The sequence below is a fragment of the Rattus norvegicus genome, chromosome 20 (genome assembly GCF_036323735.1).
Source record: "Rattus norvegicus strain BN/NHsdMcwi chromosome 20, GRCr8, whole genome shotgun sequence".
Classification (NCBI taxonomy): domain Eukaryota; kingdom Metazoa; phylum Chordata; class Mammalia; order Rodentia; family Muridae; genus Rattus; species Rattus norvegicus.
In genome coordinates this window covers 3,610,508-4,076,983 of record NC_086038.1, presented here as the reverse complement: position 1 = coordinate 4,076,983, position 466,476 = coordinate 3,610,508, and the positions used below count along the sequence as shown (strand labels likewise).

The 466,476-nt window shown below is 52.2% G+C and overlaps 42 protein-coding genes, 5 long non-coding RNA genes, 4 other non-coding genes and 3 pseudogenes across 175 annotated transcripts; 25 read left to right on the top strand and 29 right to left on the bottom strand.

The window, feature by feature from the left end:
• Positions 1-8,208: 8,208 nt before the first annotated feature.
• Positions 8,209-9,977, bottom strand: LOC134483856 (uncharacterized). The gene is made up of 2 exons (XR_010060970.1): positions 9,837-9,977; positions 8,209-8,544 (listed from the first exon to the last, which is right to left on the bottom strand). It is a non-coding gene; the product is annotated as an uncharacterized LOC134483856 (long non-coding RNA).
• Positions 9,978-44,537: 34,560 nt separating this feature from the next.
• Tnxa-ps1 (tenascin XA, pseudogene 1) lies at positions 44,538-45,893 on the top strand (annotated as a pseudogene). The gene is given in 5 exon segments (NR_024118.1): positions 44,538-44,627; positions 44,717-44,813; positions 44,905-45,066; positions 45,139-45,302; positions 45,614-45,893. The product of NR_024118.1 is annotated as a tenascin XA, pseudogene 1 (transcript).
• Positions 45,435-48,661, bottom strand: Cyp21a1 (cytochrome P450, family 21, subfamily a, polypeptide 1). Of its 4 annotated transcripts, none has more exons than XM_063278952.1 (10): positions 48,378-48,661; positions 48,224-48,313; positions 47,707-47,849; positions 47,509-47,604; positions 47,300-47,404; positions 47,113-47,199; positions 46,788-46,988; positions 46,450-46,619; positions 46,276-46,354; positions 45,435-46,191 (listed from the first exon to the last, which is right to left on the bottom strand). In XM_063278952.1, the coding sequence occupies exons 1-10, from the start codon at positions 48,583-48,585 to the stop codon at positions 45,991-45,993; spliced, it is 1,380 nt and encodes a 459-aa protein (XP_063135022.1). In that variant the 5' UTR covers positions 48,586-48,661; the 3' UTR covers positions 45,435-45,990. The 4 variants fall into 4 exon arrangements, with proteins under 4 accessions (XP_063135022.1, XP_006255969.1, XP_063135021.1 ...); XM_006255907.4 differs by having other exon boundaries at positions 46,276-46,379; positions 47,300-47,401; positions 48,378-48,650; NM_057101.2 differs by having other exon boundaries at positions 45,441-46,191; positions 46,276-46,379; positions 48,378-48,593.
• A 3,615-nt stretch (positions 48,662-52,276) lies between these two features.
• On the bottom strand, positions 52,277-66,678 carry C4a (complement C4A). Of its 2 annotated transcripts, NM_031504.3 has the most exons (41): positions 66,521-66,627; positions 66,223-66,415; positions 65,498-65,699; positions 65,224-65,294; positions 65,056-65,144; positions 64,759-64,841; positions 64,547-64,643; positions 63,902-64,007; positions 63,676-63,808; positions 63,244-63,359; positions 62,981-63,157; positions 62,658-62,843; positions 62,375-62,560; positions 61,649-61,807; positions 61,222-61,348; positions 60,714-60,788; positions 60,279-60,473; positions 60,067-60,178; positions 59,905-59,975; positions 59,579-59,718; positions 59,251-59,454; positions 58,692-58,743; positions 58,517-58,606; positions 58,194-58,403; positions 57,963-58,038; positions 57,700-57,856; positions 57,483-57,599; positions 57,219-57,390; positions 56,802-57,034; positions 56,558-56,725; positions 55,971-56,030; positions 54,958-55,051; positions 54,695-54,875; positions 54,474-54,564; positions 54,276-54,350; positions 53,613-53,715; positions 53,409-53,498; positions 53,235-53,333; positions 53,062-53,145; positions 52,656-52,788; positions 52,277-52,521 (listed from the first exon to the last, which is right to left on the bottom strand). In NM_031504.3, exons 1-41 carry the CDS (start codon positions 66,583-66,585, stop codon positions 52,380-52,382), a joined length of 5,214 nt encoding a protein of 1,737 aa, NP_113692.2. In that variant the 5' UTR covers positions 66,586-66,627; the 3' UTR covers positions 52,277-52,379. The 2 variants fall into 2 exon arrangements, 1 of the variants encoding a protein (NP_113692.2); XR_010060628.1 differs by lacking the exons at positions 52,277-52,521; positions 53,613-53,715 and having other exon boundaries at positions 52,733-52,788; positions 66,521-66,678.
• A 562-nt stretch (positions 66,679-67,240) lies between these two features.
• Stk19 (serine/threonine kinase 19) lies at positions 67,241-76,768 on the bottom strand. Its single transcript, NM_001013197.2, has 7 exons — positions 76,622-76,768; positions 76,314-76,450; positions 70,069-70,164; positions 69,674-69,813; positions 68,048-68,145; positions 67,793-67,940; positions 67,241-67,606 (listed from the first exon to the last, which is right to left on the bottom strand). The coding sequence occupies exons 1-7, from the start codon at positions 76,719-76,721 to the stop codon at positions 67,561-67,563; spliced, it is 765 nt and encodes a 254-aa protein (NP_001013215.2). The 5' UTR covers positions 76,722-76,768; the 3' UTR covers positions 67,241-67,560.
• A 100-nt stretch (positions 76,769-76,868) lies between these two features.
• Dxo (decapping exoribonuclease) lies at positions 76,869-79,031 on the top strand. Of its 2 annotated transcripts, NM_212497.2 has the most exons (7): positions 76,947-77,065; positions 77,243-77,604; positions 77,757-77,992; positions 78,082-78,301; positions 78,412-78,547; positions 78,656-78,750; positions 78,835-79,031. In NM_212497.2, exons 2-7 carry the CDS (start codon positions 77,249-77,251, stop codon positions 78,983-78,985), a joined length of 1,194 nt encoding a protein of 397 aa, NP_997662.1. In that variant the 5' UTR covers positions 76,947-77,065; positions 77,243-77,248; the 3' UTR covers positions 78,986-79,031. The 2 variants fall into 2 exon arrangements, with proteins under 2 accessions (XP_038954737.1, NP_997662.1); XM_039098809.2 differs by lacking the exons at positions 78,082-78,301; positions 78,656-78,750; positions 78,835-79,031 and having other exon boundaries at positions 76,869-77,065.
• A 65-nt stretch (positions 79,032-79,096) lies between these two features.
• On the bottom strand, positions 79,097-89,854 carry Skic2 (SKI2 subunit of superkiller complex). Of its 2 annotated transcripts, none has more exons than XM_006255923.4 (28): positions 89,707-89,854; positions 89,521-89,624; positions 88,218-88,327; positions 88,000-88,117; positions 87,797-87,911; positions 87,643-87,717; positions 87,338-87,391; positions 87,077-87,258; positions 86,815-86,943; positions 86,451-86,596; positions 85,954-86,100; positions 85,777-85,861; positions 85,572-85,678; positions 85,073-85,219; positions 84,904-85,000; positions 84,513-84,725; positions 84,288-84,398; positions 82,546-82,776; positions 81,836-81,973; positions 81,560-81,697; positions 81,333-81,437; positions 80,917-81,067; positions 80,712-80,838; positions 80,345-80,555; positions 80,091-80,201; positions 79,799-80,017; positions 79,533-79,673; positions 79,097-79,453 (listed from the first exon to the last, which is right to left on the bottom strand). In XM_006255923.4, the coding sequence occupies exons 1-28, from the start codon at positions 89,726-89,728 to the stop codon at positions 79,253-79,255; spliced, it is 3,735 nt and encodes a 1,244-aa protein (XP_006255985.1). In that variant the 5' UTR covers positions 89,729-89,854; the 3' UTR covers positions 79,097-79,252. The 2 variants fall into 2 exon arrangements, with proteins under 2 accessions (XP_006255985.1, NP_998724.1); NM_213559.2 differs by having other exon boundaries at positions 87,077-87,249; positions 89,707-89,758.
• Positions 89,855-89,967: 113 nt separating this feature from the next.
• Positions 89,968-95,725, top strand: Nelfe (negative elongation factor complex member E). Of its 3 annotated transcripts, none has more exons than NM_001165901.1 (11): positions 89,968-90,036; positions 90,485-90,567; positions 92,090-92,159; positions 92,257-92,402; positions 93,053-93,127; positions 93,238-93,275; positions 93,434-93,765; positions 93,853-93,997; positions 94,103-94,157; positions 94,356-94,458; positions 95,556-95,723. In NM_001165901.1, exons 2-11 carry the CDS (start codon positions 90,493-90,495, stop codon positions 95,624-95,626), a joined length of 1,110 nt encoding a protein of 369 aa, NP_001159373.1. In that variant the 5' UTR covers positions 89,968-90,036; positions 90,485-90,492; the 3' UTR covers positions 95,627-95,723. The 3 variants fall into 3 exon arrangements, with proteins under 3 accessions (NP_001159373.1, XP_006255984.1, NP_997713.1); XM_006255922.5 differs by having other exon boundaries at positions 89,987-90,248; positions 95,556-95,725; NM_212548.2 differs by lacking the exon at positions 89,968-90,036 and adding an exon at positions 90,062-90,162.
• Positions 95,726-95,845: 120 nt separating this feature from the next.
• Positions 95,846-101,713, bottom strand: Cfb (complement factor B). The gene is made up of 18 exons (NM_212466.3): positions 101,442-101,713; positions 101,121-101,354; positions 100,420-100,605; positions 100,154-100,327; positions 99,916-100,017; positions 99,678-99,814; positions 99,347-99,485; positions 98,845-98,976; positions 98,636-98,737; positions 98,423-98,560; positions 97,918-98,015; positions 97,438-97,555; positions 97,094-97,247; positions 96,920-96,996; positions 96,649-96,749; positions 96,432-96,564; positions 96,308-96,357; positions 95,846-96,058 (listed from the first exon to the last, which is right to left on the bottom strand). Exons 1-18 carry the CDS (start codon positions 101,500-101,502, stop codon positions 95,903-95,905), a joined length of 2,292 nt encoding a protein of 763 aa, NP_997631.2. The 5' UTR covers positions 101,503-101,713; the 3' UTR covers positions 95,846-95,902.
• A 264-nt stretch (positions 101,714-101,977) lies between these two features.
• C2 (complement C2) lies at positions 101,978-132,262 on the bottom strand. 2 transcript variants are annotated; one of them, XM_063278949.1, is made up of 19 exons: positions 132,194-132,262; positions 120,744-121,266; positions 120,382-120,606; positions 118,960-119,145; positions 115,403-115,579; positions 115,232-115,330; positions 114,965-115,098; positions 113,156-113,294; positions 111,858-111,998; positions 105,999-106,088; positions 104,112-104,252; positions 103,887-103,981; positions 103,681-103,798; positions 103,413-103,578; positions 103,228-103,304; positions 102,983-103,074; positions 102,710-102,836; positions 102,540-102,589; positions 101,978-102,390 (listed from the first exon to the last, which is right to left on the bottom strand). In XM_063278949.1, the coding sequence occupies exons 2-19, from the start codon at positions 120,835-120,837 to the stop codon at positions 102,217-102,219; spliced, it is 2,325 nt and encodes a 774-aa protein (XP_063135019.1). In that variant the 5' UTR covers positions 120,838-121,266; positions 132,194-132,262; the 3' UTR covers positions 101,978-102,216. The 2 variants fall into 2 exon arrangements, with proteins under 2 accessions (XP_063135019.1, NP_757376.2); NM_172222.2 differs by lacking the exon at positions 132,194-132,262 and having other exon boundaries at positions 101,980-102,390; positions 120,744-120,879.
• Positions 131,836-134,682, top strand: Zbtb12 (zinc finger and BTB domain containing 12). The gene is made up of 2 exons (NM_001134991.2): positions 131,836-132,068; positions 132,518-134,682. The coding sequence occupies exon 2, from the start codon at positions 132,538-132,540 to the stop codon at positions 133,915-133,917; it is 1,380 nt and encodes a 459-aa protein (NP_001128463.1). The 5' UTR covers positions 131,836-132,068; positions 132,518-132,537; the 3' UTR covers positions 133,918-134,682.
• Positions 134,683-135,745: 1,063 nt separating this feature from the next.
• On the top strand, positions 135,746-152,721 carry Ehmt2 (euchromatic histone lysine methyltransferase 2). 11 transcript variants are annotated; one of them, XM_006255958.4, is made up of 28 exons: positions 135,746-135,840; positions 136,487-136,553; positions 136,661-136,867; positions 136,969-137,225; positions 140,695-140,776; positions 140,873-140,910; positions 140,999-141,154; positions 143,375-143,512; positions 143,597-143,711; positions 143,862-143,963; positions 144,162-144,310; positions 144,403-144,546; positions 144,624-144,859; positions 144,935-145,117; positions 145,223-145,305; positions 145,583-145,689; positions 145,782-145,904; positions 146,010-146,111; positions 146,432-146,536; positions 146,633-146,787; positions 146,884-147,051; positions 149,434-149,578; positions 149,762-149,839; positions 150,154-150,269; positions 150,370-150,456; positions 151,301-151,379; positions 151,548-151,723; positions 152,310-152,721. In XM_006255958.4, the coding sequence occupies exons 1-28, from the start codon at positions 135,799-135,801 to the stop codon at positions 152,488-152,490; spliced, it is 3,621 nt and encodes a 1,206-aa protein (XP_006256020.1). In that variant the 5' UTR covers positions 135,746-135,798; the 3' UTR covers positions 152,491-152,721. The 11 variants fall into 11 exon arrangements, with proteins under 11 accessions (XP_006256020.1, XP_006256019.1, XP_006256021.1 ...); XM_006255957.4 differs by having other exon boundaries at positions 145,193-145,305; XM_006255959.4 differs by lacking the exon at positions 143,862-143,963.
• A 351-nt stretch (positions 152,722-153,072) lies between these two features.
• On the top strand, positions 153,073-169,247 carry Slc44a4 (solute carrier family 44, member 4). 2 transcript variants are annotated; one of them, XM_063279012.1, is made up of 21 exons: positions 153,073-153,170; positions 155,335-155,383; positions 156,296-156,369; positions 156,495-156,573; positions 157,233-157,332; positions 157,414-157,536; positions 157,948-158,008; positions 160,011-160,101; positions 160,184-160,267; positions 160,472-160,707; positions 160,802-160,901; positions 162,325-162,420; positions 162,641-162,740; positions 166,164-166,414; positions 166,504-166,598; positions 166,693-166,796; positions 166,907-166,980; positions 167,276-167,346; positions 167,450-167,544; positions 167,621-167,705; positions 169,003-169,235. In XM_063279012.1, exons 1-21 carry the CDS (start codon positions 153,137-153,139, stop codon positions 169,122-169,124), a joined length of 2,124 nt encoding a protein of 707 aa, XP_063135082.1. In that variant the 5' UTR covers positions 153,073-153,136; the 3' UTR covers positions 169,125-169,235. The 2 variants fall into 2 exon arrangements, with proteins under 2 accessions (XP_063135082.1, NP_997706.1); NM_212541.1 differs by having other exon boundaries at positions 153,130-153,170; positions 162,325-162,417; positions 162,638-162,740; positions 169,003-169,247.
• On the bottom strand, positions 158,997-171,377 carry LOC120098979 (uncharacterized). The gene is made up of 6 exons (XR_005497808.2): positions 171,243-171,377; positions 168,991-169,095; positions 168,124-168,258; positions 167,250-167,501; positions 166,872-166,957; positions 158,997-166,090 (listed from the first exon to the last, which is right to left on the bottom strand). It is a non-coding gene; the product is annotated as an uncharacterized LOC120098979 (long non-coding RNA).
• Neu1 (neuraminidase 1) lies at positions 170,601-174,864 on the top strand. The gene is made up of 6 exons (NM_031522.3): positions 170,601-170,924; positions 171,290-171,482; positions 171,821-172,083; positions 173,494-173,676; positions 173,801-174,023; positions 174,120-174,864. Exons 1-6 carry the CDS (start codon positions 170,784-170,786, stop codon positions 174,344-174,346), a joined length of 1,230 nt encoding a protein of 409 aa, NP_113710.2. The 5' UTR covers positions 170,601-170,783; the 3' UTR covers positions 174,347-174,864.
• An 18,193-nt stretch (positions 174,865-193,057) lies between these two features.
• On the bottom strand, positions 193,058-195,776 carry LOC102549726 (uncharacterized). The gene is made up of 6 exons (NR_110713.1): positions 195,660-195,776; positions 195,343-195,473; positions 195,118-195,159; positions 194,865-194,905; positions 193,591-193,740; positions 193,058-193,343 (listed from the first exon to the last, which is right to left on the bottom strand). It is a non-coding gene; the product is annotated as an uncharacterized LOC102549726 (long non-coding RNA).
• On the bottom strand, positions 193,862-193,927 carry Snord52 (small nucleolar RNA, C/D box 52). The gene has a single exon (XR_005497883.1). It is a non-coding gene; the product is annotated as a small nucleolar RNA SNORD52 (small nucleolar RNA).
• Positions 194,993-195,056, bottom strand: Snord48 (small nucleolar RNA, C/D box 48). The gene has a single exon (XR_005497884.1). It is a non-coding gene; the product is annotated as a small nucleolar RNA SNORD48 (small nucleolar RNA).
• Positions 195,777-199,117: 3,341 nt separating the features above from the next.
• Hspa1b (heat shock protein family A (Hsp70) member 1B) lies at positions 199,118-201,573 on the bottom strand. Its single transcript, NM_001329896.1, is given in 1 exon segment — positions 199,118-201,573. A coding segment is annotated over 1 exon segment (1,926 nt). The 5' UTR covers positions 201,396-201,573; the 3' UTR covers positions 199,118-199,469.
• Positions 201,574-213,183: 11,610 nt separating this feature from the next.
• On the bottom strand, positions 213,184-217,228 carry Hspa1a (heat shock protein family A (Hsp70) member 1A). The gene has a single exon (NM_031971.2). It carries the CDS (start codon positions 215,979-215,981, stop codon positions 214,056-214,058), a length of 1,926 nt encoding a protein of 641 aa, NP_114177.2. The 5' UTR covers positions 215,982-217,228; the 3' UTR covers positions 213,184-214,055.
• Hspa1l (heat shock protein family A (Hsp70) member 1 like) lies at positions 216,761-223,488 on the top strand. Its single transcript, NM_212546.4, has 2 exons — positions 216,761-216,908; positions 221,005-223,488. The coding sequence occupies exon 2, from the start codon at positions 221,018-221,020 to the stop codon at positions 222,941-222,943; it is 1,926 nt and encodes a 641-aa protein (NP_997711.1). The 5' UTR covers positions 216,761-216,908; positions 221,005-221,017; the 3' UTR covers positions 222,944-223,488.
• Positions 223,489-223,685: 197 nt separating this feature from the next.
• Lsm2 (LSM2 homolog, U6 small nuclear RNA and mRNA degradation associated) lies at positions 223,686-228,864 on the top strand. Of its 3 annotated transcripts, none has more exons than NM_001165922.1 (5): positions 225,114-225,321; positions 225,852-225,919; positions 228,123-228,153; positions 228,238-228,297; positions 228,398-228,864. In NM_001165922.1, exons 1-5 carry the CDS (start codon positions 225,319-225,321, stop codon positions 228,521-228,523), a joined length of 288 nt encoding a protein of 95 aa, NP_001159394.1. In that variant the 5' UTR covers positions 225,114-225,318; the 3' UTR covers positions 228,524-228,864. The 3 variants fall into 3 exon arrangements, with proteins under 3 accessions (XP_063135576.1, NP_001159394.1, NP_001004073.1); NM_001004073.1 differs by lacking the exon at positions 225,114-225,321 and adding an exon at positions 225,491-225,601; XM_063279506.1 differs by lacking the exons at positions 225,852-225,919; positions 228,398-228,864 and having other exon boundaries at positions 223,686-225,321.
• Positions 232,629-232,871, bottom strand: Rpl13-ps1 (ribosomal protein L13, pseudogene 1; annotated as a pseudogene).
• LOC108349032 (uncharacterized) lies at positions 241,463-251,777 on the bottom strand. 5 transcript variants are annotated; one of them, XR_010060960.1, is made up of 3 exons: positions 251,639-251,777; positions 243,076-251,470; positions 241,463-242,404 (listed from the first exon to the last, which is right to left on the bottom strand). It is a non-coding gene; the product is annotated as an uncharacterized LOC108349032 (long non-coding RNA). The 5 variants fall into 5 exon arrangements; XR_010060961.1 differs by having other exon boundaries at positions 243,076-251,111; positions 251,639-251,761; XR_001842562.3 differs by having other exon boundaries at positions 243,076-251,111; positions 251,340-251,647.
• A 13-nt stretch (positions 251,778-251,790) lies between these two features.
• Vars1 (valyl-tRNA synthetase 1) lies at positions 251,791-266,557 on the top strand. Of its 3 annotated transcripts, none has more exons than XM_006256047.5 (30): positions 251,791-252,138; positions 252,321-252,739; positions 254,675-254,809; positions 254,904-255,042; positions 255,241-255,365; positions 255,453-255,537; positions 255,708-255,808; positions 255,944-256,071; positions 260,302-260,466; positions 260,565-260,646; positions 260,975-261,094; positions 261,205-261,313; positions 261,395-261,489; positions 261,581-261,671; positions 261,879-262,003; positions 262,086-262,189; positions 262,284-262,442; positions 262,522-262,612; positions 262,721-262,826; positions 262,912-262,982; positions 263,063-263,188; positions 263,433-263,537; positions 263,618-263,686; positions 263,880-263,958; positions 264,086-264,213; positions 264,388-264,543; positions 264,689-264,895; positions 265,346-265,457; positions 265,576-265,901; positions 266,422-266,557. In XM_006256047.5, the coding sequence occupies exons 2-30, from the start codon at positions 252,353-252,355 to the stop codon at positions 266,488-266,490; spliced, it is 3,795 nt and encodes a 1,264-aa protein (XP_006256109.1). In that variant the 5' UTR covers positions 251,791-252,138; positions 252,321-252,352; the 3' UTR covers positions 266,491-266,557. The 3 variants fall into 3 exon arrangements, with proteins under 3 accessions (XP_006256109.1, NP_445744.1, XP_038954359.1); NM_053292.1 differs by having other exon boundaries at positions 252,033-252,120; positions 266,422-266,555; XM_039098431.2 differs by lacking the exons at positions 251,791-252,138; positions 252,321-252,739; positions 254,675-254,809; ... (2 more) ...; positions 255,453-255,537; positions 255,708-255,808 and having other exon boundaries at positions 256,014-256,224.
• Positions 266,558-266,694: 137 nt separating this feature from the next.
• Vwa7 (von Willebrand factor A domain containing 7) lies at positions 266,695-277,338 on the top strand. Of its 6 annotated transcripts, NM_212499.2 has the most exons (17): positions 266,806-266,993; positions 267,282-267,527; positions 267,951-268,232; positions 268,639-268,735; positions 269,274-269,384; positions 269,675-269,870; positions 269,991-270,160; positions 271,337-271,449; positions 271,689-271,805; positions 273,029-273,214; positions 273,942-274,074; positions 274,192-274,344; positions 274,431-274,523; positions 274,752-275,053; positions 275,121-275,260; positions 275,435-275,615; positions 275,700-277,338. In NM_212499.2, the coding sequence occupies exons 2-17, from the start codon at positions 267,297-267,299 to the stop codon at positions 275,871-275,873; spliced, it is 2,679 nt and encodes an 892-aa protein (NP_997664.1). In that variant the 5' UTR covers positions 266,806-266,993; positions 267,282-267,296; the 3' UTR covers positions 275,874-277,338. The 6 variants fall into 6 exon arrangements, 5 of the variants coding, with proteins under 5 accessions (XP_038954603.1, XP_038954602.1, XP_063135188.1 ...); XM_039098675.2 differs by having other exon boundaries at positions 266,695-266,993; positions 275,435-277,303; XM_039098674.2 differs by having other exon boundaries at positions 266,695-267,094; positions 275,435-277,303.
• On the bottom strand, positions 276,562-278,860 carry Sapcd1 (suppressor APC domain containing 1). 3 transcript variants are annotated; one of them, NM_001004069.2, is made up of 4 exons: positions 278,229-278,349; positions 277,862-278,002; positions 277,291-277,383; positions 276,562-277,058 (listed from the first exon to the last, which is right to left on the bottom strand). In NM_001004069.2, the coding sequence occupies exons 1-4, from the start codon at positions 278,340-278,342 to the stop codon at positions 276,963-276,965; spliced, it is 444 nt and encodes a 147-aa protein (NP_001004069.1). In that variant the 5' UTR covers positions 278,343-278,349; the 3' UTR covers positions 276,562-276,962. The 3 variants fall into 3 exon arrangements, with proteins under 3 accessions (NP_001004069.1, XP_063135430.1, XP_063135431.1); XM_063279360.1 differs by lacking the exon at positions 277,291-277,383 and adding an exon at positions 277,139-277,264 and having other exon boundaries at positions 276,843-277,058; positions 277,867-278,002; positions 278,229-278,860; XM_063279361.1 differs by having other exon boundaries at positions 276,878-277,058; positions 277,867-278,002; positions 278,229-278,383.
• Positions 278,861-278,987: 127 nt separating this feature from the next.
• On the bottom strand, positions 278,988-297,804 carry Msh5 (mutS homolog 5). Of its 11 annotated transcripts, none has more exons than XM_063279006.1 (25): positions 295,361-297,503; positions 294,927-295,077; positions 294,632-294,755; positions 293,994-294,074; positions 293,811-293,873; positions 293,022-293,143; positions 292,758-292,867; positions 292,324-292,359; positions 291,113-291,195; positions 290,515-290,560; positions 288,689-288,827; positions 287,913-287,975; positions 283,999-284,127; positions 283,585-283,657; positions 283,114-283,223; positions 282,683-282,763; positions 282,087-282,174; positions 281,756-281,945; positions 281,541-281,667; positions 281,040-281,189; positions 280,527-280,601; positions 280,240-280,371; positions 280,005-280,142; positions 279,533-279,606; positions 278,988-279,225 (listed from the first exon to the last, which is right to left on the bottom strand). In XM_063279006.1, the coding sequence occupies exons 2-25, from the start codon at positions 295,062-295,064 to the stop codon at positions 279,114-279,116; spliced, it is 2,484 nt and encodes an 827-aa protein (XP_063135076.1). In that variant the 5' UTR covers positions 295,065-295,077; positions 295,361-297,503; the 3' UTR covers positions 278,988-279,113. The 11 variants fall into 11 exon arrangements, 9 of the variants coding, with proteins under 9 accessions (XP_063135076.1, XP_063135074.1, XP_063135075.1 ...); XM_063279004.1 differs by having other exon boundaries at positions 280,228-280,371; positions 295,361-297,494; XM_063279005.1 differs by having other exon boundaries at positions 280,228-280,371; positions 295,319-295,421.
• On the top strand, positions 297,651-297,756 carry LOC120099048 (U6 spliceosomal RNA). Its single transcript, XR_005497873.1, has one exon. It is a non-coding gene; the product is annotated as a U6 spliceosomal RNA (small nuclear RNA).
• Positions 297,805-298,616: 812 nt separating the features above from the next.
• On the top strand, positions 298,617-307,462 carry Clic1 (chloride intracellular channel 1). Its single transcript, NM_001002807.2, has 6 exons — positions 298,617-298,887; positions 300,678-300,787; positions 300,976-301,101; positions 301,237-301,343; positions 303,571-303,752; positions 307,069-307,462. The coding sequence occupies exons 1-6, from the start codon at positions 298,849-298,851 to the stop codon at positions 307,228-307,230; spliced, it is 726 nt and encodes a 241-aa protein (NP_001002807.1). The 5' UTR covers positions 298,617-298,848; the 3' UTR covers positions 307,231-307,462.
• A 360-nt stretch (positions 307,463-307,822) lies between these two features.
• Positions 307,823-310,869, top strand: Ddah2 (DDAH family member 2, ADMA-independent). Of its 4 annotated transcripts, none has more exons than NM_212532.2 (7): positions 307,823-308,006; positions 308,846-309,205; positions 309,342-309,441; positions 309,562-309,635; positions 309,734-309,853; positions 310,214-310,363; positions 310,564-310,869. In NM_212532.2, the coding sequence occupies exons 2-7, from the start codon at positions 308,909-308,911 to the stop codon at positions 310,678-310,680; spliced, it is 858 nt and encodes a 285-aa protein (NP_997697.1). In that variant the 5' UTR covers positions 307,823-308,006; positions 308,846-308,908; the 3' UTR covers positions 310,681-310,869. The 4 variants fall into 4 exon arrangements, with proteins under 4 accessions (NP_997697.1, NP_001159408.1, XP_008770937.1 ...); NM_001165936.1 differs by lacking the exon at positions 307,823-308,006 and adding an exon at positions 308,571-308,707; XM_008772715.4 differs by lacking the exon at positions 307,823-308,006 and having other exon boundaries at positions 308,909-309,205; positions 310,263-310,363; positions 310,564-310,868.
• Positions 310,870-311,304: 435 nt separating this feature from the next.
• On the bottom strand, positions 311,305-315,152 carry Mpig6b (megakaryocyte and platelet inhibitory receptor G6b). 5 transcript variants are annotated; one of them, NM_001412137.1, is given in 6 exon segments: positions 311,305-313,055; positions 313,310-313,386; positions 313,529-313,587; positions 313,940-314,030; positions 314,184-314,525; positions 314,710-314,802. In NM_001412137.1, coding segments are annotated over 6 exon segments (735 nt in total). In that variant the 5' UTR covers positions 314,771-314,802; the 3' UTR covers positions 311,305-312,950.
• An 844-nt stretch (positions 315,153-315,996) lies between these two features.
• Positions 315,997-318,694, top strand: Ly6g6c (lymphocyte antigen 6 family member G6C). Its single transcript, NM_001001969.1, has 3 exons — positions 315,997-316,051; positions 317,563-317,673; positions 318,015-318,694. The coding sequence occupies exons 1-3, from the start codon at positions 315,997-315,999 to the stop codon at positions 318,227-318,229; spliced, it is 381 nt and encodes a 126-aa protein (NP_001001969.1). The 3' UTR covers positions 318,230-318,694.
• A 1,253-nt stretch (positions 318,695-319,947) lies between these two features.
• On the bottom strand, positions 319,948-330,354 carry Ly6g6d (lymphocyte antigen 6 family member G6D). Of its 2 annotated transcripts, NM_001412147.1 has the most exons (5): positions 330,216-330,354; positions 330,004-330,070; positions 329,618-329,847; positions 322,440-322,577; positions 319,948-320,356 (listed from the first exon to the last, which is right to left on the bottom strand). In NM_001412147.1, exons 4-5 carry the CDS (start codon positions 322,567-322,569, stop codon positions 320,145-320,147), a joined length of 342 nt encoding a protein of 113 aa, NP_001399076.1. In that variant the 5' UTR covers positions 322,570-322,577; positions 329,618-329,847; positions 330,004-330,070; positions 330,216-330,354; the 3' UTR covers positions 319,948-320,144. The 2 variants fall into 2 exon arrangements, with proteins under 2 accessions (NP_001399076.1, NP_001001970.1); NM_001001970.2 differs by lacking the exons at positions 329,618-329,847; positions 330,004-330,070; positions 330,216-330,354 and adding an exon at positions 322,674-322,756.
• On the top strand, positions 324,406-327,632 carry Ly6g6e (lymphocyte antigen 6 family member G6E). Of its 3 annotated transcripts, XM_039098955.2 has the most exons (4): positions 324,406-324,532; positions 325,603-325,705; positions 326,388-326,513; positions 326,610-327,632. In XM_039098955.2, the coding sequence occupies exons 1-4, from the start codon at positions 324,530-324,532 to the stop codon at positions 326,831-326,833; spliced, it is 456 nt and encodes a 151-aa protein (XP_038954883.1). In that variant the 5' UTR covers positions 324,406-324,529; the 3' UTR covers positions 326,834-327,632. The 3 variants fall into 3 exon arrangements, with proteins under 3 accessions (XP_038954883.1, XP_038954881.1, NP_001001972.1); XM_039098953.2 differs by having other exon boundaries at positions 326,388-327,632; NM_001001972.1 differs by lacking the exon at positions 324,406-324,532 and having other exon boundaries at positions 325,592-325,705; positions 326,610-327,328.
• On the bottom strand, positions 330,000-334,868 carry Ly6g6f (lymphocyte antigen 6 family member G6F). Its single transcript, NM_001003691.1, has 5 exons — positions 334,778-334,868; positions 332,700-333,029; positions 332,346-332,609; positions 330,216-330,374; positions 330,000-330,070 (listed from the first exon to the last, which is right to left on the bottom strand). Exons 1-5 carry the CDS (start codon positions 334,833-334,835, stop codon positions 330,000-330,002), a joined length of 882 nt encoding a protein of 293 aa, NP_001003691.1. The 5' UTR covers positions 334,836-334,868.
• Positions 336,522-336,976, top strand: Rps25-ps2 (ribosomal protein S25, pseudogene 2; annotated as a pseudogene).
• Positions 338,367-353,228, top strand: Abhd16a (abhydrolase domain containing 16A, phospholipase). 5 transcript variants are annotated; one of them, NM_212531.2, is made up of 20 exons: positions 338,367-338,594; positions 339,467-339,523; positions 340,129-340,195; positions 340,641-340,727; positions 343,945-344,030; positions 345,664-345,737; positions 345,835-345,957; positions 348,794-348,908; positions 348,997-349,098; positions 350,607-350,670; positions 350,879-350,928; positions 351,182-351,305; positions 351,454-351,558; positions 351,756-351,819; positions 352,107-352,163; positions 352,248-352,310; positions 352,420-352,496; positions 352,573-352,671; positions 352,753-352,799; positions 352,920-353,228. In NM_212531.2, the coding sequence occupies exons 1-20, from the start codon at positions 338,463-338,465 to the stop codon at positions 353,001-353,003; spliced, it is 1,677 nt and encodes a 558-aa protein (NP_997696.1). In that variant the 5' UTR covers positions 338,367-338,462; the 3' UTR covers positions 353,004-353,228. The 5 variants fall into 5 exon arrangements, 3 of the variants coding, with proteins under 3 accessions (NP_997696.1, XP_063135278.1, XP_038954730.1); XM_039098802.2 differs by having other exon boundaries at positions 338,377-338,625; XR_010060714.1 differs by lacking the exons at positions 352,420-352,496; positions 352,573-352,671; positions 352,753-352,799; positions 352,920-353,228 and having other exon boundaries at positions 338,372-338,594; positions 352,058-352,163; positions 352,248-352,264.
• Positions 353,229-358,122: 4,894 nt separating this feature from the next.
• On the top strand, positions 358,123-362,890 carry Ly6g5c (lymphocyte antigen 6 family member G5C). Of its 2 annotated transcripts, none has more exons than XM_008772716.4 (3): positions 358,123-358,863; positions 360,665-360,802; positions 362,390-362,890. In XM_008772716.4, the coding sequence occupies exons 1-3, from the start codon at positions 358,713-358,715 to the stop codon at positions 362,551-362,553; spliced, it is 453 nt and encodes a 150-aa protein (XP_008770938.1). In that variant the 5' UTR covers positions 358,123-358,712; the 3' UTR covers positions 362,554-362,890. The 2 variants fall into 2 exon arrangements, with proteins under 2 accessions (XP_008770938.1, NP_942034.3); NM_198739.3 differs by having other exon boundaries at positions 358,708-358,833; positions 360,641-360,802; positions 362,390-362,787.
• A 1,900-nt stretch (positions 362,891-364,790) lies between these two features.
• Positions 364,791-366,852, bottom strand: Ly6g5b (lymphocyte antigen 6 family member G5B). Of its 2 annotated transcripts, NM_001001934.2 has the most exons (3): positions 366,095-366,274; positions 365,870-365,998; positions 364,792-365,613 (listed from the first exon to the last, which is right to left on the bottom strand). In NM_001001934.2, exons 1-3 carry the CDS (start codon positions 366,150-366,152, stop codon positions 365,216-365,218), a joined length of 585 nt encoding a protein of 194 aa, NP_001001934.1. In that variant the 5' UTR covers positions 366,153-366,274; the 3' UTR covers positions 364,792-365,215. The 2 variants fall into 2 exon arrangements, with proteins under 2 accessions (XP_017457211.1, NP_001001934.1); XM_017601722.3 differs by having other exon boundaries at positions 364,791-365,613; positions 365,870-366,852.
• Positions 366,853-366,984: 132 nt separating this feature from the next.
• Csnk2b (casein kinase 2 beta) lies at positions 366,985-372,151 on the bottom strand. 3 transcript variants are annotated; one of them, NM_001035238.2, is made up of 7 exons: positions 371,338-371,405; positions 370,466-370,548; positions 369,783-369,885; positions 368,832-368,947; positions 368,410-368,485; positions 368,084-368,273; positions 366,985-367,212 (listed from the first exon to the last, which is right to left on the bottom strand). In NM_001035238.2, the coding sequence occupies exons 2-7, from the start codon at positions 370,535-370,537 to the stop codon at positions 367,122-367,124; spliced, it is 648 nt and encodes a 215-aa protein (NP_001030315.1). In that variant the 5' UTR covers positions 370,538-370,548; positions 371,338-371,405; the 3' UTR covers positions 366,985-367,121. The 3 variants fall into 3 exon arrangements, with proteins under 3 accessions (NP_001030315.1, NP_112283.1, XP_006256143.1); NM_031021.3 differs by lacking the exon at positions 371,338-371,405 and adding an exon at positions 371,143-371,261; XM_006256081.4 differs by lacking the exon at positions 371,338-371,405 and adding an exon at positions 371,814-372,151 and having other exon boundaries at positions 366,988-367,212.
• Gpank1 (G patch domain and ankyrin repeats 1) lies at positions 371,508-374,675 on the top strand. Of its 4 annotated transcripts, XM_039098997.2 has the most exons (4): positions 372,077-372,216; positions 372,901-373,510; positions 373,684-373,766; positions 374,066-374,201. In XM_039098997.2, exons 1-3 carry the CDS (start codon positions 372,180-372,182, stop codon positions 373,724-373,726), a joined length of 690 nt encoding a protein of 229 aa, XP_038954925.1. In that variant the 5' UTR covers positions 372,077-372,179; the 3' UTR covers positions 373,727-373,766; positions 374,066-374,201. The 4 variants fall into 4 exon arrangements, with proteins under 4 accessions (XP_006256138.1, NP_001029329.1, XP_038954925.1 ...); XM_006256076.5 differs by lacking the exons at positions 372,077-372,216; positions 373,684-373,766 and adding an exon at positions 371,508-371,726 and having other exon boundaries at positions 374,066-374,670; NM_001034157.2 differs by lacking the exons at positions 372,077-372,216; positions 373,684-373,766 and adding an exon at positions 371,632-371,818 and having other exon boundaries at positions 374,066-374,675.
• A 1,272-nt stretch (positions 374,676-375,947) lies between these two features.
• On the top strand, positions 375,948-378,625 carry G4 (protein). 2 transcript variants are annotated; one of them, NM_001003975.3, is made up of 3 exons: positions 376,299-376,385; positions 376,582-376,722; positions 376,860-378,625. In NM_001003975.3, exon 3 carries the CDS (start codon positions 377,058-377,060, stop codon positions 377,937-377,939), a length of 882 nt encoding a protein of 293 aa, NP_001003975.1. In that variant the 5' UTR covers positions 376,299-376,385; positions 376,582-376,722; positions 376,860-377,057; the 3' UTR covers positions 377,940-378,625. The 2 variants fall into 2 exon arrangements, with proteins under 2 accessions (XP_063135453.1, NP_001003975.1); XM_063279383.1 differs by having other exon boundaries at positions 375,948-376,385; positions 376,582-378,618.
• A 140-nt stretch (positions 378,626-378,765) lies between these two features.
• On the bottom strand, positions 378,766-381,366 carry Apom (apolipoprotein M). Its single transcript, NM_019373.2, has 6 exons — positions 381,175-381,366; positions 380,754-380,908; positions 380,408-380,487; positions 380,007-380,105; positions 379,723-379,821; positions 378,766-378,901 (listed from the first exon to the last, which is right to left on the bottom strand). Exons 1-6 carry the CDS (start codon positions 381,286-381,288, stop codon positions 378,876-378,878), a joined length of 573 nt encoding a protein of 190 aa, NP_062246.1. The 5' UTR covers positions 381,289-381,366; the 3' UTR covers positions 378,766-378,875.
• Positions 381,367-383,654: 2,288 nt separating this feature from the next.
• On the top strand, positions 383,655-396,377 carry Bag6 (BAG cochaperone 6). 39 transcript variants are annotated; one of them, NM_001414741.1, is made up of 26 exons: positions 383,655-383,903; positions 384,556-384,676; positions 386,765-386,882; positions 387,326-387,522; positions 387,762-387,815; positions 387,977-388,051; positions 388,947-389,185; positions 389,572-389,701; positions 390,418-390,615; positions 390,841-391,093; positions 391,334-391,411; positions 391,525-391,632; positions 391,754-391,866; positions 391,950-392,037; positions 392,372-392,715; positions 393,221-393,512; positions 393,657-393,826; positions 393,997-394,050; positions 394,171-394,273; positions 394,361-394,485; positions 394,638-394,784; positions 394,891-394,950; positions 395,054-395,197; positions 395,274-395,381; positions 395,787-395,933; positions 396,211-396,377. In NM_001414741.1, the coding sequence occupies exons 2-26, from the start codon at positions 384,569-384,571 to the stop codon at positions 396,304-396,306; spliced, it is 3,549 nt and encodes a 1,182-aa protein (NP_001401670.1). In that variant the 5' UTR covers positions 383,655-383,903; positions 384,556-384,568; the 3' UTR covers positions 396,307-396,377. The 39 variants fall into 39 exon arrangements, with proteins under 39 accessions (NP_001401670.1, NP_446061.2, XP_038955061.1 ...); XM_039099133.2 differs by having other exon boundaries at positions 383,747-383,880; XM_063279583.1 differs by having other exon boundaries at positions 383,763-383,903; positions 391,953-392,037.
• Prrc2a (proline-rich coiled-coil 2A) lies at positions 390,269-416,003 on the bottom strand. Of its 10 annotated transcripts, none has more exons than XM_039098488.2 (32): positions 413,805-416,003; positions 411,581-411,755; positions 410,959-411,136; positions 410,556-410,655; positions 410,396-410,468; positions 410,089-410,232; positions 409,785-409,936; positions 409,525-409,604; positions 409,243-409,385; positions 408,900-408,990; positions 408,583-408,796; positions 407,742-408,216; positions 407,211-407,401; positions 406,696-406,999; positions 406,161-406,371; positions 404,167-406,017; positions 403,459-403,727; positions 403,123-403,253; positions 402,767-402,896; positions 402,585-402,670; positions 402,235-402,468; positions 401,953-402,093; positions 401,777-401,848; positions 401,293-401,460; positions 401,064-401,111; positions 399,881-399,969; positions 399,556-399,766; positions 399,285-399,383; positions 398,974-399,186; positions 398,765-398,859; positions 398,590-398,680; positions 390,269-398,493 (listed from the first exon to the last, which is right to left on the bottom strand). In XM_039098488.2, exons 2-32 carry the CDS (start codon positions 411,690-411,692, stop codon positions 398,353-398,355), a joined length of 6,537 nt encoding a protein of 2,178 aa, XP_038954416.1. In that variant the 5' UTR covers positions 411,693-411,755; positions 413,805-416,003; the 3' UTR covers positions 390,269-398,352. The 10 variants fall into 10 exon arrangements, with proteins under 10 accessions (XP_038954416.1, XP_006256110.1, XP_006256112.1 ...); XM_006256048.5 differs by lacking the exon at positions 413,805-416,003 and adding an exon at positions 413,468-413,668; XM_006256050.5 differs by lacking the exon at positions 413,805-416,003 and adding an exon at positions 413,468-413,668 and having other exon boundaries at positions 399,881-399,966.
• LOC134478792 (small nucleolar RNA SNORA38) lies at positions 411,280-411,413 on the bottom strand. The gene has a single exon (XR_005497892.1). It is a non-coding gene; the product is annotated as a small nucleolar RNA SNORA38 (small nucleolar RNA).
• E230034O05Rik (E230034O05Rik gene) lies at positions 413,850-416,007 on the top strand. The gene is made up of 3 exons (NR_002154.1): positions 413,850-414,107; positions 414,722-415,442; positions 415,517-416,007. It is a non-coding gene; the product is annotated as an E230034O05Rik gene (long non-coding RNA).
• A 3,635-nt stretch (positions 416,008-419,642) lies between these two features.
• Positions 419,643-425,549, bottom strand: Aif1 (allograft inflammatory factor 1). Of its 4 annotated transcripts, XM_006256065.3 has the most exons (8): positions 424,659-424,783; positions 424,488-424,547; positions 422,023-422,157; positions 421,201-421,262; positions 421,028-421,094; positions 420,707-420,748; positions 420,365-420,527; positions 419,643-419,842 (listed from the first exon to the last, which is right to left on the bottom strand). In XM_006256065.3, the coding sequence occupies exons 3-8, from the start codon at positions 422,042-422,044 to the stop codon at positions 419,758-419,760; spliced, it is 441 nt and encodes a 146-aa protein (XP_006256127.1). In that variant the 5' UTR covers positions 422,045-422,157; positions 424,488-424,547; positions 424,659-424,783; the 3' UTR covers positions 419,643-419,757. The 4 variants fall into 4 exon arrangements, with proteins under 4 accessions (XP_006256127.1, XP_063135085.1, XP_038954423.1 ...); XM_063279015.1 differs by lacking the exons at positions 424,488-424,547; positions 424,659-424,783 and adding an exon at positions 425,451-425,549; XM_039098495.1 differs by lacking the exon at positions 424,659-424,783 and having other exon boundaries at positions 424,488-424,562.
• Positions 425,550-428,558: 3,009 nt separating this feature from the next.
• On the top strand, positions 428,559-434,072 carry Ncr3 (natural cytotoxicity triggering receptor 3). 3 transcript variants are annotated; one of them, NM_181822.2, is made up of 4 exons: positions 428,635-428,859; positions 433,268-433,612; positions 433,716-433,847; positions 433,958-434,072. In NM_181822.2, exons 1-4 carry the CDS (start codon positions 428,808-428,810, stop codon positions 434,014-434,016), a joined length of 588 nt encoding a protein of 195 aa, NP_861543.2. In that variant the 5' UTR covers positions 428,635-428,807; the 3' UTR covers positions 434,017-434,072. The 3 variants fall into 3 exon arrangements, with proteins under 3 accessions (XP_017457062.1, XP_006256116.3, NP_861543.2); XM_017601573.3 differs by having other exon boundaries at positions 428,559-428,814; positions 433,716-434,072; XM_006256054.5 differs by having other exon boundaries at positions 428,559-428,859; positions 433,716-434,072.
• On the bottom strand, positions 432,585-437,631 carry Lst1 (leukocyte specific transcript 1). 4 transcript variants are annotated; one of them, XM_006256078.5, is made up of 6 exons: positions 437,477-437,629; positions 436,637-436,690; positions 436,231-436,332; positions 435,827-435,846; positions 434,365-434,542; positions 432,585-433,596 (listed from the first exon to the last, which is right to left on the bottom strand). In XM_006256078.5, exons 1-5 carry the CDS (start codon positions 437,508-437,510, stop codon positions 434,393-434,395), a joined length of 360 nt encoding a protein of 119 aa, XP_006256140.1. In that variant the 5' UTR covers positions 437,511-437,629; the 3' UTR covers positions 432,585-433,596; positions 434,365-434,392. The 4 variants fall into 4 exon arrangements, with proteins under 4 accessions (XP_006256140.1, XP_063135566.1, NP_072156.2 ...); XM_063279496.1 differs by lacking the exon at positions 436,637-436,690 and having other exon boundaries at positions 437,477-437,631; NM_022634.2 differs by lacking the exon at positions 432,585-433,596 and having other exon boundaries at positions 434,315-434,542; positions 437,477-437,510.
• Positions 437,632-442,929: 5,298 nt separating this feature from the next.
• Ltb (lymphotoxin beta) lies at positions 442,930-444,775 on the top strand. The gene is made up of 3 exons (NM_212507.2): positions 442,930-443,174; positions 443,499-443,814; positions 444,169-444,775. Exons 1-3 carry the CDS (start codon positions 443,013-443,015, stop codon positions 444,609-444,611), a joined length of 921 nt encoding a protein of 306 aa, NP_997672.1. The 5' UTR covers positions 442,930-443,012; the 3' UTR covers positions 444,612-444,775.
• A 2,905-nt stretch (positions 444,776-447,680) lies between these two features.
• Tnf (tumor necrosis factor) lies at positions 447,681-450,299 on the bottom strand. Its single transcript, NM_012675.3, has 4 exons — positions 449,970-450,299; positions 449,416-449,470; positions 449,220-449,267; positions 447,681-448,934 (listed from the first exon to the last, which is right to left on the bottom strand). The coding sequence occupies exons 1-4, from the start codon at positions 450,153-450,155 to the stop codon at positions 448,516-448,518; spliced, it is 708 nt and encodes a 235-aa protein (NP_036807.1). The 5' UTR covers positions 450,156-450,299; the 3' UTR covers positions 447,681-448,515.
• Positions 450,300-451,131: 832 nt separating this feature from the next.
• Positions 451,132-454,693, bottom strand: Lta (lymphotoxin alpha). Of its 2 annotated transcripts, NM_080769.2 has the most exons (4): positions 453,316-453,457; positions 452,848-452,952; positions 452,666-452,765; positions 451,451-452,444 (listed from the first exon to the last, which is right to left on the bottom strand). In NM_080769.2, exons 2-4 carry the CDS (start codon positions 452,941-452,943, stop codon positions 452,032-452,034), a joined length of 609 nt encoding a protein of 202 aa, NP_542947.1. In that variant the 5' UTR covers positions 452,944-452,952; positions 453,316-453,457; the 3' UTR covers positions 451,451-452,031. The 2 variants fall into 2 exon arrangements, with proteins under 2 accessions (XP_038954358.1, NP_542947.1); XM_039098430.2 differs by having other exon boundaries at positions 451,132-452,444; positions 452,848-454,693.
• Between the last annotated feature and the right edge of the window lie 11,783 nt (positions 454,694-466,476).

Sequence of the window (466,476 nt, the reverse complement as noted above, 5' to 3'; positions counted from 1 at the left end):
CCTCCGTGCTGGGGCAGAGAGGAAAAGGCCAAGGTGTTGGCTGCCTTTCCTTACCCCAGGGCAGATCCCACCCGAACGTCTCCAGCTGTATCCCAAGCTCCAGTCCCTATTTGGTGGCACAACCAAGATAGCCCCCCTTCTCCTGTTTAAATCTTTTTATATAAAAATAATTTAATCGGGAGACAAGAATTTGGCAAGGGGAGAAGAGAAATCTGGTAGCTGGCCTCGTGACAGGAAAGCAAGTGCTTCTAACACCATGAAGTGTTCTTCAACTCCGGGGTACACGCTCATACATTATTTACACAGCTCTAATCTGGAGGGTGGGACTTTCAGAAGGAATTTTCCTTTGAACCTTCAGGGAAAGGAGAAATAAACAGTTGAGATAAGAGAAGCCCTCAGGCACTGTTGTCTCCTACTCCAAATACACAGGGCCCCATCTTTGGGTGTTGTCAAGGGGTGCGGCAGCTTTCGACTTTCCTCTGAATAGGGTGGTGTACGGTGTTCTGCACCCCCACCCCCACCTCTGCTCTCACTCAACCCTTCATCTCTGCTCTATGAAGAGACCCTTCCAGGTCTGCTGTGAGGTCTGCTGTTACTCAGACACCTAGCCCATCCATGCTCAGTCCTCAGCCCTGCTCTATTAGTTCTGTGGTGACTCTTGGTTGAGCCCGAGGCTTCCGATATGGAGCCTACAGTTCATCGTCATCCCCTGCCTTCTTCCTCTAAGCCAGTCTCCCGCTCCCTTGTTCCTACCAGCTCCACCCCATTCCCGACCTTTGGAAACACTTCTCTCTCAGAACCAGACTATTCCTGGCCGAGGGCACACTTTTCAGAACTTAGGACTAGCCCTCCCCTCCTGTGTGTGTGTGTGGATTGTCACGGTGACTCGGTGGCTCTCAAATGCTTCCTCCACCTCAAGATCTGAGTGAGGGCTGTGGGGGTGGGGGTGGGGGTGGGGCAGGGACCCTTTGGGACAAAAATTCATGCTCATGGCCTTAAGCTGCAACTGCTCCCTCTCTTCTACAAGATATGAGAGAGTCTGTGACCCGAGGAGCCTGAACACTGAATTAGAGACCCTTGGGTAGCCTAGAAGTGAGCTGTACCAAGTGCTCACCGGAACACAGACCTGGACCCTGGAGGGCTATTTCTTGGGTCTCCTGTGAGAGGGAAGATGAAAACACGGCCCTCGCTGGGGACCATCCAAGAGGGCTTTGCCTGAGGGAATATGAGGCTGATGTTGAGAAGCAAGTTAAAGGTTGCCCAACCAATAACAATCAGAGAGGAGGCCAAACTTTACCAGGGAACGGTGCCAGCCGCCAGTATCTGGCCAGAGCTCCTGCTTCACACCGGCACGATGGGGCTGGGCATTGTGGGTGAGGCTGGCAGAGGGACTTCCAAGGCTCTGCCTGTTGTGGGAGGAACCAAGATATAGAGATACAAAGAAAGAACTCAGGATGGGTTTGTCAAGGTGAAAGGTCTAGACTTTGTGGTCATAGAATAGGACGCAGATTGGAGGTGATGGCCAGGCAGGTTCCAGGAGGTGGGAGGTTGTGCTGTGAGAAGGCCTTCCCAAGGCCTTGTGGAGAAGACAGGATTCTCTGTACCCAGGGGAACTTTTCCACCCAGAAAACAGTGACAGAGCTTTAGTTCATCCTCACCCAAAAACCTCCACGTGGCTTCTCATCTGGTTTTGCGCTTTGGTATTTACTATGCTTTCTCGGTTTAGGACAGAGCCTTTCAGATTTTCCAATCCCATCTGGCTGAATGGAGGTGTCCCTAACCATGGCCAACATAGCTAGGCAGTACAGAGTGTCCTCAGGGCTTCCCTTGCTAAGCAGCCCCATTCGGAGTAGGGTTGCTAGAATGCTCCCAGGCAGCCAGCTCCCACCCCCCACCGCCCCCAGCTGCCTCTGGGAGCCTGCAGGGCCATCCTACATACTCTCAAAACTTAGAGATTTATTTATTTTATGTACATGAGTACACTGTAGCCAGAAAAGGGCATCAGGTCCCCTGGTGCTAGAGTTAAAGGCAGTTGTGAGAAAACCTCCTGTGGGTGCTGGTGGTAGTGGTAGTAATTGCTGCTGCTGCTGCTGCTGCTGCTGGTGCTGCTGCTGCTCCTCCCCCTCCCCCTCCCCCTCTCCCCCTCCCTCTTTCCTCCCTCTCCCCCTCCCTTTTCCCCTCCCTCTCTCCTCTCCCTCCCTCTTCCCCTCTCCCCCTCCCCCGCCCTGTTTCCTCTCCCTCCCCCTTCCCCCTCCCTTTTCCCCTCCCTCCCTCTTCCCCTCCCCTTCCCTCTCTCCTCCCCCTCCTCCTCCCCCTCCTCCTCCTCCTCCTCCTCTTTTTCTGTTTTTGTTTTGTTTTGTTTTTAAGACAGGATTTCTCTGTGTAGCCCTCTGTCCTGGAACTCACTCTGTAAACCAAGCTGGCCTCAGACTCAGAGATCCACCTGCCTCTGCCTCCCGAGTACTCGGGATTAAAGGTGTGAGCCCCAGCTTTCTCAAGAAAATTGTTTTATGTGTAACCGTGTGTCTGTGTCTGCACCATGCCCATGAGTACAGGAATCTGAGGAGTCCAGTGGTGTGGAAGCTAGAGTTACGCATGGTTCCGAGCTGCGCCGTGTGGGTGCTGGGAGCTTAGGTCCTTTGCAAGAGCAGCCAGTCTTCCGTCTCCTGCTGTGCACCCTGCCCCGGCAGGCAGGTTCCTTCTGAGTCCCCATCTGTCCAGTGAACTCACAGACATAAACCACAGGGAAGAGCTACTGGCCAGAGTGAGGCTCTAGCCATCCTTGCTCCCCTGCACAGTCCTCTGTTGACCCCATTTGGAACTGTTAAAAAAAAGAGACTGAGGAGCAAGGAACGGAGGGCCCAGCTCTGACCCATCTGCTACTCTCTTGCAGACTGAGGGGGTGAGCCCACCATTCACAGCTCGGGTGCCCAGCTCTGCCTCGGCCTATGACCAGCGAGGACTGGCGCCCGGTCAGGACTACCAGGTCACTGTCCGGGCTCTACGAGGGACCAGCTGGGGTCCTCCTACCTCTAAGACCATCACTACCAGTGAGAGCCGGGGCTGTGGGGACAAGATTTCTGGATTTGACAGGCTGCTGGCAATCGGCGTGGGGTGGGGTCTATACCAGAGCAGAGCAGAGAGGATTCGCTCCTGAGCCCTCTTCTGTCTGACCCCGCTAGTGATCGATGGTCCTCAGGACCTCCAAGTGGTAGCTGTGACCCCGACCACACTGGATCTCAGCTGGCTGCGCCCCCAGGCTGAGGTGGACCGATTTGTGGTGTCCTATGTCAGTGCTGGCAACCAAAGGGTGCGACTGGAAGTTCCTCCTGAGGCAGACAGAACTCAACTAACTGACCTGATGCCAGGTGTGGAGTACGTGGTGACTGTCACTGCAGAAAGAGGCCATGCTGTCAGCTACCCAGCTTCTGTCAGGGCGAATACAGGTACGGTGGTCCTGGCATTCCGGGTGTTAGGGAAGAACCCATTTTCTGAGGCTGGGGGAAAGGGTCCTTTCCTTGGGCACCCAGGCTGCAGGGTCAGAGATGGCTGGGGCAATCCTAGAACACCTGTTTCAGTCTTGATCGGTTCTGAAGGCACCCGGGAGACAGCCCCGAGATGCTTGGAGTCCAATATAGGAAGCTTGCAGGTTACACTGTGGGAGGGCCCGCCCCCTGGGAGGGAAGCAGGATATAGTAAATGCTGTGATCCACCCAGGGGACGGCGGCTCTTATCCTAATTTAGGTACTAATTGGGCAGTTTGATGTGGGTACTAGAGGAAGTCATAGGCCATGGTCCTGCTGACTTTTGGACCGGGGTTGCCTGGGGTTGGGTCTCATAGTAATCTTTTTCCACCAACACTCAAGGTTCCTTAACAGACACCCAGATGGATCTTTCTTTGCTTTTCCTGGGACAAGGCGACACCCTCTTCGGAGTAGCTCACGTTTTCACTCCCTTCTCCTGTTCTCTCCGGCAGATGCACATCCCACCTGCTACCTTTCTTTTTTTCTTTCTAGGGCACCAACGGTGGAGGGCTTGGAAGGCTATGCAGTGGGTGGGGCTTGGGGACACTAATTTCTCTTTCTAGGTGGGACTGAGGCTCAGGGAAGAGGCCTCGTCCCAGGTTGGGGGAGCAGAGCTGTGCGGTGGGGGAACCTGACACTGACCTGCTGTCCCCTCCTCCTTTCTCGCTTGGCAGCACCAGGCCACTACAGTTACCCGGAGGTGCGCCCCCCAGTCCCGCCCCCCAATCCCCGTCCCCGGCCTCCGCGGCCCTCCCGGCCCTTGCTGCCCCCAGAGGGGGGCGAGAAGGAGTGGCATCTCCGGCCGAGCCTGCCCCAGCCTCCCCGACGGCCGTGGGGTAACCTGACGGCTGAACTGGGCCGCTTCCGTGGCACAGTACAGGACCTGGAGCGTCACTTGCGAACCCACGGCTACCCACTGCGCGCCAACCAGACTTACGCGTCGGTGGCGCGCCACATCCATGAGTTCCTGAAGCGCCATCAAACAGCGGGTGCCCCAGCATCCCAGCCACGTCACCCCCACCCCACCACTAGTCCCACCCAGAGCACCAGGAAGCGGGACTCGGACCAGGGTGCTGTGGGCCCAGCATCCTATGGTGCACACCCGGTGACTGCAACGCGCCACCCGAAACCGGAGGTGCTGGGCAGTGCAGCCGACGGCTCGCTGATTGTGTCCCTGGACGGGCTCCGGGGTCAGTTCGAACGAGTGGTGTTGCGCTGGCGGCCACTGCCTCCAGCCAAGGGCCCCAGCGGGGAGCTGACTGTGGACGGTTCGGAACGCACTGTCCGCTTGCCCAACCTCAGGCCCGGCACTACTTACCACGTGGAGGTCCATGGGGTACGGGCAGGGCAGACTTCCAAGTCCTACGCCTTCATCACCACCACCGCCACCACCACAGGTAGTGTGGGCTGGGGCTCTGGACTGCCCACCCTCTGTTAAGCGTCACCTGCCTCCAGGATTGTACCTGCTTATTCCTGCTACCTCACCGCTTAGGCCTCCACCCCTCACCATACCCTTTGGATTCTACCACAGAAAGCTGCTCTACACTGACCCAAAAACACCCTATCCCAGGGTCCCGGCATCCTTCTGAGGATAGTCAAAACCAGATAGACCGGGCTTAGGAGGTCCCCCAGCAGACACCTGGGTTCCTAAGCTTTTGGCAACGCCTGCTGTTGCCAGGGGAATCCCAACATTTTGACATAGCGACACAATATTGTCTGCAAAGTTCATACTCAAGAACCTTGCACTTGAGGTCTTTTTTCTTTTTTTCCAATTTGAAAATCCCCCCCCAAAACAAACAAACCCTAAAACCACAAAAGCACCATCTCATAATGTTTAGAGCAAGTTTCGAGTTTTGTGTATGGCTGCACTGGAAGCTGGCCTGCAATTAGAACTAGCCTCCCGTGCAGCCTGTGGAAGGCTGCTGTGGCGGCTGCAGTTTCTGCGGGTGGGATCGGAACCAGAGATTCCCACTCTGACTCACTGCGGGGAGGGTGCCTGATGCCTGTGGTCTGCGGTTATGTCCCACAAGTTGACCTTGACGGGATGCAGCAGACCCGCTTGAGGGTGGCCTCGAAAGCCAATCGGGCTGCTTGTGGATGGTGGGAGGTGAAACCACGGTTTCCTGAACCTCTTTCCCAGACTTGGCTCCCCTCCAGCTGGTTTCTCCCACAGGACTGATGCCCGGCCCAGGGACAGGGTGCTTTGTGGCTGCAGGGTCGGGGTGGACCCATTCTTCCTCCATAGGGCCCAGATGCCACAGGAACTGGACCTCCGTCCACCCTCGCACCCCGTTTGCGCTCCACCCCTTTCCTAACAACACGCCCCGCCCCCTTTCTTCCAGGCTTCTCACTACAGCACTAATGGAAGGTGGAGAGACACCAGTGGGGGCGGGGCGGGGCGGGGCGGGGCGGGGCGGGGCGGGGCGGGCGGGGCGGCGTGGACGTTTGGAGCCCTAGGTGGTGGAAGCCTCTAGCAAGGAGGGATAGCAGGTTTTATCTTTCACTGCCTGCCCTAACTAAGCCAGGCCCAGCTGCTTCAGAAGGCGCTCCCTTTGGAGGACCCGGCCAAATATGGGAAGATGAAGGCCGAGGAGCAGCTTTGGGAAAGGGGAAGGAAGCCCTTCTAGTCCTCAGAGGCTGGAGGGCACACTTGGGAACTTGGGGGTGCCCTTCCTGGTCTCATGTTCCACTCTCCTGTTTTTTTTCTTATCCGCCCTGCTCCTTCCCAGGGTCCTTACCCTCTGGCCTCTTGGAGGCTACTGATGAGCCTCCTCCCTCGGGCCCCTCTACGACCCAAGGGGCTCAGGCCCCTATCCTGATCCTGGAGCACCACCCGCTGGGAGAGTTGAAGGTGCTGGGCAGAGACAAGGCAGGGCGCCTCCGTGTGGCCTGGACTGCCCAGCCTGACAGCTTTGCCCACTTCCAGCTGCGCATGCAGGTGGCCGAGGGGCCCTGGGCTCACGAAGAACTGCTACCGGGACACGTCCACCAGGCTCTGGTGCCCCCACCCCCTCCCGGATCCCCCTACAAGCTATTCCTCCAAGGGATCACCCCTGGGGGCGAGCCCTCTGTTCCTATCACCTACCAAGGCATTATGGGTACATTCTGGACTGTGCTTGGAGCTGTGCCCTGGGACTGGGGGAGGAGCTGGGGCCATCTCAGGGCTCTAGGACAGGACTTAGGGACCCAGTGAAGGGCAGGCCTGACTGGAAGAGAAAGCAAAAGCTATGAGAGTTCAGAGGGGAGGCAGACAGAGGAGGCATTGCAATTACCTCTGCAGTGAAGAGCCAGAGGTGGGATGGTGAGCCTCACTTCCTGGTTGTCCCTCTGCTCTGCCCTGGGCTGTAGAGTCTATGGTGGATGAAGCTCTGGTCCCAGCATGGGGCCCTCAGGTGTATTTCTCCTAAGGACCACACCTGTGGTTGCATTGGTCGGTTGTTTCCTTTTTCATTGCCTGGGGATAAAGTCCTCGTGTGTGTGTGTGTGTGTGTGTGTGTGTGTGTGTGTGTGTGTGTGTGTGTCCAGCATATTCCACTGCCATCAAGACTTTAGAGATGGGTAGGAAAGGACCAGGTCTGGGGTGTCTAACCATTACACCCCGCCTTGGTTCTGTCTGTGGGCCGAAGAAAGTTGACTCTTGGCCCAGTTCTAGAACAAGTTGACCACTGAGCGACAGCAGCAAGGGAGAGAGCAGCTCAGGGGGCTGGGGAGCCTGAAGACTGCTCTGCGGCAGCAGTGGGGAGTCTAGAAACTCTCAAGGAGTACCACAGGGGACTCGAACAGCTCCTTAAAGTCTTAGGGTACCGGGATAGGGACGTGAAGAGGGGACAGAGACTTTGAGAGAACGTCTCCTTTCCAGGAGGGTCAGGGACAGGAAGAATGAGGCAGGGCAGAGGGTAGACACAGGTGAAGGGGGTTGGTGGGTCCAGCATATTTTGTTTTCATTCCCAAACCCCAGACAGGGCTGAGGTGCAGCCTGGGAAGTCATCGGTCCTGCCACGCCTGGGTGAGCTGACAGTGACAGGCCTGACCTCTGACTCCCTGCTCCTGCACTGGACCGTCCCAGAGGGGGAGTTTGACTCCTTCCTGATCCAGTACAAGGACAAAGACGGGCCCCGGGCAATACCCGTGGAGGGACCCCAGCGTTCGGCACCTGTCACAGCCTTGGAACCAGGACGCAAGTACAAATTTATCCTGTATGGACTCATCGGCAAGAAGAGGCACGGTCCCCTGATCGCTGAAGCCAAGATCCGTGAGTGACATCAGGCACCCCGGCCAGCCCCGCACTCCATACCAGGGAAAGCAGTGGAAGGCAGGAGAGGCAAGGGAGTAGGTGAAGTAGAGTGGGTGGATCCCCAGAGAATGCACAGTACTCTTTGGGCTCGACAGCAGGACATGTGGGGTGCTGAGGGGCTCAGTTCTCGGGGTTCTGTGTGAGAAACCTCTGAGAGCCTTTAAGTGCAATACCGAAACGATGACCTCACAAACAAGGGTCTGCCGCAGGAGCATGCTCGGGAAGAGAGTCCACAGCTGGTGAGACTGATGGCTGATGCTGGTCTGGAGATCCAGGCAAGCCCCATGTCCCTGGGCCATCCACTTCTGTCCCCTAAGCAGCAGCAGGTGGGGAGCAATGGAGGCTGAGTCACATTCGTGCTCAGACACAGTGCACTCAGACCTGTGCTCACAGCATTTTTAAAAAAAGATTTATTTATTTTATGCATAAGAGTACACTGTCGCTGTCTTCAGACACACCAGAAGAGGGCATCAGATCCCATTACAGATGGTTGCGAGCCACCATGTGGTTGCTGGGAATTAAACTCAGGACCTCTGGAAGAGCAGTCAGTGAGCCATCTCTCTGAGCCATCTCTCCAGCCCCCACTCAGAGCATCCTTGAACCAACACAGGTCCTTATGGCAGCCGTGAGTGGTGCCGCTAGGTCGCAGGCGAGAAGAGCTGAAGGACAGACAGAAGGTGTCTGGTAGAGTCTGGCAGACCTCAGGGTTACCTGGAGTCCTGGTAGCTGTGGGGAGGAGAGAACACGTGAGGGGAGGGGAGGTGGAGAAACAGCAGGGGAGTGTGCCAAATGCTAGGAGACAGGGTGTGGCCCGGGAGCCGGAGTCCGCAGGAGTGAGTTAGAACTCTCAAGTGTTCACAGGACTTAGCAAGTGGCAGGTCACCTGGAGCTGCCTGGTGGAGGTTATGGGGTACAGAAAAGTATGGAGTCCTCTGGGGACTGTGCCAACATGGGAGATGGAGACGGATACACTCAGAAAATGGGTACAGCCAGGGACAGAGCAGCAAGTGGGTGGGTACCCAAAGAGGAGGACCCAGTGTGGGACTCTTTTCCATATTGACACACCCCAAGGATGTTCTGTCTTGGAGGAGAAACTGGCTAGAAGTTAAGTTGGAAGCAGAGCGCCTGCCTCCGGGAGATTTCTCTGGCTGCACAGTTGTGGAAAGGGGGGCCTGGGGGGATACCCCTCCCCTTTTGGAGCCTCTTTCCCTTGGCTGGGAGTAGCCACTGCAACACTGGGCCATTTAAAAGGCATCACTACTTCCTGTCACCAGGCACGGCCTCTGATAGAGCTCACAGGACTGCACCGGCTGCACAGGACTTCTTCCTCACAACCCCCCTTTTTCTGCCCCTCTTCCTAGTGCTTCAGAGTGACCCTGACTCAGGGTCCCCACCCCGTCTGGGAGAGCTATGGGTGACAGACCCCACCCCACACTCACTGCACCTCTCCTGGACTGTTCTCGGAGGCCAGTTTGACTCCTTCATGGTCCAGTACAGAGACAAGGAAGGCCAGCCCCATGTGGTGCCTGTGGAGGGGCCTGAGCGCTCAGTGGTGATCTCCCCACTGGACCCCAATCACAAGTATAGGTTCACTCTGTTTGGGGTTGCCAATAAGAAGCGGTATGGGCCCCTTACTGCTGATGGCACTACTGGTGAGTGACTGCTGCCTTAAGTTCTCTCTCTCATGTGACCTCTTCTTGCTCTCCACATACTCTCACACTCACACACTCACACACTCACACACACACACCACCCTCAGCCAGGAGGCAGCTGAGCCTCCCAACAAAATGGCCGATCCCAACACCTTGGCCCCGTTCCCAGGCTGAGGGGTAGCCAGTTTTCCCTGCACAGCGAGGCCCCTTCCATCCCATTCAGTGTGCTCTCTAAAGCCCAGAAGGTGTGTCATAGTCTGGCTGTGCCCCACTTCCCAGGGCTTTAGTGCTGACCCCAGGTCCAAATCCAAACCCCGATCCTAGGTTCCGGGTTCCGCACCTGACTCACGCTTCTCCGTTACTTACAGCCTCAGAGCCGAAAGAGGAGTCCTCGGAGCCGCCCCGCCTCGGCGAACTGACTGTAACTGGTGTGACCCCAGACTCCCTGCGCCTGTCCTGGACAGTGGCCCGGGGTCCCTTCGACTCCTTTGTGATCCTTTACAAGGATGCACAGGGCCAGCCCCAGAGCGTGCCCATCGAGGGGGATGAGAATGAGGTCACTGTCCCCGGCCTGGAATCCAACAGGAAGTATAAGATGAACCTCTACGGGCTTCGTGGCAGGCAGCGTGTGGGGCCGGTGTCTGTAGTGGCCAAAACGGGTGAGTCAGAACCCCACATGGCTCCCTTCGCTGCTGGCCCCAAGCCTCACGTAGGACCTGCTCCAGCCCCACCTTCCCTTTCTGCGGAGGCCTCTGCCTCCTTCCTCCCGGCAGTTCTTCTCTCCCCACATCCCAGGATTCCACACCCAGGCCTCCCCAGATGGCTTCCAAGTTCATTTCCCCCATTCTGAACGGCTGGACCCCTCTTCTACGCTACACCCTCCCAGGCGCCCTCTCCTTCGGTCACCGTTTACTGAAGTCCTGCGCCTGAATCAGTTCCCGGGGTTCCCGCTACCCACCCCTGCGCCCTCACCTAAGTGCACGGGCAGCGGGTGCAGGGGCCCAGGGTGCCAGGTTGCTCTGGTTTCTTCACACATAGAAAGGGCTCCGTTTATTCCCTATTTCCACAGCCCCAGTCAGGCTGGCCCCAGGTCTCATGTATCTCCATGTGCCCAGCCCCTCCCTTTCAGCACCGTTGCTCTCTGCTCTGCGCAGAGCGAGAACTTTGGAGGCAACTGGCTGGCTCTCAGTGCTGCCTTCATAACTCACCGCCCATAGGACCTTGGGACAGTCACTTAACCCCACTGTTCCCACCTTCCCTTCTGCCAAGTCGGGGTCCTGATGGCCACACCCCATAGGACTGTTAGTATACTCAAGTTCAACACAGGTATGGTAAGAAAACGCCCATAACGACAGCCGAGGCAGGAGGATTGTTGAGTCCCAAGACAGCCTGGGCAGCACAGCCTTGCCTACAGCTCAGAGCACTCGTGGGCAAACTCCAGGGGTGGGGGTGGGTGGGCAGCGGCCCTGCCATTGTCACAGGTTACTTCTTGCCTGCTCCCTCTCCAACCCCCAGGATCTCCGGTCCCAGTCCCTTGTCACAGTCCTTCCGTGGGGACTGCAGACACCAGGGGCTCTGCCTCGGTGATGCATTCATTCCTTAGATAATGATGGGCTTGGTACGCAGAGGGAGCAGGCTACCTGAAGGGCTCCAGGAGTTTATTTACTTTTTACTGTGCTATTACTGCTTCTCATTTATTCTCATGAGTTACATCCGGACCACACTTTTCCCCTCCCTCCACTTCTCCCAGCAGCCCCTGGCCCCACCCCCCACCCCCCACATCCACTCCTCCTCCGACTCCCTCCAGCAAAGAGCAGGTTTTCCTGGGATCTCAAACAGACACGGCTTAACAAGTTACACTAAGGCCAGGCACAAGGCTGGATGAGGCAACCCGATAGGAAGAAAAGGGTACCAAAGGCCGGCAAAAACGTCTTAGATACCCCTGCTCCCACCATAAGGAGTCCCGCAAAAACACCAAGCTGAGCAGCCACAACATACATGCAGAGAACCTAAGGCAGACGCATGTAGTCTCCGTGTTCACCGCTCTGTGAGCCCCTACAAGCCCTGCTTTGTGGGTTCCGTGGGCTATGTTCTCTGGGTGTCCTCTACCCCTCTGGCAGCAGTAGCTCAGTTTATGACATGTCAGGGACTGGATGGTGAATGCAGAGGCCACAGGAGCTCTAAGCCTTCAATGGAGGAACACGTATAGTGATGTGCTTTGGTATTGATTAGCTAGTCACTGTTAATGCCTGAGACTCTGATCTTCTCTCTCAGCCCCACCAGAGATTGTGGACCAGACCTCCAGCCCCACAGAGCCCAGCACACAGGCCCCAGAGCCCCCCAAGAAGCCACTGCTGGGAGAGCTAACTGTGACAGACACCACGCCCAACTCCCTGAGCCTCTCCTGGACAGTCCCCGAGGGACAGTTTGACCAGTTCGTGATCCAGTACAAGAACGGGGATGGGCAGCCCAAGGTGGTGCGGGTGCCAGGGTACGAGGACCAGGTCACCATCTCCGGCCTGGAGCCAGACCACAAGTACAAGATGAACCTGTATGGCATCCACAGCGGTCAGCGTGTGGGCCCCGTGTCTGTCACAGGCGTGACGGGTGAGTGGACTCTGGGAGCCCAGGGTGGGACCCATAAGGAAGTAGAACCTACTGTTCTTTGGAGACTCGTGACTGGGAATAGTGGCCAAGGACTGGCCAGACTCACAGGTCTATTTTGGCTTAAGCTATGGCCGACTACTATGTGCAATGCCCCCACCCCCTGAGCTGACCTGTCTTTCTGGGCAGAAGGGCTACAGAGTCCTTGGCTATGTTGGTGGCTGTCTAAGTCCCCTCAGCTGACCCAGGAGCTTGAGCATGTCAGACAGCTGTCAGATGATCAGGGCCACTGGTCCTCATGGAGCACCTCTAAACTGAGCCCAGGGTCCCTGGTAGCTACTGCTTCTGCCTCCTTCCCAAGGCCTGAAGGACACCTGCTCATCTCTTGGTCTCTTTTTCAGATGCAGAGGAAGAGCCCCCCAGCCCCACAGAGCTCAGCATAGAAGCTCCAGAGCCCACAGAGACCCCAGAGCCCACCGAGGAGGAGGAGCCGCTCCTGGGAGAGCTGACAGTGACAGGATCCTCCCCAGACTCCCTGAGCCTCTCCTGGACCGTCCCCCAGGGACACTTTGACTCCTTCACTGTCCAGTACAAGGACAGCAATGGGCGGCCCCAGGTGATGCGTGTGGGGGGCCAGGAGAGGGAGGCCATCGTGAGAGACCTGGATCCTGGGCGCAAGTACAAGATGAACCTGTATGGATTCCATGAGGGGCGTCGTGTGGGCCCCGTGTCCACCGTGGGAGTGACCGGTGAGTGTGGTTGGGATCTGTTTCTGTTCCTCCTTCCTGCTGAGTCCTGTGTCCCACCACCAGGGGCTATCTGGCTGTGGAATTGTCATGGGATGGCCTTGCTTCCTTGGGAAGGGCTAGACAGAGCAAGTCACCAAGGACTAGGGCTTCTACCAGCTTTCTGGTAAACCTCTTCCCGGTAAGCCCAGCCTGACAGCTGGCCCAGACTTGGTGAACCCAGTTATGTATATCCACTGCTGCTACGGCGTTTGATGTGTGTGTCATGGCCCATGTATGTGTGCACAGGGCAGCCCTGAGGGTCTGGTTCTCTCTTTCCATGACTTCTGGGGATGGAACTTGGGTTCTCGGTCTTGCTTGGAAGACTTTACCAGCTGAGCCATCTGGCCACAATCCACGTTCACCAGATTGCTGGTGAACCCTCTTGGTGGATGAGTGTGGCTGATTGATGCAGTTTTGTGCACAGCACTCCCAGGACACTTTCTCTAGCAGACCATTTCTGTCTCAGACCCACAACCAGAAGAAAAGACCCCCCGTGAGCCCCACCTGGAGGAGTTGGCAGTGACTGGTGTAACCCCCAATTCCGTGAGCCTCTCATGGGTGGTTCCTGAGGGACAGTTTGATTCCTTCGTGGTCCAGTACCAGGACGGGGATGGGCAGCCCCAGGAGGTACCTGTGACAGCGGAGCAGCGTGAGGTCACCATCCTTGACCTGGACCCTGAAAGAGTATACAAGATGAACTTGTATGGTCTATATGGTAGACAACGTGTGGGCCCTCTCTCTGTGTCAGCAGTGACAGGTGAGTGATGGAGCCAGGCAGTCCTCATCCCTGGGTACCCATAGCCCTTCCTCAAAACCCTTGTCCAGGCCTTGCCTGGAACTCCTATCTGTCACCCCTCAGTCTCCATATCAATGGCCCTACAGGCCTCACTCCAGACTCACAGACGTCCAAGTTCTCAAACCTTTGGCTTCTCCCCAAGGTTGGAACCTTCCCACCCTCAGTGGCTTCTTTATCTGCCCTCCAGCCCTGACCCTGCCTCCCATTCAGCCTCCCTCCCTTCATTCCTCCCCTCCTTCTCCCTCCTCTCTTTGACTGGGCTCAGCTGTTTCCTTTTCCCTCCCCTTCCCTTGACAGCCCAACTGTGGTTTGAGCACAATCATCCTCCCATTCCTGTCCTTCAGTGGGAGCAGCAGAGCCCCTCCATGGTCCTGGGTGCCTGTCCAAGTCACAGCCCCTTCCAGTCTCTCCCACTGCTCCCCTCGGGGAAGCCACCCCTCCCCGAGCTCCTGCCTTGGTCTCCCTCTTCCGCTTATTTCCTCCTTGCATCTGGAGGAACCCCTAACCTCTCTCAGAACACTGCTGCTTTAACACCTAGAAAACAGAATTTCTATGATCGTGAAGGACCCTGTTCTTATGGATATAGCCAGCTTTCCACACCGTCAGGGTTCACATGTTGCTGTAGGTAGAAGATATACAAAAATTATAACCTTTTACATGTGTGCGTGTGTGTGAGTTCATATGCATAGATGCTCACAGGTCACAGCATGACTGAAAGTCAGAGAATAGCATGATGGTAGTCAGTTCCCACCTACCATGTGAGTCTCAGGGATTGAAGTCAGATTGTCACGTTCAGTGGCTTGTGCCTTCACCCACTGAGCCATTTCTCCAAACCCAGAAAAAAATCCTTTCTCAGGACCAGGGAGATAGCTCGATTGATATCGGAACCAACACAAGGGCCTGAGGTCAGACCCTCAGAACCCATAGAAGGTGCTGGGCAAGGTGAATAGCACGTGTAATCCCAGCACTGGATGGGGTGGGGTGAGGTGGGGGCAGACATCAGAGAATCCTCAGGCCTCGGGTGAACCAGCCTTGCCTAAACAGCAAACTCCAGAACGTAGTGAGGAATTGTGTCACAAAAGAAGCTGCTCAGAACAGAACCAAAGGCCTCTGCATGTACATGCAACATGCATGCTCACCTGCACGCACATGAACATACACACATATGTGTTCACCCATGTACCCATGAACACTGACACATGAACACACACATGCATGCATGCTCACCTGCACACACATGAACATACACACATACATGTTCACTCATGTACCCATGAACACTGACACATACATGTAGGCTTACCTGCACACACAGGAACACACACACACACACACACACACACACACATATATATATTTGCATGGTCATCTGTACACATGATCATACACATGCATGCTCACTTGTAACACATGAACACACATACATGCATGCTTACTTGCACACACACATGAACATGAATACATCTGTGCAGGCTTACCTGCCCACACATGAACACACACACACACACGCATGCTTATTTGCACATACGTGAACACACACACATGCATGCTCACCTGCACATACATGAACATGAATACATATGTGCAGGCTTACCTGCCCACACATGACCACATGGACATACCCTTACATGCTTATCTATGCATGGGTGAACATGTGCACATATGCTCATCTGTAGTTATCAACCGATTTCATAGTATTTGCCTTGCACTGGGAATGGTAAGTTATTTGGAGAGAACATAAAGTCTTCGGGATATGAAGAGTCCATCGTCCTATATGACAGGGCTGAGCATCTTGGGCTTGGGGTCCTTGGAGGCATTATCAGGAATACCGAGAGCCCAACGTGTCTGATTTCTGACTTGGCAATGCCTGGACTTCTTTGTCAACTCACATAAAGGTGCTGAGTGCAAACAATGCTTTGATGTTTCTGAATAACTCTGAGGCCGTGGGAAAGCATGACTTTCTCTGGATGAGAGTCCCCATCAGAGTGCTGCTGATACCATGCTGATCATGGAAGACCAGGCTCCCCTACTTCAGTGGTAGCCCCCCATACAGGCAGAGCCAGATCTCCCTTTCAGGAGCTCGGACATGATCTCTTTTCTCATTCTAGACCCCCTCCCAGAAGCACCAGCCCCAGTCACTGAAGCCTCCAAGTTGGTCCCAGAGCCACGCCTGGGGGAACTGGCAGTGACGGATGTAACCCCAGACTCTGTGGGCCTCTTGTGGACTGTCCCTGAGGGTGAATTCGACTCCTTCATGGTCCAGTACAAGGACAGGGATGGCCAGCCCCACGTAGAGTCTGTGGCAGCAGACCTACGGGAGGTCACCGTCCCAGGCCTGGAGCCCTCCCGCAAGTACAAGTTCCTGCTCTTTGGGGTCCGAGATGGGAAACGACACAGCCAGGTCTCTGTAGAGGCAAAGACAGGTGAGGACTGCTTAAGGTCTGGCTCGAGGCCCACCTGCGGCCCCGGCCTTTCCTGAAGGGTTTGAACTTCCTGCTGGCCACCTTCTGTTTGCCCACTCCAGTCCAAAGCAGTTGGAGACCCAGCAAGGGCGGGTTCTCCAATCTTCTCTCTTCCCTCTGTTTATTCTGCATACTGGTCCTTCACTGGGATGGGCTGTGGGGACCTGGGACCTCTTGAGGGAGGAATGAAACTAACCAGGAGCCCCTCCTACCGCCCGAGATGATGTTGCTTGTCTTTCTAGCTCTCACCCTGACTCCCATCCCTCTGCTCTCATCCACTTCTTGTAGAGGCTGACCTTCCTCTCTTGACTTCTTAGAGTCTGGGAAAATGGAAACCAGAGAAAGTTACCCAGCTGGGCCCTATCTTGGGGTTTGGTCCAGGCCCTCCTCTGCCCCCCTGGGGCTCCCCATTGCCAGAAGTCTCTCGCAATAACAATTCCGTCAGTGTCTTTGCTGTCCAGGACGGCAGCAGGCCAGCGCCTTCCTAAGTTGGCTCCTAAGTTTGGCAGTCATGGGATTCCTTCTCTGTTGAGTTTTCTTGTGTGTTACCCCCCCCCCAAACACTGGTCCCCACAGCGTGTAACAGTGTAGTCTGCCCCATGACTCCTCCAAGCCCTGTGGAGTCAGTGTTCTGAGTCAGATGAGAAAGAAAACAGGAAGCTGGGCTACACTTAATCCCGTAGCATCCCACCTCCCCCATATTGCTCATCTCCCATGAGCCTCTATCCTCTAGGAATTCCCCAGGGGCCATTCAGGCTAATTGACTGGGGCTTCTGAGAAGAAAACTAGACAGAGAGAATCATCACAAGGAGAAAGAGAAGTCATTAAGGGAAAGAGAGAGGCTCTTGTCAGCGAGGATAAGATGAGGGAAGTTGCAGTGTGCGTTGACAGGGTTGAGTCAGGACAGAAGATCCATCCCCACAGGGGTCAAGTGAAGGAGACTAGATGAGGGAGTGGACAGGAGGCTGATGGAAATATCTGGGGTGGCACTGACCATTTGGGCCCCTGAATTTTTCCGGAACTGGTGGGAGGTGGTCAAAGAATTGTTTTTTTTGTTTTTTTTTGTTTTTGTTTTTGTTTTTTGTTTTGGAAAAAAAATAAACACAAGAACGTTTCTCTGTGTCAGCTGCCCGAGAGGACACCAGCCCAGAGGCCCCTCCCCGCCTTGGGGAGCTGTGGGTGACGGAGCCTACCACGGACTCCCTGCGCCTGTCCTGGACAGTCCCTGAGGGCCATTTTGACTCTTTCGTGGTCCAGTTCAAGGACAAAAGTGGGCCCCGGGTGGTGCCAGTAAACGGCCAAGAGCTCACAACCACCATCACAGCCCTGGATGCTGGCCGCAAATACAGATTCCTCCTCTATGGGCTTCTGGGAAAGAAACGCTTTGGCCCCCTCACCGCAGAGGGTAACACAGGTGAGGTCTTCCTAGCAGGGGAAGGGCAGAAGGAAGGCCATTGCTTCGGCTACAACCTTTCCTTTCCCTGCCCTGCCCTGCCCTTCAAGGTCACGACCGTGACCAGCTGAGCTATATCTTGCCTTTGTCTCCATCTCAGAGTCGATGAATGCTGTGGACCACACTAGAGAAAAGCACCCCACAAAACCTCGACTGGGAGAGGAGCTACGGGTGACTAGTGTGACCCAAAACTCCGTGGACCTCTCCTGGACAGTCTCCGAGGGCCAGTTTGACTCCTTTGTGGTCCAGTACAAGAACAGGGATGGGCAGTCCCAAGTGGTGCCTGTGGACGGCAGCCACAGAGAGGTTAGAGTCTCTGGTCTAGACCCAGGACGCAGGTACAAGCTGCTACTCTATGGCCTTCGAGACGGCAAGCGCGTGGGTCCCCTTTCCGTCATTGCTGTGACTGGTGAGTGTGACAGGCCACCCAACAGATCCACTTCTTTCTAAGGAGGCTTTACTGATGCATAATTTTTAAAAAAATATGTATTTATTTAATGTATATGAGCATTCTATTGCTGACACACCAGAAGAGGGCATCAGATCCCATTACAGATGGTTGTGGGATTTGAACTTGGGACCTCTGGAAGAGCAGTCAGTGTTCTTAACCACTGAGCCATCTCTCCAGCCCTTTTTTTTTCCCCCTGAGGCATAATTTACATATAGTACCAAATGGCTTTGGCAAATGTGTAAGTCACAGAACAAATGCTCAGGGAGGCGCGAAGACCCTCCCACACCCCTGTATCCGTGATCGGTTAGGGGCCTGGCTACCTCAGTAGGCCAAAGAAACAGACAAGTCACAAAGAAGAGATTTTATTCACTGTGGTCACATTGAGAAGAGGAGCAAAGAGTGAACCCCTCAAGTCCATCTTTGAAGTCTTGGGGTGAGGTTTAGGTTTAAATGGAGAGTGGCCCTAGGCAAGAGACCCGTACCAAGCTTTAGGCCTTCCCCTCACCCAGCATGGAGAGCAGCTGAGTGGGCTGAGTGGAGTTTGTTTCAGTGGTCTGAAGGTCCATGGGACAGGAACAAGGTCCTACTGGGATAGCTTCATCCCTGCTAGGAACTTGCGTGGTCCTCTTTGCCCTCCCCTCCTCAGGCCCTGGCAGCCACCGAGCGAGGCCTCAAATGCTTTGACCAACCCTCCAGCCTTTCTCCCTCCTTCCCAGAACCCTTCCTCCCTCCACCTGCCCACCCCTCTTCAACATATGAGTTCAGCCACAGAGCAGCCATCTTCTCTCCATGTCTTTCTGAACCAGACCCTAGAGAAACAACAGAAGCCTGGACAGAGGTCCCCACGACTTCAACCCCTGCCACTGTGCCCCGCCTCGGGGAGCTGAGAGTGGAGGAAGCCACACCTCACAGCCTGCACCTCTCCTGGGTGGTGTCTGAGGGAGAATTTAACTCCTTCGAGGTCCAGTACACTGACAGAGATGGGCAACTCAGAGTGGTCAGTACAGAGGGTGACCAGAGTGACATCACCCTTACTGGCCTGGACTCTGACCACAGATACCTGATAACCCTGTATGGCTTCCACGACGGGCAGCGTGTAGGCCCTGCTCAAATTGAGGCCCTGACAGGTAAGTGGGAGAAGCTTTTGACTCTGACCTTCTAAACAGCTGCAGAGGTCCAGAGGGTGGAGATGTCTCCATGGGCGTGTTGCTCTTTCCACATGCAGTGCCAAGGGAGGAAGAAGAGGATGAAGAGGAGGAGCCCACAGAGTCACCCACCACGACTCCTGAGCCCAAGCCCCGCCTGGGAGAGCTGACTGTGACGGACACCACGCCCAACTCCCTGAGCCTCTCCTGGACAGTCCCCGAGGGACAGTTTGACCAGTTCGTGATCCAGTACAAGAACGGGGATGGGCAGCCCAAGGTGGTGCGGGTGCCAGGGTATGAGGACCAGGTCACCATCTCCGGCCTGGAGCCAGACCACAAGTACAAGATGAACCTGTATGGCATCCACAGCGGTCAGCGTGTGGGCCCCGTGTCTACTGTTGGGGTGACGGGTGAGCGGATGTGGAGTCCTCTCGGGGGAGGGGATTCACTGGGGATTGACCTTCAGGTTAGATGAACTGGACTTGGTAGGTCAATAGTGATTGACTGCTATAGCTGAGCCCGTAGCCTGTGTGTCCCTCCTCCGGTGGGCCTATCTCCCTGGGCAAGGGGTTCCCCAGAAACCTTTGCTGTGCTGCTAGCAGCTCAGGACGCACTGGGTCACCCCCAAAACTTGACCATATTATTTAGCTAAACAGGACCACCAGACTCTGAGAGGGTTTCTCTGAAATGACATCAGGACCAGTCTGGTAGCCTTAGCATCTTTCTCCTTCACCAGAGTCAGGGACACCTGCTGGGGACCCTTTTCACCTCTCTGTCTCCTTCTCAGCTGCAGAGGAAGAGCTCCCCAGCCCCACAGAGCCCAGCACAGAGGCCCCAGAGCCCACTGAGGAGGAGGAGCCGCTCTTGGGAGAGCTGACAGTGACAGGATCCTCCCCAGACTCCCTGAGCCTCTCCTGGACCGTCCCCCAGGGACACTTTGACTCCTTCACTGTCCAGTACAAGGACAGCAATGGGCGGCCCCAGGTGGTGCGTGTCGGGGGCCAGGAGAGGGAGGCCATCGTGAGAGACCTGGATCCTGGTCGCAAGTACAAGATGAACCTGTATGGATTCCATGAGGGGCATCGTGTGGGCCCCGTGTCCACCGTGGGCGTGACCAGTGAGTGTATGCGTGTGCCTTCTCAGGCAGCTAGAGCCCTCAATATTTCCTACAGCAGAGACTCAGGACTCCAAAACTCTTCAGACACTAACTCATCCCCTGACCTCCAATGTCTAAGTAGTAGATGGAATCTGGGGTCAGCACCGCCTTTTAGGATTAGGTCAGGCCTTGAGGGGGCTGCTGGGTACTGATCGACACCTCTGAAGCATGTTCTAGACTGTGCTTTCCCACGGGGACTCTAGGGAAAACAAATTCCACGAAATATCAGCCAATCCCAACCTCAAATAATTGTATGAGATTCCAAAGGTTGGGGCTAAAGAGGGCTCAGCGGGTTAGAATATTAGTTGCTCTTGCAGAGGATCCAGGCTCAGTATGTGGTGGCTGAAGGATCCAGGTTCAGTTCTTAGCATCAAGTGGTGGCTCCCAATCATCTGTAACTCCAGTTCCAGGGGGTCCGACACCCTCTTCTGGCCTCCAGGGGTCTGTCTGTGCACCACGTGTGTGCACGGACAGACAGACATACAGGTGAAACATTCACATAAGACAAAACGAGTAAATCTAATAGAAAGCTTTTTTTTTTTAAAGTTCAGAGATATATACAAGAGAGACAATATAATGAGGCCTCTGTGTCCATGACTACTTCAGTCAGGGACTCACTGACCTGTGTCCAACCTCCCCCCACCCGCTGAAGGCAAGTGCTTCATTGACAGCTGTGTTTTAGACCCTACTCAGATACCATAAAAGTGGCCTGTGTGGGGCTGGAGAGATGGCTCAGCGGTTAAGAGCAGTGACTGCTCTTCCAGAGGTCCTGAGTTCAAATCCCAGCAACCACATGGTGGCTCACAACCATCTGTAATGAGATCTGATGCCCTCTTCTGGTGTGTCTGAAGACAACTACAGTGTACTTATATATAATAAATAAATTAAAAAAAAAACATTAAAAAAAAAGTGGCCTGTGTGAGGTACACCAGTAACACACTCCATAATTACCTAGCATGGACCTCCACAGTCTAATTTCAGGACTTTTTTTGGACATCCCCAAAAGGGGATTTGGGTCTGGCCAGGCGTGGCGACACACGCCCATAATCCTTGCCCTCAGACGGCAGAGAGAGGCAGGAGGATTGGGAGTTAGGCCTATCCTGTATCTCTTCTGTATCTCTTCAGCTCAAGACCACCTTGGCTCATAGGCAGCCCAGTCTTTTAAAAAAAATAAAAATAAAAAGGCTTTAAGGAAGCGTGAGCTACGATGTGCCAAGGTCCGGAGACAGAAGGTGGCCTGACCTGTCTGATTCCCAGGAAGAGAATGGAGAGGCTTTGGTGATGATGAACACAAGGAATGCTTGACCCGGCCTAGATTCAGCCTCCTTCTGACCCGTGTTTAAGAGAGTTAGGACTTGGGAACTCCACAAACAGCAAAGATTCTGTTCTATGTCTTCCCCAGACCCCGAAGAGGAGCCTACTGATGCCCCTTCCCCGAAACCCCGCCTGGGAGAGCTGACCGTGACAGATGCCACCCCTGACTCCCTGAGCCTCTCCTGGACAGTCCCCGAGGGACAGTTTGACCAGTTCGTGATCCAGTACAAGAACGGGGACGGGCAGCCCAAGGTGGTGCGGGTGCCAGGGTACGAGGACCAGGTCACCATCTCCGGCCTGGAGCCAGACCACAAGTACAAGATGAACCTGTATGGCATCCACAGCGGTCAGCGTGTGGGCCCCGTGTCTGTCACAGGCGTGACGGGTGAGTGGACAATGGATAACTCAGGTGACCGTCAGCTCCTTGGTGACGTGAGTGGGAATGGGGGCCCTGGATTGGTCAGTACTATTGTCCTGCCATGGACAAGCCTGTGGCCCTCTTCCTTTCCCCTAGAGCTGGTCCACTCTCCTAGGCAACAGGGCCATGGCCATAGAGGGTTTTATTGTGCTGATGTCCGTCCAGATCCCGTGGTAGCTAGAGTTTCTGCCTCCTTCCCAAGAGACTTAAGGACACAGAACCCTGCTCACCCCTCTGTCTCCTTCTCAGCTGCAGACGAAGAGCCTCCCAGCCCAGAGCCCAGCACAGAGGCCCCAGAGCCCACAGAAGCCCCAGAGCCCACTGAGGAGGAGCCACTCCTGGGAGAGCTGACAGTGACAGGATCCTCCCCAGACTCCCTGAGCCTCTCCTGGACCGTCCCCCAGGGACACTTTGACTCCTTCACTGTCCAGTACAAGGACAGCAATGGGCGGCCCCAGGTGGTGCGTGTCGGGGGCCAGGAGAGGGAGGCCATCGTGAGAGACCTGGATCCTGGTCGCAAGTACAAGATGAACCTGTATGGATTCTATGAGGGGAGTCGTGTGGGCCCCGTGTCCACTGTGGGCGTGACCGGTGAGTGTGAACTGGGGCTTTAGTGTGTCTCCTTTTAGAGTGTGTGGTCACCTTCTCCTGTCACCACAAGGCTAAGATTGGGTTCCCCTTCCACATCCTTCCAGAACAGTCTTGACCTTTGTTCACTGGCTGCCTCTGCCTCACTCTGTTGTGAACACAGACACACATGCATACACACTAACACACACATTTACAAACATGTTCATATACATGCAAACATGCACAGACACTCACACACAAGTACATACATATGCACATACACACACATAGACACTCACACACATGCACACACAGTCACGTGTACACATACAGACATGTACACACACAGTCACATACATATATATGCATACATGCACACATATGCAGACACACATATGCAGATACATGTACATGTGCACACAGACACAGTCATACACATATGCAGATGCGCATGCACAAGTACACACAGACTCACACATGTGCACACACATATGTGCATACACGCACATGTGCTTACACACACATACACACACACACACCACATCCCACTTCAGTGCCTGGATGGACTGGTGCTCTCTGGCATTGTTAGGTGCTGAAGGGAGGTAGAATGGGCACTTGGTAGGGAAAGTAGCTCGCTGGGGACATTTTCTTGGACCTGTCTCTTGGCCTGGACCCTCCTGGATTTCTTTTCTCTCCTTCCTGGGCACTGTGATGTGAGTTGCTCTGTTCTACCACACCCTCCTCCTCGCCCTCCTCCCCACCACAGTGGACCAGCACTTCTGAAAGTGTGAGTCAAAAAGTAAAAAAACAAGACAAGAAAGAGAAGAGGGACCACAGGCCCAGAGAGTCCTGTTAGGGTGCTAATCACAACCAGCCGGCAAGCACGGCACGGCACAGCACGGCATGGCCCGGCTGGGGAGCCGGAGGAAGTGCGGCCCACAGTGCCCACAGCAGTGCTTTGTGAGACAGAAGGCAGTGTTGTTCTGGGCACTGCTGGGTTGCCTTTTTCTGTTTTCGTCTGTTCTGCACTGTGCAAATGTTCCAACGCGGCAAGCATTTGTCCTTCCCCTCCACACATTCCTTTTATAATCACAGAAAAAAACAGAAAAATGCAGTGTGTCTCTTCCTTACCACCCCATCTGTCTTCCTGTCACCCTGGCAACGCAGCTCATTTCTAATTATGAGGAAATTAAATTTGCTAGTCCCTAAGCAGCGAGGGAACAAATCACATGCACACTTGGGTCCCTGGGTCTTGGTCACACGGCCTGCTTCCCGGGGATGTCAAGAACAGACCAGAGGAGGGCAGGCCCGTCCTCAGGATCACCGTGTGGGGCAGGCCATGCCTCTCAGCCACAGTGTGGGCAGCCTGTGGGTCTCCTGTGCCTGGTGACCATCTAGGTGGAGGAATCCTGTCTCTGTCCCTGGCTCGGCAGGTCTTGTTTTGGCCCCTGTTTTCAGCAGACTGCAGGCTTGAGGGGCGTGGGGAGAATCGGGGAGAAGTTAGAGTTTGCAGCCGGGGGGGGGGGGTGTAAACTGTTACTTCTCACCCGTGGCTCAGTTTCCTGTCTCTTCAACTCTTGTCATTCCTCATAACAGCCATTCTCAATGCACAGCCCATAAGGGACCCATGTCCCCTGCTTTCCCGTATCCCCGCCCCCATGTCCCATCTCCCTCGCTGTCCATTCCCACCCCCTCCCTCTCACTGATAATATGATTCAACGATCTCCTTTCAAGCTTGTATTTCTGTAGTGTGAGGGACATAAGGACCAGGCAAAGCTTGAAAACCAGCAAGTGAGACGCTCGCTCTAGCAATTGAGCAATAAGCACCGTTAGCAACTGTGAGTGCCTGACTATCCCATGTGGGCTCCATTCCTGGCACCCACATTACCACCGCCAAACCCAAAGAAGCTGAGGTGTAAGCTATAGGCGAGCTTCCTGCTCTGCACTCTCGGGCCGCAACTTTAAGTCTGCAGCCTTAATCCTGGGTGCTCCCATGAATCCTGGGTGCTCCCATGAATCCTGGGTGCTCCCATGCAGCCTGAGTGCTCCCATGCAGCCTGAGTGCTCCCATGCAGCTAGCTGCGCTCCCATGCAGCTGGGAGCCAGTTGGATGCTAGTCATTTACCCTGTGACCACACAGTTTGCACTAAGCGTCCTTTCAATGGCTACTTGATGCTCTCTGGTGAAAGGCCTGTAGGAAAACCAATCATCCATTGTGGGTCATTTGGGTCCTGACACATTTTTTGCCATCATGAATAATCTTATTATGAATTCTTCCGTGCTGTAACTTTCCCTCTGTCTTTAATAATTTTCTTAGGATAAATGCCCAGAAGTGAGACTATTGGGTCAAAGGAAGTGAGCAGAGCTTTGGCTCCTGACGCACATGCTCCAGTTGCCTCCTGAAGATGTGGGGCAGGGCAGTCTGACTATCAGACAGGACAGTGAGGCTGGCTCAGTCCTCTCCAGCCTCCAGTGGCCTGATGGCCACTGTGAGGCCACCTGAGTCTCCAAGGCTTCTGCTTAAGGATCTTTAGCTACTGGGTGTCCTTTGGGGTTCCAATTCTCTCCAGTCAGGGGACCCTGAGGAGGAGATCCCTGAAAACCCTGCGGAGCCACTCCTGGAGGATCCAATAACGACAGGATCCCCCCCCCCCCATACTTCCCAGACTCCCGAGGGCCATTTTGACCCTACAAGACTAGGGCTGGGCAGCCCCAGTGGAGCAAGCTAGAGGCCAGGAGGAGGACTATGGGGGAAGTGGAGCACCAGTCACAAGTTCAGACTGTGCCTGTTTGGGTCTATTTGGGACCTTGAACCGCCTGTGTCCACCATGGGGATATCCAACCTGGATTCAGAGGCTGTCCCTTGTAACCAGCTACCTGGAGGAACTTGTTCTTAGCCAGCAAGCACTTCCTGGTGCCTGGGTCACACCACAGAGCAGGTCAGGATGTCATAGGTCCATCTAGAGTCTATCTGCATTCCTATCAAGCTATGACGTCAGCCTCACTCTGGTGATAAGCACTGGATATAATCACCGATCAAAGTTTTGCCTTGGCTCGGGTTTCTGTGGGCTGGCCCCGCTTCTTCAGAAACTGTTATGAATTAGCAAATGCCTCAAAAGCAGACCAGAGGAAAAGGGGAAGCCCAGTCTCCCTGTCCTTTTCAACGGCACACCCTAAATGACTTGGGGAACCAGGCTACCAGGCCATACCTCTTAAGGGGTCCTACTCCCGCCCTAGTCATTCTGGGAACCAATCATTTAACAAGTAGGCATATGAAGGACAGGTGATCCTGACTGTGAGGCCAGTGCCCAGCTGAGCCTTGAATAGCACAGCTCCTGACGACAGAGATGTTGGCACTCAATGGGAATAGGTGACCCATGAGTCGTCACAGAGGCTCTGTGACCATGGAAACAGTGAAAGGGGTGCCAGGATACAGTTTTACTTAACTGCACACCCCTCCAGTGTATCAGCAAGTTGCACGTGCTGGATCCAGGAGCAGACTGCATCTGAGCCTTGAGCCTGGAAGACTGCCAAGCTCCTGAGCGATGGGTCATGAGCCTGTGACAGAGAAGCCGGGGACAAGAAAGGACCTGAAAGGGTCACCCAGAGCCAGCCAGCAAAAGTCTGGGGCATTCCGAGTCTGGTGGCAGCTAAGTTGGGGCGGGTCCACTTTCAGAATGGAGACAAAGACCGGAGCCTAGTGAGGACAGAGATGGTAGGGAGAGCCATCTCAGGACAGCTCAGAGGGACCATGTGGGGCCATGAAGAGGCTGATGCTGACATAGTGGGTGTTGGCAGATGGAGGGACAGCAGTGTGGGAGAACAGGGAGCTGTGGTAGCCACCCTGATCAGGTTTTCCCTGCTTTCCACGGCCTTGATAGCTTTTAGTTTGTTTTCTTTTAAATTTTTATTTTGTTAATTACTATTTTTTTGAGTCAGGGCGACGCTCTGTAACCCTGCCTAGCCTGAAACTCCTTACGCAGACCAGGTTGGCCTTGAATTCACAAAGATCTGCCTGCTTCTGCCTAGCGCTGGGCTTAAAAGCCTGTGGTGCCACACCCACAAGGCTCTGTTTTTATAAATGTCCTTTATGTGGGGACAGAGGACAGGAAAGACCTAACTCATCCCTCTGTGTGTCCAGATTCAGAGGAGGAAGCTCCGACCACACAGGCGGTGCCCACCACGACTCCTGAGCCCCCTCCTAAGAAGCCCCTCCTGGGAGAGCTGACCGTGACAGATGCCACCCCTGACTCCCTGAGCCTCTCCTGGACAGTCCCTGAGGGACAGTTTGACCAGTTTGTGATCCAGTACAAGAACGGGGATGGGCAGCCCAAGGTGGTGCGGGTGCCAGGGTATGAGGACCAGGTCACCATCTCCGGCCTGGAGCCAGACCACAAGTACAAGATGAACCTGTATGGCATCCACAGCGGTCAGCGTGTGGGCCCCGTGTCTGTCACAGGCGTGACGGGTGAGTGGACTCTGGGAGCCCAGGGTGGGACCCCTCAGTTAGTGGAACCTGCTGTTCTTTGGTGACTAAGGGGTAAAGAATCAGTGGCCAAGGACTATTCAATACCACAAGCCTGCTGTGACTAACGCTGTGATAGCTTGTGTGTGCTCCCCTGGTGCTGGCCAGTTTCCCTGGGCAGCAGGGCCATACAGACCCTTGCTGGTCACTGTCCAGGTGCCCTCGGCAGGGACATAGGAGCTTGGGAATACCCTGCCTCACCCTCTCTGTCTCCTTCTCAGCTGCAGAGGAAGAGCCCCCCAGCCCCACAGAGCCCAGCACAGAGGCCCCAGAGCCCACAGAGGCCCCAGAGCCCACCGAGGAGGAGCTACTTCTGGGAGAGCTGACAGTGACAGGAACCTCCCCAGACTCCCTGAGCCTCTCCTGGACCGTCCCCCAGGGACACTTTGACTCCTTCACTGTCCAGTACAAGGACAGCAGTGGGCGGCCCCAGGTGATGCGCATCGGGGGCCAGGAGAGGGAGGCCATTGTGACAGACCTGGATCCTGGTCGCAAGTACAAGATGAACCTGTATGGATTCCATGAGGGGCGTCGTGTGGGCCCCGTGTCCACCGTGGGCGTGACTGGTGAGTGAATGTGTCAGATAGGTCTGTTTGGAATGACAGGATTGCTTTTATTCATATGGGCTTTGCCTACACATATGTCTGTGTACCTCATGTATGCTTGAGGAAGTGGTGAGTCTCCACGTCCCTTGCAAGACCAACAACTGCTCTTAACCCTTGAGCCAATCTTCATAGATGACCCACTTTTATTCCTTTTTCTACTATCTTTGTAGTAACACTTATTCTCATAGCAACAAGATTGTATGAGCATTTCACTTTTCCTAGGGATATATATCTAGATAGGACACTGACAACAAACAAGTTGTTTCACACAAGTCTGGCATCTGAATCAGTAGGCTACTTATAAGAGTATGGGTGAGGGGTTACATGCAGAGATATGGGTGGCCCAAATGTAGGTGTATTACACAAAACCCAACCTCCACATGGATAATCATTCACAAACGATCCATCCTTGGTGCTTTCTCTAGCTCTCCTGAAATTAATTGCTACTGTTTAGCTAATGTTGGGACAGACTGTGAGTTTTGTAAGTTTCAGGAGCTTCCTGAGACTTGTGAGTTTTCTTTACTTCTTGAGTAAGCTTTTGTTTACTTTCTGGATGTTTTTGCTTTGGTTTATTTTGAAAAAAAAATGTCTCTCTGCATAGCCATGACTGTCCTGGAACTCACTATGTAGACAGACTTTACTTGAAACTCACAGAGATCTGACTGCCTCTGCCTTTCAAGTGCTAGAATTAAAGGCACACCCCACCACAACTGGCTACTTCCTGACTTCTAATGACTTCTCCTCTGATAGGGAATGCTTCAGTTCTGAAAAAATAGCTACACAATGCTGTGTTCCTTCCTCTGTCTCCCCCACCCCCTCACTTTTCTGCAGTGTTCCCTGAGCCTTGGGAGTAGGGGATAGAAATGCTTCATTTTCTTCCATCTATTGCTGATTATGACACCGTTCCTGTCATTTTGCTTCAGTAATTTCACCAGTTGTGTCTCTACAATCTACCTGTAATTACAAGAAATAAGTTTCCTTCCATGATTAATTGGCATTGCTAGCAGCTGTAATCCATGGATGCAGACAGATTTTATAGGTATATCATATCAGTTGAATTGGCATATTATATCCATTTAACAAAGCAGCAGCTGCCTCCCCTTCAGGGCCTATGTCTTCTCCAGCCACAGGCTTCTCCCGTAGTTTACAGTACAAGATGTAAATTCCTTCTCGTGGAGCAGACCTTAAGTCTAATTATGTTGTCCCCATAACAGCCGTGCCTCTGTTATGCCAGTGGGCCTGCATGGGTGGCTCTGCAGTATTCAGGGTTCACAGCCAAGCAGGACTGCTTGTAACAATTTTCCCACAGTGCCCTTCATGGTGCCTGTCCATAATATAAATGCAGACCAGTAAGAAGGGACCTTCCAATCCAGTCCAAATCAAGTAAACAGTGTCTCCGGCCATAGGGATTTACTGTCTAATTTACTGTTGCAGTCAACGGCCTTAGTTTTGGGACCCCCTTAACCTCAGCCTCATAGGAAGGTAGCCTGGCCCTCCTTTCAGATTCTCATTCACCAACCTTACGGCTTCTGGACGTCCCCTCTCCCACTGATGGGGGGCATCGTCCTTAGGTTCTTTAACTTACAACTTCCCTGTTCTTCAGATGACTTTCTAGATTTTAGAAAATATTCAGAGATCGGTGTGATGCCATCTACATAACCCAGCACATACACACGAACTGTCCCCCTCCTCTCAGGAGACTGCTGCCTTAAGACCACTGTGTATCTCTTTGCGTTTGGTGGCCTTGTAGGACCAACTCAGGCCCTAGCTCTACTCTAACCTCCCATGCCTGCCGGTGGCACTGGGTCCCCAGGTCTGACAAGCTCCTGGCCATCAGCAACATGGGATGGTGTGATGGCTGTGGGTGGGTGGAACCCAGGTGTGATGGCTGTGGGTGGGTGGATCCCAGGTGTGATGGCTGTGGGTGGGTGGAACCCAGGTGTGATGGCTGTGGGTGGGTGGATCCCAGGTGTGATGGCTGTGGGTGGATGGATCCCAGGCTACTAAAGCAATCTCTGTCTCCAGCTAGGGCCAGACTCTCTTGCAGGGGAGAAATGTTTACTGCGTACTCTGGAGGGGTAGCTGTCTAACCTTTTAAATCTGCGCTGTCCCATCACTTCTGCCTTCTGTGGGCTGCTGCTTGGGAATACAACCTATCAGGAGCGTTTGGCATTCTGCTAATTTTTCCTGTAGGAATTGTCTGCACACTGATATCAGTGTATTTTCCTTTGCGCAACCAGAAAAGATTCTTTGGTCTGCCTTGCCTTTCTCATTCCCTCTCAACTGCTTCTGCGTTTTTGTTTTTGTTTTAAATTTATTTATATAAGTACACTGTAGCTCTCTTCAGACACACCAGAAGAAGGCATCAGATCCCCATTATAGACCGTTGTGATCCGCCATGTGGTTGTTGGGATTTGAACTCAGGACCTCTGGAAGAGCAGTCAGTGCTCTTAACCTCTGAGCCATCTCTCCAGGCCCTGCTTCTGCGTTTTATAAAAGTAGTTTATGTGCTGTTCAGAGCCATTCAAGACATCTGCCTGCAGATCTTTTAGCTTCCCCGGGAATACACTTTTATCTGACTTGATGAACTGGGCAACAGTGTTGCCTCTCTTACTCCCGGTTCCTTCCAGCAACACCTTCTCCATCCTGTTGCCTCTAAGGCCTTTGTATTTATGGGGACTAAGTGTCCCTGTTGGCTCACACGAGCCACCTCATCGGGGATTGATTTTCCCCGTTCTGCCTTCAGTTAGGAAGCGTTTGTCTCGGCGAGGGATGGGCTGCTGGGATACTGTTTCTCCATCTCTGCTCAGATTAATCCCATCTGCCCCTACTCCACAGCCACACAAAGCGAGGCGGTTGGAAGCTCTCAGTCGAAAAGTCTTTCCCAAGCTGCTCACATGCCGACTGTCCCGTGGGCGCCATAACTTCCTATACTCAGTCATTGCTAATGCCCTGTCTGCGTGCTGAATCACGGATTCTCTCTCCCTCTCTTCAGGGTCGGACCACTCCCGAAGGTCAGACCTGAGATCTGTTGTCTTCTACCCAACCCGCACTCTCTTTGTCCCGCACGCTGCCAGCTTAAGAAACAGCCAGCCAGTACCGCCATCTTGTCTTCTTTCTCTACTACCCCCGTCCCACACCAGAGACGGATGAGCAGAGAGAGTGTCCTGACTACATCCCCCCACTGCAACTCCTCCCCTGTGTGGGCGCTTTCTCTCTGAGAAGGCAGCCAGCTGCAGTTTCACATCTTTGCCTACAAAGAGGTCACGCAGCTGTCACCGTATCTTGTCCTATGTGTTACTTTTAGGCATTACAGTACACCCTCCAGAGTCCGTTGACTATTATGGAGACATATAACCCATTTATCAACCCCATCCAGTTTAGGAAAATGGACCTCCCAAGTTTCTCCCTTGGATGCTCTCCGGTGTCCTGGCTTGGGTTACATGCCCTATCTCCTGTAGCAGGGAGCATGTGAGAAGGTGGCCATGTTGCGGTTATCCCTGCAGATCCTAGTTGCCTGCCTCAGCACGTTACAGTGGCCACACACCCACGCCTCCCTAAAGCACCTCTGGCTCTGTTAGTCGATACACCAGCACTGATTATGTTGGTTGACTTTCCTGAGGAGACCTGGACATCTGTTCATGCCAGAAACAGACCCAAGAAACAATTCCAACCGTGTCTAGTGTGGCGAACCGAAGTGTTCAGTGGGGTCAAATGTAGGGATATGGTGATATCAGACTGCAAACCTAACTCCAACATAGGTTAGAGCCCACGCAAGCACTTCCCTGGAATTCCTGCACGGTTTGCACCTGTTGGACAACCTTTCCTTTCTACAATTGTTATGCTTCTGTAACCATGCTGAGGCCTTGTGAACCCTGTAAGCTTCAGGAACTTCCTGAGAGAGACTCAGAGGGGATGTTTAGTTAGGAGGAAACAACTACACCAACTTCCATGAATCCCACTCAGTCCCAGCAGTGCATCCAGAGCCTGCTATCCTGTCAGGATCCTGAGGAGCAGGCTGCTGGGAAAGGCCCATGGCAGAGGCAGCAGCCTAGGAATTGTTGCTGAGCATGCACTGGCCTAGGATGCTTTACAGAGACTCTGTCCTTGTCAGGTGCACCCAGCCCACGAGGGAATAGCAGACAGCCTAGCATTTCATTGTGTGCCTATAAACACACTTCATTGACTTGATTTTTTTTTTTCTTTTGGATTTCAAGACAGGGTTTCTCTGTGTAGCTCAGGCTATCCAAGAATTCACTCTGTAGACCAGGCTGGCCTTAAACTCAGAGACCTGCTTTGCCTCTGCCTCCCAAGTGCTAGGATTAAAGGCGTGTGCTGTCACCCCCAGCTTATTTCTTTTGCTTTTATTTATTTTTTTGATGGAATTTTAGACCTTTATTCCCATGCATCAGTTCATTCGTTCCACAAAGACCTCCTTGCCCTGACCTGGATGCTCTGGAACCAAGAGCCAGTTGTCCCCAGCCAGAGCCCTCCAACTAACTCACCGGGAAGGACTGTGTCCATGAGGAGGAGATCAGATTGCTAACAGGTCCAACCCTGTTTGGAGCAAAGCTCTGAATCCAGGAGGAAGGGAATGGCAAAGAAAGTCAGAGCAGGGAGGCCCAGGGAGGTGGCCTCATGGGGCACCGATCACACGAGTCAAGTCAGGTGCTAGAGACAGGGGAGAAATCATGTGGGTGTCGGTGGATGGAACAGGAGGGAAAAGCTTTAATTAGGGATGGTAATGTAGATGGCACAGAAAAGAAAGGTCGTAGTCTCTGCGGCCAGTGTGATTCTGCTCTTGGGAGCTTTGATTTCATAAATGTCCTTTACATGGGAACTGAGATATAACTCATCCCCATATGTATCTATAACCAGAGGAGGAAGCTATGACCACACAGGCAGTGCCCACTGTGACCACCGAGCCTCCTCCAGAGAAGCCCCGCCTGGGAGAGCTGACCGTGACAGATGCCACCCCTGACTCCCTGAGCCTCTCCTGGACAGTTCCCGAGGGACAGTTTGACCAGTTCGTGATCCAGTACAAGAACGGGGATGGGCAGCCCAAGGTGGTGCAGGTGCCAGGGTACGAGGACCAGGTCACCATCTCCGGCCTGGAGCCAGACCACAAGTACAAGATGAACCTGTATGGCATCCACAGCGGCCAGCGTGTGGGCCCCATGTCTGTCACAGGCGTGACGGGTGAGTGGACTCTGGGAGTCCAGGATGGGGTCCATTAGAAGGGGACATCAGGGGTTGGGGATTTAGCTCAGTGGTAGAGCGCTTGCCTAGCAAGCGCAAGGCCCTGGGTTCAGTCCCCAGCTCCGAAAAAAAAAAGGGGGGGGGGACATCAGCTCTGTGTAGGGACCAGTGATCTGCTGTGGCTGAGGCTAAATATGACCTATGTGCCTATCCTTGGAGTTGGCCTATCTTCTCTGTGGTTGGGGTGGGGACATCATGACCTTTGTTGTGCCAGCACTGTCCAGGTTCCCTCAGCTAACCCAGAAACTTGGGCATATTGGCCAGCTGTCAGATGACCAGGGACATCAGACCCCAAGAGGGGGACATCCCTGGTAGCCATAACTTATACATCTTCTGCCTCAAAAGCCAAGGACACCTGCTGGTGAGCCTGCTCACCTCTGTCTCCTTCTCAGCTGCAGAGGAAGAGCCCCTCAGCCCCACAGAGCCCAGCACAGAGGCCCCAGAGCCCACCGAGGAGGAGGAGCCGCTCCTGGGAGAGCTGACAGTGACAGGATCCTCCCCAGACTCCCTGAGCCTCTCCTGGACCGTCCCCCAGGGACACTTTGACTCCTTCACTGTCCAGTACAAGGACAGCAATGGGCGGCCCCAGGTGGTGCATGTCGGGGGCCAGGAGAGGGAGGCCATCGTGAGAGACCTGGATCCTGGTCGCAAGTACAAGATGAACCTGTATGGATTCCATGAGGGGCGTCGTGTGGGCCCCGTGTCCACCGTGGGCGTGACCGGTGAGTAAGGCAATCAGTCCTAACTCAATCCCTTTCCAACCTTCTTCATATAAACACTCGTGAGGTGCATGGAGCCCCCTGGCACTGCTGACATTTCCACGAGTCAGGCTCAGGCCCAGCAGTGCGTCCAGAGCCTGCTCTTCTGTGTTTATTAGAGGATCCTGAAAAACAAGTTGCTAATTGGTGGCTCAGCCCCTAAGCAGCAAAACCCCACAGCAGAAGGGTCAGTCGTCTCTTGGGATGTGCTGACTTGGCTGGTCACATAAAGGCTCTGTCTCTGTGAAGATCTCCGAGGGAACAGGGAGGCGGGGTGGGGATATAGAATTAGTTTGTGTATGAGCAAGCTCTCTCCCTTTGTTTCCTTCCTTCCTTCCACTTAACACTTTTATTTGCACGCATCCAGTCCCTGATCTGGGTACTATGGGGCTGAGTGTCGGTCGTCCCTAGCCAAGAGCTCTCCAAGATTCACCTGCAATGAACCGTGGACTGACACTCCGAGAGGGCAGGACTGTGGGTGACCCTGGGGTTTACAGAGAAGGTGGACTTGAGTTAACTGATGTGCAAAAGTAGGATGTGGGGTTTGGCACTGAATGAACCCCCTGGTAGGTTCTCCATCACCTGGTGAGGTCACTGAGGTCCTCCTGAGGAAGGTGTCTAGAGGGACTGCCATAATGGTTTGAAGGGCAGAAGTACCTTATTACCTGATGAGGACTGTTCGGTCACATTACAGCACATGTTCAAGTGTGTCTACATGCAAATAGAATTCTTTTTTTTTAAAGATTTATTTATTTATGTTATGTGAGCACACTGTGGCTGTCTTCAGACACACCAGAAGAGGGCATCAGATCCCCATTACAGATGGTTGTGAGCCACCATGTGGTTGCTGGGATTTGAACTCAGGACGTCTGGAAGAGCAGTCAGCGCTCTTAACCGCTGAGCCGTCTCTCCAGCCCTGCAAATGGAATTCTAAGCTTGCCATCATGGTTCCAGATGTGTGATGTCCAGGTTCCGTGCTCAGCGTGGTTACAAGACAGAGCTGTGCCGTGTGGGCTCTCAGCTGACAGAGCCTGACAGAGCAGAGTCATGGATGTTTGTCTATGTCAGGCTGAAGCTTTGAAAAAAGCCACATGTGTTAACTTGGGTTGCATAGTCAAGGGGGCAGGCAGAAGGTCCAAGTACAGCAAGGGGCACAAAACACAAAACAGGAGCATCCTGGGGGGCCAGAACAAGCCATAAGGACACCTAAACCAGTCTGCTCGTAGGACCACAGAGACCAATAGGCATTGTCTGGGTGACAGGTTAGAATGCAGCGTCCCCACTGGGCAAAGAGCGGAAGGCTAAAAACAACCTGGTCCACGGGGAACAGACATTCTGTGTGATGTCCTCTGAGGTTCCTGACGGGCTCCAGAGGTTATAGAGAGGTGGGAAAAGCTCAGAAATCCGGGGTTCCATCCACAACTGGACACCCAGCTCCATGCTAGCATATGCCATTAGAAGTCCTCATTCAAAGTGTTGACTAAGGAGGGAGAGGCGGAGTGAGCCTGAAGTCAGGGGGGTCAGAAGCCAGGTGAGGGCAGGTGGTGGCCCAGACGTGGTTCTGGGATAGAAGAGGTGGAGAGAGGAGGTGAGGTAACCAAGACTCTGACAGCAGACAGGACTCAGCCTCGGGAAGGGGGTTTCCAAACTTGGTCAAGGCAAAGATCTGAGCCCAGCAAGAGAGCAGATAACCAGGAGAGCCAGTTCAGGGCAGCCCAGGGTAGTGGCTATGTGGGGCATGTTCAATGGGAGGTGAGGGAGAGAGAGAGAGAGAGAGAGGAGAAGTCACGTGGGCGTTGGCAGACATCTGGGTGGGGTCTAGGAATGGCGGTGTGGAAAGAACAGAGGTGTAGTGGAGCCACTGCGGCTCGTAACTGTTCATAAATGCGTCTTCATGTTCTAACTGAGAATAGAGAAGAGCTAATGCGGTCTGTGGTTTGGTGTGGTGTGTGTCTGTCTGTCTGTCCATCTGTTTTTCCGTCTGTCTGTCCATCCAGCTCCAGAGGAGGAAGCTCCGACCACACAGGCAGTGCCCACCACGACTCCTGAGCCCCCTCCTAAGAAACCCCTCCTGGGAGAGCTGACCGTGACAGATGCCACCCCTGACTCCCTGAGCCTCTCCTGGACAGTCCCTGAGGGACAGTTTGACCAGTTCGTGATCCAGTACAAGAACGGGGATGGGCAGCCCAAGGTGGTGCGGGTGCCAGGGTACGAAGACCAGGTCACCATCTCCGGCCTGGAGCCAGACCACAAGTACAAGATGAACCTGTATGGCATCCACAGCGGCCAGCGTGTGGGCCCCGTGTCTGTCATAGGCGTGACAGGTGAGTGGACTCTGGGAGCCCAGGGTGGGACCCCTCAGTTAGTGGAACCTGCTGTTCTTTGGTGACTAAGGGGTAAAGAATCAGTGGCCAAGGACTATTCAATACCACAAGCCTGCTGTGACTAACGCTGTGATAGCTTGTGTGTGCTCCCCTGGTGCTGGCCAGTTTCCCTGGGCAGCAGGGCCATACAGACCCTTGCTGGTCACTGTCCAGGTGCCCTCGGCAGGGACATAGGAGCTTGGGAATGCTAGGGACCCTGCCTCACCCTCTCTGTCTCCTTCTCAGCTGCAGAGGAAGAGCCCCCCAGCCCCACAGAGCCCAGCACAGAGGCCCCAGAGCCCACAGAGGAGGAGCCGCTCCTGGGAGAGCTGACAGTGACAGGATCCTCTCCAGACTCCCTGAGCCTCTCCTGGACCGTCCCCCAGGGAGACTTTGACTCCTTCACGGTCCAGTACAAGGACAGCAGTGGGCGGCCCCAGGTGGTGCGTGTCGGGGGCCAGGAGAGGGAGGCCATCGTGAGAGACCTGGATCCTGGTCGCAAGTACAAGATGAACCTGTATGGCATCCACAGCGGTCAGCGTGTGGGTCCCGTGTCTGCCGTTGGAGTGACGGGTGAGTGGATGCTGGGAGACCCCAGGTTGGACACATCAGAAAGTGAACCCTCAAAAAAGAGGTGTCACCTTTTTGGTGACAAACTGGTAGGGATAGGTCGCTGGGTGTTATTAGTACCCTGGATCTGCTTAGCACAACAGACCTGCTTTACCGGTGCCATGGTGTGCTTCTGTGTGTCTTTGTGTACCTTCTCCTGGGGCTCGCTAGTTTCCCTGGGCAGCAGGACCATAGAGACCTTTGCTGTGCTGTCCCCTCAGCTGACCCAGGAACTTGAACATGGAGGTCAGCCATCACCTGAACAGGACCACCAGGCGGGGCGGGGGGTGTCTCTGAACTGAGCTCAGGACCCCTTGGTAATTTTGGTTTCTCTATCATTCTCATCTCCTGAGGGACCCTGCTCACTTCTCTGTCTCCACAGCTGCAGAGGAAGAGCCCCCCAGCCCCACAGAGCCCAGCACAGAGGCCCCAGAGCCCACAGAGGCCCCAGAGCCCACCGAGGAGGAGGAGCCGCTCCTGGGAGAGCTGACAGTGACAGGATCCTCCCCAGACTCCCTGAGCCTCTCCTGGACTGTCCCCCAGGGAGACTTTGACTCCTTCACTGTCCAGTACAAGGACAGCAGTGGGCGGCCCCAGGTGGTGCGTGTTGGGAGCCAGGAGAGGGAGGCCATTGTGACAGACCTGGATCCTGGACGCAAGTACAAGATGAACCTGTATGGATTCCATGAGGGGCGTCGTGTGGGCCCCGTGTCCACTGTGGGCGTGACTGGTGAGTAAGAACTGGCCTCTCAGTTTACTCTTCCCTTCTCCCTATCCGCCCTGTCCTTCCTTCTCTCGTTCTTCCAGGCTGTACCTTTAGCCCCATTCACTGAGCCTCTGATCCCCTCACCTAGAATAGAGTTCAGCCGTCCTCATAGCTGTGATTGCAGTCTGTTCTTCCCCACACTGCCCTCCTCCCTCACTAGAGAGCCCCACTCAGTCCTACATTCCTTCAACCCTGGCTGCTTCTCTGGATATCTGGTGACTCATAAAATGCTCCGGATTTGGGCTACCTGGTGTGGATGTGCCTCCAACTGAGCTATGTGGGTTTTTTTTTATTATTACTTTTTTTATTAACTTAAGTATTTCTTATTTACATTTCAAGTGTTATTCCCTTTCCCGGTTTCCGGGCCAACATCCCCCTTACCCCCCCCTCCCCTTCTTTATGGCTGTTCCCCTCCCCATCCTCCCCCCATTGCCGCCCTCCCCCCAACAATCACGTTCACTGGGGGTTTGTGGGGTTTTTTATTTTCTTTTTCTTTTTTTTTTTCCGGGGCTGGGGATCGAACCCAGGACCTTGCGCTTCCTAGGCAAGCGTTCTACCACTGAGCCAAATCCCCAACCCCTGTGGGGTTTTTTAAAAGCATTTTTGAGTGCAGTGGTAGCTCCTGCAGCAGAGGGGCATCCATGATGGCATCTGATAAACCTAGGTTCTCAACCTTCCTAATGCTGCAACCCTTTTAACCTCTCTTTAAGAAGAACTTATATTTTAAAAAATATTTATTTACTTTACGTATATGAGTACACTATAGCTATCTTCAGACACACAGAAGAGGGCATCGGATCTCATTACAGATGGTTGTGAGCCACCATGTGGTTGCTGGGATTTGAACTCAGGACCTCTGGAAGAGCAGTCAGTGCTCTAACCACCGAGCCACCTCTCCAGCCCGGAACTTACTTATTTATGTATTTTATGTATACAAAGGCTCTATTTGCGTGTATGCCTATAGGCCAGAAGAGGGCATCAGACCCCATTGCAGATGGCGGTTGCACGGAATTGAACTCAGTTCCTCTGGAAGAGCAGACAGCCACTGAGCCATCTCTCCAGCCCCTTTGGGACCCTTTAATATAGTTCTTCATGTCGCAGTGATCCCAACCATAATTTATTTTTTCTACTGTTTTGTTTGTTTGTTTGCTTGTTTGTTTTTGAGACAAGGTTTTCTGTGTAGCTATGTTGCAGTATCCTCTCCAACCCGAATCCGCCCGTACAAAGAAAACGCAACTCAATTAATATGAAAACAATCTAGCGTCTAGATTGGGCAGATCCACCCTACACTGTCCTATTCCTAGCTCCCAAATCCCTCATCCCTTGACCTTTTATTTGCCAGGTCTCCAGCTTCTCCTTCTCCCAGGACACCCTAACTCTCTCCTTGCTTCTTTCCTTTCTCCTCCCCTGACTCCTCCCCCTCCTGACTCCTCCCCTCTCCTGACTCCTCCCCTCTCGCTCCCGACTCCTCCCTCTGCCCAAGTCTCGCGCTCTTGCCTTTATTTTACAAATTCAGAGAGAACTCCAAGGCAAACCACAACATAGCTATGGCTGTCCTGGGACTCTTTCTCTTTTTAGACCAGGCTGGTCTTGAACTCGCAGAGATCCTCCTGCCTCTGCCTCCTGAGTGCTGGGATTAAAGGCATGGGCCACCACCACCTGGCTAATTTCGCTACTGTCATGAATTATGATGTAAAAAAATTTTTTTTGAGGTTTGATATTTTAAAACAAAGATATTTTGGAGGTTTAATATTTTAGAGTGTCGGGTTGGGGATTTAGCTCAGTGGTAGAGCGCTTGCCTAGGAAGCGCAAGGCCCTGGGTTCGGTCCCCAACTCCGGGAAAAAAAAAAAAAAAAGAACCAAAAAAAAAAATATATTTTAGAGTATCAAAGAACCTCTGGCTAAACGCAGTTGGGAGGGGCTCCTAGGTGTGAGCCAGCCATTTGTACAGTTGCCTGTGGCTGGGGTTGGTGTTGGGTGGAGAGTTAGAAGAGGCTCTGAGAAGCAGCTCTGCGGCCTGGGGACTGCCTGGTCTCCTAGGCAGGTTCTGCCTGCATTCCTCAGCCATCTTTGCTCTCTTGCAGCCTCTCTGACCACAGAGCCCCCCATCCAGCCCCGCCTGGGAGAGCTGGCTGCGGTAGAAGTGACTCCCAGTGCTGTGCACCTGTCCTGGACTGTGGCCCAGGGCCCCTTCGACTCCTTCCTGGTCCAGTACAGGGACGCACAGGGACAGCCCCAGATGGTGCCTGTGAGCGGAGACCTGAGTGAGGTCACCGTCTCAGGTCTGGAGCCATCCCGCAAGTACAAGTTTCTCCTCTTTGGACTCCTGGGTGGGAAGCGCCATGGCCCTGTCTCCACAGAAGCAAAGACTGGTGAGTGAGGGCCGGGCAGCAGCCCCCATCAGATGCTGCCCCCTTGTGGCAACTGTTGGAACTTCACGTTTCAGTGTCCCTCATTCCAAACCTTGGAGTTTGGTGACCCATTTCTTGGTCAGATCTACCCAAATTCATACCTTCACTCCAGTCCGTTCCTTCTCCGTGCTGCTGGAGGCTCTTTTATCCCTAGCCCTGCCCAATGACCTGCTTAAGACCACCAAAACCAGAGCCCTGCAAAGATAAATCTCTTGGGCCGGGCAGGATCTCACATTGTTTTCCTTCCTTTCTTGACTACTGCCAAAGGAACACAGCTTTTAGGCTTGGCTAACCTGGGTTCAAAGACCAGGCCCAGTCCTTGGCAGCCACATGGTATGGGCAGGCGACCTCTACAACTACCTCCTCGCCTGCCCACTCTTCACCTTTGTGACAAGCACCCCACTGTCTTCCTTCCTCCCAACGCTAAGCCAGGAGATTGAAGGGAGAACTTGGCCGCGGAAAGACTATGGAAAAATCTGGTGGTTTTGTGCCCATGACTCAGCCCTAAGGAAGGGGTGTGGTGGGTCCATGACCCTTACCCCACTCCCAGGTCCATGACTCAACCCCAGGCCTGGAGCCCTAGGATACCATAATTCTGCCCCACCAAACCCTCATTACACTGGCCTGTTCAAGCATTGTCTGTCATCTAGTGCCTTCAGGCTCCCCCAGCAGGACCAGAAGGCCTGACTGTGTCCTCGGGTGTCTGTCCCTGAGGTCACACATGGACCCTTGCGTTCCCCTGAAGCCTCTTAACCTGAATCTTCCTCTCCTCCCCTCCCCTCAGCCGCCCTGGAGAAGACACCGCAGCCCCGTCTCGGTGAACTGTCAGTGGCAGGGGAGACCTCTGACTCCGTGCACCTCTCATGGACTGTGGTCCAGGGTCCCTTTGACTCCTTCCTGGTCCAGTACAAAGACAAGGATGGGCAGCTCCAGACAGTTCCTGTGGCTGCAGACCAGCAGGAGGTCACCATAGAGGGTCTGCAGCCAGGCAGGAAATACAAATTCTTGCTCTTTGGGCTCACTGGAGAAAAGCGCCTGGGACCCATCTCTGCCTTGGGAGTGACAGGTGAGGCAGTCATACCTGGTCTGAAGACAAAGGAATTGACCGGAGTGGACAGGAGGGAGGGGGGGAGGCCTGCTCGGAGCAGAGAAGAGAGAGTTTGTGCCCACCCCACCCCACCCCAGGTGTTGATCAGTGGTTTGAAAGAACAGGAGCCAAGCCAAGCAGGAAGGAAAGGCCTTGAGGTTCTCTCTCTCTCTCTCTCTCTCTCTCTCTCTCTCAGTCATCCCCATCAAGTGGTGCTTCCCCCTATCCTGTTGGAACAGCTTTATCTCCTCGAAGAGTAGGCTTGCTGCATAAGTGCCCACCTCCTGTCCTAGGGAACCAGAGATGTTTTCTCAAATGGAAAACCACTGGGAAGTCCAATGGGCAGAGACCACTGGCAGGCACTCTAGAAGGGCACACGGCTAGTGTGACTTGCTAGGCACTCACACCAGCCTGCGCCGCCTTCCCCTGCTCTCAAAGGGCTCTAAGGGTGGGGTGAGGGCAGAGCTTGAGGGGCCACTGCTGAGGGGGGCTTGCGGTGCCAAGGGTTAGGAGAGGGGAAGTGAGTCCCTGGTCCAGATATAGCGGAAGGACCAACAGTTATCCAGGCAGGAGATCCTGGGGCTAGTCTCAGGAAGGCCTTCTGGGACACGCTGCTAAAACGAGTTCAAGAACTAGAAGGTTCTAGAAGATCTCCCTCTCCCTTCCTTTCCTCTCATGGGTTACTGTGCCAGGACTGTGAGGTGTCACCAGTCCCAAGCCGACCTTGTCATCCTTCCTCTGAAGGGCAAGATGGGAAGAGCAGGGCCCCGTGGACCCCCACAAAGGTTCTGCTCTGGTTTCTCCCATGCAGCCTCAGAAGTGGACACATCAACCCCAAACCCCACTGAGCACCCTGAGACACCCCACCTGGGGACGCTGGCAGTGACTGAGGCAACCCCAAACTCCCTGCGCCTCTCCTGGGGTGTGGCCCGCGGCCCCTTTGACTCCTTTGTGGTCCAGTACCAGGACACAGAGGGGCAACCCCAGGCCCTGCTTGTTGATGGGAACCAGGACAAAGTCCTCATCTCAGACCTGAAACCCAGCACTTCCTACAAATTCTTCCTCTATGGCCTCAGTCAAGGGACACGCCACGGACCTGTCTCTGCAGAGGGCACCACAGGTAGGGCCGGGTTAAGAAGGGTGGAAGGTGGCATCAGAAGTGGCTGCCACAGGGAAGGCATGAGGAAACACTGGGAAAGAGTTGAGGTCACGTGCCCCCCACTGCCCCTGCCCCTGCCCCTGCCTCAGGCCACTGAACATCCCCCTGTGGCTCCGTGCCTCACTACCCCGACTTTACCGACCAATGGGATCAGGATAAGATGACAAAGGGACGTGCTCTAAGTCTCAGAACCAGTATGCATCCGTCTCCAAATCCTTTTCTCCTACCCACTTCCCACAGATCCAGTTCCTGCTGGTCAGGGCCCAGGGGACCCCGGGCCCCGCCTGTCTCAGCTCTCAGTGTCAGACGTGACCACCAGTTCGCTGCGGCTAAACTGGGAAGCCCCGCTTGGGTCCTTTGACTCTTTCCTACTACGCTTTGGGGTTCCTTTACCAAGTACCCTGGAGCCGCATCCTCGCCCTCTGCTCCAGCGAGAGCTTATGGTGCCAGGGACGCGGCGCTCGGCCGTGCTTCGAGACCTGCGTCCCGGAACCCTGTACAGCCTTACTCTGTATGGGCTGCGTGGGCCGCACAAGGCAGACAGCATCCAGACCACTGCCCGCACGCTCAGCCCAGGTGAGGACCCACAGGGGCACCAAAGGGCTTTGTACTTTGCAGGGTGGGACCCAGGAAGTGAAGTTTGTGTGGTGAGCGCGGGGGGGGGGGGCGCGGGGGCATGGAGGGCGGGAGGGGGAGGGGTTGAAGACACCTGAGGAACCTACTGAGAGGGATAACAGGAAAAGGAAGGAACCTGCCTATCCGTGCCCTTAGCCACTGTACCCATCCCTATGCCCTCAGTTCTGGAGAGCCCTCGGGACCTGCAATTCAGTGACATCGGGGAAACGTCAGCCAAAGTCACCTGGGTGCCGCCATCATCCAGGGTGGACAGCTTCAAAATCTCCTACCAGCTAGCAGATGGAGGTGAAGACCCCCTCCTCCCCCATGTCCTCCTTCACTCTCCTCTCCTGCCCCACCTCCACCCCTGCACACTGCCGGCTCTCCAGCTGTTCTCAGACTTTCACTTCATGTTTGCAGGAGAGCCACAAAGTGTGCAGGTGGATGGCCGGACCCACACCCAGATCCTCCAGGGGCTCATTCCGGACACTCGCTATGAGGTGACTGTGGTCTCAGTCCGTGGCTTTGAGGAGAGTGAGCCTCTCACAGGTTTCCTCACCACAGGTAAGAGAGATTTCCCCCAGCCCCAGGATAAGCAAGAATGGGGTTGGGTGGGGTTGGGGATTTAGCTCAGTGGTAGAGCGCTTGCCTAGCAAGTGCAAGGACCTGGGTTCGTTCCTCAGCTCCGGGGATGGGGGGGTGGGGGGGTGGGGGTGGGGGGGTGGGGGTGGGGAATGGGGTTGGGAGAATTAAGGCTACGGATACCTCTGAGCTCCCTGTTCTTGCCCAGTTCCTGATGGTCCCACCCAGCTACGGGCATTAAACTTGACTGACAGATCTGCCCTTCTGCACTGGAAACCTCCCCACAAGCCGGTGGACAAATACAACGTCCAGGTCGCATCCCCTGGGGGTGAGTGAGATGGAGAAGTGTGAGGCAGGGAGGGGGAACAGGGCACAGCACCGGTGAATAGGAGCTGATGCCCCTCCCACCCCCCAGCCCCACCCCTTCAGGCCTCGGCACCTGGCAGCGCTGTGGACTACCCGCTGACGGACCTGTCACTGGACACCAATTACACAGCCACCGTGCGTGGTCTCCGGGGTCCTAACTTCACCTCCCCAGCCAGCATTAACTTCACCACAGGTATAGTCAGGGGTGCGTGTGGGTCACAGGAGATTTAAGGGAATAGATAGGGGCCTCATCTCAGTCTCTTTTTATCCTTCTCCTTCCAGGGTTAAAGCCCCCCCAGGACTTGGAGGCCAAGGAAGTGACTCCTCGAACGGCCCTGCTCACTTGGACCGCGCCTAAGGTTCCACCCACAGGCTACCTGCTCAGCTTTGACACCCCCGGAGGACAGATTCAGGTACCCCGACTTCACTGAACCTCGGCTAGATTTGGAGGTACCCACTCGGGCTCTCCCCGAGAGTCCCCATGTCACGCTCCACTGACCTGTCCCTTGTCTGTCTCCAGGAAATCCTGCTTCCAGCAGGGACCACCTCACACAGGCTTCTCCGCCTCTTCCCCTCCACCTTCTACAGCGCCCAGCTCCGGGCTATTTGGGGCGAGAGCCTCACACCTCCTGTGTCCACTTCCTTTACTACTGGTACGAGCTCTGGGGTCTGAGTTTCAGGGGCAGCAGGGGGTCTGAGGTTTGGGGACGAGGACAGACAGACTCTCCACCTCCCCTCCACAGGTGGGCTGCGGATCCCCTTCCCCAGGGACTGTGGGGAGGAGCTGAAAAATGGGGCCAGCGCCTCAAAGACCACCACCATCTTCCTCAATGGCAACCGCGAGCGGCCCTTGGATGTGTTTTGTGACATGCAGACTGACGGAGGAGGTTGGCTGGTGGGTTACATTCACCCGTGGATCACTGTGCGGCACAAGGGGCTGATGCCAGGGGCCAGAGGCTGATGCTGGCCCCACCTGCTTTCCAGGTGTTCCAGCGCCGCATGGACGGACAGACAGACTTCTGGAGAGACTGGGAGGAGTACGCCCATGGTTTCGGGAACATCTCCAGGGAATTCTGGCTGGGTCCGTGCCTCATAGGGCTGGGGAGCCAGGGGAGGGATGGCATGGCAGTCCAGTGGACCCCAGTACCCTGATGAAGCTTACTCCACCTCAGGCAATGAGGCCCTTCACAGCCTCACGCAGGCTGGAGACTACTCTATGCGTGTGGACCTGCGGGCCGGAAAGGAAGCCGTGTTCGCCCAGTATGACTTCTTCCGAGTAGACTCAGCGAAGGAGAACTATCGTCTACACCTAGGGGGCTACCATGGGACCGCGGGTAAGTGTGGGTCCGGATGGGGTGGGGGGCGGCACGAGGGTGATCCTCACCACGCCGTCCCACGCCCTGCAGGTGACTCTATGAGCTACCACAGCGGCAGTGTCTTTTCGGCCCGTGATCGAGACCCCAATAACTTGCTCATCTCCTGCGCTGTCTCCTACCGTGGCGCTTGGTGGTACAAGAACTGTCACTACGCCAACCTCAACGGGCTCTATGGAAGCACAGTGGATCACCAGGTGGGAGCTGTGGAGGCGACGGGGCTCCAGGTTGGGATCTGGGTGACCTGGGAATGGAGTACTCACACATGGATGGCTGAACTTCTTATTGCCTCAGAGGCCCATCTGTGAAAGGAGACAGTTACACCAACCTTGCTTGGGAATCTTGAAAAGACCGTTTATTAGCGGGTGGGAGAGGACATCACTTCAGGGATCATGGGGGGAGATGGCTGCACTCTGGGAGTCACCTAGAGGAGCCAGGGTTGGGATGGATAAGGTGGCATAGATGTGGCGTTGTCTTGACTCTCCTCCCTTGACAACCCTTCCCTCAGGGAGTGAGCTGGTACCACTGGAAGGGCTTCGAGTTCTCGGTGCCCTTCACGGAAATGAAGCTGAGACCCAGAAACTTCCAGGCCCCCACCAGGGGCACCTGAGCCTGCTGCCCACCTCACTCACACCCTGGTATGACTGCCGAGCACTGAGGGGTTGTGCCCAGAGAAGAGCCAGTGTGTCTCTACTGTGCCTAGCTCACCGAGGAAGCCTTCTCTGCCACAGTCTCACAGCACCATGTTTACAGGGGGGAGGGGAGGGGAATGGAGCAATAAAGGAGAAACTGAGGCACAAGGCTCGTCCTATCCTGTCGAGGATTTCTGGCCCTGGTCTTGGGGTGCCAGGTTCCTGGGCTGCAGCCGCACCTGGAAGGGAGGAATTAAGAGATTGATGCCAGTATACGGCAGGGGCTGCAGGGAGGGCAGGGTACCATCTGGTGGCGGCAGCAGCGTGAAGGTCTGGAGCAGGCGAGCCAGCACCACGAAGAGCTCCAGCCGCGCCAGAGGCTCGCCCAGGCACACGCGTGCCCCACAGCCAAAGGTCGGTATTCTGGGACTCTTGCCGGATTCCAGGAAGCGATCTGTGGGTAGTAGACAGATAACTAGAGAAGTTTGTCCCAGCAGAGGCTGGGTCTCTCCCACTCCCTTTCCCTTCTGCTTCATACCAGGCCAGAACTTGCTGGGCAGTTCCCAAACCATCTCATCCAGGTTGGCGCCTTGGATGTTGGGGATGATGATCGTATCCTTGGGGATATCATAGCCAGAGATGCTGAGGAAGGCATGGAGTCAGGAGTGCCCAGCGAGGCCTTCCTTTCTCAACCCTTACCCTGGGGAATCACCTGCTAGCCTTAGTTGCACGATGGGGCAAGGCCATGGGCACCACGGGCCGCAAACGCAGCACTTCAGCAATGGTGGCCATGAGCAGAGGTAGCTGCATTCGGTTCTTGTACAGGAGCTGGGAGCTGGGGGCCAGCTTGAGGTCTAATTCTTCCTGCAGCCGCTTCTGGATCTGAGAAGGAAGGGCAAGGCCGGACTTAGGGACCAGACTTTGCCCAGGTGGCTCCAACTGTCCAGCCGGCGGCCTCTCCCTCCAGCCATGTAGCCAAGCCTAGAGCCCCCTCTGTGAGCATAGCCCAGGCCAAGGGTCAAGAGCAGGTGCCAGATGAGCCTTGCGCACCTCAGGGTGGTGAAGCAGGAAAGCCACAGCCCAGGAGAGCGTGGCAGCCGTGGTCTCCGTGCCACCGACAAAAAGGTCCACCACCGACATATGCACGTGCCGCTCGTGGAGCTGCCCTGGGTCTCTGGCATCTCTTTGCTTCTCCACACCCTGGAGCATGTAGTCAATCATGTCTTTCCACTGCCCTGCCACCAGGCTGTCCTGCAGAGGCAGGGGAAGCTGGGTGTCAAGCTTGGGGAGGGACCGCTGCCCAGCAGTGATAGGGGAGGGGGCTGGGGGCGGCAGGCACATCACTGGATGAGGCCAGGGGAGCTTCAGTGCTCACCTTGTGCCTCTTCAGCTCCTGCATTACGATATGGTCCCTACTCTCCTGGAACTGCTTCAGTTTCCAGAGGCCTGGATTGGGGAAGAACTGGGGCAGGAAGGGGAGTCAGCCGCAAGATGGAGACCAGTGGGGTCCCCCCTTCCCCCCTCCCCCGCAACCCAGGGGAGTCCGGGTTGCAACTCCTCACCCTGAGAAAGGGAATTATATCCAAGATTTGGACGGACCAGTGATTCCAGGCTTTCAGCAAGTCCCGGACACAGCTGTGAGTGGCATTCAGCAAAGTGCTGTCCTGCTGGAATAAGAGGGCATGCTCTGAGTTAGTTCAAGACCTGCAGAGGGTCAGGAGGGGAGCTGAGGGATGGGCCTGGGGGGGGGGGGCAAGGAGACAATATGGACCTTGTCTCCGAAAGTGAGACAGCTGATGATACTGCAGGTGAGTAAGGAGAATTCCTTATGGATGGCCACAGAGGCACCGGCCTGGGCTCTCATGCGCTGTGGAGGAGAGACAAGCTGTAGAGGCTGTGGAGACAGAGGGGGACTGGGGGAGAGGGAAGCTGACCCCAAGAGGGTCAGGCCACAAGAGCCCAGCCTCACCTCACAGAATTCCTGGGTCAGCTGCTCTACCAGAGGTTCCATGGAGTCTCTCATGCCCAGCACCAGGGCCGAACGAGAGAGTTTCTTGTGGGCTTTCCATGTTAGAGAATAATCCCCCATGGAGAGGTCAAAGTTCATCTTTCCTGCAGGAGGGATGGTAGAAAGGCATCTTAACAGCCAGCCGAGTAAACCAAAGACCTGCCTCGCAGAGTCCAGGAACTACACTTAGCTCAGGGCAGTGGCTATACCAGGTGGATCTCTGTGAGTTTGAGACCAGCCTGGTCTACATAGTGATGTTCAGTTCAGCAAGGGCTACATAATGAGACACAATCTTGAAGAAGAGGAAGAGAGGGAGTGATAAAAAGAAGAGGAGGAGGAAGAAGGGGTAGGGGAAGAAGAAGAAGAAGAAGAGGAGGAGGAGGAAGAGGAAGAGGAGGAGGAGGAGGAGGAGGAGGAGGAGGAGGAGGAGGAGGAGGAGGAGGAGGAATTAGAAGAAAACTATGTCCCAACCCCTTACCATCTAGTATCTGGGGTCGGCCAGCAAAGTCCACCCACTTTTGGATCAAGGCCTCCTCAATGGTTTTGTTAGAGTTCAACACCACCACATCTAAGGGGAAACCGCAATGTCAGCAGGGAAGAAGGGCTCACACAAAGACAGAAGACTGGCTTACCTTGTAGCCCCAAGCGGATCCTGTAGATGGGCCCAAGTTTCTGAGCCAGGCCAAACAGGTAGACCGGAAGGTTGGGCTGTAGAAAGTGCAGAAACCCCGGGGCCAGAGGCGGGAGGCGGAGTTTCCAGAGCTTCCACTGACCCCACAGCCAGCGGGTGCCAGCTAGCAGCAGCAGCAGCAGCAGCAACAGCAGCCCAGGTAGCAGCATGGCCCAACGCTTGTGCAGGGCACTGGTATGGCCTTTTATAGCCCCAGCTCCAGCCCTCTCTTCTCTTGTGGCTCTGACCCTTAGCTTCAGGTCCCTTCCCACTTGTCCCACACACGGAGCAGTGTGTTTTCAAATTGGCACAGCCCCATCGGCCTTGGAAAGTCCATGGATCAAAGATGGGACCATCCATCAAGAAGAAGGAAGGGATGCAAAACCCTGACCTTTCCCTATCACGATCCACTTCCTAACTCCATGTTAGCCATCAGCCATGTGAGCCAAGAGGTCCACCCGCGTCGACCCCTCCCGCCGTACCTCACCTTGGACCAGCTGAGTGGAGTGGATTTGTTCTAGAGAAAAGAAATGAATGGCTGTCTCTGCCCAACACACCTTTTGGGTTTACCTATAGTCCCTGCAAGTATCATATTGCTAACTGTTACCACTAGTTACTTTATTTTTGTGAGGCTAGGCCGGCCCTCCACTGCCAGCTGCACTCACAGCCCTGTGCCCTCTTTTGTTAGCTTTGATACAGAAAGTCACTAAGTTGCCCAGGGTGCCTTGAACTCACCGTGTAGCTCAGGCAGGCTGAAACTTTGAATCTTCCTTTAGAGCCGGGTAGCTCAGGCAGGCTGAAACTTTGAAACTTCCTTCAGCCGCTCTAATGGCCCAGAAGGCAGACATGAGTCACGTGTGTAATTCCCTGTGTAATTCTTTGTTGTTCTTCCCTTTGGTTTGAGGCTTTGGATGGGGATGGGGTGGGGGTGGGGACAGCACAGGGTGTTACATGTGCGTACATATGTGTGCACGTGTGTGGAAATCAAAGGTCAACCTCAGGTGGTTTGTCCAAGGGAAAATACCCCTGAGCTTTCATTTTCCTGAGCGTCCCGGATTCAGTCAGGCAGGCTGGCCACTGAGCCCCCAGGGATCCTCCTGCCTTTCCCTTACTATTTCTGGAATGATAAAAATGTACCATGGGACTAGAGAGGTAGCTCAGTGGCTAAGAGCACTGGCTGTTCTTGCTGAGGATCTGGGTTCAGTTCCCAGCTACTTGGCAGCTCACTACTGTTTCTAACGCCAGTTCTGAGGTTCCAGTGCCCTCTTCTGGCTGCAGAGGGGTACTGCATGTATATGGTGCACAGACACCCATGCAGACAAAACACAGGGGCGGGGGGGGGGGGGTTCTTTGGTTGTTTAGTTTTACATTCACTTATTATATTTCATGTTGTATGTATGTGCAAAAGTAAACAAACAAACAAAAATTTATGTTCCACCACAACCACAGCCAGAGTTTCATCGTCTTTGTCCTCTCCTCTTCCTCCTCCTCCTCCTCCTCCTCCTCCTCCTTCTCTCTCTCTCTCTCTTTCTCTCTCTCTCTCCCTCTCTCTCTCTCTGATATAGGTCTCACTATATAACCCCGACTGGTCTTGATGTAACCAAGGGTGACCTTAATGTGACCCCTCAGTTTCCAACTCCAAGTGCTGGGATGACAGACCTATACTACAATGCCTGGCCTAGTGCCATTACCTATATGGCCTCTTTTGGTGTCAGAAACGTGGACAGTTAGGTGTGGTGGCGCTTGCCTATAATCTCAGCACTTTGAGGCAGTAGCAGGAGGGTTGAGTCTGAGGTCAGCTTGGGCTGCACAGCAAGACCATATCTCAGAAGAAACAAGGCTCTGTGTTAGTATTTGCCTCACATTGAGAGGCCCTGGGCTGGGTTCTACCCCAGCACCACACAAAAAGCATTCATAAGACAAGGCGCCCCATTTTGGAACAAACCACAGGCTACAACATTCACCATAGCCCCTGTCCTTTAATGGAGATGCTTGGGTCAAGGCTGAATGACTAGTGCATGTGTAGAGCGGCAGAGAGGCACAACCAGCCTTCGGCAGGCACCCAGGGGTCCACAGGTTACCAGTTCAGGGAGAAGATGGCTCCCATCGTGATAAAGGCAGTCTCCCAACCCAGGCCTCCCCAGGAGGGAGCTGGGCAGACACAGTTGGTTCAGAAGTTAGAACTCTTAGAGATGGGGTTTCCCCAGGACCAGATCAGGGGCCCTTGATAAGGGGGCAGTTGGAAGTCTCCTGGAGTATCCAGGGAGAGACTATTCCAAATAGAGTGGCAGAACTTAAGGAGATGGGTGAGAAGTCCCCCAACTTCCCATCCCCAACTTCATAGACAGACCCCAGGATCAGGGGGCCCTCTCTACTCCAAAACTCACGCAAAGCACAGCAGTACAGCTGGAGGCTCAAGATGAGAATCCAGCTGTGCTAGCCACAGTCGGGTGAGCAGAAAGTTGACAGACCCTTGTGGCAGAGGCTCAGGCCCAGCCTGGGTCCCAGCCTTGCCAAGCAGGACATAAAAAGGAGGTATTTCTAGGGTGGGGCAGTAACAGCAGCACCCTCTTTATGGGTGACCTTCCAGACCCAGGCTACAGCTGAATCCCTGCTCTGGTGACTGGTTCGGGGGAGGCAAGTGTAAGTCTCAGGACCTTGAAAGCAGGGGACCTGAGGTTCTGAAATACCCAGGAAGTCTAGAACTCCCCACAGTTCCCCGCATGAGGGGCTCTGTTTGATGGGGTGACCTAGAAAGCTGGTGTTTGTGGGAGTCCCTCCAAAAACGCGTCTGCTTGCCTCACCGTGCCCCCCACGCCTCCAGCAGTACATCCTAAATATGCTCTGTCCTGTCCCCACCCTTGTACATTTCCCTTTCTCTGCTTCCAACGACCTTCCAAACATCCTTGCCCTCTTTGCCCAACTATTCCACTTTCCAAACACAGGCCACACGTGCTCTCGGTGTACCTGTAATTCCAGGGAACCTGAGGATCAGGAGTTCAAGGCCAGGTTTGGCTATGTAAGACCTGTCTCAAAAAGTCAAAACAAACAAACAAACCAGGGATATGATGCGGTTGGCAGAGTGCTTGCCTGGTGTGCACAAAGCCCTGGGTTCAATTCCTAGCACTGCAAAAACCCTTGGTGTGGTGATGTTTGCTACAATCTAAGCACTCAGATGTGGAGGCTCCACACCAAGTCTGAGGCCAGCCTGGGATGCATGAGACCCTGCTTCAACAAAACAATTCGCACTCCTCTGGTCCTCTCCTCACTGATGTCCTACCTCCCCAGGGCACAGGAACTACCTGGTCCCATTCTGTTGCCCAGTGATGGGCTTCTGGGATAAGAGGCTATGGTTCTGGTTCCTTGGTAGAACGAGGTCACCCTTGAATAACCAAAGGGGCCACCAAGGTCGGGGAAGGTAGGCAGACAGGGTGGGGAGGGTTGGCCCTGTGAGCTGTGTTCCCCTTCAATATTCAGGAACAACACAGTCAACCTTTGTCCTGTTTAAATCACCATCAGACCTGAAGGTTGCACAACTCCAGAAAAATTGCCTAATGGCACTGTTAACAATGTCACTAAGCTTCTTGCATCAGGCCTTGACACAGTTCAAGCCACCGGACCCCAGGACTCCGATGACACGAGTCACAGACAACAGTGGGCTAAAGATGAGAGGTGCCCCTGAGGTGAGGTTCACTGACTGTGACACCCAAAACAGGCCTCTGTGGCACTGGCTACTGGGCCCCAAGATTGCCTGAGTCCCAGGAAGACCTTAGGGAGGGTTCAGGCTTCACAGCCCAAGGCTCAGGCCTGCAACTCCTGGGTGGGTGGCAGGCTGCGGCGCCGACAGACACCCGGGGACACTTTACTGTCAAAAGTTTTATTTTATTTACCCTGTTAAGCAGGCCCTGCATCGTGAGAGGCCCTGACCCTGGGGCTGAGCTCAGGGATCCAGAGTCCGACGCCCTCACACCTGGCACCCCTGGCTGCTGTACTCCTGCAGAAAGTCATTGAGCTGGCCACAGGCTGCCCGCTGACGGGTGCTCCTGCACAGGCGCTCAGATGGCATCTCCTCGATCCAAGTATTTGAGTCCAGCAAGTACTGGGGGCTGCAGGTGACATGGCAGGGTCAGGACAGGTACTCAAGGCCTTGGCTTTGGACAGGCAGAGCTGGGTGCCTAGGATTCGTTCCCAAAGGAAGGCCATAGTTAAGGGAGGGGAAGGGATGGATTGGGTAACTCACTCTCCCTTGAGGTCACTGGTGACTCCGTCCATCCCCATGATTAAGTACTCTTTGCTAGGCTCCAAACGAAGGCGGCAAGAGGCCCGGACCAGAAAGTTGCGGGTCTGACCTATGGAGGCCTTGGCATCCTTTGCTGAGGGAACAAAGAGACAGAGCCATCAGAGGAGAAGAAACTCAGGGCTGGGAGAAACCCAGGGTGGGACTCTGTAGATCCTGTGGTTTAACCCACTCTGCTCACAACAGCATTTGTTCTGAGCAAGCCCAGGTTCCCAAAGACCAGGGACTGGGGAAACGGGAGGATGGGGGTTCATATTCAGATTTTGAATTTTCCCAATTCCAAGAGGCCCCACACCCAGTCCTCAGCCTCTACCACTCCCCAGTCTGCCCGCCCACTTCTCCTTCCTACTGAAATGCAGGACTTGGGTGATCTTGGTCTCAAAGAGGCGGAAGGCAGCTCTGCTGTCTTCTCGGAGAACCTTAACCTGGAAGCCTGGGAGGGACAGGGAAGGGGAAGGCAGTCAGGGCAAAGCAGGGAGGCCACAGGTGGGCCTGAAGAGAACGGAGGCCAAGGGGACTGACCATACTCCACTCGGGGATAATAGCAGGCGAACTTCATCCGGTAACCATCCTTGTCCTCCACCCCTCGCTCCAGTGACCTTCGCTGTCGAGGACACTTCCCTGCAGTCAAATGTCAGATGAGAGCAGCTCGACCACCCTGCCCTTTCCCTCAGCCCCACCCGGGTCTCATCTCACCTTCAGCGCACTGGCAGACGTCTGCAGAGCACAAGGTGGAGAGGAGCTTGCTCTTGGTGGGTGCAGCATAGAACACAGAGCACTTGTGATCTAGACAAGGCAGCAAGAGATGAGGGCCTTGTGGAGCCCAGGCCTCCCCTGCCCGCCCCACCATTTCCCTGATGAGAGGACTGACCCCCACCATCTTGCTTCCCAAGTGCTCACCAGGGCTGTAGTAGTCATATAGGACAGCACTGGCTGGCTGCACCAGCCCCACGGCCACCTCCTGCAAGGCTCCAAAGCCCACACACTCCCGGGTGGTCGGGACCTGGCGCCAGGATGGAAGGCTGCTCAGGGCCACAGGGCTGGCTGCCATCACCTGCCTTGCCTCAGCTTGCTTACCATGACCTTATCTCTTGCACCCTTCATGTTCTGTCATCTTCCTGCCACTGGACTCTAAAACCTGGTCCCCAAGGTCTCTGGTGACTTCACTGTCAATCCGGTGACCTTGTCCCAGTCCTTCACTACTGGAGGACCTCTGTGGAGCCTCACTACGGGTACACATTCCTATGGGATCCTCCTTTGAATCAACCCTGCCTCCCTGGCTCCCCCTCGTTCCCCAGCAGCACAGGCCTGTGCAGGCCCTTGTTCCCCTGCCAGTGTCCACGGTGGTCTCTAGTTCCCCATGGCTCCCCATAAACCCTGCAAAGCTAAGCTCACAGCCCCAGCCTTGAATGGGAGGACCTGTGAGTTCTCTAAGGCTCTCGGCCTCCCAGCCACCTCCTAATGCCTCACCCTCCTCACCTTCTATAACCTCTGACCCCTATCACATAGACCCAAGAACCCAGTGCCATGGTGTCCCCTCCTGTAGAACTTCTCTCCACTCACCGAGTCAAAGTATAGTAGGACGTGGGGCCCGTCGGTCTCAAAGTGACTCACGTAACGGTCAGAGAGGGAGGTCAGCTACAGGGACAGAGAGGGAGTCACGGGTCAGGGACTCTGGTCATTGTATGACTGGGTTCGACACTTGTAGTCGCTACAAAGTGGGAGCAGGGCTCCTAAGGAGGAGGCCGTGGGTGGCTGTACCTTCTCCAGGTCGGCCCTCAGGGCTTGGAATCCACTCAGGAGGGTGATGTCAGCAATGGCCATCCCAGACAGCCCCAGGTTACCGTTCCGCCTATAGGGAGGGAAGAGGGGCTGGCTATACAGACTCTCTGACTGCCACGCCTCCAAACCTGGCCCTGCTTCTTCCCAACACCCTTCTGCCCCAGAGCTCCTGGCACCCACCACATGCACTTGGCACCCACCAGATGCACACGGTGTACTGCACTCTGGACTCCTGCTCATCCGCAGCCTTGGGGGCCTCCCTCCTGCGGCGGCTCCGACGACCCTCAAACAGCTGCAGGGGTGTCACAGGCTGCGAGTGGACACTGGGGTCATCTGCGGCTGGCATATCATAGTCGTATTCATAGTCTTCGTTGGCCTCCCCTGTGCAGAGCAGTGGTGAGGAGGTGGCTGGCCCATGTCAGCCCTGCAGGGGTCGGTCAAGGGTCCCTGACCCTGGCCTTACTTGTATATTCCACATAGCCTGTGACCGTCACTTCTATCCGAAGGTCTTGGCATGTTGTGTTCTTCATGTCCAGGACGTTGTAGGTACGAAGGATCTGACTCAGTCGGAGACCGGGCAAGAACACACGACGTATATGTCACAGGCTTGAGGGGGTCTCCTGGGATTTACTTCTCCCTTCCCCCATCCCCAGCCCCAGTGAACAGCCCAGCACATCTGCAGCGCTGGGTAAGGTGCCCCAGCGAGGAGGCGGGGTGGCCCGAGAGCCCAGCCTGCCAGAAGCCGCAGTGCTCCTGGCCTCTCTCACAGCCTGGGCTCACACTGATCCTCTGGACTCCACTTCATGCTGGGAGGGATACATTTCCCCAGGCTGCCGGCCTCACAGCCATGGGGGCAGTGATCAGAAGGTTAGCGTGACAGAAGGCAAGAGTCACCTGGGCCAGAGGAGGGAGGCTACCAAGGCATCTCTAGAGAGACAGCCTCATAGGTAGAGCTGGCTCCCTGGTCAAATGAGGCATATAGGAAGAAACGGGGCATGGGGACCCATGTCTGAGGTACTCGGGATGAGAGACAGCCTGGGCTGAGAACTGGGCTGTGAAGCTGAAGGTGACAGCAGATATCCAGAAATGGAGGAAAACCAGCCCAGAGCAAAGATGGCGGCTCAGGAAAGGCACAGGGGACAGCAAGGCAGAGAGGGCCTCCTCCTCCCTAACACAAAGCTCCACCCACAAAGTCCCAGTCAAGGCCCAGATCCCTACCCCACCTCACCCACCCCTGCACTCCACACACCCCCACTCCACCCCGTCACACCCTACCATACACACCCCAGGTATTCCAGGTCCAGCACCCCATCCCCACACCAGCACCCTTTACCCCTTACACGCACTGCCCACTGCACCCTGCTGCCCTCCGCATCACCCCTACCCTGCTGCTCCACCCTCTGTTCCCACCCCACCCCATCACCTTCTCCCACCCAGCCCTGTACCCCACTTCCCCCTGTACCCCACTCCCCTCACCTTTAAGGTGCCTTTGCTGTTTCCTCCCACTTTCACATTGATGGTGCTGCCCAGGGAGAACTTCCAGGAGGGAGAGGAAAGCAGGTCAGAGGGCACGGAAGGGGGGCCCGGAGGGAGGGGGGAGCAGGCCAGGTGCCACCGCCACCATCTGTCCCAGAACCTTGTACTTGGCTACAGTATCAATTTTGATGCCTAGACAAGTGGTTCTCAACCTGTGGGTCGCGACCCCCTTTAGGAGTCATCTATCAGATATCCTGCATATCAGATGTTTATATTACAATTCATACAGTAGCAGAATTGCAGTTATCAAGTAGCAGTGACATACTTTCACGGTAGGGCATCACCACAACATGAACTATATTAAAGGGTACAGCATTAGGGAAGGTGAGAACCAGTGCCCTGTGTGGACTCTAGAGACACACTGTTGTATGAGTGAGGGAACACAACCCTGGAGGTTTGACCACACGACCAGAAGAAAGGCAGTCTTCCCACGGCACCCTCAATGCTGGACTGGGCGTTGGAAAGAGGCTTCTGACCTGGCCCCGATAACCCCAGCCACCCCACGAGGGAGGGAAGGAGGAGGTCACCTTCAGCTCCTCCTCCAGGCCCTTGACTTGGTGGTTGTTCAGCTGTAGCAGGTGGGACTTGTACCCATTGCGGCCCATGGAGCTGAGAGTCACATTGAGTGCCTTCTCCTCGGTGGTGTGTGAAGCGATCCAGTATGCAGACAGGGCATCCAGGGTGACCACAGTGTCCTAAGGAGGTCAGGGCGAGAGTCGGGCACTTGGTCTAGGAACCACCTACCTGGAGCTGCCCTGTGGCTGCCCCTACCTGGGTACTGCGGAATCCCCCTTGGAAGCTTCCCTGGTGTGTGAGCCAGGTTGCCACCTTGTCAGCCATTTCTCCCTTCCCCTCCCGCAGCAGCAGATGTAGCAGGCCGTAGGCTGTGGTTTCGATCCACAGGGCTGGGGCCTGGGGCACAGGTTCTGAGGGATTACGAGGGGCTGGGGTGGACGACACAACGTTGTCCTGAGAGCCAATGGCTGAGCCCCAGTAGAGGTTTTCTGGAAGGGAGGGAAATGCAACAAGGATTGCATGAGGAGACTGCAGCTGAGCCGCCAGGCTCTCTGGCGCCCCCTGTCAGCGCCCCGCTCCCACACCCTTTCTCTTCAGGCCTTTTCAGTCTCTGCTCAGGAATCCCAAGGGCCCCAAATCCCTGGTGCTCTGCCAGGGCGCCCTCGCCCTTACCCCCTGTTTCCTCAGCCATGGCCATCAGGCTGTTGTGGGCAACATTCCGCAGGTCCTCCGAGGCCTTGGTCAGTGTCAGGGCATAGGCTGTGATGGCGGATGCGTGTGCACCCAGGAGCCCAGCACTTGCCTTCTGCCCCAAGAACGAGTTCGCCTTCGTGATGGAGGCTTCCTAGAACAGAGCAGAGGCCTGAGCCTGTGTGCCTGGGCTCCCAGAGCGAGGACAGTCGGGCAGGAAGGGCAGACAGACCCGGGCTTCCTTACCACCCTCTTCTTCAGCTGCTGTGAGTTCTCGTCCTGGAAGACGGCCAGCCCGTGGTGAAGGGCGATGACCACAAAGGCGGTCAGTGCCACGGTCTCATCGGTTCCCACCAAGCCCCCCTAGTGAGTGGGGGGGAGAGAAAGAGAGAGAGACTGTCAGGCCAGAGTTGTGAGTCCATCTCACTGCTGACATCCTCAAGGTGTCTCTGGCGTGTTCTACCTGCATGCCTCTGTGGATGACTGGACACGGGTCGTGGAATGAGCCATCGTCCAGCTGCTGGCCCAGCAGCCACCCAGCGGTCTCTTGCAGCTTCTCGGGGGAGTCACCAATCTGTTCCTGGGCCAGACTCAGAATCTTCAGCACAAAAGCCGTGAGCCTGGAGCAGGGGGGGGCGGGGGGGGGGAGACAATGCTAGTCTCTCAGGAGACCTGGCTTGTGGCCTTTTATTCTCTGGCTGCCCTGTACAGGGTCCCTGGCCTTACCAGGTGCTGCTGTCCCGGTGTAACCATGCCCCAAAGGAGCCATCTTTCTTCCGAAACTGCTGGATCCGCATGTGGCCTGAGAAAGAGGACAGTCAAGGTTCTGACTCTCCTGCTGTCTGTTTCCTGGCTGCACTCCCAGCGCCCCACCACCACTCCTATCCCAGCTTCACTCACTAGGCTCCTGCCTGCCCTTCTTGCCCTCCCTGGCTCTGATGCTGGCTTTCCCTTAACCTTTCTGAATCAGATCCACAGCATGGTCCTTTGTCTCAGGGGGCAGTTTGCTCCACTGCTCCGTCCTGTCCAGGTAGTGGGAAGCAGTCAGGGTAGGGGCCAAATAGATCATGGTTTGTTCTGCACAGCCTCTAGGGAGCCTCAGGAGGGAGGCCACTCCGCCTGGGGACAAGGCGCCTTCGGAGCCCAAAGTCTCCAAGGGTTCGGAGGCTAAAGGACAGAGAAGTTGAAGATGAGACTGAGTCTAAAGACTCAGATGACTAGAAGAGGGCTCCACGGGCTTCAGGTGAACACAGGCGCTCAGGTGTGGACCGGACACCCACCTGTAACCCTGACGAAGCTGCTGAAATCTCCATCAGGAATGACGTTGGGGTCTGAGCTGCCAGGGATTTCCAAACTCCGACCAAGGTTATCTGGGGTGAGGAGAGGAGCTTGTGGTCCAGCCCTTGTGCCCCATAACTCCCTTAGTATATAGGTGGTGGGGCACGGGGCACTCACTTAGGGGGTCGAGGTTGTAGACTATCTCTTCTCTGTGGATGGCCCCTTCCTTCTGTCTCAATTGAAAAATGGAGTGGGGGATTAGCCAGGGCTACACCCTCCTATCCTGGGTAGACCCCCCTGGAACTTGGTGTATGAACTTCATAGCTGTAAACAGGGACAAAGCTCACTTCTCTACCTCATACAACGTCCTGGACTTAACCCCCATGACCACCAAAATAAAATAAAACAGAGTAAACAGTTTCAGAGACAGCTGGGTGTGACAGCGAGTGCCTGTAGCACCAGTCATTCAGAAGGCAAAGGCAGGGGGATTACTGGTATTCAAGGTCAGCCTGGACTGCAGAATGAGTTTGAGGCAAGCCTGGGCTACTTAGGCAAGCTCTGTCTCAATATAAGTAAACAATTTCTGGGACACGAGCTTATCAATGCACTAGGTTTGAGCACTGATCCAAGGCCTGGCCAACGGAATGCTAAGTGGCAGGGAGCCAGGAGAGGGGCTGTTGAGGGGGAAGGGGTGTTGAGAAGGAGGGGAATGCTAGATTACCCAACAGTCACTCACCTCAATTTGGAGAATCTTAGACACAGCATCCCCTATAGTAAAAGACCCCCGAGCCACCACTTTCAGGGGTATGCTGGCAGCAGCTGTGGGTACCACAGAGAAGGCCACAGGCCGGGCGGAGCCTGCAGGCACTGATACTTGCTGGGCCAGCAATCCACCACCAGCCAGGCACAGCCCCTCCACTGGGGACACATGGACACTTACCTGGGGACAGGAAAACAGGGATGGCTACGGAGCCCTAATGGGATCAGGACCACTGCCTGACCTGCTCCTGGCTGCAACCCCTCCCTACCCCCTCCACCCTGGATACTCCCCCGTGGGGTCTTACAGTCACGTCCTCACTCAGATAGTTGTAGAGAACGGGCCGTAATTCAAGCTGCTCGAAGCGCCGGACAGAGATGGGCAGGCGCAGGTGCAGGTGGAATTCTCGGAACACTCGCACGCGAGTTGGCTTGGCTACACACAAGCCTGTGGACAGGGAGATGGGGCACAGGGACAGAGATGGAAGGGCCATGGAGAGGAAGGACCAGTGAAGATTTTCCCAGATCCAAGGGCTTCGCGCCCCCCCCTCTACCCCCGTCCCCCCCGCACAGGGAGCAGAAGGCTGAGCAGGGTCACCGGGAATGAGAAGATGTCTGGACAGTGCCACCTCACCTTTGCTTTTGGACAGGCTCACACCATGAATCTCCCATGTGGTCAGAGAGTCAGGGAGCCACACAGTCAACCTGTGGAGGGGAAATGCAGAGTCACCCTGTCACCCCCAGGACTGTCCTCAGACCCAGTCCAGAGGCAAGATCGGGCACGCCAGGCCCTCACAGTTTGGAGCGGTCCACAGGTTCCACTCTCCAGAGCCAGTTCTCTGGGAAGAAGCTGCGCACGAGAATGTCATCTTCATCTATCAGATCCTCCTCCTGCAGCATGTCCTGGGCTGGGGACAGTGGGGACGGACAGACGGACAGACGGTGAGGAGGGAAAGTTTTGCCCTCTCAGGCATCAGCACCCATCCCTCAGCTTCAGCGGCTGCTCACCTCGGGCGAGGCCCGCCTGGCTCCTGGTCTGGTTCCTGCGGAGGTCCTCAGCAAACTTGCAACAGGACAAGAAGGGCTCCCGGCAGGCTGGCTGAGGCACGCGGGCTGCCCTCTGCTCGCAGGTGCGTGCCATGGGCAGCTTGGTCATCCCATCCTGGCAGCAGCGCTTGGTGTCTGGAGAGGAATACTGGCCCACTGCCAGCCAGCGTAGGCTAGGCAAGTGGCAGGGACTGAAACCTCAGCCCCACCAACCCCTAGAGCCATGCTTGGAGAGCAGTCAGCAACAGCCATGCAACAGCCACCCTCCTCCTCCAGCCCTAGGCTTCCTCACCCTGAACACCACAACTGGCTGAGAGGGCTGCAGAGGACAGAGAAGCAGATCCCACCCTTGCCCCAGACATGGTTCCCAGTGTTCCATGGGCACCCACAACATACACTTCTCGCTAATAGCCTTCTGGAAGTTAACATTTCGCTTTTGCCGACTTTTCTTCTCCTTGGGACAGCTCAGGTCTGGTAGAGGGCAAGAAAGTAGTCAAGCTACAGGGAGTACATCTTGCCTCCTTCCCCATCCCTCAGCCCAGCCTTTTGCCCTGGAGTCTGCCACACACACACATAAACACACTCAGATACTCACAGATACACATACACATTCAGATACTCACAGGCAGACACACTCAGATACTCACAGACACACACACACTTACATACAGAGACACACAGACATACATACACACACTCAGAGACACACAGACATACAATACGTCCACTCAGATACTCACAGACACATATACAGACACACAGGCATGCACACACAGACATACAGAGACACACACAGAGATACACACAGAGACACACAGACACAGACACAGACACACACACACACACACACACACACACACACGGCCTTTCCTCCTTTGTCTGTCCCCACTCACTCCGTCCTTACTCTCTTTGGTCTGAGTTAGTCGATCACCGTCAGAAAAGGCCAGACCAGCAGTCTGGAACACCTGAAGGGCATCGTCCCCGCCTCCGGGACCACAGCCAAGGTTGTAGCTGTTCATTACTTCAAAGACCTAGCAGGATAAGGCAAGAGATGCTGGGAGATGTGAGCAACTGAAAAGCAGGATCTGCCGCTCGCTTGGCTGAGGGAATTAGGGTAGGGCCCAAAGATGAGAGATGGGAGTGGAGAGACCAGGGAGTCTAGGGCCCAGGGGAAGACTGGGGAAAGCCTATAGGGACTGAGACCAGAGAACTAAGCCCCAGAGCTTAAGCTCAGAGGAGAGGGAGGGGAGGGGGAGGGGGAGAGAGAGGGGAAGACAGAGAGGAGGGAGAGAGGTGGGAGGAGAGGGATGCATGATGAAGGTTTGACAAACCTTGCTCATGTCGAGGGGTTTGTGAGACCGGCCACCCACAGCATACAGAGCTGTGTCCACAGCTCCCAGTGCCACCAGGGCTTCAGAGTCAGTTTGAAGTTGGAGCTTCATGCTGTCTCCATTGCGATACTCCTTGGCACCATCCACCTTCAATTCCAGCTGGCAGAGATGGGGAGAAACAGCCAATCAGCACATGGGGAGTGGGCTGGGGACATGGGTCGGTAGTTGAAGTATGCGCCATCCAAGCACGAGGATTGAACCCCCAGAAGCCAGGTGGGCATGAGGGTATGCCTGTACTTCCAGCCTGGAAAGGTGGAGACAGGGGGATCCTGACAGCAAGGTGGTCAGCAAGACGAGGCTTATCAGTGAGCATTAGGCTTGATTGACAAAAACTGACCCAATGACTAACGCTGAAGAGAGAGCCAGATGATCCCCAGCTCACTACAAGGATATGCATGTGTGCATGTGAATGCATGCTGTATGCAGAATATGCATGCAAACATGTCCACCTCACACGCAGGAAAATGAAAAACAGTCAACTCTCACTTCCAGCCCCATGCACACTCAGTGGCTAAACCAATCATCCTGTCCTTTTCTCAACCCCCGGATGCATGATGCATATGCACACTGGGACATGCATGCACACACACACACACACACACACACACATGCACACACGCACACACGCACACACATACACACACAGCCCACACCACCTCTCCATACCTTGCCCTCACAGTCCCCGGGCTGGACGTTGATGAGCAGGGAGTTGGCCACTGGGAGTCCTTGGTGATAGAAGTAGGCCACAAAGTAGAAAGAGGGAGCCAGGTGATGGTCCACCAAGACAGAGATGGAGGTCAGGGCCCTCCTGGGCTCCCGACTCATGGCCATGATCTGGCCTCTGGAGATGATCTGAGCAGGAGGCAGGGGCAGTGAGTAGCTTCCTGTTTGGTATACACCCTGCCCCCAATCCTACACCTAGAGCTCCTATACCCCAAGTCCCACATACCATGTAGTAGTAATGAGAGAAGGTAGGCATAGGGATGCCCACGGTTCGAAGGCTCAGGACGAAGGTGTCCCCCACACGAGGGGACCGAAGGTCTAATGGCTCAATGGACAGAAAGCCGGGGCCTCTTGAAGGTGGGGCTTGCACGGTGAGCTTGGCTACAGCTGGGTAGAGGGAACCGGCAGATACCTGGCAAGAAAGGCATGAAGACCTATGACCAAGGACCCAGATACGTCATCCCTTCTCCCGAGCTCGGCCAGAGGCACCCAGGAAACAACTCGCATGCCCTCCCTGTCCCCAAGCCCATCTACACAGAGAAGCACTACCAAGAGTCGAAGTTCGGTGATGGTTGGCGGGACATGGATGGAAAAGCTGACTTGGCCAATCCCATTGGTGTTCTGTTGAAAGTCAAGGACTTTCGAGTCGGACCCAGACAACAATGTGGCAGAGACTTTGACAGGAACATCAGAGGCTTCAGAGCCTGACATTTCTCGAACCAGGGCCTAGAGGAGTCAGTCAAAAAGAGTCAGTCATTAAGACTGTGTGGCCCACACGCTCTCCCCTCCAGCCACGCCCTTCCAAGAAGAACCTGCAGCAGGAAGGGGGCCCCGGGCACAAGATGCTGCTTGGTGTGGCTGAGATCCAAGGAGAAGGCAGATGACACGAAGGGCCAGGATGTGAGCTCCGCCTCCTCCATCTCTCCTCCTGAAAGACAGAGAAGGCAGGGAGGTGGAGGGCGTGGCCCAGGGAAAAGGAGACAAGAGCCGTTCATCTCCATCATGTCTATCTGATAGTGAACCCGAGAAGAGTGACTGGGAACAGTTAAGTAAAGGGAGACAGGAAATGACAGGACCCTTTCCTGGGTCTGTGTTAGTTGTGAGCCTGAGAGGAGGTGGCAGAGGTCAGTGCACGGGCAGTGAGGATGGGAGGAGCAGGCTGATGGTGTCATTTGTATCTTTAAGCTGCCCCCTCACGTCCTCAAGAGCAAGGGTTGAGGTGCCAGCAGAGGGAAGCCACCCACCTGGAGACTCAATGACAGCTACGGCAGCGTAGAGCCGCAGCCCCTCCAGGTCTCCGATCTCAGTATTCACTTTACCCAGGGCAGCCTGGAACTGGTCCCTTGAGATGGAGATGTGAGTCTGGCCTTCCACCAACTAAGATGAAGGAAAAAGGCCGTGAGTGGGGCCGGCATCTCACCTGTCTCCCCCTCTGTCACCCCCTCGCCACACCCCTCATCACTACTCTACCTTGGTCTGGGTCTCTAGGCCCCGGAGGAAAGACTTCTTCCCCTGCTCATCCATGAGTGCGAAGCGGGTATATGCCACGCCCTGCACGGGCTTCCCGTAGACGTATCTGTTGCCACAGGGGTTGGAGGGGAAGAGAGGGAGAGCTGAGGGCTGGGGCGATAACTCAGTTGCTAAAGTGTTGCCATGCAAGCACAAAGACCTGAATTCGATGCCCCAGGATCCCTGTGGAAATGCCCGGAGGTGTGGCAGCATCCGCTTGTAATCCCAGCAGTGGGAGCACAGAGACAGGAGGGTTCTGAGGGCTACCTGGCCAGCCAACTTAACCACTTAGTGAGTTCCACAGCAGTGAGAGACTGTGTCCCAAAGGAGGACACCTAAGGTCATCCTCTGGCCTCCACATACACACTCGTGGCCCTGCACACACAGACACATGTGTGCACACCTTTAATCCCAGCACTCAGGAGGCAGAGGCAGATGGATCTCTGTGAGTTCAAGGCCAGACAGGACTACATGATGAGTATACAGTGGGCGTGAGACTGTCTCAAGAAAACAAAACCCTCAAATAAAAGAGGAAGAAAGAGAAGGAAAGCTAGAGGTCGGAGGAAGCTGGGCTTTGCAAAGGACGGGGGGGGGGGGGGGTGTTACCTGGCCTGGACGTCTAATTGTATTTCTTCACGGTAGCTAGGCACTGTCAGGATATATGGCTTCCAAGGAGTAAGCTTCACCTCAAAGTTGGGAAGGACTGAATAAGGGTGAAGAGATGGATGGGCCAGGTACTAGAGACCAGGTTGTCCAAATCGTCCACTCGCAGGCCTACCCACCTCACCCTCTCCCTACCCCATGCTTTCAGCACTAACCATATTTCTTCACTTCGAAGTGGGTGCTTCTGTTGGACTCGAGGCCATCTGAGAACCTAGCTGAGATCTTCCAGGTCCCCGGCCTGAGAATGGACAAGGTAGAGAGTTGAGCTACCCACCCATAGACAGCTATGGCCTGAGTCCTCCAGAAGAAAGCTGTGCTTTGAACAGAGGTTTGGGGGGTGGGTCAGAACATCTGGAATGTGTCTCTGTCTGTCAGAGGTGGTGGACAGTGCCAAGGGAAGCAGGACTTGGGGTGCTGCAGATAAAGGGGTACCCTGAGGTGGGGGAGCTCACTCTGAGATGTCTGGAATTATGAAGTCATCTTGGAAGATGGATGTGGGGGCAAATACCTCCTTCTTGCGTACACGGAGGCCATGGGAGTTCTGCAAGGGGAGTCGGTGTGGTCAGGGAGGAGGTCACATCCGTGCACAGGGCTGGGAGGGTCAGAGGTCAGACACTCACCTCCACTGTGACCGTGAGGGTGTCAGTAGATGGACGCATCTTTTGATCCAGTGCAAAGACCCGATAACGAACTACAAGGAGGATGGGGAGGGGGGTCAGAGGTGAATGGGCAAAGGGACTGGGACAGCTGCAGGGAGACAATGGGGACTAAACTGCTAAGCAAGCCTTCAGGGTGGCCCTGTCTGTGAAGTCACCTTACATAGAGGCAACCAAACATGCTCTGAGCAGCCTGAGAGCTACAGAGCAAAGGCCCCTCCCGAGGCTGATGGCTCACCCCGCTGCCCAGGGTTATAGATAGGCTGATCGGTCTGCACAAAGATGTGGCCTCGTCGGGAAGAGAAAAGCAGGTTGACCCCCTGAGTCTCGGTGGCTTTGGATGCTGTGTTCTTTAGCCACGGAGAGTGAGCCACCAGCTGGATGTGGGGGGCTCTGCGCAGGCCAAAGAGGCCACAACTCCTCACATCTTTCAGTGGGACCTGTCAAGAGAGAAGGAAAGATCAGCCAGCAAAGGGAACCTGATACAGAGCCCCAGGTAGGGACAGCAAGGTCATAGTGCTGGAAAAGAGAGGCAGGAGGTCACTGAGGGAGATAGGGGCCTGGGGATTTAGCTCAGTGGTAGAGCGCTTACCTAGGAAGCGCAAGGCCCTGGGTTCGGTCCCCAGCTCCGAAAAAAAAGAACCAAAAAAAAAAAAAAAAGAAAACACAACAGAAGGGCCAGGCTCGATGGCGCATGGGCGTAATCCCAACTCTTGGGAGGCCACAGTAGGGTCACTGAGCGAACCCTGTCTCAAAAGCAAAACTAAACAATAAAATAAAAGACAACAGGCAAACCAGGTGTACTTGTAAATCTTAGCACTTCAGAGGCTGAGGCAAGAGGACAGCCATGAGTTCAAAGCCAGCCTATGTCGCATAGCAAGCTCTTGTCTGTAACTAAGGAAACAGCCAATGGGGTGTAGCAGAGAGGACTGAGGAAACAGCAGGGGTGTGGGCACTGGTTACCTCAAGTCTGAGAAGCACAAAGTCATTTCCCGAGCTGAGCTTAAAGTCCTTCTTTGGGGAGCAGGGACCGCTTGTTGGGTTTCTGAGGTACACTGAGCCTTTCACCTCCTGTCCTGCAGGGGCATCCAGGAGCTGCACCCCTACTGACAGGGGGGTCCCCAAATTAACCACAGAAGGGGAGAACAGGAGCAACCTATGAGAGCAGTGAGGTGCATCTTCAGACCCAGTCTAATCCTAACCCTGCCACCCTCCTCTCCCTCACTCCTGACCCCCCAAATGCCACTTCCTTCCCCAGGACCTGGGCTTCTGCAGAGAGGAGGCGAAGAAGCTGAATGCCCAGGCCAGGCCCCAGAGGAGCCGCATGGTTGGAGGATCCAGGAGAGGTCAGCCCGTCTAGTCTGACAGTCTGCTCCCTTCTGGTCAACCTAGGGTTGGGGCAGAGTTTGACTCTGGACCTTGCCCCTCCCCTCGCCCCATGAGCCGGGAAACCACGTGATGGCCAAGAATCGCAACTGGCCCCAGGCCCAGAGCTGGGGAGGCAACCCAAACATCAGGGTCTCTGAAGAAATCTTGGCCCCAAAATGCATTTTGTGCTTCCTTGTTTATTCCCAGTACCAGGTACCTCCCTCCCTCAAGTATGTGTGTGTGTGTGCGTGTGTGTGTGTGCGTGTGTGTACACGTGTGCATGTGCTTGCCCATGTGCAAGTGTATACAGCTCCAACATGGCACACGGATAGGACAGGACAGGGCAGGACAGGACAGGGCAGGCAGGTAAAGTTCCTAACAAAACTAGAATGGACTCCGGACCCTTGCCTCATAGTCAAGACAGTCTGCTTCGTATAGGCTCTAACAGGAAGCCTGTAGTTCAGAAGTGGGGTACACTTTCACCCCACAGGGAAATTGGCCTTAGTAAGCCTTGTTCTCTCTGTAAACTATGAGGAAACTCAGGCCTAAGTTGGGCTTCACCCTCTCCACAGGCATCGGCACACACCACACTGAACAAAGCACCGGGAAGAAGTGCAGGCACAAGTATTTATTTGGCAATTTCAGTCTGACGTGAAGGGCAGAGTTTTCTGCTTCCTTCTCCAGTGTCTCCAGCCATCTTCTTATCCCCTTGGCTCGGCTCCTGGCTCCTGGTCCCACGGAAGGAACCAAGGGCTGCAGTGCCCACAGCCCAGCTCAGGTGGGAGCCTCAGCTTGCAGCAGCAGAGCCTTGCGCCCTCTGTGGTGACTTGTCCAGCCACCCTGGGGTGGCACGTCCGGGAACCTCGCTCAGTCCCTGGGGCGGCACGTCCGGGAACCTCGCTCAGTGAGCTGAAGAATCCAAGAGCTGACTCCTCACGTATCTGGCAGGCGAAGGAGGGTTCCAGAAGTGGTGGGGACACTGTATAACAGAAAGACAAGACTGGAGCCAGCTGCCTCAGCCCGAGGATGAAAACTCAGAATTTAATTTAGTACAGTGTCGTCCTGAGTCACACAAAGACTGAGAGAAACTGGGCTTCACTGAAGCATGACTTAGGGAAGCCAACCCTGGTCCCTGCAGTTTCCCAGGTCTCAGGACTAGACTCACCAGTCCACCAGCTGTGCCCCAATGAGGTCATGCACATGGTAGGCAAGACCTAGCCGCACTGCTGAAGGGACTCTGCGGCCCAGGAGCTCCGACAGGGGAAGCTCCCGGTACTTGGCCTTCCGCACCATGCTCAGTACAGCCTGGCGTCCTGGAGGAGAGGATCCAGGAAAAGGAAGAGGTGAGTCAAACATGGAGACCTAAGGACACCCCTAAAAACCCCCTCCAAAGGGCGTTGTTCAACCTGAAGTACCTTACCTTTAACAAAGCACTTAATGAATCTCCCAGCTCCGGGCACAGCCAGCCACCAGCTTCCAGCATCACGGACAGTGAGGACTCCAGCATTCACCAGGTGCCTGCAGGTGGTAGGCAGCCATGATGATGCCGCCTGGGCTTGGAGAACCCTCCCTTCCCAACCGCTGATGCGTGGACACTGAGCTTCCAGAAACACAAGCAACCCAAGCAGGGATCCACTTACCCTTCTGGTGCCACCACTGCTGCCTGGGTGTCCTTCTGTACGCGCGCGCGTGTGTGTGTGTGTGTGTACATGTGTGCGCTCATATGTGTGCATACATGTATGTGTGTGCATGCATGTGTGTGTGCATGCATGTGTGTATGTGTGTGCGGGCATGTGTGGTCGTGTGAGTGTATGTGCCGGCATGTGTTTATGTGCACGTGTGCGTACATGTGCGTGCGTGTGCGTGCATGTGTGCACATGTGCATATATGGGTGTGTGCAGGCACATGTGTGCATGTACACACGCGTGTGTAGAGTATATTGTTCGAGCAGGTAAAGAAGCATGTAGAAGCTACAAGTTTACATTACGTATATGCAATAACTGTTGACTTTTTTAAAGACATTTTTACATGTATTCGTGCTTGACTACATGTTTACCACATGCATACAGTACAGTGTCTGTGATGGCCAGCGAGGGTACTGGGTCCCCTGAAGTTGGAGTTATAGACTGTTAAGAGCCATTTTGTGGGTGCTGGGAATTGAACTTGGGTCCTCTAGAAGAGCAGCCAGTGCTCTTAAACACCGCGCTATTTTTCCCTTTTATTTTTCAAGACAGGGTTTCTCTGTATAGCCCCGGCTGTCCTGGACCTTGCTCTGTAGACCAGGCTAACCCCAAACTCTGAGATTCATCTGCCTTTGCTCTGGAGCACTGGGATGAAAGGTGTGCGCCACGCCTAGCTTGACCATATGCTGTGCTACCATCTCTCACTGACCATGAAGCTCATTGGTTTGCATACACCCCGCTAGCCAGTGAGCATCAGGGATCCTCCTGCCTCTGCCCCGACTTCCAGCACTGGGGTCCCAGACACCTCGCTATGCTCAGCTATCGGGTGCTGGGACTGGAGCTCACTCAGGCCCCTGTGCTCACACAACAGACTTTCCCAAGCAAGCCGGCTCCCCAGTCCTCTTGGTAAAGACTGCTTGCTAATAAAACAGCATCCTTGGGAAACCCTCCCTGAGTGCAGCCCCCAAAATGTGCCTGAGGAGTGGGGGTCATCTCTGGGCTCACCATGACCTGTGAACGCTCCCCACTCGGCCCCCACTACTTCCTGGGGAGTTAGAAAGCAGGAGGCCAGCCGGGTGTGGCACTAACATCCTTCTGTCCTGAGACCTTGCCTAGTACCTTCTCTTTAGAGGAGACCCTGCAGCCTTTGCCATTTTCTACCCTCAGAGCATCATCAGGCATGGCTCTGGCTAGGCCTCATGTTGGGCAAGCCTCTGGTTCTTCTGATTTCTAGTCCAAGGCTCTCCCCAAGGCCTGCTCTCCTGCAGGGTGGAGTGCACTTCACTTTACTAAACAGAAACGCAGCTCACTCAGAAGAAAAAGCCCTGCCAGAGGCCTAACTGACTGACCCCACCACATCTCACGTGATCTCCGAGTCCCTGAAGCCGTAAGTCTGTGTCATCTGGTCCTGCTGGAAACTAAGGTCCCCACAGGCTGGGAGCACCGAGGCCAGGAACTTCTGCACCGCCCCAGCGCATGGTCGGCCATCGCAGGCCTTGAGGACCTAGAACCAGGGTTGATGTCGGTGGCCAGCATGAGCCCATCCCCCACTGCGGCTCTCTTATCTCTGCCTCCCCTCTCCCTGGGTCCTTCTACTTCCCTCTTCCCTCCCCCATACCCCCCACACCTCACTCATTACCAGAGCTCTGTGCTCTCTATGAGGACGCGGGCTAGGGATAACGTTTCTGTCGTCAGTTATTTCTATGCCCAACTTCCCTCCTGAGACCACCACACTCATGCCCCACCCTCTCTCACATACCCTGGTCCTGTAGTCTTCAGTGAAGACAATTCCGTGGGCATCCAAGTCAAAGCCTAGCTGGATGACTTGGATCTCTCCCCGATCTTGAAGCTCCTTCTGTCTCCACAGAGATGAGAGCAGAAAGAGAAAGACAGGGTAAGCCAAGCAGCCGTGTTCTGAGCCCTGGGGCAGAGAGTTTGGTTGTGTGTGTGTGTGTGTGTGTGTGTGTGTGTGTGTGTGTGTGTGTGTGTGTATGTGTGTGTGTATGTGTGTGTGTATGAGTGTGTGTATGTGTGTGTGCATGTTTGTGTGTGTCTGTGCATGAGTGTGTGCGCGTTTGTGTGTATGAAAGTGTGTATCTGTGTATGAGTGTGGGTGCGTGTGTGCATGTGTGTTTGTCTGTGCGTGTTTGTGTGTGTGTGAGTGTGTGTGTGTGGACACTCAGGTGACCATCAAGCAGCTGTTTCTGACCAGTCACCTACCCACCTCATGGCAGCCCAGCCTCATGAGCTGCTAACCGATCAATTGACATGTTTTCTAAGAGCAGACCCTTACCAGTCACTACAGTAAATAGTGATGCAGGGCCTGCCTTTAATCCCTGCACTCGTGGGGCAGAAGCAGCCTGGTCTACTGGCTAGCCAGGGCTATGCAGCGAGAGCTTGTTTCGAAAGGAAAAAACAAATAGTGATAAAGTCAGGTCCTGACCCGAAGACTCATCAGTCTAGACTTTGGGTGGAGGCGTGGGAGAAGCACTGGATAAAATCCTTCAATAAAATGGTGCCGGCCATGATGGCACATGCTTGTACGTGGTACTGGATGGGGGAAGGCAGAACTTTGAGTCTGTAGCCAGCCTAGGGTATAAGATCCTGCCTGGGGCTGGGGATTTAGCTCAGTGGTAGAGCGCTTGCCTAGGAAGCACAAGGCCCTGGGTTCGGTCCCCAGCTCCAAAAAAAAAAAGACCAAAAAAAAAAAAAAAAAAAAAAGATCCTGCCTAAAAGCCAAGCAGACAAACAAGTAAATAAAAACAACAAACACGAACAAACAAACAAACAAGCCAGGACTTCTGTGGGCAGCAAAACAACAAAGGCCAGAGTGATAAAGGCAGTTCACCAAGTCTGATGACCTTGGCTCGGGTCCCGGGACACACATGCACTGCAGCATGTCTGCATGCTCCCACACACATAAAACACGGGTCCTGGAACATACATGCACTGCAGCATGTCTGCATGCTCCCACACACATAAAACACATCTGTAAAAAAAAATCTTTTAAGGGGCTGGAGAGATGGCTCAGCAGTTAAGAGACTGCTGCTCTTCCAGAGGATGCTGGTTCGATTCCTGGCATCCACATGACAGCTCACAACTGCCCGTAACTGCAGTTTCAGATCTGACCCTGTTCTGGTCTCTGAAGGCATTGAGCACACATGGGGACATGGACATATTTGTAAGCAGAACATCTGCTCACATGAAAAAAAAAGTTGTCTTTTTAAAAAAAAAAAGTTTCTCTTGTTCCCTTACCCTCTTCTCCCTCTCTCTCTCCATTCCCCTCCCGCCTCTCTCCACATGCTCATGGCCAGCCTCTACTGCTCTTCTCTCCTCTCCTCTCCTCTCCTCTCCTCCTCTCCCCCCCCAGCCTTTCTCTTTCTCTACTCTCTCAATTCCCCTCCCCATGCCCTGAATAAACTCTATTCTATACTAAAAAAAAAAAAAAAAGTTTTAATTGTGCAAATAGCTGGGCATAGTGGCTTCCACCTTTGGTCCCAGCACTCAGGAGGCAGAGGCAGACAGATCTGTGAGTTCAAGGCCAGCCTGGTCTACAGAGTGAGTTCCAGGGCAGCCAGAGTTACAAAATGAGACCTTGTCTCAAAACAACAAAACATTTTTTTTTTTTTTTGCTCAAACATTAAAAAGCTCACAGGATCACAAGAATTACCAGAGAGATCTATTACAGCAAGCAAAGGTGTAGAGAGAAAGGAAACAGGGAGGGACATCTGCTGATCTGAGCAAATCTGCCCAGCACATGGCCAAAAATAACAGGGCACACAGGAAGCAAAACTCAGAAGACATGCGGCCTAGGACTGGATCTGTAATCAGACCAGAATGGCCACCAAAGGGAAGTGCTCCTCCTCAGGAAGAGCGGAGGGCGCATACACAGCACAGAACTGTGGGCTCTATGTTTTGTTGTGCTTTTTGAGACACGGTTTCTCTATCTCCCACACCGGACTCTAACTTGCAGGATCCGTCTGACTCCAAGAGTCCCAGAGTTACAGGTCCGGGGCACGAAGCCTGGTCAATTACAGTTTACTCATTAGGCATTTTAGGAAGAACTAGAAGACAGGTGTTTTAAGGTTCTTGACATGGGTGGATGATAAATGGAGGTACAGACACTGACTTCTTTACCCTGGTCATTACATGTTGTAAGCACAGATGAATGACCCCACCACACCCTAGCAAGACATACGACTACGTCGAGCTCAGAGGACTTAAAGCTTTTGAAAAACAAAGCCATAATGCTGCTAATGGTCAAAACCAAGATGAGGAGCTCCCGCTAGGAAGTTCTGAAAGGACACAGCAGGCTTAGGGCTGATGGGACATTTCAGTGGGTCGGGTGGCCTGCTGCTGATCCCAAATGCCTGAGTCAGCCCCTGGGATCACGTGACGGGAGGAGAGATCTCAACCCCACAGTACCCCCTGACTTCTACGCACGCATATAAATATAATTAATACAAATAGAATATTAGCTTGTGGCCCAAGCTGGCCTTAAGCTCACAGAGATCTGCCAGCCTTTACCTCTAGAGGGCTGGGGTTAAAGACTTATGGCACCACACATGGCCAAAAACAATAATAAAATAAAAAAAATAACCATAAAAAAAGATAAGAGGCTTAAATACGTCCCAGTCAGTCACGGTGGAGCACTTAGGAGGCAGAGGCAGAGGCAGGTGGGTCTCTGTGAGATCAAGGGTAGCCTGGTCTACCGAGTGAGTTCCAGGCCATCTACTGCTACATAATAAGACCCTGTTTCAGAACCAAAACAAAACAAAAAGTCCCGGTAGAAGAGCTGAAACTGAGAAATGAAGTCAATGAACCAAGACTCCGGTGAGTGCGGGATGCATTAGTGCACTGAACGGAAGGCTTAATCTGGGGCTGGGGGGTCTGGGGGGCTGGGGGCTGGGGGGCTGGGGCGCTGGCTGAGTAATTCCCGCTCTTGCAGAGCACCCATGTTCAGCCCCCGCATCTGGTGGCTCACAACCACCTGAAACGAGTAATTCCCCAGCTCCAGGGCCAAATCCCTTCTGGCATCTGAGGCTGTACACACTCATGCACACATGCACATAGCCGCGACAATAAAATCACTTTTTCTAAACCGATTATTAATCTAAGACAATTATAAACCAATCAATACAGTAATAAAAGAGAGGCAAAAACTATTGAACACGGAAGTGTTGAAGGGTTCCAAAGAGAAGACCCAACGTCTACTTGATTTGTGAGCTGGGAGAAGGCAAAGAGAGATAGAGAAATTTTTAAGAGCTGGGGACAGGGCTGAGGAGGTGACTCTGCTGACCCAAGTTCAACCCTACCCTTTCCACAGAAAGAACAGACTCCCTCCTCCCTCTAGCAGTCTTCTTACACACTTACACACACACACACACACACACACACACACACACACACACACACACACACACACGAATAGCCAATAAAAATCCAAAAAGTGAGCTGAAAGCGATGGCGCATGCCTTTCATCTCAGCACTTGGGAGGTGGACTCGGGTGGATCTCTGTGAGTTCGAGGCCAGCCTGGTCTATGGAGTGAGTTTCAGGAAACAACAAACAAAATAAATAAATAAAATACCCCCACCTCAGGAGTATATAAATCCAATTCTCATAAATTCACAGAACAAGGGACTAAATAATCAGCAGAGAGAGAGAGGGAGAGAGAGAGAGAGAAAGAGAGAGATTGATTGATTCAATTACAGCCTCGGCTACAGAGAGATCAGTAAGGAAATAACGTATTTTCACGTACACGTATATAACGTTTAGCAAAATAGGCCACATAATGCAAAACAAGCCTTTTATCGATTTCAAATGTGTGGGGTCATCTTGTGTATTCTCTGGCCACCGTGTCATGTGAGCTGGAAATTCAGTCAGAGCTCAGTGACAGGAGACTGGGAAGTGTGATCCACAGTTCTTACCAACCCCCACCCAAGGAGCACAGAGGAGGTGTGAGGGCGCTTCTAACTGACCACTGATGAAAATGCAATTAGGAAGCTAAGGTGAATTCATAAGCCATCAAAAATACGTTTGTCTCACAGGGATGAGTAAATTGGAACAGGCTCCTAACATAGGAACCTAGAGAAATGGGTAACTATTGTTACAGACAACTTGGAATGATCTTTCAAACACCCAGCTAACTCAACAAGAAGCGAATGGTGTCGTAGTGTGTTCTCCGGATGCTGGAACCAGGTAAGTGATGCACGACACGGCAGGAAGCCTCGCTTGCCCAACATGCATAGGGCTCTGGGTTCGATGCCCGGCACCACCATCGACTACAAAGTGACAGCACAAAGCAGCAGGTCACTGTGCCTTGAGAGCCACATGGGACCAATGCCCTTATGGCCAGTCCTCCGTCTCTTCTGCCGTTGAGAACACAGTAACAAGTCAGAGCCAACCCTCACCAGATGCTGAGCCAGCTGAGGCTTTGGTCTTAGGTTCCCAGCTTCTACAGCTTTAAGAAATGAACTCGGGCTTGTCTAGCAAGCGCAAGGCCCTGGGTTCGGTCCCCAGCTCCGACAAAAAAGAAAAAAGAAAAAAAAAAAAAAAGAAATGAACTCTGTTCTTTCTGATGTAGACTAAACAGCCTCTGGCATTTTCTTATAGGGACATGGACAGACTGTAAGGCAAGCAGTATGATCTCACTGTCAAGGTAAAAAGGAATCATAAAATCAAGCTGTTCCTGGTGAAAATACGCATATATTGTTGGGAACGTGCCAAAGAAACTTAACTCTGAGTACTACCACTTCATTTGCAGGCCCCAGTTAATCATAGAGATAAAGTAAATCCAAGGTCCCGGGCCCTAGGAGAGTTGGGGATTTCATAATAGTTGGCCGGCTTCTGTTGTAAACGGCTGTCTGAGTCCAGACATCTCAGAGACAACTTCTTCATCTTGCTGGCAGGGTCAAACTAAGATCATGTTCCCAGGCCCCGGGACCAACTCCTATCCTGACTGACGAGAATTCCCTTGCTCAATTCCTTCTGTCAAAATATGATTACACGATGCTACAGCCCACGATGCTCCCCCTCTCTTCACGGTTTCATCCCTTAAATAAATACGCAATACGACGCCCCTTCAGGGTTATACCTACTTCAGCTTCCAACTCTGTTCTGTATGGCTCAGAGACTGTTGTCCTGCTCTCAGTAATCAATAAACATTTTAATTATAATTGGGTTGAGTCTGCAGTCTTTGCCCTGGGGTCAGAAACAACATAACAATATAAGCAAGATGGACGCTGAGAAGGAACTGCCAGAGTTAAAAGGAGCAGGGAGAGGCATTCACAGTGTTACAACCTTTCACTCAGGCAGTGGTCGGAGAGTTCCTGTGAAACAGAGACTGAAATCTGCCCAGTGGATTTGACTGGAAGGTGGATGTGATCCTTAGGCCTCATTGCCTAGGATCCTGTGAGGCACTCCTTCACAGATATTAAACACTGTACAACGTACACCACGGCCCTGGCTTTCAATCACCCTCTAAACTTGGTCACAAGGTTACAACACTCCTCTAGTCTCCCCAAGGATCTCATTTAGCCCCTTATGCCTTCCCCTTGTGTACCACAGGGCCTAGAATGATCTGCAGCGTCAGAGCCCACTGTCTCGTCCGTCTATTACCCGCCACTCAGTGTGCGCATCAGGCAAGTGGTTACTCGGTGCCTTGCTCCTCTATTCAATCCACTAATCACTAACCGACCGTTAGGAAAATCTGGGAGTTGACACTAGACTCATCTCTCTCCCTCAAGCTCTTTCACCGATGACCTTCCGCACACCTTTGCTTCTCTAACAGCCATAACATGTCAGACGAAAGCCTGTGGGATGTGACATCTGCCTGCAGTTCCGAACAAAGCCCTGGGATTTGCTCTGCATCTGCTTTGGTCTAATGCCTGCTGATGGGCTGGCGGCTCCACTGAGGGTCTGAGTGACAGGGACTTGGCGAGTGCCCTTGAGGCTGAGGGTTGGGGAGATGAAGAGACACCGAAGGTCTCCAGGGCGCTCCTCACCAGCTGCAGGTCGGCCACCGTCCTGTCCGGCACCAGACTGTACACTTGAGTCCTCAGCGCGATGGGCGGCAGCGCGTCCTCGAACAGCCCCCGTGGGAACAGCTGCACGAGCTCTTCGATGGCCTCGCGTGCCGAACCTGTCGGGGAGCGAGCGCGGGGTCAGGTCCGGGTGGAGAGCACTCAGAGAATCTGACGCCCGAGCCCCACGCCTGGGTTGTCATGGTTACTCACCCCAGGACCTTTTCCTCCTCCCCCTCCTCTAAGGGTGGGTACCCTATGGCCCGCCACGCCCGGGTTGCCATGGTTACCTGCTTCCGCCCTTAGAGGATCCGCTCTCACGGGCCCCGGCACCCGCCGTCGCTTCACTCCAAAAACCTCAGACGCCAGGAGACGTCTCTTACGATTCATAGCCCGAATTTCAGGGTTCCGGGAAAGAACTCCTGAACATAGCGTCTTCCGGTGCAGAATGATGACGACGGGGCCTCTGGCTGGTCGTCTGAGTTTGATGACGAAGACAGCCTCACTTCCGGCGCCCGGGCCGCTGCTGATTGGCTGCGGTCCGGAGCTCTCTGGGGCGCGCGGCGGCGCGAGTCGGCGCCTGGGATCCTGCTCAGGTGCGGACCGACCTCGCCCCCTCCGGCCCTGAGGGCGGATGGTTGCGTCATCAGGAGCAACAACTCTACGTTTGCATCCCTGTCCGGCTTCTGAGGTGCTGCCCTGATGCTATAGCCTCGGGGAGGTGGAGCTTTGAGGTAACCTGGTCTTTGCTCCAAACCCCAAACTCCTCGACCTCACCGCGTTTGGGTGTCTGTGGGTGGGAACGAGACACCCGGCTCCTGACTGGGAAGGGGGAGTTGCTACACTCACACCCCGGACCTGGAAGCTCGCTCGGTCCTGGTCGGCTCTAAAACGGAAACGCTTCCTCTCAGGACCCCATGGAGCCCAGAGGGACCAAGAGAAAAGCTGAGAAGACAGAGGTGGCAAAGACTTGGAACAAATTACCGCGGTCGCTACCCTCACTGCGCACACAGCCTTCTCTGTACTCCGGACCCTTCCCTTTCTACCGGCGCCCTTCCGAACTGGGCTGCTTCTCCCTGGACGCACAGCGCCAGTACCACGGAGATGCCCGAGCCCTCCGCTACTACAGCCCACCACCCATCAACGGCCCAGGCCCAGACTTTGACCTCAGAGATGGATACCCTGACCGATACCAGCCCCGGGATGAGGAGGTCCGAGAGAGGTTGGACCATTTGCTGCGCTGGGTCCTGGAACACCGAAACCAGCTGGAGGGGTGAGCAAAGCGCAGCGCAGCGCAGAAGCTGACCTGGTGACCCGTTTTTCTTTTCTGAAGTTGGGAGAGCCAAAGGGTCTTTAGTGGGGAGTTTTGAGTCAACAGAGCTAAAGCTCGAGTTCGACCGTAAACCCCGAATTCTTCCCTCCCAGGGGTCCAGGCTGGCTGGCAGGGGCCACAGTGACATGGCGAGGGCACCTGACAAAATTGCTGACCACACCGTATGAGAGGCAAGAGGGCTGGCAGCTGGCAGCCTCCCGGTTCCAAGGGACACTGTATCTAAGTGAGGTGGAGACCCCGGCTGCTCGGGCCCAGAGGCTTGCAAGGCCCCCCCTCCTCCGGGAGCTCATGTACATGGGCTACAAGTTTGAGCAGTACATGTGTGCAGGTGAGAGTTGTCGCTGCCGTGCGGCCCGTCTCCCCTTCCGCAGAGGTCGAGAGCCCCTTCCCCTGCTGCTGGCTTCTCTTCTTGTGCAGACAAACCTGGAGGCTCCCCAGACCCTTCTGGGGAAGTTAACACCAACGTGGCCTTCTGCTCTGTGCTACGCAGCCGCCTGGGGAACCACCCTCTCCTATTCTCCGGGGAGGTAGACTGCCTAAACCCCCAGGCCCCTTGCACCCAGCCTCCCTCCTGCTACGTGGAGCTCAAGACGTCCAAGGAGATGCACAGCCCTGGCCAGTGGAGGAGCTTCTACAGGTTCTGGCCAGGGAGGACAGGAGGAGCCTAGACTGGAGGAGTCTGGAGGATAGACGCTGCCTGAAGGGGAGGGTAGAGGGTCCTGCTGACCCTTTTGCATCTCCTGTTAGGCACAAGCTGCTGAAATGGTGGGCTCAGTCGTTCCTCCCGGGGGTCCCGTATGTTGTTGCCGGCTTCCGGAACCCAGAAGGTTTCGTCTGTTCCTTAAAGACCTTTCCTACCATGGAGATGTTTGAAAATGTCAGGGTAAGTAAGGCAAGGTTGTCAGAGCGGCCATGTTTCCCCACCCCGTGCCCCTTTACCACCTGCCTTCCCCTCCTGCCACCCCATCTCCTGCCCCTTTGCCCCCTGCAGAATGACCAAGAAGGCTGGAATCCCTCCGTGTGCATGAACTTCTGTGCTGCCTTCCTTAGCTTTGCCCAGAGCACAGTCGTCCAGGACGATCCCAGGTAAGGCCTTCATGTTTGTGCACCACCCCCCTCTGGGTCCCAGCTCAGCCTCTGGCTTCACCCCACACCTCCATCTTCCCCCAGGCTTGTCCACCTCTTCTCCTGGGAGCCTGGTGGCCCTGTCACTGTGTCTGTCCATCGGGATGCACCCTATGCCTTCCTGCCCTCCTGGTATGTGGAAGCTATGACCCAAGACCTCCCGTCACTCTCAAAGACTCCCTCCCCCAAGGACTGAGGACACAAATCTGGGTTCCGTGCAGACAATAAAGTCGTGTTTCTAAGTGGGTCTCTTGCTGCGTCTGAATGGCGTCACCTGGCTCCAAGTCACCATACTCCAAGCACTCTGTTTGCTCTGTAGTTTTTGTTTTTTATTTTTATAGTTTTAAGTTTTTCAAAACATAGTTTCTTCATGTAGCCCTGGCTGTCCCGGAGCTAAGCTCTGTAGAGCAGGCTGGCCTCCGTCTCAGGTCTGCCGGCTGTTATGCTTTTATCCACACATCCTTTACTGGGTATAGAGGCTGGCTGCGAAGACGATGTCCCTCCGGAGCAAGGTGGCTGCCGTCTCCATCTTGGCCCCTAACACAGGCTCTCCTACCAAACGGGCCGCCCCTCGAAGTGAGCGGCACATCTCAGCCAGGCGCTGGATACAGCGGACAACCAAGCCTTCGGGGGTCCCCGAGAGCCCTGCCAACTCGGAGAAGGGCTGTGGGGAGCACAGTGAAGACAAATGTGCCTGGGCCGGGTGACCTCCCAGCCAGCCCCCTGCCAACCCAGGCACTTACCATACCCCGAGCCCACTCATAAACAACTTCCACCAGCCCAAAATTCAGCTCCCCCACAAATTCCTCCACCGTCTGGTTCAGGCCGCAGGCCACCTGAACCTCACCAATCCGCTTGGCCACAGCTTTGACGCGTTCTACCCCCTGCAGAGGAGGAAAGGACGGTCAAGACCTCCAGTTTCAGGACCAGGAAGTCCCTGTTCTGAAGGAAGCCATGCACAGTGTGGGAGGCATTTACCAGGACTCAGGAGAGGGGTGGTGGCCCCTACCTGTTTGAGGGTGCTTGGCAGCTGATCCCCAGGGTCTCCGGGGCTCTGGCACACCAGACCAGAGAGCAGAGCTGCTATTTCCTCTGGTCGCAGAGCACTCAGTGCATTGTCAAACATGAGTTCAGTGAGGAGCAGCTCATGGCTGCTCATGGCACAGGCCACCCGGCCCGCCAGCTTCACTGTGCCAGCCTCATCCACATAGCCCAGGGTCCGAAGCACCTGCATGGAATGGGGAGGGTTGGGGGACCTGCTGTCTCTGAGCTTTCCTCACACCCCCAGCCTGCCCTTTTACCTCTACACGCTGGTGGTACTCGGGGAGCAGCAACAGCGACTGGTCAGACAGGAGGAAGCGCAGCCTCTCCATTTCCTTCTGAATCTGCATTCGCTCCTGTAGCTTCACATACTGAGAAAAGCCACAGCAGTCACCGTTGACCACCCTCACCCTCACCCTCACCCTCACCCTCACCCTCACCCTCACCCTCACCCTCACCCTCAGCAGGAATGCACTGGGCTGAGGAAGGAGGAGCTGCCTCTCTTAGGAGCTACCTGGGCAGGAAACCGGGGGCTGTGTACACACTGAGCGCCTCGGATCAGCTCCTCCAGCTTCCGGGCCCGGAGCCCACCTTCTACCACTGCCACATCCTTCAGTTGCAGGTCGTTGATAGGGTCGAGGGTTGGGGGTCCTGCTGGATAGGCCTGGGCCAGACGCAGCAGCTCCTGAACAGCAGTGGTCACGGCCGCGAGGGGAGGGTCCTTCCTGAAGGGGACAGACTTTGTGAACTGAGCCAAGAGGCTTTCCCAGAGGAGCCTCCCTCAGGCTGAGGAAGTCCCTCCAACACCCCACTTCATGGTCCCTTTCTACGCTCTCATGGTACATTTCCCTTCCCTGGAGAAGTCCCCCTAAGTCTCTGACCTGAATTTCGGTTGCTGCCTCTTGCTGAAGTCCTCAGAAATCTTCTCCCCATTCACCCGGAGCACCTTGGTAGAGATGGCAGCCACATCCCCTGGCTGGAGCTTGGCCACAGTGTGCTCGCAGGGCCCTGGAAAGCCAATTAGGTCAGGCTCCACCATGGATCTTGTTCACCAAGAAGCCGGGCACTGCCTGGCTCTCACCTCACCTTCAGGCAGGAACAACTTGAAGCCTACAAGGTCATCTGGGTGGGGCACATCTGGAGTGGCTGGCCCCTTGTCCCTTGGGTTCTCAGACACAGCAGGTTTATCACACAAGACCAAGGTTGTAAATACTCGGCTAGTGGAGTTTGAGGAGACCTATAGGAGGCAGAAAGTCCAGGACAAGCTTTGGGACACACACACACACACACACACACACACACACACACACACACACACACACACAAAGCCCTTGAGCTGTGAAGGGGTGACTATGCCAAACAACAAAAGCAGCTTCTTGGGGGACAGGAACAGGGACAAAGTGGAAACAAGCAAAATTGAGCACACCAGAGTCACCGCAAGCCTGAGCCGACGGAGAGACAGTGCCAGGCCTCCCACTCTGGTGCGGACCCCTCGTCCTCACCTGCAGGATCACACCCAGCGCATTGTGATGCTCTTCATTCTTCACAACCACCACCCTTCCCACTGACAGAGATTTCAGCCCGTTCACAGACTCCATGATGCGTCGCTGGAGAACAGGACAGGCACGGGGAGACGGGAGGATGTGACACCAGGACACTCGGACTAAGTTTAGGAGCACCAGTGTGACCCACTGTCCCTTCTCCCGCCTCTACATCCCCACTCACTCACCTGGATCATGTTCCGGGTCTCTGTCAGCTCCTCCGCCCAGCTGTAATACTCAGGCAGGTCAGCCAACTGACCAGTCACATCAGGCTCCTCCAAAGCCCCCAGCCTCTTGGTGAGGTCAGCCAGAGCCTGCTCATGGGCCTGAGTAGAAGTAGAGGTTGTGACAAGTCTGCCAGCCCAGCCTCTACATCCTCCCCGACCCACTGGCCTTTGCATGCCTACCCTGTCCCAGCCTGCCTCTGTCTCACCAGCTTGCTATGGGGCTCACCCTATCCTCACCTTGCTGTCCTTGCGGGAGGGGAACTCTGAGAAGCTCCTCTTCATCATGTCTTCCACTCTGAGGGCGTCCACCCGCAGCAGGTTGAGGATCATGGTATATGTGAGGCGGAACTGGGACTGAAGCTGTGATGGTTTCCCCTGGAAACAAGTCAGAAAGTCAGTGAGACCAAGTGAGAGACCTGTGCTCCCCAGCCTGTCCTCTATGCTCCCCAGCCTGTCCTCTGTGCTCCCCAGCCTGTCCTCTGTGCTCCCCAGCCTGTCCTTTGCGCTCACCCACCCCCAGACTGTGCTCCCCAGCCTGTTCTCTGGTCCCAGCTCTGCAGCCATGGAGCCTCAGCCAACACCCTGCTCACCTCTTCAGTGACTTAAGGGAATAAGATGAAAGACATGGGCTCTTAAGGTCCTCATCAGGCACTGTACCCACAGTGGCAATGGAAAAAAGGAGGTGGTCTCCTTCCCGGACTTGCTCACTTTTTTTTGTTTTTGTTTTTGTTTCTCAAGACAGTTTCTCTGGGTAGTCCTGGCTGTCCTGGAACCTCGCTCTGTAGACCAAGCTGTCCTCAAACTCACAGATCTTCCAAGTTCTGAGACTAAAGGCGTGTGCCACCACCGCGCAGTTGGACTTGCTCACTTCTAACCTGACTTCTCCCAGGTAAAATGGAGACATCAGAAGAGAGGAGAGACAGCTAGGCTGAAGGACTTCCACTCACCATCATCATGCGGTGTAGATCTGCCATCTCAGGCACTCGGCCCTTACAGAGAAGGATGACGGTGCCCGTGGGGTCCAGGCCCCTCCGGCCCGCCCGGCCTGCCATCTGCACGTACTCTCCAGGCAGCAGGTCCCGGAAGGTGGAGCCATCATGTTTGCGCATGGAGTCAAACACCACTGTCCTGGCTGGCATGTTTACCCCCATGGCAAAAGTCTCGGTGGCAAACAGGACCTGGGGCAGAGTTGGGAGAGACTGGATGAGCAAAGCACTTCTGTAGCCCAGCTCTGGCAGAGCTCACACGGCTGTAGCTGTGGGTTCTCTCTTCCACCCTCCCAAGAGAAGGGCAGGGGAAAGGAAAGAGATCCCCCAGTAAAGTAAAGTCAGGGGTCGGAGAGGGGTGATGTTATCCTCAGACTGCTTCCTGCTGATCAGGGGCATTGAGTTCCTTGGGACCAGTTTGGTCTCCGCCGTCAGAATATCTAATTTCTTCATGTTGTTTCTTTGCGCACAACCACTTAACAAATGGCAACCAACAACCACCGCCTCTCTCAGGGCCGAGCATTTGTCCACCCTCTGAAAAGACCCCAGAATTCCAACCTCACACAACCACTTAAACTGTCTGCAGCTAGCAAAACCATGCCTCTGGTGGAACACGAGGCAAACCATAGTCAGCTGCTGCGGACAGTCCGAAGCAGCCCCACATCCCACACCTGGGATTAAAATAAAAATACATTTTTATAATTCTGTGTTGTTTTTTGTTTTTTTTTTCTTTTTTTTTTTCTTTTTTTTTTTTTTTTTTTTTTGGAGCTGGGGACTGAACCCAGGGCCTTGTGCTTGCTAGGCAAGCGCTCTACCACTGAGCTAAATCCCCAACCCCAATTCTGTGTTTTGTTTTTTTTTTTTGTTTTTTTTTTTTTTTTCTTTTTTTCGGAGCTGGGGACCGAACCCAGGGCCTTCCGCTTGCTAGGCAAGCGCTCTACCACTGAGCTAAATCCCCAACCCCTGTGTTTTTTAAAGAAACCAAAATTCTAAAATTTTCACTACACGCCACTCTGGAGCCCGGACTCAGATCACTGTCTGCAGGACTTTGTTTACCCTCCAGGAAGACGCACTTCCTCATTCCTGTTATCAATCACTGATTGCCAGAGAGGCAGGCGATGTGTCTCTCTGTAAGGGGCGCCCCCAACATGTGCCTAGCCACTGTCCCAGTGAACACCCTGCCCCTCGACCAGCCTTTCACCCCTGGTGGAGGCTCGAGGTCTAAGCCCCATCATCATAAACAGGACCGCAGAGAACAAGACGAATGCATGTGTCCCCTCACAAAGGTAGGATTCCTTTGTGTACTATACTAATCTGCATAAACAGTGCCAGGGCAGAACAGCAACAGTACTCAGATGCCAAACAGTGGTGAGCTGGCAACAGCCTACATCTGGCCACATGTGCAGTTAAATGCAGCCATCCTGAGCGCAGCTGTTTCCTGCCAGCATCTCTAACTATTCGTACTCTTCCTATGCTTGCCAGCTGTGGAGGTTTCTCCTCTCAGGTCCAGAGTTGTGTTGCATTATATACGTACATCCCTGTTAAAGGTTGAGGTGAGAAACCTAGAGTTCAAGCAGGGTTATGGAGCTGGGATTTGAACTCAGGTAGCCTGGATCCAGAACCCAGGTTGTTAAACACTGCACTGCACTGCCCTGCCTAAGTCCTGACCCTTCTACCAAGGGCCTCTTGCCCACCCCGCTCACCTTGACTAGGCCCCGGCTGAAAAGCATCTCCACAATCTCCTTAAGGATGGGCAGGATGCCGCTGTGGTGCACACCCAGGCCTCGGCGGAGGAGCTCCGACATGTGCAGGACCTGCGGGGGAGGAGGGAGGAGAGGGCAGTGATCAGAGAAGGTGTAGAAGGAAGTCTCAACAGGAAGGACGGGTCTCAGATCACCACGTCCCTACCTATACCTACACAGACATACCTGGGGGAGCTGTCGGTCAGAGCCTCGGAGCCGGGCAAGACAGCGCTGCAGGAAGAGGTGGATCTCACTCTTCTCTGAGCTTGTTGTGAGGTCTAGGGAGGTGAGACCTGAAGCCTGTTCATCACAGCGGCCTCGGGAGAAGGTGAACACTACCACAGGCAACTGAGCCCGGGTCCGGAGGGAAGCCAGCAAGGCCAGGTACACCCCACGGTCCTGAGGGAGGTGGGCAGGAGATAGGGCTTATGGGGAGCTGGTGAAGTCATGTTCTAGTCAGGTTTACCTGGAGTAGGACACAGGCCTCAAGCCCAGCCTTTCCCCTCCCCGCAGGACCAGGGCTGAGAGAAGGGGATGGGATGCAGCCTTTGGCAGACTGGGTGCTCCCAGCCCTCACCTGCGCAGGCCCACCCTGGTGTGTGGGCTGCTTGGCCCCGAAGGTCTGGGCGTGTTTGCTCATCCTCTCTTTCTTGGCCTCCACGGCAGCGTAGTACCTGAGCATAGGCAGGCTGGCGTGAGACCCCGCAGCCCGCACAGGCCCAGCCAGCACTCCCAGCCGTGCTTACCCCTTGGTGTGGAAGGCCCCTCGGGAGTCCAGCAGAAGGAAGAGTTCGCCCTGTGTCTTGGGGCTGTTTCCTGTGAAGAGATAGTGCTCCAAGGGGACGGGACGGGCCACCGTGCTGATCACATAGATCTGCCGCCGCTTCAGCCTCCTAGACAGACGACGGACGGGGGGAGAGGGCAGTTTCTTCTGAGGCCCAGAGTGAGGGGTCATGAGCTGCAACTCCATCCCCACTTCTGTTCCCACTGGTTCAAGGCCCGACCTCTGCCCTGCCCGTTCCTCACTCAGGACCATGAGCGTGTTTGTCCTTGCCCAGAAGAACGGCTCCCACCATCCCATCTCAGCAAACAAAAAATGTTCTGGGCCCGAAGGGGACTCAACAGCCATCCAGGTGGGGCTGTTTCTGGCTCCATACCCTGACCCCTCTCCTCACTGAGCTCCCCAACCCCAAGTGAGGAACATCACAGTCCTCATCCCTTGAGCACCCAGGATACAGGTCTCACCCGATCCAGTCAGCAAACTCCAGGGCGTTGGGGACGGTGGCACTCAGCAGGATGATGGAGACGTGCTCAGGGAGCATAATGAGCACCTCCTCCCACACGACCCCACGCTGCACACATGGGAGGCAGGTCAGTCGGGGGAAGAGCCTCACATGGGGGCAGACAGTAAGGCAAGGCCCACAGAAGACCATGTTCACCCAGCGCTCACCTCAGCATCATTGATATAGTGGACTTCATCAAAAATGACCCACTCCAGGTCTCGGATGACGTCTGAGCCACTGTACAGCATGGAGCTGGGGAGGGGAAGCTCAGACTGAGCCCCAGGCTTCTGCAGGGAGGCTCACTCCCCACCCAAAGCCCCCAGGGAGACAGAGCCCTCGCTCACCGAAGGATCTCCGTGGTCATGATGAGGCAGGAGGCCTCTGGGTGCAGCTGCACATCCCCCGTGAGCAGTCCCACATCCCCGAATGTGTTTCGGAAGTCCCGAAACTTCTGGTTGCTCAGGGCTTTGATAGGAGAAGTGTAGATGGTACTAGAGATGGGGTGTAAAGTCAGCAGTCTTTCCTCACAGACTCACAGGTGGGGTGCCCTGCCTTCCACGTGGAGCCCTCCCAAGGCTCATGTCCTGTAACACTAATGAACCTCAAATCCTCCTTCATGACACCATCCCTTCCTAAATTAGCCCAGGTCTCCTCTCCGCCCCTCTTCTCTGCTAGACTTTTCACTTCTCTTGGAACCCCATCTCAGCCTCTCCTGAACCTCACGGCCTCAGGGTAAGGCAAGGGTGGCAGGAAAGGCGAGGCGCAGGAAGGATGCAGGAGGAAGGCGGGCAGACTGATGGCGGGCAGACTGATGGCGGGCAGGCCGAGGAGGCGTATGTACCGGGTCATGTGTTTCTGGGCCAGGGCAATGGCATACTCGGCCACCACCGTCTTCCCAGCGGATGTGTGAGCTGCAACAAAGACAGAGTCGTGCTGCTCCAAGTGCAGGATGGCCTGCTTCTGAAACACATCTGGCTCGAACGCCCACTGTGGGAAAGAAACGGACAAGGCTGGAGGGAGACAGCCTCTCTGCCCCCTGGTAGGCATGCAGGGTAAAGAGGAAAAGGCCAGTGTAGGGCTGGGACCAAGGGGCGAGACAGGCCTGGCAGGTATGTGACCTCGGGCAGAGAGAGAGGGCAAGGCAGGGCTCAGCTGAGGGGCATGGCCAGGTCCACCCAGAGGTGGATGAAGCCTGGGCACAGTACCTGGAAGGCCGGCTGAGGGATGAGACGGTAAAAATCACCCACGGGGGAGGTGACGTCCACAGGCACAGCCCACTGTTCCTGAGGTGGAGGTTTGAGGGGCTCCAGGGTGGATACGACTGTGGAAGCTTCCTGGAGAGGTCGGGTAGGAGGGACAGAGGTAGAGCCAGAGAGCTCACCTGCCTCTCACGCCCCAGAGAGATCTCACTGTCACCTCCAACCCAACCTGGACACCAGAGCCCCTCCACCACTGGTAACTACCAACCTTCAACACTAGGTCCTCCAAGCTGCTTGCCCGGATCAGGGGAGTGCTGGAGGGAGAGGCTGAGGCCGCATCCCCTCTAGGACCTCCTGCTGCCTCTCCCTCACCCTCATCACCTCCACTCAGATCCAGAGGCTCCAGCAGACGGCTGAGGCTGAGCAAACCTGGCACAGGAGCTGGGTGATCTGAGGAACAGTAGTCACCCTGTTACAATTCACACATCTGCGGGAGCAGGGCACCCCTACAAACCCTTCCCCGCCTCACCTTTGGGGGCAAAATCCACCCCTTTCTTGAAGCCGGGTGGAACGGTGAGAAGATCTGAAGGATGAGAACAGAGAGGCGGCATTGGCCACTGCAGCAGCATGGGTCGCTCGCTGGCCAGCCACTTTGTAAACTATACACCATGTGACACAGACATTCACAGTACTCTGCCCGTGTGCATGGCGGCGTGGCCGTTTTTTTTTAAAGAGCTACTAGGGAGGACACCTTTTTCCTTGGGGGTAAGAAGGATCCTCTCCCCTATTTGGAAAAGTATAGGAAGCCCAGCAGCAGTCTGTGGGCCACTTCACCTTTCTCAAAGTCTATCTCCTCCTCGGCTTCCTCCCGAGTACTCAGATCAGTTATGCTGGGCTCGTCCATCCCACCTGGGGAAATAAGAGGCTTCTGTATCAGCAGGGGCCCATTCCCTAGACACAGAGGTTCCCCCTTGTACCGCCGACTTACCCGGCCAGAAAGGGTACTGTGTCGGATTGCCCCATAGCGACTGGGAGGCTGGCCCTGGAGGCCGGCGAAGGGACAAGGAGGTGGTGGCCGACAGGTTCGTGTTCTCCAGCAGGACCTGAGACAAGCGGTTGGACAACCAGTGAGACCAAGACCTGACCCTTTTTCCCAATTCCATTTCTTGTGGTCTCTGACCTCTCTCTCACCTCCTTATAGCCCAGTATATGGCCTGTGGTTGGGTGTCTCTGGGCCTGAAGGTCGGATGGGACTGGAGTCCCCAGAGCAGCCAGAAGCGACCAGGGATCTGTCTTCCTCTGCCATTTTCTGCAGAGAAGGAAAGGAATTTTGGAGTCGCCTTTCTCCCTATCCCCTGCTTCCTTCCATTCGTCGATCTCCCCGGTCTGGGCCACCGCAGGCTTCTCACCGAGCTGAGTGCTCCACACCGTGTAGAGGAAGCCAGGCCGGAGACGACAGAAACAACTGCTCTGCTTCCTGGCACAGATCTGGGGCACAGGGAGGGAGGCCATGGGGAAGCTGGGACAAGGGAGAGTTGAGAAGTGTTAGGTTAGGAAAGGATAAAGGGTAGACAAAAGAGGTGATGGAATTTGTATTTAGATCCAACGGTAGATGTCCCTAGCTGAAGCACCTGGCTTACCAACTAATGTAAATTGTGAATTTCAGACACACACAGGCCAGACACAGCGATATGCATTCTCATTTTGAGTGAGGCAGGATCTCATGAAACCCGGGAACTCATGAAACCCTCTCAAGAGAGGGGGTGATAAGCATGTGCTACCATACTCGACTGTCGTGCAGGCTGGGGATCAAACCCAGGGCTTTGTGTATGCTGAGTGAGGGCTATATGCTCAGCTGAGGACTCGTGCTTTAGAAACCTTATTATGTGTATGTGTTGCTATGCGTAGATATGTGTGTAATGTGTGGATATGGGTACACACACGCACACGGGGCAGTCAGAAGACAACATTGCGAAGTTGGGGAGTTGGTCCCGTTTCGTCAAGATTGCATGGGTAAGCGTTTTAATCTGCTAAGCCAGTGGGTCTCACCCTTCGTAATGCTGCTACCTTTTAATGCACCAGTTCTTCCTGTTGTGGTGACTCCAAACCATAAAATAATTTCGTTGCTACTTATTAACTGTAATTTTGCTACTTTTGTGAACCGTAATGTACCTGATGTACCGGATTATCTGATGTGACCCCTGGGAAAGGGTCATCCCACCCCCAAATGGGTTGAGAATCTCTGGGCTAAGTCACCCAGCCGGTCTTAAATTCTCTGCTTCTTCTCTTTCTGTTTTTGGAGATGAGGTCCCACTACGTAGCCCTGGCTGGCCTGGAACTTGGTATGTAGATCAAACTGGCCTCCAGTTCAAGAGATGTGCCTGCCTCTGCTCCCATGTGCTGGGATTAAAGGTGTTAGCCACATCCTTCAGATTCAGGAGCTTAAAAGCCGAGGTGTGTAGACAGAAGCGACCTCCAAGGAGGAAAGATACACGTGAAGGGGGCAGCCCTGAGAGCTGGTGTCTCCAGCACTCCCTGGAGCACGCCCTACAGGAGCTCCAGTAGGGTGTGATCTGTCCGGCATGAGCCAGAGGCGTGGGAGGGGGCAGAGAGGAGATGACAGTGTCCAAGTGTCAAGCTACATCCTCCTGTGAGCAGGGTGGAGTTTCTTCTAGGCCCGCAGGTCAAAGGTGAGAGTCAAAAGTCACTCACAGTACTCTCTGGAGGCCCTGGCACGTTTAGCAGCTCCCAACGGCCAGTGCACCCCACTTCCAGAGCTCGAAGGGGCAGGTTCAGGGGGTCTGGGGGAGGCAGCACTACGAAGGAAAGGTCACAGGTTAAAAGCCAAAAGTCACTCCTGTCAACTATTCCGTTCTGCTCTCCTCCCCTCCCCCTCACCGAGTCGCTCGGTCTCCATCATCCTGGAGCCGCGGCAGCTGCTGGGGAGCCCGGAAACTCAAGAGTAACCGCGGAGTCGGCCCCGCCCCGAGAAGGGCGGAAGTTGAAATGACTTCCGACACGCCCCCTCCTCCACCACTCCCCGCCGGGAGCGTGGGCGAGCGCGGCGCCGAAGCCGGACTCGGAGCCGGGCAAGGCCGGGCGGAAGTCGCTGCGCCTCGCCGCCTTGGTTACCGCGTGTCCCGCCCCCTTACGTCATCGCCGCGAGCCCGCGCGCAGCAGCCCGCGCGGCGGCGCCGGAGACCGCGGGCCCGGGCGCCGCCCCCTCAGGTGAGGGCTTCGTCTCACATCCTTCGCGCCTTCCCCGCGCGGCCCCTGGTTCTTCTTCCTCCTCCTCTGGTTGCCCAGATAGCGCTGCGCGGGCCCGGCCGCCTTCTCTGCCCACCGGACCCCGAGGTTGGCTGACCTAACCCCATTGGGCATGGGGGTCGGGAGCCATCGCCTTGGCGTCGCAGGGAGTGCTTTTCCTTCTCCGGGCTGAGGTACCCCGAGGCTCTAGTGTCTGGACCTTGGACATAGGCGGGAATGCCGGTTGATTACAATGAACAGGAGGCTGGACAAGCAGCCTCGGAGAAACAAGGGGTTAGGAAAAGGCCAGAGGCTGGAGGAGGCGGGCCTGGAGGTTGGGGTGCATTCATGATGGACGCAAGTTGGACGACGTGTGAATTTTGAATGGTGACAGTAGAGAATGATGTCTTGGGTTCTGCCCTTGAACCAGGAGCCAACATGTTGGTGATACCTCCGGGGCTGAGTGAAGAGGAAGAGGCACTACAGAAGAAATTCAACAAACTCAAGAAAAAGGTAAGGGAGTAGAGCATGGTGGCCCAGCTTCTCCAGACCCTGAGGACACCTGGGGTGAGTGTGAGGCATGGGGGTTCTGCCTCTTACCCAAAGCGGACCTCTCAGTGGAGTGCAGTCTTGGTTTGAACCCTCCCTCTTTTCTGGTCATCCCCTGTGGAATTATCCTTCCTGTGGCTTTAGAACCACCCAAGCGCTGGAGAGTGTTACATTTGGATTACCGGTTCCATCCAGAGCCTTGTGAACCACCATCGGATGCCGTTATGCCATCTTCCTGTGCTTTTAGATAGGACCAACCACACTTAATAGGCCTTAAAATTTCACCTCTGATACCCCACCCCACCCAACCCCTGCCTCAGGCAGGGTCTCACACTTAGCCCAGGCTGGATTGAAAATATGTGGCCTTGGGTAGCCTGGACTAGTTCTGCCTCCACACTGGCTTCTGTACTATTTACACAGCAAAACATCTGTCAAGTCTGTCAATGGTTTCTTCCTTCCTCTCTCTTCCACTGTGTCCCCCACCCCCACACCCCAGCGGGATCTCAGTATGTTACCAGGTTGGGTGTTTTTTCCCACTCCTGAGCTCTTGTGATCTTCCTCCGTCAGCTTCTCTCAGGAAATGGAACTATAGGTGTCCTCAGCCTCACTAGTGAAACCTCCCAGTGATTTCTCATACCAACGCCTCCAAACAGGGTTTTGCTTTGCTGTTTTGGGGGCTCGCCTGATCGGTTGAAAGCACTAAGGAGGTTTCACATTGTGTATAGAACAGAGCCCTGAAGTATCAGCTCAAGAAGTATCTGTCTCAAAAGCGACAGAATCATTTTCTCTTAAAACATGCCTTCCAAGGCCTCCTCTGCATTTTCACCACCCTGATTTCGTTTCGTTGTCTGAAGTATCTTTTCTGTCTGTTGGGCAGTCCTACCAGGTCTCAGTTTAGTAGTCACTTAACCATCTGAAAGTGTTGTTTGTACTCAGCCGTGAGTGATTAGTGCCTTTGATTATTCTTGGCTGTCAGTCTAGCCGTTACGTTCCCTGGATTCTGAGTTTCTTTCTTTTTTTTTTTTTTTTTTTTTTTCCCCTTTTTTTTCCGGAGCTGAGGACCGAACCCAGGGCCTTGCGCTTGCTAGGCAAGTGCTCTACCACTGAGCTAAATCCCCAACCCCATGGATTCTGAGTTTCTTATAGGTGGGAACTATGTGTTTTGATTCTGTGTGGCCTCATTAAATATGCAGAAGATGGGAGATGGGTGGATAAAACCCCCAAGGATGGCATTCAGGGCTTATTTGCAGCTTATGTGATATGGCTTAGTTGTTTTTGGTTTTCAGTTCCCAAAATGGGAGACTGGAAAGCCTTTGAACACCATGGTTTGGTTAGATTAAGTACTGTGGGCTTTGTGATTACGTGAAGGCAGGACGAACCACTCCAGGCCCAGGATGCCACAGGCACAGGCCCTGGGATCACGTACCTAAGAGACCAGTGCCTTGGATGACAGACCTCTCTTCTCACCGACCTCTCTCCTTTCCAGAAAAAGGCGTTGCTGGCTCTGAAGAAGCAAAGCAGCAGTGGTACAGCGAGCCAGGGCGGTGTCAAGCGCTGTAAGTGATAGAGACAGAGTCCAGGGGGCAGCAGCACAGGGCCTCCCTCCACAGCCAGCCTAATGCCTCTGTCCCCTCCCCGTCCCTCTCTCCTCAGCACTGTCAGAGCAGCCTGTGGTGGATACTGCCACAGCAACAGAACAGGCCAAACAGCTGGTGAAGTCAGGAGCTATCAGTGCCATCAAGGCTGAAACTAAGAACTCAGGCTTCAAACGTTCTCGGACCCTGGAAGGGAAGTTAAAGGTGAGCGCACAGGAAGATTGTCTGGGGCGTCCTGGCGTCAGCCGGAAGGGGGTCAGTGGGAGAAATCATGCATGTTCACATAGGAGCAAGCTGTGCTTGTCCTGAGGTTTAGGGTGTTTCTCTACTTCTAGTCCTTCTTGCTCCTCAAGACAGGGTCTGACTGTACTCATGAGCTCAACTGATGCTCTGGCCTAGGCCTTGAAAAAAAGGTAGTGTTTGCCACCACAGCCCACTGGAGCCCTAGGTTTCTGACTATTACAGAGAAACCTGGGTGATGCCTTCGTCTCTTTTCCATATTTGTGCTTCTTGGATTGAAGGGAGGTTTGAGTAGACCAAGCCTCTTCCTCAAAAATCAGCACATCAGTAGACATGGTGGCGCACGCCTTTAATACCAGCGCCTGGACCAGACAGTCCGAGAGCTCTAACTTCAAGGACAGCCTGGTCTACAGAGCAAGTTCAGGATAGCCAGGGCTACACAGAAAAGCTTTAACTCAAAAAACAAAAAACAAAAAAAAAACAAAAAACAAAAACAAAAAAACATATCAATCAAAAAGACCAACACATCACCATAAGAAGTCTAACAGAGAAGCCGAGGAGAGGGGGAAGAGTTCTCCTGGTCCACAATAACATGGGTGTCTACCACTTTCCAGGACCCAGAGAAGGGGCCTGTCCCCACCTTCCAGCCGTTCCAGAGGAGCATGTCTGCTGACGAGGACCTACAGGAGGTAATGGTTTCTGTGGGGCTGGGATCGGGGGCAAGAGACCCACATATTGTGCACCCACTCCGGTGCCTGGGAGTTATTTTAATTGTTCTCTGTCCTTTCTTTTCCCCCAGCCATCCAGACGGCCCCAAAGGAAATCTCTGTATGAAAGGTTAGAGAGCATCGTTTGGTATGGGGCCAAAGGCCAGCGTGACTGGAAAGTTCAGGGCTAGAGTGGAAGGGGCCAGCTGCAGAGACATGGTTGACTACGCAAGGTCTGGAGGAAGGTGGAATCCCCTTTGATCCTCACCGTAATCTTCCTCTCCCCAGCTTTGTGTCTTCTAGTGATCGGCTTCGGGAACTGGGACAAGATGGAGAAGAAGCAGAGGCCCCTGGGGCTGGTGAAGGCCCACCTCGAGGTTTTGACTGGAGCTATGAAGAACACAGCGGTGCCCGATCCTCAGCCTCCCCTCCCCGAAGCCGCAGCCGGGACAGAAGTCATGATCGGAGCCGAGATAGGGACCGGGACAAAGAACGAGACAGAGACCGGGATCGAGACAGAGAACGGGACAAAGACAAAGACAGAGACCGGGACCGGGACAGAGACAAAGAGCGGGACAGAGACAGGGACCGGGAGCGAGACCGAGAGGGCCCTTTCCGTAGTGAGTGGTCTTGGCCAGGGTTTAGGTGGGTCACGCTAAGTAGAAGGTGATGTGGACTCGGTAATGACTATGGTTCCTAACCCACAGGGTCAGACTCATTCCCCGAACGGAGGGCCCCTCGAAAGGGGAACACTCTGTATGTGTATGGAGAGGACATGACGCCCACCCTCCTCCGAGGGGCCTTCTCTCCCTTTGGAAATATCATCGACCTCTCCATGGACCCACCCAGAAAGTAAGGATTGAGCATCCTGGGAAGGAGCCGCTTGGTGTGCAGCATGGGGGTCACTGGGTCCGTGGAGCCCCATGGAGCCCCCTGACTCTGCCTTCTCTCACCCAGCTGTGCCTTCGTCACCTACGAGAAGATGGAGTCAGCAGATCAGGCTGTTGCTGAGGTTGGGACTTCTCAGACCGCTCCTCCCACCCTCCTGTCATCCTCCTGCTTCTTCCTAACAATGCCTGCTCCTAGAGGAAACTTTCCTCCTGACCAAGAAAACCTGCATCCTCACATGCCTGTTTGGTCTCCTCCCAGGGTGGCAGCAACTGGCTCCATGTAATACCCATCCTCTGTCCCCTCCCCTCTTGTCCCACAGCTCAATGGGACCCAGGTGGAATCTGTGCAGCTCAAAGTCAACATAGCCCGAAAACAGCCCATGCTGGACGCTGCTACTGGCAAATCTGTCTGGGGCTCCCTTGGTAAGGATGAGGCCCTCCCTCCCCCTCCTGCAGCACAGCTTTTCCTGTTCCCTCTACAGCTTTGAGTGGCCTAAAGTGCCAAAGGTCAGGGTCTTCACATAGGCAGAGGATGGAGAATTGCCAGGGTATCTGTCAGGTGAGGGAAGGAGAACAGCGTTAAAAGGTTCCCTTTTCAGTTCAGGACAGCCAGGGTTGCACAGAGAAATCTTGTTTTGAAAAGCCATTTATTTAAGGGGCTGGGGATTTATCTCAGTGGTAGAGCGCTTGCCTAGCAACCGCAAGGCCCTGGGTTCGGTCCCCAGCTCCGAAAAGAAAAAAAAAACAAAAAACAAAAACAAAAACCAGGGTCCCCCAGTAGTGAGCGTCACAGACAGGAAAGTAGGAGCCAGTGTGTCCTCTGAGCTGGAGCACTGTCTGGACCTGGTACTGTGGGTCTGGACCTCAGGTGGAAGCCAGGCATGGAGGTGTAGATCAGTTCTGTTGCATCTGGACCCATCAGAGATGGGATTTTGGAGAAATAAAAGTGACCCGTGGTGGGTTTAGAGAACCAAAAACGCTAGGAAGCCGGGCTCTGCTGTCTGCCGAGCATACCTCCAGCTTGCTAGGCCCAGTGGAGCCTGCGGCAAGGGAACCGTGAGAAGGGTCCAAGCCAAGAGCAGCCCCAGAAGCTTTGGGCTCTGAGAAGGATGTAAGACCAAAGAGGAGGCTGCCTCTCAGCCCCACAGGGAGTCCTGGGGCAGGAGAGGAGGACGAGGAAAGAAACGCTGAGCACTCTGGTTCACAGAGGTCCCCATGGGTGGGATTTCTCAGTGTGGGGAGCCCATTCTGCCTGAAACAGATTTTTCTGGAGAAGAAGTAAGCACAGTAGACACCAGGAGGAGCCAGCGTTGCCCAGCGGGCAAGGCCACAGGCGTTCTGATCTTTTCATTTGCACAGATCTCAGGGTTTAACTCTCTGGGTTTTCTAAGCCAGGGTGAGACTGTGGCCACCAGAGGGCAGAGTAAGCCCTGGTGGACCAGGGCCAGGGCTCTGGACCCCAGGTCTAATGGAAGCGGCCACTGCTTCAGACCTTAACTGTCACTTTCCTCCCTCCTTAGCTGTCCAGAACAGCCCCAAGGGTTGCCACCGGGACAAGAGGACCCAGATTGTGTACAGTGACGATCTATAGGAAACCTTGTGGATGGCTTCTAGGACATGAAGCTGGATTCCTTGTGCCTCATATGCCCCCAAGCTGGTCTCAGTAAAATCCTGGGGTAGAAGCTTTTCACCTCTGTCAGCCTCTAGTCTTTGAGCACTTGGGATTGGAGTTGAGCCTTCAAAAGCAGCTGTCAGTGTTGTTAACCAGTGCACGCCCCACTCCCTTACCCCAAAAAGATGTGGAACACACTTTGTATTTGTATTGTAGCTGCTTTAATCTGCCCTCACCCTCCCAGCAGGAAGCTCCTTATAAGAAACCCAAGTCCTCGTCTTTGAGCTTCTCCTTTAGCCAGGGCAGCACCTGGAAGAGATTGATGTGGAAGTCCCGGGCATAGGAGGGCACCAACTGTTGCCGCCTCGGGTCTTTGCAGACATCCACTACTCCCCAGCTGATCACACCAACCTGTGTAGATAAGGAGGGCCATGGTCACTTGACACTTCATAACCCCAGAAAGCTTCTGAGCTGGCCTAAAGAAGTGCACTGGGAGCCAGCTCCTCTCTCTTCTATGGTGCACATAACCTGGCTTTCACTGGCCAGTTAAGAACAGATGAGGTGGGCCCGTTCTGCCACCTTTATCAGCCGTGCACATCAAGCTTCCTTTTTTGTGACACCTGAGCATCTCCCCAATGGACTGGAAAAGGGACCACTCACTTGAATGAAGCGGCTTCTCTTGTGAACAATGAGAGGGCCCCCGGAGTCTCCTGTAGAAGAGAGAGGCTGTAGGGGAGACTGCTGGGCTGTGTGGGCTTGCCGCATAGCCAGAGAGCCACCTCACCTTTGCATGTGTTGGGGTCAGCATAGGGATCTACCCCTCCGGTGCACAGGAACCTGGGGGTGACCACCTCAGAGGCAACTTTGACCTTCTCATAGCCTTGGGCCTTTGTAGCATCTCTCTCACAACTGGCTTTCTGTAGGCGACAAAGGTGTGGTAAACAAAACTAGCTCAGGAAAGAATGAGGCCTATGTGACCCTCTCCAGAAACTTCTTATCACCTTTTCCCCATTCTTGATGTACACCTCCTTCCGGGTCAGCTTCTTCCCTTCCTCGGATACAAACAGAGCTTTGACGTCCTTCATAGGGAGCAACTCTTCCTCTGGAAAAGTAAAAGGGCCATGCCAGCTGTCCCCTTGCTTCTCATCTAGCAGGTGTCCCTTGGGCCCTTAGGTGCTAGGCCCTGAACTGAGCAGTTTACACTTGCAGCTCCCTCCTCTGCCCCTTTGTCTCGGGAGTCTCCTCCTTGTCTTAGCCCAGACTATGCCTTACTGTGCTGTTTGCAGGTGGCTGTCTGAGGAAGCCGCAAGGCTCGGGTGGTTCCCTCTGTGCAGGGGAGACAGATGGGCCTATGGAGACAGGTAGAGTGAGGGACCACAGACAGCCTGTTGTGTCCTATGCTCCAGCCCACCTTCCCTAGTTCCTCTGGGACCCAGCCCCACTCACCTGAGAGTCTGGCTGTACTTCAGCTTGGTCTTGAGCTTGATGAGGGCAACATCATAGTCATAGAACTCAGAGATTCCTTCTGCCTTTTTCCCATTGATGTCGTAATTAGGGTGGAACAGGACCTCTTCAATCTCCAGGTCCCGCCTTTTCCCCTCTGAGTGAAGGAGAATGGGAACCATGTTTATGTGAGCAGCCTCCTTCCTCTGGCCCCATCTTATCTCTTGGATTCTGTTTCCCCATCCTTGATTGGTCAGGGTTTAAGGGAGGGGCATGCTGAGAATGGGTGAGCTACAGGTCATAACGTCAGTGCTTCCTGAGGATGGGCCTGGAGGTCAGAGTCTTACCCACGTTGACCTTGATGGAGTGTTTCTGATCTTCCACTGTGAAGCAATGCGCTGCTGTCAGCACGAAGTACTCGGACACCACGGCCCCCATACAGTTCTCATGTCCTTTCAGAGGACGCTAGGAAGCCAGTGCAGACTAACCTTGGTGTGTGCGCTGGAGACAAGCTTCGTACAAGCTAGGTGAACACTAGCCCCAGCTTTCTTCTCTTCATTACATCTACACAGCTTTACTGTGTAGCCCAGACTAACCTGAGACTCAAGGCAGTGCTGTGCTCACTTCCAAATGCCAGGTTACCAGCACGGATGTGTCCCATGCCCAGCTTCCTTTCCCACTTTCAGTCAGTTTTGAATTGATTGACCTTGAACTCACTGTAGCCCAAGCAGGCCATGAATCTACCCTGCCTCAGCTTCCTGAACAGCCAGGATTACAGCTAGTGTGGACATCTCACCTCCCCAAGTCCCCAGTGCTGGGAAGCTTACAGTGACTGAGATCTTGGCTTGCCATGGTTGCTTGTAATAATCACCGCCTTTCTGATGCTCCCACACCATGCCACAGAGACCCAGAGATTTGGTTTCATCTGTCAGGGAAAGAACACTGAAGGCTTGTCATTGCTGCCACTTTTGTTGGATCCCTTCATGTCTGTAGACAGCAGAGGCACAGAAGAGGGAAGGAAAGCAGGAGAGAGGGCTCTTGTGTGTTAAATGAGGAACCCCCATGGCGTAGTGAGAAAGATTGACCAGGCAATCTGAGGACTGAGCATTTTTAGCTACAGTCTGGGTGCTGACTTGCTGTGCTTGGCCTCAGTTTCCACATCTGTAAAGTAGGCTATCAGTTCTGTGATTGTGAGAAGTCAGGAAGTGAATGTCAGAAGTAAGAATAGGCATGGGGTGAGCCTTCCAGGTTTTAAGGGCTATAGGGTGAGAGGAGTTGGCGACCTCAGCCTGCAGCTTCCCCTTCCACACCCTTGAGCCTGAGCTTTCCTACCGATCATTTTGTAGAAGACGTTCTCCAGATCCTCCATGTCCTTGACCTTGAACACATGCTGCTCATTGTTCTTTTTGGAAGCCAAGGCATTGATGTTCACAGGGTCCACCAGAGGCCCGACCCCAAACACATACACATCTGAAGGAGAGAAGGAGAGGGTAAGGGTCCAGGCCCTGAGGAGTGAGGGTGCTGGATCCCAAGTGAGCCACTCACCCAAATAATCCTCCCGGGGATTTTTGCGATCCCTGCCAATATCCAGCAAGTCTCGGATGTCCTCAATGACAGTGACAGGGTCTCCACCCATGTTGTGCAAGCCTGTGGAAACAGGAGGATTGTGAAAGTGGGTCAAGGAAGATACACCGGCTGGAGACAAACACTTGTGCAGGACTTGAGAGGACGGTGGGGTAGGAGAAAGGCCTTACCATCAGTCATGATGATGATGACGTGGCGGGTTCGATTCCAGCCTTCAGGCGGAGCATCCCCTGGCCAGCTCATCATGCTGTATACAGCCTGGAGAGCCTTCTTGGTGTTGGTCCCTGACTTCAGCTTGTGGTCTATAGAGAAAGGGAGGTTATTGACCTTATCTTCCAAGCCACTATTACCCCTCAGAAGTCTATGACAACTAAGATCCCACATTCTTTAACATTTACTATGTAGACCATGCTGGCCTTGAACTCTCAGAGATCCACCTGCCTTTTGCATGTTGGGATTAAAGGCTTGTTCCACCAAGTCCAGGCAATATTTAACTTTTAGGTGATCACCTGCTTGCCCTTGGCTCTCCCAGCACTCTCTATTGCTCAAGGACACTTTCGTTCAACCTCTAACTAGTAGTAGTCTGTCTACTTTCTCCAGAAGAACCCTGAGCCTCTTGACCACCACAGCCCCAAGGTGCACCTCCCGGCTTTCCCTTCCCTGACCTCTGACCTTCATAACTGATTTGGTTGAGCTTCTCTGTGACCCAGTCGGCATCACTACTCCTCTCCTCAGACACTCTGACCAAGACTTTGGGGACTGTGGCATATGTCACTAGACCGTATCTTGGCTTCACCCCATAACTCGCCACCTGTGCATGAGCAAGAGGCCATTGTGTTAAAACTATGGTGGGTAGTCAGCACTCCTACTGAGACAGGGAGAAGGCTGGAGGACAACAGGACTCGGACCCAGAGAATCTGGAGACACAGGAAACCAGTCTTGTAAGAGCAGTGGAGTCCACACAAGCTCCCCTTATTCCAAAGGGATGGAAGCTGTGATCTACCTTCTCAATCAAGTTGGCGAGACACCGCTTGGCCCCTGTGAAGTTGCTGGCCCCGATGCTGTCGGATCCATCCAGCACCATGTAGATATTCATGGAGCCCGAGGGGTCCAGGATAATCTTCCTCTTCTGCTGTTCCCCTAGGTACCAGCAGAGTCTCAGTCTCTGGCATGTGCAGTACCTGGCAGGCCACCCACCCTTCCCTGAGCTTCCTGCTCAACCTCCCTCCTTGTATTCAAACCTGGGCTGTGCCCATCCTCCGCATCTGCTCCTTCGATGGTCTCTGTCAGGGAGGATAGAAATGCTTCGGCCACCTCTTGAGGGCTGTCGTACATGAAGGAATCTAGGGATGATCAGAGTAGATCAGATGTCTGGAGTACTGAGGACGTACTGACAGGGTGATGGGATTTCAGGACCAGAGACTTCTAGTGTGGAGCCAACAGGGCAAGAGCCAACCCAGGAAGCAGGTCAAGGGTCACCTTGGCAGGAAGGCTCTGTCCCACTCCACGAGCCACCTTCCTGGCACCTTCGCTGCTGGGAGCCACGTAGGACAAGTCCCCGACTACAGTGGTAAGTGACAGTGTCTTCAAGACGGTACTGGCTTCCCACCTTCCTTGTCCCAATAGGAATACCCGGGTTGGGACAGTATCCCGCTGCAGAGACATGAAGACAATTTGAGTGCTCGTGCATTCCCACGGTGAAGCCCTCCAGCAGGGAGTAAAATCAGGGGTGACCTGGTTCTCACCTCCATCATCACAGATTGCTGTTTGCCCATCCCACCGGCCATTCTCTTGGCAGGTGCGATTAGCAGAGCCCCGGAGAGTGTAGCCATCATAGCATTGAAAAGAAATCTGATCACTCAGGTTGTAGTAGGGGGACCGGGGCCAGAACTCCCCATTTTCAAAGTCCTGTGGTCGTGGGCAGCGTATTGCTTTAGGGGAGACAGGTAAAAGTCACCAAGAGCTGTTTCTAGGTCCTTCCTGCTCTTAGAAATCCTGTCACTGAGAAACAGTACCTGCCCAGTCCCCTCAACCCTGCTGTCCCCTCCTCTTGTGTTGTGGGATTATTTTGTTTTGTTCTGAGACACGGGCTCATGTAACCCAGGCTGGCTTCAAACTGGCTATGGAGCTGAAGATGACTGAATTTGTCCCCCTCCTGGCCCCATGTCCTGAGCGTTAGGATTGCGGGCGCCACCCCTGCTCCTGCTTCGCACAGCATTGCTTTATGCACGGCAGGCGAGCACTCTCCCAGCTGATCTACATCTCCAGACTCCCTTGCCCTGTTTCCCAGTATTGTTTTCACTGCCTGAGGAAAGCCTTCGTACACGCACCCCCAACCCCCGAGGTGTTTCCACGCTCAGCCGGCCCACAGGTCAGACTGCCAGGCACTGAACAGCCTCCATCAGCTCTGACCAGCCACCCACCGCCACACTCCCAAACCCCCAACCTCTGCATTCTGCCTTCTTGACAATCTTTTGGTCCCGGGTCTGGAGGACACTCCAGGAGCCTGTGGATTTGCAGGTTCGAGTCTGCACAGGGTATGGGTAGAAGCCAGAGGGACACAGGTACTCCAGGGCCTGACCGTCTTGGAGAAGTTGGAAGGAGCCGCCTTTGATCTCTACTCCCTCCAGAGAGCAAGAGACCTGGGGCCGGGCCTCAAGCACTGGAGTTGCGCTCACACCTGAGGAGAAAGGCTGGTGAAGCCTGGCCCCAGAAGACCAAAGACAGCTGATGAGGACAAAAAGAGGATGGAGTGTCCTTTGCTTACCTCCGGAGGAGAGGCCTAAGACCAAGAGGACTAAGCAGAGCTGGGGACCCTCCATTGTCATGGAAAGCCCGTGGCCAAAAGCCCTTTCCAGTTCACTCTGGGTGGCTACTTGACTTGCTGTCCAGACTGAAACTCCAGTGCTGGATCTGGCTACACCCCTTTCCCACCGGCCCCTAACCTTTTATGCAATCTGCTCTGGCACCTGCAGCCTGGCCAACCTACCCTGCACAGACGCTGCTTCCCGGAACATTCATGAAGGAGGGCCCCTGCTGAGCTGCCAACTGAGGAAACAGAAACTATGCGAGCGCCCCACCCTTTACTGACCAAGGGCCAGAACTTCCCTTTCAGAGCTCCCTCTTAGCCCCCAGACCCTAGTAACAAGCCCAGACCACCCCCACCGCCACCCCCCACTTAGAGACCAGTTTTCCCCGGGCTGTGTGATGGGGCAGAGTCCAGCCACTGTTTGTGCAGCAGGGTCTCTGACCTTCCTGGAACCTTCCTGGCCTCCCCACCCCCAAGACATAAGACAGACCGGATGTGGAAATCATTGATTTTTATTAATTTCATAACTGGGAAATTCTGTGTGAAAGCAAAAGGAGCACGGGTCATCCACACTAGAGAGACACTTGCTTCTCGGGAGGGCACAGTGGTTCTGGCACAACCCTGGGGATTCCTAGCTTTTGTCTCTGCGTTCCAGGATTTATGTACCTGGGAGCAAGAACACTCAGAGGCAGAAGACAGGAGGGACAGACCAGCAAAGGAGTCGGTGACCGTGTTAAAGGGGCAAAAAGTCGAGGACACCATCCAGGTGCTGCCTCAACCAGGGCTGCAGCCGGAAGAGACTGATGTGGAAGTCCCTAGGCACAACGCCATGCGGAGGCTTCCTGCGCAAGTTTTTGTTGGAGGAACCGTGACAAGGGTCAAAAAGACCCCAACTCACCAGGCCCACCTGGAGGGAAGAGACAACATGAGGAGATAAAGGCAGCCCCACTCCAAGCCTCCACCTCTCTGGTTCCCCTCAAAGGCCTCCCACCTGCTGCCAGCAAGAAAGCACTTGTATCCTGGCAGTGAGTCCCCTCTCCAGATCCTGCTTCTCACCTGGAAAAACCTGTACCTCCGCTCAAGGAAAACGGCTCCCCCGGATTCTCCTGCAGAGAAAGAAAGGGCGGCATTGTCCAGGACAGCACACTAGTTAGTATTCAGAGTGAGTGCTGACCACGGGGACACCACAGCCTTCTTTCTCCCTGGAAGTCCGGGACCAGACTAACCTTTGCAAGGACTGTCATCTCCCTCCATCCCGCTACATAGGAACTGGTCTGTCACCACCTCACTGACGTTTGTCAAGCCGGGGAAGCTGCCCTTGTTTTGGGAGACAGCCTCGATACAGCTTGTCCTCTGCAGCGTGGGGCACAGGAGAGAAGAATGGGGACGTGCCAGGAGACATTAGGCAGACCAGCGAGGTCCGACTCCAAACAGGGCCGGACACTCTAGGAGCTGCCCCCCCCCCCAGAGTATCCCAGCATCCCTCACTGAGCTCTCACCTCAGGTCCTGTCCTGAGGTTGATGTTCATTCTGTTCCCGTTCAGAGCTACGAAATGCGCAGGAACCTTCTGCTGTGACAGAAGTTCTGTCTCTGCCGTCGGGGAGAAGGGGGATGTCGATACAGGTCTCTTTACCCAGAGCTGATGTGTCCAGCTCGAGGACTGCAGCCCCCCCCACCCCTGCTGGCACCCCGCAAGCAAGCTCTGGCGCAACCCACCAAGGACCTCAAGCCTCCAGCACTCACCATGGTCTTTACAGGTACTACCTGGGGATCTCCGCAGAGCCATGTTGGCCCCCACTGTGCAAGGAAGGCAGATGGGCCTGGGAGAAAGGCGAGCGAGCGTCAGACAGGCCCATCCTCCCTGTGCCCTCTGGTGCTTTCCAGAGCACTGCCCTCTCTAGGGTACCCTCCCACCTAGGTCCACGCACCTGGCGTGGCTGGACATTTTCACTCTCTGAGACAGCTTCAGCAGGGCAATGTCATCAGCGTAGAACTCCGAGATGCCCTGGCTCTGCTTTGCGTGGACATTAAACCCAGGGGCAACTAACACCTCCTCCACATGGAATTCTTTGCCGTGATGAGAGGTGGGATCCCCTGAGAACAGCAGTGGGTTAGACCGGACCAAAGGCTGAGGAGAGACAGTGGTGACTCTGGCCTTGCGGGTGAGGGGTCGGTCCCCTGCAGCCCCTGACTTACCCACGATGACCCTCCACAGGTGGCGGTCCTCCATCTGAGCGTCATGGAAGCAGTGAGCCGCAGTCAGCACCCACTGGTCAGAGATAAGCGACCCCTGGCAAGTCTCCTTACTCTTGGGCTGCAGGGAAGAGACAGCAGTCCGGGTTTGCCGTGCCTGGCTGCTTTTAAACCTCTGTGACCCGAACCCTGCCCCTCCTTCCTGATACCTTAAAGGTGACTTGCCAAGGTGTCCTCTCCTGGTCAGAGGCATTGACGGACATGTTCCCCACCCCACAGATGGTGTCTGTGAGCTTAGAGACATCTATGGGCGAAGACCAGATGGGAGGGGACGGGGGTGAGGGCCACCGATCCAGGCTTCGTGGTGAGCCCCCCCCCCACCCGTCTGAGTGCCCACTGTGCTGTCCCCCGCAGGGGACACGAAGCTCACTCACCCAGAATGTGCTCAAAGACCTGCTGCACAGCTTTTGCGTCCTGCAAGATGAAGGCGTGCCTCTCGCCGTCCTTCTTGGACCCCAGCTCGTTCAGTTCCTTCCAGTCCACATCCAGCTTACCCACCCCAATCGCATAGATGTCTGGCAGGCAGGAGGGAAATCACCAGAGCCTGAGACTCAAGGGGCCACCCAAGACATGAGGCAGGTGTTTGAACTCTCAAAGCCGACAAAGGCCTGAGTTAGATGGGCTCCATCTCCTTCACACACACACACACACACACACACACATACACACACACACACACACACACACACACACACACACACACACACACACACGTTCACTTCCTCTCCTACTGCCACCCAGCCCCCCACAGCCTCCTAGATTCCCTCCTCAGGCCTCAGCTCCAGCTGCACCTCTGGCTGGGGCGCTCTCCTCCAGATGCCCACACAGGTCTTCCTCAGCAATGTCTTCTGAACCTACAATGCCCAGTACCCTCCCACGCCACCCCCTCTTGGCTTCACATCATGTCACCACTTGAATGCTGAAGGGCTACCTTGTTTCTATCCTGTGTATAGCACCGTGTGTTCCCAAAGGAATGTTTCCAAGTTCAATTCTATTGTGGATGTGATCTGAATCAGAAGTAGGGCTCACTCTCTGTAGACTAGGCTGGCCTCGAACTCACAGAGACCTGCCTGCCTCTGCCTCCCAAGTGCTGGGGTTAAAGGTGTGCACCACCAGGGTCCTTCACGTTGTGTTACTGGCACTCAGGAGATGGAGTCAGTAAGATCAGCCTAAGCTACCTAGTGAGTTGGAGGTCAGCCTGGGCCCATCCCAAAAATAACAGAAAAGAAGGTTGGGATGCTCAGTGGTCTGGAGCACTTGCTACTCTTCCAGAAGACCAGAGTTCAGTCTCCGGCACCCATTGCTTGTATGTCCAGCTCTGGGGAGAGGTGACATCCTCTTCCACCCTCCAAAGGTACTCACACAGACACACACATACACATAGATCAAAAGTAAGTGTCTAGAACAAAAGTAAACAGAGGCCTGGGGTTATAGCTCAGTGGCAGAGTACTTACCTGGCAGACAAAACAAAAAAAAAAATAAATAAAACAAAACAAAGCAAAAAAAAAAAACCTACATTCAGTCCCCAACACTGCACTAAATACATAGGAAATTTGAACCCAGATGTAGCTAGCTGGACGCTGTAGAAACCGAACAGAAATTGGGGAGACCACAGAGGGGAAGATTGAGGTTTTGTACCTACAAGCCAAGGACACCTGCGGCCACCAGGCCTCTACGAACAAGACCTTGTCTCAAAAATAAACCAAGAAAAAACTTAAGTTGTTTCCTGGTCATTGGTCAGCATGGTTTTCGGTCACCCTAACCCTGAGGAATTATTTGTTCCTTCAGCAGCTTTGCCTGCCAACACTTCGCCTAGCTGCCCTACAGCTGAAGGGATACCAGAGGGACAGTCCCTACCAGGAACCCAGGCCAGTTCTTCCTGCAGTTTTCCTGAAATGTGAGGTGCTGTTGACATGGTGACGGTGGCAATGGTGACGGCGGCGGCAGACAGTACTGAGCAGATCTCTGCAACAGCTCACATTTCCTTAGCTTCCTCCCCTACCCACCTGTGAGGCAGGCCCACGGCTGACTGTTTCTCACAGAGGAAGAAGCGGTCCACAGCCCCAGCCCTCTGGAGATGGAGCCAGCGTAGGGACAGACCATGGACAGTTTGGTACCCGGCTCTTCGAGGTGATACAATCGCGCAGAACCACAGGGAAACCCTCAGGGCTCAGGGCCACAGCTAGGTCCTATTGAACCCTGTCACAGAGGGTCCCATTCCTATTCCCTACTGATAGGGCTTGGGCAGGGCAGAGCCTCACCCAGGTAGTCGTTTCTGTTCCGACTGATGCCCAGGATCTCTCTGATGTTGTCGACTGCCGGCTTGGGAGAGCCACCCATGTTGGACTTTCCTAGAACAGAGAAGGAAAATAATGATCCGTCTGGGTTGACTTCAGAATCCCGCACACCCCTGGAAGCATGCAGAACACTCGGTCATTTCAAAACGCACTGCTTCAGGCTGGAGGGGTGACTCGGTGGGTAAGAGCACCTGTTGCTCTTCCAGAGGACCTGGGTTCAGTTCCCAGCACTTACATGGTGGCTCCCAACTGTCTAGAACTCCATTCCCAAGACATCCAAGGCCCTGTCCTGACCTCCAAGGTCACTAGACTCACGTGTAATACACACACACACACACACACACACACACACACACACACACATGCAGGCAGAACAAAACGAACACACGAGAGAGAACAAAATGTTTCTGTACAGCTAAGGAAGCAGTCAGCAGAGTGCACACACAGTGTGCTCACAGAGTGGAGAAAGCCCTTATCGGACAGACAACAGACAAGATGCTCACATGCCGGGTTTACGGTGAATTAGAGAAATTAAATACTGAAGAAATAAATCTTCCAGTCAGTAAGTTAACTGGATAGACAGTTTTCAGAAAGAAACACAAACAGCCGATAACTATTTGTAAACATGTTCTCTATCCCTACTCATCCGGGAAATGCAAATTAAAACTACTCCAAGATGGCACCCACCCCAGTCAGAATGTCCATCATCAATAAATCTGACAACAGATGATGGGGAGGACACGGACAGAGAGGACCCTATTCACTGTTGGGGGCTGTGATTTAATAGAGCCATTGTGGAAACCATCACTCGGCAAATTAGAAATACAAAGACCACATGACTCATCTAATTCATTCCCGGGCATATACCAAGACGTCTGCACACCCTACCATAGAGGTGTGTGCACCCAGTACCCAGTGGTTATTGCTGCTTTATTCTCTAGAGCTAAGAACTGGAATCAACATTCTTGTCCATCAGGAGATGAGTGGATAATGAAAATCTGGAGTGTGTGCATAGGTGTGTGCCTCTGTGTGTGTGTGCCTCTGTGTGTGTGTGCCTCTGTGTGTGTGTGTGTGTGCCTGTGTGTGTGTGCCTGTGTGTGTGCCTGTGTGTGTGTGCCTGTGTGTGTGCCTGTGTGTGTGTGTGTGCTTTCACGTCTGTGGTGTGTGTGCCTGTGTGTGTGCTTGAACATCTGTGGTGTGTGTGTGTGTAATTTCAGAGTATACACACACACACACACACACACACACACACACACACACGCTAGTGACCTTCCCAACATCTATAGGGTTTCCAGGTCTAGAAGGCAGCAATGGGGGAATTGGCAGCTGTGGTGGCAGAAGTTGTAGTTGCTGGAGTAAAAGTAGCTCACTTGGGGTTGGGGATTTAGCTCAGTGGTAGAGCGCTTGCCTAGCAAGCACAAGGCCCTGGGTTCAGTCCCCAGCTCTGAAAAAAAAAAAAAAAAGTAGCTCACTTTCGTAATGTTTACCTTTTTTAAACCTTTGGCATTCCAAGAACAAAGCCTCTGATTTCTGGTAGTTAACTCTTTCTGTATATCGGGGGGCGGGGCTAGGTAAAGGACTTATTGCTATGCTCCCTTCTGTGGCCTCTCTTTAGCCAGGTTCAGTAACTCTTTGTGAACCAGAGAGAAAAGAAAAGGAAAGAAAGATTCACTTACACAGACAATGCACACAGAGGCATAAACATTCATATACACATCTCGGCCGGGCTCAACCACCTGTCGCATCACCTCTGTGAGTATTCTCGCACACCTACACACAAACCAGCAGACATACATATGGCGGATCGATGGGTAGGAGAGCCCCCCCCCCACACACACACACAAAGCCAACAACTTTCTTTTTTCTAGCCTTTTCTACACTTGATCTTAGCCAAAAGGCCGAGAAGCGATTTTTCTAGCCTTTTCATACCTTCTTAGACAAAAGTTGTTTAGAAAAGTACCTCACAGACGAAATGTTACACAGAAGGAGAGCTACAGAAGGACGTCTACAGTAAGTTCAAAGCAGTGCTCCATTCTGTTAGCTCAGTATAAGTTCAAAGCCACAGTTTCACACGGCCTCGCTCTAGCATGGCGCACGCCTGTGGCCTCATCCTTGGACCTAACCTAGAATGAATTGTTTTCCTTGATCACAGATCTGTACCAAGTCTGTTTCTCTTCACGTGCAGTTATGAAAGCTCATCGTGTTCCCTATTATGCAGCCTTTACTCACTATTAAGAGGAGGGGAACATCCTATTCTTTTTTTTTTTTAATTTTATTTATTTTATATGAGTGAGTACCCTGTCACTCTCTTCAGACACACCCACCAGAAGAGGGCATCAGATCCCATTACAGATGGTTGTGAGCCACCATGTGGTTGCTGGGAATTGAACTCGGGACTCTGGAAGAGCAGTCAGTGCTCTTAACTGCTGAGCCACCGCTTCAGCCCACATCCTATTCTTGATTCTAACTTTGTTACCTCCTTTTTAGCAAAGCAACTAAGACCAGCTCTTAAAACGTTCTTCCTAAGATGATCTGAGTCAGATCAGGAATTCCTCTAGATCGTTAACTCCTCTAGACAGTGTTCATTCACGGAAGCTCATCTTTATGTTACTCTATGGGGTGGGCTGGTGCCCAGGGGTCCTTAGGCTATGTGATAGCAGCAGGAAAGGGGTGTCAGCTGCAAGGAGCAATCCTGAGATGGAGTCTCATGGGCACTTGCCTCTCAGAGCTCATCCATCTCAGGCCAGGCAAAAAGGTGAGTCACCTCCAAGGTAATCACCTGCTAGCCTTGTCTTTACTAGATGACTCCTGACATATATGTGTGTGTGTATGTGTGTATGTATGTATATATGTATGTATGTATGTATGTATATATGTGTGTACGTGTATATTAGTATGTATGTATATATGTGTGTATGTATATATGTATATATATGTGTGTATGTGTACATTCGTATGTATGTATGTATATATGTGTGTATGTGTATATTAGTATGTATGTATGTATATATGTGTGTGTGTATATATGTGTATATGTGTGTATGTATATATTAGTATGTATGTATATATGTGTATATGTGTATATTCATATGTATGTATATATGTGTGTATGTATATGTGTGTATGTATATGTGTGTATGTATGTATACATGTATGTATAATATCTGTATGTGTATATATTAAATAAATGTAAAAGTACTTTAAATAAAATAAAATAAAAATACAATTACTGAAACATTCTGTGTTCCAGACATTGGACCAGGAGCTTCGTAGGGAAGAGGAGGATTTGGTTTGTTTACTTATTTATTTATCTATTTATTTAGGTTTAGGTTTTTTAAAAGAATAATTATTTATTTATTTATCATATATAAGTACACTGTTGCTGTCTTCAGACACACCAAAAGAGGGCATCGGATCCCATTACAGATGGTTGTGAGCCACCATGTGGTTGCTGGGATTTGAACTCAGGACCTCTGGAAGAGCAGTCAGTGCTCTAACCACTGAGCCACCTCTCCACCCCCTAGGTTTAGTTTTTGAGACAAGGTCTCACTATGTAACCTTGACTGGCCTAGGACTTGGTATATAGACCAGGCTGCCCTTTTACTGGTAGAAATCTGCCTCTCTGCTTCCACAGTGCTGAAATTAAATGCAAGTGTCATCGTACCAGACAGGGTCTTTTATAATTGAGGCTGCCCTCCAACTTGCCATGTAGTCAGTGCTGTCCTTGAATTCCCCATCCTCCCTCCCCACTTCCCTCCCCTGCTGCTAGGATTACAGGTGTGTGCACCACATCAGGATGCAGGCTTCCCATGCTTTCCCTTGTTTAACTCCCAGAAACCCCCAGCAAGTGTGGCCACCCTTATTTTAAAACCGAGAGAGAGCTGGAGAGATGGCTCAGTGGTTAAGAGCACTGGCTGCTCTTCCAGAGGTCCTGAGTTCAAATCCCAGCAACCACATGGTGGCTCACAACCATCTGTAATGGGATCCAGTGCCCTCTTCTGTGTGTCTAAGACAGCTACAGTGTACTCATATACAAAATAAATAAATAAATCTTTAAAAACAAAACAAAACAAAACAAAACAAAAAAAAAACAAAACAAAAAAAAAAAAAAAAAAAACGAGAGAGCTGCACCCTGCAGGGTCCACGTCATTTGAACCAAATCAAGGAAGTCAGAGCCACTCCAGACGGCCCTTTCCACCCACGCCCAGGGCAGCTGCATCTCCAAGGTTACCAGGCAAGAGTAGACATTTTAAAAACACAGAACAACTCTGCGCAATTGTTCACTTCATAAAACCTGTGTAAGGCAGCCTGGCGGTGGTGGTGGTGTGTGCCTTTACCCCCAGCATTTAGGAGGCAGAGGTAGGTGGATCTCTGAGTTCGAGGCCAGCCTGGTCTACATATACTGTTTTGAAAAACAAACACCTCCCCACCCCCACTCCCAAAAAACCTATAAGGCAAGAAAGCAACCGTCCCCACTGTCATTAAAGCCATCATCAACCCAAGCTCCACTTAAGTAGGAAACAGAAATATGGGGCTGGGGAGGGGTGAGGATAGGTGGGAGGGGGAGGTCAGGAGTTCAAAGCCAGTATGGGGGTACTAGGGTACTGGATGAGATAGTATCAAAACAACCCTGGGTGGGGTGGAGGAGAGAGAGAAAAAGAAAGAAACTGAGGCTTGCCTCCACTGCACACACGCTAAAAATTAGGAAAACACAGAAAAGGGTCAGAAGACCCTGCACCAGGACGACAACACAGCTTCTAAGTATATATACTGCAGTGTTCCAACGTGACACAGCGCAGCACAACAGCCACGGTGAGTAACAGGTAGCCGGCTACTTCAGAATCACGCTTAGAGAGTTCTAAGTGCTTCCAGCACAAAGAATCCTGAATGACTGAAGTGACAGACCTGTCAATACCCAGGCCCCAGGCTACTCCACACAGATCATTGCACTGTGTGCATACCTATGACTGTGAAAGAACAGAATACGTGTGTGAGTGTGTGTGTGTGAGTGTGTGAGAGAGTGTGTGAGTGTGAGTGCATGTATGTGTGAATGTGTGTGAGTGTATGTATGAATGTGTGAGTGTAGTGTATGTATGTGTGAATATGCGTGTGTGAGTGTATGTATGTGTGAGCATGTGTGAGTATGTGAGTGTATGTGCAAGTGTATGTGTGTGTGTGAGTGTAAGTGTAAGTGTATGTGTATGTGTGAATGTTGGTAAAAGAGTGTGAATGTCAGCGTATGTATGTGAGTATGTGCAAGTGCATGCATGCATGTGTGTAAGTGTATATGTGAGTGAGTGTGTGTACATGTATGTGAGTGCATGTGTGTGAGCATGTGTATGCGTGTGTGCGTATGTGAGGATATGTGTGAAACTGAATGTGTGTTTATCAGTGTGTGTGTGTGTGTGAGAGAGAGAGAGAGAGAAAGAAAGAGAGAGAGAGAAAGAGAGAGAGAGAGAGAGAGAGAGAGAGAGAGAGAGAGAGAGAGAGCGTGAGCGAGCGCATGCTTGTAATCCAGCCTCTGAGCATACTGGAGCAGAAAGACCATGAGTTCAAAGTCAGCCTGGGCTACAGAGCACAGTGCACACATCTTTAATCCCAGCACTCAGGAGGCAGAGGCAGGGGGATCTCTGAGTTTGAGGCTGGGTTGGTCTACAGAGTGAGTTTCAGCAGAGAAACCCTGTCTCAAAAACAAACAAGCAAAGATTAAGAGAGTGAGTCTCACAACTGCAGAGGGACAACCAGAAACACCCGACTTCAGAACCCATCCCGGCGCTCTGCCCACTGTTGCCAACCTCTCCAGCAGGAGAGGGAGACACCCACCGTCAGTCAACAGGATGATGGCATGGCGGATTTCCTGCCAGGCAGAGGTCTCCATGCCGAGGCGATCCATCTGGTTATTCATCATGAGGTAGACGCTGTTGAGAGCCTCGTAAGTGTTAGTGCCAGTGGCATTTTCGTGATCTGGAATGTGCCAGAAGAAAAATCTCCTCAAAACAAAAACACAGGCTGGAGAGATGGCTCAGAGGTTAAGAACACTGACTGCTCTGCTCTTCTTGAGGTCCTGAGTTAAATTCCCAGCACCCACATGGCGGCTCACAACCATCTGTAATGGGATCTGACACCCGCTTCTGGTGTGTCTGAAGGCAACTTTGAAAAACAAAAACCCTCTGCCTACCACCCGGGAATAGGGAACTCTCTGAGAGCCCACTGGAAGTGCAAGCTATCTGAGTTTCTAACAAACTCTGACATTTTGCATGTCTTTTCAAACATTTTGGTTTTTCCACCTTAGAATGTTCACTGCAGAACCAGATAGGAGGGAGCCCATCTGTGATCTCAGCACTCAGAAGGCAGAGGCAGGAGGATCTCTGTGAGTCTGAGGTCAACTTGGTCTACAGAGCAAGTTACGGTCCAGCCAGGGCTACACACTACGACTCTGTCTCAAGAATTAGTTAATTAAATGGTAACGCTCCTTGCATAGACGTGCACCTCAGGCCACTACACGTTCCCAAGATTTAAACATGGAGTGTTGGAAGAGTTTGTGGACTTCAGTTCTTCACTGGCACCCAGACAGGTTTTACACAGCGGGCAGGTGGCTAATGAGTGTGGGGGGGGGGGTTCGCTGTTGAGCCTCGAGAAGCCTGCGCTAGGGGACTGCAGGGAACTTAAGACCTGCAGGTACATTTGAACGTGGACTTGCAGTGAGTTGTGGAAACCTATGAACGATGGAAACCGGAATCCTACCATTGCCCCTAAGAACAAATGAATGAGCTCTCTCCCTCCCTCACTCCCTCTCTTCCTGATAAAGGGTCTCATGTAGTCCAGGCTGGCCTCAATGTTCATAGTCAAGGATGACCTGGGACATGGGAGCGGGGGTGGGGGGGTGGGTAGGGAGGATTATGGTGTGCTGTGGGTGGAAACTAGAGCCTCAGATGCGCTAGGCAAACCCTCTACCAATTGAGCTACATCTTCAGGCCCCTCCCCTCCTCAGGCCCCTCCCCTCTTTAAGCCCCTCCCCTTCAGGCCCCGCCCCTCATCAGGATCCTCCCCTCTGGGATCGCTCTACAGCTGCTTGCTTCACCCTCTACTGCCCACCTCACCCAGTGTGGGGACAGGCAAACCTTTGTAGCAGACAGAGTCTAGACTGTCCATCACCTCCATCACATTCTGGGATCTCTCATTCAGGACGGACATGATGATTTTGGGCCGTGAGGCGAAGGTGATGATAGCTACGCTGACCTTTATCTCGAAGCTGAAGATCTGTGGAGGGCAGAAGAGAAGCGGTATGGGGCGGGTGCTGCAAAAAAAGAGCAGGTCTAAAGGACTAAAGACCCCTCCTCATTTCACCCGCACTTCAGCTCAGCGAGGGGCGTGATGAGCCTTGCGGCTTCAGCCTGAACCACACTCCTGACGAGAGGTGCAGGTAGCACTGAAGTTACTTGATTTTAAGCCCTAAAACAGTCTTCAGAATACACATACAAATCCTCTTTAAAATACAAATTGGCGGGGTTGGGGATTTAGCTCAGTGGTAGAGCGCTTGCCTAGCAAGCGCAAGGCTCTGGGTTCGGTCCCAAGCTCAAAAAAAAAAAAAAAAAGAGGGGTTGGGGATTTAGCTCAGCGGTAGAGCGCTTGCGGCCCTGGGTTCGGTCCCCAGCTCCGAAAAACAGAAAAAAGAAAAAAAAAAAAAGAAAGAAAGAAAAAAAGAAAGGTGTGAATACCACCTGTATAAAAAAATACAAATTGGCTATCCCCCACTCCCCGCCAGGAGGGTTGGGGAAGGGACTGTGGAAGGAAGTAACTGGGTGTAGGGCAGTGAGTGGGATGAAAAGTGAAGAAGTAAAAAAATAAAATTAAATTAAAATACAAATTGGGACAAGGCTGAAGCCTTATGATATATATATTATATATACATATAATATATATATCATAAGGGGTGGCCCACCCCTTTAATCCCAGCCCTTTGGAAAAGCAGGCAGATCTCTGAGTTCGAGAACAGCCCGGTCTACATAGAGTTCCAAGAGAGCCAAGGCTATGTAGACAGAACCTTTTTCTTTCTTTTCTTTTTTTTGTTTTTTTTAAAAGATATATTTATTATATATGAGTACACTGTAGCTGTCTTCAGACACACCAGAAGAGGGCATCAGATCCCATTACAGATGGTTGTGAGCCACCATGTGGTTGCTAGGATTTGAACTCAGGACCTCTGGAAGAGCAGTGTTCCCCAGAACCTTTTTCAAAACAATTTTGTTTTTGTTTTTTTGTTGGCCCTTTCTCTCTTCCCCTTCCCGTGTGTGTGTGTGTGTGTGTGTGTGTGTGTGTGTGTGTGTGTGTGTGTGTGTGTGTTATGAGAACTCAAGGAAGCTGCTCCCACAGCCCTGGGATCACAAACACCCACGTGGCTTCTGACATTTAATTCAGAGTCCAGAGATCTGAACTGAGCCTGTGCCGTGCATGCCTTACGCACTGAGTCACTTCCCCAGGTTCCTCAGTCCTTTAGTCCTTCCTTGGCCTCATGCGGTCCGAGGCTAGCCTTGAACTCCTAAAATCCTCCTGCCTCTGCCATACCTGGCTTGAAACATGAAATTATTGGCTTGATAAAAACCACAGTTATTGAACAGGAGTGTCAGATTCTTCTGGCACACGCCATAGGTCATCCCGGTGACTTTGGAGACCACAGCGGTAGATGAGGATCCGCTGAGAACACACGGCTGAGCTTGGCTCCTGTGCGGGGTCTCCTGGCACCCGGCCCAGGGCCTCCTACACAGTAGGTGTCCCGAAACATTTATAGACCAGAGATAGGATCCTATGCACTGAACTCATGGTTCTGGTGCCCTGGGGGAAACTTCTAGAAGGAAGAAGACTGACTGGGGCTCTGAGCAAGGGAGAAGAGTCAACGGGGCTGAGAAGCCACGTTCCTCTTGGTCTCTGACCCTGTCCACCATGAGGAAGGCGCTCTCCTTGAAGATGTTAAAGTCTTTTTCCGATACGCTCTGAGAGGCATCAAGCAGCAGATAGAGGTTCAGGTGGCCCGAGCGCTGGATTTGGATTTTACGGCCCAGGTTTTCTGAAGCAAACAAGGAACAAGGCTTTCAGATGCCCACCCCCAACCTGTGTTCCACCAAGGGCCCTCTGGCCTCCCAGCACGTGAGTATCTTGCCTCTCTCCTGCTCCATCCGGGACCCTTCTCCGATCCTTACCTGTCCTCTTCTGGATGGGATTGGTGGCTCCAAGCAGGTGGGTGAAGGAGGTGCCTAGGGCAGATGCTACATCCTCAGGGAAGTCGTAAGAGTATGGCTCTGTGGGAAAATGACAGTCAGCCGGGACCAGAGCTGGGCACGGAGACCTGGGAGTACCTTGAGGATACTCACGTCGGCAGATGGGCTCCGACCCACTCCACACTCCGTTACTCAGACACTCCCGCTCTACAGAGCCGGTCAATACCAGATTCGTGGAGGAACAGCGGTAACTGACCTTGTCTCCAAGGTCAAAGCTCGAGCCTGTCCGCATTGTGCCCACTGAGATGCCTGGGTTGGGGCAGTGGCTAGCTGCAAAGGAAGAGAGATGGATAAACGGAACCTGGAAATGTCTGCTGCCCTTGTTCTTCAGGCCACACTCTTCCTTCTTCTAGGCCCCCTTAAGCCACCAGAACCATCAGACTGGAGTATGGCTGGAGACCTTATATATAACCCACAGCACTTAAGAGTTCAGGTCCTTGGGTTCGGTCCCCAGCTCTGAAAAAAAGAAAAAAGAAAAAGAAAAAGAGGAAGAAGAAGAGGAGGAAGAAGAGGAAGAGGAGGAGGAAGAAGAGGAAGATGAGGAGGAGGAGGTGGAGGAGGAAGAGGAGGAGGAGGAGGAGGAGGTAGAGGAGGAAGAGGAAGAGGAGGAAGAGGAAGAGGAGGAAGAGGAAGAGGAGGAGGAGGAGGAGGAGGAGGAGGAGGAGGAGGAGGAGGAGGAGGAGGAGGAGGAGGAGGAGGAGGAGGAGGAGGAGGAGGAGGAGGAAAAAGAGTTCAGGTCCTCAGCCTCCCACTGAGTGCCCCCCTCTCCCGGCCGCATGTGCATTTTATCAACCACTAGGCAATCGCATATGCTGTAAGAAAAGTCAAGTCTCCACCTAGAGGTGATTCCAGATATGAGGGGAGATGTGGAGCAGGGAGAACTCTGCTAAAACAGCCAGAACACCCACTGTGGAGACCCTGAATAAAGTTGAGGTTGGCCAACAGATCACTCCGGAGGATGAAGCCGGGTGAGAGACCATCCCTGAAGCCTCACTCTCCACAGACCCAAACCAGACATCACTCAAATACCCAAACAAGTCGAGGAGAATGAGTAATACTTTATATAAAACATTCATAAGAGAATACTATGCAGGAAAGAAAAAGGACCCTCGCGACAACATTCACAAGTTCCAAAAGGAACGTGCAGAGCAAAGGAAAACGAGGTGAGGCTAGGAGCATTCGCTGCTCTTCCAGAGGACCTGAGTTCAGTTCCCGGTTTCCACACAGTAGTTCACAGTAATATGTAACTGCAGCTCTAAGGCATTCAGGATCTTCTTATGGCCTCTATGGAAGTGCACGCGTGCAGCATACATTCACACACACATATATACGCACATAAATAAAAACATTTTCTTAGGGGCTGGAGAGGCAGCTCAGAGGTTCTGAGTTCAAATCCCAGCAACCACATGGTGGCTCACAACCATCTGTAATGGGATCTGATGCCTCTTCTTTTTTTTTTTTCTCGGAGCTGGGGACGGAACCCAGGGCCTTGCGCTTGCTAGGCAAGAGCTCTACCACTGAACTAAATCCCCAGCCCCCTGATGCCCTCTTCTGGTGTGTCTGAAGACAGCTACAGCGTTCTGATCATATGTAAAAAAATAAAAAAATTTAAGTTTAAAAAAAAAAAGTTATCCTCAGACCTCCATGCTGTGCATGTGTGTGTGTGTGTGCGTGCGCGCGCACACACACACACACACACACACACACACACACACATACACACACACCCCACGCGTACTAGTAAATAAATGTTTTGAAGCAGGATCTCATTGTGTAGCCCTGGTAGTTGGCTTAGAATTCTCTACACAGACCAGGCTGGCCTCAGAGATCCACCTGCCTCTGCCTCCTGAGCGCTGGCACTAAAGGTGTGTGCAGCTGGAGGAATATATGTTGTTTTTTAATATTCCTACTATGAAGTTTGGAGTATAGCTCAGTGGTAGAGTGTTCGCTTGGCATTCCAGAAACCCTGGGTCCCATCCCCAGTCTCGCACACAAATTGCATGCTTTAATACTGGGAGACTATACGTCAGATGTAAAACAAATTATATTCATGTTTGAATAAACAGCAGTTTGAGAAAGACGCAGGGAATGAGTAAAGCACCCCCGTCCAGGTAACCGGGTGAGTCGGTGGCCCTGCTCCCCAGGGTACACTGCTTTCTGTGTGATGGCAAAGTTGGGCCTGGTGATGTGCACTACACTGGCTACGGCATAGAGCCAGGAGGAATTCAAGGTCAGCCTGCGTTCGAAGCTAGCCTGGGCTGCTTGAGACACTGCGTTTATAAAACAAAGTGGCTCCAGGGGGTCCTAGGAGGCCCATTTCTCCCCAGACACCACTCACAGGGCTGGAAAGAACTTAAGGCTCACCAGGTTCCAGCAGCTGTTCAGGGAAGCCATGAAGGAGTGACTCTGTGGGAAGAACTACACATGGCTAAGCCAGGCCAGGGGTCTCAGGGGACAGCATGGCCACCAGCCCACTGCAGCCTCCCCTGTTTCCTTGAAATGTTGCTTTGTAACTTAAGCTCTATTAGCTCACTAGGCACTCCCTTTTTAGTTCTTTTTTTTTTTTTTTTTTCGGTTTCTTTCTTTCTTTTTTTTTCTTTTTGAGACAGGGTTTCTCTGGGTAGCCCTGGCTGTCTTGGAACTGGCTTTGCAGACCAGTCTGGCTTTGAACTCAGAGATGCCTGCCTCTACCTCCTGAGTGCTGGAGTTAAAGGTGTCTGCTACCGCTGCCTAGCTATTCTATTATTATTATTATTATTATTATTATTATTATTATTATTATTATTAATGTGTTTTTCTCTGTGAAGGCCAGACAAGAACATTGGGTCCCCAGCCGCTGGAGTTGCTGGAGGGTGTGAGCCCCGTGGGCTCGCTGGGAACCAAACTCTGGTCCTCCAGAAGAGCACCAAGTGCTGTAACAACTGAGGCATCTTGACAGCCACACTATTCCCATTTTGCAGATGTAAAAACTGAGGCACCGGAAGGTTAAGCAGAGGCTAACTCAAAGCAGCTGGAGCCACACCAAGCTCCAGAGGCTGCACCGAGCCCAACACGCAGCCGTGGGTCTCGATACTTCATGGAGTTAAACACAGTGTTGCTGGGAGCATTTGGAAAAGCTGACTGACCAGGTTTCGTAGTTCATGCCTGATGATCTGAGCACTCCAGAGACTGAGACTGAGGTGAGTCCCAGGACATCCTGGGCTCCAGAATGAACTCTTAGAAGTGGCTTCCTTGGGGTTGGGGATTTAGCTCAGTGGTAGAGCGCTTGCCTAGCAAGCGCAAGGCCCTGGGTTCGGTCCCCAGCTCCGGAAAAAAAAAAAAGTTATAAAAAAAAAAAAAAAAGAAGTGGCTTCCTCCCAGGATTCCCCTGGGGCCTGGGTCTCAAGTAGCCCAGTTCAGCTTCAAAGGAAGGAAAGAGAGAGAGAGAGGGGAGGAAAGGAGAAAACAAAACTGAAAGGTTTGTCAGCCCCTGAGTCAGATCTGAAACCTAGACAGACTCCCAGCCGGACAGGGATGTGTAGCCCACAGACCTCAACTTCCCCTAATCTAGGAATATTACTGAACCGCCGAGAACACCAGGCTCTGTCACCACAAAAGCTTCTGGGGCTGCAAGCCCTCCCCCCATGTCCCCCAACGGTCAGAATGCTTACCGCCATTGTCACACACAGCCGTCTCTCCATCCCACACGCCGTTGGGGCGACAGTACCTCACGGGCGAGCCCCGCAAGGTGAAACCATGCTCACACTCGAAGCTCAGGTTGCCACCCACGGGGTAGGACCCCAGCCGAGGGATATAGATGCCATTCTCAAAGGACGTGGGAGCTGGACATCGAACAGCTGGGGTGGGGGGAGAGAATAGATATCTGGGCAAGAGGCGAAGGTGGCTGTGGGGGAGGGGGTCTTTTGTTAGGACCCAAGCCGGTCAGCTGGGTGTATAAACATGGAAAGGGCCTGATGTGACAGCCCATAATACTAGCACTTGGACAGCTGTGGCAGTTGGGTCCTAGATGTTCAAAGCCCTCTCTTGGCTCTATAGTGAATTTGAGGCCAACGTAGACTGTATAGCTAGACCCTGTCTCAAAAACCACCAGTGAGGGAGGTTGAATGTGGTGGAGCACACTTGTCAACCTGGTGCTCGAGAGGCAGAGGCTGGTGCATCCGTCCCTGAAAGTTTGGGTTAGCCTGGGCTGTAGCATGATCCCGTCTCGAAGAACCCAAAAGAAGAGGTGGGAGGGGCAGAAGCGGTGTTAAGCTCACCCTCAGCCTCACAGTAAGTTCAAAGCTCACCTTTGAAGGCGGGGGTCTAAGTTAGCAGTTGATTTAAATCAATTAATCAAAAAGGGCTAGGAAAAAGCGCTACAAAGTAGGGAGGTGGGCCAGGAAGACGAAGACCCTAATTCCTGCTCCCAGCAGTAAGGAAATCCCCAAAGAAGACTGAAACATAGGATTACGGCTTTAGGCAGTTGATTGAATCCCGGCAACTTAAAACAGTTCACCACCCCGCCCCCCAAAGGCCGAGGTCACTCCAGACTCTCACGGACCACACTTGTGTGTTTAACGTGTGTATTGGGACATTCGTCACCCACTTAGAATGCTCAAATAATCCTACGGTTAATTTTAGCTAAAAAAAAAAAAAAAAGTGTCCTCAGTAGACAGTGGGCTTTTCCTGGTTTCGTTTGTTTGGTGGATTGTTCTGGTTTTGGGGGGTCTTCTGGGGGCCTTTGTTGGTGTGGGTTGTTTGGGTTTTTTTTGTTTTTTGGTTTTTTTTTTTTTTGCAGATAGGGTCTCACTTTATAGTCCTGGATGGCCTAGAACTCACTATGTAGACCAGGTTGCCTCCCTTTCTTTCTTCCCCCCCTTTGCCTCCCAAGTACCAGAATTTAAGGCGTGAGTCACCACACCAGGCTTTTTGCAGTATTTTGACTGTCTGTCTGTCTCTGTTTGTCTCTGTCTCTCTCTGTCTCTCTCCCTCTCCCTCTCCCCCCCCACCCCCCTCCCTGGAGAAGCCGCTGTTAGTAGAAGCTCGGTGCTGACACTGGTGGGCTCTCGAGCCCAAAGCCCCAGGGGACTCACGTTTGCAGACGGCTTTAGCCAACCGAGAGGATCTCAGGGTGGGAAGTGAGCTAGCTCTTGGTGTCTGCCACTGCCCGTTGCTCTGGCATTCCCGCCAGGCTGGGGACGGGTACCTGCCCAGGGGGCAGGAGTAGATGAGGACGCTCCCAGGAGCCCAGCCACGGCTGAGAGTGAAATTCCCCCCGACAATATTGACATTCTGAGGGCAGGAAAGAGCAGCCAGGCCTGCGGGTGTGGGCAAAAGGAAGGAGAGGCCAGATGAGAGAGGGGTAAGAAAAGGCTGTCCCTTTGACTTGTGGACTGAACCTGGCAGCACCTGCCACGCCCACAGGGCCCCAATAACCCCTTTCCCAACCTCCTACCTGGGCCCAGCTGCAGCAGGGCGAGGAGAGCCAGCAGAGGGGCCATGGTTTCCAGAACAGTAGAACGGGAGAGCCAGGGGAGAGAAAAGGTCATCTGACTTCCCCGAAATCACTGCGGGTTGAGTAGGCTCCGCTGCCACGGACTGAAAAGGCTCGGGGAGTGGCGAGGGGATGGTACTAGGGGAGAAAAAGAGAAATAGCCAGGGATTCCGGATTCAGCTTTGGGGCACGACCTTTGTCCCAACACACACACACACACACACACACACACACACACACACACACACACACACACACACTGAAGCACATTTGGTCTGTGTGGGATTGTGTTAAGCACACAAAACCACAAGCCCTGCAAAATGTTATATTTATTTTGTTTTGCTTCTTTTCAGAGTTTGCAACACGGATCTGACTCCCTGGGGCGCGTTGGGTCTTCCCCAGGATAGCATCCGAGGAATCGAAACTGATCTTTTCAGAACTTCTTGGCATATAGGAAGGTTCACATTCTTTCCTGGGTCCTTCCCTGAAAGTAAGGTAAAAAGAAAGCCAGCAGTTACTTGGAGAGTTGGGAAGAATGCTTAAGGGAAAAAAAATTTTTTTTTATGGGAACATCCAGCAGATAAAATTCCCCAGTTGCAAAAAGTAAAAATAAAAAAAAAAATCGGGGGTGGTATTCAAAAGAATAAACAGCATTTTGAAGTTCAATATATACTTTTATTTAATGAGAAAAAATAACTTTTTTCATACAATATATTTTGATCATTTTTTCCCCCTCAGACAGGGTCTCATGTAACCCAGACTGACTTAGAATTTCTAAGTAGCTGAAACTGGCCTCCAATCCTGATCCTTCCTGCCGCACTGGGCTCCCAGCTAAGGAGATTGTTCGTTTCTTCGTTTGTTTGTTTCTTTAAAGACAAGGTCTTACTATGTAGCTCTGGCTGTCCTGGGACTTCTCTGTAGCTCAGGCTGGCCTCTGCCTCCCAAGTGCACATGGCTGACCCAGCCCTGGAGAACTTAACCTGATGCGTCAGCCTCTGTCCCTCCCAAGCCTCTGGAGGAAGTTGCTTTCTTTGTTACTATAACACGATCAAGGGGAGCACCCTCCTAGGCTCACCGCCACCCCAGGAAAACCTGTCAGATGAGCAACAAAAATACCATTGGTGGGCTGGAGAGATGGCTCAGCGGTTAAGAGCACCCGACTGCTCTTCCAGAGGTCATGAGTTCAATTCCCAGCAACCACATGGTGGCTCACAACCATCTGTAAAGAGATCCGATGCCTGCTTCTGGTGTGTCTGAAGACAGCTACAGTGTACTTATATATAATAAATAAATAAATCTTTAAAAAAAATACCATTGGTTTCTGTTTCTGGTGTGTGTGTGTGTGTGTGTGTGTGTGTGTGTGTGTGTGTGTGTATACAGATGCACATCTGTTTGTGCCTCTGGAGGTCAGAGGACAATCATGGGTGTAACTTCTCAGGTCCCTTTCACCTTTCGTGTGACACAGAGTCTCTCACTGGTCCAGAACGTTGCCAAGTGAACAGTCTAACCAACCCATGAGCTTCAGGGACCCCTGCCTGTCTCTGCTCCCTAACGATCCCTGCGATTACAAGAGAGCGATACGGCGCCCGGACTTTTTAACGTGGGTTCTGAGGAGTCCACATGGAGGTCTCACACTCGTACAGGCATTTTGCCAACGCAGTTGTCTGTCCAGCCCCCATCTCCTTGAGACTGAGTTTGAGGCCAGTGCTAGCCTCAAACCTGCTGTTTAGCAGAGGATCTCCCCCCTCCCCCTTCCAACCGCTACTTTACTGCCACCGTGAGGAGGCTTTTCACACACTGCTCTCGGAGCTTTGGAAAAGGACTATGTCTGGCTTCTGGTTCCTCCAAGCCGCCTTCCCCAGAGGCTGCCTTGTAAGCCCAGACACTAGGTTCTACACTGAACCTCCTGACATTGTACCAGCTCCCCAAGACGCAAACAGAAAGCTGAGAAGTTGGTTCTTGGGCCTCCCTAGAACTAGATGGTCTGTCCTTGACCTCCTGTGAGGAGACACATCCCTCTCAGACAACGGCTAAACCCCTGGAGACCCCAAACACTATGAGTGCACATAACCATCTATGGGTGTATGTCTGCACACCCACAGCTCTTCTTACTGCAGCCACTCTATCCCCCAGGATCTCCACATTCCTGAAGGCTGTTGGGGCTCTCCTGAGGGATAGAGGGAAGGCTGCCGGGTCTGACATAGGTGACATAGGGTGGTGACCATGGGCAAGGAAAAGTGTTACAACTGCCCACCTCTTACACCTCTGTTCTGTTCTGGATCTACCCTTTCTTTTTTTTATTATTATTCACTACTATTTATTCAAAGATTTATTTATTTTATGTAAATTCTCTCTCTATCTTTTATTTATTTCATGTATGTGGTTACACTGTCGCTCTCTTCAGACACACCAGAAGAGGGCATCAGATCTCATTACAGATGGCTGTGAGCCACCATGTGGTTGCTGGGAATTGAACTCAGGACCTCTGGAAGAGCAGTCGGTGCTCTAACCACTGAGCCATCTCTCCAGCCCCCTGCTCTACCCTTTCAATGATAAACCTTCCTAAGTGTGGAGCACAGGTGCTCCGCCTTCTCCTGTCCTCAGAAATCACTCTGCAGCTCCCTTCCCTGTCAGCTCCGCCTGGCTTAGACGCGCTCGGACTCAGCTTGGCACGTTAGCCGTTAGGTTAGCCGTTAGCCGGTTTGTCACTGTCACACATGGGCCCACAAGAGAACAAAACAACAGAGGATAAAATAGCACCCAAAGGGAGAGAATCAGCCCGCATGGGGGCGCACATCTGCCATCCCAGCACTCAGGAAACCGAAGCAAGAGGATTGCGAGTTTGAGGTCAGCTTGAGTTGCGTGGTCCTCCGGCCGAAAAAAGGGGAGAAGACCCACCGTATCGCCCCATAGATATGAAAGTACTGAGTTTGAGAAGAACCTCTCGCAGAGGACCAGCAGGCGAGCATGGTACACGTGGACAGTGGAATAACCAGGCAGCTTCTCTATCTTGAGGTTCATCTCTACAGAGCAGAACACCTCAAGACCGATAAAAGTATAGACTATCGACAACGGACTGGTATGTACGGGATGCCGTCGTTTGCAGAAAAAATAAAGATTAAAAACAAAAACCCAGCATGGGAGATGTAACTGTGTCTGCCCCCCCCCCTCCCCGCTGCCTCCCGCCCCTTTGGTGTGCTGTGGCTTCTTCTGTGTGCCAGGCAAGCACTTATCTATCTCCCACCCCACCCCACTGCTCTGTATAGGTGCAGAGTTTCTCGGGAAACTGACCAAGTGAGCCACCTCGGGGAGAGCTGGGGCCGAAAGATGGGCCCAGGAGGGATCATTCCATAACACAAATCGTCTGTATTCCTGCCTGTGACGTTTGTTAGAGACAAGGTCTCTCGCAGCCCAGATCCTCTACGTATCCCTGCATGCTGGGATTATAGACATGTCGCCACGCCTGATGCATAGGACTTCCTGCACACTAGGCCAGCACTCTACCCACTGAGCTTCCCTCTCAAGCCTATGGAAACTTTTCGTTGACTTACTTTTTGTTTTTTGAGACGAGATCTCACTTGGGTAGCGCTAGCTAGCCTGGAATTAGCCACGTCGACCAGGCTGGCCTCTAACTCACAGAGATCTATCTCCTGAATGCTAGGATTAAAGGCATTAGCCACCAGGCCCAGCTGGTGTTTTGTCTTGGCTTTGAGATTTACTCTTGTTGGATGGGCCTGGTGGCGAACACCTTTGATCCCGGCGCTCAGGTGGATCTGAGTTCAGCGTTAGCCTGGTCTTTATAATGCGTTGCCAGCCAGCCAGGCTTGCATATGTGCAGTGAAACCCTGTCTCAAAGGCAAATAAATCAATAAAATTGTGAAAGAATAACTTTCTAAAAAAAAAAAATGAACAAAGGATGAAGTTGAGGGGTACATTGAATCACACCGGAGTTAAGTCATCGGCGGAGACCATGAGCTGTCTCCTGACTTCAGTTACCTTGGAGTCAGTTCCTGGGAGCCAATCTGAATTTTTAAAATTCCAACTTCTGAGATCAAAAGGCTTGGAGTGGTGACTCATGGGTGTAATTCTAGCACTTAGAAGGCTGAGTCAGGAGGATCAGGAAGGAGCTCAAGGTCATCCTTCCCTTCAGAACAAATTCCAGGACAGGCTCAGCTAGGAGAGATCCTGTCTCAACACCCCGCCCTCCACACACACACACAAAACCAGGTGTGTGGAGGAAGGGGGTCGGAGAGGCTGACACAATGGCTCAGTGGGTATCGGAGTTGCTGACAAGTATGACAGGCAAGCCTGTGTTCAACTTTCTGGATTCACATAGTGGGAGGAGAGAGCCAGCTTCTCAATAGTTGTCTTCTCTCTCTCTCTCTCTTTCTCTCTCTCTCTCTCTCTCTCTCTCTCTCTCTCACACACACACACACACACAAACACACACACACGCTGCGCATATTCATGCATATACACACATACACACACGTACATATACATGCATACATATGTGTGCACTCTCACATGTATGCGCACACATACACACTGAAGTGGAAACTTCTAGTCCTTTGGGAAGTCAGTCATGTCAAATGAGGTTTTGCTGGGGCACACAGGTGAAAGGAAGTCTCGCTAAAGCAGACACGTGAAGCTCTGTTTTCCTGCAGCAGACACAGCTGAAAGGATGTTTGGACACAGCAGACACGGGGAAGGACCCGTGATGAAGGAGCATGAATATGACCTCACAGACAGTGGAAGACGAACGCTGAGCTTCGGTTTGGCTTGCTCCTCCTCGCTATTCTTCGATAACGACACGCATGTATCGGTTTGCCTTACTTAAGAGTTGTCGAGCTCGACTTGTGGTAATGCCGCCGTTGAGAGAAACTCGCCCAAGAACTGTGAGGTTCCTGTGGCAGCTTGGCCTTTCTGCAGCCTCGTATCAGGCTAGTCAGTGAGCCTGGCGGTTTCATCAGGATTGGACTGCAGCTGCCGGTGTCTGCTTGCTGAAAGGACCGGACGGCAGCTGCTGGTTCGTGAGTGCTGCCTGCCTAGAGGGCCGGTCTGCACCTGCTGAGTCATATTTGGTGGTTGCTACAGGACTGAAGATCTAACTCACCCCCAAAGAACTATTGCTTAACAGACCCACTTCCCCCACATCCTAATATCTTTTCTCTTCCACTGCCTCTGCTGGGTGGTGGGCTTGAGGAGAGGTTGAACCCTCCTCAAGCTGGTGGTCACAAGTAATTTTTTTTTTTTTTTGGTTTTTTTTTTTTTTTTTTGGAGCTGGGGACCAGACCCAGGGCCTTGTGCTTCCTAGGCAAGCGCTCTACCACTGAGCTAAATCCCCAACCCCCACAAGTAATTTTTTAAGGGATGGGAGGGGCCTGGTGACACATAGTTTTAGTCACTGGGAAAGCAGATTTCCCAGAGTTCAAACTCATGGAGACAGTAGAATCAAGGAGTTCAACTGGCTGCCAGGCAGGGGTGGGTGCACGTGCACCCTGGTTCTCAGGGCACCCAGCTGCCGGAACCGTGCGGGCTGCTTGTCAATACTCCCAGTTTCTGCCTCCCAGGCACGCGACAGAACCAAATGTCTGAGCCTTGCTGAAGTTACAGCCAAGTGATTTTACACAGTGAGCAGGGGTCCCACACATCAGAAGTCCTCAACTGAAGGAGCCTCGCAGTGCACTCAGGAGACAGAGGGCAGGAAGATTGCATAAATTCCAGGCCTTTCTAACCTGCATTTACCAGGCCAGTCAGGGCTGCATAGTGAGACCTTGCCTCAAAAGGGCGAACAGATGTGCGAATCCCCAAGGTAATGTTGCTGGAGGTCTTTTCTCCTTCCTTTTGTATCGCTAAATCGGGAAACGAACCCAGGGCTTCTTGTGTGATACTCAGCCTGCTACCACCGAGCCACCCCCAGCCAACCAGCAATGTTTGTTTACATATTGCTTGTTTTTGGCTGTTTGAGACAGGGTTTCTCTGTGTAGCCCCCTGGCTGTCCTGGAACTTGCTCTGTAGACCAGACTGGCCTCGAACTCAGAGACCTGCCTGCCTCTGCCTCCCAAGTGTTGGAATTTAAGACCTGTGCCACCAGACCTGGCTTACATATTGGCTGTTTGACACCAGGTCTCAAGAGATCTGGCAGCAGGATATAAGTCAAAGATGGCCTTGAGGTGAGCCCTCCTCATCCTCCTGCCTGAGCCTCCCAAGTGCTGGAACGGCAGGCATGCTGCGTTAGGCCAAGTGCGTGTAAATTTCTTAAAATTATTGGTTTGAGATTACAACTACATAATTTCTCTCCTTCCTGTTTCTGTACTCCAAACCCTCACGTATTCCAACTTCATTGGTCTCTTCCAAGTTCATGATCTCTTTTTTTTCATTAGTTGTCATTACATACATCCAACACACACGTGTTATATATGTTCACACATACATGTATGTATATGAACACCATATATATGCATATATACCATGTGTATATACGTATGTCTATATATGTACAGATAAACAATATAATCCATATATATATATGTGATCTATGCATACCTAAATACATAAGTACGTTCAGTTTGTGTAACGTTACTTCTATGTACGTTTTCACAGCTGACATTTTGGCACAGGATGACCGACTGATGTGCTCTTTCCTGGGTTAGGCTACTTCTGCTCTCAGCTTCTCTTTTTTTTTTTTTTTTGTGGTTCTTTTTTTCGGAGCTGGGGACCGAACCCAGGGCCTTGCGCTTCCTAGGCAAGGGCTGTACCACTGAGCTAAATCCCCAGCCCTCAGCTTCTCTTAATTGCCTGTCATTCTTTGTGTATGGCCGAGGCCTTGTGGGCTTTCCCCAACCACTCTGGCAGGTCCGTCCGGGTTGTCTTTGTCCAGCTCGTGTTTGGTGGTCATGTTGGGGAGACTTTAACGGAAGGAAGAAGTGTCTGACATTCCTAGAAAACGCAGTCTCGTCGAAAGCTCTCGGTTTCTCTGGCTTCTGCAGTCTTTCCACCCCTCTTCCTCGATGACCCCTGGGCCTCAGGCACAGGAGCCGAACTGTAGTCGTATCTGTCAGGAGTGGGCTCCACAAGTCTACATGTTGATGGGTGGTGGCTTTCTGTGATTGTATGTCTGCTTCCAAGAGAACTTTCATGGATGAGGGGTGAGGACTCCCCTCGTCTGTGGGTATAAAGACAATCTTTAGGATATAGTTAGGGGTAATTTTGTAAAGGGGTGGTTGTGGGTTTTCCTCCAAGATGCATGACTTCACTAGCTGTGTGTGGTTGGCGCCATTTCCCTCTCACTGAGCCCGACTTTAATATCATCTTCTTTCCGTTGCATTTCCTTATTTTATGTATTTTTTATTCACTTTTTCTTTTTTCTTTTTTCTTTTTCCGGAGCTGAGGACCGAACCCAGGGTTTTGAGCTTGCTAGGCAAGCGCTCTACCACTGAGCTAAATCCCCAACCCCATTTTATGTATTTTTTAAGGGGGGAGCATACACCATGATATACATGTGGAGGTCATAGGACTTATGGACATCTGTTCTCTCCTTCCTCCGTGTGGAGCCCAGGGTTTGAACTCAGGCTGGATGGAAAGGCCTCTACCCCCAATCCCTAGTAACCCTGTCTAATGATTTTTGATGTGTTAAACTTTATAACGAATTTAAAAGGACTTTTATCATGTTTTATGTCACGTGTGTGAGTGTTTTGCCTGCATGTATGTATGTGTGTCATGTGCGTGTCTGATGCCCACGGGGGGGGGGGGGGGCGGGGCAGCAGAAAATGCCAGATTCCCCTGGGACTGGAGTTAAAGACAGTTGTAAGTGCCATGTGAGTGCTGGGAACCGAACCTACACCAGTGCAGGTGAGTGCAGCTGGGCACAGTGGCGCAGGCCTTTGGCCTTTGATCCAGCGCTCGCTCGGAGGCAGAAGTTGGTGGATCTCAGAGTTCGAGGCCAGCCTGGTCTACAGAGAGAGTTCCAAGACAGCCAGAGCTACACAGAGAAACCCTGTCTTACAAAACAAAACAAGACAAAAAAAAAAAAAAACAACAAAAAAAAAAAAAAACCCACCAACAACAAAAGAATAGCAAGTGCCCTTAACCTTTAATTGCTGAGCCATCTCTCCAGTCAAAAATAATGGTGGTGGGCTGGAGAGATGGTTCAGTGGTTAGAGCGCTGACTGCTCTTCCAGAGGTCCTGAGTTCAATTCCCAGCCACCACATGGTGGCTCACCACCATCTGTAATGGGATCTTCTGGTAATGTAATGCCCTCTTCTGGTGTGTCTGAAGACAGCTACAGTGTACTTATATATAATAGATGAATAAATCTAAAAAAAAAAAAAAATGGTGGTGATTGTGTTTTCCCAATGAAAACTTGGGCCCAGATGCTTCGGTGAAAGCACCCAGCTGACCAACATCCCAGAAGCAATGCCCTTCTCTCCGACCTTCTCACACTCAATGTCCCTCCCTTCTACTTCCTGACCAAGCTCTTGGATTAAAGGTATGAGCCACACCAGCACCAAAAACAGGTTTTTCCAGTAACGGACACAATGTCAGGGCTCACAGTGTGATCAAATGTCCTGCAGCAGTGGTGGGGGTGGGGTGGGGTGGGGGAGGTATACATTCCCGGGCAGGAGTGTGGAGGTCAACTTTCAGGAGATTGGTTTCTCCTCCCATCCATCCCTCTTCCACACTGAGCCATCTCCTAGCACCCTCTTTGAAGCCTTTTGGCACTGGATCCCCCAACTGACAGTAGTGATCGGTGACTGGCTGTGGGGTTGGGGATTTAGCTCAGTGGTAGAGCGCTTGCCTAGCAAGCACAAGGCCCTGGGTTCGGTCCCCAGCTCCGAAAAAAAGAAAAGAAAAAATATATATTTTCTTTTAAGTTACATATATTTGTGTGTGAGGGGGGAGGAGGGAGAGGTACCTGTGAGTGCAGTACCTGCAGAGGCCAGAAGAGGGCGCTGCGCTGGATCCCCTGGAGCTGAAGTTACAAGCAGTTGAGAAGCCCCCACAAGGGTGCTAAGAGAGGGAACTGTTCTTTTCACCAAGAGCGACCTCCAATCCCCAAACTCTTCCGGCTTGTTTGTTTGTTTTGAGATAAGGTCTCTATTTAACCCTGGCTGTCCAGAAACTATGTAGAACAGGCTGGCCTCAAACTCACAGAGATCCATCCACCTGCCTCTGCCTCCTGAGTGCTGGGATTAAAAGCCTGGGTCATCCCTCCTAGTTCCAACCTCGCTCCAAACTTCCCCCCACCCACCACCTTTTGATGGGGTGGGATTTTAAGACAGGGTCTCTCTGTGTAGCCCTGACTCTCCTGGAACTCGCTCTGTAGACCAGGCTGGCCTTGAACTCAGAGAATCTGTTTGCTTTGGTCTCTCCAGCGCTGGGGTTAACCGTGTGCATCCCCGCAGCCAACCTGGCCAAACTCACCTGGTGGTGGCACAGGTCTTTAATCCCAGCGCTTGGGATTAAATCCCAAGATGACTGAGTTCAAGGCCAGCAGAGTCTACAGAGCGAGTTTCAGTATAGCCACGGTAATACAGAGAAACTGTCTTGAGAAAAGAAAGTAAAGAAAGAAAGAAGAAAACAAAGAAACTGCTACAGTCTATTTTTCATAAAAGCACAAACACACACACACACACACACACAAAACACAAAACAAAACGTTACCACAGATTCATCCAGGGTGTATCTGTTCAGTGTATGTGAGGCTCCCTAGAAACCTCCATCAGCCTGGTAAGCACTCAGGACCTTGAGTTCAAAGGTAAAGACACCAAGATTCAGAGAATTGACTCACCCAAGGTCTCTCTCCCTTGTGCATTAGACATTGAATATGGCTTTAAACAAGGCACACCAAAGGCCTATGCTCCCCCTAAAATCCACAGCTAAGGTATGGCCTTCCCGCTCTCTCCCTGCGCCTCCTCCGGGAACGGGGTATCCCCATTCAATCAGGAATGGACTTTGTACGGGTGGATGCTGGTCCAGCTGAAAGCTAATGACTTTAACACTCAGCCATTTATTGTCTGGCTTTTTATTTGCAAAACACAGCCCATAACTTAACTCCTGTATTCAAGAAGTAACAATCTTTAAGGGGAAACCAGTTATTGACTACATTGGGTAACAAGCTGCATAGCATCCTCTTAGGAGTTACAATGAAAGCCAGGCGCAGAGTATCGTGGATATCTAGGGCTGGGGAGCGACTTTCTGGATAAGATGCTGTGGAACGGAAGGAAGGAGTGGGTGCAGGGAAAATTATAGCTGGTACATTAATACCAATATAAATAATTGCACAATTTGCAGGGTTAGTCCCAGGGTTAATTACACAGCGGAGGTGAAATGCCTAATCGTCTGCTTTATGAGCGGAGTTCTTGGCCTTGGCAAGAAGTCGGAATGGATGAAATAGAAGGATGATTTAAGTAACTGTGTGCTCTAAGCCGGGCAAGCTGGGAACGCTGGTTCACCAGGCTTTGTGGAAAGTGAAATTCTCTTTTAGATCAGTAGGATGACAGTGGACACTAGCTTCAGAAGACTTGGAAAAGTCTGGAAGTGTGTCCTGAGGAACTGTGCACATATTCAACAGAGGATGCACCCGAGGGCAGCAGTGATCCAAAGATCCGTAGGCCACCAGCAGGTCCGAGGCTCTGGGAGGTGGCCCGAGCCCACGCAGCTGGGCGGGAGCGACGCCTCGCGGGAGAGCAGGTGGCCGCGCAGATTGCGCAGCTCCCAGAGCGCGCGCGCTGGCGGGGGGTGGGGGAGCGCGGGGCAGGCGGGGCTAGCGGGGACGCGCTGGGGCGCGGGAGGGGGGGCGCCAGGAGCCGGGGGCGGGGCCGGGCGCGCGGGCCTTGGCGCGCACGCGCAGACGGGCCGCGGGACCCAGAGGCAAAGAGGAGGGGGAGCGTGAAATAGGGGGGGGTGTGGAGCGTATTTCCGCTCTGGCGGACAAATAATCCTGGCCAAAGGGGAGGCACGACTGTCCAGCCCTTTAACCGCGTGGGGGTGTCGGGGGAGAAAAGGGGGGTCGGGGAGGGGGAATCCTGCTCCTTTAATTCCCTCCCCTCTTCCTCCGCCCCGAGTCCGCGAGGACGCAGCGCTGCGCGGGGCCTTGGAACACTCGGCACGAACTGCCCCCGCCCCTCCCCCTCCCGCCCACGCGGAGCCGGCCCGCGCGCGCGCCCCGTGCACCCCCGCGCCTGCGCGCTGCCCCGGCCCTGCCCGAGTGTGGGGGGCGTCGCTGGCCCCGGGGGGGTGGGGGACCAGGGGGGAAAAATCAGCACGCGGAACCGGGCCAGGTGAGAGGCGCGTGCACCCAGGGTCGTGAGTCTGGGTGGGGGGGCGTGCCACGGAGATCTGCGCGTGGGAGGGGGGCGTGCACGACCTGTCCGGGCGGTGGGAGGACGTGAAAAGGGGGACTCACAGCAGCGCGGCCCAGGCTAGAGCGAGGCGGGTGAGGAGAGCCTGCAACCAGGGGCCACCCCAGAGTTGCAATCCTCTGGTTTTCCCCCCACCCACCCCTTTATCCATTCTCCCATGGGCGCGCGGGCCGCGGGACTGGGGGGTGTGGACGCCGCTGCCCCGCCCCCGGGAACCACGCCTCCCTCCTCGGAGGGACCGCGCCTCCTTGGAATTGGGGAAACTGAGGGAGGCGCGCCAAGACTAGGGAGGTAGGGATGAGGGATCTGGAGCCTTGGCCTCCGACAGCCAGAGACCTTTGTCTCTGACCCGTTTCCTTCCCACCCAGGGCAGTCCACTCCCGCCACAATGGCCTCTGGGGTGGAAGTCCTGCGCTTCCAGCTGCCTGGCCACGAGGCCGCAACGTTGCGGAACATGAACCAGCTCCGTGCAGAGGAGCGGTTCTGCGATGTGACCATCGTGGCTGACAGCCTCAAATTCCGTGGCCACAAGGTCATCCTGGCCGCCTGCTCACCGTTCCTCCGGGACCAGTTCTTGCTGAACCCCAGTTCTGAGCTGCAGGTCTCACTGATGCACAGCGCGCGTATTGTGGCGGACTTGCTCCTCTCTTGCTACACGGGCGCCCTGGAGTTCGCAGTCAGGGACATCGTGAACTACCTGACAGCAGCCTCCTACCTGCAAATGGAGCATGTGGTGGAGAAGTGCAGGAATGCCCTCAGCCAGTTCATTGAGCCCAAAATAGGCCTTAAAGAAGATGGGATCAGCGAGGCTAGCCTCATGAGCAGTGTCAGTGCCACCAAGTCCCTCCTCCCTCCAGCCAGGACCCCAAAGCCAGCTCCAAAACCCCCGCCGCCACCTCCTCTACCCCCTCCGCTCCTGCGACCGGTGAAGCTGGAGTTTCCTCTGGACGAGGACCTAGAGCTGAAGGCGGAAGAGGAGGATGAGGATGAGGACGAGGATGTTTCTGACATCTGCATCGTCAAGGTGGAGTCTGCCCTCGAAGTGGCACACAGGCTCAAACCCCCAGGAGGCCTAGCAGGGGGTCTGGGTATCGGGGCCTCTGTGGGCAGCCACCTGGGAGAGCTGGCCCAGAGTAGTGTGGCCCCCAACACCGTCGCCCCACCGCAAGGTGTGGTGAAGGCCTGCTACAGCCTGTCAGAGGACGCAGAAGGGGAAGGCCTGTTGTTGATCCCAGGAGGCCGGGCCAGTGTGGGGGCCACCTCAGGCCTAGTGGAAGCAGCAGCGGTGGCCATGGCTGCCCGGGGGGCGGGGGGCAGTCTGGGGGCAGGGGGGAGCCGGGGACCTCTGCCTGGGGGCTTTTCAAGTGGAAACCCCTTAAAGAACATAAAGTGCACCAAATGCCCGGAAGTGTTCCAGGGCGTGGAGAAGCTGGTCTTCCACATGCGCGCACAACACTTCATCTTTATGTGCCCGCGCTGCGGCAAGCAGTTCAACCACAGCAGCAACCTCAACCGCCACATGAACGTCCACCGTGGCGTTAAGTCACATTCCTGTGGCATCTGCGGCAAGTGCTTCACTCAGAAGTCCACGCTGCACGATCACCTCAACCTGCACTCGGGAGCGCGGCCCTACCGCTGCTCCTACTGTGATGTGCGCTTTGCCCACAAGCCCGCCATCAGGCGGCACCTCAAGGAGCAGCATGGCAAAACCACAGCCGAGAACGTGCTGGAAGCTGGTGTGGCCGAGATCAATGTCCTCATCCGCTGAAGGGCCAAGAGGCTGGGGGGGTTCCTGGGCCCGGCAGAATTGGGGAGGGGAGGGGCTTCTGGGGCAGGCATACATTTTGAGGGAGGAGGATTGGAGAGAGACCTTGCCTCAAAGAGCAGAAGAAAAAGATGGAGCCGGAGACAGGGTTGACATGGCTGAGGGAATATGGGGTCCCAAAGAAAGATTTCTTTTATTGAAGAGGTGCATAAACGATGAGGAGGAAGGGGGGAAAAACAAGCAATGATGAAAGTTTTGGAGTACAGCACTTCCCTGGGTAAAGCTTAAAGCTGCCTCGGGGGGAGGAGTCTAGCGTTTCTTGAGGTGGGTGGGGGTGGGAGTTGTAGGGGGATTGCCTGGGTGCAGCTTACTTGTTCCTGGTTAGAATAGATCACAGGGAGAAGGGAGAGGAGGGTGACCCAAGTATGATGTCCCAGAAAAAGGAGGGGAGGCGAATCTTGCATGCTGGGGAAGTGGGACAGTACAAAGCTCACTGGAAATGAAAGGAAAGTGATATATGTGTCAGGTAAGAGAACAGGGTGGGCAACCTGGGTAGATAATGAGACATTGGGGTACAGTAGGGAGAGCAGTGAGTAGCGGAGGGGTGGGGGGCAGGGCACTTAGGAAAAAGGACACGAGGGGGCTGTTGGGGGAGGGAGAGGAGTAGAGACTTATACAGTATTTTTTAAGAAAACGTATTTTTTAGGATTTTTTCTGGAGTCTGGGGTTTTAGTTTTTCTTTGTTTTCCACAAAAATAAAAAAAAAAAAACCAAAAACACATTTTTTTCCTTTATATTCTGGCAACTGCATGTGTGTGACTACTCACCATAGATTCTCCCAGCGCTAACAACTGCAGTCTGGTGCCAAAAGGAGTCCAGCTCTCAAGCAGAGACTAGGAACACGCCCTAAACACCTTGGCAGAAACTTTATCACACGAGTGATTGGCAGCCCCAGTGCTGGAGTAGACCTTGTGGGGTTTGGTAGCAGTGCAAGCCATGGACCACAGGTGGCCAATGAACCCACAGAGATGGCAAGCAGGCATCAGTTCGAATTTTAAGGAAAGTCGAAATACCAGCTCAACTTACAGTCCATTACCTAGAAGACTACATTTCCCAGAAAGCTCTGAAAAGTTTTTTAAATCCAAAGAGAACTACAGTTCCCAGAAGACGCCGAATTGGCCTCGGGCCCAGTAACATAACTACCTGCTTGTCTAATACTGTGTGTAAAACCAATGCAGGCATTTTCCAACTTTGCTCAGGACTTAATGCCTGGACAGGGATGGTGCCCTCGATAGTGTTCAGGGCTTGTATACTTGCCGTGTCCACCATTCACGCTTAGCTGTCAGCTGGACCATGAGCCCCCGATGGTATTTGGGCAGAAATAGTTACTGTCAATAGACTGTAGTCGCCCTCGAGGCCTCCGCTGCGTTCAGTTGTCATCTCTAGTGCAACAGAAGACATTTCCCCTCCCAGATTTTCAAAAGCACACTGACCCAGAAGTAAAGGTGTCTTCCGAGAGTCTCTGTCGCCCCTTCTTGTGCACTAGAGTCTAAAACTAAGAGCCAGCCTTCAATCTGGCGGCTCAGAACCAGAAAGACACACGCGGCAGCTGCAGAGGCTCAGGCTACACGTGTTACCCAAACCGGGCGGGGACAGGGAAGCCACAGCCCAGTCGGGCCTCACCCTTGTCTCCCGGCGGAGCCGAGGCTAGGAACGAACGCCCTCTCCCCTACAACCCCAGTTCTGGACCTCCAGGGCCATTTTGGGGGGCAAAAATGTCCAAAAGGCCCGCAGCGGCTCCTTTAAGGCGTCTTCTCGCCCTCCCTCCCTGTCCACGTGACCCGGGGCGGCCGCGCGCCGGCTCGGCCCCCCGCGCAAGCGGCGATGGCGGCGGCGGCGGGAGCTGCTGCGGCGGCGGCCGCCGAGGTGCGGAAGGGGAGGGGGAGAGGCGGGTGCATGCCCGCGCGCGCGCCCGGGGGAAGCGCGCGCTCGTGCAATGCTCCGGGGGTGCAACGGGGCCGGGGGGCCCGAGCCGAACTTGCAGCAAACCAGGGGGCCAACACCGGGGGCGGATGAGGGGACCAGGGGGTGGGAGGTGGGGGGAGTGGGCGCCGAGTCGCACGTGCCGCCGCCCGCTGCCCCTGCGTGGGCGGTGGGCACCGCGACCCCGGGAGCACGCGCGAGGGGCGCGAGGGGCCGTCCGCCGGGCTGGGGCGCAGCGGGCGTTGCAGGGGTTGGTGGCCGGGGTCCCCGCGGCCTGGGGGACAAAGGGGGAGCGGCGCGTGCAGCCGGGAGGAGGGGGCGGGGCCGGGGCGCCGAGGCCCCGCCCCCTCCCCCTCCTCTGCTCCCGGCCCCAGAGATGCGGGGTCTGCCGAGAGGGAGGGGGCTGATGCGGGCCCGGGGGCGGGGGCGTGCGGCCCCCACGGGCGGCCGCGGCCGGGGTCGCGGGGGCGCCCACCGTGGACGAGGTAGGCCCCGAAGCCTGCTCTCGCTGCCCAGGGCCCAGGCGTCTTGGGCCCCCCAGCTGCCTGCCGGGCTGACCGGCCCTCCGGTCCCTTGTCTCCCCTCCCAGGGGGAGGCCCCCGCTGAGATGGGGGCGCTGCTGCTGGAGAAGGAGCCCCGAGGAGCCGCCGAGAGAGGTGAGTGCGGCCCGGGCAGGCCCGACCGGACCTCCACCCTCCCCACCCCCAACACGGGATCCGGGCAGCCTGGAGCCCTGAACTTTTTCTTTTCCCCTCCCCGACAGTTCATGGCTCTTTGGGGGACACCTCTCATAGTGAGGAGACCCTTCCCAAGGCCAACCCCGACTCCTTGGAGCCTACCGGCCCCTCCTCTCCGGCCTCTGTCACTGTCACCGTCGGCGATGAGGGGGCTGACACCCCTGTCGGGGCCACACCGCTCATCGGGGAGGAACCCGAGAACCTGGAGGGAGATGGGGGTCGAATCCTGCTGGGTGAGAGGCTGGGGAGCGAGGGAGAGGGGGTGTAAAGGGGGCTTTCTGCATTTCTGCTTACCCTGCACCCCCCCACCCCCGTCTGCCTGCCTCTTTTCTAGGCCATGCCACAAAGTCATTCCCCTCTTCCCCCAGCAAGGGGGGTGCCTGTCCCAGTCGGGCCAAAATGTCAATGACAGGGGCAGGAAAGTCGCCCCCCTCGGTCCAGAGTTTGGCCATGAGGCTGTTGAGCATGCCTGGGGCCCAGGGAGCTGCAACTGCTGGGCCTGAGCCCCCTCCGGCAACAACTGCCGGCCAGGAGGGGCAGCCCAAAGTACACCGAGCTCGGAAAACCATGTCCAAGCCTAGCAACGGACAGGTGAGAGTGTGGAAGTCGGGTGGAAAAACTGGGGGAGTCTGGCTGGGAATTTGTTTTGTTTTTGTTGGTGGTTTTGGGTTTTTTTGGTGGTTTTTTTTTCTTCCGGGATTTAGCCTCCGGACCTCTTGTATTCAGATTTTTTTTTTTTTTTTTCGAATTTACCAATAGGCTACCAAGTGTCAGCCTCTGGGCTGGGCTTCTGTGAGCGGAGTAATTGTCGGCTTCCTGGAGTTTGTGTTCTTGGGGGAGGGGTGGTCAGCAGCGGAGACTGACAGATGTAGAGTTAATTATGTAGTTATTGTCCTATAATTACACTTATACAAATGACCGGGCTGATCAGCCTTCCCGGTTTGTGTGTGTGTGTGTGTGTGTGTGTGTGTGTGTGTGTGTGTGTGTGTGTTTTGTTTTGTTTTGTTTTTGTTTTGCCTTTGAGCAAGCGCCTAGGGAAGGGTTTTTGTTTGTTTGTTTGTTTTGTTTTGTTTTTAAATCCCTACTTTGAGACCATTTTCAAACCAGATAAAGTTCTTACTGGGAACTCTTCCTTGGGGGGTGACAAGAACCCCAGAGTCAAAATTATGCAAAGTTTTAAAAGCTCCTGACTCACCTTAAGTGTGGCTTGGGCTGGGTCTTGTTTGCTTTGCTGTTGTTTGTTTTGAGGGGCTTATTTTGTTTGGGGGGAGGGTGTGTGTGTGTGTGTAAGTAATAAGATCTCGCTGTGTAGCCCTAGGTGGCTGGCTCTGTAGACTAGGTTGGGTTAGCTCACAGAGGTCCACCTTGCTCTGTCCCCCACTTCCTGGGGTTGCAGGTGCCACACACCTGCCTTTTATTTATTTTATTTTTGTTTTTGAGACGGTCTCATGTAGCTCGGGCTGACTGAACTTGCTATAATACCAAGGATTTCGTCTTGAGCCAGCCTCTGCATTTAATTTTTTTCCTTTTTTTTTTTTTTTTTTAAAAAACATATGCTTTATGCTTGTGGGTGGTTAATCTGCATGTATGTCTGAGAACCACCGTGTGTGTCTGGGGTGCCCTTCAAGGCAAGAGGGTGGTGGATCCCCTGGAGCTTGAGTTTGAAGGAGTTGTGAGTCAGTGCTGGGAACCCAACCTGGGTCTCCCCCTTGCTCTTAACCACTGAGCCACCTCTCCAACTGCTCTCATTGCTGTGCTTCTGGGAAAGGGATTACCTCATCATGGTGGGACTGTATTCCTCTGGTACAGAAGGCCGTGTGTGAGGCTCAGACCCCTCATAAAATTATGAGAGCAGCCAAGAGGCAGAGGCCAGCTAAGCTATCAACATTTGCGTGTGACTTAGGCGTCTCTTCCTTACAGAGACGTTGTAGATGACTAGTGGATGTCCGTATCGGTAGTTTAAGACTGATTACAGACTTCTAGAGTTTTATCTATTGCTGGGTGTTGGTGGCACACGACTTTAGTGCCATTACTTGAGAGGCAGAGGCCGGCAGTTGAAGGCCAGCCTGGTTTCTTGGACAGTCAAGGCTACACAGGAAAACCCTGTCTTGAAAGAACACTTATTTTAAGTGTGCTTGTGGAACGGGGGAGGGGCACAGAAGAGGACATGTTTGCGGAGCCTGGTCTCTGCCTTTTCATGGTATCCAGGGAGTCAGACTCAGGTTTAGGTTTGCACAGCAAGCACGCCTACCCGCTGAGCCATCTTGCTGGCCCGATGTTCTCTCTTTAATTGGCTTGTTTTGTTTTCTTTTCTAAGGTTTGTTTTATGTGAGTACACTGTAGCTGTTTGTTTTTAAGATTTACTTATTATATATGAGTACACTGTCTTCAGATTCACCAGCAGAGGGCAGTAGATCCCATTACAGATGGCTGTGAGCCACCATGTGGTTGCTGGGAATTGAACTCAGGACCTCTGGAAGAGCAGTCAGTGCTCTTAACCGCTGAGCCATCGCTCCAGCCCCGGGTTTTGGTTTTTCGTGATGGTTTTGATGGTTTTGAAATGGTTGAGCCCTGTGGCGGGAGGGATGACTGGTGGTCAGGTGTGCTTATGAATGTCAACATCGGCAGTTTAAAGACTGCCTTGCTTAGGCACGTCTTTTTTTTTTTTTTTTTTTTTTTTTTTTTTGGTTCTTTTTTTCCGGAGCTGGGGACCGAACCCAGGGCCTTGCGCTTCCTAGGTAAGCGCTCTACCACTGAGCTAAATTCCCCAGCCCCCTTTTTTTTTTTTTTTTTTTTTTTTTTTTAAAGATATCTCGATTCTATTTGTTTTATTTATTTATTTGTATATGAGTACACTGTAGCTGTCTTCAGAAGCACCAGAAGAGGGCGTCAGATCCCATTACAGATGGTTGTGAGCCACCATGTAGTTGCTGGGAATTGAACCTGGGACCTCTAGAAGAGCAGTCTGTGCTCTTAACCACTAAGCGATTTCCCCAGTCCCCAGGCACATCTTTTAAAGGTGGTCCTGTGTAAGACTCTGGTTCAGATCCCGGCATCACATGGCCGCTCACAGCCACAGTGTCAAGGGGTCTTGTGGCTCCTCCCGGCCTCCTTCCAGCCCCTGCACACATGGAGTGCACAAATTCAGGAAGACCCGTGGATAAGCAGCCAATGCATATGGCTCCACGTCAGAGACCTGTGGGTTTCTTTTTTTTTTTTTTTAAAGATTTATTCATTTATTATATATAAGTACACTGTAGCTGTCTTCAGATACACCAGAAGAGGGCATTGGATCTCTTTACAGATGGTTGTGAGCCACCATGTGGTTGCTGGGAATTGAACTCAGGACCTCTGGAAAAGTAGTTGGGTGCTCTTAACCGCTGAGCCATCTCTCCAGCCCCCGACCTGTGGGTTTCTGTTCATGCTTTTTCCTATATCCCTCTGTCCAGGGATTTTCTTTTCTTTTTTTTTCTTTTCTTTTTTTTTTTTTAATTTATCTATTTTATGTATATGAGTTCAATGTCACTGTCTTTAGACACATCAGAAGAGGGCGTCAGATCCCATTACATAGGGTTGTGAGCCACCATGTGGTTGCTGGGAATTGAACTCAGGACCTCTGGAAGAGCAGTCAGTGCTCTAACCACTGAGCCACCTCTCCAGCCCTTCGGGTAGCATTTTCATTTATTTATTTTTTCTGTTGGGTAGCATTTTTGAGGTACAGCCAGACACAACACTCGCACCTGGGCCCCAGGCTGAGGGAGCAGACTGGTAACTTTAATTTGGTAGCTTGCTTCTTTCGCTTAGCACAGTGTCCTTGTGGTGTCCGTCTGTCTGTTCCACCCTACCACCACCACCTCCACCGTTTGTGTCCAGGTCCCCTTTCTGTCGCTGGGTGTTCTGTGTGTTCTCGAGACAGGGTCTCCCTCTGTAGCCCTAGCTGGCCTGGGACTCAGATCTGCCTGCCTCCCAGGGTGCTGAGGTGAACGGTGCTGAGGTAGACCACCATACCTAGCCTGGGTGAGTAAATCCTCTGACCGAGAGTTGTTCCTTCACGCTCCAGCCTCCAGTCCCTGAGAAGCGGCCCCCTGAAGTCCAGCATTTCCGCATGAGTGACGACATGCATCTGGGAAAGGTGACTTCAGGTCAGTCGACTCCACTCCCCCCACACACACTCCAGGAGGCTTGGTGTATTCTGTCCCAGGAGTTAGAGTTCAGTCCTCACTTTTCTGTCTTTCCAGATGTGGCCAAACGGAGGAAGTTGACCTCGGGCAGCCTGGTGAGCTGGAGAGGAAGACCCGTCCGGGCCGGGAAGGGGGTTGGTGGGTCAACGCCAGGAGCCTCAGACTTTGTGATCTTTTCTCTAGTCAGAGGACTTGGGCTCTGCTGGGGGCTCAGGAGAAGTGATCCTGGAGAAGGGAGAGCCCAGGCCTCTGGAGGAGTGGGAGACGGTGGTGGGCGATGACTTCAGCCTGTACTATGACGCGTACTCTGTGGATGAGCGGGTGGACTCTGACAGCAAGGTGTGCTGGTGTGCTGTTCTCACGTCTCCCTTTCTAATCTGTTCTTCCCCTTTAATACGAACCCTCTAGTTCAGTGCCCCACCATGTCTGCAACCATTTCTTTTTTTTTTTTTGGGTTCTTTTTTTTTTTTCCGGAGCTGGGGACCGAACCCAGGGCCTTGCGCTTCCTAGGCAAGCGCTCTACCACTGAGCTAAATCCCCAACCCCTGCAACCATTTCTTGTATTCCTTCTCTCATCTCTGCTCCTCTCCTTCCAAGACGGTCTCCTCCCTGCTTCTGACGGCTTGTTTGCTCCCTTCGTATTGTTCGTTCGCTTTTGGCCAGTTTAGTTTGTTTGACAGGGTCTTACTAGTAGACCAAGCCCGCCTCAAATTCTTAGAAATCTGTCTGCCTCTGCCTCTTTAGTGTTGGGATGAAAGGCATATACTGCATACACCATGTGCGCGTGTGCGTGCGTGCATGTATGTGCATGCGCACACATGTGCACATGTGTGTGTGAGCATGTATTCCGGGCATGAGTGCGCCAGTGTGGTGTACGTGCATGTGTGTGTGCATGTGTGTGTGTGTGTGCGCGCACGTGTGGCGTGCGTGCATGCGGGTACTCATCTGGGGTTAGAGGACGGCATCTCTGGCTTGGCTCTCTTTCGATGTAGACTCTGGGGATTTTAATCTACAATGTATGGGGTTCAGTTTTCAGAATGCTTCCCCCAGTGTTTGAGGTTGAACCTGGAGCTCGCTTGGCAAGCACAGTAGTCAGGTGTGTGTTGCCAGGCAGGCTATGTTGGTGAGCACCTGGCTTTTTTCTGTGACCTCTGAGGAGTCTGAAGATCACTCAGATCTCACCCCAGAGCGGCAGGCACTTTCCCACTCAGCCATCCCCCCATCCCTCGGGTTCCTGTTTCATTTATTTAACACTCCGCTGTGGAAACTTTCCACTGATCAGAAAAGGGAAGAACGGTGAGCCCCAACACACAGCCAGCCACCCGCACACACGCGGACAGAGCGAGTCGTAGGGCTTTGCTTGTGTGGAAGCGACTTCTCTTTGCACTTCCAAACAGGCCTCTGCTTTATTTTTGCTGACTTTGGGGTTAAACTCAAGGCCTCTCATGGCGAGCACTGAGCTGCTACTTAAATAATTTGAGGCCTCATCATTTACCGAGTGGCCTTGGAGTGGCCACACCTTCACTCACTCCTCATGGTCCGCCTGCCCCGGCCTTCCAGGGGGCTGGGATTAAAGGCAAGCTTTAATGGAGGATGGGGCTTGACACAGAGCCTCACTTTGTAGCCTTGGTTGGCCTTGAGCCTCTGCAGCACCTGCTTCTTCCTCCTATTTGCTTGTGAGCTGATGAAGCTGTTCACAGTTCTAGAGGTGAGATTCCCTTCGAGTGCCTAATACGCCGCTTGTCTCGGGGTGCGGTCGTGTAACCCAGGCTGTCCTCAGACTTGATATGTAGCCAGGGATGACCCTGAGCGTCTGGGTTGCTTTTTAGCGTGTATGAGTGGTTTTCCCTGCGTGTATATTGTACCAAGTGTGTGCCTCGGGCCCTTGGGAGTCAGAAGAGCCTTGGTACTCTGGGACCGGAGTAACGGACAGGTACGAGCCACCGTGTGGGTGCTGGGAGTTGAACCCAGGCCCTTTGCAAGAGCCACAGTGTTCTTAACCGCTGAGCCGTCTCTCCAGCCCCAGCTCCTGAGCTTCTGGTCCTCCTCCCCGCTCTGTCTCCCACATGTTTGGGCTGTAGGCGTGTCTGGTGCTTTCTTCTAGTTTTTGGGAAGAAGACGTGGAAGTGGGTACAGGTGTTTCCTTCCTGTTGCCTGTCGCTGGAACCTGTGTGGGTTGTGCGGTCATTTCTTTTACTGGTAAATGTTGACACGCTCCAGAGGCAGAGGTGTGGGATCTCTGTGAGTTCTAGGTAGTGGCCAGGACTACCCTCCTGAGTGAGGCCTTGTCACCACCTCCTCCACACCTCATGAGCTTTTCATAGAGTGGTTTGGTTGCCGTGGGTAGTCGTGTCTGTGTGTTTCCTAAACCCAGCCCTTTTCACTGCTGTGTCACGCTCTGCACCTCGGTCCCTATCCAGCCCTTCCCTGCCCAGATCCACCCCCTGGAGTTTCCCTGGTGGGGTGGCAATGACTGGGGACCTCAGGATTCACCATGTCTTGCTCTTGAAGGAGATGGCTGCCGTTTGCTGGTTTCCCAGCCTAATTTTTCTCTTTCAGTCTGAAGTCGAAGCTCTAGCTGAACAGTTGAGTGAAGAGGAGGAGGAGGAAGAGGAGGAAGAAGAAGAGGAAGAGGAGGAAGAGGAGGAGGAGGAAGAGGAGGAGGAGGATGAGGAGTCGGGCAACCAGTCAGACAGGGTAAGAGGAGGGACTGGCCTACCTAGAGGAGTCGGGGACTGTTCTGGGCCTGGAGCAGAGCTCTCGAATCTTCCTCTTCCACAGAGTGGCTCTAGCGGCCGACGCAAGGCCAAGAAGAAATGGCGGAAAGACAGCCCATGGGTGAAGCCATCCAGGAAACGGCGGAAGCGAGAGCCTCCGAGGGCCAAGGAGCCCAGAGGTAAGAAGGCCCCTCTGCTCCCGGGTCCCCTCCTCTGGCCCCAGAGAGCACACACTCGGATGCTCGAGCATGTTGACTGTGTAGACCGCATGTGCGCACGCGCCCAGGCCCCGTGAGCCCCCACTCTCACTCTCTCTGTCTCTGTGTCAGGAGTGAATGGTGTGGGTTCCTCAGGGCCCAGTGAGTACATGGAGGTTCCTCTGGGGTCCCTGGAGCTGCCCAGCGAGGGGACCCTCTCCCCCAACCACGCTGGTAATTAATTACCAACTTCCGGGATAGGGAGCCATCGGGGTGCCCACGGGGGTGGAGGGAAATCCTGCCAGAGCCGGGGTGTCCTGTGCCAGGCTTTGGGGTTCTAGAATGTGAAAGGGTGGCGGGGCGGGAAGGAGGGGACCCTTCCAGTGGGTGAGGGGCAAGGTCCCCCATCGTCTCTGTCTCTTCCTGTCTAAGGGGTCTCCAATGACACGTCTTCGCTGGAGACGGAGCGTGGGTTTGAGGAGCTGCCCCTCTGCAGCTGCCGCATGGAGGCGCCCAAGATTGACCGCATCAGCGAGAGAGCAGGACACAAGTGTATGGCCACCGAAAGTGTGGACGGAGAGGTGAGTCTGGGTACTGTTGGCTTAGGAGGCCCAGGGTGAACTAGCCTGGGCCCGTGCCTCACCCTCATACCCCCACCTTCCTCTACCGCTAGCTGCTGGGTTGCAATGCCGCCATCTTGAAGCGGGAGACCATGCGGCCGTCTAGCCGTGTGGCGCTGATGGTACTGTGTGAGGCCCATCGAGCCCGCATGGTCAAGCACCATTGCTGCCCAGGCTGTGGCTACTTCTGCACGGCGGTGAGTGGCCACTGGGGTAGATGGGCGGCCTGAGCAGCAAGAGAGAGCTTGGAGTGACTGCTGTCTCCCTTTCCCAGGGCACCTTCCTGGAGTGTCACCCCGACTTCCGTGTAGCTCACCGCTTCCATAAGGCCTGCGTGTCCCAGCTCAATGGGATGGTTTTCTGTCCCCACTGTGGGGAGGACGCCTCAGAGGCCCAGGAGGTGACCATCCCTCGGGGCGATGGGGGAACACCCCCGGTTGGCACTGTGGCGCCTGCCCCGCCACCCCTGGCACACGACGCCCCAGGGCGAGCGGATACCTCCCAGCCCAGGTACTGGCCTCCCCGGCCCGCCCCTTCCCCATCTTAATTCCCTTGCCCCCCAGACCTCAGACCCTTTTCCCACAGTGCCCGAATGCGAGGACACGGAGAGCCAAGGCGCCCACCCTGTGATCCCCTGGCCGACACCATTGACAGCTCGGGGCCTTCTCTGACTCTGCCTAATGGCGGCTGCCTCTCAGCTGTGGGTCTGCCCCCAGGGCCAGGCCGGGAAGCCCTGGAAAAAGCCTTGGTCATCCAGGAGTCCGAGAGGTGAGTTGGTGCTGTTTTCAGGGTACGACTGGTCCGGAACCGCAGGTGCTGCTATCGGTACTTAAATCTGAGCAGCCTACCTTCTCCCCCTCCGTCCCCGGGCAGGAGGAAGAAGCTGCGGTTCCACCCGCGGCAGCTCTACCTGTCGGTGAAGCAGGGGGAGCTGCAGAAGGTGATCCTCATGCTGCGTGAGTGTCCCTCCCACCCGGGGAACTGAGGCCTTGTATAGCGAGGAAGGTCACGTGGCCCTCTCGCTGATGGCAGTGGTGGTGTCCTGTGGGTGATGGGCATTGTTCCAGTGCGCAGCTCACAAGCTTTCGCAGAACCGCAGAACCGAGGCTGAGTGCTCCTCTAGTCCTGAGGGGCTGGCGCAGCTGCGTACCGGGCGGTCCTGGGACGCCTCCCTAGATGTAGGGCTGTCCCGTCCCCAGCCCTCTTACTGCTTTGTCTCCTCTCGGCCTGCAGTCGACAACCTGGACCCCAACTTCCAGAGCGACCAGCAGAGCAAGCGCACGCCCCTGCACGCAGCCGCCCAGAAGGGGTCCGTGGAGATCTGTCACGTGCTGCTACAGGTCGGTCGTGGGGACCCTTCCCCGCCTCGCTGTCCAGCCCCCTCCGCAGCATGCCCTGTCCCTGGTGCCAGCCTTCCTGCTCCTCCTCACAGGCAGGAGCCAACATCAACGCCGTGGATAAGCAGCAGCGCACCCCGCTGATGGAGGCCGTGGTGAACAACCACCTGGAGGTGGCTCGCTACATGGTGCAGCTGGGCGGCTGTGTGTACAGCAAGGTGTGGGGCGGAGCCGTGCGGGGCGGGGCCCGGCGGTGGGAGGGAGGACGGATGCCTGGGCACCAAGTGCCAGCCGAAGGGCTCACTGGCTCCTGTCTCCCTCAGGAAGAGGATGGCTCTACCTGTCTCCATCATGCGGCCAAAATTGGGAACTTGGAAATGGTCAGCCTGCTGCTGAGCACAGGGCAGGTGGACGTCAATGCCCAGGTCGGTGGCCTGGCCGCTGCTCCTGTACATAGGCCCCTTGGCCGTCCCTTGGGCTTCAGTCCTCACTTCTTCCTCAGCTGCTCTGACCCTCTCCCACCGCTCACATTGCTTCCCTCGTTTCTTTGGTTCATGGAACTTGAGTCCCTCCTCTTAACCTCTGAGCTCATCCAGCGAGGACCCCGCTGAGCCTGGGTGGGGAGGGTGTGCATCTGTGGAATGCCCCATGCTCTGGCTTTGGCTGTTCCCAGAGGTGCCCCTCAGCTTCCGTTTTCTGGCCAGCAAGTCTGGGCCCTGATTCCATTCCTCCTTCCGTCCCTCAGGACAGTGGGGGCTGGACACCCATCATCTGGGCAGCCGAGCACAAGCACATCGACGTGATCCGTATGCTGCTGACCCGGGGCGCCGACGTCACCCTTACCGACAACGTGAGGGGCACTCAAGGGAGCTGGGGGGACTGGTGGGGAGCAGGGGGACCCCGATCCTGTCACCTGCAACCCGATCTCTGCCCCTCACCTCCACAGGAGGAAAACATCTGCCTGCACTGGGCTTCCTTCACGGGTAGTGCCGCTATTGCCGAGGTCCTCCTGAATGCCCAGTGCGACCTCCATGCTGTCAACTACCACGGGGACACGCCCCTGCACATAGCCGCCAGGGAGAGCTACCATGACTGCGTTCTGTAAGCCCCAGCTTCCGGACCCACCTCCCCACACCCCACTCCCGGCACCCACACCCCACTGTCCAGTCTCTGACTCAGGTTTTCTATCCCTCTCAGGTTGTTCCTGTCCCGTGGAGCCAACCCTGAGCTTCGGAACAAAGAAGGGGACACGGCGTGGGATCTGACCCCAGAGCGCTCCGATGTGTGGTTTGCACTGCAGCTCAATCGCAAGCTTAGGCTCGGGGTAGGGAACCGGGCTGTCCGCACCGAGAAGATCATCTGCCGGTGAGTGCAGCCCAGATGCCACAGCTCCTCCACGTCTTCAGTCTCAGGCCCCTTGCCAGACGCAGGACGTCCCAGTAGCTCCTACAATCATCTTGCCTCTAAGGGAGGTGGAAATAAGGGGCCCTCAGTGGGCAAGGGAACCTGCAACCAAGCCTGACAAACTGAGTGCAGTCCCTGGAGAGCCATGTTTTTCTCTGGCTTACGAACACACAGCATGGCACAGTCGCACACCTGAAAAAAGCTAAAGGCAGGGTGTGGTGGCCACCCCTGTAATCTCAGCACGCAGGAGGCAGACGGTTGGTTGTTTTGAACCTGAGGCCAGCTTGGTTTGTATGTATTAGTGAGTTCCAGGCCAAGGAGGGCCACATGGTGAGACCTTATCTTTCTTAAAATAAATGAAAAATAAATAAATATGTAAGAAAAATAAAGAAAAGGACATGTTTTCCAAGCCTTAGAGGTAGCTGAGGCAGGAGGATTGTGAGTTTGAGGCAGATACCCAAATAAGAGTTTCAGACAGGCTGGAGAGATGGCTCAGAGGCTAAGAACACTGACTGCTCTTCCAGAGGTCCTGAGTTCAATTCCCAGCAACCACATGGTGACTCACAGCCATCTGAAAGGGGATCTTCCGCCCTCTTCTGGCCTGCAGGTGTACATGCAGATAGAGCGCTCATAAACATAAGATAAATAAAGCTTTTTAAAAAAAAAAAAAAAAAGAATTTCAGACAGGAGCTGGGTGTCACCTGTGACCCCCTCCTATTCTGAAGGCTGGAGGAAGACCTGCCTCTTGAGCCCACGGGTTGGAGATCAGTATTTGTTATTATTGAGACTCAGACCTTAAAAAGGAAAATCAAACCAAACCAAAAAACCCCGCAAGGCTAGTGTGAGGCAACCCAACTACTGAATGTGCATTCTGAGTTCAAGCCAAGAACCCACCAGGAGAGAGCTGCCTCCTGAAGGTTGCCCTCTGACCTTAATTCCACACTGTATCCTGTGTGAGCGCGAAAGGTCCTCAAGCCAGGCGTGGTGGTTTAGACCTTTAATCCACTACTCTGGAGGGAGGCGAAGGCAGATCTCTGGGCTCTAGGGCTACACAGTGAGATGCTGTCTCAAGAAGGGAGCGGTTGGAGGCCACCAGGAATGTTCACTGTCTTTGAGGAGAGGTTTTTTTTTTTTTTTTTTTTTTTAAGACAGGGTTTCTCTGTGTAGCCCCGGCTGTCCTGGAAGTCACTCTGTAGACCAGGCTGGCCTTGAACTCACAGAGATCCCTGTGCCTCTGCCTCCCTAGTGCTGGGATTAAAAGGAGTGCATCACTCTGCCAGAAAGGACTGTGACCTCTAATGTTAGCACTGGGGAGGAGTAGCAGATGGATCTGAGTTCTAGGATAGCCAGAGCTACAGAATGAGAGTGTCTCAAAGAAAGGAAGGAAGAGGCAACACGTTAAAAAGTTAAAAAAGGGGGTCGGGGATTTAGCTCAGTGGTAGAGCACTTGCCTAGCAAGGGCAAGGCCCTGGGTTCGGTCCTCAGCTCCGGGGGGGGGGGGGGGGGGTAAAAAAGGGATCTGGAGAGATGGCTCAGCGGTTAAGAGCACTGGCTGCTCTTCCAGAGGTCCTGAGTTCAATTCCCAGCACCCACAGGGTGGCTCACAGCCATCTGTAACTTCAGATCCATGACCCAGAGGATCCATGCCTCCTTCTGACCTCTGCGGGCAGCAGGCGTGCATGTGGGGTGCATACAGAAGTGCAGGCAAAGTATTCTTAACACGTAAAATGAGAAAATGTTTTTTCAGGTGAGCAGGAATACTAGTGCGTCCTGTGCTAGCTGGGTGCTTGCAGTCTGTGTCAGTGCTACACTAAGGAAGCGGGAAGGCCATGGTCTCACTTTTAAGGCCAGCCAAGCGAGGCATTATACCAAGGCTCAGCCTCCAACTAAAATTTAAAAGTCCAGAGTCCAGCAGGGTGATGACATATACCTCTAATCCTAGCCACTTGGGAGCTAGGGCAGGAGAGTCAAGAGTCCAAGTCATTCTTGGCTATCTCGCTATTTGGGGCCAGCAGGCTATATGATGCTGTATCTCACAGAGGAATATAAGGGGCCGGGGCCGGGGCCGGGGCTGGAGTAGAGTGTTTATTGGCCTCACATGCACAATGTTGTTGGGCCTCACCAAGAAACAAAGATAACCTGTGCGATGTTGAGGACATAATTATTTCTAAGCTGAGATTGTTTCCCTGGTGTCTTAACTTCCCTTTTTTTGTTTTCAAGAATGTCTCACCGCATGCACTGGGATTAAAGGTGCCACCACCCCAGCACCCTTATACGGAGGAATCCTTGAGCTTCCCCTCAGGAATGCTCCGGCCCCTACCTAACTTTACTGCCCTTCTGTAGGGATGTAGCCCGAGGCTATGAGAATGTGCCCATTCCCTGTGTCAATGGCGTGGATGGGGAGCCATGCCCAGAGGACTATAAGTACATCTCCGAGAACTGTGAAACGTCCACCATGAACATCGACCGAAACATCACTCACCTGCAGGTGAGACACAGGCCCCACCGGGCTCGAGGGAGCAGGGGCTGAAGGAGCCTGATGTGGGAGTCCCTCCACACTGGGGCACATGAAGACTCCCCCTCTCGCTGGGACCGTCACCAGCCAGCGTCCTGAAACGAACCCATGCTCCAGGGGAGAGCCCTCTCACTCACACCACTCCTTCCCGCCCAGCACTGCACGTGTGTTGACGACTGCTCCAGCTCCAACTGCCTGTGTGGCCAGCTAAGCATCCGATGCTGGTATGATAAGGTGCGTGTCCCTCACCTGGCCACTCCCACCAAGGAGCCAGGACCCTGCTCTGTTGGGGAAGAGATACAGGGTGTAGCAGGAAGTCCTGGTGCCCTGCCAGGAATGCAATGGGCCTCTCTGCTCACGTATATGCAAATGGACGCTGGTGCCCGCCTGCACACTTCCTGGTCTCTGACCTCAGCCTGCAGACTCTGCACCGTCCTCTCCTGCTCTGGGCTGGGGTCAGAGTGGAGTTTCCTGTGGAGTCCTCTGGGTCCTGGGCAGCTGAAATGGGCCCCACAGAGAAACCACTGTCCCCTCCCTCCGCACCCCAGGACGGGCGGCTGCTCCAGGAGTTTAACAAGATCGAGCCCCCCCTGATCTTTGAGTGTAACCAGGCATGCTCCTGCTGGAGAAGCTGCAAGAACCGCGTGGTGCAGAGCGGCATCAAGTGAGGCGCGCGCCCCGGCACCCTGCCTCGCCTCCGCCTCCCCTTCCCTGGGGCCCTCCCAGGCGTCCCACACTCAGTGTGACTCCCTCTCCACCTCCAGGGTGCGGCTGCAGCTCTACCGGACGGCCAAGATGGGCTGGGGGGTCCGTGCCTTGCAGACCATTCCCCAGGGCACGTTCATCTGCGAGTAAGTTCACGCTAAGGCCGTGGCTGACACCTGCTGACACCCAGGCCCCACTCTGACCTGCCTGCTGCTCCTCCTGCACTGAGGACAGAGATGGGGCCCGCTCTGCCTGAACCCCTGATCTCCCTGTCACCATGCACGTCTCCACCCACCCAGTGCGTGTATTCCAGACATCATGTCCCCCCTTTTTATTGCACACTGCCTAGATGTGGCCTGTGGCAGACGACCCGGGTTTGAGTTGTGCACTGTTGTGTGTGAGCTGTGCACTGTTGTATGTCCCCGGCCACTTTATTTAACCTCTTTCAGCCTTAATCGTCTTTGTCGAGCAGAGAATAGCTTCTTCCTGTGAATTTCCTCCCCGTGGCCATTAGACTCCCCTAGGTCTCCTGTGGCCTTCAGAGCAGAGAAACCCTCTCACCTGCTCCCTCCAAGGTTTCTTTCTCTGCTCCCTGAATTTTTCAGACACCCATGTCTGTCTTTGCGTTGTGCAGTTTCTCTGCCAGCCACACGGGGCATCCTCACGGCTGATGTAGCTGTGCCTGGGCCCACCACCTGTGTGATTCTGTGTTCTGACACCTCCCCATGTCTAAACCTGGAACTTTCCACCCAGCCTGCCACCAGGGATGCTAATCCCCAGAACACGGGCCTACGCCCTCCCCCAACATCTCCTGCCATGCCTTTGCAGGTCTTGCAGGCTCTTTCCTCCCAACCCCCACCTCCTGCCTACCTGCTGTTCCAGCTGCACAGGGGGACCCCCAGTGGCTGGACTGTGTCCTGCTCCCTCCCCCTGGGTGGGAGGTGGGACCCGGAGCCCCGCTCACACGCAGAACCAGTTTCTGTCCAATAGGTACGTCGGGGAGCTGATCTCCGACGCCGAGGCAGACGTGAGAGAGGATGATTCTTACCTCTTCGACTTAGACAACAAGGTGGGAAGGCAGCACCTTTGTCCTCACTACCAAAGGCTGCTTTCTGGAGCCACCTGGGACATCTGGGAGTGGAGACCTGGGTGGAGGGACTGGGTGTCGCTGAAGGAAAACTAGCTGGTCAAGTGGGTAGAGGTGGGCATTAAGAGCACTGTGTGCCCCACTCCCCAGGATGGTGAGGTCTACTGCATTGATGCCCGTTACTATGGCAACATCAGCCGCTTCATTAACCACCTGTGCGACCCCAACATCATCCCTGTTCGGGTCTTCATGCTGCATCAAGACCTACGGTTCCCTCGCATCGCCTTCTTCAGCTCCAGGGACATCCGGACCGGGGAGGAGCTGGGGTGAGCAGTCTCAGCAGTCCTGGGCAGCCATTGGTGATCTTGTGTCCCCTGGGAGGGCTTGTCAAACAGTGCAAGGCAGGTGTCGGGGATAACACGTTCATGATCACAGCACTCAGGTGGCTGAGGCAAGAGGATCACAGAGAGTCCAGGCTACAGAGTGAGACCCTGTGTCAAAGAAAACGACAAAAAGAGGAGTCCAGTCTGCCCTGTTATCACTTGGCCACAAAATTCAAGGCCACCCAGGGGCATAGAGAGAGACCCTATCTTAAAAACAAACAACAAGGAAGGGGGTGGGGGCTAGGATGGTTGAATACTTGGAGAGTGTACTAGACCCTGGGCTGCATCCCACCTCCCACAGAGCCTCTGGAGATTCTGGTCACACGGCTGGTAGGCCAGAAGCCTGCATTTATGACAGTTCTCTGGGAGTGTGAGTCAACAGACCCAACAAGGGCTTGGAGACCATCTGGAGGAGAGGTTGGGCGGGAGGAAGTGGCTCCCTCCTAGAGAGGGGGCTCCCGTGGCTCTTTGAGATGGGCTTTGAGTGTCTGGATCCGTGCTCCAAGAGGTCCTGTGTTTCCTCTGCCAGGTTTGACTACGGCGACCGGTTCTGGGATATCAAGAGCAAGTATTTCACCTGCCAGTGTGGCTCTGAGAAGTGCAAGCATTCAGCTGAGGCCATCGCCCTGGAGCAGAGCCGCCTGGCCCGTCTGGACCCCCACCCGGAGCTGCTCCCTGACCTCAGCTCCCTGCCCCCCATCAACACCTGAGGACTGTTAAAATCCAGGCCGGGGCACTGCCCCTCAGACATTCCCCCATCGGAGGACCCCAGTAAGGCCTGGAAGGTTTACAGCCCCTCTCCCAGAGCTGGTTTCTCACTGGGAGTGAGTGACTTCAGGGCTGGCCTACCCCACTGAGCCTGGCCTCAGTTCGCTCATTGAAGTTGGGCCTCTGCCAACTGATTTTCTGTGCTCTCAATAAATGTTGGGTTTGGTAATAAACCATCCGGTGATTGTTTTTGAAGACTGTGGGGCTGAGGGAACAGAAGTGGATGGAAAGCAAACTGTGTGTGGGCTGCCACCTGGTGGGAGAACAGCTTTGGGGCACCCACTGGCCACAGGGGTCTAAGGAAAGAAAAATCACAACCTAGAGGTTTGGCTGTGCCACAGTTGAAGTACTAGGAATAATTAATGCAGTGTTTTCTTATCAAAGTACTCCAGTTTCTTCCTGCTGCAAGCAGCTCCTGTGGGCCCAGTCCCTGGGCTGGTTAGGAGTTGAGATCTGAAAAAGGAACCGCGGAGGACCACAGGCAGGGGCGGGGCTATGACGTCTGGGAGGGGAGGGGCGGGAGGGGAGGGGCGGGCGGCAGGTGAGCGGCTAGGTCTCCCTGGCTCCAATCACTCCGGAGACTGAGCCATGGGGAAAAAGCAGAAGGAGAACGAGGCTTACGGTAAGGCTGGGGTTAGAGGCCTGGGCTCTGGAGAGAGGTTGTGGTGCTCTGCCATGGCGGCTGAGGTTGGAACCTGACAGAAGAATGGAGTCCTGGGTCCCTGAGGAGAGGCTACAGGAAAACGGGAGTCGAGGAAAAGAGAATCAGGTCTCTCTGGGAGGATGGTCTGAACCACTGGAAAGGTCTTGCATACTTAATGGAATCTGGATAAGCAGGAGTTGGGGCTGGCGTCTGTGTGTGGCCGGAGGAGGGAGGAGGTCAGGCCTGGAGTATAGGTCCCTGAGGGCAAACAAAGCCTGTATGTTAGGAGGCAGGTTAAGGTCTTGAAGTTCTGGACATAGACTCCAGCAGTGTCCGGTGCTGTAGAACCTCCAAGAGTTGAGGCTGGGGGCTCCTGTGAGTCGGGGAGTTTGTTTAGACTTTGGATCTCGCAGGAGCACAGGTTGCTGGGGAGGGGTCTGTCAACCTATACCCTGTGAAGAGGTAGGGTCTGAGACTCCGGGGGTCTATGTGAAGAGTTGGGGAGATGGGCCTCTCTAAAGTCCTTTGAGGAGTAGGGGGCTGGAACCCCAAACGTCTACGGTCAGCCTGCCAGGATTCCTGTGAAAGTGGGAGACCTAGGACCCTGAGCTGCTGGGGTCTGCCTGCTAGCCCCCTGGGGTCTGTGAGGAGTAAGGACTGTGGTGGAGAAACAGCTGACACTGCCTTAAGGTTTCAGTTGGGAAAGTGTGTGTGTCGTGTATCTGCAGCTCTTTAAGTAATAGGGGCCAGGGCTGTGGAGGGTGAGGCCTGAGGCGAGAGAAAGCAGGGGAGGCCTCTGTTTGCAAAAGTGAAAGGGCTGGAAATCTTTCCCCCAAATCCTGAGAAGCATGAGACTGGACCGGGAAGAGAGGACTGAAAGGGTTGGGCCTCCTCTAGGTGGGGCTGGTGTCCCCTAGGAGACAGAGTAATGGCCACAGAAACTTCCTGGAACAGCCTTGGGTCAATCATTGACCCTGTGTCTGTGAGCCCGGGTGGGACAGAGTACAGAATGCCCAAGAAAGAAGATACCTGCCTCAGGCTAGCCCAGCCCTCAGCTGTCCCTCAGTGTCCACCAGGACCCTGGCAGCCTGGCCCCACCTCCTCCCCTGTGTACTCAAGGAGGACCAGGAACAGGACGTGGCTACAACCACAGCAGTTGGCTCAGGTGTCAATCTGGCTGGCTACCCAGAGCTGTGTGGTAGCCTGGGGGGCGGGAAGAGGGGGGGTCCTACGGAGCTCCCGTTGTCCTGCAGGGTTTCATAGCTCCGACCATCCTATCTTTGTCATATCCTTCGGCCAGAGGGCTGAGATGAGTGACTGTCCCCTGAGGGGGCTCCCAAACTGGATGTTCCAGACACGACTTAGAACGGGCGGTAGAACAGAGACAGAACTGGGGTCTGAGAGCGGCTAAGAGGGAGTCCCAGAAGTTGGGTCTCATTCTACTCAGATGCCCCGAGGTGTGAGTCAAAAACCTTTAAGAGCCCCTTTCAGAAGCGTATCATAAAAACCAATCAGGGTGGGATTGGGGATTTAGCTCAGCGGTAGAGCGCTTGCCTAGCAAGCACAAGGCCCTGGGTTCAGTCCCCAGCTCCGGAAAAAAAGAAAAAAAAAAAAAAAAAAAAACAATCAGGGGGCTGAAGCGGGTTCCAGGCCAGCTTGGGGAACTCAGCAAGAGCTTGTCTGAGATGCAAAGTATAATTACAAAATAAATGGCTATGGTCTGGAGGTGGTGGCGCATGCCTTTAATCCCAGCACTTGGGAGGCAGAGGCAGGAGGATCTCTGAGTTCAAGGCCAGCCTGGTCTACAGAGATAGTTCCAAGAAGTCAAAACTTCACAAAGAAACCCTGTCTCAAAAAAAAAAAAAAAAAAGGAAATAAAATAATTGTCTGTGGCTACAGTTTAGTGGCAGAGCCCTTGCCTCACAAGTAAGAAACCATAGACTTGATATCACCTCCCACTTGTTATAGGGTAGTAGCCACAGTAGGCAACCATTGGGCTGCTCTCTGGCCAGGATACTGCTGACCCAGGTCCCTGGTGTCCTATTAGTCAGCTAGACGGACGCCTGAGACTAAGGAGTGTCTGAGAGGGACCCAATGAGGGCAGAGAGACCCCTAATGCCTCATTCTCCACTCCCCCCTCCAGGGAATTCAGCCAAATACGACCCCTCCTTTCGAGGACCCATCAAAAACAGGTGAGTTGTGGGCAATGCCCCGAGGGATGTGGGGAGGATTTGGTTTGTCTTTGATGCAGGAACCTGGCCCACTGAGGCATCTGTGTTGTCTAGAAGGACTTGAGGGAACTCAGGGTACTGGGCCATCCTACTTCTTGACTTGGGTGCCAGCTACTCAGGTCTGTATACATTTGAAGAAAAGTCACCCAGAGAAGCAACTGCACAGGCTCTGTGTGTGTGTGTGTGTGTGTGCGTGTGTGTGCGTGTGTGTGTGTGTGTGTGTGTGTGCCTGTGTATGTGTGTGTCTGTCTCTGTCTCTTTCTCTCTGCCTGTGTGTGTGTGTGTCTGTGCATGCGTGTATATGTGTGTGCGCGTGTGTATGTGTGTGTCTCTGTCTCTCTTTCTCTGCCTGCCTCTCTGTGTCTATGTGTGTGTGTGTGTGTGCGCGCGTGCGTGTATATGTGTGTGTGCGTGTGTATGTGTGTGTCTCTGTCTCTCTTTCTCTCTGCCTGTCTATATGTGTGTGTGTGTCTGTGTGTGTGTGTGTTATTATCTGTGCTGTATTTCAGCAGGAGACTCTCCATCCTAAGAAAAGCTTCCTTAAAGTAGATAAAGAATGCCAATCTTGCCAGACAGTGGTGGCAGGCATCTCTAATTCCAGCGCTCAGGAGGCAAAAGCAGGTAGATCTCTGAGTTCAAGGCCAGCCTGGTCTACAGAGCGAGTTCCAGAGAAACCAGAGCGACACAGAGAAACCTATTCTGGAAAAACAAACAAACTGAACTAAACTGAAGAAAAGAAGGCCAATCTTCCTAGCATTCTACAGTCTTCTAAACCATAACCCACCCCCAACCATGCCCCACACTTACACCTCCAAACTCCCCACCCCATGGTTACACACACCCCAGCTCAGACAGACGTCCGTCTCTCCCCAGGGGCTGCACAGACATCATCTGCTGTGTTCTCTTCCTGGTCTTCATCTTGGGTTACATCGTAGTGGGGCTTGTGGGTAAGTTTCTAGCTGCCCAGCGCTGGGGCCGAGGGTGAGGACAGAAACCCAGGGAGAGATTACCCCATAGCTGCCTGCCCCCAAGTCTCCACCTTCCTGTGATCCCTTTGTGTCCTTGTCTCCAGCCTGGGTGTACGGAGACCCTCGGCAAGTGCTTTACCCCAGAAACTCCACAGGAGCCTACTGCGGCGTGGGCGACAACAAGTGAGTAGGCACTAACAGGATGAGGAGCGGGAGACAACCCCAAGGCACACAGCAGGGCCTGGCTGGCTCCAGCCCCAGCCTCTGTCTCCCTGAACTCAAGCATTTCTGCGTCACACCAAGAGCCCTTCCTTGTCCAGCCTTCCCAGGACTGGGGCCGGTGCAGAGCCCGTTTTAAGTGCATAAGCTTAGAGTTCAGACATCGCTGTGAGTCTCCACAGGATACTGTGTGACCTTCAGTAACTTACGCAGCCTCTCTGAGCTTAAACTTCCTCAGCCAAACAGCTGAGTCCCCCCCAGAAGGCATGCAGGAAACGCAGGGTAAATAATAAGGCAGTTACAACGCTCTGGGAAGGCGGGGTGCTTCACACCCAAACTGCTAAGCCTCCTGAGGTGGATTCTGTCATTTCCTACGAGGAACGTGAGGCCTCGTTAAAGGCCATAAAGCTACCTTACTAGGGGGTTGTACCTCAGAACCAGTACGGCCAGCCACACATTGTATTGTGAGTACCTAGTTGTTCTAAGTCTTCCTTATCTTCCCGGAGAAGCTGGGCCAGGAGCTGGATTTAATGAGGTTGGTCCCCAGTGCTATCTCTGTGCTAGGAGAATGACACTCTGTCCCTGCCCGGGCCCTTAGGCACACACAGCCTCTCTTCCTCTAGGGATAAACCCTACGTCCTGTACTTCAACATCTTAAGCTGTGCGGCGGCCATCAACGTCATCTCCATTGCTGAGAATGGCCTACAGTGCCCCACACCCCAGGTCAGAAGCCAGAGCCTGCCTGAGCCCCACCTGTCCCCAAGGCCCTGGGGACCAGTCCCTTAGCACATTCTCTATCCACAGGTGTGCGTCTCTTCCTGCCCACAGACCCCGTGGGTTGTGGAGGGGTTCCAGCTCTCAAACACAGTCGGTGACGTTTATAAAGAATACAGGAACTTCTGTGTACCAGCGGTGTCCCCAGATATGGTAAATGCTGGTGCCCATGGCATCACCAGGCCAGAGAGAACCCATAATGATAGTAGAGGTAGAGGTCGGTCTCCAAGGAGGGATGGGCCGGTCTGAGTCTTGAAGTGGTAGAAGTTGTGGAAGATGAGGTAGTGGTGATGGTGGTGATGGTGGTGGTGATGGTGGTGATGGTGGAGTTGATGGTGGTGTTGGTGATGGTGGTGGTGTTGGTGATGGTGTTGGTGATGGTGATGGTGGTGGAGTTGATGGTAGTGGTGGTGGTAGTGGTGGTGATGAAGGTGATGGTGGTGGAGTTGATGGTGATGATGGTGGTTGTGGTGGTGGTGGTGATGGTGGTCGTAGTTATGATGCTGGGAGTCACAGCTCCCTCATTCTGTTCTGTATCTGAGCCTCTGTCTGTCCTCTCTCCAGGTAGTGATGGACAGCCTGCAAAAGGGACTCTGTCCCAGTTTCCTCCTTCCTTCTACTCCAGGTAAGGACCAGGTACTCCCCCCCCCCCACACACACACCCAGGCCTCAATCCACCCAATATTTTCATTTCTCAAACGAGGAAAGCAGGCCCAGAAGCAGAGAAGCCACTCAGCATATCAGTGTAGCTCAGAAGTGAGCAGTAGGCCTTCATCCCCCTGTCTCGGGACCCTAGAGTCAGACCCTTGGTGCCTAAGTGAGGCTGTGCACCAGGTGCTGGGGACAGATGCAGGGACGATAGAAACCACGCCCTGCTCGAGCTGCACTCTAGGTGGAGAGATCAGAGATACAAGAGGCTGATATGGCATGTTCCCATAATTCCAGCTAATCGGGCCGCTGAGGCAGGAGGAAAGATGTCAAAGACAAGCCTGGGACACTTAGCAAGATCCTATCTCAAAACAACAATAAAGCAGGGCCAATGAGGTGGCATTGGTGTCAGGTAAAGGTGCCTGCCGCCAGGTCTGAGGATCTGAGTTCGAACCCTGGGACCTGTATGGTGGGAGAGACCGCACTCCTAAGACAAGCTCTCTAAGCACCGCAGGCTTCACACGACCCACACGCGTTCACACCCAATAAATAGATGTCATAGTGTTTCATTTCTTAAGGAAGGTGAGTGGCGGGCGTGCAGAGCACCGTCCTAGCTTGTGCAACGCTGTCAGCAGAGACGGATCAGAACAAAAACGACAAGGAACGTCCGTGCGAAGCTATCAGGAAAGTGTGCGTGGAGGAGCCGGAGAGGCCCTCAGCACTTAGGAGCTGCTGGTTGCTCCTATATGGGTTCTGGGCACCCACAGAGCGGCTGGAAAATATCCGTAACCACGCAGACGCTCTGACACGCTCTCCTGGCCTCCACAAACACAAGTTACACTGTCACTCAGATGCTCAGACCCACGTGCCGGCAGAGCATTCAGATTCCTGGAAGGAAAGGGGCTGGACAGCCAAGGCGCTACATAGTAAATACCCTGCCTCAAAAACAAAGCAAAATAGATACATCTTTTAAAAGTTTTTCTTTTTTAAACAAAATCCATAGGGATGAATGAAACTGAGGAAAATATAGCAAACAGATACCTTTCCAAACATTACAGGTGTACCTGGCTGCTTAAGCCAATCACCATGGGTTTTTCTGAGGCACACACTTTTTCCCCTCTGCCAGGGTGACTGGTTTGGTTTATTTAAAGATAGAACATACTCTGTAACCCAGCTGGCTCCACACTGGTGATTTTCCTGCCTCAGCCTGACCCCACGCTGAGATGACAGATAGGAATAGCCATGTCACCCAGGCACCATCATGTCACCTCCCTTTATCTTTCCTATTTGTCTTCTCTTTTTCTTTCTTTCTCTCTCTCTCTCTCTCTCTCTCTCTCTCTCTCTCTCTCTCTCTCTCTCACTTTTAGTAGAAGATATTTTTAAATTTTGGTATGAGAAAGGATAAGTTTTCAAGGCAAGTATGATAGAAAGGGCAGCTTCAAAACTGACAGATGTGGTTTTTAAACTCAAGCGCTTTCCAGTGGACAGGTCTCAGGCCAGTTACTCTCTGTGTTTTCTTGACATTGGGATGTCAGTGATAAAATAAACCTGCCCGGCTACATGTGGTTCCAGAGCCCCATAACAGACCCAGCTAGAGATGCAGATACAGAGATGGGACGGGGGCTGCCCTGAGACTGAGGGGGAAGTTTCTGAAGAGGCTACTTAGAGGCCCCTCGAGAGCAGAGGTGTAGAATGTACAGAGAATCCTGGACCTGGAAGCATGGCCCAGGGACATGCAGAGCAGAGGGACTGAGGAGAGGAACAGTGGAATGAGGAAACCATAAGTGTCCTGATCTCACCGGCACAGCGAGGTCAGGGCTGGAAAGAATTGCAGGGGCCCCGGTAATGGGGTGCGAGGACATCTGACCAGTGCTGGGGAGGGGAAACAGGCTGCAGCACCCCATCCACCCTTACTCCCTGTCCCCTCAGACAGAGGATCAAAGAGACTCCTACCCAGCAGCCCCTGTTCTCTCTTCCAGCTCTGGGACGTTGTTTTCCGCTCCCCAACATCAACTTCACATTACCTGAACAGTTACAGATCAATAACACCACTGTCTCTAAAGGAATCAGGTAGATGGTACCCTCCGTATCACCTGTGTCCCCGTGTCCCTTCTTACCCTCAGCCCAATCTGACACCATCCCTCCCCGACAGTGGCCTCCTGGACAGCATCAATGCCCGGGATGTCTCTGTGAAGATCTTTGAAGATTTTGCCCAGTCCTGGTACTGGATTCTCGTGTGAGTCCACAGTTTCCCCACCCTTCCTGATACTCTTTCCCCAAGTCTACATGTAAAGTGGTCAGGGAGTGGAGCTCAGAGTGGACCCTGAGGCCTCTCAGAAGACGGATCAAATCTATGGATACCAGGGGTTGCAAGGAAAGAACCCTGGGGAACTATGAAGGGCTTGGGAGGCCACCTCTCATGTATGTTCCTTCCCTGCAGGGCGCTGGGTGTGGCCCTGGTGCTAAGTCTGCTGTTCATCCTGCTCCTGCGCCTGGTGGCGGCCCCCCTGGTGCTGCTGCTGATTGTGGGGGTGCTGGCCGTGCTGGCCTATGGTATCTACCACTGCTGGCAACAGTACCGAGAGCTGCGGGACCAGGGTGTCTCCATCACCCAGCTAGGCTTCACTGCCAACCTCAGTGCCTACCAGAATGTGAAGGAGACATGGCTGGCTGCTCGTGAGTCCCCTGACCATCTCCTCCGTGTGCTGGACGCCCAGGGTTGGGTGGCCCTGGCCCTGACCCAGGACTACCACCCGCTGTCTCCCTGCAGTGATTATCCTGGCTGTCCTGGAGGGCGTCTTGTTGCTCATGCTCATTTTCCTGCGCCAGCGGATCCGGATTGCCATTGCTCTGCTGAAAGAAGCTAGCAGGTCAGAGCCTGCCTGTGAGGGAGAGGGGACTCAAGCAGGGGTGCTGGCCTGAGTGGGGTAACAGGAACCCCAGAGGAGAAAGATGGGTAGCACTGCTGAATTTCAGCCTCTGTGTGGGTGTGTGTGGGTGTGTGTGGGTGTGTGTGGGTGTGGGTGGAAGGATTGGTGGGTTGAAACAGGGTCTCTCTGTGCAGCCCTGGATGTCCTGGAACTCACTCTGTAGACCAGGCTTGGCCTCGAACTCACAGAGACCTGCCTTCCTGTGCCTCCCGAGTGCTGGGATTAAAGGCATGCACTACCACTGCCCGGAGAGTTCCAGCCTTTTAGGACCTCAGTTTCCTTGTCTAGTTTGTTTTGTTGTCCTTGGGAGGGGGGAGGTTTATTTATTTGTGTTTTACGTATGGGCGTTTTCCTAGAATGCATGTCCGTGCACATGTCTGGTCCCTGTGGAGGACAGGAGAGGGCGCTGGATCCTCTGGAACTGGAGTTACAGACAGTTCTGAGCAGCCATGTGGATTCTGGGAACTGAGCTCAAGTCCTCTGGGAGAGCAGCCAGTGCTCTTAACTATGGAGCCATCTCTCCAGCCCCAAGGGCTTTTTGTTTATTTATTTTGTCTTTGAGACAAGAACTCATACAGCTTAAACTAATAGCATGGAGCAACTGTGTAACTGAGGCTGACTGCAAACTCTGGGTCTTCCTTCCCCACAAGAGGGTCTCGGGAAGCATAGGCTGACCTCAAACTCACATAGTTGAAGATGACCTGGAACCCATCCTTCTATACCTGCCTCCAGAATGCTAGGGTTTTAGGCAATGCTGGGATGGGGGAGTCTAGCTCAGGATCGCCTCCTCTGTCATCATGCCCCACCCCTGTCACTTTTGCAACGGTAACCCAGACCGGCCTCAGAGCGGCAACCCAGCTTTCTCAGCCTCTCGGGTACTGGAATTGGATGAATGTCCCACCACCCTCAGGCCCCTATAACAGCAGTCTAAACCTTGCATGGTGAGGACTGGAAGCGTGGTGTGGACTAAGGGTGCAGGACTCTGGAGGCACTGGGAGCTAAGGTGCTTGCTGGGTGAAATAGCTGGGGTAGTGGAGATAGGAGAAGCAGGGGCTGCCAAAGCCACGAGGGGGCACACCTTTTGGGGTTCTCTTCCCTTATATTCCCTGAGCGTCCCAGGTGTCTTCTGTGACTCCAGTCTCCCTATGGGTCCCTTGAGCCTTATTCGGTTCACCCGGCAAGTCTACAGCGTTCCGCTCCCAGAACGAGGCGCTGGCTGGGTTTATGGATGTGGAAGAAAGCTGCAGTTCTGTTTCTGGTCTGGGAAACAAACAGACTCGAGGAAGGGTCCAGCCAGGGTCAGGCCTGGGAGCGGATGCACAGGGCTGAGGTCCAAGAGGACTCTACTCTTGTCTTCCTACAGAGCTGTGGGACAGATGATGTCAACTATGTTCTATCCTCTGGTCACCTTCGTCCTCCTGGTCATTTGCATTGGTTACTGGGCCGTGACAGCTCTGTATCCTTTATGAAACCCCCGCAGGAGAGCTTGGGAGTGGGGTGTGGCACAGGACATGTCCCATGAGGGACTGTGAGGTGACTGTATTGTAAGGGTGAGCTTGGGCTGAATGCCAACCCTCTGTGGGGGGCGAATAATCTGCATTAACCCCAGGAGCAGCTATTTAGGGGTGTCCTCCAATTGACAGCTGGCATCGAGCTTTTTCTTGACTCACCTCTGGGTACCTGGCTACATCCGGGCAACCCCAGTACGTCTATTGGGTGCATAACACCAGTACACCGGGCTGTGAGAAAGTTCTTGTGAACGTGTCCTGTGACCCCATGGTGAGAGGGAATAGGGTGGGTGCTGAGGGGACCTTGGGGGTCAATTAGCACAGATTTCCACTAGTGCACTAATACCTAAGAGGGTGCGGACTCTCACATGGATGGATGGGATCTCCCTTAATTTGGAGTCCACTTTCCACTGTGGAAAGTGAGGTGGACACCGGAAACCCAAAGAAAAGGTGGGGCAGCCTTTGCCTCTAAGGCCGTTAAATGGCTCCTCCTTCTCTTCCTGTGGCTCCACCTCCTGGCTTCTCCTCCTCTTCCTGTGACTCCTCCTCCTTTTCCTGTGGCTCCACCTCCTGACTCCTCCTCTTCCTGTGGTTCCTCCTCTTCCCGTGGCTCCTCCCCCTGTGCCTCCTCCCCCTGTTCTATACATTGGAACTGATCCTACCCCTGTTTCAGGGGCAATTTAGGAGTTGTAATGGCATTGGGTATGTCTAGTGCTGTGCCCAATGCCTGCCCACTGATAGCCCAGCGGGCTGGACGCTTCCGTTTCCCTCTTCACGTCCTGGGAACGGAGCCCCAGACAGTGGCACTAGGAAGTCCACAGGAGGGCCTCCTGGAGGAACTGGGAGGCCTGTTGGTACTTCCCGGAACTTGAGAGATGGAGGTGAAAGATCAGACTTTCAGCTCCAGTCTGAGGCCAGTCTGAGCTACGTGAAGCCGTCTCTAAGAAGCATAGGAAGAAAAAACAAACAAACAAAACAAGCCACTAATCCCAGCATCCTGAAGGTTAAGAGTGGGGATTTTAGGGGCTGGGGATTTAGCTCAGTGGTAGAGCGCTTACCTAGGAAGCGCAAGGCCCTGGGTTCGGTCCCCAGCTCTGAAAAAAAGAACAAAAAAAAAAAAAATGGGGATTTTAAATTCAAGGCCATCCTGGACTACATAGGGAGACAGACCCTTATATATGTCAAGAACCCTTACATACTAAAAGAGGAGGAAGGCCTATTTAGATCTGTAAAAGACCCCACTGCGTTCTGTGCTCAGGAGGACCTGGTTTTCTTTCATAGCTCACCCTCTACAATCCCACAGTGGTCTGCTAAGGGCAAGTGGATTTTTATTTCCTTTTTCTTATATGAATCAGGGTCTCACTCTATAGCCCTGCCTGTCCTGGAACTTAATATGTAGGCCGGGCTGGTCTCAAACTCACACAAATCTACCAGTCTCTGCCTCCTGAGTGTTGAGATTAAAGGCGTGTACCACCATACCCAGCTTTACTTCAAACATAGCCTCTCACACTCAGAAACCATGAAGCTCGTATAGTCATATTTTCTGCATTTATCTAGTTTTTTTTTAATTATTAACTTATTTTATTTATATGAGTACACTGTAGCTGTCTTCAGATATACCAGAAGAGGGCATTGGATTCCATTCCAGATGATTGTGAGCCACCATGTGGTTGCTGGGATTTGAACTCAGGACCTCTGGAAGAGCAGTCAGTGCTCTTAACCACTGAGCCATCTCTCCAGCCCTAGTTTTTAATTGCTCCTTTTCTGCGTGTGATTACGGGCAGTTCTGAACATACGCAGGAGTGACAGAAGGTGGTGAGTTCCTGCAGCCCTCAGTTTCCTCTAAGAACTCCTCCTCCTTCCCTTCCTCCTCTTTGCAAAGCTAGAATTTGAGCCCAGGGCCTCAGGCATGAGCTACATCCCTAACCTTCCTCAGGGCTCAACTTTTACCCCCTTGTCTTCATCTATAACTTTTGTTCTGGAGTTCTGGTGAGTCCTAGATAAGTTCCCCATCGTTAAGATACAACCCCAGCTTCTGGGTGTTAAAAATGTTTTCTCTTCCCTCTCCCCCTTTTTAAAATTACTATATCTTTTTTATTACTTCCCACATGTTATTATTATTTCATTTCGTGCACACGGTGTCTGGCCCACATGTATGTCTATGCTCAGCATTGTACTTGCTGTCCAAAGAGGCCAGAAGGGGGCATCAGATCTCCTGGAACGAGAGTTATAGATGGTGGTGAACCATCTGTGTGGACGCTAGGAACAGAACTCTGGTTCTCTCGCAGGAGCAGCCAGAGGCATGACATGGCTAGCTTGCCTTATCTTTGTTCTTTCATCTCTTCCTTCTTTCTTTCTTTTTTTCCAGGCTGACCTGAAATGTACTCTGTAGCCCATGCTGGCTTCATATTCATGGTGATCCCCCTGCCTCAGCTTCCTTGAGTATAGGGGTAAAGTACCACATAGGTCAGGTAGTTTGAATACAAACTCCACCCTGCCACTTTACATGTAAATAAGGTGGATCTCAAACAGCGTTTTCTTGCTTGCTTGCTTGTTTATTCATAGACAGGGTCGGGTGTAGCCCAGGCTGGTCTGAAACATGCTATGTAGCCAAGGACGATCTTGAACTTCTGATCCTCCTGTCTCTACCTCCCATCTGCTGTGACTACAGGTGTGCCCAAATATGCAGTTTTTAAAAACTGATCTGTATACATTGGTGTTGTGCCTGTATGCATGTCAGTGTGAGGGCGTCAGACGCCGTGGGACTGGAATTACAGTCAGTTGTAGGCTGCCATGTGGGTGCTGGGAATTGAACCTGGTTTGCTCTGGAAGAATAGTCCGTGCTCTTAACTGCTGAGCCATCTCTCCAGCCCTCATTCAGGGTTTTATGTGGTGGCTTTGTGCATGCTGGGCAAGCACTCTATCAGCTGATATAATTCCCCAGTCCCTCAACAGAGAGCTCAGAAAGCGGGGCAGTGGTAAAAAGTTGTCTTCTGTTCCTGAAGCCCCAGGTTCCACACTAGAAATAATAGGGAAGAAAGGGGTTGCGGGGGTGGATATTAATAACAAAAGCAGGGCATGAAGCTCAATTTTGTGTGTGGGTTTTTTAGGACGTGTGAGAATTGGTGTTCAGTCCCAGCTGCATACACACACATACCTCACACTCACACATAGTCTACACACTTACATACACATACCACACACACATGCATGTACCACACATATATACACACACATGCATATACCACACATACACACATATATAACACACACACAACACACACATATACCACACACATACACACATACCTCACACACATACAACACACACATGCACCACACACACATGCACATACCACACACACATACACACTGTAATTGTTTCGTCATTACAGAGAACAAAGTCACTTTAGTATGGCTAAATCCCCACAGTATGTTCAGTCCCTACAGAGCCTTCTCCAGAAGCAGGCTGCTGGGAAAGCAAGAAGGAGAGAGCAGGTTGAAACCACCCACCCCTGGTGCTTGCCTTGTGGGTAGCTCTTGTGCCAGTCTGGAAGCCAGGAAGCTGCTTAGACACACCACGACGATGGCGGCACTGAGGTGGTCTGAGTCTGGAGGCCACTAGGAACAGGGAAGGTCAAAGATTTGCCTGCAGCTCCCGGGCATGAACTTGCTGTGTCCTTGTCACCTCCAGGCCCCATTGAACTCCTCGTGCCCAGAGCTCAAGTGCACCTTCACAGGCTACTCGTCCTCAGGCTTAGCCCAACGTTCTCTCTTCAACCTGCAAATCTATGGAATCCTGGGGCTCTTCTGGACTGTTAACTGGGTACTGGCCCTGGGCCAGTGTGTCCTCGCTGGGGCCTTTGCCTCCTTCTACTGGGCCTTTCACAAGCCTCGAGACATCCCTACTTTCCCCTTGAGCTCAGCCTTCATCCGCACACTCCGGTAAGCCAGGGGCAGCCCCCTAAGGAAACGTTAGTTCTAGGAATACCAGGGGTGCTGGGGCACCTCGACTCACCTAACTCCCTCTGCAGTTATCACACTGGCTCACTGGCGTTTGGAGCCCTCATCCTGACCCTTGTGCAAATAGCCCGGGTTATCCTGGAATACATTGACCACAAGCTAAGAGGTGAGCATGGGGGAGGCTGACAGCCAGAGCCTTGGAAGGGCAGGCGGACAGGCAGAAGCCGGGGCAGCTAAGCGTGAGCTTCCTTTGTCCCCAGGATCCCAGAATCCTGTGGCCCGCTGCATCATCTGCTGCTTCAAGTGTTGTCTCTGGTGTCTGGAGAAGTTTATTAAGTTCCTCAACCGTAATGCCTACATCATGGTGAGCACAGCCTCAAGCAGCCCCTTGCCCTGTGCCCCTCCGCCCCGGGTCCCGCCAACACTCGGGCAAGCTCACCAAAGGTGTGGCTCAGACCTTCCTGCTCCTCTCAGATCGCCATCTATGGGAAGAATTTCTGTGTCTCCGCCAAAAACGCCTTCATGCTGCTCATGAGGAACGTTGTCAGGTCAGGCTGCTGTGCCCCGGTGGGGTCCCCTACCCATTTCTCCCACCCTGTGCCTGGTCCAATCCCGTTCCGTCACCGTGTTAAAATGGGAAGGGGGGGGGTGGGGATTTGGCTCAGTGGTAGAGCGCTTGCCTAGCAAGCGCAAGAGCGCAAGGCCCTGGGTTCGGTCCCCAGCTCCGAAAAAAAGAAAAGAAAAAGAAAAAAAAAAAAGTAAAGAAAAGAAAATGGGAAGGGGGTCTCACTGCTCCCAGCCCTGCCAGGTCCCTCACCCCACTCTGTCCTGACTTCCATGTAGGGTAGTCGTCCTGGATAAAGTCACTGATTTACTGCTCTTCTTTGGGAAGCTGCTGGTGGTCGGAGGTGTCGGTAAGGGTCAAGACCCGGGCTTACAGCGTCAGGCGCCCCCTAGGGGTGCAGGAAGGGGGGTCCTCAGCAAGAACAGCACTGACCGCAGGACTCTTTCCCACAGGTGTTCTGTCCTTCTTCTTTTTCTCCGGTCGTATCAAGGGACTGGGGAAAGACTTTAAGAACCCCGACCTCAACTATTACTGGCTGCCCATCATGGTGAGTGACACCTCTCTCTGTCCCACCCACATCCCCAGAGGAGCCTAGGGGTCCCAATCGGTCTTGTCTCTTGCAGACCTCCATCATGGGAGCCTATGTCATTGCCAGTGGCTTCTTCAGCGTTTTTGGAATGTGTGTAGACACGCTCTTCCTCTGCTTCCGTGAGTGTCCCTCAACCCCCCACCCACCCTCAAGCTCTTGGTCCCCCGGCTTCTCTTGGGGACCAGTTGCTTGTAGCTTTGTGAACTAAAAGAGCCAGAGGGAATATCTTCAGACGTTCTAAGGCTAGAGGTTTAGGGAAGAAAGAAGGGAACACACCCTGGGCATTCTGAGATGGGGGAGGAAACCTCAGACGGAGGCCTGACTAGGAAATGTAAGTAGAGGTTAGCCACAAAACACTTCCTAGGAGGTAGTCACAGTGTGTGTGGGGGTGGGGTGGGTGTTTCTTCCTTCTTTTATTTTGATTTTTTTTGGGGGGGGAGGCATGCATAGAGGTGAATAAGATCATACTATATAGCACAGGCTGACCCAGAACTAAGTCTATAGCTAAGGCTGTCTCAAAGTCATGATCTTCCTTACCTCAGGCCCCAAGTGCTGGAATTATGGTGATTTTTTTTTGTCCTGGTGATGATGGTGGCTGTGATATAGAAGCCAAAGCCTTGTGCCTGCGAAGCAGGGACTCCCCCACCACAGTGCTGGTCCCCAAGCTGTGCACTGCGCAATGGACATGAATATTTTATTGTTTTATGGTTTTTGTTTGTTGGTTAAATTTTATTTATTTACGTCCAGTCTCTCTATGTATCCTTGCCTGGCTCCTGCTTGCTATATAGATTAGGCCGGATCTGACTCAAAACAATCTCCTGGCCTCTGCCTCCCAAGCGTTAGAATCATGGGTATGCACAACCGTTCTCAAGACAGAGTTTTGCTGTGGAGAACTCAGGGGCCCGTGTATTCTAAGCCATCCCGTGTCCGCCTCCTAAATGTCGGGATTACAAACAAAAGCCACCATGATGGACTAGCATGCAATTTTTTAAATTTATCACCATATGACATATACAATTTTCCTATGACATATACAATTATTTTTTTAAGATTATTTATTTCATGTATGTGCGTATACTATAGCTGTCCTCAGACACACCAGAAGAGGGCATCAGATCCCATTACAGATGGTTGTGAGCCACCATGTGGTTGCCAGGAATTGAACTCAGGACCTCTGGAAGAGCTGACAGTGCTCTTAACCACTGAGCCATCTCTCCAGCCCTGACAGACACAATTATTTGTCCTACTTTATGTGAGGAAACAGGTTATGCAGCGTGCCAGGGAGAGTACATCAAACTGCCTTAAGTGGCCAGACAGGAAACCAGACTGTTTGGTTTACACATCCTGGATTATTTTGCGGGCAAAATGGGGTGCCATTATCATGATCCACCCTCACCAATCTACCTTGCCTCTCAGTTGAGGACCTGGAGAGGAATGACGGTTCCCAAGAGCGGCCATACTACATGCCCAAGGCACTCCTGAAGATTCTGGGCAAGAAGAATGAGGTACCTACGGGGGGAAAAAACAGGAAGAAGTGAGAGACTCATCGTGACCCACGACTGCAGCCCTCCTGTACAGAAACCCTGCCATTGATGCCTTGAGAATCATAATTTTGTAGAAAACAGATTTTATTAAAGATTAATATTTTATATTCTTGATAAGTCCTGACTTTATTTCCAGTCCAAACTCACTTCCTTTTTTATTAAAGTCCAGATTGCCATCGCATGGTTTGATACCCAGGGAGAAAAATGTGTTCAGTGACTAAGGCTAGGAGACTGGGGGCGTACGTAACTCAGCTGATAGAGTGTTTGCCTAGCATGGAGGGGGTCCCCAGATTCAGACACGACTGGGACTCTCATGCCTGTAATCCCCACACTTGGGAGGGAGAGGCAGGGGCATTGGGATTTCCAAGTCATTCTCTGTTTTGAGACAGAATTTCTCTGTGTTGTCCTGGCTGTCCTAGAACTTACTCTGCAGACCAGGCTGGCCTAGAACTCACAAAGATCCACCTGCCCCTGCCCCTGCCCCTGCCCCTGCCCCTGCCCCTGCCCCTGCCCCTGCCCCTGCCCCTGCCCCTGCCCCTGCCCCTGCCCCTGCCCCTGCCTCTGCCTCTGCCTCATAGGTGCTGGGATCAAAGGTGTGTACCACCACTGCCCAGCTAATATTACACTTACAATTTTTTGTGTGTGGCTCTATTTTCACTCATTCATTCATTCATTCATTCATTCATTCATCAGTTGCTTATTAGTTTTAACCTAGTGATTCTAATAAGTGTTACTCATGTGCATTGGGCATTGGGGTCATCATGGGCATTGGGGTCATCCACTGGGATGTAGGGTACCTACCTACCACAGTCACACTCCTGAAGAAAAGTGCCTTTTCCTCCCCTAGCAGCCATCAACTGCCAAGAGCTCCTCAGCTAGGAGCAGGGATTCCTAACCCATTACAGGGGTGTGTGTGTGCGTGTATGTGCGCCTGTGTGTGTAACCCAGGGGCTATTGTATGCTAGCCAAGCATTACCACTGAGCTGTATGCTCTATGTTATGACTAATGTCTGGCTTATAAACTGACTGTGTGTGACTAGCCCTGTCAGCCCCACCGGGCAAGATGGCTGTGAGAGGCTGGTGCGAGTTTTTGTGTCCACGTCTGTGGCATGTGTACGTGCGCGTGCGTGAGCGTGTGCGTGCTCATCTGTGGTGTGTGTGGGGTCCCCTAACCCAGTCTGGCCTTGAGACCCTATTTGTTGAATTTCTGATCCTCCGGCCCCCATCTCCTGAATGTTGGGATTACGGGAGTGCACCATCACACCTGATTTAGGACTGAACCCAGGGCTTCATACAAACTAGGAAGGCGCTCTACCAACTGAGTCACATGCCACCCCTAATCTGTCTCTTCCACAAGGTAAAGAAAGGTTCGTGCCTTAGTAGCCGCCGGTTGCTTTAAAACATGCCCCGCCCCTTCGTCGCGTCGCTGGTGTCAGAGCCAGTCAAAAGGCTCACACAGACTGGGGCCGCCTCTGGGTCACATGCGGATGTCGGACAGCTGGGTGGACTAATTGGAGTCGCGGCAGCGTGGACCAAGGCCCCCTCCAAGGGGAGGGTTCGGAGTGACGTGCGCGCTTTTAAAGGGTCGAGGTCAGCTGACCGCTTGCCACCGGTGACCACTTCGTGGACGGGGATTGGGGATTGCGGGGAGCCATGGTGGGGGCAGAGCCAAGCAGACCCCCGGGACCACCGAGCTACTGGACAGGCCGGCGGGGTCAGGGGCTCGCAGCGATCTTCCTGCTCCTGGTGTCCGCGGCGGGATCAGAGGCCAGGACAGAGGATGACTTCAGCCTGGTGAGCCCTGCTGCACCTGCAGAGGTGGCCACTGCCCAGCTCGGCCACTCCTCCGCACGGCACTCCTGCCCCTCCATCCTCTCCGAACCCCTTTTCATCCTTTGACCCCTTGGCTCGTTATGGGGTCCTCTCCCATCCCTGAGGGTTCGTTCCTTCTCTCCTCGCAGCCTTTTCTTCCTTAGGAGCTTCCAGGTTCCGCCCATACTCTTGGGTTCCGGGCTCCCATCTCTTGTTCTAGGACACCACCACCCCTGCTCAGGCTCCCCATTACCCTCTCTTACGGGAGCCCTGGCTGGAGCCCACCCCGGTCTTAGGTACCTTAAACCTCACTAAGCTTGCGTTCATTGAGGTGTCCTTCTGCGCAGGTGCAGCCGCTGGTGACCATGGAGCAATTGCTGTGGGTGAGCGGGAAGCAGATCGGCTCCGTAGACACTTTTCGAATCCCGCTCATCACAGCCACCCCTCGGGGCACGCTCCTGGCCTTCGCTGAGGCTAGGAAAAAGTCTGCATCCGATGAGGGGGCCAAGTTCATCGCTATGAGGAGGTCCACAGACCAGGGTACAAAGGTGCCCCGGGTGGGTGGAAAGAGCGGATGTTGGGTTGTATGGGTGGCTGGGGTAGGGAGTTGGGGGTTCCCTTCACCAGTCCAACCGCCCAGAGATAGAACTTTGAGGCCTGAGTCCCTAAGGAGTTAGGGCAACCAGAGGGGGGAAAGTTGTCTGGAGCACAAACTGTAACCACCAAGGTATTGACAACGAGAATTAGGTCGCTGGGGGAATTAGTAGGAAATAATGTTAGAGAAAGAAGAAAACATGGTTCTGAGGCCACCCTGAGGTCCCTGGGGAGAGGCAGGAAGTAAACAGAAAACGGTACGATTTTCTTTTTTTATCTTCTAGGTAGCACGTGGTCCTCTACGGCTTTCATTGTAGACGACGGGGAGGCCTCCGATGGGCTGAACCTGGGGGCTGTGGTGAACGACGTAGACACAGGAGTGGTGTTCCTCATCTATACCCTCTGTGCTCACAAGGTCAACTGCCAGGTGGCCTCTACCATGCTGGTTTGGAGTAAGGATGACGGCGTTTCCTGGAGCCCACCGCGGAATCTCTCCGTGGATATTGGCACAGAGATGTTTGCCCCTGGACCCGGCTCTGGCATTCAGGTTTCACCCTAGGGATAGGAAGAGGGCACGATCCCGCGAATCAGATTTTTTTTTTTTCATAAATGAGAGAAAGTCCTTGGAGGAGGGCGTTCTGCAAGTTTCCATCTCCACTGTGGAGATGAAACTACCATTGACATCTCACATGGAGACTGTCTGTTGACGCTCTGTCCTTAGCCTGTGCAGGGTAGAATTGGGTGCTATTGGGCAGACACCAACCTGTATCCCAATACCCAGGGCTCGACAGAGTCCATGAGTGCAGGTTAGCCTGAAGTTCCCAAGGCTAGCTGGGCACTTGTACACTTGTCCAGTGATGCGTTCCACATGTCCTGGGGGACTTCCAGGGAAGGGCAGTGGGAGGGTGAGAGAGCCAAGCATGACACGTGTGTGTGTGTGTGTGTGTGTGTGTGTGTGGTGTGTGTGTGTGTGTGTGTGTGTGTGAAAATGTCAAGGTGAAGCCCATTTCTTGCATGATAATCAACAATTTACTTAAGAACAAAGACCTAAGGCATAAGACAATAGACATCTCTATGAGTTAAAGGCTAGCCTGGGCTACATTGTAAGTTCAAAGTCAGGTTACAGAGAGAGACAATCTCAAAACGGGGTGGAGGATGGAAAAAGATAGTATTGAAATTGGGGACATTTCCAGCCCTCGGGAGGCAAGGGCAGGCAGATCTCTGAGTTCAAGGCCAGCCTGGTCTACAAAAGAGCGTTCCAGGCTACACGGAGAAACCCTGTCTTAAGGAGAGAAAGAAAAGCCTACACGTCTAGCATCAGGCAGTAGAATGAGGAAGACTGGGAGCCAAATAGTCAGCCTTGGCTATACAGTGAGTTGGAGGCCAGCGTGGGCTCCCTTTTTATTCAAGTAAATAAATATTTTGAATTTAGAGAGATTTTTTTTTCTTCTTTCTTTTTTTTTCGGAGCTGGGGACCGAACCCAGTGCCTTGAGTTTTTTTTTTTTTTTTCCAGAGCTGAGGACCGAACCCAGGGCCTTGCGCTAGCTAGGCAAGCTCTCTACCACTGAGCTAAATCCCCAACCCCTTAAGAGAGATTTTTTTTTTCAAGTTTAAAAAACATTTTTTAAAGGAGTTTCATTAACAGAGAGCTATGAACTCTTACCACTGAGCTGACGTATACTCTCAGCTCTTTTACTATACTTTTTATTTTGAGACAGAGTCTCGCTAAGTTCCCCAGGCTAGCCCCGAAGTGACCCTGTGGCCCAGGCAAACCATCTTCAGTCCTCAGCACCCTAAGTAGCTGAGATTACAGACCTGGCACGACAAAGCTTCTAAATTTGGGCAGTGTCTGCAGGAGAACAAAAGGGCCCAGCGTGTCCTCACTCTTGGAGCTGCCAGCCCTCTGCCTGAGCTCCACAGGAGCGCCTCTGTGACACCCACGTCCTCTTCTTACAGAAACAGCGGGAGCCTTGGAAGGGCCGGCTCATTGTGTGTGGACACGGGACGCTGGAGCGAGATGGGGTCTTCTGTCTCCTCAGTGATGACCACGGTGCCTCCTGGCACTATGGGACTGGAGTGAGCGGCATTCCCTTCGGCCAGCCCAAACACGATCACGATTTCAACCCCGACGAGTGCCAGGTCAGGAGTCCACGGACTGTACCCGCCCACACCACGGCCTTCCCCGGAGAGCCATGTCACGCCAAGACCCAGCTCTGGCCTCCTCAGCCTCCCCAGGTTCTCCTCTCCTCTCCCCCCACCACAGCCCTACGAGCTTCCAGACGGCTCAGTCATCATCAACGCCCGGAACCAGAATAACTACCACTGCCGCTGCAGGATCGTCCTCCGCAGCTATGACGCCTGTGACACCCTCAGGCCCCGGGATGTGACCTTCGACCCTGAGCTCGTGGACCCTGTGGTAGCTGCAGGAGCGCTAGCCACCAGCTCCGGCATTGTCTTCTTCTCCAATCCAGCCCATCCCGAGTACCGTGAGTGACTGAGGGTGGAGTGGGTGGAGGGCGCCCCGTCTAAACAAGGCTTGGCCAGAGTGGAGACCCACCTCCCTTTGACTGTTGCTCTCTCAGGAGTGAACCTGACCCTGCGCTGGAGCTTCAGCAATGGCACATCCTGGCAGAAGGAGAGGGTCCAGTTGTGGCCGGGACCCAGCGGCTACTCATCCCTGACAGCCCTGGAAAACAGCACGGACGGGAAGAAGCAGCCCCCGCAGCTGTTCGTTCTGTACGAGAAAGGACTGAACCGGTACACGGAGAGCATCTCCATGGTCAAAATCAGCGTCTACGGCACGCTCTGAGCCGCGCGCCTAAGGACACCAAGTCCTGGACCCTGACTTCACAGCTCTCTGGACCGTGTGCAGAGGGTGCCTGAAACACAGCTCTTCCTCCGAATTCCCCTTCAACGGGGAAGTCACTCCGTTATGACTTAACGCCCAGCTTCCTCTTCCCAGAGAGGAAGTCCCTCCCTCACCAGGAACACTGTTTTTCCAGAATGTTGGGGATGGTCCCTGTCCATTCTCCTCCAGGACAGCGGAGCTGTTCCTTTCTGGGACAGGATGGGGGAGGGGCTCCCCCTGGAGAGGTGAATAGATATGAACTCAGGGAACTGGGAAGGCCTGGTGTCCTAGGGTATTGGAGGCAGGTACTAGATGTGATTGCTGAAAGTCCCCGGGGCAGAGTGTCCTTTCAGTGCAAGGATAAACACACACACACACACACACACACACACACACACACATGTGCACCCCCTGATTATTTATGAATCGAAATATTTGTGACTTAAAATTTTTAATGCAAAAAAAAAAGTGTTTGTGGAGTCTGTGCTTCTGTCCATTCACACTTTCCAGATTGCCTCATGGACACTGGAGAGACAGGGTGGCAGTTGGAAGAGGAACTGATCCTCGCCGCTGCTGTTCACAAGTATCAGGGAGCTGTTTATATATATATATATATATTTTTTTAAAGATTTATTTATGTGAGTACATTGTCTTCAGACACACCAGAAGAGGGCATCAGATCCCATTACAGATGGTTGTGAGTCACCATGTGGTTGCTGGGAATTGAACTCAGGACCCCTGGAAGAGCAGTCAGTGCTCTTAATCACTGAGCCATCTCTCCAGTCCCGATATTTTCTAAGCTGGGGTGGCATAGGAAATAGGAAACAGCTGTGTAACACCAGACAGGAAGCCTCGTCAGCCCAGCCTATGAGGAAGACAGTCTGTAAGAAAGTAGCAGGCAGATGCTGCCCGTGTCGGGAGAGAAGAACCCTTCTCCATGTGGGAAGGAAAGGTGGGCGCTAAGCACGTCGGCTGCCTATGATCCTGCACTACTGGCTTGCCAGTGTAGCTCATTGGTAGAGCTAGTTGGAATGCCTAAGACTCTGGGTTCAGCCCTTGAGGGGGGTATGTGTTCATTGAGAGGAAAGGTGACATGTTCTGTAGAGGCCAGAAGACAGCCTACTGGAGCTGTCTCCTCCACGATGTGAGTCCTACGGAATGACCTCATCATCAGAGCTGGGGGCCAGTGCCTTTGCCGGCTGAACCATCTCTGCTTTAATTTTTTTTAAGACTATTAAGGACTGGGGGGTTCGGGTTATGATCATTTCAATTGGAGGGCCATTTTTCTTTTGACGTCTCTTCCCTAAGAAAGGTTGAGATCATGTGTTCTGTGTGATAGAGGTATAACGTCAGCAGGGAGGGATTGAGTGCACTGTATCCAGAGTTTTTACTGGGTATAGGGGGTGATAGTACAGCCCGGTGCTTAGCACTTCAGCATGCACAAGGCCTCAGTCAGTGCATGCATGTGCGTGCACACACACTGGCACACAGGTACACACACACATACTGGCACATGTGCATACACACTGGCACATGTGTATACACTGATGCACAGGTACACAGACACACTGGCACACACAGGTACAGACATACACACTGGCACAGGTGTACACACACTGGCACACATGTATACACACACTGGCATACATGTACACACACACACACTGGCACACATGTACACAGATACATACTAGCACACATGGGTACAGATATATACACTGGCACACATGTACACAGACACATACTAGCACACACAGGTACAGACATACACTGGCACACATGTACACACACTGGCACATGTGTACACACTGACACACAGGTACACACACACAGGCACACAAACACAGACACACTGGCACATATAGATACAGACATACACACTGGCACACAGATACACAGACACACAGTGGCACACATATATACAGACACACTTACACACAGGTACACACACTGGCACACACAGGTACAGACATGCACACTGATACATGTGTACACACTGACACACAGGTACACAGACACACTTTGACATACATGTACATACACACACTGACACATATGTACACACACACACTGGCATACACACAAATACAAATGTTCAGGTTTTCTAAACAAATTGATAGACGTGTTGACTTTCAGTCACTTCATTTTCGCAAAAATCTTGTCGTGTATCTTAAAATGGATTGAACCCAACCCACCAACTAAGCAACCCAGACTGGCCTCCAAATGGCCATCCTCCTGCCTCAGTCTCCCAAGGGCTAGGATAACAGGAGTGCGCTACCAAACCTGGCTAATAGATGTTTTCAAAACTCAGAAGGAAGGAAAGAGAGTCGCACGTCTTCAACACTCACACATCCAGGTTAGGTTAGGTTTTGCTTGTTTGTTTAAAGGTGGATCCTACATACTGCTCAGCTGGTCTCTCCAGTTCCTGACATCCTCCTGCCTCAGAACTAGGACTGCCAGTATAACCCACCAAGACAGGCCAGCCTCCACCATTGATTGTTTATTTGCGGTTTGAACCAAGGGCTCACAATGTATCCCAGGCTAGCCCAGAATGCTCAACGTCTCTAGCTTCAGACCCTCTGACTGCAGACTGGATGCTACCATGTTTTCTTCTTTTACCCATTCTTTTCCCTCATGCTGAGGAGAGCCCTTGTGCTCTCGACTTGGGGAGACAGTGTGGAGGGTAGCTGCATCTGTAACCCCAGTTCCAGGGAGACCTGACACCCTCTGGTCTCCACAAGCATCAGGCACGTGTGTGGTGCACAGGCATACAAGCAGACAAAATATCCATACCCATAACATAGAATATTTTAAAACAAAAGCAAAAATCGGGACCCAAGGAAAATCTGTTCCTGATTCTTTTAGGGTTTGTTTGATTGTATTTTATCAAGACAGGGTCTCTCTGTGTAGCCCTGGCTGTCTTGGAACTCACTCTGTAGGCCAGGCTGGCCCCAAACTCAGAGATCCCCCTGCCTCTGCCTCCCTAGTGCTGGGATTTAAGACATGCGCCACCACCTCCCAGTTCTGACTGCTGATTCTCTTTTAATCTTTGTAGCCTAACTTTTCTGTTTGTTCAGCAGGTTGCCTGATTTTTGTGTCATCTAAACAAAACAGCAGGCTGTCCCGTGGGATGGCCCTGGACAGACTCATCGTACATCTCCCTCCACCTCTGAAGGTTTGGCTGGATTCAGACCCCCATGTTTTCCATGCGCCGCCCACTGCTCCCCCATGCTCACACAGCCTCTTCATCCCTCTGGGTAGAGACTGAGCACAGGGTTGAGGTGGCCCAGACATCTTTGTAAGGTTTGCTGGTAACCCAAGCAACAAACCCATCTTGGATGCATTGTCTGCTACCGTTGCAAATGAGTGGTTTTTATTTTTTTCTTATTTCTTCCTCATTTATTACCTGAAATTCAGTTAAAAGTCACACACACGGGGGTTGGGGATTTAGCTCAGCAGTAGAGCGCTTGCCTAGCAAGCGCAAGGCCCTGGGTTTGGTCCCCAGCTCCGGAAAAAAAAAAAAAAAAAGAATACTCTCCTGTTGGAAAGAATCTGGGTTTGACTCCTAGCACCCACCAACCATGTGTGATTTCTGTTCCAGAGGTTTTGATGCCCTCTTCTGACCTCTGTGGGCACCAGGCACATACATACATACATACGTACATACTTGCAGGCAAAACATTTCTACACGTAAAACTAAAATAAATCTAAAACAAAAGTAAAGACTTTAAGAAAAAAGAGAGAGCCTTCCCTCCTCTGTTTGTTAACTGACACATGGCCGGTACAGGAACTGCAGGCTGTGTGGTCTCACTCTCCCTTAAATGAGCAGTTCTGAGTCAGTTGATGTAACTGGTTGCTCTAGTCAGTAAACCACAGTGTTGCCCCATGGGGTAGGTACAGAGGCCCTTCTACTGGTCTGCAGGGGCAGAGAGAGAGGGAATGAGGAAACATTGTGGCTTGCAGGGCAGAGAGAGAGGGAATGAGGAAACATTGTGGCCTGCAGGGCAGAGAGAGAGGGAATGAGGAAACATGCTTGACAGTAAGACACCCAGTGGGCTGACGGGTTAGCTCAGTACGATGCCTGCTTAGCATGCATGAGGCCTGGGTACAATGCCCAGTCCCTGGTTTGGTTGTGATCACTGAACAAGGAAGAATGGAGGCAGGACCACAGCAGTTGGGACACCAGTCCCATGACTATCACCACCAGAACTTGCACTCCTGCCTGCCAGTCCTTTGCTTTTTGGTGTTTGACCCAAGCCTTGCTCCTCAGCCTGGGACTCCTGCAGTCCTTCCTGCTCCACTCCTTGACCTGAGATCACAGGCCCGGACCCAGCAGTGGAAGAGGGGAGAGCAAGATGGCCCAGTGGATTCTTGTCAGCAAGGCCGATGACCTGAGTTCGAAGCTCTGAGTCCACGGGGTGGAAGGAGAGAACTGGCTCTGGCAAGGTGTCCTGTGACACACCAAACATGGCACGGCACGTATGAACCCACCACCCCCACCAAACGCATAAACCAGTAAGTGTAAAACTGAGTCAGAAGAGGTAGTGGGAGAGAGAGAGAGACGAGGTGGTGCCCGCCTGGAACCCCAGCACGCAGAGGGCAGAGGAGGAGGATCCTGAAAACTTGAGGCCAGCCTTGTGTACGGAGCAAGTTCCAGGCCAGTTCATAGAAAGACAGACAGATGGACAGATAGAGTGGTCAAACTTGGGCTGGAGAGGTGGCTCAGCAGTTAAAAGTGCTGACTGCTTTTCTAATGGTCCTGAGTTCAAATCCCAGCAACCACATGGTGGCTCACAACCATCTGTAATGGGATCCAAAACACACACACACACACACACACACACACACACACACACACACACATACATGCGTTCATGCTCACACACACATACAAACACAGAGGTAAGCATACAGGCACAAACACACCAGTGGGCATTGGAAATGATACTCACTGTGCCTGCCTATGAACTGGTGAAGTAGAAGCAGCACCATCTTCTGGTCTCTGTGGGCACCAGGTACTCGGGTGGTACATTTAGATACAGGCAGACAAAACACCCACAGATACAAAAGAGTTTAAAAACAAAAACCAGGGGTTGGGGATTTAGCTCAGTGGTAGAGCCCTTGCCTAGCAAGCACAAAGCCCTGGGTTTGGTCCTCAGCTCAAAAACAAAACAAAACAAAACAAAACAAAACAAAACAAAACAAAACAAAACAAAACAGCACCTGTGCTGGGTAAACATCTCGGTTTTTTTTATTTCCTTGGCTTTGTTTTGTGTGCTGGGAAAGGAAGCAGAGGCCACAGGCAAGCTAGTCAATGGCTGCACCACTGATCGTCACTGGGTAAACTGCTCTTCATCTCTGTTCCCGTGTAATGGAAGAGGCTAAAGGAAGTTCACACCTGTATGAGGTGGAGGACAGAAGTCACATTTCCCATGACCCTGAATTTGTAAGCAAAGAGTCTAGCAGTGTGACAGAGCTTCAGACTTAGTTTGAAGTCTGTTGAGTCCAGTGCAGGAATTCTGTCCAAACTCTGAGCTGGTAAAAGTTACAGAGTAGCAGTCCGGCGAGCGGGCTGGATGATGGTCCCTGGAGATGCTGAGCTGCCCCAGCATTGGGAGGCAGAGGGGAAAGCACCACAGTGTGCCCTAGGCACTGACCTGGTCCAAGCATGGGTCTCTGAGGATGTGGTGCCAAGGTTAGCGCCAGCCCCCTCTCCCCCCGCTGTGCTGAAACAGGAGTCAGAGGCCTGCACCTCAGCTCATCTGGATTTCAGCATGGCATTTGGCCAACCAGATTAGGAGAAAGGCCCTGGGCCGTGTACTCCCAAGGGTGGGGGAAGGGGAGGCAGGTCAACTGAGGCTGGGGAGATGGCTCAGCAGCAAGGAGCTTGAATAGGAGAAGGGCGAGGCAGTTGAAAGAGGGTGTGAATTTTCCAGAGAGGCAGGTGCTGTCTTCATTTTGATTTGAGGTTAGTTGTTAACATTTCCTCTCTCTCTCTCTCTCTCTCTCTCTCTCTCTCTCTCTCTCTCTCTCTCTCCTTCCTTCCTTCCTTCCTTCCTTCTTGGGAAAGAGTTTAGATAAAATCTAAACCTAAAACCTAGCTTCAAACCTCGAATTCCCTATATAGCTGAGGCTGGCCTTGAACTCCTGATCTTCCTATGCACAGGGCATACCATACCCGCACCCGGGCACTGTCCTGTTCTGAAGATTAGATAGGGCCCACACTATATTACTGAGTTATACCTCAAGTCCCTTTGTGTATTTTGAGACAGGATCTAGGTAAGTTTCCCAAGCTTTGATCACACTTCTGTAGCCCAGGCTAGCCTTTTGTTTGCAATACCACAGGCCTCTTGGATAGCCGGCATAGTCCCGTTGTATTTACTGTTCATGGTAAAGAAAAGGCTAGACGGGGGCTTGTGGTCAGTGGCACACCTATGCTCAGGGCCCTGGATTCAACCTCAGCTGGTGAAAAATGTCTAAAGTCTTCTTTTATAGCAGTTGTTCAGTCCTCTCAGAGGGTTCTCTGTGTGGAAGATGCCTCACCCAACCCAGCATCAACCGTCACAAGGCCCCATGAAGTTCCCTCACCAGTGTGTTTCCCCATGAGGTTTAACTGGGGAGTGTTGGCAAACACCTCTGTCTCAGGCCTATTTTTAGATTTTAATGATTTAATGACAGGCAATAGGCATTCTAGAATGTGGTCATTTCCACTTGAGGGTCACTTGGCCAGGGACAATGACATCTAACTTGTTAAGAGTCAGCATGTACTTTGGACTAACTGGGAACAACTCATTTCCTTGTTCTTGGGGAAATAACACAGCAATCAAAAGATAACCAGCCCTGTGGGAGGCAGAGGACCTCACTGGCCAGTCTGAGACCAGCTCCAGTTATCTAAGATCTTTCCTCAAAAACAATGAATAAAGATTAGTTATGGGAGGGCTGGAGAAGTGGCTCAGTGGTTAGAGCACTGACTGCTCTTCCAGAGGACCTGAGTTCAATTCCCAGCAACCACATGGTGGCTCACAGCCATCTGTAATGAGATCTGATGCCCTCTTCTGGTGTGTCTGAAGACAGCAACAGTGTACTCATAAATAAAATAATCTTAAAAAAAAAAAGATAGTTATGGGAAGGTCTGGTCTGGCCTGCTGAGAGACGCTGTCCACCTCCTTGGGCAGAGCAAAGGACACCACCTGTGCCTGTTGGGGTGGCAGCATCGTGATAAACCTGCATGGCCAGGACAGCTCCCAACAAGCCCTGACTTGGCACAACTTCAGGACTCGACGCTTCTCCTAATGTTTTTAAGGGTAATTTCCCTTCCGAGACATTAATGTGGCATTTAGTCCGTCTTCTAGTTAAAGCTCTTCACTGTGCGCTTACTTTAAGTATAATACTTTCCATTTATCCTTAGAGAAGTTCACACATGTAAGCAATACAGTTTGATCCTATCTACTGCCTGACCCAACTCGGCCCAGATCGCCCCCACGGCATAATAGGTGTTTTGTCTGTGTGTGGGTTTGTGTGCCATGGGCGTGTCTGGTACCCTCAGAGACCAGAAGAGGGGATAGGACCCCCTTCAAATTGACAGTGGAGAATCAGCCATGTGGGTGGTGGGAATCGAACCTGGGTCGTCTGTGGAAGAGCAGCCAGTGCTCTTAGCCACTGAACCATCTTTTAAGCTAACCCCTTTTTGTAAACCGATGAGTCCAGTCAATGCATCCAGACACCCATGCTTGCAGGGCCATCTACTTGAACATGGGAAATCTACCAGGGGCGACACTTTTAGGGGCAACATCTTTTGGGTAGGTGAGATGGCTCAGCCGGTAAAGGCGTTTGCCTCCATACCTGAGACCCAAGTTTAATCCCCAAATCTGACTGCTAATTTGTCCTGACTTCCACAAGTGTGCACATGCAGACACACACACACACACACACACACACACACACACACATTTGTAGACCTGATTCTCCACACCCTAGCAGCCTTCCATAACTAATAGCTCCTCAGCTAGGAGTCTTGTGAGCCACTCCCCTGTGTACTTATTTATACTCTAGAATTTCTATTCACTTTCTTGTCCCTCCCAACCCCCACCGCTGGGAATTGAGCCAGGACCTCCCACATAAACTACACCTCTGTCTCCTGATAGCAGTTTTAAAAGTCGTTTTATTTTTTAGATTATGTGTATATGTGTATGTGGTGTGATCGGTGTGTGCAGGTGAATTCCGGTGCCCAGGGAGGCTGGAGGCATCAACTCATCCTTTAAGAAAAGGTCTCTTGGGCCGGAGAGATGGCTCAGCGGTTAAGAGCGCTGACTGCTCTTCCAGAGGTCCTGAGTTCAATTCCCAGCAACCACATGGTGGCTCACAGCCATCTGTAATGGGATCCGGTGCCCTTTTCTGGTGTGTCTGAAGACAGCGACAGTGTACTCATATACATAAAATAAATAATTCTATATATTAAAAAAAAGGTCTCTTATAACCCAGGCTGGCACAAAACTTATATAGCCCAGGCTAGCCTTGAATAAAGACAATCCCCGGGGTTGGGGATTTAGCTCAGTGGTAGAGCACTTGCCTAGCAAGTGCGAGGCCCTGGGTTTGGTCCCCAGCTCCGAAAAAAAGAAGAAGGAGAAGGAGAAGGAGAAGGAGAAGGAGAAGGAGAAGGAGAAGGAGAAGGAGAAGAAGAAGAAGAAGAAGAAGAAGAAGAAGAAGAAGAAGAAGAAGAAGAAGAAGAAGAAGAAGAAGAAGAAGAAGAAGAAAGACAATCCTCCTGCCTCAATCTCCCAAGTGCCCAAGTGCAGGGGTACAGGTGAGGACCAGCATACCCGACTGCAGTGTGAGTTTCTTAACTGTAAAGTCATCTTTTACTGTGCCTGCTGCCCAGCACCCCTGAGACAGGCTTCCCCAGTGTGCTGTACTTTGGCTGGGCTCAAAGCAATTGTTTTCCAAGACAGCAGCCCTTTGAGAATCGCCAGCCAAAGCTATGCCTTTAAGCAGGGCGTGGTGACAAATGCCTGGACTCCCAGTTCTCTGAAAGTAGAGGCAGAAGGACCAGGCATTTGTGGACACTGTACCTCATATAGTGAGGGGCTGGAGAGCGGCTCAGTGAGCCTCAGCTGCTCTTGCAGAGAACCTTGGTTCCTTCCCCATCGCCACAGCAACATGCTCACAACTACCTGTTCCAGGGATCCACTCCCTCTTCTGGCCTCCACAGGCACTATACTTGTGTGGTGTACATAAAAAGACACAAGCACACACACACATACATACACATAAGACTAGGACTGGAGAGATGGCTCAGCGGTTAAGAGCACTGACTGCTCTTCCAGAGGTCCTGAGTTCAGTTCCCAGCAACCGCATGGTGGCTCACGACCATCTGTAATGAGATCTGATGCTCTCTTCTGGTGTGTCTGAAGACAGCTATGGTGTACTCATACACATAAAACGAGTAAATAATTTTTTTTTCCTTTTCTTTTCTTTTTTTCGGAGCTGGGGACCGATCCCAGGGCCTTGCGCTTGCTAGGCAAGCGCTCTACCACTGAGCTAAACCCCCAACCCCATAAATAATTCTTTTTAAAAATGTCTGCCAAAGGACTGCACAGAGCCACAGACCCACAAACAACATCAAAACCAGCTTTCTTGTCTTGGCACCAGGGTTTCTTCCCAACCCGAATGAAATGACTCAAAGACCACCACACTCATGTGCTCAGTGGTGCCCTCAGACGGGAGCATGCTGCCATGACCTCAGCCGGGAATCATAAACTTTTCTCAACACTGACTTAGTAAAGCCCTGACTGCCTTCCTGCTCAGTGCCTGGAACAGCCTGGCAGGTGAGCGGCAGGTGACAAAGCCCGCCCTGCCTGCCTGGCCTCCTCAGAATGAGCCATGGAGGATGGATGTAAGCTACACAGAGAGCAGTGGTCTAACCAAGAACAGGGAAGATGGCTTGGTAGAACCGACTAAATGGAGATCTGCCAAGAGTGAAACGGGTAATTGCCAGCCAACCGAAGTGAGGGAGCAAAGATGCCCAGAGCCACAGGAAAAGGAAGTGGGGTTTGTGTTTGCCCATCACAGGGAGGAGTTTGTCCTGAGGTCTGGAAGGGCGGTCAGAAGATCTTTCCATAGAATGTGCTTCCTGACCTGACTGGAGGACCACGGGCTTCCGGGGCTCTCCGAGCTTCCGGGAGGGGCTTCGCGGTGGCTGTAGGTATTGGCAATTTGGAAAGTCACTTGTGTTCCAGATGTGGTCAAGTTGACCGCCACAGTCCCCAAACCCTCTTTTTTTTTTTTTTTTTTTTTTTTTTCTCTCGGAACTGGGCGAACCCAGGGCCTTGCCTTGCGCTCGCTAGGCAAGCGCTCTACCGCTGAGCTATATCCCCAACCCCCAACCCTCTTATACACTCTTTTGATATCACCTTTCGTGTACACATGGGACCTGGCACCATAGAACCCTATCTTCTTAGTTTTGTGATGTTTATCTTTTGCGTAATTTTAGGTCCTGTTCAGAGGCGCTGCATGAGCCTCAGAGGGGAAGTCTTACTCTACTCTGGGGTCTTCTCAGGCTCTGCCTCGGCTCTTCTTTTCTTATATCTTTTATGCAGGGGCCGTTACTAATTACAAAAGGCTTGTACCCTGGGACTGCTGTCATGGAGCAGCTAGATCTGGCCCTTTTGCTCCGCACAGATAGAAACCCTGAGTGGGCAAGCTCTACACTGCTCCGGTGTAGGCCTAGAGCTTAGATTCCTCAGTTCTCAGCTGTGGCTGACATTGCAGTTTCTCAGCAGGGTTTTGTATCCCCAGATCCCGACCAGAGCTGGGGTTAAAGCCGGCCTGGGATCCTTGACTCCGGAGACTTAACATGGCGCTGGAACCCTCTGGTTACCGCAGTGTCTCTCCGTTGGCTCTTTGGTGGTTCCAGCCTCTTCAGCCGCAGCTCTCAGCTTCTTCCCACCATGGCTATTCTCCTGTCTCCGACGTCTTTCTTTCTTTCTTTTTTCTTTTCTTTTTTTTTTTTTTAAGGTTATTTATTTATTTTATGTATGAATACAGTGTTGCTGTCTTCTGACTCACCAGAAGAGGGCGCCAGATCCCATTACAGATGGCCGTGAGCCACTATGTGATTGCTGTGTTTGAACTCAGGACCTCTGGGAGAGCAGTCAGTACTCTTAACCGCTTTTGTGCGTGAGTGCTCTTGTGTACATGTGATGGTCAGAGGACAACTTTTGGGAGTCAGTTCTCTCCTTCCCACATCTGGGTCCGCGGGATCTAACTCAGGTTGTCGGGTTTGCGGGCAAGTGCCTTAACCCCTGAGCCATCTTGCCCACCGGAGAGAAGCGTTTTATTAGGTTTTTATGCAGCAACAAGGGAGGCCAAACAGGAGAGTTTCTCCCAGCTCACTCACTGAGAACCTGAAAGAGCCTGAGAGTCCAACCCTACCTCTGCAGGCAGATAAGAACTTAATAAAAGTGGAACAGACTGTTTCAAACAGCCCCGGCTGGGAACATGCCTTCAGGGTCGGTCGGGAGCGATCAGCTGGGATTGTGAAGCCCTCTCGAGGCTCTCTGGCGCTGGTAGGCTGTTTTCCGGCTGAGAGTGCCTTTGCTTCAGGCTCCCAGAGTCCTGTATCTGTGGTTTATGGAGTCAGACTGTCCTGCACAGTCTTTGATTACTTACAGGAAAATGAGCACCAGATAAGCTTGAGGTCGGAATGTAAAAATATCATTTTTATTAATAGTCATTCCTAAGGTTTTAGCTGGATGTCAGGGCAGTTAGACCATGCCTGGCCATGGTGACTCACCGTTCTCTATCCCTAGGGAGGCACCGTGTGGAAATTACTGGATAGCATGAGGGGTCGAGGGATGAGGTTGGGGAAGCTCAGTGTCTGCCTGGCTTCCAGCCTGCTCCAGCAGATTTCCTTTGAGGGGAAGTAGGCTGGAAGGACGGTCGTTCCTGTGGTTGCTCCACTTCTGGTGTGAGGCTGATGGAGATAATGAAGATAGTGTATTGGAGGAGAAAGTCTTTTATTTGTTTTGTCTGTCTGTCCTTGAGACAGGGTTTCCCTGTGTAACAGCCTTGGCTGTGGTCTGGCTGCTGGAACTCCCTATGTAGAGCAGGCTGGTCTTGAACTCACAGAAATCAGCATCCCAGTGCTGATCGAAGGCGTGTGACACCACACCAGGCCTTTTGTGTAAAAATCTGGACAAGGGGGTTGGGGATTTAGCTCAGTGGTAGAGCGCTTCCCTAGGAAGTGCAAGGCCCTGGGTTTGGTCCTCAGCTCCGGAAAAAAAAAAAAAAAAACTGGACAAGATCTTGCCTGGCTCAGAACTCCATACACAGCTGAAGATGACCTTGGACTTTGACCTTCCCACCTGTCCCTCCCGAGTGCTGAGATTGCAGGCGCGCCCAGGGCCATGGTGAGCAGTCCCGGGACTGCGCATGCTCGGTAAGTACTCTGCCAACTGAACTACATCCCGAACCCCATGTGACTCTGACCCTGACCGTGGTTCAAGCTCATACTTTCAACCTGGACTGGCACCAGAAAAGAGGCCTGACCACCCCGGGGTGGGGGAAGTTTGTTTGGACCATGGAAGGGAGAAGGAATGAAAACAAGACCTTTGGATGAATGGATAGTTGACCATTTACAGGAATGATTGATCATTTAGGAAGAGATGCCAATGGTTAGGGAAGGGCAGGTGAGGCTTTGTGAGTGACTGGGCAGACTGTCACTCATACCTATGTACAGTCTATGTGCTAAGCCTTTGGAAGGTGTGTGTGTGTGTGTGTGTGTGTGTGTGTGTATGTGTGTGTATGTGTATGTGTGTATGTGTGTATGTATGTGTATACGTATATGTGTCTATGTATGTGTGTATGTGTGTATGTATGTGTGTATGTGTATGTGTATGTATATGTGTCTATGTATGTGTGTGTATGTGTGTATGTATGTGTGTATGTGTGTCTGTCTGTGTGTATGTGTGTATGTATGTGTGTATGTGTGTATGTGTATGTGTGTGTATGTATGTGTGTATGTGTGTGTATGTGTGTCTATGTATGTGTGTATGTGTGTATGTATGTATGTGTATGTGTATGTATGTATGTGTGTATGTGTATGTATGTGTGTGCATGTGTGTGTCTGTGTGTCTTCATGTGTGTCTGTCTGTGTGTGTGTGAATATTACATATTAGATCTTATTCTCAGAGAGTAATGAGTACTCTTTTTTCTTTTTTTTAAAGATTTATTTATTTATTTCTTATATGTGAGTACACTGTCACTGTCTTCAGATGCACCAGAGGAGGTCATTGGATCCCCATTACAGATGGTTGTGAGCCACCATGTGGTTGCTGGGAATTGAACTCAGGACCTCTGGAAGAGCAGTCTGTGCTCTTAACCACTGAGCCATCTCTCCAGCCCATGAGTACTCTTATTTGCCTGTACTTGAGTGGAGTGACAAAATTTGTTGTCTTAGTCAGGGTTTCCATTCCTGCACAAACCACCATGACCAAGAACCAAGTTGTGGAGGAAGGAGTTTATTCAGCTTACACTTCCTCATTGCTGCTCATCACCAAAGGGAGTCAGGACTAGAACTAAAGCAGGTCAGGAAGCAGGAGCTGATACAAAGGCCATGGAGGGATGTTACTTCCTGGCTTGCTTTCCCTAGCTTGCTCAGCTTACTTTCTTATAGAACCCAGGACAACCAGCCTAGGGACGGCACCACCCACAATGGGCTGGGTCTTCCTCCCTTGATCACTAATTGAGAAAATGCCTTACAGCTGGGTCTCATGGAGGCATTTCCACAACGGAGTCTCCTTTCTCTGTGATAACTCCAGCTTGTGTCAAGTTGACACACAAAAAACCAGCCAGTACAACTGACCCCTTGTCAACTTGACACAAAAACACATCACTATTAAGCCCCAACCCTTACTTTCTTATTCATCCCTAAGATCTAACTAACTTTAAGAGTCACATAGTATGGGGCTGGGGATTTAGCTCAGTGGTAGAGCGCTTACCTAGGAAGCACAAGGCCCTGGGTTCGGTCCCCAGCTCCGAAAAAAAGAACCAAAAAAAAAAAAAAAAAAAAAAAAAGAGTCACATAGTCTTTACATATTAGAATTTCAATCCATTTAAAGTATCCAATATCTTTTAAAATTCCCTTAACTGTGGACTCCACTAAAATACTTTCTTTCTTCAAGAGGGAAAAATGTCAGGGCACAATCACAATCAAAAGCAAAATCAAACTAACGTCTAATGTCTGGGATCCACTCATGATCTTCTAGGCTCCTCCAAGGGCTTGGGTCACTTCTCCAGCTCTGCCCTTTGTAGCACACACCTTGTCTTCTAGGCTCCAGATGCCTGATCCCCACTGCTGCTGCTGTTCTTGGTGGTCAACCGTGGTACTGGCATCAACTGTACCTGAGGCTGCACCTTCACCAATGGCCTCCCATGGCCTCTCACAGGGCCCAGCCTCAGCTGCTCTTCATGACCCCTTCATGCCTTCAAAACCAATACCACCTGGGTGACTCTTAGACATTACCAAGTCCAGCCATGGCACAAGGTACACCTTGGCTATCTCTGGAACACAGCCTCTTTGTGATCTCAGAAAACACCTCCCAGAAGATTTCACCTCAATGATGCTGGTCTCTTCTTCTTTTTTTTTTTTTTTTCTTTTTCTTTCTTTTTTTTTTTTAGGAGCTGGGGACCGAACCCAGGGCCTTGCACTTGCTAGGCAAGCGCTCTACCACTGAGCTAAATCCCCAACCCGATTCTGGTCTCTTCTTAATCACCACTAATTTCTTAGCTCCGGCTGACCAGCATCAATAGTCCCAGTAATGCAAAGGTTTCGCTTTAGTAGTTCTGGTATCTTCTTAATCACATCTGATTCTTCAGCTCCAGCTAACCAAAACCACAGAATCTTCACAATCAAAATAGCAAGATCCCTGATAAGACTCTTTAACCTTCCCTCTGAAATTTCACAAGCCAGGCCTCCATCTTCTGCACTGTTCTCAACATTATCTTCCAAGCTCCTACAGAACATCCCACAGAGCTCTTAACATCCCAATGGCTCTTCTTCAGGTGCTCACAGGAATCCCCCACTATCCTGGTACCAATTTGTCTTAGTCAGGGTTTCTGTTCCTGCACTAACATCAGGACCAAGAAGCAAGTTGGGGAGGAAAGGGTTTATTCAGCTTACACTTCCACATGGCTGTTCATCACCAAAGGAAGTCAGGACTGGAACTCACACAGGGCAGGAAGCAGGAGCTGATACAGAGGCCATGGAGGGATATTTTTTACTGGCTTGCTTCCCCTGGCTTTCTCAGCTTGCTTTTTTTATTATTATTAAAGTTACTTATTTATTGTGTACACTGTAGCTGTCTTCAGCCACACCAGAAGAGGGCATCGGATCCCATTACAGATGGTTGTGGGCCACCATGTGGTTGCTGGGATTTGAACTCAGGACCTCTGGAAAAACAGTCAGTGCTCTTAACCGCTGAGCCATCTCTCCAGCCCTCAGCTTGCTTTCTTAAAGAACCCAGGACACCAGCCTAGGGACGGCACCACCCACAATGGATTGGTCCCTACCCCCATTGATCACTGAGAAAATACCTTACAGCTGGAGCGCATGGAGACATTTCCACAACTGAGGCCCCTTTCTCTGTGATAACTCCAGCTTGTGTCAAGTTGACACACAAAACCAGCCAGTACACTGGTCAAAGTTAACTTTAAGTATTCTGTCTGCCTTTAGAAACTTTTTTCTACTGTTTAAAGTTTGGTTTTTTTTTTTTTTTTGTTTTTTTTTTTTGGTTCTTTTTTTTCCGGAGCTGGGGACCGAACCCAGGGCCTTGAGCTTCCTAGGTAAGCGCTCTACCACTGAGCTAAATCCCCAGCCCCTAAAGTTTGTTTTAAAGGTGTGTGTTGCCACCACCTGGCACCTCCAGAATCTTAATCAGCCCTATCCCCAGGATATGGTATCCCCAGTCAAATATTGTAAGTGATTACAGCATACACACCCATCAGAGTAAGAAGTTCAAAGTTTTGGCAGGGTGCCGTTTGAAAAACCTTCAGGGGCAGAGATCTCTGGGAGCTCAAGACCAGTCTTGTTAAACAGTTCTTTCGGGCCAGCCAGTCTAATCCGGCCAGTGAGATCCTGTCTAAATAGATAAACCGAACAAAGCGTGCAGGCACGCATGCATGCCCTGGCTGGACTTCCAGGTTTAATCTGCAACTGTCTAGGAAGCCAGTTCTAGGGGATCTGACGCCCTCTTCTGGCCTCTGTGGGTTTTGCATCGCCCATTTTTTCCTGGTGTGTGAGGTGAGAAGGTGTGGACCAAAGATGTCTACCTCATCATGTTTGGTGCCAGTGTGACTGGCAGACCCCCAACCCTTGTTTACTTTCCTAATGTTTACGTCATTCCTTCCCGGTTCTCCCATCTTGTTAGAGATGGGAAAGCATCAAAGAAGCCAATCCAGTGATTAAGGAGAATGGGGGTTGGGAAAAAACAGCTTTCCCCTTAGAGGGACTTGGTGCTAGCAATGTCCCCTAGCAATGTAAGAAATAGATCTCCTTGGGGTTGGGGATTTAGCTCAGTGGTAGAGCGCTTGCCTAGCAAGCCAAACGCTCTGGCTTCGGTCCCCAGATCTGAAAAAAAGAAAAAAGAAAAAAAAAAAGAAAAGAAAAGAAATAGATCTCCTCTGTTGGTAATCACCTGTGGCTAAGTAATCTGGCTTAAAACTTACAACTTGGGGCTGGGGATTTAGCTCAGTGGTAGAGCGCTTACCTAGGAAGCGTAAGGCCCTGGGTTCGGTCCCCAGGTCCGAAAAAAAGAACCAAAAAAAAAACAAAACAAAACAAAAAACAACTTACAACTTATTTATTTTATGCATATGAGCATTTCGTCTGCATGCGCACCACGTGTGCCCAGGCAAACAAGGCGATAAAACACCCATACACATAAAACTGAAACTTGGTGTCCCCAGCAACCACGAACTGCCAGTTCTTCAGGGGAAATAGGGCCTCCTAAGCCCTCTCACCCCAGGCCAATTCTTGTGCTGCCAACGACAGCCTCTGTGAATTCAGAACAGCAGCTCTGTCCTGTCCAGGAGAAATTTAAATGTAATTTTTTTTTTCAGATAGACTATCTTGTGTCCCATGTTGGTCTCCAACTGAGGATAACCCTGATCCTCCTGCCTCTACTTCCCAAATGCTGGGCTATAGGCACGCATCACCACACCTGTCACCCTGGTGTTGGGCACTGAGCCAGACACAAAGACATTTGAGACAAGAGTTCACAGTTTAGGCTGTCCTCAAACACTCCCTGCAGGAGTGCCGGAATGACGAGTGTACCAACTGTACGCCACTGGCTTCAGCTCCCTGAAAACACTTCCTCTGCGTGTGCTTATAGGCCAGGGACCCATAGCTGGCACCTTCCTCGTCTACTTATATTTTTTTTAAAGGTTTATTTTATTTATATGAGTACACTATAGCTGCTTTTGGACACACCAGAAGGAGGCCAGTACATTGGTCAAAGTTAACTTTAAGTATTCTGTCTGCCTTTAGAAACTTTTTTCTACTGTTTAAAGTTTGTTTTGTTCAGGGTTGGATCCCCTGTAAGAGCAGCCAGATGGTTGTGAGCCACCATGTGGTTGCTGGGATTTGAACTCAGGACCTCTGGAAGAGCAGTCAGTGCTCCTAACCCCAGAGCCATCTCTCCAGACCCTGCATATCTTTTTAACCCCTTGAGAGATTGTGTGTGGCCCTGGCTGTCCTGAAACTCTGTGTAAACCAAGCTGGTCTCAATCTTGGAAATCCACCTGCCTCTGCTTCCCAGGTGCTAGGATTAAAGGCATGGCCACTACAGCTGGGCCTACTGAGCACCATCTTTAAAACACACAAAAAAAGCTTCTTTGTAAGTTTAATTACTCCACTTTCAAACTTCAGTCCCTACAAGTCTTCCCCATGTTCCTATTTTATTAACTCAATGGTTGTGTGTGGCCATTGAATTAACTACCCATTATAGCTTCAAAATCTACTTTTCTTGGCTGTTTTTCCCCCAAGTGCTCCTACTGCCGGAAGCCCTCTATGCAGTAGCAACCTTCTGATCCTTCTACCTCCATCTCCCCAAGTGTAGGTTGCAGTCATTATGTGCCCATGTGGTTAGATTCAAGAGTGCACGCCAAGTACTCGAACAACCATACCCCAATCTTCCTAGAAGTTGTGGCTCTGGGGCACTCCTGGGTGCTGGAGTTAACTCACCAGGTAGACACACCTGGGATGTTTACTGGTGGGGTCTCCAGAAGGCTAGGGTTTAATACCCAGGGTCTAAATGCCCAGGGGGACTTGATGCTGTCCTTTACCCTTGGCAGAAAAGCTTAGGGTATGCACAGAAGAGGCTGACTCATTCCTAGCAGGAAGATCTGAGAGATCCAGACTGCAATCTTGGGCTAAAACTGAAGTCAGCCTGACAAGTTTACTAAACCACACTGTTCAGCTTCCAGGACAGCAGGTAACAGGGCTAAGTTAAGGGAGCCTGACCCAGACACCATGAAGTGACAGATCAACAGCTGCTCCTGCAGAGGTCTTAGCTCCTGGGCATTTGATGTACGCAGGCAGTGGGGGAACAGACCAGACCCTTCTGTGGCAGTTAAAATCTTTTCATATCCCCCCAAAGAGTGACACCAACAGTCAAATTAAGTGCTTTTAAAGGATTTTATTAGAAGCAGGAAACCATGCACTTCCATTGCAAGCCATTGTAAGCAGAAAAACAGATACACTTCAGGCAAGGTAGGCTTTTATTACATTGGCTAATGCTCATGTTCAAGTGAGGCTCTGGTTCAGTCTGGGCTGCCACCTGCCATGCCTGTGATGTGGGACAGCCAGCACCCACGGCTTTGCGGCCTTTCACGCTCGGATAGCTGGCAACAAGGCAGTAGTAAAAAGGAGTCCAACTTGTCAGTTTTGAGTAGCAGCTAAGGCCTGAAAATTAAGAAGAATGTATTTCAGGACCACACAAAGCTGGGCTATGTGCTTCAAATCCAGGACATTTTAACAAGGTCAGCAACAGTCAGCATTACAACCCGCAAGTGATGACTTCATTGTGCTTGTTAACTTTACAGGCCCCAGTGACTGGCATCTCATAAGACAAAGCCTTCAACAGCCCCCTCCTCCCCCAGGCTCTTAGTCACGCTTTATTACAGTGAATTAACCACAGCACAGCACTCACCTTCCCAGCACAGAGGACAAAGGGCTTGTTAGACAATGAGATGATCATGACATTCTAGTCACTTGTAGGAACTCCACCTTAGTCTGGGTCCTAGGTTAGCCCACATCTAGGTGAGGGGATGGGGCCCCTGGGCGGCCTTCAGACATCGCCCTGGAAGAGTTAATTAAGACAATCGATGAGAAGCAGGAACAGGGCATGTACCTCAATAGAGCCAGTGCTGGAACATGGTTCCATCTCAAGGAAGAGGAGTAAGAATTCAGGTTCCCCAAATGAGTCAGATTTATAGTTGACATCAAGGGCAGAGTCAGAGACTCTAGTCTGTGAAATCATCATTCTCAATTGAGGGAGACCCAAACCAAGGGCAGCATCCAGGGATGTTAATCCAGAGAGACAGTAAGAACAGGGTGTGGTAGCCCGTGTCTGTACTGTTAGGTTTAGACTGTTACAGAGCTGCAAAAACCCAAAACCACTCTGGAGACTGAAATAGAACCTAAAATCATAACGAAAAAGTGACACAACCCCAAGCCAAGCACTAGGACTAAAGCCATCCTGGACTGAATGAGCCCGTCTGAATACCCCAAAACATGGTCTAGAGCAGTGGCTCTCCACCCTTAGTCACCAAGGGAGCTTTACACAGGGCTCCCAGATAGGACACCCTGCATATCGCATCAGCACCAAAGACTAGATATGAAGAAGCAACGAAATAACTTTGATGGTTGGGAACATAACACGAGGAACTGTATTAAAGGTTTGCAGGGGGGGCTGGGGATTTAGCTCAGTGGTAGAGCGCTTACCTAGGAAGCGCAAGGCCCTGGGTTCGGTCCCCAGCTCCGAAAAAAGAACCAAAAAAAAAAAAAAAAAGGTTTGCAGGGTCAGGAAGGCTGAGAACTACTGTTTAGTGCCACTCTATTGGCATACAAAGATTAAAAGGACAAGAAAATGACCAAGGTGGCTCGTGGATATTAACTTACCACCCTAGTTTAGTTAACTAGATTCGTTAACTAGTTTAGATTAGTTGCTATCTAAAAAAGCAAGATGGGCGCCATGGTGGCTTGCCTGGAGACTGGCTAAGGCCTGCCCTATCTTAAGGACAAAGCCATGGGCAGGGCGGGGTGGGGTGGGGGGTGCACGCCAGTCGAAAGCACAGACAAGTGGATGAAGGATCAGGGCAACCAGGGCTACATGGAAAACCCTGTCTGCAACCCCTCCCCCACAACAAGTCAAGTAAGGGAGCAGAAACCCAAGAAAAACGTCTTTTGGACACTAATACTAACCTTCCTTCGAGCATAGGCAGCCAGCGAGTGTCGGCAAAGCCCTAATGGAAAGACACAGAAGCCCATCACTATTAACTCCAGGGGACGAAAGCTCAAACCCCAATACTGCAGATTTTGGACGCGGGGACGGTCAGCGCGCTGCGGTGATGGCGTCAGCGAAGACACTCAGAATCACCAGAAGTCATCATTACCGTCCTTTTTCCCCGGTGCCAGCCCCTCCTCACACCGCCCACCACTCGTGCCATCCGCTTACCATTCATTGTGCTCCTGGGTCCCGCAGGCGAAGGTCAGGCGCCTGGAAGAGACCACTGAGTGAGCCCACATCCAAGAGACTGGGTCCAGCAGCCCCCCACCCCGGGCTGGGTCAGTTAGAAGGGGTGGCGTCACGTGGACATCAGAAACTCTAGTCTGTAAATGTGGGTCATCCTACCCGGCCCCACACCGCAGAGACAACCCCCCCCCCAGGACCCCAGGATACCTGCTGTACCAGGCCGACCCGCGTCTCGCCTTCCGGAGTCCACAGACGCCGGAGAGATCGGGGGTGGGGGGGAGCAGTGGAGGAGAGAAGACCAGGGAGCCAGGTCCTGCTGGTTGGCGAAGGTCAGGAGCCTGGAAGAGACCACTGAGTGAGCACAGATCCGAGAGAATCGGGCCAGCACTCCCCCACCCTGGGCTGGGTCAGTTACAAGGGGTGGCGTCACGTGGACATCAGAAACTCTAGTCTGTAAATGTGAGTCATCCTACCCGGCCCCACACCGCAGAGACACCCCCACCCCAGACAGGGCACCAGGATACCTGCTGCACTAGGGCGACCCGCGTCTTGTCCCCCAGAGTCCATAGACTCCGCAGAGATCGGTGGGGAACAGCAGAGAGGGGAAGAAAAAGAAGCCATGAGAGCAGGCGCACAAAGAGACCAGCAGCCGCCCGCCTCCGTCCTTTATACCCGCGCGGGGGTCCTGACGGACATAGTCGTCTTCTCCTATGCCTGACTTGCTCGCGCTGACGAATGCGAAGGGAACAAAGAGGAATTATGTTTCTCACTGTCCTGGGTGGAGAATCGTGTATGTGACGACAATTTGATAAACGACCAAGCCAAAGTAAAGGAAAAAAAAATAAACAAGCGAAACAGGCAGCCTAAACACCAAGGTTGGGTAAAGACCCTGGAGATCCTGCAGGGTAGATTCGCTCTTTGGTCTCCTACAGGCTTGTGGCTTTAGGGATTCTGTACTCTTGCTTGGATCCAGTCTACCCGAGAGGACTCATATTGCCTCCACAGCCAGAAAAATGTCAGTTTGCACCTTAGCTTCTGCTCTGCGTTAAATATATATATATGTTTATATATATTTATATATGTATAAATTTATATAAATATATATATATATTTATATTTAACGAGTGCTCTGTTGCATGTACACCCGCATGCCAGAAGAGGGCATCAGATTCCGTTATACATGGTCATGGACATTTGATTGCTGGGAATTGAACTCAGGACCTCAGGAAAAGCAGCCAGTGTGCTCTTAACTGATGGGCCATCTCACCAGCCCCTACATTTTTATTTAAAGGGAAATAAAGACACACACACACACACACACACACACACACACACACACACACACACCTGCTCATATATAGTCTAAGATGGGTTTTCAAACATGCCTAGAATTATAGGCACGACACACTACTCACTACTGTGCTGGGACACTTTTGTCATTAAAAAAAAAAGATTGGGGTGGGGGGGATGGTATTGGTTGACGATACGGTTTCTCTGTGTAACCGTGTCTGTCCTGGAACTTGCTCTGTAGACTAGGCTAGCCTCGAACTCACAGACATCTACTTGCCTCTGTCTCCTGAGTGCTGGGATTAAAAGCATACACCACCACTGGCCAACTTTTAAGAAATATTTTTTAAAGATTTATTTATTGGGGCTGGGGATTTAGCTCAGTGGTAGAGCGCTTACCTAGGAAGCGCAAGGCCCTGGGTTCGGTCCCCAGCTCCGAAAAAAAGAAACCAAAAAAAAAAAAAAAAGATTTATTTATTATATACAGTGTAGCTGTTTTCAGATACACCAAAGAAAGCAACAGATCTCATTACAGATGGTTGTGAGCCACCATGTGGTTGCTGGGAATTAAACTCAGGACCTCTAGGAAGAGCAGTCTGCTCTTAACCACTGAGCCATCTCTCCAGCCCAAGAAATATTTTTAAATTGACCTTATTTGTGTCTATGTGTGTTACATCAAGTTGTAAGCTGCCTGGCGATGGGTGCGGGGAACTGAACCCGGGACCTCAGAAAGATGGGTAAGTGCTCCTGACCATTGAGCCATTGTTCCAGCACTTTGTCATTTTTTTGAGACAGCAATTCTGTACTACAACAGTCAACGCTACTGATTCCTTTTCCTAAATGCTGGAATTGCATGTGGGAGCCACTATAGGCTGCTCTCTTCATGTCAAAATACATTTTGTCTGGGAAGCACTGATGCCCACTTTAATCCCAGCACTCAAGGTCAGGGGCAGGTAGATCTCTGTGAGGTGGAGGCCAGCCAGGGCTGCACAGAGAGACATTGGCCCAGAACATAACAACGTTTTTAAAAACCTAAGGATCCTACAGTAATTATGTATTTGTAAGTTTCTCAGTTCCTAGAGGCCCAGGTTCCATCTGGAAGACTTACAGGAAGACTCTTCAGTTCCAAACTGTGTGCAGGTGCAGGCCAGAAACGACTTCTAACAGTCTTAAATGGCTGACGAATTAACCACTTCTCTAACAAGGAATTCATGAGCATAATTGCCTCAATTAAACTATTGCTGAAGACTTCTTTACCCTAGGATGTCCTTAACGTGTCTGTTTGGACATGCTAAAATTACATGTGGTTTACACCTCACCCAACTGATTGGTTCGTTCTCCATGGAGCCAGGGACTGAATTGCGGGCCTCATGCACACATAGCAACCGATCTCTGTTGACCCACACCCCCCAGCTCTCAAAGGATGGCATTACCCCACTAGAATGAACACCCATGGATCCAAAGGCTTGAGGTGAAAGCAACTCTTTCCCCTACGTTCTGCCTGCTTCTTTGAGCCATGGACATGGTAAGTGGTCTTCTCCATCACCAGACCTACTGCCTGGGAAGAGGGAGGGGGATCCTGGGGATAAAGTGAGTGGGTGAGGTGGCAGGTGCCCATAATCCATTGGAGAGGCAGATACAGGAGTCAGGGCAGCCTGGTCTAAATAATGACTTCCGACTCAGTTAGGGCTACATGGGAAGGATGTCTCTGCCTCTGTCTCTCACACACACAACACACAGACCATCCCTGCCCCAAAAAGGAAAGAAAAAGATAGCAAGACATGTTGTCTTCAGCTGGTGGGTTCAGGGGTGTGGTCTGGAACTGGTGAATTGAAAGCTCAGCAGAGCTAAAGAGAAAGTGTAAGTACAGCCAGGGCAACCTGGTAAGAAATCTCTAAAAGTAATAAAGGGCTGGAGAGAGGGCTCAGAAGTTAAGAGCACTGACTGCTCTTGAAGAGGTCCTGAGTTCAAATCCCAGCAACCACATGGTGGCTCACAGCCATCTGTAATGGGATCTGATGCCCTCTTCTGGTGTCTCTGAAGACAGCTACATTGTACTTATATATAATAAGTAAATAAATCTTAAAAAAAAAAAAAAAAGTAATAAGGAAGCCAGGTTTGGGAAAGGCATGTGGATCCGAAATCGAGGCCAGCCAGGGCTACACAGAGAGACCCTGTCTTGAAAAACAAAACAAGACAAAACAAAAACCCAACCGACAACCAACAACCCCTGCAATTTTCAATGTCCGAGGCTACCACTGTGGAAAGGTCGTCTGACTCCAACAGAGGTCTCGACCCATAAGTTGGGAAACAGTTCTGGTTCAGCCCTGGAGGGCTAAGAGAACTGAGTCATCATAGCCCTAAGAGTCCCTCTTCCACTGACCCCCAACTACAGCACCACCCTACTGTTCCCCCCAATGAGTCCTACCCTCAAACCGAATACCTGCATTTTCTGCATAACTGCGCTGAAAACCCACACTTTTTTTTTTTTTGGTTCTTTTTTCGGAGCTGGGGACCGAACCCAGGGCCTTGCGCTTCCTAGGCAAGCGCTCTACCACTGAGCTCAATCCCCAACCCCAAAACCCACACTTCTAACCAAAGTACCCAAACCCCATTTCCCCGTCATCGCAAAGCTAAGAAATCCACATGAACCCAGAATCCATTAGCCCTCCCAACATACACACGGACAAAACATACTTGTAACATTTTATTTTGAATGTTTAAGTTACAAAAGATAACTTTTTTTCTCAGTTTGTAGGGATGCAAGGAAAAAACTGTACACAGGGTGGCAGTGCTGAGGTGTTCGCAGGAAGGAAACACCATTTTTACACAGCTACTTAGATTAAACGCAAAGAACATGCAACCTTAATTTGAATATATAAAAAACCCACGAGCATACAAAATGTAACAAACTCAAATCAATTACCGTATAAAAGGCTGTAACTTTAAACTGAACTCCGGAGAGAAGGAGTAACTTGATAAGAATCGTGCACCAGCAGCCATCAAGAGTCTGTCTCTAGCCAACACCCTGAGAGCCAGAAAAGCCTCTAATCCACCTCCTCGATGGTGGGCCCCGACCCAGAGCCTCCCTTGGGCGCCTGGGCCCCGAAGCCCCCAGCCCCGGGAGCACCCGCACCCTGATACAGCCCGCTGATGATCGGGTTGCACACCCGCTCCAGCTCCTCCCGCTTGTGCACGAACTCCTCTTTCTCAGCCAGCGTGTTAGAGTCCAGCCAGGAGATGACCTCCTGGCACTTGTCCAGCACCTTCTTCTTGTCAGCCTCGCTGATCTTGCCCTTGAGACCCTCGTCCTCCACGGCGCTCTTCATGTTGAAGGCATAGGACTCGAGCGCATTCTTGGCAGCCACCCTCTCGCGCTGCACCTCGTCCTCCGCCTTGTAGCGCTCGGCCTCCTGCACCATGCGCTCGATCTCCTCCTTGCTCAGGCGGCCCTTGTCGTTGGTGATGGTGATCTTGTTGGCCTTGCCGGTGCTCTTGTCAGTGGCCGTGACGTTCAGGATGCCGTTGGCGTCGATGTCGAAGGTCACCTCGATCTGGGGCACGCCCCTGGGAGCCGGCGGGATGCCGCTCAACTCGAAGCGCCCCAGCAGGTTGTTGTCGCGCGTCATGGCCCTCTCGCCCTCGTACACCTGGATCAGCACCCCGGGCTGGTTGTCCGAGTAGGTGGTGAAGGTCTGCGTCTGCTTGGTGGGGATGGTGGAGTTGCGCTTGATGAGCGCCGTCATCACGCCGCCCGCGGTCTCCAGACCCAGCGACAGCGGCGCCACGTCCAGCAGCAGCAGGTCCTGCACGTTCTCCGACTTGTCCCCCATCAGGATGGCCGCCTGCACCGCCGCCCCGTAGGCCACCGCCTCGTCCGGATTGATGCTCTTGTTCAGGTCGCGCCCGTTGAAGAAGTCCTGCAGCAGCTTCTGCACCTTGGGGATGCGCGTCGAGCCGCCCACCAGCACCAGGTCGTGGATCTGCGCCTTGTCCAGCTTGGCGTCGCGCAGGGCCTTCTCCACGGGCTCCAGCGTGCCGCGGAACAGGTCCGAGCACAGCTCCTCGAACCGCGCCCGCGTGATGGACGTGTAGAAGTCGATGCCCTCGAACAGAGAGTCGATCTCCAGGCTGGCCTGGGTGCTGGACGACAGCGTCCTCTTGGCCCTCTCGCACGCCGTGCGCAGTCGCCGCACCGCGCGCTTGTTCTGGCTGATGTCCTTCTTGTGCTTCCTCTTGAACTCCTCCACGAAGTGGCTCACCAGCCGGTTGTCGAAGTCCTCCCCGCCCAGGTGCGTGTCGCCCGCCGTGGCCTTCACCTCGAAGATGCCGTCGTCGATCGTCAGGATGGACACGTCGAACGTGCCGCCCCCCAGGTCGAAGATGAGCACGTTGCGCTCGCCCTTGCCGGTCCGGTCCAGCCCGTAGGCGATGGCGGCCGCCGTGGGCTCGTTGATGATCCGCAGCACGTTCAGACCCGCGATCACGCCCGCGTCCTTGGTGGCCTGCCGCTGCGAGTCGTTGAAGTAGGCGGGCACGGTGATCACCGCGTTGGTCACCGGGTGGCCCAGGTACGCCTCGGCGATCTCCTTCATCTTGGTCAGCACCATGGACGAGATCTCCTCCGGGTAGAACGACCGGTTCTCGCCCTTGTAGTTCACCTGCACCTTGGGCTTGTCGCCGTCGTTCACCACCTGGAAGGGCCAGTGCTTCATGTCCGACTGCACCACCGGGTCGCCGAACTTGCGGCCGATCAGCCGCTTCGCGTCGAACACGGTGTTCTGCGGGTTCAGCGCCACCTGGTTCTTGGCGGCGTCCCCGATGAGCCGCTCGGTGTCGGTGAAGGCCACGTAGCTGGGGGTCGTGCGGTTGCCCTGGTCGTTGGCGATGATCTCCACCTTGCCGTGCTGGAACACGCCCACGCACGAGTAGGTGGTGCCCAGGTCGATGCCGATCGCTGTTTTCTTGGCCATGTCGCCGCTCTCTGCTTCTGGAAGGTTGCGCTTGGCGGCGGGGATGCTCTGGGGAAGGGTGCGCTCCGCTGGGGGATGCTCTGGAGAAGGTTGCGCTTCGCGGTGGGGATGCTCTGGGAGAGGCTGGTCTTGCCCGAGGTTCTGGAACGCGCCGCTTGCTCCGCTTCTCTGCTTCTCTGCGAGTGGAACCAGAAACTGGTTCTGTCAGATTAGGAGGAGGAATCTGGTGTCCTGCGCGCCGCCCTGCGCCTTTAAGGAGCCTCCTCCGGCCCCGCCCACCCTCCCATGGGCCAATCAGCGAGCGGGAGGAGGCCTTGGGGCCAGGAATCTTCCAGCAGTTTCGGGTCTGTTAGAGCTTCTCCGCCTCCCATGAGTAATCCATGTTGAGGGTACCGCCCTTGTCCAGAACTCTCCAGACGGATCTGGGCTTCGCTGGACAGATTGGATTCCTGAGGCGGGGGGTGGTAGGAAGTGCTTGTTCCGGTTGTGACAGTGTTGCCATGGCGACGCAAGGTAGCGGTCTCTGTATGTGAAGCTGAGAAGGGTCAGCTCCTGAAAGTGCTGGGCGGTGAGAGACATTTGGGAATCAGACCAGGGAGGGAGTTTAAGGTGTACAAATTCTTCCTACAGGATGGCGGACGCAGAAAGTTTCTCAAAACGGGAGGGATAACGCTTGGCTAAGAAGTCTGTGATTGGGTCCTGCCTGGAAGTGACAGCGTGGGGGGGGCGCCTGTGGAATGCTCGCCTGTCTGTGTCTGCCCCCCACTCCCTCCATTTTAGGTTTAAATAGGGAAAGAGAAGAGATCTTGCAGTATAGTTTATTCGCTTTGCTGTCTTTATGTCACGCTTAACGTACAAGTACATCGCCTGTGGAGTTTTCACGGTTTTCAAAAGAACATCATTGTGTAAACACTCGGTTCTCATGTTAGGAGGACCTGTGACCCAAAAAAGGAAAGTGTCCCAGGACGGGGAGAGCAAGGTTTAATCGACCGACCGTGCCAGGCTGCAAGCCGCTCCCTTTGCCTCAGGCGGCAGCCTGGCATTAGAAAGGAGAAAAAAAAAAACTTTCGGTAGAGGGTGGGGCAGAGGGACTGCAGCGAGTCAAGGTCAGCCTAGGTTACAGAGGCAGACCCTGTCCCAAAAGATTAATAGAAGAAGAATGCTGAGGATGGCTGCTTGGCTTCTCCTTCACACAGCTGCTCCTTGCCAGGCACTGTTCTATTCTGTGCTGTAGTAACCTCAGGGTTGACTTAAGAGTTTGCTGATTCTTCTGTGTCTGCTGCCCCTGTCAGTTCACCTTTCCTAGGTGGAGAGATGGTGTGTCCTGTCCTCTGATAGCATCTGGCCTCACAGTGCTGTTAACTCCGACTTTTGGGTGAGACCCTAAGCAGAGGTGTCGGGACCCACCTACTAGTTTATGTGGTTAGCTTTTTGTCCTAGACATCACCTTTCCGTCCCTTGTCTGTCCCCTACCTCCTCTCATTATAAATATGTTTAGCTGTCAGTGATGTCCCTTTTTCTTCTTCCGGGCTCCTCCTTCCGTGTACGAATTAAAGACCCCCTAGTTAGATGTCTTGAAACAGTATGAGGTTACTGGGTATGGTGGCCCACCTCTGTAGTCCTCATGCTTTGGAGGGGGAGGCAGGAGGATGAAGAGTTTGAGGCTAGCCCAATCTACATTAGAGCCTGTTTTGTTTTGTTTTTTTTTGTTTTTTTTTTTTGTTTTTGGTTTTTTTTTTTTTTTGGTTCTTTTTTTCGGAGCTGGGGACCGAACCCAGGGCCTTGCGCTTCCTAGGTAAGCGCTCTACCACTGAGCTAAATCCCCAGCCCCGAGCCTGTTTTTTAAAAAAAGAATAGATTGCATTAGAGTCTTAGTTCTGAGGTAACAGTCCACAGCAGGGAGTAATTGTCTCACACACACACATACACAGAGAGAGAGAGAGAGAGAGAGAGAGAGAGAGAGAGAGAGAGAGAGAGAGAGACTGTCTCTCTCTCTCACACACATACACACGCACACATCTTTTGTTTTCATTTTTTCTTTTTTCTAACTTTTTTATTTCTTGTTTTCTTTTTCAAAATAGGGGCTCATGTAGCCCAGGCTAGCCTTAAACTCTTGCTCCTCCAGCCTTGACACCCAAGTGCTGGAATTCCAGACTCCCACAAGCACTATAAGCTACCCACACAGGTCCCTGAGTGTAAATTGGAGGAAGCATTTTTCTGGAGGGGACCCTGCTTATAAACATCACTCCGTGTGTGTGTGTGTGTGTGTGTGTGTGTGTGTGTGTGTATGTGTGTGTGTATGTATGTGTATGTGTGTGACAGAGTGTGTCTGTGTCTGTGTGTCTGTATGTCTGTGTGACAGAGTGTGTGTGACAGAATATGTGTGTCTGTATGTGTGTGTGACAGAGTATGTGTGTGTCTGTGTGTATGTATGTGACAGAGTGTGTCTGTGTCTGTGTGTCTGTATGTATGTGTGACAGAGTGTGTGTGTGTCTGTGTGTGTCTGTGTGTCTGTGTCTGTATGTGTGTGTGATAGAGTGTGTGTGTGTTTGTGTGTGTGTGTGTGTGTGCATGTGTGTGTGACAGAGAGTGTGTGTCTGTATGTGTCTATGTGTGTATGTGTGTGTGTGACAGAGAGTGTGTATGTGTCTGTGTGTCTGTGTGTGTATGTATGTGTGTGTCTGTGTGTGTGTGTGACAGAGTGTATGTGTGTGTATGTGTGTGTGACAGAGTGTGTCTGTGTCTGTGTGTGATAGAGTGTGTGTGTCTGTATGTGTGCATGTGTGTGTGACAGAGTGTGTGTGTCTGTGTGTGTGTATGTGTGCATGTGTGTGACAGAGTGTGTGTGTCAGTGTGTGTGTGTATGTGTGCATGTGTGTGTGACAGAGAGTGTGTGTGTGTCTGTATGTGTCTGTGTATGTATGTATGTGTGTGTCTGTATGTGTGTGTGACAGAGTGTGTGTCTGTGTGTCTGTGTGTGTGACAGAGTGTGTGTATCTGTGTGTGCATGTGTGTGACAGAGTGTGTGTGTGTGTGTGTGCGCACGCGTGTGCGCGAGAGCATATCTCTTCTGGGAATCCAAGGGCATTGCATTGTTTGTGCTGTAGTTTGCTGACCTCAGCCAGTGTTTGGAAGATGCTGCTTCATAGATGCTCTGTTTGTGTGGGCAGATCTGGCCTGCAGCAGCTTGTTCCATAGTTAGACCTAATGAATTCAGTTCTAATGAATCACCATCCTGATCTAGTCAAACTGGTTAAACCTCAAGAATTTTTCCATGACTCTCTGCACCTCTGGCTGGGGATTCCTCCGAGAGTCCATGTTAGTTAGCTACCCAGAGACCAGCAAACGCCATTCCCTTAGAGGCCTGCTCACCCCCACCCTTGGCCACTAACAGTCTTGGGGTTCACTCTTGCCCTGTGAACCAGCAATTCTTAGAGCACGCTTTCAAAGAGAATGTGAGTCAGGGTCTCATTCTGCAGCAAAGGAGTTCTGGGACTCTGTGCCTAGAAGCTGGACTTGAGCTAAGTGAGATCCTCTTGTCTGGCCACACTAGTGCCAGGATTAACAGAAACAGCCACTGTACCTGTGTCCATTTCTCCACAAGAAAGTATTTGAAATTTTGTCTGTCCCCTTAGCCTGGGTACTTCTGAGGCAAAAGCACAGTGGTAGGTTTAATTGTGGAAGGCTGGAGGGTCTGAAAAAAAACCCAAGCCACTGGGGCTGTTGCTCATTGGTAGAAAACATGCGTAGTATCCAAGATGCCCTGGATTTAATTCCCAGCACCGCTCCCCCACCCCCAACATAAACACACACACACACACACACACACATATACACACACACACACAAACACACAGAGAGACACATACACCTACACACACACAAACACAGAGAGACACATACACATACACACACACACAAACACACAGAGACACATACACACACACAGACACACGTGCACAGAGACACACATACACAAACACAAACACACACATACAAACACATACACATACATACACACACAAACATACACACACACAAACACACACACACACAAACACACACACAGACACACACGTGCACAGAGACACACATACACAAACACACACAAACACACACACACAAACACATACACACACAGACACAGACACAGACACACACACACACAGACACACACACACACACACACACACACACACACACACACACACACAGACCAAGACAAGTTTGGTAGTTTGGTTCATTCAGGAATTAGGCTTTTATTGAGTTCCATATTTGGAAGCAACAGTGTTCAGAGTTCTGAAGCTGGGAGGACGTCGAAGGACTTTCAAGGGGCAGGGAGTGTCAGGGGCAGGAGAAGAAGCCAAGAACACTTGAGGAGAGAGATCCTTCCTCAGCCAGAGGCTCCAGCAACCCTCCCACCCCGCTACCCCGGCTTTATAATGCTTCTCAAAACAGCCCTGTTTTCCCCTCAGTCCCCTTGTTTTTAAAAGTTGGTATAATTCTAAGCCTACCTAGGGGAAACCAAAAGGAAAAGCATCATGAACTCCAGAGGCTGGCTTTCTGTTGGGTTTTTTATTTGGTGTGTGTGTGTGTGTGTGTGTGTGTGTGTGTGTGTGTGTGTGTGTGTTTGTCTGTGAGAGAGAGAGAGAGAGAGAGAGAGAGAGAGAGAGAGAGAGAGAGAGAGAGAGAGATCTAGTTCTAGCTGGCTGAAACTCACACTGGTTCTTCTGCCTCCTCTGCTCAAGTGCAGGTTTCACCAGGATAGGCACCCGCCTTGCTGAGACAGGCATTTCTTAAGCAAATTTCAATGGCTTAGGTGACGAGATGATTCCAGAAACTTCTGGTGAGGTGACTTGTAAGAACACTCTTGGTTGGTGGGAGACCAGGTGTCTGGAATCTACCCCTTGGCCAAGGGTGGGTTGTTGTGGTTTGTTTTGTCCTTTACTTTTTAACAGTGAAGTACACGTGTGCTACGAAACTACCCACGTCTCTGTATGATCATCTCAAAATAGAGCTAAGGATATCCACTTCAGGCTGGTGTGACATGTGCTGAGAGGCCGAGGCAAGAGGATGCCCTGAGACCTTAACCAACCTGGGTCACAGGAAGAAACCCTGCCTGGAACAGCAAATCTGGTGCCTGCTGGCACTGTAGCCCAGCTTTTTTTTTTTTCTTTTAAGATTTATTTATTGTATATGAGTACACCATAGCTGTCTTCAGACACACCAGGAGAGGGCATTAGATCTCATTACAGGTGGTTGTGAGCCACCACATGGTTGCTGGGATTTGAACTCAGGACCTCTGGAAGAGCAGTCAGTGCTCCTAATCCATCTCTCTAGCTCCATAGTCCAGCCGTTGCTCTGTTTGCCTGGTGTGTGCCACGCCCAGGGTTAAGTCCCTGGCACCACAAAACCGGGTCTGGTATCACATATCCGTAATGCCATCGGTAGGGTAGAGGCAGGGGGATCAGAAGTCTAAGGCTATCCTGGGCTACTCAGTGAGCTTGTAGGCAACCTGGAATACAGGAGACCGTGTCTCAGGAAATAAACACCCCCAAACTCAGACAAGTGTGCCCGAGGCGGTGGGTTCCCCTTCTTTCCTGGCTGGTCCCACCCACTCAGATCCAGCGACTAACTCACCCTTGGTGAGGCACTCACGAAGCTAGGACCCATTCCCAGGCATGTGGAATTACTTTGAATTTAGCATGAAAGCTGTGGTAAAGCCAGGGATGGTGGCTTCTTCTGTAGCCCCAGGCCTTGAGAGGTAGCAACACAGGGGTTACAAGTTTGAAGCAGCCTGGTCTCCATAGCCAGTTCCAGGCCAGCCAGGGCTACAGAGTGAGACCCTGATGCAAAACCAAACCAAACCAGCAGACGGTAGCTCCCTCTGTTCTGTTCATCTACAAGGAGGAAGGCTTCAGTTTTAGTTTCCTTGCACCCCAAAACAGTGACAGAAGGCAGGAGTGGCTTTAGTATTTTTGAGACACAAAGCTGGAGAGTGTTTTGTTTTGTTTTTTCAAGCTTTATTTTTTTTTAATGCATATGTGTATGAGTCTGTGTGTGCGTATTTGAGTATGGTTCTCTTGGAGACCAAGATAGTGTTGGGTCCCCTGGAGCTGGAGTTACATGTGGGTGCTGGAAACCCTAGGGTCCTCTGGTACCCTCTTTTTTTTTAATATTTTATTTATTTATTATATAGGAGTACACTGTAGCTGTCTTCAGACACACCAGAAGAGGGCATCAGATCTCATTACAGATGGTTGTGAGCCACCATGTGGTTGCTGGGATTTGAACTCAGGACCTTGGGAAGAGCAGTCGGTGCTCTTAACCACTGAGCCATCTCTCCAGCCCTCAAGCTTTATTTTTAACAATGTGTGTGTGCACCGTAGTGCAGGAGCTCACAGAGGACAGATAAAGGCATCGAATCCCCTGGAACCGGAATGACACGTGATCGCAAGTTCTAAACCACGGGGCCTGGGAACCAAACGCAAATCCTCTGAGGAGCCACGGCATGAACCTGCCATCTCTCCAGCCCTCGGTTAGAGGTTGTTGATTTATTTACTCATTTATTTTGGTTTTCTGCGTAGACCTGGCCTTGCTGTCCTGGAACTGTACACAGACTGACCTCAAACTCAGAGATCCATCTGCCTCAGCCCCCACAGTGCTAACAACGCCCCAACTGATTCGTGGTTTATTAAAAGACATTTTTTAAAGATTTATTCATTTATTATATATAAGTACACTGTAGCTGTCTTCACACCAGAAGAGGGCATCAGATCTCTTTACAGATGGTTGTGAGCCACCATGTGATTGCTGGGAATTGAACTCAGGACCTCTGGAAGAGCAGTCGGGGGTCTTAACCACTGAGCCATCTCTCCAGACCTTAAAGACATTTTTAAACAGAGGTTTTGAGTGGAAGCCTTGAGACTGGGAGGCACTTGGGAGTGAAGTGAGAGGCACCTGAGGCTTTTGAAAGAACAGTGGCAGACACAAATCAATTTAGTCAACACCAAGGAACCCCGACAAGCCACCGTCCCCGACCTGCACAGCCAAGAGCAGACACATATGGCCCATATTACACAGGGGCTTCACAGGAGCTCCGAAATACTGGGAAAGCCAGCACCTGTGTGTCTGGGACCCACACAACCTCCCACTTTGTTAGGCCCTACCTTGGGGTGTTTCCCTTCCCCCTCCCTGAGCCTTTCAGCCTGTTATGGCAAAAAGTTGTTTACACCCTTGGCAGCTGTTCTTGGCCCCTGTTTTGGGGCAGGGAATTTTCATGGTGTTATTTCCTGGTTCCTGGTTGGGGTCTTCCACCTGCTCTAGTACTTTTCCACTGCTTTTGCCTCTTGTATAAAAGGAGATCTCAGTAAAGGCCAGACGACATTCTTTTAACGCAAATGAACCGAGGATGTGTTTCTTCTTAAATCTCACAGGCCTACGCCCGGTTCACCACTTTTTCACAGAACCCCACGAAAAATCAGGATGAGGAAGAAGGCAGTAGGCATAAGGCAGACCTTTCTGCCCTGAGATTGCCTCTGCACTGACAGAAGGGCAGCCCTGTGAAGGTCAGGCCTCTGTAAGCTTTAAATCCAGGTGGATTAAGTGACCACCCAGGAATTCCCCTTCTGCTCCACCCTCTCAAGGCCCTGCCCCTAAGCTTCTGTCTGACCAAGCTTCCAGCTTCTCCTTGTCCGCCAGACACCAGGGAAAGAAGTCAGGCCCCTTAACCATGGCGGGGCTGGTACACAGATCTTAGGATCTTGGGATATTAAATTCAGAGCCTGACTAAACTTGCCGTTCCAGAGCAGGCTATCGGGGAGGGAAGAGAGCCAAGGGAATAGTTTGTTTGTTAAGCAGTGTTCCTGAGAATGACAGGGCAGTTCCTTCCAGGCCAAACAATTCCTCCAGGACAAAGCCAGCACAAAACCAAAGATGCAGAAGTCTGACTGACAGACTCAGTCAGGAAAGAGTGGGCCATGCCCCTAACTCCCTCTTCTCGGTATTTTTTAGGGAGTTTTAGTCTCTCTCTCACTCTGTTTCTGTCTCTCTATTTGTCTCTGTCTGTTTCTGTGTCTCTGTCTCTGTCTCTCTTGTGATTACTCAAGACAGGCTGTCCTCTGTGTAGCCCTGGCTGTCCTGAAACTTGCTTTGTAAACCAAGCTGGCCTTGAACTCAGAGATCAACCTTGCCTTTGCCTCCTTTTTTTTTTTTCTTTTCTTTTTTTCGGAGCTGGGGACCGAACCCAGGGCCTTGCGCTTGCTAGGCAAGCGCTCTACCACTGAGCTAAACCCCCAACCCCCTGCCTTTACCTCCTAAGTGCTGGGATTAAAGACATATTCCACACCCCCACCCCCACACCCATACCCACCCTGCCTCTGGCCCTTACTGTTTTTTAAATTTCTTTATAAAGTTTTTATTTTGTGTGTATGAGTGTTTTTGCATGTTTGTCTTTGCACAACCCCTGTGCCTGGTGCCTGTGGAGGCCAGATGGTTGTGAGCCAGCATTTGGGTGCTGGGAATCAAACTTGGGTCCACTGGGAAAGCAGCCAGTGCTGAGCCACCTCTTCCAGACTCTTCCCTCACTGTTTAAAGTTGCTTCTGGCTTTGTTTGTTTGCTAGACAGGGTCTTAATCTGCAAACCATGTGAGTCTTAAACTCCCAGCAATCCTCCTGACTTAGCCCTGCAAGTGCTGGGATTACTATGTCATCTCTGAGGTACTCTGAAGCTTCCTCTTCTTCCCTCTCCCCCTTGTTTCCCCCTCTCCCCCTCTCCCCCTCCTTGTCCTCTTCTCCTCCTCCCCCCTCCTCTCCTCTCTCCATTATCATGCAAGGGGGTTTATCTATGAAGCCCAGACTTCCACTCTTCCAGTACAAGTTCAGGCATGTACCACACCCCGCTCTGATTCACCATATGGAAAACATTGGAAATTTTTGTGACTTTTACGATACTGACATAAACAAATCTGGCTGCAGGAGGTGAGAAGAGAGTTTTCAGAACTGAAAATAGCCAAGCTTCTGGGTAGCCGCCCCTCCCACCTGACCCCAGCTCTGCATCCAGCTCGCTGGCTGACTGTCAGAGAGAATGCAGGTGTGTGGAGATCACGATCAATCACGATCACGATCACGGCTGTCCTGCTAAGACTAACTGCTATAATGAGTTGAGAGGGGAGGATTCATTTGGCTTACACTTCCACACTGTAGTCCATCACTGAAGGAAGTCAGGACAGGCACTCGGGAAGAAACCTGGAGGTAGAAACTGATGCAGAGGCCGTGGAGGAGAGCTGCTACTGGCTTGCTCAGCCTGCTTTTTTTTTTTCTTTCTTTCTTTTTTTAAAGAAAGATTTTATTTATTTACTTATTATATATAAGTACACTGTACCTGGTTTCAGACACACGAGAAGAGGACATCGGATCCCATTACAGATGGTTGTGAGCCACCATGTGGTTGCTGGGAGTTGAACTCAGAACCTCTTTTTTTCTTTTCTTTTCTTTTTTTTTTTTTTTTTTTTTTTTCGGAGCTGGGGACAGAACCCAGGGCCTTGCGCTTGCTAGGCAAGCGCTCTACCACTGAGCTAAATCCCCAACCCCTAACTCAGAACCTCTTAACCACTGAGCCACTTCTCCAGCCCTTATAGAGCCCAGCATCACCAGCCCAGTAGAATCATCGGCAATGGGCTGGTCCCTCCCCTATCAATCTAAGAAAATGCTCTACAGCAGATCCCACGGAGGAACTCACTCAGTTGAGGTTCCCTCCTCTCAGATGGCTCTAGCCTGTGTCAAGTTGCCCTACAACTGTCTAGCACTATGTTGTCAGGGGACACCCCTAAGAGGAGTGTTTCCTGGAATACTTAAAACAGGCAACAAGAACTGCGAAGAACGTGGGGTTGGGGATTTGGCTCAGTAGTAGAGCACTTGCCTAGCAACCGCAAGGCCCTGGGTTCGGTCCCCAGCTCCGAAAAAAAGAAAAAAAAAAAAAAAAAAAAAGCAGAAGAACTGCAAGCGTGGCCCAGCAAGAATCAATGGTCAAAGTGTTTGCATGCAAGCCCAACTTCCCGAGTTCGATACTCCAGAGCCCTCAATGGAAGAAAACTGACTCCCAAAGTAATTCTCTAACCTGTATATGAACACATATAGAGGTTTCTCTCTCTCTCTCTCTCTCTCTCTCTCTCTCTCTCTCTCTCACACACACACACACACACACTTTTAACAGTGTGATTTCTGTTCCAGCCTCCTTCCAGTTTTTTAAGATTTATTTATTTATTATGTATAAGTACACTGTAGCTGTCTTCAGACACACCAGAAGAGGGCACTTGATCCCATTACAGATGGCTGTGAGCCACCATGTGGTTGCTGGGATTTGAACTCAGGACCTCTGGAAGAGCAGTCAGTGCTCTTGACTGCTGAGCCATCTCTCCAGCCCCCAGACATAGTGTTGAGGCCTGAACCCAGAGCTCGTTGGTGAACATGAGGTTCTCACAAAGCAGCTACGTCTCCAGCCCTTAACTTTAAACGAACTCAGACGAGGGGCGGTGAGTTGGCCCAGCCTGAGATGTGAGAGAACCCATCTCAAAAAACCTAGCAACAAAACCAGGAACCCGGGCTTAGGATGTTCGACAGTGAAACAGTTGCCGAGCATCTGCAGGCTCTACGCTCGATTCCCAGCATAGTAAACCACATGAAGTAAACCTGCTGGGCTAAGTGTTAGAGTTGGCCTCAAGTCCCACACCACGTACAAAGCAGAAACCCAGCCAACCAAACTTTATAAGGCAGGTGTGGCATAGTAATCCACACCTAGAATCCAATACTTGGGAGGCTTAAGGCAGTGAGACTCCCAAACTCAAGCCCAGACTGGTCTACAAGAGACCTTGTTTCAAGCAGGTTGAAAAAAAATTAAATTAGAAATCTTGCACGTAATCTCATGGGTTCGTGAGGCCTGACTGACGGGTTTAGCCTCAACCTCAAAACATCACAAGTAGACCGTGAGGACCCATGGCACGCTTCAGTAGCTAAAGGTGCTTGCTGCCTTCAGACTTCAGCTTCACCCCCAGGATGAACCCAGAGGGTGCAAAGAGAGAACTTCCTTTTATAGAGGTCCTCCGACCACTGCTTGTGTGCCCGGGCATGTGCGGGCTCCACAGAGTGGTCCCGATCCTGCATGTGTGCCTTGATGTGTACACACCCCACACAATGCTTCCCCGATCTCTGTATGTGTGCCCTGCTATGTGAATGCCCCACACCCCCAGTGGTCCTCTGTCCCCTGAATGTGTGCCTTGGCATGTGCACACCCCACACAGTGGTCCCCTGATCCCTGCATGCGTGTCCTGGCATGTACACCCCCTCATACATAATTGCAGTAAAGAGGAAGAGTAGGGTGGTACCCTTAGTCTGGGCTGTCAGTTCTCACTTTTGAAGATCATCCACAGCCTCCTTTATTTCACCGCCCCACCCACCACCTCCACCTCCTTTCTTTCTTTCTTCTTCTTCTTCTTCTTCTTCTTCTTCTTCTTCTTCTTCTTCTTCTTCTTCTTCTTCTTCTTCTTTCTTCTTCTTCTCCTCCTTTTTTTTCAGAGCTGGGGACTGAACCCAGGGACTTGCGCTTTCTAGGCAAGCGCTCTACCACTGAGCTAAATCCCCAACCCCACCGCCCCACCTCCTTAAGTGAGCTCCCCACCACCTCTCCTGAAGCCATTTTTATATCATCCCTGCCACCCTGCCAGGGGCCTGAATCTCTAGACCTCCAGACTCAAGCCTCTCCCTGACTTCCCTGAGAATTTATCCCGGATCCTCTGCACTGTACTAGACCTCAGCCCCGGACTGGTTGTTATTTGCTCTGACTGCTTTCATTTTTCTCACACAAGCAGATCCCAATGCAAAGTCCCTGGGTGCTCCCCACCCCATCTTACCATAAAATGTCAGTCAAGCGTAGTCCAATCTGTAAGACATACACAGCAATTCCTGACCTCAAAAGACAACAGACACAAGACCTGGCAAGTTCTTTTGAAGTTTATTTTCAAATAGCCAGTAAAAATTGACCTGAGTTCAGGATGGTTATGTAAAAACAAAAAACGTGAACTAACAGTGGTGGTGTAAACTCATCTCCGAGTTCACACACTGGGGAACAAGTGCAACGGCCAGGCAAGATTATACAGGGAAGGAGAACAAGAGTCTCAGCCTTAGGTGAGCCACCATGCAAGGAAAGCAACAGAGTGTCAAACGGGAGAAGCAACAGAGTCTCAGCTTTCAGTGATCCACCGGTGGCCCCTGAGCTCCTGACTTAACAGTGCCTCAACACTGTCGCCCAGGGGAGAGTCCAAACACAAAGGAACTCAACAGTGTCCTGGTGTTTTTGTAACACACCTCTTGCTATATCAATATAGCTCTGACTGTCCTGCAAAAGAAATAACTTCGGGGGGGGGGGCAGTGCTGACTTGAAGGCAGGAAATTATATCTATTGCAAAGACACACTCCCAGTACTAATTTACTGGGAATGCAAAGCACACGTGAAATTCCACAGAGTAAATGGAAGGCAGTTTGCTTAAACCTAGGACTTGATTGCAGACCGAACGAAGGAGTTAATGTCCTAAACGACAATAACCCAAAGTCCTCAAGGCCACCCATCTGTCTCCTAGATCACACCTGGAGCGCCAGAAAGAGCCTCTAATCCACCTCCTCGATGGTGGGCCCCGACCCAGAGCCTCCCTTGGGCGCCTGGGCCCCGAAGCCCCCAGCCCCGGGAGCACCCGCACCCTGATACAGCCCGCTGATGATCGGGTTGCACACCCGCTCCAGCTCCTCCCGCTTGTGCACGAACTCCTCTTTCTCAGCCAGCGTGTTAGAGTCCAGCCAGGAGATGACCTCCTGGCACTTGTCCAGCACCTTCTTCTTGTCAGCCTCGCTGATCTTGCCCTTGAGACCCTCGTCCTCCACGGCGCTCTTCATGTTGAAGGCATAGGACTCGAGCGCATTCTTGGCAGCCACCCTCTCGCGCTGCACCTCGTCCTCCGCCTTGTAGCGCTCGGCCTCCTGCACCATGCGCTCGATCTCCTCCTTGCTCAGGCGGCCCTTGTCGTTGGTGATGGTGATCTTGTTGGCCTTGCCGGTGCTCTTGTCAGTGGCCGTGACGTTCAGGATGCCGTTGGCGTCGATGTCGAAGGTCACCTCGATCTGGGGCACGCCCCTGGGAGCCGGCGGGATGCCGCTCAACTCGAAGCGCCCCAGCAGGTTGTTGTCGCGCGTCATGGCCCTCTCGCCCTCGTACACCTGGATCAGCACCCCGGGCTGGTTGTCCGAGTAGGTGGTGAAGGTCTGCGTCTGCTTGGTGGGGATGGTGGAGTTGCGCTTGATGAGCGCCGTCATCACGCCGCCCGCGGTCTCCAGACCCAGCGACAGCGGCGCCACGTCCAGCAGCAGCAGGTCCTGCACGTTCTCCGACTTGTCCCCCATCAGGATGGCCGCCTGCACCGCCGCCCCGTAGGCCACCGCCTCGTCCGGATTGATGCTCTTGTTCAGGTCGCGCCCGTTGAAGAAGTCCTGCAGCAGCTTCTGCACCTTGGGGATGCGCGTCGAGCCGCCCACCAGCACCAGGTCGTGGATCTGCGCCTTGTCCAGCTTGGCGTCGCGCAGGGCCTTCTCCACGGGCTCCAGCGTGCCGCGGAACAGGTCCGAGCACAGCTCCTCGAACCGCGCCCGCGTGATGGACGTGTAGAAGTCGATGCCCTCGAACAGAGAGTCGATCTCCAGGCTGGCCTGGGTGCTGGACGACAGCGTCCTCTTGGCCCTCTCGCACGCCGTGCGCAGTCGCCGCACCGCGCGCTTGTTCTGGCTGATGTCCTTCTTGTGCTTCCTCTTGAACTCCTCCACGAAGTGGCTCACCAGCCGGTTGTCGAAGTCCTCCCCGCCCAGGTGCGTGTCGCCCGCCGTGGCCTTCACCTCGAAGATGCCGTCGTCGATCGTCAGGATGGACACGTCGAACGTGCCGCCCCCCAGGTCGAAGATGAGCACGTTGCGCTCGCCCTTGCCGGTCCGGTCCAGCCCGTAGGCGATGGCGGCCGCCGTGGGCTCGTTGATGATCCGCAGCACGTTCAGACCCGCGATCACGCCCGCGTCCTTGGTGGCCTGCCGCTGCGAGTCGTTGAAGTAGGCGGGCACGGTGATCACCGCGTTGGTCACCGGGTGGCCCAGGTACGCCTCGGCGATCTCCTTCATCTTGGTCAGCACCATGGACGAGATCTCCTCCGGGTAGAACGACCGGTTCTCGCCCTTGTAGTTCACCTGCACCTTGGGCTTGTCGCCGTCGTTCACCACCTGGAAGGGCCAGTGCTTCATGTCCGACTGCACCACCGGGTCGCCGAACTTGCGGCCGATCAGCCGCTTCGCGTCGAACACGGTGTTCTGCGGGTTCAGCGCCACCTGGTTCTTGGCGGCGTCCCCGATGAGCCGCTCGGTGTCGGTGAAGGCCACGTAGCTGGGGGTCGTGCGGTTGCCCTGGTCGTTGGCGATGATCTCCACCTTGCCGTGCTGGAACACGCCCACGCACGAGTAGGTGGTGCCCAGGTCGATGCCGATCGCTGTTTTCTTGGCCATGTCGCCGCTCTCTGCTTCTGGAAGGTTGCGCTTGGCGGCGGGGATGCTCTGGGGAAGGGTGCGCTCCGCTGGGGGATGCTCTGGAGAAGGTTGCGCTTCGCGGTGGGGATGCTCTGGGAGAGGCTGGTCTTGCCCGAGGTTCTGGAACGCGCCGCTTGCTCCGCTTCTCTGCTTCTCTGCGAGTGGAACCAGAAACTGATTCTGTCAGATTAAGAGGAGGAATCTGGTGTCCTGCGCGCCGCCCTGCGCCTTTAAGGAGCCTCCTCCGGCCCCGCCCACCCTCCCATGGGCCAATCAGCGAGCGGGAGGAGGCCTTGGGGCCAGGAATCTTCCAGCAGTTTCGCGTCGGGTGGAGCTTCCCCGCCTCCTTTGAGTAATAGGAGTTGAGGGTTCCGCCCCTGTTCAGAACTCTCCAGACAGATCTGGGGTTAGCTGGAAAGGACGGATTCCTGTGGGGGAGGGTGGCGGGACCTGCTGGTGCTGCTGTTGACACTGTTGCTATGGCGACGCATTACTGAGGCCTGAGTGGAATGGACAGGAAAGGTCACTGCTAGCTCCGTGTTGTGGACAGTTGGTTGTGATTTGTGGGGGTTCGCAGACTCGCACAGTTCTGATTATGGGGCTCGAGTTAAGGGTTATAACTTCCCCTTCCTAGCCTTGGGAGACCCAAGGGAGGTGCCTGGGGGCGTGTCCGGTGACGTGACCCCCCTCCAGCCGCGTTACAATGGCAGTGCTAACTCTGACCTCATGGACTTATTTAGGAATCAGAGGATCTGTCCCAGAAGAGGCTCAAAGTTGCCGGGAGGGGCGGGGTGGGGGGTGGGGGGAACCCCAGTTGCTCAGTTTGGATGTTCCTGGAGCTCCCCACTCGTAGGGGCTCAGCGACTTCAAATTTTCCAAACTGGATCGAAGGCGTAGAGATTCCAGGTGAGCCTGGAATTCCAGTTGGTTCTTATTTAATGGGCCAAGAATTTTCTTAGGTTTGATTGATTTACAGACGTGGTCTAGTGGAAGCCACCATCCTTAGGTCTCCTCTTGGCTCTCCACACAGGAACCCCAGTTTTAATTCTGGATTTGGGTGTTGGCAACCAAGAAAAAATGGGGTTGGGCTCTTGAGGGACATTAGTGGCTGAAATTAGTCTGAGCTGAAATCGGAGGCAGACAAGACCTTTTTGAATATGGTATTGATGGTCGAAGAGAGGAGTTACAATCGAGAGAAAGATAGAAACTCAGAGAAGGATGCCTGGGATCCCAGAACTCTGGATTTTCAGACAGGATGTCTGCGGGGGTTGGGGGAGGAGCGGGGGGGGGGGGGTGGGGACGGACGACGACGAGAAGACTTTGTCTTAAAAATAAATAGAAAAACTTCCTGTCCAGCCCTACTCAGAAAAGTTAGAAAAGTTAACTGGGGCCGTCTGGTGGGCTCAAGCCTCTAATTCCAACAATCAGCAGTGGAGACAGAGGATTGATTGCCTGAGCTACATAGTGAGATCCCTGCTTTTTTTTTTTTTTTTTTAAGGTTTGTTGTACGTGTCTGGGGGGAGGGGGAGGGGAATCCTAACAGCCACCCTTCCTCAGAGTGAGCTAAATTACTCCACCATAGATTGCTAAGGAAGGCAACCTCGTCTGAAGAAAGACTAGTGCTTGTCTTCTTAAAGAAATGGTTTGTGTCTGTGTGTGTCAGTGTGCTTTGTGTCATGCTGTGCAAATGCCTCCAGAGACTAGAAGAGGCTGTCTCATCCCCTGGAACTGGAGTAAGGGGCCTGCCGTCGTGAGCTGCCCACTGACTGTGTGGGAACTGAGCTCAGGTTCTCTGGAAGAGCAGAAGCACTTAACTGCTGCCATCGCTTAGGCCCCCTGATAACGCCTCAAGGAGTTCAGAACGCAATCTTAGGAGACAGGTAGACAGGTGTGGTCCCACAGTAAAGCATATCATTGTCATGAAAACAGTAGAGTTGATCTAGGCCCTGTCTGAAATGGAGGATATAAACCCACTTTCCTTCCACCCCAGGAGTAGCTGAGAACACTGTTGTCTAATGTCCATGTAAGTGCTTTGCTATGAAAGCCTGGTCTCTCTCTCTCTCTCTCTCTCTCTCTCTCTCTCTCTCTCTCTCTCTCCCCCTCTGTGTGTGTGTGTGTGTGTGTGTGTATGTGTGTGTGTGTGTGTGTGTACCTATGCTAACAGCATCATTCACAATGGCCAAGAAGGGGAAGTCACCTGGTGTCTATGAAGAGAAGGTCCCATAAGGAAGGAGTCAGGGATACATAAAAACGAACATCGTTTAGTTCTGGAAGTACAGAAATAGGCAAGCTCATGAGTAAGAACTAAGGACAGTTATGTTGAGTGAAATAAGGCCATCCACAGGCTGAAGAGATGGCTCAGTGGTTAAAAGCACAGACTGTTCTTCCAGAGGTCATGAGTTCAATTCCCAGCACCCACATGGTGGCTCACAACCATCTGTAACAGGATTTGATGTCCTCTTCTGGTGTGTCTGAAGACAGAAACAGTGTACTCATATACATAAAACAAATAAATCTTTTTTTAAAAAAGGGCCAGCCGGGGTTGGGGGATTTAGCTCAGTGGTAGAGCACTTGCCTAGCAATCGCAAGGCCCTGGGTTCAGTCCCCAGCTCCGAAAAAAAAAAAAGAAAAAAGGGCCAGCCAAACTAGACAAATGTAGTATGATTCCAATTGTATGGGCTACTAAGGGTAGACAAATCCACAGAGACAAACATCCAGCAAACAGTCCACTCATGCTGAGGAAGCCCAGCCAAGGTTAGCGTAGGCCCTACTCCCAGCATCACCCTGACCTAGAAAGTATGAGACCCATCTTGAGAAGAATTCCTATTATAATGAGTCTCTTTCAAAACAAACAGAGGCAAAGTTCATTATGGACTTAAAGATTTTAGTCAAGTCTATTGGGGCAAGGTTCAGACTAAACAGCCAATGAGTTTGGCAGTGGAAGGAGGCCTGTGGACGCTTTGCCTCCTGTATCAGGTTGTTGTTTGACCAGCCCTTCTTAAGGTATGACATCTGTTAGAGAAGAAACACTGTAGAAGACAGAGATGATCCTGAAACAGACATTTGGGAGAGTTGGGGGCGGGGTGCAGGGCGCAGGAGGGTCTCAGGATCTGTGCTGAGTTCAATGAAAGCATCCCCACGCTGAGGATATGTTAGCTCCGAGGTATAGCCCTTGCCTAGACTGCCCGAAGCCTTAGCTTCTGCCCCCAGCAGACAAAGAGACAAAACCAGAACCAATCCCAAAGAATAAAGTAAAAAGTGAGCAGAGAGAAGTTTTGACAGTGTTTGGTACTTTTCCAAGCTGCAAACTCAAAATGTATCAAGCACCCAACGCCTCTGATGTCGAGACTTTGTAACACCTTTCCCTAGTAGCTTCCCTGTCTCTTAGAAGGGAAAGCATGGAGTCGTAGGCTGTAGGAGACAGCTCAGACAGTGGTTGTTAGGAAAACCAGCCTGGCGTGGTGACTCATGCCTGTGACCTTGGCACTTGGAAGGCTAAGAGGGATGAAGAGCAGCACCTTTGAAGCTAGCCTGGGATACATGGTGATTTCCAGGCCAACCTCTTGGCCCACAGAGAGAATCATAAAAAAAAAAAAAAAAAAAGAAGCAACCCAAAAAACAACCTCCCAAGACGCTATGGAGTGGTTAAAGTGTTTGTTGTGTAAGCATGGGGGACCTGAGTTCAATTCCCAGAACCCACACAATAGAACCACAAACCAGCGTGCTGGCATCCAGCTGGGATCACAGTCCAAGCTCACTGCAACTGACCGGGTTTTCAGGCCAGTTGCATATCTGGCATTACTATTCCTAACCTACTGTCTTTGTTCACTGATCCAAGAGTATAAATGAACCTCAAACGGTTTTTAATATTTCATTGTTGAAGCCTTAGATAAAAACTTAAATCAAGGGGGCTGGGGATTTAGCTCAGTGGTAGAGCGCTTACCTGGGAAGCGCAAGGCCCTGGGTTCGGTCCCCAGCTCCGAAAAAAAGAACCAAAAAAAAAAAAAAAAAAAAAAACTTAAATCAATAAACTAAAGTGTTAATCATACCTCTAAAATCAATAACATATTCAGTGATGATTTTGAATAAATTTAGCACCTACATATTAAAAAAAAAAAAAGAGGCCCTATTTCAACAAGGTGATTGGCAGGTGAATGATACCCAGGGTTGGCCGCTTGAATCCACATGTTCATGCGCACACCCCCCATACACCACAACAACAGCCACAAAGACATTTGCAAGCTCTCTGTGTAGGAATCCATATGGTGGCTTACAACTGTCTGCAACTCCAGCCCCCCCCCGGGAATCTGACACCTACTCCCGACCTCCTAGGGCTCACACATAGACAAACACAAAACATTCAGAAGATTAAAAGAATAAACTGAGGGCTAGAGAGGGTTCAGCCATTAAGAGCACATCTGTTTTTACAAGAATCCTGGATTTAGGGGCTGGGGATTTAGCTCAGTGGTAGAGCGCTTACCTAGGAAGCGCAAGGCCCTGGGTTCGGTCCCCAGCTCAGAAAAAAAGAACCAAAAAAAAAAAAAAAAAGAATCCTGGATTTAGTTCCTGGCACCCACCCATGCTGTACAGATCCCAAGTGTAACTTCAGCTCCAAGGGCATCCCATACCTCTGACCTCCACAGGTACCTGCACTCATGCATATATCCATACAGACATACATGCGCACACACAAATATTAAAAATAAATCTTGAGGGGTTGGGGATTTAGCTCAGTGGTAGAGCACTTGCCTAGCAAGGGCAAGGCCCTGGGTTCGGTCCTCAGCTCCGGAAAAAAAAAATCTTGAAGAAAACGGATCAATAGACAACTTGAGTTTTATTTATTTCTTTTCTTTTCTTTTTTTGGGAGCTGGGGACCGAACCCAGGGCCTTGTGCTTGCGAGGCAAGTGCTCTACCACTGAGCTAAATCCCCAACCCCTTGAGTTTTATTTTTAAAAAACCCCCACTACCTTAAATACGATTTTACATCTCCTTTCTCCACAGGCCTCGGAAAACCATGGCTGCTAATAAAGGAATGGCCATAGGCATCGACCTGGGCACCACCTACTCGTGCGTGGGCGTGTTCCAGCACGGCAAGGTGGAGATCATCGCCAACGACCAGGGCAACCGCACGACCCCAAGCTACGTGGCCTTCACCGACACCGAGCGGCTCATCGGGGACGCCGCCAAGAACCAGGTGGCCATGAATCCCCAGAACACTGTTTTTGACGCCAAACGTCTAATTGGCAGGAAGTTTAATGATCCCGTCGTGCAGTCGGATATGAAGCTGTGGCCATTTCAAGTGATCAATGAAGCGGGCAAGCCTAAGGTGCTGGTGTCCTACAAAGGAGAGAAGAAAGCCTTCTACCCGGAGGAGATCTCGTCCATGGTGCTGACCAAGATGAAGGAGACTGCAGAGGCTTTTTTGGGCCACAGTGTCACCAACGCTGTGATCACCGTGCCAGCCTATTTCAATGACTCCCAGAGACAGGCCACTAAAGATGCAGGGGTCATCGCAGGACTCAACGTGCTGCGAATCATCAATGAGCCCACAGCGGCGGCCATCGCCTACGGCTTGGATAAAGGAAGTCACGGAGAGCGGCACGTGCTCATCTTCGACCTGGGGGGCGGCACGTTCGACGTGTCCATCCTGACGATCGACGACGGCATCTTCGAGGTGAAGGCCACGGCGGGCGACACGCACCTGGGCGGGGAGGACTTCGACAACCGGCTGGTGAGCCACTTCGTGGAGGAGTTCAAGAGGAAGCACAAGAAGGACATCAGCCAGAACAAGCGCGCGGTGCGGCGTCTGCGCACGGCGTGCGAGAGGGCCAAGAGGACGCTGTCGTCCAGCACCCAGGCCAACCTGGAGATCGACTCTCTGTACGAGGGCATCGACTTCTACACGTCCATCACGCGGGCGCGGTTCGAGGAGCTGTGTGCAGACCTATTTAGAGGCACGCTTGAGCCCGTGGAGAAGTCTCTCCGGGACGCCAAGATGGACAAGGCTAAAATCCATGACATTGTTCTAGTAGGGGGCTCTACCCGCATCCCAAAGGTGCAAAAGCTGCTTCAAGACTACTTTAATGGACGGGATCTCAACAAGAGTATCAATCCCGATGAGGCGGTGGCGTACGGAGCTGCAGTCCAGGCAGCTATTTTAATGGGCGACAAATCTGAAAAAGTACAGGATTTGCTTTTGTTGGACGTAGCTCCCCTGTCTCTAGGATTGGAGACAGCCGGGGGTGTGATGACTGTTCTGATCAAGCGCAACTCCACCATCCCCACCAAGCAGACGCAGATCTTCACCACCTACTCGGACAACCAGCCCGGGGTGCTGATCCAGGTGTACGAGGGCGAGAGGGCCATGACGCGCGACAACAACCTCCTGGGGCGCTTTGACCTGACTGGAATACCCCCTGCACCTAGGGGTGTGCCCCAGATCGAGGTGACCTTCGACATCGACGCCAACGGGATTCTCAACGTCACAGCCATGGACAAGAGCACCGGCAAGGCCAACAAGATCACCATCACCAACGACAAGGGCCGCTTGAGCAAGGAGGAGATCGAGCGCATGGTGCAAGAGGCCGAGCGGTACAAGGCCGAGGACGAGGGCCAGAGGGAGAAGATCGCTGCCAAAAATGCCTTAGAATCGTATGCCTTTAACATGAAGAGCGCTGTAGGCGATGAGGGTCTGAAGGACAAGATCAGCGAGTCTGATAAAAAGAAAATACTGGATAAATGCAGTGAGGTCCTTTCCTGGCTGGAGGCCAACCAGCTGGCGGAGAAAGAAGAGTTCGATCATAAAAGAAAAGAGCTGGAAAACATGTGCAACCCTATCATCACAAAGCTGTACCAGAGCGGCTGCACAGGGCCCACCTGCGCGCCAGGGTATACACCCGGCAGGGCTGCCACAGGCCCCACCATTGAGGAAGTAGATTAGCCTTTCCCAGAAAGGCAGGGTGCTAGGGTGCCTCTAGGCGACATTTATTCACCTCCCAACATCACTGTGATTCTTGAACTGACTGGACTTGAGCCTAAGTCACCATCCTTTGGGATCTGATGCAGAACCCACGGACTCCGCCTTTCCACGCCCCCACCCTCTGATCTATGATCCTGAACTGGATCTTTAGCACAACCAGGCCCCTCTTTGAGCCTCGTGAAGAATTTGGATGTCTGTTATTTATCATCCACACCCCGCCTTTCACCTCCCTGTGTGGATGGTTATTTGTCTCTCAGTAAATTTGTTCCCAAAGGAAACGTCTGTCACTTTTCGATTTGTTTAGTCGAGGGCCTTACTGTATATGTCTAGCTGACCTGACGCTTACCGCATTGGCCAATTTGGTCCTTAACTTGCAGCAATCCTCCTGTCTCTGCCACCTGAATTTCGAGATTACGGACCTGCACCATCATGCCCAACTTGTGATTTTTTTTTTTTGGGAGGCAGGGTTTCTTGAAGCCTAGGTTAGCCTAGAACATTCTATACACAAGGGATCTGTTCTTCCCTTACCCAGCTCACCTCCTGGTATCTAAGCTGTCCATGTTCCTTGAGAATGAGGAAAGGAGAGCTCACAGAGAACATGCATTTTCTTTTTTTAAAGATTTATTTATTATATATGAGTACACTGTAGCTGTCTTCACACACACCAGAAGAGTGCATCGGATCACATTACAGATGGTTGTGAGCCACCGTGTGGTTGCCGGGAATTGAACTCAAGACCTCTGGAAGAGCAGTCAGCTCTCTTAAACGCTGAGCCACCTCTCCAGCCCATGGACGTGCATTTTCTGTTTGTGAGTCCATTGTGAGTGTTTAACTTGATAAGGGCAAAGTACTTGAATTTGTGTAAGTTGAGCATATCCAACAATTTTTTTTTTGGTTTTGAGGCAGGTCTGCCTCAAATGTCTTTCGTTCATGCTGCCTACATGACTGGAATTACAGAACGTTACACCTGCCAGGAAAAATATTTTCTAATTCTCAGGCACCCTGAGCCCATAGGAAGCAGCTGCTAAATGTACTGACTGCTTCTAACCAGTGACAGCCTCTTTTAGATTCAGGTGTTAAAGTTTCTGTTGAAACTCGGTAACATCTTGCTTGGTAATCATGATGGATCCAGCTCTGAACACAGTGATGTGCACAGGTGGAGTGGGGTAGGTAGGACAGAGAGGGAAGACACATCTTAGGGTCTTGCTGGCAAGTCAGTCTAGCTGAATGAACCTGTCCATTCCAGGATCAGTGGCAGATCCTGTCTCAGAAAATGAGATGGCTAAGTCGTTAAGGACATATGTTGCTCTTCGGCAGGACCAGGGTTTGATTCCCAGCACCCGTATGGTGGCTAACAACTATAACTCCAGAGGATCCAACACACTCTTTTAGTGTCTGGGAACACTGCACATGTGGTACACAGATATACGTGCAAGGAAAAACTCACACATATAAAATTTTAAAATATTAAGTAAGTGGAAAGAACAGCCAGCATTCATCTCTGGCCTACACAGGCAGGCATGCTCCAAGCTTCACCCAGACCCCCAGGAAACCGACTTTTTTGGTATCATGCAATCAGCAGGCCTAGTCTCTCAGAATTCTCACCTGTGTACCATGACTGCCTTGCACCAACAGCCAGCCTCGAGAAGACAAAATAGCAAGTGTTTTCCTATTTATCCAGACATGATATCTACAGAAGCTATAACCTAGCAACTTCCCATTTAATTACTAGTAAAAATAATACGGCTGGAGAGATGGCTCAGCGGTTAAGAGCACTGACTGCTCTTCCAGAGGTCCTGTGTTCAAATCCCAGAAACCACACGGTGGCTCACAACCATCTGTAATGGGATCTGATGCCCTCTCCTGGTGTGTCAGAAGACAGCTACAATGTACTTATATATAATAACTCAATCTTTTTTAAAAGAATATGCAAGTCATAATTTTCTCAATCTTCCCAATAATTCTCAGTAGAAAGCGTAGAGTATGAGCAAGTCACCCGGCACAGAGAAGAATCTAAAAAATTATCAGGGAGGCGAACTACATCCAACGCGCAGCTGCTATGGCCCACGCACGCGCTCGGGAGGGAGGAGTTCCTTGGGAGGAAGTGGGAGACAGGAAGTCCCGCCCTCCTCCCGGTTTGGCGGTCCTCTCTGCTCTGCCCTACTCCGCTCCCTTTGAGCCCAGATTCAGCCGCGGTTTTCGCGGTTCCCCTTGCGCCTGCGTGATCCTGTCCTGCCTCACGCGCGGGCTCGTGCTCCGGCTCCCGCCCTGCCTCCGGCCCGCAGTCCCCGGCGCCTTCCTTCGCGGTCCAGGCCGCCCCTCGTGGCGCCAGCACCATGGTGGGTACCGTGACGTCAAAAGGGAGCGCCGCCGCCCGCGGCGGGCGGTTCGAACTGTTCGGGTCTTGGTTGCGCTCTAGTGTTTGTTGCCTTGGGCTGTAGCTAAGCCCTAGGGTTTTCCTTACAACCTCAGGGCCCACACCCTGTGTGAGGAGACTGCTTGGAACCAATGGTTTTTTTGGGGAAACTTCCAGCAAGTCCAAGAGAAAGCCCACGGGCGCCGGGGGAGAACGGAAAGCTAGTCTTGCATTTCCGTGCTGGAGATCAGGATTTTGTGAGGGTGCGGTTGGGAAGCGGTCTCGAGCAGGGAGGTGGTCGATTCGGAGAGTGGGTTCTGGCATCGAGGGGTGCAGCGCAGTTATTGTCTCTCTGTGGCCCCAGGAATTGCAGTCTCTGTTAACGGATTGTTGATGGTGGTGAAATTTTGAGAACTACTAGGTGGGGCCAAAAGGACTGGTATTTCAAATGCCGTCACGGGTTCCTCCTCCCTGTCCCTTTTCATGTGATAGTTCCTCCCTCTTTTCCAATAGCTCTTCTACTCCTTTTTCAAGTCCCTTGTGGGCAAGGATGTAGTCGTGGAACTCAAGAATGATCTGAGGTAGGTCTTTATTTCAGCGAGTTGGTGGAAGGTGGGAGGTGCCTGGTGTCCTGATCGTTTTCGTGGTTGTTGTTCACAAAGCTATTTTAGAGCAGAGGGGCAAAACACAGAAGAAATATCTTGTGTCTTGAGTGTAAAGATTAGTTTAAGAGTGAGCCTGGTGCTGTGGCACATGCGTGTAATCCCAACGCTGATGCAGAATTGTGAATTCAAGGACAGTTTGGTCTACATATGTCCAGGGCCAGCCAGAGTTACACAGTGAGATACAGTTAAGTAACATGTATGTGCAGTCCTGGATGTCCCGGAACACACAGATCCGCCTGCCTCTGTCTCCTGAGTGCTAGGATTTGCCCTGCTGTATCATTTGCTCTTAACCATTCAGGAGTGGATTAAATGCTGTATCACTGGAAAGATGTTTATGGCTTCTTGTCACATCATCCATTAGAGTCTACTTTCTTTTTTTGTTTGTTTGTTTGTTTATTATACATAAGTACATTGTAGCTGACTTCAGAAACACCAAAAGAGGGCATCAGATCTCATTATAGTTGGTTGTGAGCCACCATGTGGTTGCTGGGATTGAACTCTGGACCTCTGGAAGAGCAGTCAGTGCTCTTAACCATTGAGCCATCTCTCCAGCCCCTAGAGTCTACTTACTTTCTTTCTTTCTTTCTTTCTTTCTTTCTTTCTTTCTTTCTTTCTTTTTTCTTTTCTTTTGTTCGGGGCTGGGTACTGAACCCAGGGCCTTGCGCTTGCTAGGCAAGCGCTCTACCACTGAGCTAAATCCCTAATTCTAGAGTCTACTTTCTTAATAGTGCTTAGAAAATTATAGGTGTCACTGATGTCTATTTTTTTTTTCATGTACTGGATGGGCATGCTCAACAGGTGAACTTCATTTCCAGCCCTCGTGTTTCTTTTTAAAATCCTTTTATTTGTAGACTCTTGAAACCTTTGAGCACAGGTCAGTGCTTGAGAGCCTTGATTCTAAGACAGAACGTGGTGTTGACAAGCAGGATGGTTATGGCCAGTGTGGGCAAGTGAGAGGCTGGCCCAGGCCGGGGTGGAGAGTAGCTAAGACTTTTTCTAGTCTAAAAGTCAGACCACACAAGTGTTCTTCCACAGAGCAGTGGGGGTTCGTAGAATGTAGAGAGTGAAGAAGTAAAATGCAGGATCTGGGGTTGTTAATTAAAATTTTAATTCCTCTGCACCTCCGTGCAGTGGGTAAATATAAGATGGGTAACATGGTGTGGGAGCAGTGGCTTTGATAACTGTACTCAGGACTAGAGGGTGGGGGAGTGTAGCATTAATAATAGTTAATTTCAGCTGCCATGTATATGTAGGTCTCTGGCTCCAAAGCATAAATGTTTACAAGTAACAGCTATTGGAGCTGCAGAGATGGCTTGGTGCTTTAAAAAGAGCTTGCTGCTCTTCCAGAGAAATAGAGTTCAGTTCCCGGCAGCTACATTAGGTGATTGACAACAGTTTGTTGGGCTGAATACAACTCCTTAGAACTCTGGCTTCAATGGATCTGATGCCCTCTTCTGGTCTCTGTGGGTAACTACATGCACATACACACAAATAGTAAAAATCAGTATTTAAAAATAATGGATGTTTCTGGGAGTCGTGCAGATCAGGGCTGACATTCCAGTTCATTTGTGTAAGTTTTGGTACCTTACATGACCTCTCATAAGTCCTGGATGATACTACTTTGAAAGGTGATTAGCTGAGTGGTTGATGGCTGTTCATCCCTTAAACCTTTAAACCTAGCCCTCAGGAGGCAGGGGCAAGGGCAGGGGCAGGGGGGAGTTTGAAGCCTGCCTTATCTACAGAGCTAGTTCTAGAACCCCACAGGGAAACCCAGTGGGCAATGGCCATGAGTAGTGCTCCTAGCTGTAGTTCTAGAACTTCAGAAGTGGAGGTAGGAATGCCAGAAGTTGGAGGCCAGCCTGGGCCAAGTGAGAACCTGTCTTAAAGTGGAAATACTAATATTAAATGGAGCATAGGCCCGGCCTGACTACGAGCTTCTGATGTGTTGGTGTGAGGACAGACTGAGTCTGAGGTGCTTTATCATTTCCACCTCAGAACTTACAGGGGCTGCCTGCTGGCTTCAGGGCCTAGAGTTCCTCCCCCCTTGTCACTGTAGTTCTGATTTTCCCTCTGCTGATTCCAGCATAAATGAATGCTTCTCTCCTCTTTGCTCCCACAGCATCTGTGGAACCCTGCACTCTGTGGACCAGGTGAGATACAGTAAAGGGGAAGGAAAGGAGACAGTGAGGGTGGATTGAGTCTCTAGGGTTAATGATGATGTCCCTCTTTCTTAGTACCTCAATATCAAACTAACCGACATCAGTGTCACAGACCCTGAAAAATATCCTCACATGGTGAGTTGGGGCTGGTGAGGGAGAGGAAGACGTTAGAGCAAAAGGCCCCGGGTGGCTGGAGGGCGCACTTTAATGGACGTGCTTCATTCTTTGTCTCCAGTTATCCGTCAAGAACTGCTTCATCAGGGGCTCGGTTGTCCGCTACGTGCAGCTGCCAGCAGACGAGGTGGACACACAGCTGTTGCAGGATGCAGCAAGGAAGGAAGCCCTTCAGCAGAAACAGTGATGGCGCCTTTCCCCTCCCCTCACTTCCCCATCGGTGACCCATAACTTGATGTCCAACCGAGGACAAGACACCCCTGCCCAATACTCAGTGTGTTTTGTTTTGTTAATGATTGTTTTTTCTTTTTAACTGAATGGATGAGAGAGAATTCCTCTGTGGAGAAGGGAGGGTGAGAGAGCCAGGACCTGCAGGATGTTCCTGGAGCGGCTCCCAGTCTGCACCTCCTTCTCACCTTCCCTGGAGATGGGAGCTGCAGCCTAGGCCCTTCCATGGTGACATGTAATACATTTGAGGGATGGAAAGATCTGTCCCGCATCGGGAATAAAACTTATGATGCAAACTGAATTCCTGCTTTGTTGCGTTTTAGACAGGGACTTGGGAAAGGATGTTGAATTCACCTCCCCTCCAACACTCTACATTCCTCTTCCTCCTCTCCAACCAGGAGTCCAGCCCCGTTCAGCAGCATTGTGCACTTCTGCCCTAAAGCTTGTAATTGGATAGGTTAAGGTGCCATTACCAACTCTGAGTGGCTCCTGCGGGTTCTGTAGGCATAACATTTTTGCAGCCTCTCTAGCCCACCACCCACCAGAGGCAGTGGAAGAGAAAGCTTAATAGGTGATGGGGGAAGTGGATCAGTTTAGCAGTAGTTCTTTGGAGGTGAGCTCAATCTTTATCAGCAGTTCAGTCAGCAAATACCAAATGTGAAGCTGCAGCTGCAGCCCTTCCTCTTAGCCAGCAGACACCATGCACAAGCTTAGCTTGAACGAGCACTCGTTCAATCCTGAAGAAACCACAAGGCTTGCCAACCAGCCTTGGGCCACCAAAGCACCAAGAAACCACAGGAACCTCAGAAGCAGTTCCTGGGTGAGTTTCTCTGAGTGGCAGTGTCACCACAGCGGAGCTGAACAATGCTATATAAGGTGAACCAATACATACCTGTCGCTAGCGAAGAATGGTGAGGCAGAGCAAACCAAACCAATCCTCCTATTCCCCCTACCTGTGGGGTCATATTTATACTCCTTTATCACACGTCTTTTTATGTGTCTGCTTTAGCAAGATTTCCTTTCACCTGTGTGTCCAGGAGAACATCATCTGACATAACTGACTTTCCAAAGAAACCAGACATTTCCACTTCAGCCACCTCAGAAGCAAACTCCAGTTGGAGGTTCTTCGATGTCCGCCATCTTAGAGGTCGTTTTGGGGTGCTGCCAGGAGCTCTGGCGTGAAAAGCCTTATGCTGTTAGAACATCTTAAATGCCATAATCTAGATCTCTGAAGTGTTTCAAGACTATACAGCCTATCTGACTAGGCAAACTGCTTGTTTCCAGCTGTTTACTTTGAAAACACCTACAGGAGGCTAAGGAACTCTCATTTCTGTAATTAGCTAAACCAGTGCTTCTCAGGAGCACAGTTTGACTGCTCGCTAACTTGCCTTTCTTAATTATCCTGAACAGGGTGTGATAGAGTAGGATTCAAGGATTTTAGGTTTACACTGGATTTTTAAACGAGTTGCAATGCCCTAAAGAGTGGAGACGTGGGCTGGAGAGGTGTCTCAGAGGTTAAGAGCACTGTCTGCTCTTCCAGAGGTCCTGAGTTCAATTCCCAGCAACCACATGGTGGCTCACAACCATCTGTAATCAGGTCTGGTGCCCTCTTCTGGCCTGTAGTTGCATCCATGCAGGCAGAAAGCTGTATGATGTATACATAATAAATAAATGTTTAAAAAAAAAAAGTGGAGACGTATACACAAAATGATACGATAAGATCTTGAGTGTACATTGATACACAAAAGTGCATGCCCATTGGGTTCGGTCCCCAGCTCCGAAAAAAAAGAACCAAAAAAAAAAAAAAAAGTGCATGCCCATAGAGAAATAGTTGGCTTACTGGTGCTTTTTAATTTAAAAGCAGATTCAACAGTCTACCCTTTTATCCTATCATTCCTGTATCCCCCATTTTCTTTTCATCCCCTCCCGGCCCCCTTCCCACTAACACTAAGTAGGAGAGAAAAGAGGAAAGGAGAGATCTCTGAATCTCGTCTTTACTGGGTTTCCTGGTTGACCAAGACCATTAACCACTTGTTACCAAACCCCCCTTAGACAATGGCAAATACCCATCACCCAGCAAATGACCCAAAACCACCCATCTCACCTCTCGGGAGTGGGGACATTGTTCTCTTAAAATTACTTCCTGCTATCTGAAGTTAACAGCATTACACAAAACAATAATGAGACTCCAGCCCGTACTGAGGCTGAAGCAGCTTTATGCTTTCTCAGGCTGCTTTCATAGCATTCTAGGACATCCCAAACCGTGGGCAGTTCTCAGGTCAAAGACAAAGTAATCTGGCGAAGAGTAAACCAGGAGACCACATGAAAGAGTAATTAAGCAAAGTAGAAAGCAAAAGGATCACACCGGGAAACAATTCAGCAAATTAGTACACAAAGCCCCAGGTGGCTGTTTCTGAAGTTCTTAGCTGAGCCGGGACTTCTTTGTCCAAGCCCAGTGACAAATGCCAAATTCCTAGAAGCAGCACCAAAAGCTCTCAACGGGGGACGTTAAGAAAATTGGGATATTAGTCAAGCCTGTGAGAACTAGTTGTGTCATTTGTGATCCAGTCTCTGTGTGATTGGGAAAGAACAAGGCTTAAGTGCTGGCTGGTCCAGTCTGTGAGGCTGGACCACCTCAGCCATTTGGAAGTTTTCCTGGATACAGACTTGAGGAAACAATTATTGAGGCCATCTGTGAAGCTGGATCCCCATGGGCTACTTGTCTTGTCTTCACTGGGGTCTAGTCTTTTTGATCTGAAAACAAACTCTTAAAGGTAATATTTGTCTCTGCACTGACATATGTATGTGTGCGCAAATCAGCCAAAGGTGGTTGGTCTTTGAGCGGGTGAAAGGCGTCAAACTTTATAATTCTGTTTGGATTCTATGACCTGTAATATAAATTTCCATCCATGCCATATGAAAGGGTGGCACGCAGTTTAATTCCCAAGGACTCTGGAGCCAACAAGCCATGCAGAGACCTTTCTAAGCCACTCTCAGGCTCAGGTTCCCATGTAGAGTCATTCATGTAACCTGTTTTGTTGTTCTTTTGTTCTTTTGAGAGGTTTCTTTCTTCACGTCCATAGCCAAGATTTCCAGGTCCCCCCCCCCCCCCCGGCCAAATCTAATCTTCATTAATTCTGAAGGAACCAGCAGTTTTTCATTCCTGTTGGAACAAAGGCATAGTCTCTCTTCCAACACGTTTCCTGCCTTCCATTCTGAAGTTAACACATCTGTCTTGTTAGGGTTTCCACTGCTGTGAAGAGATACCATGACCAAAGCAGCTCTTATCAAAACGGCAAAACAAAACATTTAATCGGGGCTGGCTTACAGTTTCAGAGGTTCAGTCCATTATCATCACGGTGGGACGCATGGCAGCGTCCAGGCAGGCATGGTGCAGGAGGAGCTGAGATCTACATCTTGATCTGAAGGCAGCCAGGACATTGTCTTCTGCAGGCAGCCAGGCTGAGGTCTCCGTTCCCCATTGGGTGAAGACTGAGCACTAGGAGACCTCAAAGTGTACAGTGACACTTCCTACAAGGCCACACCTCCTAACAGTGCCCCTTCCCATGGACCAAGCATACCCAAACCACTGCATCATCTTTTTTTGTTTGTTTGTTTATGGAAAATTTATTACAACTCTCCAACCGCGCATTACTTTTTCTTCTCAACGTCTGGCTCTGCAGCTCCTTTCGCCCTCTTTGCTCGGATGCCGAAGAGCCGGGCATTGGCTTGGGCCATGCGAAGGCTGGCGAAAGCCTTAAAGTTCTTTTCCACTTCTGTGATGGCCCTGGCCTTCTCCTTTTTGTACACATTACTGATGGGCATCACAGGTCCTGTTAGCTGCGTGGCCAGTTTAAGTTCTTCAGCAGAACTGTCTCCCTTCTTCGGAGCAGAAGGCTTCTTGGGGAAACGTAGGAGCTTGGAGCGGTGCTGCTTCAGGCGCTGCACGTTGGCCTGCAGTGGTTCAGTGGACTTGTTTCTCTTCCTTGGCTCCACAGAGATAACGATGGCGCGTGCCATTTTCTTGTGGATACCAGCCACCCTGAGTTCCTCCAGGCTGAATTCCCTGCCAGCCGGGACCTAACTGTAGGGCACCTCACGATGGGCCTGATGGGACGGGACGTGGGGCGAGGGGCGATGCGGTGCGCTTTCGCCTGCCGGGCCTTGCATCTGCGGATCTTGCGTCCTGGCCGGTAGAACCAAGGGTCCACTCGCTGCTGCCGATCCTTGTGGAAGTGGGGCTTGAGGATCATGCCATTCCGGCTGGGCGCCATGGCTGCCTCCTGTACAGGAGAACGGCAGAGCGGTGTAACATCTTTAAAACACATGAGCTGGATTAATTCAATAGTTCTTTTCCACATTCCAGTGTCTCTCAGAAGATGTTGGTTTTTTTTTTTTTTTTTTTGTTGTTGTTGTTAAACTTAATAAAGTACTATGTAATCTATCACTGGAGCCTGCTGTTCCTTCCTGTTTATTAAGCCATCTCTTCTAAAGTATGATAACATCTTTGTATAACTGCTTGCCACGTGGGGTTGTGTGGTATGGCTGTAATATGTTGTAATACGCAAAGACGGTTTCATTTTACTAGAGACATGCGCTGGAGCAATGTCAGCCCTAATCTTTACAGCTCCCCCCCGCCCCCACAATAGGCATAACCTCTACTAAGTGTGGAACTCCGGAGTCAGCCTTCTTCACCTTCGAGCAGTGGCCTATTGAAATCCTCAGTGTGTGTCTATGGTACGGGACACATAACTTAATTTTCTAAACTCTGGAAAAATGAAACTCATTTGCCAGATTTCTTTCTTTTTTTCTTTTTGGTACCTTTTGGGTTCCTTCTTGTAGGCAATGGAGTTTGGTTATACAAAGAACAAGTAGGTCATTTTCTTATAATTTTCTTGGCTTTGTTACCAAGTGATAGAAAATTCTTTAAACCTTGGCTGTTAGCATGGAGTTTTGTTTTTTTGTTTTTTTTTCTTTTTCTTTTTTTCGGAGCTGGGGACCGAACCCAGGGCCTTGCGGTTGCTAGGCAAGCGCTCTACCACTGAGCCAAATCCCCAACCCCCCCCCCCTTTTTTTTTCTTAATGAAATTAAGCTTCCCCTACAATTCCTATCAAGAGCTGGTCACTGCCATCATTCCCTGGTGCTTGAGAGTCCAGCAGTTTCAATATTAAAAAAACTCTGCGTGTTGAGAGTAACTGTATGAGGAGATGCAGGACTGTCTAATGATTACATAGGAATGGCACACAGCTCTGATTTTTTAATTGAATCATAAGGGCTCTGAGCCATTTATTTCTCCTGATTTATAACCTGCCTTTTCTGACTTATTTACATGAGTATAGAATGTAGGGACTCCAGAAACCGGTGTCCCTTTTACTGTTCGAGGGAGAATCCAATTAATACTTTTTGAAAACGGAAGTTGCTTGCTTTGGGGACATTTATTGTTAATTTCTCTATAACTGTTCACTTTCTGCCCATAATGAGGTGATTTCGGCATCAATAAAAGGTACCACGATTTCTGTCTATTCCTGCTAATTGACAAAAGTCTCATTTTTCCTTTCAGAATCAATTAAGAAAACTTTCCCTCTTAGGCCTTTAGTATTTTTACTGTTTGTGTGCTAACGATATAGATTCTAAGACATTACCTTCTCTCTGCCTGAGAATTCCTGTGGAGAATGAGTAGCAGGCAAAATAACTAAAATTCAGTTCAGCTTTGGAACCTAACCACGTGTGTATCCTGTCAGTTCTTTTGTACCAGAGCCAATGCCTTTTCAGCTCTGACTAATAACTTTCCTGGACTATTTACGTCTTAATCACCTTGTAAGGTTTGAAATAAATTACTTAATTAATCTCTGTGGGCCTTAGCCATCTCATATCTCCCAACAATTTTTGAAATTCACTAAGTTTACAATTGATCATCTCCTGATTGGTACTTACCATGGTTGAATTTTCTGTAGAACTATTTTATATCCTAGATGATTAGTACCATCTCCTCTGTATTTTTTCCAGAAGCAAATTGTAGTCACCAACAAGGCAAAATTCTTTTTACTTCATCAATTTTTTAAAAATGATTTATTTACTCTTAATGTGTGAGTACACTGTTAATCCCTTCAGACACACCAGAAGAGGGCACTGCACCCCATTCCAGATGGTTGTGAGCCACCAGGTGGTGCTGGGATTTGAACTCAGGACCTCTGGAAGAGCAGTCAGTGCTCTTAACCACTGAGCCACCTCTCCAGCCCCTAGTTTGTCAGTTTTTTGAAGATAGGTCCATCTGAATTAGCAAGTCACATATCCAATTTTAGATTGAAGAAACTGTTAGGAGTTATTTCCCACAGTTCCTGTATAAAATATTGTCACGATGTCCAGCTGTTTAATATTCTTTGTGGTAAGGCTTCCCAATTATATCCCTTTATTGGACAACTATTTTTTGGGGGGGTTCTTTTTTTCGGAGCTGGGGACCGAACCCAGGGCCTTGCGCTTCCTAGGCAAGTGCTCTACAACTGAGCTAAATTCCCAACCCCGACAACTATTTTTTTTAATATTTATTTATTTATTATGTATATATCATACAGCTTTCTGCCTGCATGTAATGCACATGCAGGCCAGAAGAGGGCACCAAACCTGATTATAGATGGTTGTGAGCCACCATGTGGTTGCTGGGAATTGAACTCAGGACCTGTGGAAGAGCAGACAGTGTTCTTAACCACTGAGCCATCTCTCCAGCCCCTGGACAACTATTATTATTATGAGTGGGTACCGAGAAAGCGAACCTTTCCCTGTCCTGCTCCTGTAAAGGGAAAAGTCTCCACCCCGATGGTGAAGTCTGGATGGCGGCAGCTGTTGTGGCTCCAGCAGATCCAAGGGGAATGGTTAGTCCTGTTCCTGCTAGAAAGGGATGAGTGTCTTGTCTCTGACTGTAGCAGAGTTTGTAGCAACAGTGCTGTCTTCTCTTCCTCCTAGAGATAAACCTGCGGAATAGTCACGACAGGGCTACAAAAGGCCGTGTGTGTGTGTGTGTGTGTGTGTGTGTGTGTGTGTGTGTGTGTGTCTATGCAGAGAGTTTTCTTTCCTTTATACCAAAGGAAGGAGGGGGACAATGCACAAGTCAAGGCAGTAACACCCTGGCTGGCAGCACATCAAGGTCTGTTGGTATGGGCCTAGGAGAAAGGCAGAGAGCAGGACAGATACTTGATCAAACAGGAGAATGTCCAGAGGGTCTGGACAGCTGTCATTTCTTTTGGTTGCTGTTATCACAGAAGTATTTGTGGGTCCTGCAGCAAGGAGGAGGTGGGTGCTAGAGGCATAAAAGAAACAGTGGGAAGCTTTTAGGTGGTCAACGGGAGGAAGCCAGCAACAGATTGGACGTATCGAGTCCAGGACACTGTTGATCTCAGTTGTTCCTCTTTTCCTGTGGAACAATGTTATGATACGTTAACGCAGGCTTGGCTCTGGGTACGAGGAGGTATGCAAGACCGCAGCAGGATACCTAGCAAGAAATGATAGAACTGTCCAACACCCCCGTATGCCAGCAATCATGCCAAGGGTCTTCTGCATTGCCCAGAAGGCAGATTTCCCCTTTCTGTGATTAGTGTGACCTTCAGTAAACCCCTCTTCCAGCTTGTAGGTGTAGAACCAGTATACCCCCACAAACATCAACATCCTTGAGATGGCTCTTCTTGTCGCAAAGGAAAACAATCATCCAGGACATGGCTGGCACTTGGGTATTTCACAATCCGTGTGGACTTCTGGCATTCCTGCTAGTGAGCAGTCTAGTGTCCGGACAGATTCCTCCCCTGATATGTTTCCCTGACAATAAAACCACCAGAGCATAGGGGGCAGGGGCAGGGCTAGCCATAACATTGGTGCTAAGCAGAGTAAAAATAACCATGAGAATGAAAGAGAAGCCTTTGGGGGTGCAGGGTTGGGTAGGGGAGGGAACAGATGTGTCATTGGGCTGTGTCATTGAAGGCATAAATATCATTCCAGGTGACCTGGTTGTACTTTGTTGGGTGTCTGTGCCACTTCCTCTTTGATTTCTCTGTGACCTGATCGACAACAGAGGTTTTTGACAGAAGGGGTCATGTTGGATATTGCGGGCTGGTACCCAGACAGGGCAAGGCTGGTCCTGTGGGAAGACGCAAACAAATCCCCTCCTTACCATTAATGGGGAGTGAGGCTCCTTCTAACACCCATCTAAGCAGGTCCCTCCATCTGACCAGAATGGGTAGTATACGTGGTGGTTGACTCCGGTGATGGACAATGGGGAGTTCGTCTTGGGTGGCGTAGACGTTGAACACGTTCAGTGTGAATGATGTCAGGTTTAATTGAGTGTTCTGTGGTTGGGAACCTTGTGTTTAATTTTCCTAGAGTGTTTGATGTGTTTGTTTTTTCAATGACCGCTTGGCCCTGAGGGTCGTGTGGGACACCAGTATGGCGGATGATTTTCCAAGTCTTGCGAAGATTTTGGGATTGATGTCTCCTGAAAGCTGGTCTGTTATCAGGTTTGATATGGAGAGGGTCCCCCATAACGGCGAAAGTGGAGAACACGTGATTAATCAGATTTTTTAAAATGGGAACAGGTATCAATGGTGAGGAATACAAACTTTCGTGTTCCAATTGATGGGATGTGGGTGATGTCAGTCTGCCAGAAGGCACTAGCCTCAGGACATCTGGGGTTGGTGCCCAATTGTTGTACAGCAGGGGTGCGAATTAGGGAGGCCCAGGAGGAGGAAGTCTTGAGAACGTGTTTAAGGTGTTTCATAGGGGTATTGGGGAATTTCAACTGTAGCCCTGTCAGGGTTATTTGCTGATAGATAGTTCTTTAGTGGTGAGGGGTGAAATAGTAAAGGCCCCAGTTGTGGTGATCTTATTGGCTAAGGAGTTACCATGAGAGAGCAGTCCGGGAAGGATGAGTGTGACCGTATTTGGCTGATAAAAATGGGACATGTTTGTTTTTGGTTTTTTGGGTTTTTTTTTTCGGAGCTGGGGACCAAACCCAGGGCCTTGCGCTTGCTAGGCAAGCGCTCTACCACTGAGCTAAATCCCCAACTCCAGGACATGTTCTTGTTTGAATTATTTTTGAACGTTTTTATTAACATGGGAGAAAGAGGGTTACCACTGAGTCTGACAGAGGAGCAGGCTAGCCAGGGGAGAGGAGGCTGACCACAATTACTATCAGGCAGTGACGTAGGTAATAAAGAAGGCAGTGAGATCCCAGGATATAAAGAGCCCATTGGCTCAGTCATCTGATTTATGGCTCTTAAATCTGCTTTTGGCCTCCATTCTTCAAATTCCTTTTTTTAAAAACAAACATAGAGGAATTCATGGGCTGGGGGATTCTTCAATGTGTTAAGCATTTCGCTGCTCCTGTACCATCTGTAATTTGTTCTCATGCCGTAGGCCTTTGTTCTCCCACATAGGTTTGTCAGCCATTTTAAAGGTAGGGCAGTTGGCACCTTTGAAAAGACAATACCGTTGGGGATTTAGCTCAGTGGTAGAGCGCTTGCCTAGCAAGCTCAAGGCCCTGGGTTCGGTCCCCAGCTCCGAGAAAAAAAAAGAAAGAAAAAAAAGAAAAGCCATTACCTGTTGTGTCCTGCCTGTGGAAAACCTGAACAGTCTGGGCCTGTTCTTTTTTTTTTTTTTTTTCGGAGCTGGGGACCGAACCCAGGGCCTTGCGCTTCCTAGGTAAGCGCTCTACCACTGAGCTAAATCCCCAGCCCCTCTGGGCCTGTTCTTGATAACACTTTCCAATAATTCTTTTCAGGAGCATTTTTTTTTTAGACTTATTTACTCTATGTACGTGAGTACACTGTCACTGTCTTCAGACACACAGAAGAGGGCACTGGATCCCATTACAGATGGTTGTGAGCCACCATGTGGTTGCTGGGAATTGAACTCAGGACCTCTGGAAGAGCAGACAGTGCTCTAACCACTGAACTTTCTCTCCAGCCCTCAGAAGCATTTTTTTTTTTTTTTTTGGTTCTTTTTTCGGAGCTGGGGACCGAACCCAGGGCCTTGCGCTTGCTAGGCAAGCGCTCTACCTCTGAGCTAAATCCCCAACCCCAGAAGCATTTTTATTTAATGGTTTATTTCTGAGGTTGAAGGGAAGCTAATCCGTGTCTTCCGTTGCTGTAGCATATCACGTCCCCATATCACAGCTCTTAGCCACACGCGGCTTGAATTTTTCTATCTGATCCTCTGGTCCTACACACGTAAGCTTCTCACGCTTTGTTTTACCTGGGATAATGTCCCAAACCCTAGAACTGAATTATCTACCTCCTGAAAAGGCCAGGTCTTGATGAAATCATTGTTACGTCTGCTTTTGTTCTACCCAGTCCTCAATTTCAATATCATCTATAAATCCTTTAATTTTGGCCTCTGACCATCTATAGCAGTCTGTCAAATCCATGTTTTCTGGTCTCTTGTGAGTTTTCTGTCTTATCTCCTGGAGCCACTCTGACGTTGACAGCTGGGCTATCGTTGACTAAATCTGGGACAGTTGAGCTTAACTGCTCTGTAGAGGAGTTTCCTGGCCTGAAATGGTTCACTTGAGTTTAATACAGGGGCCAGGGAAAAGTTCCCTAGGGTCTGTCTGTCCATCCTGCTGCAAAGACTGGAAGTCTTGTCCTCCCTAACTTCAAAGAGCAGCCTCCCTCAGAGAAGTTAAGAAGGTTCTCTCACTGGAGTAGAATTTCCTTAGTCTGATCAAATCTGCATCTACGGCAGGGCTTGGTGCTCTGTAATTCTCACCTTTGAGGGTGAAGGCTGACGTGCCCAGGATCTTGGCAACAGTAGCCCGCTTTGCTCCAGCGGCTGGGCAAGGGGATACTCTGGTCCCGTCTCATCAGAGTAATGAAGGATTCTAGGGGTAAGCTGGACCAAGACACAGAATCCATTTGTGAGATGAAGGGCCTGGGTGTGGATGCAGGGGGTCAGCCTAGAAGCCATGTATTGATGGGGGGGAGTATAATGTAAGCATCCCCGCCTGGGGCTTCCTGAGTGCTGTTACATAGATGTCTATGGGTATGGGTATCGTCCCAATGCAGAGCCCTTCTCCTTTAGTTAGCTCTAAGGTCAGTTCCCCCTTACCCAGATGTTGCTAACGACAGTCCTTGTTGTCCGTAGAGGTGGTATAGTTTCTAAGAATGACTATTCCTTCATAATAGGGTGGCTGGGCATTCAAGCAGAGCCAGCATTTACCTGTGAGCTCTGGCCTAGAATTATTCAGCACCTGGTAAGTGGCCCAAAGCAAGTCCCATGGCCCAGTCCAGGGTCCAGGTTCCTAAGAAATGGGGACTGTGAGCTGAGATTGAGTCACCATGAGGTCAACAGGGGGCAGGGCTGGATTAGGGCCTAAAGGCATCCCCTGTTCCAACCCGATCTGTTGGGCAGAGAGTCAATCATAAACATCACTCCATAGTCATACCCAGACACATACAGTCTCAGTCCCCATGTCTTTCCTACCCCACGCTTTCTTTCCCCTTGGGGGTGAACTAGACTATGAAGGGGTTACAGTTGGAGGAACACGGGCCACCAGGGCCGTCTGCATAGAGCTTGGACTCATGTCTCGATGCAAAAGCAAGAGGTTTATTCAGGATACAGTGCACTGGGGCTCGACACGGTCCTCACGCAGGAGGAAATATACAGTTTATATAGACAATATAAGGTCACAGCTATTTCAGTACCAAGGATCTCTGACTTGGCAGATGTTTCCCACCCTGTAGTTCCCAGAACGACACAATCTATACCATCTGTTCTTATGGTCGGCCGACTTCCTGGAAAGTGGGTGGGAATGTACTGTACTTTCTGGTCTAACGTCTAGGGGCTAAGCAGAGGACAACTTAAAATTTTTTTTTTTTATTCTTAAGAGATGGTTCTTGGGGCTGGGGATTTAGCTCAGTGGTAGAGTGCTTACCTAGGAAGCACAAGGCCCTGGGTTCGGTCCCCAGCTCCGAAAAAAAGAACCAAAAAAAAAAAAAAAAAAAAAAAAAAAAGAGAGAGAGATGGTTCTTTTTTTTTTTTTTTGGTTCTTTTTTTTCAGAGCTGGGGATCGAACCCAGGGCCTTGCACTTCCTAGGCAAGCGCTCTACCACTGAGCTAAATCCCCAACCCCGAGATGGTTCTTAAGAGGTGGCTGCACTGATGTCAAGTGGGGATTTCATTTCCCCCATTTTCTTTTGTGTCAAGTTCCAATCATGGAACTTCTGAATCTAGGTCCTCTAGGGCTAGGGTTTAGTAATGTTGTCTTAACACTAATAATTGTACAGTGCTAATTCTCTCTAATAAAGCTCACCAGCCTATTTAATATACAGGGCCCGAAGGTTAGAAGCAACAAAAGAATTATCAGGGGTCCCATTAGGGTAAGACTAGAGTAGTAAACCAAGAAGACTGGGTGAACCAGCCTTCAAACCATATCCGATTTGTTTCTCTTTCTGCCTAGTGGCTAGTCTCTCCCTCAGCTTGGCCATTGAATCTTTAATTACTCCTGAGTGATCTATATAGAAACAGCATTCTTCTTTTAGAGCTACATACAAGCCTCTTTGCTGTAAGAACAATAGATCTTGGCCATGCCTGTTTTGCAGGACCACCTTGGACAGGCTGGTCAAGGATTCTTGTAACTTAGACACGGAGTTCTCTAGGGCCTGGATATCTTCATCTACGGCTATCCTGAGCTGACTGTAATGGGAAGCTTGGGTGGCCAGCGCAGCAGTCCCAGTGCCAATGCCTGTGGCGACTCCCAGCCCCAAAAGTACAGCTAGGGTCACACTAACATGCTCTCATTTAAACCTCCAGTAGCCTGTAAGATATTCTTCCGGGAATGACTCTTGAGGATGGTAAATTAACTGGGGCACTTGATGTGCCCACCCTGACCAGCAAGGAAGACGCAACACCGTCGGATTCTTCTCAACAGCTTTTATTGCAGGAACACCTCATTCTTGATTCGGGGACCCCGAGGAACAAAGGCACTCACCTTAAATACAAGACAGGCTGTGACAGTAAACTTGTCCTCTGGGGATTGGTGGAGTATGAAATACCTTATTAGCATGAATATCACTCCAGTCTGATAACTGCCGGAGAAATGCCAACACATGCGCATTGCAGGTGTTTATCACCAACGACCACCGGATGTCGGAGCCATCTTTAGCCGCTCTCTACAGGCACTAACTGTACAAGGACACAAAAGGAGGCATTTTGATTTAACACGGCCAGAGAAACACAAGGGGTCAAACCGGAATTACAGGCCCACCACCCTTCCGATGGGGCTAGCAGATATCTGTAGTTAGAGCTGAACATCTGGGTGGTGTTACACAGGTTTTGGTGGGAAGCCGGGACCACGCCCATGCAGGTTCCTTTCCCTGATACTGCGGAGGTTGTCAATCAACTATGTTCATTAGCTGGTCTACAGTATGTGGAGGAGAGGCAGATAGAGGTATTATAGGTGTCTGAGTCCCTGCAGGGTCCCTGTCACAGGGTCTGGGGGTGCTGTAGGTTTGGACTGCGGCTTGAGAGGCTGCAGAACGAGACTGGGCCCGATGGGGACAGAAATGGGAGCCTCTACCTAAGCCAAATGGAAAATGTGAATCCCTTATCATAACCAGTCATATAGAAGCGCAATCCCCACATCCTCTCATCCAATCTCGGGATTCATGCCCTTTCTTGGTAAAGACAATATTCAGGGGGTCGGTCCCCGATGCTGCAGAGTTTCCATTAACTGAGATTAGATCCCAGGAAGAAGTCGGTTTCCAATAAGCATCTCCGGTGGTTTCACACGTCCATTGTTTACAAAAGTAATGATCCAGCCCTCCACATCTATGGGCCTCCGACCTAGTCCTGCCATCTCTGGGACAGAGATAAAAAGGGGTTTGTCTGGGGCTGGGGATTTAGCTCAGTGGTAGAGCGCTTACCTAGGAAGCGCAAGGCCCTGGGTTTGGTCCCCAGCTCCGAAAAAAAGAACCAAAAAAAAAAAAAAAAAAAAAAAAAAAAAAAGGGGTTTGTCTCAACCGCCTCTGGGCAGGAGGAGAGTCTTTGCAGCCAGGATTATCTGCCACATGCTGCCCTTTGGACCCTACTCCGGTTGAGAGAGACCTTTTTAAAATAGGATGTGAATCTATAGGTGTTTCTTCATATGTATGCCCAGGGATGTCCCATGTATCTAGTCCAGCCATTAAGGAGCAAGTGTCAGGGCTGAGGGGTGGCCACCATGTCCATAGAGGGGCCATTTTACTTTGCTCCTATACTGTATCCCCTTGCCAAGTTAGTTTCTGGGGAGTATGGGGATTATAGGCGCTCACGACTGAGACGAAGTCTAAGAGGGTTAGCAGTCTTTTCCAGCCTCCATTCATTTTTTTTTTTTCTTTTTTTGGGGCTGGGGACCGAACCCAGGACCTTGCGCTTCCTAGGTAAGCGCTCTACCACTGAGCCAAATCCCCAACCCCCCTCCATTCATTTTTGAGAACATCTGGTGCTCTCTTCATACGGGAAGCGTGGACCCATGCAGCAATTCCATCTACCTTAACAGTAGTGGGAGAGGTTAACAGTATTAGGTAGGGTCCTTTCCAGTGAGGTTCTAAATTCCCAGCTCAGTGTCGCCGGACCAGGACTGTGTCTCCCACTTGGAACCGGTGAGGCATTTCTGGACTTCCGGTCTTGTAGGCTTCTTTCACTCGGCTCCAGATTTCACTCTGGACTGTCTCTTAAAGCCTTCAAATGAGCAAACAGGGTTTTAGGAAGAGCCTCAGGGCAGGGGGCTCTGCCCGATTCAAGGAGGGGCGGGGGACTCCCATACATAATCTCATAAGGTGTTAGGCCAAAGGGGCCAGGAATGTTCAGACCCAATTACCTTGGGTATTCCAAACCTGGGAAAGATTTCTTCAAGGATCTTTTTAGCCACTACGGTGGCAGTCTCCAACTTAGTGGGGTAAGCCTCCACCCATCCTGAAAAGGTATCTATAAAAACTAAGAGATACTTATCACTATACTTGGCAGGTTTGACCTCAGCGAAGTCCACTTCTCAATAGACGCCCGGCCGACTCCCTCTGAGTCTCTTTCCTAGAGGGAGTCTCGAATGTCCTGCATTAATCATGGCACAGGGCACAGTCTTTTATCACTCTGTCAATAGTCTCTGAAAGTTTAGGGATATAATAATTTGAGGCTTTGATCAGAGTCTTAAGATTTTTTGTTCCCAAATGAGTCAGGCGGTGTAAGTGGTCCACATAGGCATGTCCTTCTGTCTGGGGTAGGGCCAGTTTACCATCCGGGGCATACCTCCTCTTGTCTTTCGCTGGAGGTGAGAACCCTAGCTCGTCCATATGCTGGTGATCTTCTGTGATGTATTCGATGTCTGGTTTTGGGACTATTTGGTGGTGCAGGGAACTCCCCGTCATCATCATCACCCCCTACACCGCTTCTCTGGCTACTGAGTCAGCCATTCTGTTCCCTTTTGCAATTCTGCTTTGTCCCTTTTGGTGGCCTGGGCAGTGGATAATGGCCACTTTCTTAGGCAGGTGGATAGCTTCCAATAGGCTAAGTATTTCTTCTTTATTTTATTTTTTTTTCCCCCTTCGGAGCTGGGGACCGAACCCAGGGCCTTGCGCTTCCTAGGCAAGCGCTCTACCACTGAGCTAAATCCCCAACCCCTCTTCTTTATTTTTAATATCTCTTCCTGCTGAGGTCAGCAGTCCCCTCTGTCTGTATATGGCCCCATGTATATGCGCAGTACCAAACGCGTACCTGCTGTCTGTATAGATGCTTAGTCTTGCCCTCTGCCATCTGTAGGGCTCAGTTGGGGGCTATCAATTCGCTTTCTATGCTGAGGTTCCTTCTGGCAGATGGTTAGCCCAGATGACATCAGTCACGTTCACTACTGCTACCCCTGCCACCCGTTTACCTTCAACCATGAAGCTGCTGCCATCCGTGTACCAGGTGGAACCTCCTGGCCATGGTTGGTCTCTTCTGCCAGGATTTCTTCACATTGATGTGCTGGGGTTGAGTCTTCAGTCTCCGGTAACAGGGTGGCAGGGTTTAGGATGACAGGAGGGGCAAAGGTTATCCTATCGGTCAACAACAGGCTCTGGTAGTGTGTCATTCTAGCATTCGTCATCCATCGATCCGGGGGCTGTCGCACAATACTCTCAAGAGAGTGTGGGGCTATTAAAGTCATTTGCTGCCCCAAGGTCAATTTATCAGCATCTTTGATAAGCAGGGCTACGGCCGCAGTGGCTCTCAGGCAAGAGGGCCACCCACGCGCAACTGGGTCTAGTTTTTTAGATAAGTAGGCCACTGGTCTTCTCCAGGGTCCCAAAGTCTGAGTAACAACCCCTCTAGCCACTCCAGCTCTCTCATCCAAGTATAAGGCGAATGACTTAGTCGAATCTGGCAATGCCAGGGCAGGGGCTGATAATAAGGCTTTCTTGATCTCATCGAAAGCCTTCTGATGGTCGGGGGTCCAAGAAAATGTTTTCCCTTCTTTAGTCAGAGGGTACAATGGGGCTGCCATTGTGGCAAACCCAGGAATCCACAGTCTACAAAACCCAGCTGTACCCAAGAACTCCCTTACTTCTCGAGGGGGTGGTAGGTACAGGGATCTGTGTAACTGTTTTCTTTCTGGCCTCTGTCAGCTACCGTTTCCCTTCTCTTAAAGAGTAACCTAAGTAGGTTACTTCAGTCTGACATAGCTGAGCCTTCTTGGCGGTGGCTCGATATCCCAACTCACCCAGTTCTGTAAGCAAGTCCTTAGGCCCATGGAGGCGTTCTTCTTTGGTGGAGGCCGCCACCAACAGGTCATCTACGTACTGCAGGAGGGTTCCCTGGGGGTGTGCAGTCCCGAAGGTGGCCAAATCTCGATGCAACGCCACATCAAAAAGTGTGGGTGAATTTTTAAATCCTTGGGGCAGTCTAGTCCAGGTGAGTCGGCCAGTTTGTCCAGTGTCTGGGTGTCCTTCCATTCAAAAGCAAAGATTGGCTGACTGCTGGAATGAAGCTTTAGACAGAAAAAGGCATCCTTTCAGATCAAGAACAGCATACCATTGCCGTTCAGGTGGGAGTGAACTAAGGAGGTTATATGGATTCGGAACAGTTGGGTGTGTATCCTGCATTCTCTTGTTTACCGCTGTCAAGTCTTGTACTGGTCTGTAATCATTGGTGCCAGGCTTTCTTACAGGCAACAGAGGGGTGCTCCGGGGTGACTGGCATGGCACCAGAATGCCCAAGGAAAGGAGTCGCTGTATGTGTGCTCACATTCCATCCCTAGCTTCTCGGCTCGTCGGGTACTGTCCAACTCCAATGGGAGTGCTATCTGACTTGGGCTCCACTACCATCGGAGGAACTCTAACTGCCATGCCCATGCCCCCCGTCTCTGCCCAGGCTTGAGGAATATTAGATAGCCACCAATCTAGGTCTGGAGTCACCTCCTTCCTTGGTTGTTCATGTAACCTATATTCTTCTTCCAGTTTTAAGGCCAGTATCATGGTTGCGGGTTCTTCCCATTTCACTTCAGGTCCGGATGGGGTAAACTGAATTTGGGCTTTTAACTTAAAGTCAATAAGTCTCTGCCTAATAAATGAGTCGGGCACTCTGGAGTTACCAGGAAGCCATGGGTAACCTGGCCTTTCCCTAAGTCCACAGTGCGGGAGGTGGTCCAAGAACACTGCTTTTGTCCGGTAGCCCCAAGCACTGTGGTTTTTCTGGTGCTTAATTTCCCTAAAGGTCGCTGCAACACAGAATATTCAGCACCTGTGTCCACCAGAAAGTTTAAGGGGGTCCCCTCCACAGTTAGGGTTACCCTAGGCTCGGGGAGGGGAACTGATCCCTGTACCCTCTAATCATCTTCTTGTATGTTCAGTACTTTGTGGGTCTTTTCTTTCCTCTTAGGGCACTCTCCTGCCCAGTGGCCTCTCTCTTTGCAGCAAGCACACTGGTCTTTTTCCAGGGGAGGTTTCCTCCTCCCATCTCCTGCTCTGGGTCTTCTGTCACCCAGGTTCCCTGTCTATCTGCATCCTGCCCTATCTCCTTCTCTTACCACCATGGCCAAAATCCTTGTCAAATTCCTTGTTTGTCTACGATCTCTTCATTCTTCTGTCTCTCTCTTTCCCCTTTCCTGTCTCTCTTCCTGTGTCTCTCTTTTGTGATACACTTTCTCAGCCTCCTTAACTAAATCCTGCAAAGTATAGTCCTGCAATCCTTCCATGAACTGCAATTTTGTTTTAATATCAGGGGCTGACTGTCCTATAAAAGCCATAGCTATTGCTGCCTGGTGTCCTGGAGAGGCAGGGTCAAAAGGAGTATATCTCCTGTAAGCCTCCATGAGGCATTCTAGAAAAACAGATGGCGGCTCCACAGGCCCTTGCAATATTTCTCTTACCTTAGCCAGATTGGTAGGGCGTCTCACAGCCCCCTTGAGACCTGCCACCAGAGCCCAGCAGAAGACTGTCAGTCGCTCCCTACCTGCTGCAGTATTGAAATCCCAGTTGGGCCGGTCCAGAGGAAAACCTGCTTCTGTCTCATTAGGGAGCTGGGTAGGCAGGCCATCTGCTCTGGGCACGTTCTTGCGTGCCTCCAGGAGGATCCGTTCCCTCTCTTCTGTCGTAAGTAAGATCTGTAAGAGCTGCTGACAGTCATCCCACATGGGTTGATGTGAGTGCATCAAAGACTCCATCAGCCCAGGAAGGCCAGAGGGATTCTCAGAGAAAGAGGGGTGATTAGCCTTCCAGTTATAAAGGTCGCAGAAGAGAAGGGCCAGTACTGGAGGGGTTGAAGGTTAGGGGGGTCCACTGGGATACCATAAGTACGCAAAGGCATGACTACAGTGGAGTCAGGTTCCATAGGACTCCGAACTCTGCGGCTTTGGGTTCCTGTCACTGGACCCCCACTTCCTACTTCTCCCTCCTGCAGAGCAGAGACTAGAGGCTGCTGGGGAGGAAATGGGGGAAGCAAAGGAGGGGCTGGCCACTCAAGAGGCTCCTCAATCTCAGGATAGAGCTTAGGAGGAGCAGAGGGTACTGAGGGCTTCGGTTTGGGAGGAGCCTTTGGTTTCTTTTGCGAGGCTGATGTGCCACGAAGGACCAGGGCCTGGGAGCCAGGTTTAACCCAAGGCTTAATCCAGGATGGAGGATTTTGAACCAGGTCTTGCCAGAACGAGATGTAAGGTTGCTGGTCAGGATGTGCTCCCAATTTTTTCCTGAAAAACAACAACTTTAACATCAAGAATCATAGTCAGGTCAAAAGAGCCCTCAGGGGGCCAGCCAACACCGAAAGTCTGCCACTTTCCTTCAACTGACATATTGTGTGCTCTGTCCCTAACTTTAGTCCAATGATCTAGTGTCAGTCTTCCTTTTTTTTTTTTCCCCCTCTTGGAGCTGAGGACCGAACCTAGGGCCTTGCGCTTTCTAGGCAAGTGCTCTACCGCTGAGCTAAATCCTCAACCCCTCTAGCGTCAGTCTTAAGGGGGTTGTTAAGTCTGAATTCCTCCACCCCGCTCAGTTCGGGAGAGTGCGGTGGCTTGTGCTATTGGAGCCCTGGCATGCCCAGTTTGGGAGAGCGAGGCTGCCCAGAGCTGGAAGGCACAGCAGGAGGGAGTGGCGCCCAAGAACAAGAGACTGGGTCCGATGCAAAGGCAACAAGCTGTATTGGGGCAGAGCTCTGGACCAATATGTACCTCACCCTCACGCAGGAGGCAGAGGGATTGGCCCCAAACCACAAGAGTATATATAGGGTTTTTGAGAAGGAGCGGGTAAAGAATGGCAGGGTGATACATGATTGGTCCCCGTGCTTATTTAAACTCAAGCAGGTCTTGAGCTGGCAGAAGAGATATCTGGGGTCCCACAGATGTTCTTTGTGGCTTTTCTCGGAGCTCTGGATGCAGGGCAGAGGAGCTCATTTTCTCCGAACTCACCCATGGAGGACAGCTATCTAATCTCACGGTCTCGGCCTCTGAGTTCCTGGAACACAAACTTCCCAGTACTTGAGTCATGTCAGAATTAAGTTGTACAGGCTGACAGAATTAATTTGTACAGGCTGAAAGCCAGGTTTAGGCCTTGAGTGGGATGAGTTTTTTTTTTTTTTTTTTTTTTTAAGATTTATTTTATTTATATGAATACACTGTAGCTGTCTTCAGACACACCAGAAGAGGGCATCAGATCCTATGACAGATGGTTGTGAGCCTCCACGTGGTTGCTGGAAATTGAACTCAGGACCTCTGGAAGAGCAGTCGGTGCTCTTAACCGCTGAGCCATCTCTCCAGACCCGCAGGGACGAGACGAATTTTTGAACAATATTTCATTCCCCACTTCTTCTAGTAAATAATTTTGTGTGTGGGTGGGGGGGGGGAGTGTCTAGTAAATAATTTTAATCTTAGAATTACAGCTCATCTTCAGGATCTTGTAAGGCCATATATTGTTGTCTAAGGATTAGTAATTGCACAGCACCAACTCCTTCTCTAACAAAAGCTATAAGCCTATTAATCACGCAAGGCCCAAAAGTAAGTAGCAGAAGCAATAGCACCAGGGGCCCGGCCAAAGCAGACAACAGAGTGGTCAGCCACAGAGAATGGGAGAACCAAGACTCAAACCATCCTTGTTGTGCCTCAAGGTCCCTCTGTCGTTTATCTCGTCTCTCTTTGAGTCTTTGCATGGAGTCTCTAACCTCTCCAGTATGATCAGCATAAAAGCAAGGCTCTTCCTTCAAGGCGGCACACAGTCCTCCTTCTTTAATAGGAGGTCAAGTCCTCTTCTGTTTTGTAAAACTACTTCTAAGAGGGAGGTCAGAGACTTCTCTAGAGCCTCAATGGAGCTTTGTAGGTCTCTAAGATCTTCATTAATAGCTGTCTGTAAGGATAAGAACCCTGATGCTGAGTCACCAGGGCAGCAGCCCCTGTTCCTACTCCGGCCACCACTCCTAATCCCACTAGCACAGCTAGAGTGAGGGAGATGGGTTCCCTCCTGTACCTGGTTACTCTCCTGTCAAGCAGGTCCTCGAACCCTGGGGCATCATGGTATATAATCTTAGGCAAGAGCTGGATAAGGATACAATAGTCTCTATAAGTTTTCTATTGAAAACCTTGGTAGCAACACGGGGTGAGACCCATATTGCAGGCCCACCAGGTTCCATTAGGAGGTACCAGATAGTAATCTTGGGTAGTGGTTGGGCTCAGAGAGGTCTGATTACAGAGATATTGCTAGCTCGGGGGGACCTTACCCAAGCATAGCCCCAAGCCAGAGACTTCAGTATGGTTAGCTTGCCCTGATCCTGCCAAGCACATTCACCATGTGAGCTGGAGTTACTGTAGCTCCCTACCAGCACTATCCCCTCATTGTAGGGTGGACTGTCCATTAGACACAGCCAACAGGACTCTGTGTCGTTAGGATTGGATTGGTTGAGAGCTTGGTAGGCCCCAAGGATAAGGTTAAACAGTCTATCCCCAGTGGAAGGGTGCCTAGTTAGGACAGGGTTGAAGGTACACTAGTGACTGGCAAGCTAGTACTGTTATGTCCCCTAGGAGGAGACGTGGGCGCCTTCGAGGGTAGAGCTGCTGGAGCGGCTAGTGGTGGCACTGAGGCCTTTGGGGACCTTTGATTGGGCAGGACCTTGTTGGGGCCCACTGGTCCACTTGGGGTGTTCTGTACTTTCAGTCTAAGCTTGAAAGTAAGTCCGGGGTCCTTCCCTGATATGTATAGACGAAGGCCCCATTCATACCCCCGGCCTTCCCACTGTTGTTGTTTGCCTTTTCCTGTGAAAGAGATGACTAAGGGATTACACCAATTATTAACACAGTTCGAGTTAAGGGTGTAGGTCCTGAATTAAGTTGTTGGGTCGGGGGGTTCTTCTCTTGACTGTAATATAGTCCCAACTGGCGGATGGGTTCCAGTAAGTATCCCCAGTTGTCTCACATCCCCAAGAGGCACAATAGTAGTCCGGGGCATAGCACACCTTGTGGTCAGAGAGTGATCTCTGCGCGACCCCCGGCAGACATATATGGGTGCCATAGTCAAGTATGTCCTGGCTGCAGCACTATAGCATCCTGGGACAGTGCTATGCCTTTGTTGGGTATTAACAGGTTTTTGTTGGGGCAAGTAGTGATCTGAGGTGCCCCAGGCTGCGTCAGCCCCCAGGGCCAGCCGACAGAGATCTACCTCTAAATCATACCATGGTGTGGTGGTGGTGACCACGGAGGAGGAATTTGCGAGGTCTCCTGCCTGGTTGACTATTTCCCAGGTATAGGTTCTAGGCTGATGGGGGTTGGTGCGACTCCGGGTCCCCCCTCTGAAGGCACAGCTTAAGAGGGTTATCAGTCCGTACCACAGTACCATTCATCTTGACTAGACTCGGGAGCCTTCACGTGTGAGGCGTGTACCCAGGTAGGGATCCCATCTACCTTCACCGAGGTGGGGGGTAGTCAACAGTACCACATGGTTCAAGGTTTCCCGCACGATGTCTCTGTATCAGGACCGCGTCTCCAACCTGGAACTGATGAGTTGTCTCAGGGGTCCCCGTGGCATAGGCTGCTGTCAGCTGTGACCAGACTTCTTTCTGTATCACCTGTAGGTCTTTTAGCCTGGCATACAAATTATTATTACTATGATATGTTGGTTTAATAACATCATCTAATACAGTCAGAGGAGCTGAGACCTCATATAAGATCTCAAAGTGGGTAAGGCTGAATCTGGAAGGGGTATTTCTTGTTTTGAAGAGAGCAAGAGGGAAGGAGTGCCACCCAGTCTATGCCAGTCTCCATGGTCAATTTGGTCAGGGTCTCCTTTAGAGTTGTATTTATTTTCTCTACCTGTCCTGAACTTTGAGGTGCACTGGGCCTCACAGCAGGGTCAGTGGGGGATAGTTTAAAAATCTTTATTCTTTCAGCTCCATCCCAAGCCGTGAGCTCTCAGCACCTCGAGCTCTTTTCCGGTGTTTTACCTAGGAAAGATCCGAGGATCTCCCGTGAGTTGGCGGTTGCACCTTGCCACTAAAATCTGCCACGGCCGGATTCCTGCAGCTCACCCAATCAGTACGCTTTTTAAGGGCAGAAAATAAACACAAACAGGTGTGGTGCGCACCGCACAGTAACGCCGGGGAATTACTAACCTTTATTCCCTACAGCAGCAACTCCCGGCAGACAGGGACTGCTTGCAGCGTCCCCAGATCCCACAACTCGTCCAGCTCATACTCTGGCGCGCACCAGACCCGAGGACCCCAGGCTGCCCGCGGCGGCGCCTGACCCGAGGACCCCGGGCTGCCCGCGGCGGCGCCTGATCCAGGCACAGGCTCGTCTCCGCGCGCGCGTTCCGGTCCTCCTGCAGCGAGAGCCACCCTAGCCCCTCCTTGACCCGTCTGGCTGCGGTGAGCCGTGCGCGGACCCTCGGGATCGCGCACGCACAGGCGGGGTCGGACCGCCCCTCAAGGACCCGGGCCGGGAAACCCGCGCTGTCACAAAGGGGGACACGTGGGTGCCGCTGGCCCGGCCGCGCTCTCCCGCTGCGGGAGAGCTGCCTCCGCCGCCCGCCACCTCCTCCCCGGCCGCCCTGTGGGGCCGCGGCCGTGGCCGGCTGAGGAGATCTCCCGGCCAAGTGGGATCGCCGCCTTCAGTACGTACACGCGGCGCGAACTCCCCTTTCACAACCCCGGGGAGGGCGGGCGATTGGGGTCCCGCCTCCTCCTCCAGGCGCTGCTCGCGGCTGCTCCGCCAGGCCTAGATCCCGGCCCGGCGCCTGCGTGCCTTGCAGCACGTGCTCACGTCCCCTCCTCTATCTGCCCGGTTTCTCCTCAGGTCACTCCACCGCGCTCCGACCCTGCACAGCCATGTCCATCCTCTACGTCTCTCCCCACCCCGACGCCTTCCCCAGCCTGCGAGCCCTCATCGCTGCCCGCTACGGGGAAGCTGGGGACGGTCCCGGGTGGGGAGGCCCTCACCCTCGCATCTGCCTGCAGCCTCCCCCGAGCAGCCGGACTCCATTCCCCCCGCCTCGCCTGCCCGCCCTGGAGCAGGGGCCTGGCGGCCTGTGGGTGTGGGGGGCCCCGGCTGTAGCTCAGCTGCTGTGGCCAGCAGGCCTGGGAGGACCCGGGGGCAGCCGGGCAGCTGTCCTGGTCCAGCAGTGGGTCAGTTATGCCGACACGGAGCTCACACCAGCTGCCTGCGGGGCGACGCTGCCTGCTCTAGGACTTCGAGGTCCTGGTCAGGATCCCCAGGTGAGAGGGAAGAAGAAGGAGGGAGAACTTCTGAGTAAACAAGCAGGATTGGAAACAATCCCAAGGAAGGAAGTAGGTTGTCAGGCGGTCAAATCCCTGTTTGCGGCCTGGTGTAGTAACTTTGGGAACACTTTAAGTTCTTCAGCCTTGGTCTTCTGTGTCTGAGAACCCAAGCTGATGTAATCCCTTCCTCAGGGGGTGTGGTAGATGAGCGCCTGGGAGCGTGCTTTTGGTGTTTTCACTTTTGGTTTTGGAGTGTGTGTGCATCTTTAAACAGGGTCTCACTCTATCTGAATGGCTTGGAACCGCACGGGTGTGCCAGGCATTACTAAGTCTCTAATGGTCTTTGGGTTTTTGTTGCCATGATAAAAACAACATGACCAAAAGCAGCTTGGGAAAGAAAGGATTTATTCCAAGGTATAAGGTTATACATCCCTGAAGGACGTCAGGCCAGTGACTGGAGGAAGGAACTGAAGCTGAGGCACTGCAGGATGGCTACTTACTTGCCTGCTCACCACAGCTTGTCACCAGGGGAGGTATTGCCTACCACGAACTGGCCCTCCACGTAGTCGTTAGTTAGGAAAATGTCCCCACAGATTCACCTTACAGGCCGATCTGGTTGGGGACATTTTCCCAATTGAGTTTCCCTCTCCCTACAGGCCCCTGGCTTGTGTGAGGTTGACAAGGCCCTGGTTGGCAAATGTGACAGGGACACCAGGTGTGAGCTGTAGAAAAGGCTGGGGAGAGACCGATAGTTGCTGGGAGGAGTTAGGGGAGATATGAATTGAAGGAGGGGGAAGGGAGAGGACAGATAACCAGCCGGATTGTTCCTGTGAGCCCTTCCGGGGTAGACCTGTACCATACTTAACTGGAAGCTCCACCCCTTCAGGAGAGGGAGTGCACGGTGGATACTTGGTGTCTCTTGGAGGGGTGGGGGGAATGAATGAACCACACAGACCCTGACTGGTTTCTTCATGTCCTGATGGGCTAGCAAAGCCTCATTTCTGCTTCATGTTTGCTCCTTTTAGAGCCTGGTGTGATTCCTTGGCGCATAGACTTAAGTGTTTAGGGGTGACTTGTTGACTAAATTACACACACAAAATGCCTGTATGTATTTGACTTTTATTTTGTGTTTTGCCAGTGCACACGTGCGTGTATGTGTGTGTGTACATGTACGTACACACACAAGTGTGTCTAGTGCTGAAGGAGTCTGGGTCCGTGTAACCTCTATAACTGGGCTCACGATCTGTTGTGCCACCACCACGTGGATGCCAAGAACCAAACTTGAGGCCTCTGTAAGAGCAGCCAGTGTTGTTTATGTCCTCTGTCTCTCCAGCCATATAAAATATATTTCGGAGGCCTCCTGCATGCTAAATACTCTTCCACTGAACTTTCAACCAGACATAGTTTTGTTACTGCTTTGAGACAGGGTCTTAACTATGTAGCCTTAATTGAAATGGGACTAGTTGTGAAGACTAGGCTAGCTTCAAAGGCAGCCCCCCCATCCCACCCTTTTGCCTGCTGAGAACTAGGATTAAAGGCAGTACCACACCCAGGAGAACTATTCATAATGACCGTGTGAGTGAGGAAGGAAGCAGTCTGAGCTGGTCAGTGGCTTGAGTCGGGGAATTTCGTGGACAGGGTGGAGCGGTGGCTCTTAACCTTGCAGAAAGGTCAGGACCCTTCTGAGGGTGGAAAGGGTGGCCCTTTCACAGGGTTGCCTGAGGAAAGCGTTAGAAGTCATTTATGTTACGATCCATTACCGTAGCAAGGTTATATATGCTTGGGAAGTAGCAACAAAAATAATGTTTATGGTTTAGGGGTCAGCACAACATGAGGAAGCATTTTAAAGGGTCTCCGCATTAGGAAGGTTGAGGACCACTGAGATAGAAGCATGGAAGCAGTGTCACGTGAGTCCCTTTCTTTTCCTGTTAGGCTGCCCTTGGGGCCCTGGGCAAGGCCTTGAACCCCTTGGAGGAATGGCTTCGTCTGCACACCTACCTGGCTGGGGACGCTCCCACTCTGGCTGACTTAGCTGCTGTGACAGCCTTACTGCTGCCCTTCCGATACGTGAGTCCCAGGAGCCTGGGGAGGGACAAGTGCGTGCCCGTTAGACTTCGTATTACAGTGACTGAGGTAATTGGTTTGGTTTGGTTTTTCTCAGGTTCTGGACCCTTCTGCCCGCCGGATCTGGGGTAATGTGACTCGCTGGTTTAACACCTGTGTCCGGCAACCAGAATTCCGGGCTGTGCTGGGAGAAGTGGTCCTGTACTCAGGGGCCAGGTCTGTCACTCAGCAGCCAGGTGAGGAGGATGGGAGACAGCAGGGGGAGGGATGGGGGCCCCCCTTTTATCTAAGAAGTCCCTGGGTCATTGGGTGCGGAAGCTGTGGGAGGTAAAGGTTGAAGATGACCATCAGGCTTGGGGCAATGGATTTAGACTCCGCACTGTTCAGAGGGGTCCCCGGCAGCCTTGAGTCTGAATTTCTGTGCCTCCCTCCAGGTTCCGAGATCACTGCACCCCAAAAGACAGCTGCTCAGCTCAAGAAAGAAGCAAAGAAACGGGAGAAACTAGAGAAATTCCAACAGAAGCAGAAGACGCAGCAGCAGCAGCCGGCACACGGGGAGGTAGGAGGGCCCAGGGCTGGGCAGGAGTGGGTGGAGCCTTGTTGAGGTGGCTCATGGTTGGGTCTGTGTCTTCTTCCTTCTGAACAGAAGAAACCAAAACCAGAGAAGAAGGAGAAGCGAGACCCCGGGGTCATTACCTATGACCTCCCTACCCCACCTGGGGAGAAGAAAGGTACTGGCTGGGGAAGGGACCCAACTCTGGCCACTGCTTTCCCCGCTCCTCTCTGCCGTGTATGTCCTGCTTGGTGAGGGAGGGTTAGCAGAACAGCCTCAGTCCTGGCCTGTTCCTTCCTTCCTCACTTGAGGCTCTCCGGCTTCACTGAGCCCTCTTCTTCCTCCCAGACGTAAGTGGCACCATGCCCGACTCCTACAGCCCTCAGTATGTGGAGGCTGCCTGGTACCCTTGGTGGGAGCGGCAGGGCTTCTTCAAGCCAGAGTACGGGGTGAGTGGTCGCTTCTGCCTAGGCCCAGAGGGAGCCAGAGGTGGACAAGGGCAGGACTTAGGAGCCAATGCCTGGGAAGGGGCTCCTCGATGATGCCTAGGCTTTAGCATTTGCCCCCTCCTTCTCCACCACCAGCGTCCTAGCGTGTCAGCACCAAATCCCCGAGGTGTCTTCATGATGTGCATCCCACCCCCCAACGTGACAGGTTCCCTGCACCTGGGCCACGCGCTCACCAACGCCATCCAGGACTCCCTGACTCGATGGTGAGCTCCTGTTTGCACCTCCAGCTGGCGCCCTCCGCCCTGCTTGGCTCCGTTCTCTCCCTGGGCTCTCTCTGCCATGCTGGCCTTGCCTGGCCCCTCAGGTGTGGCTTTCCTGCCTGCTCCCCTGAGCACTCAGCAGTCTGTCCCATTCAGGTAACTGTCAGTGCAGCTGACTTCCAAAGGTTCCTCTCTCTTCTTTCTCTGTCACCTGAGAACATTGGTACCCCACTGTTGCAGTGCTGGGGCTTGGGCTGAGGCCTGTATACACTGAGCGTGGTCTGCCATAGAACCTCACCGTTGGTCTGCAGCCACATTCCTTGGGATTTTAACGGTGCATGGGCAGACTCATGTTGAAACACATCTCCTCGATCTTCCCTCCCAGACCTCCTCCCTTCCTGAGTGCAGTCCCTGCTTATTACTACTACATCTTTCTAGGTCTGTCCGCCTGGGTATCCCCATAGTTTATGGGGATCCTGCGTTCTTTCCAGGCTACACAGGTCCTTGGATGCTGAAGGGGAGTAGTAGTTTTTGTTGTGTTTAAGTCATGGTCTTACCGTGTAGTTTTATCTCTGCTGTCCTGGACTCTATAGACCAGGCTGGCCTCTAACTCACAGACACATCTTCCTCAGCTTCCCAAGTATTGGAGGGAAGGTAGTTGTTACTCTAGATCAGCCTTCCTTTCTTTCTATTTATTTTATTTTTTAAAATCCTTCTTAAGTTCTATGTGTGCGTTTATGTGGGTCTGGGCACGTGAGTGCAGATGCTGGCAGGAGCCAGGGAGGTTGGGCGTCCCTGGAGCTGGGGTTTGTCAGCCACCTGATGTGGAGCTGCAAACTGAACTCTGGTCCTTTGGAAGAGCGGCACGTTCTTAATAATCACTGAGCCATCTCCCCAACCCCTCTTCTCCTCCCTCGTTTTAGTTTACAGCAGATTGTAACTCGGTTGGAAAAGTGGCTCACAGTTAAGAGCACTGGCTGCTCTGTAGCTAGAGTTCCTGGGTTTGGTTCCTAGAGCACCTGTCTGGTGACTCGGTCACCCTTAACCCCATTTCCAGGTTTACACCTCTGTGGGGACATACGTGGCATTCATTCATTCAGGCAGGAGAATACTCATTCATAAAGTAAACAAAGCCACACAGCCAGATGTGATGACAAGGCTAGCCTGGGCTACGTAGTGAGACCGTGCCTCAAAGGCAAACACAAAAAGTTGTTCCTCGACTTTTTTCTAATATTCAAGTTTCTCTTGGACATGTATACTTGTTCTTAAATGCAGACTGACTTCATGTTTTTTTCTTTTTTTTAATTTAAATGTCTTTTTAAAAGATTATTTATTTTACGTATATGAGTACACTGTCTTCAGACACACCAGAAAAGGGTGTCCGATCCCCCTATAGGTCCGATTCCCCTATAGGTAGTTGTGAGCCACCATGTGGTTGCTGGGAATTGAGCTCAGGACCTCTGAAAGAGCAGTCAGTGCTCTTAACTGCTGAGCCATCTCTCCAGCAACTAATTTAAATTTTTATTAAACATGAGAACAGTATTTTCTTTACATACATGTCGGTACCACACGTGTGCTTTGTGCTTGCAGAGGCCAGAGGAGGGAGGTGGAGACCTTGGAACTACAATTACAGATGTGTGAGCCACCATGTGGGTGCTGGGCTTTGAACCTGGGTCCTGTGGACAAGCAGCCAGTGCTCTCTTAACTGTTTCTTAAGTTGAGGACCTGTGTGTTGGCTAGGCTAGCCTGCCGCTCTTGGCTTAGCAACGACGCTTGCTTCCTGTTGTTCTCAGGAGCTGGAACTCAGGTGCACACCCTGCAGTTTTAGTAGATTTACTTATCTACTCATTTTGTACTAGCTTACATGCACTAGTGTTTTGCCTGCATTTCTGTCTGGGTACCATGTGCCCAGCAATGCCTTGGGACTGGAGTTACACAGTTGTGGGCAGCCATGTGGAGCTGGGAAGAGATCCCAGATCCTTGAGATCCTCAGCCAGTGCTCCTCACAGCTGACCCAGTGCTCCTCACAGCTGGCCCAGTGCTCCTCACAGCTGACCCAGTGCTCCTCACAGCTGGCCCAGTGCTCCTCACAGCTGACCCAGTGCTCCTCACAGCTGACCCAGTGCTCCTCACAGCTGGCCCAGTGCTCCTCACAGCTGACCCAGTGCTCCTCACAGCTGGCCCAGTGCTCCTCACAGCTAACCCAGTGCTCCTCACAGCTGGCCCAGTGCTCCTCACAGCTAACCCAGTGCTCCTCACAGCTGGCCCAGTGCTCCTCACAGCTGCCCCAGTGCTCCTCACAGCTGACCCAGTGCTCCTCACAGCTGACCCAGTGCTCCTCACAGCTGGCCCAGTGCTCCTCACAGCTAACCCAGTGCTCCTCACAGCTGGCCCAGTGCTCCTCACAGCTGGGCCCAGTGCTGCTCACAGCTGACCCAGTGCTCCTCACAGCTGGCCCAGTGCTCCTCACAGCTGACCCATCTCTCTGAGCTCCCCTAAGGGAGCTTTGGTTTGTTTGGTTTGGTTTGGCTTTTGGTCTTTTGATTTCCTGTTTTTGGGTTTTAGTAGCCCAGAATGGCATTGAGATGGGTGACCAATGGCAATGAGTTAGGTGGCCAAGGCTGGCCTTGAACTCCTGACACTCCTGCCTTCCCCAACCAGCATGAGGATTGCATGGGTGAGCTGCTCTACCCAGATTTGTTTTTAACAGTAATGATACCAAAGGGCGCTTTTCTTCTTCTTTTTCAGTTGGGGTCTGTCTTAGAACTTGCTATGTAGACCAGGTTGGCCTCAAACCCAGTTTGCCTCTGCCTTCAGGGCAATGAGATTAAAGATGTGCACCACTGCCGCCCGGTTCCTCAAAGCACATTAAAGTTTATAAAGTATGTTAATGTTTTCTGGGGTGTCTGTAAGGGCGACTTCTTGCTATCTCTAAGAGACTTGCTACAATCCCTTTCCACAAAAGATCTTAGTACAGTGTGATAAGCAAGCAGAACTGTAATCCTTACTTCATTGTACACTGTTATTTTGTCTTTTTTTTTTCCCCCCCGGAGCCGAGGACTGAACCCAGGGCCTTGTGCTTGCTAGGCAAGCGCTCTACCACTGAGCTAGATCCCCAACCCCTCATTGTACACTGATGATGGTCCTCTAACATGCAAGGGGTTGGGAGGGAACAGTGGAGATGGCTCAGTGGATAAAGCACGCTGCAAACATACGGGAACCCAAGTTTGGATCCACGGGACCCGTGGATTGCACATCTGTAATCTCAGAAGCACTGAGGGCAATGGACGCCTGTGCTGTAAGCCTCTTACAGTGGAGAACAGGAGAACACAGCCCAAGGTGGAAGACAGGGACTGAGGCTTCAGTTTACCTTCTGCCTTCCACATGCACACACGCCCACGCAGGTGCACACATAAAAACTAAAACCCTGGGGTTGGGGATTTAGCTCAGTGGTAGAGCGCTTCCCTAGCAAGCACAAGGCCCTGGGTCCGGTCCCCAGCTCCGAAAAAAGAAAAAAAAAAAAAAAAAAGAAGTACTGATTGTGTCTCCGCCCTTTTTGGCAAATGGGAACATTGAGATGGGTATTCCGGCGTATGTAGTCCTGGTGGCCTGGAACTCATAGAAATCCACGCCTCTGCCTCGGGTGCTGGGATTAGATGAAGCCACCACCCTGGCACGTAACACCTTCTTACCTTATCGGCTGGCATTTCCTATCGCCTGTGTCCTCCCTTACATCTGTGAGCCTCTTCCTCCTCCTGGCCTCCCCTTTTGTTGTGAACGGAGTGAAGGTTCCCCTGTTCACAGGGCGCGGGCATCGTATCAATCATTCCACTGAAGAACATGCCTTTCGTCCCTCTGCAGTCACTAGGATCTGGAGAGGCCTGTGCCCGCCCTGTTCATCTTCTCTGTCGGGCACTTTAATAAGACATGGCGAGTTAGGAGCAAGACCTCTTGGGTAATCTGCTTGGGTCTGTGGATGAAATTGGCTTCTGTCTGTGGCTTTGTTCCTAGGACCATCTTGCCTGTAGCTCTCTGGCTGGGTGAGACCTCCTCTGTTCTTTTTAGAGATTGTTCTGCTGGTCTTCCAAGTTCTTTCTCTGCCTGACTTCAGAATGAGAGGGTTTCAATCCATCCCTTTCTTAAGCATCCATGACCCCCTCTGGCAGAACCGTGAGACCGTTGGTGTTGGGTCTACCTGCCTGGCTCACCCTCTGGCCCTGCTGTGTCCCACAGGCACCGCATGCGGGGGGAGACCACCCTATGGAACCCAGGCTGTGACCATGCTGGCATCGCCACCCAGGTGGTGGTGGAAAAGAAACTCTGGAAAGAGCGGGGTCTGAACCGTCACCAGCTGGGCCGCGAGGCCTTTCTTCAGGAGGTCTGGAAGTGGAAAGCGGAGTGAGTCCAGCAAGCCCACGGGTGCTGCAGCCCTGGCTGCGGGCTTGGGCTCCCACAGGGGTGGCCAAAGGCTTATCCTGGACTCTGTCCACTTCCAGGAAGGGTGACAGGATTTACCACCAATTAAAGAAACTTGGCAGCTCCTTGGACTGGGATCGAGCCTGCTTCACCATGGATCCAGTATGCAGGCAGAACCCTGGGGCGGGGCAGGGGTGCTCCCTGGGTGGGGTCCCTCTGCCAGGAAGTCAGAGCATAGCCAAGGGCTCAGCCATCAGTGCCTAGCCCAGACCTAAGCTGCAAGCCCCCAGCTGCCCCTGCATCACCAGACCCTGACCTGCCCTGCACTCCCATAAAAAACAAACTGTCCTGGAGGTTCTGTGTGGGACTCTAGGATAGGCCTGGTGAACTCCCAGTCCCCCCTCAGTCCTCACCTCACACCCCCACCCTGGGCATTGTCCTTGGCCTCCAGGCACCAAGATTTCTCTGACTTCCACTTTCTTCACCCTAGAAATTGTCAGCAACTGTGACAGAAGCTTTTGTTAGGCTCCATGAAGAAGGGGTCATTTACCGCAGTACCCGCCTGGTCAACTGGTCCTGCACCCTCAACTCTGCCATTTCTGACATCGAGGTGTGTAAGCCTCTTCCCACAGTGGCCCATCTCCCTCTGCCCACCACTTGTCTCCCTCTGGTCTTCCCTAGCCTGGGCCTGGCCCACTTCTCTAAACACCCATCTCACAGGTGGATAAGAAAGAGCTGACGGGCCGCACCCTGCTCTCTGTGCCTGGCTACAAGGAGAAGGTGGAGTTTGGGGTCCTCGTGTCCTTTGCCTACAAGGTCCAAGGCTCAGGTGGGAGCTAAGGACACCAGGATGTGGGCTGGGAGGGGGCGGGTGGAGGGAGCTCAGACACAGAGCCTTCTGTCACTCCAGACAGCGACGAGGAGGTGGTGGTGGCAACAACCCGGATCGAGACAATGCTGGGGGACGTGGCTGTGGCTGTGCACCCCAAAGATCCCAGATACCAGGTGGGGCGTGGACACTCATGCTGTGTTCTGGGGTGGGTGAGGGCCTGGTGCCCAGCCCTGCCAGTCCTGACCTTTCCCTGTTTGTGTTAAGCATTTAAAGGGAAAGAGTGTCGTCCACCCGTTCTTGTCCCGGAGCCTTCCCATTGTCTTTGATGACTTTGTGGACATGGAGTTTGGCACAGGTGAGCCGTGGCTGTCGCCTGTTGGGAGAAAAGACTGAAAAATTACCTTCGGTGCAGTAGGCAGAACTGAAGCTGGATACAAGATACAAGACACCGTGTTAGGGAGCAGACAGCAGAGGGGTCTGGGAGCCACGCCCTTCAGCGTGAGGGGTGTGGGAGGGAACCCCCAGCATGCAGTGGAACCCTGGCACACCCTGTGTCCTCCAGGTGCTGTGAAGATCACCCCGGCCCATGACCAGAATGACTATGAGGTTGGGCAGCGACATAGGCTGGAGGCCATTAGCATCATGGACTCGAAGGGGGCCCTTGTCAATGTGCCTCCACCTTTCCTGGTGAGGATGTCTGCACAGTGAGGGGCCTGTGTGGAAGGTGGAGAGTCTTGGGCATTGCCATAATGAGGCCTTTTCCATCCAGGGCCTGCCCAGGTTTGAGGCCAGGAAGGCTGTGCTGGCGGCCCTGAAGGAGCAGGGCCTGTTCCGCGGCATCAAGGACAACCCCATGGTAGTGCCACTATGCAAGTGAGACCGGGGACGGTGCACATGGGGAAGGGAAGGGTGGGGTTCCTCTGGGAGCTTGGCACATGGCCTCCTCTCTATGACCTTCCTGCTGCAGCCGCTCCAAGGATGTGGTGGAGCCTCTGCTAAGGCCACAGTGGTACGTGCGCTGTGGGGAGATGGCTCAGGCCGCCAGTGCTGCCGTGACCCGGGGAGACCTCCGTATACTGCCTGAGGCCCATCAGCGGACGTGGCATTCTTGGATGGACAACATCCGGTGTGTATGGCCTGGGTGGGCAGCACAGCAGCTGAGAGACACAGGCTGAGCACCCTGACTGACCCCTTGCTGTTCGCAGAGACTGGTGCATCTCTCGGCAGCTGTGGTGGGGCCACCGAATCCCTGCCTACTTCATCACTGTCCATGACCCAGCGGTACCCCCTGGGGAGGTGAGGAGGCTCTAGCTAGATGTTGCCTGCTGGGGTTTGTTGGGCCCTTGGTTGGCAGAGGGGTCTGGGCGAAGTAAAGGAAGCCTTTTTGATAACCCTCTCTGTTAGGACCCTGATGGGCGGTACTGGGTAAGCGGACGCACTGAAGCAGAGGCCCGGGAGAAGGCAGCACGGGAATTTGGAGTGTCCCCTGACAAGATCAGCCTTCAGCAAGGCAGGGATGGGCATGGACGGGGGGACAGTTGGGATTCTGTCCTTTTATTACCATCCTGCTAATCTCTGACCTTTGTTCCTTCCAGATGAGGATGTGTTAGACACCTGGTTCTCGTCTGGTCTCTTTCCCTTCTCCATCTTTGGCTGGCCCAATCAGGTATGTTCTAACGTGAAGAGGGAGGGGCCTTGAAGGGAATGCTGGGCTTACCTGCATTGCATGCTCTCGGCTTCCCCCAGTCAGAAGATCTCAGTGTGTTCTACCCTGGGACCCTGCTGGAGACGGGCCATGATATCCTCTTCTTCTGGGTGGCGCGAATGGTCATGCTTGGCCTGAAGCTCACTGAGAAGCTGCCCTTCAGAGAGGTGTGAAGATGCTAAGCCCCGCCCCCGTATCTCCTCCCCTGCCTTCTCGGGTAGCTGTTGGTTAAGATTAGCTGTGGTGGGTCTGGCCCAGGGCTTCCTCTTCCCAGTGGACAGGCACTTGTCAGCTACACTGAGACTTGGAGCTAGTAGGGCCACTAGGGACCCATGATCCCCAGTAGGGGGACTGGGGAAGCCATCAAGACTGGGAGGATCGTGGCCTCAATGTCACACTGTGTGCCCCCAGGTCTACCTCCATGCAATCGTGCGGGACGCTCATGGCCGGAAGATGAGCAAGTCTCTCGGCAATGTCATCGACCCCCTGGATGTCATCCATGGAGTTTCCTTGCAGGTAGGGCACTCAGTGGGTCAGTTAGGAACAACTTTGCAGCTATGGCTGAAACAACCTGATGCCTCCCATCTCCTCCTTAGGGCCTCCATGACCAACTACTGAACAGCAACCTGGATCCCAGTGAGGTGGAGAAAGCCAAAGAAGGACAGGTGTGGGGTGGGCTGCAGCGGGTGGGCAGGTGTGGGGTGGGCTGCAGCGGGTGGGCAGGTGTGGGGTGGGCTGCAGCGGGTGGGCAGCAGCGGGTGGGCAGATGTGGAGTGGGCTGCAGCGGGTGGGCAGGTGTGGGGTGGGCTGCAGCGGGTGGGCAACCTGACCCCCCTATTCCCTCTGTGTCCTCTGTAGAGGGCCGACTTTCCAGCAGGGATTCCCGAGTGTGGCACTGATGCCCTACGCTTTGGACTCTGTGCCTACACATCCCAAGGTATGGTCTCCCATCCTCCCCCAGTTGCCTGTTTTCTTCCTTGAAACCTGTGCTCCTCCACCTTGGGCCTGCAGAGGACCTCTCTGAGAGAGAGAATGGGGTGGAGTCAGATTCATCCCTCCCCTAGGTCGAGACATTAACCTGGATGTGAACAGGATCCTGGGGTACCGTCACTTCTGCAACAAACTCTGGAATGCCACCAAGTTTGCTTTGCGCGGCCTTGGGAAGGGCTTTGTACCCTCACCAACCTCCAAGGTGAAGTTCTGGTTGGCGGCCATCTATGACAGCACGCATGCCCACACAGCGTCAGGCGTGGTCCTAGTGCGCCAAGACTGAAGCCGCTGCAGCCCCGCCCCCCTTGCAGTCTGGGGATAGCCGGGTGGCTCCCTGCCCTGGTAGTGTGCTGGCTGACATTGCTCTTCCCTGCAGCCGGAAGGGCACGAGAGCCTGGTGGACCGCTGGATCCGCAGCCGGCTGGCGGAGGCCGTGAGGCTCAGCAATGAAGGCTTCCAGGCTTATGATTTCCCAGCCGTCACCACTGCCCAGTACAGCTTTTGGCTCTATGAGCTCTGTGATGTCTACTTGGTGAGCACTGGGACGGGGCCTAGGCCTGTGCAGCTCTGACCTCAGGCTCGCCCTGAGACTTGAGTTCACCTTTTGTTTTCAGTTCTCATGGGGAGGGGGCTCCAGGTGGAACCTGGCCCTGAGCCTTCTGCCTCCCCGTCTCTAGGAGTGCCTAAAACCCGTTCTGAACGGAGTGGACCAGGTAGCAGCAGACTGTGCTCGGCAAACCCTCTACACCTGCCTGGATGTCGGCCTGCGGCTGCTCTCACCCTTCATGCCCTTTGTCACAGAGGAGCTATTCCAGAGGCTGCCTCGGCGGACACCAAACGCTCCTGCTAGCCTCTGTGTCACCCCCTACCCAGAGCCCTCAGAGGTATGAGGTGTGGCCTAGAGGGCACGGCTGCCCTCCCTTTCCCCCACTCTGCCTCGCAGTGCTCCCCCTCCCCACTCTGCCTCATAGCGCTCCCCACTCTGCCTCACAGTGCTCCCCACTCTGCCTCACAGTGCTCCCCACTCTGCCTCACAGTGCTCCCCACTCTGCCTCACAGTGCTCCCCACTCTGCCTCACAGTGCTTCCCCCTCCCCCACTCTGCCTCAGTACTCCCCACTCTGCCTCAAGTGCTCCCCCTCCCCACTCTGCCTCGCAGTGCTCCCCACTCTGCCTCACAGTGCTCCCCACTCTGCCTCACAGTGCTCCCCACTCTGCCCCACAGTGCTCTCCACTCTGCCTCGCAGTGCTCTCCACTCTGCCCCGCAGTGCTCTCCACTCTGCCCCACAGTGCTCCCCACTCTACCTCACAGTGCTCCCCACTCTGCCTCACAGTGCTCCTGGAAGGACCCTGAAGCCGAAGCTGCTCTTGAGCTAGCGCTGAGCATCACTAGAGCTGTGCGCTCCCTGCGTGCAGACTACAACCTGACCCGGACCAGGCCCGACTGTAAGCCTCAGGCCCCGTGTCCGTCCACCTATCTTGTCCCCCTGTCCTCCAAGGCCCCTTAGGGAACCCAGGGTCTGGCTGTATCCAGGCTTCACTTTTCTCCCTCCTCACTCTGCAGGTTTCTTGGAAGTAGCTGATGAGGCTACGGGTGCCTTGGCCTCGGCAGTGTCGGCCTACGTGCAGACTCTGGCCAGTGCGGGTGTGGTGGCCGTCCTGGCCCTGGGTGCTCCCGCACCACAGGGCTGCGCTGTGGCTGTGGCCTCAGACCGCTGCTCCATCCACCTGCAGCTGCAGGGGCTCGTGGACCCAGCCCGGGAGCTGGGCAAGCTGCAGGCCAAGCGGAGTGAGGCACAGCGACAGGCTCAGCGGCTGCAGGAGCGCCGTGCTGCCTCTGGCTACTCAGCAAAGGTGCCCCTTGAGGTCCAGGAGGCCGACGAAGTGAAGGTGTGTGGTGGGGTTGTCCCAGCATCAGCTGCGTCTGTCGTGCCCTGGTCTCAGCAAGCCCAGCTGCTAGGACCCTGGAGCCCCTGTGGCAGTGGGACCCTAAGTATAGTGCCTGCTCCCGCTTAGGCTCACCCAGAAAGTCAGTTTGTCTCCTGGCGTGGGGTTCCCGAAGGCCCTTGCCCCCCTAGGGTCTGCCAAGGAGGCCCAGTGCTTGGAAGCACTGGCGACACTGAGTGTTCGTTCCCAGGCCCTCTGAGTGAGGGTAGCGTGTGGCCAGGCAGCCTTGGGCTCCTCATAGGTGGGGTCCCTCAGGATTGTGTGTGCGCTCCAAGGCCTTTGTCACTGGGCACTCAGGAAAAGGAGCACTTCAGAGGAGGGTCTTGACGGAGGCGTGGGGTGTGCTGCCTCACTACCCTGACTTCCCGGTCCTCACCCATCTCACCAACCTGGGCTCCTCTACTCTCTGGTGTTTGGTCTCCTTGGGCATGGGTCATCACCATAACCCCTTTTGCACCCCCAGTTACAACAGACAGAGGCGGAGCTCAGGAAGGTGGATGAGGCCATCGCCCTGTTTCAGAAGATGCTGTGACACCCCCAGTTCCAACCCCCAGTGTTCCACCAAACAGGGATGGCAGCAATAAAATATTTTGCCAACATTTTCTCTTGTCTGTGTGGTGTGGGCAGGGCAAGGGCATGCAGAGCCTGGCCTGGGAGTTCCTGGGAGCAGCAGGAGTGTGTCAGCTCCAGCCAGGCCCTGGGTCCTGGTGGGCAGAGGGATGCGTCTGTCTGGGTCTGTCTCTGGCATGGTGCCAGGCCTGAGTCATGCTGTTCTGCCGCCAGCTCCCTTCCTCCCCGCTCACCTCACTGCACTGCGCTGTGGCTACAGAGCCCGCCCTGGCCCCGCCCTGGCTTTCGCTACATCGTGTGGCCCTGGGTTGGCATGAATGGAAGAGGGCCAGGGGCTGCCTGTCCTCAACCCCTTGCTAAGAGCCTCCCTCTCATGCTACTGAGGCCCAGTTAATTATAGCTCTGACCTAAGTGCCCTGTGACGCCACACCCGGGCCAGCACTGCCCAGGAGACCCAGCAACCAGGTAGGAGAGGCCTGAGGAGACTTCCTATCCGTGGGGCAGGGCCGGGGCTCAGCCTGGTGTAGGAGAAGAACCTTGAGGATCCTCCTGTGCTCTGAGGGCAGGTGTGCGCTCTGTTGGCCTCACAGGCCCGTGGATTGTGTGGGTTGCAGGTTCAGGGTGGGGAGCCAGGCTGGTTTAGATGGGGCACCTGAAGCAAGGCAGGAAGTGGGCACCAGGTGCCGGGGAGACAGCAAGACCTGCCCTGGAATTGGTGGCTTCCTTTCCCCGCGAGGTGCTTCTGTTCCCTAGGTCCATGTTTCAGCCATGCTCCCTGTGGAGGTCCCCCTGTCCCAGCTGGGCCCCCCAGTACTGCTGCTCCAGCTGCTGTTGCCCCCAACATCTGCCTTCTTTCCCAACATCTGGAGCCTTCTGGCTGCCCCTGGCTCCATCACTCACCAAGACCTGACTGAAGAGGCTGCACTCAATGTCACCCTTGAGCTCTTTCTGGAACAGCCACCCCCAGGCCGACCGCACCTCCATCTAGAGGACTACAGGGTGAGCAACCCTGTGTCCTCTCTCACCCTTAGGTTTTACAGTTCCCCAGGGTTTCTCAGAGGGCCCTTGTCAAGAGGAGGCTCACCTTTGACCTGCTCATTTCCACACTCCTCCCTCTGCAATTCTGGTCCTGAAATTCTGAGTCTCTCCCCCCCCCCCCCCAGTCTTGGAAAAGTCTGTACCAAGGGGGATGTGGTGGCATACACGGGTAACCCCGGCACTTGATTAAGGAGATCTGTGGTTGGTTTAAGGCCAGCGTGGGCTACACAGTGCCAGGTCAGCCAGTCCAAATCTGCTGCTCCCTCGTGGGACCCTTCACCCTCTATTCCTACCCAGCCTTGAGTGCCAGTTGCTAAGGCACCTCAGGGAGTGGTAGAACCCAAGCGGCCTCTGGAGTCTCTTTCCCTAACCACCCTTGGCCAGGGCCGGACCCTCCTCGCCGATGATATCTTTGCTGCCTACTTTGGATCAGGGTTTTCTTCCCGGAGGTTCAGAGCGGCTTTAGGAGAGGTGTCTCGTGCCAATGCAGCCCAAGACTTCCTGCCAGCTTCCAAGAGCAACCCCGACCTGCACTTCGATGCTGAACGGCTGGTCCAGGGGCGCACTCGCCTGGAGGGGGCCCTTCGGGAAACCCTGGTGGCCGCCAGAGCACTAGAGTATACACTGGCCCGACAGCGTCTCGGGGCTGCACTCCATGCCCTGCAGGTGACTCTCTGAGCTTTTAACCTGCCTCCCCCTCCTCCAGGAGGATGGAGCGCACCCCTCCTAAGCTGGCACTTCCTCTGTCCTGCCGGAGTGACTACAAAGGGGAGACAGACCGAGAAGAAGACCAGGAGGTGGGGGTGTTAGTTTAATCCTAGGGATCTCCCTAGAAAGTCTGTGGCTTAGACTCCAAGACAGAAAGGCTGGTGTGCGTCCGTTTGAGCAAAGCTCTTTTCTAGACCAGGCGAGCAGGAGAAGCAGGGGGGACACACTTTTCTGGGTGGGGACACCAGCTCAGGGTGTGTGGGCTGCAGGGCAGGGTGTTGGGCTCTGGGTGACATATCAAGATGTTGGCCCTGACTAGATCATATCCGTCCTTGTTCCCCCTTCGTTCTCTCCTGGGGACCAGGATTTCTATAGCCACAGCAACTGGGTAGAGCTGGGGGAGCGGCAGCCACACCCTCACCTCCTCTGGCCAAGGCGGGAACTCTGGAGCCTGGCCCAAGGTATGGCCTTGATCCAGTCTAGAGGTGGGAGCTCAGGGAGCCTCCTGTCCTCATGCACCCATTACCTTGTGGAGTCTCAGGATGGGGTGGTGCTTTATCCCCGCAAGGGTTGAGCTTCCTCAGTCTAGCTAATGGCTACACAGGTTCTGTGGCTTTCTCGGCCAGACACAGGGAAGCATCCAGGACCAGCTCAGACCTCAGAGTGGTCTTGCACGTGGCCTTTTCCACCCACCCATGCCAGCCTTATGGCTTTCTCCCGAAGCTCCATCTCACTGGGAGCTGCATTCTGTCCACTATACAATCATGGCCTGCCTGTGTTTCACAGGGAGCAGAATCCCCAAAGGATTGGTACCCACACTGTGGATTGTGCACATCGGGCCCCAGTCTCAGATGTCCAAATGCTGACCCTGAGGTTTAGTGCAGGAAAACCTGGCCAAGGTGTCTGTGGCCTTTTCTGTCTTTCCAGCTGAGAGGAAGATGTTAGGGATTAATCCGGCAGGCTGAGGCTCAGATTTCAGCCCCTGCCCTCTGTTCCCAGTGGGCGATCCTACCTGCTCTGACTGCGAGGGGCTGAGCTGCCCTGGGAACATGATGAACTTGACAATGCTCACCTCTGGCTACTTCGGAACGAATCCCCCCAAACCTCCAGGTACCTGATATGAAAGCTCCCAGAAGGAAGTCACTTTCTTTGACTTTAACACAGGGTCCTGGTTGTATCCCCGTAGGAGAGGGTGGTATAATAAACAGAACGGGTGGATGAAGGCTGAGGTACAGAGAGAGAGACTCTAATGACTCTAGATGTACACAAAATGTCACTATTTCCTGATGCCCTCATGCTGAGGGGTGAGAAGGCCACACCAGGTCAGAAAGGGTCCCCATAGTCTTTAGTAGGCACTGAGCCTTTGACCCTTACACGCCAGATCTCTTTCCTTAATCTAGGGAAATGTAGCCATGGAGGTCGTTTTGACCAGAGCAGCTCCCAGCCACCCCGGGGAGGCATCAACAAGGACAGCACATCCCCAAGCTTCTCCCCGCACCATAGGCTGCACCTCCAGGCTGCAGAAGTGGCACTGTTAGCTTCCATCGAGGCCCTCAGCCTCCTGCGAAGCCGCCTGGGAACCAGGGGGTTCTCCAGGTGGGTGACCTCGTGGAGACGGGTTCCCTGATTGGTCAGTGCTCCTGCCTGTGGGAACTGAGGAGCTGGGCACTGGGGACAAGAGCAGAACCTTCGCTGAGTCTCTGACGTGAACCACAGGCTGCTGGACATCACCCCCGCTTCCAGCCTGAGCTTCGTCCTGGACACCACAGGCAGTATGGGCGAGGAGATCAATGCAGCCAAGATCCAGGCTCGACGCATAGTGGAGCAGCGGCAAGGCAGCCCCATGGAGCCTGTTTCCTACATCCTGGTGCCCTTCCACGACCCAGGTAGGGGTGGTCTACAGGGATGGTGGAGGGAATGAGGGCCCAGGACAGAGGCTGGAGACCTCCAGTGAGGAGGTGGGCCCAGGGCCATTGTACCTGTTGTCCTGAGTGAGCCTCATGGGTACCTGTGTCCGTGGAGAAAATAAGTAACTGCCTCCACTGTCTCTAAAATGGTAGGGGGCGGGGAGGTTTCACAAGTCCAGTGCCTGCTTAGGCACGTGCCTCTGGCTTCCTTAGATTTCTGTGCTAATATACCTTTTGGGTTCATTTTGTTTAAAAATGTGGGTGTCTGTTTCGCCTTCTTCATGTTGGTCTGCACACACACACACACACACACACACACACACACACACACAAGCACACACCCACATGCACACACAGACACACGTGCACACACAGACACAGACACACATGCACACACAAGCATGCACGCAAAATGCGCACACATATACACTCACACACATGCACGAACACAAACACACACATGCACACACACACATATGCACACATATGAAGGACAGGAAAGGGTGTCAGACCCCCCAGAACTTGAGTTGCAGGTGGTCCTTGAGTCGCCTGATATGGAGGAGAACTCAGGTCCTTGCAACAGGGCAGGGACAGCAAGCCCTTCCCCGCTGAGGGCTCTCCAAGTTGCTCCTGAGGTCAAAGATGAAGGAGGGCCTGTTGTGTGGGGAGGTTAGAGATTACTAATCCTACTTCTTTATCCCCCTGAGCCCAAAGTCAGCTTTTCTGGCCGGGCCCCACTAGTCATACGGCACCCTTGGGCTGCTTCATCATCCGTGAAATGGCCAGTCCGTGCCTGTTTATCCTCCTGGTCGAGAACTCCTGCAGGGGGTAGTGTCTGACCTTGAGTAGGGACTTACTGTGTGCTCTGTGGACAAGTGAGTCGATAATGTGTTAGCACTGCGTCTGGGCCCCCTTCTATGCTTTACAAATGCATGGCTCCTTCAGCTCTCCCAAGGAGCCTCCCCGGTGAGGTGAGTACAGTCCTTTTCTCTCTCGTTAAACTTTAAAGGTGGGGGCTGGAGAAATGGCTCAGCAGTTAAGAGCGCTTGCTACTCTCACAGGTCCTGCGTTTGAGTATTGTTATCCCCTTGGGAAGGAGGCTCACAGCTTCCTCAGCCTTGTATTCTCATTCAGCTGACTTTCCTTTCTGCCCAGGGTTCGGCCCTGTCTTTACAACCAGTGACCCTGACAGCTTCTGGCAGAAACTCACCGAGATCCATGCCTTGGGAGGTGGAGATGAGCCGGAGATGTGCTTGTCTGCCCTGGAGGTCTGACGACTCCCTCTCCTGCCCCTCCCTCTTATCCTGCCCCTCCCTCTTATCCTGCACTTCCAGACCCTGCCACCAGGGGGAGCCAGAGCTACACACCGGCTCCCTTGTCTTCTTGGGCAGCCTCAGTTCCACCAGTTTCCTTCCCGGGTTGCTCCCCTGCTCTCTGCCCTCCCTTGGCTCTACCCACTCCCCTGTTACCACCATCTTAAACATGAGCCTTTATTTCTCCTTGCCAGCTAGCCCTGCTGCATACACCTCCCCTCTCAGACATCTTCGTCTTCACTGACGCCTCCCCCAAGGACGCTTTTCTTACCAACCGGGTGGAATCCCTGACTCGGGAGAGGCGCTGCAGGGTGAGCACAGTGTTAGCAACCTGAATACGGGGAAAGAGGGCGTCCTCACGAAAGGTCACCCCACATCTTTAACATGCTCCAGAGTGGGAGGCCACGCCCTTAGCAAAACTGAACTGAGCATACTGATCGGGTCCAATAAACTATTCAAAGAACCGGTGATGAGGGTCTCTGTAGACACCAGCGTGGACTGAAACCAAATGAAGCAAGAAGGTAGCAGTGTTGTTTCAAGCTTCTAGAATCTGACCCTGGGCGGTTTATTTTAGGCGTATTAAAATGTTCAGTGCAACTCTGGGGAAAGATTTCCTGGGAAAATATCACCACGAAGCTTTGGGAAGAGCATGTGACCTCTTCCTTAAGACTGGGAAACATTATTCAAGATAAAGAAGGCCGGGGGCTGGAGAGATGGCTCAGTGGTTAAGAGCACCGACTGCTCTTCCAGAGGTCCTGAGTTCAATTCCCAGCAACCACATGGTGGCTCACAACCATCTGTAAAGAGATCTGATGCCCTCTTCTGGTGTGTCTGAAGACAGCTACAGTATACTTATATATAATAAATGAATAAATCTTTAAAAAGAAAAAAAGATAAAGAAGGCCTAGTGAGGGGTTGGGGATTTAGCTCAGTGGTAGAGCGCTTGCCTAAGAAGCGCAAGACCCTGGGTTTGGTCCCCAGCTCCGAAAAAAGAACCAAAAAAAAAAAAAAAAAAAAAAAAAAAAAAAAAAAAGAAGAAGGCCTAGTGAGGAAGAGTCTGGGATAAACAGGGCAGTCTGGGTGAGACCTGGCCCTACAGTTAGATAGCACAGGGCATGGGCTATGAACTGCGTCTACTTCCACTTCCCGGGAGGATAGACATCTCTTCTGTGGAGGAGACAACCATTCCTGGTTTCTGTAGAGCTTCTCTGTGAACACAAGGACCTTTTCTGTCTGCCTCGGGCAAACAAGGGTGGGCTTGGCTCGGTGGTGTTTACATCTGAGGCCCTGGGTCTAATCCTTAGTGCAATACACAAGAAGTAAATGCCAATATAGACAGAATTCAAAGCAAAGCTGGGAAGTGAATCTCAGAAACTCCCTCTGAAACATGATAAGTGTTCTCCCACCCAGCACATCAGTGGGGGCAGGGGGGGGGGAGACAGCTCTAGAAAAAGTGGGGCTGAAAGACCTTCATTAGCCAAGGCAGGCTGAGGTGCTTGGCTACACCAAGTACTGGGTTGTCACTTGGCCACAGGTCACGTTCCTAGTAACCGAAGACCCATCGAGGGCTCAGGGTCGAGGACGGCGAGAGGCCTTGTCTCCTTCTCGCTTTGAGCCATACGAAGCAATAGCCCTGGCATCGGGGGGAGAGGTGATCTTTACCAAAGACCAGCACATCCGGGATGTGGCTGCCGTTGTTGGGGAGAGCATGGCTGGTCTGGTGAGTGAGTAGAGGCTAGAGGGATCCATGCCATTAGCCAGAGCTGAGGTCCGAGATGCCGTGTGCCTTCTTAAAGGAGTTCTGACAGAGTTCAGGAAGGGACTCTTCTCTTCCCAGAGACCCATGCTTCTTACCATCCACCCTGCCTTTCATGTCAATAACTGTACGCTGGCCTCTAGGGCTGCAGTAGAAAATCAGTTTTTTGTTTGTTTGTTTGGTTGGTTGGCTTTTTAGATTTTTTTTTCTTTCTTTTTTTTTTTTGGAGCTGGGGACCGAACCCAGGGCCTTGCGCTTGCTAGGCAAGCGCTCTACCACTGAGCTAAATCCCCAACCCCTAGATTTGTTTTTGAGACAAGGTCTCATTATGTAGTCCTGGCTAGCTTGGAAGTCACTCTGTGTAGACCAGGCTGGACTTGAACTCACAGAGATCTGCCTGCCTCTGCCTCCCTGGCACTGGGATTAAAAGTATGAGCCAGCACACCTGGTCTTTCAGCATCTTTGAAAGCGGAACAAGAAAGATGGCCTCATTCTAAATCCCTCACCTCCAGCTGTGTCACCAAGCACAATCCCTGGTCCGTCCTGTGCCCCAGCGCTGACCTCCCTCCTCCCTGTGTGAGGCAGGCCTCCTCCCTGTGTGAGGCAGTCCTCCCATCTCCCTCCTCTGCCTTTGCTCCCCCTCCCCCATGCTTTCCCTCGATCTCTGCTTTGGTCCCGATCATATCTCCAGGTGACTCTTCCCCTGGAGCCTCCCATCTTCACCCCCGGGGAGCCCTGTGTGTTCGCTGTGGACAGTCTGCTCTCGAAAGTCACAGTCCGAATGCACGGGGACATCAGTGGCTTCTGGATCAAGAGCCCTGCAGGTACTCTCTGACATGGGGCTCAAGGCAGATCGGAAATCCAAGAGTGGAGAACAGGAGGGGGACTGTGCAAGAGAGAGAAGAATTACCTCTTGTGACAGTGTCTTGTCCCCATCCAAGGGTTGTCCCAGGGCCCAGAGGAGGGCATAGGTCCTCTGGGCCACACTCGTCGCTTTGGGCAGTTCTGGACAGTGACCATGACTGACCCCCCTCAGACAGGGTCTTGGGAGATCCAGGTAGCAGCTGAGGGAACCCCCCGGGTGAGAGTACAAGGTAAGGAGAGAGGGTTCCTGGGCACAGCAGTGGTGAACAGTGGTGGCTCTGGTCCTCTCAAAGTCTCAGATGGTTTCCTCTCCCAGCCCAGACCTCTCTGGACTTCCTGTTTCACTTCGGGATCTCTGCAGAGGATGGACCCCACCCTGGCCTCTACCCCCTGACTCAGCCAGTTGCAGGTACAGTGCTGTTCAGCGACCTCCGCCCCCTTGGTCCACTGCACGTGTAACTGTGTGTAAATGAACATGTGTGTCTTGTTTGATGCGTAAGGAACACTAACATTCCGGCCTGATGGGCTTCACGTGGCCACCCATGACCCTGCCCAGTTCGAGAGGAGACCAGTCATTCCTCTTTCCCTGCACCTCCTCCAGCTTCATGTAGACCAATGTCTTTGCCTGTCACCTCAGGTCTTCAGACCCAGCTGCTGGTAGAAGTGACAGGGCTCGTCTCTAGACAGAAACTTGGAGATGGCCAGCCACAGTTTTCCCATGCTGTCCTTCGAAGGGTCTCAGAGGGCACTCATCTGGGCCGGGTGTCCTTGGAGCCCGTGGGACCCCCGGAGCGAGGCCTCCTTGCTGCCTCGCTACCGCCCACACTGCTGTCTGTCTCTGTACCCTTCTCCCTGGAGCTGGTTGGCCAGGATGTAGGGGGACAGTGTCTGCGGAGGTCTGCTCCCCAGCCTTGCAGTGTGGCTCCCGTGCTTCTGGAGGTGAGGAGACCTATGGGCAGGGCTGGGGAGATTAGAACCAGCTATTCTGACCTGCCCTTCCCTACAGCTCAGTGGCCCGCCAGATTTCTTGACTCCGGGCAGCAAGGCCCCTCTCAGCCTCCGAGTCGCCAGCTTCTCTGGCCCCCAGGATGTTGATCTTAGGTCATCCGTGAACCCTAGCTTCTCCCTCACCTCCAACCTCTCCAGGTGAGTCTTCTCTGCACCTCTGCTTGGGTTCTGGTTCCACCTAATCTGTACTTCAGGGGCTGGGGCTCAAGGACGTGACCCTCAGACCTCAATCCTGTCCTATGCGTGGCTTCGCCCCCTGGCTGTGACGCACCAGGAACCTTCTGTCTGACTCGACGCTGTCCACTCTTTCAGGGCTCGCCTGGGACTGAACGAGTCTGCCTGGGGATGCCTGTGGCTAGAGGTCCCAGATTCAGCAGCCCCTGACACTGTGGTGACTGTGACTGTGACTGTGACTGCAGTGGGTCAGGGAGCCAGCCAGGTGCCCCCAACCCATGCCTTCCTCCAGCTCCTGGTGCTGGCCCAGTCCTCAAAGGTGAAGTGCTTCCTCCCCCTCTTCAGCTGCCAGAGCCGGTGGGTGGAGGCTCAGCACTGGTCACCTTCTCTCTCCTCTCCACAGGACCAGCTGGAGGACCCCACCCACTCAGCTGCCCCTGTGCTGCCCCCAACCACCCCCGCCCTGCTTCCTTCCACTTTGGTGACTCGGGGCAGAGCTGGGAGAGGGACAACAGGCAAAACCTGGTGGGGGACAGTTGGAGGTGTGCTGTTCCTGCTAGGCTGCACTTCCTGGTAACACAGGGACAGGGCATCGGGCCCCATTCTCAGTCTGCCCTATGGGTGGGATGCTCACATGGCTTCAGAGCCCTGCCCTGCCTACCTGGTGTGGGGATTTTTTTTTTAAAGATCTATTTATTTATTATATCCATAATGTTCTGCACATATATATAAATATCTGCATGTCAAAAGAGGGTACCAGATCTCATTACAGATGGTTGTGAGCCACCATGTGGTTGCTGGGAATTGAACTCAGGTCCTCTGGAAGAACAATCAGTGGTCTCAACCTCTGAGCCATCTCTCCAGCCCAGGGATCTTTCTTCTATCACATTTGTCCCTTATCTTTCTTTAGACCAGACTGGCCTCACAGACCTGCCTCTGCGTGTCTTCCTACCGCAGGGATCAAAGGCATGCACTGCTGCTGCCTGGCTCCTTTGTCTTTCTAAGACGAGTAGACTGGTGTGCACAGGTGGTACAACTTGTAGTCCCTGTAACAGGAAGGACTGCTGCTGTGAGTTCAAGGCCAGCCTGAGCTATGAGACCCTAGCTCAAAAACATCAATCAAACACACACACACACACACACACACACACACACACACACAGGATTGGGATCTAGGATGATGGGTTTCCCTTGGGGTGCTTTTCCTAACCCCAACGGGAACCAAACCAAAGGCTTTCCTTTTCTCTCTCTCTCTCTTTTTTTTTTTTTTTTTTTTTTTTTTTTAAGAGAGCTGCTGTTTATTCCAGAAGCAGAGCAGGGCAGGGGCACCAGAAAGTACAATTTTCCTTTAAATTCCAGGGCAGCTTTTTTAGCTTAGTTTTGCTTCAAGCTGAAGGAGAGTCTCCTTGATCACGCCTCCTCCCCAAATACACTGAAGAAAGACAGGGCTTTGTAGTGGCATGGGGGAGAGGGAGGGCAAGGGATGTCAAGGAAGTGCGGTGGACACTTTTAGGAGTTGCAGGAGCACTCTACTGAGTTGTCTGAATTTCTCAGCCTGGAGCCACTGGCTGCTGAATGAAGATTAAATAGATGAGGGGGGCAGGGGCAGGGGCAGGGGACTCTGACTCCAACCCCACTCCTTACACCAGTGCAGGGAGGGGAGGGTTTACACAAGGGTAGGCCCCTTTGCTCCTGGTGGGGGAGCCTGGCTGATCACCTCTCCTGTTCGATGGCTGACTCCTTTCTGCTGCTTTGACAACTCCTGAAAGAGAGAGAACCAGCCTGGCACCCGCCACTCACCCTGTGGGTTTGTCAGCCAGGGCTCAACACCCCTCAGCTTACCCATCGCTGCCACAAGTTCTCTGCCTTGGCATTCCCTCCTGGCCCTGGGCTGCACAGGAATCAGTTTTTCCAGTGGATACGGGCAAGGCCGAATCAACCTGACTCCACAAGCCCCCTCCCCGAAGTCTAGAAATTAAGAACAATAAACTCACCTTCTGAATCAGACTGCGCAAACAAGCATTCACCTTTTGAATCCTGGTTAGCTGAGGGGTGGCGGTCTCTGAGTGTGAGTCCATCAGAAAGCCCTAAAGGGGTTGGAGGGTGACCGTGTGCTGGAAACAGGTCCTTCTGCCACCTCTTCACCACCAGCCTCTCTCCTCATCAGAGACCCTCCTTCCAGAACCCTTCCAGACAGATGAAAAAGCCAGCCCTCCCTCTCTACGTCTACCTCTTAACATTTCAGTTCCTTTCAAACTGCCTGGAACCCTCCTCACCCTACCCCGACTCCTGTTCCTTATGGATCCTCTCTGACCATCCCCTGCCCTGTAGAGACTCCCAGGCCACTCTCTTGCTCTCTGTGGGGTGCTCAGATGGAGTCCCTCTGAATGGAATGCAGACTGGCCTCTTCCAGCACAATGAACACTGGTGGCCATCCTGTCATTCCAATGCTATTCCAGTTCATGAGCCCTGCCTGTTAACCCTCCCCTTTCCAGAGCAGACAGTGAGGTCCACATGCTCCCTGCTTCTCCCTCCCCAACTCATGCACAGATGGCTGCCCCCTACCTCACCAAGGGCCCCCAGCTGCAGCTGCCGTTGCTGTGTTTCCCTCAGACGGTCTGCAAACCAGGCTTGGCTATGCTCCAGCAGCTCCAGGCCCTGCCACAGAGCATCTTGTTCCCTCTCCAGAGCCTGCATCATCTGCAGCTGGCTTAGACGAGAGACACAGACCAAAACTTCTCACTATTAGCCGGATCCTAGATATGGTGATCTCACTATCTGGTCACTAAGGGTGAGGTCGGACTCTCCACTGAGGACTTCAACGGCAAGGGACACAGGGAGAAAGTCTGTGGGTCCTCAGAGTTGAGAGGAAATATATCAAGGGCAGATCAGGGGAGGGGATGTCCTAAGACCGAGTTGGTCTAGTACTCACCCAGAGGAAGAAGTTCTGGGCCCCTGGGTCTTGATGGCTTGTCCCCAGGGGTAGCAGCAGAACAGTGTAGGGCGCTTGCACCAGGGGTAGTTCACCAGGACCTGGGCTCTCCATGGCTCTCAAGTGGGAAGGGCGGAGCCAGGGCTGGTCCCTCCCCAACCCATCTTCTACCCATCCTGCCTTGTCTTTTAGCCTGTGAGGCCAGGAGAGTCCTTAAGGCAAGAGATTGATAGCCCCCCTTAACTGTGTGTCAACCTTCATTCTTTTTTGTACAGTCTGTTGGAAGTAGCTTGTCCTTGTTGAGTCCCAAGGACAGATTCTGAATTTATTTAAATTTTTATCTTTTTGAGTCAGGGTCTCCCTATATAGCCTAGCCAGCCTGGAGCTCGCTCTGTAGACCAGGCTGGCCTCAGAGATCCACCTGCCTTTGTTCTCCCAGTGCTAGAATTAAAGGTGTGCACCATCATACCTGCATTCCCGACTAAATGTATGTCTCTATTAATTAGTTTGTGTGTCCCCATGAGTTTGTGTGTATTCCGTGTGTCCCAGAGCCCACTGAGACTAGAAGAGGGTGTTAAATCCCTTGGAATTGGAGTGACCGCACAGTTGTAAACCACCATGTGGTTCTTGGAACCAAACCCACTTTCTCTGCAAGAGCAGCCAGTGCTCCTAACCACTGAGCCCAGCCCAACTGTCACTGTATTTCTGAGTGACTGCTCCCTGTCCCAGTTGTTGTCTTGGGTGACAGAAAGAAACACCTTGATCCAAAATAAACTTTATTCCCAACACAAGACAAAATGTACAAACAGAACTCTGCTAAAGAAGGGGAGGAAGAGGTGTGGTAGCCCCCGAGACTCAGGTAGCTGGAAGGCAGAGGGAGGACTCTCAAAGGATGGTGGTGGCGGCAGGGAGCACTTCCTGACTAATGAAAATGTCCAGGTCCAGTGAGGGATCTTCCAAGTCCAATTTTAGAAATTTATCCACCAGGGCCTGGCAACTGCAGGGGAGAAAGAACTGAGTGATTCTGGGTCATCAAACTCGCTATGCAGAGGGGAGCATCTGTGTGAAACCGCAGCCTTGAGGAGCCAAGGGTTTCAAAGGCAGCCATGGACACTGGGTTGCTCTTGTTCGTCGTTTTCTGACAAGGTCTTGCTATGTAGCCCAGGCTGGCTTTGAACACTCGGCTTACAGCCATGTGCCACACCTGACTTGGTGAGGAGGAGAGCACAGAGCTGCAGGAGGGCCGGCTGAGGCCTGGTGAGAGAGAACACAGGAGTCTGAGGAGCCCAGCAGGCCCCACTCACTTTTCCATCTGGGTCCTCCTCACAAGTTCATGCATGGGCTTGACGGGCTTCCCGCTGCGGATCGAGTCTGAGACCTAGTGTAGAAAGCCCGAGAAGGATGGGTGAGGGGGCGAGGGCATTAGGGAAGAGGGGAAATGAGAGAAGACTGTGGGCCTTGAAGCCCAGAACAGGTAGAAGGGTACTGAGATGGCTCGGTGGCTAAGAGCTCTTACTACTCTCACAGAGGACCTGGACTCAATTCCCAGCACCCACGTGGCAGCTCAGGAGCCATCATAACTCCGGTTCCTGAGATTCGATGTCGTCTTCTGACCTCCACACGCACCGGGCACCCGTGGTACATTTCCATAAACTCAAGGAGACTCTCATATGCATAAAATAAGTAAATCTTAAAAAAAAAAAACTTAGAGGAGCCACGCTGTACTCAAGGGGGTACCCCCCCTGTGGTGGGGGTGTCGCACACAATGCTCATCACCTCTTTGCCTCGAGCAATGAGTGGGTCAGGAAGTCCAGCCTGGGCCGCAGTGTAGGAGGCATGGCTGGCACTGGCGACGCCATGGCAAAGCTGATAGAAGAAGACAAGGTCGTTCCCATCCTCACAAGTCTCCATGGTCTTCAAAGAGAACAATGACAGTGTGCCCTCGGTCCCTGGCACTGAGAAGAGGGAAAGGCTGTGGTGGTCAGAGTGACTTCCTCACCAAATACTGTACCAGGGGTCCTTGCGGCAGCAGCTGCAGCTGAACAAGGCTCAGGAAGTTGGTGGCCACAAAGATGTGCGGGCAGCTGGGTCCCAGTGCTAGCCAGTGACGGAGCACAGCAGTCAGAAGTGCCAGACCATCCACCTGTCAGCGGGCAGAGGTGAGAGGGCAGAGCCAGGGCGTCTGTGTCCTGTGCCTGCCCTGGCTCCCCCTCCCCTCTGTCCACGAGTCCTCTTCCTTTCCTGCCCCTCATCTTCCTCCATCCCCTCTGCTTAGCCTCTCAGCCTTTTCCTCCGTACCGAGTTGGTTCCCTTCCCGAATTCGTCAATAAGGACCAGAGAGTGCTCTGTGGCATTGTTCACTGCTTTCGCCACCTGCCAGGCATGAGGGGAACAAGGGAGCTTCCTCAGCGCTCAGGGCTGTGCTATGTCATCAAGAATAAACTCCTTACGTGTGTCCCCCTAAACCGCAAGCTTTTTTTTTTTTTTTTTTTGGTTCTTTTTTTTCGGAGCTAGGGACCGAACCCAGGGCCTTGGGCTTGCTAGGCAAGCGCTCTACCACTGAGCTAAATCCCCAACCCCAACCGCAGGCTTTTAAGCACCAACTCCTTTATTTGCCCTCACTTGCCAGCTAAGAGGTCACACAAAGGAGAACAGTCGATGGCGTCGTGGCCTCCAGACTCCGGCCTGAGTGCTCCCTGGCCCCCAGTGCACATGATATGCACCTGAGGATGTGTGTTCCTGCCCAGGACTTCCAGGGACACAGCTCCTACCCGGTTATCCCCTCCCGCACCTCCTTCTGCTCCCTTTAACCTGGTTGAGATCAATCATGAAGGTGGAGAGACCGAGGGAGATGGACTCGCAGCTGTGAATTCGGGTGAAGATGGCGTCGATTACCCCAATTTCTGCCTCCTCTGCAGGCACGAAGCTGCCCACCAGGGCCATGAAGGTGATCAAGCCTACCTGGGTAGGGGCAGGGAAGACAGAACATGGGCCTGTTACTGTGCTATGGGCAAAGTAAGATTCAAGTAAATGACAGAGTAAAGAGAGGACGCAGTGGAAGAGAAGAACAGAGGTGTGGCCACACTGTGTCCCGGGTCCTGACTGCAGAACTAACTGCAGAGTCAGGGCTGTGGGTAGAGGTGCACTGGGGCACGGCATGGGTCTATTTGGAGGTTGGTCCAGGGGCTTCCTAAAGGACCGACTGTCCCTCAGAGCACAAGGACATGTACTGTGGGGGAGCAGAGGATGCGGCCTGGCTGTCAGCGGAGGTCGAGGAGGAGATGCGAGACACCTCGGCTGTATGGCCCTCACCTGTTTCAGATATATGCTTTTCCCTGAAGAGTTGGGTCCAGTGATGACTTTGACCCTCCCCTGGTCCCCACCGCAGTCTGTGGAGTTGGGCACGAAGGTCCGTGCGCACAGCTCCATCAGTGGATGCCTGTGGTGGGTGGAGAGGCACTGCATGGTTTGTGGGTCCAGAGGATGAACCCCCCACAGCAGCAGACAGAGCCTCACTCTCTTCTCACCGGCCATTCTTGATTCGTACTCCCTGGATGCAGGGAGAGTAATGCGGTCTCGAATAGCCGTAGTCCCGGGCGGCACTGGCAAGAGCCAACAGGACGTCCAGGCGGGAGGCAAGGTCCAGTACCCGAGTCAAGACCGGAGCCCGTGCCAGCACCTGGCACTGCAGCTGGTGCATCAGCAGCATCTCCTGGTCTGGGAAAGTGCAGGAGAGAGAGGTGCATGGAAAGATCTGGAACAGGCATATGGCTGCAGGGTGAACTCCCAGAACCATTCAGAGGGGCCAGGCTGAGGGCAGCATCTGTCCCCCTGCTGCCTCCCACCAGGGCTCCTCACCCCGGATCTCGCAGTGCAGGTCTCCCAGCAGTGCGTCCAGCTCCTTGGTCCGGGCACTACGGTAGTGCAGCTTGTCCTCTGAGAGAAACTGGGTGCAAGGAGTCCGAGCTCTGGGATTTGGGGGTTTTGCTTTGTTTCGGGACAGGATTTCACTCTGTAGCCCTGGCTGGCCTGCTACTCACAGGGATCCACCTGCCTCTGTCTCCAGAGTGCTGGGATTAAAGCTGATCACAAGCCAGGCAGTGCACACCCTTAATCCCCGACACTTGAGAGACAGAGGCAGGTGGATCTCTGTGAGTTGCAGGCCAGCCTGGTCTACAGTGAGTTCCAGAACAGCCAGGGCCACACCACCCTGCCCCAGAGGCTTTTCATCCCTGGGTTCCTCTCTCCCCTCCACCTGCCTGGATCTCCCCCACCCCGTCCCCCTCCCCCGTCCCTCAACTGCTCTTCTGACTCAGGATTGGCAAAGCTTCCTAAGCTACCCCATTGACCCCACGTCTTGCTCGGCGTCAATGGGTCCAGACCCTTCTTCCAGCTTCTTATCACCTCCTTATCCCACTCCACTGCCCACTCCGCAGAGAGGTCAAGACACTCACCATGAAGTCCAGTCCCTCAATCTCAAAGTCACTGGCCTCCACCATGAAAGACAATCGGGGAATGGAAAGGAGGAAGCCGATCTGGGAAGAGAAAAGAGACAGAGTGGGCAGTGACCTACGAACACCCTCTGGTCCTAGAGGAAGCCCAGACATCACCGGGATCCTCCATTCCTCTGTGGGAGACAGAAGTCACCAAAGGTATTCATGTCCCTGGATTTAAGGACGGCCAGGTATGACAGTGGGTGTCTGTCATCTGCTGACTGCCTGGGTGGATTTAGCTCATCTGGCTGGATGCCACCTCCTCCCTCATTGCTTCACATGAGACCTCTGGATGAGTCCCAGAGCCGCTGTCCTCCTCCTCCCCTCTAGCACTCTAAGCCATTCATGTGTCACAGGAGACTCCTGGGGACTTCGCCTCCCCCTGCACTCACCAGAGGGATGTAGATGACACTGCATGAGGGGATGCAAGAGTCCAGGTTCTCCAGCTCCTTCTGAGCAACTTCCGTGAGGAAACTCGGAAGCCCCATCAGCCTTCTCTTTTCTAGGTGTGGAGAAAATTATATGCACATAAAAAACAAGGTGTGGGAGGACTAAGGTTCAAGGTCAACTCTGGCCACATGAAACTAATATTTTTTAATAATTCCTGATTATCTGGGCATGGTGGTGCATGCCTATAATCCAAGCACTCCAGAGTGGGAGCAGAAGGATCAAGAGTTCGAGGCTCTCCTTAGTTATATACTGAGTCTGAGGCTAGCCCATGCTACTGGAGACTCTGTCTCAACAACAAAGGAAGATCTTTATTCTGGATGTAAAGCAGATTCCCATATATGGTGTCTATCCAAGAATGGATTCTATGGCTGACCCAGGGTCCCCACGCCCAGGGCCCCATGCCCAGTACTCACTAGCGTCTATTTCAGGATCTATGTTGGGGAGGACTGTGAAGCGATTTTCAGCAAGACTTTCCTCGAAGTCCACCTGAGGAGACAAATTAAGGCATCTATCTAGCTTCTTAGCACCCAGCATCCTCTCTCTGCCCTGTCCCTCAGTTCTCCTTAGGCCCCAGAACCCCCTTTAATTCTCATTTTCAGACACTTCCTCTCAGCATGCTGTTTGGTCACCAGGTGATCCTTTATCTCCCACTCATCCCCACTTTACACCACATTCTCCAGACCCAGACCCTTTCTACTCCTCCATCCTGCCCAGCTGCTGCTGCTGCTGCTGCTGCTGCTGCTGCTCCTCCTCCTCCTTCTTCTCCTCCTCCTCCTCCTCCTCCTGCTCCTCCTCTTCCTCCTCCTCGGTGTCTGGCTTCCACTCACCACCTTCCCGATGAGGCTGGCAATGTGGTGCAGGTCGTCAGAGAACTCCTGGGTAATGTCCCGAAAAAGCTGGATGGACTGGGGCAGGGAACGGCAGGCATCCCTCAGGCCGAGGGCGCTGTACACAGTCTGTGGGAGAGATGACTGAGGAAGGTAACGCCACCCAGGGGAGCCATGTCCCCAGGGAGGGGACATGGACAGAGTGAGAACCGCAAAATCCAAGTGAACACTGAGAAGTCATCAAAGGCAAAAAGACACACACAGAAACACAGATAAACACATATCAGCAGGGCGTGATAGTGCATGCCTGTAACCCCAGCAGAGGCAAGTGGATCTCTATGAGTTCAAGGTCAGCCTGTTCTACAGAATGAGTTCCAGGACAGCCAGGGCTACACAGAGAAACCCTGTCTCAGGAAACAAAAACAAAAACAAAAAACAAAAAAAAAAGAAAGAAAGAAATAAGAAAAAACAAAGAAAGGAAGAAAGAAAAGAGAAGAAAAGGGAAAGAAAGAAAGAAAGAAAGGAAGGAAGGAAGGAAGGAAGAAAGAAAGAGAGGGAAAAAACTATGGAGAGAAAGGTTATTAAGCTTCTACAAGAGGAGGACAAGACAAAAATAGGAATGAAAGTGAAGAAAAGGTGGGGGGACCTGGGGAGATGGCTCAGCAAGTAAGCTCTCGCTGCCAAGCCTGACAGCCTGAGTTCCGTTTCTGAGGTCTGTCTGTGGAGGGAGAGTCTCACTGGTTAGTCTGCTCTGCCTCCCACATGAAAGTCACTGCACATGCAAACACAAACATACACTAAATCACTAAGCGGTTTTTAGAAGCCAGGAAGGAAGTAAAAGAGAAGAGACAGACAAGGAGGCCAGAGTCCTTGAGAACTAACTGTGCAGGCGAGGTCAGGGACCAAGAGCTGATGTAAGCACAGATTAGGCTACGGTCAGAACCAGGGGGAGTGGCCTTCTCTACAAGAGCCGTATAAATTGCACAAGTCCAGGGCGGAGACAGATACAGTGATCTGATAAAGCAGACAGGGTTGTACCGCTGACAAAGTGGGAGAATTTCAAATGACAAGTCTAGCGGGGCCTGAGGCTGTTTGGGAAGCCTTTTCACAGAGAAGGAAATGTGCTAGGTCTGGAATAAAAATTCCAAAGTCAGCTGAGAGCAGGAACAGAGCAAATGAACAGAGGAGGGAGATGCAGTGATCCACACTGATGTGCCAGGTCGAGTTCTAGATCTCATTGTGAGTCAGAGTAGCCCTGTGGGGTGGGCACTACCTCCACTTCCAGTTCACAGATGAGCAGTCTGAAGCACAAGAGGCAATGACAGCCTCAACTGTGGCAGCAAATTAATGGACGGGGGTGAGAACCCAGCATGTAGCTCCCACGATCTCACTCTCACCATGCACCCCTGCTGAGCTGTAGCCTCACCTGTTTACTCTGAGATAAGATCACACTAAGTTACCTACACAGATCTCTAACTCTCTCTGTAGCACAGGCTAGCCTTGTGCTTCTTTTGCTCTGAGGGAACAAGATCTCCTGGGTGTGATGTCAGAAGTCTGTAATCCCACACTCTGGAAGTTGAGGCAGATGGATCACAAGTTCAAGATCAACTTGGATGGTATAATGCATTTGAGGCTAGCCCGTGCTATGTTTTGAGATCCTGTCTCAAAAGTAATCAACCAAACAAGCAAACATCAGTGCTTACGAGGCAGAGACAAAAGGGTTGCTACAAGTTTGAGGCTAGCCTAGTCTACACAGCAAGTTCCAGGACGTGCAGTGCGTACAGTGCTACATAGTGAGACCCTGTCTCAAACTGGATAATAAGTAAATATTCTAAAACATTGATAGAATGCCATGAAGGCTGGGAATCTAGCTCAGTGATCCACCATTTGCCAAGCATACGTGAAGTCCTAGGTTCAATGCCTAGCACACACACAATTGTTTTGTGGTTATATAAGATATTATTATTAAGGGAAAGTAAATGAGTTATACAATAACTCTAAAGTTCTTATGACCTTCACGTCTTAAACCGCTTCAAAATATAAGGGCCAGCAAGATGGCACCACAGGTAGAGGTGCTTGCTGCCAAGCCTGACAACTTGAGTTCAACCCCTGGTTCCCACACAGCGGGAGAAAAGCACTGATGCCTGCGGCTTTTCCTCTCTCCTTCACACTCGCTGACTCCTGTATGCATCCACATTCACCGATAAATGTAATTAGTGTCTAAAAATCAAATGGAAACAATAGAATGGTAAATTTTAAAATTCAAAAAGATACAGAGGCATGGTGGTGCACACTTTTAATCCAAGCACTCAAAAGGGAGGCAGAGGAAGGCCAGGCTCTGTGGATTTTAAGCTAATGGGGTCTACATAAAGAGATCTATTCCAGCCAGGGCTACATAATGAAACCCCATCTCAAGACAAACATACAAACAAAAACAAAGTAAGTAAATGAATGTGGTGGTCTGAATGAAAATGGTCCCCAGAGGCCCATAGGGAGTCGTCTTGTTGGAAGAAGTGTGTCACTGGGGGTGACTTTGAGGTTTCAGAAGCTTGAGCTAGGCCCAGTGTCACTGTCTCTTCTGTTGAGAGCTTTGGTGCCACTTCTAGGAATTTGGTGTTTGTCCCTGGGCTCAGACTCGGCTCAGGTAAGAATTTCAGAAACAGCGACTGACCGTGGGGCTTTGTGTACTAATTTGCTGAATTATTTCCTTGTGTGATCCTTTTGCTTACTACTCTGCTTAATTACTCTCTTGTGTGGTCTCCGGGTTTACATCGCTTGATTACTTTGTCTTTGATCTAAGAACTGACCTAGAATACAAAAGGAGTCCAGGATAGCCAGGGCTACACAGAGAAACACTGTCTCAAAAACCCAGGTGGGGGGGGCGGGGGGGGCTGGAGAGATGGCTCAGTGGTTAAGAGCACTGACTGCTCTTCCAGAGGTCCTGAGTTCAAATCCCAGCAACCACATGGTGGCTTACAGCCATCTGTAATAGGATCTGATGCCCTCTTCTGGTGTGTCTGAAGACAGCTACAGTGTGCTCACATACATAAAATAAATAAATCTTAAAAAAAACCCAAAAAACAAAAAACAAAAAACAAAAAAAAACCCAGGTGGGTGGGTGGACCAACAGAAGGGACAGACTGATTGATGGATGGATAGGTAAATAAGTAAATAAAAATAAATAAAATAAAAAGCCAGCCATGGTGGCTCACTCCTTTAATCCCAGCACTTAGGAGGCAGAGGCAGGTGGATCTCTGAGTTTAAGGTCAGCCTGGTCTACAGAGTTGGTTCTGAGATAGCCAGGGCTACACAGAGAACCCGTCTCTAAAACTCCAAAAATAAAGAAAAAGCAAGCAGGCAAGGAAGACAGATGAGTGAAACAACACGGGGTGAGGGGACCTTGTGGCTCTGATATGGAACAGCAGCATTGGTACTGACTGTGACAGCCACAGCGAAGTGCTTATGGGTAGAAAGAAACAAAGGCTGGAGATGGAGAGACTGCTGAGTCAAAGGGTTGAAGCTGAATGCTTGGCCACAAGAGGAGTAATTGCACCGTTCCCTGCAAAATATTTGCTATTTCTGCAACACTGAGTTTAAAAGAAACATCAGGGGTTGGGGATTTAGCTCAGTGGTAGAGCGCTTGCCTAGCGAGCTCAAGGCCCTGGGTTCGGTCCCCAGCTCCGAAAAAAAAAAAAAAAGAAACATCAGTGAGTGAAGTGTGGCAGGGTGTCCCAAGAGAAGAAGGTCACACAGGACACAAAGGCTTGACTCGGACTTCTGATCTAAAAAGTTCTGCAATCCCAGAGCTCAGGGCAAGGGGTAGGGGCAGGGGCAGGGGCAGGGGCAGGGGCAGGAGGACCCTAAGAGTGAGGATTCTTGGTTACATCTTGACTCAAAACAGAGAGAGGCCTTACCTTGTAGAGCACCTGCCAGTCACTGACCTTGGTATGGGACAACTTCATGCGTTTCAGAATCAGCTATAAGCAAAAGGACAGCTATGGTTTGCCATTTGCCGCCTGATACCCCTCAGGGCACACGGTCCAGGTGGGAGAGATGCTCTTTCAGAGGACCAAGGTTTGGTTCCCAGCACCCACACCAGGAGGTTCAGTCACCCATAACTCCAGCTTTAGGTGATCCACCATCCTATTCTGGGCTCTGCAGTCACCCACACTCACATGCGTGTGCTCCACACAGACGCACCTAATTTCTGTTTGAGATAAGGTCTCATTAGGTAGCCTTGACTGAACCAGAACTCACTGTAGAGGCCAGGCTGGCCTAAAATTCACAGGCCCGGCTACACATGCAAATAATTGAAAATAAAATAAATCTTGGGCTGTGTGTAGTGGTGCAGGCCTTTCATCTCAGCACTCCAGAGGAAAGTGGATCTCTGAGTTCAAGACCAGCCTGGTTTACATAGCAAGTTCCAGGACAGCCAGGGCTACATAGGGAGACCCTATCTCAAGAACAAATAAATAGCCAGGTGTGGTGGTGCATGGCTTTACCCCCAGCACTTGGGAGGCAGAGGCAGGCAGATCCGAGGTCCAGGCCATACACGGTTACACAGTGAGACCCTATCCCAAAACAAAAACAAAAGTAACTGAACAAACTAAATTTTAATAAAATAAAAATAAGCAGCCCAATTTTTTTCTATAAGCCTTATTCCCCACCCTGATGGCTACCCTGGGCTCACAGGCACGTTCTTGATGTGGCTCAGGAGACGGTGCATCATCTGGGCCATGTCCAGGTTCTGAGGCATCAGGAAAAACTCAATGACATCCAGACGGGAATTGAGCTCCCGTAGCTCCCGGGTCGGACGTGTAAACCATAGCCTAGAGGGTGAGGGTTGGGATGGGAAGGTTACAAGTCTTCTCTCATCTTCATTTTGCTTGGAAATCTTTGGGGAACATGGTACTATGTGCCTGCAGCACACGACAGGCATGTATGTTATAACTGGCAAGGGTGGGGCCCTGTGTATGTGGGCTTGTTTATATGTACATACTGAAAACTGCCGGAGTCACGATGACTGTGTCTGCACATCATGGCTTTGACGGATGAGACCATGTGTCACTCCATGTGGATGTGTGATGGAGCGTGTCAGTGTTTTAGAGGGGGAACAGTGTGTCATGGTATTTGTGTGACAACATTGCAGCTCTCTGCAGCTGAGTGGGAGAGGGTGAGTCAATATGAGTTTGCTATCTGTGTGCAGCCGCGACAGTATCTTAGGGAAACAGCATAGACGAAGTCTCATCTCTCTGTGCTCTTTCTGTGTAGATGGCTGGAACTAATTCTCATTCTCTCTCTCCCCGACTCCCTTCCATCCTTCCTTCTTTTGGCAAAGTTGAGGGCTGAGTCAAGGCTTACTCACTACCTAAGCAACGAACTACTAAGCCACATCCCTACCTGCAGTTTTTTTGCATTTTTTATTTATTTATTTTTTTGAGACGGGGCTTCACATAGTTCAGACTGCTCTCCAACTTGCTATATCAGGGTTGACCTAGAATTCCTGCTCCTCTAGCTTCTACTTCCTAGAATTTGCCGGAATTGCAGGTGTTTGCCACAGGTCCCTTCCCAGCCTGCTGTTGTGTGTTGTATGCATTGTGTATATGTGAACACAGATGCCAAGGCACTCATGGAGGTAACTGTGGAGCTGGCTCTGTCCTGCCTTTATGGGGGTTCAGGTTGCTAGGGCTGTGCAGAAAGCACCTTTACCTGTGGAGTTGTCCCATCAGCCCCTAGCCTACAATTTCTTTTTATTTTCTTTTCTTCCACCCCCCTTGCTTTTTGTAAAGGTGTGTGTGTGTGTGAGCATGCATGTGCCATATGTAGAAGATGGAGGACAACTTGTGTGAATTGTTTTTCTTCTTCGATCATGTGAGTTCTGGGAATAGAATTCATAGCCTTGGCTGACCTGGAACTCATAGAGATCTGCCTGCCCTGCCTCTGCCTCTGCCTCCGGTGGGATTAAACACACGGTGGCCATGCTCAACTCATCCTACAACTCTTAATAATGGTCATCTCTTAGTAGAGAAAGTTGATTTGACCCTCAAACATGAGATTACATTTTGACGTGGGTGACTAGAATACTGGGTATATCTCGTAGGAAAGGGCTCACAAGGAGGTTGAGGATGTGATCCTGAAAATTAAAACCGAGGTGAACAGTGGTGTTGTAATCAACTTGACACAGTCTAGAATTACTTCTGAGAATACCATGAGGGATTATCTTAGTTATATTTTTTGATGTGGGAGAACCCACTCACTGCAAGCAGTACCATTCCCTAGCTTGACAGCTAGACTGAATTACTAGGAGAAAGCTACTTATCCAGGGGTATGTTTGCATCTGTGCTGACAGCATAAAGTGAGGATTACACTGGCCACTACACTGGGGTCTATATGGGCAGTTGGTATTTCTAGCACTACTAAATGAAATCGAGTTTGTCACGGCCTGTAGACCACTATTAACAGGCCTTGGTACTCAGTGTGGATTTGCTTATAAACCTATGTCTGAGACCCACTCACCTGAGCAGCTTCTGTCCCCACCTACAGCGACATCTGTTGAGGATTCCTGTGGGTTATGCATAGGGAGTGGACTTGTTACAAGGTAGGCCAGTCTGGAGGCCCGGGTACAGGACAGAAAAGCAACCGAAATTGGTGCCTGGCTTATCACGTGAGGGTGGAAAAAGGGATGGACATTCAGTCAGGGAAACATATGAATGGGAATGGCTGCAACTCACAAAAGCCCATCCCAATATGTAAAACTACAGCATAACCCGTGAGAAGCTAGACACCTGGAGCCACATCCCTAATATGCTCTGAAGCCAGAAGAATCAGATAAAAACTATACAAATCTAAAACTCATCAATCAGTGGACACATTCATACAAAGCCAGAGAATGAACAGTGTTGGTAAGGTCACAGCCGACAACCGAATTACACTGTATGGCTAGAGTCTTCAAAGGAGCTCAGGTCAGGTGGGTGCCAAGACTGAGATACCCGGGCTGGTGTGGAAAAGTCATCTGGCAATGTCGTACAGCCAGAAGAGAGAGCCTGCACGTGGCTGTAGAGTCAATTGCTTTTCTAGCATGTTTTCAGAGGGGTGAACATCAGGCCACACCTACCAAAGAGGCTGAGCCCCTCCTTCAGCCCGCTGGCTACTTTGTACACTGAGGGGTGAGACTCACTCTTGAAAATCTGTAGAACGCTGTCACAGAGAAATGGAGGAGTCTGAATTTCTGTACATTCCAGACATGGCATATACATGTGTGTACATATTTGTTTTTGAGACAGGGTCTCTCTATGTAACCCTGGCTATCCTGGAACTCGCTATGTAGACGAGGCTGGTCTCAAACTTATAGAAATCCCCCTGCCTCTGCTTCTTAGCACTGGGATTAAAGCTGAGCCAGCACACTTGCCTGTGTGCACATATTTGTATGCAGGTGAGCATGCTCTTGCACACATATGCAGAAGCCATGTTCTCTGTCTGCACATATATGTAGAAGCCATGTTCTCTGTCTTGCCCTCTTTTAAGACAAGGTCTCTCATTGAACTTCGAGTTCCCCACTTACTTTGGCCAACTGGCAGCCAGCAAAACCCAGCAGTCGGAGACCCACCCACTCTAGCATGGAGATTGCAGTCACACAAACCGCAGTGAGTGGCTTTGTATGCAAATGCTTAGAATCCAAACGCAGATTCTCAAACGCTAGAGCGTCTACTCACTGAACCGTGTTCCCATCCATACTGCAATGAACTTTTTATAACAAAGGGGGCTGAGAACTGAGAAAAGAAGTGAGATTTAAGTTAGTAATAATCGTTTTATTTCCTGCCTAGCAACAGTAATCTCGACGTGTGGTTTATTACTCACTTTTGTTGGCCTTAGCTTCTCCCCTTAGAAAAGGAAATAAAAGCCAGGTGTGGTGGCTACACCAGTAACCCAAGCACTCGGAAAGCAGAGGCAGGCAGGGAGTGTGAGGCCAGCTGATCTAGACAGTGGGTTCTGAAACGCAGAGACCCTGTCTCAAGAAAAGAAACGAGAAGAAAGAAGACAAAAGGAAGAAGTGAAAAAAAGAAAAGGGTGGGCTGAAGCTGTTGCAGGGTGCCTGCCTAACAGGCCCTGTCCCTCAGTTTGTCCAATGTTGCAAAGAGGAAGGAGGGAGATTCCTGTGTTTTAGCCCCTTCCTTTCATTTACCCTCCGCCACACAATCACCCTTTTCTTTCCTTCAAGGAGAGAGATCTTCGCAGCCCCAGGACTAAAGCCAGAGCCCCAGTAGTATTATGAGAGCCTTAAGCTCAGTCCTTTGTTTCCTCGGGCAGCAGCTGTCTCCACCTCACCTGTAAGTGTCTTGATCTATGCTCACCAGATGGGTCCTGAGAACAGAAAACAGCCACAGGAACGGTGTCTGAGGCATGGGGGTTCATTACTAAACTACTCCCTCAGCTCCCCTCTCTGAATACATCTCTGAACAATCCAATCCCTCTGGTTCTCCTGTGCTGGAGCACACTTCACCCACTGTCCTCTATCCCTACACACACACACACACACACACACACGCACACACACACACACACACAAACCACACACACACACACAAACCACACACACACACGCATGCACACACACACACTAACCACACACACACACACACACACACGCACGCACGCACGCACAAACCACACCCACACACGCACAAACCACACACACACCCTTTCTTTTTAGGCCCTCCCAGTCCTCTTTACTTTGGCTGAGGTTTGGATGAGGCACCTACAATACAAACTTCTTAAATCCCAGGATAGGGACGCCAACACTGTAGTCCTCCAGTTCAACCCCAACTCTTCTTCGACTCAGGAACTTGAGCAGCCCTCCAAGTGCCCGGACCTGGGAGGGGACCAGCAGGGAAAGCTGGGCAACACTAATATCTGGAAAACTGCCTTTACAGGGCTGGGCGGTCCAGTCAGAACTCTGACCCGTGGCTGGGAGCTCATGCCTTTCCCCTGCTGCATCTCAGCCCTGGCCCCATGACCCAGCTCACCGTGAGGACACAGTCAAAGGGAATAATGGAGGAGAGGAAGAGGATTTTCTCAGTGGCGGTCATGGACTCGGAGATGAAGGAGTAGTTTCCGGAAAGGAGGCGCTGTTTGCTTATCTCTGGACCTGTTTGGGGAGGATGGGGAGGGAAAGGTCTCATAGCTCCACTCTCTCATCCCACTTTAACAAGAACAAATCTGACCCTATGACTTGTCCAAGTCCACAGAGGTGGTTAAGGGAAGCTAAAGCAAGAACCAAAAACACGGAGATGTAGTCTCATTCCTTTAGTTCTCTATGTAATGTGATGTCTGGCTATAAGCACAACCTGAGAAAGACAAGTGACTCGGGAGAAAATGTCTGGGATTGTGGATTATCTAGGTTAAAAAAATTATAATATATATGTATATATATGTATGCATATACATATATATACATGTATATATGAACTAATACTACCCATTCCATGTCCTTTTTGCAAACCTGCAAGCTTGCAAAGTAGGGATGTATCTTGTGGACCAGGGTTCCCAGAAAGTAACTTTTCCTTTTTATGCAACAAAGGACTTTGGTGTAACTCTAACCCTCAAAACTGTTTTAGGCGTGTCACCTCTCCATTTTCTTCCATCACTCATCCCTCACATACTTGACCCTGCGGCTTCTCAGTAAGGTGCAGGAGAGATCTTGGGGAGACTCCAGGGGCATGGGAAGCAGTTTTCAGGTAAGGGTACACAGGGCAAGGTCTCAGGTAACAGGAGCCCCTGGGATGGGGACTGGTAACAAAAAAGGAAGGAGCTACCAAAATCCACGCTTGGCAGAAGGATGATTTCTGGTCTCTTTGGCTCTCTGTGCTCCTGGGAGGCTGTGGAGGCAAAAGGCCACAGTCCTGTACACTTCAGTCCTGTTATTGTCTCCACGCTCCCTCCCAGCATACACAATTTAGTAGTCTGTCTTCATTTCCCCATCTCTATGCAATCCTTACCAAGCTTCCCTAGAAATTGAGTCATAGCCTCATCCTGTTTGGCGCTTGTCACAACAGACTGGGGGTTGATTTCATCCAGAACTTGAAAAGAGAAGGAAGGTGAGTCACAGGGTCCTGTACACTTTGACTCTGGGGAAAGTGGCAGCTCTCTTCTTGCCACTGCTCCCGTCAAGAATTTAGTATCTTAGCCAGGCGTAGTGGCACATGCCTTTGATCCCAGCCCCTGGGAGGCAGGGAAATCTCTGTGAGTTCAAATCAGCCTGGTCTATATAGTGGGTTTCAGGATAATCAGAGCAACATAGTGAGATCTTGCCTCAAAAAAAACAAAACAAACTAAATTTATTTTCTATCTGTAAAGGATGCATGCTCTAGGCACACTGGGAGCGTGGTGGGGAATGAGACTTAGTAAAGGCACAGTGGGAAGGAACAGGATTGTTCTGGAAACTATCACTAAAGCCATGAATGGTTTGCCCGAGACAAAATCTGTAGCATTTAACATACAGCAGGTACCTAATAGAGTTGTGTTGGATAATTAATTCCTAAAACCAGCTGACTATAAGGTAAACTAAGTCACATAAGGACGTATGAGTGAACACACTTCCCACCCCAGAGGAGAGGAATCCAGGGTTCCATCCCACCTCTCTGGAGAAGCTTCAGGCTCTCGTGGTCTGGGGCATCTGGCATGAAGTGGATCGTGGAGTCACTAGTGTCATAGTAAGCAATGCCCAGATAACCCGAGCTCCACAGCACACACAGATGGATCTGTCCCCACGAGGAAGGAAAGATCAATATCTGAGCCCCTCCGCAGGGCATGGTTTGGCCATCCCTTATTATTAATCATTTAGCTAAATCTCGGAGATAGGTAGGGGGCGTTTAGTCAAGGTGAAACAGGGTCGACTCAGCCCCTCTCAGTCCTCCCCACTCCTCGGACACCTCGGCCGGCTCCTCCTCGTCCTCTTCCTCGATACCTCCAGGCGCCGCCATTGCAGGCTGAGGGCTGGAGAAGCTGGCTGAGGGGACCCCGGGGCCGGGTCCCGGCGGCGTCCGGCCTGGGGTCGCTCTGAAAGCCATGGGCTCGGCGACTCTGAGGACATGGGAGGGGAAGGGGGTTCAGAAGCAACATCTCAGCAGGTGGCTGGGCCGGTGATGCGCGGGCATTCGGGGGGGGGGGGAACAGGCGAGGGGCAGCTCCGAGCTACCGTCCCACCCTCATTTCTGTCACTCGAAGCCGTGCTTTGGAAGCTCTGAAAGAGCGCGCTGTCACGTCAAGTCTCCCGCCACCCACGCCCCTACAGCCTTAGCGCGCTCTTCGGTCCCCACCCTACCGGTGCCGCCAACTCGCGGCACTTTCCCGCCTTTTTCGTCACCTCAGCCGCGACGAGCCACCTCCCTGACCAACCGCCGCGAGCCTGTGGGAAGGACCAGCCAGCCTGTGGGCGTGGGTCGCGCGGGCTCGCTCGTCCCGCCCTCTTAGTCGCTATTGGCTGGAGGGGTCTGCTTAGCTATCCAACGGGAAGGCGGGGAAGGCTCTAAATGCTGACTGGTCCGTTGGCATTGGGGGCGGTGCCAGAGTGTTCAAAATTCCCGCCCTCTGCCTTTGCTAAGCAGCCGTGCCTCTGAGCTTTGATTGATGCTGGGCGGAGCCCGCCCAAAGGCAGAGGGCAGAGCTAAGGTCCCCGCCAGGAAAAAGGGTCTGGGCCGCCGAGGGCCAGTGCGGGAAGGCGGCCCTTAAAGGGCCAGAGGCGTTCTTCCTCCTTCCTGAAGAGAGAGGGCAGAAGCAACATTAATTCAACCTGTGCCAACAGCGACAGCTCGGTTAATATTTGTACCCACTAAGTTAATATTTATAAAGAACTCAGAACAGTGCCCAGCAAACAAAATAAGCGCTGCATGAGTGTTTGAAATAAATATGTGGAAGTACGAACCAACTCCTGTTTCAGCCCTACTTTGCCTACGTTTCCTGATTGTAGGGGATGACCACTCCCAACAAGAGCAATACCTGGATTGATTATTTGGGGGACCCCTGAAAAGGAAGTATAAGTATCTGAAAGATGCTAAATTCTAAGAGTAGACCTAATTAGAGCACATTGCAACCATACTACAGCCCTCCTGCCCCTAAGGATACAGGGTATCTCTGACTGAAGATCCGTTTGAATGGGAAAGGAGAAGGAAGGGGTTTCTGAGGGAGGAAAAAAACAACAACATACTTTTCAAAACAAAAAAAAACAATAACAAGAAAACAAACAAAAATAACTTCATCAGGGCTGGCTCAGCAGGTAAAAGTACCTTCAATATTCTCTCCAGGACTCACTCTGTAGAAGGAAAAAAACTGACTTCCAGATTGTCCTTTGTCCTCCACACCTGTGCTGCTTGTACACACACACACACACACACACACACACACACACATACACACACACACACACCACATAATTTAAAAACTGTCCTAGCTACACTAAAATAAGACCCTGCCTGAGGTTCAGAGATGGTGTGAGGTGACCTGGTTCTGCTGATCAGTGACTGGAAAATCCTCTCTCAAGGGGAGCAGGGCTAAGGACTGGGTTAATGGTTACCCTTGGCAAATTATTGAGCAATGTAGTTATGGAAACCTGGAAGAGGTTATTGGTGACAGCTCTGGGGTGTGGCAGGGAGGGACACACCTTTCAATCTGGGGTGCTAAGAGATTAGGGACTGGTTTACCCAGAAGGAAAAGCCGGAAGGGATCCCAGGACGCAGGAAGAGAAGCCAGCAGAGGAGAGAAGAGCAGGAGAAAGCAGAGGAGGGAGTTCAGAGATAAGATGGGAGTGTAAATTCCGATGATGCAGTCCGGGCTTCAAATCCACGAGTACCCCTGGTGGTCCCAGGAGAGAGCAGCCTGAAAAATAAAGGCAAGAGAACGTTTGTGTGTTCCTAGCAATCCAGGCGCCACGGTCAATACCGATGATCAGAGCAGCTGCGGCTATAAAGACAAGAGAGGCAGCCAAACCTGTTTGAGTCTAAAGCCTCTCCCAGAGAGATCTCACTATGAGTAGATTGCTTGACGGTCACTGACCAGAGGGAACAAAGGAGACGTCAGCAGGGAAATAAGGCTTCATTGAAGCCATCTTTCTTATCAGCGGGATGAGGCTCCTGTACAGATCTCAAGGGTCAGCAAATGGGAACACACTTAGAACTTAGATGGGGCTCACGCATGAGTCAGTCTACAGCTGTCTGCGATGTCGTTCAAAAGCCCAAACACCAAGTATATTCTGCCTTTCTGGGGAAGAAAGAGATAAGCCTTCCCCCAGGGAGGAGAACACTCTCAGAAGAGGAAGCACGAGAGGAAACCACTAACTTCTGTTCCAGCATTACATGCATCACTCCACCTCAGCCCCCCTTGTCTCTTTCAGTTCTCAGTCCAGTTTTGTTTCTCAGTCGTTCCAAGTCCAGCATATTTTTCTTCAAATTATATATATATATGCACACATATATAATATGCATACAGACACATATATATGAGTATGTGTGTATGCATGTATACACACACACACACACACATATATATATATTTTAGACTGAGTAGAAAAAAAAGGTAGTTGGACAGTAGAGAAACTTAGAGTGTGGAGGTTAGACATTGGCAGACCTGTTTTTAGATATTTTTAAAAATTGGTGGTAATAGAGCTCTCACTTCAGCAACACAAACACTAAAACGGGAACGTTACAGAGATCAGCAGGGCCCCTGGGCAAGGATGTCACACAAATCCGCGAGGCGTCCCGTATTTTTATTTGCCCGTGCTTGACGTAAAGTCATGGGTAATTAAAAGATACCGAAGTGGGGGAAAAAAATAGGTAGTCAAGTTATATCTCTATACTACAGTTGGATAGAACCTCCAAAATCGAGCCTCCCGGGGAAAGTTACTTTTTCCTGACTCTGCTCACACTAATCTCTCTGACCTTTGCTTTTTACTTCCTGTGACAGAACCAGTCGCCATCCCACCCACCCCAGGATGAGCCCCAGTGCTATCCTAGTATCAGGATAGGTCTCCAAGGCAACCTTCACCACTGAGAGGAGGGTAAGGGGCCCAGGCTAGGGAAGTCTAAGCGTTGACAGGCTTTCAGAGGACCGCCCCCTGCCGTGGAGCCTGGGCTCTGCTTCCTGTTTCGCCAGCATCAGGCCTCCTGGTCTCTCCCGGCCTGTGCCTACGAGTGCCCTTCACCCATCCGTATTCCTAACCTCACTAACTCCTTCCCAATCCCCCTCCACACATACAGAGCACAGTCCCTCCCAGCAAACCCGAAGACAAGACTGGAAGTGAAAAGAACGCAGAACCCTTGCATCCTCAGACTCCCTTTCTGCACCCTCGTGGGGGACGGAGGGGGCCAGTTCGCTAGTGTCAAGTTTCCCTGTTTGAACGTGGCCACCCTTCTCATTAAAGAAGCGAGGAAACTGAGGCACAAACGTGGTGCTGTGCTTAGGAATGGTCAGGGCATCGAGGGAGCCCCGGGACCTCCCTCCTAACACTTTATCCCTGAGATCCCCGAGACCTCTGCCCTCTGTCCCGGACCCACTCCCACGATCACCGAGTCCCCTCCCCACATGTCCCCTCCCCAAGTCCAGGGCGGGGCCGGTCGGTGAGTCAGCTGCTCCCTGAGCTAAACGGGAGGGAACGAGGTGGAGCAGCTGGGTGTGGGGTGCACTGAGCCGGTGGGTAAGCCGCGTTGGAGAGAACTAAAGGGTCTGATCGGACTTAGGTTGCGCCGAAGGGACAGCTCTGAGTCTGGAGGAGAGAATCCCGGGCCGTGAGACCCGCCTTCCCTTGCCCGGGCCCCTCCCAGTTCCCCCAGCGACGGCTGCTTCCTGGTCCCCGACGCAACCATGGCTGAAGAACAACCTCAGGTCGAATTGTTCGTGAAGGTAAGAACACCTTCTCTTTCTTTGGCCACTCTCAGAATTTCTGCAAGCCAATCCTCCCCTCTCCTGGGCTCCAGCTCTAACTCCCCAACCCCTTCCTAGTTGACCCCACCCCTAGCCCTGGCGCTGTTTTGCTGGGAGGTGGGGGTGACTTGTGAGACGGTAATGAGAGTTCCAGACTCTCTGAAAAGTTTATGGAAGAGGTTTCCAGCAGCTTAAAGGAGAGAAAGGTGAAGAAATGGGGTTTTCAGAAGTGAGAGAGTGAATGGGGTACGGTGCGGGGTTCGGGGGGGGGTGCAGACGACTGAAGGACCGAGAAAGGGACAGAGGTGGGGTTCAAGAAGAAGAATCGGCTAGGACGTGTGGCCCTATGAAAGAAAGAAAGATGGGACAGAGAGAGAGAGAGAGAGAGAGAGAGAGAATCTAGAAGGGTTGAAGGATGAGTGTGTCGCAGAGTGGAAGCAAAGAGCCTTCACGAAGCAGCACAATCAATGGCTGAGATGACTATCCCCCCACCCACCCCTCCAGCTAAGGGAGGCTAGAGACTGTGAGGCAGGAAGGAGATTAAAGTTTAGCCATAGTTACTTAGGAAGAGAGGAGAGCTCCAAAGGGGACAGGAGACTCCTTGGGTTAGATTAAAATACCGGGGCTGATGGGTATGGAAGAAAAAGCACCCCCCCACACTGCCCTCCTCCTTCATGCCATCCTCTCCGTGGGTGTGGTCAAGGAGAGATGGTCCTGGGCTTTTGGGTTCAGAAACCGGTGGCTGCAGCTCTCCTCCTCTGCCCAGGCCCGGCCACTCCGGCATCACCCTTCCCCATACCCCCATGCGGTCCCTTCCTCTCCGGGCAGGTCTCCTCCCAGTGGGTGCACATTCGCACCCCCTTTTGCTTCTCCGCCTCCCTTTGCACTCCTGGTTCGTCTTGTCTGTGTGTTGGGTGTCCTGTTTATCTCTATGCTTTTTTTTCCCCTCTGGGTTTTCCCTGGCAGCCTTTCCCAGTTTCTTGGCCCTGGGAAGAGAACTGGAGCCTAGGTCCGCCCCTTAGGTGTGGTCCCCACCTCACACTCGCCTCCAGGGGCTATTTTTACCCTGAGTGAGGTGATGCTGTGGAGATGTTGGCCCTGTGTCCTGTGAGGAGGATCTCAGAGAATCAAAGAACGAGAAGAGTGAGGATTTGGGGAACTGGAAGGGTGTCAGTAGCTGCCTAGGCCTCTGTGAGTACAGATCCCTGCCCCCACTTCCTTGCCGGGAAGGAAGCTGCTGAGGCCTGAAGACACAGAAATGAATCACCCTCAGTCTAGGGGGAGGTGTCCCTTGGGGGATGAGGTCACCTGCATCCAATTAGAGAGTTGCCCCCTTTGTTAGGCCCTCCATATCGCTAAGGTGAGGTTAGGTCCTCTGGCTCACCAGCCCAGCTTCCAGAAACAGCTTGAATAGAGGTTTAGAGAATGGGGACCCGGTTTCCAAACCCTGCCCTACCTCTCTGCTCCACTGGAGAAGATCTAGTATTCAATTCCAGCCCCACCAAGTACCCTATTCTCCACCTTTTGGATCCTGATTCTCAAAGCTAGCCAAGACTTAACTGTTCCTCTGCCTCCTCCCCCCTGTCAATCACTGGGATGCCACCGGCGCCTACCTTTGCTGATCCAGGCCCAAAGGGGAAAATAATTCGGCCCTGGGGGTGGCTTAGACGTCTTAGCAGTGTCTGTCAGGACTAGCAGGAGATTCAGAGAACAGGTCTGGTAAGGATGAGGTGCACCAGGCCTAACTCTGGGGTGCCGTTGCTTTTCAGGCTGGGAGTGATGGCGCCAAGATTGGGAACTGCCCCTTCTCCCAGAGACTGTTCATGGTGCTGTGGCTCAAGGGAGTCACCTTCAACGTTACCACCGTGGACACCAAGAGGTGGGCCCCCTCCTGCCCCTTTCAACATCCCTTATGTAGACGCATGTGCACACGTATGCGCATGCGCACCCACGTGACCCCCTTCTACCTTAAACCTGTCTCGCTTGTCTGGAGCAAATCTACTTCTCCTACATCCCGAGGTCTCTGGTCCCCCCTTTTCCTTCCTTGACACGTGGCCCCTTCTCCAGACGGACAGAGACGGTACAGAAGCTTTGCCCCGGTGGGCAGCTCCCGTTCCTGCTCTACGGCACCGAAGTGCACACAGATACCAACAAAATCGAGGAGTTCCTGGAGGCCGTGCTGTGCCCTCCCAGGTACGGGGGACACTCGGAAAGAAAAGGGGAACTGGGAGGCTTTTCGGAACAAAAGTTGAAGAGGGGAGGCAGGTGGCCAGCCTTAGGGCAGAGTCCCCCCCAGAAAGGACTTCACCTTATCCCTCTGCCTTCCAGGTACCCAAAGTTGGCTGCTCTGAACCCCGAATCCAACACCTCGGGGCTGGACATATTTGCCAAGTTTTCTGCCTACATCAAGAACTCAAACCCGGCCCTCAATGACAGTGAGTGTTGTGGGTCAGGGGTTTGGGTCCTACAGAAGATTCTAGGGTTGGGGCACCAGGAGCCCCCGTGAGCTCGGCTGTCAGGGAGACGGAGCAGATGTTCCCAGAGCTCTTCCAACCCTCTGTTCCTGCCTTACCCCTCTAACCTCCCTGCTGTCTCATTGCCGAGACCTTTGGGGTTTGAGAGTTTGTTTTATTTATTTATTTTTATTTATTTATTTATTTATTTATTTATTTATTTATTTGGTTCTTTTTTCAGAGCTGGGGACCGAACCCAGGGCCTTGCGCTTCCTAGGCAAGCGCTCTACCACTGAGCTAAATGCCTAACCCCTTGTTTTATTTTTACATATGAGAGCGTTGTCTGTGTATCTCTGCACCTTGTGTGCAGGGCCTGAAGGGACTGTTAGATTCCTGGGATTGGAGTTACAGATGTTGGCTGGGAATCAAACCCCAGGTCCTCTGCAAGAACAGTCAAATGCTCTTAACCACGGAAGTCCCAAGACCAGCTTTTAAATCGGGTACTGGCATCTGAAACTGAATTCATACGCTTACACATCACCCCGCTGTCCCCACTAGGTGGTCCTCTCTCTACCTTCCAGAGTTCATTCTTTTCATTTGGTTTTGTTGTTTTTTTCTTTTTCTGAGACAGGGTTTCCTCTGTGTAGCTCTGGATGTTCTGGAACTCTTAGACCAGGCTGGCCTCAAACTCAGAGATCTACCTGCCTCTACCTGCACCACCACCACTGGTTACAATTCATTCATTCATTCATCCATTCATTCTTCTTCTCCTCCTCCTCCTCCTTCCTTTCCCTCTCCTTCTCCTTTTCAAAGATAATATATATATATATATATATATATATATATATATATATATATATATGTGATAGCTGTCTTCAGGCACACCAGAGGAGGGCAGCAGATCCTAGCACAAATGGTTGTGAACCACCATATGGTTGCTGGGAATTGAACTCAGCACCTCTGGAGAGCAGCCAGTGCTCTAACGGCTGATCCATCTCTCCAGCCCTACGACTCATTGTTAAAGTGTACCCCCATGTGTGCGCCCCACACCACCACATGAACTGTAGAATTTCCAGGCTCACAGACACCTCTTTCACTATTTTGCATACTTTTTTGTTTTTTTGGTGGAGTTGGGGAATGATCGATTCTGAGGAGGTCTCTGCACCTTTCTAAATCTGCTTCCAGATCTATAGCATGGGGATAAACGTTCATCTTCTGGGTTTTCATGAGAAGTGGCTGAGACTTGTTTCTAGACTGACTGGGAGGCTGAGGGAGAGGATATGACTCAGGACAGAGAGAGCCCGACTAGTGTGTGAAACCTGAGGCTCCATTTCTAGTTGCGGGAATAAATTGCAAGCGGGTGGCTGGGGAGATGGCTCAGTCACCTGTGTGCTTGCCACGCAAGTACGAGCACCGAGAGCCTGCGTTTAGATGCTTAGCCGCCATGTCAAAATCTACATGTGATGGGCAGCTACTGTAACCCCAGTATTGGGGAAGTAGAGGGAGGAGGAAGTCTGGGCTCAGGTAGTCCAGCTAGTCCACTCTAATGGGTAAGCTCTAGGTTTGGGGAGAGACCTTGTCTCAAAAATAAAGTGGGGACTGAAAAGATGGTCCCCTGGCTAAAAGCTCCTGCAGAGGACTGGGTTTTGATTCTCAGCACCCACCCATCAACTCACAGCTAATTACTTGTATGTAACTCCAATTCCTGGAGATCTGAACCTGTTTCTGACCCCCATCCCACCCCAGGCTCCTACATACACAAGGCACACACTCCTACAGGCTCACACACATACACATAGACAAGAATATATAAATAAACCTTATGGGCTGGAGAGATGGCTCAGTGGTTAAGAGCACTGACTGCTCTTCCTAAGGTTCTGAGTTCAATTCCCAGCAACCACATGGTGGCTCACAACCATCTGTAATGAGATCTGATCCCCTCTTCTGGTGTGTCTGAGGACAGCTACAGTGTACTTATATGCAATGAATAAATAAATCTTAAAAAAAAAAAACCTTAAAGAAGAAGAAGAAAAGATGGTAACAATAACACATGCAGTGAGGTTGTTTTGTTTCTAAATCAAATCCAGGGTCTCACACGTGCTAAGCCTGTGCTTTACCTCAGAGCTATGCCCTCACACCCCAACGGCTCTTCTTGGGCAGGCTGTCACCCCAGCATTTAAAGTTCTGATTAGCTTCCTCTCTCTCACAGACCTAGAGAAGGGACTCCTGAAAGCCCTGAAGGTTCTAGACAATTACTTGACATCCCCCCTCCCGGAAGAAGTGGATGAAACCAGCGCCGAGGATGAGGGCATCTCTCAGAGGAAGTTTCTGGATGGCAATGAGCTCACCCTGGCTGACTGCAACCTGCTGCCAAAGCTTCACATAGTCCAGGTCGGTGGTGGCCGTCGGTGGTCGCTGTGGGGGGGGGGGGAACGGGATGAATCTCTATGATGAAATTAAAAAAAGAAATCATCTCTAATTCATTACAAGGAGCAGTGCACAAATGGGGTATGGAAGTTCCAGGAAAATTGGGGGGAATTGGTTCTCTCCCAGAAATTGAGCTTTGGTCACCTAACTCGGCTGTAGACGCTTTTACCCAGCTGAGCAATCTCATCGGTCCAATGGCGCTGCCTATCATGCCTAGGTTTTGATGTTAATGCTGAGAACCCGAACTCAGGCACTCATACTTGCAGGGCAAGCATCCATGTTCTCCAAATGGTTTCCATAGACTGTAACCAGTGGTGGACCCCACCCAGGGACCACCATCTATCCCTTAGCAGAAGCTGCTAAGTAAGAAAATTACATTCCAGGAGACAAGTCGTGGTTATATAGCATCCAATCAAGAGTGGCATTCAGTTTCACTGTGTGTGTGTGTGTGTGTGTGTGTGTGTATGTGTGTGTATGTGTGTGTGTGTGTGTGCATGTGTGTCTGTGTGTGCCTATGTGTCTGTGTGTGCCTGTGTATCTGTTAGTCTGTGTGTGCCTGTATCACTGTGTGTCTGTGTGTATGTGTGCGCCTATGTGCCTGTGTGTCTGTGTGTATCTATGTGTCTGTGTTCTGTGTGTGCTTATGTGCGTCTGTGTGTATGTCTATGTGTCTGTGTGTATGTCTATGTGTCTGTGTGTATGTGTGTGTCTGTGTGTATGTCTATGTGTCTGTGTGTATGTGTGGGCCTGTGTGTCTGTGTGTGCCTGTGTGCCTATGTGTGGGCCTGCATGTTTGTGTCCAGGGTTGCTCCCAAGTAGGCTTTTCCTGCAACTATATCACACAGTATTGCACACATCAAACATAGGATTCTCCCATGTCTACATTGTAACTCTCCACATAGCCCAGGCTTTCCCGTTTTCTCTCAAGGACTCTTCCTTAGTTGCTGTTTCCTTTCTGTCCTTAAAGCTACAGTGTAATTTAGTAAAACATAGCCACTCTCACTCCACCATCAACAGAGTAGCACCAGAAAAGGCTGGGCAGAGTGGCTCATGCCTGTAACCTTCAGCCTGCTAGGCCGAAGTAAGTTCAGTGTGAGTTGGAGACCAGCCTTAGCCACAGAATAAGACCCTGTTTCAAACAACACCACCTCTACCCCCCACACACACACAAAAGAGAAGGGAAAAAGAGAAAAAAAGCAAATGATACTAAGTTAGTTCTTGCCCACAAACAGTGGAATTGGAGATAAGACATTCGCATCAAGGGATGTGATGGCTGGAGAGATGGCTCAGTGGTTAAGAGTTCTGGCTGCTCTTCCCAAGGACCTGGGTTCAATTCCCAGCACCCACATGGTGGCTCACAACTGTCTGTAACTCCAGTTCTGGAGAATCTGGCATCTTCACTCAGATGTACATGCAATCAAACACCAATGCACACAAAATATAAAACAAACAAACAAAAAAAACCCCATTCACATCAAGGTACTAATAGATGACCTGAAAGTCAAGTGGACAAAATTCACTACAAAAATGTTACTCTTTACTAATTATGCCCTCTCTCTCTCTCTCTCTCTCTCTCTCTCTCTCTCTCTCTCTCTCTCTCTCTGTGTGTGTGTGTGTGTGTGTGTTGGAAATGGAACTCAGGACTAACCACATGCCTAGCCTGTGTCTGTCTCTGCCTCTGTGTATATTCAGTTTTAATTACATTGTAAGTGCAGGTGCCTTTGGAGGGCAGAAGGGGGAGGTAGAGCCCCTGGAAGTGGAGCTACCCAGTGAGGTTGCTGGAAACCAAACATCTGCAAGAGTTTGCAGAGGGTGCTTTTCACCACTGAGCCATTTCTCAGTCCATTTCTCTTCTGTATTTTAGTTTCTCGAGACAGGGTCTTTCTATTTAGTTTTAGCGACCAGGTGAGTTCTAGGACAGCCAGGTTTACACAGAGAAACCCTGTCTCAGGGGAGGCGGGAATGAGGATCAGGGATGGAGGGGAAAGAATCAGTAAGAAGTCGCCAGATAGGCTGGAGAGATGGCTTAGTGGTTAATGTTGCTAACTGCTCTTTTTTATTTTTTTTTATTTTTTTTTTATTTTTTTCGGAGCTGGGGACCAAACCCAGGGCTTTGCGCTTGCTAGGCAAGCACTCTACCTCTGAGCTAAATCCCCAACCCCGCTAACTGCTCTTCTTGAGGACCCAGGTTCAGTTCCCAGCACCCACATGGCAGCTAACAGCCATATGTAACTCATACCAGAGGATCTGATGTCCTAGTGCACAGTCATACAAATAGACAAAACACCCATCCACATAAAATAAAAATAAATGTAGCCAGCAAGTGCATGGCTACATGCACTTAAATCCCAGCACTTGGGATGTAGAGATGGGTGGATCACAGAGTTTGAAACCTAGTCTACAGAGCAAGTTCCAGGTCAACCGGAGTACACAGAGAAACCCTGTCTTGAAAAACTTTTTTTTTTCCTTTTTTTTTCCTTTTTTTTTTTTGAACTGGGGACCGAACTCAGGGCCTTGAGCTTGCTAGGCAAGCGCTCTACCACTGAGCTAAATCCCCAACCCTTGAAAAACTTAAATAGGGCTGGAGAGATGATTCAGTGGTTAAGAGCACTGACTTCTCTTCCAGAGGTCCTGAGTTCAAATCCCAGCAATCACATGGTGGCTCACAACCATCTGTAATGGGATCTGATGCCCTCTTTTGGTGTGTCTGAAAGCAGCGACAGTGTGCTTATATATAATAAATCTTTTTTTTTTTTTTTTTTGAGTGAGGACCAAACCCAGGGCCTTGAGCTTGCTAGGCAAGTGCTCTACCACTGAGCTATATCCCCAACCCAATAAATCTTTTTTTAAAAAGCCTAAATAAATAACATCTAGAAGGACAATTTTTTTTTTTTGGTTCTTTTTTTTGGAGCTGGGGACCGAACCCAGGGCCTTGCGCTTCCTAGGTAAGCGCTCTACCACTGAGCTAAATCCCCAACCCCTAGAAGGACAATTTTTTTTAAAGACTCTAGGCACAGGGTGCATGCCTGTAATACCAGTTCTCAGGGAAAAGGTTCCAGAGATCATCCAGCATGGGTTACATAGAGAGACCCTGTCTCAAAACAATGGCAGCAAAAAGTCTGTAAAAGTGGAGGCAGAATAGTCCGGCAGCCTGGACAGGGCTCAGTTTTACCTGACAGACCTGTAAAGACCAGGTAAAGGAAGAAAAAGTTCAGTAGCTCCAAGCAAAGCAAGCATGTCTTCCCTGGGGCTAACACGCTGACCTCTCTCCAACCTTCAGGTGGTGTGCAAAAAGTACAGAGGATTCACCATCCCGGAGGCGTTCCGTGGAGTGCATCGGTACTTGAGCAACGCTTACGCTCGGGAAGAATTCGCCTCCACCTGTCCTGACGATGAAGAGATAGAGCTGGCCTATGAGCAAGTGGCCAGGGCTCTCAAATGAGCACCTTTTTAAGGGTCCTTCACCCACTCTGTGCTCTCCACAGAGGCTTCCACGTTGCTACATAATGGACACACTCCGATATAGCCAATGGGCAGGAAATCCGGGGCACTTGTGCAGGGCCGGGGATGGGACTGGGGATAAGGGAAAGATTAGAGGACAAGGGTAAGATTTTTATTTTTGGGTGGGTTGGGTAAGACAACGTATTTCAGTAATAAAATACAGAATGGAAAAATCTAGTGTTGTGTTTACACAAAGACGGCTTAAAGAGTGCTGGGCTACAAATGAAGGGAAGGGTCAGTGATCTTAAGCTCAGTGCAGCTGCCGGGGAATTAAGGAGGGGACTGTTTGTACAGGGTCTGCCATGTTTTGCATCTGTCCGTTAGAGGGTTGTTTCGTGATCCTCGTCGCGTTTGCAGCCCCACAGCCAGGGCCAGTGGGATCTGGGTGGGCCTGGGCAGCGCTCTTGAGGCGGTGCCTGAGTTCAGGGAAGGGGGGCACTCAGCCCTGGAGGAGTGGGCGCGGCCTAGCAGGGCGGAATGGGCGTGGCCTTAAGAGGTCCCGCCCCGTCCCGCTTAGACAATGCCCCGGAGCCGCCAGACCATCGCGCCCCCGCCCCATCGCCGTACGTGAGCTCGCCTACCCTGGGAACCCCTCAAAAGCCCGAGCTATCGGTCTCTCCTGCTTGAAGACTCAAGCTCCCATCTTCATCAACTCTCTCCTCTGGGGGTGGGGCCAAGGCCGAAATCACAAGGCTGCAGGAGTGGAGGTGGCCGCTGGTGAGTCTGGAGAGGGGGCTGTCTCCCGAACGGTAGAGGGAGGCTGGAGTTTGGGGGTGCTGCATATGAGCTTGCACCGGACGGAGTGTGCGAATCACCTGCACTTGGGCGAAGAGCTGGGCGGGGTAGACTTTAGTAGAAGACGGACAAGGGGTACGTTACAGAGTTCTGAAGCCTGGAGTGGTTCCACGCCGCGCCCCTCCCCCGTTTCCCCGCCCTCCAGATTTCGTTTAAGACCTCTCCCAGTCCTCCGGGACTAAGTCTGGTTTGTACTGGGTCGCTCGAAGGGCAGCGTGACGACCCGGGGTGGAGAGAGAGGATGCTTAACTCCTTAGACTCTAGTTCCTCCGGTTTGCGCCCGTGCCCCTTTCTCCGGCGAGCGTTCGAGGCTTCACACCCCAGATCCTGATTCACCATCCAGCTTTCTTTTCCAGTCCCGTAACCTCTGCGGGTCCCTGGCAGGACTTTGGGTCCCTCCTGCTGCGAGCAGCTGAGGGTTAAGGGGGCGGGGCCGCCGCATTTTTGGGGAGTGAGCGCATCCTAGCGGCTGCCAGGAGGGGCGCGGGGAAGGGACCTAGCGGAGCCCCGAGCAGGGGCAACAGGTGTTTGGGAGATTAAGGACCCAAGTCTTGTTCCCTTGGGCGCCTCTTAACGCAGATCCCCGGTGAAAGGAGGCTGAGCGGGGTCCACGGTGCCAGAAGGTTTGGAGGGGGTGGGGCAGAGTGGGAGGGGCCCCGGGAGATGGCAGGAGGAAGACCTAGGAGCTTTTAACACTCCCCCCTTCTCTTCTTTGCATGTCTTTCTCTTTTGCCCCCGCCCCTTTCTGTTTCTTCTCTTAGACAAGTGAAGTAAAGAGAAAAAAACAAAACGGCTTGGCTGGAAAGGGCTTCTGTGTGGATGTGATGGGGACGCCGGGGGAGGGGCTGGGTCGCTGTTCCCATGCCCTGATCCGGGGTGTCCCCGAGAGCTTGGCATCCGGGGAAGGTGCTGGCGCTGGTCTTCCGGCTCTGGATCTGGCTAAAGCTCAAAGGGAGCATGGAGTACTAGGAGGTAAACTGAGGCAACGACTAGGTCTGCAGCTTCTTGAACTGCCTCCTGAGGAATCACTGCCGCTGGGACCACTGCTTGGTGACACGGCTGTGATCCAAGGAGACACGGCTCTAATCACAAGGCCCTGGAGCCCAGCGCGTAGGCCTGAGGTGAGGGCCAGGGTACCGTTGTTGTTGGAGGACAGGATTGCCCGGGGTAGGGTGGAGGAAGGTCGAGGGGAGGAGGCTCTGGGGTTGGTAGGAAATAGGGAGTGAGGATGTCTCTGCTGACTCTTTCTTCTCCAAGGTTGATGGAGTCCGCAAAGCTCTCCAGGACTTGGGGCTCAGAATTGTGGAGATGGGGGATGAGAACGCTACGCTGGACGGCACCGACGTCCTCTTCACCGGTGAGGCTACACCTATGGGGGCTTGGCCCAGGGAAACAGAGTTTGGGAGGCTAGGCGATCTCAAGTCTTGATTCCAAACTCACTCTGGCCTTCAAACCTTCGTATCCTCCCGGGGTTCAGGCCGGGAGTTTTTCGTAGGCCTCTCCAAGTGGACCAATCATCGAGGAGCTGAGATCGTGGCAGACACGTTCCGGGTGAGGAACCAGAGAAGCTTGGGGAGGGAGTGCCGCCAATGTGCCAGAGGGCTTGACCTGTGCTCCTTACGCACCCCTAAATCCACCTGCTCTCCTAGGACTTCGCTGTCTCTACGGTACCGGTCTCTGGCGCCTCGCATCTGCGCGGCCTCTGTGGCATGGGAGGACCTCGCACGGTGGTGGCTGGAAGCAGTGAGGCTGCCCAAAAAGCCGTCAGGGTGAGGCGGGGCAAGGCTGTGTTGAAGGCGTGGCCAACAAAGTGGGAGTGGTTCGGGGCAAGGGCGGTACTGAAGCTGGCTAGCTCTGGGAATTGCCCACAGCCCTTGTCTTCTCTAAGATGTTCATCTAACACAAAGGGACACCCTAGTAAACATGAGGTACAGAAGAAACAAGAGCCAGGGAGGGGTTGCAAAAGCAAGCGGTAGCTAAAGTGCCTGAGACCGACCCTGTCTGACACAGCAGATGTTATATACTTGCTGTCCTTATCTCACAAAAGTAACCCTTGCCCCAAGCCCTTACGTTGTGGTAGGTCAGGCAGACTCGGATGTGGAGACCTTAACGCCCTCTCCTCTCTCCAGGCAATGGCAGCACTGACTGATCACCCCTACGCCTCTCTGACCCTCCCAGATGACGCAGCGAGTGACTGTCTCTTTCTGCGTCCTGGGTTGCCTGGTACCACACCTTTCCTTCTGCACCGCGGAGGTGGGGACCTGCCCAACAGCCAGGAGGTGAGGGAAGGGAAAACCGCTCCACCAACCAGAGAAATAAGTCTGTATTTCCCAGTGGGAGAAAGGAGTGGGCCCTTCTTCAGAAGCCTGGGTGGGACCCCTAGTACCTGGCTAGAAGGGGCGTGGCTCTGAGACCCCTAGGAACTGGCTAGAGGGGGCGTGGCCCTGGGATCAAAACACCCTTGGGGTCCTCCCTGCAGGCTCTGCAAAAGCTCTCTGACGTCACCCTGGTACCTGTGTCCTGCTCGGAACTGGAGAAGGTTGGAGCTGGCCTCAGCTCCCTCTGCCTGGTGCTCAGCACACGCCCCCACTGCTGAGGGCTGGGTTTGGGGCTCCAATTAGCTAGGAATAGAGCCGTCTAGGGAGTAGAATCAGGTAATAGAGGCTGGGTAGTCGTGGGAGATGCCCCAGGATAGGGAAGGACTTAGTATGGGACAAAGACTAGGAGCCAGTGGGTGAGTCTTCTCTGTCAAAACCAATAAAATAAAATTGGCCTTTTAGATAAGGGCTGTGGCTGGTTTCTCACTGGGACAAAGGGATGGGGTGGAGCCGAAATCGGAAGCTGGGATCAGTGCTAGGGAGGACTCTAACTTTTGTTTTGTTTTGTAATTTTAAAGACAGTGTTTCTCTGTGTAGCTCTGGCTGCCCTAGAACTCACTCTGTAGGCCAGGCTCGCCTCAAACTCAGAGATCCACCTGTCTCTGTCTAGTGTGAGCTGGGTTTAAAAACATGGGCCACCACCGCGCAGCTGGATTGTTCCATCTAAAAACCCTCCTCTTTATGTGCTTCCTGACACACCCCAACCCCGTCACAGGGCTCACATACACAGAGGGACAAGAGACCATTTCTGTTGCGGGGAGTAGGCAAAGTAGAATGGGAATTATGTGTGTGGGTGGATGGTCGCTTTCTGAATTTACCTAAATGTCAGGTGAGTCAGGCTCTGGTGGATTACAAGTCCGCCTTTATTTGATAAAGAAGAAAGGGACGATCATTCATGTACCAAGGCTTAACAGTGACATCCAAAAGGAACTCATACTTCCTGATACTTTCTTATAAAGTGTTGCAATGGGGCGATTTGCAGGAGTCTGTTTCTATGAGGAAAAACCAGAGGGTTTCTAGAGTATCAAATTTTGTGCAGGAGTAGGCAAGAATTTGGGGTGAGGATATCCCAGAAAAGGCTACACTCAAACGAAATCCTGAGGATAAATAATTATCCGGGCAGGAAGTGAGCAAGAGGAAGAAGAAATCCAGAAGATGGAATTTATTTCAAAGAGCCAACGAGTGTTGTAGGGAGAATATTGCGGAGAAATTCTCTTAGGAGGGCACGTGTACACAGAAAGTGATGGATAGGCCTAAGAGGGGACCGAGTACTGGGGCACCTGCACGCAATGTCCATACCCACAGCCCTAGAGCTGAAGCCTTGGGAGAGAACCACCGGTTGATACTGGGAGGATCTCCTCTGGCTTTGAATAAGAAGGGCAGGGCAGGAGGATCCGAAGGATCTGTGGGTCACCCATGAAGCCAACGATGAAAGAATATTCTGGTGGCAGCACTCAGCACAGAGACAGGCAGAGAGGACAGTGACCTGCAGACATGGCCTTAGGCAGTGGTCCGTACTCACAATCACTGTTACCCCCCCCCCCCCGCACTGAAGGTGGAGGTAAGGAGGGCAGGATTTCAAAGCTGGCCTCCACCACAAGAGAGTTTGTCTTTAAAAGGAGTGGAAAGATGGGGGTGTTCCTGAAAAGTCCTTGTGTGGGAGAGAAGGAGGTGGTGGACTCTGACTCCCAGTTTCTGGCTTGGGCAACTTGGCTTCTTCAAGAGATTGCAGAGAAGGACCCAGGGGGTGGCTTAGGAAATTACTTAGTCAGGTTTGACATGCCTTGTGCAAAAGGCCTGAAGCCATCTGGGCAGAGTGTACTAGGTCTGAGATCTGGATTGGAGGGAATACTGAGTGTCCTTTGGGGGCTAAGGATTGAATGGCTAGCTTCCTAGAAAAGGAGTAAGGAGGAGAAACAAAGGGATCAGCAGAACGGCAGGGCGTCTACAAAGACAATAGCAACAAAGTAAACCCTGGTTTGAAGAGGGGTGAATGTTATCTTGTGGAAGGGCATAGGAAGGGCTGGCAAGCTCTTAGGGGATGAACAGCTGCGGCCAATGAGCAGAGGGAGTGCAGTCAGGCAGGAAAGAGGTGGGTCTATGGCTAAAGTTCAAAATACTTGACTGGGCCAGGTAGTGCCTTTAAACTCAGAAGTTGGGAGGCAGAGGCAGAGGCAGGTGAAGTCCCTGAGTTCAAGGCCAGCTTGGTCTATGGTCTACAGAATTCCAGGACAGCCAAGGCTGTCCACAGAGAAACCCAGTCTCGAAAACCAGAGTGGGGGTGAGGAGGTGGGGTATGATAGAAAACGGAAGGGAAGAAAAGATGTTATAGAGGGGACAGAAGTGGCTGGAACCTGAGCAGTGGCAGAGCGCATCCCAGGGAGCCAGGCTCCTAGATAGATCCTCTGTCCATGGTGCCTTCCCCTTCTAGCTGAGGCTATACAGGGAAGCCCCAGATTGGAAGGGTTGGGAGAACAAGGGCTTCCCTTTAGACTACAACCGCATAGACGGTGGAAGCATCGCCAGGAACCAAAGCAGACATCCGGCGGTGCCTCCTGAGGACAGAGTGGTCCAGATCAGCATAGTGGAGGTTCTGGAGGGGGTAGAGGGAGGAAAATAGTACTGGATCTCATCAGTCTGATCCCTTGGCTTGGAATCAAAGCTGTTTTCTTTTCCCCACAGTGGGTAATGGCGACCATGTAGCAAAGTCTGGCTCCCATCCTCTTGCGTAAACCTTCAGAGTGCTAGGATTACACGGCCGCTCCACAACAGCCTAGCTAGGCTTTTTTCTTGGCCCACTTTCCTCCGGGATGCTGGCCTGCCTCTTTCCCATCCCCAGGCCCTTACCGGCTCCTGGTCCAGGTGGCCTGAGATCTTGGAATCCTGTTCTAAAGGCCGCTGTGGCTCAGCATTTATGACTGGAGCTATGTGGGAGGGAGGAACACAGCTGAAGGGTGAAGAGAAAATGACCAACTCTGTCTGCTCCTGGCAAGGACTCAGACTCAAGAATTCAGGGTTAGGGATTGTGCGGGTAGGAGAGGAGAAATGGGGTGCAGTTAATCTCACCAATTGTGGGTAGTGGTCCAGGCGGGGGCGGGGGTGGGGGCGGGGGCGGGGGCGAGCGTCTGTAAGGAAGTCCTTGGAGAGTCACCAATCTCGTCTTACTTGTTCCTCGGCCGCAGGCGGCGCCAATAAGAACTGTGCAAACTGCAGTCTCCGACCAGCAAAACAACTTAGGCTCCTCGGGAACCAGGTCCCGCCCACTCTCTGAGCTTTCTGAACTTTCAGTTTGCCCTTTCCTGCAGCCTGTAGCCTAGCACCCAAGGGCTGACCACTAGCTTTCTTCTAACAAACGTCAGGTCTCCAAACACTTCTTGTTCTTTGCAAAGGTTAGGGTTCTATCCCACCTCTTCCCCCCACCCCCCGCCCTGACTGGTCACACCCGATTTTAAGCCAGGCTCCGCCTCCAGTGCTCACCTGCGCCGCCACCAGACCAAGCCCAAGGCTCCCAGTCCCAGCACAAGCCCAAAGCCCAGCAACGGGATCAAGACTTTGGAATACTCGGATCCTGGGGAGACGGCGAGGCAGGGAGGGATACAGAGGTCAGGGGTACAGACCATAGGGTTCTACTAACTTTCCCGATCTACAAGATTCCATCCCACTTTTTGTCCCGGGTGTGTGTCCAAATTAAGTGCTCCTGAGCATCTGGGCCTTGACCTACCGTGGGTAGATCCCGAAGGCCGGCAACCTGCCTTGTCCCCTAACACTTGAATCACTGTGCGGCTCTCGTTCTCTTGGCGTCCTTTGCAGAAAAAAGTACCAGAATCCCCGGCGCTCAGTAGCAGCTCTAGCCGCTTGATACCAGTGTCGAGGGAACGCAGGCGGCCAGAGAAGTGCTGGAGCACAGTTGGGGTCCCGCTCGAAGAGGCCCACAGGATCGGGCGGCGCCCTTTGGACAGGCCTTTGCATGCTGGGAAACTAGGCGCCCAAGCCCAGCGGGTGGGGTCGGAGACCCCTATGCAGGAGAGATTCACCCGGTCCCCAGGGTTGCCCTCCAGAGAAACTAGGAAAGGTGGGGGAGGGAGATTGTTAAGGCTAGCTTATCAGGTGCTCTCTCTCTCTCTCTCTCTCTCTCTCTCTCTCTCTCTCTCTCTCTCTCACACACACACACACACACACACACACACACACACAGACACACACACACACACCCTAGTTTATCTCAGTCTTTCCCAGGGCTGACCTACCCTCGGGATTCCCTTGGACCTTGGAGAGCAACAGAGGCAGCAGCTGCAGGACCAAGGCCATGGCTGAGATCTGGTAGTCAGAGAGGCGGGAGTGAATCAGCAGAGAGACCGGAGGGAAGCAGAGGGGCAGGGATGGGGATCCTGCCGGACTTGGGGCTCAGATAAGAGTGAATGTGAGGCCACCAATTTCTGGGTCCCTTTAGGAATCCTCACAAGCCAAGTTGTATTCTTCAGACTTTGAAAGTAGCTTAAAGTGTGTGTGTGTGTGTGTGTGTGTGTGTGTGTGTGTGTGTATGTTTTGCGAACTACTAGAAAGGCCCCAAAGTACCACACATTTTTGAAGCTCAGCTTCCTGAGTTCCAATCCTGAGTTCATCCAGCCACACAGTAGCTGGGTGATGAGAGCAAGCCACTTAACCCCTGCCTGTCCCCTCATCAGGAAAAATGGAGATAAGAGAATGTGAGACCCAAATCAATACACTGAGGGTGCCAAAAGGCGAGAGATGACACCATCGGAATGCTCACGTATGACCTCATCAGAATGCGCAATGTATGACATCATCATTATTATCTCTTATCTTTGTTCCTATGTCCCCTCTGGGTGCCCATGATGCTCCTCCCAAACCCAAGCCCAAGTGGGCTGAGGGCATCCTTGGCATGTTAGTGTGGTCCTCCAGGATACACAGCCTCCTCAGCCCCGCCTCTACGACATCACAGAAACCCTCCATGATGCCACAAGCCTTTATCTTGTGGCTCAGCATCACTTGGAAGACGGGGTGGGGCCTGTATCTACATTAATTCAGCCTGTTTCATCGATTTCTGCCGGAATGTCTGATCAATGTCCTCCCACCCCCAGGCACCCAAAGTTGCGGATCAACTCAGGCTACGACACACTGTTCGTTTCCTGGGAACTAGCAGAAGCTAGCGCGTTGTGGCTGTTTAAGTCACAGAGGCTTTTCTGATGCTCCTCCAGGGCAGGGGGGCCCTCAGCTGAGGACCCTGAATCTAAGATCCAAAATGGAGTTGCCCAGTAGTGACACTTATCCTCTCCCATGTCCCTTTCCTGTCTCCCCTCCCTACCCAGGCTCTTGGACCCTTCCCACCGCTGGTCTTTCTCTTTGGTCAGCTGGGAATAAATCAGGAGGGAGGTGCCCACAGAGGGCAGAGGCCTGGAAGGGAGGAGCCATTGGTAGTATAAAGTCTGAGAAGACCGCTCGACTCTCAGAGCTGGATCTCTGGGAATCTGCTGCCGACTGCTGGGGCCGTGAACATTCTCAGAACCCTCACCATGAAACACCTCTTGCTGCTCACCTTGTCTGCTGTGCTCTGCTGCTGGGTCTCAGGTGAGTGCCCAGGGCCCCAGGCCCCACCTCAACCCTACCCAGCACTTCATATGTCCCTCTACTCAGGATCCCAAGAAGCCCCAAACCCTCCTTGGCTTGGTCTCCCCAGTGCCTCCAGGATCAGATATCTCTGAGCATGAAGGGCTTCGTGTTTCTTCTCTTTCTTTCTTTATTCCTCTCCTCCTCTTCCCTCCATTTCTTTTTGTTTGTTTGTTTTGTTTTTTGTTTTATTTCCATATCTTCATTTCTTGTATCTTTTTTTTTGTTTTGGCAGAGTCTTCTGTAGCCAAAGCTGGCTTTGAACTCCTGATCCTCCTGCCTCTACCTCCTAAATGCTGGGATTGCGCATGTATCATACCTAGGTTCTTTGGTCCATTATGAAGGACCCAGGTCCCCATTGTCATTTTCTCCTAGACCCGTATCGGCCCAGCCTACACTTCTTACTTGACCTGGCACTAGGTCATCTGATGTCAGCGTGCACCCTTCCTGCACACCCTAACACCGAGATATCTGTCTAGCCAGTCCCAACATGCGTGTCTTTGGAATTAGCAAAGCCACCTTTGCTTATCTACTACCCTGAGCTGAGCGTCCTTGTTGAAAGGGTCTCACGCCACTCCTCATGGAGGTGCTCAGCAATGGTCCTCCCTAGCTCGTTCCCCGTTCCTTCCTCCTCGACACACCTATATCCCCACCAGGGATGCAAACCAAGCCTCTGGGTGGTTCCAGTGACTTTGTACAGCCTTCCCAAGAGTCAAACTTCCCCTGAGTCTGCTACAGAGGAGATGCCACAGCACTTACCCTAAAGTGAGATGGGCTCCCTGGAGGCTCTCTAGGCTGACCGTTCCTTCACTGACTGTTCCTTCACAGCACGTTGCGTGCTCACATTGGAGTTAGCCAACAGGGGAATCCTGAGGTGCCACCTGCTGGGCCCACCCTCTCCATTTTGTTACATGCTAAGATGTACAATGATACATCTGCCAGGTGTAATCCTTTTTCCAAAGAGCGAGTGCCAGAACAGTAGAGGCGGTTCATTCAGGACTGGTTTGCCCCAAGCTCTTGGCAGAGGTCCAGTCTACTTCTAAAGCTGGTCACCAGTGGTTTTCTTGCAGCCGCAGTTCCACGCCTTCTCTGAAGGCTCTGTGAAATCCTTAACTTCTCTCTGCTTATTTCAAGTCTCACTCTTGACCCTAACTTTACCCCATCCCTGTTTCCACACATCCTAGCCATCCTCAGCCCCGGGTTTTTGTTATTTTGTTACCATTCCTGACTCATCTCAAACAGGCCCGGGTGGAGGAAGGTATTTAGGTTTGCACATAGAACAAACACCTCCGCCCAATGCCCACATCGCTTTGCACTTTCTCGCTGTATTGCTCACCTGTTCTGTCTCTGAACAAAGCAGGGGGTGTGAGGCACTGCCTGCCTAATGGGCCAGCTCTCCATCCTAACCCTAACCCAGCTCATCCTCGGGTGACTCAGATGTCCCATGACCTCCGTCCAACTTGTCTCCCCAGCTGACACTCGATGTCACTCCTGCTACAAGGTGCCTGTGCTGGGCTGTGTGGATCGACAGTCCTGCCGCCTGGAACCCGGCCACAAATGCCTGACAACAAACGTGTACCTTGGTAACACCCCCTTCTCTGGGAGGGGCCCGGGCGGGAGATGCTCTCTGGGCCTGAAGCCCATCCAGGGATAGGACTGAGAATTACAGCAGTGATGACATGTGACCAAAGATGATTATGTGCCAGGCACTGACCTGTGCCTCTACTATGCTAGCAGAGGCTTGTGTTGACCCCAGGAAGCGGGCGCTGGTCCCAGGAGGAGGGGCGTGTCATGCTCAGGAAGGGTGATTAGACTTTGAGGAAAGAAGGGAGAAACCAAGCGGTTTGGGGAGGAAGAGTAGCCACTGGACACAGGTGAGCCAGCGCTCATCGCTGATCCCTTCTCCTTTGGCTCCCACCTCTAGGGAAGATGTGGGTTTTCTCTAACCTGCGCTGTGGCACACCAGAGGAGCCTTGTCGGGAGGTCTTCAATGAAACCAACCACAAGCTAGGCCTGAGCTACAACACCACCTGCTGTGACAAGGACAACTGTAACAGCCCAGCTCCACGGCCCACACCTACACTGGCCCTCATCTCCCTCACCTCCCTGGCTGGCCTTGGCCTCTGGCTATTGCATTGAGACTGGCTCGATGGCCACACTCTTCCCACCTGCTCTAGCCTGAGCCTTTCTTCCCACGTCCTCAGAGCTCCGGCTTTCCAGAACGTTCTCTTCTCACCCCCGGCTCCTTATCTTCTGAAGACCATTTTCCTAGTCCTACACCATTTTTTTTTAATGGGACTGTGCCTAGAGTGGTCTTTCTAGCCACCGCTTCTGCTTCTCCAGTTGGCACCCTCCACTCCATTTTTCCCCCCAGTCCTTTCCCATTTCCTTCTAGAACACTCTACCTCCTCCACTGGCCACTGATAGGGCCCCCTCCTTTGGACGCACACTGCTGTGCCTCTGGGATCTAGGTCTGGAAGAACTCCTGTCTTGTTTCCAGGGAGCGATGCCCAAAAGACCCACTGACCTCATTGCCTGGGCCTGATTCACCAGACCCTCCGCTCATCCCCTATCCTGAGAAATAAATGTCAGTGTCTAACAAACTTTGTGTTTCTTGTCAGGAGATATAAGCGGTAATCTGGGCATGCTGACTTTCCTCTGAAATCTCAACAATTGGGGGCAGAGGCAACAAGAGTTCAAGGTCATTCTTGACTTTATAGCAAGTTCAAGGCCAGCGTGACCCACATAAGATCCTGTCTCAGAAAGAAAGAGAGTGGGATGGCCAGGTGGTGGTGGCAGCGGCGGCAAATGCCTTTAATTCCAGCACTTGGGAGGCAGAGGCAGACAAACCTCTACAAGTTCCAGGCCACCCTGGTCTACAGAGGGAGGTTCAGCTATAAAGAGAAACTTTGTTTCAAAAAACAAAAGAAACAAAAAAAACACAAGAAAATAGGAAAAAAAAAAAAAAAAAAAAGGAAGGAGGCAGACATGGCTCTATGACCTTTTACTCCTAGCATTTTGGAGGCCAAGATGGGTGGTAGAGGAGGAGGAGGTGGGGGAGGAGGAGGAGGAGGAGGAGGAGGCGGGGGAGGCCCTTTCCATGGAAATCTCACCCCCCCACACACACACACAGCCTCACCCTTGTGCTTGCCTAAGAGGTCTCCAGGGAGTTTCGCTGAGGCTGGGCGGATCAAATGGAAAAGCAGGTTTTTCAAGCCTTTCTTCCTTCCTTTACCTGAGGGTGGCACACCGGCACCAGTGTTTGGAGAAACAACCCTTCTCCTAAATTTAGACTACACCCTGCCAAGAAGCAGGTGCAGCCTAGCTTGAGGGTGCCCCAGAAAGGAAAGGTGTGCTCAGACACAGAGCCGGCTCTTGTTTCCACCTCCGAGTGGCTCTCTAAGTGGGTTATTCAAGCAACTCTCCTTTCTCAGTTCAAACTATTCCTACTGAATATTCCAGTTATGGAATACGGAAGGGAAACCATGGAATACGGGTAACCCTCTGCTCAACCTTCCCCCCTAGTGACCCTCACTGTGAAGGAAGAGTCTGTCTAGCAGCAGGTCCCAGGAGCCACCTAGAACAGAGGCTCCATTGTTTTGAGGGGTGTCATTGGATCAGCTCCACTGATGGACTGTTGTTATCTGAACTAGAAGCCAGATAACCCGTGTCATCCCTTCAACCTTTTCGACGGAAGGTACCCGGAAGCTGGGAGCAGTGACACATGCCTTTGGGAGACAGAGGCAGAGTTAGGCGGTGGATCTCTGAGTTCAAGGCCAGCCTGGTCTACAGACTGAGTTCCAGGATGGCCCAGGCTACCTAGAGAAACCTTGTCTCAAAAAATAAAGGAACATCAGGGTGGTGGTGGTTCACACCTTTAATCCCAGCACCTCACCTCAAAGAATGAAAAAAATAATTTTACAGTCATCTCTAGACTAGTCTGACATTTTTAACGGCACCCAACGGAGCGCTTATCTTCTTACCTTGGATGTCCAGCTCCCTCACTCCCTTGGTCCCTCAGTCCCTTCCCTACCCTCAGTCCCACTCTCCCGCTCTACTGTCCTGACAAGAGCCAGGCCAGGGTGGTAACTGCAGCCAAGATGCACAATGGGGTCGAGGAGCTTGCCACGGCGCCGTTGCACAGGTCTCCGAAGCAGCAGTTTTTCTGGGTTGTAAAAGTCACGTCTCCCACTGACTCTATGGCCACTTGGTTGCAATGATGCGTGGCCACGCAGGCTGGGTAGTGATGGCTCAAGGTCGCAGAGGCTGAGAGAAAAAAAAACGGCACTGGGGTGTTAAACTCCTGACTGCAGGACTTGCCTTCAGTGAGAGAGAGAGAACAGTTACAATGTCCAGGGACTCAAAAGAGATACACGGCCCTCTCTCAAAACAAATAAAACCCACCTCTCTGAAACCAAGGGACAGGAGCCAACAGACTGACCTAGGCAATGGTGCTAGGATATTACAGGAGCCCAGTATCATTCATGTCTCAGCCCCAACAGGGGAAAATCACAGCTAAATGCAAAAGGGACAGCTTGTAAGATAACCCAGCATTGTTACCTAAATGAAACACAAGATGGGCATACCAGGGCTTGCCTGTAACTGCTACTCAGGAGGCTGAGGCAGAAGGATTGCAGGGAGTTCAAGGCCAGTCAGACTGACCCATTGACCCTGGGCTATAAAACAGAACCTCCCTCAGTGAAACAGTGAATAGAGCTGGAAGTGAAATTCACTTAGTAAAACGCTTGCCTAGTGCGCAAGTCCTGGATTCGAGCTGTACCACCAAAATAAACAGGATGGGGTAACACACGCCCCAAGGTCAAGGGCAAGTTTGAGGCTAGCCTGGGAGACGTGAGACCCTGTCTTAAAAATAAAAGATATAGACCTAGAGAGGAAGCTCAGCGGTTAAGAGTGCTTGCTGCTCTTCCAGAGGACCTGAGTTCTCGAAGCAGGCTCACAACTGTCTGTAACTCCAGCTCCAGAGGATCTGATTGTAAGCTCGGTGGCTTACAATCAACCATAATTCCAGTTCCAGAGGCTTCTACCCTCTCTCCTGACCTCTGAAGGCAGCAGGTAGGCCTGGGATACACTGTAGCCAAAACAACAGGGCTGCCTCTATGTAAACGCTGGGGGCTGTGCAGCTGCAGAAGCATCTGCTGGCGGACCTAATTGAGGAGGACCTAATTGAGGACTGTCTGCGACACCAGCATTCCTGCAGGAGGGCCTAATTGAGGACTGCCTGAGAGGACAAGGATTGCTGGTGCAAACAGCGCTAGCTAGCCAATCAGGAACTACTGTTTAGAATAGACACTTTCTTGGAACCAATGGGACATGGACGGAGGGTATTAAAGTATTAAAGGAGCTCACTATATTCTCACCTGCTTCTGGAGCCTGTGTCACTGACTCTGTGCCAACTGCCAACTTTCCCCCACAGGTAGGGTGGGGGTGAGAGCTGTCCAGGGCACAGGCAACAATGCAGGGATATTCACACAGAAAAATGTTCATGCACAGAAGATAAGTTTTAAAATGAAAAATTATTTTAAGCAAGGCATGGTGGCTCATACCTGCCTTGAGTCTTAACACTCAGGAAGTAGGAGTGGGCAGATCTTTGTGAGTTCAAGTCCAGCCTAGTAAGTTCCAGGCCAGGCAAGAATACTTAGTGATGTCCTGTTCAGTCAACTAAAACAACCAAATGTAGAAGATAATAATAATAATAATAATAATAATAATAATAATAATAATAACTATAAGTAAATAAATAAATAAATAAATAAGTGGGGTATCTGCTTTGCGCTTAGGCCAGAAAAAAAGATGTGTCTTCCACAGAATCTAAGTCTAGGTTAATTAGTATTGAACTGTCATTTTCTGATCTTGGTAATGACACGGGAATATAAGCTCCTGAAGAAACTGGGCACGAATGGGAACTCGGTACATTTCTTTTGTAATTTTCCCGTCAAATCAACTGATTTCAAACAAAAATATTAAACACACACACACACACACGCACACACACACACACACACACACACACACACCATACCCTTTCCAGCCCTCAGTCAGCGCCTGACAGCTAAAGTTTGGAGTTTGGGTTAACATTTTGTCTCTGATCTTAGAAGACAGCTCCTTCTCTCGTCAGGGCCTATGGGGACTGTAGGAGGAGTAAAGACGGGATGGGAGAGCCTCCTCAAGGCCCAGCGCCAGGAGCCGGGGGCGTTAGACTGCCCAGCTACAACAGTGGCTCCATCTGCCCAGAGCCAGACTGACCCGGGAAGGGTGGAAGCCGTAGGATTGAAGAGGGGGCTGGTTAGAAGCAGTGGGAAGGGGGATGGGTGGACGACCAAGGACTCACGTTGCTTGGCTTGTTCTGAGCTGGGTTGAGGTTTGCGGTCCAGGAATCCACAGCGCTCACCTTCACCACAGGTGATCACTGTCTGCTTGCAGGAGTTGCTGGGGCCTCCACCGCAGTCATAGCACCGCATGCGCTGTCCTGTCAGGAAAAAGAGGTACTGGATCTGGCCCTTAGAGGAGTTCTAGCAGAGGGAAGGGCGGGCCCGTGCCAGGGGCACTGTAGCTTCCTCCTTACCCAGGGCAGCCCCTAGCAGGGCGCTGAACAGGATCCCGATCAACTGGGAGTTCATCACGTTCCCTTATGCCGGTAGCGCCTCTCCCTCCCGCCCACCCCCCTCTCAGGCTCTACTCCACCGGCCTTATATCCCCCTCGCCTTGAGCGTTATAGAGCAATAAAAAGAGAGGAAAGAGTCTCCCCCAGCAAGCACCAGGGCCCCAATGGGGAAAGGGAGGGGCCCATGGGTGGCTCTGAGCGTCGTCTGAAGCCCCAAACTCCCCCCTTCACAGCAGTAGTTCCAGAATGGTGGCCCAAGACCCCCCCCCCCCGGGCCTCCTAAGCCCCTCCGGAAACCCAAGGGTCTTCCTTTTTCAATTCCGCATCTGAGGGTTGTTCTTGCTCTTCCACATTCCAGACGGAACACAGAAGTAGGTTAGGAAAACCCAGCCACCTTTGATTATGACCGACATTAAATGGATTCTCAGAAATGTAAAACAATGCCGTTCTCCCGTCCGGGTCGTCGCAGGGTACTTATTACTTTTCACAAAGCTATGCCTTCCCAACATATAATATATTTTTTATTTGTTAAATGAATATAACCATGCTTAGTTATTTATTTAGCTAGCTGATTGTTGCTGGTTTTGAGACAAGGCTGGCTTTGAACTCCTGATCCTCCTGCCTCAGAGTCTCAAGTGCTGGGATTACAGGCATGAATCACTGGGCCTGGCTTCAATACCAATTTTAAATGTCCTGTTTATGGTTTTTTATTGTTTTAAATTATATATATATATATATATTGTGTGTGTGTGTGTGTGTGTGTGTGTGTGTGTGTGTGTGTGTGTTTGCTTGTTGAGGCAGTCTTAGACAAAGCCTGGGCTAGCCTGCCACTCAGCATGTAGTCCAGGCTAACCTCAAATTTATGACAATTCTCCTGTCTGTCGCCTGTGTGCTGGGACTATATAGGCTTGTGCCATCACACCTGCCTTCCTGTTTTAATTTCTTTCTTAAAAAGATTTATTATATGTAAATGAATGTTTTGCCTGTGTGTAATGTGCCCCGTGTGCCTAGTGTGTGTGCCTAGTGCCAGAAGACGCACCCACTGCTCTGGGACTGGAGTTACCAGTCGGTTGTGAGCCACCATGTGGGTACTGGGACTTGAACTCGGATCCTCTGCAAGAGCAGCAAGTGCTCTAAATTGTTGAGCCCCTTAGTTCCTTTTTTTTAAAAAAAAGTTTTACTTAGGGCTGAAGAGATAGATAACTTGGTGATAAGAATACTTGCTGCTCTTTTGGAAGAACAGGTTCCTTTCCCAATATCTATGTTGAGTAGTAGTAACCACAGCTCCGGAGGATCCAATGTCTTTTCTGGCCTCTGGGCTTCTGCACTCACATGCATCTATCTACACACACACACACACACACACACACACACAAACACACATACCACACACACCACACACCACACACTACACACACACACCACACACACACACACACACACACACACAGAGGAGTGTGTGTGACAGAGAACAAGTGTGTGTGTGTGTGTGTGTGTGTGTGTGTGTGTGTGTGTGTGTGTGTTAGTGCATGTCCAGAGGCAGGTGGATCTTTGTGAGTTCAAGGCCAACCTGCATAGTGACGTCCCAGTCAATCAAGGAAGGCCCAAACAATAAGCTAATGAATGTATTATTTGTCTCCTTGTGAGTGCAGGTGAATGCATGCTGTTGAGCACTTGTGGGGACCAGAGGACATCTCTGTTCAGTGGACTCTGTCTTCCACCTTTATGTGGGTTCTGGGGTTCAAGCCCAGGCCCTCAGCTTACACCACAGGCACTTTTACCTACTGAACGAGCTCAGGGGCCGTTTAATTTCTGATATGGTAAGTACTGGTAGAATTCCTACACAGGGAAGCTTTGTGGGGTCTGGAGCCATTTTCAGGTAGGTGCTGAGATGCTGAGATGCCCACCACCCTCCTCCTTGCCGTGGCCCTCTTGGTCAGTGGTTCTTTTGTTGGTGCTGGGGATTTGGATAAACCCTCTAAAGATTTATTTATTTATTATATATGAGTACACTGTAGCTATCTTCACACACACCAGAAGAGGGCGTCGGATCCCATGACAGATGGTTGTGAGCCGCCATGTGGTTGCTGGGAATCGAACTCAGAAACTCTGGAAGGGCACTCAGTGCTCTAACCACTGAGCCAAGTCTCCAGCCCTGAAGAGACACTCTAAAACTCCCTGTCCCTGCTCAGTCTCTTAATCCCTATCGTCCTTTACAGTCACTGTCCCTCCTGGAAAACTATCCAGTCTGTTTTTCCAATTTCTTCTTAGAGGAAGGACATTTATCCTTCCGGCCCGGCTCCTGGTTAATTCTTCCCTGTGACTGAGGTGGTAAAGTCAGGAGGGATAATTATGGGGTAGCAGTGTTGAAGCTTGGGGTTGGGGAAGTGAATCAAAGGCATGAGAGCCTGGCGGGGTAGGGCCCCCCAACAGCTGGGCTTGGTGGGTGGGGTGGGGTGTGGGAATGGGTGGGTGGGCTTTGTTGATGCCACACACAAACAGGACTACGATATCTAGGGTAGGGGAGGGTTCAGAGTGTGACCTTGAGAGGCATACATGCTCTGATGGGAACAGACGAAAACAAAAAAAGAAAAACAAGACAAACAGAAAAAGAGAGTAAAAACCAACGAGAGAACCGAGAACAGCTTGATAAGGAGGGAGGGAGGAGGCTGGAGGGAGGGCGGCAGACACAAGTCTAGAGAGGCAGACAGCTGGGTTGAGTTAACAAACAGGGAGCAAACAAACAGAAGACCCTCAAGGCAAGCATGGGCAGGAGCGAGAGACTCAGGTGTGGGAACAGAGGGCTGTGGCAATCCTCCTCGCTTCTCCACACCCCAGATTCTTTCTCTCTTGGTCTGTTTGTTTGCTGGTTCCTCCCCGTCTTGGGCAGGTGTGTCTGACTTTGGGTACAGGTCTTCCAGACTGCAGAGCCGTTCCTGCCATGGGGCTGTCCAGCGCCTTCCTTGGCCTCCTGTTCCTCTCGGGGACACTGGGTAAGGGTAGACTGGGGAGTCCACAAGGAGCAGAGGGCTGGGACTGGAGCTGGTGCAAGGGCGAAATGGACTGCGGAAAGGGAGCTGACAGAGGTGAAGAGAAACGGGGAGACTTTAGGACGTTGGGAATCTGAGGCAGGAGGATCTGGACTCCCAGGCCAGCCTGGGCTATGTAGAGCTGTGTCTCAAAAGGCCAGAGGGAGGGGAAGCATTTGTGGACGGCTCTCGGTTCCCACCCTTTGCCTCTCACATCCACCTCTGTGCTCAGTGCCTCTGTCAATGCCGGCTCCTGTTTCCTCCTGACTTCACCATTTACTTCACTTTGGGTCTCCCTTTCCTGCTCATGGGCCTGGCTTTTTTTTTTTTTTTTTTTTTTTTTTTTTTCCTTTTTCTTTTTTTCAGAGCTGGGGACCGAGGGCCTGGCTTTTTGTATCCCTTTCTGCTGACTTGTTTCTCTTGGCACCGTCTGTTCCTGTCTGTCTGTCTGTCTGTCCTGGTCACTGTGTCCCTCTCGTTTCTGCCTGATTCTTCTCACCCTCTTCCCTCAGCTATTTTATATTCCCGTCTGCTTCTGTTTTAGGTCTCTCTTCCTCCTTTGTGTGTCAGCCCTCTGTGTGTCCCGGAGGTCTGGTCTTTGCCTTTTACCTTCTCCTTCCTGCCTTGATCTCTGCTGACCCAACAGGTCTCACCACTTCCCCAACCAGAGGACGACTCCACTGTTACACCTGCAGCTTTGCCAAGCCCTGCTACCCTGTTCTCACGGAGTGTCGGGAAGATGAGGTGTGCGGTGTCAGTGTTGGCACCTCAGGTAGGACTGGTCGTATGGCCCTTCTTGGGGGTGGCTCCTCAACTCTCTCTTTTCTGCCGTTCCTGCCGCCCCAACCTCAGCTCTTTTGTCCCGCAGAGCAAAACAAGGATGTCATCGAGCGGAAAGGCTGCCTCCCAAGAGCCCAGTGCCCTCTGCTGGGCCATACTACCTACTGGTCACGGTCCTACACTCTCCAGCATCAGTGCTGTGAGCAGGATCTGTGCAACACTGCTGCCTCACAGCGACCCCCCAGCCTTCCCCTCATGACTCTGCTACCCCTTGCAGCCATCTTTGGCTGGAGAGTACATATCGTCCTCTAGCCCGTGCGTCCACGACTGTCAGCCCGGGACTCCAGTGTCACCGTGGGCATGAAAACACCTGCACAGACGCCCTTGAGACACACCCAAGAACATCACTTTGTATAAAAACCTCAGCCACCGAACCCAGTACAGATCCGGTTCCTACAGCTGGAGTTCCGCTTCCCGCATGCAAGTGTCCAGAACCTCACCTCATAAGAGACCCTGGCTGCCTTTAACCTACATGTCCCAGGTCAGCTACCCTGAATGAGCCGTGGGGTCCCAGGCAAAGGGACAGAAGTGGCACTGGGGCTGGTGAGAAATAGAGTACTGCGAAGGGAAATGAGACTTGGTGCCTGAGGGTCTCAAGAACAGAGGGCTACCTTGGGGAGCCATAAAGAGTGTATTTAATAAAACGGGCTGTTGGGTAGAGATAGCTCATTGAGTGCTTGCCTACCATACACAGGGCCCTGGGTTCTACCCCCTACACCACCCATCAATCAATCAGTCGGTCAATAAGATGTAAAAATAGTGAGAGAGTTGTGTGTGAACCTGGTAAGGACCCATGCAGTGGTGTTGGTGAAACACATGAGGGTGCACCTTTAAGAATGAACTACAGCGGGCTGGAGAGATGGCTCAGCGGTTAAGAGCACCCAACTGCTCTTCCAGAGGTCCTGAGTTCAATTCCCAGGAACCACATGGTGGCTCACAACCATCTGTAAAGAGATCCGATGCCCTCTTCTGGTGTATCTGAAGACAGCTACAGTGTACTTATATATAATAAATGAATAAATAAATCTTAAAAAAAAATTAAAAAAAAAAAGAATGAACTACAGTGGGCAGAACAGATGACTCCCTGGGTACCAGTGTGTGCCGTCTAAGCACCAGAACCTTGTTTTGGATACAGGCACCCACTTTAAAAGCTCAGTGACCAAGAGCACCGGCTGTTCCTTCCTGCAGAGGCCCAGAGGTTTAGTTCCCAGCGCCAATGTGATTCACACGCATGTGCAATTCCAGTTCTGGGAAATCCCGTGCTCGCTCTCGCTTTCTCCTGGACTCCTTAGTTACTAAACACGATGTGGCTTATGGGTGTGCATGGAGGCAGAACACTAGGACACAGGACACATAAAATTTTTTTAAATTAAAATAAAAAGCCAGGTATAACCACACACGAGTGCTTGTAACTCGGTGCCAAGTGAGGGGCAGAGACCCTGTGGGGATTGCTGGCCACCAGCTCCATGGAATAAGGACTAAGGACATCTGAGGTCTTCTGTCTGTGCACTGGTGTGCGCGCATGTGCGGTTGTATGTATACATCGCACACACACATGCGCACACACACACATGCACACACACATAGACACCCACACATATGCACACACACATGCACACACATGCACACACACATATGCACACACATGCACCCACACACATGCACACACACATGCACACACACATATGCACACACACATATGCACACACATGCACCCACACATATGCACACACACATGCACACACACATATGCACACAGAAATGCACACACATATGCACACACACATGCACACACACATATGCACACACACATATGCACACACACACATGCACACACACATGCACCCACACACATGCACACACACATATGCACACACCCATGCACACACACATGCACACACACATGCACACACACATGCACACACACATATGCACACACATGCACCCACACATATGCACACACACATGCACACATATGCATACACACATGCACACACACATGCACACACACATATGCACACACACATGCACCCACACATATGCACACACACATATGCACACACACATGCACACACACATATGCACACACACAAATAAGAGTGAATTATAACAGCTTGGTGGGTTGGGCTGCCACACTAGACCCTGAACGGTGCTCCCCAACCCCAGCTTCCATCTATGTGGCTGTCATCCTCTTTCCTGCCAACACCCGGGCCTGAGCTGCTGCAGTCTGTAGGCTGCAGGTGAGATCCCAGAAGCTTGTGCTCTCCTTTGAGAGCCAAGCTTGAACTGAGAGTCAAAAGGGGCACCTGGCAGAGCTGCTTGTGAGGGGGTTGGGGTGTGAAGGGTGTGTGGTCTGGGGCCTCGCTTATTTCTGGAGGTTAGGGACTGACTTCTTTGGGAGCACTGAACCCTCTTTCAGTTCCTCTCTTCAGACAAGCCTGGAGGTACTCACTCCATTAGGGACGTATCTGCCAACCCTGTGTATGCTTCTGCCACCCAGGGGGATAGCAAGGGACTGGGGGGTTGGAGGGCAGAGCTCACAGCGAGTCAGACGTGATAAGCTTCTATAGAGAACCACAGAGTGGGGTTTGTGTGTGTGCCGGGATAAGGACAGTGCCCCCCCAGTGGGGCTGAGGACAGGAATTCCCATTTAGGCTTGTCACCCTCTTGTTCCATCAGAGGAAGTCTGGGGCCTGATTAAAGAGGTCTTGTTCCCTCTCAGCTTCCCTTTGTGCAAAGAACATGGGGAGGGGACGGGAGGGGGAGGGGAGGGGAGAGTTACCCAGAAGCCCATTAAGTCTTCTGCTTTCTCTGTCTCCCACACCTGCCATTTAGGGTTCCTATTTTCCAGACTCTGCATCTGGGTCTGTCAACATCTCTCTCCCTTGTTCCTCCCCACACACATACCTATGCCCCACCACTTCTCATGTCTCTGGGCTCTTCTGTCCCTCCTGCCAACAGACTCTAGACCCCATAATACTCCCTCCTCCCTCTGAGCCCCTGCTCTGCTGGATGCTTTAAGACAGGAGACCACACCTTTTTTGTAGGTGACGTCACAGAATGATGTTACTCCCTTCCTTATGTTGACCTGGCCCCTCCAGCCTGGTGGCTGTTGGAAGCCTAGTAGGAGTCGCACCCTCAGTCACACCCCTTCACCAAGGTTTCCAGGGAATTCTTCAGGGACCAGGTGCCAGAGACAGGGGACTGTTGGTCAGGCTTCCAGAGGCAAGTTTCTCCGAGATCACCTGGTCTTGTGGGTGGGTGGGCTGTAGAGTTTGCAAAAGCAAAAGGCTATGTTAAAGCTCCTGGACTTCCTCGGGAGCCAGGACTCCCACCTGTAATCCAACCCCAGGTTCCAGGCAACAATCTCCCACGCTCAGCCCCTCAGGGATTTAAGGCTCCCTCCTCTAGTTGTCCCTTACCTAAGGCGGGCCAAGTGGATGTTCTCATAGACCTGAACTTCAGGCTTGAAATGGGGAATCGAGGGTTCTGGGGGAAGAAGCCATAGACTATGAAGTCACCAGGTAATTCAGGTATTTTCCTTGCCTCCCCTCCCCTAGAGAGTAGGCAGGCTCTAGATGTGAGCCTAACACTCTGCCTCACAGCCGGATGACCTCTCTGGGAAAAGACTCACCTCTGTCCTGAGTCCCCTGGGCCCTCTGATGCCTCCAGATCACTATGCTGAGGGCTATGATGGTGACCCCTTGGCCTGCTGCGAACAACAGCATCAGTATCCAGGACACATCCCAGCTCGGGAGAGGGGCACAAACAGTGGGAGGGGGTTCTGCAGGAGCTGCCATAACAGGAAAAGAAGAGGGGTTGGGGATTTAGCTCAGTGGTAGAGCGCTTGCCTAGTAAGCGTGGCTCCGAAAAACAAAACAAAAATACAGGAAAAGAAGAATGACAGGCAGTGACCACACACGTGCACATCACACACATGCATACCACACATGTGCACATCACACAGGTACACATCACACACATGCATACCACACACGTGCACATCACACACATGCATACCACACATGTGCACATCACACAGGTGCACATCACACACGTGCACATCACACACGTTCAAGTCACACACATGCACATCACACACACACACATATGCACATCACACACATACACACCACACATGTGCACATCACACACATGCACACCACACATGTGCACATCATACACATGCACACCACACACGTGCACATCACACACATGCATACCACACACATGCACACCACACGTGCACATCACACACATGCATATCACATACATGCATGTCACACACGTGCAAATATGCATGCACACGTGCAAATAACACACATGCACATCACACACATGCACATCACACAATGCAAGTCACACACATGCAAATATGGATGCACGAGTGCAAATCACACACATGTGCACATCACACACATGCAAATGGAAAAAAGAAAAAAAAAGAGTGCTTTAGAGTTTGCATTTCCCCAATTCCTTATTCATCCATCATCCTCTAGGCCTTGCAGTCTTGCAACAATGGCCGTTTGCTCCTCTCTCTGACTGATAAATGGGTCATTCTCCATCTGGTAGCGTTCATTCTCTATACAATGGCCCTTTATTTTGAATAACAATTATCCACTTTCTGCTTCGGTCTTCCCTATCAATAGACCATTATACCACAGGATATGCGACCCCTTCTTCAGAAGTCAGCATCCCAGAAATCCCTGTGTATTTCCTCTCTGCGAGGGGAAAGTCCACACAAATAATAGATTAGTCTCTTCTGTTTGTTCTTGAGATGGGAGTCCAGACGGGCTTTGAACTCCTGTGTCAGCCTTCTGAGTCCTGGGACTGAAGTGTGTACCACTGTGCTTGGCTTGTATTCTGACCTATTTCTTGTCTTTCTCTTTTGGTAGGGGTAGGGAGAACGAGGGAACAGGGCCTCTCTCTCTATCCCTGGTTGGCCTAAAATTTGCTGTGTAGACCAGGTTGGCCTTTAACTCACAGATATTGACTGCCTCTGTCTCCTGAGAGCTAGGATTATAGCACAGGCCCTATGTCTTTTATTTTGATGATTTTAATTATTTTTAGAGAAGCAGGCTGGTTTTGAACTCGCTCTATAGCCAAGGCTGTTCTCGAACTTTTGATCCTCCTACTACCTCCCATGTGCTAAGAGGTATGTGCCACCATGCCCTGCTTAAGTCAGCCTATTTCTTTCTTGTGTGTGTGTATGCCTGTGTTTGTGCTCATGTGAGTGTGGGCACGCAAACACATGCGTGACTGCTAGAGGGCAACTGCCAGTGTTTTTCCTTAGGAGACATCCACCTTAGTGTGTGAGATGTAGTCTGTCACTGGCCTGGAGTTCACGAAACAGGCCAGACTGGCTGGCCGTAGAGCCCCAGGGACCCATCTGCCTCAGTCTCCCTGGTGTTGGGACTACAAGTTGCCATCATCACGACTGGCTCTTTTTTTGTGACTCCTGAGTTCAAACTCGGGATTCTCACATTTGGGTTGCAAGCACTTTACTTGGCTGGGTTCTCTCTTCAGCCCTAGATTAAACCCCTTTCTAAACAGTGGTATATCCCACCGGAGTAGGCCTTGGTTCCTGGTCTGGTGTGGAGAACCAGGAAGTTGGTTTAATCAACTATTCTTTGTGATAGACTTGGTCAATGAGAGGGTTGGGGAGCCGCCCCCTTAGGAAGTTACTGGTGGGATCTGCCCTCACTCCCAACTTTGAGAGACAGGATGGAGAGAACGCCCGTCTCCATTCCCACGTTCATTTTACCTGCCACGCTAAAGCTGAATCTTTTGTTCTGTGGCATAAGGCAGCGAATGTTCCTCGGCCTACGGCTCCTGGTCTCAGGAACCCCCTCTGTAGGGCACACCAAGAGCAGGGCGGCCCCTTCTCCCCAGAAGTACTGGGCATGTCCTCTCACAGGATTCCTTCCCTCTAGCCAGGTCACGGAGTCCAGACGCCTGGCGGGGACCACAGAGCACAGGAGGGCAGAGCAAGAGAGACCGTCTGGAGACTTCACGGAGAACTGGGATCCTGGAGAGGAGAGAGGGGCTCCTCAGTTTCTTGTGGCTTTCCCTGACCTCCAGGGTCCAGAAAGGTCTTCAGACCCCGCCCCCAGCTCACCTTTGAGCACAGAGACATCATACACCCTCCAGTTCTGGTACTTGTGGTTCTGGTCCATAACAGTACACCAGTACCGTCCTGCGTCTTCATCTCTGGACCCCTCCAGCCGCAGGGAATAATTTCCAAGGACTTTGAACCTGGAATCAGGGTCAGCTTTCCCAAGGTCTGAGATTGGCCTGTCTACTTGGACCTGGGCCACCAAAATGGTGGAGGAGCCTGATACGGGGCTGCGGAACCAAGTTAGAAGTTGGCCCCCAAGTAGGGAGGGGGGTGAAGGGCACGGCATCTCCATGGACTCTCCTGAGGGTACATAGAGGGTCTGGATGTTGTCTGTGGAGAAAGAGCACTGTCAGACTACAGTTGTCCTGGCCTGCAGCGAGCCCCTACTTTATCTCTAACTCCTGCCTTCCTTTCCTTCTGGGGTCTCCAGGCACTGGTTTAACCAGGGAGCACACATTTCTCAAGTGACTGCTTGAAAGAAAGGGGAGTGGGCTGGGAACGCAGCTTTGCCCATAAAGTGCTTGCCTAGTGTTTGGTCCCCAGCGTGTTTAAACCCATAAACTGAATGTGTGGGTGCAGACCTGTGATCCCAGAACCCAGAGACAGGAAGATCAGAAGTTCCATGTCATCCCTCAGCTGCTTAATGAATTCAAGGCTACCCGGGATACACCAGTCCCAGAAAGCGTTGGGGACGGGAGGTAAAGAATAGAAAGGCTTTCTTTCTTTCCTTGCCAGTGAGAGGTTCTGCCCGGGCCAGGATAGAAGGAGGCCACAGTCGTTGGCAAAGTCCCTTCTCTCTTCACACACTTCTGTTTTTATTCCCTGAAGGGAACGAAGCCAGGTAGCACACAAGTGATTCGAGCACGTGGGAGGCTGAGGAGGAGGGGTTGCACTATATAATAAATATATTGCATATTTATGTAATAAAATACATAACAGCCGAGGCTGCTATAAAGCTATAAACCCTGTCTCAAAACAAACAACCGGAAATAAAAATAAAATAAGGGAGCTGGAAGCTGGGTGTGGTGGTACACCTGCAGTCACAGCGTTCAGAAGCACGTGAAGGAGGAAAACACTTCAGCTGAGAGTTCAAGACCAGCTGGGCTACTGTGACTTTTCTCACTGATTTGACAAAAACACCAGGCTAAAGTCTAAAGCAACTTAGGGGAGGAGGAGGAGGAGGGAGAGGAGGAAGAGGAAGAGGAGAAGGAAGAGGAAATGATGATGATGATCATTATCATTATCATTATTGTTATTATTATTTGGTTTTTCGAGACAAAGTTTCTCTGGGCAGCACTGGCCGTCCGGGAACTCACTCTGTACGTAGACCAAGCTGTCCTCGAACTAAAAGAGCAGCCTGCCTCTGCCTCCTGAATGCTGGGATCAAAGGCATGCACCACCACTGCCCTGCTGGAAGTTAAGATTTCTTTTTGGCTCATGGTTTAAGCCCATCCTAGCAGGAGATTTATGGTGGTTGAAACATGCTTGGATTTGGATGGACTTCGGAGCAGAGAGTGGGGATTGGCCTTTCCTTTTCCCGTTTTTATTACTAGCCTATGACCCCAGCCCACTGGGTGGTACCACCCACATTCAAGGACGCTTTTCCCTCCTCAGGTTAAAACTCTGGAAAGACAGACATGCCTAAAGGTATGTGAACCAGAAGGTTCGCCACCACAGCCACATAGCAGGACCCTCATCTTGTGTCCTCAATTAACTATGTGGTTGAGGGTTACCTGGATCACCGGGTTCTGGGATTACAGGCATAGCACACCAGCCAAGTTTATGTGGTAATAAGAGATCAAACTCTTGGCTGGAGATGAACTGAGAACTCTACACATGCCAGGCAAGCGCTCTCTGAGCTAGATCCTCAGACTCGACAACATTTATCTCTCTTAAAAATACAGGAAACTGTATATAACCTAGGCCCATGGTGCCTCTGGGTCTCCCCAGAACTAAAGGCAAAGAGGGTTCAAGCGAGGGAAATCTGTCTTCTTGAATCATGTGCATCTGCAGAAGCAGCAGAGGTCCCTCTCAACCATTTTAGTAGCTGCAGAAGCCCCCCACCTCCTGCCCCTTACCTGCAGCAGCCTGAGGGTGCCCGCACAAGTACAGGAGGAGGAATACTACCATCGCCATGGGGAGAGCCTGCCGAGTTCCCCTACTCCAAAGGCCTGGTGTTTCCGAGGAGGAAGCAGAACACAGATAAAGTCCCACAGTCCCTGGGCTGGACCACTTGGCCTCTGGAGACGTGAGAGTGCGGAAAGATAAAACTCAGTTGCATGTCATCTCGGGGGGGGGGGGGAGGGAACTTCCATTTTTCCACTCTCGGAGTCAGGTCCCCATGCAAGCTGCTCTCGTGTGGAAGGAATCCCGGATGCCTTCCTCTTCTCCACCTTCTGTAGCTTCTCGTCTCTCCCCGAGACATCAGCCAAGAGCCAAATGGCTTTGCCTAATGATGTCCTTGGCCCCCAGCACAAAGCTGTACATCCAGGCCATAAGTGAGCTCAGACGACTGTTCCTGTGGTTACCTGGGACGTCAGAGACCGTTGCAGAGCCCCCCAGGAGTGTCTTCAGCTGTTACTCAAGGAGATGTGCAGCAGGGACCTGGGTGATCCATGGGTGCCCGGGCTCAGAGGCAGATCTTTATACACTTCTGATTGTTTATAACGTATTTAGGTAGTTAGTGCTTTTTTGGCTTTTTCTTTTCTTTTCTTTTCTTTTCTTTTTTTGGAGCTGGGGACCGAACCCAGGGCCTTGTGCTTGCTAAGCAAGCGCTCTACCACTGAGCTAAATCCCCAACCCGGCTTTTTTTTTTTTCCTTTTTGAGATGGGTTTTCAAGTTGGAGTTTCAAGCTGTCCAGGTTGGCTTCAAACCCACTGTGTAGCCAGAGATGACCTTGAATTCCTGATCATCTGCCTCCCAAGGTATGAGATGACAGGCGTGCATCGTTACAAACAGCTAGTTACTTGTTTCAAATACAGAGCAAGTTATTTGCCGGCGGAGTTATACCCCCAGCCATTAAACTATTTTTCTTTGGGCTGGTGAGATGGCTTAGCAACCAGGGCTCAATCCTCAGGATCCACAGGGTGGGAGGAAAGAACTAGCCCCCCCCCCCCACCAAATTGTCCTCCGACCTTCACGACATACGATGGGCTGACAAGTTCTCAATGTTAACTTTTCATGGAAGGACATGGTGGGAAGAACCAACCTGGAATCTTATTCCAGAAAATGCTGTCACAGGATCGGCCAGGATGCAGGAGGGCTTAGCTCACTGTGGATGGTGCCACCCTGGGCAGTCGGTCTGAATGGTATACGAAAGTAGACTGAGTGATTGCTCAAGCCAGTAAGCAGAACTCCTCCACGGTTCCTGCACTGGCCTCCAGGTCCTGCCTTACCTGCGCTCCTACCTTGACTCCCCTCGGTGATAGACTGTGATGTGGAAGACGAAGTTAATGGTGTCTCATCACTAAGGCAGGTGTGGTGGTGAGCACTCATGAGGCAGAGGCAAGCAGACCTCTGTGAGTTTGAGGTCAGCCTGGTCTGCATAGTGAGTTCCAGGACGGCCAGGACTACATAGTGAGACTCTGCCTTGAAAAACAAACAAGGGGCTGGGGATTTAGCTCAGTGGTAGAGCGCTTACCTAGGAAGCGCAAGGCCCTGGGTTCGGTCCCCAGCTCCGAAAAAAAAAGAACCAAAAAAAAAAAAAAAAAAAAAAAAAAGAAAAACAAACAAAAACAAACAGCTGGGGGGGGGGATCCATAATAAAGTGTCTAAGTCCAGGTTAATATTGCTGTGAATACCTTTTCCCCCCTGACATCTTAGTGAGGCCACAGGGGTCCACACTACTCTCTGAAGTTCACCATGCCACCCAAAGACTACAAAAAGAGGAAGAAAGATCCAGGAAGTCAAAATAGACAAAGATCCAGTTAATAAATCTGGTGGCAAGGCCACCAAAGAAGTGGTAAAGTTCGGGACAAGCCGGACAACCTCGTCCTGTTTGACAAAGCTACTTATGACAAGCTCTTTAAGGAAATTCCCAACTACAGCGTATGACTCCAGATGTGGTCTCCGAGAGAATGGAGATTCGAGGGTCCGAGGCTGGGGCAGCCCCTCAGGAGCTACTTGGTAAAGGACTTAGGAGGCTGGCTTCAAAGTACAGAGCCCAAGTAGTTGATACCAGAAACACGAAGGGCCCGGGGATGCCCCAGCTGCTGGTGAAGATGCATAAACAGGTTCAATCAGTTGTGCATTTGGGAAAACAAAACTTTATTGAATCAAAAAAAAAAAAAAGGATATGTTGCTGTGGTGAAACACCATGACCAAAGCAACTTGGGGAGGAAAGGGTTTATTGGGCTTACACCTCCATATCACAGTTCATCAGTAAACTCAAGATGGTAACTCAAGCAGGTCAGAAACCTGGAGGCAGAAGAAGCTACAGGGACCATGGAAGGGTGTTGCTTACTAGCTTGATCCCTTTCATCGTAGATCTGCATAGGGGCGACCTATAACAACCACATGACAGAATCACTACGAGGCTGTCTTAAAATCTCCTCTGCCAATGGCATGAATCCGAAACTCTCAGACATGCAGGCTGTGTATACATATGAATACATACACATGTAATTTTAAAATATGGGAACAGGCAGGACTTGGTGTGGTGGTGATGCCTTTAATCCTAGCACTTTGATTTTTTTTAACTGTGATATATATACACACAGTAGATTTTTTAAAATTTATTTTATGTATGAGTATACTGTAGCTGTCTTTAGACACACCAGAAGAGGGCACTGGATCTCATGACAGACGGTTGTGAGCTACCATATGGTTGCTGGGAGTTGAACTCAGGACCTCTGGAAGAGCAATCAGTGCTCTTTACCACTGAGCCATCTCTCCAGCACTGCCCCCCCCCCCTTTATTTTAAAGATGTGTTTATTTTTACGTATATGTGTACTCAATCTGCATGTATATCTCTATGTCCAAGGTGGGGAACCAGATCATTAGCCATCACGTGGTTGCTGAGAATTGTACACAGTACCTCTGAAAAAGCAGCCAGTGCCCTTAAACGTTGAGCTATCCCTCCGGCCACCAACCCTAGCCCTTTGACCGAGATTTCTCTATATAGCCCTGACTGGCCTAGAACGCACTACACATATAGATGAGGGTGGCCTGGAATTCAAGAGACCCATCTGTTAACACACCCATCTCTCGCTGCCTCTCGAGTGCTGGGATTAAAGGCATGCACTACACTGGGCAGATTACTTCTTTCAAAAACTTTTTTTTAAAAGGATTCTTCAGAAGAATCCTGATATTTCTTCTAATGGACACATTCCCACATTCCTAGACTGACTCACTCTACTCTCTCTCTCTCTCTCTCTCTCTCTCTCTCTCTCTCTCTCTCTCTCTCTCTCTCTCTCTCTGTCTTCTTGAAGTTCTTGTCAAACGCTCCTACTCTCACCCAGAACATGCTGACATTAACGAATAGGGGGCTTAAATTTTTTAATCACGCCGGGGCATTCATGTTTTTTTGAACTCTCGCCGTTCAGAACCTCTCCGACTAATTGCAGACGGTGGCGGAGCGCAGGGGAGTGGAGTGTTCATCTGTGCGGAACACTCCTCTCGCGGGGAGAAAGTCAAGCCGGACCCTGCCACGGGGCAGAGCCGGTACGTGCTGACGTCACGCACGCACGCACGCAGCGCCCAGGAGGCTACGGGCGGGGCCGGCGGGGACCTGAGGCCGAGGGACAGCGGCCCGAGCCGGGGCTATGGCGAAGCTGCTGAGCTGCGTCCTAGGCCCCCGGCTCTACAAGATCTACCGGGAGAGGGACACGGACCGGGCCGCGACCAGCGTCCCCGAGACTCCCACTGCCGTCCCCGCCGCCTCGTCCAGCTCCTGGGTGAGTTGAGTTCCCCCTGGCTGAGAGCATGGTACGGTCCAAACCGCGCTGGGCTGCGCTCTCCCGGCGCGCCCACTGTGGGAAACGGGGGAGCCCGTTTGTTAAGCGGCGGTCGCGGAGTCCGCCTGTGGGCGCTTCCCGGCTCCCTCCCAGTCACGCAGGGCCGGGCCGCCGCCTCTCCTTAGGGCTTTGGAGGAACTCTTCCTCACGCCCACCACCACGCTTGCTTCTTCCACCTCCGTGTCCCCCGCATAGCTGGTCCCAGTTGAGTCTGGAGTCCCTTGCGCACACTGACAGCTTTTGCCCACCTACTCCCAATTTCACCCCTAGGGCTCTGTTGACTTTCTCTTTAACCTGACTTTTCAGTTTCAAAACTGACTTCAACGTCTCATGTATCCTCTTGTGCTCCTTGTACCCCCAAACCTAACCTGAAAACCGGGGTGTTGCATTCAGTGTGGTAGTTTGACACCCAAATTTTTATTTTTATTGGTTGCAAATTGTGTTTAGCACACTTAACCAAACATTCTTTCCGGAATCGAGTTACATCAAATGCTATTCCTTCCCTCCTAGAATTGTCTTGAGTCTCATTGTCGTTCTTACTCCTCTCCCCATATTAACATAATCACATCTATATCCGGGTTTTGGGGGGCGGGCGGAGGACCAGTTTTCCAAATGCTGCTTTCACTTTTGCTTCCGAGCCTAACACTCTGTGATTGTTTGTCAGGGTCAGGGGTGAAATGTCAGTAGAAGCAGGGGTACCCCAAGAGAAATGGCCAAAGAGGCTAGTACCAGCTGGCACATGTTAGGACTTCTGGAAGGGAGGAAGAGCCTGTCAACTGGCAAGGCCCTTCACAGGCCATCTGTTTTGGCAGGATTCGTATTATCAGCCTCGGGCCTTGGAGAAACATGCCGACAGCATCCTGGCACTGGTAAGTCAGCTCCAGCATCCGCCAGTCAAACCCAATCGCTGCCTCCACCTTAGTCCTCTCCAGCCCTGGAGAAGGCAGCACCCAGAAGGTAAGGGTATTCTGGGCTCTGTACAGCAGAACTTGCACAGATGACCTGTGTATCCTAAGTCCATACGGTTGGCATTCTCCCTTAGAAGACCACACGCCTCCCTCAGGTACCACACACTTTTTCCGAGCAGTTTGAGCCCTGAGGATAACACATTTACCCTTGGGACCGTCTGTGGGTCTCTGAGCCCTGCAGTCCCCAGTGACCTGTCCTCCTTGGCAACTGACCTCTTTGTCTGCAGAGACAGCTGTTCTCCCTGGCAGAGTTCCTATGGCGATGTTTTCCCATCTCTTGGGGACAAAGCCGAGGACTCTCTTGAGTGGGGCCAACTGTGAAGGCTTGATTAACTTGAGTAGAGAGGCTGGAATTGTGTCAGCCTCCGTGACTGTACTCTGACACGCTATGTGGCGACAAATGTCTGTGTCCCTACTGTGTGCATGGTGTCAGAGCCCAGGCCTGGAAAGGGCAGAACAGTGGTGCCCACAGGCGGATTGATTGCCTGTCTCTGTCTCTGCTGCAGGCCTCAGTCTTCTGGTCCATCTCTTATTACTCCTCTCCCTTCGCCTTCTTCTACCTGTACAGGAAAGGTCAGTGTGCTTTCAAAGGTGTGGGGGGTCGGCCACTGGCCAGCAAGTCCACTCCCCGAAGAGAAGGGGGATCCTGTGAGAATGGCATGTTTGACTTCTCTCTTCTCCCAGGAGTCTCTTCCCTCTAAGCTAGCGGTTCTCAACCTGCCCAGCACCACGACCCTTTAACACAGTTCCTTGTGTCCTGGTGACCCACCCCCCACCACCAAATTATTCAGTCGATACTTGACGGTGTGATTTTGGCCACTGTTACGAATCGTAATGTAAATACTTTTTTGGAGGTAGAAGTTTGCCAAAGGGTTCCCAACGCACAGGTTGAGATCCGCTGCTCTGATAGAATGGCTAACCCAAAAACGGGGTATGGGGTCGAGTTTGTAGGCAAGCTGGGGAGAACCGCCCAGAGGTCCTGTGAGAGCATCTCCTAACTGTCCCCCTTCCCTCCCAGGTTACTTGAGTTTGTCCAAAGTGGTGCCGTTTTCTCACTATGCCGGGACCTTGCTGGTACTCCTGGCAGGGGTGGCCTGCCTCCGAGGTAGGTGGAGAGGAGCCAGTGTTTTGTATCTGTGACTGGATAAACATTACACACTTTTGGCAGACATAGTTTGGGGCTGGGCCCCATAGGGAGTAACAGAACACTCTCGGGTGCCTTACGTCCTCCATGCTTGTGAGTGTAAGCAACATACACAAACAATACGGCACACGGCACCTAATGTCGGCTGAGACGGCAGCACAAAGACGTCACACAGTGTAACCACAGTCTCAGATCTCAGGTGCATGTTGGGCGGAAGACATTCAGTTTGCACTTAGAGAAGGCTCAGAAGAAACAAGAGTGTGTGTCCTCTCTCCCAGCTCTTGGGTAAGAGTGAGGGAGGAAGCACCTGAGCCTGGGACTCCGTCTCAGTAAGTGAATGAGTGTATAAGTGAAGGTCAAAACAGATGTGTATGTGTGTGGTGAGACCCAGAAGACAGGAGTGTGGTTCTCTCAAAAGCTAGTGGACACCCCTGGTGGGAGGTGGCTCTGTTCTTTTTTTATATTTTTTTTTAAAACATTTTTAAAAGATTTGTTTATTTATTATCTATGAGTACAGTGTAGCTGTCTTCAGACACACCAGAAGAGGGCATCGGATCCCATTACAGATGGTCATGAGCCACCATGTGGTTGCTGGGAATTGAACTCAGGACCTCTGGAAGAGCAGTCAGTGCTCTTAACCGCTGAGCCATCTCTCCAGCCTCTTTTTTTTTTTATTAAATATTTTATTTATTGATTATATATAAGTACACTGTAGCTGTCTTCAGACACACCAGAAGAGGGCATCAGATCTCATTACAGATGGTTGTGAGCCACCATGTGTTTGCTGGGATTTGAACTCAGGACCTCTGGAAGAGCAGTCAGTGCTCTTAACAACTGAGCCATTTCTCTAGCCCCTCCAGCCTCTTTTTTTATATTTTAACTTTATATCCTGACTACACTCTCCGCTCCCTCTTCTCCTTCCAGTATGTTCCTCCCCCCTCCCCTCCCCATCCACTCCACCTCCCGTTCTCGTTAGGAGAGAGAGGTCTCCCAGGGATATCTGCCAACCTTGGCAGATCAAGTTGCGGTAAGGCTAGAAGCATCTTCTCCTATGAGGCTAGATAGGGCAGCCTAGTTAGGGGGAAGGGGTCTGATGGTGGGCAGTGTAGTCAGAGGCAGCCCCTGCTCCCACTGTAGGAGTCTCAGGGGAAGCCCCAGCTGCACAACCGTAACGTGATGTGCAGAGGGCCTAGGCCTGTCCTGCGCATGCTCTCTGGTGGGCAGTTCAGCCTCTGCGAGCCCTGTGGGCCCAGGGTAGTTGATTCTGCAGGTTTTCTTATGGCTCCATCAGTCCTTCCTCCCTTCTTCAATAGGATTCCCGAGCTCCACATCTTTTTTTTTTTTTTTTTTTGGTTCTTTTTTTCGGAGCTGGGAACCGAACCCAGGGCCTTGCGCTTCCTAGGTAAGCGCTCTACCACTGAGCTAAATCCCCAGCCCCCCGAGCTCCACATCTTATGTAGCTGTGGGTCTACATCTGTTTGCATCAGTTGCTGGGTGGAGCCTCTGTGGTGACAGTTATGCTGGGCTCTGCAGGCATGGCAGAATCTCATTAGCAGTGTCAGGGGTGGCTCCCCCTCACGGTTTGGGTCTCAAGTTGAACCTGTCACTGGTTGACCTTTCCCTTAATTACTGCTCTGTCTTTACGCCTGCATATCTTGTAGGCGGGACAAATTGTAGGTCAAAGGTTTTCTGGCTGGTCGGTCTGCCAATCTCTCCGTTGGCAGTCTTGCCTGGTTACAGGAGACAGCCAGTTTCATTTTTTTTTATTAGTGGGGGGAAGGGGGTGTCCCTGAATCTGCTTATGTGTATCGTGTGTAGATTGCCTCAGAGGCCCTGGAAGTCATACAGCCTGGAAATTGAGTTGTTGGCATTTGTGAGCCAACGGGTGTAGGCACTAGGAACTGAACCTGTGTCCTCCTCAAGAGCCGTCTGGACAACTCCTGATTTGTGTTTTTCACTGTCCATTGTCTGTGGGTAACAGGACTGTAGGTGCCCCTACCACACCCTGCCGCATTTACACTTTGGCAGGGATCAGTCCTGATGCCAGGGTCAGCACCAAGGCCAGGGTTAGGAGCATGCAGAAAGCCAGATCCGGAGCACCTGAAGTGGACAGGAAGGAAGCCCTCTGTTAGCAGGGGAGTAGTAAGGTTGTGGACGGTTTTAACATGGGGGGACATGGTCTGCAAGAGAAGAGGCTGTGGTTTACAGAGAGAGAAACTGCCAGGCCCCCCAGCCCTTAGGAGGCTGAGGTGGGAGAGTTGCTGAGAGTTGTGGGCCATCCTAGCCTACCTGATGAATTGCAGGCTATCCTGGGGCACAGAGTAAAACCCTGTTTCATCGACAAAACAGAAATAAGTGGAAGCAGTGTCGGGCGTGGCGTGGTGTGCATGCCTGGAATCTCTGGACGCGGGAGGTTAAAGCAGGTGACCCTTGAGCCAGACTTTATGACTTAATGAGCTCCAGGCCAGCTAGAGTCATAGCGCAGACTAAGTTTCAGACAAGAACAACAGCACAGCAAAACCAAAGCAAACAACCAAAGGGAGGGCTGGTGAGATGCCTTCTTGCACAAGCCTGGTGACTCAGTTCAATCCCTCCAAGATCCCACAGTGGGAATAGAGAATTGACTCTTGAAGTTGTCCCCTGATCTGCACATTCCTGCTGTGGCACTTGTATGCCCACACTCAAACTCTCACACACACACACAAACACAAACAAACACATATATACACATACACACTCACATATATACACACACTCACACACACACTCACACACATACACACACGCTCACATACATACACTCACACATACACTCACACTCACACATATATACATACACTCAGACACATACACACACATACTCACATGCACATACTCAGACACACACACACAATGTAATAATAATAACAATAATGCTAATTAAAACAATAAACTTGAACCTCAAGAAAAGACTCCATGAGCCAGTCGCTATGTGTAGGAAAGAGAAGTTCTGTTTCCCACATAAGAGGCATCTGGCTCGGGGTTGGGGATTTAGCTCAGTGGTAGAGCGCTTGCCTAGGAAGCGCAAGGCCCTGGGTTCGGTCCCCAGCTCCGAAAAAAAGAACTAAAAAAAAAAAAAAAAAAAAAAAGAGGCATCTGGCTCCCCAGTTCACCTGATGGTTTTCTGTCGTCTTTCCAGGCATCGGCCGCTGGACCAACCCCCAGTACCGACAGTTCATCACCATCTTGGAAGCCACACATAGGAACCAGTCTGCGGAAAACAAGGTGAGAAGTTCCAGAGAGGGCCCGTGTGAGTCCGGCTGCCCAGGGCTCCAGGCTCGGCCTATCTGTGTCTTCTGCACACTGCCATGCCCTTTCTAAGTGACCCTTCTAATGGACACTTGGCTAGAACACTCCTCCTCTTCCACTGCTGTGCTCAAGAATTACACAAACACAGAAGCGTCTGCAGCCTTGAGAAGAGATGCTCTGCCCTCGCTTCTCTGCCCGCCTCTGACACCCCACTGGCTTTGTTTAGAACAAGGTGGGCAGGCGCACCCCCTCCTGTGTACAGCAGCTGAGGTGCCAGCAAGGCACAGTGTCCTTTAAGCTGTGCCAGGCCTGCTGCTACTGGAGAGTGTCATCTTTGAAATGGGGCCGTGAGGCCTCATAGAGCTCCTTCCTGGTGTGAGGGGAACCAAACATTCGTGGTCGCCGTGGCCCCACCGTGGTCGTGGTCGTGGTCCGTGGTCGTGCTGCCCCGTCAACCATTTACAGGACTTTGTCATTCATTACACTTGGGGAGCACCAGGCTGCACACCCTCTGTGAGCTGCACACCCTTTCTAGCCCTCTCACATCCACTGAGGTGGCGTAATGAACCCCAACTTTACATCTGTGGAAAGAGGAAGAGGGAGGCTAAGTGACTGCCTCAGAGTGAGGAAGTGACCAAGGGCCGACCTGAACACAGGCTGTAGGCGAGCCTGACTGAAGCGTGTCTTTCTGTTCATTTCTAGTTTGGGTTGTTTTTTTCCCTGTTGCTCTTTCTTAGGCAAGTTATTTCTGAAAATGTCAAAAACATTTCTGTGGCAAAAAATAAATAATCCTCAAAATAGAGACCTTGGAGCTCTGGGTGTGGGGGAGGACAGGATTATGAAGCCCTACTGCCCACACCATGTGGCTCAGTGCAACATGGAGACACAGGCACGAGGTAGCCCTAGGCCGGGATGTTGTGATGAGCGGGGGGGGGGGGGGGAGTTGGCGATGTGCATGGGGCTGTAAGAGAGGAAAAGAGCCTACTGTGGGCATGAACGCCTACCTCTCAGTCGTGGGAGGACCATCAGTTTAGTTTCGTTTTTCTGTTTTCCAAGACATGGTCATGCTGTGTGGCCCAAGCTTACCTGGTATTATTTCTGGAGATCCTCTTGCCTCCTGGGTGAGATCACAGTATATGTTACCACAACCTGTCCTGGAAACAGGATCTCACTCCATATCCCAGGCTAGCCTTAAATTTCACTGTGTATCCCAGGCTGGTCCCAATTTGCAGTCCTGCCTCTGCTTCTGAATGGTGGGATTGGTAGCATATGCTGCTAAGCCTGACTTTTTAAGGTTTTCTTGGTGGTGTTGGGAACTGAAGCTGGGGTGTTGTGCGTGCTGTTCAAGCCCCTGCCCCGGCTTTAGATTCTCAGGACAGCGGGGTTAGGAGCTTTGGAGAGGGGTAGACGAGCTAGTGGTGGGTGCAGCTGCCTTGTCCCCATATTGTGGTCAGAGGAGACCTTTTCCATTTAGAGGTGAGAGGGCGCTGGCCTCCACTGGGTTGCACTGTGATGTGGGGGCATCCTGCATAGGGAAGGTGTTGAGGGTAGGTGGCTGGGCCTCCCCTCAGCTCTCAGGTCTCTGTTCGTTTGTCCTCTCTGTCCACAGAGACAGCTGGCCAACTATAACTTTGACTTCAGGAGCTGGCCCGTCGACTTCCACTGGGAGGAGCCCAGCAGCCGGTAAGGCCCAAGTTACTTCTCTTTTCCCCTTCCTCAGCATCATCCTCCCCCTCTGAGTCCCAGGCCTACTCCTCCTGACTGTTTTCCTTCCCCTCAGGAAGGGGTCCCGAGGTGGCCCTTCCCGCAGGGGTGTGGCCCTGCTTCGCCCAGAGCCTCTGCACCGGGGAACAGCAGACACATTTCTTAACAGAGTCAAGAAGCTGCCCTGTCAAATCACCAGGTAGGAGCTGGGGTGAGGGGGGCCAGCTGGGGTGTGGGAGGCCAGCTGGGGTGAGGGGACACAAGTCAAGGCCCTGGATGCGGTCTTGGAAGCAGAGTAGCTGTCCCTTATGGGACCTAGTGCTGTTTGCTCCGTGTGTCCCCTGTGGGGAAGGCTCTGCGAGGCCCAGGCCTCAGGGGAGTACATGGAGAGCCCAAGTGCCAGTGGGCGGCTGATGCAAACCTCTCAGCCTCTAAAGGGAGCAGAGGTCTGCAGTGGAGAGACAGCCCCTTGCCGTTACTGCACAGGTTCTAGTCCTGCACTCATGGCTGTGTGGAATTGTCATTGTCCCTCTGCTCCTTGATATTCCACCTCAGCCCCTACTGTGCCTCACTGGGATTGTGGAGATGAACTGGTAGCACTGGGAATGGCTTTGTCTTAGGGTTTCACTGCTGTGAAGAGACGCCATGACCACAGCAACTCCTACAAAGGATAGCGTTTAATTGGGGCTGGTGTACAGGGTCAGAGGTGCAGTTCCTTATCACTGTGGTGGGAACCATGGTGGCATCCAGGCAGGCATGGTGCTGGAGAAGGAGCTGAGAGTTCTACATCTTAATCCACAGGCGGCAGAGGCCACTGTGAGTCACACTGGGCATAGCTTGAGCATATCAGACCTAAAGCTCACCTCCAGTGATGTAGTCCTCCAACAGCTACACCTCCTAATGGTGCCCCTCCCTGTGGGGGTCATTCCTATTCAAATCACCACAGCTGCTGGGGGTTTTGGTTTTTTGGTTTTTACCTGCCCTGCCCTCCAGCCAGCAAACTCAGTTGTGGGTGCTGATGGTGTCAGACAGCCATAGTCTCACACCCACTCACCTGACACTGTAGCGATTGGGGCGAGCAGCAGGTTCTGGAGCACCAAGGATTTGACCTGTGGCTGTTGACATGCTGGATTGGTCCGAAGGGAAAGCAAACGAGGTTTCTGAGGGCGTGCTGGCAGGGAGGTGCCGTGAGCTGCCGTAACACATCCTAGTGGCTAGCAGTTGTTCCACAGCAGTGCCTGCCCCATCTAACCTGTCTGTGAGTTCACACACTCAGTGTGTGGAGCTCCGTGGACAGCTCTTACGTAGTAGGCACCGTCACCGTGAACAAACAGCCGGGTCTCTGCCCTGACAAGAGTGTGACCCAGTCTGGTGTCTTTCAGGCTACAGATTTCTTTGTTTTTTTAAGATTTATTTATTATATGTAAGTACACTGTAGCTGTCTTCAGACACACCAGAAGAGGGCATCAGATCTCATTACAGATGGTTGTGAGCCACTGTGGGGTTGCTGGGATTTGAACTCAGGACCTCTGGAAGAGCAGTCAGTGCTCTTAACCTCCAAGCCATCTCTCCAGCCCCCAGGCTACAGATCTTTATAGTAAAGTATTTTTATGGGTGGGTTTCTTGTTTTACTCTACTCTTTGCTGTCTTGGTCCCAAATAGAAGACACAGAAACCTGGTGTTTTTATTAACAAAGTGTGAGCCTCGACTGGGCAGGTTCTGAGGTATTAGAACCTGGCAAGGCTATTACTGACCACATCAACGCCCCACTCCTTGCCTCTGCTTATTCTGTTCCATGTGTATCCTCAGGACCAGCTTCTCTTGCCCATGAGCTCATAGCAACCTCTCCGCTGCTCCTCTGTCCTCATGGTCCCTGTCTGAGGCCCTGTCGTTCTCTCTCCTGCCCCATCACCTTTTATTATCCAGAGATTGTTTCACAGCACAGTGTAGTGCCCAGGTCTACACTGCAGCCTGATCTTGGGACACAGCACACAAGACCAACCCCAGCAGATCTTGACCTGTTGCTAAGTTTTATGTTTTGAGAGATGTCCTCATGCAGTCCAGGCTAGCCTTGACCGCATGGTGTAGCTAAGGCTGGCCCTGAGCTCCTGATCCGCCCACGAGCTAAGAGTATTAGGTGTGTGCTCTCATGCCGAGCTCTATTGGTCTGGCCATCACTTTAGTAATTTACAAACCGTTTTGTTTTTAGTGGTGCTGGGGATAGGACCCAGAGTTTTGTGCACACTAGACAGATGCTCTACCTGGTCCTGTATGAGGACTTAGACTTTTACGTTTTATTTGTATGCATAGAGTACTCATGCCATGGCCCACTTGGAGGGTCCCTCCTTTTACCATTCAGAACCTGAGGACTGAATGTCCTCAAGTTGTCAGGCCTGGAAGCAAATGCAAGCCCTCTTGTTGACCCTTGAGAACTTTTAATAAGTTGATTTTTATGCATGAACAGAATGATATTTAACAGCTGTATTTATTTATTGTACTAGACATTATCTCATAAACTCTCAGAATTATGCCAGGCAGGCCCAGCTCTGCTGTAGTTTGAGTTTCGGGTTCTCTCCCTGGCCTGGCGATGGGCAGATGTCCCCGGTGCCCGGCAGGGGTTGTGAGCCACGGCCCATCGGCAGGAGGCTCTTCCCTGTAGCAGCTCCACTGTTGTGCTTGGTAGGTTATGGGGCCAAGTGCATTTGCGTCCTGTTATTTCCACCTTATTGATGGGTTTTTCAGGTCATGACCCTGTGTAAGTCTAGGAGGATCTGTTTAATTGTATTGTACAATAGAAAATGGTGTTGGTTTGTTTTTATAGTGCTGGGGCTCAAACCTAGGGGCTTACACATGCTAGACAAGCACTCTGCCACTCAGCCATGACCCCATTCCTAAAGTGGACATCTATAGTTAGAGTTGTAGCAAAGCTGAGGGGACACCAGGCTCACCTTGCTCACTGAGCGTGTAATGCAAGAGTGGAGATGAACCCCTGGGCCCTGCTGGGATTGGGGTTTACTAACCCACGTTCCCCACAGCTATCTGGTGGCACACACCTTGGGGCGCCGGATGCTGTACCCAGGCTCCGTGTACCTGCTCCAGAAGGCCCTCATGCCTGTGCTGCTACAGGGCCAGGCCCGACTGGTGGAAGAGGTGAGGCCCCCTGCCTGCTGCTAGCCCCATCCTCTGAGGGATGTGGCCTCCTGCCCCTCGTGACCAGGTCTTTGCATCTCTTGCTCAGTGTAATGGGCGCCGTGCAAAACTGCTCGCCTGTGACGGCAATGAGATTGACACCATGTTTGTGGACCGGCGGGGGACTGCTGAGCCCCAGGGGCAGAAGCTGGTGAGAAGGGGCAGGGAGCCAAAGGGGGTGGTAGGCAGCAGTAGAGATTCTGGGGGCCCAGTGCTACAGGTTTCCTGTGGAACCCACAGTTAAAAATAATGTCTTCTCCAGCTCCACCCAAGGACCTCATGGGAAGCCTGAGCGGGAAGTAGGTGGTGGGGACGGAGCTCAGTTGGCAGAGGACTTGCTTTAGCGTGTGTGAAGCCCTGGGTTTCACCCCCAGCCCTGTGTACACGGAGAACTGGATTATGGGTCTGTAATCCCAGCACCCAGGTATAGAGAGAAGAGGATCAGAAGTTCAAGGCCAGGGCTGGGTAGATGGGTACGGTATTCCCCATGCGAGCGAGAGGACCTGAGTTCTGATCTTCAGAAGCTGTGTAAAGCCGGTCATGGTGATTACGTTGTAGTCCCAGCTCTCTGTGGGAGGGGCAGGGGAACCCTTGGGCCCTCTCTGCCAGCTTAGCAGATGCAGCACAGCACACACAACAGAGACCCTGCCTTGAAGTTGGAGGCAGGGGGTGACTGGCGTTTCCTTCTCCCCTCCACTCACGTGCTGTGGATCAGGCATACGTGCATACACAACCACATGGTGCCTACTGGAGTGTGCGCACACAGCGCATTCATGCACACACAGAGTTTAAAGTCTTGGCTATGTGGTGAGTTTGCAGTCAGCCCATGTCTCAAAACAAAAAGTTTAAAGATGAGAACATCATAGCAGACTGGAGAAGTCACCGTGGTGTGTGCACCCCAACAGGAGTTCATTACCAGCACCAAAGTGGGGGGAAGGGAGTGGTCATTTGAGTAGGGCTGTAGAGAGCTGCCTAGTGTTTGGGACTCACACACAAAGCCAGGCATGGTGCACACCCTGACCCTAGGGCTGGGGAGGCAGAGGCAGAAGGCTCTGATACACTGAGTTCAAGGCCTGACGGGGATAAACAGGGCCCTGTCCTACCATAACAAAGAGTAGATGCAGGAGGTCGAAGCAGGAGTCTAGGTTCCAGGCCACCCAACCTACCTAGTGAGACACTGCCTCAAGAAAACAAATAACATTTGACACGTGCAAGACCAGCCTGTGGGTCTGTGCACTCTGCAGAGTGACCTCGCTGCTCACAGCTGAGTGACAGCGCTGCGGCTGAGCGAGTAGCCCTTACGGCGGCCCTGGCCTGGAAGCACTGCACAGGCAGCTGGGGATGGGTTCTGGTGCTGGCTCTGCCGTCTGCCACCATCCCCAGCTTCAGCTTGACCACCATAGAGAGCGGGGTAAGACAAGTGTGCACCTAGGAGGGTCACAGGCCCATGAACATGGGCCCTCGGTTCCACCGCGCTGTCCCCGAGCCCCTTCATCCCGTCCTATTAGAGGCCTCCCAGTAGCAGCCCAGGGAAATCGGTCACTGTGCGGGTGGGTCTCCTGAGGCCCTGCGGCGCAGCACCTGCAGTCCCTCTGCCCTGTGTTGTACAGACTGCTGCACCCCAACACCCTCCCAGTCCTCCTCCTGTTTGCTCCCCAGGTGATCTGCTGTGAGGGGAATGCGGGATTCTACGAAGTGGGCTGTGTCTCCACACCCCTAGAAGGTAGGTGTGTGGGTCACACCTCTTACCTCTATCCTTTGGACCTGACTGTGTCCTCCACAACATGACCTCCCCAGGCCCGACCTCCTCACTTCTGAGGGAACATCCACCCCCACCCTCATAACCATACATCCCTTCCCTGGGCTGCCTGGGCTTAAGCATCCTGTCCCACCACACAGTCACATGACTCCCTCCTCTCCCTGTGTTGCAGCTGGATATTCTGTCCTGGGCTGGAATCATCCAGGCTTTGCTGGGAGCACGGTGAGACCCCCCTCCCCCAAACGAAGATCTGTCCTTTTCCAGAATCTTGTGCATCTTCCTCTGGTCAGCGTGAGAAGGAGGAAACTGGTGCCCGTTTCTGCAGGGCCTTCCACATGCCTGTGACCTGGGTGCTGGGGAGCTGCAGTCCCTCCTCCCACAGCAGTCAGGGACATAATGGGTCACATGACCTCTGTGTGTTACAGGGTGAGCTGTCTTCTGGCTGACCCCCCTCCTTCTGCCCGTCTTCCTGCAGGGGGTACCATTCCCACAGAATGAGGCCAATGCCATGGATGTGGTGGTTCAGTTTGCCATCCACCGCCTGGGCTTCCAGCCCCAGGACATTGTCATCTACGCCTGGTCCATTGGAGGCTTCACTGGTACCTGCCTCCCCTGCTCATCCCTGCCCAGTAGATATGAGCACAGGCATGGGGGCTCCCATGGAGGGGGTGGATGGAGACTGAGAGAGGTAGGAAGTGGGTAAGTCCTACGTGAAGGGACCCAATCCTATTCTTGTTCTGCTCCTAGCCACGTGGGCAGCCATGTCCTACCCAGACATTAGTGCTGTTATCCTGGATGCCTCCTTCGACGACTTGGTGCCCTTGGCCTTGAAGGTCATGCCGGATAGCTGGCGTGAGTGCGGCTCCCAAGCTGGCCCTTCCCGGGGAGGGTGGCAGCACAGCTCTTCTGACTGGGTGCTGCGGGTATGTGGGTGGGGATAGGCCGCCCCACTGCCGAGAGGCGGGCTTCCCTGCCCAGTGGGCAGTGGGGACCTTTATGTTAGGCAAACTCCTCATCTCCGTCCTTCATGCTGTCCCCATGGTGTCTAGGAGCCCTGGTGACCAGGACAGTGAGGCAGCACCTCAACCTCAACAACGCGGAGCAGCTGTGCAGGTGAGGTGGCCTCAGGTGAGGTGGCCTCAGGTGAGGTGGCCGCAGCCCCCGGGGTGCTCCGGTGTGCTGAGGGGAGAAGTGTCAGCGAGTGACCCTGCCACTACCCTGGCTGCCCAAGCCTTCCCAGGTCTTTGAGACCCCAAATTTACGCACTCATGACATGGCAATGAAGGGTTAAGCCTGTCTACCAGGCTGGACTGAGCCTGTGCCCTTCTTAAACCTGTTACTCCTGCCTCAGCTGTGGCCTGGCTCTCTGAGCTCTCCCTCCCTGCTGCTCTGTTCTGAAGGTTCCAGGGCCCTGTGCTGCTGGTCCGGAGAACCAAGGATGAGATCATCACCACCACGTGAGTGCCCAGGCTCTGCCTTCTCTCACCTTGTCCACCGTGGACCCAGCTTCCCCAACCAGGGTTAACTCTTGTCGCCCCCAGGGTTCCTGAGGACATCATGTCCAACAGAGGCAATGACCTCCTGCTGAAGCTCCTGCAGTTCCGGTGAGCTCTGTGGGAGACACAGCTTGGTGCCCACACCATGGGGGAAGGGCTAGATGGGGGCTGGGTGTGAATTGGTTCCATTCTGTCTCACCCTGTGCTCCCCCCCAAGGTACCCTCGAGTGATGACAGAGGAGGGGCTCAGAGCTGTGAGGCAGTGGCTGGAGGCCTCCTCCCAGCTAGAGGAAGGTGAGGTATCTAGAGGCTGGTGGGCAGGGGCCTGGCAAGGACAGCCTGCTGATGGACACTCCCTTTGTCCCACCAGCCTCCATTTATAGTCGCTGGGAGGTGGATGAGGACTGGTGTGTGTCTGTGCTTCGCTCCTACCAGGCAGAGCATGGGCCTGATTTCCCCTGGAGTGTGGGTAAGGACGGGCTGGATGTGGAGGGCTGTGAAGAGGGGAAGGAACGTCCCAGATGGGGACTTGAGCGTCTTTTCTCCACAGGGGAAGACATGAGTGTAGATGGACGGAGGCAACTGGCGCTGTTTCTGGTGAGCTCAGGAGCTGGCGAGGAGGCATACACGGAGCTCGTCAGGGATCCGGGGGTGGGTGGATTGGTGGGGTCCATGGGAAGCTGCCCTGCACTTACCTCCCCGGCCTTTTCTCCTCAGGCTCGGAAGCATCTGCACAACTTTGAGGCCACACACTGCACTCCACTCCCAGCCCAGCACTTCCAGATGCCCTGGTGCCTCTAGGCACCACATAGACTCCTCTGGAAGGACAAGATGGGAGGAGACACGAGGGGGCTACTTTGTGACTCTCTTGATGTTGCTGTCTATAGTCTGGACAGTGGGGACATCCCCTCTGGCCACCTTCCTCCTGCACGTTTCCTCATCTACATGGAAGCTCTCAGCTCCCCATACACACCTGCATTGAATGAGTGATTTATTCCTAATGTTAATAAAAAGGTATTTTTTCTACTCTGTCGCACTGTCAGATGTTCCACATGTCCAGCAGCTGGTGGCTAGGGTAGGAAGAGCAAAAGCTCCAGAGGATGAGGCTTGGGAAACCCTACTCAGGGCAGCTTAATCTGTGCCTCAGCCATGGCCCACTGGGTCTGCAGTCCCCCCAGACCCCTTTCTGTGCTGTGCCAGTGCTCACACACAGCCAGCACCCGTGGCTCTCTCTGCTTCCCCAGGCCTTCCTGCGGCTGCCTGGGAGGTGGCTCGGGATGCCCCTCGTTTACAACCGTACCCTGTGACAGTTTTCCTTCCTCAGCATATAACCGTATAACCTGTTTACAAGTCAGCAAACGGGGCCAGTGGGGACCAGGCCAGGCACCAAGCGCTCCTGTCCTCCCAGCACTGAGCCTGAGGAAATCAGATCCTCAGCAACACATACTCTGACCTGTGGGATGGAATGACAGGCTGGCCTCCTTCCTTCCCTGGAAGCTTCTCATCAGGTGAAATTACCCCAGCTCCACTGCCTGGGCCACTGTTCTGAACAAAGACAGTGCTTTGTGCTGGCCACAGCCTCTGGTTTCTGTGTGGCCTCTGACCCCCATGTGTGACCCTCTAACCAAGGGGCAGAAGCAGGGTGTCTGTCAGCTCAGCAGCTCTGCGACAGTAGGCGGGAGGCGGGATCTTAAAGAGGAGGAGGGCTGAGATTGACAGGTGATCGTGACTGAGGTTTGTGGTTAGAAGAGGGGAGACAGCACAGTTTCTGAGTGTTCTGACTTTGGCAAAAGCTGGTGGAGAGCTGGTATTGGCATCTTCTCTGCCCCACTGAGGAGGCAGTCAGGGTGGTGTGTAGCATCTCAGGCTGGAGAGATGGCTCAGTGGTTAGAGCACCAACTGCTCTCCTAGAGGTCCTGAGTTCAAATCTCAGCAACCACGTGGTGGCTCACAACCGTCTGTAATGGGACCTGATGCCCTCTTCTGGTGTGTCTGAAGATAGCTACAGTGTACTTATATATAATAAATCAATCAATCTTTAAAAAAATAAAAAAGAACCTACTCTGGGCAGAGCATGGTGGCATACATTAGGCAGAGGCAGTTCCGAGGCCAAAGCCTGGCTGTTGTACAAATAGCAAGTTCCGGGTTAGGCAGGGCTACATAGTGAGACCCTGCCCGAAAAGGAAAAAAAAAAAAAGCCAAATCGAATGTGCTCATGAACCTTACCCTACCATTCCAGGCTAAATTCCTGGAACTAAGTCTGTTCAGCCCAGGGACCCTCTAGTCTTATCTCCCCTACCTTGGAACACAAGAGCGCCCCCTTCCTAGACACCCATTAGGGAGTTGTCACCCTGCCACCTTCTAGAACAAAGGGTACAGATCAGGAGGGGCCGGTAGGTATCTTAGGTGGAAGTAGGAAGTAGTGGCTTGGGGACTCCCCTACCCGGGGCTGCAGTCACTACAGATCTCTCCATGTGTGTAACCTCAGCAAACTGAGACAAAGTCAGCTGACATCCCCAGCCCAGCTGCTAGGCCCTGGGCAAGGGGAAGCTAGGCCAGTGGAGGGGAGGTCCCTCTGGAAGGTTAACTTAAAAAAAAAAAAAAAAAAAAAAAAAAAAAGAAAGCAGGTTGGGGATTTAGCTCAGTGGTAGAGCACTTGCCTAGGCAAGCTCAAGGCCCTGGGTTCGGTCCCCAGCTCCGAAAAAAAAGAAAAAAAAAAAAAAAAAGAAAAGAAAAGAAAAGAAAGCAGCTGGAGAGATGGCTCAGCGGTCAAGAGCACTGACTGCTCCTCCAGAGGTCCTGAGTTCAAATCCCAGCAACCCCATGGTGGCTCAACAACCATCTGTAATGGGATCTGATACCCTCTTCTGGTGTGTCTGAAGATAGCTACGGTGTACTCACATATAATAAATAAATCTTTAATAAAAGAAAAAAGAAAAACAAAACCTAAGCAAAAGGCGTGGTCCCTAAACCCTGGACAAGAACACGCCTTACTGTCACTGATCAGGGTCTAAGCCTGCACAGTTCCCAGGATCGGTTGAAGATTGACTCAAGCCCCATGAAGAGAAAGTGTACCCTCCAAAGCTGTCAAAACTAAGCAAGGGGCCAGGAAAGAAGGGCCCTCTAGGGTCCATCCCTACCTCCTCATGAACATAGCCATTAACACTCAGCTAAAAGTTCTGTTTCTCTGAGTGACTTCCCTCATAGAAGCTGGCTCTCCAAGGCTATCACTGTGGCCTGCCCCTTGTGTATGTGCCTCTTCTTATCTGTGGTGGCACCCATTCTGTCCTCAGACCTCTCCTATTCTATCCCTTGGCTGTTCACCTTCTGGTATCCCTTGTCACAAGGCCATGCCCTCAGCATGGATGTGGTTGGTCATCTGCCACTGTCACCGTGATGACTGTTGCAGAGCCCTCTTTAGGAAAAACCTACAGGGAAGCTGTCGTCACAGAAATGATCAGTCGGGGCTGGAGAGATGGCTCAGTGGTTAAGAGCACTGACTGCTCTTCCAGAGGTCCTGAGTTCAATTCCCAGCAACCACATGGTGGCTCACAACCATCTGTAATGGGATCTGATGCCCTCTTCTGGTGTGTCTGAAGACAGCTACAGTGTACACATATATAATCAATCAATCAATCTTTTTTTTAAAGATTTATTCATTTATTATTTATTTACTGTAGCTGTCTTCAGATACTCCAGAAGAGGGAATCGGATCCCATTACAGATGGTTGTGAGCCACCATGTGGTTGCTGGGAATTGAACTCAGGACCTCTGGAAAAGTAGTTGGGTGCTCTTAACCGCTGAGCCATCTCTCCAGGCCTCAATCAATCAATCTTAAAAAAAAAAAAAAAAAAGGCCCCTGAAACATCCCTGGCTTGTCTCATGGCCCTGACCTCCATAGTGACTCCTTTTCTCCCTTTGCAACAGGGACTCAACCTTTGCAGCTTCAGAGTGTGTCCTGTGCACTGTTGGGAGAAGGACTCCCGATGTCTGCCACTATGTGCTCATTCACTTAACAGACATTTGTGTCAGTGGGTGCCAGATACTACCCCAGTCCTCCAACAACATTTTAAGTCTCATTCTGGTTCTCGGAAACATAAACCCATAGCCACTCCCCTTCCCAAAGCACCCCTACCCTACTCCCCTCCACCCCCGTCCATCTTTTAGGACTTCGCTTCTTCCCCGGTTGGTGTCCCCCTCAGTCGTGAGGCGTGATGATTCATGGAAAGTTCTCACAGTATTGGGGAGGGGGGAGGAGGCACTAAAGCATTAGGGGTCTCCTATGGCACAATGTGGCTAAAACAAAAACAAAAACAAAAACAAAAACAAAAACAAAAATCTCAAGCCAGCAACCTACCTAGGGAGAGCAAGCCGTCCAGCCCTGAGTCCCGGGACTGGAGAGGAGGACGCGGGCAAGCACGCTACCTTCTGTGGACGCGGCATCCACTGCTGAGCGCCCACTGGCGCGCTGGCTCCAAACCCTGCCGTGTCTGCCAGTCAACAACCCAGTTGCGTTTGCAGGGGGCCAACCATGCATCCTCCTTAGAGTGGATGCGCTGCGAGCCGTGGAGCGGGGCCCTCGGAGCACTGAGTCTGTGGGCGTGGAGACCAGGTGCACTGACCCGCAGCAGAGAAAGGTGCTGTGGGTCCTGGTCACTTCTTTGTGCAAGTCTCCCCCCAACCTCCACCTCTTTCATCCCACGTTCTGGTTCTGTCTGACACCAAACCTGTCTGTCAGTTTTAACCCTGAATCTACTGTAAAGCTCAGAGTTGTGGTTCCAGGTTATCCCAGAGTAGGGACACTGAGGTAGAAGGGTTAGTTCCTGGGAAGCCTGGTCTACTAAGAGGACATCATTCCTCGCTTCCAAAAATCCTATGTCGCCATCTTATGACTAAACTTGGGAATTGCGCTCTGGTCTGGTTTCCACCCTGTGCTAGGGATTTAACATGGGTGGGTGCTACACAAGCAACAAAACTAATATTCTTCCCTCCCCTGTCCATCCTTTCCGTCCATCTGTCCGTCTGTATGTCTCTCTCATCTATCTGTCCATCTGTCTCTATCTGTCTATCTGTCTGTCTGCCAATCTGTCAGTCTGTCAGTTGACACAGTGTCTCACACCATGTAGTCCTGGCTAGACTGGAACTCCCCATGTAGACCAGGCTAGCCTCAGATTCACGGTGATGTCAGAATTAAAGGTGTGCCCCAGCACACCCAGCTTACTTTACTTTTTATTTTGAGACAAGTTTACGTGAAATTTATCCAGGCTCCCTTTGAACTCAGTCAAGTCTTAAACCTACCAATCCTTCTGAGCAACTGAGTAGCTGGAGTGACAGACCAGTGCCACCAGGCACAGGCTGGCTTCTGCTCTTAACCCCTAATTCTCCAATGTGCAACAAAGGCAGATGTTTACGAAACATCTGGCCACATCGCCTCTCTGCTGAAATCCCCCTGGCCCTGGTGTCCCCACCACATAGTGCCCTCCCCACCGTTTCTCAGGTGTCACGGTCACACTCTGTCCTTGTCTCCCCCATTAGGCTTTCATTGGAAGAGCGGGGTCTCCAACACCTAATGCGTCGGAGCCAATAGTGTGGAACGAGCATCATGCTGGCTTAATTGTCCACTCGACACAATCTAGAATCAGAACGGTGTCTCAGTGGGTAATTATCTTGATTACATTAATTGATGTAGGGAGATCCTGCCGCTTGGGCTATTCGAGTCCCTGGGAAGGGGATTTGGAACTGTATAAGAATGAAAACATCTAGAGACATGGCTCAGAGGTGAACAGTACTTGCTGCTCAGGTGGGAACTCAGGCTCCAGCAGATGTGATATCCTCTTTCAGCCTTCATGGTCACCCGCATACCCGTGTGTGTGCATACAGACAGACACACACACATATAAACCTGGAGGGGGTGGGGGGCGTTCGAGAGAGAGAAAGGGCACCAGCATGCATACGCTCACTGTTCTCAGCTGTGGTTGCAGGATGGACAGTTCTCTGAAGTTTCTGTTGCTGTGACTTCTCTGCCCTGATTACCTGTGACCTGGAATAACCTGAGATAGCCCCCTTTGCCGAGCATGGTGGCGCACACCTTTAATCCCAGCACTCAGGAGACAGGGGCAGGTGGATTTCTGAGTTCCAGGCCAGTCTGGTCTCTGGAGCGAGTTCCAGGACAGCCAGGGCTACACAGAGAGATCCCGTCTCAAGCAGAAACAAAAAGTGACAATGACAACGATAACATCAAAACAATAAATAAAAACAGTAAGTGCTTCTCCCCTCGGCTGCTTTTGACAGGGCATTCCTACCAGAGCATCAGGAAAGGAAACGAACGGGACAAGTCCTCCGAGTTCCTGCCTCCAGCCAGGATATTAGACCGGAGACACTGTGGGTTGAGGACACTCTGAACTGCCTGTTGTGGTGCCGTTCTCCACCTCAGACGGTTGCCCCTCTCCCTCCTTTTGGCTGGCCTCTCTCCAACCAATATAAGCCCAGGCTAGAGGCTGGAGAGAAGTCATGCCTTTCATGTCAGGCCTTGCAGCCAGCTGGTCCCTGAAGCCCCTGGGACCCCATGGTGTCACCCAAGCCTTATGTGCTGTTCTCTTAGCAGTGCTGGTCACGATGAACGTGGTTCTGGGTAAGTGGCTCCAGGGCAGTGGTTCTCCACCTTCATGATGCTTCAACCCTTTAATACAGTTCCTCATGGTGTGGTGACCCCAACCATAACATTATTTTTTTTTGCTACTTCATGACTATAATTTTGTTACTGTTATGAATTAATGTAAATATAGGATATGTGACCCTTGGGAAAGGGTCATCTGGCCTCCAGAGGGGTCGTGTCGCACAGGTTGAAAAGCACTGCTCCAAGGGTCAGAAGGGTTACCAGGCCAGGTAGGTGGAGAAACTCTGGTTTCCTCACAGGTCCAATACTTCTGTCCATAACGTACAGATTAAACCGCGGCAGGCACCATACCATGGGCCATGTGGGAATGTCCGGGGGCTGCGATGACTGATGGTCACCCCAAAGGAGAGCTCTCTTGGGTCAGCCTCATTGCTGTACCAACAACAGTGTTCTGGAGATACCGAAGGGACCTTCTCCAGTTCCAAGGGCAACACAGAATAGGGAGGACTGGGGTTGTGCCAGACTCTCATCAGCCAGAATCCACAAGGCAGAGTGACAGCGTGCTAACCTCAGCTGGTGGCCAAGCGTTTGCGGTACACTAAGCCATCTGCTAGTCCTGGGCTCTTAGCATGTGGAGTGGACCAGGTGCCAGGGAAGAGGGGGCTTCAGACGCAGGCAGCTCAGCTGGTGACTAAACAGGCGGGGCCTTTGATAGCTAAAATTCAACATGAGCCTGTCCAGGGACCAGACTACAGAGTAAGGCAGGTAGTCAGGGCTATGGGGGTCTCCTGTCTACAGGACACAGACTCTGACTTCTCACCTCTGAAGATCACATAGTAAAAAAAGCATGTTCCAGCTGGGCAGTGGTGGGGCAACGCCTTTAGCCCCAGTGTCCTGGAGGTAAAGGCAGGAGGATCTCTCAAGTTCAACGCCATCCTGGTCTATAGCGCGAGTTCCAGGACAGCCAGGGCTACATGAAGAAACTCTTGAAAAACTGAATTAAAAAAAAGAAAAAGAAGAAAAGAAAGCACGCTCACTGGTGGCAGTCCTAGTATTCGGGCAAGAAGGTAGAAAACCGGGCAAGGCTATGATACTGAGACCTAGAGTGTGTGTGTGTGATGCTTAAAAGAGAAGGCAGAGGGCTAGAGAGATGGCTCAGTGGCTAAGAACACTGGCTGCTGTCCCAGAGGTCCAGAGTTCAAATCCCACCAACTATATGCAGTTCCCAACCATCTATAAAGGGATCTGCTCTCTTCTGGCCTGTAGGTATACATGCAGAAAGATCATTCCTACAAAGACGGATGAACAGACAGACAGACAGAGACACTACATTTCTTCAATCCTAACACATGATTTCAATCCTAGCACTTGGATTGGATGAGATACCAAACAATTAAGTCATAGAGGAAAGACTATTCTGACAGGGCTGGATGGACAGCCTCAGCTTCTCCTGTAAACATAAATTAGGCTTATGGAATGCTGGATACACGTTATATATCCAAATATATGCCAAATGGATACATTTCTTTGGGGGTATGACAGAATGGAGGTCTGGTTTTTTGTTGTTGTTCTGATAACTTTTTTGAGATCGATCTCACTCTATGTAGCTCTGGCTGTGGCCTGCTACTGTGTAAACCAGGCTAGTCTTGAACTCGGAGACCTGCCCAACCCTGCCCTTGAGTGTGGGCTTAAAGAGGAGCTCAGAGCAGTGAGTTGTAATGAGCTCGGTTATGGCGGATGGCTTTAGAGAGGCAGAGGTTTTATGGCTGCAGAGCAGGAACAGCTCGCTTGGAATGAAGCATGGGACTGGTCTTCATTCTAGGCGATAATCTTCTTGACATCCCCTCCCAGTCACCTCCACTAAACCAGTACCTGCATTGCTACCGATGTCTCCTGGAGACAGAAGAGTTGGGCTGCCTTCTGGGGTCTGACACTTGCCTCACACCTCTGGGCAGCACCTGCGTCACCCTGCACATAAAGAACAGTAAGCGGACTCCCTCCCTCCCGCCTTGGGCCATCTTCCTGCCAGGCCTCTTGCCAGTGTCCTGTGCTACACACCAAGTCTTGTTCCCACTGCCCTTGGGCATTCCAGAACTTTCTGTCAGATCCACAGCAGTCTTTCCTCCTCAGCTCATAGCCGACTGCCTCCCACTTTCCTGCACTGTCCAGCCTTGAAGGGCCCTGGCCTGCCCTGAGTGGTCAGCATCCTCTGCTGGAACATACTCTTCTGCTCCTGGCCTTGCTGACACTTAAGGGCTCGTCCGGCAAGGATCCATCCTTTGTTATGGGATTATAGGGGACCCCTGTCTGCTTCCCTGGCTTTCACTAGCAGCCTCAGACTTCTTCCCAGCCCAGAATGGTTCACCCCCCCCAAAAAAAAAAAAATTCTCCTCGTCAACTCATCTGTAGGCCTGCATTCAGAGGTCTCCATCACTCCTGCTTGGAGGACTGATGGATGGCACCTCCTCGTTCCCCTTCTTACCCAACCCGTCACCTTTACTAAATTAATAGATACTCAGTGTGGACCACGTGGAGGCCACATCGGAGCTGGTGCATCCTCTGAAGTGGGCATCACTGCCTCCATTTAACAGGGGGGCAGGGGGGGGGGGAAGTGCAGAGAGAGCCAGAGCTTTGCCCGAGTCTCACTGGTGGTGGCTGCAGAAACGATCCCCTTTTCCTTTTCTTTTAGGCCCACAATTACACCATGTAGCCCAGGCTAATCTTAAATTCCTGATCCTCTTGCTTCCTCTTCCCAAGAGTCATGATCTCAGGAATGCACCCAAGAACCGGGCAGGGGATGGTGCTCTTGATTAACGGCTGCCTTCATTGGCCACCTTTTTTTTTTTTCTCCCCCCGGAGCTGGGGACCAAACCCATGGCCTTGCGCTTGCTAGGCAAGTGCTCTACCCTGAGCTAAATCCCCAACCCCCATTGGCCACCTTTCAATACACAGTCTCTGTCTTCTGCACTGGGTGGAATCCCGGCCAGAGCAAGTGGGGCTACTGCTTTGCCACTGTACTCTAAACATTTTTTAAAAAATATTTCACTATGCAGCCCAGGCTGGCCTCAAACTTGATTCTCCTACTTCGAACTCTCAGTGTTAGGGTTTCATGTGTGTGAGCCCACAGGCCTGACTTGTTTACACTTTATTGGGTATTTTGAGATAGGCTCTCTATAGCCCACGCTCCCTAGGTCTTCTGCAATCTCTTTCGCCGGTGCAGCTAGGACTCAAGCTCCGGACTTGTGCCTGCGTTCTACCACTGAGCTGCACAGCACCGTCCTACCCTGTTCTGCTGTAGAAAACCACACCCTGTCTGCAGCCCGCCTTGAGTACACCTCCATGTCTTTCTCCTCATGGTCCAGGAGGGTCCGTCTCTCCCCACACGGTCACAACTTCAGATCCTTCTATCTCCCCAAGAAAAGCTTCCGTGCCCAAGGCTCGCCGGCCATCCCATTTCTGTCCAATTCTCTGTGGCTTTCTGTCGGTTCAGGGAAGGGTGCCGGGGTTGGTGATGATATCTGTGTGGACTGAGGGTGCGTTTGGGGGCTCTGTGTCTGTGGCCCCTCCCTAGGCAGCGGTTTTAATGTCATGGTGAGCGACTGCCGCAACAAGGAGCAGATGGTGGATTGCTCCTATACTCGGGCTTCCCCTGTGTTCGGCTTTTGGATATTCTATCAGTGCTGCTTCCTGGACTTCTGCAACAACCCGAAGAACAGAAAGAACACTATGCACTAGGACAGCAGGAACCAGCCGCGTCCGTCCAGCCGCCCTCCGGATTTCCATCTGAGCCCTTCCGGGGACGACTCCAAAACCCTCACAGTAGCCCTCCCTGACTCTCGTATCCTCGGCCTCACGCTGGCCTCCCCTCTCTGTCCCTACCCACAATGCTCTCCTACCTTCATTTTGTCCAGCCCCCTCTTTTGTCCAAAGTACCCAGGCGTTCCCCCAAAATAAAACAGTATGCAAAGTGGTTTTTTTTTTTTGTCTCCTCTGATGGAGGTGAAGCTACCCAATCATGGGGCTCCTCTACTGACCCAGCCCTGGACGTATACAATTGAAGAGGGACTGGAAGGCCTTATTTGGTGAAGGCTGGGCTGGTTAGGTATCCCGAGAGACACTGTTAGACCAGAGCTGCGTGGGGGGGGGAGAGGTCCAGAGGCTATATTGGCAGGATGTAGAGTATGAGAGATAAGGTAGGTTGGTCCAGGGAGGAGGGGTGCCTGAGGACACGAGGCTCATGAAAACCAAGGAACCTTCTCTCTGACTCCCGGGTTTAGTGTCCCTTCCTAAACCCGTCTCTTGGTGTGACTACATAAATCTGACCAGGGTAAATCTGGAGAGTGTGGGTTTACTGTATACCCCTCACTGACCTCCCACTCCAGGTTCTCCCTCCTCCGTTTCCCAAGTGTTAACATCACAGTGTGGTAGCATCACGAGCTGCTGGGAGTAGCGTCTGCCCACGCAGGCGTGCTCAGCAAGGGCACGAGAGCAGCACTGGCTGCCGGCAAAGGCTTCTGCTGACTGAATAGCTTCCTCTAGTGTGTTTGTGACAAGCTTTTGCTTTGCTGGGAAGGTTTAGGACAGGCTGCTACATATGCTAGCTCATGCATCCAATCTCAGTATTAAGAAGGCTGAGGCAGGATGGCCTTGAGATCAAGGCCAGCCTGGACTAGCCTAAGGCTGAATCGCAGAAAGCCAAAACAAACCCAAAAGCTCTATGTTTGTGCCCCTAGGCACACATACCTGCACATGCATGATCTGGATCATGAGGTTTTCCACCTCCAGCACAGGTGACCACTTCAAACTACAGGACTGACGTACCCAGGCAGCAGAGCAAAGGGGAGTGACCCTCTTCCTGCAGGGCAGGATCTAGCACTGGGCTGTGAGGGGTGAGCTTGACTGCAGTCACCTGGAAGTGCTCGTAACACCTGGATGACCTACTCGTCCTCCATTGAATAATAAGAGAGTTATGCAAATCACCCACGAGTGATTTCTCTGTGCTTGAAAATTTCCCATTTATTATTTGAGACAAATGTGTGGCTTTGGGTGGAATTCACTATGTAGACCAGGCTGGAATCAAACTCAGGAGATCCACCTGCCTTGCTTCCCAAGCGCAGGGATCAAAGGCGTGCACCGCCTCTGCTTGATTAAGAAGGTGCCAGGACCCTTGAAATGAACTCGCTCGCTCACTATACCCGGACACGGACTTGAGCTTCTTCTCAGGTGAAAACATGGCACCGCGAGTTGGCTTAACGATCCAGGCTTTTTTTTTTTTTTTTTTTTTTTTTGGTTCTTTTTTTCAGAGCTGGGGACCGAACCCAGGGCCTTGCGCTTCCTAGGTAAGCGCTCTACCACTGAGCTAAATCCCCAGCCCCCAGGCTTTGTTTTTTAAAGATATATATATGTGTGTGTGTGTGTGTGTGTGTGTGTATGTATATATGTATGTATATATATATGTGTATATATGTATATAATGTATATGTGTGTATGTATATATATAATACACACACACATATATATATGTATATGTGTGTATATATATATATATATATATATACATATATATATATATATATATACACACACACACACTGTACCTGAGTTCAGAAGGTCATCGGATCCCATTACAGATGGTTGTGAGCCATCTTGTGGTTGCTGGGATTTGAACTCAGGACCTCTGGAAGAGCAGTCAATGCTCTTAATCACTGAGCCATCTCTCCAGTCCAACGTTCCAGGTTTTGAAGGTTATGGTTGAAGTGGGGCAACTGCCTTCATGCTTTGGTCTTTAGCTAAGCAGAGGGAGGGGAAGGATGTGGCTTTTAGGGTAATTTGAAAGGAAGCCTTAAAGACCAAATAGAGTGGGTAGGGTTTGGATATCCTGTCTGAATCCCACACTTAACTCTTTGACCTGGTTACACCTGCCCACAACTGAAACACACGCACACGCACACACCACCGAACATTATGACAGATTTTTGCCAAGTTCTGGTTTATTATAGAGGAAACATGGGAGCCGCTGCAACCCCTCACCAGGCAGGCAGGCAGTAAGGTGAAATGGGGTCGCCGCGCCAGATGTCCAGGCACCCTTTGACCTTCCTGCTGAAGCCTGGCACTGAGTCTTAGGTGTGGCATATGACCAGACTGAGGGTACCTGAAGACCGGGACACTCATACGGGAACACTGTCAGGTCAGCCTGGGCAGAAGCCATCTTTAAATTCTTGAATAGGAGGGAGACAAACCAGCAGCCAGACCTGGGGCCACTACAGAAGCTGGCCATGGAGAGCAGAAGGAAGCCTAGGAGATTACAGGTATCAGGATTTGAGTGCTCGCAGATCTGGGCAGCTCAAAGGACGAGGCTCCCAGCCAGAGCAGAATCTGGGAAGGGGGATGGGACATGTCAGGGTCTAGCCTGGGGAAGAACCAGAAGTCCTGAACTGTTGAGGAACAAGTATATTTTGCGCAGGTCGGCAATGGACAAGCCCAGCCCCGGGGGCAGAATGAGAGAGTCCGGGCCCTCAGACACCTTATGAGTGTGGAGGTCAGGCTGAAACAGAGGGAGGTGCAGGGCCTGGTAGAACTGTTTTATCTGAGACTCAGAGAGGGGCACACCCAGATGGTTTCCTGGGGGCCCAGGCAGAGTGCTCTGGTGCTGGGCACTGGACCAGGAGTTGCAGTAATCATACTGGCAGCAATTAACCCTATACCAGTAGTCTGAGTAGTAGATGACGTGATTTTCTTGACACCGGAAGGAGTGGTGCTGTCCACAGCCCCGTACGTGGAAGCGAACCTTAACATCTAGAGGAGAGGGGACAGTTATAATCCTGGTTAACAGCTTCCCACGGTCCCCGAACCTAACTCTTCCCGCACTCACGCAGACCTCGTTTTATTTCGTGGAGGGGGAAAAGAAAAAAATAACCAGCTCACTTGTCTGCACACCCTCCCTCCACCCTTCAAAGATAACTCTCGTCCTTGAGTGGCCCAAACCACCCTTATGTTGAGGAGACCAAGCCACACTGCTCTACCGTCAGCCCTTTCCTGGGGCTTGGCTCACTCTGATAGATGGTGATCACCATGCATGGCGAGGAAGAGCTGATGGTGCACTTTTCTGACCCAGAAATGCAGCCTATCGAAGGGTCTTCTAAGAAGCACAGGTGGCAGGTACGGACGCTGGCGACCGGAGCTTGGCGCAGAGAACAAAGGAGACGGAACCAGGAGGTCTTTCAAGCACACCCAGGACCAGCTCTCCCCACTCTTTCCAGACCCTGGCCTTACTTACCCTTCCCCAAGGCAAAGCCCACCATGGTCAGCACATGGACAAGCACACAGGCCCTCATTATGGAATTTCAGGGGAGAGGAGCAACTCCCGTGGAGTAGCCCACAGCCCCACCTTCCTGGGATCACACTCCTTGATCTTCAGAGGCAGAATGGGTTAGACAGGCAGTCTGAGCAGAAACTGCTGTGGGTGCAGAGGTGCACTCCTGTCTGAGGCAGGGTCCTGACCAGAGGAGGAAGTTATCTATTGGCAGGAAGAATGGCCCGTCCTCACCCACACTGTCTGGTTTCCCATGTGGGCCACAGCCGAGTACCAGCTGGCTTTATCAGGTGTCTTCATCCCAGACACTGCCTTGAAAGGCCCATACCCCCACCTCAGGGACCACGGCTTAGTCTGTCTCTGGCACTGCCTGCTGTCCACCTACACAGCAGGGTTGGTCCCCATTATTCGGGGAGAGGTTGGCCAGAGACAAGCCTCCCCAACCTTTCCAGATGTGTCTCTGTGTCTCGGCTCTCCCAGCAGGGGGCACACAGACACCACTGAGCAACTGGGACTCTTTGCCTCCTCTACAGCTCTATTTGCTGAGGGGTAGAGCCCCTTTAGCAGCACAGCTGAGGGAACTTCCCATGAAGCCCCCACAGCAGACACAGCCAGAGCCCAAAGGGAGCAGGTCTTCTCCAGCCTTTGAAACCTTTCTTCTCAGTCTGGTACTTGACCCGACCCAACCTAGAACGCTGCTCTGATACACTATAAATACCTCCAGATCCATGAGGCACCAACCTGGGCTGCTTCCAACCTAGGGAGGACAGACTAGACCTTGCGGTCCCTGGAGTCCAGCAACCACCCCTTCCGTTCCTCAGCCCTTCCCTAGCAGCACGCAGCAGGAGACAAGCTCATAGCCTTTTCTTCCTTTATTTCATATCCCCACCACAGTAACAATTCCTTTAATTTAAACTAAAAACCATAGACTTCCTGAAAGGGTGGCAGCGGAGGGACGGTGGTGTCACAGGCAGAGGAGGTGGGAGGGCACTCAGCGAATCGTCTTGACTGGGCTCTTGAAGTTGCTGGCGGCTTGGAGCTGCAGCTGGTAGGCCATTGGATGGATCTTGAAACCGTAGAGCCTGGTGGGGGAGGTCAGAGAGGGAGCACGGTAAGCTCTCTGCTGGCCCTGCCAGCGGTGGTCACCCACCTCTACTCCAGCCTCCTCCTCATATCTTCTCAACAGGACAATTTCCTCGCACATGAATACATGAACTATGCCTCTTTCTCTCATTGGGGAGGAGCTTGTTTTTCAAGACAGGGGTCCCATGTCTAACAGAGCCTTGGCCTCGAACCCAGAGATCTGCCTGCCGCTGCCTCCCAGTGTGCAACCATACCCAGCTTAAACAATGTGCCCTAAACATCCACTAAAATTAAAATTCCAGGCTAGGTACTGGCCTGTCTCATTTACAGCTCGAGGTCATCTTAGCCAACAAAGACCCTGCCAGACACCCCCTGCGCCCCTGACACCTGTGCCAAACCAACCAAAGAGCCATAGTAAAAGTACAGCTGAGGGAGAGAGCTCAGCAGTTACGCTGGGTTAAACCCACAACCCACACTTGAAGTCTCACATTTAAGAAGCTACAAGATCAGTACCTGTACAGGATGGAACCCTTCCTTCCCGCATACAGTAAAAATAAGGTCCAGGATGATAAGCCATGCTACCACAACGCCCGAGGACGTGGGGGAAAAGGCTGAACACCCAAGACGGCAACAGCCACAGCCACGATTTAGACAGTCAAGTGCCACACACCTAAGAATGTTGCTAGGGAGGTAAAACTAGCATCCCTGGTTCACAGATAAGGGACACCCGAGCAATCACATGACTTCCCCATCGCTAGCAGGAAGAACCCTGACTTTGGAATGGTCAGGCCTAAAGAAAAGCCATTCTTGTTCTCAACTCTCTCCAGTCCTCGGGTGACTCTGAGCCTCTGTGACTGTCTCTGCTCCCACCTGGGCACAAACTGGTTGGCCGGCCGCTTGGGCCGGTACTCGGGATGCACCATGAAGAGCATGTGAGGGAAACCAGTGCCGAAGTATGCGCCATCCGTGTGGTGGTGCCTAGAGGACTTGGGTGTGTACACGTCCATGCACTTGGGGCAGTAGAGCTTCACCATGGCCTCTCCTGGGATGTCCGAAAGGCCTGGGAGATAGAAAGCCAGAATGCAGACCAGGAGTCCCCAACTCTCCCCAGCCTCCCACAGGACTCAGGCACTGTGTACACCAAGCCAGCTTCTTGCAGGACGGCCAGAGAGTGCCCTCCTCCCATAAACACTCACCGATGGGAAGCATCGGCTGGTTCTCACAGTATACTCGAGGACAGTAGCCAAAGTCTCCTTGCTGGTACTTTTCCAACTGACATGTATAAAACAGAAGGGAGTGGTCGGTGAGTGCGTAGGCAATCTCAACGCACTCCCGGTTCCCCCACGCCTCCCGAGTCTGACTAGAAGCCCCTTCTGTGGAGACAGGCCCTCCAACCCCTCAGGTGCTTTTCCTTCGTGGGGCCGGCTGCAGAGCACAGGGCTGTTTGCCATGTGTCCCCTGCAAACTCCTTTTTCTGGTTTCATCTCCCTTCCTGAAAACACCACCTTCAATGGGACCCTCAGTGGCCCTGCCCTGGGCATCTCCCTCTCTCCTCTTCCCCAGCCTCTGACTCATGCACCCTTCCCCTCCTGTAGAAGTAGCAGGAGCAGAGCCTCACCATTTGTGCAATGCCCCGGTTGGTGAGGATGTAGCGGGCGTGGATCAACCCATAGAGCATCTCGGCCGCCTGCTCAATCAAGTCACTCTGGTTGGGGTTGTCTTCCAGCTCTTCATCTGAAATGTGGGGCGGCCACTTGTTTAGCTTCCCTAGGTATCCCTACCTTACCTGCAGTACCTGTTCCTAAGCTCGCCCTACCCACCATCCATGCATCTGACCCAGAAACCTGGGCTCCTGACTCCTCTACAAGGTCAAGACCCTCAGCGCAGCCTCTCTGTATGCCTTAGTCTCTGCCTAAGTCCCTCTCTCCTTCCACAGTAAGTAAATGTAAACACACAACCACAGAGGTGGCCCTCGAGGGCAGCAGAGGGAAAGAGGCAGCACACCAGGCCCAAGAGGAAATCACCATTACAAAACAGCCGAGCTGCTTTCAGAGAGCATCAAGACCAGGCAAGGAATCAAAACAGTGGAGAAGTTAAGCACTGCTGTGTGCCTCTCTCCAGCATGGAAAGCTAGGGCAGGACAGCACGTGGTAAAGTCCAGTTTGGGTTATGAATGGAGGGGCTAGAGGTGGGGGAGGAAACACAGGAGCAAGCGAGAATCAAAAGGAAATTTAGAAATTCAAGAAGCAAGCCAGTCTGTGATTCCAGCACTCAGGAGGCAGAGGCAGACAGATCTCTGTGAGTTCGAGGACAGCCTGGTCTACAGACTGAGTTCTAGGACCGACAAGGCTACCCAGGAAAATCCTGTCTCCACTACCCCTCTCCCCGCAAAAAACAAAACAAAACAAAAACAAACAAACAAACAAACAAACAAACAAAAAAACCCCAACATCAACAAATTCAAGAAGCAAGCAAGCAGAGAGCAGAAGAGAACGGAAACAAAGCACCCACAAGTGCACTCTATCACCAACCCCACAGTCAGCAACAACCCAGGACACACGTTAGTTACCAGGTTCCAGGTCCAAGATCATGTCTAGGGCTTGTCGATAGTGAGGCACCTGCTCATTGAGTCCAGTAAGATTAAATTTGTCCTGGATGTAGTCTTCATCCACCTACAGGGGAGTCAAGGGGTTCAAACCAGTATAGAAAGGCCCGTCATCTTCCCACCTGGGCCCAGGAGATAGTCTTTCCTCAGCCAAGCCACCTCTCATGTTTCCTAGTCCCAGTTCTGCAGAAGTACTCAAGTTTCATAAAAACTGCAGCTCTTTTCTTTAAGGCAAACCAGATCCAGCACACAAAGACATTATTCAGCTTCTGTCCCTCATTTTACAAATTGCATGTGCCCTCTTCTTGGGGACAGCAGACTCCTGAGCTGAAGACCTCGGAATCATGAAGGTCAAGTAGTTTAGTTTCTGAAAGGTATTTATAATTTTCTACCTTAGCACACCGTGCTTTGCACGTTACACAACTTTGACATGAGAGGTTTTAACTGCCCTAATGGTCACCAGAGACACCTCTGTTAGCCATGCATATTGACAAACCCTCACAATACTAGCACTCAGGAGGCGGCCGGTAGGATTGCCAGGAGTTCAAGGCCAGTCTAGTCTGCATAGTGAGCTCGATCGAAATCTGCTCTCAAACGACGTAAAATCAAACATCGAGGGCATGTGGAGTTGGCCGACCTAAACTCACCTCACAGAAGAATTCATTACCACGGAGCCCACAGAACCAGGAAATCCAGGACACCTCCTCAGAGCTACTCATCTTTATGTCCGCTGAGAAAGAAGAGCCTAAGTAAGTGGAGACCAAGCTGTTTCTGGTCTCTTCCCTCCTCCCACACGTTCTCCACAACGACGGATGAATCCGAGTCCAGCCGGGCTTAAAGGATCCCGGCCTCTGAAGCATCTCCAAGCTCCTCTCCTTTAGCTCGGCCCCCCCTTACAGTGTGCTGAGAACGAGTTCCGCTACTTTCCAGAAAATGACAGGTCCTGATCTGTTAGTGTTACCCCCGTCCCTGGCGCTCCTCACGGCCAGGCCCCTCTCCCCTCCATGTCAGCCGCGACAGGGCCCTCGGCTCGGGCTCCCCACCACCGCAGGTGCCTGCATATTCCTGGCGCCTGTCCCAAAGCTCCCGAAGTTCATTTTACCCAACAGAATCGGCCTCTCCTGCCCTCGCAGGGTTGGCGAGGGCACCACACTTCCGTGGGACTCACGAGCGTCCCCACAAGCCGCCTCCTCTCCCCAGGCCCCCCGACCTCCTTCGGCTACCGACCCGGTCACTTCCTTCGTCGCCCCCACATCGAGGAGCACCGACCCGAGTGCCGCGCCCAGGGACCGGCGACTGGGCGCGGAGACAACCCCACACTCACCGGCCGGACGGGGACTGGGACTGGGGCGGGGAAGGGGAGCTGTGCTTCCAAGGAACGGCAGAGACCGCTACAGCGCAAAAAGCCGACCCGGCCGCGGCAGACGAAGTGGGGAGGGGGGGACTGGAAACTGGTGAGGGTTTAGGGGTTGGGGGGGAGAAGAGAGCAACGCGCAGGCGCTAAGGACCGCCCCCCTACCTCCGTGGACGCCGGGAGATGTAGTCCCGTCAGGAGAGAGAAACTGACGAAATGAAGGGAAGGCAAACTACCAATCCCAGGAGGACCCGCGCATGACTCTAGGGCCGCGAGGCCCTAGAGGAAGCCGCCCGGGGGCGGGGCGAACGGAGCGCCACCGGAAGCGGAAGCCTAGCACGGAGTCTTCTCGACCAGGAAGCCTGGGAAATATAGTCTTAGGAGGCTGGCTAGACTACGGGGCTAGCGCCCGGGGTGATTGTCATCCCTACGGTGCTCTCTCGGCGTTGCGCTTTAGTTTTTCTCCCTCCTCCCCGTGCCAGGCCAACCCACTGGACCCTGGCTCTCCTGCCAGGCCCGCGACAGAGCGCGCTCGGGCTCCGGCATGCGCAGAGGTGTGGTGAGGGACTTAGGTCGGGTGTGCTTAGGACGCGCTGAGCTGTGCATACGGCGTGAGAATCTAGACCGCCCTGCGCGCTAACCTGAGGTGGGGCCAGCCATTCTGCCGCTCGTCCCTTTGTACTTCTCCATTTCCTCAGAGCTTGATGGAGCGTCCTGCTGCGGACCCTAACTGTTCTTCAAACCCTGCTCAGAGTAGTGGTGAGGGGTGCCGTGATGTTACTTCATCTCACAGCTCCTCGGCATTCCACAGGTCTCCCCCTCTGTGTCCTCAGAGTCTTTCTGAACGCAGAGGGTGGCCTCCCAGCTCCAGGAAAGGAGCTTGGTGCTGGAGGGACCAGGGCGAGGGTGGCGAAGAGCATTGTGGGGGCGTTATGTAAAAGCAGGACCCCAACCGACAGGTTCCCCCTTGGGTCCTCGCGCTCCTGGGCACGCGATGCTTTACACGGATGCTTGGAAAGGTTCCAGCGCGGGAAACTGAACCTTGTGGGTGTTTTGTTGTTGTTGCTGGTGCGCATGCGTCATGGCTCCCTGTAGCTCTGATTGTATCAACTCTTAGAGATTATGAGAGCGCCATTTTGCGGTACGGAAATGACAGTGCAGCGTCTTTCCCCGAAAGCTTCCGGAATAATGTCACGCCTGTTTTTTATCTGGGAAAAGGAGACCCCCCCTAGATAAGATCGAGCAAGATTTAAAAGGCTGAACTGATATTTTCAAACGGTATGTGTTAGAGGACAGGAAAAATGATTTCAGAGAGAGCCTGGCATTTTTGTAGGAAGATGGGAGTTGAACGCAGGACCCCTAGACCCCTATTCTTGTGGAATATTTTTCCTGTTATCCTTTTTCTTTTCTGTGTTAGAGATAGAACCTAGAATTCTCAAATTCGGGGCGAGCATTCTACCCAGAGACATAGGTACCTACCATGCCCTCCTGAAATTATATTAACATTGTGGCAGGATCAGTTATTCCTGGGTTACATTTTATCCATGAGCCCTGGGCTCTACAGAATCCTAGGTATGAAGTCAGTGTGGGGATGGAAGGTCCATTTTAGTTGTAGGCTGCTGGGCCCCTGGAGGTGGTGCTGGTCTTCACAAGAGCTACCTGAAAGGTAGGCTTGCTTGGCACATCCTCCTGCCTTGCCTGGTCTTCATTTTCTCACTTTTCCCACAGCCATGTCCAAGCCATCCCTCATCACATTCACTCCAGCCACCGACTCCAGTGACCTCTGGAAAGATGGTCAACAGCAAGCACAGCTCGAGAAACCAGAGCCTGTCCTGGATGGGGCCGCAGCCCGGGCTTTCTATGAGGCTCTAATTGCAGAGGAGAGTGGTTCCCCTAAGCCCCGGAGAGCCGAACCGACCAGGGAGAGAAAGAGGAAGAGAAGAAGAACTACCGCAAGGGAGCCTGTAGCAGCAGGGGTCCCGAGACAAGGAAGAGCACTTGAGGATGAAGACAGGGTGACCCAGTGGATCCTGATGGCAGCCCAGAATGGGGATCTGACAGAACTCCGGAGGCTGCTGGAACCCCAAGAGGCAGGGGGAGCTGGAGGGAATATCAATGCTCGTGACGCCTTCTGGTGGACTCCCTTGATGTGTGCTGCTCGAGCGGGCCAGGGCGCTGCCGTGCGCTATCTCCTGGGCCGAGGGGCTGCCTGGGTAGGAGTCTGTGAACTGGGAGGCAGAGACGCGGCTCAGCTGGCAGAAGAAGCAGGCTTCCCTGAGGTAGCCCGCATGGTCAGAGAGAGTCGTGGGGAGACAAGGAGCCCCGAGAACCAGAACCGGTGAGGAGGGAGCCTTTGCTCATGCCCCATCTTTATTGTGTTCTTTCCTGGACACCTCCTACCAAGGGCCGCACAGCAGCTAGTAGGGGCCATTCATCTTCCAGTAGTTCAGTCTTAGAGCGGTAATAGACGTGGCCTTTGTGCGTTTGAATCTGGGTTCCATTTATTTGCAGAGCCAGCCTAAAGTCTGGGAATCTCAGTCCTTGTCTGAACTGAGGATAAGACTCTCTCTCAAAGGGCTGTTTAGATGCAGCAGGTCAGTGTGGAAAGTGTGGACGGTGCTTGCTGCTAGTATGCACTTTCTGAGTATCAGCACCACTCGCTACTCCTGAGAGCTTGAGACCTACCCAACATATTCCAAGTTGTCCCTTCTGGACAAAGGGAGAGGAGATGGCGTAGCTTGGTTAGAGCGCCTGCCTAACACTGGGAAGACCCTGGGGTCCCAAAACAAGATACAATCAAAAAAGGTGCTGCTGAAATCAGGAGAAAGGCATAAGGTGCTCTGCCTGGTGCCTGAACAACTTCCTCCCCTATAACTTATTTCTTTCTCTGCAGATCACCCCCCTCCTCCTCCCAGTTCTGTGAGGACTGTGGTGCCTACTTTGAAGACTCCAACCACCGCACATCTACTGCTCACCTGCTGTCACTGTCTAGGAGACCCCAGCCCTCCAGCCTTCCCCTTGGGGTACCCACTTCCAGTCCTGGCTTCAGACTGCTGCTGAGGGGTGGCTGGGAACCAGGAATGGGGCTAGGACCCCGGGGTGAAGGCCGTGCCAACCCTATTCCCACTGTCCTCAAGAGGGACCAGGAAGGACTGGGCTATAGATCCCCAACCCAACCCCGGGTCACACACTTTGCAGCTCGGGATACCCGGGCTGTGTCTGGGAAAGAGAGAGTTCCTCGAGTCGGCACGCTGAGTCAGAGGGAGAACAGAAGGCGAGAAGAGAAGGACCGGGCCTGGGAGCGAGATCTAAGACTATACATGAACCTCGAGTTCTGACTGACACAGACTGGCCCTCGTCTGTCACTGGCTGGGTGTGGGCCTCTGACTTGGACACTTGGGCTTCCAGACCCTTAGGCCTTGGCTACCGGGCTCTGCTTTTAGAGAAAAGGGTTGAGAGTTGGGAGATAAATAAACTTCCCTCCCTGTGTCGTGTTTACTCTCTTTTTTTTTTTTCTTTTTTTCTTTTTTTCTTTTTTTCGGAGCTGGGGATCGAACCCAGGGCCTTGCGCTTGCTAGGCAAGCACTCTACCACTGAGCTAAATCCCCAACCCTCGTGTTTACTCTCTTGAATGATATAGCAGGGAATTGGAACTAATCTGAGAGTCACTTGGAAGTCTCACCTGAGCCAAAAGGACAAGCTCTCCAGATGACAAAAGAGCCCTTAGTCCCGCTGGCCACATTCTACCCGCTTCTTTTTTTTTTTAAAGATTTATTTATTTATTATATATAAGTACACTGTAGCTGTCTTCAGACACACCAGAAGAGGGCATCAGATCTCTTTACAGATGGTTGTGAGCCACCATGTGGTTGCTGGGAATTGAACTCATGACCTCTGGAAGAGCAGTCGGGTGCTCTTAACCGCTGAGCCATCTCTCCAGCCCTCTACCCGCTTCTTGAAACCCTCTCTGAACTAGAAATTGCCCCACTTGTGCAAAACTCCCCTCTGAGTGTGAGTCTAGGCCAATCCAGTCAAGTCGGTGACTATCCTGGAATTATCTCTGTAGTGTGTCATAACCCAGGTGTGCTATGTGTTAAAAACACTGCAAGCCCTGGAACTCCGTGAGGAAGCCAGCTGTGATGAAATGTAACAGCTGGTGGGAGGGAAGTTGAAAGCCCCAGGGCTAGCTGCCACCAGAGCTCTGACCTCCCAGATGAAGATGACCCCACTCCCCTCCGCCCCCCAGACACAATCTCTCTATGTAGACCAGCCTGGCCTCAAACTCAGGTAAAACCCATGTGACTTTACCTGTATGGGGCATGTAACCTAGGGCTTCATATCTGTTTACTGAGTTGCAATTCCAAGGCTTAAGGCAGCCCTAAGATTCCCATTTCACTCCCTGATATACTTTTCTACATTTCTCTCCCATACTTGGCACCCCCCCACTCCCTTGGGATGCTTAAACGGGAGAGCTAGGAACATAAAAGTATTCAAATCCCTGTCTGGAAGGCCAAAGGGTAGCTGCTTAAGTCATGTGTGGCTTCTGTTATTTACCTTTCTGGACCAGCACTACAAGAAGTCACAGGTGAGAAATGAAGGAATGGCAGGGCTTGTAGGAAAGAACCACAGAGCAGCTAGAGTCCTAACATAAGGGAAGCAGAGGCTAAAGGATCGACTCAAAGCTAGCCTGGGCTATATATGTCCAAGCCTTTACTGAGCTACATATATAGGGAACCTGCCCTTAAAAGAACGAACAAACAAAGCCGGGCGGTGGTGGAGCGCGCCTTTAGTCTCAAGGAGGTAAGAGGCAGGCAGATCTCTGAGTTGGATGCCAACCTGGTCTACAGAGCTAATTCCAGGATAGCCAAGGTTACACTGAAAAACAAAACAAAAAATCCCAAACCAAGGGCTGGAGTACCTAACCAGTGTCAGCGGTGGGGGGCTCTGGGAGGTGAACAGCAGATCCCGGGTTCATACTCAGGGTCTGGCCTTAGGTGGTCCTCTCTCTACGCCTGCGCTAGTGAATCGCGGGGGCTTTTGGGGAGGTCGCTCTGTCGGGTCCGCCTCTCTGGTTGCGGAGCTCCGCCTCCGCTGGTCCCTCCCGACCCAGTACAGCTGCTTCCGGGCTCTCACGACTCCGGGAGGCCGCTCCCCGGACGCTGGGCCCTACAGCTACTCCCTGCGCGTAGCACCCCGACGCCTGGGTCTCCCAGGTAGGCCTGCACTGTGTCTTGCGACTGCGATCTCCAAGGACATCTCTGTTCTGACCTTGCGGAGGCCGCGTCTCAGCTGCGCCCTCACGGGACAGTAGGGCCACTTTGTGGAACGATAGATTCCTAAGTTAAGGGGATGCATGTAACTGACTGGAGTTCGCTGGACACTTCCATCCCGATGTCTTCCTCTCAACAGACACTTCCTCCTGTTCCTTGAGCTCCCGCGGTTTACGGTTCCTCAAATCCAGGACCGAAGGACCCCTGGGCCACCACTTCTTTCCTTCTTCAATGGAGCACCACCTCTCCCCTTTCTGGGGCACGTTGGGATGTGGTCTTGGTGAGTGAAACTTGGGGTACTGACTGCTGGGAAGGAAATCTGAAAGCACAGAACACTGTGGGGGTGACCCTGGCCTTATTGGGCCCTAGAAGTCTTGTTAAGTGTGTGGGGTGGCAAATGGATTTCTTTTCCCCTAGACTGACACGGAAGCTGACCATTTACCACGCTTGGGGCTGTGTGAGTCCTTTCTGAATTCAGAGTAGGACGACATCACCAAGCAGATACCTCTTCTGAACCGGAACTGATTCTGGCTTCGGGGGAGATCCTGAGAGTCTTAAGCAGAGTCAGGAAGCGGTCACAGATTTGGGGAGCTCATTGCACACAGTTCCTCAATTATGTTCCTTCGACGGCTTGGTGGCTGGCTGCCGCGACCTTGGGGTCGAAAGAAATCAACAAAGACTGACTTGCCTGCCCCAGAACCCAGATGGGTGGACAGCTCCCCGGAGAACTCAGGGAGTGACTGGGACAGTGCTCCAGAGACCATGGGAGATGTGGGACCTCTGAAGACCAAGGATTCAGGAACACGGAGGCCCCCCCAGGCTGCTCCAGAGTCTAGCAGGGACACCAGAGTGTATCAGCTGGGGAGTAAAAGAATGGATTCCCTCAAGAAGGACAAGGCTGCTTCTGCCATTCAAGAGTCTGCAAGACTGGAGACTGGAGGAGCCGTTCCCAAACTGGACTTGGATCCTGTGGATTCAGGTGGCATGAAGAACCTTGGAGTGTCCCCCCAAGGGAGGTTAGGCACCACTGGGCCAGAAGCCCTACTGGAGAAACCTGGTCGACGTCAGAAGCTGCTACGGTGGCTCCGGGGGGAACCAGGGGCTCCCTCACATTACCTGCAGGACCCAGAGGAGTATCTGCAGATCTCTACCAACTTGACCCTGCACCTGCTGGAGCTGCTTGCCTCAGCCTTGCTGGCTCTGTGCTCGAGGCCACTCCGAGCCATCTTGGATGCTTTGGGCCTTCGGGGACCTGTGGGCCTCTGGCTACACGGGCTACTGTGTTTCCTGGCTGCCCTACACGGGCTCCATGCTGTGCTGAGCCTGCTTACTGCCCACCCCCTGCATTTTGCCTGCCTCTTTGGTCTGTTGCAGGCCCTAGTGCTGGCTGTCAGCCTCCGGGAACCTGTTGAGGATGAGGAGACCGCTGACTGGGAGAGTGAGGGGCAGGGGAAGGAGGCCAAGGAGCAGACAGAAGGTCCAGGAAGGGCGTTGTGACTGGGAGATGGTGGGAGCAAAGGGTAAAGATAGTGGGGTGGCCTTTAGGAGGAAGGTGGGGAAACCCAGATTGTAAGCACAGTGATCTCAGGGATGGGGAGGAAACTCAGGCACAGGATCTCCTGTCACACATGTGACAGACAGGACTGTCTAGGGTGGCCAGACATCGACAGTGGAGCATCACCATTGAAGTCACCAGCTGTTGTTATTTCTTGCTTTTACATTTTCCCACAGTTTTTTTTTTTTAAATTTCCACCTCCACTTTTAAAAAGCAAAATAGAATAAAAGCAACCGTGGAGAATGGATGCCACAGGGTCCTTTCCAAGCCCAGAGGTGAACGGGGCCAGAGGCAGGGCAGAGATCTCTGTGTTAGAGATGATGGAGAGATATGTGGAGTCCCTTGTATCTTAGGACCAGACCCATGTAGAGGAGAGTGAAGCCGTGAGGGAGAAGGAGCTGCGGGTGCTGTGGTACCCGCTGAAGGGAGGGTCTGATGCTCGGTGGGAGCCGGAAGAAACAGGGCTGCTGCGGGCTGGGTCGGCATGAAGGCCAGCATGGACAGACGGGCAGCTCTGACAGGCACTGGGGGAAGCACAGTGTCTGCCCTCTCCACTCAGGCTAGGGACTTGCAATAAATGTGCCACACTACACACATCCTAAATACACCAGTCCTACATGACAGGTTCCGCTCAGTGTCCTTCCTGATGCTGGACAGCCGGGGGGGGGGGGTGGGAGTTGAGGTGGTGCAGGTGTCGATGTGGGGGAGGGAAGGATCAAAATGGAGAAATGTCTTTGGCAACTGCAGATAAAACCCAGGAGACAAGGAGGATTGACAATTCATCTTTATTATCCATGAGAAGGAGCGGGAGCCGCCGGCTTCTCCCCTCAGAGCTCAGCTCCTATCGTGCCTGTCCAGGACACAAGTGGAGTCACGGGTCACTTGCTGGACAGTGGGCAGGCCTCTGTGGTGGGAGGAGGGAGAGAGTAAGAGGGTGGAAATCCAGGGGAGGAGTGCTGTTGGTACTGGAGTAGGGAGGAGACCCTTCCTCGTTATATCTGGCTCTCTCCTCCCTTCATCTAAAGCAGTGGTTCTCCAACTGTGGGTCATGACCCCTTTGGGATGGGATCAAACAACCCTTTCACAGGGGTTATGCACCAGATACCCTACATTTACAGGATTCATAAAAGTAGCAAAATTACAGTTACAAAGTAGCAATGAAGTAGTTTTATGGTGGTGGTGGGGTCACCATACAAATGAGGAACTGTATTAAAGGGTCCCAGTGTTAGGAAGGTTGAGGACTGCTGCTCTAAAATCTCAGAAACCTGTCTTTCTCCTCTTTTCATTTTTTTTTTTTTTTTTTTTTTTTTGGTTCTTTTTTTCGGAGCTGGGGACCGAACCCAGGGCCTTGCGCTTCCTAGGCAAGCGCTCTACCACTGAGCTAAATCCCCAGCCCCTCCTCTTTTCATTTTTATTTTTGAGAGACAACCTCACTATATGTAGTCCTGGCTGTCCTGAAACTCACTTGTATACCAGGCTGGCTTCAAACCAACCTGTGGTCATTCTTCCACCTCTGCCACCTGCCTGCAACTGTGCACCAATCAATATTCCTGACTCCACACAAGTCCTGGAGCCATTCTGGCCCATGAGAATTAGAGGGGCCGGCGTGCCCACTCTGATAATGTCTGCCTGTGGCTGTGGCCTTTGCCAACATCTCACACAGCTCTTTACCCACAGAAGACTTGGTGACTCCCAGACCTCTTCCGGGAGACTTCAGCCTCTCACCTTGATTCCTGGGAGTCACTAAAAAGGCTTTGAAGTCCAAGCAGGACGTCAGAGACTGGAATTCCTCCACACACTCCTCTGGAGGGTGTGGCGATCGGTCTGGAAGGACAGGGAACATGCAAGCCAGTCAATGTTCCTGCTTCTCAGCCCTGCCTTTCCCAGTTCCCAGAAGACCTGCTGAAGTGCCCACCCTGTCCTGAAAGGAGGTCAAAGAGTCCCATCTAGGGAGGCTCTTTAGCCTTCCAGTTTCCCTCAGACATTTGCTGCCTTGTATCCCCACTCACTGTAGAGGAGGAAACGCTGGTACCCCTGCCCCGTCTCTTTCAGCATGATTCCTCCTGGGCATGAGATGGAGAAGAGGTCTGTTTTCATGTCTGGGCGCCCTGTTGGGATCAGGAGAGGATCATGATGAGGACAGGTGTAAACCCACTGAATCAGGCCTTCTAGTGAGGAGCATGATTCCAGCTGCCCAGGAAGCTGAGGCAGGAGGGTTTCTCATTCAAGGCCTGTCCACATCAAATGCTCTGGGTGAGCTCAACAACAATCAGGGCAACTTAGTGAAGCCCAGTCTCAAAATAAAACATTCAGTGATGGCTTCCCTAGCATGCAGGAGGTCCTAGGTTCAAGCCCCAATTCTGAGGGGGAAACAGCTCAGGGAGGTGAGGGGAGGTCTGGTGGAACCAACCTTCAGTTCTGAGTTCCGTGTTTCCTTTCCCTTCAGTCAAGTGGTACGTCCATTTCCGGGGCACGCAGACCCCGTTTTTCCTGCAGAGGTGGCAGTGTCAAGATAGGAAGATTTGAGTGTCATTCCAGCCCCACAGTAACAACTTTATTCCATCTTCTCTCCTCCCCACGCCCTAGCTCTTTGGGTTTCGAGCCACCAAGAGACAGCTAGGCCCATTCTGTCTCCAGGAAGCGACCTGTGATGCTGTGGAATTCAGTGGGCAGAGAATGATGGAGCCTGACTCTGGGTGGGGTGACTGTTCACAGTCGGGGCAGAGAACACACCCAGTGGTGCCTCTGTCACTCACGTGCGAATGGTAGCGCGAAGCTGGAGCTGCCTTGGGGCAGAGCCGGCGGCCATGTTGAAGACAATATTGTCCACCTGGTCAAAAGTTGCCAACTCTTCCATGGTGGGAGCCGCTCCAGCGATAAAGTACCACAGGCCCAGGTGGGGCTCTGGGGTCTGGAGAGGCAATGAAGGAAGGGAAAGGATGAGTTACTGGGTGCATCGCAAAATCCATCCAACATCCCCATCCGTCAGCAGAGCAAGGCTGGGGGGGGGAGGGGGTGGGCTAGCGGTACTGGTGGCCTTCGTTGTTTGCAATGAGGAGCCACCAGTGCATTCCACACACCCTCTTCCTCCCTTCCTTACCCAGCATGCTTTCCTCCTGAGCTGCCCACCAACCGAAGACTTTCAGCTTCCATTATAGGCTTTCCCTCAGTCCGTACCTCTTTGTCGTCCATTCCCAGCGTCATTAGTTGACTGTGCTCAGGGCACTGATTCATGGAGTTAAAGAGAAGGCCGTAGAGATAGAGCAGCGCTGCCCAGACTTGGTGGAACATCTTGGGAGGAGACCTGGCGCTGTGCGGTTCTGGGGACCTCTACCTTAACTGTTCTCTGCTGGCTGCTCAGTCTGCTCTGCCTCCAGCCCCCTTCCTCGACCCTTGACCCTTTAACCTGCTAATAAGTAACTTCAACTTTGTTTTCCAACCCAAGCCTAGATTAACTATGGCATTGGGGCCTACCCCCCCCCCTCCTTCTGGATGCAACCACTCTACAATATACCCTGGCACAACCAGGGACTCAGGAGGAAAACTGAACCCTACAGTAGAAACCTGGAGTCTTCCAAACTGTATCTGATTGGAGCTCTGCTGTGATGGGAAGCACTGAAGAGGAGTGACCGGATTAGGTCTTTCATTCATTCACTTGGCAAGTTTGGAATCTGAGTTGTTTGCCAGGAACTAGCTAATCCTGGAGGACATTTAAAGAAAAAAAAAAAAAAACAAAAAACAAAAACAAACGGAAAACAGCTTTGTTTCGCAAACAATCTACTGCACTGCAAGCTGATAATGTTAGAACAGGCACCAGCCAGTCTCCAGGGCCTGTTTCACCATATAGCTTTGGTTGTCCTGGGATTCACTATGTAAGCCAGCTGGACGCATAGAAATCTTCTGCCTGCCTTTGTCTCCCAACTGCTAGGATTAAAGGCTGTGCTACTTCGCCCAGCTTGAATTTCTCTTGTGATCTGATAGTAGGTAGGGGAAGTAGTAAGAACACAGGAGGGGAAAGCTCACTGACAAATGGGTTCGCATTTATTCAGACTTTGGTAGTAGTGAAGACATTCTATTAGACTGTAATGGTTAAGAAGTGTAACCCTAGTATTAAGAGTGGGTCTAACCCTTAACTCGACTCTTAGATGTGGGAACTTATGCATACCAAGCAAACTCAGTGGTAACAACAATCTAGTCTCTTGGGACAATTGTATTAATTTCTATTTTTTACCCCCATCTCTGGGATGGGCAACCCATTAGTCTCAGGGGATTAAATGAGATCATGTTACATCAAGTCTGAAGCAAATATCCGTCTGTGCAACTTCTGGTAGTGATTTTTAAAGATTTATTAATTTATTTTATGTGTATGAGTACACTGTAGCTATCTTCAGACACACCAGAAGAGGGCATCAGATCCTATTACAGATGGTTGTGAGCCACCATATGGTTGCTGGGATTTGAACTCAGGACCTCTGGGAGAGCACTCAGTGCTCTTAACCGCTGAGCCATCTCTCCAGCCCCTGAAATCTTTATAATAAAATACTAAATGTGTGTCTAGGGAAGTGTTCCAGCAGTGATGGTGCTTGGCGGATGGCAAGCCAAGCTAGAGGACCTGACTTTGATCCCCAGGTCCCCGCAGTGAAAGAGCACATTTTCCCTCAGATCTCCACACCTGCGCTGTGCTGTGACAGACGAAGGCCATACAGCCACCCCCCAGAAAAGCATTTTAAAAAATATTTAAGTTCTTTTATCCCAGCAGGTGGATCTCTGTGAGTTACAGGACATCCAGATCTACATAGTGAAATCCTGTCTCGGAGGAAAAAAAAACCTCAAAACGTAAATACAGTCTAGTAGAGTGACACACGACCCTGCCCTGGGTGGTGGTGTGGGGTACATTGTCTTTATGGGTTCCGGGCAATTCAGAGTTAACACTGAAACAGCATATAAAAGTCTCAATATACAATGCTTACTGGAACTCTCATCAGTATTGGCATCTAAGAATAAGTGGGGAAGAATGTAGAGAAACAACCGTCCCACCCTGTTCAACTAACTCCCTCGGTGGCTGGCCTTCCAATCTCCTTTCTCAAAAGTCTTGTCCTTGTCTTTCAATCCGATCCCTAAGGCACCCGTTTTTTTTTCTTTCGTTTCTTTAAAAAAGCTCCTAAAAAGCAGTATGCTTAGTTATCCTTAAATATGGCACTCCCATAGTGCTCTCAATCAAAGACCAATAGGACGGCCAAAGTCTGCAAAACGTCCAACTACCCTAATCCCGCCAGGAACTAAACTTGAGCACAAGCAAATACAGCCCGCGGAACGCCCAAGCCGTCCACGGAAAAGAGTGGCTTCCGGAAGAGCAGGAATGACGGGAGGACCAGAGGTCTTGCAGAGGTTTGGGTAGTTAGAATTGTGCCTGTAAATTTCTATGTCCGTCAAGATAGGAACGTTGATTAACGAGGTGCAATACGCAGAAATCCCAGACTCTTTTCCCCAGGAAGGTGCAGCATTCCACCCAGTAATTTTTCTTCAGGCGTTTACAGTAGACACCCCGGTCGGGTAGCACAACGGCGCGAGCAGGGAAGAAACGCACACAGCCGGAGGGGGGGGGCGGGGAAATACTTAAAGTGTGCGCACGCGTACGCGGTTCACGCAGGCGCAGTGCGGTCCCCCGGGCGACGGCGGCGGCGGCGGCTCCTCCGGGTGGTCGGCTCCCTCCCATCTAGGCCGGCCCCGGCCCGTCTCGCCCCCCAGAAACTCACTGCTCGGGGCTGTGGACTTTCTCATCGTGCCCCACGAAAGTAAATCGGGGGAGACTGGGGGAGCCGGAAGTACCGCCTCGAGATCCCCAAATACTATCGGGGAAACGGAAGTGGCCCTTGGTGCCAGGTTGGGGGAGACCGGAAGTGACGGTACCGTGGGGAAGTCGGGGGCGGAGCCACAGGGTGGTGGGCTGTGTATGTGTTTGTATGTGTTTGGCCGCGTGTTGGTTAAGTCGTGTTGCTGGAATACCGACGAAAGACGGAGGCGGAAGGAGGGGGCGGTCAGCGAGCCCATCCAGCCTCCCGTGAGTGTCGGTGGTCTTGGGTCTGTGGTGATTTAGGCGGGTTCGATTGTGGTGGCGCGCGTGCGCGAAGCTACTTTCTCTGCCGAGTCTAGCGCGACCCTCCCCCCCCCCCTCGCGTTGTCCTAGGATTTCCCGATCTCTCGGGCGCTTGCTCGGTCGCGACCGGTGATGACACTGGTCTCTGATCGGTCTCGTGCTTGCTTCCCCGATTCCTAGCCCAACTGGCTCTCCCTATTGTGATTGGCATTGTAGAGCCCCTCCCACCTCTCGTCCTTCATCTCCCTATGCCGTCGATCTCATACCCTTTGTGTTTCTATTCCTGTGCCCCCGAATCAAAAAGGGGGGATGAGGAGGAGGAGGATGAATATATGTGCTTGTGTATGTGAAACTTTCAAGGGATTGGGGCGGAGATTGGGTCCAGAGAGGCTTCCGGGTGTATAAAATACAGCGCGACCGACAGCGAACCATCCCCCCCCCCCTTCCTCGTTCTTCCTTAGAGAGCTGTCGGCCATGGAGCCGAGTGATAGTACCAGTACCGCTATGGAGGAGCCTGACAGCCTGGAGGTACTGGTGAAGACCCTGGACTCTCAGACTCGGACTTTTATTGTGGGGGCCCAGGTGAGACACCAGTACTTTGTAGAGATGACACCCCTTTTGCTCGTTTGTTTTGTGAAGGATGAGCCTGATTTTCTTGTCATTGACCCTTTTGTCCCTTACTCTGTAGGACATCTGACGTTCCTATTGAGCTGGGAGGTGTGGTTACCGTTGAGTGAGGCAGATTTTGTTTAGCCTGTCCTCACCTTGACAGAACTCAGAAGTGGGAGGTACAGAGGAGAACTCTATACCTATTCTGTGCAGACCTCCAGCCCAAAGGGACAGGCATGGCTCTGGCCTTTGGGACCAGACACAACACAGGGGGACCTCAGACCAGTATGGTGTGTCTGTTCTTTTTTATAGGTTACAGAAACCTGCTTCCATACACGGTGAAGTAGAATCGCCAATAGTTGAGGCATAATTTGAGTCTTGAGCTAAGTTCAGTGTGGCCACGTTTATCTTTTGTTTTTCCTGCATAATTCTTTGAGACACCATCATGCGCAGGTCATTTTCGTGGTTTTCTAAAGCAGATATTTAAAAAGCCACGTAGATTTTGTGAGTAGATATGTGTGATAGTTAATTCTGCCTGTTACCAAGGGTTGATGTGTCTTTCTGGGAGGTGGGGACACATAGCGGGGCTGCCTTTGCCTCTGACCATTTCGCCTTTACTGTCTATGTGCTTGGATTATACACACTGTGATAGAGGATTATGGGATTGTAGATTACCACATCTGCCTTGGCTTCGTCTTTTTTTTTTTTTTTTTTTTTTTTTTTTTTTGTAAAGTAGGGTCTTACATAGTTAAATGTCTTAGAACATTTATTTGTGTGTGGGTGTGTGGGTGTGTGGTTCTACTGGGCCTTGAACCTTGGGCTTAGCATAGAGTACTTACTACTGAATTGTATAGAACCATGTGTTCTTTTCTGACCTTCTTCATTAGTTACCTTTCCAGAACCTGGTTCCAAACCCCTGTATTACTTACCATTGGTGGTGATGGTTCTTTTGGGATGTGTGTATTTTCAATTCCTTTAAAAAATCTTATTTGTTTTTATTTTATATGTGAATGGAAATATTTGTATTGGTATTTGCAATACAGATTATAATAATTTGTATTGCAATATGTTTGTCTGGAAATATATATGTGTGCCTTGTGTGCACTTGATGCCTAAGAAAGTCAGAAGAACATATCAAATCCTGCAACCTGTGGCCTTCTCCTCATGTGGAAGTTAGGAAATTGTAGTCCCTATTGTGTTATGGATGACTGTAAACTACTTATGTGGGTGCTAGGAATTGAGCTCTGGTCCTGTTCAAGAGAAGAGCAACCCTGAGCTATGTCTCTAGCCCATCATTTTGTGTTTTAAGTCAGGGTTTTATTCTGTAGTCATGGCTAGCCTCACAGTCAGATCCATCTGCCTCTGCTTCCTTGAGATTAGAGGCTTTCTGCTACAGTGCCTATCTGCATTTAGCCTTGAGATTACAGCCATGAACTCCTGCTATTGTTTTAATTTAGAAAAGGACCACGACTATCTCTAGATAGTGAGCCACAGAGGAGAAAGGGAGAGAGAGCTATTTGGCTTCTTGTTTATAAGATTTAGTTTTATTTATTTACTGTTGTTGCTATTTTTTTTTTTAAATAAATTTAAGACAGTCTCTCTACATCGCCTTGGCTATTGTAGAACTCACTATGTAAACCAGGCTGGCCTCAAACTGACAAGAGACTCACATGCCTCTGCCTCTCAGAGGCCTACACCACCGTGTCCCACTTACTTGTAATTGTGTGTTGGTGTGGGGGATGTGTACCTCTGCCTTTGGGTACAGATGCTCATAGAAGCCAGAGGCACTGGGTCTCCTAGAGCTGTATTTACCAGTGAGCCGCTGCCCAGTGTCGGGTGCTGGAGTCCTCTACAAGGTCAGTATGAGCGCTTAGCCACTGAGCCATTTCTCCAGCCTGACCCTTTTTTCTTTCTTTTTTTTTTTTTTTGAACTCAATAGACATTGGCCTGTTGCTAGAGTTGGCTAGTGAGATTGACTTTGACTTCGGCTTCTGAAGTGAGGTGTGCCCCTCTTCATGCTTTCTCTCACTTTCTGATATCAGTGCGTGGCTCTCCTTTCAGATGAATGTAAAGGAGTTTAAGGAACACATAGCTGCCTCTGTCAGCATCCCTTCCGAGAAACAGCGGCTCATCTACCAGGGCCGGGTTCTACAAGATGACAAGAAGCTCCAGGACTACAGTAAGGGCTGGGGCTGCTGAGGTCCAGGACTACAGTAAGGGCTGGGGGCTGCTGAGGTCCAGGACTACAGTAAGGGCTGGGGGCTGCTGAGGTCCAGGACTATAATAAGGGGCTGGAAAGATGGCTCAGTGGTTAAGAGCACTGACTGCTCTTCCAGAGGTCCTAAGTTCAAATCCCAGCAACCACATGGTGGCTCACAACCATCTGTAGTGGGATCTGATGTCCTCTTCTGGTGTGTCTGAAAACAGCTATAGTGTACTCACATACATAAAATAAATGAATAGTAAAAAAAAAAAAAAAAAAACAAAAAAACTACAGTAAGAGTTGGGGGCTGCTGAGGTCAGGACCACAGTAAGGACTGGGGCTGCTGAGGGTCAGGCTGCTGTCCAGGGGACTCCGTTTTATGTACTTAGAAGGTTTGCTGTGTATCTCTTACTCTGCAGATGTTGGGGGAAAGGTTATCCACCTGGTGGAACGGGCTCCTCCTCAGACTCAGCTACCTTCTGGAGCATCTTCTGGGACAGGCTCTGCCTCAGCTACTCATGGTGGGGGCCCCCTGCCTGGCACTCGGGGCCCTGGGGCCTCTGGTCATGACCGGAATGCCAACAGTTATGTCATGGTTGGAACCTTCAATCTTCCTGTGAGCCTGTGTTTCTTACGTGCGTGGGAGGGTTTTGTTGGGAAGAGTAGCTTTGGTTGTGGCAGCTGCAGGGAGCTCGGAAGATAGGCGTCTTGAGAGATTGTGTTGGGTTTGGCAAGCACTGACCTATACTGGCCTCAGATTTTGAAGAAAGGAGGGTAGGGCTATAGGAAGGAATTGGCAGTGTGAAGTTTAGTGTGTGGCTTCTCCCAGAGCAACTTCCCTTACCCTTTCCGCAGAGTGACGGCTCTGCTGTGGACGTTCACATCAACATGGAACAGGCCCCAATTCAGGTATTGAGGGGCCTGGGAGGGTCAGGGAAGGGGATCTGGGAGAAGGAGGCCATGAGGTGGGGGGGGACCTGGTTGAGGAGATGCCTGGGAACTGGCTTAGTATGTTGTGGAGCTTGAGACTTTCTCTCAGACTTGTCGTGAACATCCTTCTTGTCTTATAGAGTGAGCCCCGGGTACGGCTGGTGATGGCTCAGCACATGATTAGGGATATACAGACCTTACTGTCCCGGATGGAGGTGAGTGGGCAAGTCTGGTAGGCTAGAGTTTATTCTGTGTTCCTCCCTCTCCTCTCACGGTCTTGCAGTAAGAACATTCCTGGCAATGTCCACATTGGCTGTAGGAGTCTGCTGCCTTCCTAGTCTGGGGTTTTCTCTGTAGCTCTCCTAGGCAGAGATAGGATCTTTGTGAGGCTGTCTCATTACTCCAGCCTGCTCGCTTCAGCTTCTCAAGTGACTTACAGGGTGTGCCACTGCTCTGTGCTGCTGCCAATCCTTCCGACCCCTGCTGTGTGAAGCGTTCATTTCAGACTTGCCAGATGATGTCATAGATGTCCATCACTTGAAGTAGCCACCACCACCCCTTTTTTTACTTACACTATCCTGGGCTGTCCTTGAACTCACAGTGTGCCCCCTAGTGCCTCTTCTCAAAGTGCTGTGAGTATAGGTGTGAGGGATCATGGGTGACTGCATGCTGCAATTTTCAAATTTCCTTCCTTTTTTTGTTTATTTGGTTGGTGGTTGATTGGTTTGGTTTTGAGGCAGGGTTTCTCTGTAGCCCTGGCTGTCCAGGAACTCACTCTGTAGATGAGGCTGGCCTTAAACTCACAAAGATCCGCTTGCCTCTGCCTCCTGAGTGCTGGGACTGAAGTCGTGTGTTCAGTTTAGCGGTGTTCTACTTCTGTCATTTGTGTTGTGGCTGCAACCTGTGACTGTTTCCTCTCTGTGGAATCTAGGAGAGCATTTCCTTACTCTGTAAGCATTGTAGATATTAACTGCGCATCGAGTTTCTGCCAGTGGTGGGAATGCATATCCCTGCTTCGGGGGAGCATCTCCACCCTGACTCTTCGTCTGCATAAACCTCAGCACAGTAATATTACTCTGCTCTGGTGTCTGACTCTTCTTCCACCCTCAGTGTCGAGGGGGAACCCAAGCACAGGCCAGTCAGCCACCCCCGCAGACTCCGACTGTGGCCTCAGAGACAGTAGCTTTGAACTCACAAACATCAGAGCCAGTTGAAAGTGAAGCTCCTCCTCGAGAGCCCATGGAGTCAGAAGAAATGGAGGAACGTCCCCCAACCCAGACTCCAGAGCTTCCACCCTCTGGCCCAGCTCCAGCAGGCCCAGCACCCGCACCAGAGACAAATGCACCCAAGTGAGAGATACAGGGAGCCCTTGGGGACTTGGAGGGAGGTTGGTCATGGTTTAGTGCAAGACGAGGAAGGCTGTGAGGAGAGGAGAGTGGTTGCTAGGGGAGGGTATTGTAGTTGTATATTGTGGGGTCAGAGGTCAGCTAATGTAGATGAAGGCGGTTAGGACTGGCAGTCTAGCAGAGGCGAGATCTTGGATGCCCCCGGAGTGTGGTTTTGCAGAGGCCTCGTCTGGGTGTGAGCTCCTTTGCCTCCTCTGCACAGGACTATGCTGGGGGAGGGGAGCACTTTGCTTTCTGTTCTTGGATGCTCTTAGGAGAGCAGAGGGAATCCTTGGGGATGGTAGGGTCTCTGAGGACAGCCTCCACTCAGTGCCCTGGTGTCTCCACAGCCACCCTTCCCCTGCAGAGCACGTGGAGGTGCTCCAGGAGCTTCAGCGCTTGCAACGCCGTCTTCAGCCCTTCCTGCAGCGCTACTGTGAGGTCCTGGGTGCTGCTGCCACTACAGACTACAATAACAATGTGAGCCTTCTTTTTTTATTAAAAGATTTATTTTATGTATATGAGAACTCTGTAGCTGTCTTGAGTTGCACCAGAAGTGGGGGGGGGGGGGCACCAGGTCCCATTACAGATGGTTGTGAGCCACCATGTGGTTGCTGAGATTTGAACTCAGGTCCTCTGGAAGAGCAGTCAGCACTCTTTTTTTTTTTTGGTTCTTTTTTTTCGGAGCTGGGGACCGAACCCAGGGCCTTGCGCTTCCTAGGTAAGCGCTCTACCACTGAGCTAAATCCCCAGCCCCTAGCAGTCAGCACTCTTAACCACTGAGCCATCTCTCCAGCCCCCAATGTAAGCCTTCTAATGGCTTTCCTCTCCTAGTATCCAAAGCTGCAGGTTGAGATGCAGAGTCCTTCACTGTCCTCAGTATTAGCACAGAATCATCCTTGGTAGGAGAGCGTCCTCCTGTGATGGGGCTGGTGACAGACAGTCTGTGTGTCCGCCGTGTCCTTCACACACATTAGGAAATGTAGAGAAGGGAAAGAGTTGCAGGTGGTTGCTTAACCTTTGGCATGTTTTATAGGAAATTCCATATGTGTGCTGAATAGAATTTATTTGAAATTTTTCCTGGAAAAGCTTTGGTTCATACAGAAGCTTCTGAAGGCAGGGGACATGGCATAGTCTCAGAAGGCAATCAACCTTGTTCTTAACTTCATGCTTTTCTGGGTTTGACCTGGGCACAGCATGAGGGCCGAGAAGAGGACCAGAGGTTGATTAACTTGGTGGGGGAGAGCCTGCGGCTACTGGGCAACACTTTCGTGGCATTGTCTGATCTGCGCTGTAATCTAGCCTGTGCACCCCCACGGCACCTGCATGTGGTACGGCCTATGTCTCACTACACGACTCCCATGGTGCTCCAGCAGGCAGCCATTCCCATTCAGGTGGGTGTAAGCCTGACTGGAGGGAGATCTGGATGTGGGACAGGAGGATGACCCACATGGCTGCTGGGAGAAGGGGGTGTGGAACAGGAGGGTGACCCACATGGCTAGGAGGCTATTGAGCAAGAAGCTGGGGAAAAGCTGTGGTGATGAAGCTGTAGTCTTTACAGGTGACTCTCCAGGCAGAGATGTGTTTCTCACATCTTTCTGTCTGTCCATCTCATCCAGATCAATGTGGGGACTACTGTGACCATGACAGGCAATGGGGCTCGGCCTCCACCAGCTCCCGGTGCAGAGGCAGCATCCCCAGGTTCTGGCCAGGCCTCATCCCTTCCTCCATCTTCTGCCACTGTTGATTCATCAACGGAAGGAGCTCCCCCACCAGGGCCAGCACCACCACCAGCCACCAGCCATCCACGGGTCATCCGGATTTCCCACCAGAGTGTGGAACCTGTGGTCATGATGCACATGAACATTCAAGGTGAGTGAGGACATTACTGGCAGAAAAGAGCTGCAGGAGCAGGGAGAGAAGGCCAGTGCTATGTGGGAGGGGCATGAAGGAGGTGTTTTGGCCTTGGGTTTATGTGAAGGGAACTCAGCCTCCTGTTGCCGTGGGGAAAGGGCAGGGTTTTGGAGGCATGAAGGGTGGGTGGAACAAGAGGAAAAAGCCAAACCTTGGTTCGGCCTTACATTGCCACATTTTTCCGTCTTCCTTGCTCAGACTCCGGAGCACAGCCTGGAGGTGTGCCCAGTGCTCCCACTGGCCCCCTGGGACCTCCTGGTCATGGACAGAGCCTGGGTAAGAACGAGGTTATCAGTGTAGGCCGAGAGCTCCGGGTAGACAAAGGGGTAGGGCTGAGTGGGTGGGCTGAAGGGGTCCAGGTTCAAGGTTACATCAGACCCACCCCCCAGGCTCCACCCTCATCCAGCTGCCCTCCCTGCCCCCTGAGTTCATGCACGCCGTCGCCCACCAGATCACTCATCAGGCCATGGTGGCAGCTGTTGCCTCCGCGGCCGCAGGTAATGACCTGGAAGGGGAGGACTGGGAGGTGGGGCATAGTTCATGGTGGTGGGTATTGTCTGCTGGAAGGTAAGGACTGAACCCTCAGCTCTCTTTGGTCTCTCTTTTTGCTACACACAGGACAGCAGGTGCCCGGCTTCCCAACAGCACCAACTCGGGTGGTGATTGCCCGACCCACTCCTCCACAGGCTCGGCCTTCCCATCCTGGGGGCCCTCCAGTCTCTGGAGCTCTAGTGAGTAAGGGTTGGGGGAAGTACCAGTGGGGAAATCCTGGTGGATTGTTGGAAGGACAAGACTGAATCCTCTTGTCCCCCAGCAGGGTGCTGGGCTGGGTACAAACACTTCATTGGCCCAGATGGTGAGCGGCCTTGTGGGGCAACTTCTCATGCAGCCTGTTCTTGTGGGTGAGTCCTGTCCTTCCCTAGCTCAAACGTCAGGTATCTCCAGCTGCCACTGAGTATGACGGTGCATGCTTTATTTAACCCAGCGCCTGGGAGGCTGGGACTAGAGGAAAACTAAGTTCAAGAACATCCTAGCCTATAAACTTAACTTGTAAGTTAGCCTGGGCAAAGGAGCACTCAGGCAGCTGTCTTTGGTGGCCCTCCCTGTCCTGCTCACTGGTTACCCCTAGACCCTATAAAATATTAGTCTTTGTTCTCCTGCTGTAAAGACGCGACGGGAACGAGGCAGCTAGAATGTGGCGCTTGTTAACATTGTACTCTTCTTGGTTTCTGACAGCTCAGGGGACTCCAGGAATGGCTCCGGCTTCTGCTTCAGCTCCGGCTACGGCCCAGGCACAGGCCCCGGCCCCAGCCCCAGCTCCGGCCCCAGCTCCGGCCACTGCTTCAGCTAGTGCTGGCACTACCAACACAGCCACCACAGCCGGCCCTGCTCCTGGGGGTCCCGCCCAGCCTCCACCTCCTCAGCCCTCTGCGGCTGATCTTCAGTTCTCTCAGCTCCTGGGAAATCTGCTGGGGCCTGCAGGGCCAGGGGCTGGGGGCCCAAGCCTGGCTTCTCCCACCATCACTGTGGCAGTGCCTGGAGTTCCTGCTTTTCTCCAGGGCATGACTGAGTTTTTGCAGGTGAGTGGCTGTACCATCCTTTTTGTCTCCAGACCAGTAGAACAGTAGCATTCAGTTGTCATCCTATGGCTGCTGAGGGACGGCTCTTAGAGATGATTCTGCTGAGCCAACAGCCAGCGCTGTCACGGCTCTGGTGTGACTTGTCCATTCATGTCCTAAGGAGCTGAGGTTAGAACTGGCTCTTGCTGCTCTTGCAGAGGACCTGGGTTTGATTTTTAGCACCCACATAGTGGTCCACAGCCATCTGTAACCCCAATTCCAGGGGATTCAACACCCTCTTCTGGTCCCTGTGGGAACCAGGCATATACATTTCACAGACATACAGGAAGGCAAAACGCCCATACACAGTAAATACAGGAGTAAACTAGGTCTTTGTTTGTTTTTAAAGTCAGCATCAGAACCTAGCTCTCTCACCTTCCTACATGCCTGCTGTTTTGTGTCCACAGTGCAGTGTTATATTCTTGACCCTGTGGTCTTGTCTTCTATTCTTAATCCCTTCTTCTAGGCATCACAGGCTGCCCCTCCACCCCCTCCACCTCCTCCACCCCCACCTCCTGCTCCAGAGCAGCAGACCACACCGCCTCCAGGATCCCCTTCTGGTGGGACAGCGAGTCCTGGGGGCTTAGGTCCTGAGAGCCTGCCACCAGAGTTTTTCACCTCAGTGGTGCAGGGCGTGTTGAGCTCTCTCCTGGGCTCCTTGGGGGCTCGTGCTGGCAGCAGCGAGAGTATTGCTGCCTTCATCCAACGCCTCAGTGGATCCAGCAACATCTTTGAGCCTGGGGCTGATGGCGCCCTTGGTAAGCAAAATGTGGGTGTTACAGTTTGGGGAAATAGCAGCCTGGGGAGATATGGCCTTTCTGCTAGTAAGATGGGATTCACTGATGGTGTGTGGGGCTAGGCAAGGAGGTAAGGTAATCTCTCACTTCTGCCCCTTTCCCTAGGATTCTTTGGAGCTCTGCTCTCTCTTCTGTGCCAGAATTTCTCCATGGTGGATGTGGTGATGCTTCTCCATGGCCATTTCCAGCCACTACAGCGGCTCCAGCCACAGCTACGATCTTTCTTCCACCAGCACTACCTGGGTGGCCAGGAGCCCACGTCCAGCAACATCCGGGTGAGTGAAAGCCCAGACCCAGGGGTTTCCTCCTTCCCACCTTTATTTACTCTTGCCTCCTGCCTGTCAGTCAGTGTTAGCTGTGCTTCAGCTCAAGCCTTGCAGTTGTAGGGTAGGAGTGAGGCTCTTGAAGGCTGTGGGCTAAAGCTGACCTGTGATGCTCCCTACAGATGGCAACCCACACGTTGATCACGGGGCTGGAAGAGTATGTACGGGAGAGTTTCGTAAGTGTCCTGTGTGTGTGTCCTTCCTGTGTTTGGGTAGGGAAGCGGGGGTGTCCCTGCTGCCTCTGCCTTTTAGATCTTAAGGTACTGAGTTGGAGTTCTTGGTGTGTCTTGTCTCAGTCTTTGGTGCAGGTTCAGCCAGGTGTGGATATCATCCGGACAAATTTAGAATTTCTCCAGGAGCAATTTAACAGCATTGCTGCTCACGTGCTGCACTGTACAGGTCAGGCTGGGGGCCAGCCAAGCCTAGGTAGTTCACTGTCCATGCAGGACTGCCCGAATCACGTGCCCTCTCCCATCCTCCCTGCAGACAGTGGATTTGGAGCCCGGCTGCTGGAGCTATGTAACCAGGGCCTGTTTGAATGCTTGGCCCTGAACCTGCACTGCTTGGGGGGCCAGCAAATGGAGCTTGCTGCTGTCATCAATGGCCGAATTGTAAGTACCACCCAATTCTAGGTCTCCAGCTTTTTTATTATATCCTGTGGGTTTTAATTTTCTTCTCCAAACACTCTACCTGTTGCCCTGGATGTAATAGATTGCAAAAGCAGGTTGAGAGTTATGTGGTCAATCTGCTTTCTGGCCCTCAGCGCCGCATGTCTCGTGGGGTGAATCCATCCTTGGTGAGCTGGCTGACAACTATGATGGGACTCAGGCTTCAGGTGGTCTTAGAGCACATGCCCGTGGGTCCCGACGCCATCCTCAGATATGTGCGCAGGATTGGTGATCCTCCTCAGGTGAGGGACCGGATAGTGGGTGGTGTTGGGATGTGAAGAAACTGAAGAGATGGACTGGACTGACCCTTCCACCACACCCCTTATATTTCCTTGACCAATTTCACAGGCACTTCCTGAAGAGCCAATGGAAGTTCAGGGAGCAGAAAGAACTTCCCCTGAGCCTCAGGTACTGCTTGAGAAGGCAAATAATGTGGAGTAGATAGCTGGAAGCAGAGGGGCTTGGGGCAAAGAGTTCTGAAGTCTGGGCCTTCCTGTTCCATGCCTTCCAGAGAGAGGATGCTTCCCCAGCCCCCGGAACAACAGCAGAAGAAGCCATGTCCCGAGGTCCACCCCCTGCTCCTGAAGGAGGTTCCCGAGACGAACAGGATGGAGCTTCAGCCGATGCAGAGCCCTGGGCAGCTGCAGTCCCCCCTGTAAGTGGCAGGATGGTATCCAGTGGGTTCAAGAGCTGTAAGTTGTGGGAATTATGTCAAATCCTCTCCTCCCCAGGAATGGGTACCTATTATCCAGCAGGACATTCAGAGCCAGCGGAAGGTGAAACCTCAGCCGCCCCTGAGTGATGCCTACCTCAGTGGCATGCCTGCCAAGAGACGAAAGGTTGGTCTCTGCTGAGGATGTGTCTCTGTCAAGCACCCTTGTTGAGCTAGAAGCTTTTGCTTGTAGTTCAGTCTCTTCATCTAGTTAGAAAGCCTGTTTGTGAGTCAGGCTTGTTCAGGATTGGTACATTGGTACATGGTACATACTGTTTTCTGGCAGTTCTGGTTCCTCAGCTGTGTCATCTCCCAGGTGATTAGGTGTGTAAGGTGGACTTTGTCTTGGAGAGTAGCTAGCTCTGAATCCCAGGTGCTTTGACCTGCTGGTGCCTTCTTTGCTGTCAGAACCATGTGCAGGCTGTTCCCTGCCCTCTACTAGTCTACACTGGTTAACTGATGGAAAGGGTGAACTGGGTGGTGGCACTGGGTCTGATGTTGATCCCCTTTTCCCTCTCAACCTGTCCCCCAGACAATGCAGGGTGAGGGCCCCCAGCTGCTACTCTCAGAGGCAGTGAGCCGGGCAGCTAAGGCAGCCGGAGCTCGGCCCCTGACAAGCCCCGAGAGCCTGAGCCGGGACCTGGAGGCACCAGAGGTTCAGGAGAGCTACAGGCAGCAGGTGCCCCCACTTTGCAGCAGAATAGGGATGGTCTATTGGGAGGGGTTGGGCCAGGTTCCTGCTTCCTTGGATCTATTCAGAGATGATTTGGTAGTGTGGGGGCTGCCCATTGATGGTCAGGGTTTTTTCCTTGTGGCATTTGGGAAGGCTTAGCAATCTCATACTGGGCTTGCCAGCGTGGCTGGTGGGGAAAGTATTTAAGGGTTAGGGTCTTTGTGCTTTCTGGGATCATAGGTCTAAATCGGGCTCCTGACAGGCTTGTGTTTTCTCTTTGTAGCTCCGGTCTGATATTCAAAAACGACTGCAGGAAGATCCCAACTACAGCCCCCAGCGCTTCCCTAATGCCCACCGGGCATTTGCTGATGACCCCTAGCTTTCTCACCAGGGGACCATTTCCCCCCTTCCTTCACAGTATTTAAGAAATAAAAGTCGGATTTTCCTGGCTCCTTTTGTCTGGTAGTGTTGAGTACCTTTTTACACATTTAAACCTAGCTTCGGAGACCCCCCCCCCAAAAAAAAAAAAAAAAAAAACTGACCCACCTAGCTCCACATACGTATCATCCTCTCCTTATGGAGTGTATACAGCCTGTTTAGAGCTTTTATATAAAACCGGTATTTAAATACTCAAGTTCTCAGTTGAAGCAGCTTCATGGCACCCATGAGCCTCTGCTGCCCGATTCCAGCCCTCAGAGCCCTTTGCAATCTGACCTGATAACCAAGTTCCGTGTCAAAGAAAGTCAGGAACATGGGAGGCCATGTGACACTAAGGTGATTTCAATGCAATGGCCTCACAGCACGTGGCGATATTTAGAGAATGCCACTAGGGGGTGGGGCTTGGAGGTTCAGAAGCCAAGTCAGTTGACCCAGACATACAAAGCTTGGCTCCTCTAGTACATGCTGAAGGACGAGACCTCTCAACTTGTAAGCCAGTCCCAATTAAATGTTTGAGTGGCTGTCTTCACCACACTAGAAACCCAAGCTAGGTCATTATTCCTGAGATAGACCTTGGAGAAATGTGCACTTTGGTTTAGGAAAGCAGCTGAATGCATTGTGATTGAATGGGCCACGCTAAGAACATAGAAGACAGTGGTTGAAGGCCATTGGATTGGGGCCAGGGGTCTGGTTTTAGTATGTGGCCTACAGACCATTCTTGTGATACCATACTGAAAACTGTGGCTTTCTGTCTTTGTTCAAAAAAAAGGAATCTGCTTGAGACTAAACTTAAAAGACAGCCTAGTACTGGTTGATGCGTGCTTGGGTCATAGTGCAGACATGGAAATAAGCAAGCTGAGGAAGGAAATACAAAATGTCCTGTTTAGGACCTGAGGAAGCATAGACAATGAAAAGCCTGGTGCCAAGAGTAATAAAGGGAATGGTGGCTTCAAGGCAAGACACACACTCCCCCCCCCCCCCAAACTCCCAAAAGGCAGGCATTTTTTCAAGGACAGTCAAGCTTAGGCAGTGAAGGAAACTATCACAGAAAGTTGGTGAGTTGGAAAGGTGGCCATGTCCTAGCCCCAGCAAACAGAACTTGGCAGCTTTGGTATCTCCTCCAGGAGATTGGGAGTGTCTACATGGAGGCCTAGAGAAGCCAGAGTGGGAAGCTGTGGACTGGATTGCCTTGGGGACCCCAAGATCTTGGTGATGCCAGAGCTGATGAAGGAATAGATGAGAGAACCAGCCTGAGAGTGCGTTGCTGCAAGCCAAATGGAGTTCGGAGATCCGAAAAGCTTTGGTGATAAGACATGGAGACAGATTTTGCAGTTGGTTTTTGTTCTAGTGCTGGTCTACTATTCCCTCGCTATGCTGTCAGAATGGTAATGTATATTCTGTATGCTGAAAATGTAGGATCTGACTTTTTACAAAGGTTACAGCTAAGAGACTGCAATGAATGTCAGAAGAGACTGGATTTTTAAACAGGGTTCAGATTATGGGGACTTTCAAATGGACTGAATCTATTTTTATATGTGGCTACAAGTCTATGGGGACTAGGGAGTAGAATATGGTGGTTTAAATGAAAATGGCCTCCATAGGCTCATATGGAGTCTCATTAGGTGTGGCTTTGTTGGAGAAAGTGTCACCGGAGTGGGAGTTGACTTGGTCATAGCAATAGAACCCCTAAGATAGGTACCCACTGACCTCATCCAAATTCTTAATTCTGAAACCTTACACTACTTAACAGGTAAGTCACTGAACTTAGTGTAAAACATTACTGCTATTCCCCCCTACCCTTGACTTCCCTTTTTTTTAAATTCTTTTATTATTCTTTTTTAACAAACGGCCCCAGGGATAGGGGACTAGGGGAAGAGAAGAGGGGCAGTGAGACTCCAGACCCACGACCCCTCCCCACCCACCCCTTCCCTCTTATATATTTATAATCTATATACAAGCCCCGGGGATGGGGTCAAGGGGAACTCCCTCAGCGGGGTGGAGGCAATCCAGGCTCCTTCTCCCCCCGGGGCCCGGGCTCCTCTGCTCTTCGGGGAGGCCCTTCTCGAGAAGGTGGCCCTGTCCGTTCCCAAGGCTTCGGCATCCAGCGCAGGGCATCTGGTGGGGAAGCCTGAGGAAGGACGGGGTACGTGTGGCAGAGTGAGTTAGCAATCCTTCCGAGGCTCAGAAGGGGACCTGCTGTACTGGGGTAGGGTCACTCCTTCACCTGCTGGTAGAGGTCAATGCGCTGAGTCCGGAATACTCCACTGTAGGTGGAAGGTGGGGCCTTGAGCCGGGAATTGAGACCAGAGAAGGACCTAAGGGAGGAAGGGTGGTCAAGGTGAGCCCGTCTTAAAGGAAATCCCTGGGGATGCAGAGCCTGGGTTCCATTCCGGTTTTACCTTCCAGATGGGGGAGCCCGTGATGACCCAGGACCCCCAAGGTTGCTGCTCAGCTTTCGGTAATCCTGGAAAGGCTTTAGCTCTACTGGATGCAGCTGAAATAAAAATAATTTATCCTGTGAGCTTTCTGTCTGAACCACTTACCCTTTTAGACACACCCACACAGACTCTGAATCTTGCTCCCACTTCCCACCCTTCAAACACCTTACCTCCGCTCGCCCCAAGCTAGCGGGAAAGGGCCTGGCGGGTGAAGGTAAGACCCGTGCAGCAGGAGCAGGTGGGGGCCGCACAGCCAGATTGGGGGGCTGGAGAGCAGGACCCACAGGTAACAGAGAAAGAGGAGGTGGAGCAGGGGGTGGCGCTGGCGGCAGGGAGCCGAAGTTCACCACTGGCAGCTGAGAGTCTACCACAGGTAGAAGCATCTACAAGAAATGCCCAGTCAGCCCATCAGAACAGGAAGAACACGGAAAACCCTAAGCCAGAGGCAGAGAGTAAAGCGAAGTGGGAAGATCAAAGATACCTGCTGCGCAGGGGCTCCTGAAGGAAGGAAGCCACTCTGGCCACCTGGCTGCAGAGGGGTAGAGTAAAAATCTGAAGGGGATGGCAGATCCTGGCGTACCTGTTGGGAAATGGGGGAGAGGTCAATTCTCAGGTGTGTGCTTTGGCTCAAACTTGTAATCTCAACTACATGATGTCTTCAGGCTCTCCTGGGTGACAGAGTCAGAAACCACAACAGGTCAAGTCCCCCAAGAACATCCTCTCTGCTGCCTTGGCAGCTGCCCACCTCATACCTGAAGCAAGGGTGGGTCAGGCAAAGGGCTGGGGCAGAAAGCTGCAGAGTAGAGGAAGGACGGTGGAGGGTAGAGAACTCCCCCAGCAGGCAACTTCCCCAGCTCTGTGGCTTGCAGTGCTGAGAAATCCAGAAACTGGCCCTTGAGAGCTACCCCAGAGAGCAGTGCTGAGGGAGGGGCAGGACCTGGGGGCAGATACAGAGGCTGTGACCTGAAAAGAAGTTGGGGAGGAGAGGTGTTATTCCTTAGCTGGAGTGATACCTTAACCCTCTGTTCTTGCATCCTCTCCCTCTGTGCATGTGGTCCCTGGGTAACCTGGTTTTACCTGTACTGGTGTACTGAGGGTGTCCCAGGCCGGAAGCCTCCACTGCTGGGATGTAACTGGGAGTCGATAGGTGCACCCCCAGAGACCTGCTGGAGAAAAGCAAGACAGGAGCAGCTCCAGTGTCTTTGTTCAAGAAAAGCAAACTTGGGTTGCATCTATCTATCTATCTATATATATGCATATATATATATATATGTGTGTGTGTGTGTATGCGCATATATATATATATGCATATATATATATATATGTATATGTACTGCATAGTGGGAGAGGGCTTCACTGACACTGAGCCCCCCCAAGTCTGATCTCTAGCACAGTGTGATGGGTAATCTTGGCTGTCAACGGGATTGAGAAACACATAGGTGGCAATAAGGCACCCTTCTGTGTTTGGGTGTTTTAGAAGGGAGGGTTAATTAACCAAGGGAAGAGCACCCACACCAAAGTGGGCAGCACCATCCCACAGACCAAGGGCCTGGACACAGTACAAGTGAAAAAGCAGTCTGGTAGAACCTTAGTTCCTAGGAAGACAGATGTCAAAGGTGGCAACCATCAAGTTCAAGGTCAGTCTATACTATAGAGTAAGCTCAAGGCCAATTTGATTAACTTGGCAAAACCCTGTCTCAAAATAAAATATGAGGACAGGTATGGAGAGATGGCTGTCAGTTAACAAGCATACTTTCCCAGGCCTATGGCCATTCGTAACTCTGGCTCTAGGGAAACCAGACTGCTGGCCTCCGTGAGCACCTGCAATCATGTATGATGTGTACCTACCCACACATAACTTATAACAGAGAGAGAAACCCCAGTGGTACACTGGCTGTTCTCTAGTTCCAAGGACACGCTACACACATGGTGCAGACATGCAGGCAGAACACCCATGCACATGAAATAAAAACTTCCTGAGGGGGTGGAGGCACCAGACCACCCATCCTTGGAGGAAAAAGAAAAATGGAACACAGTGGAAATGATTTATAAATTAACTAACTTCAGGGCAGGTGAGGGGGTAAAGGCCCTGCTGCTGACACATGGTAACCTGTACCCATCCATGTAGAGGTGGAGAGGAGCAAAGCTGTCCTCTGAACCCTGCTTTCAGCGTAACACATGCACTGGGACACACACCCGCTCGGAAACACACAAATTAAAAACATTAAAAAAATAATTTAAAAAAACAAACAAAAGAAACCATTATCCAGCTGAGCAAGTTGGTAGGGTACATCTTTAATCCCAGCACCTGGAAGGAAGAGGCAGGTGAATCTGAGTTTGAGGCCAGCCTGGTCTACATACTAAGTTCCAGGCACTGTCTCCAAAAAAAAAAAAACCCAAACAAAAACAAAAACAAAACAAAAATGAAAAGGAAAAAGAACAGAAAAGACAAGACAGAAAGGGGGCTTATGGTTAAAAACGGAGCTTACTTGGGAGTTCGGAGGTCCAGGGCTACCATAGAAGACCTCAGGGTACAGACGCTGACCTGAAGGGCTGGGCTCTGGACCACACTGCCCAGAACCCAGACTCTTGGCCTGTGGCTCAGCTGAAGCAGAAGCACTGGGGAGCAGCTCCCAGTCTCTGGATACGGGCACGGCCTGAGCAAAAGAAGCCTTGTCAAACTGGCTTACATTGGACAGCAGTCGTTCTCTATGTGTTAGTCACGGCCCCTTTTGAGAGTTGAGCCAACCCTTTCACAAGGGGTTCTGAATCAGCAGATATTTACACTGCATTTCCTAACAGCAGTAGAATGACAGGACAGTTATCAAGGAAGTAGCAATGATTTCAAGGCTGGGGCCCCCTGCATGAGGAGCTGTACAAAGGTGGCAGCATCGCTGGGAAGGTGAGACCCACTGCCCTAGATGCTCATTACTCTTACTCGCTGGCATCAAAACTCACAGGCTTCCCACCTACCTCTGTGGCTGATGCCGCCAACTCCTTCTCTCCTTTTAAAGTGTCTCCTACCACTAGGCACAAGTCTGAGTCCTGTAATGTGTAGGGAAGATTGTAATGGAATTCACGCTTCCTTCCATCCCATTTATCATTCTCATACCCACTCAAGGACATGTCCAAGCTCAGCCCATTCAGACCTTGTTGGTCGTGCCAAACTCAACTTGAGAGCCCGCTCGGTGGGCTGGTCGGAGAGGGCCTGGCTCTGGGCCTCGGTCTGTGCGCTGTGATCGTTCTGTGCCTATGGGACCAGGGGGCAGAGGCTGCTCCCGGGGCAGCTCCTAGATTGAGAAACAGTGTATTTGGGTGACAGAGAAACAAGCCAAGAAAAAGCAAAGCACACTGGCAAAGAAAGGACAGTCGATCAGACATGGGGCGAGGAAGGGCCCTGCTGACATTTCTCGTCCATCCTTAGTCTTTACCTTTCTTTCCCCCTCATGGGAAGCAGGTGGCCGTCTCCTATGAGGTTCGGAGGGTTCAGAGGCAGATGAACTCTCACCAGGAACAGCCTTTAGGGGTGAGGGTCCTCCAGGCCGCCTGGGGGGTCCCTCTGCTGACCCCTTAAGTCCTCCATCGGGGGAACTTCGTTGGCTGCAGGGACCTGATGACACCTGAGAACCTCCACTCAGGTCCACCCCACTGTCAGACTGACTCATCTGAGGAGCGGAGAAGAAGCAAGGTAAAACACCCGGCACCTGAGAGGCGTCATATACCAACCAACACTCAATAAACCCTCACCCTGGCTGCCAACCCCTTCCCAGTGTCTACTCACCTCTGTGCCTGCCACATCCTCAAAGGGGCTCAGGGGCTCCATCCAGGGCTCTATGGAGCCAGGCTGGTAACTCTTTCGGCTTGTGGCTGGAGAACACCAACCATGAGGCAGACCGTGAGAAAACTAAGACCCACCTCACCCCACCATGCCCCACTCCAATCTTTCCCCTCCACCAGCCTTACCAGTATGTAAACGATTCCAGATGTGGGGAGTTAGGGCCTCTGTGCCTGAATCTCTGGATTCTTCCTGAGGGCCTGGGACCTCAGGCTTAGAGCCCAAGAATCCAGAGCTATGAGAAGCTGGCACAGTTTCCTAAGGATGAGAAAACCCAGAAGGGCAAAATACAAATAAGCTGGGTAGAGCGAGGAGCAGCAGCAGGGGAGAGAAATACATGGGAGACAGTGGTGGGGGCAAATGAGAATCTGGGGTGAGAACCAGTGAGCAAGCAGAGCAGCAGTGTAAGAAGCACAGAAAGCATGACCAGTGACCTTCAAGGGTGGGAGTGCAATGAGGCCCAGTCTCCAGACCCATCCCTCACCTCCTGCAGCAGCTCCGGTTTTCGGGGAGGCCGCTCCCGCCGTTTCGGGGGGAAGGGATTAACCCCGGCAGAGTCCCGGGGAGTCCCGCCCACCCCCCTCACCATCGGCCCTGGCTCCTCGAAGTGGGGGTCTGGGGAAAAGGGGAAAACTGTCAGCATCCTACCCCATTATACCACTGACCCTAGCCTGCTCTCCCAACTCCACCTCTCAGTCCTTCTAGTCCTTTAGAACCCAATTGTGGGGGAGGAGGGCCCCCATGATAACGTCTGTTCCCCAGTCCAGCACCTGACCTTTGGGGGGATGGAGTCATTCCCACCCACTTGCCTCCAGCTTACCAGAGCTGATAGCGTTGCTGGCCCTCGGGGGGTCATAATGGGTTGGGGGCCGAGGGGAGGAGCCCTGAGGGGCTTGGGGAGGCCCAGGCTTAGGCCTTGGGTGCCCCCCTGGTGCAGTTACATTTCCTTGGCGGCTGCTAAGTTGGGCCAGAGCTTGTTGGATGCCAGCAGGGTTGCTGTGGATAACTTGGTCCAGGCGGAAAACAGCAGAACTGCTGGGGGGTGGCGGAGGCAGAGGAAGTCCCGGAGGTCGCTCCTCAGGAGGACGGCTAGAGAGGGCAGAGCATCAGCTCCAGGGCTCACTAAATTCTTACCCCTAGAAGTCACATCTACTTTCTAGCTTCTCCACTGGCATCCTATTCTCTCCTGGGAAAACCTTTCCAAGTTTTCTGTTTACAAAGGTGTGCTGAAAAAAGCACACACCTCTGGGGATGGACTCATTCCCACTCACTTACCTCCAGCTTACCAGAACTGATAGTGTTGCTACCCCGTCGGTGGGTGGGTGGGTGATAGTGGGTTAAGGGCTGAGGGGGAAGCCCTGAGGGGTTTGCAAACATATATGAGGACTGCCAACTCTAGCTAACTACCAAGATAGAGGTTCCATAGTCCCTTCCTGAGGCCTGACTTACTCATAAAACTCCTACTCCCTGGTACCCATCCTGAACCCAGCAACCATAAGAATACACTTAGCCATCTACCCTTACCCACCTTCGGTTTTTGGGAGAGGGCCAGCTCCTCTTATCCCCTCGTCCTGGGCCAGTCCGTCCCCCAGGGCCTGCACCACCACCTCCACTACTGCCACCACCGCCAGTCTTGCCCCCAGCGCCTGGGCGCCGGTTCTGACGATCCATGCCTGGCCGCTGACTGGAGAAGCTCCGCTTGCTCAGATCCTTGGCTCGCTGACTCAGGTCTCCACGAGACATGGTTGAAATGCCTGGTCCGGCCCCACCTGAATTGCCCCCAGGAGTCCCCACAGCTTTAGAGGTTATAAGTGCTGCTGGGGGAGTCTCCTTGTCACCCCGGCGCTCACTGGCAAAGTCGCTGCTCTCTGATGCAGTCTCCCATTCCTCATTGGCTTGGTCTGAGTTCTGGTTTGACAGATCAGGAGACTTAGCAGCTGTGCGGCGAGGGGGTGGGGGAGCTGCGACTGTGGCCAGCGTCTCCGTGGGTGCAGGGGTGGAGGCTGGAAGGGTTAGGGGAGGGGGCTTGCCATCGGTGCCTCTGGCAGCATTTTCCCGGTCTTGTTTCAGCCTTCGGAAACGCGGTGGTTTGTCCTGCTGCTGAGCCCTGCCATGTCGCCTCCGCCGGGGTCGCTCCCCGTCTTCCATGCCCACACCCATGTTGCCAGCTCGGGACATGGGGGACAGAGGCCCTGAGATCAGCTTCTCTTTCAAAGGCTCCTTATTTGGGGGCAAAGGACCTGTTGGAGGTTTCTTTGGAACCAGGGACTTGGCTGGAGGGCTCCAGCCAGAGCAAACAGGAGGGGGCCGACCCCCACCTCGGCCACGGCGCGATGGCACTCCTCTGGGAGTGAAGACACGACCACCTCGGGCAGTGGAGAATCGGGCTGGGGCTGGTGATGGGGGAGCTCCTGGTTGTGGGGGGGCAAGAGGGACCTGAGCTAGCACTCCCTCCTTGGGTGGAGGGGCTTCCTTGTCAGAGGGTGCCAGGTCACTCTCATGAGTCTCACTGCCTGTTTCAGAGCCACGCTGGCGACGTCTCTTGGGGATTTCTTCATACTCTGAACCCTCACTTCGTGTCTCACTGGCAGTGCGGCCTCGGGGAGCAGAAGGGTGGTTTGTTCCTCCTGAACCACCCCCTCGTCCATCGTCTCCTCGAAACTCTCTGTAACTTCGGAATTCACGGCTCCGGGCTCCCCGACCCCGGCCCCCATAAGTTCCCCGGAAACCCCTTCCTCTGGCAAAATACTCGCCTCTGCCCCGACCACGGCAAGACGTAGGGCCTACTCTTTCATAGGAATAGTCCCTTCGAAGTCTAGGCGCAGGAGACAGGTTCCCACCCGCTGGGGTTTCTTTGGGGCCCACCTTGCCCTTAGCTGTCTTGAGTGCATCTGGCTTTGGGGCCTTGGGGGTTTCATCCCCTGGTTCTAGGGACTTAGGAGGCAGCTCATCTGCTTTCACAGGGGGTGGTGGCTTCTTTATAGGCCCAGCTCGGCGAGGAGGGACACCAGGGTCCTCTGGAGGGATGCCACGTCGACAACTGCCTGGCCGGGGGCCCCAGCGAGTCTCAGTGCGATTCTCTCTGCGTGGTGGTGGTGGGCCTTGGCCTCCACCTCCAACTCCTCGGGCAGGCTTTCTGCCTGCTTCTGGCCCGGACAGCTGTGCTGGTTCCTCCTTGGGGGGTTCCTTCTTGGGTGGTGGAGCTTGCATCTTGGCAGCCTCATCATTGCCTGGAGGCCAGGGTAGTGGACGGGGTCCTGGGGGAGCTGATTCTTCCAGAGGGAATCTCGAGATTGGGGGCCCAGGAGTTCCATTCTCTGGGAAACCTGGATAATTAGCCAGATAAGGTGGGGGGGGAGGTACTGGAGGAGTCTCGCTCCTGAAGAGAAATAGAAAAGTTTGTTATGAGGATGAGCACAAGCAGAAGAGAATGAAGATTTAGACACTCCTTCCCCGTGTACCTTATCACCTCAGATATCCCCACTACTCTCAGGCCTGCCCGGTTGCTCCCTAGCAACTCACCTCAGACTCTTCTCCTCCTCATCTGCTGCCTGGCGCAGTGGTGAGGTAAGAGGGCGAGGATCGGTGGGTGTGGTGGTAAAGACATCTCCTACCCAGGCCAACTTGGGGTCCACTGGTGGGGTGCCCCGTTCCCGTAACAGAGGGGGTGCATGGCGTTCAAATGGCTCTGAGCTTGAACCCCCACTGTCTGAGCGTTCCCGGGGAACCAGGCCTAAGAAAACAAATCACCATCATGGGCCTTCCATGTCAAAAGCACCTGTGTTGAGAGCAAGCAGCACCCACAGCTCCTGTTCTCTGAGGGTTTTGCCTTTCTTAAGAAAACAAGCCAACCACTCAGCTTTCCTATGAAGTAACCAAGCCCCACGAATAAGATGCCCAATGAAGGATCACTGCTCACCTCCTCTCCAAACTCAGTCTCACAAGACCCTCTAAGTGCTAAGCAGATACACCACCATGTTCCCTGGCTATCCCGTTACACAAAGACACATTCCCTCCTGGGACCAAGGAGGTCACCAGCACTCCCATGGGCCCGTACCAGAGGGATGCACACCCGGAGGGTAGAAGTCCAGAGGGGGCCGGCCCTGGAGAAGCCGAGGGTCCACGTAAGGAGGAATCATCATCCAGCGGGGATCAAAGTTCATCGGAGGCATCGGTGGGGGCCGGCCCAGAGCACCTGGGTACAGGGCTTTGGGAGGTGGGGGCGGTGCCTGTGGGGCAGGTACAGCTCCCAGGGTCACAGGCTGTGGTGGTGATGGGGGCACTGGGGCAGGAGGGGCAGTGCCTTGTTGTTGCTGCTGCTGCTGCCACTGCTGCTGCTGCTGCTGCTTCAGGAGCTGCTCCTGCAAGGATGGAGATAGGATGGAAAGGTCACCATAGCCTTACCCAAGGGCCTCCATCTGTCCATCAGTACAGAGGACATTAAGGCAGTGACATGACAGAGATGGGATGGAGGGAACTGTGCTACAACACAAAGACAAACCCAGGCCTGAAGACATGGAAGGGCAGTGAAGAGACAGAAACAGCCCCCAAATGGAAAGACCTTGGCTTCACCTGTTGCTGCCGCTGGAAGCGAGGTGGCAATGACTTCTGGTATTTGGGATAGCCCAAGCCCTGACTGGGGGGCTGGCGAGTGGGACCAACGCCATCACCCTTGGGTTCCACCTTTGGGGCTGGGGGTGTGGTAGGTGCAGGAACCTCTTCTGGTGGTTCAGGACCCTCTTTTGAAGGCAGCTGGGGTTCCGCTGCATTGAAGAACAGAGTGACCTGGCACATCACAACAAATACCCCAGAAATCCCACCCCCAGTTAAAGTATTCAACAAAATACCAATCCTATTTAAAAGCCATAAAAGTACTTTAAAGCCTCAAGTATTCCTGTGATACTACCAAAAAAATGCAAAAGCAGAAAAGAGTAAAGTTTTGTTCTACACAATACTTTAGACTCTTTCCACACATCCCACCACTCACAGAATTCATTAAACGTGTCACTGTCTCCTACTGACATCCATCTTCAGTACCCGGTATCCCCTTAAGCCTAGCAGCAGAGACTCGACACCCAGTAGACCCTATTCCTTTCTCCATACCTGGGCTGGCTTCGAAGCTGCCACTGCTGGTGCTACTGGCAGTGCCACCCCCACTCACCGGAGTGGGGGCTGGAGGCCCAGCCTGAGTGGGGGCGGACTGCACGGGAGGGGCGTGTGCTGGCTCCTCAGGGTCTTTCTCTGGGGTTGGGGTTGGTGTTGGTGGCAGAGCTGGAGGTGTAGGGGTCTCTTTGGGGACTACAGGTGGTAGAGCCGGGGCAGGAGGAGTAACAGGTGGGGCTGCAGGCTCCGCTTTGAGCCGCTTGTCAGGTGCCCCGAACTTTTCATCAAGACGCTTAAGTTTCTCAGCACAGGCTGCCCGGCGCTCCTCCTGCATTCGTCGCTCTTCCTCTTCTCTGCGTCTTCGGGCCCGTTCCACTGCCAGGGAGATCTCTGAGGAAGATTGCTTTCGACGCTGTCGCCACGCCTCATCCTCATCTTCAGGTGCTGGGGGTTTGCAGGGAGGACCCCCTCGATCCTGGAAATGGGCAAACCCAGCAGGCCAGGCATGTCAGTCATTCTACCTTCTACTACCTCTTTCAAAGACCAAACAACTGTCTATAGCTACAGGATAAGAGATCCAGGCCCTGGAATTAATGGTCTCTGGATGAAAACAAACTCCTCACCCTTGTCTCTGTTCCTTTTTTTACTATGGAGACCTAAACATGCAGGCCTTCCTTCCCAGCATCACAAGCTCATATCCCCAACTCCCCTAGAACCAAAGGCTCCCAAACTTTTCTCAGGTACAACCCTAGTCCTACCCTAACTTCCTGTCACTACCTTCAATTATTCAGTTGATGCCCGCCACAGCTGACACTCTCAACCCCGAATTGTAGATACTCACTGGGTAGTCCCCAGGGGGCCCCCAGTTCCCGACGGGCCCCCGGTGAGGTGGAGGTGGGGGAGGCTTTGGGATAGGAGGAGCAGCTGGCTCTGTCTCTGAAGGCCGAGAGTTCTCTGTCCAGGCTGTCTTGGGAGGGGGCAGTTCGCTGCCAGGGGAGGTGCCCTTTTTGCCATCTGTCTCAGGTTCCTCACCAGCAGCTGACTGGGAATCCTTGCTGTGGGCAGATCACAGTATAACTAAGCTCTGCTATACCCAGCCCTTCTATGAGGCTATGACACCACAAGAAAAACAGCCCCCTCCTCAGTGCCCTAACTCACTGGCCCTCAGCTCCCTCCTCGTCAGAGTCTCGCCCATCTTCCTCATCGCTGAACTTGAGCTTTTCAGTGTAGTCAACCTCCTCGTGGGCCCCTGAGGTAAAAGAAATTGACATTAAAGTGAACTAAGCAGTGTGCTCTCCCATCCCAGACAGCAGCTAACAGTCTGGAATTACAAACAGCAGTCAATGCTAACTGTCCTCACTCGTCCCACGTCCTGTCGCCCTCATTCCTTAGTACTTGGCAGCACTAAGCTTCCTATCATTCCCTCTCACGCCTGTCTTCCTCTACATGACCCACCATTTCTTCACGGTTTACTTTTGAGGATCCAAATATTCATATTCACCTGCCCAACCATCATCATTTTCCTGGTCCAATTGGTCAAATTCTTTGAGATTATCTTCTTTAAGAATAGAAGGCCGACCCACAGGCTCTACAAGGCGCATTGGTGGCCCTGAGCCCCGGGGGCCCGCCACACGGGGAAAACGGCTGTGTATTGGGAAAAGGGGGCAATGTTAAATACAGCACGTAGCAGAATCAAACAAAACTGAACCTCATGGCAGAAAAACCATTTCTTCCCAAGTAGCTCCCCGTTTCCCCCCAAATAACCCAGAATTTGCTTACTTACCTGGGCCCATCAGGAGTCGGGTATCTGTAAGGCCCCTGGGGTCCATAGGGTGGAGGAAATGGGAGATATGGGGGATACATCTGCAAAGGCCCAACAACAGCTGCTTAGAGGGATATATAACCTGCCAACCCTTAAACATCTCATCCTCCCATCCCCCTATCTCACTAGGGTCTACTCCCTGTGTCTTCTATAGACTAAGTCCTAATTCTTAGCACTCTGGCCTTTTCAGTGCACCACTCAAGTAACAGAGCCAAACTCACAAAGGGCGGCATCATTCCGCGGTAGGGAGGGAACTGGGGTGGGCCTGAAGGCTGCAGCCCACCCCGGGGATCATGACCATGATGAAGTTTGGAGTCCGGGCCCTCCAGTTCATCAGGGCCACGCCCACCTCCGTCCCTCCAAGTTGTAGAATCTGTAGTTTAGAAATGCAAAGAGGGAGGAAAAGAAAAGTTACCACTGATTTGGGCCAAGTGAACATGCAAAAAGATGGGGAAGAGCACGAGTAGTCAGCACACAGCTCTTCCACAGAACAGGCGTGATCCTGGCTACAAGGCAGCCACTCACTCTGGGGGCGGAGGCTTGGTCCGGGCCCAGACGACTGTTCGGCAGACTCCCTTTCCTTGGCAGCCTTGTCCTGGTCGCCAGCCGCCTGCAGGGTCGGAAATTCCTCTCGAGAGAATCGCGACAGTAGGCTTGATGCCCTTCCACCTGTTGAAATGGGGGTGTACACCAAACAGGGGCTCACTTCCTGAACATGTACATAAAAATGGAAAGCTCTAAATCCTGGGCGATCTGGACACAAGACAAAGGATCTCTCCTGAAGGGATGCACGTCCCCTGCCTCCCACATGCTCCAACACTGCTGCCCTCACCATCTCCATGGGCTCCATGGGTGACACTGGCCTGTGCCCAGGACTTTACCCCGCTTGGAACCGAAGGAGTGTTCTGGAGAAGCAAAGGTAAGGAATGGTCATGAGGAGAGAAGAGTAAGGGTCATTCCTCCTCCTCCGACCCCTCCAGTTCCCCAGGTACCTCGGGGGCTGTTGGGGGTCGTTTCGGCTGGTTGGAGGCAGGCGTCTGTGAAGCCGGCAGTGGCTGCGATTCCGGCGGCTGAGCGGTTGAGGCATCGGAACTGGGATGGCAGGAATGGAAAAAGGTCATCCAGAGTGGGAGATGCCACTTCCTCAGTACTCTAACTGGCACAAAGCTGGAACTGACCCTAGCCTAGCACTACTATCTATAAATACTAGAACAAAAGAACTGTCCCACAGGCCTTGACTTCTCTCCATCTAAGTTTAAGGTTTCATTTCTTTGTCATCTATCAAACTAGATGCAGAAGGAAGGTGTTTCTCTCTTTATCTCTGGATGAAACAGACCAGGCCTTAAACTACTCCCAAATTCAGAGACTCCTCAGGGTCCACAGGCCTCTGTCTACCTCTTGGGGTCGGACTGCTCCTGTTTGCTTGCCCATCCTGTTCCGTCTTTCGGCACTAGTGAGACATTGGGGTCATTGCCTTTGTTCTCGGCTTTCAGGCTTGGAAGGTTGGCTGGGGGCGGCATACGCCGGGCAATGGCAACTTTTCCGAGACTCTGCAGGCCATGTCGAGGGGCAACTGAAGAAAAGGTTGAGAGAAAGGGTGAAATAGGCCCATCCACAGATCCCATTTAGACAACCCTCCCACCTTTTCACTATAGGAGTCTCTCAAAAACTATTCCATCACTCAATAATCTTCTAAGCTCAACATAATCATCGTCGCTCTGTGGGATGGTTGATCCTGAGCCTGCGGCGGGCAAGCTGGTCCCAGACCTTTCCAAACCCACCACATTTCTTTGCCTCCGATTCTTACGTGTCCAAGGACAGGGAACCCAAAACACGCCTTTGTAGGAGGATGACCTGTGTTTTACCCAGAGCCCAGTACCCCCTTTAGCCCTGAAGATGAACTGAGGTCTCCTGTGTTCCTCTGTTCTGTTTGTTGACTTTGTTGAAGAGCTCTAAATCCTACACCCCACACATGCTCAGCCTGCAAATATCAGAAACTTCTTTGCGGGACCCTCACCGGCGGGTTTCTGGATCTCTAAGGACTTGCCCTTATACGTATCAAACAGGTTGAGCGAGGAATACTTCTTTCCATCCTTCCCCTTGGCAGTCGGCCCCGAGCGATCGGACATTGCGCTGGAAGCTCATTGAGTACGTTGGGTCCTGCAGGCACCTCCCCCAAAACGAGCCGGTGCCTGTGGGCCAGAGAGTAGTGAGCTCAGGTTCTGCCCCTTTCACAGACAAAAGCCTAGAAGCTCTCTGCATTCTCTTTAGGGGCCAGATATGTGGCCCTCTAGCTTGTGTAAACTACTACGGTCTCTTAAGCAACCACAATTCACTCAGCTTCCACAGCCACAGTCCCTTCTCCCTGATTATCCTGACAAAGAAAACCAAATAACAACCTGGTATCTTCCAGATCTATCCTTTGTGCCACCTTAGAAATGGCAGCCAATCCTTCACTCCTCCAAAATAACTTCAGAGCTATATGATAAAATTAAACAACCAAGTCAAAGCCCCAGAGAAAACCAGAACGAGGCGCACAACTCCATCCAGCAAGTATGAGAACTTCAGATTGCCAACCTATTAGACACCAGCTCCCTAATCACGCCCCAGGGCCCTGTGTCCCAGGTTCCATTCCCAGCAGCCTTAAGTCCCATCTGGGGAGGTTTGAAGGAAGGTATGCTGGGAGCTTAAGGATTTTTATGAGCTTGCTCTGCCAGACCGGGAGCTGGTGCCAGCATAAGCCTTACTAAACAACAGGGGCTCCACACAGTCCCAAGCTGAACAAAACCCCTGTATGCAGAATACTCCATCTATTCCTTAACTAGCCCACCTTGGCTCTCGGAAACAATTCTGCTTACAGAAAAGAAATAGAAAAAAAGAAAAGAAAAACATACTAGTGGACCCAATGTAAAACTGAAGGAAAACACAGCATAATGGAGCTACCTAAAATACCCTGTAACCATGGGCCAGACAGCAGAGGGCCAAAACGAGAAGCAACTACAATTTTTATCCTCATCCAATCTCTTCATAAGCAGTCATTTGTTTCCTTAACAGCCCTTACTCGCCAGGCAGGCCAAACTCTACATCTTAGTCCGTTCTAGAGTGACCAGGCATTCATTTGTGGGTGGGAACAGTGTGAAAAGGAGAGATGGGAGATAGCAAGAAAGCATGCAGGCCTAGGATGAGAGCCAAAATCGGGGAGAGAACTTTACCACGAGCCAGAGGCAAGAAGAGGGGGGCTGCTCTATAGGCAGGCACTTAAGGAAGCCAATCTGAAATCTACCATGAAAAGGGAAAAGAGCAGAAGTCGCGGAGCAGACGGATTTAAACAAATACGGAGAGAATCAACGAGGGAGCAAGGAGGGAAGCAAGGACGGCTGAGCAAGGCTGGGAAGGCGGCAGTGTCAAGGGAGCTCGGGAGTAAAGAGGAAAGACAGGGCTATCGGGAGAAAAGGAAAAGCAGAGGCTTGGGGAATGCAGAGAGGCAAAGATGCTGGGCGGAAAGCAGGGCTCCAGAATGGGAGTGACTCAACGCGAAGACCAAGAAAGGAAGGGAACCATAGCGCCGGGTGGTAGTAAGGGCTCCAGGAATCGGGAGAGACCCTCAAAAGGGAAGGCTACAGGCGGCGGAGGGGACACAGCAGGCCCGCGGGGCCGAGGGCGCGACGCCGGCAGGAACTGCGGCCTGGAGCGCGGTCGCGGCCTGAGGAGAGGGCTGCTCAGCTGCAGTCGGCCCCCGGCCCTCCACAGCGGTCTGGGAGCGGCCGGCGCAGGCCGAGGGGGAGGGGCAGGCCGGCGGCAGGAGGACAAGATGGCGGCGGCTGATGGCAGCTTCTCTCCCGGCCCGCCGCCGCCGCCGCCCCGCGCCGGAAAGGGCGTCAGCGCCCCGCTCGTCCAGACTCACCTGGCCGGGTGCGTAGGGGTCCGGGACCCGGGTTTAGAGGCTTCCCGGGGCGGATGGCGGCGGGGCGGGGGCGGATGGCGGCGGATGGCGCCGCGCTCGGCTCCTCCCGTCTCCCTCGCTCACTCCGCGGCTGGGCTCCGACTAACGGCCCATCCGGGCAACCGCCGCCCCCGGGAGCACCCCCCACCTCCCGCCTCCCTCAGCGGCTGGGCACGCCCCCTGATTTGCATAGGGGCGGAGCCCTTCTTTCTGACCCCTCCGCTCTTCAGGGCTGTCCCTACTTTAAAAAAATAAAGGCAGTGTGTGGATGATATTTGCATAAAGGGGAGGGACTTACAGACGCTAGGACGCCGGTTGGCTAGGGAGACGCCTTGGCGTCGGCAGTTGAGACGCGTAGCCCGGGCGGAATGCCGGGCCGTTGGGGCGCAGAATTTACACGACGGATGGTGGGAGAAAAAGGATGCGCATGCGTGTTGCGTCCGCGGAATGGGAGCGGAGACGCAGGAAAGGGATGCTAGGCCCCGGCCACTCTCAGCGGAGGAGACGGGAAGAACCGCGACAAATGGAAGGGATTAGCTAGTCAAGGGCGGGGTTACATAGACCCTGGAAGAATTTCAGGTCTGGTGTCCATTCCGGAGAGGTAAACGCGTCAGGGAGGCGGGGCTTTCTAGTTATCAAATCACGTCATGCAAATGAAGTGGATAGACAAGCCAATCAAAGGGCCCACAAGAGTGTATCATTGACTTTCTTCGAGTAGGCGTTCTTCGAGTGGGTCTGGGTATTTGCATAATATATGCAAATAATTTGAACAAAGACAAGGAATGACCTACTACTCTTCCAAATTTTAGCAGCAAATAAGTACGGCGGACATTTGATATTTAATTTTATGCTCAGTAATTTTCAAAAGCGGGTTTTTATATATAGTTAATGCTCTTTCAACAATGAGTTTCAGTTTTTTGTTTTTTTTCTTTTCTTTTTTTCGGAGCTGGGGACCGAACCCAGGGCCTTGCGCTTGCTAGGCAAGTGCTCTACCGCTGAGCTAAATCCCCAACCCCATGAGTTTCAGTTTTAAAGGTAGTACTGTTTCCCTCTTTGTTTCTCAGTACTTGACTGTAGAATCCTTTCCCTCTCACCGCACCTACTACCCACTCAGCATTTTCGTGTTAATTTTTATGTATATTGGTGCACTGGCCTTTACAGGGTCTCCCCCAGACACTTTTTTTTTTTTTTGAGACATATTCTTTCATCTTTTAGTGAATCTTGACACTTGGGTGGGTGAGCGCAGATTCCTTATGGACTAGCCAATGAGCTCCAGCGATCTTCCTGTCTCTGCATCCTGGTGCTAAGTTACAGACACAGTGATCCGCCCAGCCTGTATACGGGTACAGGATGTCCAAACACAGGTTCTCGTGTTTGCATAGCAAGCATTTATTCATTTTTATTTTATTTATTTTTATTTTTATGCATATTTACATAGATGCATATGTACCAAGTGGGTTCTTGGTGCGGAAGAGGAGGTCAGAACAGAATGTTGGATCCCTTTGAACTGGAACCTACTGGTGGTTGTGAGCTCCCAGGTTTAGGTGTTGGGGATCAAATCCAGGTCCTCTGAAAGAACAGCAAGGGCTGAGCCATCTCTCCAGTGGCCATCAGTAACAGCTTGACGTACTAGAGACACTCACAGGATATTGTAGAGCAGCCTGATTCTGCTGGTGGGAGCAGGTTAAAAGATATATGGGGAGAGAGAGAAGGGGAGGGGGAAAGTAGAACTTGGCATCCACAGTAATTCCAGTGCTGCAGAGGCAAGAGACAGGTGGATCCCCTAGGACTCCCTGGCCTGCCAGCTATGCTACTCTCTTAGGCAAGTTCAAAGCCCATGAGAGAACCCATCTCAAAACCACACACACAAAACCAAGGTGGGCATAAACTGAGAAACGACAGCCAGAGTTGACCACTGGCTTCCATGTGTCTGTCTGTCTCTCTCTCTTTCTCTCTCTCTCTCTCTCTCTCTCTCTCTCTCTCCTCTCTCTCTCTCACACACACACACAGAGGGAGAGAGACTGTGCGAATCTCTGTCAATTTTGAGAGATATTGAAATTGTAACGCTGGCTGGTGTCAAGGGTTGAAGGATCCTGGGCTCACCTACTAGGAAGCTGCAATTCCAGTTGCTACCAAGGGTTGAAGAATCCGGATTCCCCTCTCTACCTACCCAAGAACTACACTGAGAGCTTTACACTAGAGGGCGCCATTGCTGCAAATTATAGTTCAGGTATAGGAGAGACGATGAATAGAAGAAGCAAACAAAGGTCTGTGTCTAGATGAAGAGTTAGCAGGACACAGTTAAGAATTAGCATGTGGGGCTGGAGAGATGGCTCAGAGGTTAAGAGTCCTGTCTGCTCTTCCAGAGGTCCTGAGTTCAATTCCCAACCACCATATGGTGGCTCACAACCACCTGTAATGGGATCCGATGCCCTCTTCTGGCCTGCAGACATACAGGGAGGCAGAACACTATATACTAAATGAATAAATCTCTTTTTAAAAGTATTAAAGAATTAGCATGTGCTTGTAAATCTTGAAAGCACCACACTTGGGGCACTGGGTACTCAGCACTGTTAAAACCTTTAAGTAACACAAAGTTCTTTAAGGTTTATTTTAAGCACTCTTCTGATCACTTTTCTATGAACCAAAGACTGGTGCATGGGACAGTTTGACTCACTCATTGATGCCTTGTTAGACTCTCTTTCCCTACCTTCCCTGGCTTCTTTAAGAGGAGGGCAGCCAGTCAGAAGCTAGCTGGACCACTCTCTGCCAATGTATCCTGGAGCTCATTCTGTAGACCAGGCTGGCCTTGAACTCAGAGACCTATCTGCCTCTGCCTCCTAAGTGCTGGGACCTGGGATTAAAGGTGTGCACCAGTACCAACCAGTTCGGTATACACACCTTACAGCACTCTACAGTTTCGGAGAAACCATTTTAGCTGATTGCCCCAGCCCCTGATTTTCCTCAGCCAGGGCTATTCAGTTTGTACTAAACTTTTTTTTGCCTTCACGGGCACCCATAGATTGTATATGATCTTCTGCCATTTCCACAGAGGCCAGAAAGAGAGGGCTACCTTTAGTGGCCTCATAGAGATGCTGCTGTAACTGGTCCTAAAGGGATGAAGTTATGAGTTTTACCTTTCAAAGCACTTGCATGAGAGATTTGCTGTGATCGGTGCTACCCCTTCCCGGGTATATAAGCAAAGATGTCTGGCTCACTTGGGAAGTTGCCTCCCTTGATGTTAGAACACTGGGCCCAATCAAAGCCTCCTTTCTGATGATCCTCTCTTGCCTACTTTTAGTAGTGTGGGCTGAGCTGGCAGTGGAGAAGCAGCAGATGACAGAGGCGTGTTGCCTGACAGCTGAAGAGGTGGCAGCCCATCAGTTTGAGAGAGCAGAAGAGAGGAGCAAGGGGGAGAGCGGGGTAGAAAGGATGGAGCAGAGTAGAAAACGATAATAAACCAGAGAAGAGCTGGTGATGCACCCATGAGACCCAGCAGTCAGAAAGCAGAGGCAGGCAGATCTTTGTGAGTTCCAGTCCAGCCTGGCCTACACTGTGAGACGATGCCTCAAAAGGGGGAAGTGGGTAGCTGGAGGGATAGCTCAGAGGTTAAGGACACTAGCCACTCTCTTACGGCTGACCAGGGTTCAAATCCAGCGCCCACGTGGTGGCTCACAACAGTCTGTAACTCCAGTTCCAGGGGATCTGATTCCCTCTTCTGGCTTACACAGGCACCAGACACACATGCAAGTCCATAGACTTACAGGAAAGCAAATCACATCTGTAAAGTAATAAAAAGATAAAAAGATCCAGAGAGACTACAGCCCCAGTCATTGTTATAGAGAGCTGTCTGTCAAGTTTTCAGGACAGATCCTGGATACCCCTGGCCACCAGCTGTAACGCTGCCTGGTGTCAAGGGTTGAAGGATCAGAGGCTCACCTACCCTGGGAAGCTGCAATTCCAGTTGCTGCCAAGGATTGAAGAATCCTGATTCCCCTCCCTACCTGCACAAAGCTACGTCTAGAGTTTTGCACTAGAGGGCGCCATTGCTGCAAAACCAGCCAAGACGTTTGCTTACAGAACATTTGGTGGCTGTTGGTAATTATCAGGGTAGAAGAGACAGACTGCTGTCTGGGACCCTAAGCTCAGGACTTCCCAGACTAAAGCAGAGGATCCTGAGTCTGAGGCCATCTTATGCTACACAATGAGTTTGGGCCGGGCTAAATTACAGGTGAACCTTGAAGAGGGGAGGATAAAAAGGAGAGAGGGGAGGGGAGGAGAGAGGGGCGGGGCACTGAAGGTTGATTAATAGTGTGACTGATTTTGCAGAGCACCAGAGTTTTGTCCCCAACATCCATATCTGGTGGCTCAAGCCTGTAACTCCAGCTCCAGGGGGAGCCCTGCCTCTGGGGTGCTAGGGCACCTGTATCCATGTGCTCACATACAGATAAAACAAAAAGGTTTTTAAAACTACAGCCTTGCTTAGCAGTGTAGCTTAGTAATAAGGAATGTGCTGGAGTCCCTTAATCCCCAGCACCAAATAAAGTCTGTGTATGTGTGGTATATTTATGCCCGAGCCACTATGTAGTCCTGGCTGACCTGGAACTTACAATATAGACCAGGCTGGCCTCAAAGTCACAGAGATATACCAGCCCGGGCCTCCTGAGTGTTGGGATTGAAGGTGTGCACCACCACGTATTGGGGAGGGTGCATTGCACCCAGACAACAGCAGAGGGTCAGAACCTCTGGAACTGGAGCAGGGAAGGCTCGTGCATGCTAGGCAGGCACACTGCTCTGAACTCCATCCTCAGCCCCGGTCCTCTTCGAGAGCAGTGTGCACGCTTACCTGAAGAGCCCTTTCCAGCTCCCACCCCTCCTGAAGTTTTACACAGTCACCGGATCTCTCTATGGGGATCACCGAAAAGGACCTCTCCCTGGCTTCGAGGTCTCTCAGACTGGGGCTGCTGTGTATGAAATTCTTTCAGGGAGTAAAGGAAGGCGAGTCGGGGACATATTTTACTTGAGCGCCTACCCAGTATGTGGGTTCAACTGAGCCTTGGAGGAAGGAAAGAACAGTGTGATTGGATCTGAATTCTGTGACCAGAGATGACTTACCTGGATCCCTCAGAGAAGGAAAGGCCTGGCCTTGGGTCCTCAGGACCCTTGCTTTTCCTGGTTTGTTGACTGATCCACAATTTCTATCATTTAGAGATGCTGGATTCTCCATATTTGCCCCGATAGCTTCCCAATATATCCCCTCTTCCCTTCATTAGTAGACCGGGGCTTTTGTCTTTGACAGTACTGGGAATCAAACCTAGGCTAGGCAAGCGTTTTACCACTGAGCTGTAGCTCTAGGCTGGACTTTGGTAGTTCTTCCTCACGAGAATCCCAACATCTTGTTTAACTCTATAGCATCATGTGGCCTTCACCCCACCTGTCCACTCAGGTTTCAAACATTCCTGAGGACCCGTAACAGGCCAAGCACAAAAGCTTAGCTCTCAGCCGGCAGTGGTGGCACACACCTTTAGTCCTCGAACTTTGGAGACAGACAGGTGGATCGCTGAGTTTGAGGCCACCGTGATCTACAGAGTGAGTTCTAGGACAGCCTGGGCTACCCAGAGAAACACTATCTCAAAAAACAAAACAAACAGCTTAGCTGTCCTTCCCCTTTCCACAGTGATGCCTAAGAGACTGGGCGATTGTCAGGGTCACAGATGGTGACATGAAGGGTTGCCACCTTCACCCCTAAGAGCTCCTGTGTGCCTGGACAGATAAAAGATAGCACACCTATCTTCCTTTTGATTTGGTTTGGTTTGGTTTTTCCAGACAGTTTCTCTTTGTAGCCCTGGTTGTCGTTACTTTGTAGACCAGGCTGCCCTGGACTTGAACTTGCAGAGTTCCGCCTTTCCCTCCAAATGCCAGGATTAAGGTGGTGCACGACCTCCGCCGGGTACACACCTATATTCTTTAAGGTCAAAGCTGTCTTGAAACTCTGGACTCTCCCCTCAGTACAAAGAGCTATCAGTCACAGCAAACCCATCCAATAGTAAAAATGCAAATCCTACTACCCTTCCCTCAAAGATGCCTCCTTCTCCCCAGATCCAGGACGGGCGTCCCCAGTAAACGCAGAGCTGACTTGCACTAGGGAGCATTATTTATTTAGTTTGACTCTGGCTCACAACTGCTTCTTCTTTTCCCATGCTGCTGTCATTAGAAGGTCCTCGGTCCCACCGTGTTATATCCACCTCCAATTAGGGCAACTCAGAAATAGCTTTCTTGGCTGGGGGACCAGTTGGCTTCTGGTGTTCTTTGTTTTTCTCCTCATACATCAGAATCCTGGAAGAGACACAGGCATCAGGGACAAATCTCTCAAGGGAGTAAACCTTAGGTTGCTTTGAGAGTGCAGAAGGGGGGGTTGGGATTTAGCTCAGTGGTAGAGCGCTTGCCTACCAAGCCCAAGGCCCTGGGTTCAGTCCCCAGCTCCGAAAAAAAAGAAAAAAGAAGGAAAAAAACAAAAAAAGAGAGGGGGTTGGGGATTTAGCTCAGTGGTACAGCGCTTGCCTAGCAAGCGCAAGGCCCTGAGTTCGGTCCCCAGCTCCGAAAAAAAGAAAAAGAAAAAAAAAAAAAAAAAGAGAGAGAGAGAGAGAGAGAGAGAGAGAGAGAGCAGAAGGGGAGGAAGACAAAACTCGGGGAACACAAAGCCAGGGACTGTGGGGGCCAGAGCTGTGGATGGGTTGGGGGTCGATCGATCGTGAAGGGTCTTGGAAGAGTCCCTCTGAGAAGGCAGGTGGCTGTGGGGACAAGGCTGCGGCTATGGAGAAGGCAGGGAAGTCCCAGGAGGTTGGAACTGGATCTCACATTCTCAAGATGGCAGATCTCTTGCCCAGCATCATTCTGAGAAAGTCAGAGTAACTGAACGTCTCCTCGGAGCCACTGGACACCTCTCTAATTAATTTCTTCAGCTCTAGATGGGTCTTGGGAACCCCAAGTTTCTCCAGCATTCGCTTCAAGGACATAATATCTGAAGGTGGAAAAGGAGGGTTCCCCCTCTGCAATCTTGTGCCTCCGTGTACCCACCCACACCCACCCTAGTATTATTGGTTATGGCTAGACCTTTTCCTGTCCATGGGGGGACAGAACTAGTAGACAAGGGCTCCGTTTCCCTAGGTCTGCACACTAACCCAAATCACCCTTTCTCACCGATATCTCCATTGCCATTCAGATCAAACTCCATGTACTTCGCTGGGTGAGAAAGAGAGCAGAGAGTATAATTGCTATTGTGGGGGTTTGCGGTAGAGACAGCTGAGCAATGCCAGGGTAGAAGATACAGAAGGAGGGCATGGGGAGAGAGGCTTGTGAGGGAGCCTGGGGGCGGGGATGCTAAGATGGGGAGAGCAGGACAAAGGACCACCAATGGGAAGGAGGAGCTTGAAGGCACCTCCCTCCTTCCGCAGGACAGCCAGCCAGCCTTGCCACGATTTGAGCCCCCAGCCTCCAGCTCCCCCCCCCCAGTCTCCTCACTCTTGAAGGCCTCCAGTTTGGACTGCAGATCCTCATCACTGCTGTACTTGGGATCATCGAGGAAGTGCTGTTGGGGGCCACAGAGGAGCAGGGGGTCGGATCATCCTGGTCAACCAGAGGAGCTCCAGACCCCCCCCACCCTCCCACCCCCGTTTCTTGGCTCCTGCTTTTACCTTGTTGATCCCATCCAACCTCTCTTCCTGTTGGGCTTTCAGCAGTCCAAAAGCTTTTCCTCCTGAGGGGTACAGAGGTTAACCACCCCTCCCTCCCTTTCCTCCTCCCCTGTGCCCAGCCCAAGTGTTGCCCAAGGGCTGCCCTCTGAGATTCTCCAGCAGCCCTCTGGCTCCCTGACTCATGCTGGCTCCTGGTGCTGTACGGTCCACCTTCCCTACCCTGCAAATCCTTGCTCTGGCTCATAGCTCCTCAGACGCTGGTGGCCTTAGGTGGGGAGATGACGATGAGGCTGCAGTGTGTTGGCTGGCTCCTCTCTCCACCAGCTCCCCAGTCCCTTCTGGGACTTCTCTCACACTTCCCCTTTCTACCCATTCCTCCTTTGCTAACTTCCCAGGCTTCACTTCCCCATCAGCTTCTGCTGACACCAGCATCCCAGGAGAAGGCGGACCAAGTTGAAAAGTAAGATACTGAAAAGCTACTTTTGAAGGGTGGGGGCAGGTTCTCGTATTGTCCAGGCGCATATTGTCCTGCCTCAGCCTCCCAAACGGAGCAGCAGCCCTGTAACACTCCTAGCTCCACACAGCTCCTTCAGAAAGGCAGACTGTACATGGGAGGGGCGTGGAAAGGCACCAGGATCTGGGGGACTATCGTGATGCCCTAGGCCTGCAAGCTAGCACCTAAGAGAGGTTGAGGCTAGAGGATCCTGGGAGTTGGAGACCAGCCAGGCCTACACAGTAAGAACCTGTCTCAAACCCAAACCAAGGAAACACTAAACAATGACTTCTTCCCCAGACCCTGGGGTGGGGGCTGGGAGGGTTTACTTGAAATTTCCTCAGGCTTCATGGTGCAGGTTAAGACAAGCAGCTGAGGAGGACTGGCTGACTTTCTCCCGTAGGGAAGAGAGAGTCTGAAGTCTGCAGGCTGCTCCAAGAATGGGGTGAGCTGAGCCCAGGGCCCTGGAAAGTAAAGAAACTTCTCTCAGGGGCTACAGAGGAACACTCAGGACACATGGAGACATGTCCCAGGACGACTTCGGTCTGTGTTCTTCAGGCTCTTGAGTGCCAACCTCCTGCCTCACCTGCTTTGGAATCTTTAGTTGAATCTACAGTCATTTGAGAGTTTAAAGAGACACTTTGGAGGAACAGAAAGTGAGACTGAAAGGGACGGCAGTCGGAGCCACTTCCTGTCCTCAGCATGGGTTGTGCAAGGGTCTAATTCATGCAAATGTCCTCACCTCAGGGTTGGGGATTTAGCTCAGTGGTAGAGTGCTTGCCTAGCAAGCACAAGGCCCTGGGTTCGGTCCCCAGCTCCAGAAAAAAAAAAAAGAAAAGAAAAAAAAAATGTCCTCCCCTCATACCAAACCTTTGTCCAGTCAGGTCCCTGGGTCACCAGGGGAGGCCCTTCCTTTGTTCTCTCCCCTCCCCCAAGCAATGTCCCCTTGTACTGCAAGTGTCCACAGGAGACTCCAGCCTTTCCCTTCCCTTTGTGGTGGTCACCTTGAGCCCCTGCGAGAGGCTCTCAGTGTCTGGTGGGGACAGTTTTCTAGCCGCATTCATGCAATGAGGACTGAATGCCTTCTGTTTGCAGGGCACACTGCTAGGCCTGGGTAGCCAACCGATGAAAAGTCTGGGCTCATGGTGTCCGTATGGAGAAAGCAGGTTTGAATAGCATGGGAGATGGCTGAGAAACTGCTTTCAGGGATGCAAGAGATGCGTGGGTCAAAAGGGAACAAATTTCTACTTTTTTTATTTGCATCTGTGTGTGCGAGAGCATTCGTGGCACAGTATGTGTACGGAAATTACAACTTGCAGGAGTTGGATCCAACCAGTTCCCCAGTTAATGACACTTCACGGGGGGAGGGTTCTCCAGCAGCAACCGGTTCCTCAGTTCCTGATGGAAACTGATCACACATCCTGTAGTATAATTCAGTTCTGACACTGCTGACAGCCAGTCCTCCGTGTGGAGGGGCTCTGTCCTAACAAGACTGCTCTAGGTTAAGATGCTGGTCTCGAACCCAGGCCTCGTACACTTCTGGACAACCAGCTGTATAAACCAAGAACGCTCTACAAGCCCCTCTTCAGATTTGGTAATTTGCAGAGCTGGCTCATAGGACTCAAAGCACCTTGCCCTCACTTGTGTTCCATTAGAAAGCATCCGACTCGGTGGCAGCCAGATGGAACAGTGAGTCGAGGTACTGTGGAGAGGGGTCTGGAGCCTTCATGCCCTTCCGTACTAACTGTCCCTGGCAGCCCTCTGACCGAAGAGTGTTTAAGGAGGTACCATCAGGCTGGGATCTGGGATGGCCCATTAAATAATCAGCTACTGGCTACAGACCAGTTGAGTTGAAAGTTAGAGCTCTCTTCCTCACCCCTGCCCTTGGCAACAAGATTCCTATCTTCAGGGACTTTCCAAAAGTTACCCTATTTAACTTAAACCCAGTCAAAAGAGTTACTATAATAGACGGAAGATGCCGTATTAAACCTTTATCAGTTAGCAAACTGCAAAGGGGTTCAGGAGCTTTGCCCAGGAAGTGAATGCGGTTCTGTATCTCGGTGTGACCGGGAACGGTAAGGGCAGCAGCTACCAGAGCAGTCTTCCTGGCTGGAGAGTAAGCTCACAGCAGCTGCAGAGGAAGCCAGCCTGAAGCTTGCTTGGTTGGGGAGGGGTGCGTAGAATAAGAGAGTAAAGGGATTTTTAAAACGTCCGCTGGGAAGATGTGGGACTGGGGAGGCCAAGTCAGGACTGTCAAAGGTTTGAGGGAAGCAGCCTTAACGGAGGAGTTCTAAGTGAGCCTGAGACAGGGTCTGGAAAGAAAAGCAAGGGCTAGGGCCAGGGCGGGGCTCCATGATTGATGTTGCTGCCACCAAGCATGAAGACCTGAGTGGGAAGCTAGAACCCACATGGTAGACAGGAAGGAACAGGCTTTCTAACCAGTCCAGTCATGCACTTGCAGACAGACAGAGAATAAATAAATTTAAGAGAAAAACCAAAACCCCAAACCAAAATGTACTAGAAGAGGCTTGGGAATGGAGTCAGGGAAGGAGCCATTAGAACACCGTGAGATTAGAGACCTCTTCCTGAGAGTCTTTGTTAAGCTTCTGTGCTCCCCAAGGGGAATGACTGTGCTATCTGGAAAAGCATGCACTGTCCAGAAAAAGAGGGAGTGTGTGTGAGCACATGTGTGCCATGTGAGCACATGTGTGCCCTGAGGAGGAGGGGGTGTGCCCTGGGGGTCTTCTATTTGCCCTCCATTCTCCCAACCCTGGTCTCTGCCCAGGAGACTGACCTGTGCAGACCACATCAGAGGGTGCGTCTGACTTCAGTTAGTTTGGGTCTTGGAGGAGCCCTGACAGGGAAACAATAGGATGGAGGAACTGGGTGTCTATCACCATGGCTACCTTTTCATGAGGTCACAGTGGCCCAACTTCCCCTAAGGCCAGCAGTCCTCCTGAGGTACCTGCTGGGCTAAGGTTTCTTTCTGTCAGTAGCCCACAGGCCAGCTCTCAAATGACCTGTGATGGGAAAGCCATACAGGGCTGACGATGGCCTTGAACAACTGACCTCCGTGCCTCAGCCTTCCAAGTTCTGTGACTCGAAGCCAGTGACACTTTTAATAAAGACATAGAGGACAAAGTTCCATTGTTTGGTTTGAATAACTTAAAAACCTGTGTGTGTGTGTGTGTGTGTGTGTGTGGTGTCTTTTGCCTACATGTATGTCTGTGTACCAGTTCTGTTCCACAGGCCGATTGAGGGTGTTGGATACCCTGAAGCAGGAGTCATGAAAGGATTTGAGTTGCTGTGGACCCCGAGGTCCACTGGAAGAGAAGCCAGTGCACTATTTGGCTGATCCATTTCTATAACCCCAAGAACTAATTTTTTTTTTAATTCAAGAAGTTACTGAACATTTGAGGCTAACCTGGTCTACATACTCAACACTCAAGTATTCTGGGTTACAGAGTAGCAGGTCTTAAATTAATTAAAATATAAACTGAAGGCTGGGTGTGTTGGCGCACACCTTTAATCCTGATACCCAAGAAGAGAAGCAGAAGCAGGTAGATCTCTGTGAGTTCAAGGCCAGTCTGGTCTACACATAGTTCCAGGGCCAGCTAAGAACTACATAATTGAGACCCTGTCAATAAATAAATAAATAAATAAATAAATAAATAAATAAATAAATAAAGCTATTAAAGCCCCTAGAGAGTCTGAGATAATGAAGCTTGTTCTTGAGTACACATACGCCATGACTTACTCTAGATGGACCGCCCTGGATAGTTTTGTCAACTTGACACAAGCAGAATCATCTGAGAGGATGCCTGCAGATCAGTCTGACTGGAGGAGGGCCCCGCCCACTGTGGGTGTGGCCAACCCTGGGCTGGCGGTCCTGGGTTCTATAAGAAAGCAGGCTGAGCGGCCATGATGAGCAAGCCAGTACAAAGCACCCTCCCTGGCCTCTGCATCAGATCCTGCCTCTAGATTCCTGCCCTGTGTGAGTTCCTGCCTTGTGTGCCTCAGCGGTCTGGGTAATTCAGGTAATTCCCTTGAACTCACAGAGATCTACCTGCCTCTGCTTCTCTTCTTGAGTACCAAGGTTAAAGGTGTGCGCTAACACACCCAGCCTTCAGTTTGTACATGGACTAAAACCAAAAGCATTCATATAGTGTCTCAGAATCCAGAGCCATGGCAAGAGGGTTGGAAGTCTTACCTGGCAGAAAGGAAAGGGGTGAGCAGAGTCCCCTTATGTTTGGGCCCAGTCATCTCCTGGATCACGCCAGCCCAAGAGTGGGAGGAGAGACTTCTATACACCAAGTAGCTAGGGTGGGAACCCCAGAGACTCATAGGTGTGATTCCCGACTTTACAGTATTGAACACAAGAGTCTGGTTCACAACAACGGCGACTTATAAACCATTATTTCCTGAGCCCTGTGTCAGAGTGTGCATGGTGAAAATACAGGTTGGGGGGCTTGAGAGACAGCCCCGCACTTAAGAATGCCTGCCCCTTTTCCAGAGGACCCAGGTTTGATTCCCAGCAACCATATGGCAACTCACAACCCGCCTGTAACCTCAGCCCCAGGACATGCTATGCCCTATTTTCTGTGTAGGCAACAGGCACACATTTAGAGAAAACACCCATACACATAAAACGAGAAGAGACAAGAAAATACAATGTTCATCTTAAACCAGAAGACCGATCTACCTCCCTTTCCAAACCATGGGCTTATGGTGAAGAAAGGTGTTCTCCACTCTGCTTGGGAATTAAGAGATCTTAGGAGGGAGAATTGAGGCCCTGTGGAAAACGACCCAAATGCCTCAGGTCCCAGGCTCTATGGCCAGCAGGGGGCAGCATGTACCTGCCCATGGCACCTGGGTCCCACATCCTCCACTTAGCTACCTTAAGGAGAAGGCCTCTCTCAAGAGTTCACTGGTGGCCAGATGGCCTGGTGAGGCCTTCCCAGGTAGTGTGGGGAGTAGTTTGGGAGGGACGTAGCATGGAAACGCTCCAAGCCAGCCTTCTTAACAATGAGTTATTGGTTCTTCAACAGAGTCATGAGTCACTGCATGGGAAGCAACTGCACAGTTACAGAACAGAGCTCCACACAGACACAAGGAGGGGGAAAATGCGTAACTTTAAAAGATGGGGTTGGTGGGAGGGTGGAGAGATAGCTCAGCAGTTAAGAGCACTGACTGCTCTTCCAGAGGTCCTGAGTTCAAATCCCAGCAACCACATGGTGGCTCACGACCATCTGTAATGAGATCTGATGCTCTCTTCTGGTGTGTCTGAAGATAGCTATCGTGTACTTATATATAATAAGTAAATCTTAAAAGAAAAAAAAAAAGATGGGTCAAGGGCTAGAAAGATGGCTCAGCACTTAAGAGTACTTGTCTCTTTTGCAGAGCAATTCCCAGCACCCACAGAGTGGGTCACAGCCATCTCTAACTCCAATTCCAGAGGATCCGGTGCCCTTTCCTGACCTCCATGGGCACCAGGCACACGCATGGTGCACATGTATACAGGCAGGCAAAACATGTATTATTTAAAAAAAATTTTTTTTAACGTAAACCTAAAAAAGATGGAGCCCTTGAGATTACTCAGTGGATAAAGGCCCTTGCCACCAAGACTAATGGCTTTTGTCCTTGGGACCCATATGGTAAAAAAGAGAGAACCCTGTCCCCATAAGCTGTCTTCTGACCGCTACACACATGCTGTGGCATGCACGCCTGGGTAGACACACACGCAAAGATACAAAAATGTGAAGAAAATAAAAGGACCCTGAGGATGGCTGGTGAGGTTGAGCCCATGCTCCATGTGGCTCAGTACAATGTAGGCCTCTCTTCCAGGTGCTTTCTTCATCTCTTGTGGTCTATAAAGTATATACCAGGGCACACAGGCACCCGCATGACCTGCAGTTATGGGTGACGGGACGTCCGTCACTTGTGCCTGTGAAGAACATCTCACGTGACTCACACTTTGTAGATTCCCAATAAATGTGGTTAAGTAGTCTGACTGTGGTGGCCCACACCTCTAATCCCAGCGCTTAGGAGGCAGAGACAGGTGGATCTCTGTGAGTTCAAGGCCAGCCTGGCCTACAGAGTGAGTTCCAGGACAGCCAGACAGACAGAGAGACCCTGTCTCGAAAAAACAAAACAAAGCAGGGCAGTTAAACAGAGGCTAAAGGGGTTGGGGATTTAGCTCAGTGGTAGAGCACTTGCCTAGCAAGCGCAAGGCCCTGGGTTCGGTCCCCAGCTCCGAAAAAAAGAAAAAAACAAAACAAAACAAACAAACAAACAAACAAAAAACAGAGGCTAAAATAATGAACGAATGGGTTTCTCATGAGTAAGTCCATGTAGAAGGCACCGTGCAAAGCAGGTTTCTGCTGGGAATGTTTCTTACCGGGAGATAGGAAAATGAGGACTCAAACATATCCGTTAATAACTCTTTTTTTTCTTTTGGTTCTTTTTTTTTCGGAGCTGGGGACCGAACCCAGGGCCTTGCGCTTGCTAGGCAAGCGCTCTACCTCTGAGCTAAATCCCCAACCCCACTGAGCTAAATCCCCAACACCCCCCCACCCCCCCCACCCCCCCACCCCGTTAATAACTCTTACTCCTCTGTCGACACTGCTGGGGGAAGAGGCCCAACCTGTTCAGATGAAGCTTCCAGGCACTGTACTTGGTCGAAGCAGCTTCCTCCCCAGAGGGAAAGGCAGAGTGGGGGTGGGGCGACAGAGGTGATGAACCCGGCATGAGCATGACCGAACAAAGGAAAGGGGAAGGAGCCCAGTCTCTCAGCTGGAGGGTGTTGGAGGTTTGTTCTGGGCAAAGGCCTGGTCTTGAACCTCAGAAGGTGAGAGAACCACATCCTCGTCTCACCTACCCAATCTTGTAAAATCGGACACGAGGACATCCTGTCCTACTATACCACCTGTCCACTGGCTGCCTCCAGAGGGTCCAGGCATGTCCATCAGGGCCATCTTTTCTCCTTAGTGGGACATGGCCCAAAGTCCCAAGCAGTGGAGGTTCTTGACAAGTCATGTGTGAGTCCTACTTGTCCTAGGCTCCGGTAGTCGATCCTCTACTTAGACCTCACCACTGAGGTCCGTCCGCTTCGCCAATGGGAGGTATGGCCAAGGTGCTGCTGGTCGTCTTCATCATGGTTTATGCAGGTGACTGGGTGTTTGCTCGGGAACCAGGGCGTGGGGACAGGAGACGGAAGAAAGGAAGAGGTGGGATTTAGATGCTCTGGGAGTGGGGGATGTCTGGTGGGAGCCCCCAGCGGGGTGCAGAAAGCAATTCATAACGCTGTCTCCTGTGGTCTCTTCCAGGAGACAGACCTGCTAGGTCACCTGCCACCCCAAAGGGTCATTTCTATCATCCATTCTGTAGCCCTTTTTCTTCTCACCCTCCTTTCAAGAAAGATACCACCTAAAGGCCCTAGAGAAAAGGGGTAGAAAGAAAGGGCTGGTATGCTGAGTTTGATCATTGGTGTTATCTTTACTTGCTTGATTTTGAGACAGGGTCTTGGTAGCTTAGGCTGATCTCAAACTCATATACAGCCAAGGATGACCTTGAACTGGTTCTCCCAAGCTCACCTCTCAAGAGTTAGGGCTACAGTGATGCACCATGCTGTGTGATGCTGGGGCTCAAAGCCAGAGCTTCCCCCATGCTACGGGATGAGTTAGACACACAGCCCTAGCCCTCGCTGTGTAGCTCAGCTTGTCCCGGAAAGTTCCATCCTTTCCCCTTAGCCTCCTGAGTGCTGAGAGATCGGGCTTATACTAATACACTCAAGCGGATTTTCCTTCTTTAACATCGTTAATCTTAAAAATTACATTCGGTTATTTTGGAGGTGGGACACACAACCGTCAAGGCTCGCAGACCTCAGAGAATAACCTGCCCGCCAGAGTCTGCTCTTTCCTTCTGAAGCGTAGGTCCTGGGACTCGAACTCTGGGCACTGTGACAAGTGCCTTTACCAGCTGAGCCATCTAGCCAGTCTGATTTTCTTTCTTGAGGGTTTAATTCGTTGGGTAAGAGGTCTAGTAGGTTATGAAGTTTATTAGATAGGGTGCAGATATATAATTAGGAATCTGAGAGACAAGTCTGAGGTAAAAAAAATTGTTTTTTACTGAAACTGATTTTAATTAATCAAGATAACATTAGAGGCTATGTTTGTGGAATATATTATATTTCAGTATTTCTCAAGCTGTAGATTGGAGACTCAGGATCATCAACACTGGGGACACTGGGCAAGTTCTTTTTTTTTTTAAAGATTTATTCACTTATTATATATAAGTACACTGTAGCTGTCTTCAGACACACCAGAAGAGGGCATTGGATCTCTTTACAGATGGTTGTGAGCCACCATGTGGTTGCTGGGAATTGAACTCAGGACCTCTGGAAGAGCAGTTGGGTGCTCTTAACCACTGAGCCATCTCTCCAGCCCGCAAGTTCTTTTTTGAACTAGGATCTCATCTCGATACGCCGCCCTGCTGCATGCCCTACAACTCTCTGTAGTTGAGGTTGACCTTTGAACTTTTGGAGACGCTCCTGATGTGGGCTCCAGAGAGATTGCCGGGATGACGTGCCTAACATTGCATTCGGCTTCCAATTATTATTTTTTTTTTTTGGTTCTTTTTTTTTTTTTTCCGGAACTGGGGACCGAACCCAGGGCCTTGCGCTTCCTAGGCAAGCGCTCTGCCACTGAGCTAAATCCCCAGCCCCCCAATTATTTTTTTATTTAAATGTTTATTTGGAAGACAGGACCTCAAATAGCCCAGGCCAGTTTTAAGATTAGTATGTAGGGGCTCAAAAGATGGCTCTGTCGTTAAAAGCCTTAGCTGCTCTTCCATAGGACCAGATTCAACTCCCAACACCCACACGGGGGTGGCTATCGGCCATTTGTATCTCCAGTTCTGGGGGGAGGGTCTGACACCCTCTTCTGGCCTCCATAGGCGTGTGACACACACACGTACATGTAGGTGAAACACCCATACATATAAAAAAAAGTAAATGGTTTTTTTTTTTTCTTTTTTCTTTTTTTTCGGAGCTGGGAACTGAACCCAGGGCCTTGTGCTTGCTAGGCAAGTGCTCTGCCACTGAGCTAAATCCCCAACCCCCGTAAATGGTTTTTAAATAAAGAAAATAAAATCTCAAAAAGTTAGACACTATGTAGTATAGCCTAGGGTGACCTAGAACCCCAGATCCTCCTGCCGGGATTATACGGATAAGCCCTCCCCTAGCTACTATATTTTGGGGATACGGGGTTGAGACACGGTCTCTCTATGCAGCTCTGGCTGTCCTGGAACTTGCTGTGTAGTCCAAGCTGGGCTCGAACTCACAGACATCCTCCTGCTTACCCGCCTGAGTGCTGGGACTGAAGATGTGCACCCTCACGCCTGGCCTGCTACCATAATTTTATTTTATGTGTACGAGTGCTTGCATTAATGTCTGTGCATCACATGTGTGCCTGGTGCCCTAGGAGGCCAGACAGCCAGAAGAGGGTTTCAGAGGCCCCGGTAGTGGAGTTACAGATGGTTGGGAACCACTGTGTCGGGAGCCACTGTGTCGGTACTGGGAACAGAACCGGGATCCTGTGGAAGATCTCCGGTCACTCTCCCTAGCTGAGCCATTTCTCCAGTCCCTTCTACAAAGCTTTGACAAACGCACCAGGGTGGTGACCGTGTGTTTCCAGCTACTTCAGTGACTGAGGCAGGAGAATGGGTTGAGCCCAGAGATAGCACAGCGAGGCTCTAGCTTTGAAAAACAAGAAAGGGGGGTTGGGGATTTAGCTCAGTGGTAGAGCGCTTGCCTAGCAAGCACAAGGCCCTGGGTTCGGTCCCCAGCTCCGAAAAAAAAGAAAAGAAAAAAAAAAAAAAAGAAAGAAAAACAAGAAAGGAATGCCAGCCAGGCGCTGCTGGTGCAGGACTCAAATCCCGGAGGCATCGTAATTCCTGCGAGTTGACGACACCTTAGATAGCGAGGTCCAGGCCTACATAGTGAGACCCTGTCTCAAACAAACAGCTTTTCAGATAATTTCAACACACTCTCAAGTTTGAGAACTACTAAATTTGAATGACCAGTAAATGTACCTTGTTTTGTTTTTTTTTTTTTTTTTTAAATAAATGAATCACAGACTCTAACAATTGGTTTAATTCTAGCATGGACATGTTAGAGCTCTTAGCCAACTACAGCTGGAACTTTACCTGGAATTTTTTTTTTAAATTATGTGGGATTCTTTCTTTCTTTTTTAAGATTTATTTATTTATTATATACACTGCCACTGTCTTCAGACACACCAGAAGAGGGCATCAGATCCCATTACAGATGGTTGTGAGCCACCACATGGTTGCTGGGATTTGAACTCAGGACCTCTGGAAGAGCAGTCAGTGCTCTTAACCACTGAGCCATCTCTCCAGCCTGGAAACTTACGCTGTTAAGGCTCTTATGAGAACCAGTATTGATAGAAGTTCCTGGCCAGCTGGAGCCACATAGTGAAGCTCAGGGCTAAAAAAAAAAAATGGGCTGGGGGTGTGGTGTAGTGGAGTTTGCCCTCCACGTACAAAGCCCTGGAGCTTGACCCCAGGCACTGCATCAGCTGGCTATGGTGACATATCCTGTAAATCAGAAATTCAAGGAGATCCTCTGCTATGTGATGATTTCAAGACTAACCTTGGACATACAAGGCTCCATTTAATAAAAAAGGGTCGAGGGTGGGGGAATGCAGAGATGGCTCAGAAGTTGAGCACTAGCTGCTCTCCTAGAGTGCTTAGGTCCAGTCCACACGGCGGCTCACAACCATCTGAACCCCTTCCAGTTCCAGGGGACCCAATACCCTCTGTGGATACAGACACACATGCAACAAAAACACCCATATACATGCAATAACATACTTTAAAAAAAAAAGAATTATTTATTTATTTTATGTATGCAAGTACATTGTAGCTGTCTTCAGACACACCAGAAGAGGGGATCAGATCTCATTACAGATGGTTGTGAGCCACCATGTGGTTGCTGGGACTTGAACTCAGGAAGAGCAGTCAGTGCTCTTAACTGCTGAGCCATCTCTCAGACTAATAAAATACTTTCTTAATTGTGGGGAAATGCAATCAAAGTATCTATAATAATTTATTGTAGAATGCAGCCAAGATTCGAGCTTCAGGTAAAATTGAAGGAGGAGATGTGCTTCCTTGGGAGAGTAGCTGCTAGCATTCATCGGTCTGCATTAAAGCCCTAATACAGCCAAGACGGAAATCAAAACAAAACGACTCACATCACAGTAATAATACCCAGAGCCGAGCAACCAAGACCTTCCTCCCAGAGGCAGCTACACTCATTCATGAGCACTAAGCATATTGCAGGGGTCAAGTTGTCCAAAATGTGTATGCGCTGGAGTTAGTGTGTGAAAGAATTTAAAAACTAAAAAATTAAATTGGCGAAGAGGAAAGGGTTTAAATGAGACAACCCGGGGTGTTTGTCTTGACCCTCCACCCCCAGGGGGAAAGAACGCTATGGAGAATCCTTTTCTTTTTGGAATAACTGAGTAGGTTTTCGCTGGATATTTGCTTTCTCCCCAGGATCCTGTGCTGTCTGGGTGTCTCAGCCCCCTGAGATTCGTGCACAAGAGGGCACCACTGCCTCCCTGCCCTGTTCGTTCAATGCCAGCAGAGGGAAAGCGGCCATTGGCTCTGCCACATGGTACCAAGACAAAGTAGCCCCGGGGATGGAGTTGAGCAACGTGACCCCAGGGTTCAGGGGCCGAGTGGCCTCTTTTTCTGTTTCCCAGTTCATTAGAGGCCACAAGGCCGGGCTGCTCATACAGGACATCCAAAGCCATGACGCCAGAATCTACGTGTGCAGAGTGGAGGTGCTAGGCCTGGGCGTCGGAACAGGAAACGGGACTCGGCTGGTGGTGGAGAAAGGTGAGGTGGTGAGAGACCCCCACGATTCAGAGTTCCTGGAAGTTAGGGACTGTCCCCAGCTCTGAGTTCCTGAACTCCTTCCTCTCCCCGTGTCCTGCTGTAGAGCCTCCTCAACAAGCCTCCAACGCAGAGCCAGAGCGAGCTGCCTACACAAGTCTCCTCCTTCGCGCTGGCGTCTATGCCCTCAGCTTTCTCTCTGTGGCCACCGGCAGTGTCATCTATTACCAGGGCAAATGTGAGTTGCTGAGCAGGGGCATGGGAACAGAGAAGGGAGGGACGGACTGCAAGAGGAGAGAGCTTCGGGCTGTAACTCTGAGCAGCCCCTCCCCTGCTATTCCTCCCCAGGTCTCTGTCACGTGGGAAACACCGCCACTCCTCCCACAGCCTCTGAGGAGCGATTCTAAATCCCAAAGATCCAGCACTCAAAGAGGCCGGCAATAAATCCTTACATTTTCTCGTATTTTCTTCATTCTCTAGTCACAACACACACACACACACACACACACACACACACACACACACACACACACACACACACACACCCCTCCGCTCTTAGCTCTCCCTTCCCCGGGGACCACAGCTATTTACTGACTTCTAGAGGAGCTGGTGTTCCTAAATGCCCTTGCTCAGTGACCACTGACTCCCAGCAGGTGGGAGGGTGAACTGAGGGCTGGACACATACAGAGAAGCCTGACGCACAAGTGGGGAACCAGACTTTACTAGGTGAACTCGGGGCGACTCTGAGTACCCACCCAGGGCGAGGGAGGCTTTTGGGGGCGCTCAATTGGGTTTGTTTAAGACGATGCAGGCATAGTCAGTGCTGGCGTCTTCTTTTACGCCTTCACCTTCTCCTCTGCCTTCCATATCACTGCTGGATGCGGGCAGCTTCTGGAGAGAGGCGTAGTGGAGCTCCTGCCCCGAGACCTGGGCCTGAAGATGTGAGGACCCGGGGTACCGCTGTCACATCCCTCCCCAGCCTGGCCCCAGCTCCCACCTGTCTTTCTCCCTGTGCCTTCACGCTTTCCTCTCAGTCTCTTCTCTTTATGTCTCTTGAACCTGCTTTCTCTTGCTTTTCCTCCTTGTTTCTTTCTTTCTTTTTTTTTTTTTCTTTTCTTTTTTTCGGAGCTGGGGACCGAACCCAGGGCCTTGCGCTTGCTAGGCAAGCGCTCTACCACTGAGCTAAATCCCCAACCCCTTCTCCTTGTTTCTATGTAGATATGTCTGCCTGTGCTCCTGTAGGCTTAAAGTGGATGCCTGAACGTCAACTTTCCAATTGTTTCTACACATTATGTCTATCTATCTAGATATCTATTTTAGAGACCTCTCACTAAACCTGGAGTTTGCCATTCCCACGAGGATGGTTGGCCAGGGAGCCCCTAGGACTGTTTGTACCTCTCAGTTCCAGGCACAAGTCAGCGCTTATAAACGCTGAGCTGAGCCGTCTCTCCAGCCCCCAAACCTCCTCTTCTTTTGAGACAGGGTCTCATGTAGCTCAGGCTGGCCTTCAACTTGATATGTAGTTAAGGACTGACTCCCTGCCTCTATTTGGGATTTCAGTCACTTACCAGCGCTCTGGTTTTATGCTGCACTGGGTTCTACACAGGCTAGACACAGACTGTTAACTAAACCACACTGCTGACCCCGCCCCCGCCCGCTGGCCCCGCCCGCTGGCCCCGCCCCGCCCCTTTTGCTTTTGTTGTTCTTTTGAGACAGGACCTCTCCTATAATCCTGAGTGAACTCTTCCCTCTGGTCTTTTAATCTCCCCTTTCACTCAATTCCTCTTCACTTCGTCCTTCTGAAGTGTTTTTTTTTTCTTTTTCTTTTTTTTCCGGAGCTGGGGACCGAACCCAGGGCCTTGCGCTTGCTAGGCAAGCGCTCTACCACTAAGCTAAATTCCCAACCCCCTGAAGTGTTTTATATTCTTATAAACACACTATTTCCTCCCTCTCTTCTGGTTGCCTCTTTTTCTCTCTGCTTCTTTCATTTTCTCTGTCCCTCCTACTTCCTCTTCCTTTTTCTCTCGGCTCCACCTTTTCATCCTAGCCCCACTCCCTATGTGGGTTTCCCTCGTCCCTTCACCCCCTGCCCGCACACCCCCTCTACACCCCTCCAGACCCCGCCTCCTTCCCCTGCCCCTTCACCCCCTCTACCCCCCACCGCCTTGCCCCCTCCCCCTGTTCCCTCCCCCCTTGTCCCCTTGCCCCCAGACTCACGTTTCTTTCTAGTCTCTTCACTAGAAGAAAAAAAAAAAGGTTCAACAAGACCCTTCCCTGAGCCCCCTGCCAGAACGTACCCGGAAATGGCTCATCCACCCTAGGACAGCACCTCACATTGGATCTTCCACCTCAGGATAGTACCCCGCCCCAGGCCCCCACACACCCTAGTTCCCCAACCCCATAGCACTCCACCCCAGAACAGCCTTCCACAACACACTGACTGGACCCCCCCATCCCTCCTCACTTGCTGGTTGCCACAGGAACCACAGGCAAAGCCTGTGCCTTTTGGACAACTCCTCTGGCCTCTCCTACCCCGGGATTCCTGGAACTTGGGCCCCAGCAGTAGGAAGGGTGTAGAGGGCAAGCTGTGGGTGGCTGTGAGAGGTGCTCCTAGGGCTTACCTCTCTGATAGAACCGGCACAGGCAGGCGAACAGGATGATGACAAGCAGGAGGAGGAGCCCTCCCAGTACCAGGCTCCCCAACAGCAGGTAACACTGTTTCTCTAGGAGTATGAGAGGGTCTTTCTCCCATCAGTTTCCCAAACCCCTGCTTAAATGTAAGTTTTCCAGGTTCCTATATTTTTCTTGGGTTCCTCCTCCCCCTTTTTTTCCTTTTATCCTGTCTTCCTCTCCCAGATTGATCCTGCCTCCTTTCTATTTTTCGACAACTTCATACACTTATACAGAGTCTCTTGATCATATCCTCCCTGAAGTCCTTTCTCCCTCCCCTTCCCCCCACCCATGTCTCTCCCACCTTTCTGTCTCTCTGTCGATTGTCTCAGGTATCCCGGGAGGCCTCAGGCTCACCTAGTAGCCAAGTATTGGTGAACTTCAGATCCTTACAGCCCCATGTCTTGAGTGCTAAGTTGAGAGAATGTACTACCATCTATCATGGCTGTTTTATGTGGCTCTGGGGTCAAAGCCAGGACGCTACTGTCCTCTGACAGTTTAGATGCAGGAAAATATACTCTAGGAGATTTAGGGGGTTTTGTATTTTTGTATTATTTTTTTTGTTGGCTTGTTTGTTTTGTTTTTAGAGGCAGGATTTTTCTGTGTAGCCCTGGCTGTCCTGGAACTCACTGGGTAGACCAGGCTGGTCTGGATCTCATACACAGAAATCCTCCTGTCTCTGTCCCCCACCCCCTCTCCCACTCTGGGAATAAAGGTTTACATCACCGCCACCTGGACTTTTTTTTTTTTTTTTTTTTTTTTTTTTTAATGCAGTGTCTCCTATAGTTTAGGCTGCTTCCAAATTCCCTGAAGCCTCACGCAGAGAGACAGGTCATGTCATTGATTTCTGGTCCTTCGGACCACCTCTCTGGTGTCGGGGGTTACAGAAGGCACTGTAACCCTGGGTTTCACTTCTACCGAGGAGGAGTGCACTCTGAGCGACATCCCCACCCCAACACGGATTCTTTACCCAGACCTCAGCTTCTCACTTCCTCTAGAGATTCACCTACTGGGTCACCTCTCCTGACTCTATGCTCACACCCTACTGTTTCCGGTCTCAAGCTGTGGCACTCCCACCTGCAGTGCCTGGTTCCAAGGGCTTCTGGCCACCTCTCCTAACCCTGAACCCTGCTTTTCGTCCCTCACTGTCCAGCTCCCACATCCCTCCCCTAGCAGAACAGAGGGGTCCCTACTTACCCTCTCCCCAGTCACAAGGTGGCATTCTTGTCATCGTCAGATACAGTCCAGGGACTGAGAACAGGCCTGAGGGTCAAGACTAAACTAATCCTTCTTCTGCTGGGCTTAATGCCTTGGGTTAGTCACGTGTCCCCAAGTTCCCCATCTCTGAGGCAAGGGGCTCTGTTACAATCCTTGTCCTCACTTTTATGTTTGTCTTTTTTTTTTCTTTTTCTTCTTCTTTTTTCTTTTTTTCCAGAGCTGGGGACTGAACCCAGGGCCTTGCGCTTGCTAGGCAAGTGCTCTACCGCTGAGCTAAATCCCCAGCCCATGTTTGTCTTAACATAGCATTGTACCCATTTCCCAGGCCAGGAGCCCGAGGTTTTCACAAGGAAAGCCCAACGCTGCCCTACGGGTAGGAATGGATCTCTGTGAGTTCAAGCAGAGCCAGGGCTACACAGTGAGACCCTGTCTCAGGAAGCAAACAGAAAGCCAAGGGAGATTCAGAAGTAGCAGAGAAGTGTTGAGCTATATCCCCCACCCCCACCCATTTCCTCTGCCCCAGGCTGATGGGGATGGGGGAGTGGGATGGGGGGCTTGGAGGAGGCTGGAAACAAATGTTGGACAATCCTGAATAGGGGTGACAGGGCGGGTGAGGGCAAAGGAGCCAGAGCATGGAGTAGATGTGGGGACCACTGGGGAACAGAGAGAAGGTTACCCTTCCCCCAGGAGAGAGGACCTTCTTTGGCTGGTGTGGAGTGGTGGGCTACCAAGAATGATTTACTTTCTCCTTGGGTACTTCCTGCCGTTTAACTGCTGGTTCCTGTTTGAGGGCAGATAGAGGGCCCTCACTTGGGGGACAACAGTGTAAAACCAAGAGCCTCCCAGTTATGAGAGGCGTGCTGTAGGTTTGGGGGAGGGGGGACCCCGAGGAAATGTGATGAATCAGCAACAGAACAGATTATTATTATTATTATTATTATTATTATTATTATTTAAAGATTTATTTATTCATTTAATGTATGTGAGTACACTGTAGCTGTCTTCAGAGACACCAGAAGAGGGCATCGGATCCCATTACAGATGGTTGTGAGCCACCATGTGGTTGCTGGGAATTGAACTCAGGACCTCTGGAAGAGCAGTCAATGCTCTTAACGCTGAGCCATCTCTCCCGATTATTTTATTAATGTAATTATTAGTAGTAGCAGGATTTTGCTGTGTAGCCCAGGCTGGCCTGAGGCTCACCATCTTCTTGCCTCAGCCTACAGAGTATACGGCCGGCCACAGCTTCCGGCTCCAGATTCTTTTAACGCCTTTGGAAAATGAAGACACAAGGGCTCAGAGGATAGGGTCCGAATACAGATCCCTTCTGTTTCAGGGAACTCCAAATCCATAGTCTGCCTCCCTCTATCTCAGCAGGTATCCCCTGTCATCCAAGATGGCCACCCACTCCCAGCTCTTGTGTAGATTCTGGGTGACACTCTTGGTTTACTGAGGGGACACATTCGACATTGGTTCAGAGTGGAAAGCACCCCCAGCTCAGACATCTGCGCCCGCCTTGCAGTCTTAGCTTCTTTCCCCTGCCTCTGTATCTCCCTGCATCTAGGAGAGGAAGTATAACCATTAAGAGATGGTGTTACGGGACTGCTCTTCCGGAGGTCCTGAGTTCAATTCCCACAACCACATGGTGGCTCACAACCATCTGTAATGGGGTCCGATGCCCTCTTCTGGTGTCTCTGAAGACAGCTACAGTGTACTCATGTATAATAATAAATTTTAGGGAAAAAGAGAGAAAGAGAGAGGGAGAGAGAGAGAGAGAGAAATGGATTTCCATCTTTCCTTTGAGATTCCTAGCTATCACCAGGGTGGTTACTCCCTCAGCTCCAGCCTTTCAATTCATCCTGTAGTGGTAAACAAACGTCCACCTCCTCCGGGCGCCTCCTCTGATAGAGGACTCTTCAGGTGCCCCTTCTGCTGTGTCTGTTTAGGGTGTGGCATGTGCTTCCAGCACCTCTAGTGCCAGACAGCTCTGGGGTGTCTCGGGGCATCTCTTTTGGCGTCTCGCAGCTATATGCAGCAGGATATCAACGTGGTGCTTAAGGGGCAGGGGAGTCAGAGGTAGGCAGACTAGATCTGCTGACAGATGCAGGACAGGAAGTAAGTGAGGACCAGCTGGTGGTAGCAAAACTGCTGGGGCGCTGGGGAGGACTTCCCACAGAAGGCAGCATTCTGGCATTGAGCAGTAGGGCAGTAGGGACCTAGGTGAAGGTCTCTCAGGGCCACTGTGACCAAGAGGGAAAAGGGTGCTAGGAGACTACACCCCAGTCTTTGAACAGAGTGAAGGCTGGTAGCTAGGGTGGAGAGAGAGGGTGCTTGAGTCTGGTGCCTGGGTCCCTAGGCATGCTTTGTTACTCAAATTCAGGAACTCTGTGGTACTTCCTTCCCACACCACACCACATTCCACTCCCGGGGTCCCCACACCCCCGCAGAACAAATAGGGCACAATTTAAGTGGGTTTCTTCTTTTTAATATATCTTATAGTTACATTTGTTTTTAATTTTAAGCATTGGGTGAGGAGAGAGCTCTGTTGGTAAAAGCACTGGGCACACAAGCATGAAGATCTGAGTTTGAGTCCCCAGGCCCCACAGAAAGATGGCTGTGGCAACCACTTGTGAAATTCCATATTCTTAGGGTGAGATGGGAGGCAGAGAACAGAGAGTTTGTGGACAATCGCAGGGGTTAGGGATGTCAGAGAAGACCACGACTAGACTCTGTTTCAGACAAGGTGGAAGGCCAGCCCAGACTAGCATTTGAAGGGACTGTGAACTCATACTCAAGAACACACACATGTGTGGGCACACACACACACACACACATACATATACACACACACATACACCTACACACACACATACATACACATATACATACACACACATACATACACACATACACACACACATACACCCACACACACATACACCTACACACACATACACACACACATACACACACATACATACACATATACACACACATACACATACACACACATACACACACACCAACACACACATACATGCACACATACACATACACACATACACACACATACACACATATACATTTACACACATACACACACACCAACACACACATACATGGACACATACACACATACACACATATACATACACACATACACATATATACACACACATACACATACACACTTGAGCACACCCATGCAAGCATGTACACACATACGCATGCACACATGCACACACACGCATGCATGCACAAAGTTCAAACATCTAGAATAACAGAACCTTACAACAAATGTGCATATATATATGTATAGTTTGTTTTTATTATTTTTAATTACGTTTGTGTTCATGTATGCATGCAAACAAGTGCAAATACCACCACGAGCTAGAAGAGGGTGTGGGTTCCCCTCTGGAGCTGGAGCTATAGGTAACCTGACCTGGGTGCTGGAAACTGAACTCAGACCCTCTTCATGAGCTGCAAGTGCTCTTAACTGCTAAGACATGTCTTCAGGCCCCATAAACACGGTCTCCTCGGGGCTGGAGAGATGGCTCAGCGGTTAAGAGCACCCGACTGCTCTTCCAGAGGTTATGAGTTCAATTCCCAGCAACCACATGGTGGCTCACAGCCATCTGTAAAGAGATCCGATGCCCTCTTCTGGTGTATCTGAAGACAGCTACAGTGTGTACTTATATATAATAAATAAATAAATCTTTAAAAAAAAACAAAAAAAAAAACACGGTCTCCTCGCCTAGATCATTGGTTCTCAACCCGTGGGTCCCGACCCCCCATCGCACATCAGACATCCTGCCTTGGAGATATTTATACTACAATTTGTAACAGTAGCAAACGTTATGGCTGGGGGTCAGCACAACATGAGGAATTGCATTAAAGGGTTGCAGCATTAGGAAGGGTGAGAACTACTGACCTAGATCTACAAGCAACACTTTGCTTAGTCACTTGACTCCTCCCCCCCCCCCGCCCCCGGAAGCCCTGACTGTACTGGAATATGCTCTATAGACCATGCTGGCCTTGATCAGCGTGTCTCAGCCTCCCGAATTAAGGCTGGTTCCTTCTTTCCTTCTTGAAAGGAACCTGGCCTCATATTTGCCAAGTAGTCAAGGATGGCCTTGGATTTCAGATCATCCTGCTGGGATTACAGCTCCCCTGCACGAGGCCTGCTTGATTTAGTGCTGGGAACCAAAGTCAGGGCCCCGGGGCATGCTGGGTAAGTGCTCTACCAGCGAAGCACAGCCCTGGGCTACTTCTTGTATCTTTCCAAGTTGTGAGCATTACCTCATGCTACCTCTGAATTGCTCAAGTTAGTGTTTGTTTCCTCATTTCTTGCCTCCGGAAGATAAAATGTACATTTAGTAAAATGTACGAGGCTGGAATTGGTGCTGTTTTGCTTCCGACAGAATCAAACCCACTGGCCAAGCACCACCACCATCCCAGCCTCAGCCTTTTCATCTCTCTGGGTCTCAGCGCCTTCTTAGGGCTTTTCTATGGAGATGAAGTCCAGACTGAAGATCAGGCTGGAGAGATGGCTCAGTGGTTAAGAGCACTGACTGCTCTTCCAGAGGTCCTGAGTTCAAATCCCAGCAACCACCTGGTGGCTCACAACCATCTGTAATGGGATCTGGTGCCCTCTTCTGGTGTGTCTGAAGACAGCTACACTGTATTCATATACATTAAGTAGATAAGTGTTTTAAAATTAAAAAAAAAAAAAAGCCTGTGTATTGTTCTTGTCATTTTGTATTGAGGGAGGAGTCATCACCTCTGTCCTTCCCCAGAGGGGTGGGGGTTGGGTGGCTGAGGCCCCTTCATAAAGCGGTAACCACTGTGAACCTGCTTAACTCTGCCTTTCCCATCTTGTTTAAGAGACTGCAGCTGGGGGGTTGGGGATTTAGCTCAGTGGTAGAGCACTTGCCTAGCAAGCGCAAGGCCCTGGGTTCGGTCCCCAGCTCCGGAAAAAAAAAAAGAGAGAGACTGCAACTGGAAGGAGTCAGCTAGTGTGGAGAGAGGGCGATCTCAGGGATAAAGACTCACAGTCGTCCCTTGTTGGCCTCCTACTCCATCTCCTCACCGAGCGCCTGCGCGTGCGCCCATGTGTGTTTGCAGCCCTCCTTCCAGCACTGGCCTGGGAGGTCCAGAAGCTGAGCACAGCCCGAGATACCCGGAGTCCTGCCTGGTCATTACAACCTTTTGCCTGGCCTTTTGCAAGCTATCTTCCTTCCCTGGGCTTCATTTTCCCTCCCTGCTAAGTACCCCTTCACCCTTACCTTGAAAACCAATCTCTCGCCTTATCTCCTTCCCCAGTTCAGAGAACCCAGGCATCCAGCCACCCAACCCTGGCCCCAGCCCTGGGTAAACAGGAAGCAGGTTGAGGGGAGCTAGGGTGTTCGGAAAGTCCCAGGCAGGGGACAGGGGGCAGGTGTTTGGGTCTGCAGGGAGGGGTGGCCCTACCCCTGAGGTATGAAAGCCCCTGCCCGGGTCCTAGCTCTGAGTCTGGATGGGGACACGGGGACTGCAGGGCCTGGGTGGGAGGCCCCAGGGGAGGGGCTGCCTCTTGCTGGCTGTGGCAGGAGCTACATCGCTGGTGACCCTGCTGTTGGCAGTGCCTATCACTGTCCTGGCTGTGCTGGCCCTGGTGCCCCAGGATCAGGGACGTCAGGTGAGTGGCTCTCCTGTGAATGTTTATTTACTTAAGGCTGAGCCTGCGGGGTTCAGCTGGCTGCTCTCCCCTCTGATCTGCCTTTGCCCTCCCTCCAGGCAATCCTAGCCTGAATTTGCAAGCCCCTTCTTGGTTGGCTTCTCCTCCAGATATGTTGCACTTGTCTTTCTGCCTGCGTACATAGATTTTGTTTGTTCTTCCAGCGAGATGCATTCTAGGGAGGGCACTGCAGGCTCCAGCCTTAGGGCTGGGCTCTACTGTGGGAGGGGTGGAGTTGCCAATAGCCGAATCTGACCTCTGGGCACTATAACCCTACCCATCCAGGTTGAGAAGATCGTTATTGGCTCGGGAGCACAGGCTCAAAAAGGACTGGACAACAAACCCTCGTGCATCTCGCCCTCACCCTCTAGCCTCTCAGAGACTCCCGATCCCCGTCTGCATCCTCAGAGATCCTATTCTTCCAGGAATCTAGATCCCACATCCCAGCGCCCTGTTGCACAGCCCTCTCGGGAGGCATCTGCATGGGTGACCACCCTGTCCCCAGCTGTGGATTCTATACTAGATCCAGGGGTTCAACAGCTGCCATTGGGGGAACCAGAAACTGACTTCAGCCCCGAGCTTCCTGCTGCCCACCTCATAGGTAAGCATATGGTAGACCTGAAGAGTGCCAGCTATGCACCCCCCCACACACACACACAGTATGCACCCCCACAGTAAGTCCTTTGGCTCTGCTATGACACCCCTGGTACTTTCCCAACTCCTCCACCCCAGCTTCTCCCTGGTTGAGACTTCTCTGGAAACAGGTAAAAACCGGTCGGGATCTCGCCACTTTAGTCCCCTCGGGTGATAGCACCGTTATTCCTGCCCCTCCCCACTGAATGCCACAGGGTGAGGAAGGCCCCGCCCCTCCGCTCCAGGTCCCTGCTCATCCTGCCCGGGTCCCCGACCTAGTAGAGATAGCGGCCCGGGAGCTCACGCGTGTCCCTCTCTGCAGGCGCTTGGATGAGCGGGCAAGGGCTCAGCTGGGAGGCGAGCCAAGAAGAAGCGTTTCTGAGAAGCGGTGCGCAGTTCTCCCGCACCCATGGGCTGGCGCTGCCTCAGGACGGCGTCTACTATCTCTACTGCCATGTCGGGTATCGGGGCCGGACGCCCCCTGCCGGCCGAAGCCGCGCTCGCTTGTTCACGCTGCGCAGCGCCCTGTACCGCGCGGGGGGCGCCTATGGGCGGGGCTCCCCCGAGCTGCTGCTGGAGGGCGCGGAGACCGTGACCCCTGTTGTGGATCCCATCGGGTACGGGTCTTTGTGGTACACGAGCGTGGGGTTCGGCGGCCTGGCGCAGCTCCGGAGCGGCGAGAGGATATACGTCAACATCAGTCATCCCGACATGGTGGACTACAGGAGAGGGAAGACCTTCTTCGGGGCGGTGATGGTGGGGTGACAGCCAACTGCATTCCTGGAGGATCTACTGACGGTGCGAATGTGTGAATCATGATGTCTGGCGAGTCAAGAAGCCTGGGACCCCAGGATCCGGGACAGCTAGGGGCGTGGCGCGGGGTTCGGGAGATGTAGGACACGAATTTTGAAAATAAAGAATGTAAACTATGCTGCCCCATGCCAGTATCTTCACGGAAATACTGATGTTTTTTTGATTCTGGGGCGCGTGCAGGTGTGGATGACCCAACTTTGAACTGTGGACACCTGTTGCACCCACGCCCCGGCTCCAAGGCCAGGGAAGAAGGGACAATTAAACCCTGAGATTTCTCCCAGTATCCTGATTGCCAGGATGTTGGCAGTTTAGGGAAGTTGGTTGCAATTTGTTAGCAGCTGTGGGTCAAAGAAGAAACGAAAGGAAAGACATAGACTCAAGGATTTTCCTAATTCCGTGCTCTCTGTTCTTGTTTCTCTCCTATCTAGTGTTAGGGGCTGAGACGGGGATGGGGGTGGGGGGTGGGGGGAATAGAGGGTGGGAGAAAGAACCCACAAAATAGCAAAGCCTTGGTTCCCTCAAGAACCCCTCCCATACACTTTTTCTCCTGGCTTCTGCCTTGCTGTGAGAAGAATCAATGTGAGAGCGTAGGCAGGACTCATTCCCAGAGAGAAAAACTCCAGAAGTCTGTGGGACAAAGCTCTGTGGGGTAGGGCCCTTAGTTCTCAGCAGCTGGCTTCCTGACAGCTCTGTGTGTGTGTGTGTGTGTGTGTGTGTGTGTGTGTGTGTGTGTGTGTGTGTGTGTGTCTGTCTGTCTGTCTGTCTGTCTGTCTGTCTGTCTGTCTATAGGCAGGGTCTCATATATAGTCCTGGGTCACCTGGAACTCACTATGTAGACCAGACTGATCTCCAAACTGAAAGATCTGCCTGCCTCTGCCTCTCCAGTGCTGGGGCTCGGACAGCTCTTCTCTAAGGGGCATCAGGTCAGCCGCGGGCATGTCAGGGGGGCAGACTAATGAAGAAAGGAAAGAAGTTGAAAATGGTGGAAGTGGGAGAGGAGGGGCCAGAGACTTGTGTCTGGGGCGGAGTGGGAGGAGGAAGCCAATGCCCTGGGGTCCTTTCTAGAGATGGAATGTCCTCACCCTCGGTTCACACTTAAGGCACCCCTCCGCAGAGTTGGGCAAGTGGGAGGCCCCTAAGATGAGTAACAGCAGTCCCCCCCCCACACACCAGGCTGGAGGAGGCAGAGGGGAACCCAGGATGTATCTAGGTCACCCCAGTGGGTCACCCCCCCACTCTGCACCCCACCCCCGCAGCATACCATATGGTTGGTTTTCCCCTCTCTGGCTACTGGGGTGCAGAAAGGCCCAACCAACAATGAGCCCAATTAGGGCTGTCAACCTTCTGAAGTTCCATTTCCAGTTTCATTTTCCTTCTTTTTTTCTTTCCCTTCTCCTCATCCTCCTCATCCTCCTTTCTTTCTTCTTCGACTGGCTTTGAAACCCTCAATGGTTAACCTGCTCCTACCTCCTAAGTGTTGGAATTAAAGGCATGGCTACACACCCACTCCTTACGCACCTTTGACCTTCTGCCCAAGAGCCTTCCAGTGGGGTGAGAGGGTGACCAACTTTGGCTAAACTCTAGTCAGGCTCCTGAATCTTCTATACCTAGTCATTGCCTTCCTTGTAAAAACTAGTTTTAGTGAAAAACCCCATTAAGTCGGTTTAGCAAGCTCCCTCTCCTAGATTGGATCACCCTCAGTCATTGCAGTACAGCCCCTGAGGTGATGTCTGCTCACCTGGCCTGTCTCAACAGGCGTCTTGTCTGATCTGTTTAGACAGAGTGCCCCTACCCCTGATTTTTCTTTTCTCTTAGTCATTTGCCGTCCCCCAACGCCCACCCTGCTCTGGCTCTGAAGACCCACTTGCTCTCACTGAACGTCTACAAGTCTCTGCACTGATCACGGATTCTGAATAAAGTCAGCCTTGCATGCTTCAGCAAGCACTATTGAATAACAACAACAATAAATTATTATTATTATTATTATTATTATTATTATTATTATTATTATTGATGTTGGGATCAAATCCAAGGCCCTGAATGTGTGATTAAGCAATTAAGAAAAAAAACACCCTTTGTTTAAACAAGGTGTTTTTCTTCCCCCCCCTTTTTTTTTTAAGATTTACTTGTTTATTTATTTATTAGAAGTACACTGTCGCTGTCTCCAGACACACCAGAGGAGGGCATCGGATCCCATTACAGATGGCTGTGAGCCACCCTGTGGTTGCTGGGATTTGAACTCAGGACCTCTGGAAGAGCGGTCAGTGCTCTAACCACTGAGCCATCTCTCCAGCCCGGGTTTTCCTCTTCCCAATCCACCCACCCCAATACATTCATCGTTTATCTAAAACACTGGGAAACCGAAGCTGGTAACGGCTCCTTCTCCGTCATGTTGTCTTGGGGTTTGAACTCAGGGCATCCCATACCCTGAGCATCCTCCCCTCCACCGCTCTCCCCAACACACTCCACAGAGCCACACGTTCAGCCCTGGGTCTTTTTTAAAACCACTTTGCTCATCTTCAGAGGTTTGGAAGAACAAAGGGCTGCTGACTGGGAGGCAGAGTTGGCTGAGCCCTGCCCAGCGGGGAACAGGCATAGAGGTTAGATCTCCTCTCTAGGGATGGTGCCCAGTGTCTGTTCAAAGGGCAGGTTGAATGGTACAGGGTGCACAGTTAGACACCTGAAGCTCTGAGGCTCTTCTTTGGCTGTGATTCAGATACCTGAGAATGTGGTTCCACCCCAACTCCATTGGAGCCGCAACAGCCGGAAAGAATTGAGTACTTTCCCAGCAGGTATTTGGAATTCCCAGAGTGGGAAATTCCCAGGACCAGGGGCAAAGGTAATTAGGCTTAGGCTCCTGTTTCCGGGGAGAGGTAGGGTTGTGGACTGCCTTTTGTTCCACGGGGGTCTTGGGGGGGGGTCTTAGGGGTCTTAATGGCCCCGGGGGATATAAAAACTGAGATCTGGACCCACAGACTTTAGGAGGCTGCAGAGAGACAGACGCAGACTTCAGAAATCACATTTCTTTTCCAAGCGAACTTTATTTCTCTCAATGACCCGTAGGGCGATTACAGTCACGGCTCCCGTGGGGAGCAGAGGTTCAGTGATGTAGCGACAGCCTGGTCACCAAATCAGCATTATTAAGACAACTGGGTTAGATAAATATCTTGTTTTAAACATAAGCAAAAGAAAAGGGGGGAGGCAACGAGGCAGGGGTGGGGGACCAGATGGGGATAGCTGGTAGTTTAGCTCCGTTTTCACAGAAAACATGTTGGCCTGAAGACAGCTTCCCAACGCTGGGTCCTCCAGGACGCCCCGGCCTTCCAAATAAATACATTCATAAGCAAATAAATAAATAATAAATAATAAATAAATAGTCACAGGTGCAATTATAAATAGAGGGGGTTCCGTAAGGAAGGCTGGGCGCTGTGCCTCAGGGAACAGTCTGGGAAGCTCTGAGGGAGGGAAGGAAGGAAGGAAGGGAGGCCTGAGACATCTTCAGCAGCCTTGTGAGCCAGAGGCAGCCTGATCCACTCCCCCCTCCACTCCCCCGATCCACTCAGGCATCGACATTCCGGGATCCAGTGAGTTCCGAAAGCCCATTGGAATCCTTGCCGGTGGCGGCTCATGAGCAGCCCGCAATCCAGGCCACTACTTCAGCGTCTCGTGTGTTTCTGAGCATCGTAGTTGTTGGAAATTCTGAGCCCGGAGTTGGACCCAGAGCCACAATTCCCTTTCTAAGTTAGAAGGACACAGATTGGGGGCTCTGAGGAGTAGACGATAAAGGGGTCAGAGTAATGGGGGTCAGAGTCGGGGACAGGGGCTGGGTAGAGAACGGATGAACACGCCAGTCGCCTCACAGAGCAATGACTCCAAAGTAGACCTGCCCGGACTCCGTGATGTCTAAGTACTTGGGCAGGTTGACCTCAGCGCTGAGCAGGTCCCCCTTCTCCAGCTGGAAGACTCCTCCCAGGTACATGGGCTCATACCAGGGCTTGAGCTCAGCTCCCTCAGGGGTGTCCTTAGGGCAAGGGCTCTTGATGGCAGAGAGGAGGCTGACTTTCTCCTGGTATGAAATGGCAAATCGGCTGACGGTGTGGGTGAGGAGCACGTAGTCGGGGCAGCCTTGTCCCTTGAAGAGAACCTGGGAGTAGATAAGGTACAGCCCATCTGCTGGTACCACCAGTTGGTTGTCTTTGAGATCCATGCCATTGGCCAGGAGGGCGTTGGCACGCTGGCTCAGCCACTCCAGCTGCTCCTCCGCTTGGTGGTTTGCTGAGGGAGGGAGAATTGAGTCAGTGTCACCCTCTTAGTTCACACTCCACATCCTGAACCTCAACTTCTACCCACACTTCACTTCCGGTTCCTGCGCCCTCTGGTCTTTCCACGTCCCATTGGCTACGAGGTCCGGGGTGGCCTCCTAATGCCTTGCCTTTGAATCACCGCTCTGACTCTCTCACCTGCTGTCTCTGAGAGCCCTTGTCTTCTCTCAGCCTGGCACGACCCCAAAATCCTGCCCTGTCACACCCCCCCCCCCAAGGCACATGCGAAGAAACTTACCTACGACGTGGGCTACGGGCTTGTCACTCGAGTTTTGAGAAGATGATCCTGGAAGGGGACAAAGGCGGAGATGAGACCCTTAGGTTTCCCAGCAAGCATCTGTGTAGTTAGACCCCTATTCCCTTTCCTCCCAAACCAAAGCTTTAAGTCCCCCGCCCCCCATCCTAAATTAAGAGAGAGGCTTGGGAACACTTACTGAGTGTGAGGGTCTGGGCCATGGAACTGATGAGAGGGAGCCCATTTGGGAACTTCTGTGTAGGGAAAGAAGTAGGTTAGTAGACAGACTCACCACAAAGGAGAAGCCTCCCCGCTCTTTGCCAGCCCCCCCCCCCCAGTCAGTGCTTTTCCTCCTCATTCATTTATCCGTCCAACCTCAGCATCTTTCTGTGGTACCCTCTGTGCTTGATCTGTTGTTTCCCCTCCATCTCCCTCCTTATCTCTCATATCTCCTTATCTCCCTCGTCTCCCATCTCCGTCTCGAATTTTTATCTCTTGCTTCTTCCCTGTTCCCCTGGCCACGTCTCTGCACATCTCTGCACGTGTACGCACGCTTGTTCGTTCATTCGCCCCTCCGTGCATCCACCCAAGGATGTTTAGACAACTGGCTGCACGGGTCCGAGGTCTCCCTCCCCAACTCTCCTCCACATTACTGTGCCCACCAGCCGACCTCTTTCCCTTACCCTCCTGCCTTTCTTGCCCTCCCACCCTACTTTGCTTGTGAGTGAGAATAAACGCTGCCCAGGCACTCACCTCCTCCTTGTTGGGACCGATCACCCCGAAGTTCAGTAGACAGAAGAGCGTGGTGGCCCCCGCCACGAGCAGGAATGAGAAGAGGCTGAGGCACAGACACCGCCTGGAGTTCTGGAGGCCCCCCATCTTTTTGGGGAGCGCCTCCTCTGCCAGTTCCACATCTCGGATCATGCTTTCCGTGCTCATGGTGTCCTTTCCGGAGGGAGATGTGTTGCCTCGGGCCAGTGTATGAGAGGGACGGAACCTGCCTGGCTGGTTGCTTGCTTTTCTGGGAGTTAGTACCAGGGTGTTCTGGAGTTGCTGTTCTCCCTCCTGGCTGGTCCCTTGGTGTCCTCGCTGAGTTCTGCCGGCTGGCTGTGTACCGGCTGCCTTTATAGCCCTTGGGGAAGAGGGCGGGGAAAAGCTCTCATTCAACCCGCGGAAAACTTCCTTGGTGGAGAAAACCATGATCTCATGTGGAGGAAGCGGTAGTGGCCCTGCACCTCTCTCAGTTTCTTCTCCAATGCGGGGGCAGAGGTTTGGAAAGTTGGGGACACCCAGGCATCAAGGAATCTCCTCTCCGTCCTCACCAGGATTCTGTGGCAATCCGGGGCCAATCAGGAACGTGTGTGTGTGTGTGTGTGTGTGTGTGTGTGTGTGTGTGTGTGTGATGTATAGAACCCTGGGAACTGAAACCCATTTCCTCTCTGTCTTCCATTGTTTCTCTGCAGAGACACCATGCCTATGTCCGTTCCCCTTTGATTTCTAAACAGGACTTCCATGGGGGAGAACTTAGCATTGGGAGTGCTTCTGACAGCTGGCTGCATAAGGGGGGAGACTCAACGTTGAGGAGGGAAAGCCCCCTTGTCTGAGTTCTTAGAGGAAGTGGCTGAAGGCAGAGTGGCTTGAGAGCTGGGAGTGTGTATGGGCTCTGGGAGGGCCGGTGGGGTAACTGGAGGAGAATGGGGCAGCCCCAGAGGGAATGAACTCAGCCCTGGGAATTCACGGACCCCACAAGCCTTCTCCTTTCATTCTGATCATGGGGCTTAGACTGCTGCTTTCGGTCCCTGCTCCCAAGTGAGTTTTCCACGAAGCTTCTGCCATATCGTCTTGATTGCAGCACATCTCAGACATGTGGTTCCCACAACCCTGCTTTCAGGGTTTCTCCCAACCCATAGCTCTATGTCTTCCAAGGATTCCTCTCCCCTTCCCTCCCAGTCCTGGACACTCTCCCACCCTCTGGGGGAGTCACTTCTCCCAGAACCTCCGTCTCTCCCCAACCTTGGATTGATCTCCCTAGCCTTATCCTTTGGGTCTCCTCCGGCACTTAGCCTGCCTCACTCCCACGAATCCATCATGTTACTGGGAGCTGCCTGCTCCTTTATGTCTCCTTGCTCTGTCTGGACTCCCATGATCCAACTGAGGCCTCTGTCCCCTGCTCCACTCCTTAAAGAGACCAGGAACATTCTCCCCCAATCCAAGACAGACACAAGCAGACAGAATTTCAGGGAAAAGAGGTTTATTGGGATTCACGGATGGTGCAGGGGCTCCCTGTGGATGTGTGGCCAGGCAGTGGTTGGCTTTTAGAGCCTCGGGCTTTCTTCTAAAACCCCTTGGTCACCTACATCTACTTCTCTCACCGTCACCGTCCCTCTCTCAGATGAGTCCTGTTCTGTGGTAACTGACGCCTTTGTGTCTGGGACCTAGTTGTCACCCGACGGCTTTCCATCTCTCCCCTCTTTTTATTCCCTATAAATAAATAACTTAACCCTTCTCTTCATAAATAGTCAACCTCCCCCGTCCCCAGACACCTCCCCCCATGTCTGTCCCTCCTTCATGTCCAGGTCTCTGCCCCGCCTAGACCCACAAATACCCTGCTCTGTGCAGGAACTTCTAGACAGGCTTGAGTCTCCCCCTGAGCATCTGGAGTGGCCCTGGGGGAGAGACGTGGTGCCTTGAAATGCTTCAGACTCCCGTGAAAGCTCCAGGCTATTTTGGTTGGGAAGGCTGGAGACTGGGGATGTGACCCTCAAGATGAACAGGATAGAGGTGCTGGAATCCAGTTCCTGAGTTTCCCTAGATTCTACAGAGCAAAAGCTCCAAAAAACACGGTGCTGGGGCTGAAGTGTAAGTGGGAGATGCCGTCTGTGTGGGTGGACAGCTGGTCCCCCTTACTGAGCAGGAACACAGCCCCCTGGTACATTGAGCGTACCCACGGTCCTTGTAGCCCCGGATACACAGATTTCTGTGCGCTGAGGAGAGGCACATGGAAGGGGTACTGGGAGGAAAACAGCTGGACCTCGTGGGCCAGGTAGATGGGAGTAGGAATGGCCCTGGGGGAGCAGCTTTCTCCAGAGAAAACCACCTGGGAGTAGACAAAGTAGAGGCCGCTGGTGGGGATCAGGAGAGAGTTGTTGTTCAAAGAGAAGCCATGTCGGAGAAAGGCGCGGTCCGTGTTTGCTCTCCAGAGCAGTGAATTCTGTTTGCTGGGGTACCCTGGGGAAAGGCACAAGGCACTGGGGTGAGATCAGGGTCAGAGGTCTTCTTCCCCCCTCAGGGAAAAGATACTGGACAACTGGGATGGCTGGTGGGGCGATGGGAGTAGGGTGCCTGCCTTGAGGGGTAAGAAAAGTTGGTGTGGGGAGATGGGAAGATCGCTTGGGCCCCTGGGCAAGTAGGAGGAAAAGCGGGGCTGGACCTCTGGAGGAGAAGTTTACCAACAAGGTGAGCGGCAGGTTTCAGGAGGCCATGGGTCAAGTGCTTCTGAGGGGGCTGGTGAGCTGTCCTGGAAGCTGAGAAGCGAACACCAGAGAGTCCCTAGGAGAGAAGAGTTGAGAGGGTTCTAGGACTCTGAGTTGGCCAGGCCGCCCCAGCACCCCCATCTCTCTTGCTGCCTCACCTGGGCCCCTAGAGGCAGGGCCAGCAGCAGCCCCAGGAGGAAGACAGGAGGGGTGCTAAGCACCCTCAGGAGGTGGAGACGTCCAAGTGGTGTCATGGGGAGAACCTGCAGAGAGAGAGAGAGAGAGAGAGAGAGAGAGAGAGAGAGAGAGAGAGAGAGAGAGAGGATGTGTGTATGTGTGTAGGGGAGGCGGGGCACACAGCGGAAGACAGATCTTACCTCCCAGCTGAGACAGCCACCCTGAGAGACAGGGCGACAGACAGAAAAGGGGACAGACAGGCAGGGGAACCCTGAAGTGAGTGGGGATAAGGAGAGAAAGACAGACTGGAAGAGGAAAGCTCCACCAAAGAATGAGACAATGACAGAGAGAGAGAGAGAGAGAGAGAGAGAGAGAGAGAGAGAGAGAGACAAGGCCGAGTTAGACGCTATGAGAACAGACCAAAAATCAAAGCCACAAGGCACAAGGACCAGATAAGGCTGGGGGATCCAGGCAGGTTGTACAGAAAAGACTGTGGCTCAAGAGAAGAGGCAGGATCCTGAGGGATGCCTGTTACCGGGGTAAGCCCAAGGAGACAGGGCAGGAGAGGCTCACCTGCTGTGCGGGGTCCTGGGTGCTGGTGCTCCGGGCCCCTTTATAGAGGAAGCGGCAGTGTGGCAGGCAGCGGGCGGGTTCTAGGTCGGGGCTAGGGCCTGGGGAAGCCCCCAGGGCTTAGAAGATGCTGCTGTTTCAGTCGAAGGCAGGAAAGGCTGGGGCCTAGGAGAGAACCGCAGGCTAGGGGCTCAAACTACTGCGTTCTGGGAAAGGGAGCCGGGTCCGGGGAACTGTGGGCTGCAGGGACTAGCAGGGACCAGGGTCAGGCTGAGGAGTTCCAGTGAACGGACGGCTAATTCGCGGAGAATGAGGGGGGGTACAGCTGTGCTGTGACTGGAAGCCTGGTTCTCCGAAGAGCGATGGTTTATAACACTTCTGCACCCTTCACTGCTCACAAGCTCCTCTGCCCGTTTCTCTCTCCATCGACCCTGGTCACGTCTGGAGGGCTCTGAAGCCACATGTGGTTAGTGGCACCTTTGTTTTTTCAGGTTCGAACCCGGGGTTATGTACGCTTGACATGCCTTCCACCACTGACCTCTACCCCTTCGGGTCCATTTCCTCTCTTGTCTTTGGGGGTTCAAGTCACAGCTGTTCCAGTATATCTGTGTTTTCTGGCCATCGGCCAGTTTCAGGGCAAGAAGTACCATTACAGTGCACCCTCCCCCAGAATCTGGGGCCTCCTGGTGTTTGACAATCTTAGCTGCATCCCCTTACTCTCTGGAGCACCAGTTCTCAACCTGTGGGCGAGACCCCTTCGGCAAACCTCCATTTAAAGAGAATATTTACATTATGATTCATAACAGCAACAGCAAAATTACAGTTATGAAATAGCAATGAAAATAATTGTATGGTTGGGGTCACCACAACACGAGGAACCGTATTAAGTAAGGGGTGATGGAGTTAGGAAGGTCGAGAACCACTGTCCTAGAATGGTCCAGGTCTAGAAGATGATTTGGGGGTATTCTCTTAGAACCTCAAGACACTCATGTATAGCAAGGAGGTCTCAGCCCGTTCCTGCAAGTCCCTGCAAATCAGACCTATGTAACCCCAAATATATATACCCCGGGCTTCCAAAGTTCTGTATAGAGGGAGCTTCAGAATTCTACACAGGTGAAGACAGTTAAAGGGCTTGTTTAGAAGCCGCATCTGAGGAGAGCTCCTCTGCTGCTTGCAGGCCTGTGTGAGCCCCGGGGTCCATTCCCAAATTCCCAGCAGCCACACTAATAGTTTCTGTCTTAAAACAAAACTTTAAAAAATTATATATATATATATATATATATATAATTTTTTTTGAGGGTTGGAGGTTGGCTTAGGGTTCTGAACACTGGCTGTTCTTCCAGAGGACCAGTGTTAATTCCCAGCAACCACAGGTTGGCACATTACATTTACACCTGCAGTTCTGGGGGATGGGATGTCCTCTTCTGGCCCTCGCTAGCACGACACTCAAGTGGTGCTGAAACACGCAGGCAAAAATCCTGTACACACAACAGAACACTTAAAAATATACTTATTGGGGTTGGGGATTTAGCTCAGTGGTAGAGCGCTTGCCTAGCAAGCACAAGGCCCTGGGTTCGGTCCCCAGCTCCGAAAAAAAAAAAAAAAGGAAAAAATATACTTATTTATTTTGTGTGTGCATACGAGTGCATACAAGTGCCACAGGCCACATGTGGGGGTCAGAGGACAGCTCTTAGGAGCTGGTTTTCTCCGTCCACCATGTGGGTTGTAGGGATTGAACTGAGGTCATTAGGTAAAGCCAGTCAGCCCCTTTACCTACTGAGCCATCCTGCTGGCTCACATTCCTGTCTTTCTTATAAAGTTTTCTTCTTATTATTATTATTAATATTTTTTCAAAATTTATTCTTTAGTTATTTTATAATATATGTATATGTGTACCTACACACATGTACATGAATACATGTATATATTGTACATACACACATACATATAATATATACATACACATCATACCCATACACATACATATATACACAGAGACAAGATCTCAATACCCTAGCTGGCCTTGAACTCACAGACATTGCCTGCCTCAACCTTCCAAGTGCTGGGATTAATGGTGTGTGCCACTCACTGCATGTTGTCTGTCTATCATGTTGTCTGTCTATCTGGCTTTCTTATATAACCCAGGATCACCTGCACAGAGGATGGTGCCGCCCACGGTGGTCTTGGGAGCCACCCACAGTGGTCTTGGGCTTCCTACATCCATTAACAACCTCCGCCCAGCCCCCCCCCCCCCCCGCCCACCAGAACATATCCATAGTTTGGGCAGTCAGTCCCTCAGCTGAGACTCTAGGCTGTCTTCAGTGGAAGTTCAAAGCCAACGAGGAGACCGCGGACGACCAGAACCCTGAGTAGGAGACTCCTCTGAAGAACCAGTTTTCACTCAGCTTGTAAGTCACAGCTTTCATAAAGCAAAGTTCCTGAAGCTGATTGATTATTTATTTATTGGTCATGTTTCTTTTTTTTTTTTTCTTGTTTCTTTTTTTTTTTTTTTTTGGAGCTGGGGACCGAACCCAGGGCCTTGCGCTTGTTAGGCAAGCGCTCTACCACTGAGCTAAATCCCCAACCCCCCCTTTTTTTTTTTTTTAAGATTGAGATAGATGACAGCAGCTGGCCACCTCAGATGTCACCACCACTGCCTCCTGGATGTCAGTCAGAGTGTCCTGGTGGGCTGCAGCTGTCATGGTGGTGGTCAGGTCAGGCTGGACTCTGGGCACACTGCTGTTCTCGGGGCCCAATCAGTTGAGAGGGAAGAAAAGCCAGTGCTGATCGCTTAGCTTCTCTTGGTGCTCTGATTAGCAGTCCTTCCTCCTCAGGGTGGGACAGGACCCTGCAGGATGAGGCCTCTGACTTAGGACTAGAAATGTTGTTAGGACCAGTTCTTACACCAAAGGTGGGGGAAGGGCAACACTTCTAGGTCATGGAAAAAAAGAGACCCAGGCTGGTAAAGAGGAATTCCAGTTTCGACGACGGCTTGCCTTGGGGGAAGATGTGGGCAGGACAGAAGGCTGGAGAGGGACAGAAGTGCTTCTTCTCACGTCTTATGCGGTCACTCATTCCGAAGTGTCCAGCATGTTCAGGCCCCATACTTTGGGGACCTGTGCTGTGAGCTCTGTGGTTCTCATCCTGTCTCTTCCTCTGTATCCCATAAACACTTATGTGCACCTGGTACGAGGAATAGGAGAGACAGCTCCAAGAGATGGATCCCTGACTTTGGGGATCTCAAGTTTAGTGGAGTGTGATCGAGTTTCATGACTTTGGCAAGGCAGCCCAGAGGAAATTCATGGAAGGGGGTGGGGGTCGGGGAGCCGGTCATTTATTATGGAGGTAAGAAGGGTAGGGAGGGACAAAATGTACTGGCTGCCTGCAAGAGCCCTCCTGGACTGAGGTGTGCATCTGGGTACATATACAAGAAGCAAAAGAAAGACTGTGGTAAGCAGAGAATACACCCTGCATGTTTTATTGTTTTTCATTGGTTTGTTTTCTTTTAAGACAGGGTTTCTCTGTCGTAACAGCCCTGGAACTCGCTTTGTAGATCAGGCTGGCCTCGAACTCACCTGCAGGGTTTAAATCTCATTCTAATAGGGTAGAGAGTCAAAGAGAGACCGGCTTACATTTTAATGTTATAAAAGGGAGTCTGGAAGCAAGATGAAGGACGGAGGAAGGTCTTGAGGTCACCATGGAGACCAGTGAAGGGCCTTTTACAATGACCCAGCAAGAGCCCAGGACAAGAGCCTGCATCCCGGGGAGAGTGGAAAGGAGAAAGTGTTCAAGGCAGAGCCTACAGCGTTGGTGGCTGCCCAGATGTAATGGAGGAAGGAAGCGACGCATAAACACCTCTTTCAGGGCTCAGGGATGTGGTTCAGTTGGTACAGGGCCGCCTAGCATGCAGAAACCCTTGGGTTCCATCCCTGGAACCCCGTAACTAGGTGTGGGCGCATGCTATAACCCTGACACTGGAGAGGTAAAGTCAGATCAGGTGGAGGAGTTCAAGGTCCTACTTGGCTACAGGGATTACACGGAAACACTTTGTCAAAACAAGCAAACAAGGAAGTCCTGTGATTTCTTGTCTATATCTTGTCTTTTAGTTCTTTTGATCTTTGGCGGAACCGGCGGAACTCAATAGTCTGAGCCTGCTAGCTAGCTAGGCAGGCTCTCTGCCACTGAGCCGCGGCCTCTCAGACAGAACTTGAATTTTCATTGTGTCATTTTGGCTCCTTTTCTGTGTTCCTCTTTCTCTGGGAATCTTTATGCTTCCTGTTGTTTCTGCCTCTTAACGGGTAGCTGATGGGCTGAGGCGCTGGCTGAGCTGTATTAAAATGAAAAATGTCACAGAGAGAGAGAGAGAGAGAGAGAGAGAGAGAGAGAGAGAGAGGAGAGAGACAGAGACAGAGACAGAGACACAGAGACATACAGAGACAGAGAGATTGCATAAGAAGGCTGGGACCTGGAAGGACAGAGAGAAGGGGAGGGAGCATGAGGAGATGTTGGAGACAAAGGAAGGAAGGACAAGAACCAGCTAAGCCGTGTCACGGGAGCTGGCAGTGTTGCTGGAGGATGTGCCTTGCCATGGGCCAATTTTTGGTTTCAATCTCAGTTTTAGAGGTTGTGTGAAATTCGGTTTCTTTCTTGGGGGAGGCCAACAGCTGTCTGGGACTTTCCCCGAGTGGGAGGGCTGATGACTGGGAGTCTTGTGCAGCATCTAACCAGGCTGAAGTGACAGTAGCCACAAGCTGCCAGAGTTTCTGTCTTTTAGCTTCAGACTTCACCCAAGTTTAACCTTCCACCCAAATCGCAAATTCAAACTCATCCTCAATTCTAAGCACACACCACCTCGAAGGACTTCCAAACAAACTCCAGCCTGTGAAACAGCTTACTCCGCCTCTAGTGTTATCCGGCTACTGACCCCAGGGATACTAAAATGAAACTTCTACCTGAGCCAGACATTACAGCTGGATGTTGTCCGACCTTACCACGCCTGCCCTCCAACAGCCTTTAATACGTGTTTACTAAGTATCAACCAGGAAGTTTGTTCAAGGCAGGAAGCATTCGGTGTGAAACAAAGTTGAGCCAAAGAGCCTTTTACTCTTAGGGAATCACATTCCAGCTAGGCCAGATATAGGAGGGACTCCTCAAAGAACAGGGGTGCGGGGAAGGGGAGATTCGAGTCTTAGAGGCAGAGCACTAGCCTAGCATGAGGGAGGCCTGGGTCATCCCCCATAAAATAAAATGAATCGACTACAAGGAAAAGGAGAGAGGGGAGTGTGGGACTGGAAGAGGATACTCTTGGGTACAGGAGTCAGTAATGGTGCAGTCAGCATGGGTACCATTGAAGAAAAAGCCCAGGTGACAGACAAGTAGGGAGGAAACCAGGGATGCTGATGGACGGCAGGAAACTCAACCCGATCACATCAGAGAGACTGGGAAGGGGTACAGATGAGGTTGGAGAAGAAAGCAGGGCCAGATCATGAAGGTCCATGTGAGGAGATACAAAGTATCTCCATTTAACTCATTCCCCCTTGGTATCTTTTGGAAGGTGTCAGAGTGCCTGTCATTGGGACAGGGTGGAGGAGGAGGGGGAGGAGGAGGAGGAGGAGGAGGAGGAGGAGGAGGAGGAGGGGGAGGAGGAGGAGGAGGAGGAGGAGGAGGAGGAGGAGGACGAGAATGAGGACGAGGATGAGGATGAGGATGAGGACGAGGAGGAGGGAGGATGTTGGTGACTGGGAGGCAGGTGAATTTCTGTGAGTTTGAAGCCAGCCTGGTCTACAGGGCAGTTCCCTGGTCTATGCTGCCTTGCAGGAAACAAGAGGAGAAACAGGGGTCTGGGTGATGGGGCTGGATGGGAGCTGAGGTGGGATCCCTGGGTGGGTGGACAGGGAAAAAACCAGAAGTGCTGCTTTGGGTGAGGTGAGGTCTAAATCCGCTCTCAAGAGTCTGAAGTCATTCAGTTTCATGGGCAAGATGGGGTTAGAGGGAAACCAGCAGAATGGTGACCTGGAACATAAAAGCCATGGACCAAGGGCCTGTCAGTGTGCCACACCTCCCCACAGTAAATGCCAGGTGTTTGATAGAATGCATTTTCTGTCATGGATTCCAAAAGTGAGCCTGTCCGGGTGTCCTTCCCAGTCCTCACTGTGGTTCACTACCCAGTGAGGACTCACCTGTGGATCTGGTACACAGGCTTGGTTTTCTCTTAACAGCGCCTATGCCCTCTTTGGAAGAGGTTGCTCTTCCTTTGATTGATATCGATAATTAGGGAGAAGTGACTCCCGGCTCTGCATGGACCGGATTCTTCCTGTCTTCACAGCCGAATCTCCATCAACACCCGTAACTGTGCTCCTAACAACCTGGACGTCTGGTTCAGTCTCTCTTCATCTTTCATCATCAGCCCCCATCTTCGAAACCACGCAGAGTCCACCTATGCATCCCGGGCTCTGGGCTCAGCCTTCCAGCTCTAACTTGGCCAGCTTCAGCGTCTCTCCTCAGCCACACCCTTGGAAGCAAGACTGCCTTTCCAGGGCTTGAACCCTGGGAGCTGGAGAGGGGTGGCCGCTCGCTGGTTAAGACAGTGTACTTTCTGCTTCTGTAGAGGACAGGAGAAGTTCAGTTTCCAGTACCCATGTCAGGGGCTCACAACTGCCTGTAACTGCAGCCCTAAGGGCTCTGATCCTCTTTTGGTCTCTGTGGGGACACCACACCACATCACACACAACTCTCACACGCATAAATTAATGATAAAATAATTCTTTCTTTGTTTTTTTTTTTTTTTTTTTAGGATTTTGAACTCTGAAACCTCCCTAATGATAGTCACCACTCTCTCTTCTCCTTGACTCAGATCTCTAGCTTCTCTTTCACCAAACAAACAAAAACAAAAACAAAAAAACCCCCCAGATTTATTTTTGATTTGTCTCGTGTTTGTGGGCACATGTGGAGGTCAGAGAACAACTTACGGGAGTCAGTTCTGTTTCTCTTTCTACCTTGTGGGGTTCAAGGATCAGTTTCCCATCATTGGTGCCACCTGTGGTAGTTTATGCCTTCAATCCCAGAGGCAGGTGGATCTCTGTGAGTTTGAGAGAAACCTGGCCTACATAGCAAGCTCTGACTAGACGTAGGCAAGGCTACATAGTAAGACCTATCTTAATTTTTTTTTTCCCCTTCAAGACTGGGTTTCTCTGCGAAGCCCTAGCTGTTATGGAATTCGCTCTGTAATTTTGTCTTTTTTTTTTTTTTTTTTCGGAGCTGAGGACCGAACCCAGGGCCTTGCGCTTGCTAGGTAAGCGCTCTACCACTGAGCTAAATCCCCAGCCCACAGAATTCTTTCTTGATGTTTATTTTTGGGGATGTGGGACTTGAGACTGTCCAATAGCATAGGTTGGCCTTGATTTTGATATGTAGCTGATGTTGACTTTGAACCCCCAGTCCTCTTGCCTTCACTTCTTTTTTTTTTTTTTTTTTTTTTTTTTTTTTGGTCTTTTTTTCGGAGCTGGGGACCGAACCCAGGGCCTTGTGCTTCCTAGGCAAGCGCTCTACCACTGAGCTAAATCCCCAGCCCCCTTGCCTTCACTTCTAAAGGCTGGGTGGGACTGCAGGCATACTCCACCACACCGGCCTTCTTTTGATTTAAAAAAAAAATCTTGTGTGTGCTTTCACATGTGTGCCTGGAGGCCAGTGGGCAGCCTGGAAGGGTGTGTGTGTGTGTGTGTGTGTGTGTGTGTGTGTGTGTGTTACGTTCTTCCTTGTTTGAGGCAGGCTCACTTCTTTGAGGCTGTACACACCAGGCTACCCTACCAGTGCCTGGGGATTGTTCTTCCCTCCCCACCTTCTATCCCACTGTAGGAATGCTGGGATTGCAACTTAAGTCCCCACACTTAAGTGGCAAGTACCCCATCCCCATCTCAGCCATCCCAGCAACCACCCCCCCCCATCCCGGCCCATCCCAGCCTCAGCCAGCCCCTGGCATTTCTTGCTGGTTTTGTTTACCACAAACAAACTGGCTTAACAATATCAGTTGCGCTCTCAGTTTTGACTCTCTTTTCCACCCAGTGTTTAACCAAAAAGACCTTGAAGTTCTCAGTTTGAGGAAATGCAATACGCTTCTTGGGTTTTCCTCCTGAGCTGCGGAATCGGTCACGGTCACGAGCGGCTGCTGCTGGACTGGAAGGCTGCTCGCCCCACCCGGTTCCAGTCTCCGAGGGATTCTCCATTGTGCTCCACACCCCTTTAACCCTTGACTCCCACCCCACCCCCAGCTTAAGGGCCCCTGAAGATGGTTTCCCTCCCCGCCTCCTTTGTCAGTCTGCCCTTCTGTTTCCAATGCTTCCTCTGTAAAGCTACTTTCCCAAGATGGATCCTTCAATCTTGTAATCCTCTCCCCCTCCGTCCCATCCTCCGTCCTTTATAATTCCAGTGTCTTTTCCATTTTATGTATCTTTCCTTTGTTTAGCGGACGGATTCAGAGTCGTTTCTTGAAGATCAGTTTTAAATCCCCTCCCTGGAATCTTTCTCCATCTCGCCTTTCCCTCTGCGAGGTGTTTCAGAATACTAGGCCCCCTGACTAACAGGAACTGGTAAGATTTTCCCCCATCATCAAGACTCGTGGGTAGAGATGGTGCCTGTCTCATCTCCACTACCTTTCTTTGTACCCACCACCCCTCAGCCCGCCACCGCCCACTCATCCCTCACTGTGAAAAGCGACTCTCCCTTCTAATAAAACGAAATTGTCTCTCTTAAAATTCGTAATTGTCTCGTTTGTGAACCTACGAGGCCCTTTCAATTCTTGCCTAGCAGAAATCTTTGAGGCCTAAGCCACGGCTGCCCCATCCCGACTTGACTTGTGTCTACTCCTCTGCTGACACCATCCTCGCTCCCAGGCCTCTCTGTTCTACCTCTCTGGCTGCTTTACCTCTACTGGGAAGAAATGATGTCCAAGTACCTAAGTTCCGCACCCGATTGCTGCAGCCGAGGGTCATGGCTGCGCTGCGCTGAGCTGAGCTCTGCAGTACCTTGGGCAAGTTGCTTCCATGGTCTCTGTAGAGTCGGCCTGTGTGTTTTTTGTCTCCTGCCCGGAGTTCTGTGACAGTAGACTCATGTTTACCAACAGCCACTTGTCATCTCTTCATGTCCCTTCGAACGAAGTTTAGAGAGTGTCATAGGTGTGCACACATGTGCTCATGTATGCAGTACACATATGTCTGTGTGCATGCATGTGTAGACGACAGAGTCCAATCGTGGTTCTTTCTCAGGAGCCATCCACCATTCCCCCAACATCCCACCCATGAGACAGGTCTCTCTGTGTAGCCCTGGCTGTCCTGGAATTCACTATGTAGATCAGGCTGGCCTAGAACTCAGAGGTCCACCTGCCTTTGCCTGCTGAGTGCTGGGATTTAAAGGTGTGTGCCATGAACACCAGCCCCATCCACCTTTTTAAAAAGTTTAATTACATTTCTGTTTGGTTTTGTTTTTTATCCCTGAGACAAGGTCTCTCTGTGTAGTCTTAGCTCTCCTGGAACTCGCCCTGTAGACCAGGCTGGCTGGCCTCGAATTCAGAGATCTGCCTGCCTTTATTTCAGAATGTTGGGATTAAAGGTGTGTGCCACCATTGCCTGGCTAAAAAAAGAGTTTAATTGCATTTTTATTTATTGTGTACACGAATGCCACAGGGCACGTGAGGTGGTCGGAGGACAATTTGTAGGACTCAGTTCTCTTCTTCCACTCTGTGAATAGAATTCAGGTTTTTAGGCTTGGTGGCCAAAAACACAGCTTCTTCTGCCCAGTCCACTTTTCTGTTTGTCTGTCCATCTGTCTGTCTTTTTTTTTTTGGCAGGGGTGGATGTCAGGTGGGCACCTGGGGATTCTTGCCTGTGTGAGGTTGGCTGGCCCGTGAGCCCATCTCTCCCCTACTTCCCCAGTGTCAGGACTGCAAACACGCACCACCGGGCTGACATTTTATGTGGCCCCTGAGGTTCCAACTTGGGGCTCATGTTACAAGGCCAGCACTTTATGGACCGAGCTAAGTCCCCACACCTGTTCCCCTCCCCGCTTGAATGCCACCACAGTTGTTGGACTTAAGTGGGGAGGACTCCAGTGGCGGAGTTCTGATCGAGGAGTTAAATGTTCCTTTCATGACCTTTGAGTTGACAGATACTCAGGGTACAGTTGTATAAAAGGGGGGGGGTTCATACCCACGTTCTGGAGAGACGTTGAAATCGTAGGGGCTGAAAGGGTGTGACCTCTTTCCTTACCCCTCTTACAGGCTGTAGCTCTCGCTGTTACAAAGACATGTTTTTGTTTTTTAAAGATTGATTTATTTATGTTACATATACACTGCCGATCTCTTCAGACACACCAGAAGAGAGCATCGGATCCCAATAAAGATGGCTGTGAGCCACCCTGTGGTTGCTGGGAATTGAACTCAGGACCTTAGGAAGAGCAGTCAGTGCTCTAACTGCTGAGCCATCTCTCCAGCCCCAAAGACACGTTACAATACAAAAGCATACAGAAAAACTTTTTTTTTTTTTTTTTTTTTTTTTTTTTGCAATAGGAGTCTTCATGTCAGTTTTTAGGTTTACACTTATACAACGTGCAGAAATCTGACTGGACAGAGGCTGTACCCTAATAGATACAGAGTCCGGGGACTCAGCTATGCCCATCCACTGTCAAGACCTTTGTCCTAAGGCCTCTTCGGAGTTTTTGACCTATCGGGGTCAGACACCAGGGTTCAAAGAATTCCTCTAAGGACCAAGGACAGTTTTTACATGGGGAAATGGGACGGAGAAGTTTTCCGGTTAGTTTTGCAAAGAGGTCTCCCAGCTTCCATGACCCAGATAGGCAAGAGTTCTAACCTGTGAGTGGCTCTGGGACAGGGAGAAGGGCCGGGGTGAAGCCTGGGAGAATGGCATGGCTGCGTCTGGGTCCCTTCAGTTAGTTCCAAGCCTTTGCCAGGCCACTGAAGAAAGGGTGAGCTCATGCGTTATTGTCAGCCTGGGCCCCCCAGCACCCCCTCCCATTCTTGATTCTCACAGGTGCCCCAGGCTGCCATTGCAGTAAAAATCCCAGTTCCCGGACCCCACCTTCCTTGCATGGGTTTTCACACCTCACACCTGTGCTTCTTTGCCTGGAGATGCTTGGTGCGTACCAGCACGGTCCAGCTCACACCGGCTCACACTGTGTTTTGTGGCTTCTCAGCCTCAGCCCAAGCTCTTTGGTCAGCCTCCACCCAGCGCTGTCCCTGGTCTCTGCAGAGCCTCCCGCCTGGATCCCACGGGCCCTACTGTGAAGGCATGAATTGCTGCCTTCAGTCACTGGGCTATGGGTTTGTTCCCCAAAGCAGAGTTTGAAGAATCTTTTGGTTCCATGACGCTCAGCTGACCTGTGCCAAACAGAAACCTAGATCCCTTTCCTAATTCAACCTGAACCCAGCCACCCCCACTGCAGTCCCCAGACAAGACGTTCGGTCTCTACTTTATTTCCTAACTTTCTCAAATCCAGCCCCAAAGCACCCCACCCCAGAGATCCAACTCCTGGGTGGCCCAGCTTGAGGGAAGGGAGGCATTTCCACGGCAACTGCTGTTTCACAGTAGGCATTGAGTCAACTCTTGGGGATCCCTGAGTTTCCTCCCTACCCCCACCATGGTGGACAGGATGCCTGCTGACTGGTACCAGGGGGTCAGAGGAAGCCGGGGCCTCTGGGACTCAGTATTTTTATCAGCTTAGGAAATGAGAGATGCAGAAGCGGAAACCATGTGGTCAGAGAAAGTGAACAGCCTTTATCTCAGGGGAACCCCCACCAGGCCTGGGGGGACAGACACCAGAGGGGGATAGAGAGGGAGGTTGGGGTGGGGTAGGGAGGGGTATCATAGCTTACTTCGGTTCCATGTAATTTGTGTAAGTGAGGAGACCAAGAATGAAAAAATCTGGGAGCAGTGGGTGTGGATGCCGGCGAGGAGGTCCCCCTCGACCCCAGCTCAGGGTCCCGACTCCCGCAGGGGCTCTTTGCATACCACTTCCGAGATCCCCAGCCTGTGAGAGGAACCGGATGCCTGGGTTGCTTACAGTTCCAGGTCTCTTCTCCGAATCTCAGCAGCTTCCTCTCACAGAGCCGCCGCCCCCCTCCCACTGCTCAGCATCTGCCTAGTGTGGGGTCAGGAGGCTTGGGCCTCTTCCTAGCCTCCAGCTGACTCCTCTGAGGGTCTCAGGCGCCCCACACCCCATCCCATCTCCAATAGCTTCTCCTTCCTATGCAATGGGGGGACCCCTGGAGTAGGCCTGGGTTGTAGCCCTGACCATTACCTTTTGGACCACACACAGCTACACACAGCACACACCTGCACAATTCTTCCCTGTCTTGCCTCAACCATTAAAAAAAAAAAAAAGACCTGAGGACCCGGTTGGGTCTCAGGTGTTGGCAGTGGGATTTCCGCACAGGTTCTCCATTTCCGGAAAGCTCCTGAACCTGAAAAGTGGTGCGGATCCTCCACTCCACCTTCCATGTCTCAGACCTTCCCTCCCCAACCCTTAAGATTCAACGACTGGTTCTTGGAAAAGTGGATGTTTATGTACTAGGCCAAGCCTCCACTGCCCAGAGCTGAAGTCCAGATTTTGGGTGGGGTAGGCAAACAGTAGGTACCAGGACTGGAGCCCCAGAGAGGATGAGCTGAGACTTAGAAGCCCGGGTAGGCTCGGGTGTGGATCTCTAGTTGCCCAAGAACAGACAACCCAGGTTACATAATCTGGCCTTTTCCGGCCTCCTTCCTGCTTCTAATTTTAGCAACTGAAATTCCCTCCCCCACAGGGCTCTTCCTCCATCCCCTCTGGTTCTATCCTCTATCCTCCCAGGTCCCCCAAGTCCCCAGTCCTGCTGCCCCCAACCCAGATCATTCAGTGACTCAGCAGAGGGAAAGCCCTGAGCTGGGGAGGGTGAGGATGTGGTTGGTTCTGGTTGGGGATGTGGGGGGTTGTTCCTTTTTCGGTCTCTTGTTCACATTTTTCTTCAACTGCAACCTGGTAGGGACCCCAGTCAGCGG

Bases quoted from the DNA above. Each gene is read 5' to 3' on its own strand.
- C4a (NM_031504.3), bottom strand. From the start codon at position 66,585: ATGCGGCTCCTCTGGGGCCTGGCCTGGGCATTCAGCTTCTTCGCCTCC. The intron at 63,809-63,901 runs GTAGAGTAGTGA...CCTTCATCTTAG, and splicing joins GCCTAGAGACCCAGACCAAG to TTGGTGGAAGGCCAGACTCA. The intron at 54,351-54,473 runs GTACAGCCACCC...CTGTCCCTGTAG, and splicing joins TGAGGGCCGACCTGGAGAAG to CTGACCTCCCTCTCTGACCG.
- Gpank1 (XM_006256075.5), top strand. From the start codon at position 372,180: ATGCTTGGAAAGGTTCCAGCGCGGGAAACTGAACCTT. The intron at 372,217-372,900 runs GTGGGTGTTTTG...CTTTTCCCACAG, and splicing joins AGCGCGGGAAACTGAACCTT to CCATGTCCAAGCCATCCCTC. The intron at 373,511-374,065 runs GTGAGGAGGGAG...CTTTCTCTGCAG, and splicing joins AGCCCCGAGAACCAGAACCG to ATCACCCCCCTCCTCCTCCC.
- Slc44a4 (NM_212541.1), top strand. From the start codon at position 153,137: ATGGGGAAAAAGCAGAAGGAGAACGAGGCTTACG. The intron at 156,370-156,494 runs GTAAGTTTCTAG...CCTTGTCTCCAG, and splicing joins CATCGTAGTGGGGCTTGTGG to CCTGGGTGTACGGAGACCCT. The intron at 162,741-166,163 runs GTGAGAGGGAAT...TGTCACCTCCAG, and splicing joins ACGTGTCCTGTGACCCCATG to GCCCCATTGAACTCCTCGTG.
- C2 (XM_063278949.1), bottom strand. From the start codon at position 120,837: ATGACCTTTTCTCTCCCCTGGCTCTCCCGTTCTACTGTTCTGGAAACC. The intron at 111,999-113,155 runs GTTTGCCTGTCC...GGCACATTCCAG, and splicing joins AGACTCTGTCTGCTACAAAG to ATCACGAAAATGCCACTGGC. The intron at 103,579-103,680 runs GTAAGTCAGGGG...TGCTGTTCTCAG, and splicing joins CCTGTGGAGGGTCATCGTGG to GGGATCCCACCTCTCATCAC.
- Bag6 (XM_006256082.2), top strand. From the start codon at position 383,961: ATGTGTTTGGCCGCGTGTTGGTTAAGTCGTGTTGCTGGAATACCGACG. The intron at 386,883-387,325 runs GTAAGGGCTGGG...CTTACTCTGCAG, and splicing joins CAAGAAGCTCCAGGACTACA to ATGTTGGGGGAAAGGTTATC. The intron at 391,867-391,949 runs GTGAGTAAGGGT...CTTGTCCCCCAG, and splicing joins CTCCAGTCTCTGGAGCTCTA to CAGGGTGCTGGGCTGGGTAC.
- Ltb (NM_212507.2), top strand. From the start codon at position 443,013: ATGGGGACACGGGGACTGCAGGGCCTGGGTGGGAGGCCCCAGGGGAGG. The intron at 443,175-443,498 runs GTGAGTGGCTCT...CTACCCATCCAG, and splicing joins CCCAGGATCAGGGACGTCAG to GTTGAGAAGATCGTTATTGG. The intron at 443,815-444,168 runs GTAAGCATATGG...CCCTCTCTGCAG, and splicing joins TCCTGCTGCCCACCTCATAG to GCGCTTGGATGAGCGGGCAA.
- Ddah2 (XM_063279000.1), top strand. From the start codon at position 308,909: ATGGGGACGCCGGGGGAGGGGCTGGGTCGCTGTTCCCATGCCCTGATC. The intron at 309,206-309,341 runs GTGAGGGCCAGG...TTCTTCTCCAAG, and splicing joins GCCCAGCGCGTAGGCCTGAG to GTTGATGGAGTCCGCAAAGC. The intron at 309,854-310,213 runs GTGAGGCGGGGC...TCCTCTCTCCAG, and splicing joins CTGCCCAAAAAGCCGTCAGG to GCAATGGCAGCACTGACTGA.
- Lta (XM_039098430.2), bottom strand. From the start codon at position 452,943: ATGACACCACTTGGACGTCTCCACCTCCTGAGGGTGCTTAGCACCCCT. The intron at 452,766-452,847 runs GTGAGGCAGCAA...CTTCTCTCCTAG, and splicing joins CCCTGCCTCTAGGGGCCCAG to GGACTCTCTGGTGTTCGCTT. The intron at 452,445-452,665 runs GTAAACTTCTCC...GCCTTTCCCCAG, and splicing joins ACCTGCCGCTCACCTTGTTG to GGTACCCCAGCAAACAGAAT.
- Skic2 (XM_006255923.4), bottom strand. From the start codon at position 89,728: ATGATGGAGACCGAGCGACTCG. The intron at 88,328-89,520 runs GTGAGTGACTTT...CCCTTGTCCCAG, and splicing joins CAGGGCCTCCAGAGAGTACT to CTTCCCCATGGCCTCCCTCC. The intron at 81,068-81,332 runs GTGAGGACGAGG...TGCCTCCTATAG, and splicing joins CGCTGGGTGTGATCCTGCAG to GTCTCCTCAAACTCCACTAG.
- Mpig6b (XM_063279382.1), bottom strand. From the start codon at position 314,770: ATGGCCTTGGTCCTGCAGCTGCTGCCTCTGTTGCTCTCCAAGGTCCAA. The intron at 314,526-314,709 runs GTAGGTCAGCCC...CACCTTTCCTAG, and splicing joins GGTCCAAGGGAATCCCGAGG to TTTCTCTGGAGGGCAACCCT. The intron at 314,031-314,183 runs GTAGGTCAAGGC...CCGTCTCCCCAG, and splicing joins GCCTTCGGGATCTACCCACG to GATCCGAGTATTCCAAAGTC.
- Msh5 (XM_063279011.1), bottom strand. From the start codon at position 295,064: ATGGCTTTCAGAGCGACCCCAGGCCGGACGCCGCCGGGACCCGGCCCC. The intron at 290,561-291,112 runs GTAGGTGTGGCC...CATAACCCACAG, and splicing joins GGAGGGGCTCAGCCTCTTTG to GAATCCTCAACAGATGTCGC. The intron at 288,828-290,514 runs GTGAGTGGGTCT...CTCACCCTCTAG, and splicing joins TGGGGACAGAAGCTGCTCAG to GCTATGGTTTACACGTCCGA.
- Ncr3 (XM_006256054.5), top strand. From the start codon at position 428,808: ATGGGAGGTATGGCCAAGGTGCTGCTGGTCGTCTTCATCATGGTTTAT. The intron at 428,860-433,267 runs GTGACTGGGTGT...CTTTCTCCCCAG, and splicing joins CTTCATCATGGTTTATGCAG to GATCCTGTGCTGTCTGGGTG. The intron at 433,613-433,715 runs GTGAGGTGGTGA...GTCCTGCTGTAG, and splicing joins TCGGCTGGTGGTGGAGAAAG to AGCCTCCTCAACAAGCCTCC.
- Vwa7 (XM_039098675.2), top strand. From the start codon at position 267,297: ATGCTCCCTGTGGAGGTCCCCCTGTCCCAGCTGGGCCCCCCAGTACTG. The intron at 267,528-267,950 runs GTGAGCAACCCT...ACCCTTGGCCAG, and splicing joins TCCATCTAGAGGACTACAGG to GGCCGGACCCTCCTCGCCGA. The intron at 274,075-274,191 runs GTACTCTCTGAC...TCCCCATCCAAG, and splicing joins CTGGATCAAGAGCCCTGCAG to GGTTGTCCCAGGGCCCAGAG.
- Apom (NM_019373.2), bottom strand. From the start codon at position 381,288: ATGTTCCACCAAGTCTGGGCAGCGCTGCTCTATCTCTACGGCCTTCTC. The intron at 379,822-380,006 runs GTGAGTGGGGAT...CTGTCCTTCCAG, and splicing joins CCAGCGTTTCCTCCTCTACA to ACCGATCGCCACACCCTCCA. The intron at 378,902-379,722 runs GTGAGAGGCTGA...CTCCCACCACAG, and splicing joins AGTGACTCCCAGGAATCAAG to AGGCCTGCCCACTGTCCAGC.
- Hspa1l (NM_212546.4), top strand. From the start codon at position 221,018: ATGGCTGCTAATAAAGGAATGGCCATAGGCATCGACCTGGGCACCACC.
- Ly6g6c (NM_001001969.1), top strand. From the start codon at position 315,997: ATGAAACACCTCTTGCTGCTCACCTTGTCTGCTGTGCTCTGCTGCTGG. The intron at 316,052-317,562 runs GTGAGTGCCCAG...TTGTCTCCCCAG, and splicing joins GCTCTGCTGCTGGGTCTCAG to CTGACACTCGATGTCACTCC. The intron at 317,674-318,014 runs GTAACACCCCCT...TCCCACCTCTAG, and splicing joins GACAACAAACGTGTACCTTG to GGAAGATGTGGGTTTTCTCT.
- Aif1 (NM_017196.3), bottom strand. From the start codon at position 421,444: ATGAGCCAGAGCAAGGATTTGCAGG. The intron at 421,263-421,419 runs GTAGGGAAGGTG...TGTACCCCTCAG, and splicing joins CCAGAGCAAGGATTTGCAGG to GAGGAAAAGCTTTTGGACTG. The intron at 421,095-421,200 runs GTAAAAGCAGGA...GGCCCCCAACAG, and splicing joins GGTTGGATGGGATCAACAAG to CACTTCCTCGATGATCCCAA.
- Lst1 (XM_006256078.5), bottom strand. From the start codon at position 437,510: ATGACAAGAATGCCACCTTGTGACTGGGGAGAGG. The intron at 436,691-437,476 runs GTAAGTAGGGAC...CTCTCAACTTAG, and splicing joins ACCTTGTGACTGGGGAGAGG to CACTCAAGACATGGGGCTGT. The intron at 434,543-435,826 runs GTGAGTCTGGGG...TCACATCTTCAG, and splicing joins TGAAGAGACTAGAAAGAAAC to GCCCAGGTCTCGGGGCAGGA.
- Vars1 (XM_006256047.5), top strand. From the start codon at position 252,353: ATGTCCATCCTCTACGTCTCTCCCCACCCCGACGCCTTCCCCAGCCTG. The intron at 252,740-254,674 runs GTGAGAGGGAAG...TTTTCCTGTTAG, and splicing joins GTCCTGGTCAGGATCCCCAG to GCTGCCCTTGGGGCCCTGGG. The intron at 263,538-263,617 runs GTAGGGCACTCA...TCTCCTCCTTAG, and splicing joins TCCATGGAGTTTCCTTGCAG to GGCCTCCATGACCAACTACT.
- Tnf (NM_012675.3), bottom strand. From the start codon at position 450,155: ATGAGCACGGAAAGCATGATCCGAGATGTGGAACTGGCAGAGGAGGCG. The intron at 449,268-449,415 runs GTAAGTGTTCCC...GTCCCCTTCCAG, and splicing joins GGCCCAGACCCTCACACTCA to GATCATCTTCTCAAAACTCG. The intron at 448,935-449,219 runs GTAAGTTTCTTC...TCCCTCCCTCAG, and splicing joins GCCCGTAGCCCACGTCGTAG to CAAACCACCAAGCGGAGGAG.
- Ly6g5b (NM_001001934.2), bottom strand. From the start codon at position 366,152: ATGAGGGCCTGTGTGCTTGTCCATGTGCTGACCATGGTGGGCTTTGCC. The intron at 365,999-366,094 runs GTAAGTAAGGCC...CTCTGCGCCAAG, and splicing joins GGGCTTTGCCTTGGGGAAGG to CTCCGGTCGCCAGCGTCCGT. The intron at 365,614-365,869 runs GTGAGCCAAGCC...CCTCTCCTCTAG, and splicing joins GGTGATCACCATCTATCAGA to ATGTTAAGGTTCGCTTCCAC.
- Csnk2b (XM_006256081.4), bottom strand. From the start codon at position 371,862: ATGGAGAAGTACAAAGGGACGAGCGGCAGAATGGCTGGCCCCACCTCA. The intron at 370,549-371,813 runs GTTAGCGCGCAG...CTTCTTTCTCAG, and splicing joins AATGGCTGGCCCCACCTCAG to CGGACATAAAGATGAGTAGC. The intron at 369,886-370,465 runs GTGAGTTTAGGT...ACTCCCCTGTAG, and splicing joins GTAATGAATTCTTCTGTGAG to GTGGATGAAGACTACATCCA.
- Prrc2a (XM_039098488.2), bottom strand. From the start codon at position 411,692: ATGTCCGATCGCTCGGGGCCGACTGCCAAGGGGAAGGATGGAAAGAAG. The intron at 409,937-410,088 runs GTGAGTGGCTGC...TCTAAACTACAG, and splicing joins ACCAAGCCTCCGCCCCCAGA to ATTCTACAACTTGGAGGGAC. The intron at 399,767-399,880 runs GTAAAACCAGGT...ACTTCTTTTCAG, and splicing joins CCCTCAGTACACCAGTACAG to GTCACAGCCTCTGTATCTGC.
- Ly6g6f (NM_001003691.1), bottom strand. From the start codon at position 334,835: ATGGCGATGGTAGTATTCCTCCTCCTGTACTTGTGCGGGCACCCTCAG. The intron at 332,610-332,699 runs GTGAGCTGGGGG...TCTCCTCTCCAG, and splicing joins TGATGTCTCTGTGCTCAAAG to GATCCCAGTTCTCCGTGAAG. The intron at 330,375-332,345 runs GTAAAATGAACG...CTGTTATGGCAG, and splicing joins ATTCAGCTTTAGCGTGGCAG to CTCCTGCAGAACCCCCTCCC.
- Ly6g5c (XM_008772716.4), top strand. From the start codon at position 358,713: ATGCCTTTCATGTCAGGCCTTGCAGCCAGCTGGTCCCTGAAGCCCCTG. The intron at 358,864-360,664 runs CTTCATGATGCT...TTGACATCCCCT, and splicing joins CCAGGGCAGTGGTTCTCCAC to CCCAGTCACCTCCACTAAAC. The intron at 360,803-362,389 runs GTAAGCGGACTC...GCCCCTCCCTAG, and splicing joins CACCCTGCACATAAAGAACA to GCAGCGGTTTTAATGTCATG.
- Clic1 (NM_001002807.2), top strand. From the start codon at position 298,849: ATGGCTGAAGAACAACCTCAGGTCGAATTGTTCGTGAAG. The intron at 298,888-300,677 runs GTAAGAACACCT...GTTGCTTTTCAG, and splicing joins AGGTCGAATTGTTCGTGAAG to GCTGGGAGTGATGGCGCCAA. The intron at 303,753-307,068 runs GTCGGTGGTGGC...TCCAACCTTCAG, and splicing joins CAAAGCTTCACATAGTCCAG to GTGGTGTGCAAAAAGTACAG.
- Neu1 (NM_031522.3), top strand. From the start codon at position 170,784: ATGGTGGGGGCAGAGCCAAGCAGACCCCCGGGACCACCGAGCTACTGG. The intron at 170,925-171,289 runs GTGAGCCCTGCT...CCTTCTGCGCAG, and splicing joins CAGAGGATGACTTCAGCCTG to GTGCAGCCGCTGGTGACCAT. The intron at 171,483-171,820 runs GTACAAAGGTGC...TTTATCTTCTAG, and splicing joins GAGGAGGTCCACAGACCAGG to GTAGCACGTGGTCCTCTACG.
- Ehmt2 (XM_006255954.5), top strand. From the start codon at position 135,911: ATGCTCCGGGGGTGCAACGGGGCCGGGGGGCCCGAGCCGAACTTGCAG. The intron at 143,513-143,596 runs GTAAGAGGAGGG...CCTCTTCCACAG, and splicing joins CGGGCAACCAGTCAGACAGG to AGTGGCTCTAGCGGCCGACG. The intron at 146,537-146,632 runs GTGAGGGGCACT...TCACCTCCACAG, and splicing joins ACGTCACCCTTACCGACAAC to GAGGAAAACATCTGCCTGCA.
- Abhd16a (NM_212531.2), top strand. From the start codon at position 338,463: ATGGCGAAGCTGCTGAGCTGCGTCCTAGGCCCCCGGCTCTACAAGATC. The intron at 348,909-348,996 runs GTGAGGCCCCCT...TCTCTTGCTCAG, and splicing joins AGGCCCGACTGGTGGAAGAG to TGTAATGGGCGCCGTGCAAA. The intron at 352,672-352,752 runs GTAAGGACGGGC...TTTTCTCCACAG, and splicing joins TGATTTCCCCTGGAGTGTGG to GGGAAGACATGAGTGTAGAT.
- Lsm2 (NM_001004073.1), top strand. From the start codon at position 225,491: ATGGTTTTTTTGGGGAAACTTCCAGCAAGTCCAAGAGAAAGCCCACGG. The intron at 225,602-225,851 runs GTGCGGTTGGGA...CTTTTCCAATAG, and splicing joins GAGATCAGGATTTTGTGAGG to CTCTTCTACTCCTTTTTCAA. The intron at 225,920-228,122 runs GTAGGTCTTTAT...TTGCTCCCACAG, and splicing joins GAACTCAAGAATGATCTGAG to CATCTGTGGAACCCTGCACT.
- Hspa1a (NM_031971.2), bottom strand. From the start codon at position 215,981: ATGGCCAAGAAAACAGCGATCGGCATCGACCTGGGCACCACCTACTCG.
- Zbtb12 (NM_001134991.2), top strand. From the start codon at position 132,538: ATGGCCTCTGGGGTGGAAGTCCTGCGCTTCCAGCTGCCTGGCCACGAG.
- Nelfe (XM_006255922.5), top strand. From the start codon at position 90,493: ATGTTGGTGATACCTCCGGGGCTGAGTGAAGAGGAAGAGGCACTACAG. The intron at 90,568-92,089 runs GTAAGGGAGTAG...TCTCCTTTCCAG, and splicing joins TCAACAAACTCAAGAAAAAG to AAAAAGGCGTTGCTGGCTCT. The intron at 93,276-93,433 runs GTTAGAGAGCAT...TCCTCTCCCCAG, and splicing joins AGGAAATCTCTGTATGAAAG to CTTTGTGTCTTCTAGTGATC.
- Cfb (NM_212466.3), bottom strand. From the start codon at position 101,502: ATGACAATGGAGGGTCCCCAGCTCTGCTTAGTCCTCTTGGTCTTAGGC. The intron at 101,355-101,441 runs GTAAGCAAAGGA...CTTTCTCCTCAG, and splicing joins CTTAGGCCTCTCCTCCGGAG to GTGTGAGCGCAACTCCAGTG. The intron at 99,815-99,915 runs GTTTGAATACAA...GCTGGTACCTAG, and splicing joins GGAGGATGGGCACAGCCCAG to GGGAACAGCAGAAGAGGAAG.
- Dxo (NM_212497.2), top strand. From the start codon at position 77,249: ATGGAGCCCAGAGGGACCAAGAGAAAAGCTGAGAAGACAGAGGTGGCA. The intron at 77,605-77,756 runs GTGAGCAAAGCG...CTTCCCTCCCAG, and splicing joins CACCGAAACCAGCTGGAGGG to GGGTCCAGGCTGGCTGGCAG. The intron at 78,548-78,655 runs GTAAGTAAGGCA...TGCCCCCTGCAG, and splicing joins AGATGTTTGAAAATGTCAGG to AATGACCAAGAAGGCTGGAA.
- Ly6g6d (NM_001001970.2), bottom strand. From the start codon at position 322,728: ATGAACTCCCAGTTGATCGGGATCCTGTTCAGCGCCCTGCTAGGGGCT. The intron at 322,578-322,673 runs GTAAGGAGGAAG...TTTTCCTGACAG, and splicing joins CCTGCTAGGGGCTGCCCTGG to GACAGCGCATGCGGTGCTAT. The intron at 320,357-322,439 runs GTGAGTCCTTGG...TTTTTCTCTCAG, and splicing joins CTCAGAACAAGCCAAGCAAC to CCTCTGCGACCTTGAGCCAT.
- Stk19 (NM_001013197.2), bottom strand. From the start codon at position 76,721: ATGAATCGTAAGAGACGTCTCCTGGCGTCTGAGGTTTTTGGAGTGAAG. The intron at 76,451-76,621 runs GTAACCATGGCA...GCTCCCCGACAG, and splicing joins TCCTCTAAGGGCGGAAGCAG to GTTCGGCACGCGAGGCCATC. The intron at 67,941-68,047 runs GTAAGGTACTTC...CCTCTCCTCCAG, and splicing joins CATTAAGTGCTTTGTTAAAG to GACGCCAGGCTGTACTGAGC.
- Ly6g6e (XM_039098953.2), top strand. The intron at 325,706-326,387 runs GTAAGGGTAGAC...CTGACCCAACAG, and splicing joins GTTCCTCTCGGGGACACTGG to GTCTCACCACTTCCCCAACC.
- G4 (NM_001003975.3), top strand. From the start codon at position 377,058: ATGTTCCTTCGACGGCTTGGTGGCTGGCTGCCGCGACCTTGGGGTCGA.
- Cyp21a1 (NM_057101.2), bottom strand. From the start codon at position 48,585: ATGCTGCTACCTGGGCTGCTGTTGCTGCTGCTGCTGCTGCTGCTAGCT. The intron at 46,989-47,112 runs GTGAGCACTGAA...CTGCCTCTGCAG, and splicing joins AGGAGCTGAAGAGGCACAAG to GACAGCCTGGTGGCAGGGCA. The intron at 46,192-46,275 runs GTATGAAGCAGA...TACTACCCACAG, and splicing joins GCCCAGCAAGTTCTGGCCTG to ATCGCTTCCTGGAATCCGGC.
- Sapcd1 (XM_063279360.1), bottom strand. From the start codon at position 278,342: ATGGAGAGCCCAGGTCCTGGTGAACTACCCCTGGTGCAAGCGCCCTAC. The intron at 277,265-277,866 runs GTGAGGTAGGGG...CTTAATTTCTAG, and splicing joins GCTGCAGCTGGGGGCCCTTG to ACTTCGGGGAGGGGGCTTGT. The intron at 277,059-277,138 runs GTAAGCTGAGGG...TCTCTCTTTCAG, and splicing joins AGAACTTGTGGCAGCGATGG to GAGTTGTCAAAGCAGCAGAA.